This window comes from Phocoena sinus, chromosome 15 (assembly GCF_008692025.1).
Source record: "Phocoena sinus isolate mPhoSin1 chromosome 15, mPhoSin1.pri, whole genome shotgun sequence".
Classification (NCBI taxonomy): domain Eukaryota; kingdom Metazoa; phylum Chordata; class Mammalia; order Artiodactyla; family Phocoenidae; genus Phocoena; species Phocoena sinus.
In genome coordinates this window covers 78,966,508-79,437,902 of record NC_045777.1, presented here as the reverse complement: position 1 = coordinate 79,437,902, position 471,395 = coordinate 78,966,508, and the positions used below count along the sequence as shown (strand labels likewise).

Here is a 471,395-nt window from a genome sequence, read left to right as displayed (position 1 = left end):
ACCAGGAAACAAAGGGAAGAAAAAGTCTCTTGCCTCTTTGGCAGGTCCAGACTTTTCCCCGGACTCCCTCCAGGCTAGCCCTGGTGCACTAACCCCCTGAAGGCTGTGTTCACGCCGCCAACCCCAGTCCTCTCCCGGCGCTCCGACCGAAGCCCGAGCCTCAGCTCCCAGCCCCGCCCACCCCGGCGGGGGAGCAGACAAGCCTCTCGGGCTGTTGAGTGCTGGTCGACACCGACCCTCTGTGCGGGAATGTCTCCGCTTTGCCCTCCACACCCCTGTGGCTGCGCTCTCCTCCGCGGCTCCGAAGCTTCCCCCCTCCGCCACCCTCAGTCTCCGCCCGCGAAGGGGCTTCCTAGTGTGTGGAAAGCTTTCCTCCTTCACAGCTCCCTCTCACTGGTGCGGGTCCTGTCCCTATCCTTTTGTCTCTGTTTATTCTTTTTTCTTTTGCCTTACCCAGGTACGTGGGGGGGGGGGTTTCTTGCGTTTTGGGAGGTCTGAGGTGTTCTGCCAGCGTTCAGTAGATGTTCTGTAGGAGTTTTTCCACGTGTAGATGTATTTCTGGTGTATCTGTGGGGAGGAAGGTGACCTCCACGTCTTACTCTCCTGCCATCTTGAAGCTCCTCCCTAGGAGCTTCATTCCTGAACATCCATTGTGTGGTCAGGCTGCTCTATGCTCCTGTCCTGAGACTATCCAGACCTCAACAAGAGATAAACAATGTTTAGAAAACCAAGGAAGGGAACTAGCATCCTACATGCCATGCGGCGAAAAACAGAAAAAACTCTGGCCAAGAGCCAGGAATCTATCAGGAATAACTAACGTCAATTCTCTGGAATTCTTATTTCCTCTTTCCCCTTTTGCTTTTCAAACAATCGAGCATTGCCTCAGACCATCGCACTGGCTGGGAGACGCTCAAGGGTGTGCTGACTCCTCCCCTTCCCGCCCCATGACACTTCCTCACTTTCCAATCTCCTTTTCACGGGTGTCAGGTTGCTTCCCCTCTGTAGTACAAAAGAGCTGCTTTTGTGCTTTTGTGCTTTACGTCAATTCTCTGGAATTATCTTCAAGGGCCACTCAGCCCCATAAAAGAGGGTACTGCTGAGACAGGAGGAATTAGGAAGAAGGTTGTGAAGGACCCAGCTTGTAGCACCATGAAGAACTTCACCACGGCTTTCCCTCTTTTCCTGGTTTTTATCCTGAGTGTCCATCTCGGAGCTGCTGCACGTACGGCGCTGTCCAACTCCCTTCCCAGGCTGCCGAGGGATGGAAGCAAAGGGACATCTCCGAGCTCCTTTCTCTCCCTGTTTATTTAGGTGGCAGTGATGTGGCTAAGTTCTGCTGCTTTCAATACACCCACAAGAGCCTTCCCTGGAGGTGGGTGAGTAACTATGAATTCACCAGGAACAGCTGCCCCCAGCAGGCTGTGATGTGAGTATTTCTCCTTTGGGCTTTTAGGGTCCCTTACCATTCATGCTGTTGGATGGATTCCGGGAAGACCCCCACAGTGCCAGGATGAGCCTCAAGATGGGAACCCAGTGACTTGGGTTATCACCTTACCTCGGGCATTAAGAAGCGTAACCCTGACCTTGATTTCCTAGCTTGCAGACCATGAGCCGGGCGCCTGCCAGTCACTGTGCTAAGTGCTGGGTATAAAAGAATAAACAGCCCTTACAGACCTTACATCTAGCATAAGAAAGAGGGCATTAAAAGACATTTGCACAAAATAATCAAGATTGTGATGAGTGCTTGAAAAAGACAGCGGAAGAGAGAGCAGGAGGGAGCATATTGTAGCGCAGGCAAAACTTTCTCTCTACCCTCTTAGGGGCTCCAGCTGGGCTTTAGAATTAAATCGACATAAGACATTAACAAGAGGAAAACATATAGCTTTTTACACGCACACAGGAGCCCCACAGGAAGATGAAGACCCAAAGAAGTGGCAAAAGCTACATGCTTTTATATAAAACCTGCGTGCTTTTGAACAAGGAAGGAACTGTGGAAAAGTAATTAAAATATATGGGGGTGGGGAAAGCTAACGACTGATAAGAGTTATTTTAACAAGGTCTGTTTTTACAGAGTTCACTTGGCCTTGACTCTATCTCTGGTGTTAAGAATATTTCTTTCCTCCTGCTACGAGGAGGACATTTTTCACATGGGAGTTTCATCTCCTGCTTTCAGGGAAAAAAGGGGAGGTCAGAACGCTCTTCTTGCCCCCTGCTGGGGTTTTTTTGTTTTGTTTTGTTTCACTGGGGTTTTTTTTTAGTGTCTTTCGTTCAAAATAATCCTTACGTCAAAGTGGCATATTTGGGGGCGGCATATTTGGCCACCCTTCATCATAGTCACAGGAGGACCTAACTTAGTGTTGGGAGGGTCTCCTGGAGGGAGTGACATTTACACTGAGACCCCCCAAGGCTAAGCGGGAGTGGCCCAGGTGAAGGCGGCAGGCAGGAGCATGGTGGAGGGGAGAAGGATGAACATGTTACTGACTAGGCAGACAGGTAGACAGGAGGCATGTCATGCCGAGCTCATCGGTAGCAGGAGAGATGACGCACACCTGGAAGGCTCCCTGGCAGGACTAAATGAGGTTAATATATGCAAAGAATTTAGCGCTGAGCCTGCACACGGGAAACATTCAGCAAATGGAAGCGATCTTTAAGTGCAAATACACAATCAGGGGACCTTGGGTTCCTGAGCATGAGAGAACGGTGCGGAAAGGGAGAAAACGGGCTCCAGGGACAAAGCTGAATGTTATCGTTTTGAGACAGTTAAGGACGGGAAAGAAGCACTCAAGTGCCTAGATATGGAGGGGGATGCTCCGGGGCTCAGGATGTCCTGGGTCTTCTCCTTCGTGTCTTGATTGGCTTTCTGGCGTTTTAAAGACACCAACACTTAACCAACAGCTGGCAAAGAGCCCTGAGCTGAGCTCAGAGCAGTGGCTCTTTCATTTTATAAGCTGTGTGACCTTGGGCAAGTCAAGTTTCCTCATTTGTAGAAGGAAGGTGAGGGGCCTATATCAGTCAACTGTTGCTGCATAACCAACCACCCAAAGCTTAGTGGCTTAATCCAACAATGGTCATCTTCTTACCTCTCGCTGTTTCCATGGGTCTGGAATTCCAGAAAGGCTTGGCTGCAAGGTTCTGGAAAGGCGTCTCTTGTGTGGTTGCAGACAGATGGTGCTGGAGCTGGAACAGCTCAGGGGGCTGGAGGCATCTCCCTCCAGGGCCCCTCTGTGTGGTCTCTCTGTTGGGCTAGTTTGGGCTTCCTCATACTATGGTGAGCTGGGGTGGTAGGACTCCTTATGAGGAAGTCCACAGCTCCTGTGTAAGTGCTCAGTGAACCAGGCAGAAGTTCTACAACCTTCTATGACTTAGCTACCAAATCACATAGCATCACTTTTGCCATTCTCTATTAGTCAACCAGTCCTTAAGACTGGCCTGAATTCAAGGGGAGGGGACATAGACTCCCATCTTTCAATGGGAGCAATGTCACATGGATGTTCAAACATCCACAAAGCCCTTCCTCTCTCTTATTTCCCCATCCTTTTGGCTCTTCTCCCCTGCTCCAGGTTAGAGCACCCCCTAACCTAGGCTCTTGTCACTTGCGAGTACTCTCAGGGAGTAAAGGCTGGAAGCCATTCAGGGACATCAACCACAACCCCCAGTCTTAATGAGCTCACAGTGTGGTAAGGAAGGCAGGAATCATATCCATATAAGCAGCCGTGGCTAACAACCCATGATAATGTGATTAAGAATTAAGTGGTACAATACATAAGAGGTTCCTTTGCGGGGCAATACAAATGTTATAAAATTGATCATGGTGATGGTTGCATCATCTATTGATATACTAAAACCAATGAATTATGATTATACACTTTAAGTGGGCAAATTAGTGACTTATATCCCAACAAAACTGTTATATTAAAACGAAAGAGTTAAGAGGCACGGTGCAGATTACCTGCTTCAGACCAGAGCTGTTGTTACATCTTTCCTGGTGAAGGTGGGCCAGGAAGTGTGGTTTCCAGTGGAAAACAGGATAGCAGAGAAGAGGGAGGTCAAGGGCCAGAAGAAGGAGCAGGGACAGTGTGACAGGGGTACAGCAAACCGAGCAAGAAGATTGGGGTGGGGGGCTGCCCCTCCCTTTCCATCCCTTTCCGGGAGACAAAAGTTTTTAGCATTGACTGTCAGCATCTCTTTTCCATAGATTCACCACCAAAAGAGGCCAGAAACTCTGTGCAACACCGAAGGAAGCATGGGTGCAAAAATACATATCTTTACTAAGAGCCCGGCAACAACCGTGACCGCCGAATTCTCAGTCCAAAACGCCTGGCTCCTGCTCTGTTCTTGGCTTTGCCCCCCTTGGTGGAGCCTGAAGAATTTCTCCAACAGAAGGCTGCGTGGGTCTGGTGGGGAGGAGAGGATATTTCTCACCAGTCTTTTTTTTTTTAGTAAAGATTTCATTTGCTCAATAAACATTCTAATTCAATAAAAAACTGAGTTTTCTTCAAAGAAAATAAAGCAGTTGATATTTGCAGCTGACGGCCTGGCAAGTCTCCAATCCCTGAACTGACCCTGGTATTGAATTCTGCCTTATGTTTTTGTTTGGGCAACAAAAGCAGGGACAATGTTAATATATTTTGGCAAAATGCCCATGAAATGTCTTAACATTATTTAGAGAGATAAGTTTATGTTGTATGGAAAATTAAACTCTGTACAACACCTCATAGCCTCATAGCCTGTTGGTGCGGGGTATATGAAATGCATCCATATTGGGCAGTGTTTTCTCATAAGGCATTAATTAATAAGCATGAATATTGTCTACCTACCAATCCTAAGATGCCTATGTCTATATAGCCTAAAGAACTTAAAAAAAAATAATTATAAATTCACCAGAAGGGGCTTCCCTGGTGGCGCAGTGGTTGGGAGTCCGCCTGCCGATGCAGGGGACATGGGTTCGTGCCCCGGTCCGGGAAGATCCCACATGCCGTGGAGCGGCTGGGTTCGTGAGCTGTGGCCGCTGAGCCTGCACGTCCGGAGCCTGTGCTCCACAACGGGAGAGGCCACAACAGTGAGAGGCCCGCGTACCGCAAAAAAAAAAAAAAAAATTCACCAGAAGTTGCAAAAACAATACAAGGAAGTCAGGGATACCTTTTACCCAGTTTTCCCCAATAGTCACATCTTACATAATTACAGTACAATACCACACCTAGGAAATCGACATTGGTATAAAGTGTATCCTTCTGTTACTTTATCACGCGTAGATTCATGTAGCCACCATTACAACCAAGATACAGATCTTTTCTGTCAACACAAAGATCTCACCAGTGTTCTCTCTCTTCAGTCACATCTCCCCTCCCCCACCATCCTTAACCCTTAGCAACCACTAATCTATTCTTCTCCATAATTTTGTCATTTCGAGAAGGTCATATAAACAATCATATCATATCATATGTGACCTTTTGAGATTTTTTTTTTTTTTTTTTTTTTTTTTTCTTTTTCAGTACATGGGCCTCTCACTGTTGCGGCCTCTGCCGTTGCGGAGCACAGGCTCCGGACGCGCAGGCTCAGCGGCCATGGCTCACGGGCCCAGCCACTCCGCGGCATGTGGGATCCTCCCGGACCGGGGCACGAACCCACGTCCCCCGCATTGGCAGGCGGGCTCTCAACCACTGCGCCACCAGGGAAGCCCGAGATTTTTTTTTTTTTTAACTTCACACAATGCTCTTGAGATACATCCAAGTTGTTGTGGGTTTCAATAATTTATTCTTTTTTACTGTTAACTAGTATTCCATGGAGTGCCACACTGCAGTTTATTGAACCACTACCCTCCTGTAGGTTTTCGTTTTGGGGCTATTACAAATAAAGCTAAGAAGAACAGTCATGCACACAGATGTTTTCGAGTGGACATAGGTTTTCATTTCTCTGAGATAAATGCCCAGGCATGCAATTAATTGCTGGGGTCATAAATTAAATGTATGTTTTGTTTTTTTTTTAAGAAACTGCCAAGCTATTTTCCAGGGTCACTGTGTCATTTGACCTTTCCACGAGTAATGTATGTTTCCACCAGTTTTCTGTGCAGCTGGGCTAGCATTTGCTATTATCACTTGTTTTTCATTTTAGCTGTTCTAATAGGTGTGTAGTGATATTGTAACCGAAAGTGGGGTCCGGCTGCTCATCGCTCAAAAGCCAATAAAGAGGCCAAGTTGGTGGAAAGGAAAGTTTGTTTTATTTTGGATGCTGGCAACGGGGGTGGGGGAGGGTGGATGCCTGTCTAAAGGCCGACTCCCCCCACTGACAATCAGGGGCCAAGAGCTTTTATAGGCGGAGGGAGGGGGCTACATGCAGAAACAGCACAGTCAGCTCTGACGGTCATCTTGAAATTAATCATGAAGGGGTCTGCCCAGCACCATCTTGATTGTTTTAAGTACGGTTAGTCTTCAGTTCCAGGGTTGGTTTGTTCCCATTTCCTTGAGGCCAGTTCTCGGAACTGTGGCAGCTTACCGTCATGGCTACAGTCTGGTCATCACGTAGTTAACTTCTTCCACCTGGTCTGGGTTTCAGTATCTATAAGACAGCTTACAGGATATGGCTCAGAATATTATCTGTAGCCTGTGGGGAGGACCTAAAGGTCCTTGACTATGCTTAGTGACTAAACTATTATTATTTGGTCTCCTTTGTTTTCCTTTGTTTCTGCATTTCCTCATTTCTCTGATTAAACTTATTCTTTGGCTAAAGTTTTTCCACAGACAAAAGGCAGGCTGAAGACATGGCGGAGCAAGGACCATGGGACCCTGCTCCATTTCAAAATCTCATTGTGGTCTTAATTTTCACTTCCTGAATGGCTATCACTATGCAATGTCTTTTCATGTGCTTATTTTCCATCCATATATCCTCTTTGGTGAAATGTTTCTTGTGTTTTTTCTCTACTTTGTAATTAGAGTGCTTGTTTTCACTGTTGAGGTTTTGTTTTTTTTTTAATTTTATTTAATTTTTTTTATACAGCAGGCTCTTGTTAGTTATCTATTTTACACAGATTAGTGTATATATGTCAATTCCAATCTCCCAATTCATCCCACCACCACCACCCCCGCCACTTTCCCCCCTTGGTGTCCATACATTTGTTCTCTACATCTGTGTCTCTATTTCTGCCCTGCAGACTGGTTCTGTACCATTTTTCTAGGTTCCACACATATGCGTTAATATACGATATTTGTTTTTCTCTTTCTGACTTCCTTCACTCTGTATGACACTCTCTAAATCCATCCACGTCTCTACAAATGACCCAATTTCATTCCTTTTTATGGCTGAGTAATATTCCATTGTATATATGTACCACATCTTCTTTATCCATTCGTCTGTCAATGGGCATTTAGGTTGTTTCCATGACCTGGCTATTGTAAATAGCACTGTTGAGTTTTGATATGAGTCCTTTATTGGATAAATTCCAGATATGAGTCCTTTGTCAGATACGTGGTTTGCTGTCTTTTCTTCTTCTTAACAGCGTCTTTCACAGAGTTAAAGATTTAATTTTTTTTTTTTTTTTTTGGCCACATGGCGCAGCATGAAGGATCCCCGACCAGGGATCAAACTTGTGTCCCCTGCAGTGGAATTGGGGAGTCTTAACCGCTGTACTGCCAAGTAAGCCTCAAAGATTTAATTTTGATGAAGTCTAATTTATTGATTTTCTCCTTTTATGGAGAATGATTTTGGTGTCATCCCGAAGAACTCATCACCAAGCCCTAGGTCCCAAACATTCTTTTTCTATGTTTTCTCCTTAAAGTTTTATAGTTTTACATTTACATTTGAACCTAGGGTGGATTGGGTGTTAGTTTTTATAGGTGTGAGGTTTAGGTCAAGGTTGACTGGTTGGTTGGTTGGTTGATTGATTTACATACCTACCTACCTACCAACTCAATTGCTCCAGCACCGTTTAATGAAAAGACTCTTCTTCCCCCCTTGAATTGCTTTTGCCCTTCAGTTCTTGTGTGGAGCTATATCTGGCCTCTATGTTCTGTCTCATCTGTTTCATAAATACAATCAATTAAAAAAATTTTTTTTTGAGATTAATTTACACACCATAAAATTCACCATTTAGAAGTGTACAATTCAGTGATTTTTAGTATAGTCACAAAGTGCTGCAACCATCATCACTACTAATTCCAGAATATTTTCATCACTTCCCTAAAGAAACCCCATACCTGTTAGTATTCACTCCCTAACAGCCCTGGCAACCTCTTCCCCCACCCCCACCCCCAGCCCTGGCAACCACTAATCTACTTCTGTCTCTGTAGATTTTCCTATTCTGAACATTTCATATAAATGGAATCATACAATGTGTGGCCTTTTGCATCTGGCTTCTTTCACTTGGCATAATCTTTTCAAGTTTCATTCCTGTTGTAGCATATATCAGTATTTTGTTCCTTTTTATGGCTGAATAATATTCCATTGCATGGATATACCACATTTTGTTTATCCATTCATTAATTGAAGGACATTTGGTCTGTTTCCACTTTTTTGGCTATTATGAATGATGGTGTACAAATTTTTATGAACACATATTTTCATTTCTCTTGGGTATACGTGTACAGATGAAACTGTTGGGTATATGGTAACTCTATGTTTAACTTTTTGAGAAACTGTAGAACTGCTTTCCACAGCAGCTGCATCAATTTACATTCCCACCATCAATGTATGAGGATTCTAATTTCTCCATATCCTTGCCAACCCTTGTCTGTCCTTTTGATGTTAGCCATCCTAGTAAATGGAAATTGGTATCTCATTGTGGTTTTGATTTGTATGTCCCTTATGACTAATGATGTTGAGCATCTTTTCATGTGCTTATTGGCCATTTGTACATCTTTGGAGAAATGTCTATTCAAATCCTTTGACTCTGTCTTTTCACTGTTGAGTTGTAAGAGGTATTTATATATTCTAAATACTGGAACCTTATTAGGTATTAGAACTTCTAAGCAGACTGTTGTGTCAGCTGCAGACAGGGGCAGTTTTATTTCCTTCTTTTTGATCTGTATGCCTTTTATTTCCTTTTCTTGACTTCTTGCACTAGCTAGAACTTCAAGTACTTTGTTGAATAAGAGTGGTGAGAGTAGACATCCTTGCTTTGTTCCCAGTCTCAGGGAGAAAGCAATCTTTCACCCTTAAGGATGATGGTAGTTCTAGTTGTTTAGGTTTTTTTTTTTTTTTTTTTGCTCATAATTGAGAAAGTTCCCCACTATGCCTATTTTTGGGAGTTTTTATCATGAACGAGTGTTCAGTTTTGTCAAATGCTTTTTTGGATTAACACGATTATGTGATTTTTCTCTTTTAGTCTGTTAATATGATGGATTACGTTGATTCAAATATTGAGCCAGTCTTGCATCCCTGGAAGAAACCTCACTTGTTATGGTGTATATATTGCTGAATTCTATTTGAAAGATTTCGTTAAGGATTTCTGTGTCTATAGTCACGAGAGATATTGATCTGTAGTCCCCTCTCTCTCTCTCAGTACTGTCGGTTTGGTTTTGGTATTAGAGTAGTTCTAGGTAAAATTAATTGGGAAGTGCTTCTTCCATTTCTACTTTCTATGAGAGATTGTGTAGAATTGACATTTATTCCTCTTTAAATGCTTGGCAAAATTCTCCAATGAAAACATCTGGGCCTGGAGATTTCTTTTTTAGGAGTTTTAAATTACAAACTCAAGTTACTTAATAGTTGCAGGGCTATTGAAATTATCTATTTCATATTGTTGTTTAGATGTGATAGTTTGTATTTTTTGAGGAACTGGTTCATTTCATCTTTGTCAAATTCGTAGGTGTGGATGTTCTACACGTAGATGTTCCAAGTGTTCTTTTATTAACCTTTTGAAGTCTGCAGGGTCTATAGTGGTTTCCTCCATGTCGTCATCCCTGAATTTTGTAATTTGCATTTTCTCTCTTTTTTTCTTTGTCATTCTTGCTAGAGGTTTGTCAACGACATTGACCTTTTCAAAGAATCAGCTTTTGGTTTCTTTTATTTTCTCTATTGTTTTTCTGTTTTCAATCTTCATTGATTTCTACTTCTTATAATTTCTTCCCTTTTGTTTGCTTTGGGTTTATTCCTTTATTTCTAATATCTTAAGGTAGTAGCTTAGATGATTGATCTGAGACTGTTTCTTTTTCCTAATGTCAGCATTTAGTGCTATAAGTTTTCCTCTTAGCTCTGCTTTAGCTGTGTCTCACACATTTTAATATGTTGTAGTTTCACTCAATATATTTTTAAAATTTCCCTTGAGACTTCCTCTTTGGACCATGGATTATTTTAAGTCTGTTGTTTAGTATCCAAGTATTTGTTCCAAGTGTTTGTTATCCTTCTGTTATTAGTTTCTAGTTTTATTCCAGTGTGGTCAGAGAACACACTCTGTATGATTTCAATTCTTTTTGATCTGAGGTTTGTTTTATGGCTCAGAATATGAGTGTATCTTTCAATTGTGACATATTTACTGATGTTCTTAGCTCTCTACCGGACTGTAGCCTCCTGGAGGTCAGGAGTTAAGTGTAAATATCTTTGCAGAAGTGAAGGACTCAGCAAACATTTGTGGACTATGCCGCGAACGTTGCCAGACACACTTTGCCTAGGTTCCAGTAACAGTGGTTTATATACAGGAAGAGGGCAAGACATGCAAGCCTACAAGACTTTTGTCTGTAGTTCCACACAGCTACCAGCAGATGGCAACAGTCACTTACCATCTTTCCAAGACTCTTGTTACCTCTTCCCTGCCAAGGGGCCAATTTGCACAAAAGTCCATTCTATGAGTCTTTACTGAGGATCTACCTGAGATCCAGGGTCACACACAGGCACTGGAGGAGGAAGGCAAAGGAGAGATATGAGAAAAGGAAGACTTGGCTCAGTCTTCAGAGGGTACAGTTCAGGAATTGGGGGTCTAGGGAGGGTGGGAAGGAAATGCACACAAAACAATTAAGATTCCCTACAAGATACGGGACCTGTGGGAGCTTGAATGGAGACACAATCTCCTTGGGCCTCAGTTTCTTCATTCGTAAAATCAGAAGGTTGGAATAGATGCTAAAAGAGAGATCACCATGTGCAGATCTAGCTCTGCAAGGTTTTGTGAAGGAGACTGGGGCTGGGTCCAGAAAGATGGGCAGGGTTTGGTAAGGGAGAGGCAATTGTAGAAATAAACAGCTTTGTCCATGCTGCACCTGGTTCTTCCCATTCAGTCCTTTCTTCTTCTCAGCCACTTTCACAGGCTCTGTGCTAGACACTCTGCTAGGTGCTGGGGGCCCTGAGGTGGGGGAGGGGTGACATGTAAAAGTGGCAAAGACTTTCCCTGATTCCTAGGAGTTCATGGTCTAACGGAGAACTGACATGCCAACAAATATTTACAGTGAAATTTGCCATGCGATAAGAGCTGTCAAAATAGCTAACGTTGATATACCTGTCACCTTATCATTTAAAAAACACGTCTAGAGTATTCCTCAGTCCTGTGAGGTGAGGAAGACAAGGATTCCCATTTTCAAGGAAGCAGAGGTAGAAACATGAAGTACTGGGGTTGAGGTCACACTTCTGGGAGTGGTGGAACGCAGGCTATCACCAGTTTCTCCAGATCCATATCCTGTGGTTTTGTGTACTTCCTCATGCTGCGATAAGACCCCGCTGGTCAGCTACAAAATCGAAAATCTTGGCTCTCAGACCAGAACATCAGAAAACTCCTCCTTTACTCTTTACTAATTAGGGAACAAACAAACCTCTTGGTCCCTTGAGGGAAATCCTGGGCTACTTGGGTAGCATATACTCCCAGAGTGACTGCCAGGGGCTGGTGTCCTTGCCCTGTCCCATGGTTACTGGCTCTCCAGGGACCCTCAGACTCATCCCAGGCTGCTGGGAATCTCATGAGACACTTGCCCCTCCCTGCTGAGCCCCTGACATCAGCAGTGAGTCACTCAATCTCCAGTTCCATTTGGTCAAAAATGGAGTATACTCATGTAGGACCCTGGAGATCCATATGGTTGATGCCCCCAAAGAGACTTCCAGAAGGTCTCTCCGGGTCCCTTCAACTCTGAACTTTTAAGTCTCAAAATCTCAAGTTTTAGTCCTGGTTTCAGCTCAGTCACTCCATCTTTGGGGACCTTTAATTTATAATTTAGTTTTTTAATTTATAATAATCCCTCTCATTTGCATGTAATTTTAAAACTGATAACATGTTCCCACATCCTCATGATTTTTTTTCATTCTTTACAACTCTGTTAGGAAATTTTTCCCTCTAATTTAGAGATAAGAAAATCTAAGGCTCCCAAAATTTATAACTAGCACAAGTGGCAGAGCTTGAATTCAACAGATACTTGACTTATTCAATCAGTAAATATTTATTACAAACCACTGGATGATCAGGTGCCATTTGAGAATATGGAGGCCAACAAATTATGCTCCCCTAGCCTGTGGCAATCATGTTCTAGCAAAAAAGATAGACACAGTAATATATTATTATGTTGCAATGTAATAAGTGCTACAGTAGAATGTTGAGGAAGGTAAGAACAGTGATTGGGTAGCTTCTATATGCTAAGCCCTGCATAAAGGGCTTGGTCACAACTTCCTTTGAGATCAGTCAGGACAAATTAAGTTATGCTCCAGAACAAATAAGCCCAAATCTCAGTTTATGTCCCACTCATACATGTCCCACTCTAACATGGGTGGGCAAGAAGCTTTGCTCACATGGTCACTCAGGGATCCAGGCCAACTGAGGTTCCATCTTGACTACGCTTTTGTGATTGCAATGACAGGATAAAATGAACTCTGAACCAGCAGCTAAATGCTGTGGCCCATAGTGACACCTGTCCATTCACTGTACAGATCCCCCTACAAGACCTCAGTCAACCATAAGGGGGCCTGGAAGTTGTCTTCCTTGTGCCCAGAAAGAAAGAAAGAAAATATTGGTGGGTACTAAAGTCAAATAGGGAGAGCAATGCAGTATCTATAGCATACCATCCACTCTATCAGATTCTGATTCTATGGGAACTCTTCTACAACTCTGTAAGGTTCAGGTAACTGATAGACACGTGAATTCTGTTCCATCTGACAGAAGTTCAATTAAGCGCACTCTCTCTTTGTGGAAAAACCAGTTTGCCTCTATTTGCATATTCATTTCAATATTCTTGATCTGTAAAGGTGTCTGTTTCTCAGATTCTCTTTTGAACCAGTCATAACATCTGCCTGGTTCCCTTATTATGAGTAAAATAAAATCTTTACAGTGTGTTCATTTTTATACCTGTATGAAGCCACGATTTTGCCTTTTTCTGAAAATTATCTTTCAATAATATACTTTAGAGATGAGAAAAGAGGTTCAGAGAGGTTAAGAAACTTGCCCAAAGTCACCAGCTAAACAAGTGGCAGAGGTGGGAATTCCTATCCCTCTGTCTGTCCTCAGAGCCAGGACATGGCAGAAGGTAGGGTTCATTCACTATCAGGATTGAAGAAGACTGGTGTTTACGCTGCGTCTTGGCAAGCAGGGAAGAGCACATGCAGAAACATCGGGAGCTGGGAAGGGCAGGGTGTGTTTGGAGAACACACAGAGCACCACAGTGGCAGGTTGCAGGGGAGCAGAAAGCGTAGGCTGGAATTGTGAAAAGACTCAAACACCCAGGGCAGCTCTGGACTCGACTGTGGGAACAACAGGGAGCATTTTGCGGATTTTAAGTAGGAGAGTAAATGATCAAATCTGTATTTTAGGAAATCGTGTCTGACATTTGTATGGAGAACAGGCTGGGTACACGATCAAAAGCAGGGATGCACCTGTGTTCATAACAATATCATTCACAATAGCCAAAAGGTGGAAATGACCCAGATGCCCATCACCACTGAATGGATACCCAAAATGTGGAATATACATGCAATAGAATATCATTCAGCCTTAAAAGGGACACATGCTGATACATGCCACAACATGGAGAAGCATTATGCCAAATGAAAGAAGCCAGACAGAAAAGGATAAATATTGTATGATTGACTTATATAAGGTATCTAGGAGAGGCAAATTCATAGAGATGGAAAGTAGAAGAGAGGTTACTGAGGACCAGGAGGGAGGAGTAGTGAGTTATTGTTTAATGGTTCAGAGTTTCTGTTTGGCTTGATGGAAAAGTTCTGGAAATAGATAGCGGTGGTGGTCACATGACATTGTGAAGTTACTTAATGCCCCTGAATTATACCCTTAAAAATGGTTAAAATGATACATTTTATGTTATGTATATTTTACCACAATGAAAAATAGTTTTTTTTAAATGGTGGGGAGGGGACTTCCCTGGTGGCGCAGTGGTTAAGAATCCGCCTGCCAATGCAGGGGACACGGGTTCGAGCCCTGGTCCAGGAAGATCCCACATGCCACAGAGCAAGCAAGCTCGTGCGCCGCAACTACTGAGACTGCGCTCAAGAGCCCACGAGCCACAACTACTGAGCCCTCATGCCACAACTACTGAAGCCTGTGTGCCTAGGGCCCGTGCTCCGCAACAAGAGAAGCCACTGCAAGGAGAAGCCCATGCACCACAAGGAAGAGTAGCCCCTGCTCTCCACAACTAGAGAAAGCCCACGCGCAGCAATGAAGACCCAATGCAGCCAAAAATAAATAAATAAATTTATTTAAAAAAAAATGGTGGGGAGACTGCTACAGAGTCCACGTGAGAAATGCCGAGGGCCACTGTTCCCACCTGGATCCTCTTCAAGGCTCACATGCTTTGATTCTATTCTAAAATTGTCTGCTTCTGTTATGCTACTACTATGAATTATCTAATACACCTTTTTTTTTAACATCTTTATTGGAGTATAATTGCTTTACAATGGTGTGTTAGTTTCTGCTTTATAACAAATTGAATCAGTTATACATATACATATGTTCCCATATGTCTTCCCTCTTGCATCTCCCTCCCTCCCACCCTCCCTATCCCACCCCTCTAGGTGGTCACAAAACACAGAGCTGATCTCCCTGTGCTATGCGGCTGCTTCCCACTAGCTATCTATTTTACATTTGGTAGTGTTTATATGTCCATATATACACTACCACTCTCACTTTGTCCCAGCTTACCCTTCACCCTCCCCATATCCTCAAGTCCATTCTCTAGTAGGTCTGCGTCTTTATTCCCATTCTGCACCTAGGTTCTTCATTACCTTTTTTTTTTTTTTTTAGATTCCATATATATGTATTAGCATACAGTATTTGTTTTTCTCTTTCTGACTTACTTCACTCTGTATGACAGTCTCTAGGTCCACCACCTCACTACAAATAACCCAGTTTTGTTCCTTTTTATGGCTGAGTAATATTCCATTATATATATATGTGCCACATCTTCTGTATCCATTCATCTGTCGATGGACACTTAGGTTGCTTCCATGTCCTGGCTACTGTAAATAGAGCTGCAGTGAACATTGTGGTACATGACTCTTTTTGAATTATGGTTTTCTCAGGGTATATGCCCAGTAGTGGGATTGCTGGGTCGCATGGTAGTTCTATTTTTTGTTTTTTAAGGAACTTCCATGCTGTTCTCCATAGTGGCTGTATCAATTTACATTCCCACCAACAGTGCAAGAGGGTTCCGTTTTCTCCACACCCTCTCCAGCATTTACTGTTTCTAGATTTTTTGATGACGGCCATTCTGACCGGTGTGAGATGATATCTCATTGTAGTTTTGATTTGCATTTCTCTAATGATTAGTGATGTTGAGCATTCTTTCATGTGTCTGTTGGCAGTCTGTATGTCTTCTTTGGAGAAATGTCTATTTAGGTCTTCTGCCCATTTTTGGATTGGGTTGTTTGTTATTTTGATACTGAGCTGCATGAGCTGCTTGTAAATTTTGGAGATTAATCCTTTGTCAGTTGCTTCATTTGCAAATATTTTCTCCCATTCTGAGGGTTGTCTTTTCATCTTGTTTATGGTTTCCTTTACTGTGCAAAAGCTTTGAAGTTTCATTAGGTCCCATTTGTTTATTTTTGTTTTTATTTCCATTTCTCTAGGAGGTGGGTCAGAAAGGATCTTGCTGTGATTTATGTCACGGAGTGTTCTGCCTGTGCTTTCCTCTAAGAGTTTGATGGTGTCTGGCCTTCCATTTAGGTCTTTAATCCATTTTGAGTTTATTTTTCTGTATGGTGTTAGGGAGTGTTCTAATTTCATTCTTTTACATGTAGCTGTCCAGTTATCTAATACATCTTTGATATAGTGCCTGGGCTAATGCCTGACACACATTAAATACTTAATACCAATGTATTGTAGGAAGGAAGGAAGGAATAAAAAAACCAGAACTCCACAGCAGTGGCTCTCAGCAGACACGGCAGAGAGGGAGTAGCATCATAGAATCACAGGGAAGCCTTTCCTACATAAACTTACTCCTGCCCTTCAAGGAATGGTGTCCCAGTGCCACGCCCAAATTCCAATGCAGTCTCAGGTGGAATGGAGGCTGGGGGATAAGCAATCAGGTGAGGTGGACTCCTGGCAGGTGAGAAACCCAGGCATACAGATGGATTGGAGCCTTGGTAGACACTGGGACCCTGAAACAGAGAAGAGAGAAGCTGTGGATGGAGAGGTAGGAGCCAAGGATTGGCCAGAGTGGGGTTGGATCCTTAGAAGCCAATCACAGTTCTTCTTTCCTCTACCTCCCAGCTCTGGTCCTTAATGACCTTGCCTCCTCCATTATTATCCACTGTTTCAGCTGAAGCTGTGACTCTGCAGGTCCATTAAGGTTCTCCTGGGGCTGTCAGGCTCCACCAAGTGCATTAGAGTGGAGACGGTGCGGGCAGAGAGGCACCACTCACCCACCGGCCTGCCCGTCAACTCCCCACACCTCCCCCCAACCAGAAACCCCAGCAAATTCAAGGAGCTTGACTAAGGACGTCTGCACCAAGCGGTTCCCAGCGTCCTACATAATAATTCCTCCTCCTTGTGAAGAAGTTTTCTCATTCCGGGACGTTCTGCACGTGATCTGCACGTTGCAGGCAGCAGAGCCAGTGGCTGGGAGTTCGGGCTTGGACTTAGGCTGCCTGGCTCGGGGCCCAGCACCATCGCTTATCACTTTGCGGATCTAAGATAAGTTCCTGAACCTGAACTCTCCATTAACCCCGGTTTCCTTACCAGGAAAGTGGAGACTGTAGTGACACTAAGCTCAAGGGGTCGCCCTGAGGTCTAAATGAGGTAATGCATTAAAAGCTGAGGGTGCAGGGCCGGGTCTATGGTCGGTGATTAACTATATCAGTTGCTGCAGCTGGGTCTTCTGTTGTCTTTATTATTGTTACAATGAGAAAGTCGGACAAGATGATCTCAGGGTCCTCTCAGGGGCTAAAATTCTGTTCATTCATTAAATGTTTTTTGAGCATGTATTGTATGCAAAGCACTCTTCTAGAGGCTGAGGATACAGCTGTGAAAGAGAAAAATCTCTGCATTCACATTTGTGGGGGGAGGGGAGCTATATGATAAGCAATAAATAAACATAATAAATAAGTAAACTAGATAGTGCATTGGAAGGAAAGAGCTCTGAAAGAATAGAAGTGGTGGGGAGGTGCTCAGCAAAAGCCTCAATGAGAAGGTGACCTCTGAGCAAAGACTTGAAGGAGGTGAGAGCATGAGCTCTGCAGGTACCTGAAAGAAGAATGTTCCAGGGATGGGCAATAGCCAGTGCAAAGGGCCTGAGGTAGAATTGTGCCTGGCTTTGTTAGCTGAGATAGTATAATGAAAGAGAAGCGAGTGAAGTGAAGAAGATTAGCAGGTGACATCAGAGAGATAATAGGGGACAAAGCATGTAGGGTCTTGTGGCTTATTGTCAAGACCTTGGCTCTTGCTGTGCACTGGTACGGAATTGAATCTGAGAGACAGTTTTGGGTGAAGCAGAAAAGAATAGCTTTATTGCTGTACCAGGCAAAGGGGGCCACAGTAGGCTAATGCCTGCAAAACTGTGTGTGGCAACCTGGGGATGGGGATGGGGGTGGGGTGTGTGTGTGTGAGAAGTCTTATAACCCAGGGGCGGGGTTGTTGATAAGGATCAGTGTGTCTGCAAGGCCCGCATTCCTTCAATCCAGAGATCATCTGGCATCAACTGGTGATGGGTGAACTGTGACCTTCTCTCTGGAGTGAAGAATGCTTCACCTAGCAGTTAACATCTTCCATTGGTTGGGGGCTTTAGTTCTGCATAAGAGCTCAAAGATATTGTTCTGTGTATCCCTTGAGGGGGAACCAGGACCTGCCCCAAGGCTGCACTATTGTATCTTGACTTCTGCTACCTTGTCTCTGCATCGCCTCCCTTCCCTGCTTAGAACCTGCCCTTTGGAACTCAGGGAAGGTCGTGGAGGCTGAATGAAGTCTATTTCCTACACACAAGAAACAGGGGACACAGAAAGCCTTTTGTGCCCAGGAGCCCCACAGTGTCCTGCTCGGTTTCATTGCTAAGAGAGGAATGGGGGACTGTGGCAGTGGGGGCAATGAAGAGGTGGTAGACTCAAAGGATTGCAGACCCCACAGAACTGGAGTCAGGTTCTAGAGGAGGAAGGTGGAAGGATAAGAGGTGGTGGTCAGTGAGTGGAAAGCACAAAATCGAGTGATTGATATCTATGAAGTCAAGGGTATGAACTTGGGAATGGGTGGCTGGGATTGGGTGCAGGACGAGGAGCTGAGAACCGGGGATGCGGGAGGATGATTTGCGTGCAAATGGAAATCACCGGGAATCGAGACGGAGTAATGTTGATGAGAGTGACAGTGAGCCAGGAAGCTAGAATCATCAACGTTTTAAAATGCAGATTTTATTATCACTCAGGTATGGCAAGGCTGACAGATCGGGAGACAACTGCCATTGAAAAAGTAGTTAGACTCACAGATCCCATGAGAAGGCAGAGGGAGAAAGGAAAATGGCAAGAGCCTTTGTTGTGGTTTTAATGGGCGAGGAGGGTCAATAGGTTTAGGATTGGCTCCTTTGGATAATTTCAGCGGGCTCTGGGGTATGATAGGGCCGTCCCTAGTTGTCTGGTACCTGGCCCAGGGGAGATTAGGGCAGGTGGGTAGGGGCCTGGAATGAGCACCCCATAAAGGAGTGGGTTAAGGTGTGAACCCTGGGGTGCGGGGTTTGCGTATGAAAGGTACACTCCCAGGGAAGTTGCCATCTCTCGGAATTAGCTGACCTGGGACGGGTGGTTCCAAGGGAAGGTTCCAGACCCAACATCTCCTTCCTTGTCTGCTACAGTTGCCTGAAACTCCTTAAAGAGAGGACAGAACCTCCCATCCCACAGCCATCATGAAGGGGAGGGGAAAGAAGGAGGGGAGGGGAGGAGGCTGATTCTTTGGTTTACTAGACTTAGAGAACTACTATTTGATATTTTAAAACTCTAAACGTTACAACTTTGATAAAAATAAAAAATTTTAAAGGAAAAAAAATACGAAAGATAATTCCAGCATTGTTTCCTTGGATCTAAGAGTTTACTATGGTAAGAATTAGTTAAATACTTATTTTACAGATGAGGAAGTTGAGGGTCAAAGAGGTTAAGTGATGAGTACCTAGTTAGCAAGTGGGTCTGGCACCTGGCCTCAGGTCGGCTGACCCCAAAATCTGTGCTTCCCCAGCTGCACAGGCTCACTGTCAAAGGAAGAAATGACCAGCCACCTGGTGCATGGACATTGGGAAGGTTCCAGGCCCAACATCTCCTTCCTCGTCTGCTACAGATGCCCGAAACTCTTTTAAGAGAGGACAGAACCTCCCACCCCACAGCCATCATGAAAGCAAGGACTCTCCCTTGATGCTCATCGGCCACTTTTATTGTGAGTCCTCTTTCGTGTGTTAAGAATCTGGATTTGGGAATTCCCTGGAGGTCCAGTGGTTACGACTCCAAGCTTCCACTGCAGGGGGCCTGGGTTCGATCCCTGATTAGGGAACTAAGATCCTGCAAGCCACCAGGTGTGGCCCCCCCCCACCAAAAATAGAATCTGGTCTGGGTTCCCTAAATAGAACTAGCAGACATCTGTTATACCTGGGCCCTTTTCTTTTCCCAACAGCACCCCTCTCCCAATAAGGACAACCTCAGAGGGAGGGTAAACCCAAAGTACCTGCCCATTAAGACAGAAAACTGTCAAAGGGACACCTTTGACATCCTTTCTCTAACTGTCCTGCTCAGCCTGACCTAAGCTCAGATACTCTCTCCCAAGATTTTGAATCTTGAGCAAGTGCTTGAAGGCTGAAGAAGGAAGGGATGGATCCACCAGAAAGGTTTACTGTAAGACCTATCATGTAGCTCCAGCTTCTGCGCTGTGTTGGTTGTCTACTGCTGTGTAACAAATTGCCCCAAAAAGTAGTGACAGAAACAGTTAATGTTCATTATCTCACAGTTGGGAATTCAGGAGTAGATTAGCTAGGTGTTTCCAGCTTACGGTATCCCATGGTTTTATCCAACGTGCCCCCAGGGGCTGCAGTCATCTGAAAGCTCGAATGCAGCTGCAGGATGGGTTCCCAAGGTGATTCATTCACACATGTGGCTATTGGCAGAAGTCCTTAGTTCCTTGCCTTGTGGGCCTCTCCCTGGGCCATTTGAGTGTCCTCATGTCATGGCAGCTGGCTTCCCCCCAGTGAGGTGCAGGGCCTTTCACCACCCAGTCCCCAAATTCACACTCTGTCACTTCTGCTTTGTCCTATTCATTAGAAGCCAATCACTATGTCCAGCCCACATTCAAGAGGAGGAGAATTAGGCTCCACCCCTTAAAGTGTGGATTGAAGATTTTGTGAACATAACTTGAAATCACTGATGAGTCCTTTGTAGCTGGCATGGTTTTCCCCTTTGCAAGCCTTATTCTCCTGCCTGCTCCACCTGCATAACAGGGCTGGCTTTGCTTCATGGGCCTATGACCTGTGTGTGCAGTTTTACAAGGCTTTGCACTTGGAAGGGTCCCATACTTGGTTCAATGCTCTGCTGTTGTTGTCTTGAAATTCTTGATCCTTTTTGAAAAAGGGACCCTGCGTTTTCATTTGGCACTGGCCTCTCCAAATTATGTAACTAGTCCTGCCAGATAGTCTTCCTATAAATTCCCGTGTGTTTGAATGAGCCAGAATTATTAACTCTTTCCTTCTTTCTTCTTCTTCCCTCCCTCTTGCTCTCGTTCTTTCTTCGGTTCGTCGGTCCTTCCTTCCCTCCTTTTTCTTTCTTTCTTTCTTTTTTCTTTCTTTCTTTTATTCTTTCTTTCCTTCCTTCATTCCTTCCTTCTCCCTCTCTCCCTCCCTCCTTTCCTCCTTCTTTCCTTCCTTCCTTCCTTTCTTTCTTTCTTTCTTTCTCTCTCTCTTTCCTTCTCTTTCTTTCTTCTTTCTTTCTCTCTACGAAAGCTCTATGATAGAGTAACTTTTCCCATTCATATTTGTATGCACTCTAGACCAGCATGTAGAGACACTGAGCCAGTGTTTCTTGATGAATGCAAACTGACACAAATGTAAATTATATATCAGATCCTAAGAACCGTTTCTGATTATGTGTTTCTTAAGGGGAAAGATAGTATCTTCTGTGGTCATCCCTACATCTGTGGACAGGGATAGCAAGTGGTCATTAAATATTTAATTGAAAAAAAGAACAGACAAGAAAGGAAAATGAAATCCCAGATATGTCTAACTCCAAAGCTCATGCTTTCTCCTCTATACCATTCTATTTCAAGTGATTCATATTGCTTTAGAATCTGTGGCATTTGTGTGTCTATGTCCCTGTATTATTTATCAGGCTGACAATGCCTTGCCACCAGACTGAAAGTTCCATGCAGGCAAGGACCATGTCTGTCTCTCTGCCTGTGTCGTCCTCCTGCACAAAATCAGCCATGGACATTAGCTGAATGAACGAGAAATGGGATTGGAGCCACAGGATAAGAGGCAAGATGAAAACACAAACGAAGTTCTATTCTCCTGAGTTTCTCAACTGAACATATTTTTACAGGTATGTAAGTCCCTGGAAAGGAGGTTATATCCCCACATTAGAAGGAGAGGGTTAAGTGTTCTGAGTAGCAGGTGTGTTAGTCTACTCAGGCTGCCATAACAAAGTGCCACACACCTGGTGGCTTAAACAACACAAATTTATGTTCTCACAGTTCTGGAGGCTAAAAGTTCAAGGTGTTGGCAAGTTGGTTCCTTTTGACACCTCTCTCCCTGGCTTGTAGATGGTCACCTCCTCCTTGTGTCCTCACATGGCCTTCCCTCTGTGTATGTTTCGGTGTCCTAATCACCTCTTCTTATAAGGACAACTGTCATTGGATTAAGGCCCACCCCAAAGACCTCATTTAATTTAATTACCTCTCTAAAGACCTTATCTCCAAAAACAGTTACATTCTAAGGAACTGAGGGTTTGGACTTCAACACATGAATTTGGGTGGACGCATTTAGCCCATAACAGCCCATTGCTGCTAAATGATGGAGAGATGGGTGAGGGCAAAGGCTGCCAGACAGGCCCTGTTGTATGGTCAGGAGCACAGAGACGTGGTCCTGGAAAGGACAAGAGTCTTTCAGGAAGTGGTTTTGTAGGGGAACTTGCTTCATCCCAGAGTGTAACTGAGAACTTGGGATCACCCTTGGCCCTATTTTCCATGTGCCCTGCCACCCACCATGGCCCTGCTTACTGCCACCTATAGAAGCCCTCCACCCTCTCTTACTCACTGCTGCTGGAGTCTGGCTGGCTCCTTCAGTTCTTCCTGAAAATGACCTCAGCAGCCCTTTTAATTGGTTGGAGACCATTAGGAACTACAGAGAAAAAAGTGTTACTCAAGAAAGGCTCTGTTTCTCCATAATCAAGAAAACTGATGGGTATTGTAAAATGGAACCCTGGGCAAATAAGGATGGAAGTTTGGTCCAAACACTGTATCAGAAAGAAGTCCTTCCCTAGTCTACACGTGTTAGTTATCCAGATTGCAAAATTCACAGTCCGATGAAATGTACCTGTTTTTTTGTAAGCGAGCTGGAGTTCTCCTTTGAGCTCCTGGCCTTCCAGAGGGCAGAGCCCATCTCCAGCAGTTCAGGGTCTCATGTTGCCTTTCCCCACGGGGCTCTTATAGTGCTAAGGAATGTGGGGGGCGGGGCCATCAGGTCCTTGGTTGTCAGCATCTGTCCACACTGACACCCCCGAGACATCCTTGTGCCCCCTGTGCCCTCAGAGCACGGTCCCCACAAATCGATGCTGGCTCCCTGGGCCACTGCCCACAGCTCTTGGGTTCATGGGAGACATTCTGACTTCTCTGGTTTGAGGATGGGAAAGCCTGATATTTCCTCCGTTCTTTCCTATCTACTGTTTATGGCATAACTGTGCCCTTCCAGGCTTTGGAAACTCAAGCTCTAGGCTTCTGTAACCCCAAAGCATTTCTTTCTGCTTTTCTGCTGTATCTCTCTTCCCCTGAGGCAGTAAATGCCACTGGGTAAGGGGCAAGGGAATATACAGTGGGAAGCGTGGTGAGGGGGGACCTCAGTGACGTACTGCAAAAATATGGGGTTGACCAAGAAGTTCGTTCGGGTTTTCCGTAACATCTAATGGAAAAACCTGAACAAATTTTTGGCCAACTCAGTATTATCCTGCCACACCCCTAGTCACAGATTTCTCCCTTCAGGGAATTTTTCTTCTGATTTTGCTCTATCTCACGTCCAGTGTGAATGGCCCCATCAACTCTCACCCCCAGTTCTTTGTCTCCTCCTTTCCCGGAGGTGATACCCGGTCCCACTTTAGAATCTCACTGCCAGATGGGGAACCTCACCTTCCCTGCAGAAATCCTCTCCCAATCCTACCCCTCTCTGGACACAGCCTAAATGTCTTCCACCTGTCTTCTCTCTCATGGCCTTGGACTCCACTCTGTGCTTTCGTGGCAGCCTGCATCTCTGCATTCCTGCAGCCCCTCATCATCTTTCCCTTTTTCTGCTCCTCCCCATTTCTCCACCTTCACTTTTCCTGACACATGATTTGGATTAGTGCCATAGAGCTACAATGACAACTTCCCTTGCTCGTGTTTAGTTCACTTCTCAACTCACTGCAAGTTAGCATCTGTGTCGTAAAGCATTGATCTTACCCAAGGAGAGGGCTGGCTTTGCCTTCAGCTCCTGGTTGGTGATCTCAAAGCTCTTTGAGCATCCTGTCTGATAAGAGCATCTCTGTTTACCTGGGGGCCTTGGCCACACTGGACAGTCTAACAGTGTGATTTATCATTGGGGCTTGGGGCCACACAGTATCAGCTTGACCTTTGGAAGGGGTGGAGACTAAAGGGCAACCACCATGTCTATGTGATGGAGCCTCATTAAAATTCCACACACAAGGCTTGGGGGTGGGGGGCTTCCCTGGTTGGCGATACTCCATGCATATTGTCACATGTCGTTGCTGGGAGAAGTTAGCACTGCCCACACCTCCACTGGGAGGGAAAACTGGAAACTCCAGGTGCAGAGCCCTCCCAGACTCTGTCCTTAGAGGATTTCGATCTGTGTCCTTTCACTGTAGTAAACTGTAACCACAAGTCTAACAGCTTTCAGTGAATTCTGTGAGTCTTTCCAGTGAATTATCAAACCTTGGGGGCCCCTGAACATTGCAGCATCCATACACGTACGCAAACTTCTGCATCAGAGGCACAACTTTCCACTTTCGAGGTCCTCTCCCATTCATCCTCTGTGACCTTTGACACTTTTATTGGCCCCCTTTTTTCTTGCAATGCTCTCCTGCCTGGGCTCTGATGGCACTGAGATCTGCTGGCCTCCCTTCTACTTCTCCGTCCTCATTTTCTCAGTCTCCTTTTCCTTGACCATTTCTTGTGGATGCTTCTTATGACTTCTCCAAGTGATAACTAAACACAGTGGGGTGGAAGCTCAGACCCAGATCCTTGTTGTTACAAATCCCTGACTTGGTCCCCTGTACTGTCCCCTTGCTCCTTAGTCAGCCTGACCTGTGTGAATAATTTAAAACCAGGTAAACTTTAAATATGTATACTTAGTATATTCTAGATACGTGTCCCTTATTGGATAAATGTTTTGAAAATATTTTCTCCCAGTGTGCGGCTTGCTCCAAGTTTCTCTCTGTATCCTCCTCTCTTCTCTCATTCAGGCCCACAGCTTCCCCTCTCCTCTCTATGAGGGTGACACTCAGCTTACATCTACAGCTCTGACAGCCCTTCTGAGGTTCCAGTAGCCTGATGTACATCTCTGTGTGGCATTTGAACCCCGGAGTGTCCACAAGTGAACTCATTATCTTTCCCTGAATGTATTCCTCATATCGGTCAATGGCATTATTTTGCTAGTGCAGGAGAAGATCAGCTTGCCCTGCAGACACTTGACCCTGGTCCATCACTGGAGTCAATTCAGCACTGTCCCCCCACTCCTGGTTTGCAGGCTGCTTGTCCGGCTTTAGCTGGGGTTCCCATTTTGGCTTAGTTCCTGTCTCCCTGGCTTCTGACTTGACACAGCCCCAGGCTCCAGTATCAGGTTCTGCCTTAGCTCCTGATTCAACCAGGATAGGTGATCCATCCCAGCTTACTTGGCCTGGTCAGGTGTGGGGCACCCCAGACCGCTCCTGGTAGGTCTCTGCTGCCCTGTTACTGGTCACCACCCTTCTCTACAATCTATCCTGACTCCCCTACAACACACACACACACACACACACACACACACACACACACACACAGAGTTAACATTTTGAGTACCGGCATGAACATTCCAAGATCTGGCAAAGCCTTTGGATAATAAAGTATAAGTCATTCCTGCATAACTAGGGAAAGTTTTCAGTCTTGGAGCTCCTACTGTACACCAGCTGGTAATAAGCTGAGAGTCTGTTTCAACCAACATTAAAAGTACTTCTTGGGGTGTGTTTTGTTGTTTCTGTGTTTATCGACTATTATGTTTACATTTTCTTAATTTTATTTTCTAAATTAAAAGATCCATAAAAGCAATAATGTCTATCTCTATAAAACCCTATCTCTGGGACTCCCCTGGTGGCACAGTGTTTGAGAATCCACCTGCCAATGCAGGGAACATGGGTTCGAGCCCTGGTCCAGGACGGTCCCCCATGCTGCGGAGCAGCTAACTAAGCCTGTGCACCACAACTACTGAGCCTGCGCTCTAGAGCCCGTGAGCCACAACTACTGAGCCCCCACCTGCCACAACCACTGAAGCCCACGTGCCTAGAGCCCGTGCTCCACAACAAAGACAAGCCACTGCTATGAGAAGCCCGCGCACTGCAACGAAGAGTAGCCCCCGCTCACCGCAACTAGAGAAAGCCCACGTGCAACAACAAAGACCCAATACAGCCAAACATAAAATAAATAAACGTGTAAATTTATAAATAAATAAATAATAATACTTAAAAAAAACCCTATCTCCATCTCATAACAAGTATTAGCAGCCTAGAATATGTTGTTTCATACCCTTTTCTGTGTTCATTCATGTACAAAAGCTTATCTACAGCTCTATGCAAATTTTGTTTGCTTGTTTCTACCAAAGTAGAATCATTCTATACATATTACTTTGCAGCTTGCTTCTTCTCTTCCTTTTGACGATTTAACACAGACATTCTTATAATTCAGTAAATACAGATCTAACGCTACCTTTTTTTCTTACGTATTCATACACACATATGCACACATAGAGAGATATACGTTTTACGTTTGCATAAATGGGATCCAAGGGATTGAAACTGGGCCCTGGGCAGTGAAAGTGCAGAGTCCTAACCATTAGACCGCCAGGGAACTCCCTCCAATTCTTCTTTAATCCCACAAATATCTGGAGAAATGTGGCACTCTCCTACCTCTATTCTCTACCTTGCCTCCTTGTGTAGGATGTGTTTTTATTAACGTGTGTATCCATAACCAAACAGTAAACTTATAACCCCATTAGTCCTGTGCCTTCTCCAGACTAGGAGCTCAACCAATGTCTGCTGAGTGAATGAAAGCTATACTATTATTCTTCCTGGTTTACACTGGGTTAAGAGGCTCAGAGCATTAGCTAACCTGCTCAAGAACCCACAACTAAAATTCAGTGGAACCAAATGTAAAATAGATGGTTAGTGGGAAGCAGCCACGTAGCACAGGGAGATCAGCTCGGTGCTTTGTGACCACCTAGAGGAGTGGGATAGGGAGGGTGGGAGGGAGACGCAAGACAGAGGAGATATGGGGATACATGTATATGTATAGCTGATTCACTTTGTTATGAAGCAGAAACTAACACACCATTGTAAAGCAATTATACTCAATAAAGATGTTAAAAAAAAAAATTCAGTGGAGCAGCAGCTCAGACACAGATCCTTGTCATTGTAAAGTCTGTATGTAGTTCCCTACACTGTCTTCTTGTGCCTGGGTCATCCTGATCTGTGTGAACAATTTAAAATCCAAGCCACGCAAACTTTAAAAATATATACTTGATATATTCTAGTTACAAATTCTTTGTTGGATGAATGTTTTACAATTATCTTTTCCCAGTCTGTGCCTTCCTTTTCATTTTCATAGCTGTCTTTTGAAGAGCGAAAGTTTTTAATTTTGATGAAGTCCTTTTTATTGATTTCTTTTTTCTTTTTGTACTTCATGCTTTCGGTGTTGTATTTAGCAAACGTTTGCCAAACCTAAGGTCACTATGATTTTCTCCTGTTTTCTTTTATAAGTTTTAAGTCTTAGTTTTCAGACTTATGTCTATGATCCATCTAGAGTTAATTTTTGTATTGATATATGGTGTGAGGAAAGGACTGAAGTATTTGGATTTTTTTTTTTAATGGTTATCCAATTGTTCTAGCACCATTTGTTAAAATAGATTTTCTTTCTTCCTTTGAATTTCCTGGTACCTTTTTGGAAAATCAACTGACCGTATATGTGTGGGTCTATTTCTGGGCTCTCTAATCTGTTCTATTGATTGATATATCTACCTTTTCACCAATACGACGCCGTTTTGACTATTGTAGCCTTGTAAGTCTTGATCTTGTAATGTAAATAGTGGAAATGTGTTCTGTTTCAAAGTCATTTTGGATAGTCTAGATCCTTTACCTTTCCATATAAATTTTAGAATCACCTTACTAGTTTTTACAAAAAAGCTGCTGGAAATTTGATCAGAACTGCATCAAATCTGTAAGTCAATTTGGGAAGAACTGGCACCTTAACAAAATTGAGTCTCAGACCCATGACCATGGTATAGCTCTCCACTATTTTAGTCTTCTTTATGTCTTTCAGGAATGTCTTAGTTTTCAGCATACATGACTTTCATGTCTTTTGTCAAATTTATCCCTAAGTACTTCATATTTTTGAAACTATTCTATATGGTATTGTTTTAAAATTTCTGATTGTTAACTGCTAGTGTACAGAAATACAATTGAATTTTGTATGTTGACTCTGATTCCTTCAGCCTTGCTAAACTCACTTATTCATTCAATAAAAAGACAAACCAAATTGAAAGATGGGCAAAAAATTTAAGGAGAAGCAGCGTATTGGCATAGCCTCAAAGTATCTCCCCCCAACTTTTATTTATTACAAAGGGAAAAACAGTAACTTCACAGTGGAGAAAAATGATAGACACCACCACCATCCTGCAACTCTGTTTATTCTTATTTCAATACAAAAAGGTTTTTATAATGGGCAAAAGATTTAAATAAACACTTTACCAGAAGGAATATACAGATGTCAAATAAGAATCTGAAAAGACAATCAACATCATTAGTTATTGGGGAAACACAAATTTAAAAACCAATAAGATATCACCACACACTCATTAGAACGGCTAAAATCTAAAAGTCTATCATATCAAGTGTTGACAAGGATGTGAAGCAACTGGAACTCTCTGATGGTGGGAATGTAAAATGGCACAACTATTTTGGAAAACAGTTTGGCAATTTTGTAAAAACTTAAACATACATACAACCCAGACATTCGATGCTAGATACTCACCTACGAGAAATGAAAGCATATGTTCATACAAAGACTTGTACACAACTGTTCATAGCATCTTTCGGGGTGGAGGGTAATAGTCAGAAACTGGAAAGAATCCAAATGTCCATCAGCAGGTTAATAGATAAACAAATTGTGGACTTATCCATACCCTGGAATACTACTCAGCAAATAAGAGGAACAAACTATTGATACATGTAACAATATACATAAATTTCAAAATAACGATTCTCGGTGAAAAAAGGGGGACAAAAAAGAGTACATCCTGTATGATTCTATTTATATAAAATTCTAGAAAATGCAACTAATCTATAGTGGCAAAAAGCAGATCAGTAATTGCCTAAGTACAGAGGTTTGGGAGGAAGTAAGACCGGATTGCAAAAGGGCATGAGGAAACGTTTGGGGTCGATGAATATGTTCTTGACGTGGTGATGTTTTCATGAGTGTTTATATGTATGTCAAACCTCATCAGATTGTATACTTTAAATATATGCAGTTTAATATATATTAATTATATCTCATCAAGCTATCAACATATGTATTACGTGGGCTCCAGGAACCCGTAGGAACAGTGTGGTCAGCTTATGTATCATAAGATATTAAATCAGATCCAAACTGGGTGTGGGGTAGGGCAGATTTCACCAGTTGTGGAGAGGCAGGTAATAAGACAGTTATGATCCCCCTGTGGGTTTCCCAGAGATAGATTCCACGTCTGGAAACGGCATCCCTAGAACGTATAAAACAAGTGGTTTCAACGTTGCTGGGAGAGTTACTAAGAGCTGAAGGAAGCAGGCAGGGTCCTGAAGTTTACTTCCTGGGGGAGGATTTCCCTCTACCCTTGGCAAAGGGTTTTGCTGCTGCGGCAAGTGGGAAATCTTATTTTTAACTTACTCTAGAGTTTCACAGTGGAAGGTAACTCGCTTGAATCTTTCTCCACAGGGTGCCTCCAAACCACAGATTCCTGACTCCTACTCTGGTTTATTCTAATAAGAAGTAGGCTGATCCCTTAATCCCTGTTTAAAGGGCTGCTGTTTATTGAAGCCATAAACTCAGGGCAAAGGATCATAAATCACTCTTTAGCTGGGTCCAGAGCAGGAGGTGGGTACAGAACAGAATGGGCTCAGAGAAGTAAAGCTTAGGAAGCTTGTCTGTTTTCTTTGTAGGCAGACTCCTGTGAGCCCCTCCCCACCCCCACCCCATGCTGGGAACCTCCAGATCCAGCCTCCACTCTTCTCCACTCTGCTCTGAGCCTGCAAGGAGGGGAGGGGGCAGACCTGACCCATCACCCTTAGCCCTCCTGCCTCCAGCTGGGTTTGGCAAAGGGGAGGCACTAGTAGGAAATGAGAGGAGGGGAAAGACAGAGATTGCCTTCTCCCGGTGACTGGTTTTCTGCCTTAGGTCACAATTCTTGTCAGGTGCCTCCTCTCCCATGATTAGAGCAAAGAATCCAAAACTAGGTGACAGCTAACCCCATCCCAGAGCAACCCAAGGAGAGCCACTCCTAAGGCCTCCCCTAAGAACACAATCTAAGAAGGCGAAACCAGGGTTCTTGCTATGCAAGTGTAGCCTCAACGCAATTCCCCTCCATCACGATGCCACCCTTAAATCCTTCTTCTACAGAAATTCTGGCCCCGACACTCCCTCCCCGCATTCCCTTTGTCCAAACCTATTCACAGAACCTCCCACGGGACCGAACTCTCTCCGCTCCTCGCTAGTGGAGGCCCTCGTTGTCTCACCTACTGCTGGAGTCTCCGCATTGGTTCCCTCCCTTCCCTCTCGCCCCCATAATCCCGTCCATACAATGCCAGCTGGCAAAGCCTTCAGTAGCTTCCTAGTGCCTACCGAGGCCCACCCCCTCTTCCCCTTCTCTACTGAATGTGCAAATTTTTATCAAAAGCTCTTAGTTTTTTTTTTTTTTTTTTAAGTAACGGCTTTCTTTGAGTTTCAAAAGCATTTATTTTAAAAACACCAAAATTGGCACTGAACGGAAAACTTTTAACTTTCTTCAGCATCTCCGCTAAGGATCACACTTCCCTCTGCCTGTCGGTACCCTGGCTGACGACTGAGCAGGATGGGAGGGGTGTCCCAGAGCCGGGGATAAATATAAAGTGTCTGAATACGTTCTGGCCAGATCCAGATGATGAGAGGTTTGGAAAGGTGTCGAGAAGTTTCCACTGACCCGACCCAGCCCAGCGCTCCCTGGTTTGAGAACATTACAAAAGGGATGGGCAGGGATTCGGGGCAGGGGGAGGATAAGGGAGGAACAGAGGGAGCTGGGCGGGAGTCGCTACCCATGGCGGCCAGGTCTGCAACAAGCTGACCCAACCTGCGCAAGCCGGGCCTCGAGGCAGCGCATCTTGGGACTCCGGCCGCCGAGCCGGTCCAACGCGCGCTCTCTCGTCCCCGACCCGAAAGGAGTAAATAGGCCAGTCCCAAGCGGACCCGGATTCCCTGCAAGCGGTCCGACTCCCCGCCAGCTTGACTCCCGCCCACCAAGCCGGGATCTCGCAGCAGCCCCGACACTGGGAGAGCGCTGGTCGCGGGGAAGACTCGGGCGCCGGCAGGGCAGGGAGAGCGGTGCGCTGGGCGTCGGGGGAGGGGAGGGCGAGGGCAGGTCAGGGCCGCCCCAAGCCCCGCCCCAGGCCCGCCCCCGCCAGGGGAGGTGGGGCCCGGTGACGGACAGGCCTCCGGGCCGGTCACGGCCCGCCTCACCGTCCCTAGGGCCCAGCCGGGTAGGGCGAGTCCAGGGGCTCTGGAGAGGGCGGGGGCGGACGGGGAAGCCTCTAGGCGGGGGCGGGGCCTCAGGAGAGTAGCAGTGCTCTCAGCCAATGGGAGGCGGGAGCCGTCCCGTTAGCGCCGGATCCCAGTGGCTAGGGCGGGGCGGGCGGCGCAGAGGGGATCCCGGGGCTGCTGAGGGCCCCTGACTCGGCTCCGCGGGGCGACATGGACCGGATGACTAGCTCCATGAAGCAAGTACCCAACCCCCTGCCAAAGGTGCTGAGCCGACGTGGGGTCGGCGCGGGGATGGAGGCGGCGGAGCGGGAGAGCTTCGAGCGGACTCAGGTGAGGACCGGGGGACCCCGGGTCGCGCATGGCTGGGGCATCCCGAGAGACGCAGTGTCCTGGAGCGGACTTGAAGGGAGTAGGGGTCTTGCAGACCCAGGAAAGGACAGAGCAAGGGGACCGCGAGAGAGGGCATCTGGTGCGCAGGTCAGGGCGGTCAGGGAAGGTCGGGGACCCCGGGGGCACCCGGCTGGCCTGGGGAACAGGGCAGGGCGGCTCCGAGGAGCTGACATGATCCGTGCGGCGCGACTGAGGGGAGCCGATCCCGGCAGGGCAAGGCAGGGGTCACAGGGGCGGTGAGAGGGGAAGGAACCCGAAAACGAGCCGAATGGAAGGCTTGCTCCTAGGCTGGGGAAGCTCACTGCGGGGGCTACTGAGGGTAGCTGAGGCTACTGAGGGGACTACTGGCGGCCGAGAGTGGGGCGCTGGGTCGGGGATGTGAAGGGTGGGGAGCCCTTTCCTCCCCTCTCGATCGCTTCAGGGTTGTGCTGACATTCCCCCCACCCCTAGCGCCCCCTTCCTTGTGCCTCTTGCTTGGCTCACACCACCCCCAGCTGTCGGTCTCCGAGGGCCCGGCTGAAGGGGTCTGAGCGGTGAGAAGGAATGTGGGAAATGTGATGTGTGGCCGAGTTTGGAAGATGGCTGGGGGCTGGAGGGGGCCGGCCCCGGGGCAGGAATTGAGGCTTTTAGACCAGTGGCCCCATGCTAGTCAAGTTGAGCTGCCCTGGGGTGCCCAGAACCCTGAATTGGGGTTTTGGTTTCATCCCCCAAGATGTGCCTGACAGCTAATAGGCAGACTGCCCCATTTGTCCAGCCTGAGCAGGGCTGGGGGCCAAAATTCCTCACAGTCGTCAACAAAAAGCCACAATCCATTTTTACCTCAGAGTTTTAATGCCTTGTGTATTGATTGGACTGAATAAAGCTGACATGTTTATGGTGTTCATTGGCTCGTTTGTATGCAAAATCCATTTCCAAGGGCACAGCACCTCTTTGAATCCCAGGGCCAAAGCAGTATGGGCACATTTTTTCTTCGCTCTTGCTCTTGGAGTGGAACCTTTCAAGAACCAGTGGGACTTGCACTGCCAGAGCCTGGTTCTCCTGCTGTGTTCTGCTCCCCCCACCCCCAAATACAGTACCGTGTGAGGGAAGGGCTTTGGGGTTTTAGATACAGATGGTGAGCTCCTGACTGAGTGTTCTATATAGAGAATCTTGCAAAGAATGAAGCTTTTCATCCCAGGGGACTTCCTTCTCTTCTTTTTCCAAGCCCTTCGCAGGTGTACTTGGGTGATGTAGAGTAGGGAGTGTCCTCTTCCTAGGTCATCATCCTACCCCAGGTGGGATGGGAGAGATGGCTGTTCACTTCTGTCTTCCAGGGCCCAGCTGGGTTTAAGGTTTATTCTCTGACTTTGTGGATTGGACCCCAGAAAAGAAGGAAGCTACCTGTCTGCTGTGGGCATTATGGCCTCAACTAGCTGCCTGGGCACATGAGGCTTCTTGCTCCAGGAAACAGTGTGAATCTTTTTTTTTTTTTAATGGCAAGGGAAAATAAATGGTAATTCATTCCTTCTAGAGTCTCAAATAAGTAAAAACTGGAGCAATAGAGAAATACACATAAGACTTTGACCCATTATAGTGATAAGAAATTAGGTTTATGAAAGTTTCTCTAGATATCCAGGGACAGCCCAATAAGAAGAGTCTAGGTCAGTGTTTGCCAGTATTTTACATTCTATGGAACACTGATAATTGGCCAAATTTGACGTAGTGGCTTGTGCGTGTGTGTGTGTGTGTGTGTGTGTAGTATGGAGGGGAGGTAGAATGAATCAGGAAAAGAGAGTTTCTCTATTGTTGAAACTATTAGGGGAGTAGGAGAGTGAAGAAAAGGAAAGAGGATAATCCTAAAACCTCACCTTAGTCAAGCTGCAAAAATGTATTTTCTTTAATGACTACCTATGAAATGTATTATGAGATATAAACATGAGTTAGAAAAAAAATTTTTAATGAGTTAAGAAGCCATGAGAATTAGCGACGTTAGAATGATAATTGTAACTAATTATTGTGTTTGGCACTGTTCTAAGTACTTTATTATATTTCTTTCTTTAATCTCAGTAAGGTCCTGTGAGGTGGTATCGATAAGGACCTATGAGGTGGCTATCAGCCGCATTTTACCTGGATGAAATTGTGTCACAGAGAAGTTAAGTAACTTGCCCAAGGTCACACAGCTGGAATTGATCCCAGCCTTTAACTACTACCTTGTGTGGCCTCTGAGTACTGGGCAGAACACTGGCATGGGGAGCTAGAAGAGGTTGGAGTTTGATTGCCAGGCACGTGGGTGGGTGGTGTGGCCCCAGGCAAGTTGTCTAACCTTTCTTTTTATTTAATTTACTTATTTATTTCTTTATTTATTTTTTGGCTGCATCGGGTCTTAGTTGCATCGGCTGTGATTAACTCTTCAGTAAAAGGGCAGAAGTGTTACTAGTTAATGCAATAATTACTAAGAGTGTGTGCTTAAAGTGCAGGCCATTGGGGTGGGAAGGGGCTGGCAAGGGGGTGGGAGCCCTCTGAGGTCTGAACCCCACCCTTCAGCCTGAGCTAGCACTTGCTGGGTGGAGAGGAGGGACAGGGCCATTCCAGGAATGGGGAATGGTCTGGAGATGGGTGTGGATGAGACTTATTGGCTGAGTGGAGACAGGAGCAGAACTGGTCCCTTCCACCTCTGAACGCCTCGCACCTGCTACCTGTCCTGTCCCCATTTCTCTGTGACCCCCAGTAAACTGTGAGCGTCCTGAGGGCGGGACTGTGTCTTGTTGCTCTTGCCTCTGTCCTCACATGCCTGAGGCTCATGTGAGTGGTGAAGTGGCTGTAGTCAAGGGTACAGAGTGACTGGTTGGTCCCACGGGGAGGCCTGGCCTGGATGGGGAACTTGGCTCTGGGCTGCAGGGAACATCTGTAATTACTTGATGTTCTTTGCTAGTGGCCCCAAGTTCCCTCCTGGTCCTGCCTTGTCTCTGCAGTCTCAGTCGGGAGCCCTGCCCCAGGCCTATCAGACGACTCTGATTTCTCTGCCTTCCTTCCGGTCAGGCCCGTTCCCCAGCTGCCTGTGCCCTCAGACCCGTCTTGTTTCCCCACCACTGCCAGCCTCTTCTGGGAAGCCTTCCCTCCTCGACTCTCCGGGGATCATCCTCACACTTCACGTGGCCAGTGTCCCTGCCAGAGTGGGGACCCCTGCCCTGCCTGCCTCAGTCCCCATCTGCAACCAGACCCCTGGTGTGTCTCCCACCCAGCCCATCACAAGCAACCTTCAGTCTCTAGGGAAATAAAAAGTAGTTCCCGCCCTCAAAAAAGCTGCAGTAATAATGATACGTTGCCTGGAGTACTTTACAGTTTATAAAGCAGGTTTTAGCCATCCTTGGGGTTACACTGTGGTTCGGTGTTATCACCCTCATTTTATGGATGAGACCTTGGTAACTTGCCCAGGGCCGCTGGTCGGTGAGTGAAAGGGTCAGGATTCAAACCCAGGACTCTGGGTTCCAGGTCTCAGGCCCACTGCACTGTCCTCAAGTCGGGCAAGAGGGCGATTCTGGAATGAATCTGGAGGGTTGCCACTCACAAACAAGATACCCTGTCTGTGTTTACTTATCTGGAAAATGGTTTTCTGTATGGTTTACTTGTTTTTTTCCACATCCATTTAGTGAGTACCTACCATGAAGGGAACTCAGAGATGAGTAATGTAAAGAGAGTGGCCCCAGAGGAGCTCATGAGTCAGCAGGGAGGTGGACCGGCCACTGCGGGCCTTCTCTGCAAGGGGGACAGAGGACCCGTGGCACCGGCATCACTGGAGCCATTAGCAAGGCAGGACCTGCTGCATCAGAGCCTGCATTTCAATCAGACACAGAAGTTTGAGCAGCTCTGCTCTGTGGCAGGTGAATGCTGGGATCAGAGGAGAGGATGGGGTCTGGAAACACAGGGGAAGGAACAAACCGTTAGTCACAATCTCTTGGATGGAGCCCACGATAGAGTAAAGGATCCTAACCAGTCATACACCGGGAAGAGCCAGGAACAGAAACAAATATTTATGCAGGGCTTGCTGGGTCCTAGGAACATGCTAGGGGATTTACAGCCTTTAACCTATTTAACAGCTCAGGCTCAGAGAGGCCAAGTGACTTTTCCAAGGCCACATAGCAAGTAGACAGACAAACCAGGGCTTCAAAATCAGATGACAAGTCCTCTTCTCCATGTTTAAGTCAGGGGTGTTTCTGCCATCTCGTTCATGATCATCAGAAGTTGTTCAACCTTCGATTAACCAGCTGAAAAATTGTAGCGTTGGGCTGGAGGAATCAGTGGGTCCCAACCCTGGCTACACAGGAATGGTTTCTAACATAAAAGGTGCTGTACCCCTCCTGTCCCCTGCTTGCTCCCTTAGTTGGTATTGAAAACTAGAAAGGATGCCGAGAGCTTTCTTTGGTTTTTCTGTGGTTCTGTCCTCTTCTGGTTTCCTCCCACCGATACTAATGAGAAAAGCCTGCACTTATCACACTTACTCTTGTGCAAGTGTAAGGGCCTTGCACAAATCTGCCCTTTCAAGTCTTACAACAAACTTACAAATAGGGTTATAAACCCTATTTTACAGATGAGGCAATTGAGGCTGAGAGGGGTTAATAACCAGCTCAAGGTTCTGAAGTAAGTGACAGCTGGGACTCAAACCCAGGAAAACTGGCCCCGATTGCCATCCCTGTGGCACTGCCTGGCCACCCCCCCCCAGCTCTCCTCCTCCTTCCTCCCCTAACACTTGGGGTCCCCAAGGCTCTGTCCTCACCCCACTTCTCTTTTTCCTCCTGTCCACTTCCTCTGCCCTCACTTCCATCTGATGGTTTCTGTTCTCACCTCAGTGACGCCGACTCTCTGACTTCCTGGCCTGTGTGACCACTTCCCATTGGATATCTGCCCCCTGATAAACCACACATGCCCCAAACTCTGCTTGGACCTCCCCAGCCTGTGAACACCTGTGCCTGGTCCCCGTTAGTCCCATCATCTCCTGGGCATCAGCTCTGAGCCCTCCCCGCCTCTTGCCCTCACAGCCACACTCTTCTGTGATGTTTCTCTTGTCCTTCCCTCCTTTGCTTCTCGCTGTCGCTGCCCTTATTTCCTCCTTTGCCTGCATTGTTGTAATCCCATCCTCCCCGCCTCCCAAAGCGTCTGATGCCAGATAGATTGTCTCTAAAGCCCAGCACTGCCCATTTTCCAGGAACCTTTGCTGGCTGCCCAGAGACCCCACATGATGTGGCACCATCAGTGTCCCTAGTCCCTGTCGTTTGCAGGCCTTAACTTACGGGGCATCCCTCCACCAGGCAGCCCCTGCAGTCTGGTTCAGGTGAGCAGGGTCCCTTAGCTACTCTGTGTCCCTCCCATTCATCCATGCGCACATCTTGGCTTCCCTTCCAGACTGGAAGGTCTTGAGGGCAGGGTCTGAGTTTCAGTGCCCAGTGGGCCCTTGCATGAGGCAGGCACTGGGGCCTGTTTGCCAAACATGTGAACACACAACAGTCAGAGGGTCTGCAGCAGCCTGGGGGCCGCAGGCAGACCTCTACTTGCAGAGTGCTTTTCCTTTGCACATTTTGGAGATTCTCCCTCTGTCTCCTTTGATTTCCCCAATGAGCATATCTCACTAAGTGCCTGCCCTGTGTGCCAGGCCTGGGCACCCAGGGTACCATGGAAGTACATGGCCCACTAGGTTGGAGATTTCACTTGGGAAAGAGCCTGCAGGGGCTGGAAACAGAATTAGGGCTCAATTCCGTCAATTAGGGCTTGAATTTTCGTCAAGTTCAGAACACTTGATAAACATTCCCAAACTATGGTCTTGGACTTCCCAGGGCTTCATTCTGCTTGAGGTCAGATCTTTCTGAGCTAGAAGAGGTTACAGGGAAGGGAGAGAAACTGGCCTAGTGTCCCGGGCACCTGGACGTGGCTGATGGCAGTGGCCTGCGTGCAGGTGCTGTAGTTTGCAGCAGGGCATAAGGGATGTTAGGATGAGTGCAGAGACAGGAAATCTGTCTCTGGCTCTGCCCCTGCATCTCTCATTTCAAAATGAGGAGGCTGGAAGAGATTTCTGAGGGTCCTTCCAGCTCTCAAATATTTCAGCTTATAAAACTCCTTTAAGCAGCCTTTGCCATTAGAATAAGGACACATTTCTTCTGAGCTCTCAACTGCTCTCTTGAAAGGGGTTTCCAGTTGCCCCCTGTATGTGGAATGGGGCCCAGGTACCAGTGACGTGGGGCTCATGAAAGGATGCTAGTGCACCTTGGGAAGGGATAGGGTGTGTCCGTGTGGTCCAAGAGAGCAGATTCCCAGCCCCACTTGGGCACTGAAAGGGTTCCTTGCTTGTGAGGCACTGATGAGGCCCGTTTTATGCTCCCCATGCGTGGGCCCACTTATTCCACTACCTCGGGACAAAGTGTGGGAGTGACCTGGGCGGGGCGTAGGGCACAGCTTGGTGCAGTGGTGCCACAGGCCAGCGGCCATGGCTTCTCCTGCATCCAGAAGGGTTGATGTCCTGGAGAGATGCCCACCTAGGAGAGGGAAGTAGTCAGCCCCACCTCCTGGCAGGGTGGGGACTGCTTCCTGTTTTCCTGCCTGGGCAGGCAGGGAGGAGCCCTGTTCCAGGCTGTGGGCAGTACAGTCTGACACTGCGGGGAGAGAGCTGGGGATTGAAGGTTCCTCTGGCTTAGCCCGCTGGAAAGAGAGAAGGGATCTTCTTGGATCTGAAAGGTGGCTGCTGCCACCTCTTCTATTAGTGCTGGGACACAGCTCAGGAAGCTGGTCGGGCAGTTCAGGAAGCCAGTGTGGCCAGTTGCTTCTGATTTAACTACAGCTACCACCAGGTGCAGTTTTTAAAGTACGTTTACACATAACCTCTTTCCAGCCACAGAACAACCGTGCAGGAGGTAATTTTGGTCAGTTCTCAAGTGTGGATAGTGAGGCCCAGAGAGCTCTGTGACTTGCCTAAGAGCACTCAGGAAGTGGCCCGAGGAGCTGAGACTTGAACCTGGTGGGTCTGATCTCAAATTGTACACTTTCCTTTCCATACTTCCCTCTAAAACTGAAGCCTGGCCTGGGGCTGGTAACTTAGGAAAGGTACAGAGATTTCTTTTTTTTTTTCCCCCTAGGTCTTTTCCAAATTGACTTATTTGGACATTTGAAATTCCTCCCAGAAGATTTTTAGCAACACACGTAACTATTGAAGGACCTTTATCCAGAATATGTAAAAAAAACTTAAAAGAAAAAAAAAAAGGACAACCTAATAGAAAAACAGGCAGGAGGTACTTCACAAAAGAGGATAAGCAAATGGCCAGTAACCATATGAAAAAGTGTGCAACTTCGTTATAAATCAAGGAAGTGAAAATTGAAATTACGAGCGAGATGCAGGATGGCTAAAATAAAAATGAAAAAAAAATCGATAGTGCCAAGTGTTGGCAAGCATGTGAAGCAGTGAAAGCACTCATGCACTGCTGAGGGGGGTGTACACTGGTGCAACTCATTGGAAAACAGCCTGGTATTATCCCAGAATTGAAGATAAGCACACTTAGTAACCCAGCAAGTCCACAGCGAGCTGCATACCCAACAGAAATGCATGCACATGCACCAAAAGGTATTTAGAAGACTATTCATAATCATGTCTAATAATAACCCCAAACCGGAAACAGTCCAAAAGCCCATCAGCAGTAGATGGATAAATAAATTGTGATCTGGTTTCTCATTGGGATACTATACAGCAGTGAAGATGAACAAACTGTAGTTTCTCTCAACAACACGGGTGACTCTTGCAAACATAACGTTGAGGGGAAAAAAGGCAGACCCCAAAGGACAACTCTGAAGGCTTCCATTTATATTAAGTTCAAAAAACAGGCAAAGCAAAACTGGGATTTAGGGGTGCTTGCTTAGATGGTAAAACTGAAAAGAAAAAAAAGGGAGTGATTATTATAAAAGTCCAGATAAAGGTCATCCCTGGGTGCAGGAGAGGTTAGTGGTGGGTAGGATGTTCAGAACAGGGGAGCTTCTGAGGTCCTGCCATCCATCTGTTTATTGGCCTGGGTGGTGGTTTATGATAATTCATTAAGCTTTCCATTTTTGCTTCATGCAGTTTTCTCTATTTATATATTTCAGAATACAAAGGATTATAAAAAGGCTCCTCCCAGGGAGTAGGAGACGGTCTTAAGGAGGCTAAATAAGAACCTGCCATTTAGATATCCACCCACCCTTTGAGGTCTCTCTCAAACACAGCCTCCCCCGTGAAAGCACTTCTGATGCTGCCCTAGAACTGGGAAATGTTTGATATATGAATCATGCATATACAAGCAGCACACCCTGAGCCCTGCTGTAACACGTAGCCGGGAAGTTGACACCTATCATTAGCCCACACTTAGCATGGTGCCCTTGGCTCCCGTTCATGTGTGTCTTGTGCCTACCTTCCTTTGTGGCAGACGGGCCCTCATTTCTTTTTCTTTTTCTTTTTTTTTAAAAAATTATTTATTTATTTTTGGCTGCGTTGGGTCTTCGTTGCTGCGCACGGGCTTTCTCTAGTTGCGGCGACGGGGGGCTACTCTTCGTTGCGGTGCGCAGGCTTCTCATTGTGGTGGCTTCTCTTGTTGCGGAGCACGGGCTCTAGAGCACAGGCTCAGTAGTTGTGGCTCACAGGCTTAGTTGCTCCGCAGCATGTGGGATCTTCCTGGACCAGGGCTGGAACCCACGTCCCCTGCATTGGCAGGCGGATTCTTAACTGCTGCGCCACCAGGGAAGTCCCGCGCCCTTGTTTCTCACTCATCTTTTGGTGAGTTGCCCCAGTGTCTAGCAGAGGGCTTTACACCAGCCAAAGCTCAGGATGTCTGTTAAATACGAAATAAATTAGGCGGTGAGAAGTTCTCAAAGGAGAGAACGAGAGAAGAAAGCGTGCCTCTAGGCTCAAAAGAAGCACATTTGAATAAACCAAAGACCCAGGTGATAGGCTTCTGAAACACAGAACCTCAGGCTTGGCTCCTGTTCCAAAGCTTTAGATCAAGCCAGACACGGTGAGCCACTGTGAGAATCTGGGAGCCTGGAGGATGTCACCTGGGAACATGGCAGAAATGCTGACCTTCTAACAGTGGTTCTTTGAGGTCTCCGTCTGGCTGTGTGGTCCCTGGGGCCAGCCCATGGTGACAGTTCTTAGACTAGACAGTTCCTGTGTGTGTTATGTCTTACTAGGCTGTCACGTGTCCCCTCTCCCATACTGGCCTGGAAGCAAATACCTTCTCTGTTCGGTTTTCCTTGGATCTGGCTTAACTATTGCTATATTCTTCCCTTCCGTTTCCCATAATCCTTCAGAAAGAGACAGGCATGAGCTCTGTGGTTTCCTCTCCGAGCAAGATCCAGATCAGCTTCCCTTGGAGTCACAGGTCATTCCAGGGCTCCACCTCTCTGGGCTTGGCACATGGTAGAAATTCAAAAAATATATATGTTGAGTGCCTTTTCTTTGTCAGCTCAAGTTCCTGGCCCCGAGCGACTCTTGATAAGAGTTCGTGGAATGAAGGATAAAATATTTTGGGTGAAGGACTGAATGGGCATCAACCATTTTTGGTCCCAGTTCTAAAATGTGAACCCTGATTTGCGAACCCTGAATCTGGGGTCACATGAGCACAATTGGAGCCACCAAGAGGGACCCTGAAGACACCGTCTCTCTGATGTAACTGTGGGTGGTCCTTGGGGACTTCCTATTGAACATCAACTCCCTGACTGATGCTCGGCAGTGACTTGCGATCTCCTGCTTCCCTTGAGACCCTTATTCCTGGATGGGATCTCCCTGTACAGCCAAGGCCTTGTTACTGCTGATAAGAAAAATCCGACTCAAAAAAGCAAAAAGCAAAAGAAAAACCCAACCCGCCTAAACTTGGTCTCCATCTCCTGCCACAGACTTGCTCTTTCTCCTTTGTTCACAGTTTCAGAGAATCTCAGTTTATAAACCATCTCGGGCCATTCCACCTGAAGTTCTGCCAGTCACCCTAGGAGACCCCTCTGTTCTGCACCCCTGCAGCTAGTCACAGAGGCCTGTTGTTCCTGCCTCCTTGATTGCGCGCCGTATCGCCCCAACTTCTCCACCACCGCCTCCGCCTTCTCCACCTTAGTTCAGGCCTTCATCTCAAGCCCGAGCTATTTATTGCATGGCCCACCCGGCCCTCCTGCCCTCCAGTCTCGACCCTCATGAGATCTACCCTCTCCCTGGCCGTCCGAGTTTGGTTTTAAGAGGTCCAACTGTTTGTATCACTCCAGGATGTAACAATCTCTGTTTGTTATGCGTTACTCTAAGCTGAAACCCAAGCTCCTTGTCACGGCACACAGCCCAGCTTGGCCAGCCTTAATGTTAACACCCGCAGCCCTACCAAGCGCCTTAGCGCTTTCCCAGCACAGCCCACGGCTGCTTCACTCCTGGGTTTTTCCAGGTGGCAGCATTCTCGTCTGCCTAGAACGCCTCTCCCACTTCATCCACCTGCCAAACTCTTCATCCGTTAAGTCCCACGCTCGATGGCCCCTCCCCTGGGAAGTCTCCCGCCACCCCCGCCCAGGCAGATTTACTGACTGCTGTTTCTGTGTGTTCTGTGCTACCGTGTTTATCTGGGTGTCTGTCCCACACTGGACCGTAAGCTTCCTTATAGCTTAGCCTGCTCTGTAGGCCTCCCCACCCTGAGCAAAGGGCTCAGTGCCCAGTAGGACCTCAGGAGATGTTTGTCAAATGAACTAATGATGCATCTTAAGGACCCAATTGTATTTGATTGTTGCGGTAACGGAAAAGGGAATGGGCCCAGTTCCCACCCCAAGGCAGATGCTCAACACCGAGGTGAACGCATCTGATCTGTGTCACATTGTACTGAAACGAAAGTTTTAGCAACACTGGTGGGTTCAAGGTGAGCGTGTTTCAGGAGTGGAGAATTCAGTGGGAGGGACAGATTTACACAGGTGGCTTCCGTGTGCAGGCACGGTACACCTAGAGCCAGCGGATTAGGAGCCTGATTTATGTTCTGGCAGTGGACTGCTAGGTGTTCTTTCTGCAGCTCAGAAATGTGAAGTGAAATGTGGTAGGTAGAATAACGTCCCCACCATCAACATATCCACCTGTGACTATGTTCTGTTACCTGGCGAAAGGGACTCTGCAGATGTAATGAAGGACCTCAAGATACGGAGAGGAGCCTGGAGTATCCAGGTGGGCCCAGTCTAATCACACATGCCCTTAAAAGCAGAGAATCTTCTCTGGCTGCCAAGCAGAAGAGAGACATGGCAGAAGGGGAAGTCAGAGGGATTCCAAGTGAGAGAAGGATTCAATGTGCCATTGCTGGCTCTGAGATGGAGGGGCTGATGTGCAGGGACCCAAGGGAAGCCTCCAGAAGCTCAGAGTGGCCCCTGGCCGACAACCAGCAAGGACATGGGGACCTCGGGTCTCAAATAGCAAGGAATTGAATTCTACCAACAACTGGAGTGAGCTTCAAAGCAAATTTTCCCCAGAGCTTCCAGTAAGGAATGCAGCCTGCTGACCCCTTGATTTTAGCCCAGTGAGACCTTGTTGGACTTCTGACCTATGGAACTGTGAGATGGTGAATGGGTGTTGTTTTAAGCTGCTAAGTTTGTGATAATTTGTTAAGCAGTGGTAAAAGCTAATACAGGATGGTAACAGGTAACGCACGCTCCAGGGCAAGAAGCCCAGTGGAGGCCAGGCCTCGCTGCACAGACAGGGCATGCTTTTAAACCTAGAGGAACACTTGTTATTTCATCCATGCTTGTTGTGGCCATAGATAAAACAATGGATTTCCACGCTTGGCACTTATTCACAGGTGTTTTATCCTGGAAAAAACAATTCAGCCTGTTCGAAACATTCTTTCCTGTTGGGCCATGGAGTTCTCTGGTGCAATTCCAAGTTCGAGGATCATAGATGTAAGTTACTTAGCCTTAAAAAAAATTTTTTTTTGATCAAGTGCTGTGCTGTCTATTAAAAAAAAAAAAAAGGCATGTGGGAAATCCCAGTGTTACCACAGGATCCTGATGGTGTCTTTGCTTGAGGGAACTGACTTAAAGGCAGGAAGCACAGGTGGGAATAAATGAAGGGCTTCCCTCAGGGTGGGCCTGCTGTGTCCTGAGACTTACTCAGGTTCGCTGGTGGTCTGGAATGTTCCCGTATCCTTGGGCTTAGCTGCAGAGCAGCCAGGAGGTCCTGGAACTCTGGATTAAGAATTGGGAAGCCTGGCCTCTCCTGGCTGTGGTTCTTTCTGTTCTGCCATGTTCCCTACCCTCTATAGGTCTGTGAAGTGAGGGGGTTGGATAAGATTGCCCCAAAGGCTTAGAAAATTGGGATTCCTTGCAAGTGTAGTTACTGAAGCAACAGCCCTGTCAGAATTGACTGCCTTCTAACAACACCTGACCATTGTTACCCCAGATTTTGGTTCTCAGCTTCAGACACTGAATTCTGTTTGGCTTTCCCCTCTGTGTGAGATCTTTCCTCCTGGATAACCCTGGCTGCACTTAGTTTCTATGGGTAACTTCTTCTGCGTTGGTCAGATGGACCTGTCCCCCCACCAAAAGAACTGGCCTCCCAAAGTCACTCAGAAAACACCCAGTGAGAAGCCCTTTGCAGTTGGTCACTTCTTCCCAGGCACCATCTTCTGTCTTCTGCTTAGAACTGCCAGGTATGTCTGCCCAGGCTGAGCACTGCACAACTTTGGAAGTGTCTTTTGAATTTCACCTTCCCGGTGGTAGCCCATCAGGCCTAACTTTGTAGCATAAATTTTTTTTCCAGAAAAACTCTTTGACACTGAATCAGAGGCCACATGGAGTGTCTGTCATGACGCCATTGCAGTGAACCTGAGGCCCGACCTATCAAATCTATTTGATTTAGAGAATGTTAGAGCCAGAAGGGATGTGTGAGATTCAAGCTAGCAGCTAAAGATGTGTTTCTTTAAATTTTACAAATAAACCTGAAACCTGTGGCCAGGGCATAAACACTGATTTTCCACAGTCTCCACCACTCCCTGTTGTCTTCTGCCAGCCTGCTTCATGCTTTGACCTTACCTCCCTGGTTCCTCTTTTTATCTAGATATGGTCTCTGATTCAATCCAGTTTCCTAAAGGGAAATGAAGATTAGAAAAGAAATGAAGATTAGAAAAAAAAAATAGGCAAGTCAGTGCCCAAATTTGAGGCAGACCCAGTTGTGTCTGGGTCTGGGTTGTGCCCCAAGACTCTGTAGACGTGATGAGCATGGGCTTTAGAGCCAGACGGTTTACCTGCCTGGGGTCCCAGGCAGCCCGCTTTACAGAGATGCTGGTGGGCATAGGTTAATCTGGATCAGTGAAGTAGAGATTTGTTGAAAGAGCATCTACAGTAATAAAAATACCTACCTCATACGGTTGTGAAAGGATCAAATGACATAATACATAAAAGATGCTCAATGCGTTGCCTTCCACGTGGTGAGCACTTGGAAATATCAGCTCTTATAATTATTCTCTTACTTGTACTTAGTAACGTCTGAGTTTGGGGGTTAGTGCACTATTTGGCACAGAGTGTAGGCACATGGCTGTTGGATAAGTAAATGGATGGGTCTTGGTCTGGTTTGTCTGCTCCCTGATGAGGCCCGGGTTGACGCTCTTCTAGATGAGGACCTACACAGGGAAGTCCCCGGGTTTTCAGGGGCGCCGTTTCAGAGGGTGGTGTGCAGAACCACAGGAGGAATTACCCGGAGATCTCAGGAGGTGTTTTCCTGGACCATGACCTGAACACATCGGCCTGCCTTTGCACAGGATCTCGGGTGAACCGCCTGCTTGGAGGAATCTGCATTTCTGGTTCTAAGGCCTCAGGAAAGACATTGAGGCACAAAGCTGGCTCAGAGGTGACAGTTAAGGTGACAGAGGGCATGCAGTGAGAATTGCCCAGTCTGGAAAGACAAAGGCTGAAGCAAGGATGCAGACGGGGAGAGAACACAGGCCCCCAGGGCAGGGCGTGGGGTTTGGGTTGAGGCTCTACCCCTGACTAGTTGTGTGATTTTATTTTCCTTAAAGGTATACACGTACAGGAGGAAAGAGTCAGTTCCACAGGCTTGTTACCAAAACCCAGCAGTCTCCTGGCCCAGTTCCTTCTCCCTCCCCAAGTATTTCCTGCTTAAACTGCTTTCATGATAGCCATTAGCATGAACCTGCCATTACATAAGAGAAAGATCTCGCTTTCATTAATATAGGTGCCTTCCATCCCCTGACAATCACTTTCCCTTCATTATCCCCCCAGAGTTTTAACTCTGTATTCAGTGTCAACTTTATCATGACCGTGTCCATGCTAGGGACAGCTGAGCCCCTCCTATATATATATATTTTTTTTTTAAATTAATCTTTATTTTTGGCTACATTGGGTCTTTGTTGCTGCGCGCAGGCTTTCTCTAGTTGCGGCAAGCGGGGGCTACTCTTCATTGCGGTGTGCAGGCTTCTCATTGCGGTGGCTTCTCTTTGTTGCAGAGCATGGGCTCTAGGCATGCGGGCTTCAGTAGTTGTGGCATGCGGGCTCAGTAGTTGTGGTGCACGGGCTTAGTTGCTCCACAGCATGTGGGATCTTCCCAGACCAGGGGTCGAACCCATGTCCCGTGCACTGGCAGGCAGATTCTTAACCACTGCACCACCCGGGAAGCGCCCCCCCCCATATTTTGATATACATTCCTGCATGCATTTTTGTTATTCTTTGTTTGCTTGGGTTCGTCACTGATTTATCTAGGACCATCCCTCCAGTGTGTAAATCGCCACCTACTTAATATGGTACGTATTGTCAGTTTCATCATCCTAGGGTCAAGTGAGAATGCGGATGGGCAGGGGCTTGGTAAGGAGTCAGGAATCATGAAGATGACCTAGACTGGGGATAATGGCTGCAGTCCAGAACTTTCTTTGTAAACCTCCAAACTGGACAGTAATTATAGGGCAAATGAAAGGATACCTCCCTGTGAAAAGAGTGGGGACTAAGGCACATCCAACCCAAGAGGCAAAATAGGCTACACGTGTTTCCAGGTCCATGAGGAGTTTGGATCAATTCATAGATGATGTAGCTGGGACTTATGAAGGAAAGTTTGAGCAATTAAGCGTGTCCTTATGTCATTGAGAACAACCTGCATGTCTCCCAGACCCCTGCTCCAGGAACAGCTGAGCCTAGGAGTTTTTTGAAAATTTATTTTCATTTATTCTGAGTGCCAGTTGAGTATATTTAGAATGTGTTTTGTCATGGAAAACGGGGAATAAAAACCAAGTGATAGGAGAGTCTTAAATGTCAGGGGAATTAGGCCTCAGAGTGAGGGGGCAGACTGGCTGTGAGACGCCCTAAAGCTCTGTTTCCTCATTTGCAAGTTACTTTACATAATAGTACAGGCCTGCAGTCTGTTATCCCCACAAAATCCCAGAGGCTCTGGAAACCTAAAGTTCTTTTCAAAGTTTGGTACCCGACCTGTTCTTGTCTGGGCCTATTTATAGTCTGTTATTTGCCCATCTTAGAATGGATGGTCATACAATACGCTGCAAAGATGTTACCGTGTTTGATTAGAGGGTGTTACCCAGACCCCCAAATTCCCAAACACACCAGCCCCCAAGAGTTTGGGATAAGGGATTGTACCCTGGAGTGCCCACTCCATCGTGTTGTTGGAAGGATCTGAATATGATACCTTAGATGGAAAAGATGAAGCACTATGCCAAGGAAATAGGAGGTGCTCAATAAGTAAATGTTAGCTGTTATCCTTATTATTCATTGGTTTTAGAATCACACTTGTAGAACTAGGAATAATTAACATCCAAGTCCAACTTCCTATATTCAGTCAAGATCATGATGAATTATTTTAAACTAAAAAGACTTGAAGTAGCAGCTTGGTGTGTAATAGCATGATCCAAAGACAGAACTGAGTTCAAATCCTGTCTCTGTTACTTACCACCCCTGTGACCTTGGGCAAATGCCTTAACTTCCTTGCCTCAGTTTTCCAATCTATATAGTGGGGGTAGTAATACCTCTCGAATGGGTTTACCCTGAGGATACAGAGAAAGTCAGAGAGGGCAGTGTATTGAAATGAATGACGATGTAGACTGACCTGGGCACATCACCTATGTGGCTTTCTTGCCAAAAGTCCATAACCTCAATTTAATCATGAGAAAACATCAGACAAACCCCAATTGAGGGATGTTCTACAGAATAACTGACCAGTCCTCTTCAAACATGTCAAGGTCATGAAAGACCAGGAATGACTAAGGATATGTGACAATTAATACAAGCTGGGATCCTGGATTGGATCCTGAAATAGAAAGAGGACACTGGGGGTGGGGGGGAGGGATAAAATAGGAGTTTGGGATTAACATATACACTACTATATATAAAATAGATAACCAACAAGGACCTACTGTGTAGCACAGGGAACTATACTCAATATTCTTTTTTAAAAATATATATAAATTTATTTATTTATTTTTGGCTGTGTTGGGTCTTTGTTGCTGTGCGCGGGCTTCCTCTAGTTGCGGTGAGCCAGGGCTACTCTTCGTTGTGGTGCGCAGGCTTCTCATTGTGGTGGCCTCTCATTGCGGAGCACGGGCTCTAGGCACACGGGCTTCAGTAGTTGTGGCTCACGGGCCTAGTTGCTCCACGGCATGTGGGATCTACCTGGACCAGGGCTTGAACCCATGTCCCCTGCATTGGCAGGCGGATTCTTAACCACTGCGCCACCAGGGAAGTCCCAATATACTCATTATTCTGTAATAACCTATATTGGAAAATAATTTGAAAAAGAATATATATGTGCATATATATATATATATATATATATATATATATAAAATAACTGAATCACTTTGCTGTACACCTGAAACTAACACAACATTGTAAATCAGCTATACTTCAGTTAAAAAAAAAAGAGGATACTAATGGAAAAACTGGAGAAATCTAAATTAATTTTGTAATATAGTTAATAATATTGTACCAAAGTGAATTTCTTCATTTTGATGATTTTTCCTATGGTTATATAAGATGTTAGTTAATATAAGGGGAAGCCAGGCAAAGATGTACAGGAACTTTGTACTATTTTTGCAGTTCTTCTGAAAGTCTAAAATTATCTCAAACTAAAATGTTAAAAATAAAAAAGAATGGCATGTTGCTTGGCAAACGTTAGTCAGGGCTAAGTAAACGTGCATTCCTTTACTCCCTTGGGTCATCGTGGAGACCCCGGAGACCCCACATGCAGAGGGACAGGACAGTGGTGTCTGAGGAGGGAAAGTATGGAAAGTCTAGGTTGCTTTGGAGGAGGGAACAGATCTGGGGCCTTTTCCAGAGAGGAGCTGCTTTGAGTGCCCCAGGTCTTGAAGGGAGAAATGGCGTAAGACCTTTGTCTGCAGTCTGGCAGATGTACTTCTGTTGGCCTCCTTCTGCTGCAGACGGCCTGGCCCACGTAGTTAAGCACTTAGCAGTCAAACAAGCTTAGCTCCAGCTCCAGTTTGGTTACTTATCTTGGGGGGGCCTTGGGAAAACTCCTCATCTGGAATATGGGGTAATGTACTGACATCTGGGCTCAGTGAATGGGTTGAATGAGAGAGCCTGGAGCAGTAGCCAGTGCCGGTGGTGGTTTCCCCTCCCCATGAAGCCTTCCTGAACGGCCCCCGTGGAAGTGCCCATCGCCCTCCAGGTCCCCCACAGCAGTCACTTTGTGTCCCAACAAGGGCCCTTTCTAGGGACACCCTTCTAAGTCCCATGGTTTGTGTATCTTGTTTGCCCCATGACTTAGAGCTTTTGTAAACCAAAGGGCTTTGCACATGGGGAAATACACAAATGTGGTTAGTAAATGAGTGGGTGAGTGAGAGAATGAATGAATGAGTATATGAGTGAGTCACTGAATGAATGAGTGAGTGATGATAAATGAGTGAATGATGAAGGAGTGAGTGAGCGAGTGAGTGAATGAATGAGTAGACTGATCTCCCTCCTGCCTCTCTGAAAGAGGACTATGTACCACATTCAGTTATCGGCCCAAACACTTGCCTGGTGTCAGGCAGTTCTCTCGAACGACTTTGGTGGTGTTCAGAGTGAACACCCTTTTATTATGGTTTTTCTCCCTCTATCTTGGATGCCAGTCATTGCTCCAGAAAAAGCAGTCAACTCCTTTCTTACACTGTTTGAACATCTCCAGCTTTAAAGCTCTTTGTCACTGCTTCAGAATTCTCCAGGCCTCTCTCCTTGTTGCTGAGAACTTTTTGCCACAGGAAATCAGGCTCATTTTAAGGGCCAAACAGTCACTAAATATAGCCTCCTGGCACAGATATTTAAAGAGCTGCGTTGATGATGTTATGTCTGAAGAGAGAAGAAGGAGAAGAAAATAACTTTTTTTTTCTTGATAGAAGAGTGAAGTTATACCAGATTTTCTGTGGGTCCACAGGGAGCAGAGTGCGGGTGTGGTGTCAGTGTCTTAATTATGAAATCACCGGCTTAGTGCTTGGGGCCAGGGAGTCATTTCTTGTTAATTCCTTCTCGTCTGTATTTAAAACTACCTCCTGTCCTGGAGAGTTACCTCGGGCGAGTGTGCGGTCCCTGTCAAGCCTGGCTCTCGGCGTGGGGGTGGGGGTGGGGCGGGGAGGGGAGGTGGAGTGCACAGGTAAGAGCTGCTCTGCCCTCTCCTGGGACCAGCATTTTTCCACGGGCTGTGCAGGCGGATGGTTCAGGCAGTAATGCGAGGGATGGGGAGCCATGGGGAGCGGCAGAGGAAGCTTCACTCGCTCGCCCGCCACCCACCTCCTGCTATGTGGCCCGGTTCCTAACAGGCCACAGGATACCGGTCCGTAGCCCAGGGGTTAGGGACCCCTGCCTCATAGCACATGTCTGGCGTGTTTATCCCGTAGCATGTGGCTTCAAATCTCATTTGCCTCCGTAGCTTTCTGGTACCTGGAGATGCTTTCAAGTTCATTTCCATGTTAATGATATTTTTTTAATGTGTTTTTTTCTAGTATGTCTACATATTATGTGGGAGAGGTCATGTGTATGACAGCTCAGTCTGCTCTTTTTATCTGAGTCTTAGTTCCCTATTATTCGTCTCCTGCAGCATAGCCAGAGAGCTTAAAATTTAAAAAAACAAAAACATAAATCAGATTATTTCACTGTCCTGCTTAAAACCTTCCAGGGGCTTCCTAATTGCTTAGAATAAAATCCACCTTCGTTAACTGAACTGTAAGGTCCTCTGTAAGCTGCTCACACCCTCACCGGCCCCAGCTTGCTTACCATGTGTCAGCTTCTTGCTCCTGTCTTAGAAACTTCGCATCAGCTCTTTGCTTTCCATCCAATTGCTACCTCTTTAAAGGGGCTTCTTCTGACTCCCCAGAAAGCTGTACCCACTCACTGTCTCATCAGCTCATTGTATTTTCTTCATGACACTTACCACTGGGTAGAGTCACCTTGTTTATTTGTTTTCGGGTTTCATCATTTGTCTCCCACCACCAAGGCCAGAATGGGGGCTTCATGAGCAACGGAAGGATCTGTGTTGCTTGCAGTTACAACCTCAGTCTCTACCACAGCACAGTGGGACAGCAGTTAACCCCAGGCTTCTCCTCTGCAGGTCACATCATTCAAACCCCTGCCACCTCTCTTCAGAATTCCTACCTGGAATCTCCCAGGAAAGAACGGTGGAGGTAGAGTCAAAGTTCAGTGTCCCAGTTCTGACTGCAGGGCACACTCCCCGTGTGATCTTGGACGAGTCACTTAACTTCTCCCAGTCTCCATTTTTTCATCTCTAAAGTGAGGACCACCGTACAAGATAGAGTTTTTGCTAGAATAAAATGTGAATGTTCGCACAGCCTTGGGAGGGGCAAAGGCAATCATTCTCATTTAGGGGCAAAAGTATTCACGTCTCAGTGAGGGGCTCCATGGGTGCTCCAGGGTCATGAAGCCCCGTGAGACTTTTCTCACCCCCTTCTTATTGGTGTCCCTCATACATCGTTTTTTTTTTGTCTCTGGGTGGCTGTATGGGTGGTAAGCATCATGTCGGCCAGCCAATAAATTTCTGAGGGCTTGCTCTACGTGACAGGTGTAAAAAACAGACCCCACCTCATGGAGGCTGTGCCTGGTCCCTGGAGGACAGGGGTGCCATCATCCTCTTTGGCTTGTTCTACAAAGTTCCATCAGGGTTTTGGATGCGTGGGTTAGTTGGAATGCCTGCCAAGAAGAGGAAGACCTGCCCGACAGCCTTCGTCACTCAGCAGACAAGGTTTCCCAAGCGCCTGCAGTGCCAGGCGCCAGGCGTCGTGCATGAATCAGACTTGATTGCTGAGTTTAAGTTGCTCCTAGACCCCAGGAAGAATGGGTGGGCTGAACGGTCACTGTGATCTGATCCGCTAACCACAGGAGCAGAGGATGCTGGCAAGGGTGGGAGGAGCCCAGCAAGGCAGGATTAACTGTCTCAAGTTGCTTATTAAAGAGCCCGGAGCCACACTGAGTCTTGCCGTGATTCTAAAAGTGGTTCTAAACCTGACAGCTGTGGAGAAGAGTAGAAAGCTCCGTGCAGACTGGAGGAGCTGGGGAGGCCTGGGGGCAGGTGGGTCTGGAAGAAGGCTTTGGAAAATGCGGTGGGGGGAGGCGGGGTGGGGGGGAGGCATGGGGACGGTGTAGCTGAGGGGAAGAGGGAGGGGGAAAGCATGAGTGAACAGGGAATACTGCAAGCAGAGGCCGCAGACTGGCAGCCCGAGGGCTGGATTCTTTTGTGGGCTTGTTTCGTTTGGCCCACACAGTGTTTTTTAAAAAATGGAACTCAGTGTCTTTACATGGAAAACACACTCTTTCCTTTACCACCATCCTTACCGTTCCTCATTTTCATCCCTGGCCTGTCTGAACACATTTATGGACCTGCCCTATTCACTGAAAACCCAGAAGAACCAATGGAAAAGGGTCTTAGAATTAATAAGCAAGTTCACTATAAGGAATAAAAGTGTTAGGAGTGAGATTATAAAAATTAATAATATATTTTCCTATATATTAGCAAGCAGCTTGAAACTATACTATAAAACAGATCCTATTCAGAGAAGCGGCAAGACCATAAAATATCTTTGTAAGAATCTATGTAATTGTTAATCCTTCACTTATAATTTACTGAGTGTCTGCTATGTATTTTATTTTAAATTAAAAATTTTTAAATTTACTTAATTTTGAGGAAGTAATACACTTACTTGATTAAAAAAAAAAAAGCAAGGGCTTCTCTGGTGGCGCAGTGGTTGAGAGTCCACCTGCCGATGCAGGGGACACAGGTTCGTGCCCCGGGCCGGGAAGATCCCACATGCCGGGGAGCGGCTGGGCCCGTGGGCCATGGCCGCTGAGCCTGGGCGTGCGGAGCCTGTGCTCTGCAACAGGAGAGGCCACAACAGTGAGAGGCCCACGTACTGAAAAAAAAAAAAAAAAAGCAAAAAGTCTCCCTCCCACTCCTGTCCCCCTGCTGCCTAGTTTCTGCTCAACTCCAAGAGAGAGAACCACTCACTTACTAATTTCTTTTTTTTTTTTTTGCGGTACGTGGGCCTCTCACTGTTGTGGCCTCTCCTGTTGCGGAGCACTGGCTCCGGACGCGCAGGCTCAGTGGCCATGGTTCACAGGACCAGCCGCTCCGCGGCATGTGGGATCTTCCCAGACCGTGGCACGAACCCGTGTCCCCTGCATCGGCAGGCGGACTCTCAACCACTGCGCCACCAGGGAAGCCCACTAATTTCTTTTTGTGTCCATTCAAATATTTAATTTTTATGTATAAGCAAATATACATATACTGGAATATTACCCTCTTCCCCACTTTTTATATAAATGATAGTTCAGAATCACTTTTTTGCTTAACCAACTATCTTGGCAGTTTTTATATATCAGCAGATAACAGGCTTCCTCATTCTTTTTTACAGTTGAATAGTAAAAATATTGATTTGAGATAAGACCATGGGCTCCAGAGTAAAATTGCTTGGATTTGAACCTGGTTCTGTCTCTGTGACCTTGAACTAATTATCTCTCTGTGTCTTAGTTGTTTTCATATGTAAGTGGAAATGATAGGTACCAGCTCATACTGGTGCAAGAATTTGGTGAGATGATGCTTATAAAAGGGCTTAGAACAAGGTGTGGCATCTAGTGAGCCCCCTAAATATTAGCTGCTTTTCTTATTCTTCTTATAATGATGAATATACTATACATGCAGGGTAAGGTAAAGGAATAAGGAGTGACTTCGGCGGGGGAGGGTATATGTGATAGAGGGGTCCTGATGAAAATTATAAGACTTTACTGAGAGATATAAAGCAGATGTGCTAGTGGAGAGACGTACTTTGTTTCCAGATGGAAACTATGGAATTTGTAGAGAGGTCAGCTCTTTCTAGTGTAATTTATACTTGTCCTATTTGTAAACAAAACCCCAGTAGAATTTATTTTGGAACTTCAGTTTTTCTAAAACTTATCAGGAAGAATAAATAAGAAAAATTTTAAGGGCTTCCCTGGTGGCGCAGTGGATAAGAATCCACCTGCCAACACAGGGGACGTGGGTTCAATCCCTGGTCCGGGAAGATCGCACATGCTGCGGACCAACTAAGCCCATGCGCCACAACTACTGAGCCCGTGCTCTAGAGCCTGCGAGCCACAACTACTGAGCCTGTGAGCCACAACTACTGAAGCCCACGTGCCTAGAGCCCATGCTCTGCAACAAGAGAAGCCACCGCAACGAAAGCCCGCGCACCGCAATGAAGAGTAGCCCCCGCTCACCACAACTAGAGGAAGCCTGTGTGTAGCAACAAAGACCCAACACAACCAAAAATAAATAAATGAAATAAATTTAGAAAAAAAAAGAAAAATGTTAAAACTTTGAAAAAGATTGCAGTGAGGACAAACTTTCCCTACTAAATATCCAAACACATTTTAATGATTAAAATAGTGACTTACTCGTTTAAGAATAAGTAGATCAGTAAAATAGTATAAATAGCCCAGAAACATACTTTATACACATGTAAATTAATTCTATGTCAAAAGTAACCTCACAAGTCAATAGGAATGGAAGGATTATTTAACAAATTAGGTGGGGCTCGTTTGGTTAGCTGTTTGGGAGAAGAGGATGTTTAGATTCTCACCTCAAGCTGCATGCCTGTATAAATTCCAAACAGATAAAAAAGTTAAATTTGAGGGGGAAAAAAATCAAACCATTAGAAAAACGCTTGAAGAAGGTAGAAGGAAGTTTGGGGTAGAGGAGGACCTTTGAATTTTAAAGCAGTCAAAAATATCACAGTGAGGACTTCCCTGGTGGCGCAGTGATTAAGAATCCGCCTGCCAACGCAGGGGACACGGGTCCGATCCCTGGTCCGGGAAGATCCCACATGCCGCAGACCAACTAAGCCTGTGCGCCACAACTACTGAAGCCTGCGTGCCTAGAGCCCATGCTCTGCAACAAGAGAAGTCACCGCAATGAGAAGCCTGCACACCACAGTGAAGAGTAACCCCTGGTTGCCGCAACTAGAGAAAGCCTGCGTGAAGCAACGAAGACCCAACACAGCCAAAAAAAAAAAAAAAAATCACAGTGAAAACAACGCTGATTTATGCGATCACAAAAAGTTACGGGTTCCGTATTAGTTTTCTAGGTTGGCTGTAGTAAAGTGCCATATACTACTTGGCTTAAAACAACAGAAATTTACTGTTTCACTGTTCTGGAGGCTAGACGTCCAAAATCAAGCTGTCGGCAGGGCCATGCTCCCTCTGAAACCTACAGGAAGAAATCCTTCCTTGCCTCCCAGTTTCTGGTGTTTGCTGGCACTCCTTGGTAGCCTGTGGCTTGTAGGCGCATCACTCCAGCCTCTGTCTCCATGTTCCTGTGGAGTTCTCCCTGTGGGTCTCTGTGTCTCTCTCTTCTTATAAGGACACCAGTCATATTGGGTTAAGGGCCCATCCTTAACCAGCGTGATCTTATCTCAACTAATTACACATGCAACAACCCTATTTCCAAATAAGGTCACATTCTGCAGTACTAGGGTGTAGGACTTCAACATATCTTTTTTGGGGGATGTCACTTAACCCATCACTGGCTTCATATGTCAAAGCACAATACAGGACTTCAGCTAAAGTAGTGGATTGGCTGCACGCCTTCATCTCCCAAGATTTGCTACAACAATAGTGAAAATAAGAATGATGAAGACTCACCAAGACAAAGAATGAGAAAGGGATTATTATCAAATAAGATACTTAAAACGGTTTGGAGAGAATGGAAGAGGTGATGACAGGAGGAGGGCAGATGGATGTGCTTGAGCTTGGAGGCATCATGGTGGGGATGGGGGTCGGGGGGAGGCGGGACTGAAGTCAGGTGGAGAGGATGTCCGTCTGTAAGAACTGACCACCCCCGGCTGCCGCGCCTGCTGTATTCAAGCAGGCAGGCATTTATACTGCAGCTGTGAAGCTGTGAACCAGGTGGGAGAAACTGACCCAGGAAAGATCCTCACTCAGAAACGCCTTGTTGGGAATTCCCTGGTGGTCCAGTGGTTAGGACTCTGCACTTCCACTGCAAGGGGCACGGGTTCAGTTCCTGGTCGAGGAACTAAGATCCTGCTAGCCCGCAGCACAGCCCCCTCCCACACACACACCCCCCCCCCCCAAAAAAAAAAAAAAGAAAAGAAACTCCATGTAGCAGAGGGTATTGAAAACAAGGGATTAGCCTGGAACCTTCACACCATCCAGATGAGTCAAGTACATCCACATCCCAGGCAGGTGATCAGAAGGTGCTTCTCTGGAGAAATTCAAGTCCTCAGAGCAAAACCCTCCCAGCCTGATCTCTGGGAGGCCCAGAGGTGGCCTGGTTCCCTGTGCACCCTCCCTAAAACGAAATTTGCCAGTTGATACATTACACCTCTGGGAACTTCCACATGGAACTTCCAATTAACTTTTTAGAGCCACACAGTTAATAGAAACACCTAATCAAGGATTAGCCATCGGGGACTTCCCTGGTGGTGCAGTGGTTAAGAATCCACCTGCCAATGCAGGGGACACGGGTTCGAGCCCTTGTCCGGGAAGATCCCACATGCCGCGGAGCAACTAAGCCGTGCGCCACAACTACTGAGCCTTCATGCCACAACAACTGAAGGCCTCACGCCTAGAGCCCGTGCTCCTCAACAAGAGAAGCCACCACAATGAGAAGCTCGTGCACCACAACGAAGAGTAGCCCCTGCTCACCACAGCTAGAGAAAGCCCGCACGCAGCAATGAAGACCCAACGCAGCCAAAAATAAATAAATAAATAAATAAAAGGATTAGCTGTCGGATAAGGAAAGGCAAGCCCCTGCATGAACAAAAGAACTTAACAATCAGGAAAGAGCAATCTATAAAAAACAGACAATGCCAGTTCAGAAGAAAACTTGAGGAACTTCCAAGTAGTATTCTCTTAGAGTTCAAGAGGGCAGTGAACTCCAAATTTCAGTCGAAGGTAGAGGAGCTAAACCTGAAGAAATCTCTCACAAAGTAGCAAAAAAGGACAAGGAGTTGAAAAGTACAGAGAACAGATGAGAGTCATGGAGCATCAATCCAGAATGTTCAGTATAAACACACTTAGAGTTCTGGAAAGAGACACAGAGGCACCAGAGGGGAGGAAATCAGAGAATTTGTACAAGGAACACAATTGCAGACCACCAGTTGCCAGCATAATAAAAGACACGCCAAGGCACAACGTAGTGAAATTTTAGAACACCAGGCGTAACAAGGTTCTACAAGCTTCCAGAGAGGAAAAACAGGCATCAGGCCAAGGAATGAGAGTTGGATGGGACCAGAATTTTTCAAGAGTGACTCTGGAGGCTAGGTGTCGCATACCCGCCGGGGTTGTGGGGGAAGAGGATTTTCTATCAATTTCATACCCAGCCAAGTGACTAATAATAAAGTGTGAAAGCAGAACAGAGATATTTCCAGATAATCTAGGATGTAAAACATGTATCTCTGGGACTCCTTTTACTGGAGGGTGGACTTCAGCAAGACAAGAGGAAGGGGGAACGTGAGATTCAGGAAAAGTGGATCCAGCACAGGCAAGTGGCAAAGGATGCTGAGGGTTGCCTCCTGGAGATGAGACACCCCACACAATATCCGACACAACAGAGCAGTTGGGAAACTTTCAGAACGTGTATGTAGAAAATTATGCAACTAAAAGAACAGAGGAATTGTTAACTCCCAGAAAAGTAAAAAATTGAGCAAGAATGGAAATGTAATCATCCCTTTCCACTTGGATCTGTGCTGAGTGACATTTCTTTTTTTTAATTTATTTGATTTATTTATTTTTGGCTGCATTGGGTCTTCATTGCTGTGTGTGGGCTTTCTCTAGTTGCAGAGAGCGGGGGCTACTCTTCGTTGTGGTGCACGAGTTTCTCATTGTGGTGGCTTCTCTTGTTGTGGAGCACGGGCTCTAGGTGCACGGGCTTCAGTAGTTGTGGCTCGTGGGCTCTAGAGCGCAGGCTCAGTAGTTGTGGCGCAGGGGCTTAGTTGCTCCACGGCATGTGGGATCTTCCCGGACGAGGGCTCGAACCCGTGTCCCCTGCATTGGCAGGCGGATTCTTAACCACTGCACCACCAAGGAAGTCCTGAGTGACATTCCTCTGTAGTCATCATTTAAACACTTATTATTTCACTAAAATATTTGTATAACTATGATGAGAAGATGAGGAAGGAGAGGTGGTGGGAGAGCTAAGGGAATTATATCTTATCTGTCATAATAGGAAGTCATTAGGTAACATTTAAAATTAGTAAATGAAGAGATGGCAGCATAAGTATATTAATTGGATATCTCGAATTCATTATGAGAAGGGAAAAGAGATCAAAAGCGTGACTGCCTTTGGGAAGTAGAATTGGGAAGATGGAACAGATGACAGCTTGATGATTACAAGCTGTCCTTACCACTTGATTTTGGTGGTGGTGGTGTAAAATTTCACATAACATAAAATGAACCATTAACCATTTGAAAATATACACTTCAGTAGCATTTAGTACACTCACAGTGTTGTGCAACCTCTACCTCTGTCTAGTTCTAAGACATTTTCATGCCCCCCTGCAAAGGAAACCACATATCCATCAAGCAGCCCCTCCCCACCCCCTGTCTCTTTCCCCCAACCCTCCAGCTCCTGGCAACCACTAATCTGCCTTCTGTCTCTACTGATTTACCTATTCTGGAAGTTTGATTTCAATGGAATCACACAGTATGTGACCTTTTGTGTCGGCATCTTTCATTTAGCATGATGTTTTTGAGGTTCACCCATGTTGTAATATGTCTCAGTGTTTCATGCCTTTTTATGGCTGAATAATATTCTCTTGCCTGAATAATACCAGCTTTGTTTGTTTATCCATTCAGTAACTGAAGGACATTTGGGTTATTTCCACTTGGGGCTGTTGTGAATGGTGACGCTATGAACATTCATTGTTCAAGTATTTGTTTGAATATCTGTTTTCAATTCTTAGGGTATAAACGTAGGAATGGAATTGCTGGGTCATGTCGTAATTCTATATTTAACTTTCTGAGGAATTCCCAAACTCTTCCACTGAAGTTACACCATTTTACATTTCCCGCCAGCAATGTATGAGGGTTCCAGTTTCTCTGCATCCTTGCCAGCATCTGTTATTTTCTGTTTTTTGTTTTTTTTAATAGCCATCCTAGTGGGTGTGAAGTAGTATCTTGTGATTTTGATTTGTATTTCCTTACTGACTAATGATGTTGAGTATCTTCTCAGGTGCTTTTTACCCACTTGTATATTTTTTTTTTTTTTTTTTTTGCGGTACGCGGGCCTCTCACTGTTGTGGCCTCTCCTGTTGTGGAGCACAGGCTCCGGACGCGCAGGCTTAGCGGCCATGGCTCACGGGCCCAGCCGCTTCGCGGCATGTGGGATCTTCCCGGCCCGGGGCACGAACCTGTGTCCCCTGCATCGGCAGGTGGACCCCTTTACCTATTTTTAAACTGGATTGTTTTTCTTGTTGCTGAGTTGTAAGTGTGCTTTATATATTCTGGATACTAGACTCTGATCAGATATATGATTTGCAAATATTGTCTCCCATTCTGTCTTTTCACTTTCTTGGTAGTGTTACCATCTGATTTTAAAACTATATTCATGTGTGATTTTGATGATCTTTATTAAAAAAATTAAAATTAGTAAAAGAATAAAATCATAGATATTATTTTTTAAAGATAATATGTTTAAAAATGATAGAGTAACTATCTTAGTATATAAAAAATTTATACAGACCTCTAAGAAAGACACAGACTCCAATAGATAACTGGATATGAATAGATGACTCACAAAGGAAGGAAAAAATTTTAAAAACACAAGAAAAATTAGTAAGAGATACAAATTAATCGAATAAGATATTTGTACTTTTTTTCCTAGTGACAAAATTGAATAATGTCAGGATACACAAAATAGATACTCTTCTGATAAAGAAAGTACAAATTGGTATGCCTTATTGTTTTTCAAATATTTATTTGGCTGCAGCGGGTCTACGTTGCGGCATGCAGGCTCTCAGTTGCAGCACGTGGAATCTAGTTCCCTGACCAGGGATTGAACCTGGGCCCCCGGCCCCCTGCATTGGGAAACATGTAGTTTTGACCACTGGACACCAGGGAAGTCCCTGGTACGCCTTTTGGAAAGCAGTTTGGCACAATGTATTGAGAATCTTAAAAATATTGTTACTCTTTGACCCAGTAATTCAACTTCTAAGAATCTACCCTAAGAAAATAACTTGAAATATAAAACCCCTCTTACATACAAAGATGTTTGTCATAGTGTTAGTTTAAGAATGAAAAATTGCAAACAACCTAAACATTCAACAGATGGTGGATGAGTAATTTCTGATACACCCAGTGCTTGAAAATGCCTACCACATAGTAGGCATAAAATAAGTAGTTGCTGAATGAACCAAAACATCCATAGGATGAGATATTATGCAATCTTGTGAAATTGTATTTATATTATTTTTTAATAATATGAAATTCTTAACCTTCAAGGCAAAAATGACATTTAAAAGTTTATCCGGAATATGGTCCAACCATCTCTCTTCGTTTAAATTTAATTTTAAATATTTCTTAATACAGCAGGTCCCTATTAGTCACCAGTTTTATGCACATCAGTATATACATGTCAATCCCAATCGCCCAGTTCATCACACCACCACCACCACCCCACCACCACTTTCCCCCCTTGGTGTCCATACGTTTGTTCTCTACATCTGTGACTCAATTTCTGCCCTGCAAACCAGTTCATCTGTACCATTTTTCTAGGTTCCACATATATGCGTTAATATATGATATTTGTTTTTCTCTTTCTGACTTACTTCACTCTGTGTGACAGTCTTTAGATCCATCCATGTCTCTACAAATGACCCAATTTTGTTCCTTTTTATGGCTGAGTAATATTCCATTGTATATATGTACCACACCTTCATTATCCATTCGTCTGTCGATGGGCATTTAGGTTGCTTCCATGACCTGGCTATTGTAAATAGTGCTGCAATGAACATTGGGGTGCATGTGTCTTTTTGAATTATGGTTTTCTCTGGGTATATGCCCAGTAGTGGAATTGCTGGATCATATGGTAATTCTATTTTTAGTTTTTTAAGGAACCTCCATACTGTTCTCCATAGCAGCTGTATCAATTTGCATTCCCACCAACAGTGCAAGAGGGTTCCCTTTTCTCCACACCCTCTCCAACATTTATTGTTTATAGATTTTCTTATGATGCCCATTCTAACTGGTGTGAGGTGATACCTCATTGTAGTTTTGATTTGCATTTCTCTAATAATCAGTGATGTTGAGCAGCTTTTCATGTGCTTCTTGGCCATCTGTATGTCTTCTTTGGAGAAATGCCTTTTTAGGTCTTCTACCCATTTTTGGATTGGGTTGTTTGTTTGTTTAATATTGAGCTGCATGAGCTGTTTATATATTTTGGAGATTAATCCTTTGTCCGTTGATTCATTTTCAAATATTTTCTCTCATTCTGAGGTTTGTCTTTTCATCTTGTTTATGGTTTCCTTTCCTGTGCAAAAGTTTTGAAGTTTCATTAGGTCCCATTTGTTTATTTTTGTTTTTATTTCCATTACTCTAGGAGGTGGATCAAAAAAGATCTTGCTGTGATTTATGTCAAAGAGTGTTCTTCCTATGTTTTCCTCTAAGTTTTATAGTGTCTGGTCTTACATTTAGGTCTCGAATCCATTTAGAGTTTATTTTTGTGTATGGTGTTAGGGAGTGTTCTAATTTCGTTCTTTTACAGGTAGCTGTCCAGTTTTCCCAGCAACACTTATTGAAGAGACTGTCTTTTCTCCATTGTATATCCTTGCCTCCTTTGTCATAGATTAGTTGACCATAGGTGCGTGGATTTATCTCTGGGCTTTCTATCTTGCTCCATTGACCTATGTTTCTGTTTTTTTGCCAGTACCATATTGTCTTGATTACTGTAGCTTTGTAGTATAGTCTTAAGTCAGGGAGTCTGATTCCTCCAGCTCCGTTTTTTTCCCTCAAGACTGCTTTGGCTATTTGGGGTCTTTTGTGTCTCCATACAAATTTTAAGATTTTTTGTTCTAGTTCCGTAAAAAGTTACATTGGAAATTTGATGGGGATTGCATTGAATCTGTAGATTGCTTTGGGTAGTATAGTTATTTTCACAATATTGATTCTTCCAGTCCAAGAACATGGTATATCTCTCCATCTGTTGGTATCATCTTTTTTTTTTTTTGCGGTACGTGGGCCTCTCACTGTTGTGGCCTCTCCCGCTGTGGAGCACAGGCTCCGGACGTGCAGGCTCAGTGGCCATGGCTCATGGGCCCAGCTGCTCCGTGGCATGTGGGATCTTCCTGGACCGGGGCACAAATCCGTGTCCCCTGCATCGGCAGGCAGACTCTCAACTGCTGCGCCACCAGGGAAGCCCCGGTATCATCTTTAATTTCTTTCAAAAGTGTCTTATAGTTTTCTGCATAAAGGTCTTTTGTCTCCCTAGGTAGGTTTTTGCCTAGGTATTTTATTCTTTTTCTTGCAGTGGTAAATGGGAGTGTTTCCTTAATTTCTCTTTCTGATTTTTCATCACTAGTGTATAGGAATGCAAGAGATTTCTGTGCATTAATTTTGTATCCTGCTACTTTTACAAATTCATTGATTAGCTCTAGTAGTTTTCTGGTGGCATCTTTGGGTTTCTCTATGTATAGTATCATGTCATCTGCAAACAGTGACAGTTTTACTTCTTGTTTTCCAATTTGTATTCCTTTTATTTCTTTTTCTTCTCTGATTGCTGTGGCTAGGACTTCCAAAACTATGTTGAATAATAGTGGTGAGAGTGGACACCCTTGTCTTGTTCCTGATCGTAGAGGAAATGCTTTCTGTTTTTCACCATTGAGAATGATGTTTGCTGTGGGTTTGTCATATATGGCCTTTATTATGTTGAGGTAGGTTCCCTCTAGGCCCACTTTCTGGAGAGTTTTTATCATAAATGGGTGTTGAATTTTGTCAAAAGCTTTTTCTGCACCTATTGAGATGATCGTATGGTTTTTGTTCTTCAATTTGTTAATATGGTGTATCACATTGATTGGTTTACATATATTGAAGAATCCTTGCATCCCTGGGATAAATCCCACCTGATCATGGTGTATGATCCTTTTAATGTGTTGTTGGATTCTGTTTGCTAGTATTTTGTTGAGGATTTTTGTGTCTATATTCATCAGTGATATTGGTCTGTAATTTTCTTTTTTTGTAGTATCTTTGTCTGGTTTTGGTATCAGGGTGATGGTGGCCTCATAGAATGAGTTTGGGAGTGTTCCTTCCTCTGCAATTTTTTGGAAGAGTTTGAGAAGGATGGGTGTTAGCTCCTCTCTAAGTGTTTGATAGAATTCACCTGTGAAGCCATCTGGTTCTGGACTTTTGTTTGTTGGAAGATTTTTAATCACAGTTTCAGTTTCATTACTTGTGATTGGTCTGTTCATATTTTCTATTTCTTCCTGGTTCAGTCTTAGAAGGTTATACCTTTCTAAGAATTTGTCCATTTCTTCCAGGTTGTCCATTTTATTGGCATAGAGTTGCTTGTAGTAGTCTCTTAGGATGCTTTGTATTTCTGTGGTGTCTGTTGTAACTTCTCCTTTTTCATTTCTAATTTTATTGATTTGAGTCCTCTCCCTCTTTTTCTTGATGAGTCTGGCTAATGGTTTATCAATTTTGTTTATCTTCTCAAAGAACCAGCTTTTACTTTTACTGATCTTTGCTATTGTTTTCTTTGTTTCTATTTCATTTATTTCTGCTCTGATCTTTATGATTTCTTTCCTTCTGCTAACTTTGGTTTTGTTTGTTCTTCTTTCTTTAGTTCTTTTAGGTGTAAGGTTAGATTGTTTATTTGAGATTTTTCTTGTTTCTTGAGGTAGGCTTGTATAGCTATAAACTTCCTGCTTAGAATTGCTTTTGCTGCATCCCATAGGTTTTATGTCATTGTGTTTTCGTTGTCCTTTGGCTCTAGGTATTTTTTGATTTCCTCTTTGATTTCTTCAGTGATCTCTTGGTTATTTAGTAACATATTGTTTAGCCTCCATGTCTTTGTGTTTTCTACGTTTTTTCCCCTGTAATTCATTTTTAATCTCATAGTGTTGTGGTCAGAAAAGATGCTTGATATGATTTCAGTTTTCTTAAATTTACTGAGGCTTGATTTGTGACCCAGGATGTGATCTATCCTGGAGAATGTTCCGTGCGCACTTGAGAAGAAAGTGTAATCTGTTGTTCCTGGATGGAATGTCCTATAAATATCAATTAAATCTATCTGGTCTATTGTGTCATTTAAAGCTTCTGTTTCCTTATTTATTTTCATTTTGGATGTTCTGTCCATTGATGTAAGTGAGGTGTTAAAGTCCCCCACTATTATTGTGTTACTGTCGATGTCCATAGCAGTTGCCTTATGTATTGAGGTGCTCCTGTGTTGGATGCATATATATTTATAATTGTTATCTGTTCTTCTTGGATTGATTCCTTGATCATTATGTAGTGTCATTCCTTGTCTCTTGTAACATTCTTTATTTTAAAGTCTATTTTATGTGATATGAGTATTGCTACTCCAGCTTTCTTTAGATTTCCATTTGCATGGAATATCTTTTTCCATCCCCTCACTTTCAGCCTGTATGTGTCCCTAGGTCTGAAGTGGGTCTCTTGTAGACAGCATATATATGGGTCTTGTTTTTGTATCCATTCATGAAGCCTGTGTCTTTTGGTTGGAGCATTTAATCCATTCATGCTTAAGGTAATTATCGATATGTATGTTCCTATGACCATTTTCTTAATTGTTTTGGGTTTGTTTTTGTAGGTCCTTTTCTCCTCTTGTGTTTCCCACTTAGAGAAGTTCCTTTAGCATTTGTTGTAGAGCTGGTTTGATGGTGCTGAATTCTCTTAGCTTTTGCTTGTCTGTAAAGCTTTTGATTTCTCCATCGAATCTGAATGAGATCCTTGCCGGGTAGAGTAATCTTGGTTGTAGGTTCTTCCCTTTCATCACTTTAAGTATATCATGCCACTCCCTTCTGGCTTGTAGAGTTTCTGCTGAGAAATCAGCTGTTAACCTTATGGGAGTTCCCTTGTATGGTATTTGTCATTTTTCCCTTGCTGCTTTCAATAATTTTTCTTTGTTTTTGATTTTTGCCAGTTTGATTACTATGTGTCTTGGCATGTCTCTCCTTGGATTTATCCTGTATGGGACTCTCTGCGCTTCCTGGACTTGGGTGGCCCTTTCCTTTCCCATGTTAGGAAAGTTTTCAAGTATAATCTCTTTAAATATTTTCTCGGGTCCTTTCTCTCTCTCTTCTCCTTCTGGGACCCCTCTAGTGAGAACGTTGGTGCATTTAATGTTGTCCCAGAGGTCTCTTAGGCTGTCTTCATTTCTTTTCATTCTTTTTTCTTTATTCTGTTCCACAGCAGTGAATTCCACCATTCTGTCTTCCAGGGCATTTATCCGTTCTTCTGCCTCAGTTATTCTGCTATTGATTCCTTCTAGTGTAGTTTTCATTTCAGTTATTATATTGTTCATCTCTGTTTGTTTGTTCTTTAGTTCTTCTAGGTCTTTGTTAAACATTTCTTGCATCTTCTTGATCTTTGCCTCTATTCTTTCTCCGAGGTCCTGGATCATCTTTACTGTCATTATTCTGAATTCTTTTTCTGGAAGGCTGCCTATCTCCACTTCATTTAGTTGTTTTTCTGGGGTTTTATTTTGTTCTTTCATCTGGTATATAGCCCTCTGCCTTTTCATCTTGTCTGTCTTTCTGTGAATGTGGTTTTCGTTCCACAGGCTGCAGGATTGTAGTTCTTCTTGCTTCTGCTGTCTGCCCTGTGGTGGATGAGGCTATCTAAGAGGCTTGTGCAAGCTTCCTGATCAGAGGGACTGGTGGTGGGTAGAGCTGACTGTTGCTCTGATGGGCGGAGCTCAGTAAAATTTTAATCCGCTTGACTGCTGATGGGTGGCACTGGGTTCTCTCCCTGTTGGTGTTTGGCCTGAGGCAACCCAACACTGGAGCCTAACTGGGCTCTTTGGTGGGGCTAATGGCTGACTCTGGGAGGGCTCACGCCAAGGAGTACTTCCCAGAACTTCTGCTGCCAGTGTCCTTGTCCCCACGGTGAGCCACAGGCACCGCCCACCTCTGCAGGAGACCCTCCAACACTAGCAGGTAGGTCTGGTTCAGTCTCCCCTGGGGTCACTGCTCCTTCGCCTGGGTCCCAATGCACATACTACTTTGTGTGTGCCCTCCAAGAGTGGAGTCTCTGTTTCCCCCAGTCCTGTCGAAGTCCTGCAGTCAAATCCCACGAGTCTTCAAAGTCTGACTCTCTAGGAATTCCTCCTCCTGTTGCCGGACCCCCAGGTTGGGAAGCCTGACGTGGGGCTCAGAACCTTCACTCTAGTGGGTGGACTTCTGTGGTATAAGTGTTCTCCAGTCTGTGAGTCAGCCACCCAGCAGTTATGGGATTTGATTTTACTGTGATTGCGCCCCTCCTACCATCTCACTGTGGCTTCTCCTTTGTCTTTGGATGTGGGTATCTTTTCTGGTGAGTTCCAGTGTCTTCCTGTCGATGATTGTCCAGCAGCTAGTTGTGATTCCGTTGCTCTCACAAGAGGGAGTGAGAGCACGTCCTTCTACTCTGCCATCTTGGTTCCTAATCTCCCAACCATCTCTTTTAAAGATTTTACTTATTAGGTAAAAATAAAGTTGAAAAGGTAGCATAGGGAAAAGAAGGAAGTAAATAAAAATGTTACCTCTGGGTGGTGGAATATTAAATAATCAAAAATACACCATCTCCTTAGCTGTTGCAGAATCATCCGACCTGTCTCAACCAGGACAGTTTTCCCAGGGTTTCATCACCTGGGGCGGGGGGAGAGAATGAGCAGGAAGCTTGGGCTGGGCTCTCGCTGCCCCTGTGTGATTATTTACGTAAAGATTATTTATGATCTTTATGCCTTCTTTGGGGCTGGGGCATCTGACTCTGAGCGTGCTGGGAAATGCAAAATGCATGAAATTTATTCTCTAGCTCTTACCAGCACCCGTTTTGCACCAGGGACCAAGGACACAAAGTTCATGAAACCTCTCACATCAGGGAGTTCACATTCAAGATCAAATAAAATCCATCAGGGCTCCAGACCATCTTCCGTGCATGCACCTGTCACAGCCCACTCAGCTGACATCTCTCTACTTGCAGCCGTTTCTAAGATACCGGAGTGTTCATTTTGTTGACAGTCGTCACCCTCTATTTATTCTCATGGTCTGTGGCCTGGGCTCCTCGTGGAAACACAGACGCAGTCACTGACTATACTCCAAGGAGACTGACTGTGCCCCAGTGCCAGGGCACAGCCAAAATTTGTATTTATAGTATCCATTCCTATATGTATGTGTATACATAAATTTATACATGCACGCATCTATACATGTATACATAATTTTGTACAATGAGCGGGTATTACCTTTATAAAAAAATTAAAAAGAGTCTGCTCCGCATTTCTCTTTAGGATTTCATTCTGTGTGTTTGCTTTGTTGTCCTGCTGTCTGGCTTGGCTGCAGGCTGTCCAGAAGGCTCTGCAGAGGGAGAACAGGGGTCCCAGGCATAGTCACAGTGTGGAGCTGCGCCAGGGGAGCTCACAGGGGATGAAGGGGGCCTTGAAGAGAGCCTCTGGTCAACCAGTCAGCTGGAAGCACCTGTCCTTTGCTTGTCACTCAAGTTGAGGACACCAGGTGCCATGGGGCCACTCTCTGCCAGGGAGTGTCCAGCAATTTGAAGGTTGCTCTTAGGAGCCCGAGCTGGGAGGCCTGTGATAAACCCCCTTCTGCCTGCTGCTGCAGTGCAGCTGTCCCCGGGACAAGACCAGAGGCCCCTGAGGGAGGGAGGGAGGGAGGGAGCAAGGGAGGGAGGGTGGCAGCTGCTGGTTGCGGGCACAGGGCCAGGCCTGGGAGAACCAGGCAGGCGGAGGATTTGCGTGGAGCCTGACAGGTGGAGCTCTGTGTCCTGGGTGCCCTCATCTGGAGGGGTGGCCAAGCACATCTCCCCTCAACCCAGCTCCTCTCTTCCAGGCCGCACTTGGCCACCTTCCAGCCACTCACCCCTTGAGGGTCTCTGTCAAGAGCCCCTCCCCGCCCCCCTCCTGCAGACCCAGCAAGGTGGGCACCAGTTTGGAACCCGGGCTCCACATTCTCTGGGTCCACGCAGCCTTGCCCACTCATTGTGGCACTGAGAGCCTTCTGTTTTCATGGTGGTGGGAGTCTCACTCTCCGATCACAGAAAGTTCTGTGAGGTCCCACCCGGCTCAAGGCAAGGAAGCCCTGGTGGGTTTGCAGACAGTACCTCTGGGATTGTGGCTCACAGGGTGGGGCACCAGCAGCCTGGGCAGGTGCTGTGTTGGGTCCAGGATGGAGGAAAGACCCCAGCATTGCACCCAGTTTCTTGGAGGAGAGACTCATCCCCAGCTAGAGTGAGTGTGCTAGCTGAGGGACGTAGGGATGCTCTAGGGGCTCTAGGAGGGATGTGAAGGACTCTTAATAGACGGGGAGGGTAAGCTTACAGAGGAGGTAACCCTTGAGCCGTGCCTTGAAGAAGTCTTACAGATGAGGGCACCAAAGAAAAACTTCAGTGAAGAAAACATGATGTGGAAAGACCCAGAGGTATGAAAGAGATCAGTGTTCTGGGATCAAGGAGAGTTTGGGGATACAGGTTGGGAAGGGAGTGAGGCACAGAGGAAATGAAGCTGGGAAGGAAGGTTGGGCCCAGATGGTGTGTGTTTGTCACCCTAGATTTTAAAGGCGTGGTGTGAGGGAGCAGATATGAGGTGCCAGCTGGGCTCCTGGGGAGAGGTCCTGGAGCCGCTGGAGACTTTTGGTTACAGCCTCAGAGTGGACCAGACAACCTGAAAATCCTGATGCCACAAACACTTAGAAATGAGAAATAAAGAGAACAAACATCCTTTCACATGCATAGAAGTGCTCATCCGATAGTAAGAGAATTCCTCATCTCACCTTCCTGACCCCCTGCCCCAGGGTTGCCTGGGACCCCTTCCAAATAAACTGTCTGCTCTAGGATCCTCTTCTCTTTGGAGTCTGCTTCTGTGGGAACCCAAACTAAGATGGATTCTTCAATAAATGATGCCGAAGCAACTGGTTTTCCATAGGAGAAACATAAGATTAGAATCTTACTTTATATCCAAACTAAAAAATAAATTCCAAGTATATTAAAGGCCTAACTGTAAAAACCAAGACTTTAAAACTTCTAGAGGAAAATATGAGAGTCTCTTTATGATCTTAGAGCAGGGGAAAAATTCTTAAATATGACACCAAAAGTGCAAAAATAAAGGAAAATATCAAAGAAAATTGTCAAGTGTCCACAAAAGATGCCATTGTAAATAAAAAGACAGTTCACAGGCCAAAGCAGGTATTTGTAGAAATACCTGTAGAAAACTGACAGAGAACTAGTAATGAGAACATATAAAGAGCTAGTATAGATCTACACGAAAGGAGACAGGCAACGCTGTAGAAAAGTGGACAAACATAAATAGGTATTTCATGGAAGAGGAAATGTGTACAGCCAACGAACATAAGAAAAACCATTTCACACCCATCAGATTGGCAAAAATCGAAAAGTCTGAGAACACAAATGATGGCCAGTAGATGGGCCCCCTGGGGCACTGTCTCCTGGTGGTGGTAGTGTACATTGTCACCACTGTGGAGATCCATTTGGAAGTAGAGTTTAAAATTTGCATGCCCTGGGCTTCCCTGGTGGCCCAGTGGTTGAGAGTCCGCCTGCTGATGCAGGGGACACAGGTTCGTGCCCCGGTCCGGGAGGATCCCACATGCCGCGGAGCGGCTGGGCCCGTGAGCCATGGTCGCTGAGCCTGCGCGTCCAGAGCCTGTGCTCCGCAACGGGAGAGGCTACAACAGTGAGAGGCCCGCGTACCGCAAAAAAACCCCACAAAAAACAACGAAATTTGCATGCCCTGAGCCCCAGCAATTTCACTTCTAGGCAGTCCACTCACGTACCAGTGAACCTCTTTGAAACTCTTGAAGCACCCTGGAAGGAGCAGCGTCATGCGTGTAGCCGTGAGACTCCCGGGGAATCACTTAACCTCTCTGTGCAGCAGTTTCAAGTGGCGAATGGGGATGATACCAGTTTGCAAAGTTGTTATGAGGACTACATAATAATATGAACGCTGAGCAGCACGTGCTTCCTGGCACCAGGTGCTGTGCTGTACTTTCCCGGATTTAATCAGCAACCCACAGAGTGGTTAGAGGTGACCTCTAACCCTAACTTAGAGATGGGGAAACTGAGGCTCTGGGGAGTAGTTGGTCCAAGTTCACCAGCTGGTTGGCTGCAGAGCTGGGATTTGACTCAAGCCACACTGCCTCCCATTATGGAATAATGCCCACGAAAGGGTTTTATAAACTGTGAAGGGCTGTACAAATTGTCCTTTGTCTCTCGTTCCTCCTTGATGAACTTCAGAGACCAGAAGAGACCCTTTAACAAATGGGGACCAGGTGCTCTTCTCTCCCCAGTGCCACATGGGCAGGGGCAGGGGCAGGATACATAGATGACCATGAGCTCTGAACCTCCACGAGCTGCACTTCCAGAGGCTTAGAGCCTCAAGATGCCTCTCTCCTCCATGCCCGAAAAGTAGAGGCCCCAAGTGGTCTCATTTCTTCCTCCAAGCTTGTTCTTCTCCTGCCCCTACGGCTTCCCTGAGGCACATCCACACACATGCACATGCACACCCCCTGCAGTCCTATGCGTCTGTGCCACAAGCCTGAAGGAAAGCCTGTGCCTCCTGCCAGGCCACCTCTCTTCCAGCATGTACACAGCTACCAAAACCATCTTCCTCACTCTTTTCCGATCAGTTCCTGCCCAGGAACCTCACAGGAACAGCCTTTTGGGGTCCAAAGGGACCTTCACAGCTCATTTGGTCACACAATCTCATCTGATGCATGGTTAGATCCTCTCCACAGTGCCCCACTCCAGGCACCTCCCGGTCCTTCATAAATCTTACGTGGATGATGAATACTAATGTTTGCCGCTTGGAGTTCATTTAAATCCTCCAGCCTCACTCCTAAAGTCCTTGAATAGCAAGCCCCATCCCAGGTACCTTGGCCTTGCCTGACCAGCAGAGCAAGAATGGATTAGCAGCAAATCCCTCTAGGGCAGCAACTAGGGACACATTAGCAAGGAGGAGGTGGGTGCGTGGTCAGAACAGTTTGCCTCTGTTTATGAGTTTTGTAGCAGGTGTGTTATGGAATGTTCCAGTGTGTGTATATATGTATTTGTCAGTGCCTCCTTAAGCATTCCAAGGTCAAAGGCCTGCAGAAACAACTACAACTCTTGTGTCCTGGAAAACAGGAATATTAATTCCCTCTGGGCTACAGGATTTTTTTGTTTGTTTGTATTGGGCTGTGTGTGTGTGTGTGTGTGTGTGTGTGTGTGTGTAAAATGAGGATATTGATCTAGATAAACAGCTTTCAAGCCTTTTAAATTTATTTATTTAACAGGCATTTATTGCTTGCTTGCTATGAGCAGGCATTGTGCCAGCCTTGCTGGCACCTATGGTGGGTGGACAAGGCAGGACCCGGTGCCACCTTCATGGGTCTGGTGGGTGGACAGATGTTCAACATGTAATGACAAACGTGTCGTGGCCATAAAGAAGAACAGGTACTATGGTGTGAATTATAGGAAAACCGCCTGGTCTGGGGATGGCAGGAAGGGAGATTCAGGCCAAGATCTGAAGGAAGAGCAGGAATTAGCTGGAAGAGAGGGTCAAGAAAATTCCAGGGTGCAAAGGCCAGAGGGTTAGGAAGATGCTGCTCATTCCAGGAATGGTGTGGCATGCCTGCAGGGTAGACAAGGAGGGGTTAAGGGGCTTAAGGTAGGGATGAAGAGACAGGACAGATGCACAGGGCCCTGAAGCTGTGTTGAGAGTGTTATATTTCATCCTAAGGACAATGGAAAACCTTCAAGGCAAAATAATGTCATGATTGCCCCTGCACTTTTTAAAGATCCTTTTGGCATATAGTTGCGACCCTATAAAGTTTTGAATGAGGTGGTAGGACAGGATGAAATGAAGGCCTCATTGTGAAGAATGGGGTGGGGGGGCAAAGGGTCAGTTAGAAGGATGATGGTGGTAACCATGGAAACAGAGAGACATGGACTTGGTTGGGGGGCGTGCATTAAAAGACTGAATTGCCAGGACTTGGTCACTGGTTAAGGATTATCCTCAGCATTCTGGTGTTGGCCACAACTGAAAGCAGAATGGTGTTGTTAGATTTGCAGGGATGGTCAGAGTGGATTTGTGACGTGTTAAGTCTGAGGTCACTGTGGCATTGCTAAGATCTGGAGATCAGCAAGATGGAAGTTATGCTGGTGTATGGGTGGTAATTGGAGGCATGGGGGTGGATGAGGCCCCTGAAGGAGAGAGTGCAGAGGGCTAAGGGGGTCTACAACTGCCCTGAGGACCCCAACATTTAACACACAGGTTGAGAAGAAGCCAGCAAAGGAAATGAAAATGAAGAGAGAAAGGAGGGAAACCAGGAAAGCTTGGTACCATGGAGACGAAGGGAAGAGAATTTCATGGAGGTCAGAGTGACAAGTTCTAGTCAGATGGAACTAAAAACAAGTGTCCTTTGGATTTCGCAAGTGGAACTTATTGTTGACCTAGCGAGAGCAAGAGGAGTTCTTGAAATGAAGACAGTGAGTGAATGTAGGTCTTTCAAGAAGTTTGACTAGGAAAGGTAGAAGGGGTTGTTCAAGGAGGGAATTAATTTTTTTAATTGGGGAATTTTTTTAAAAAACAGATAGGGATAAATTAATAGAGAATGGTTGAAGTTATAGGACAGAGGAGGCATATCAGGTAGGTTCAATCAGAGAAGTAGATTAGAGGTACATGTAATAAGAGATCTGTCATAAAGATTTGACCTTGTGCAGCTGTGGGAGCCCATTACCCTGTCATTGAGAAGTTGTTGTCTCTGTGTCTGGTGCTGGACCTTGAAGGCCACAGGGACCTTGAAGGCCATGGGCCAGTTGGGAAGGGAAGAGGGATGTGAAGTGGAGAAAGCAAGAAAAAGCTGGAACCTTATAGGCTGAGCTGGAACCCACAAAGATAGCTTGGAACCCTTGTCCATTTCTCATTGACTCCATTCCTCCAACTTGGATAATGAGGGTGTCGTGTGGGGTACTGGTGTTTGTCACAGAGCTAAACATGCACCTGGCCCAGGAGTTAGAGAAGCTAGGGCTGGAGGAGCTGCAGACCCAGCTGCTGCTCCAGGGCAGCCAGATGACCCTGGCAATGTGCATGAGCTACAGCCATGCCTGGTACCCTGCACCACCTTCTGAGCATAAAGGAGCATGGTTGCTCCTTCATGGCTGCCTTCCAAACTTTGGGCAAAGTCTCATACTAATTTGGAACGATACAAGGAAAGTGTAGTTCAGTTTTGCTAATCTGACAGAATACAAATCCATCCTAGGAGGTAACTCTATTTTTAGGCAAGTATTTGTTTATTAGTGGATCCAGGCACAGTTCTAGGAGCTGGGGATACAATGTCAGTTAGACAGAGTTTGTCCTTACAGAGCTGAGGTTCCAGCAGGAAAATCAGACAGTAGCAAGTGCATATGTGATATGGTGCCTGATTGTGAAAAGTACTACTTGAAAAAAAAAAAAGAGAGAGAGAGAAAGAGAATAGTGAGTGTTGGAGGTGGGGGTTGGGTAAGAAGGAGGTTATACTAGAGAGGGTAGTTGGAAAACCTCCTTGATGAAGTACCACTTAACCACAAACCATAATGAAGTTATGGAACCAGCCAAGTAGAGAGCCCAGGAAAGAGTTTTGCAGGCAGCAGAAACAGTATGTGCAAAGGTCCTGAGGCAGGAACAAGCTTGTTCAAGAAACTGCAAGAATGCCTGAGTATCTAGAACAGAGTGAGTGAGGCAGAGAAGGATAGGAGGTGAAGTTGAAAGTTAGGCAGCAGCCAGATCATGCAGATAGTCATTATTTGACCTGGCTAGTGCTCCCCTTGAAGACCTCACTTGGAAGGCTTGTCCTTTTTTGACCTTACTTGAACCGCCCCAGTGCTAAAAGCCTTTCCTGGGAACATTTGTCAAGGATTTTGACATCACAGCTGCCTGAGGCAATGGATAACAGTTGGCGTAAACAATAGACTAACATAAAACTAAAAAGGAAAGGCTGAGGAATGAAGTGTCCATAGGGGGCTTTAAAAAGCTCTGACATATTCCTGGAATCTATGTGCATGTTTTGGCCGTGTGCTTGGGAAGGCAATAATCTGTCACCTCTGAATCCCCTCTGAAGCTCTGTCAAGCAGGACATGAAAGTTGAGGCAGAGTTACAAACTGCCTGGCTGAGTGTTAAACGTATGTCCCAACACACATACAGAACCCCTCAGTGAAGAGTGGGCAACTTACTGTTTCCAGGAGGTTAAGGAAATATCTGCCTCAACATTAGCTGACCACTCAAGTTAACTGAGCAAAGACTTCAGAAGGTATACCTGACACAGAATACAGGCTTTGCAGAATTACTTAAGGAAAGTCACTAAACAAACAACAACTACGATATGAAGCAACAACAAACCCTGTGGAGGGGGCGGGATCTGATTTCAGAGTTGTCACGTTATAGTATTTGAAATATCCAGCTTTCAACAAAAATTATGAAACATGCAAAGAAACAATAAGGAAATATGATCCATACACAGGAGGGAAAAAAAGCAATTAATTGAAACTGATCCTGAGGAAGCCCAGAAGCTGGAATTACTAGACAAATACTTTAAATCAGCTATTTTAAATCTGTTCAAAGAACTAAAGGAAACAGTATGTAAACAATGAAGGGAAAGTATGAAAATGGAGTCTCACATAGAGACAATCAACAGGTAGAAATTATAAAAAGGAACCAGAGAGAAAATTAAGGAATTGAAAAGTATAATTATTCAAACAAAAATATTCACTGAGGGGCTCAACAGCAGACTTGAGGAGGCAGAAGAAAGAATAAGTGAACTTGAAGATAGGTCAATTGAGATTATCCAGTCTGAAGAACAGAAAGAAAAAGAATGAAGATAAATGAACTTGTGGGACAGACACCTATGGGACACCATCAAGTCACCTGAAATATGCATAATGGAAATCCCATAAAGAGAAGGGGGGGTGGGCAGATAGAATATTTGAAAAGATAATAGCTGAAAACATGCAAAATTTGATGAAAAGCATTCATCTACACATCTAAGACACTCAAGGAACTCCAAGTAGGGTAAATTTAAAGAGATCGCCACCTACATGCATCATATTCACACCACCAAAAGCCGAAGATGAAGAGAGAAAGCAGCAAGAGGAAGGTGACTCATCATGTACAGGGATCCTCAATAAGACTTCTCATTAAAAAACAAGACAAAACATAGAGACCAGAAGGCGGTGGGATGATGTATTCAAAATGATGAAAGGAGAAAAAGAACTGCCAATCAAAAATTCTATATTTGGTAAAACTATTCTTCAAAAATGAAGGAGAAATTAAGGTATTCTTCAGCCTGATAAAAGGCATCTGCAAAAACCCCACAACTAACATCATACTTAATAGTGAAAGACTGAAGGTTTTCCCCCTAAGATGAGGAGTAAAGCGAGGATGTCTGTTTCTACACTTCTGTTCAGTATTGTACTGGAGGTCGTAACGAAGGCAGTTAGGCAAGAAAAAGAAATAAAAAGCATCCAGGTTGGCAAAGAAGAAGTGAAACTATCTCTATTGGTTGATGACATAATCTTACATGTATAGAAAACTCTAAAGAGTCCAGCAATGACAACAACCAAAAAAGGAAGAAAACTATTAGATTAATAAATGAATCAAACAAGGTTACAGGATACAAGATCAATATTTTAAAAATCAGTTGGATTTCTATACACTAGTTATGAAAAATCCAAAAATGAAATAAAGGATATAATTCCTTTTATAATAGCATCAAAAAGAATAAAATAGGAATACATTTAACCAAAGATGTGCAAGACTTCTACACTAAAAACTATGAAACATTGTTGAAAGAAATTAAAGAAGACTTAAATAAAGAAAAGACATCCCATGATCGTGGGTCAGAAGACTTAATGTTGTTAACATGGCAGTACTCCCTTAACTGATCTACAGATTCAATGCAATCCTTATCAAAATTTCAATGCCTTTTTGTAGAAATAGACAAGCTGATACAGAAATTCATATGGAAACTCAAAGGACCCCCAGTAGCCAAAACAATCTTGAAAAAGAAAAACAAAGTTGGTGGGCTCATACTCCCCAATTTCAAAACTTACTACAAAGCTATAGTAATCAAAATAGTGTGGTACTGGCATAAGAACAGAAATACAGATCAGTGGAATAGTATTGAGTGTCCAGAAAGAAACCCATATGTCTATGGTCAGTTTATTTTCAACAAGGGTACCAAGACTATTCAATGGGGAAAGAATAGTCTTTTCAACAAACGGTGCTGGGACAACTGGATATCCATATGCAGAAGATGAAGCTGGACCCCTACTTCATGCTTTATACAAAAATGAACTCCAAATGGGTCAAAGACCTAAATGTCAGAGTTAAGCCTATAAAACCCTTAGAAGGAAATGTAGATGTTTTAATGCTATCATCCTTTTGGCCTAGCATTCCCATCAAGGAAATTGGAATCTTCATACTTTGGGAGTATAAAATGGTGAATTTTATGGTATCTGAATTATATCTCAACTTTTTAAAAAAGATAATTCTGGCTGCATATAGGGATGGACCATAGGCAACTGAGAGTGGGAACTGGAAGGTTGTTGTAGTCTAGTCTAGTGGTGAGCTGATGGTGCTCTAAGGCCAAGGGCATGATGGCTTTAAAAGATAGGAAAGCTCAGGACAGGAATCCTTTGGAGAGGCTGGCTTCAGCAGGAAGAGGGACAACTCCCAACACCGAAGTAAGAGGGAAGAAGGAATATAGACACAGGGGTAGGCATTCTAGAAAACTGAATCTGTCTTTTGGTTTGGTACAGAAAGGGTTATGAGCCATTGTGGGCAGAGGATGTCTGGAAGCTTGAAATAGCTGTGGGCAAGCAGAGAACACGGCCTTGGCTTCCAGGAAGATCGGGAGCCCTGAGACTGGGTATACAGGGCTGCATGTCAAGGAAGCAGTCCTCTTGGACCTAACAGTGACTTTTGAGCTAGAATAAGAGGAAACTTCAACAGGGGGATACCTAGAGATTATCATATTAAGTGAAGTAAGTCAGGCAGAGAAAGGCAAATATCATATGATATCACTTATATGTGGAATCTAAAAAATTGATAAAAATGAAAAGAAATAGACTCACAGATATAGAAAACAAAGTTATGGTTACCAGAGGGGATGGGGGTGGGGGGAGATAAGTTATGAGTTTGGGATTAACATATACCCAGTACTATGTATAAAATAGAGAAGGAAGGACCTACTGTATAGCACATGGAACTATATTTAATGCCTTGTAATAACCTGTAATGGAAAAGAATCTGAATCACTTTGCTATACACCTGAAGCTAACACAACATTATAAATTAACTATACTTCAATTTAAAAAATGTTAAAAAAAAAAAGAATAAGAGGAAACCAGGTATTCTATAATTATGGCTCAATAATACAAGCCATAGCCTGATTTTAATTCCGTATTATGAAATCAAAGTGACTGATTAGTCAAGAATAAGCCTTGTATTTTTACAATCACAGTTTAATTTTCTTTTTAATTTTTAAAATTTTTGTCTGTGTCGGGTTGTGTTTGTCTGTGTTGCTTCGTGTGGGCTTTCTCTAGTTGCGGCGAGCAGTGCTACTGTTTGTTGTGGTGTGCACGCTTCTCATTGTGGTGGCTTCTCTTGTTGCGGAGAACGGGCTCTAGGCGTGCGGGCTTCAGTAGTTGGGGCACATGGGCTCAGTAGTTGTGGTGCACGGGCTTAGTTGCTCCGCGGCATGTGAGATCTTTCTGTACCAGGGCTCCCCTGCATTGGCAGGCGGATTCTTAACCACTGTGCCACCAGGGAAGCCCTATTTTTTTTTTTTTAAGATTTTTTTGGGGGGGACTTCTCCGGTGGCGCAGTGGTTAAGAATCCGCCTGCCAGTGCAGGGGATATGGGTTCGAGCCCTGCTCCGCGAAGATCCCACATGCTGCAGAGCAACTAAGCCCATGTGCCACAACTACTGAGCCTGCACTCTGGAGCACACGTGCCACAACTACTGAGCCTGCGTGCCACAACTACTGAAGCCCGCACGCCTAGAGCCCGTGCTCCACAACAAGAGAAGCCACCTCAATGAGAAGGCCGCGCACCACAACGAAGAGTAGCCGTTGCTTGCCGCAACTAGAGAAAGCCCGTGCTCAGCAACGGAGACCCAATGCAGCCAAAAAAAAAAAAAAAAAGATTTGTTTTGGATGTAAACCATTTTAAATGGTCTTTATTGAATTTGTTATAATATTGCTTCTGTTTTATGTTTTGGTTTTTTGGCTGCGAGGCATGTGGGATCTTATCTCCCTGACCGGGGATCGAACCTGCACCGCCTGCATTGCAAGGCGAAGTCTTAACCACTGGACCACCTGGGAAGGCCCACACAGTTTAATTTTGAATTGGGTATATGCCCATCTCAATTGGGTATATGCATTAATAAAAGAGTATAAGGTAGCATGACTAATAATATTAATTGATTATTAATGGTTTAATTGATTGACACAATTTTTTCACCTGCAGTGTCTCACTTGGTCTCTACAACAACCGCGTAAAGCAAGTTTTATTATTTTCACACTTATTTTACATAAGGAAATGGAGGCTTAGGGAGTTAACACTTTTCTAAGTAGTCTGAATCCAGGTCTCCTAAATCTCACGTTCTTTCTTTCCACTATTACCCCATGAATCAAGCAGAGTACTTCTTTTTTTGTCTATTCAAATTCTCAGGGTATGTTGCCAAGGTATCTTTTTCCAGAAAGTCTATTTTTGTAAAGTGTCTTTAATGCTTGTCCACTCCAGTGATTATTTCCAATAACATTTCTTTTCTGTTAATGCGAACTGTAGAAAATCTAGAAAAACTTGTTTTTAATCCCACGCAGATAGCTACTGTTAACAATTTAGTGTATTTCTTTCCAGTATCTGCCTATAAATAAATATACTGCCTATAAATATGTACACACATATATATACATACACACATATATATACACATACATGTATATTAATAATTTTTTTACAAAATTGTACTCATACCATAAACAGTGTTGTGTCTTGCTTTTTCACATAGTATGATGTTGTGAGACGTGGCATGGCCTTGTGGTGAAGGTTAATTAGGCCCTGAAGCCAGAATGTAATGGGCCTGTTAGCTGTGTGCCCTTGTCAATGCTACTTAGCCTTTTTGTACCTTAGAACAATATTAGCTATTACAAACCTTAGTGCAAAATATGGTCTATCCTGTGCACTCCCCTTTCAGACCAGGTGATCTCTGTTCCTGGCTTCAGGAACTGCTCTGTGTCTGAAACACATCCTCTCCCCTTCCCCTTGGCCAGCAGCATCCTTGCTGTCAGTTCATCTTGCTCATACCCTCCGATCTGTTGTGCACCCCCCGCCCCATGACCTCCGTAACATCCACTCCAACCAGTTGACTCCCCAGAGGCAGCTCCCTTACAGTCTCTGGACTGTCTCCCTGAGACAGTCTGTGCGTCTGCAAGCTTATTGTCAACAAGGATTTGCTATTTCACTTAACAATATACATCTTGGATGCCGTTTATATCAGCACATAGGGCACTGCCTTGCTTTTGTTTTGTTTGTTTATTTCGTTTTGTTTGTTTTAAACTGCCATATGGGGGAAGGCTTTTTCAAGGCATGCCATGAAACCTCGAAGCTATAAAGGAGAAGTTGATTGTTTGGCTACGTAAAAATTAGAATCTTCAGTATAGGAAAACATACCATAAGCAAAGTCGAAAGACAAAACAGCCTCCACATTCAACTGGGGCTCTAACAGTGCTCCGTGACTCTCTCATTTGCTCGGCTTGTACTTTACACAGAAAACCAAAGTCATCGGTGCAAATATTCTCTGCTTCCACCACCAGACCTCAAAATGTATTTGAACTCAAACCCATCCATTCCACCTCCCACCTGTTAAAACAGAATGTGTCTCCCCTCCTGTCTGAAGCTAACGCCGCCTCTGTGCTGGGATCCCATCCCATCTTGCTCTAGTAGGACTGTGGCTCTGTTAATTGCCCGAGTCAGGCTGCCCTCCCTGCTGCTCCCAGCCTGTGGATTACCCCGGCCCACTGGGTTTTACCTTCTAGATATATCTTGTCTCTGCCCTCTCCTCTCTTTTCTGCCTTCACTGCTCTGGGGCAGGCCTCATCATTTCACGCCTGGACCATTGCAGTAGCTTCCTCATTGGTCTCTTCCAACCTGGCCATCCTTGTTTTTTTGGCTGCGCCTCGTGGCTTGTGGGATCCTAGTTCCCCGACCAGGGATTGAACCCAGGCCCTCGGCAGCGAAAGCGTGGAGTCCTAACCACTGGACCGCCATCAACCTGGCCATCCTTGATGCTGTCCTCCGCACAGGTGCCAGCAGAGCATCTAAAACCCAGGCCTACTCTCATCCCCTGCCATAGGTCAGTCTCATCTGCTGTAGCTTGGGGGTCAGAGCGGTGTGGAAGGAATCCCCTTGTTGGTGAGGGAGCGCCTATAATTTGGAAAAAAGCCTCCCATGCCATTCGAGTCCCAGACCTTGATAGCTTGCCATTGCAAAGCCCTCTCCTCCATTACCCCTAACTGCCCAGCTCCCCAGATTCACCTGCCTTGGACTTTATGTCTTAGTGACAGCAACGTGCCACACACCTACCCCACTCCTTCCAAGAACACGCTTACTGCCCTACTTCAGCCGGCAGGCGGCTCAGCCATCCTTGGCCCTGAGCCCCAGGCTGGGGACGTGACACCCCCTCCTCCAGGCAATCCTAGCATCCTGCATGTTCCTAAGTGGTTTGCTGAGCAGCCTGCTGGTCTGGATGCCTCTCAGGAGGCTGGTTGGGAGCTGACTCTAGCATATAGAGCTCATATCACCGCTTGAACCTCAGCTTTGGGTCCCAGCAGCCAATTCTAGGGCAGTGGGAACCGTCCCACTTCCTTCCTTCATAGCATCTGTCACGATATTGAAACTGTATTAAAATGGTCTGTCTTTGTCCCCACACTACACTAGTGCATCTTGAGAGCAAGGATAGTGTCTTGTTTTTCACACGGCCTGGCACGTACCCAGTGCTACAGCTGAACTGAAAAGGGACTTGGCAAGCCATAGACCGAGTTTAATGTTTTCTTGGTCATTGTACTGGAACAGATGGTCATAAAGACAATTTATGAAATGTCATTAGGATAAGTATAAATTCCTGTAGTTACATCCAAAAGTAACAGGCGTGTGCATTTTCGGTGGACCACCATGGCTTTGCAGCAGTTCTTGTGATAAGAGGTGGGGATTTTCACTGGGGAAGCAGCCTCGACGTGGGTCGCCAGTGTGGTGAGGCTGCAGGACGCTGCTGGGACGCTGGCCTGCCCAGCTGGTGTCCCGGAGACGTTGCTCTGCCATTGTCCCCATTCTCTCTCGTTCTTCAGTAATCTTCCCTCCCATCCGTCCTTTCAGCCTGTAAACATGCCCATGTGTCCTCCAACCTTTAAAACCCACTTTCCCACCCTGCCTCTTGGTTCTCTTGGTTCTTCCTTCCAGGAGCTAACTTAGCCTTATGGGAAAGGTGGAGACCCTCCAATGCAAGCTGCTTTCCCATTTCTGATTTTTTCCACCATGACGTCGTCAGATACACCGCGCCCTCCCCACCTCTCCCCAACCATGGTTCACCAACTCCCTGGTTCCCTTGAGCCCACCTCCTCCTTGCTCAGTCGTCCATCTCTCTTCTGTTGCACTTCTTGCCCATTCCTTCTGTTATGCCCATGAGCAGTTACAGATCTTCCCCTTCCTTACACACCCTACTGCCTTCTCAGGAATTTTCCATCCTCTTAGGAACTTCCTGGGATTCTCTGCCCTTCACCACTAGCCTTTTCCAAAGAGAAGGCCACTTCCCTGCCTCCCCCTTTTCCCTCTCCCCAGATGTTCAACATCTCACAGTCTGACTTAGGCCTGAATTCCTCTGCTGCGGCTGCTCCCCAGATGGCATCAGAGACCTAGCCAGCGTCTCTCTTTCTTTTTTTGGCCATGCCACACGGCTTGCAGGATCTTAGTTCCCCGACCAGGGATTGAACCCCCGTCCTCAGCAGTGAAAGCATGGAGTCCTAACCACTGGACCACCACGGAATTCCCAGCATCTTTAATTTAGTGCCTTGCCCTCCCCTCTGCCCCTGGTTCCCATCCTCAGGGATCTCCCCGAAGGATTTGGCCAACTCCTCCTTCTACGGCAGCCCCCGGTCCTCACCTTCTCCTACCATGTTGTCTGCACTTTCTTGGGCTCCTGCAGGGGCCGCTCCTCCCATCCTAGATGGAGACTTTCCCCAATGCTCTGTCCTCGGTCTTTTCTCTTCTTGACACTTTCTGCATTATCTATAATAATAAACAAGGAGATGAAGAGAGGTGCTGAGAAGACTTTGAGGATAGGGGGAATTCTTTGGGTTGGTTTGGTGGTACTGCTGGGTTTTTGTTGGCTTTTTATTGGTGGGGGAGGTTTGGGCAGAATGGCATGAGGGATTCCTTAGGGTACAGCAAAAAGGGTTGGAAGGAGACCAGCAAGCCACATGTCGGTTTCGCTATTTTCTGGACGCGCCCCAAACTTTCTTTGCCTCATGGCCTTTGTCTACCTGTTGTGTCTTACCCCCCGCTCATGACCTTTGTAACATTCTGGTCATACTTGTCTTACCAGTCAAATATGGCATTGTAGTCATTTTACCACGTACTGTAGCTCATGCTGTCCATCAGTTCACTTAGGTTGTCTGGAGATCAGGACTTGACTTATTTTAACTCTGGAACATTTAACAGAGATGCTTACATGTAGGGGCTACTCAGTGTTCCTCAGGAGCATCAGCTAATGGGAAGAGCATGAGTCTTAGATGTAAACAGACCCAGATTCTGATGCTGATCCTGGACTTGATGCTTGTTCATTGTGTGACCTCGGGCACATTGCTTACCTTTCTAATTACGGTAATCGTGAGGATGAAATGTGATATTGGATGCTCAAGAAATGTGAGTCCCCTCCCCCATCCCTGGAAGTGGCCAGAAGTAGGAGGAGACAAAATGACCTAAAGCATCATCTGAGGACATGCTGATATCATAGGATGTGTCTCCACCCATAAATGACGGGCCAGTGGTTAGAATATTACTACACTTGGTATGGCCCTTTTGGCCTTCACACCGGCTTGCCTTAGTTTGCTTTCCAGCTGTTTTAATAGTTTTTTCTCTGCTTTCCTCCCTCTCTTGGCCCCCACTACATGCGTGAATACCAGTACCCAATCCAGGTGCCCCCTTCCTTACTTTCCCTCCCTCAAAGTTCAGCTGCTAGGGTAGGACGTTCCAAGGTCTTATCACAAGTCTGACAGCTCTTCAAATAGCATCACACAGTGTCATCGTGGAGCTGGGCAGATGTGTATTCCACCTGCAAAATTCTTTGAAAATGAGGAAGAAGCTGGTAAGCCCGCAAGCAGATCCATTTGGAGTGATCCAGGGTATCTTTCTCTTTCTTTCTTTTATTTTTTTTTGAGATTGTTTTTCTGTTAGCATTTTTAGATCAACCTAATTCTTTTTGGTTACTGCATAGTATTCCTTAGAATTAACGTGCCCTACTTTGTTTGAACTTTCTGCTCTTGTGGAAACATTTAAGTTGTTTTTGCTTTTTCCCTAGGAACAATGTTTCAGGGAATGCCCTTGAACACGGCTCATGGGAGCGTTTTTCTAGGACAGATGCCCAGGGGTTAGATGATATATATATTTATATGTATTTGAAATTGTATTAGATCCTGCCAGATTGTTCAGATCAAAGACTGTATGTACTACCACAGGAAAAATGTTTTCTGTTTTGGCGTCATCATTTCATGTCTTGCATAAGAAGGTCTTCTCATTGCTAAAGGTATAAACAGATTTTTCTGTATTTTTATTCAAAGTTTGTAGTTTTGCTTTTTACATTTGGCTCCACACACCCCACCCCGGGGGTGGGGGGGACTTTTTCCATTGTATTGGTACCACCTGAATAGTCCACCTTGTTTTTAGACTTGCTGTTCTATTTCACTGACCCAAATGTTTGCTCCTGTACTACTGCAATCATTTTGAGTGTGTTTGTCCTTTAAAAAAAAAATTGTGGTTTTATATATATATATATATATATATATAAAATCATAAAATTTTTCATTTTAACCAGTTTTAAGTATTAAGTAACAGTTTTAAGTAACCAGTTTTAAGTATACAATATACAGGTGGCATTAATCACATTCATAATGTTGTATAACAATCATCACTATTTCCAGAATTTTTCATCAGTCCAAGTAGAAACTCTCTACCCATTACACAATAGCTCCCTTTGCCCCTCCAATCCTGTGCCCTGTAACATCTACCCTACTTTCTGTGTCTGTGAATTTCCAAATTCTAGATTTCACATAAGTGAAATCATACAATAATTGTCCTTCCGTGTCTGGCTTGTTTCACTTAGAATAAGTTTGCAAGATTCATCCACGTTGTATCATATATCAGAACTTCATTTCTTTTTATAGCTGAAGAATATTCCATTGTATGGATATACTCCATTTTATACATCCGTTCATCTGTTGGCAGGCAACTTGGGTTGTTCCACCTTTCGGCTATGGTGAATAGTGCTGCTCTGAATACTGGCGTACACTTACCTGAGTCCCTGTTTTTAATGCTCTTGGGTATATACCCAGGAGTGGAACTGCTGGGTCCGATGGTAATTCTGTGTTTAACTCTTTTCCTTGGTGGCCACAGAGGAGATGTCATTTCCTTCACTGTTAGTAGAAAGATCAGTCCCTGAGTCCTGTTCGTACCCCATTTTTACATTCACCTGCCCACATTTCCCCCCACCCCTGGAGCCAAGCACAGAACTTGGCACATGGTGGTACCAAGTAAAGGCCAGCCTGGGTGGGTGGGTGGATGGACAGATGAACTCCAGACCACTGGAAGAGCAAGATTTTCCCTGACTGTATAAGGGGACAGCAAGAAGCAATGGAAAGAGCCTGCAGCCATACTATTGGTGCATGCATCCAACAAGAGACCTGGGTTCTGCTTCTTACATGAGCCCTTAGTTTCTGTGTGTCTTATTTAGCTCATCTGTGAAGGGCAACTGCACTCCTGCTGTACAGGATGTTGAGACATGAGATCTGGGTATGAAAGCCCTTTGCTGAAGTCAAAGGCACTCACTGGCGGGAGGGATGGCAGAGTCCCGTGTGTACCCCGCACTCAGAATAGAGCCTGGCACATCAGTGAACTGATTTCTTGCGTGCATTCATTCCTACATCCAACCACTGTCTACTGAGTGCCTGCTCTGTGCCAGGCAGTGTTCTGGAGGCTGGGCTTCAGCCATGAGCAAGAGAGACAAAAAGGCCCTGGCCTCATCAATCTGCTCAAGAACGAGATCCAAGAACAAGCCCCAAGGGTCCTAACTGCCTTCCCAATGCTTCTGGTACCAACTCTAGACTTTTAAAAACACAGCAAGAAATGCCAGTGGAGAGCTTGTATTTTAAGGAGGTGTCTCCAGCTTTAAGGAGAAAAATGGATTTGAAAATGTTAACACAAAGAATAGGCCAGGTACTTGGCAAATCAAGCAGCTTGAAATGCCATGAGGGAGGGGAACTTTTGGGGGGTTCTATGTGAAGCAAAGGGAGAGAAAAGATTCCAGATACTCCCCTGACTGCCACCCACAGGAAAAATGTGAGAGCCTCCAAGCCTCTTCTTGCAGGAGTTTAGGGGTGGGAATCAGGGCGACTGTCACCAGGCTCTCTGCAACACTAGGTCTGCCTAGGAATGTTGCTGGTGACACTTTGGCCCTGTTTGGCCCCATGGGAGACAGAGGTTGGCTTATCTGGTTTGGTCACTGAGCTCTGCCCCTCAGGAGCCCTTGGAGGTGGCCCAAGAGCTCATGGCCACTGAGCACACATCCCATGCACTGCATATCAATCATCTCATTGAAGCCTCTCCACAGCCCTTGATCACCTCCGGAAAACAGGCTCAGGGAAAGTAACGGCCTTAGTCTGGGTCACGCAGTTATGCACAACAGAGCCAGAATCCTTGCTTTTACCCGGACCCTAGTTGAGCCAGACCCCAGAAGCCAGGCAAAGGGAGGAGCAGCAAGGTTGATAGGGTAAGAATTGGCAAGAGACTCTAGGTAACAAAACCTGTTATACCCACAAGGACAGGTTTTATGATTTATTAATAAACTTAGCAATAAAGGGATTCTTTTGGAGCTCGGAAAATTTTATGGGCACTAATATGTAGTTTCCAAAGTTCTTTCACATATGTTCTTTTTCACTTGATCCTTATAACAACCTCTTTTAAGAGCAATGGTGTGGGTTTTTTTTTCGGTACGCGGGCCTCTCACTGTTGTGGCCTCTCCTGTTGCGGGGCACAGGTTCCGGACGCGCAGGCTCAGCAGCCATGGTTCACGGGCCCAGCCGCTCCGCGGCATGTGGGATCTTCCCGGACCGGGGCACGAACCCGTGTCTCCTGCGTCGGCAGGTGGACTCTCAACCACTGCGCCACCAAGGAAGCCCACAAGAGCAATGGTTTTTATACCCATTTTATAGACAGAGAAACTGGCTCACAGAGAGTAAGTGCCCTAGATTGCACTACTAGTGTGTGTGGAGGGGGCATCCTGACAGTTGTGGGCAACAGCCTTATCAAGTGTTTCATTTCCTGTGAGATTCTTAGAGCAGAGGTGACCCCAACCCGGAGGAGGAGAAGGAATTCCTCAGCCTAATGAGGTCACAGTTTGTTTCTTTCCCAAACCTTTATTACTCAAAGCATGTATTCTAGTGAATGCAATTGACATATATTTGTTATTTACCAGTCTTTTCTCTGGAACATGAACCTAGCTTTGCCTTCATACAATCATCATTTATTAAAGGGACTGTGACCCCCAGTGATGTCAGTATATTTAGTAATGGCAGAATCTTTCCTGCACATATTCTTCAAGGTCTCACCTGAAGTTTGGAAGAGCTACTTACCCTGGGCTGGGCTGGACTTGGGATAAGACCAGGTTCCTGACCCCAAAGGATCAGCCAGCATATGTAATCCCACCAGAGCTAGAGATGTACACAAAGTGCTGTGGGGAGACTAACCCTGCCTGAGAAGATGTCACAGAAGAGGTGAAACAGAGACAGGAACACAGGTGGCCTTGTAGGGAGAGGGGCCGGCTCATGCAGAGGCCCTGTGGAAGGAGTGATGTGGGATAAGGCTGGAGGGGCAGCAAGTCAGAGGAAGGCCCTTGGGATTCCCCCTCGAAAGCCATGGGTAGGGAGCTCTTGGGGTTTTTAAGAGCGTGATCTGCCTGTTTCTGAATGATCCCTGAGGTGGCAGATGGGGACTCTGGAGGAGAGGAGACCACTGTCCCCAGCATCTTGCCACCTAAGACCAAGAGACCATGACAGAAGTGGACCCTGGCCCTTGAGTCTCTGCAGAGGTGCTCAGCCTGGGAGAATTTCAGGGAGGAAGGAGCAGCCCCAACGGAGGTGAACAGGTGTGGAAAGAGTGGGATTCGGACCACGTTGACCAGGGGCCAAAGTGAGGGCCGCAGGCAGTGAGAGCTGTGGGAATTCGGTTCCTCTCCCAGTGCCTCCCCTGCAGGCCCCCTGCCGAGTCTCCCCTCCCTGCTTGTGAGCACTGCTGCTTGGAACACCTTTGTCTGTCACTTCCTGTAGGAAGATGTCCCTGGCCTTCTGCCCCTTCCCCCACCTGCCTCCAGCCTCTGCTTGGTGCTCCCTGGTCACCTGCACTGTCTTCTTGTGCAGGTAACCCTCACATGGGCTTGAAATGATCTGCGGGCTGAGACCCTGGCTTTATTTGTCTCAGTAGTCATGGCACTTAGCCCAGTGCCTTGCATATAGTAGACACTCAATAAAGGTTTACTGAATGGAACTAGAAGGGAGAGGTTAGTAGAAGCTGGGTTAACATGTAAGGGGTGTTGAGGACAGAAGGAGCAACAAGTGAGGCAGGTGGGTGTCGGGGAGTGGGCAGGTGGAGGGTGGCCCGTGCAAATAAGGGTGATGGCTGGGAGAGAGAGGCCAGATGTGGGTCTGATTGAGTGGGCAGCCAGAGAAACAACACACACACACACACACACACACACACACACTGATTGATTGATTGATTGATTATAGGAAATTGGCTCACGCTACCATCTGCAAGCTAGACACCCCAGGAAAGCCAGTGGTGTAATTCAGTCTAAGTCCAAAGGCCTGAGAACCAGGGGAGCCAGTGGTGTAAGTTCCAGGCCTAACTGATATCCCAGCTCATGTGATCAGGCAGAGAAAGAACTGAAATCTCCCTTCTTCTGCCTTTTTGTTCTATTCAAGCCTTCAACCATGGATGACGCCCATGCAGTTTGGGAAGGGCCATCTTCTGTACTCAGTTTCCTGATTCAATCTCTTCATGAAACACCTTCACAGACACAGCCAGAAATAACGTTTAGCCAAATATTTGGGCACCCTGTGACCCAGTCAAGTTGACACAAAATTAGCCATCACAGCAGGCTAGGTGATTTCAGAGTCAACTAGCATTACCAAGCACCCCCCTGTGGCCATGCTGTGTGCAACCATTTGCCCCCCAAGAGTGGGTATTACCCTACATACAAGAAGAGAAACTAAGTCCAGCGTTCACACCTAAACAGAGCAAAGCCTCTTCCCATCGTTGGCAGGCGTTGGGTCGTGACTATAGCTTGCTGCAACTTTACCTCTTTTCCACCTCAGACCTTCTGTGGTTTCATACTCCATCCTACTCCAATGTACTATTTTAATGATTAGTATTACTGACAGCGATAATTAACATATGTGTGGTGCTATAATAGAAACGACAGCTAACTCTTACATAACATTGGATATACCAGGCAATTCTCTGTGTTTTACCTACATTAACTAGCCTCCTTTCATCAATGGGGAAATTGAGGCACAGAGAGGTTGAGTGACTTGCCCAAGGCCACATGTGGCCAGGGTTGCAGCCCAGGGTCTTATCTGACTTTCCCAGTAAGCTGCCCAAGGCCATATGGCAAGAGAAAGCTGGAGGTTGGACTTGAACCTGGGAATTTGGATTTAAAAACCTTTATTCATCCAGACTTCTGACTCTGCCTTCAGAATCCTGGGATGTTTTTACTGTGAGGGGGTCCTCGAAGACCCTCTCACTTTCCCTCCTTCTCCCGCAGGCCCTGTGCTCACAGGTGTCCCCTGCCCCATCTGCCTGTGTGAGCAACTGCCTTCTGCTAAATGGCTTTTATACAGAGCCCATGTCCTGGCTCTTAAAAAGGAATGTGTGGGATGAATAAGCACCTAAAAATAACTCCAGATCAATTTTTTGGGTGGGGTGGATTGGGGTGGGGAGAGGTCTGTGTTTTCCTTTCTCTTCTCTCCCTCCCTCCCTCCCTCTGCCCGCAAGGCCCATAAACTGCTGCTGGCTGACATCTGGGCCAGGCTGGCTTCCTGTAAGGCTGTAATAACACGGAATTAGCCTGGCGGCCGCCCTCTCCTACACAAAAATGCCAGTGCTTGGTCACTACAGACGTCTCCGAGTTGCTGCCTTCCTGCCCTGGTCCATGCTCCCGGGACAGGTCCTTGTTCATCAGATAACTGGGCGAGACACATTCCTGGACTTGTCCTCCCTGTGGAGGAGCAGTGGAAAAACCCCTCCAAGTGAGAGGCTGGCAGCTTCTGGGCTGGGCCATTTGAGGGAGCCCCAAATTCCTGCCTCCAGGGAGGAGCCTGGAGGGCAGGAGCGGAGCGCTCTCTGGTAGCCTGGGTCCCCGCATTGAGGTTTCCAGGCCATCTGCTGACTCAGGCACTTGGCTGAATGGCTCGCATCTGTCTCTGTGCTTCTAACAGGCCCCTTACCCCCACCAGCCACCCACAGGCCGCCTGGAGAGGATTTAGAAATCCAGCAGATCTTTGCTGCCCAGAACCCGCCAGCTAAAAGCGGCATCCTGAGAGTGGGCTACGTTTCTTCCTCGGCGGAGTCTGTCTTGCAGAATGGATTGGTTCTGGGGATATGCCAGGCGTTTTTGTACAGCTCAGCCGTGCTTGAGGTCTCTTTCCCCTGTGATGTCAAATATGTAGAAAGGGACACTGGTGTTTAATATGGCAGGGGTTGGGGGGAATGGAATGGCAATGTAAAGAGGGAAAAGAAACCTACCAGGGGCAAAGGGTTCAGAGGTCCCCGCTTATGCTGAACCTTTGGCCAAGGGATGGAAAATTCCAGGTGGAAGCTCCGGAATTCCCAGTGTAGAAGTGCTAAGGGAAGCGCCACACCTAGAAGACCTAGTCTTCTGCCCCCCTCGGCTTCAGCCAGGACTGGGGCGGGGCTTCCTGTGCCCCAGCTATGTGGTTGGTCAGTGGTTCACTTGTTCCCAGTCTCGGGTGCACATCCTGGGGGAAACTTAAAAATGCCAGTGCCCAGGCTCTGTCCCCAGGCCAGTTATATCAGCATCCCTGGGGTGGGGCCCCACCTTCCCAGGTGATGGCAGCATGCAGCAGGGGTGGTGAGCCACCTCTGGCAATAACCTCTGTTTTCCTCCATCCTCCGCCTTGCTTCTCAGCTTCTGATTTCTCAAATTCAGAGGTGGGCACTGCCACACCAAGCGTCATGTCCTACCTAACGGGCTTGGTAAATAATGTTGAGGGCTGCTGTGCCGTTGATGATGATGATGATGACAATTTAGGCCACACTCTAGGGACTAGAAGCATTCGAAAAGTCCTTTTCTATGGCTTCATTAAAAAGAGCCCCCTATAGGGCTTTCCTGGTGGCGCAGTGATTGGGAGTCCGCCTGCCGATGCAGGGGACACGGGTGCGTGCCCCGGTCCGGGAAGATCCCACATGCCGCGGAGTGGCTGGGCCCATGAGCCATGGCCACTGAGCCTGCGCATCCGGAGCCTGTGCTCCGCAACGGGAGAGGCCACAACAGTGAGAGGCCCGCAGTTCCTTATAAATACTGAAGGGAAAAGGTCAGTTTTAAAGTTGTACTTAAGATCCCAAAGGGCTCTTTTTTAAAAAAATTTTTTGGCCACAGTGCACTTGGCATGAGGGATCTTAGTTCCCCAGGGATCAAACCCAGGCCCCTGCAGTGGAAGTGCAGAGTCTTTTTTTTTTTTTTTTTTTTTTTTTTTTTTTTTGTGGTATGCGGGCCTCTCATTGGCCTCCCCAGCCCATTTATGTGTATCATTTCTCTGGAGGGAAGCACATTTCCCGGATGCTTTAGCAGCTGCAGCTGCAGTCCCAAAGGGAGCCACTGGTAAGCAGGACTGGAAATAGAATTCTAGATCTGGAGGTTCGCAGATGATAAAACCAGGGCTCAGGCACTCAGGCTCATGCACACTTAGTGCCAGAGTGAGGGGGTACCCCAGACCACTGGCCCTTCCTCCTAGGATGGCCCTCTCCCTGACCAGGAGGGGGCATTTCCAGGAGCTGCACCCCCGGGCTCCCGGGTATGTGCCCACAACTCCCTTGGTCCTGGAGGGGGCCTGATGATAGCAGAGCCCTTGACCTTTCCCAGCTCTAAGTGGCACTTCAGGCCTCTTCTCATTACTCATTTATGCTGAGGGTCCCCAGGGGTAGCTGTGACATCTCCAGCAGTCCCAGCAGGGGCAGACGCACCCCAGCTGATGGAGGGGCTTCCATGGCCTTGCTCCTGGAAGGCTGACAAGCTGTCAGCAGACAGTGATCTGAGCCCCAGCAGTGCCTGAGTTTACCCTGGGAAAGTGAGCTGTGGATACAGAGGGAAAGCAGGGAATTTGCAGGCAGACGGCCTGTCATAGTCGCATCTATGGGACCTTGGGAAGACACTGGCCTCTCCATAGCTCAGGATCCATATCTGGAGAACTGTGAGCTGGGGGGATGAGACAGGACAGTGTAGGCAGAGCATCTGGTCTGGTGCCTGGCACGTTGCAGGTGAGTTCCTTGCTCCCATGGACCCTGTGATGGGCAGGCCACTCACAGATGTTTATTACTTTTAATGCAGGCTCAACACTGCCCTTCAGTAGCTGAACCTTTATTGAACGGCTGCTCAGAGGCCAGGCCAGAGCCCCTGTGCCAATTTGGTGGCACTGCCTGCTCAGTGGGGCCTCTTGTGAACATCAACACACCTGAGGCTGGTCCGGGTGAGGAGGGCTGGTGGCCTGTCCACAAGACAGCCAGGGGTTCCTGCAGACCCGGTACCTGGCTGTGGCGTGAGCTCGGGACTCCAATCAGATGAGTTAAGCTCCTGACTACCTGGCCCTTCAGGACCACAAAGGATGAGGCTTCTGGGGGCAGCTGTGGCAACTCACTGAGCTGAGTCGTTTCACACGGATGCCCACTGAGATCCAGGGCTCGGCAGAAATGTCCAGGTGGGGAACCTTTTTGCCACCAGCTGCCCCTGCCAGCCGAGGGCCTCCCCAGGAGAGTTATCAGCTTCACATTTTATTGTCACCATGTCACCATCACCTGGGTATTGCTGAGAGGTTCCTATAGAATGAAATTTGCATATTGAAAGCAAATAACTAGGATTCCATATAAATTAGAGGTATGCTCCAAGAGGTCATGGGAAAGACTTCCCACCGGTTCCAGCTGAGAGGTTTTGGCAAGATAATGTGGGGATGGAGGCTGATTCCCTTTGTAACCTCCAGATGCTGGGGTAACCTTTTTAACCACCAAGGAGGTGGGAATTTTAGTCACTACCTAGCAGTTCACTCTATTTTCTAGTACTTTCTTAACTCTGGGGTCTCCCTTCTGCATTCTCTGCTTTTCTTTTACTTCCCCTCATTCCCCTATGGTTAAGGGATTTTCTTGGTCATGCCCAGATATCTCATTCATTGATTACAGTTTCCTGCCTAAGGTGCAATCATTTTCTCTCTCTCTGGCGTGTTATAGTCAATATTTATTTTAACTTCAGTTTCAGAATTTGGGACAATGCCAGGTATCTCTAAGATATAGGCCTGTTTAGTGTGTTCAGGGGAAATGTTTCAACTACTTAAGGAGTCATTTCTTAGGGCCCATCCTTGCATATCCACAGCAGATAAACCTATTATACAGCAGCACACACAGCGGAGAGGGAATAAGGGTTGAAGTCCAAGGGGCAGCTAGCAGGCCCTGCATTTGAATCACTGATGCTCGGTACCTGGCACTGGGGATTTATGCAAATCACTTAGGGGAAGGAGGGGAAGGCAGCTGAATTCAGTGTAATTAATATATAATTAATAAACAAGGTTTTAAAATGAAGAAAAACAACCCCGTAAATTAAAATACATACTAACAATAACATAGTTCACACTTCCTGCCAACCCCAGTGAGGGCAGGTTTCCCACAGGTAGGGCAGTGCCAGGTGCCCAGGATGCTGCCCAGTGCAATGCAGCGTGAACCCGCAACAGGGGCTACGAGCGGAGTAGGGGTTACGAGCGGGGGCTCTGGAATACACTGCCTGCGTTCAACCCTGGCTTCCCTGCCTATTAGCTATGGGGCCCTGGGAAAGGCACTTAACCTCTCTGGGTCTCCTTCCTTATCTGTAAAATAAGGATAATAATAGTAACGCTTAGTATACAGGGTTGTTGTGGGGACTAAAAGAAATAACGGCTGTAAAGTACTTGTCATAGTGCCTGGCACCTGGTAAGAACTCAGGAGACGTTATCAGTTGCTATTATTATTCACAGCATGACACAGTGCCCCCTCACCTCCCACCCCCGTTGCCAGCAGCACCCCCCTTCCCACTTGCCTTGTGATGCCCTGCCCTTCAGGTATCCTGAGATACATTCTAGGTCAGGGGACTCTTTATGCATCTTGAGGTTTTTTCTTTTTCAACTTTTAAGGGTAATCAGAGCCCCTGCAGAGAGAGGCAGCGGAAGGCTTTTCCCACTGGAGTCAAAATGACTCGTTGAAAAGGCCAAGTTCTGTCCAAAGAAAGACCCGTGGAAATACTCCATGAGGTTGAGAGTCCGCCTGCCGATGCAGGGGACACGGGTTCGTGCCCTGGTCCGGGAAGATCCCACATGCCGCGGAGCAGCTGCGCCCGTGAGCCATGGCCGCTGAGCCTGCGCGTCCGGAGCCTGTGCTCTGCAACGGGAGAGGCCACAACAGTGAGAGGCCCGCGTACCGCAAAAAAAAAAAAAAAAAAAAAAAAAAAGAAAAAAAATAATACCTATTCTATCTGCCTTAACCTGAGTTGAATGAGATAATGGGCAAAAAGACATTTTATAAACTTTGCAGCCCTCTGTATATGCTTACTGTTAGTGGTAGCAGTTAGCATAGTAACATGCATTATAGAAGGCCATTTTGTAGGGAGTATTGTTTAGTTGTTTTTTGTTTTTAAAATATTTATTTATTTAGGCTGCACAGGTCTTAGTTGAGGCACGCAGGATCTTCGTTGTGGCATGCGGGATCTTTTAGTTGCGGCATGTGGAATTCCTAGTTGCAGCATGTGGAATCTTTAGTTGCGGCTCGTGCACTCTTAGTTGCGGCATGCGTGTGGGATCTAGTTCCCCAACCAGGGATTGAATCTGGGCTCCCTGCATGGGGAGGGCGGAGTCTTACCCTTTGGACCACTAGGGAAGTCCCTATTGTTTGGTTTAAACCTCATTACTGGGAATTAATGGAATCTCATGCCTCAAAGTACTCGAAGGCCCAGCCCTGAGCCTCTCAGCGGGGTTCTTCAGTGTGGTAGTTGTAGGGCTAGGCGGCAGAATCACGGTTCTCCAGTAGGTGTCACCCTCCACCAGGACACGTCCTCTGCACCTTCTGTACCGGCTTCCTGGGTCCATTTAGCACTTCTCAGTTGAAGTTAGGTGGAGCAGTGATTCTGGTGTATTTGGGTTGACAAGAGGCCTGGGGCAAGTTAGTAAGTATGGGGTGGGTCACTCAGGGAGGCTCAGCCTCTGCCTGAGGGAACTCACAGGTGAGCAGAGAGAGCCCAGGGCAAGGACCACCCCCATCCAAGGTTGATGCAGGCTATACCCAGAGGCTGTCCATTGCAGGAAGGGACTCTGAGTGACTGGCTATGTCTGGATGGGTCAGGGATGTCTTTGTAGAGAAGGTGATGCTTGAGATGGGTTCTAAAAGGTGAGAAAGAATCTTCCAAGCTGAGGAGGTGGGAAGACATTCCAGGAGTGTCCTGCGGTGGGCCAGGACTTCATTGATGGGGTGGACAGGAAAGGATGGGAGAAGGTGGCTAGGATGGAGGGGGATGAGGCCAGGTTAGTAAGGACCTTGAGGGCCAGATGAACTGTGCAAAGGTTTTTTGTTTCATTTTGTTTTTGTTTCCATTTGGGGTCAGCCAGTAAGGAGTCACAGCTAAAGGTGTAGAAGATGAACTGGACATGTAGCGACTGGAGGCAGGGAGGCCAGTTAGGAGGCTGTGGTTTAAAGTCTTATCCAGTGCAGGAGCAATTGGTATGGGGAGGGAAGACATAGACTGGAAACTGTTGGCAAGAAAGAACTGCATGGACATGGGAACTGATTAGATGGGGTGAGAGTGGCAGTTGTCAATGGAGGAGTTAAGGCTGACCTTGATGTTTCTAGCCTGATGAACTAAGTGGATGTGGAACCATTAGTGAAGACAGAAAACAGGAGCTGGAGCAGATTGTGAAAACAGAGGGAAAAGAAAATTTTATCTTTGGATTCCTTGAGTATGAGGTGCCTGTGAGACTTCCCCAGGTGTTGATGTCCGGTAGACAGTTGAATATAGTGACCTGGAGCTGATGAAGAAAGGACAGCAGCCTGAGTGGCACAGCATTCTTATTTTGACCTTTCTATCCAGTTTATTCAAAAGAGACTTCTCCAGCCTGAGCTGGGTTTCATGCATATTTCAAATTGCTTCTCTCTGTAGTGGCACAGTTAGAAATGTCTTTCCTTAAAAACCTGAGACCACAGGATGCCTCATGGCACAGCCGCTGTGGAATGGGGAATGCAAAGCCCCCATCTTTTCAATTCTCTAAGTCTGAACCTGTCACCCCAAGAAGAGTTGCAGGAAAGGCAGGCACCCAGAGATGTTTGTGTGCTGGGCAGGCCTAGCAGGTGATGGGTTAGCCAAGGCAAAGAAGCCCAGGCTCTCTTAAGAAGCTGTTTGCTCCTTCCCTGTATTTGTATGTTGTGTGCACACGTGCATCCGTATGCTTGCCTGTAGGTACTTTCTTATTTGCCAGGGTGCCCCCCCCACCCCCCAAATGGAGCAGGAGAGGAACAGCCCTATTCATGGCTCCTGCTGGCCTCTCTTTCACAAGAGCAGCTCCCCAGCAAAGAATTCCAGCAGAGAGAGCAGCCCTGAGGCAGGCGCCTGTCTGGAGCGGTGACACTGGCCCTCACTGCCTTTGGGCAGCATGTTCGTTTCCTGTGTCCGTTGTAACAAATTATCATCAACTTGGTAGCTAAAACAACAGAAATTGATTCTCCCCTGGTTCTGGAGGCCGGAAGTCCGAAATCACATCACTGGGCCAAAATCAAGGTGTTGACGGGGCCCACTCCTTTCACAGGCTCTAGGAGAGAATCTCTTCCTTGCCTCTTGCAGCTTCTGGTGGCTGACAGCACTTCTTAGCTTGTGGCCGCATCACTCTAATCTCCACATCCTCTGTGTGTCTTATCTCCCTTTTACAAGGATGCCCAAGACTGCATCAAAGGTCTACGCAGATAATCCAGGGTCTTCTTCCCACCTCAGGAGCCTTGGCTTAATCATATGCGCACATGACCTTTGCCATGTAGAGTAGTATTTACAGGTTCCAGGGATTAGGACCTGATATCTTTGGTGGTGTGTGTGTGGCAGCGACAGGGGGCGGGGGCATCATTCAACCTACTACAGGTAAGGTTTGGGAAAGATCTTTCATTCAACTCTTAACACCTGTGTGTGAAGCAGGTGTTACTATCCCCATTTTAGCAATGAGAAAATGGGCTTTGCCAGCTAGGATGCCAAGATCTATTGGGAGACCTTGATCAACCCCAGAGTTAAGGGTTCATAATATTTTTATTTTCATTTATTATTATTATTATTTTGGCCACGAGGCACAGCATGGTATCTTAGTTCCCTGACCAGGGATTGAACTCGTGGCCCCTGCGTTGGAAGCACAGAGTCTTAACCACTGGACCGCCAGGGAAGTCCCGGGTTCATAATATTTTTAAAACATGAAATCTATCTTTTTTTTTTTTTTAAAGAGAAAAGATGGTTGTCCATTTAAACAACCAGCAGATAATCCAAAACTCACTTCTGCATTGGGTGACTCCTGCTGGCTCACCTGGCCCTGACCTCCCTTGGGTGTCCGGGTTGGAGGATGAGGAAGTGGTGGCATGCTTCCCTCCTGCCTCATACCTCATTTGGGTCGACTCTTGTGGACATGTCAGTAGCAGGGTCTATGGGAGCCCAGAATACCAGAACTGACCAGGGCACCCTCCTGCCTTCCCTGGCTGGGGCACAGTGCTGGAAGAGCTGGGCTTGCCAGGGGCAGCCCTGGGGTGGGGCGGGAGAGTCAGTGTGCGGTCCAGACTCAGGGTTAGACAGAGAGACCTGGGCCCAGAGAGCCCTTTCCTGAAGCTGAGGGACCCTGGACTGGGTTCCGGACCTGGGAAGTAAAAATAACCACCACGACAAAAAGCCCCTGACCTTCCTGTACTTTTGCTTTTATATCTTATTTATATCATCTTTTATATCATGGGGTTCTCACATCCCCCTAGAAGGCAGGCAGAGAAACAGCCCCTATGACATAGATCAAGAACTCAGCTTTGAAGGGGAGGGTGCTGCCCTAGTCATCCCAGTAGGCCCTGGGGCCAGGATGGGGGACTTAGCAGTGCTGCCTCCCCAGCCCCTCGGTGTGGGTCAGAGGGCCAGCGTTGTGGGTGCATCCTGTCACCTGTTTATAAAACCGGATTTCACTCCGTGGCATCATGAGAAGCTCTTTTGGGCTTGGGCTGTACTGTCCTTAGTGAGGTTTCTTCTGCCCTCATTTCTCGCCAGGTGTGTGACCTGGGGCAAATCACTCCCCTTCTCTGGGCCTCAGTTTCCTTACCCTGTAAAGCAGGGCTGGTGTAAGTGGAATGAGGTCCGTGCTGACTCCGCTGAGCTGGAAGGCTGCTTCTTCCTGCACCTCCGAGGATGTGAGGCAGCCTGTGTTGAAACCATAGGCTTGGTCCTCCAGCCTTTTTCTGGAGACCGTGCCTCAAAAGAGCATTTGCCAGGAGCCCTTTTCCGCCACCAGCCGCATCTCCTTGCAGAGAGGAGTCTGTCTCCCATTTCTCTTAGGCAGACTAGGCATTGAGTAAGGGAGTCTGGCTTGAGAGAAAGGGGCTCTGAGCTCAGGGCAGACATCATTTAGAAGCCAGTAGGCAGGTTGGCTCTGGGCTCCCTTGCGGGGGGCCTCGGAGCCTTCCGGGGATACCTGTACCACTTCCTGCTATTCGTCCATCTGTTTGCGGACCCCAGACTCTTCTGGGCGTCCCCTCCGGATTAGCCGCAGGCGGCTAACCACTGGGTTTGAATTCCGCCTTTGTCCAGTGAAGCCAAGTGGGGAGGGGCCGAGCAGACCCCCTGCCCCCACTGGAATGTCGGCTCGGTGCGCCCCCCAGCTCTCCCCGCTTTTCAGCCGCCTCCGCCGCCCACTTCCTGAGTCCCACTGACCCCACCACCCAAACGCGCACACCCGCGCACACACTCACATTCACACTCACTCCCCGGCGGCCTCGCTGCGGACTCAGCGATCCTGGCCGCGGGCCTTGGGGAGAAGCGACCTTTTGTTATTCAAATCACACCCTCGCCGCGCGCCCGGGCCGCAGGCTCCGGCCCCGGGAATCCGTCCATTGATCCCGCCCCGCCCGGCATCCCCGCACCGCCACTACCGTCACCGCTACCGCCGCGGCGGCTCGGGCGCCTGCAGCAGATTTCGGGATTCCCCGGCCCCCGGGCGCTACACCGCGCCGGGCCGCGCCTCCCCCGCCCCCGGTGCGCGCTGCGGCTCGGCGCGCGGCCCCCTCCCCTTCCCCGCCTCCCCTCCCCCTCCCCTTCCTTTCTCCGGACCAGCCTCGGTCCTGCCGCCGCAGCCGCCGCCGCCGCCGCCGCCTTCCCCGGTCCGCGGGGGCCCTGCCGGCCGCCCTCCCCGCAGCATGGCACCATCCGGGCTGAATTAGCTGGGAGCAGCGTTCAGGGCACGCGGGATCTTCAGGGGCGGGGGGGGGTGCCCTGCAGCCTCGGTCATGGATGTGAGCAAGATGGTAAGTGAAGAGCGGGGGCTCTGCCCTGGAACCTCCGCGTCCCCGTCCCTCCCCCCGTCCCTTGATCCATTGAAAGTTTCTGGATGGTGGATCCTGTCTGTTGGCCCCAACTCCAGGCGTGCTGGAGGAGGGAGCGGGGCCAGGATTCTGGAGGCGGGTGGCCGACACAGCTGGGCTTCCCGGTTTCCCGCCGCGCTGCCGCCAGGGCTGCCCCGGAGAGCTCGCTAGACTCCAGGGAGAGAGGGCTGTTGAGCTCGCCTCCCACACTGGGGAACCAGCCTGGCGGAGGGGGGACAGGGCTGCGGGAAGGGGGCTCGTCCTACCTCCTCCAGAGCCCCTGCTCTCACACGTATTTGAGATTTATGGGAAGATTTTTGGACTGAGCCAGTGGGCAGGAGGGCACAGGTGGGTGGCCTGGGAGAGCAATGAGGAGAAGCCAGGGCTTTAACCATCCTGCAGGGTGAGGGGACAGGGATGGACCCCTTGGCATAGAATCCTTGGAGGGGTGTTCTAGATTTACCACTTGTAGACCCCCAACTGCCTTGGCTTAGGGGGCAGCAGACATCATTGACTCTTAAGCATCTAATTCTCTGGAGGGAGCTGATTCTTTCCCCCAGGGCAGCCCTCCACTCCCCCAGGGGCACGGTAGGAGCTGAATACAATGTTGTTCATTGATTAATTGAGGAGCAGCCCTGGGGGTTGGGGTGGGAGTAGCGGTGGGATGTGATTTGGGGGACTCTGAAGGGAGGGGTTCTCTGGGAGCACTTGGAGACCTGGGGCACGTTTGTCTAAGTTCTGATTGGCTCCCACTCTGAATGAAGATTTAAAGGTGTCCTTGAGATCACTACCACCCTGACCCTGGCTTTAGACCCACACCCCAGCCTTACAACCTTTGAGGGCAGGTGCCTCAGGTTGGAGAGGTACCCCATGATGGCCTGTGCTTCATGGGGGCCCCAGGGCTTCTGAGGAAAAGACCTGGGTTGGGGTGTGTCTGGGGAAGGGGACCTCTGGATCTGCCTATACCTTAGGGAAGGGAAGGTACTGGAATTTCAGTTGGTCTTGTACAGAATTAGGCTAGTTTTTCCCAGAAAGTGTCCTTTGGAAGTAGCCATCTCTTTGGAGAAGACCAGTAAGCTCCGGGCCCTGCCAAGCCTTTGGCATTCTGTCTTGGGTAGGCGACAGTGGGATAGGGAGCAGAGGATGGGTGAGAGTCATTCCTTCCGGTGGCAGGAGACCACTCTCAAACTGAGTGCTGCCCCTGGGGCGAGGGGCCTCACTGGCTTTCATCTTTGTCTGAGGACACAACCTGCCCATGGCTGGGCAATGCCAAGAGGCTGGACAACCATTCCCTATGTGTGTATCATGAAAGCTTATTTTCTCTGGGTAACTATTAGAAATACCCCTCAAAAAAGTCATCTGTGAGGGTGGGAAGGTGGAAAGCTTAGCAGCAGCCAGGCCCTTTCCAGGATCTGTCTTAGGAAGACCGGAGTCACCTGTCTAGGCTATGGGGGAGGGCGGGTGGGAGGTACAGGGAACCTGAAGTTCTAGTCCAATGGCTGCCAAACCAGATCACCTCTTAGCTTCCTTCTGTCCCTGAGCTTAGATTCTTTCCAAAGGCTGGTCTGTGAGGACCAGCTTACAGGGTTTAGGGACCTCTGTCTCTAGAGATCTGGTCCACTTCTGACACTACCACCTACCTCCATCCATCCCCTCTTTAACTCAACAGTGCTTATTTAATTCCTGTCATTTCTATAGCAAGTGCTGTGTGAAGGACACAGAAACGTAACGTATGGCCTCCTTGCTCCTCAGGCCCTTAGCCTCTGGGTGAGGGGTCCAGAGAGATGCAGGTCGACCTAACAGCTATTAGTGCAGGCCCCCCGATCAGAAGGCTGTGGGGCCTGTGAAGGGATGGGCTGCAGAGTCCAGAAGAAAGACGAGGCCCTAGGCTGGGTCTTCAAGGCTGAGTGGAGTCGGCTCTGCTGAGAGCAGTGAGGGGCATTGCCTCTTAGGAGTTCCAGGAAGACAAATGGGCAGAACCCATTGGGTGAGACTGAGGACGTCTGGCTGGGACAGAGGTTTGAGATCAGAAAATGTTAAGATCTCTGGTTGGGGCCCAACCAGAAAGGCCTTGAACGCCAGCCAAGGCGTTCCGACTTTGGCCTGTAGGCAGTGGGTAACCTTCAGAGAATTTTGGACACAGGAGAGGCACATGTGTTGCCTCTTTCGTCTTTTAGCTTGGGGTCCAAACAAAAGTGATATTAGATTCTCATTAATCATTGAGCAACCAAGCTTCCAGCCCAGAAACAGTTGTTCTCGGCTCTTTGTAAAGAGCACAGACCCTGGACTGTGTAGCAACAAGAACCTTACCCACCCCAGGGAATTGGCATCTGCTTCCTATTCCTGCAAAAGGCCGAAGTTACTTTCTGTTCTGACCATGAAAGCCCCATCTCCGGTTTAAAGTCCTCATTCTGGGGGCCCTTGGCTCCAGGGTAGACCTCAAACCCAGCATTTCAGTCTTATCCTTGGCAAAGCCCAACACCAGCCTTGGGGTTTCACTCGCTTATTGCTGAATGAGAAAAAGCAGATTATAGTTTATCCCTTTGAGCATGTTTCTTAACCTTTTAGCCTCGTGTGTAAAATGAGCCTTGAGCGTCCTCATCAAGGTTGGAAATAATCCTTTAAGGCACAGGACCTAGTAAGTCCTCCATACATGGTGACTGTTATGATAATGATGGTCCCCAAAGTCTGATCTAAGATGACTCTGACCTCCCCCTCACACACACACCCCCACACACAGCCTTTATTTTCTTGATTGGCCTAAAGAGCTGAACTTAGGCTGTATTTCAGTTGACTGCTTTGGGGACCAGTTCTCCCAGGTCTAGTTCTCTTTCTGAATGAAGGTACAAATGAGTGGAGACAATGGATTCGCCAGCTGCTGTGACCCAATGAATTTTTGATGACATCAGATATCTGCCCAAGGGAGAGCTGGTATAACCCGGCACTCAGGGGTAAAGTGCCTATGCCTTTTGGGGGTTGATGATGGGGTCTGTGCCTTTACTGAATACAGAGCGTGAATGCACCGTGCTGTAATTAGGGGATCAGAGTCATCGCTGTCATTTCTTAACAAAAGGACGTATAGTTTATGTAACGATTTATATTTACATAGTGCTTTACAGGTTACAATGCATTTCACACCTGTTCCTGTTCACCACAACCCCATGAGAAAAGCAAGGCAGAAAGAATTAGCCACATTTTACAGATAAGAAAACTGAAGTTCAGAAAAGTGAAATCCTGGAGCAAGATGTAGTATCCCCAGTTCTCCACATCACCAAAATTATGACAAAGCCAATAAAGGGTAAGGAAAAAGATTGAGTGAATGGATTCTAGGATGGACAGAAGCTAATCTAAAACGATGAGCTGGACGTGGTGGCCTTTGGCCTCTGGGTCCCCGAGGGGAGAAGATTCAGGGAGAAGGGATTAGCACCCATCTATGTGGACTACGCCCCTCGTCAGGCATCTACAGCTGTTTTTAATGCTTGGGGTTTCTTCATGAATCTCGGCTGCCTGCCTTAAATGTGAGACTTCTGACCCCTGGGATCTTCCAGCTTACACAGCAGGAAGATGGGAAGAGGTCAGCAAAAAAGCAGAGAAAAGCATCTCAGGTGTTCTGAGTAAATGATGTTGATGGTGGGGCAGGAAGAAGCTTCAGGCCAACCTGCCACCTGCTGAGGTTCGTGTGTATTTGCTGGGTCGAGGAGAGGCATGGTAGAGGGAAACGCGAAGCCAGAGAGATCCCAGGGTAGAATGATGCCCAGGACTCCACCCACAGCTTGCATCAGCTAAACCATGTGGAAAGGAAGGCTTAGTGTCTGAGCTAAATAATCAGTCAAAGCTGGACATGGATGACCGGCTTGGTGAAACCAGAGCAGTGTTTTCAGTTCTGGGTCACAAAATACCAGGTTCGTGGGTTGCAGCTAAGCATCTGCAAGAGTGAAAGACTAGAAAACATCCAAGTATATTACGTGGATGAAGGTTCATGAAATTGGTTTGATTGTATACACACGCACACACAAGCATGGACTGGCCTTGTAAGATGTGCTTTCTACTGTGGTCAGGGTCAAAGAAGATTGGAAGCCTCTGACTAGAGGCTGTCCAGAGAGCTGTGAGGGAGATGTCAGCCTCGTGAAATGAGTAGTTCAGTCTGTGGAAGGGAAGACTTCAGAGAGGATGATTGACAGCTGAGGGCTATGGGGAGGAAGAGGTAGTTTATGTACTGGGGGCGGGCTCTGGGACATGGGGCTTTGGCTGGCCAGGACCGCCCCACAGCAGAGCATCCTATGGCAGAATCAACTCCCTGAAGAGGGAGAGCACCTCCCTGGCCATTGGAGCTGCCGAAGGACCCTGGAGGAGCATGGCCTCCGAGTCCTTGCCAACCTAGAGACTCTGCCTCAGTGCTCAGACTTCGGGAACAGCCCTCAGAGACCTGTCATTCCTCGGCTAAGGTGTGGCCGGCCCCAGGTGAAAGGCAGGTCCTTTTCACACTGTGGAGCAGTTCCAGGGAAGTGAGCTTTATGCATCACCAGGCACAGTTTCTCAAACTGAGCAGAGCATCACGGACCAGCCACCTTCTCCAAACAGCCCGTGGAGTAAGGTCAGGGATCAGAGATGACATTGGCCTCAGCCAGCTGCCAGTGGGGAAGGAAATCTGTTATTTGCCTCTTTTTAAAATGCTTACGAAAAAAAGAGTTTTTGATTTACCATCTGACTGCTGTCTCTTATTGTCACTGAACACTAAGATTTTATCCTACCCGGATGAGGTTCCGTTCAGTTCAGACGCATGTTGAATTCTCACTGTGTGCTCAGGCCCCTGGGGGGTGGGTGTTAAGATGCTGGGGACCCAGAGCTGAGGATGGCCGAGTTGTCTCTTGAAAGGCTTAGAGTCAAGAGAGGGAGACGGATTTCCTTGAAATGCTTTGAGTCGGGGGACTCATAGACATTGGTAGTTGATGGAACACTCTCAGCTGGATTATTTGCTCCCTCAAAATAGCCTTGGGAAAGAAACAGGATTTAGGGTCCTAAGTTCAGATGCGCATGTAGGTTTTAAGACAGCCCAGCCCACAGATGACCAATCCTCCCTGCCGACCGACTCTCCCTGCCGTCTTCCCCCTACTCCACTCCACTCCCCCCAAACCTCCTCCCCCCAGACACAGCTGGGTGATTTTTTTGAAGAGCATGTCCAGGGGCTGTTTCCGCTCTACCTTTGTCTTATTTCTTGCCCTAGAGGTCCCAGTCCAAAGCCATACAGGCAAGTCGTCTGGCAGCTTCCCCGAACCAAAGGATTTTCGCAGTCAGACAAAATTCACGTTCCCCGGGCCACCAAAGAAATTAAGCCTTTTTTTTTTAAGAAGATGTTGGGGGTAGGCGTTTATTAATTAATTTATTTTTGCTGTGTTGGGTCTTCGTTTCTGTGTGAGGGCTTTCTCTAGTTGTGGGAAGCAGGGGCCACACTTCATCGCGGTGCACGGGCTTCTCACTATCGCCGCCTCTCATTGCGGAGCACAGGCTCCAGACGCTCAGGCTCAGTAGTTGTGGCACACGGGCCTAGTTGCTCTGCGGCACGTGGGATCCTCCCAGACCAGGGCTCGAACCCGTGTCCCCCGCATTAGCAGGCAGATTCTCAACAACTGCGCCACCAGGGAAGCCCCGAAATTAAGCTATTTTAAGAAAAAAAAAAAAATCTCCGTGTCTCCTCTAGATTCCTTAAATCCTAGTGAGTCTTTGATCTGGAGGGGATTGCTTGTGAGCAAATAGGACAGGGATTGCAGGGTGGGAAGCATGTTTACAAATATGAGTGGGAGCCAGCACTGCCCCCTGCACACACAGGATCAGGAGGTGACTTCTGTGTCCTGAGACTGCCCTACTTGCTGACCAGGGGCTTTGGAGGCTAAATCCTGATGCCACCACTTGCCGCTGCAGGACCACGGGCAGGTTAGCTGACCTTGCTATATACATCAGCTAACTTTCTCAGATCGATTGGTGTCTGCCAACTTGTGAGAGGCTGAGGTGGCCTGTTTACAGTTCTTGGCACATGGAGGGGCTTCGTAAGCCATGGCTATAATTATTAGTATTTTTGCTTATTCATTTAGGCAACAAATCTTTCTTTTTTGGGGGGGGGGGATTTACAAGCCATCCTTTTGTTAATACTTTAAAAATGTATTATGTTATGGTCTCAACATGGTTTGTATAATGTTGATTCTCTGGCATCTACTGAATCTTCCTTTATGGCCTAGTCCATGTTTAATTTTTGTGAATGATCTATGTGTACCCAAAAAGGATGTCTGTTCTCTGTTGGGTGAATTCTCCATATATTTATTAGTTTAACCTTAATATATCTCCTTATCTTTGTATTTTGCTTTTTGTGTTGTTTAAGCCATCAGTTTACAAGAGGGACCAAATAAAATCTTGAAACTTCAGGTGAAGGAGTAGAACAGTCCTTCTTTCGGGACCACCCCTCTGCTGGTAATCAGGGCAATCAGACATGTTATAAGTAAATACAGTACATGTGATAAAACGCACAGGGTACTTTTGAGGGATGTGCTAGGGTGGGAGAGGGTGGGCTTAACTGCCTGGCACTAGAGGAAGGGGCTCACTGAGAAAACTGGAGGAGGAGGGGGAAGGAATTTGCCCAGAGGGTAAGGAAGGTAAGAGCATTCCAAGCAGAGAACGCCACGCGTGCGCAAGGTCACAAGACCACGGGATGAGCTCGGGAGCCACCTGCTCTTTATACCAGAAGATTAGGTGCAATCCCTATTTCCGTGGGACTAGCCAATTTCCCAGGACATGGGATCTAAATCTTTATACCTCAGTGTTGTGTTTCCTGGAAAAAGGTGGTGTTTAAGCTGTGTTGTGAGTCTGGGGAGTGGTGATTTCATTGATGAAAATACATGGCGCACAGTAGGTGCTGACTGGATGGGTGATGAAGTGGTGAGAGGATGTTCCGGTTAGGAGAGCGGCGCTGTGTGCAGGTGAACGGCTGTTGAGGTTTCTCGGGAGCAGGGCCAGAGGAATGAGACAGGAGAGATGAGTGGGAGCAGGGAGTGAGGGTCCCAGTGAAAAATAATCAGCAGGTGTTGCGTAAGTGAGGCAGCCTCCACTGAACAGTCAGACCCGAAAGTGCTCTTCTGGCCAACAGGCTTACACCTGCTTCTGGCCCCAGTGCCTGGAGGTGGCCCTTGCTGGTGCCAGGGTACGCGTGGGAGCTGCACACCATGGGTGGGGGAAAGTTTTTTGGAGATGAGCATTTCATTAACTTTCTATCATGACCTCTCTTTGGAGCACGAGTTCAGCCTCATTTTCTGGGACCTAAAATAGCTTTCTTTTGCTGGATTTCTCCCAGGCTGGATTCGTAGGGAAGTAGTCTTACCAAATCACTGCCTCCTTGGCCCCCCTAGCTCAAAGATCCGGGTCAGCAGTTTCAGTGCTGGACGGCGATTTTCCCAGTGCTGTCAGCTAGGGTCCTGGCTATCATCCTTTCTCTCCTATGCATATGTCAGCATTGTCCCCCGAGTCAGCAGACTCTGAGTTCTTTCTGTGACAACTTTCTGCCTATGCTTTGACTTCTCAGCTCCCGAGGGGAGATGGCCATGAGTGTACTGGCCTCGGATGCTGTAACTTAGGAGGGCTGGGCTCCTGCACTTTTGGTACATTTTAATCTCACATAGCTGTAGTCATTAGCAGCTGTGGTGAGGAAACAGGTAACACACAGGAAAACATTTAACTTATGCTAGTTTTCAGAAAATATGAAAAAGAATAAAAAAAAAAAAAGCAAGATCAGGCATACTCCCACCATCCAGAATTACTAATAATTTGGTATAGATCCTTACAGACTTCTTTATTCGTGGGTGTGAATGTGTACATACCAACACACATGCACGTGTGCTAGGTTGAACCGTATGAAAGGGTAAAGGACTTTTTAGAAGTCAAAAATGGCCAAATGTTCATTTGATTTAACAAAATACAAGCATATACACGTAGACAAATACATATTTAAACAAAATGGGGCCATGTCTTAATACAGTTTTGTAAACTTGTATTTTAGCTTTCACTACACTTTAGATCTAGAAACAGTTATATCAGAGTGGTGGAGGGCATCGGTCCTGGAGTTCAAATTCCGTAGCCACCACTTACTCACCAGGGCAGGGGACTGAGGCTCCCTGAGCCACAGTTTTCCCACTTGTAGTGGGATAATCACAGTAACCTCCGTATAGGGTTGTTGTGAAGGCAGATTCAGCAACTGTTAGCAACTGTTAGCAATTCATATTTCCAGATGAATAGAGCCATGTATCGTTTCCTTGTAATCACCCTCCCACTAATAGACATTTAGCTGTATCCGTTTTCCACAGTTGAGGTGAGATCCTTATACACATATCTAAGTGTCTATCTGGTCACTGCTTTACACTTTAATAACTTGGGCTTTGAGATTTGGGCTTAGGACTTCCCTGGTGGTGCCGTGGTTAAGAATCCGCCTGCCAGTGCAGGAGAAACGGGTTCAAGCCCTGGTCCAGGAAGATCCCACATGCCGTGAAGCACCTAAGCCTGTCCTCCACAACTACTGAGCCTGCGCTCAAGAGCCCCAAGCCACAACTACTGAAGCCTGCACGCCTAGGGCCCATGCTCCCCAACAAGAGAAGCCACCGCAATGAGAAGCCTGTGCATCACGATCGAGTAGCTCCCACTCTCGGCAACTAGAGAAAGCCCACACGCAGCAACGAAGACCCAACGCAGCCAAAAATAAATTAATTAATTAAAAAAAAAAAGATTTGGGCTTTTCAAAATTGTTTTAATTGGTGTGTTTTGGGCTGAGTGGTGCTTACGGGGAAAGCTGCTTGGACGGTTCTCTCTTCCGTTGCCCTATAACTGTATGCTAGGCTCTCTGGGCCCGGCCTCCTCTTCTCTTTTTCACACTCCAGCAACACTGCCATTGGGCACTGGCCCCCACTTTTGTGCCGGGTGCTGGCCTCTCCCCTGAATGCCCCTACAGGCCCCTTCTCTAGGCCAGCTCACTGGGTCCAGGGAAGGGCCGCCGGGTCTGACCCGTTCAGCCTGGTTCGATGCTCACCCCACCCTCCCTACCACCTGCACCCACCAACGCCTCCTCCCACGGGCTGTGTACACAATGCCACCATCTTTCTCCCCACCTAGATCACTCTCTTTGAAGCCAGGACTTAAGTCTCACTCATCTGTGAGTTAACTTAGTACAGCACTTGACATAGGTGCTCAGTATTTGTTTGGTGGCTGAATTTATTGAATGAATACAATCATGACTAACTAATTAATGGCAGGACTTAAATAAACAGAGGTGGTTTGGGGAGGATGGGGTTAATCTAGGTTATAGGTGTGGCTTGAAGCAAAGGCTTGGGGTGCAGCTGTGAGCCCCTGGACGTGTCTGGCATCGCTGGAGCTGGGCTTTATTTATTTTTTTGTTAATTTATTTATTTATTTGGCCGTGCCATGCAGCGTGCGGGGTCTTAGTTCCGTGACCAGGGATCGAACCCGTGCCTCCTGCAGTGGAAGCGCAGAGTCTTAACCACTGGACCGCCAGGGAAGTCCAGGAGCTGTGCTTTAGAAAGAGAGGTCTAGCCATGTCATGACCACCAGGTGCTGGTAGCCCAGAAACCAGCAGGATGTCAGGCCTGGGTGCCCAGCGGGGGTTCACCCTGCCTGGGCCCTTTGGGTGTCTCCCTCTACACCCCTACACTTCTCCTGACCCTTGTGGCTTTTTCCCCTGAGGAAGGGCTCTCCTTCACCCCTCGAGAAACGGAAGTGAGAGTTTCTGGCTGCTCTGATTTCTGAGGAAGTCACATCGCAGCCCTACAGCTGATGACGAAATCCACCTACAGAATTAGCAACCACCCGTCTCTCCACTTTAGAAAACCGTTTAGCAAATCCACCCCAGCTCGTTATTACTCCCTGGGTCCGGGGCTGGAAATATTCTTCGGGTTTCTGCCTGCCAGCTGGGACAGTTGATGGCCTCCCGGGGGTAACCTGATCCTGCCCTACTCACTCCATTCTCTTCTCTTTGGGTCTGACCTGAGTTCAGTGAGCCTGTGCTTTAGTTATATGTTAATAAGGACTTCAGTTCCTGGAACCCTGGGCTTGACACTGACCTGTGTGTTCTCTCAGTGGAAATGAGTCAGAATGGTCCTTCCTGGGCCTGGAACGATGTTGCTGGGATGGATGGGCCTGAAATTGGAGTGAGATCTTGGTTCAAATCCTGTCTCTGCTACTTACCAGCTGGGTCATCTAGCTAGTCAGGCATCACAACTAGTTGGACAAGTCTTAACCATTCTTGAGTCTCAGTTACCCCATCTAGTCAATGGAGGTAGCAGTCTCAGTGTTACTCTAAGGGTTACATGAAAGAAGGCATGCAGATGAATCTGGGATCTATTACAGGCCAGGACAGGTTAACTGAAATAGAGAATTAGCACCTGAGCCACAGTGAGGTAAGTGACTCTTTAGTCTGTGTTTTTAGATAAGGAAATTGAGAACCAAAAGGAGGGAGGGGGTGACAGGAGAGAAGGAAGGAAGGTGAGAGAACTGAGGAGGGAGTCTGGATGGGTTTTTTTTTCTTCTTTTAAAAATTGAAGTATAGTTGATTTACAATATTGTGTCAGTTTCAGGTGTACAGCAAAGTGATTTGGTTATATATAGATATATGTATATATCTATTATTTTTCTTTTTTAAAATTTATTTTATTTTATTTTTGGCTGCATTGGATCTTTGTTGCTGCGCATGGGCTTTCTCTAGTTGTGGCAAGTGGGGGCCACTCTTCGTTGCAGTGCGCGGGCTTCTCATTGCGGTGGTTTCTCTTATTGCGGAGCACGGGCTGTAGGCTCCCAGGCTCAGTAGTTGTGGTGCACAGGCTTAGTTGCTCCACAACATGTGGGATCTTCCCGGACCAGGGCTTGAACCCGTGTTCCCTGCACTGGCAGGCAGATTCTTAACCACTGCGCCACCAGGGAAGCCCTATATCTATTTTTTAAATTCTTTTCCATTATAGTTTATTACAAGATATTGAATATAGTTCCCTAGGCTATACAGTAGGTCCTTGTTTATCTATTTTATATATAGTAGTGTACATCTTTTAATCCCATGCTCCCAATTTATCCCTCCCCTCCCTTCCCCTTTGGTAACTGTAAGTTTGTTTTCTAGGTCTGTTTCTATTTTGTAAATAAATTCATTTGTATCTTTTCTTTAGATTCCACATATAAGTGATATCATATAATATTTGTCTTTTTCTATCTGACTTACTTCACTTAGTATGATAATCTGTGAGTCCATTCATGTTGCTGTAAATGGCATTATTTCATTCTTTTTTTTTATGGCTGAGTAATATTTTATTGTATGTATGTACCACATCTTCTTTATTCATCTGTTGATGGACACTTAGGTTGCTTCCATGTCTTGGCTCTTGTAACTAGTGTGGCTATGACCATTGGGGTGCATGTATCTTTTCGAATTAGAGCTTTCATCTTTTCTGGATATATGCCCAGGAGTGGGATTGCTGGATCATACGGTAACTCTATTTTGAGTTTTTTAAAGAACCTCCATACTGTTTTCCGTAGTGGCTGCACCAGTTTACATTCCCACCAACAGTGTAGGATGGTTCTCTTTTCTCCACACCCTCTCCAGCATTTATTATTTGTAGACTTTTTGATAGTGGCCATTCTGACCAGTGTGAGGTGATACCTCATTATAGTTTTGATTTGCATTTCTCTAATAATTAGCAGCGTGGAGCATCTTTTCATCTGCCTTTTGGCCAGATGGTCTTCTTTAGAGAAATGTCTGTTTGGGTCTTCTGCCCATGTTTTGATTGGGTTATTTGGTTTTTTGTTATTGAGTTGTATGAGCTGTTTGTATATCTTGGAAATGAAGCCCTTGTCGGTCACATCATTTGCAAATATTTTCTCCCAGTCCCTAGGTTGTCTTTTCGTTTTATGATTTCTTTTGCTGTGCAAAAGCTTATAAGTTTGATTAGATCCCATTTGTTTATTTTTGCTATTGCCTTGGGAGACTGACCTAAGAAAACATTGCTAAGATTTACGTCAGAAAATGTTTTGTATATGTTCTCTTCTAGGAGTTTTATGGCGTCATGTCTTATATTTAAGTCTTTAAGCCATTTTGAGTTTTTCTGAATGGTGTGAGGTTATGTTCTAACTTCATTGATATACATGTGTCTGTCCAGCTTTCCCAGCATCACTTGCTGAAGAGATTGTCATTTCCCCATTGTATATTCTTGCCTTCCTTCTTGAAGATTAACTGACCGTAGGTGTGTGGGTTTATTTCTTGGCTCTCTATTTTGTTCCATTGATCTGTGTATCTGTTTTTGTGCCAATACCATGCTGTTTTGATCACTGTAGCTTTGTAGTATGCCTTAAGTCTGGGAGCGTTATGCCTCTAGCTTTGTTCTTTTTCCTCAGCATTGCTTTGGCAATTCTGGGTCTTTTGTGGTTCCATATAAATTTTAGGATTATTTGTTCTAGTTCTGTGAAAAATGTCATGAGTAATTTGATAGGAATTGCATTAAATCTGTAGATTGCTTTGGGTAGTTTGGCCATTTTAACTATATTAATTCTTCCAATCCAAAAGCATGGGATACCTTTCCGTTTCCTTGGATCATCTTCGATTTCCTTTATAGTTTTATAGTTCTCAGCATTTAAGTCTTTCACCTCCTTGGTTAGGTTTATTCCTAGATTTTTTGTTTTTTGTTTTTTTGATGTGATTTTAAATGGGATTGTTTTTTTACTTTCTGTTATTTCATTGTTAGCATAAATAAATGCAACAGATTTCTGTATATTAATCTTGTATTCTACCTTGCTGAACTCATTTATCAGTTCTAATAGTTTTTGTGTAGAGTCTTTAGGGTTTTCTACATAGAGTATCATGTCATCTGCATATAATGACTTTTATCTCTTCCTTTCTGATTTGGATACCTTTTATTTCTTTTTCTTGTCTGATTGTTGTGGCTAGAACTTCCAATACTATGTTGAATAGAAGTGGTGAGAGTGGGCATCCTTGTCATGATCCAGAATTTAGGGAGAAAGATTTCAGCTTTTCACTGTCTAGTATTATGTTGGCTGTGGGTTTGTCATAAGTGGCTTTTATGTGGAGATATGTTCCCTCTGTGCCCACTTTGGCAAGAGTTTTTATCATGACTGGATGTTGAATTTTATCAGATGCTTTTTCAGCATCTGAGATGATCATGTAGTTTCTATCTTTTCTTTTGTTGATGTGATGGCAGTCTGGATGTTTTGCCCTTATATTTCTCTTGCTTCCCCCAGACTCCTGCCCCCACCTCATCCCCCGAAAACAAACACATCAACCACCAAGTCCCTGGTACCCTTGTTCCGAAAGCAAGCACAGGTCAACCCCACCTCTCCTTCCTGCAAGGCCTCAGTGAAGAAGGAGAAGAGGAAGGGCACCAAAGTGACCAAGTATATCTGAGTATTGAGTCCATCAAGGTCCAAAGTGTTTTAAATCTGGAAAGGCAAAGAGAAGGAGGAGAAGAGTTGGTGTGAGGACAAGTGAAAGGGATGGAGGAGAGTTGGCTGGGAGAAGAGGAGGCAGAGGGCCAGCTGAACTTCCTTCCTCGATGGGTGCTGTTGCTGCTCCCAGAGGCCTGTGCGTCCCCGCAGTGTAAGCAGCCGTCCACTTCCCTCAACAGTATGTCCTGCCTTCTCCTCTGCTGCCCTCATGCTGAGCCCTTGACCTTGCTTCCTAGTTCACTGTGAAAGGAGATGCAGTCCTGAGAGAGCTCACACAAGCTGTCTCCCTCGCACCTGCTTACACCTGTGTCTGTACTCTGTGACCTGGCCTGTGACTCTCACAGGGTGGCCGCCTCCTATTGTGCATTGGACCCCTTCCCCATCCCAGCGACCCTTTCCCTTCTCTCCCCTCACGTCTATACAGACAGGTTATACCTTCTCCCATTTAAAACAAGGAAACCTAGACCCTACCTTCTTCTTTCTCTGTCCCCCTTACCAGCACTTGCTGCCTCCAGTGCCCCTGTTACCCCTTTTCTCCTGAATCCCCCATCAGGCTCTCTCTTCCACTCCACCAAAAAGCCCTGGTGAAGGTCACCACGATGTTCAAGCCAGTGGTCAGTTTTCAGCTCTCATCCTGTTTGATCTGTCAGCAACATCCAACACCACTGAAGTTCAAGTATGTTTCTTCATGCGGTTCCAGGAGGCCACACCCTCTCCTGGTTGCTTTTCTGTTTCCGTTACTCATTCCCTCTTGTCTCTCTTTCTTGAATGTTGGGTGTACTCAGGCTGTCCCCAGACTTCTCATCTGGACTTACTCCTTGGTGATCTTATCCATTCTTAAATCCCATCTCTATATATGCTGATGACTATCAAATTGATGCATCTAGCCTGAACCTCTCCCGAATTCCAGGCTTGCACATTCCCCGGCTCATTGACAGCTCTGTCTGGATATCCAATGGACATCTCTTATTTAACATGTCCAAAAACAAGCTCCAATCTGCCCTGCCCCAAGCCTGTCCTCCCGTGATTCTTTCCATCTCGTTAATGGCAACTCGGGCCCTCTCGTTACTCTGGCAAATAATTATGGTGCCTTCCTTGACTCTTTCCTTCCTGATAACCCCATGTCCAAACAGCAGCAAATCCTGTCAGCTCTACCTTCAAAATGTATCCAAATCCCACCACATGTCAGCACCTCCACTGCTGCCAGCCACATCTGAGCCACCATCATCTCTGGCCCGAATTAAAGCAGCAGCGTCTTAATCATCCCCCCTCCGCTTGCAGGCTGGTCCCTGTAGCCTCTTCTCAGCACAGCAGCCAGAGGGGTCCTCTAAAACACTGAGTCCGATAATGTCACCCTTTTGCTCAAAAAGAAGAAACAGTGAGGGGGACTCCCCTGGTGGTCCAGTGGTAAAGAATCCGCCTTCCAATGCAGGGGACGCGGGTTCAATCCCTGGTCGGGGAACTAAGATCTCACGTGCTGTGGGGCAACTAAGCCCACGTGCCGCAACTACTGATCTCCGCACCTCAACGAGAGAGCCCGCGTGCTGCAAACTACAGAGCCCATGCTCTCTGGAGCCCGCACGCCACAACAAGAGAGAAGCCCGCTCACTGCAACTAGAGAGAAACCAGAGCAGACCCCGCGCCGGAATTAAAATGATCCCGTGTGCTGCAACTAAGACCTGATGCAGCCGAAAAAAAAAAAAAGGAAAATAAATAAATAAAATAAATAAATGTTAAAAGAAAAAGAGAATTGTCTCGCTTTAATGTGAAACCAATAGGAAAGAATCTTAAAAAAAAAAAAAACCTCCCAGTGGCTCCTGTCTCTCTCAGAACAAAGGCTGATCCTTACAGTAGCCCCTTGTGATGTGGCCCCTCCCACCTCTGACCTCTCAGCACCAGCCCCGCTTAACCTCTAGCTGTTCCTTATACCTGCCAGGTGGGCTCTGCCTGGAACTATTCCCCCAGGTGTCTGCTGGGCTTGCTTCCTCATCACCTACAAATGCAGCCCTTTGTCTCCGAGTACAGCCTTCCCTTATGACCCTGTGCAGGGTGCTAACACCAGCCTAGTGTACACCAGCCTCATTGTAGGCCTTATTTTTCTTTCATAGAGCACCATTTCACATACTGTGTATTTTAATTATTTACCCTCTCTCTACCACGAAAATATAAGATCCACAGGACCAGAGACATCATTTTTTGTTCACGGCTGTACCCCTAGAGTAGTGCCCATGATAGGCCTTCAAGAAATATGTGTTTCAAAGAAGATATACAGATTGCCAACAAACACATGAAAAGATGCTCAACATCACTAATCATTAGAGAAATGCAAATCAAAACTACAATGAGATATCATCATCTCACACCGGTCAGAATGGCCATCATCAAAAAATCTAGAAACAATAAACGCTGGAGAGGGTGTGGAGAAAAGGGAACCCTCTTGCACTGCTGGTGGGAATGTAAATTGATACAGCCACTGTGGAGAACAGTATGGAGGTTCCTTAAAAACTACAAATAGAACTGCCATGCGACCCAGCAATCCCACTACTGGGCATACACCCTGAGAAAACCATAATTCAAAAAGAGTCATGTACCAAAATGTTCACTGCAGCTCTATTTACAATAGCCCGGAGATGGAAACAACCTAAGTGTCCATCAACAGATGAATGAGTAAAGAAGATGTGGCACATATATACAATGGAATATTACTCAGCCATAAAAAGGAATGAAATTGAGTTATTTGTAGTGAGATGGATAGACCTAGAGTCTGTCATACAGAGTGAAGTAAGTCAGAAAGAGAAAAACAAATACCGTATGCTAACACATATATATGGAATCTAAAAAAAAAAAAGGTCATGAAGAACCTAGGGGTAAGACGGGAATAAAGACACAGACCTACTAGAGAATGGACTTGAGGATATGGGGAGGGGGAAAGGTAAGCTGTGACAAAGTGAGAGAGTGGCATGGACATATATACACTACCAAACGTAAAATAGATAGCTAGTGGGAAGCAGCCGCATAGCACAGGGAGATCAGCTAGGTGGTTTGTGACCGCCTGGAGGGGTGGGATAGGGAGGGTGGGAGGGAGGGAGACGCAAGAGGGAAGAGATATGGGAACATATGTATATGTATAACTGATTCACTTTGTTATAAAGCAGAAACTAACACACCATTGTAAAGCAATTATACTCCAATAAAGATGTTAAAAAAAAAAAAGAAATATGTGTTGAATGAATGAGTATGAAAATTCAGAGCAGTTGCTCCCTGAGTTTAGAGAAGACTGGAAGAATCCAGTGGCCCTTAGGAATCAATGAACCATGATCAGGTAAAATAGAGAAATAGGTGACAGAGGGCAGGGCTGGGTATCTTTTGGAAGAAAACAGGTGACCATCTGTACTGGGCCAGTTCTATAGTTAGGCAGAGTATATGGCAGGAGAGCTCTTTTTCTGAGGTTTATGCAACAGATGTGGTTTTGTATAAAATCACACTTCTGTAAAAGGAATCCTATTTTAAATGTACTAGCAGAGATTGCTATTTAAAGGAATCTGATGTCAAATTCTTTGGTAAATTGACTAATCTCCTGATTTGTCCTTAGTGTCCATTCATATTTTCCGGAAAAAAAATTATATTTACTTAAATCAAGGTATGCTTGTCTGAGCTGAGGAAATCTCTTCATTTTCCATTTTTCCACTTTATTATTATAAAAGTAAATATTATAACATAAAGTCTTTATTATCCCCTTTTTCTTTGCTCCTCCCATTCTTCCCCCTCTTCATCCCTGCTTTTCCTTTAGCTGAGCTTTTTTCCTCCTTTAGACTCTGACATAGAATGTTCTTCTGTAACACAGCTGGATTTAGAGTGTGGTGAACAGTGGCCCTTTCTTAGACCAGATGAGTCCAATCCTGGGTGGAGCAAAGGAATCTGTTAGGGGTGTATGAATGCATACGGGGGATACAGGGGTCAGTTCTTAGGTGATATTCAGGTACAGCCAGATTGGAGAACCACTGACCAGAAAAACACTGTGTGCTATTTGAGGCTGTTGAATGAGGCTGGACAGGCATCCCCTATGGGGCTTTGCAGAAGGTGCTTGACGCGAATTTGGCCATAGACTGTGACCGGACTGGCTGATTTGTCTGGGGGCTGGAGTTCAGGGCTCCGGACTATCCCCTCTCGGTACGTCACCCACCTGCGGAAATCTCAGAGAAGAGCGAGCTCCTGGGACCTCTTGCCTGTTGGAGTTTAGTCCAGGTGATCTCAACAGTGTCAGCCTGCAGAGACCTTGGACTTCACAGGCCCAACATCCAATCTGTCTCCCTTCAGACTGGAACAGGTTCCTCCCGAGAAAGAATAAAACTGTGTGTTATGGGGGTTTGGTGGGAGGTGTGCGAGCAACTAAGACCAGAACCTGCTTCCATGACGATAGTACAGGCTGATTTGTTTAGAGGTTGTTTGACCTCAGGGATGGTCTTCTTCAGGTACCCACTCTAGGTTTTCTGAAAAACTTTCTCCTTTTGGTTCTCATCAGAGGTCAGAGCAGGGGTTTAGTAAACAAGTTGGCTCTGGCTAAGAGTTCGGTTGTAGCCATATAGGTTGTAGAGTGTAGAGCATGTGCCCGACTGGTGTGGCTGGACCTCTCCAAGCCCACTTGTTTACCTATAAAGTGTGCCCAGCTCTCTCACCAGGGTTTCTCAACATCAGTCAGACTGCAAATGAAAGCTCTTTGCAGACTGTGAACGGCTAGACAATAAAGGAGAAATGCTATTGTTATTATTTTCCACGCACACCTGGTCTTCACACATTTGAATGAGCCAAACAGGTGAATTGGGAAGATCTAAGGTTACCGAATTCATTGTTGGAGTCAACATATCTTCCCGCAGCCGCCCTCTTGTGTAAAAATGGGACCCTATTTATTTATAAATTGCATTTCGGGAAAATTGGGTCACAGTCTTGTGAAGACCGCCATCTGAAGTGAGAAGTGAAGCTGAAGAAGGAGACGCAAGGGGTGTCACTGAAGCCACGTGGGAGAGTTTGGATTTTGCGAGATCAGGGACCCGTCGCTTTCTCAGCTGCGAGAACTGAAGAGGAAAGTTATTCTTGCTGCTTTATTTGGGTCCGTGGTGGTGGAGAGTAGAGGTAGAGGGTCAGTTATATAGTAATATGGGGGTGAGTTTGCTGTAGAAATAGAAGATAAAACAGAGGTTTGGGGGGCGGGAAGTGGCAGGCTCTGTCATTGTCTAGGTCTCTCAAGTGCCTCCCAGCTCATTCATTTGACACGGAGACACTCTTAGGAATGGGGTCTGGGAGAGGCACGGAGCTGAGGAAGGGTGGGTCCTGTGCTGTGCCACTGCCTCCCCCCTGTGTCTTGAGAGAGTCAGAGCAAAGTTGCTCTGTGCTGCTGAAAGAGAAGAAAACTAACCTCCCCATTAGAAATCTGGGAGGTGGAGAGTGCTGGAGGGCATGGTGCGGGGAGGAGAGGAAATTGAGCAATGCTGGTGATTTGGGGAAAGACACAGCTCAGGGTTTCCACTCTTGCAGACCAGCTGTCTATCTGGAAACCAAGGCCATTGCGAAAGGCCACTCGAGCTTGGCTGGGTGCCTCCTGAATGATCGGGATGCATCTGATGGGCCTGCCCCAGGCATCACTTTCTAGGCAGAGGCCTGGCCCTAAGAGGGACTCTAATGGTGCAGCCCCTGTGAAAGTGGCGGTGCAGTTTGGGTCACTAGGAAGGCAGAACCGAGGCTTCCTCTGTGACAAGAGAAACAGAACGGTGGGGGCCAGAGCATGCCTGTCTGAAGCCACAGCCGCCTGCAGGTGGGGAAGAGGGACGATGGGCCAGCATCTCCTTTTCCCTGAGACCTGACGTCTCAGTATCTAACCCTCGTGCCCTACATCCTGGGACCTTCTGAAGGCCCACGTGGGTACCCTGTGGTTGTCATAGACGCTCTCCCTTGGGAGGAGGCTGCTGGTGTGCACAGTGGCTGAGGCCCACAGGAGACATTGGGCAGCTCAAGTTGGTGGGTGACCTGAGCTTGGGTTACATTGGGGGACAAAGTGCAGGGAAGATGCTGATCTTTGCCGGAGGATATGCAGGATGACCTGGCTCAAGGGGACTCTTCAGTAGTCCTGATAAATGAGGGAAGGAAGACAGAGCTTGCTGGCTTCTTCTCCGGGTCAGGAGGACATGATGGGGTCCCCCTTTCTGTAATCAGTTGCCCCTGTGCTGGATGGTCTGATTCAGAGTCTGTAGAGAATTTCTGAGGACCTTTGGGGATGCAGAGCTGGGGGTTCTCTCCCAGCACAGTGGCAGAGAAAACAAGAGGACGAGGGCTGCACGACAGCAAGGGGCCCGGGTTGCCCTGGGAAGGCCTCTCAGAGGCTTGAAGGTACAGGAGGGAGGCTGCTCCCGTCGGCTCTCTCACTCTGTCCCCACAGAATCTGGAACCGTGGCTGGAGAGGGGTCTTGTCATGTAGACAGGGAGATCACTTCTCTGGGGATTTACAAGCATCCTGGATAGTTTTCAGAGAAGGAAATATAGGTATTTGTCGCTGGAAAAAGAGTGTTCTTTGCAGCCTCTCTACACCCAATCTAGAAAGATCGCAGACGGGGAGTGTGTATTTCTTGTCTGTGTGACCCCATCAGGGGATGGAGAACCAGCCAGGGAGCTGGTTCTAAATGGGGTCACTGGTGGGGGAGGGGGGCCTGGAGTTGAGGAGCTGTTCATACACCTCAAGAGCCCCAGCGCTGAGCCCCGTTCTGTCCCCACTGTCTCCCATACGTCTTCCTCCGGTTCTCTGCTCCCCTCCCCATGCCCCTGCGGCCTCCATTCCCCTCCTGCCTGGCTTGCTGCTTTATCTCCCTCTCCTTCCCTGGTTCCTCCTGTCTCCCCGATGTGGATGGAATGGCCTAGAGCTCCATCTGGGCCTCTTTTCCTTTTCAAAAACAGAATCAGATCCTGTTTCTCCTCTGCTTAAAGTTCTTAACGGCCTTCAAGGCCCTGCCTGGTCTGGCGCTTCCTGCCCTCCTCTCGCTCTGCTCCAGCCTGACCAGCCTTCTAGCTGTTCCCCAAACACACCAACCACACTGGCTTCTTTAACTTCACATAATACTTTTAAGATTCATCCTATAGTTGGCATGAATCAGTAGTTTTTTCCTTTTATTCCTGAGTAGCTTTCCGTGGTGTAGCTATACTGCAGTTTGTCCCCAGGTGGAAGGACATTGGGATTGTTTCCAGTTTGGGGAGGTGATGAAGACAGAATCTGGCTTCTTTTCATCCTCACTCAAGGGTCCCCATCTGGCCCTGAGACCTTCCATTTCTCACAGGTGTTGGGAACTTATATATATATATATATATATTTTTTTTTTTTTTTTTTTTTTTTTTTGTACGCGGGCCTCTCACTGTTGTGGCCTCTCCCGTTGTGGAGCACAGCCTCCGGACGCGCAGGCTCAGCGGCCATGGCTCATGGACCCAGCCGCTCCGCGGCATGTGGGATCTTCCCGGACCGGGGCACGAAGCCGTGTCCCCCGCATCGGCGGGTGGACTCTCAACCACTGCGCCACCAGGGAAGCCCCCGGGAACTAATATATTTGAAGACACCTGTGCCCCTTCTTCCCCATCACTCTTCCCCACCACCACTTTCCCTGATTTCTGTTCTCTCATCTGACCTTCTGTGGTTCACCATTCTAGTTGGTTTCCTTTTGCACACACCCACCTGATCTGTAATTCTCTTAGAATGGGGCGCCCAGAGCTGAACGCATTATTCGCTGCCCAGCAGCCTCTCCGCACGTGGTAGGATGACTCAGGACTCCAGGTGAGGTTGAAAGCTGTAAAACCAAGGATTGGCTCATGAGCTAGATCTTATAATTCTGTTGATGTAGCTCAAAATGAAATTACCTTCTTAAATTTTATTTTATTATGGTGGCCACATCGTACTGTTAATGAACTTACCGGGAATAAGTTTGGTCCCTTTCACCTGGTTTGCTGTTCGTCCGTATGTACTAGGATTCTGGGCCCAGGAATTTTCTGTTTTGTTGTTTTTTGCCCGTGGTCATGGTCTACCAGTATCATCCAAATGCATTTACTCCCAACATCAAGATGATGGTAGCCAACAACCAGCACCTGTAAGGGCGGACATCGACCCTCGTGGACCTCCCTGTCTAGCTCAGGGGACACCAAACTTTTTCTGCCAAGGGCCAGATAGTAAATAGTTTGGGCTTTGTGGCCAGCTGCTCCTGCAGCTGTTACTCCTCCCCCCTCCTCCCCTCCTCCCTCTTTCCTCCTCATCCACCTCCTCTGCTTCCTTTAAAAATGTAAAAACCAGGGGCTTCCCTGGTGGCGCAGTGGTTGAGAGTCCACCTGCCGATGCGGGGGACGCAGGTTCGTGCCCCGCTCTGGGAAGGTCCCACATGCCGCGGAGCGTCTGGGCCCATGAGCCATGGCCGCTGAGCCTGCGCGTCCGGAGCCTGTGCTCCGCAACGGGAGAGGCCACGGCAGTGAGAGGCCCGCGTACCGCAAAAAAAAAGTAAAAACCAGGGGAATTCCCTGGCGGCTCAGTGGTTAGGACTACGCTCTTTCACTGCCGGTGGCCCTAGTCGGGTAACTAAGATCCCACAACCAATCCCGGCTCATAGGTTATACTCAGGCTGCAGGTCAGGTCTGGCTGGCAGTCAGTAGTTTCGACCCCCGGTAGCCTCTGTTCTTTCTCATCCTTGTCAATGAGATGTTATAACAGACTGGCAAGCACCTTGATGATGGAAAATCAGACACACACGTTGATGTTTTCCTGAAACGGTGGCCTAGAGTTTTAACGGGAAACGAGGTCAGTCTGGTCTGACTTGCTTCCGTGAACGTAAGTTGGTGCCTGGTGAGCGGCGCCGCCTTTCATTTTGGGAATCTCTCACGAATAACAGGTGGAATTTTGCCGTCTTCTCTTTCGGTAAATCACGATTTTCACCCATGTGTGGTCCTTGGGCGCCACTCCATTTCCCCACAATCTCGCCACGCGTGTCACTCTTAACCCCTTGTGTCTTCCTCGTCCAAGTCGGAAGGCTGAGCTCACTCAGCGCCGGGAATTCTCTGACAGTCTCCTCACTCGCCTTGGGTTTGCTCTTTCAATGCTCTCTGCCTTTTTCAGTTCAAAGATCATCCTGGACAGAAAAGACAGAAGCAAATTAGGAGTTGATTGGGACTTCCCTGGCGGTCCAGCAGTTAAGACTCCCTGCTTCCAATGCAGGGGATGCGGGTTGGATCTCTGGTGGGGGAACTAAGATCCCACATGCTGCAGCCAAAAGAAAAAAAAAAAAGTTTATCATCAACATCTCACCATTGCTGAAAGCAGCGTGCCCATCCCTCCTTGTTCTTTTTGCTTTTCGTGTAATAAGGTAGCCCTTTTGGGGGTCCCACACATTTTCTGGAAGCCTCGTCTCATTTTGGCTTTAGCTTTCTGATCCTGCTCATACACACAGGCATAGGTAACATGTGCACCCGTGCTGCTTTCTTTTTTCATCAAGTACTTCTGAAATTGCAGTCAGAGGAGAAGGAAGAAAAGAATAGAAAGAGGAACAGGAAGAGGACGGTCTTTATCTCCCTGTAAACAGTTAACTCTTTGGCGACAAGATCCACTTTCTCCTGCGTCTCCAGCGACACTGGGTATGGTGTCCTGCACCCAGGCAGCGGGTCTAGGCACGAGGATCATCCCTCACAGTCTGGGAGAAGCCCACCTGGAGTTGTGTAGCATAGTTCTACAGCCTAGATGGCGGCCCTGCCCTGCAAAAAGTAGGTATTCAGTCAGAATCATAATTCCTCCGTGTTTTCCACCTTTAAAAAAAAAAAATTGTTTTACACATAACATATCACCATCTCAGCCAATATGAAGTATATAATTCTGTAGCATTTAGTACATTCATGTGTTGTGCCACCAATCACAACTATCTAACTTCAGCACATTTTTTCGTCGCCCCAAGAGGAAACCCTGTACCCATCAAGCAGTCACTCCCCGTTCCTGAATCTGGCAACTAGCAGTCTGCTTTCTGTCTCATGGATTTGCCTATCCTGGGTATTTCGTATAAATGGAATCATACGATATATGACATTTTTTGTCTGGCTTCTTAGCATCGTGTTTTTGAGATTCATCCCTGTTGTAGCATAATCAGTTCCTCCTTTTTGTGTGTGGGGGTGTGTTTTTATCGTGGTAAAAACGTACATACCATAAAATTTACCACTTTAATCACTTATAAGTGTACAGTTCAATGGCATTGAGTACTTCCACATTGCTGTGTGACCATCACCACCATCCATCTCCAGAACTTTTTCATCTTCCCAAACTGAAACTCTGTCCCCATTTAACAATAACGCTCCACTTCCCCCTCCTCCCAGCCCCTGGCAAACACCATTCTACCTCTGTCTCTCTGAATGTGACTGCTCTAGCTACCTCATATAAGTGGAATCCAACGGGGTCTGTCCTTTTATGATGGGCCTATCTCACTCAGCATAATGTCCTCAAGGTTCAGCCATGTTGTAGCAGGTGTCAGGATTTCCTTCCTTTCAGGGCTGAATAATATTCCATTGTGTGGATAGACCATGTTCTGTGTACCCATTCCTCTGTGGATGGACACTTGGATGGCTTCCCCCAGTGTTTTCCACTTTGGTTGCTTGTTTCTTCAGTTGTTCTGGGTGCTTCACAGTCCTGGCCACCCTGCTCCCAACACAGGTTTGTACACCTATTACAGAGTTGATTGACATTTTTTAATCTTCTCAACTTTCTTACTCCATCTTCCCCTCTAGATTATCAGACTGCAGAAGAGCGAGTGCCTTTCCTTTTGCTAAACCCTTCGAAATCTGCATGACCCAGATAATTAGATTACTCACCACCTCTCCAGAAGCCAGAGGATGGTTGGGGGCTTTAGAATGGGAGGGGAGGGAGAGATGTGATCCTAATTTCAATAGTCCTCAGCTTATGAAGTAGATAAGACTCACAAAATACTAAAAAAAAAAAGAGAAAAAAATACTCTTAGTCTGTTCAGGCTGCCGTAATAAAATGTCATAGACTGAGTGGCTTAAACAATAGGAATTTATTTCTCACAGTGCTGGAGGCTGGGAAGTCCAAGAGCAAGGTGCTGGCTGATTTGGATCTCCATGAGGGCTCCCTTCGTGACTTGTAGACGGCCACCTTCTTGTTGTGTCCTCACGTTGTGGAGAAAAAGAGAGCAAGAGAAAGGGAGCCTACTCTGGTGTCTCTTTTTTAAGGTCACTAATCTCATCATGGGGGCCCCATCCTCATGACCTCATCTAACCCTAAGTACTGCCCAAAGGCTCCAGGTATCATCACACTGGAGGTTAGGGTTTCAACATACAAATTTGGGGGGCACACAATTCAGTTCATAGCACATACCTTTTATAAAAAGCATTTAAATGAGGCAAAGTATTTAGCCATATGGAGCCTAGCTAAGTGCTAAAGGATTGTAAGAAAGGATAACTGAATATCATTAGTTAAGGCAGCTTATATTTAAATATCAGCAAGATTTTTCATTGGAGAGAAAGAAATGTGACTTGGGAAGGGGAAGATGGAGGTTCCTAGACAGGTGAGTGGAACAAACAAGGTATCACGTGCTGATGAGGATGGCTACTTGGAGAGGGCCAGGCCGAGCAGCCTTTTTCCTCTGTCAGCCCATCCATGTGTCAGGCACAGTGTGTGCACTGGGAGGGAACAGCAGGATCACACGGTCCCTGCCAGCACAGAGCTCACTGTCTAGTGGTGAGACCTACAACAAGCAAAGGAACCAACAAGGGAATTTCAGGTTGAGGTAAGAGCCTCTACAGGAAATAACCAAGATGGTTGTGTCATGATAAAGAGGTACTGCAGGCCAAGGGGTGGGGAGATGCTTTAGATTAGAGAGGCTGCCTAGGAGGTGGTATTTGAACAGCCGGGAAAAGAAGGAACATCCAGCCTTGCAAAGAATGGGAGGCAAAAATCTGACCATTCCAGGCATAAGGAGCATCAGAGACAGAAAGAATTTTAAATGTTTGAAGAACAAAGAGGCAGCCCATGTGGTTGGGGTGTAACAAGTAAGAGGGCAAATGGGAGTTGACACCGGTGTAGGGCTTTGTCTGCCGTGTGGGAGGGCAGGCTTCATTGGTGGTGGCGGGTTCTGTGGCAGGTGGCGTGATCTCAGGTGTGGTTTATCAAGATCACTCTGGCTTCTGGGCAGAGAGCCACTTGGGGAGGGCTAATCCACTTGGGAAGCTATTTCAGTGGTCCAGTGGGGACATGATAGAGGTTTGGGCTTGGCTGGAGGCAGAGGAGATGGAGAGATAACAGAGGGATTTGGGAGGCGGAAAGGGCAGCATTGCTGATGGGTTGGATGGGAGCATTGAGACAAAGGCAGCAGTTAAGGGTGACTTCTAGGGAGACTGGGAGAGGAATAGTTGGGCAGTGGGGCATGTTGGCAGAAATGAAGAGTTCAAAGCCATGGGCCTGGTTGAGATCACTCAGGAGCAGTAGAGATCTGGGGCGCAGCTGCTGTGGGGTAGAAAGCAAGGCAGGGGACTTCCCTGGAGGTCCAGGGGTTAGGACTCCATGCTTCCGCTGCAGGGGGCTCGGGTTCGATCCCTGGTCAGGGAACTAAGATATCCCGCATGCCACATGGTGTAGCCAAAAAGAAAAAAAAAAGAAAGTCAGGCAGGTGGATGGCATTGAGGCTGCCGAGTAAGCTGAAGGTAGCACAGTGTGGGGAAAGGGACCTGGGTTTGAATTCTGGCTCCACCCGCGGCTGCCTTTGCTTCTTTGGGCAACCTGACTTGGAAAATGGGTCAGATTCCCTACGCTCTAGGGGAGGGGGGATCAGAAGCAAATCCCCAAGTGCAGCGCCTGGTAGAGGCTCAGCTGCTACCACTAATCAATCCGGTGACAACAGTGACGACATTCTATTATTATTATTTCTGATCAAGAGAAGAATTCAAAAGACTTGACGTCGGACATCCACTTCCAAGTGTCACGGCCAAGACCAGAGCAGTCTCACTCAGTGCTGAAGGCTATGTTCGGTCTTCTGTGCCTTGCTTGTCTCTTCCCTGAGACTCATGTGACTGCGACTCGGTTCTGAATCTGTCATCCTCACTCAGGCTGCCCCCACCTTTACCATGACGTGCCCCAGCAGTCTTTTGAGTCTGTCTCTCTCCGGCATCACAGCCCACCCTCCCCATCGCCAGCCTTGTTCTTCTCCAGGAGGAGCTGACGGCCCAAAGCATCCCTTTCTGCCCTGCGCAGCAGGTATTAACAGGACCACCTGCCTCATCTGTTTACCCCAAGCCTCCAAACCTGACGTGGTGAGGGATGCAGCGTGCAGCCCCCATGCTGGGCAGCATCACCAAGGCCATCGGTGGTGGCCACCTCTGGCTTTGCTGAGCAAATGCCTACCGCCCACTGATGCCCTTTTCATTCCTTCTGTGTCCTTTCTAGCCTACTTCCTCCTTTCTCCTTCTGCCCTGCCTGGTCGCAGGTTTTCCTACACTTGGTCCAGGCACTGGGCCCTCCGGTCCCTGGCTTTGGGACCTGCCTCCCGCACCGGGCACATCCTCCGTGCCTGCCCCTGCCGTGGAACCTTTGCGAGCCAGCCCAGCCTTGGCAGCCCAAGCGCTGGTCCCTGCCAGCAGCTGTGTGCGTGACCTGACTGTGGCCAGCTGCCCCCGCAGCACGGGCCCAGGCCTGGCCCCCTGCAGAATCAAGGCCCAAAGTTTCCCCATTGGCTGCAGCCTGGCTGAGGCTGTCGTGAGGGAGCAGAGGACAGGGACGGGGGCGGTGGGGGGGGCGGGGAGCGGAAAGCCGCCCTTCCTACGGTGCCTGCTGATAATTGGCCCTCCGGAACCAGCCTGGGACACGAGGGCCAGCTGGGTCAGGAAGTGGTGTACAATGCTGCTCTTTCAGGGGGGACACTGCACGGTCTGAGGTCCTGTGTGACTCCGGCGAAATCTGTAGAACAGCCTGTTCTCAGAGGATGTTCTCTAACCTAGGCCGGAGGTGGGCAGTGGAGCCCCGAATTTCTCACCCTCTGCCCTGGGAGCGCCCCCCCAGGCATCGCCCAGCTCCGAACCCAATTATTTAATTCAGAGAAAGTCTGGGGAGGGGAGGGAAAGAGAGCAGATTTTCTCAAGAGACCATGAATCACATACCTGGTACTTTTTAGAGGCAGGCGCACTGGGAAGCAGTCATTAAGTCCTTAATGATTTAATAATTTATTAAGACTCTGCCCCGCCTTAGCAGCTGCGGGCCCACGAGGTCAGAAGGCAGGGTCCTTGCCCTTGGGATTTTAATCTTGGCGGGGAGGTAAGACAATATACTTGTTGTCAAACACACGAAGAGAAATGGGAATTTAAAAAGAAAGAAGGAACGAATTCGAAATGATTGGCCAGAGTGGCCTCGCAAGTCTAAAGGAAGGTCAAGTTTGGACTGTGCTCAGAAGACGGGGCAGGATTTTGGATGCAGAAGGAAGTGAGGGGCGTGTGACGCAGGGTGGCATCCCAGGCACCGAGCATTGCACAAGTACAGGAAACTCAGCCTAGCGTGGAACTTCCGCCCTGGATGTGTCCGGTGTCTGAGATTCCGAGGGCCCTGGAGGACCGCAGCCTGCCTTTACGGGCCCTGCCTCTGAGCCCGAAAAGCCTGCTACAGAAACCGGGTGGTGGGCCTGCAGCTGTGGGCTGGACCCTGCCCGACTTCTCGGTGGGGAAGCGTGGATTGGAGAACTTTGGGCATGTTGGCTGCAGTGGGTGGGCACTCCCAGGAACCTGCCAGAGCTGCAAGAGAAGGGTCTGTGCCAGTCCTGACCAGGGCAGCCAAGGCTTGCAGGTGTCTTGTAGCTATTGATTTGGGTAGAGACTTCGTTCCATAGCCCAGGGCTAGGCTAGGTGCTGTGTTGGGGTCCTGGGCTCGTACGGGGGCTGTGACTCTGAATGTCCACACAGAAGTTGTTTCACACTTTCCTTTTTCAGGGCACTGAAAAGGTAACTCCTCAAACTCAGGAGGACGGAGTGGCGTTTGCATCCGGTCCCTCCCCTGCTTCAAGAGCCTTCCATTGGGACTTCCCTGGTGGTCCAGTGGTTAGGACTCCGTGCTTCCACTGCAGGGGACATGGGTTCAGTCCCTGGTCAGGGAACTAAGATCCCGCATGCCACAGCGCGGCCAAAAAGAAAAAACATAAAAACAGGAGAGCCTTCTGTGGATCTCCGTGTCCACCGGGTCACAATTTCTTGCCCTTATAGCCAAAGCCCACCATCATCTGAAGGACGTTTACAGAGTCTAACAGTGAGAAGGAACCTAAAAATCACCTAATCCAGCCTGAGCCTGTAAGTCTTTTTCACAGTAACCCTAAGAAGACGTTGCCATGCCTCTGCCGGTATACTTCTCACAATGGGGAATTCTCTCTTTCATGAGACAGCTTTAAGTTTATCCAAAAACGGCCTGACTGTACTTCTACCCGTTGGTCTAGTTTTGATCTTTGGAATTATTCTTCCTTCCACATGACCACCTTTAAGAATATTGATATTCCTCTAAGTTGTCTTCAGGCCCCAGGCTTATCCCAGCCCAGGTCACTCTCTTTTAGAAGTAGTCTAGTTTGTTGGTTTCCTTCATAATGTACAAGGTCTAAAACTGAATAGTGTTTTACATGTGAATTTATCTTCATGAGGAATTAGAACCATCCCCTCCCTCATTCGGAACACTGTACACCTTTTAATACATCCAGAGCCAGACTTGCATTTTGATCAGCCACATCACAGCGTTGCTTATATTAAGTTGGCGTCAAGTAAAACACCTGTATCATTTTCACAAGTGCTGCTTTGACTCATATCTCCCCTGTGCCAGCGAGTTTAGACCTAAATATAGGAAACTTCCTTTATACCTGCTAGATTGCATCTAGTGAAGTTTCACCCATTTTTCCAGTCTGTGGAAATCATTTGGACTCTGGTTCTGTGTCTCTGTGGTGTGGAGGGCCATGTGTCATGTGGGGATTGTGACCCAGAGCCTGAGCTGTGGAGCCCCACTTCCGAGTCTGAGTTCCAGCTCTACACTGGCCGGTAGAGCAGCCTTGGGCGATTTACATAGCCTTTCTAAGCCTTGGTTTCCTCATCTGTAAAATGAAGATGATTAATACTAATACTCGTAGGATGTAGAAGTTATAAGACTTTAATGAGATAATTCATACAAAATACTTATTAACACAGGGCTGGGTAGTAAGCACTCATTGGCTGCCATTATCTTGATGATTAGAACCACTGCTACTGCCAGTTCACTTCCTCAATCTTTTAAAAATGACTGTTTCTCACCCCAAGCCCCCCCAGCCTCATTGTCCTTTGCTTACAGTCTCCCCTCAGCCCCAGATGCCTGCCTCGTTCTGCCACCTGCCCAGCTTCAAAACCTCTGCAGCATCTTTGATTCTTCCTTCTGTTATGTTCCCTGTAACTGGGAGCTCCTACTGGCCAATCCTATTGGAATTGCTTCACAGCCCACCTTGTGTCGGGTTCTTTCCATTTCACTTCCATCTTTTAGGTTGAGTCCTTTATTCCTTCACTTCTCTGCTATTAATAGCTGCCTCCTTCAACTCTCTTCCCTTCAGCTGCTTTCATCCTTTTCTGCCCCCCTCTGAAGCCCGCTGGCCCCCTGCACTCAGTGCTACCTCCCTTTCTGCCTTCACCCCCCGTTCTGCCCTTGCACACACGTGGCCCTGCAGCAGAACTGGCCCTCGCATTCCAAGCCTTTCCGGAGCTAGGCTCGAGGATCCGACCACCAGAATAGTATGACCTTGGGCAAGTGGCTTAGCCTTTCTGTGCAACAACCATAAGTGCCCCTCGAATCTGTAGGCAGCATCATTGAGAGAAGTCAGTCAATGGCAGGGGAGGCACCGGGGACAGACAGGTGACCCCTTTCTTCCTTCGACAAAGTTTCCCTGGGATATTTTCAGTTTTCAGACACACACACACACACACACACACACACACACACACACACACACACTCTACAGTTACAAACTCATGGTATATTATTTTATGTGGCTTAAGGGAATTTTAAGGATTTTTTGTTTGTTTTTGTAAGCAAGGCTCATACTGACCACAAGCTTGGGCAATTGGTCTTTGGTCCATCAGTATAAATAGATATTTGTGGACCAAGTCTAAACCCCACCCATCACAGTCCTCCCTCAAGGCCCTGACGCAGTTTCTAGCATTTCCGGCCAACATGGATTTCTCTTTTTCCATCACAGCCTGTGCTACTGGCTGTCTCTACCAACGCCCTAGAACTTGACCACATCCAGTTCGCACCCTACTGGATTTGCATCTCTTGGTGTCATCGTACATATTTAGGTCCCTTATAACTCCTTATGAACGCAGGCAACCTTTAAAGGCTCGGCAAATGTGGTCACTTTGCCCAGAGGTCTGTCTGCAGCCAGGATCCCATCATTGTTCTAGAGCCAGGAGAGAAACATAGTTGAAAGCATATAACTCACCTGAGGAAATCTGAAGGAGAGAGGATGACGTGGGACAGGCATGGAAGCAGAAGCTGAGAAACAAAGTCCAAGGAAGGACTTGTGAAGAGGAAGCTGGAAGCACTGGGTCTCCACAGGACACAAGTGCTGCCTCACTGGGAGATTTTAGGGGGATAAACTTTTTACTTCTTTCTTGCAGTATCTCTTATATGAGGTTCCTTCTGGACTGGTCTTACCGATGCACTGACAGCCCACAGCTGTGCTCAGTGGCGCCCCCTGCGTGTGCTGTAGGGGAGAGGGAAAGGAGTATCTGCATTCTCCTTGTCTTCGGAGGTGACTGAGCATGATGGGGAAAGGACCCTGTGTTAGTCTCCTGGGGCTGCCATAACGAATTACCACATAGTGTGTGGCGTAAAACAACAGAAATTTGTTCTCTCCCAGTTCTGGAGGCTAGAAGGTCAAAATAAGGGTGTCAGCAGGGCCACGTTCCCTTTGGAAGCTCTAGGGAAGAATCCATCCTTGCCTCTTCCTAACTTCTGGTGGTTGCTGGCCATCTTTCGCATTCCTTGGCTTGTAGACACATCACTTTAGTGTCAGCTTCCATCTTCACATGGCTGTCTTCTTCCTGAGTGCCTGTGTCCCTGTGTCTTCACCTGGCCTCCTTATAAGGGCACCAGTCATACTGGATTTAGGACTCACCTTAATCCAGTATGACATCATCTTAACTAATTACATCTGCAAAGACCCTGTTTCCAAATGAGATCACATTCACAGGCGCTGGGGGATTTGAACTTGAACGTGTCTTTTTTGGGAAGACACAGTTCAACCCACAACAGAGCTTATGCTATTAAAGAAGTTGAGTCTGGCTGACAGACATAGAAAACAAAGTTATGGTTACCAAAAGGGATGGGTGAGGGAGGTAGATAAATTAGGAGTTTGGGATTAACGTATACACACTACTATATATTGGGTTGGCCAAAAAGTTCGTTCGGTTAGTGAATACGTTGTTCAATAAAGCTCTTCATGAAAATGAAAAACATCTTTTATTTGTACTTAAAACCGAATGAATTTTTTGGCGAACCCAATATAAAATAGGTAAACAACAAGGATCTACTGTAGAGCATAGGGAACTATACTCAATATCTTATAATAACCTACATGGGAAAAGAATCTGAAAAGGAATATATATATATGTATAATTGAATCACTTTGCTGTACACTTGAAACTAACACAACATTGTAAATTAACTACATCTCAATTAAAAAAAAAGAATTGATTCTGGTAGAGGAAAAAAAAAATACGTGCAATAGTGGACTTAAAGAACACACCCAAAAGTTATGTAAACCAGATATAAAAGACCATATCTTGGTATAACCTATTTTGTACCAAATATACTCATATACATATACATGTACATATACATATATGACATATACATAAGTATGTATTTTTTCCAGATGAAGATTCAAACACAATAAAATACAAACTATAAAACACTTAGAGGAAAATGTAAGAGTCTACCAGTATAAACATGGGGCAGGAGAAACTGTAAGTAAACATAGAAGCTATAAAAGCTAAGATGAACATACTTCACTAGGTAAGGCAATCAACAACCATGGGAACATATAAGGAAATACTCAAAACTTCCTAGCAGTTAGGAAATTACAAGTTCATGATGAAATGTCGCTACACCCGTAAGACCGGCAAAAATGAAAAGAAGTTGGAGGGGATACTTTTGAACATTGCCAGTGGAAATGTGAATTGTTAGAGCCTGTTTACAAAGCGTGATGGCAGCCTTGTTTAGATCCTGATTAGAACAGTTGCAAGAAAGTTGTTTGTTTGTTTAACACAAGAGAGAAATGTGAACACTAACCATTTGATGACATTAAGAAATTATCCTGGACTTCCCTGGTGGCGCAGTGGTTGAGAGTCCGCCTGCCGATGCAGGGGACACGGGTTCGTGCCCCGGTCCGGGAAGATCCCACATGCCGCGGAGCGGCTGGGCCCGTGAGCCATGGCCGCTGGGCCTGCGCGTCCGGAGCCTGTGCTCCGCAACGGGAGAGGCCACAACAGTGAGAGGCCCGCGTACCACAAAATAAATAAGTAAATCGCTGCGATCTTTAATTGCACACTAAATAAAAAAAAAAAAAAAAAAAAAAAAAAGAAATTATCCTTAAAATTTTAGGTGTGATCATAGTATTATGGTTAAATTTTAAAGAGTCTTTTTTTTTTTCTTAGAAGTTCTTATTGAAATATTTACTGGTAAAATGGTATAATGCCTAGAATTTACTTCAGATAATCCAGGGAGCAAGGGAATCAGTGACCAATGGTATAAAGCAAGGGTCAGCACACTAGAGGTGCAGGCCAAATCCAGACCACCTCCTGGTTTTGTAAATAAAGTTTTATTGGAATTCAGCCACAGTCATTCAGTTCCGTATTCATTTAGTATCGCTGAGGTGGCTTTTTCCCTCCAGCAGCAGAGCTGAATAGTTGTGATGGAGAGCATGTGACTTGCAAAACCTAAAATATTTACTAACTGGCTCTACAGAAAATGTTTGTGACCCCTCACCCATAAGGATGCATGTTTGGATGCAAGTTCATAATAATTGGTGCTGGGGACCGACTATATGAGGGCTTATTAGACTAATCATCATATTTGTGTGTGCTTGGACTTTTCCATAATGAAAAGTTTAAAAAAAAAAAAAAAGTGGACCCAGTAATCTCACTCCTAGTACTCTATCCCTTGGAAACGAAAGCCTCAATTCATAAGGATGTATGTATAAGAATGTTTACTAAAATAGTTTACTGGAAATAAATTGCCTCCCAATACGGGATGCTATAAATCACATCCACCCACGCCATGGAATATTATGTTATCTTTTTAAAGAATGAGCTAGCGTTTTACCAGTTCACTTGGAGAATGTTTCATGGGATATTTTCAAGTGAGAAGAGCAAGATGTGAAAAGTCTGTGCATGAGAGTCCCAGTTTTATAGAACAGTGACAAAAATAAGCCCTTCGGGATGTAGGGGTGTGTGTGTGTGTGCGTGCGTGCGTGCACGCGTGCAGGATGCATAACGGGTTGCTAACATGGGTTGGGGGTAGAATGATGTCTGTGGAAGGAAGCAAAGCAAAACAGAAAAAGGCTGTATTTCAAAAAACAGCCTACACGATACGATCCCATGTATGTGTGTGTGTAAGTTACATTTACAGGTATAACGTGCTTTGCTTACTTCAGAAGAGAGTTACGATTTTTAAAACGACCAGAAAGGAGTGAATATTCGTCCTGCCCTAGGATAGAAGTAAGAAAATAAAAGGGAATTTGGTTAGGAGCTGGAAAGTGCCCAAGAGCAGGGAAACAAGAGAGGAGAGTGACCACTGTCAACCCGGGCCAGCTAGGGTAGGCTCCATGGAAGGTTCTAGCTGTGAGAGAGGGGGTGGCTGGACGGTCTTTGAGCCACAGCCCCTCCCTGATCTCAGCGCCTCTTCCTCCTGCTCCCGGAGAAATAATGTTTCCCTGGAGGATGAAAGGCATCCCTTTGTGCAGGCTTTAATTGCCATGTTGGGCCAAGTGAATGAGTGGCATGCGGGCGCAGCAGCTGGGCACAGCCAATGCCAGGCAGCAAAGCCCGCTGCCTTAGGACAGCCCGGGCCAGCTGGCCTGGGAGTGCTGCCCACCTCTGCCCCCCGCAGGGGGGCCCTGCAAGGGGACAGTGGAGCAGAGGGGTCTGCGGAGGGAGGAGAAGGGGCGGGGCGTCTGGGAGGGTCCCAGCCACTGTCAGAAGCTTATTCATCTCATCCTCCTTCCCCTCCCCCCTCCCTCTTGTTTTTCAGACTGTCAGCATCAATAAGGCCATTAATACGCAGGAAGTGGCTGTAAAGGAAAAACACGCCAGAAATATCCTTTTAGATGTTGCTTGGAGGACCGACCCCAAGGGGGGTCAGATGGCGGGGGGCGGGGGTGGGGGGGTGGGGAATGAGGTCGGGGTGAGGCATCCTTGCTCAGCTTCAGGAAGGAGAACCGCCCCCCACCGGCCAGGCCCCAGCAGGGTCTGAACAGTGTGGGTTGGCAACAGCTGGCCTCAGAGCCCACAGCCTGTTGAGGTGGAAGGGACCAAAGCGGCCATCTGGCCCAGTCTCGCCTCTCTCCTGGGACTTAGCTTTTCAGAACTACCGAGTCCTTTGAATTTACTCTCCTTTGAGAGATTTCCTCGGGGCACCAGAGGGGTTTTCACCTGTACCATCAAAGCGCTCTGGCCCTGCACCTTGCCACACTGACCACCCCCTTGGAGACATGCTCAAATGCCCTTCTCTGGACATGAAAGCAAAACAGAGGCCTTGGCGGCAGCGGTTGGCCTTAAGCCGACACAAGGGCTCTACCATGGGAATCAGAGCCACTTGTGTGAACTGGTTCACCCCAAACCAGAGGGAAGAAGATGAGAAGATCAGGGTGGACTAGGGAACTGGTGATTTGAAGATTTTTGCAAAGCCCCCCACACCAAGTTGGTGGAGGTCCTGGGTGACCACTGTCATGGGTCTGTGGCTTTGGAGGGAAGTGCAGGCAACCTGGCCGATGGATTCCTCGGGACCTGCCCTTGAGGTCAAGTCCAGGTACTCGAGGGCTAATCCCCGAATCCTGGAGGAGAGGCTGCCAGTGGGCCAAGGCTTGGTCTCTGTGTGTGCTAGGGCCAAGCACAGGGCAAGGGGAGGCTGGGCTTCTGTCTGCGATGGGAAGTTCCTTCTTGCTGGGGCTCAGCATGGTGGCTGCACCACAGCCAGTTGGGTTGGAACAACCTATCTTGAAGTCATCCCACCCCCGCCCCTCTGTGGAGGAGACCCTCCAGGTTAGAAGGCCATGGAAGCCCGGCACTGCCAGTGCGATGCCCAGAACAGGTCAGGCCCTCAGGAAATGTTGCTAAGAGCATGCACTGCTCTTCACTGGAAGGAAAGCAGCTTGTCTTTAGCAGAATATGCTTTGGTTGGAATTAGGGCTTTGCTGCAAGATGGGGCTATAGAACCTCTACCAGGTACCCCAGAAGCCTGGCCCAACCGTGAGCCTAGCCAGACCTTGCCTTTTTATGCCCTTGATGCTTTACTCAGTCAAGAAAACCAAACCAAGAAAAGCCCTCATTATTGGTGGCCCAATTGATTTTCACAGGGAGTTACCCAGTCTTGACCCTTCCCTGCTAAGAATACTGATCAGTCAGTCTGGTGCAAGATATGAAGTAAGAGAGAGACAGTTGTCACAGGACAGTGTGCTCCTCTGGATGGGTGTGAGCACAGAGAGGGCCAGGCCTGTAGTGGCCGGGCCAGGTCACACCTTGCCAGGGAGGCTCCCTGGGGTGATGGAACAGACCTAGAGGGAGATTCTGAAATCTCATCTCTGGGGCTCTCTGACTTTCTCTGGGACCTCGAGTGGGCCCAGTGGGACCTCTGTGAGCCTTAATTCCCTTGTCTGTCAAATGAAAGTGTTGGCTAAAGAAGCTTTCAAAGGCCTAACATTCCAGCTCTGACATTCTGGGAGTCTCTCTGCCTCACAATTTCTAAGGGGTGGATAAATGTTGAAAAGATCCACTCCATACAGTAGGGTTTTAAAGGCTAAAGATCTCACAAAACATTTATTATTTATCAGTACTTTTAAAGAACATCAGCTACCCTCATTACCAACTGAATGAGCATTTGGAAACCTGGTTTCATTTAGAAATGCTGTTCAGACAACCATTTATCCCTGGTGCCTGACTGGTGAACAGGTTGACACCCCCAACTGTGGTATCCACTCCTGGAGGGCTGAGGACTGAAGTCTTACTTTCTTTATATCCCCAAGTGCCTGACACGAATTGGGTGCGTTAAAATGCTTAGAAAATTAAAGAAAGACAGAAAGGTCTGCTTGCCTCTTTCCAAGCCGGGGTGCCCGGCCAGCTCCACACGTCCCTGGCTTCTGTTTCGGGAGATTGCTCTCCGGTAAAGGAGCCACAACCTACTGTGAGAAATCATCTCAGTTGAGGGTAGGGGGCTGTCCATCTTCTCCTCTTGGCTTCCTTCTAGTCCCAGGGGGCTGTGCTTGAGGTGAAACCATAAGTTATTTCAGAATCTCTCTAAGACCAAAAGCTGATTTCAGCTTCTAGACCCAAAAGTCCGTTTTCAAGGCAGCCCCTCTCGAAATGCAAATTTCAGTCCAGGGAGAGAACTTTACCACACTTTCCAGCTCAGAAGCAAAACAACATGTCTTTCGGGTGAGTCTCATGGTTTCTAACCTGAGGCAAGTCTTTCCTAAATGGTGCAGTGCTTCTTACCTGAGCCTGGATTAAAAAGCCGCAAGTTCTGAGGACATTGCCATACTTGGGGTTAATGGTGCCCAGTTACCGGGTGTGTGAGGCCTGTGTAAGCATCCATTACAAAAGAAATGTGGAAATCCTCTACTTGCCTCAGAAAGGGCTCCCTTAGGTCATTTCAGAGAGGACTGATGGGACTAAATCCAGGAGCTCTTAACGCTGTGACCAAAGATTGAGTTCTCTATTGGATATAATATTAATAGTAACTCGATAGTGCTGTGTTTTCCTGATGGAGATACAAGCCACTCATCCATGATTGGTGATGTGGGAAAGTTAAAATAAATGTAAATGTCTTCCAAGTTAAAAAAAAAAAAAAGTGGGAGGGGCTCCCTAATTACGGAGGCCTGGAGCTCTGTTAAAGTCACTCGAGGCCAGAAGGACATTTATTACACGCAAAGCGTGGCAGGCACTCCACGTGGCGGGTGTGTTTGGAATTGGATCTCAGAAGGAAGTGGCCCCAGGAGTCCTCATACAGGGAATTCAAGGTGTTGGGAAATGAAGGCACCCCTGAACGAGGCCAGGAAGGTTTTTAGAAGAGGTGGAGTGAAAGCGTCATTTTATTTATTTATTTACTTATTTATGGCTGTGTTGGGTCTTCGTTGCTACGTGTGGGCTTTCTCTAGTTGCGGTGAGCGGGGGCTACTCTTTGTTGCGGTGCACAGGCTTCTCACTGTGGTGGCTTCTCTTGTTGCTGAGCACGGGCTCTAGGCGTGCAGGCTTCAGTAGTTGTGGCACACGGGTTCAGTAGTTGTGGCTCACAGGCTCTAGAGCGCAGGCTCAGTAGTTGTGGCACACGGGCTTAGTTGCTCCACGGCACGTGGGATCTTCCCGGCCCAGGGCTCGAACCTGTGTCCCCTGCATTGGCAGGCGGATTCTTAACCACTGCGCCACCAGGGAAGTCCCAAAAGCATCATTTTTAAATTTAGGGAAAATACATTTTAAACAAAGACTGCCTCTTTCAGGGTAAGAGCACAATGCGTAATGGGAGAGGAGTCAGACGCTACCTGGAAGAGAAGCCAAGGGTGTCAGTAGCCAGGGGGTAGGGTCCCCAGCAGGGGCCAGGGCACTTGAAGAGCTGAAGCACACCCTTGCTTTGGAATCGTGTACAAGAAAGAATTTTGAGAGGCTGTATTGTGTTGTTAAAATGTTAGCTGTAATTATACACACACACCACACCCTCCACCCACCTCCCCACAAAGGCCCTACCACAAACTCGGCAAACCTAGAGGAAGGGCAGAGTCTGTCTTCCCACAGCAAAGTCCTAATTCCAACCGAAGCATCTTCCCACTAAAGGCCAACCAGAGCCACTGCTGGCCCAGAATGCACTTGTGCAAGTTAGGATAAGACACCTCTCCCAAAAGACATGGCTGTCTCTTTGGAAATCATCTAATAAAATGGATTTTATTAGAAGGAAGCACTTTTTTGCCCTCCGCCAAAATACTGCCAGGATACTTGTACAGATCTGTGGTGGCTTCATTATAAGCGGTGCCCTCTGATGGGTAGTGCCAGGCGCCATGAACAACACACAGCCCCCGCGGTGGCCTTTAGAGGCTTCATCCCAGGGTTGGTTGCCTTTGTTTTCCATGACCTTCCCTCACCGTGCATACTGGGCACCCACCATGAAAAGGGGGCGCAGACCTTTTGGTCTGTTGTCAACCGGCTGCCCCTCTCCAGCAACGCTGTGCTCTGCTGGAAGTTCTGCCACGTGTTCCACAAACTCCTCCGGGATGGACACCCAAACGTGAGTTCCTGGGGCTGCAGGGGATGGGCAGGGATCCAGGGACCCATGTGGGGAAAGTGCAGTTGCCTGAGTCACAAGAGCCACTCTCCACTCTCGCACAGGGGATGGCAGCTGCCCCCATCTCCTGGCCTCTTGGGTACCAATTTCATAGACGGCTTCGTCTCTCTCCCATCACCCTCTCTCCTCCACCCCAGACCCATGTTTCACCATCCTCTGTCTCCTCTCCTTCTCTCTCTAGGTCCTGAAGGACTCTCTGAGATACAAAAACGAATTGAGTGACATGAGCAGGATGTGGGTGAGTTTGGACACGCACCCAGGGGCCACCTGTGCCACCTTATCCTTTCCCAGAGGACACAGAACAAGGACTGTGGAATGGAGCAAATTCATCTCTTTCAGCTTGTTTAGCATTTCTCTCATGAACATCAGGGAGGGAGCCAAAGATGCTCCCAAATGGAACCATGATATCCACAGTCTTACCTGGGGTCCCTGGAAGCTGTAGGGAAGTTCTAGGGCTTGGGAGCTTCTCCTGCCGATGGAAGCTCATGTCATAATGCTCTCTGGGCATTGGGATCCTTCAGCAGTGACACTGTCACAGTTCCTACTTCTTTTCTTCTACTGGTCCCATTGGGGTCACAGTACATTGAGAACTGGCATTCCCAATCCTTAATGCCAGTGGTTTTTCTTTCCTGTCTAGGGATTCTCAGTGCCTTAGGAAGAGGGAGGAGGTAGGTGGCAATATCAGAATACATTGAAAAGAGTGGTTTTGTACACATACCGGAATCCCTCTAGATTCAAGGAGTATGTGTATGGACAGGAGGTAATTTGCCCTTTGAAGAATCTCCCCAGGTGATTCTGATGTGTCATTTTGCCCCACTGGTTAAGAACTGCTATGTTAGCTCTTTCCTTCCAATTCTTACCTGTGTCTGTCTGCACTCACAAAATGTTAGCAATTATGTTGTCCAGTCTACCCATTATAGACGAGAAATACAGGCCCAGAGAGGGAAGCAGCTTTTCCTATGTCACAAGACTAGTTAACCTAAACAAAGCAGAGGTTTGTCCCCAAAACTCCCAACTGTATGCTAGAGAGCTTTCTATTACATTTCTGTAACATGGAAAGTTTAGGTCTTTTTCCTTTTTTTGCTAGAATTTATCTGGTATATCTTTTTTCATCCTTTTACTTTTGACTTTTCTATATTCTTTTTAATATTTTTTACATATATATTTATTGCACTGTGGCCAGAGAATCATTATGATATTGATTTTCGAAGTTTTTTTGAGACTTGCTGTGTGAGCTAGCTCATGGTCAGTTTTTGTTTAAAATTGAAGTATAGTTGATTTATAATACTATATTAGTTTCAGATGTACAGCACAGTGATTGACTGATTGACTTTTCTATATTCTTTTGTCTTAGAAATATACTTGTCAATAGCATTTAGTTGGATTTTTTTTTTAATTCAAGATGGCAGTCTTTGTCAACTGGACACTTACTCTGTTTACATTTATTATAATTCATAATATGTTTAGATTTATATCTCCCATCTTATTTTATGCTATTTGTCCCATCTGTTCTGTTTCTATTTCTCTCATTTTTGCCTTCTTTTGGATTGATTGGGTATTTTCTTTCTCATTCAGTTTCCCCCTCATTACTAGTGGGAAGATAAAAAATAAAAGCAGAGGTTTTGTTTTTTTTTAATTTTTTGATAATGTTATCTAATAATTACAAAGTGCATGCTTAGGTTATCAATGTCTAAAATTCATATCAATGTCTAGATATCATATCTGTTTCCAGTATAGCACAAAGACCTTAGAATATTTTAACCCCATTCACTCCCTTGTATGTTGTTGTCATGCTTTTTAATTTTTGTTGCTTTTAGACCCTAGAAAATATTTTATTTTAATTGTCTTATTCTGCACTCTTCATTTCCTCTTACATCTCAGGCCATCCATTTGGGATCTCTTTCTTTCTGCCTGAGTTACTTCCTTTAGAACTTCCTTTAGTGAGAGTGTGCTGGTGGCAAACAACCACTTTTACCTGATGGAGAATGTCTCTATTTCACCCTCATTCATGGAAGATATTTTCTCTGACTTTAGAATTCTGGGATAATAGTTCTTTTCTTTCAGCATATGGAAGATATTAGTCAAGGTGTCCTTCCACTGACTTCTGGCTTCCATCATTTTTATGAAGTCTGCTGTCAGAGTTACCATTGCTTCTTTGAAGCTAATCTGTGTTTGTTTCTCTGTTTTTAAGTTCTTAGTATTTATCTAGGTGTGAATTTATTCTAGATTCTTTGGACTTTTTAAATCTGTAGATTATTATATTTTATCAGTTACAAAAAATTCTCATTGTCTCTAAATATTGATTTGCTTCATTCTTTGTTTTCCTCTGAGGCTTTGGTTAGCAGTATTTTAGACTTTCTCACTCTATTCCCCATGTCTTTAAACCACTATTTGATTTTTTTCTACCTGTTTGTTTGTCTCTATACTGCATTCTGGATAATTTCAGTAAATCTAGCTTTCAGTTCACTTATTCCCTCTTCAGCTGGGTCTAATCTGTTGCTAAACCTCTCCATAAGGTTTTCAATTTTAGTATCATTCTCATTTCTTGGAATTTTAGGTTTGGTTTGGTTTGGTTTTTTCTAATCTGCTTGGCATTCTTTATAATTTATTGTGCCCTGCATATATTTTGAAACAGTCTCTAATTTTTTTTAGGCTTGTTAAATATAGTGGTTTTATATATCACTTTTTATAATTCTAGTATCTAAAGCCCTTAGAGGTCTGTTTCTGCCATCTGTTGTTTTGATGAATTTTGCTCCTGCTATGTAGTTTCTTTTTGTATTTAGTTACTTTTCTACTGTGAGCTGCTCATTTTCCTGGAGATTTTTTTGGTGGGAATTCTTTGAATTCTAACAAAGGCAGCTTCCTCCAGAGGGAATTGGCACTTGCATCCATTAAGATCACTCTAAATTAAATTCTCAGCTTAAAAGTTATGTGAATTCTGAGCAGATCCCCTTGAGGACTGGCTCACGGGTCCAATTCTCAGCAGTAGTTTTTTCCGCCCTCTGATCACAACAGTGGTTTAAGGCAGTAGATTTTCTTTGCAGTCCTCAGGGGCGACTCCTTCAGTGCAGGAGTACATGTGTGTTATTTCCAATTTACCCTTAATTCCCCTGCACAGCGGAGGAAGTCTTTTGGCTCTTCCACTAGACTCCTCAAGTTGCGCAGGTGAGAGCCCTGCCTCCTGTTCACCACCTGGGCCTTAAGGCCCAGAAAACCAAAACTCAGGTTCACTTGGTGTGGCAAAGTGCCCCCTCCCCACCATTCCCTGACCCCATCAAGTCATTTGCTCTCTGAATATCTGAATTACTCAGTTCCTGGCCTGAGGATTTCTTACTCTCTTGCAAGTTCATTAATGCCTTCAAAGCATTTTTAATATTCCACTCAATATTGTTAGTAGTTTTCAGTGGGAAAGTCAACCCAGTTACCTAGCCTGCCTGCCTTGTTATCCAAAATAGAATTCTTTTAGGTCTTTTTTCCTATGTAGTCTGTCTCTTCCATTTGACTAAGAGTTTCTGAAGTTAGAAACTTCTTTTACTTTTTTTTTTTAAATTAAGATCTTATTTTTTTAAACAGCAGTTTTAGGTTCACTGAACAATTGAGTGGAAAGTACAGAGTTTCCACATACCTGCCCTGCCCCCACACATGCATAGCCTCGCCTAATGGATGAACCTACTGACACATCCATCACAATCACCAAAGTCCATAGTTTATATTACAGTTCACTTGTGGTGGTGTACATTCTGTGGGTTTGGACAAATGTATCCATCATACAGGTTATTTTCACCGACTTAAAAATCCTCTGTGCTCTACCTGTTCATCCCACCCCACCCCTACTCATTCCACCCCCCCACCCCCACCCCCCAACTTTTGGCAACCACTGATCTTTTTATAGTCTCCATAGTTTTACCTTTTCCAGATGTCATATAGTTGGAATCATATAGTATGTAGTCTTTTCAGACTGGCTTCTTTCAACGTAGTAATATTCAATTAAGTTTCCTCCATGTCTTTTCATGGCTTGATAGCTCATTTCTTTTTACTGCTCAGTAATATTCCACTGTTTGGATGCATCACAGTTTATGTATCCATTCACCTACTGGAGGTCATCCTGGTTGCTTCCAAATTTTGGTAATTATGAGTAAAGCTGCTACAAGCATCCGTGTGCAGGTTTTTGTGTGGACTTAAGTTTTCAACTCCTTTGGGTGAAAACCAAGGAGCTCCATAGTTGAATCGTATGGTAATAGTATGTTTAGTTTTGTAAGAAACCACCAAACTATTTTCCAAAGTGGCCGTATCACTTTGCATTCCCACCAGCAGTGAATGCGAGTCCCTGTTGCTCTGCATCCTCATCAGTGTTTGGTGTTGTCAGTGTTCTGGATTTCGGCCATTCTAATAGGTATGTGGTGGTGTTTCATTGTTTTAATTTGCATTTCCCTGTTGACATAGGATGTGGAGCATCTTTTCATATGCTTATTGACCATCTAAACATCTTTCATACGGTTTCTGTTAAGGTCTTAGGCCCATTTTTTTAGCTGGATTGTTTGTTTTCTTATTGTTGAGTTTTAGGAGTATATTTGTATGTTTTAGATAACTGTCCTTTATCAGATATGTCTTTTGCAAATATTTTCTCCCAGTCTGTGGCTTATCTTCTCATTCTCTTGACAGTGTCTTTTGCAGAGTAGAAGTTTTTCTTTGTTTATTTGTTTGTTTTTGCCATGTTGGGTCTCAGTTGCCGCGTGGGCTTTCTCCAGTTGCGGCGAGTGGGGGCTACTCTGTGTTGCGCGGGCTACTCACTGCTGTGGCTTCTCTTGTTGCGGAGCACGGGCGCTAGAGCGCGCAGGCTTCAGTAGTTGCGGTGTGTGGGCTCAGTTGTTGTGGCTCATGGGCTTAGTTGCTCTGCAACATGTGGGATCTTCCTGGACCAGGGCTCGAACCCATGTCCCCTGCATTGGCAGGCGGATTCTTAACCACTGCGCCACCAGGGAAGTCCCAGAGTAGAAGTTTTTAATTTTAGTGAAGCCCAGCTTATCAATTATTTCTTTCATGGATTGTGCCTTTGGTGTTGTATCTAGAGTTATCACCATACTCAAGGTCATCCAGGTTTTCTCCTTTGTGATCTTCTAGGAGTTTTATAGTTTTGCATTTTACATTTAAGTCTTTGATCCATTCACCTTTTACTTTTTTTTTAATATAATCCATTTTAAAATTTTTTATTCATTTTATTTATTTATTTTTGGTTGTGCCGGGTCTTAGCTGTGGCTGGTGGGCTCCTTAGTTGCAGCCAGCGGGCTCCTTAGTTGTGGCATGGGAACTCTTAGTTGCAGCATGCATGTGGGATCTAGTTCCCTGACCAGGGATCTAACCCACGTACCCTGCATTAGGAGGCGAATTCTTAACCACTGCACCACCAGGGAGGTCCCCACCTTCTTGATCCTCATACATTTTCACATGAAGTATAGTTGTCTTTGATGATGAGCATATTTTTGCTTTTTCTACTTCTCACTACTTTGTGATTTTTCTATAATGAACAAGTATATCATAAAATACGAATTTTCGTAGAAAATTAATACATTATGCAATACTGTCATCTCTGGCATTGATGTTTTTAAACTCCTTTGATTACTCAACTCTCTTTGGTGCCCCTTGAGGCACCTTTCAAAGGATTCCTCTATGCTAGAGGATGTAGATGCACTTAGAAGAAAATGTAGAAGTCAAGAGTCACGTGGGAGCCACAGTTATTCAGTTTAAGGTTCTTTGTGCCCCATTTCCCTTTTCTTTTGTATATAATGGGGAGTCTGCTAAGCCTAGCTTCTGCCCAGGCACCTAGGACATGACTGCATGGGCAGACTCCATGGGAAGGCTTCTTCTTTACCAGCTAGGTTTAGTCCCATTTCAAACCCCCATCCCAGGTATAATACCATAGATACTCTTAGTCTGTTGAAATCCATCTGGAGGAGGTGTTTGTTCTCCTGTGTTTAGATAGAGAGACAAAAGGAAGGAGATAGCCTGTAGTCAGACTGTGATTACTAAGGATGGGAGACTTAAGGTTCTTAAATGAGAAACATCGTCCAGAATTTACCCAAAGGATGTTTGTACACAAGATGATACTGTAAGAATGTTCATCGAAACATAGTTTACATAGAAAAACTTGGCTACAATTAAAACACACAACAGTAGGGAGCTGGTCTGGTAAATTACAGTACAGACTTAAAATGTACTGGGTAGTCACGAAAAATAATGATACAGAAGAAAATTTAAGAAGATGGAAAAAATTGCAGTATATTAAGTGAAAAAAACCATATTGATCCCATTTTATCTTTTAAAATAAAGGTGGAGCACAGAGGATTTCTAGGGCAGTATCATACTCTGTATGATACTATAATGGTAAATCCATGTCATTATACATTTGTCAAAACCCATAGGACGTACAGCACCAAGAGTGAACCCTAACGTAAACTTACTTTGGATGATAACAATGCGTCAGGCTCACCAATTATAACAAATGTCCCACTCTGGTGAGCGATGTTAACAGTGGAAGAGGCTGTGTATGTGTGGGGACGGGGGGGACATGGGGAATCTGTACTTTCTGTTCCATTTCGCTGTGACCCTAAAACTCCCCTAAAAAATTAACTCTGTTTAAATTGAAAAAATAACCTTGTGAACCCCAAAATGTTAGCCATGATTGTATCTGGTGGTTAGGTTAAGGGTGATTTGTTTGCATATGTACTTTTTTACATTTTCCAAATGTTCTTTCTAATTTCGTTTTTCAATGTATATCAACATTTTATTAAAATTTTTCCAAATTTTTATTGTGGTAAAATACACATAACATGAAATTTACTACCTTAAGCATTTCTTAAGTGTACAGTTGAGTGGTATTAAGTACGTTCATATTGTTGTATAATCATCTCACCATCCATCTCTGAAATTTTTCATCTTGTAAAACTGGAAATCTATATCCATTAAACAATAACTCCCCATTCCCCTCCCCACCTCCAGCCCCTAGAAACCACCGTTTTACTTTCTGTCTCAAGATTTTTTACTAATCTAAGTACCTCATATAAATGGAATCATACACAATTTGTCCTTTTGTGACCGGATTATTTCACTTAACATAATGTACTCAAGATTCATTCATGTTGTAGTACGTGTCAGACTTTCCTTTTTAAGACTGAATAATATTCCGTTGTATGAGTACATCGCATTCTGTTTATTCATTCATCTGTTGATGGACACTTTGGTTGCCTCCATGTTTTAGCTATTGTAAATAATGCTTCTGTGCACATGGGTGTGCAAGTATTTTCAAGATCCTTCTTTCAATTCATTTGAGTATATACTGAGAGACGGAATTTCAGGATCACATGGTAATTCTATTTGTAGTTTTGTGAGGAGCTGCCATGCTGTTTTCCACAGTTGCTGTACCATTTTACATCCCCACTAACAGTGTCCAAGGGTACCAATTTCTCCACATCCTCCCCAGCACTTTTTTTTTTTTGATATTAGCTTTCCTAATAGACGTGAGGTGGTATCTCATTGTAGTTCTTTTTTTTAATTTTTGTTGGAGTATAGTTGCTTTACAGTATTGTGTTAGTTTCTACTGTACAGTAAAGTGAATCAGCAATGTGTATACATGCATCCCCTCTTTTTTGGATTTCTTTCCCACTTAGGTCACCACAGAGCACTGAGTGGAGTTCCCTGTGCTATATAGTAGGTTCTCATTAGTTATCTATTTTATACATAGTATCAATAGTGTATATATGATTCTATCTGGTGGTTAGGTTAAGAGTGATTTGTTTGCATATGTACTTTTTTACGTTTTCCAAATTTTCAACCGTGGATGTATGTTATTTTCATACTCACACAAAATATATATTCTTTCAAAAAGAAATCCTGGCTGTAGATCTTTCAAACCAATGTTCTTCGTGTTGACACCCCACTTTCTTTCCTCATCCTGAAAGGGCCACCTGAGTGAGGGGTATGGGCAGCTTTGCAGCATCTACCTCAAACTGCTGAGAACGAAGATGGAGTACCACACCAAAGTGAGTCTTTGCAACAATCCTGCTGCCACTGCCAGCCATGCACTCCCCCCGCCCCTGCTTCCCCCACCTCCCCGCCCTGTCTCCTCACACCTGGCTGGGCTTAATTGTCAGGTTTTCCAGGTAATGAGACAGCCTGGCTTCTTAGGGAGTGTTCACACCATATCCCAGCTATGTAAGAGGAAACGTTTTATAGAGTAACTGCAGTCAGGCCCCTGGGATGTGACAAGGGGCCTGGGATTTTGGCCCAGGTCTTCTGCACCTTTTGTTCCCCATTTTGCAAATAGAAAGAGGAACCCGATCCACCAGGTGGCCTTATAAAAATACTTCAGAAGCACTGACTTGACTGTTAATAGAAACAACGCCTTCCATTTATATAGTAAGTTTCCACACAGGACCTTCTAATCAAGATATGACTTTAGCTGATATTTCTTTTTTTTATATAAGATTTTTTGAATTTTATTTTATTTATTAGTATTTATTTTTGGCTGCATTGGGTCTTCTTTGCTGCACGCGGGCTTTCTCTAATTGTGGCGAGCGGGGCCTACTCTTCGTTGCAGTGCGCAGGCTTCTCGTTGCAGTGGCTTCTTCTGTTGCGGAGCACGAGCTCTAGGAGCGCGGGCTTCAGTAGTTGTGGCTCGCAGGCTTTAGGGCGCAGGCTCAGTAGTTATGGCGCGCGGGCTTAGTTTCTCTGCGGCACATGGGATCTTCCCGGACCAGGGCTTGAACCCGTGTCCCCTGCATTGGCAGGTGGATTCTTAACCCCTGCGCCACAAGGGAAGCCCTAGCTGGTATTTCTTACACACTTAATGCATGTAAAAAATGCATGTGTGCCAAGTGGCATATAAGATTAAGAAAAAAGGGTCTACTCTTTAGGCGTTTACAGATCTGTCGGAGAGAGAAGCTTATACACTTGCAGTAGCTGTGTAATAGTGCCGGGCAGGTATGTGTGCCTGCAGAAAAGTGCCAGGGAAGTTTTGAAATGATGGAGGGATATGGCATCCTAAAGGGCAGAATGAAGGAAGTGGGTCTTGAGGTGGCCCTTGAAGGGTGGGTATGAGGCACATAGGAGGTAAGGAAGAATGGCATGCCAGGTGGGAGGGAAAATGGCCAGAATTAGGGAGCTGGCGGTGGAAATGGAGAAGGGGACCAGATCATCATAATGTCCCGACTGAATGAGGAAGTAAATGCGACCGGAAGGATAAAGGCACCGGCCTGAGTCTCTGAGGCAGATAAGCAGGGGTGGTGGGCCTGAGGGCAGGAAGGGGCTGCAAGGGCAGAGCGCCGGGTGTTACAGCCAGAGACAGAGGTGCCGGCGTGGAGGATTTCTTTCTTCAGAGCCTGAAGAACTCACACTGGCATTTAGAGCCCCCTTGGTGGACTGGCCACCCATCTCTCTGTGCTCCCCTCCACCTGCCCTGCTGCCCTGTGTTCCACCCGCTCCAGACAGACCACACCGAGGAAGAGAGCAGGATACAGATACTCGACAGCTGATGATCCCACATAACTTCCCCTGACTGTGTGGGTGCTCGATGTAATATTTTCCAGCCTTCAAGTTTATTTTACTGATTATGTTTTGCTAAAGTTAATGTGAGAATGGGTTTGCCGGCCCTGAGCTCACAATAGCCGCTTCAGGAGATGGCCAGAGGGCAGCGGGAAGCCTGGATAGTATTCAGAACATATTGGAAATAAGCAAAGGCTGCACTGCCTGCATGGTGTGGGTGTCAAGTTGAAGACCGACTGCTCTCACACGCTCGGTGTCATTGCACCACAGTGAAGATGTCTGTGGCACGGGCTGCGAGCGAGGGGCCCTCCCGCAGGTCCCAGGGTTGGGATGAAGCCTTCCCCTATGATGATGGGCGGTGGGTGTTCTTTGCCGTGAACCAATCACAGGACCTGTGTGTGCGTGTGTGAGGCTGTAAGCGCTGCCACACCTCCCCAGGGAGCACGCAGGCACCTGTACCAAGCAGAATCCACCTGCTGCAGCCCGAGCTCAGCGGGGCTGGCTTGCTTGATGTCGGCTTAGTTGGTCTGTATAGAGAGCTCTTGAGGTGCCCTGTTCTGACTTCCTCTGCCTCCCTTCCAGAATCCTAGGTTCCCAGGCAACCTTCAGATGAGTGACCGGCAGCTGGACGAGGCCGGAGAGAGTGATGTTAACAACTTGTAAGTGGCTGTCCTCACATTCTGGACTCGATGAGAGAGAAAGCTTGGGTAGATGCTGTCACTTCCGGTTAGGGTCACAGAGGACCTGAGGGCAAGGGCAGTGGCTGGGGTGGGGACTAAAGCCCCTGAGTGACTTGACCTTGGGGCCACTTACTCCTGGTGCCTCCTCAAGAACCCTTCCAGGGCACCTCCCACTCCAGGCCTCCCTTCTCTGTGCCCCTCTCCCCTCTTTCTTTGCTGCTTTCACTGTTGAATTCACCCTGCTTGATCTTCCAATGGCCTTAATATCCACTTAGTTTGGGGCTAAGAATTGAAGCTGGTGTGTGTGTGTGTGTGTGCGTGTCTGTGTGTGTCTGTGTGTGCACGTGTACACTGGCGGCAGTACAGGGCTTGGGGGCCGGGACAGGTGGAGCGCTGGCCTCGGGCCGTGGAGTATAAGCTCTCTTTCCTCTTGGGTCCAGTTTCCAGCTGACGGTGGAAATGTTCGACTACCTGGAGTGTGAACTTAACCTCTTCCAAACTGGTGAGTCTCTCCCTCCCGTCTGGCCCAGGCTTTCCTGGGCATTCACCTAACCCCCAGCCTGGTTCCCTGCTTGGACCAGCTGGCCTAGCCCCCGTCTCCATACAAGTTGTGCAGTTCAGGGCCAGGGAGATGGAGCTGCCCACACTGTGTCTGTTCTCTTGGCCCTGGTGCAAGGAGGGGCTGAAGCCCAAGGGCATTTTCACATGAGCGGAAAGACTGCGATCCCCACCCTGCTGGCCTCCCTGCTAAGCCTAGGCCTCCAAGAGTCCAAAGACAGTTCCGGCCTCTGACAGACCCTAGACTGTGGCCCCAGCACTGGCTGGTCCTTTGGCCCAGGCTTGTGTGCTGCTCAGCTGGGCTGGCCCTCAGGGTGTATTTCTGCCCAGGTGGCCTGCACAGTCACCCTTTCTGCCCCAGCATCCCGTGATACCTGGCTCTGTTTCCGTATGCATTGATCACTTGGGTTATTAGCAATAGATGCTGAGCTCCTCCTCAAAAATCAGGAACCATGCCTGCTCACCTCTGTTCTAGCCCCATGCCTGGCATATAGCAAGTGCTCAACAACCAAGTTTAGAATGCTTGCTTTCTGCATGAACAGCAGTGAAGAAACAACAGGTGGACAGAGTTCATAAAATGTTGTCAACGGGCTTCCCTGGTGGTGCAGTGGTTACGAATCTGCCTGCCAATGCAGGGGACACGGGTTCGAGCCCTGGTCCAGGAAGATCCCACGTGCCGCAGAGCAACTAAGCCCATGTGCCACAACTACTGAGCCTGCCCTCTAGAGCCAGCGAGCCACAACTACTGAGACTGCGCTCTAGAGCCTGTGCTTCCAACAAGAGAAGCCACTGCAATGAGAAGCCCGTGCGCAGCAACAAAGACCCAACTCAGCCAAAAATAAATAGATAAATAAATAAATTTATTTTTAAAAAATACTGTCGACATCCAGCTGAATGCTCTGGAATTATCTGGGGAGAATTAGCTAGAGTTTTCTAGAGAGAGCTCCCCCAAGTCTTCGCACAAACTCTTCCATCGTTAAATGGCGGTGTTTTTCTCATCCCCCAGAGAGCAGTGATTCGGAATCAAGAGCGTCCTCTACACGTTTCCCCACCTGCCCCCCATCCTCAGTCACCTCTTGTGAGCCACAGAAATCGAGAGAGCTGGTATTAGAAGAAGTCTTTCCAGCTCCTGAGTCCTAGTCTGTGACCCTGTAAGATTGGGACCAGAACCTTCGGAAGGAGGCCCTGCATTTTCAAATGCGGGAAACGTGGGCCAATTACAATTAACATTTATTTGGTGCACTTGCAGTGATTCTCAAAGTGTGGTCCCTGGACCAGCAGCATCGGCATCCCCTGAGAACGTATTAGAAATGCACACTCTCGGGTCCCACCCCAGACCTTCTGAATTAGAATCTCTGCGGGTGGGGCCCAGCCATCTGTTTTAACAAACTCCCCAAGTCTGCACTGTCCAACAGTGTTGCCACTGGCCACGTGTGACTATTTAAATTAATTACGATTAAGTAACATTCAAAAGTCAGGGCCTCAGTTGCACTCACCACATTGCAGGCACTCAGCAGCCACACGTGGCTAGCATATTGGACACACGTACAGAGCCTTTCCATCATCACAGAATTCTACTGGAGTGATCCTATGGGGGGATCCTGATGCATGCTACAGTTTGAGAAGCGCTGAGCTAGAAAATAGTTTTCAACCCTGGCTGCATATTAGAATCACCTGGGGGGGCTTTTGAAACCCACTAATGCCCCAACCCTACCCCAGACCAATTAAAAAAGACGGGGGTGGGGGGGGGCATGGAGGAGTTGCAGGCAGACATTAGTAGTTTTCAAATTTCCCCAGGTGATTTTAATCAATCTCAAAGCAAATGGGAAGGACCACTGCACTGTTGCCATGAACTTTATAGGACATTCTCATTTAATCCTTACGAGACCTCCTTACAAGACCCTTAAGAGGTATGTGCTATTAGAACCATCTGCATCTTACAGAAAAGCATCTGGAGGCACAGAGAGGTTGAGTAACTTGCCCACGGTCACACAGCTCTAGATGTTACTAGATGCCAAGGGGCATTCCTGGAAAGCGGCAGGCAGGCCGGGAGATGGAGCGGCCTGGGGTTCCTTGCCAGCGTGGAGCCTAAGGAAGCCAGGAGATTTGGGGATGGCCGCCTCGCAGTGACAGCTGCTTTTAATTTGTGTCAAGAAGAAAAGCTGCCTTTTAATTAGAACCGTTTGGGTTTTTTTTTTTCTTTCACTTGACAGACTAAGCTTGTTAACAGGGACTAGTACAGCCCGGGAAGGCCGAACACAGTGGCTCTGGGCTTTCCTCCGGGGCAGTCCCACTCATTGAGGGACTGCAGGGAAAGTCTTTTGGTGCCGGCCACGTGCAGGGTCTCCGGAGGTGGTGGGCAGCCTCTGCAGGGAGGAAATCAGGCCTGGCCAGTGGTGTGCACTCAGGGTCCACGGCCAGGCATCTAGGTGCTTGGTTTAGGAGCTAGGGGCAAGGGGCAGGGGGTTAACGTGGAGGGGTCTGTGGGAGCAGCTTGCTTTCTGGAGCCCGGGAGAGTGGAGGGCAGTACTTTCGTTGACCGGCTTCCCCAAGGACCTCCGTCAGCCTTGATCCTGATGGTTCGTCCTCTTCCTGGCTCCTTGCCCTGGGTCCTTGCAGCCTCTCCTCCGACTGTCCACCAGGGTTCCTGCATTTCCCCCCTTGTGGTGTTCCAAGAACCCTGTGACAAGCCAGTAGGAAGCCAAGGCTGAATTATTTCCTTCTTCGTGTTCTGATCAATGTTTGATAGTTTCCCCACATGTTTTCTATTGCACCACCAGATTGGGTGCTTCTCAGGGTCAAGATCACCGTGAGACCAAGTTCATGCCTGAGACAGAGGGCTGGATTGGCTGTCAAAAGCCCCTTTCGATCCTGAAATACTGATTCCCCATAAAACGGAGGGCTTCCCTTGAACAAGAGCCCACCTCCCCATTAAATCAGAAACCTTAAAAGGGGATGTGTTCTTCCTGCCCATATTGGAGGGAGGTGGGGGAGGAAGCATGAAGCTCCTGAGACCGGAAGGAGGCGTTCGGGATGCTCCCCCAGTAAATCCCTCCCGCCGGGCTGTGCACAGAGTAGATCAAGTTCATTTCACCTGTTTGTGACACACAGAGCATCTTGGCTGCCAGGGCCACAGGCTCCTGGTCTAGACGTCGCTGGCCACTGGGGCTCTGGCTTTTAACTCACCATCTCTCAGCAAAACCGCTTCTTGGCTTTGTGATCACCTTCAAGTTACTTACTCCCCTGTATGATGGCGATACTCTTAGCTACCCCATAGGAGTGCTGAAAGGGTTAGATGCATCACATGAGATCATGATTGCACAGAATAGGTCCTCGTGTGTTAGACTCCTGCCTTCTCCCGTCTGAGAAGTTCGCCTCTAATTTCCTAGCTCTGCTGCCTCTCCCCTTTCTGTCCCCTAGTGTTCAACTCCCTGGACATGTCCCGTTCCGTGTCAGTGACGACAGCCGGGCAGTGCCGCCTAGCCCCGCTGATCCAGGTCATCTTGGACTGCAGCCACCTCTATGATTACACTGTCAAACTTCTCTTCAAACTCCACTCCTGTGAGTATACGGGGCTTGATCTCTGGAAACTTCTGGCTGGAAGGAGGTTCACAGCCTGAGGCTGTCCCTGGAGGGAAGCAGCTGCCCCCAGTGCCCTTGGCTTTCTGCTCCTGACCCAGAAGGCCCTGGAGCTCCCGGCTGTCTTGAGAATAGAAGAGCAGGGCCAAGCCTTGCTGTGCTCAGGGAAGCACCTGGCCTGCCACAGCCGTGACTCAGGGTGGTCCTCACCCTCCACCTCCAGCTCTACCACGTCAACATCTATGTGTGTCATGTATGCTGCAGACCACACAGATGAGGACAGACCCGGCCTAGACCCACAGGAGCAAAGGCATCAGTTTCCAAAGAGTTCATCAGCGCAGTCTCTTTGCACAAATGGGTTTTTGTGGAGAAATGTAAAATATAAAACGGCTGCTCAAATCAATGGAAGGCCATACCTCCCCTAGCCACAGATCCTTGGGATAGTTTCACGGAATGTATTTTGGAAACTACTGGTCTTGTGGACATTCTTATCCGTTTATGTGCTTCTTTTTTTTTTTTTTAGGAATATATATATATATATATATTTTAACATCTTTATTGGGGTATGATTGCTTTACAATGGTGTGTTAGTTTCTGCTTTATAACAAAGTGAATCAGTTATACATATGTTCCCATATCTCTTCCCTCTTGCGTCTCCCTCCCTTCCACCCTCCCTATCCCACCCCTCTAGGTGGTCACAAAGCACCGAGCCAATATCCCTGTGCCACGCGGCTGCTTCCCACTAGCTATCTACCTTACGTTTGTTAGTTGTGCTTCTTATTTAAAACGATGTGTGTGGGTGCTGCTTCCTCAGGGTCTGCATTGTTAAACCATATCCCAGATGAATCTGATGTGGCTGGTCCCTGGGTCACACTGTGAGGTGGCCATCCTGAAGGGTGTACACAGTCAGAGTGCATGGATGATGGAAAAGCGAGAAAAATCAAGACTCAAATGGATATTAGCAAGGTTTTATTGCAGAAGTCTAGGACAAGGGGTACTCTGGAACAGGTCACTGACAAGGATTAGTCTGGTTATTTAGACCAGAACAAGGGAAGCAGCATCACTGTCATTAATGTAGGAGGGTTTCATGGGAGGGAGGTTGGAATTCTATGTTCAAGGGTTAGAAGGGTTTTGGAGCAGCGGGGCGTGTCTGAAGGAAGCAGAGAGGGTAGACTAAATCCCAAGAAAAGAAGGCAGGCAGTTGCATAGAAGCTCTGAATACAGATGAACTTGTTCCTAAGATACTACAGAACCATTGTTGCACACTAGGACATCCCCACTTCCTTCTATAAAGTGGTGAGTTGTGATAAGAGACAGGTAATTATTTGGGTTTAAAGGCCTTCTTTAAAGGCAGAGCAATACACAAGACCTTCGAGAACTGTGTGGTCAGGGAAAAAGGGATGCTCCATACAGTATATGCTTTTCTGAAAATAAATATTTTCTTTTCGAATAGATTTAGATCTACAGAAAAGTTGCAGAGATAGTTCAGAGAGTTCCCATATACCCCTGAACCCAAGGGTCTCAGTCCTGCAGTCTTTGCCTGTCTCTGGCAGGCTCTCTTGATCTCTCCAGACTCATGTCTGTGCTGGGCCTCACCCAGTGTGCCCAGTGCACACAACTCCCCGGAGGGAGCCCGCCTCTGGGGCCTGCCGTGGTCCACCCTGCTGCTTGGGTCAGGTCACCGCTGCTGTAGTCAGCGACGTAACTTCCATCCTGCTCTGTCGAGAGTGGCTTGCAGTCCAGGAGCAAACAGAAGGAAAGATCTGACTGATAAGTAGCCCCAGAGTCCCTGCTGGCCCCACTGGGCCCTCTTGGTTACCAGTCCCAGGGCAACTCTAGGTCAAGAATGCCTTCCTGCAGGGCTGGCCCCCCGCCCCAGGAGGGATGGTCCCTTCCCGCTGTGTCTTGCCTGCCCTCTGGTCCTCCTATTCCCTCTTAGTCTTTTCCAATTTCTTCCAGGTCTTCCAGCTGACACCCTGCAAGGCCACCGGGACCGCTTCATGGAGCAGTTCACAAAGTAAGCGGCTTAAGTGAGAGAAAGGAAGGCGAATCTAAAAGTGCTATAAAGTCAATTAATCCATGCAGGAAGCACTTGCTTTTAAATCATCGAGGGGTGAGGGTATCTGCTTTAATGCTTTAAAAAGCGAAGGAAAAGAAGATGGCAGCAAAGCTACCAATGGCTGGGGAAGCTATCGGTTCTCTAATAAACCTCACAGAGAAAGACAGTTTCATTCATTCAGTCATCCTGCTTTATTCCCAGGGCTTCATCCTCTTCCGTTTTTCTTCTCCCTAAGTTCTCATGGTTTTATACCGTATACATGCTGACAACTCCCAAAGATATAACTCCAGCCCAACCTTACCTCTGGATTCCAGGTTCACATCCCCGGTGGTCTATTTGACATCACTATACCAAACTTACATCTCAAACTAAACTCTAGGTTTTCTTCAGAAACCTTTTTCTTTCCCTTCTATCTCAGTAAATGCTGCCCACCATCCACTTAGGACAGAGATCAGAACTCACCATTTTCCTCATTCCCCGTGTCCAATCTATTAGCAAGTTCAGATGATAATTGACAAAGAGGTCTTGTCTCTGGTCATATCTCCCATCTCTTCCACTTCCATTGCTGTCTACCAGGACCCTCCGATATGGACGGGATGCTCTGGATTTCAGCTCCTGCCCTCTGCAATCCTATCCCCACCCAGCAGTTAGAACGACCTTGTAAAAACATAAATCCCTTGCTTAGAACCTTTCAATGGCTTCTGATTACACTGAGAATCAATTCGAAGCTCCTCTCTGTGGTCTGCAAGGCCCCTACATGATCTGGCCCCTGCCCGCCATCTGTGACCTTGTCTCCAGTTCTCCAAGTGTTTCAGCCACATAAGGTCCTCTTCCAGTTCCCGGAACATAGCCTGCGCTCAGAGGCTTAGCACGTGCTGTTCCCTGTCCTCAGGATGCTCTCCTCCCAGCCTAGCCAGCTCCATCCAGGTCATCTTCAGTCACCTCCACACAAAGGCAGTCTCTGGCCCCTCATTTGGGGTCTTTTTGCCTACCTTCTGCTCCTCCAACCCCACCCTCATATTCTACATCACAGCACCCTGTTTACTTCCTTCCTGGTTCTTAGCATGACTTTATTTTTGTTTGACTGTCTTGCCCATTATTGTACCTCTAGCACCTGATTCACAGCAGTCAATTAAGCCTATAGCGTTCAGTGATGTTTGAATGAATTAATAAGCTAATCAGCTAGTCTAGAAGAGGAAGAGCTTGTCTGACAAAACGGCAAATTATTCTGGTGCATTAGGGAAAAGATATTGGTGACTAGATAAGTCCAGCTCAGCTTTCAATTAAGCATGCCCCAAGAAGAAGGAGCGGAATGGAGGGAGAGACAGGAGGATGGGGCGGGAAAAGCATGAGCATGATGTTTTTTCCTTGTTAATTTCTTAACCCTTGACTGCAGGAAAAGCATCGCACCCCCACCCCCAACCCCCGGATCCCAAGCTTAGGCTTCTTTTGCTGGTTCCTGAGCAGCAATCAGAGAGGGCAAGTTCGGGATTGTGCTATCCTCCCGGTTTCCTTGTTCCATCTGAAAAGCCTCGTATTTTTATTCTATAAAAAATGACCTATTAAATGCTAGGAGACAGGCCCTGGGGCCGATTTCCTGGAATGTTAAATTCCAGTAGCTTAGGAAAGCAGCAGGGCCTATTACTGTTGGCTCCAGCCCAGAAAGCAGGGAACGTGTGGTCAGGTGATTCTGTTTCCTTTCATTTTTTTTGAGGTTATAAAAGCATTTCCCATGAGTGCTGCCTCACCTTCTCTTCCACAGACACGGCAGCTGAGGCCTCAATGTCCCCGAATTCGGGGAAAGCAACAGTGATGTCACAGGGACAGTCCTAACCTTGGCATCTGAAAGGTTATCGTGAGACCCCAGGAGTTTCGTTTATTGGGCTGAGCTGGAGAAAATTCTGTGCTGCAGAGAGAGGGTGCTGAGATCCCTGACCCTCTTTTATTATATCTCAGAAAATATGTCTGGTGCCGTCAGTTTTGTTGGCCTTCAGTGTTTAGATTCAAAATGGAGACCTGAGGAAAAGAAAAAATTGGGGTTTATTTATTCCCATATTCATCCAAGATTAGGACACAGTATAAATGGTTTTTCTTCAACCAATATTGCTGAGTAATTCCTCCATGCCTGGTACTACTTTATTTTTATTTTTTAATTAATTTTTATTGGAGTATGGCTGCTTTACAATGTTATGTTAGCCTCCGCTGCACAACAGAATTAATCAGCCATACACATACAGATTCCCCTCCCTTTGGACTTCCCTCCCATTTTACCACAATGCATTAGGTAGAATTCCCTGTGCCATACAGTATGTTCCCATCAGTTGTCTATTTTATACATAGTATCAATAATGTATATGTATCGATCCCGGTCTCCCAATTCCTCCCTCCCCACCCCTTTCCCCCTTGGTATCCATACATTTGTCCTCTATGTCTATGTCTCTATTTCTGCTTTGCAAATAAGATCATCTACACCATTTTTCTAGATTCCACATGTATGCGTTAATCTACGAGATTTGCTTTTCTCTTTCTGACTCATTTCACTCTGTATGACACTCTCTGGGTCCATCCACGTCTCTATTAATGACCCAATTTCGTTCCTTTTTATGTCTGGCCCGGTACTATTTTAAACCTAGCTCAGCAGGGCCCAGTCTCTGCCTTCTAGAAGCTTATGGTCTAGTTGAGGAGATAGCAAATAGCTCTCAAATAAGGTGAATTCATTAAAAAGAGATCTACCTTAGTAATTAAGTTCCCTTCCCTCTTCGTATCATTAGTTGGTTTATCCTCAGAAATTTATTTTAATATTACTGTAAGCCAAACATTGCTAGGAAGATACATCTGCCAAACAACAGCATATATTCTACGGTGACGCAGAAATTAGTCTTGGGACTGTCTACGCTTCCAAAGGATTTTGTGGTTTGAATTACTCTTCCCCCAGTCAGTGAGGACTGGCTATAAATAATCTCTCCCTGCAGCGTCATAATTCATCCTAGCACCACGGAGCCCATCTCCTTGGCAGCCTGTGCCCGGGGGCTGGGCAGGCAGTAGGAAAGCAGGGTGTCCCCTCCTCGGGGCCGGTGAAGACCCCCAGCAGCCCTCAGGCTTTTCTCCACCCTTAGGTTGAAAGATCTCTTCTACCGCTCCAGCAACCTTCAGTACTTCAAGCGGCTCATTCAGATCCCTCAGCTGCCAGAGGTAAGGCCACACACCCAGGGAGCTGCTGAGTCCTGGAGGCTGTCTTAGAGGCTGGCAGGTGGGCAGGGTTTGAGGATGTGTCTTCCCTTTTCAGAACCCACCCAACTTCCTACGAGCCTCCGCCCTGTCAGAGCACATCAGCCCCGTGGTGGTGATCCCAGCCGAGGCCTCATCCCCCGACAGCGAGCCGGTCTTAGAGAAGGATGACCTCATGGACATGGATGCCTCCCAGCAGGTGAGGACCACTTAGGAGGAAGCTCAGGCCTTCCCGTTGGCCCCGGGGAGGGCAGGAGGACCTGGGACAAGTTCAGCCACCTTCTAACCCAAGCTCCGTAAGTGGACCTGAACCAGATTAAGAAAGTATCCGTTCCCACGTGTCACTCGTGAGACCCACGCTGACCTCTCTGGGTCTCTAACCTTGTCCTTACTCCTTTCTGGTCGCCGCAGAATTCATACGACAGCAAGTTCGATGACATCTTTGGCAGCTCCTCCAGCAGTGATCCCTTCAATTTCAACAGTCAGAATGGCGTGAACAAGGACGAGAAGTGAGTCCGGGCTGTGGAGTTAAAGCACGTGTTACAAAAGCTAAGTTAAGCCATGATCTCACTTGCCACACCCAACCAAAGAGGAATTCTTGGGCTTCTTGGGTAAGTGTCTTGACCTTCGAATACTGGCCCCTTTAAAATCCCAGAGGAAAATCGAATGAGGCTGAAATACCCATGGACCTGTGGATGGTAGATTAGTATCTGGAAACACTGACAGTCTTAGCGTATAACTTACAGGATTTCAAAGAATTGTTCCCAAATTAACATCGACTTTTAACCTCCTCCCTGGGTCTCCTAGCTCGCATTTAAAAGGCAAGGGATAGAAGCACAGTGGAAGCAAACTTGCTGTCCTTCTGTTCCTAGGGATCACTTAATTGATCAACTGTACAGAGAGATCAGTGGGCTGAAAGCACAGCTGGAAAACATGAAGACTGAGGTATGAACTGGGCTCTGATCTGCGTCTGGGCTTCACCGGAGCATGACAGCTTTTAATATTAAATTTGCTTCACATCCACCCTTGTTGGGCCACATCTTGACCAGGTCGTTATGCATTTCCAGTGCACTTACCCTTGAGAGCAGCATTTAAGCTGCGCTCCAGGGGCCCTGTGATAGTGGGAGATAATTGTGATCACCAGCTGGCTGTGAAGCTGTGCGGTGAGAGACCTACTCTTCTCACTTGGCGACGAGAAGGTTTGACTTGTAGCTCTGCTGGCACTTTGCAGTGTCTGGTGCTGAGGCTTTACCCTGGGACCGGCAAATGTCCTCTCCTTCTTCATTCCAGCTGGTCCATCACGGCTCCCAGGCCCCTCTAACAGGACCAGAACTCCCCTGCCGTCACCCCCTGTTGTTGCTGGGGGGTGGCTTGTAGTGACCAGAAGCCTCCACTCTCGTGAGGCCTTGGGAGTGGGCCTCTTAGGAAGACCCAGGTGTTGATGTGGTCGGCGCTGGAGACGTGGCAGGTCGGCCCCGCTCGGCCCGCCCAGCGCTCATCCCCGGGCCCTCCCGCAGAGCCATCGAGCCATGCTGCAGCTGAAGGGCCGCATCAGCGAGCTGGAGGCCGAGCTGGCCGAGCAGCAGCACCTGCGGCAGCAGGCGGCCGACGACAGCGAGTTCCAACGGGCTGAGCTGGACGAGCTCAAGAAGAAGCGAGAGGACACGGAGAAGGCTCAGCGGAGCCTGACGGAGATCGAGAGTGAGCGGCTGGCACCGGGCTGGGCGTGAGGGTGGGGCCGGGGATGGCGGAGCCCGGTGAGACCCCGGATAGAGGCTGAGGCCAGGCGCCAGAGCCCCCGCCTCGAGTCTGTCCGGGAGGCCGTCGTGAATGCCAGTGTCGCCAGTCAGAAGGGCAGATCGGTGTCGGGCAGGTTGAGAGCCCCACTTGAGGCCCTGCTGCAAACACGGAGATGGGGCTACAGAGGAGGAGGAAGGAGAGGGAGCCTAAGAAAATTCGTGGCATAAAAGCCAAAAACCCTGATAAAGTAAATGCCGAGCATGAAATGCTCAAGGCATGCATCAGTGGAGGGATTTGAATTAGGTGAATTCTTCATTAAAGAAGACTTCCCAGGGGACTTTATTTCAGTAGGGTTTTTGAGGGAGAAGAAGGTATATATGCTTGTGAAAAAAAGGGACGATCTTCTAGGGGTTCTGGCTTATTGGAAGGAGGGCAGAGGGTCCCCGCCAGTGCAGACCCCTCACCTTGGTCCTTGACGATACAGGGAAAGCCCAAGCCAACGAGCAGCGCTACAGCAAGCTAAAGGAGAAGTACAGCGAGCTGGTGCAGAACCACGCCGACCTGCTGCGGAAGGTAGGACCCTCACCGCCCCCATCTGCACGCGCAGGCCCCGCTGCACGGGGGGAGACGGTGACTTACACCACGTGGCTTCTCCAGGGCTGGCGTCCCCACCGTTTCTTGGAAACCGCAGCTCCCTGGCCTCCTGTATCTCGAGCTCCACCTTAGGTGCCAGCCCCACTAGCATTAGCATTATCCCCCATCTTTATCATTTTGGCAAATAGTTGATAGTTGAGCATCTGAAGGTGACAGCTTCCTTCTAGGTGGGAAAGTGATGTCTGTGTCCGACTCTAGGGCACTCACGGTCTGAATGCCGTCATTTCTTCCGGAAGGAAGATGGCCTTTGTGCTGGAGATACGCTAGTTCGAGACACTGTGCTTCTCTTACAGAATGCAGAGGTGACCAAACAGGTGTCCGTGGCCAGACAAGCCCAAGTGGATTTGGAACGAGAGAAAAAAGAGCTAGAGGATTCTTTCCAGCGCGTAAGCGACCAGGCCCAGCGGAAGGTGAGTAGAAGAAGTAGGTGGGAATTGGTGGTGGGGCGGGGGGAGGGTGTCTGTCCGAGATGGAGGTGGGCCTTGAGCACTGCACAGATTGAAAGACCTCGTCGTCTGCTTCACGAGCAGGTAGAGCCCTGTGGGAGGGTGACAAGGGACCGTACAGGACAGGACGTGGTTACCCATGTGTAAGGGGTTAGAGGCATGATGTGATGAAGGGTCTGAAGTTGAGTGGGGCTCATCAGCTAGGACGAGTCTTGAGGAGGTTTTGAAGTGGAAGCAGGTGGACGTCAGAGAGGAGTGGCATTTATAAAGACCCACAGCCAGAACTCCCATGAGTTGGGTTGGGGTTGGCGGCAGGTCCGATTGGAGTAAAGAGATGTCGGGTGGATAAAATGGAACGCCTCACACTTAGAGTAGTGGCTTTCACGCTCTCGTGTGACCCAAAGTGAAAAATACATCTAATGGAAATCAGAGTTTCACAGAGCAATACTTATCCTTATTATGTGAATGCATGTGGATTTTTTTTTGTGGGGGAAGCTCTGTTCACTGCATTCTTTTAAAAATGTTAGCTGTGAATTCTTACTCATGGGTCACAACCCACTCTTTGAAAAACACCACTTAGAAATCAAAGAAGGGAAATTGTTTCAAGACGGTGAGATGGGGTGAGTCAGCATTATACCTACTGGGTGTTGGGGTGCCTGAATTAAAGATCTCGTTCTGCTTTAATTAGTATTATGGGCTCAAGCATGACATTTGGGAAATGTCCCTAAAACTCCCCACCCCCCACCCCACCCCCACCCTTAACATTTCCTGAAGCTGGAAAAAAAATTTGGGGTACATACTGAGCTCTCACCTTCCCCCTGCTTTTTGTCAGGGTAAAACTTGCTTCTATATAAAAGAGTATACAAATCTTACAAGTATAGCTTGGGAATTTTTATACGTGTTTATCCCGTGAAACCACCACCCAGGTGGGAGCGCTCCTGTATTTCTTCTCTTTCAGACTCAAGAACAGACGGAAGTACTAGAGAGTTTGAAGCAAGAACTTGCCACCAGCAAACAGGAACTCCAGATTGTCCAAGGCAGCCTGGAAAGTTCTGCCCAGGTAAGCGTCACCTGTCTTTCCCTTCCTCATTCTTTTCCATCTCTGGCTTTGGTGTTGCTGGCACCTGGCATCCATCACCATGAGCACATGGCCCACCTTGGTCCCATCTGGGATCAGTGTGTCCTTGGGAAGGGGCAGATTCCTTGTGGCCTGGTGGTGGGTGTGGACCTCCGGAAAGGGGACAGTTTAATTCTCCCAGCAACTCCCTCTTCCCACTCGGTCGCCCTGCAGTCAGAAGCGAAATGGACCGCCCAGATCGCCGAGCTGGAGAAGGAGCGGGGCGGCCTGGTGGAAGCCATGGCTTCTCGGGAGGAGGAACTGTCCACTCTTCGGCAGCAGTTGGAATACACCCAGATCAAACTGTCCAGCACAGAGGCAAGTAACGGACACCCACTGGGGCTGACCAAGTCCAATTTCATAGTCATGAGCCTCGGCAGTGTATGCGTGGAGGCAGGGGGGCTGTGAAAGGGGTTTGGGGCCTTTGGCCGGATCGCGAAGGCGAATATTCTGCGGGCATAGCTCCTAATGCCAGCATGCCCTGTGCTGCACACAGAGCAGATGAGAAGGGATGCACCTGGCACTCTCTCCCCAAGGGTGGAGGCCGGGCTGCCGTGGTCCCTCCCCATAGCCTCCTGTGCTCAGGGGCACACACCTGTGGACAAAGTTAAAAAGGCTTTTTCTCTGTGTCAAGCTAACTGGCTTCGGCCTCATTAGCAGCAGCTCGAGCTAAGGTGCCAGGAATCCCAGCTGTGTCACAGGTGGATGCTGCATGGAGGCTCATTAGGGGGCCTATGTCCGACTCTCACTTCCCTGGACCATCTCTAGGAATCTGTAGGCCGGCTCGCGAAGGACCAACGAAAAATGCTTTTGGCGGAGTCAAGAAGGGCTGCCGAGCAGGTGGTGCAGGAGGCCCTGAGGCGGTTTGAGGAGCCCGCTCTCTTCAGCTGCGCCGGATCTGCAGGTGCCCTTCCCCTTGCCCGGCTTGCAGGTGCCGGATCCTTACAGCCCAGTGCTCTTCGGCGTCGGCCTTGAATCCCATGAGACCCTGATCTCAGGGGTTCCCAGCCCAGCTGCATGTCAGGATCACCTGGGGATGCCCAGGGCCACCCCCCCACCACCACGCCTAATTTCTATTCAGTCGGCAGCTCTGCAGCACAGGGCCTGCGCAGTAGTATCTTCTAAACCCCCCCACCCCCACCCCAGCTCTCACCCCTCCCCCGCCGGGTGTGATAACTACTGCTTTGGTCGTGGATCATGCTGATGAAATGCATCCTGGGAGCTGAGGCCTGGTAACAATTCTGAATGCCGGGAGGAGGAGGAACAGACAGGCCTCTGTGTCTCTGAGGAGAACAGTGTGGTCTGAATCCAGAGGTGGCTGCCATGAGCTTCAAATCTAGACAGGGAGTCATCATCCTTAAGCATGGAGAGGCAGAAACGATGAAATCCCCACAGGGTCACAGGCATGAGCGAGGGCCCACTCTGCATGCCCCAGAGTCCTCAGGGCATATGGTGAAGTCAGAGGAGCCCGGTGATGAGAGGAGGGCCCTGGTGCACAGTAGATGGGAGAGCATCCAGGCCCGGGGCATTTGTGAAGTCATGGACGTAGCCGTGAACAGATCTCATTACAGCTCATTTTCGAGCAGAGGCCCCATTCAAAACGAGGCAGACGGGAAGAAACAGCTGATGGGTGATTTTTTTTTTTTTTTTGCGGTACGCGGGCCTCTCACTGCTGTGGCCTCTCCCCTTGCGGAGCGCAGGCTCAGCGGCCATGGCTCACGGGCCCAGCCGCTCCGTGGCATGTGGGATCTTCCCGGACCGGGGCACGAACCCGTGTCCCCTGCATCTGCAGGCGGACTCTCAACCACTGTGCCACCAGGGAAGCCCTGATGGGTGATTTTTATTATCAGCTAGAAAGGTCTCGATTTGGTGAAGTGTTTCAAGAAGGACTGTGATATCTTGTTCAGTGGGGAACCCGTCTGTAGGGAAATCCAACAGTTGCAAATGAAGTAGCACACTGGGTACCTCATTTACTGCGAGAACACCAGGACATGGGGCAGCTGTGGGCGGATTCCACAAAAGATGGTATGAGCTGGGTTTTGAAGGAAGAGGAGAGACATAAAGCCATGGAGAGGAAGAAGAGTGGGGAATAATAATCATAAAAACGGCTGCCGTTTACCGAGTGCTTGCAATATGCCAGGCACGATTCTAAGCGCTTTATGTGCCTTGGCCCAGCAATCCTCACTGTGATGCCAGGAGGTGGTACTATTATTCCTCCTTTGTCGGATGAGGAAGCAGGCGCACGTGGCCTGAGAACACAGCCAGTAGTGATAGAGCCAGGAGCTACAACACGTATGCCACGAGATGCAAGAGCCCGTACTTTTTTTTATTTTGCTTTGTTTTTTGTGGTACTGTTTTGTTTTTTGTGGTACGCGGGCCTCTCACTGCTGTGGCCTCTCCCGTTGCGGAGCACAGGCTCCGGACGCGCAGGCTCAGCGGCCATGGCTCACGGGCCCAGCCGCTCCGCGGCACGTGGGATCCCCCCAGACTGGGGTACGAACCCGCGTCCCCTGCATCGGCAGGCGGACTCTCAACCACTGCGCCACCAGGGAAGCCCAAGAGCCCGTACTTTTAACTCCTGTGCGTGCGGTTCAGTCTCCGTGGACCAGTGCACAGAGGCACAGCAGTGGGAATGATGGTGTGGGCAGAACGTGGAGCCAGGGGTCTGACCCCAAGAGTAATGGGAGTCCAAGGGCCTTGAAACACTTAACAGGAAGGCCTGGATTTGATTCAGTGGCAGTGATGGGAAATGAGGGGCAGAAGCTAGACCGTGATGCCATTGCCGTGGTTCTTGGCTAAAGGACCAGGTAGCCTCAGAAGTACAGCCTTTGAAGCTACAGTAAGAGAATCACGTACCAGCATAGCCATCGATCTCTCCTCCCTCCCCCTTCTTAGGGAAGCTCCTGCAGGGCTGGGGCCCCCTACTGGGAAGGTCATCCATCAGGCAGCTTAACTAACAAGGATGAAGTGAGCTGAGACAGCTCTGACTCTGACTTTGCCCTGTCTTCCCTCTCACAGATCACCTACTCTCCAAGGTCAGGTCCGTTTCCAGCTGCATCGAGCAACTGGAAAAATGCTGGAGCCAGTATCTGGCCTGCCCAGAAGGTAAGAGAGGTGAAGGATAGGGTCTGTCACTAGTGACAGCTGGGCAGACATCCGAAACGCTGGAACGTGGCAATGGCGACCATTTCCTAGGCACCCAGAAAGGAGTGTGTGTGTCTAACTTGCAAAGCGGGGAGGAGGGAGGTATGAAAGTGACCGCCCTCCCCCTCCAGCAGGACTGAGAAAGTTTCCTTTAAACTCCTGGCAGATATCAGTGGGCTTCTGCACTCGGTAACCCTCCTGGCCCACTTGACCAGTGACACCATTGTTCATGGCGGCACCACCTGCCTTAGAGCCCCGCCAGAGCCTGCCGACTGTAAGTACCAGGGTGAGGGGCCACCACCACAGCACGGGGAGCGGGGGGCCTTTAAAAGTCTCTGTCGCCTTGCCTCTGCAGCTCTGACCGAGGCCTGTAAGCAGTATGGCCGGGAGACCCTCACCTATCTGTCTTTCCTGGAGGAAGAAGGAATCGTCGAGAATGCCGACAGTACAGCCATGAGGGGCTGCCTCACCAGGATCACAGCCATTGGCGAGGTATCATCAGTGTTATCCCTGGGGAAAGTCGTTTTTTGGTATGAGTGCTGGGGATTTCTTCAGGGATCAGTGATGTTCTAAGCCAGTTCTTTCTGTACTTTAAACTTGATTCTGGAAAGTAGAGTTAGAACTGTAAAACTTGACCTTCTGAATGACTTTCCAGTTGTATTTAATTCACTGGATAGTAATTGAGAATCTTCTGTGTGATCATCACTGTGCTAAGCTGTGTCGAAGAAGGATGAGCACAGTTTTCCCGTTTTCAAGGGTTTTTATCTGGCTGGGCAGGTAACACCTAAAATGAAGATAATATATTTATTCACTCAATAAAGATGTAGTGAGTATGACCTATGTACAGGGAATTGTGCCAGGTGTAGTTCTACAGGGACAAATAGGTCCCCTGGGGAAGAAAAATAAGGAAATCAACCTTTCTAAATTTAAATTTTATTTTTGGCTGCGTTGCATCTTAGTTGCAGGGTCTTAGTCGCGGGATCTACGTTGAGGCATGCAGGATCTTTCATTGCGGCACATGGGCTCTTCGTTGCAGCACTCGGGCTTCTCTCTACTTGTGGCACATGGGCTCCAGAGCATGTGGGCTCTGTAGTTTGTGGCACACGGGCTCTCTAGTTGTAGTGCGCGGGCTCAGTAGTTGTGGCACGTGGGCTTAGTTGCCCCGTGGCGTGTGGGATCTTAGTTCCCTGACCAGGGATTGAACCTGGGTCCCCTGCATTGAAAGGTGGATTCTTAACCACTGGACCATCAGGGGAGTCCTGGAAATCAACCATTTCTATACAGTGTGATACAGATCTATTTAAGGAGTACACTGCAAGGCAGCTTCTAATTCCTAGAATAGTAGGAATATTACCACCTAAAATAGGGGGAATGATAAATTCAGAGTAGGAAGAGACCAGGGCCAGAGGTCATATCCTCATCATCTCTCATTCGAACTCCACCAAGTGGCTTGCAGGATCTTAGTTTGCCGACCAGGGATCCAGCCCATGGCAATGAAAGCACAGTCCTAACCACTGGACTGCCAGGGAATTCCCTCATCTGAATTTATTTTAATTAATTTATTTTATTTATTTATTTTTGGCTGCGTTAGGTCTTCGTTGCTGCGCGCAGGCTTTCTCTAGTTGCGGCGAGCAGGGGCTACTCTTTGTTGCAGTGCACAGGCCTCTCATCGCGGTGGCTTCTCTTGTTGCGGAGCGTGGGCTCTAGGCGCATGGGCTTCAGTAGTTGTAGCACGTGGGCTCAGTAGTTGTGGCTCACGGGCTCTAGAGTGCAGGCTCAGTAGTTGTGGTGCACGGGCTTAGTTGCTCCGCGGCACATGGGATCTTCCTGGACCATGGCTCGAACCCATGTCCCCTGCATTGGCAGGTGGATTCCTAACCACTGCGCCACCAGGGAAGCCCTGAAGGTGTTTTTAAAGTACCTCCCAAGCAGCAAATACAGTCAGTGCTGCACAATGGTGGGGTCAGGGTCTGAGCAGCTGCAACTGAATGGCTTTGTGTGGGGTTCAACAGGGATGGCCTTCTGGAAAGAGGTGGGTTTTGAGTGAGAATAGAGGTGGGAGGAGTGTGGAGTTGCAGAGCTCACGTGGTAGAGAGTTCCAGACAGGTCCCACCACAGCATGCAGAAGTGTGTTACGTGGTGGGACCCTCCTACCTTCTGCTGTCATGGGGGGTTACCTGTCTACCACGGGAGGGTAGAAAGGAGGTCAAAGGGTCATTTCCGCCTTCGTGATGCTGTTCACAGGAGCTCCTGCCCAGAGGCCTGGACATCAAACAGGAGGAACTGGGGGACCTGGTGGACAAAGAGATGGCTGCCACTTCCGCTGCCATTGAAACTGCTACGGCCAGAATAGAGGTATGGAAGTCTCTGCAGGATCACCTAAAGTGATGCTGTGCAACTACCTTTTGGCAACATTGCCCGCTGGATATATCTTAGCCGTTCTCTGCAGAGCCCCCTATAAAACAAACCAAAACCCAAATCCCCTGGGATCTCTGAGTTACAGAAAATAGAAAGTTCTCCAACGAAAGATGAGCAGTTTCCTCAAGGATCACATACTTTGGTGTCAGGCCATCCTACATTCAAGTTCCAGACTGACTGCTGAGTTACGTTAACCCCGCTAAGATTCGGATTCCGTTTCTATGTGATGGTGATGATAACAGTACCTTCCTCAGAGGGGTGTTGTAAAGAGCTCAGTGAGGTAATGCACATGGATCTCAGTGCCAGGCACTCAGTAAACCAACTACTGTAACTGTTGTCTCAGGAAAAGCTGAGCGGGCACCATTGGAAAGGTCACATGTTACTCCTTTGATGGAAGACTCAGGCCATCTGCCTTGGTGTGCTGCCTGCCTCGAGGACCTGGTAGCAGCTGCCCCTGTGGACATGGTGCCGTAGCTCTCAGAGTTCTGTGCACATCAGCCCAGGAACGTGACACAGACACAGACTGTAGCTCCAGCTGCCTCCCACTGAATAGATCGGAGGTCTGGGTTCTTTTCCTGACTCTCACGAGGACATGGGTGGGCACTTCTAGGTTTCTCAGCTACTGCAGGATGTTGGACCCCAGGTGTAGCAGGACACCAGTGGGTTCTCAGTACCTGTGAGGTACTGAGAAACTCTGCTTCTTTTTTAATAGGAGATGCTCAGCAAATCCCGAGCTGGAGACACAGGAGTTAAATTGGAGGTGAATGAAAGGTCAGTCTGAGCGGCGTGGTGACACCTAGGTGATCAGGATCTGTCTTTCCTGCACTGGATCATACTGATTAGAATAGAACCTTAGCCGCCACAGGGAAGGGCTGAGTCTATGGAATTGTCAATATCAGTATTAATGATGACCATGATATCAATATTGCATTATAGGGGAAAGAAACCCCAAGAGTCACTACTTCCCTATTCCTTATGAAGAAGATCCACAATCAAGTCTCCTCTCTCACCCACCTTTCCTTCAGAGCTTCCCCTCCAGAATATTCCCTGCCTTTTTTCCCATCCCAAGTTTGCGTGTGTTCAGGAGAGAAAAAGGAAACAAGTCTTCTGCATTGTTTTTGGTCTCTGTTTTGTGTCCCTGACTTTTTTGTTGTTTTTTTGTTGTTGTTTTTGCTTGTTGCAGGATCCTTGGCTCCTGTACCAGCCTAATGCAGGCTATTAAGGTCCTGATCGTGGCCTCAAAGGAGCTCCAGAGAGAGATAGTGGAGAGTGGCCGGGTAAGCATGGGTGAGGGCCCTAGACAGAGCAAACATCGGTTACTGATTCCCAGCTCAGTGAGAGGTGGAGTCTACTCGATACACATTCAGTGAGGTCTAGGTGTGCTGCCGTCCAGCCATATGTGTCCACCTGAGGGCACAGCTGCCACTCCCATGGACGCCAACAAATGCTATGGAAAGAAGCTGGGGCATGGCCAGGTCCCCGGAGGGCAGTTGGCCAGAGCCTCCAGCGGCAGGCTCGTTCACCCCAGTGGATGTCACTGGAACCTGCCATGGAAGCCCAGCGTGCATTGTAAGTCTGGACTCTCGGAGGAGGGAGTGAGGACTTTTAAAACCAGGCAAATCAGAAATGCCAACCTGGTGCTGACTGTCCACTGTGGGCTCTGCCCATGTCTCTTTCTGTGCATGCAGGATCTTAGTTCCCCTACCAGGGATCGAACCCACACCCCCTGCAGTGGAAGCGCAGGGTCTTAACCACCGGACTGCTGGGGAAGTCCCTGCCATGTCTCTTTCCAACAGCAGTTAACTCGCAGTGATTCAGACAGACTCTGCCTCCGTCCCTTGTTGACATCATCACTTCAGTTTTCTTGCTCCTTTGCTGGTGTCATCAGCCTCTTTTTTCCTTTCTCACATGCCCGTGTGCGGCTGCAGCTCAGGAGACAAAGGTCCAGAGGGGGGGCTATGAGCCTAAAAACAATCCTGTAAAGAACGAAGCTCATTTACCACGTGATGTTACAGGGAAATGACTGCCAGCCTTCTAGGAAGCAGGGTCTCATCAAAAGTAAAATCTGCCAGCACCCGGAGTTTGAACTTCTCAGGTTCCAGAATTGTTTAATATTTTGATGAGTAAAATGTGTCTGGCTCATCATAAATGTATGGTGGAGTAGAAGGACGTGCTCTCACTCCCTCTTGTGAGAACACCAGAATCACAACTAGCTGCTGGACAATCATCGACAGGAAGACACTGGAACTCACCAGAAAAGATACCCACATCCAAAGACAAAGGAGAAGCCACAGTGAGATGGTAGGAGGGGCGCAATCACAGTAAAATCAAATCCCATAACTGCTGGGTGGCTGACTCACAGACTGGAGAACACTTATACCACAGAAGTCCACCCACTGGAGTGAAGGTTCTGAGCCCCACGTCAGGCTTCCCAACCTGAGGGTCTGGCAACGGGAGGAAGAATTCCTAGAGAATCAGACTTTGAAGCCTAGTGGGATTTGACTGCAGGACTTCGACAGGACTGGGGAAAACAGAGACTCCACCCTCGGAGGGCACACACAAAGTAGTGTGCGCATCGGGACCCAGGGGAAGGAGCAGTGACCCCAGGCGAGACGGAACCAGACCTACTTGCTAGTGTTGGAGGATCTCCTGCAGAGGCGGGGGGTGGCTGTGGCTCACCATGGGGACAAGGACACTGGCAGCAGATGTTCTGGGAAGTACTCCTTGGCGTGAGCCCTCCCAGAGGCTGCCGTTAGCCCTACCAAAAAGCCCAGGTAGGCTCCAGTGTTGGGTCACCTCAGGCCAAACAACCAACAGGGAGGGAACCCAGCCCCACCTATCAGCAGTCAAGCGGATTAAAGTTTTACTGAGCTCTGCCCATCAGTGCAACAGTCAGCTCTACCCACCACCAGTCCCTCCCATCAAGCCTCTTAGATAGCCTCATCCACCAGAGCGCAGACAGCAGAAGCAAGAAGAACTACAATCCTGCAGCCTGTGGAACAAAAACCACATTCACAGAAAGATAGACAAGATGAAAAGGCAGAAAAGGCAGAGGGCTATGTACCAGATGAAGGAACAGCTCTACAACAAATGCTAAAGGAACTTCTCTAAGTGGGAAACACAAGAGAAGAAAAGGACCTACAAACACAAACCCAAAACAATTAAGAAAATGGTCATAGGAACATACATATCGATAATTACCTTAAACGTGAATGGATTAAATGTTCCAACCAAAAGACACAGGCTTCATGAATGGATACATAAACAAGACCCATATATATGCTCTGTACAAGAGACCCATTTCAGACCTAGGGACACATACAGGCTGAAAGTGAGGGGAGGGAAAAAGATATTCTATGCAAATGGAAATCAAAAGAAAGCTGGAGTAGCTATCCTCATATCACATAAAATAGACTTTAAAATAATGTTACAAGAGACAAGGAAGGACATTACATAATGATCAAGGGATCAATCCAAGAAGAAGATATAACAATTATAAATATATATGCACCCAACACAGGAGCACCTCAATACATAAGGCAACTGCTAACAGCTATAAAAGAGGAAATCGACAGTAACACAATAATAGTGGGGGACTTTAACACCTCACTTACACCAATGGATAGATCATCCAAACAGAAAATTAATAAGGAAACAGAAGCTTTAAATGACACAGTAGACCAAATAGATTTAATTGATATTTATAGGACATTCCATCCAAAAACAGCAGATTACAGTTTCTTCTCAAGTGCGCACGGAACATTCTCCAGGATAGATCACATCTTGGGTCACAAATCAAGCCTCAGTAAATTTAAGAAAATTGAAATCATATCAAGCATCTTTTCTGACCATGATGCTATGAGATTAGAAATGAATTACAGGGAAAAAATGTAAAAAGCACAAGCACATGGAAGCTAAACAATACGTTACTACATAACCAAGAGATCACTGAAGAAATCAAAGAGGAGATCAAAAAAGACCTAGAGACAAATGACAATGAAAACACGACGATACAAAACCTATGGGATGCAGCAAAACCAGTTCTAAGTGGGAAGTTTATAGCTATACAAGCCTATCTCAAGAAATAAGAAAAATCTCAAATAATCTAACCTTACACCTAAAGGAACTAGAGAAAGAAGAACAAACAAAACCCAAAGTTAGCAGAAGGAAAGAAATCATAAAGATCAGAGCAGGAATAAATGAAAGAGAAACAAAGAAAACAGTAGCAAAGATCAGTAAAAGTAAAAGCTGGTTCTTTGAGAAGATATACAAAATTGATAAACAATTAACCAGACTCATCAAGAAAAAGAGGGAGAGGACTCAAATCAATAAAATTAGAAATGAAAATGGAGAAGTTACAACAGACACCACAGAAATACAAAGCATCCTAAGAGACTACTACAAGCAACTCTATGCCAATAAAATGGACAACCTAGAAGAAATGGACAAATTCTTAGAAAGGTATAACCTTCCAAGAGTGAATCAGGAAGAAATAGAAAATATGAACAGACCAATCACAGGTAATGAAACTGAAACTATGATTAAAAATCTTCCAACAAACAAAAGTCCAGGACCAGATGGCTTCACAGGTAAATTCTATCAAACATTTAGAGACGAGCTAACGCCCATCCTTCTCAAACTCTTCCAAAAAATTGCAGAGGAAGGAACACTCCCAAACTCATTCTGTGAGGCCACCATCACCCTGATACCAAAACCAGACAAAGATACTACAAAAAAAGAAAATTACAGACCAATATCACTGATGAATATAGATGCAAATATCCTCAACAAAATACTAGCAAACAGACTCCAACAACACATTAAAAGGATCATACACCATGATCAAGTGGGATTTATCCCAGGGATGCAAGGATTCTTCAATATATGCTAATCAATCAATGTGATACACCATATTAACAACTGAAGAATAAAAATCATATGATCATCTCAATAGATGCAGAAAAAGTTTTTGATAAAATTCAACACCCATTTATGATAAAAACTCTCCAGAAAGTGGGCCTAGAGGGAACCTACCTCAACATAATAAAGGCCACATATGACAAACCCACAGCAAACATCATTCTCAATGGTGAAGAACTGAAAGCATTTCCTCTAAGATCAGGAACATGACAAGGATGTCCACTCTCACCACTATTATTCAACATAGTTTTGGAAGTCCTAGCCACGGCAATCAGAGAAGAAAAAGAAATAAAAGGAATACAAATTGGAAACGGAGAAGTAAAACTGTCACTGTTTGCAGATGACGTGAAACTATACATAGAGAATCCTAAAGATGCCACCAGAAAACTACTAGAGCTAATCAATGAATTTGGGAAAGTTGCAGAATACAAAATTAATGCACAGAAAGCTCTTGCATTCCTATACACTAATGATGAAAAGTCTGAAAGAGTAAATAAGGAAACACTCCCATTTACCATTGCAACAAAAAGAATAAAATACCTAGGAATAAACCTATCTAGGTTTATTTTGTATGCATAAACATACAAAAGTCCTGTATGCAGAAAACTATAAGACACTGATGAAAGAAATTCAAGATGATACCAACAGATGGAGAGATATACCATGTTCTTGGATTGGAAGAATCAATATTGTGAAAATGACTATACTACCCAAAGCAATCTACAGATTCAATGCAATCCCTATCAAATTACCAATGCCATTTTTTACGGAACTAGAACAAAAGATCTTAAAATTTGTATGGAGACACAAAAGACCCCGAATAGCCAAAGCAGTCTTGAGGGAAAAAAACGGAGCTGGAGGAATCAGACTCCCTGACTTAAGACTATACTACAAAGCTACAGTAACCAAGACAATATGGTACTGGCACAAAAACAGAAACATAGATCAATGGAACAAGATAGAAAGCCCAGAGATAAACCCACACACCTGTGGTCAACTAATCTATGACAAAGGAGGCAAGGATATACAATGGAGAAAAGACAGTCTCTTCAATAAGTGTTGCTGGGAAAACTGGACAGCTACATGTAATAGAATGAAATTAGAACACTCCCTAACACCATACACAAAAATAAACTCAAAATGGATTCGAGACCTAAATGTAAGACCAGACCCTATAAAACTCTTAGTGGAAAACATAGGAAGAACACTCTTTGACATAAATCACAGCAAGATCTTTTTTGATCCACCTCCTAGAGTAGTGGAAATAAAAACAAAAATAAACAAATGGGACCTAATGAAACTTCAAAGCTTTCGCACAGCAAAGGAAACCATAAACAAGATGAAAAGACAACCCTCAGAATGGGAGAAAATATTTGCAAACGAATCAACGGACAAAGGATTAATCTCTAAAATATGTAAACAGCTCATGCAGCTCATTATTAAAGAAACAACCAAATCCAAAAATGGGCAGAAGACCTAAGTAGACATTTCTCCAAAGAAGACATACAGATGGCCAAGAAGCACATGAAAAACTGCTCAACATCACTAATTATGAGCGAAATGCAAATCAAAACAACAATGAGGTATCACCTCACACCAGTTTGAATGGGCATCATCAGAAAATCTACAAACAACAAATGCTGGAGAGGGTGTGGAGAAAAGGGAACCCTCTTGCACTGTTGGCGAGAATGTAAATTGATGCAGCCACTATGGAGAACAGTATGGACCTTCCTTAAAAAACTAAAAGTAGAATTACCATATGATCCAGCAATCCCACTACTGGGCATATACCCAGAGACAACCATAATTCAAAAACACACATGCACCCCAGTGTTCTTTGCAGCACTATTTACAATAGCCAGGTCATGGAAGCAACCTAAATGCCCATCGACAGACGAATGGATAAAGAAGTTGTGGTATATATATATACAATGGAATATTACTCAGCCATAAAAAGGAACGAAATTGGGTCATTTGTTGAGACGTGGATGGATCTAGAGACTGTCATACAGGGTGAAGTAAGTCAGAAAGAGAAAAACAAATATCATATATTAATGCATATATGTGGAACCTAGAAAAATGGTACAGATGAACCGGTTTGCAGGGCAGAAGTTGAGACACAGATGTAGAGCACAAACATATGGACACCAAGGCGGGAAAGCTGTGGGAGGGTGGGGATGGTGGTGTGATGAATCGAGCGATTGGGATCGACATGTATACACTGATGTGGATAAAACTGATGACTAATAAGAACCTGCTGTATAAAAAAATAAGTAAAATTAAATTTAAAAACAAAAGAACAGCGCTATATCTGCTTTGGTGGCGCTTTTTATCAGTCCGAGAGGTGATGTTTTCTGCCCCCAAAATAGAAGGAGGGACTGAGCAAGGAGTATCTGTAGATTCCCAGACTGTCAGGTACTTCTGAAGCATAAAAGCATTTTAAAATTCCAAGTAGGAATTATTATATTTTTCTTTCAGTTTTATTGAGATATAATTGACACACAGCGCTGTATCAGTTTAAGGTGTACAACATAACGCTTTGACTTAACGCATATGAAGCGATTATCCCAGTAAGTTTAGTGAACAACTGTCATCTCTTATAGATACAAAATGAAAGAAAGAAAACAAGTTTTTTCCTTGTGATGAGAACTCTTAGGATTTAGTCTCAGTATCTTTCATGTATAACATACAGCAGTGTTCATTATATTTTTCATGTTGTACATTACATCCCTAGTACTTATTTATAACTGGAAGTTACACCTTTTGTCTCCCTTCCTCCAATTCCCTCCCCCACCCCTCAGCAATTATTTTTTTAATCACTCACTGTGTACTCACTGTCCTCTTTTGGCAGATCACAGAGAGTGGCTAGACTCCCCTCAGATCATAAGTTATTTGTATATACATATAAATAATATATATATTCTTATATATACAATATAGAGATATTGGGATGTGATAGAAATGCCAGGCTTTGGAGTCAGAAAAGCCTAGGATTTATTTCCATTTATTTCCTGCATATCCTTAGGGAAAGTATTTTTGACTCTCTGAATCTTAGTTTTCTCATCTTTAAAAATGGGAATAATAATGCTCACCCCTCGGGGTTACTGTGAAGACTGCATGGGATAATATATATAAAAGCACCTGGCACATAGTAGGCACACGATAAAAGATAGCTAATAGTATTTTTCACTTCCCTAGGGTACAGCATCCCCTAAAGAGTTTTATGCCAAGAATTCTCGATGGACGGAAGGACTTATCTCAGCCTCTAAAGCTGTGGGCTGGGGAGCCACTGTCATGGTGTAAGTATCCGTCCATCCCAAGGCTCCTCACTTCACCCTGCTTTCCAATGATCCACCCCAGAGAACAACTAAGGGGAAGAATCTTCCCCCTAAAAATGAACTGTTGATAGGGAAGTTAATAGGACTGAAAGTTTAAAAGGGAGTCTGGGTCTGAATATAAAGAAGATGTGGTACATATATACAATGGAATATTACTCAGCCATAAAAAGGAACGAAACTGGGTCATTTGTAGAGACGTGGATGGTCCTAGAGACTGTCATACAGAGTGAAGTAAGTCAGAAAGAGAAAAACAAATATTGTATATTAACACATATATGTGGAATCTAGAAAAATGGTACAGATGAGCCAGTCTGCAAGGCAGAAATAGAGACACAGATGTAGAGAACAAACGTATGGACACCAAGGGGGGAAAGCGGGGTGTGGTGGTGGTGGGAGGAATTAGGTGATTGGGATTGACATGTATACACTAATATGTATAAAATAGATAACTAATAAGAACCTGCTGTATAAAAAAAATTAATTTCAAAAAAAGAAGGAGTCTGGGTCTCCTGGAGCAACACAGGGGGTGGGGCAGGCTGGCTGAGCTCCCTGTCTGCCAGGGTGATGGGAGTGGTCTAAAGGTGATGTCATTAGGGGTTGCAGCTGTCAGTTTCATAACCCGTCTGGTTCTCTCCTATCAGGGATGCAGCTGATCTGGTCATACAAGGCCGAGGGAAATTTGAGGAGCTGATGGTCTGTTCGCATGAAATTGCTGCTAGCACCGCCCAGCTTGTGGCCGCATCCAAGGTAGGACCTGTGTTGGGCTCCCCAGGACACTGTAAGTTCTGACTGGGTTAGAAAATATACCTGGACCATGGCACTGGCCCCAAGAACTGATTATTTATCCAGTATCCAGGTAGGTTGAGTCCCAGATAAAAATTCTGTCTCCAAGGGTCCCTTAAAAGCCTTTCGGCAGGGAGCCCCTCTAACCCACCTCTCCACGTGCACGCCTTTTGTCTTCATCATTTTCATTGCAAGTGTCCTTTAAGGGTCCAGCCATGCCAACCTCTGATGAGCAATCGTACATTCAAGGAGCGCTCAAATAAGGAAAATGCCGGCCCAGTAAGCTGGTTACCTGGCTTGGCTCTGAAGTTCCACAATTAATGTCTGCCTCTCTTCAAAAGGGTCCAAATTTGAACCATTGCCCCAGCTAATCCTAATGCAAAGCTCGTCACCAAAATCCTTCCATGAGTTGTAGAGTTCCCCAGGGAGTGTTCTTTTACTGTCCTTATTTATTGTTGTCCCAAAATAAGTGATAAAGCTAGAGTTCGAGGCCACCAAGCAAATAAGTCAGGAATGATTTTGTTTTTAATTTATTTATTTAATTTATTTATTAATTTTGGCTGTGTTGGGTCTTCGTTGCTGAGTGCGGGCTTCCTCTAGTTGCAGCGAGCTGGGGCTACTCTTCGTTGCGGTGCGTGGGCTTCTCGCTGCAGTGGCTTCTCTTGTTGCGGAGCACAGGCTCTAGGCACACGGGCTTCAGTAGTTGTGGCTCGCGGGCTCCAGTAGTTGTGGTTCGCGGGCTTCAGTACTTGTGGCTCGTGGGCTTCAGTAGTTGTGGCTTGCAGGCTCGGTAGTTGTGGCACACGGGCTTAGTCGCTTCACGACGTGTGGGATCTTCCTGGACCACGGCTCAAACCTGTGTTCCCTGCATTGGCAGGTGAATTCTTAACAACTGCGCCACCAGGGAAGCCCCAGAAATGATTTTTGATATTAGAGAGAGATGCCAGGAGTTGACCCCCTAGGTAGCGATTTTTGAGAAGTTGATTGGTGACCACAGCAGAGCCCATATATTTGTCAAGAACCATCAGACCGAGTATCTGATTCCATCCTTGCTGCTCTATGTTGTGTGACACTAAATCTGCTTGGTCCTGGCAGGTGAAAGCTGATAAGGACAGCCCAAACCTGGCCCAGCTGCAGCAGGCCTCTCGGGGCGTGAACCAGGCCACCGCCGCAGTTGTGGCCTCAACCATTTCTGGCAAATCACAGATCGAGGACACAGGTAGCCTTTCAGAAGCAATGCTTTTCTCATCCATCCTATGTGGCTGCTCATTACATTCTTCTCCACGATTCCGATTTCCCACAGTCCTGTTTCCAAATTCTGTCTTATTTTTCATCTTTGTACATTCAAACTTACCTTCTCAAAAGTTGAGACACCACATAAGCATGCTATTGATCACTCTAGGGACAGGCCTTAGCGAGATTTTCCATTTAGCTATTTCTCTGAATTCAGAGAAATGACTCCACAGGCCTGATTGTCCACTGGGGTGGGGTCTGACCCTAGTTACCCTGTCATTGTCTTCCTCCCTCTCCACCCCTCACTTACATTCACGCGTATGTTGGTAAATGACAAACCAAGCATTTCAGCAGAGCGTTGGCACCGGCCACCTCTCAGGTAAGTGTCAGCTGGGGTGTCATTCGACAAGACCCTCCTATTTCCATCATTGCAGACAGCATGGACTTCTCAAGCATGACGCTGACCCAGATCAAACGCCAGGAGATGGATTCCCAGGTAGGAACTCCATCTCTAAGTCTGGTCAGACTCCATTGCCACTGACCCCACATATTATTCCCATGGAGAGAAGTCAGAGAGAAACTCGCGGGGGAAATGAACACAGAGGTACACATCACCCCAAGAATGAACAGTAAGTGATGCTGGAAGCAACAGCGGAGGTGGACAGAGGTCATTAGTAAAGATCAGAATCTTAACTCTTGCCCACCCGTCTTGGTCTGGCATCCCTCAAAATGTTATCAGCTCTCTCCTAAGCGGACCATAAACTGGTATTAGTCTTATACTGACAATTTTTTGAAAACTTTCAATATGAATTATTTGTATATTACCTTCAGGTTTTTTTTTAAAAAGGTCAATCCACTGTTAACCCATCAAAGGCGATGCCATTTCTCAGTTTTAGTAAAGTTATTCCATGCAAAATAGGATCCTGGAGAATACCTGACATCCTTGTTCTAGAATTTCTGGTCACAGTCCTGGGGTAAAGTCCAGCTTGAGACTGGTGAAGTCTATACTCAGCATTTTTAGGAAAAGTCATGTGCCAGGTGTCTGTAGACACTGAAGGAACTGGGCTCAGTTCTGTTGTCTCTGCTGAGCTACTGCAGAAGCAACTTACCTACATTGTATGCAAGTATGTGTTTTAGAATTATCCCATGGCGGGGCAGGGAGAACAGGAAAGAGTATTGCTGAGACAAGTCTGGCCATGAGTTGGTAGTTGATGGAGCAACATGAAAGGTATATATGGTGGGGTTCACTGTACCAGTCTCCATCCTTCTGTATATGTTTTACATTTTCCATAATAAAAAGTTTAAAAAGCAAAAAAAAACAAACCACCTTACTGGGTCTAGTTGCTTCCACTCTGCCCATCTTCAGTGCATTCAGCCTCAACATGTTGTAAAAATGTAAATGACGACATGTCAGTTCCCTGCTTAAAAGCTTCCGCTGGCTTCCTTTGGACTTGGAGTGATACCCAGACTCCTTCCCCTGGCCTGGGGGCCGCAGGCGTAACGATCCTTGCCTATTGCTCCAACCTCACCTCATGACTCTCTCCCGGTCAAAAGTTACTTCCTGAGAGTAGCCTTTGCTGCCCACCCTTAGTCTTTATCACTAAGTCGCCCTGTGTCATTTGCTTCATGATCAGGTCTTTCCTTGTTCATTAGTTTGTCTCATCCCCCCATGAGGTAAGAGGTTAGCAAGTAAGCAGGGACCTTGGCTGTCTGAGCACCACTGTGTCTCCAGCACCTGTAACAGAGCCTGGGGTCCATTAAGGGAGCTCAGCAAATATTTCTTGCAGTAATAAATAAAATAATTAATGAGGAGGAGGAATAGCCAAGAACCAACCCTTCCGTTAGTGAGATTGTACCTTTTCCTGCACAATAGTTAGACCAACCCCTCAAAAATGCCAGAACCATTGTATTTGGTTCCTGTCTAGACTTCCAGAGAACTGGGGTTGAAGGAGATGGGTTACAACTGGATTAGAATGTATCATATAGGTAGACTAAACATTAGAGTTGTCCTTTTCTTTCCATTTTTTCTCTTTTTATTTATTGAAATAGAGTCGACGTACACTGTTACATCAGTTTCAGATGTACTACATAGTGATTTGACATTTGCATACATCACGAAATGATCATCACGATAAGTCTAGTAATCATCTGTCTCCATACAAAGTTATTACAATAATACTGACCATATTCCTTACGCTGTATCTTATATCCTTGTGACTTATTTATTTTATAACTGGAGGTTTGTACCTCTTAATCCCCTTCACATATTTTACCCCCCTCAACCTCCCCTCCACTCTGTCAACTACCTGTTTATTCTCTGTATCTGTGAGTCTCTTTTCATGTTATTTTGTTTGTTTTGTTTTTTAGATTCCACATTTAGGTGAGATCATATGGTATTTGTCTTTCTATGACTTACATCACTTTTCAGAATACCTTCTAGATCCATCGGTGTTGTTGCAAATGGCAAGATTTTTCATTTTTTTTAGTAGCTGAGTAGTATGTTTTTAGTTAGTGATTTATCAGAGGAACGTAAGATAAGCCCTACTCCCATTTAGGCATTTGGACCGTAAAGTATCATTCATTTCCAGTAGAGGGTCCCAGTGAGAAAGCATAAAAGCCATTGGGATAGATGGATGAACGAGAGGATGGAGAAATTAGAGCAGAGACAAGGGTGAAATTGAGGACTGGGTAAGCTATGGATAACATGGACGACGAGTCCTGAACCACAGAGGAAAGGGATTAGGTCGACGTGAGACCGTTCTCAGGTCCCTGCTCAAAGCAAAGGCCACTTTCCCCACAGGTTAGGGTGCTGGAGCTAGAAAACGAACTGCAAAAGGAGCGTCAAAAACTGGGAGAGCTTCGGAAAAAGCATTACGAGCTCGCTGGTGTTGCCGAGGGCTGGGAAGAAGGTGAGCCAAGGACTGGCACAGCCCCCAGGGAGGGAGGTGGGGGGATGCTGTGGGCCTCCCCCTCCCATACAGCGGAACCAGGAACTTCTCCCTCCTCCCTTCTATTCACAGGGCATCTTTTTTTTTGCGCGCGCGGTATGTGGGCCTCTCACTGTTGTGGCGTCTCCCGTTGCGGAGCACAGGCTCCGGACGCGCAGGCTCAACGGTCATGGCTCACGGGCCCAGCCGCTCCGCGGCGTGTGGGATCTTCCCGGACCGGGGCACGAACCCGTGTCCCCTGCATCGGCAGGCGGACTCTCAACCACTGCGCCACCAGGGAAGCCCTCACAGGGCATCTTTTTTCTCCAGTGGTGAATACCCATAAGCCCCAAACTGGTGGTGAATAGAAAGCTTTTGTGGTCATCTTTCAAGACCTGAATGTTGACCAGTGGACTGAATGGTCACTCACTCACACCATTGCCTTCCAGACCCAGTTAGCCTGGTTTTTCTCCCCAGGAGTTTAGTTTCAGGCCAGCATCAGGTTGAGTAGTGAATGAATGAATAGTGGTCAGTGAAGGTCCAGCAGACAGGGCAAGTGAGTTCCAAGCTTCTGGCTGCCTAGAGCCAGCTATGGGTAGCAATGGCGAGAGACAGCAAGGGTCAGGAGCTAGAAACAGTGTGGAGTGGAGAAAGGTTCACCCCACCAGCCCAGGGACTCTTGGTCGCCCGGAGTCTGTGCGGGCTGCTTTTCTGAACATCCAAAGTGGCCAACTTGATCACAACCAAGATCGTGATTCTCACTGGGCTCACTGACTCTGGAAACCCAGCACAGATGCCGCCCGGTCATTCCTGGACACTTGACCCAGGGAATAGGTGGTCATGATTATGTATTTTAGAGCCCAGCCTGGCGGCCGTTTCTGCTGGCTAGATGGATGTGTGCGTGCACCAGACACTGTGAAACATAAGCGACTATTGTCTTTTAGGAACAGAAGCATCACCACCTACGCTGCAAGAAGTGATCACCGAGAAGGAATAGAGTCACACCGACGTCCCACAGGTCAGAGTGTAAATCCTTGTTGCCCATCTGTGTGTGTGTGTGATTCCCCCAGTCACGGGCCAGCCCCTGGGAGTGCGCGCCACGTCCATCATCCGGTGCTGAGGACCTGCCCGGCCTTCCAAAGACTCCCTCCACAGCCCATGATCTGTGTTCTTTCACTCGTCCCCCACCGCCAAGAAGAGGGGAGCCCAGGGCCACCCCGACAGAGGGGACCTCCCTCCCGGTCCTGCCTGTTTTACCCCCAAACAGTCGGTGTCCTTGTTGGGGGTGGGGTGGGAGGCTTGTTGCTACTGCTGTTGAGCTGGAGAGCGAAGATCTTACGCGTTTTCTTTTCTGTTTTCTTCTCAGCCTTTTCCGTTTCAGCATTTGCACAAACTTGTGAACACCGGGGGACTGGTGGATTCCAAACCGTGACCCGACCCTGAGGCTGCACGGAGTTGGAAGAAGAGCAGAAGTGTCCTGGCTGAGAATGCCAAGGCAGTGCCCCCCTCTTTTGGCAGTTCCATGGATTCCCACTTCTTCTTATGGTGGTCGGGTCTTTTTTTCCCCAAGTTTCACTCACATAGCCAACACTCCCAGGGGATCGCCCCTGAAGCCCTGAGCTATTGGGGGCCCCTAACCACAGCAGCTCACAGCAATGGTGCTGCCTAGGCTTCGCCACGGTGCTCCCCGCCGGCCCCCCGAGCCGAGTGTCCTGCTGAGCAAGTGTGGGTCGGCCGAGGCCACTCCCCGGGGCCGGGCGGAAGGAGAGCGAGTGCCTTGCCTTCTAAAGCTGGAGCCCAGCCGAAAGCCTCTGCCCACCTTCACAAGTGAGGGGCGACAGAGAGAGGGAGAGGAAGGGTGCACACAGCCCAGGTCTTCAGGAGACCACCTTTCTTGGAAGCTCCTTGTGACCGGGCTGAAAAGCCTTATCCCATGCTTGAACCCAGCCGGTGAGAGTAGCCACACTTCCTCCCCCCGGAAGGAATCTTCCATGGCCCCTCAGTTGACACCTCCCTTCATACCCAGGCAGGGCCCTAAGAGGGAACACGTGAGGGGTTTCCAATCCCTTTCTCCAAATGTCTGCCTTGGCACCCTCTTGAATCTCAAGAAGGTAGTTCCATGTTCTACCTAATGGACAGACCCAGAAGATCAGGCCAACTTACTTGCTCCCAGCAGGAAAGACCCTGGGCTTGGTTTGGTACCTTGAATATTCTGACTAATCTCCATTAGCAGCAGTGCTGGCAGCAACCAGGATTTCAGGTGTGACTATGGCTAGGCTTGCGTTGCTGCCTGAGTACATCCGTCTTTAAGAATCGGAAACAAGACCTAGAGGCCATCCCGATCTGTCGTTGCCGGTTTGGGTCTTGAAGAGGAAAGCTCCTCAGAGCACTGGGTCAGGGAAAACAAGAGAGGGGGACCACTGGCTCTGACCCCTTCCAACCACACATCCCGGGCCCTGGCTGCCTCGCGGACAGGATGAGGACAGAAGGAACTTGAACGATGTTCTGGAGATGGGCAGCCCCGCCAGCACTTCTTCACCTCCAGATGGACCCCAGCATTTAAGTGACCTTCCCATCTTGGACAAACAATGTCTTCCTTCCTTTATCTGTAGCAATTCATAGGTAGTAGCCAACAAGCACTTCCCAGGACCTGTCCCCAAGGACCATTGCTGAGTGTTGCTACGTGACAGGTTGTGAGACTCCCTTTTGGTCACTGTGAATCAACTCTCTCTCCTTCCTAAGCCCCCACCGCCAACTCCCTTTCTCTGCATTTTCTAACTAGGACACTCAAAAACCTGTGTCCCATGAGCTCAGATTATGAGACTCAGATGTGTGATCTCCATACTGGGCTGACAAGGCAGCAGCAGTAGAAACTGACCGGTCTTAATGTTCACTGCTTCTTTGTGCTCGACTGTTTTTCCACCCAAGCCTCAGAAGGAATGATGTGTAGCATCCCTGGCCCAGCTGTGCCTATTAAGCCAATTGGTGTGTTCTCAGCATGGGTCAACACTTCCAAACGTGGCTGGTCCTCACTTCCAGAATCTCAGCCATTCAGACTATTGTGCTCCAAATGACCGATGGGGGGAAAACCTAGTATATGGGACCAGATTAGGATTCCCTGAGTAACACTCCCTCTAAAAAGAAGCCACAGTAATTTTTAAAACCTTCATGGGCTTCTCCGGAGTAATAAGACAGTTAAGAAAGCACTTAAACAGGAACACAGGCTAATTCAATCTCACATGAGGAAATATATGTCAGAATTAGTATAATTACTTTTATAATCGCTTGACTCAGAAGCTAGTCCATTCTCTAGCCCAAATCAAGATGTCGTACCTTGGCTACTCTAAAATTGAGCGTGTTATCCTGGGTGTGAAATGCCTTGGTTAAAGCAGGAGTCACATCCTCAGGCTAAAAATGAACCTCACAGCCTTTTAAATTAGTCACTGAGCATCATTCGTGACTTGAGTCTCATGGGTCAGTGTGAATGGGTCAGAGCAAGGCAGGACAGCAATGAAGTGATGCCTTAGCGTTGACGAGAGGCCGAAATACAGCCGTATCCATTATTTTAATTCTGTAGCACAGTGTCTCATATCTCTAGGGTAAGGATATGAGTGTACATAATAAGGAAAAAGCATTGAAGGAAAGACCTACCTCTGTGGGGTTATTTATATCTGAGCATGGAGTTTAAATGAGACTCGAATTTAGATTGTTTGCTGATTCTGCCGCCCACAACAGGATCCCTAGGATCCTACCTGAATTTGAGTCCCTGACCCAGTGGCCGGAAGAACCATTGTCCAGAGCATCCTTTCTTGGAAGTGTCTGAGCTGCCAAGGCAGACAGCAGGGTTTACACCGGGTACCACGGGGATCATGAGCTAATGTCTCCAGTCCGGTTGGTTTGCTTCGGCCTCTCACTGAGGAGCTGGTTTGGGGCTTGCACCTGGGTGGCGCCTGCTTCTTGGCCAGCTCCTTAGTCTAGGGGGATCTCCTGGCTCCACTTACCTTGGTCTTTACCAAGTGGTGATGTTCTTGCTACCTTCTACCACCTTTCTGCGTCTCTGGAAATCCTTTCTGCCGGTGAAAGCCTTCAGTCCTGGCATTGGCCTTCCAACCAGGCTGGCTTTGCCCTCTCTCCGCCATCCTCGGTCCTCCAGAGACCGTGCTGCCTGTTGCATAGAAAACCACCACCTCGGGCCTGCCAGCCATCAACGCAGCATACCGGGCCAGCTGTCTACTGCTCACATCTCCCAGGTCCAGACCAAAATACAGGATTAGCTACCCACAGTGGCAACTTGGCCTCTCACCCCAGGAGCCAAAGCAACATGAAGCAATTGGTCAAACATCGTTGGGTCCGATTCTGAGAGTAGGTGATCTCCAGACATGTCTTTCAGGTGACCCTCAACTACCTCAGGTTTGAAGGCCCTAAATTAGGCTGATTACTACTCACAGGGACAAACTGAGGGGGTTCAGATAAATCTTGGTGATAACGCAATTGTCTCAAACTTATAACAAACTCTTTCACATTTAGGTTTTCAGGGATGGGATTGGGTTTTTTCTTCTGTTTTTAACCTTTTCCCCAATTTTCCATTAGAATAGTTCCTATAAATGAATTTCATTTTTCACTGAGTGCCTACCTTCCCAGGGCAGGTAGCCACTGGCTTTGTTTCCTTCCAACAGTACTTTTATTATGGTATTAAGACTTTTCTTTGTATAATACATTGCATCTGTGTTTTCAATTTTTCAATAAATATTTCAACCTGGCAATGGAGAGGAGTGGTGATAACTGACCAATCAAAGTGGTTTTGAGGTCTGGGGTTTCAGTGAAAAGCCTACATTTATATCCCAAGGTTCACTGAATCCACTTAGCTCTGCACCTCTGGGAATGTGTCTTAAAAACAGGACATTTTCTGAAGCGTAAAACTATTGCATTTCCTATGCTACTTTAGAAAAAAGAAACATTAGTTTGCACCCCTTAGCACTTTTCCATCCTCTGTATCCTCTCGTCCTTGGGAGTGATCAAACAGTGTCTAAGTGTTCAATATAGTACTGTAATTTATCTAGAAGGCCAGGTCACTGCATGAAATCTGGGGTCTTGAGCTATGCATATTCCCTTCTCCACCCTAAAGATGTAAAAATAATCTGCCATCTGAAAAATGCATGGGGCGAATTCTGCTCGGGGCCAGAAGCTGCCAATCATAAGGGGATTCAGAGCGAGCCAGTCACAGCTACCAGAGGATTTGCAGAGGGAGCTGACAGAATGGGGCCGGCTGCATGGTGACTTTCCCCGGCAGGATCATCTGTAACCTAATGCTGCCAGTGTGTTAAGCCAAGGGGACCTGCCAGGGAGGAAGGGAGATGGGGAAGGCCTGGGGTTGGCAAGCAGGGGAATTGCCCAAATGACTCACAAAGGACGGAGAGAATGAAGCAAGCCATCGGTAGAGTCTGTAACTAAGGAGGTCAGATAATCAGGAAAATAGTGTTGAAAGTGCCCAGTGGGGAAGATGATCTTGATAAATACAGAAAATGGGAAACACTTGCCTACAGCTGTGTTTTTCTGCTCTCTCTAGCAGGATACAAAGGTGAGCCTTCTCCATTTGAAGCCCCACTGATAGAATGGACGGTTCTTGGTCACAGCCCTCTTGCATGTCACTCCTGGAGCTTGAGTGTGAAACTGAGAGGTCCAGAAAGCCAAGCAGAGAACCACCTGGAGCAAACAGGGACCCCAGGCTTTGAAGTGCCTTCTCCCGAAACCTGCACATGACTTTGACCAGGTGCCCCAGAGGCTCTGGCACTTAGCCCCTTAGGGGTCTTTCTGGGGCCCTGTGGCCAGTCCCAGTTCTAAGAGGGCAGCCTGGGTGGCTGGTCACTCTGGCCAGTGGAGTATTTCTTACAGGGAATCGTGAGATCAGGCCTCCAGAATGTTTTATGGCTAAAAAGCCGTAAAGAAGAAAGGAGGGGGAGTTAGGGTTTATACAGACAGGAGCCAAATCTGTTTGGGACCTAGGGGTGGCCCTGGCAAAGTGAAAATGAACAAAGGGTTGAAGTGGGCAAGTGGGAGGGTAGCCTAGATGAAATTGAAGCCAAGGGCATATAGCCAAAATATCCTATATACCACACTGTTGTGATTTAAAGCCAGTGAGGTTTAATCTTGGTCACCATGGTTGTACTCAGCCTCTAACACGTTACCCAACGTACGTTTAAACATTCTGGAGTGAATGAACTCTTTTTACACCACATTCTTAGTTATACACATATGTTATGCATCCATTCATTGCACAGGCTCTGAAATTTCCAATGAAGCCTTTCCGTTCCCTGCCCTTATATTAACATACCGATTAGTCATTGTTAAGTGTCTACTCTACCAGGCACTGGGAACACGGTGGAGAGCAAAAATAGACGCAGTCCCGCCCTTCTGGAGCTTACAGGCTATGGGAGGAGACAAATAGGATAATCAAATAATCACAGTAACAACTGTGTAACAACAACTGGAGGAAGTGCAGTAAAGGAACAGGACAGAGTTCTCTGAGAGCATGTAAGGATGCCACTGGGGTGGGGTACAAAGGGAATGTCGTTTTTACCTGGACTGTTTTTCTTTTGATGGGGTTCAGGACGTGCTACCCCCAAATATAGCACTTTGGCCTGTGGAATATTTGAAACTGAAGGAAATTGAGAATGGCACATGGAGGAGGGACTTTCTGACCTTCCTCTGAAGCAGATCATGTGAGCGGTGCCCTGCTTGTACCCAGAGGAAAGGAACCTCCTTATCTCCACGTGAGGGATGCCGAGAGGAATCTGAGCAGACCTCGCTGTTTCCCCAGTTTCCTACGCTCAGCTCATGTCCTCTCGTCCTCTCCCATTTTCCCTTAATTCTCCGCTCTTCATCCAATCGAGCATAAACACACTCAGGTGTGACTGCCTCTTTAGGTCTTCCTTCCCTTATGAAGGCTCCCACATCACATAGAACTTACATCAAAGACATTTGTGTGCTTTTCTCTTGTTAGTCTTTTGTTACAAGGGCCCCAGCTGCGAACGTAGAAGGGTAAAGGGAAATGACCTTTTCCCTCTGTTATAGTTTCTGGCAACCACAGAGGGATGGCTGGGACACCTCATTGGCTCTGCGGCCTGTAGACAGGATCCTGGGAAAACTAACCACAACCAGTGAAAGGTAAGAATGTACTACCAAAGTCAGCTCTCCCGGGTCTCCGTCTGTAGGGCCCAGTTGAGAGAGGAAGGTAAAAAGTATCTCCTTGTCCCTTCCTTTTCAAATTCAGATTAGCATGAGAAAAACATTTGTCAAAATTAATTATTTGGATTGTGGGACTTCCCTGGTGGTCCAGTGGTTAAGACTCTACACTCCCAATACAGGGAGCCCGGGTTCGATTCCTGGTCAGGGAACTAGATCCCACATGCATGCCCCAACTAAGAAGTCCGCATGCCGCAACGAAAGATCCCATGGGCTGCAACGAAGATCCCATGTGCCACAACTAAGACCAGGCACAGCCAAAATAAATAAATAAATTTTTTTTTTTAATTATTTGGATTGTGACTCTGGTTGAATTTGGTTTGGGGGGCCCATTGGTTATTGATCTTGCTCTCCTGTTTGTCAGCTCCTGCTCTCCTGTTTGTCTTGTTTGTTTGTTTGTTTTTTCGGTACGCGGGCCTCTCACTGTTGTGGCCTCTCCCGTTGCGGAGCACAGGCTCCGGACGCGCAGGCTCAGCGGCCATGGCTCACGGGCCCAGCCGCTCCGCGGCATGTGGGATCTTCCCAGACTGGGGCACAAACCCGTGTCCCCTGCATAGGCAGGTGGACTCTCAACCACTGCGCCACCAGGGAAGCCCCCTGTTTGTCTTGTTTTGTGTCCTGGGGGCTTGTCTTGGCTTTCCTCCTGCCAAAGCGTGAAAATTGTCAGTTCTTGCCTGTGCAGGAGGCCAACCTGCAGGTAGGGTCCCCAAGAATATGGCTGCACAGAAATGTGGGCTGCACCTCATCTGCAGCTAACATCCTACCGATTGTTCCCAGCTCTCTGGGGGAAAAAATGATCTTTCTTTCTTTCTTTTGGCTCTCTTTGGGAGTGGCTCCAGATCATAGGAGGACTGCGTACTTGCACCCTCTGTGCGGAGGCCTCTTGTGTCCTCTGTTAAGTCATAAACAGCTTTTACTGGTTTTGGTTTTGAGTCAGTTGGCATAGGTATGACTGGTTTTAAAAAAGAAAAAAAAGGAGTGGGTAGTCAACACTGCCAGGAATATTTGTTGTTTATCTCAGCTGATAATCAGATATTTGAAAGAATTTTTTTCGAGGGGAGTTCCCTGGCGGCTTAGTGGTTAGGACTCGGTGATTTCATTGCCATGGCCTGGGGTCAGTCCCTGGTTGGGGAACTAAGATTCCTGCAAGCCGCGCCAAAAAAAAATTTTGTTTTAACGAGCTCTGTTGTCAGAAGTTGGCTTGATTGGAAGCTGACATCCAGACCCTGACAGGAGCTGTTTTTTCAGGCATCTCTTGTTTGTGTGGTCGTGCTGCTCCATGGGAACTTCTGTCAGCTGAAACCCCCTTCTCGAGCCCCTGCCGACTGTATGGTGCACCAGACCTGTCTTCCTCCTTTTTTTCCTTTAATGTTTTATTTATTTTATTTTATTTATCTATTTGTGGCTGCATTGGGTCTTCATTGCTGTGTGCGGGCTTTCTTCTAGTTGTGGCGAGTGGGGGCTGCTCTTCGTTGGGGCGCGTGGGCTTCTCATTGCAGTGGCTTCTCCTGTTGTGGAGCACCGGCTCTACCCGCACAGGCTTCAGTAGTTGTGGCTCGCAGGCTCTAGAGCGCAGGCTCAGTAGTTGTGGTGCATGGGCTTAGTTGCTCTGCGGCATGTGGGGTCCTCCCGGACCAGGGCTCGAACCCGTGTCCCCTGCATTGGCAGGCGGGTTCTTAACCACGGCGCCACCAGGGAAGCCCTGTCTTCCTCCTTCTTGATGACATGATGCTGCTGAGGATAATTGGATCGTCATTGGATTCTTTGGGAAACATAAGATCTCCCCGAACTGGCCCCTCTTCAACCTCTCCCTTGCCATTGCTTCTGTTTTTTCCCCTGTGCCTTCTTTGATCTTCCATCACTTCCCTTGAGTCCTCTGCTGTGACTCCCTTCAAGCCCCTGGCTCCTTCATCCTTCTGCCAGACCTTGTTATACACCAGCCCCTCAGCCACTTGAACTTTAGGCTCCTGCTCTCAAGGGACTGAGGGTCCCCCAGAAGCAACTACCTGAGGCTGAAAAGGAAAAAGGCTAATTGCAAAAAGGCTGAATATTTTATCCACTCAGATGAGCTTTGGAGACATCCAGACAGCCGCTAGATGTCTCCTCAGTCACTCACCTAAAGCGTAGTTCTCAGCCTCCATAAGATTACCTATCAGGTCAAATGAAAATCCTAGAAACTTGCTCCACAAATATTGATAAAAAGAATTAGCCCTCATATTGAGTAGGTAACCTCAACTTGTCCCATTTGCCAGAAACACAATTTGGTTAAGAATATAAAGTAGGTATAGGGACTTCCCTGGTGGTCCAGTGGTTAAGAATCCACCTTCCAATGCAGGGAACGTGGGTTTGATCCCTGGAACTAAGATCCCACATGCTGCGGCATAACTAAGCCCGTGCGCTCTAGAGCCTGCGTACCACAACTAGAAAGAAGCCTCTGCGTCACAACAAAGATCCTGCGTGCCGCAACTAAGACCCAACTCAGCCAAATAAATAAGTGTTTTAAATATATATATATAAAGTAGGTATAAACCAGTGAGTTTGTATTACTAAGTTTTACTGACTCATGCTTAAAATTATAAAATGAAAGCTCTAGGATCACTGCATTTGTCTGTATGTCTGCGTATGTCTATGCATGTATATTATGTACAGGTGATTTTCTTCTACCTTTGGATGGTATTACCAAATTAGTTATAAAATCCATTAAAGAAGTTCTATTTGAATTGGCTTAGAGATAAATGAGTGAGAAGTCTAGAAACTAACCCAATTTTGTTTTAAGTTCACATGATCTGGGATAAATATTTGGTAAATAAAGCTAGTCTTAAAATTGTTGGCAAAATAAAAACGGGCATGTCTTTGGAGTTGTCAGCATTAAATATAATGCAGACATACAATTTTTTCCCACCTAGGTTTATACTAAGTCAAACAAGCTTAAGTTATCTCTGCTAGATACTTAAGATTATAAAACTATAAATCTAACCTAAGAACAAAATTCACAATAGAAATGAATTGCTTGATGTGTCAAGCATGGCAATTAAAAAAAAAATTATGTAACTTTGAAGGCTCTTTGCTTCTGTGATATTTTTGATACGTGCCTGATTTGTCAACGAGAAAAATAACTTGAGATGATGGCTAGCTTTGTTTATTGTCTCATGACATTTTCACAAGCAAGTCAAGCATTGCTAATTCAAAAGTGTTAAGAACAAGAGAATTAAATAGACATGAATGAAAAAAGTTTATAAATAAACTTTTCAACAATAATTTTGTTTTCTAATATATCTACTTAAAAATAGGTTCAAAAACCTTTTGACAACTTGAAACCTTAAAGCTGTTCTAAGTTAAGTGATATTCAATGAATATCTAGATCATTTCCAAATAAGGTAAAATACTGAAACATTAATTGCTGACCATAAGTTTATTTATTTGGGGCTTCTTAAATTCTACAGAGACAAAAGATATTCGGGTTTATTAGTGAACATGAATTTTGCCACATGGAAAATTGTACTGTGACAACAAGATCCTACTGTATAGCACAAGGAACTGCCTTCAGTATTCTGTAATAAACCATAATGGAAAAGAATAGGAAAAAGAATATGTATATATACGTATAACTGAATCACTTTGCTGTACACCAGAAACTAAGACAACATTGTAAATCAACTATACTTCAATTTTTAAAAATTGAAAATTGTACTATAAGGAAGCATACACCCATAAAAAATTATGAGACAGTATATTTGTAAAATGTATTAATCTTCTACAGAATGATAGTATGTGGCAGACAGTTCACAATTGCTTACTTCCTAGTGTTCACAGAAAAATAAAGATTATTAATGGGTAAAAATTATAATCAACATATGTAAGGATGAAGTGAAACAGCTATATGTGCCAAACATGCAAAGTATGAAGGACATATTTTTGTTAAGGGAAAAAGAGAAATTCAGTCCTAAAATAGAATGACTGGTTGTTCTAGAATGAGATGGAGGAAAAGAATAGGACAAAACCCAAATGGATTTTTTTTTTTTTTAATTGTTGAAGTTTTGTGGAAAAGGAATCTTATTTTGTGTGGTCAAAGCTGGCTAGGATTGGACAGATTTATTTATAAGGTTTCTTTTTTTAATTAGCTTTAGTGTTAATTGTACACTGATACACACCTAAAATTTGGTTTTCTCTCTCTGTTAAAATGACATAGATTTCTTAGATTATTGGTCTGTTCTTAATAAGAAATTGTAAAAAAAAAAAAAAAAGAAAAGAAAAAAGATTTATCTTTTAAGTAATCTGCCTGGGAAACCAGATTTTGTGTTTTGTAATTATTTTCTGTGCTTCATGTTGTCTTTATCAGGTCTTTGATTGAGTCTTCTCAGTATCAAAAGAGCTAAGTTTTGTTCACACCCATGTGACCTTCTGTATTTGCCTTTAAAATTGTTTGTTGGAGAAGCCACCTCAATGAGAAAGCCCGTGCACAGCAACGAAGAGCCAATGCAGCCAAAAGTAAATAAATAAATAAATTTATAGATATATTTAAAAAATACAGATGCAAAGTAGATGTAGGTGAGATCACTTACCAAAAGTAGAGTGGGATGGAGTGGAAAGTTTGTGGCAGACTATAGGAAGTTTGGGGGAAATGTAGTTAATATGACAGCAAGGTCACAAGAATGGATAGAAGAACTTCCAGTCTACAATAGGAAGGAGCACAAAGCTGTGAGAAAGCACACATTTGTGGAGGAGTGAGAGCAACGTTCTTTGCTTTTCACCAGCCATGTTTGGTATCTCTGCAGCCAGACTGGAGAAAGCACACAGCCTGGTTTAGCGAGGGATGGAAACTGGCAAAAAGGCAAAGTGAAAAATCACTGAGGTGAGAGTTGAAATAATTGGTCATAATATCCAAGCTATTTGGGGACAGAAGAGAAGCCCAGAATGCTGCTGGTTAGAGCAAGAGGGCCTTACAGGCTGGATTAAGGATGAAAGTGTATTTGAAGTAGAACTGGGGGAATGTGAACTATTGTCAATAACATGAAGGTGCGAGAGGAGTGATGGAATCAGCGTTTGAAGGAATTTCAGAGTTTGAAAGCCACCAAAAGGGCTTTTCTTTAACCCTCAGACTAGTAGAACAGGTATTAGCTGTTCAGTTTGGGCTAGATCTTGTAATAGAGTTATTGTAATGGAGGAAATCCTCTTACCAATTGTTTAAATAAGTGCCGGTTCTAAATGCACCGTTTTCCAGGCAGTCTTTATAACGATCTGAGTAGCTTACAAAGAACAGAACAAAATCCAGCCAACCAACCGTGGGGAATCTCCAGCTGTGTGCGGGTGCTCTCTTCCTGGGGCGGGGTGTGTGTGTGGGGGTTGTCCCAGAAAAACCTTGCACCTGCAAAGGGCAGAGCAGAGAGGGGATTAGGGCTCTCAAAGAGCCACAGCCTTGCAGGAACTCAGTACTGTAGGGAGCGTGGGTTACTGGGACTGAGGAGATGCCCCCTCCTGTAGAAAAGAGTCACTGAATAGGATTCCCCCGGTCTGCAAGGTGGTGATGCAATGAGCCTCACCAAGCGCACTTCACGCTTCCACCTAAGACTCTGCCCGCCCACTGCGGACAGAGAGTGGCCTACCCTGTTGCCTGGCAACCGGCTCGTCTCGCGCCTCAGGCGGAAGTCGCCCACAGTGACGTGAGATGCGCGCAGAGCACGCTGGGAGCACGCGGTTTCGGGCTGCCTCTGGGCGGTCTAGTCCCGGAGGCCGGGGGCAGGTCCTCGCGGCCCGGACTGGCACACTTCGGGCCCTTGCGGGCCGCAGCCGCCTGGTCTGGCCTGTTGCGGGAGCCGTGGCCCGGCCATCACCTGGAGGTGCGCAGTCGGGTAAGCCCCTTTCACGCCCTCAGGGCGCCTAGGCCCTGGGCACCTCCCAGGCTCCCCTCTGAGCTGGTCACCCGCGGCTTCCGACTCCGACGAGGTGGTGGACGCAGAGCAGTGTGTGTGTGTGGGGGGTGTTGGTGGTGAAGCACGTCCCATTTACAAGGCAGTTCAGCGCGTAGTAGGTACACAGCATTTGTTGCTTAGTGATCGCCCCAGCCGTTCTTTCTTGGTCTTCGTCACTGGTTGCTATGCTCCCGCCCTCGTGGGTCCCAAGGTGCTGCTCCTGGAAGACATTCAGTCTTCTGTGCCTGCTGCTCCTTCCCTGATATCTGCTCCTCAGCTCGGCAACATGTCTCTGTTCAGGGTTCTGTTCTTGGCCCTCTTTTAACAGATGATGGTCTCCTGTAACATCTTCTCAATTACCAGGGTGATTTAGATGGTTCCTTAAGCGCTCTCAACTAACAGGACTTCTAAGCTCTAGGACTGCATTTTATCTGTCTGTAAGGCAGCTTTGTGTGCCTTTTTTCATACCTCAGACTCCTTCTAAAATCCGAAGTCACAATGTTCACTTTCTGTTCCAATCTCTCACCTCTTGTGTGTTCACTAAACTCACCACAGTCACTAAAGCACGAAATTGTCAGATTTTACTCTTAACCACCCTTGTAGCCCCATCATTCTGTGAGGTGCCAGGTCCTATACAGCTGTCTCCATCGTTCTGTTCTTTGCATTCTTACTGCTCTCCCACAGGTACCCCAGGCTCTATTTGGTTTCTTAATTTAGTTTTCTTCCTGCTCCTCAGGCTGGATAATTTCAAAGGACCTCTCTTCAAGTCTTCTGGTCTTTTATTTCTCAAATCTGCTGGTGAACCCCTCTAGTGATTTTTCATTTCAGTTAGTGTACTTTTCAGTGCAGAATTTTTGGTTGTTTCCTTTCTATAATTTTTTTATAGACATTCTCTTTTTTTTGCGGTACGCGGTCCTCTCACTGTTGTGGCCTCTCCCGTTGCGGAGCACAGGCTCCGGACGCGCAGGCTCAGCGGCCATGGCTCAAGGGCCCAGCCGCTCCGCGGCATGTGGAATCTTCCCGGACCGGGGCACGAACCTGTGTCCCCTGCATCGGCAGGCGGACTCTCAACCACTGCGCCACCAGGGAAGCCCTGATATTCTCATTTTGTTCATCTTTTATGTTCCTGATTTCCTTTAGTTTCTTTGTCCATGGTTTCCTAAGCTCATTGAGCATGTTAAAATGGTCGATTTAAAGTTTTTGTTTAGAGACTTGCCTGGTGGCACAGTGAATCCGTGCCAATGCAGGGGACATGGGTTCGAGCCCTGGTCCGGGAAGATCCCACATGCCACGGAGCAACTGAGCCCGTGTGCCACAACTACTGAGCCTGCGCTCTAGAGCCTGAGAGCCACAACTACTACTGCTGAGCCCATGTGCCACAACTACTGAAGCCCATGCACCTAGACCCCGTGCTCCACAAGAGAAGCCACCGCAATGAGAAGCCCGCGCACCGCAACAAAGAGTAGCCCCTGCTCGCCGCAACTAGAGAAAGCCCGTGCACAGCAACGAAGACCCAATGCAACCAAAAATAAATAAATAAAATAAACTTATATTAAAATAAATAAATAAAGTTTTTGTTTAGTTAGTCTATTGTCTGGGCTTCCTTAGGGATGGTTTCTGTCAAGTTGTTTTTTTCCTTCGAATGGTCCATACTTTTCTGTTTCTTTGTTTTAAAATTTTTTGTTGTTGTTGAGAACTGTACATTCTAAGTGTTATAATGTGGTAACTCTCAAAATCTGATTCTTACTCATTAGGGATTGCTAGTTTTTGCTTGTTGAGTGATGGAGCTGTTACTTTTACAAACTTTTTGCAAAGTGTGTATTCCTTGTTTTTCTGTGGTCACTGAAGGTTCTGTTCCATTTTCTCTGCAGTTAGTCAATGACCTGACATAGATTTCCTTAAATGTTTGATTCTAAATAGGGAGGTAGGAGAGGGGTATTCTGTCTCTTTAAATCTGATAGATGCCCCCGGGAAAGCCAAAGCTGCCAGTAGGGTCAAATCCAAGGCAAGCATCTGTGCTGATCTGGTCCTCAGGGATCCATCAGACTGATCAAACTGTGTAACCGCAAACTTTTTTTTTTTTTTTTTGGCCCCGCGGCACAGCACGTGGGATCTTAGTTCCCTGATCAGGGATGGAACCGGCGGCGCCCCCTGCAGTGGGAGCGCGGAGTGTTAACCACTGGACCACCAGGGAGGTCCCTGTAAGCCCAAACTTTTGGAGGACAATGTTTCCACCATCTACTCTGGCATCAGCCAGCTTCTTCAGGAATGCAGGCTGCTATCCATACAGCTGCAGCACGTCTGAGGAATGAGGGATATTGACTAGTTTGCACATGTTGCTCACTTGTGAAAGATCAGCAACCTTTCCCTTCATTGTTATAAGGACTCCTCTGGTTGTTAAAAGTTTCTGGTCATGTTCCAAGTTCCAAAATAGTTGATTTCAATCTTTCTTTGTAGCTCAATGATTGCTTTGGTGAAGGGACAAACCCCTAGTTCCTACTCTGCCATTTTGTGTGACATCACTCTGAGTCATATTTTTGAAAATACATATTCTGATAATCTCTATTTTCTTAATTGGTCTTGTTTAGATGATTTGCATTTAATATAATTTTTGATTGGTTAGGATTTAAGTCTGCCATTTTACTTATTTTCTGTTTATTCCCTCTGTTTTTTTGTGCCTCCTTTTCCCTTTTCTTGCCTTCTTATGGGATACTTGAACATTTTTTAGTATGTCATTTTAAGATGGCTATAGATTTTTAAAATATAGCTCTCTTTGTATAGGTTTTCAGTGGTTGCTGTTGAGATTACATTACACATACTTATGATAGGTTACTAGTATCAACCTTTTACCAGCTCAAGTGAATGTAGAAACTTTACCACCTTTAGGTCCCTTTTTTCTTCCTTTATGACATTATTGTCTTAAATTTTACCTCTACATACATTGAGAACCATGTGAGACAATGTTATAATTTTGCTTTCATCCATCAAACATAACTTTAAAAATTCAAGAGATTATGTCCACACAGATATTTACCCTAAAAATTGCTTTTTCTTCATTTCTGATGTTTCAAGCTGCTGTTATTTTCTTTTCATGTGGAGAACTTTTCCTTTATCACTTCTTTCAGAGCAGATCTGATAGTGGGAAATCACTTCATTTCCTTCATCTCTTAATATCTTTATTTCACCTTCATTCCTGAAAGACACTTTCACTGGATACAGAATTATGGGTTGTCATTCTTTTCTTTCAGCACTTAAAAAATATTTTGCCACTTTCTTCTCTCCTCCATGGTTTCTGATGGGGAATCTGTAGTTTTTCATGTTGTTCCTTCTCTGTAGGTAATACTTTGTTTCTCTCCAGCTGCTTTCAAGATTTTTCCTTTATTTTTAATTTTCAGACATTTGATTATGATGTATCTGGGTGTTGATTTATTTGAGTTCATTCTTTTAGGGTTTGCTCAGGTTTTTGAATTGGTAGGTTTATGTCTTTTGCCAAATTTGGGAAGTTTTCAGCCATTATTTCTTCAGATATTTTTTGTCCACCGCACTCTTTTTCCTCTCCTTCTGGGCCTCCAGTAACTTGAGTGTTAGATCTTTTGTTATTGTCCCATAGGTACTTATTCTTTTTTTTCTCTGTTTTGTCTGTTTTGTTCAGATTGGATCATTTCTACTGATACATCTTTAGATTCACTGATTCTTTCCTCTTAAATCTCCATTTTGCTATTGAGTCCATCCAGTGAATTTTTTACTTATTTTAATTTTTCGTTCTGAAATTTCCATCTGGGTGGTTAGATATTTTTCTTTGATGAGACTTTCTATTTTTCAGTATGTTTCAAGAGCGTTCATAATTATTTCTTGGAATATCTTTATGATAGCTGCTCTAACATCCTTGTTCAATAATTCCAATATCTTTCTCACCTTGCAATTGGCATTTGTTGACTGTCTTTTCTCATTTGAGTTGTTTTTCTTGGTTCTTAGTATGAGGAGTAATTTTTTATTTTATCATGGACATTTTGACTATTACGAGGCTCTAGTTTTTATGTAAATCTTCTGTTTTAGCAGGAAGTCAGTATCAATATGTTTATATTCAGAATGCACATTCTGGTCCAATTTTGTGGGCTCTGGTTTGAAGACCAATTTCGTTTTCACAGCCTTTGCAGAGCAGTTCTGGCCTGCCCCGTTTGCGTGCTACCCTGAGGCCGGTTTGAAACCGCAGAGTATTCCACATTGTAGTTCAATTCCCAGAGCTTTTTCTGTGTTGATACTAGTTGGTTTCACACATGCACTGCTTGGGAAGGCATGACCAGTACTTCATACACATATTTAGAGAATCCCTTTTTCTAGCTCCCTACTCTCTATTTGAGAGGGGATGAGGTGCCACTTTTTACAGTCATTCAATTAGTGCAGGTTGTGGATAGCCAACAGGGTTCCTCCCCACAGTCTCCAGTACCTGGTAGGGAGGAGAGAGATGCCACCTCTGCTTTGCTGGTACAAGATGGGGATGGTCAACAGAGCTTTGTCCCACAGTCTCTGCAGTACCAGGTGGGGAGGAAGAAAGGTATGGGTTCTTTTGTGGTGTTTGCCTCTAGTAGGGTGGCTGTAACCATCCTGCAGAGCTACCCTCCTCATGGTCATTTGCTGGACAGAATGGGCTTTTTTTTTTTTTTAATATTGATTGATTGATTGATTTGGCTGCGCTGGGTCTTAGTGGTGGCACTCAGGATCTTCGTTGCTACGTGTGAGATCTTCGTTGTGTCATGAAGGATCTTTAGTTGCGGCATGTGGGATCTAGTTCCCTGACCAGGGATCGAGCCTGGGCCCCCTGCATTGGGAGTGCAGAGTCTTAACCATTGGACCACCAGGGAAATCCCAGAATGGGCTTTTCTTAGGGCTTGGTTTTTATGGTTTTTTTCTTTTGTTTTGTTTCGGGAAGGGCTTGTTGGCATTTTTCTAGTTGCAGACTGCTCTAACATCCAAGCCAAAATATATAGGAGGCAAAACAAACAAACAGACCACCCAGGGAACTCACCACTGAGTTGTCCCTTGAGGCCCTAGCCAGTTTGCCTTCTTTTCTCCACCTTTTGAGAGGTTTTTTGATAGTTGTATTATGTATTTTGAACAGGAATTTTGGTTGTAATTAGCAAGAGGAAGATGATGGAATGTGCATACTCCATCTTCTGTGGAACTGGAAACAACATAAGGCATTTAAAATTGTTTTCTTGATAAGTTTTAGAGCGTAACTTCTCATTTTAGTAACAGTACATTTGTTCCTGTATAATGAAGAATCGTACCCATTTTGTGTATTATGTCACATGGTCTCATACTGCAGCAGCCAGTAAAACCCTAACTCCAGTATACAACCCAGACCATCTTCCTAAAGAACTCTACTCTTCAGCCCCTCTGCCTTGGTACTCTGGGCTCATTAGACCTCTCCAGATCTTCTTCATCGTTTCATTTGTCCATCTGGGTCCTCTTCTCCAGGTGGCCAGCTGTAGCCTTTCAAACCTTGATGAACTTACGGTAGGACTGTTGGGAAGATTAAATAGATTAATACATGTCAAGCACTTAAAGTAGCAGCTAGCATAGAATAAGCAGTCCTTAAATCATAGTAGTGGTTGTTATACCCTCAATTTGGCATAGCCTCAGCTTTAAGTAAAAGAAACCCAAACTGGGCTTCCCTGATGGCGCAGTGGTTGAGAGTCCGCCTGCCGATGCAGGGGACACGGGTTTGTGCCCCGGTCCGGGAAGATCCCACATGCCGCAGAGCGGCTGGGTCCGTGAGCCATGGCCGCTGAGCCTGCGCGTCCGGAGCCTGTGCTCTGCAACGGGAGAGGCCACAACAGTGAAAGGCCCGCGTACAGCAAAAAAAAAAAAAAAAAAAAGAAAAGAAAAAAAAGAAACCCAAACTGTCTATGGTGTCCCACCAAAGTAGGGAAGTCAGATTTTTGTCAGCTTCAGTTTGAAGATGAAATTCACTCATGCAAACATTTATTGAATGCTCACCATGTTGAGTATCAAAAGATGAACAAATAAGACACAATCCCTGTCTTCAAAGAGCCCAGAGACTAGAGTGGGGAGTAATGTATATGTGAAAGAGCACAATTAAGTAAATAAATGCAATGAGGGGCTTCCCTGGTGGTGCAGTGCTTGGGAATCCACCTGCTAATGCAGGGGACACAGGTTTAAGCCCTCGTCTGGGAAGATCCCACATGACACAGAGCAACTAAGCCCATGTGGCACAAGTACTGAGCCTGTGCTCTAGAGCCTGTGAAGCCACAACTACAGAGCCGCGTGCCACAACTACTGGAGCCTGGGCGCCTAGAGCCCATACTCCACAACAAGAGAAGCCACCGCAGTGAGGAGCCCGCGCACCGCAAAAAAGAGTAGCCCCCATCGCCGCAACTAGAGAAAGCCCGCACGAAGCAATGAAGACACGACGCAGCCAAAAATAAATAAAAATAAATAAATTTACATTTAAAAAATGCAGTGAAAATAGTCTGTGCAAGATAATGGAGACACCAGGGTGGGAGTGGCCATGTGTTTGGGGTTGAGGAAGGGTTCACAGAGGTGGTAACACTTAGGCTGAATCTTGGAAGGTAAGTAGCTTTTGCCCTGGTGAATAAAGGCATTTCATGCATAAGCAGGAGGAACAAAATTTCAGAAGCTTAAATCAGTGTGGCAGGTGGTTTAGTACCCACATAATCTGTCATATGTCTGCAGTTGGATTGAAATTGTATGTTTAGAGAAGCACACAAGAGAGACTCTAACCTGATTTCCAAGGTCCTTCATGATCTAGTCCCTACTTAATTTTCTAGCTTTTTTTTTAATCGATTCTTTTTGTTTTTCTGCAGTTGAAGTATAGTTGATTTACAATGTTATGTTAGTTTCAGGGGTACAGCAGAGTGATTCAGTTTACATACACATCTATTCTTGTTTAGGTTCTATTTCAGATAGTTCCTTATGCTATACAGTAGGTCCTTGTTGGTTATCTGTTTCATATATATCTAGTTTTTTCTCTTGCCATGTGCATACAGATATTTATAATTTCATCTTATATAATGTATTAATACCTGCACAGTGATACACAGTGTCCATTCTTTACAAACCTCTTGGATCTGACTTTTGAGACAAGACCAACAGCTGGAAACACATTCAATCCAAAGTATAAAATGAGAAAAAATAAATAAAACATTCAGTCATCGACCTGAACTGAGGACGAGGGGAAAGAGTACCGGGCAGCGGATGCTTCTGTGATGGCAACTTAAGGCTTTAACTGTAGTCTTGCTGGATTTCCCCACCTCCATCCACTGTGTTGTTGACATGCCCTGTGGGGTCTCTTTTTATCCACAGCTGCCTCAGGCATAGTTATTTCTACAGACTTCCCTTACTTTATCTGGATGAGACTTGGGCAGATTCAATTTTATTTTCCATGATGGGGCCACTGGGGTAGGATAGTTACTCAAGCATGCAGCTTTTCCCCACTTTCACCAGTTTGGGAGCAGCCATTGCCTGCTCTGTCCTCTCCAGTCTCTTTCTTCCTAAGACACTGCTGACTGGAGGCTGCTTCTCTTCTCAGGGGATCCAGCACGGAGGGCATGAGCCAAGGCATGTGGTATCTCCCGTCTGTATCCTCCCCTGCAGCACTTTTCCCTTGCCCTCCAGGCTCTCATCACTCCGAAACGCAGCATTCAAACACACCAGCCTCTTTGGACTGCAACCTTTACACCTGTGGATTCCTCTACCTAAAGCTCTTTCCAAGGCTCCTCTTAGCACTTCACCCCCTCAGCCAAAGACAAGACTTCCTCACAGAGGCCTTTGCTGACTGACCCCCTAGGCTAAGTTATACCCCCTTCCTATGCTATCATGACAGCCTGTGGCAGATTGAATTTTCTGAAGATGGCCACAGTAATATTTCCCATCACATATGCTCATCTTACAATATAACCTTAAAGCTTCTTCCATCGAGTGGTGGGAGGTATGTCTCTTACCCTTGAACCTATGCAGATCTTTATGATTGCCTTAACCAAGTAAGGTAGGACAGAATTGACTCTATGGTACTTCCCTGGCTAGGTCATCAAAATGCTGTGTGCTTCCACTTTTCTATCTGGGAATGCTGGCTCTTAGAACTAAGCTGCCATACTCCAAGGAAGCCCAAACTAACCCACATGGAGAGACAGCAGGGAGAAGAAATGTGTACATGTTCCCGGCCCACAATTCAGCAGATGTCCCAGCTGACAGCCATTACCTATGTGAGTGAAGAGGCCTCTAAGTGATTCCAACCCCCTACCATCAATCACCCCTAGCCTTTCAGTCTTCCTAGTTGAGCTCTCAGATATTGTGGAGCAGAAACAAGCTAGAATCAAAGAATCTCTGAGGATAATAAAATGATTGTTTTATGCCACTGCATTCTTTATTGGTTTCTTATGCTATTAGTAACCGAAACAGTCTTTACTACTTTGGTAGTTTCAGTGCTTTTCTATTTGTTTAATGTCTGACTTCCCTGTCAAAGTACATCCTCCTTGAGGGCTGGTACTATGTCTGTAGTCCTCATTGCTGTATCCTGTGTAGTGCAAAGTAGGTAGTGGGTGCACAGTAAATAGTGAACTAATGACTAGAAGGTATGTGTTTCTTCTCCTAATGTGGCACGTGTTTCTGCTCCCAGAATTGCTTCTGGCCTGCGGTTCTGTGCTTGCCAGGTTGATCCATCCCTCCCCGGGAATCACTTCTTTCTCCCCATCCTGACTGATCTATTGGTGAGAGATGCACCTGATTGTTTCAGCCACATTTTTTTTTTTTTTGTGGTACGCAGGCCTCTCACTGTTGTGGCCTCTCCTGCTGCGGAGCACAGGCTCCGGATGCGCAGGCTCAGCGGCCATGGCTCACGGGCCCAGCCGCTCCGCGGCATGTGGGATCTTCCCAAACCGGGGCACAAACCCGTGTCCCCTGCATCGGCAGGTGGACCCTCAACCACTGTGCCCCCAGGGAAGCCCTCAGCCACATTTTTAACTTACAGGTGGTGCCTATAATGGTTCACGCCACCTCTGCAGGGAAAAGGGTGGAAACAGTAAAGAAACAGGAGGCTAGGAGTTCCAAAGACAAACTTGATCCATTTTTTAATTCTGTTAACAACAGTCTTGAGAGAATAAATACAGATCTTATGTAGTTTGGTATTTTGTCCTCTCCGACAGTTCTTCGCTGATAGTACGGTTGTTGGAGTTAACACGACTACTGCGCCATTGTGGACGAGCTTCAGGCTGCCCTCTAGTGGGAAGCAGCACAATAAAGTCCTATACGTATTACACCCTGAGGCAACCTGGACCTCTGCAGTGAAGAAAATTAGTGTAAGAACCGACTCTGTCTTGTTGACTATGTATAATCAGCACTTATGATACTACTTGGCGTTTAGTAGGAGCTCAACTAATATTTATTGAACAAACTAACCGACACGCACTGTTTATGAGCACTAGCACGATTCTTGAGAGCCTACTATGTTTAAGACATTAAGCCAAGCACTGTAGATGATGTAAATCAGGGCCAGGTAATAAATATTTTAGGCTTAGAGGCCATGTGGTCTCTGTCACAACTACTCCACTCTGCTCTTGTGGTGGAAAAGCAGCCACAGACCATACAAAATCTAATGAGTGTGTCTCAGTTCCAATGCAACTTGATTTTTAATGAGTAGAATACGATAGAAATGGTGGTGTGAGACACAAGATTAAGGCCTAAAAGGCATTGTGGCTTTCCCCTTTCTTGCTCTCCCTTGGATTACTTGCTCTGTGAGAAGCCAGCTGCCTTGTGGTGAGGACACTTAAACAATCCTATGGATAGGTCCATGTAGTGGGGAACTGAGGCCTTCTGCCAACAGCTGGCAAGGAACTGAGGCCTCCTCCAAATAACCAGGCAAGTGAGCTGTCTTGGAAGCAGATCCTACACGTGACTGCGGCCCTCACTGATGTCTTGACAGCCGCCTCACCATCCTGAGCTGGAACCACCCACTTAGGCCACTCCCAAATTCCTGGCTCTGTAACAAAGGTTTGTTGATTTAAGCTACTAAATTGTGGGGTAACTTGTTATGCAGTGACAGATAACATACATCCAGTGTTCCAGCATCTTCCCCATTGGATTACAGCAGTGCCACTATAGAACATCAGTTGACCACATGTCTTTTCCTGGATATTCTCTTCTGTTCCATTAAGCTATATGTCTGTGGGGTTTTTTCTTTTTTTTTTAATTGGAGTATAATTGCTTTACAATGTCGTGTTAGTTTCTGCTGTACAACAAAGTATATCAGCTATATGTATACCTATATCCCCTCCCTCTTGGACCTCCCTCCTGCCGCCCCCACCCCATCGCACCCATCTAGGTCATCACAGAGCACCGAGCTGAGCTCCCTGTGCTATACAGCAGGTTCCCACTAGCTATCTGTTTTACACATGGTAGTGTATTTATGTCAAACCTAATTTCCCAATTCGTCCCACCCTCCCCTTTCCCCACGTGTCCACATGTCCATTCTCTACGTCTACATTGTGCCCTACAGATGGATTCATCTGTACCATTTTTCTAGATTCCACATATATGCATCAATATACGATATTTATTTTTCTCTTTCTGGCTTAATTCACTCTGTATGACAGACTCTTGTTTATGCCAACATACTGTCTTGATTACTATAACTTTTGCTAGTCTTGAAGTCAGGTGGTGTAAGTCCTCCAATTTTGTTACTATTGTTTCTTTTGTCAAAATTGACTTGGCTATTCTGGGTTCTTTGCATATATAAATTTTAAATCAGACTGTCAATTTCTAGTTAAAAAACCTACTGAGATTTTCACTGGGATTGTACTGAATCTATAGATCAATATGAGGAAAATGGCTATCTTCATGTTGAATATTCCAGTCTGTGAACATGTATCTCTCCATTTATTTAGATCTTCCTTAATGTCGCTAAAAGATTATTTGCAGATTTACTGTAATGTTTTAGTGCCGAAGTCTTGAACATATATTGTTAAATTTATCTTTAAATATTTCATGTTTTATTGCTATTATAAGTTGCTATCAAGTATTGCCTATATTCCATGTGCTGTACAACATATCCTTGTAGCTTATTTATTTTTGGCTGCATTGGGTCTTTGTTGCTGCACGCAGGCTTTCCCTAGTTGCGGCGAGTGGGGGCTACTCTTCGGTGTGGTGCGCGGGCATCTCATTGCGGTGGCTTCTCTTGTTGCGGAGCACAGGCTCTAGGCGCAGGCTTCGGTAGTTGTGGCGCGCAGGCTCAGTAGTTGTGGCGCATGGGTTTAGTTGCTTCGCGGCATGTGGGATCTTCCCGGACCAGGGCTCAAACCCGTGTCCCCTACATTGGCAAGCGGATTCTTAATCACTGTGCCACCAGGGAAGCCAGTAGCTTATTTCTTTTATACATAGTAGTTTGTACCTCTTAATCTCCTACCCCATCTTGTCCCTCTCCCCACTGGTAACCACTAGTTTGTTCTCTATATATGTGAATCTGTTTCTGTTTTTGTCAGGTATTTTCTGAGCATGCGTCTTGCCCTGGGCATTCACGTGGCCTTCTAAATTCTTATACATAGATGATTATGAATGCTCTGATTACCCAAAGAAACTCTCCCCAGCTTCTCCTCCCAGACTTTAGGCAGTCTGCATTAATCTGTTAGGGGGTTCCCATAACGAAATACTAGAGACTGAGTGGCCTACACAATAGAAATTTATTTTCTCACAGTCCTGGATGATGGAAATCCAAGATCAAAGTGTTGGTAGGGCTGGTTTCTCCTGAGTCCTCTCTTCTTGGTTTACAGATGACCACCTTCTTGCTGTATATTCACATGGCCTTTTCCCCATACACACGCATCCTTGGTGTCTCTACCTCTTCTTATAAGGACACTAGTCATATTGGATTAGGGCCCCACTCATATGGCCTCATTTAACCTTAATTACATCTTTAAAGGCCCTATCTCCAAATACAATTACATTGGGGATTGGGGTTCAATATTCACATTTTGGGGGAACACAATTCAGTCCATAACAGCAGTCCATTGTGTGTGTCAACTGTCATATTTTGGTATCATGTTTATCTTTGTTCTTTTTTTTTTCTTTAGAATTTTATCTGTATTGCTGGTTTTGACAATTTGGCTTTGATGTGACTTGTTATAGTTCTCTTTATATTTCTTGTACTTGGGATTGAGCTTTCAGAATTGTGGGCTTATGTTTTTCATTATGTTTGGAAAGTTTGGGGCCATTATTTCTTCTTGTATTTTTCCATATCGCTACTTAACTTTTTGAACATATGAAATACAGTTAAAATAACTTTTAATGTTATTCTTTGCTAATTTTAACATCTGTGTCAGGTCTGGGTCGGTTTGGATCGATTATTCTCCTCTTGATGGGTCGTGCTTTCCTGCTTGTTTGTATGCCTGTCCATCTTTGTTTGGATGTCAGACATTGTGAAGCTTACCTTGTGGAGTGCTGATCATTTTTTATTCCCGTATGTTTTCTTGAACTTTGTTTTGGGATGCAGTTAAGGTCCTTGGAAACAGTTTGATCCTTTCAGGCTTTGCTTTTTGATCTAGGTAGGTCCAGATCAGTGCTCAATCTAAGGCTGATTATTTCCTCTTACTGAGGCAACACCTTCCTGAGTACTCTACCCAATGTCCTATGAATTATGAGTTTTCCCAGTCTGACCAGTGGGAAGAGACACTTTTCCTGGCCCTTTGTTAGTGCCAGATCCTGTTTCCTCTAATGCTTTTGGATGGCTTTTTCTTTGGCTTTGGGTAGTTTCCTCATAAACATGTACTATTGAGTTCTGTGCTGAATACTCAAGGAGGAACCTCTGTACATCTCTGGGATCTTGTTGTGCAGTTCTCTCCTCTCTGGTATTCTGCCTTTTAAACTTTACTGCTTTGGTAAATGCTACTGCCTGGAAACTCCAGACAGTAAGCTGTGTTGATTGTGGGGCTCATCTCATTTAGTTCCCAACTATCGGTGATCTCTGTCCTTTGTTGTCCAATGTGTAGTGTCCTGAAAACCATTGTTGCATGTACTTTGTCTAGTTTTTGCTGTTGTTTTAGGTTATAGGGTAAATCTGTGGTCCCTGTTATTCCATCATGGTCAGAAGTAGAAGTCCCTTTCCATGTATTTCGATACATTATATTTTAATTCAGTTCAAAATATTTTCTAATGTCCCTTGAGACTTGTTCTTTGACCCATAGATTATTTAGAATTGTGTTGTTTAATTATCAAGTGTTTGAAAATTCTCCTTTTATGTTTCTGTTGATGATTTCTAGTGTAATTCTGTTATAGTCAGAGAACATCCTTTGTTTTATATCAATCCTTCTATGTTTAGTGACAATAGAATACTATTGAACATCTTCACCCTTCACTTTCCTATTTCACCATATTCCTTCTCACATCATACCTGACACTTGAAGTGTCCCACTTTCTGCTGTCACAAATGTAATAACCTTACAATAGTATAATTCCATTTATCCTCCCCACAATCCAGCTTTTGGTGATGGTTATTACATCTTTTTCTTCTATATTTGTTGTATTAATCTCACAATATCTCTATTATTTTTATTTGAAATAATCAATTCTTAAATTAAATCATGACTATCATAAACATAGTTTTTTATATTTACTCATTTATTTACCATGATGGTCTATTCCTTCCTGTAGTTACAGATTTCTATCTGGTCTTAGCTCCCTTTGTCTAAAGGGCAACCTTTAACATCTCTTAGAGTGTATTTTTATTCACAAGGAAGTGTCTTTATTTCTCCCTCATTTTTGAAGGATTTTTTGCTGAACATAGAATTCTGGAATGACAAGCCTTTTTCCCTTAGCATTTAAAAGAAACCATTTGTCTTCTAGCCTGTCTTGTTTCTGATGGGAAGAAACATATTTGTATGTGGTTTTGTCAGCTTCATGGATCTTTGTTATTTTTCACCACATTTGGGAAATTTGGATGTTATTTTAAAAATATTTCTGCCCCAATCTCACATTTTCTTTTGAGAGTCCAGCTACACATATGATAGATAGCACTATTTGATAGTGCTTCAGAGGTCCCAGAGGGTCTGTTCATTATGAGACAGTTTCTACTGATCTAAGTTCACTGACTTAATTTTGTTGTCTCCGATCTTCTGTTAAGCCTATCTGGTGAGTTTTTTCAATTATTTTATTTTTTAAGTTTTATCATTTGTTTGTTTCTTCCTTAGAATTTCCATTTCTTTGTAATCCTTTATCTGTTTGCTCATTAAGACCATGTTTTCCTTTAATTCTTTGGACATATTTATAATATTTCCCTTAAAATCTTGTTTGGCTAAGTCTAACGTTTAGACCATCTTGGGTTCATTTATATATACTGCTTTTTTTCTTGATTACGGATCACATTTTCTTGTTTCTTTATATGTCTAAATGACCTTTTATCAAATATTGTGCATTGTGAACAATACTCTGGAGTCTGTTATCTCTCTATGAAGTATATAGATTCTTGTTTTAGTAGGCAATGTAATTACTAGCTAATGATCTAACACTTCTTCAAGCTTGGTTTTGTTTTGTTTTTACAGATCAGTGGAGAGCCTAAAGTGTTTCCCATGCCTAGCTTGGTGAGACTCAACCTTCAAACTCTTTTCCTGTGGATCTTGTCATGGTTGACTTAGGCTTTATTAGGGCAGACCTAGAGTAAGTCTAGACTATGGTCTGTACCCCAAACTGTAACCTTTCTACTGTTTCAACTGGATGCCAAGGGTGTTAAAGATGCATTTATGAGATCCCTCCACTTTGGAAGCACCACAACTCCCTTGGCAATGCTCTTATCCAAGGACTGCTCTAACTCTGGTATCTTTGTTCTAATCTTAGCCCCATATACCAGAAAGCCCCATATGCCTGCTTTCTGGTGAGCCTCGGGTTGTCTCACGCTGCATATACAGCCTGGCTGTATTATTCAGGGTTCTCCAGAGAAACAGAGCCAATAGGATAGAGATACACACACACATATTTATTAGTAGTAGTAGTAGTAGTAGTATTACTAACAGGAGAAATTAGGAATTGGTTAATGTAATTATGGAAGCTGAGAAGTCCCAAGATTTGTAGTCAGCAAGCTGGAGACCCAGGAGAGCTGCTGGTGTAGTTCCAGTCCAAGAAGCAGAAGAGCCAATAGTTTGAGCTCTAGTCCAAGTCTAAAAGCAGGAAAAGACTGATGTCCCCGCTCAAAGACAAGCAGAGGGAATTCCGACTCATCCCTTTTGTTCTATTCAGCCCTTCAGTGGATTGGTTGAGGCCCACCCACTGTGGAAAGAGCAATCTTCCTTCCTCAGTCTACCAATTCAAGTGTTTATTTCATCCAGAAATACTCTCACAGTAGTTGCCTCTTAAATTTTTGTCCATTTGTATAGTTGTTTATGGCAGGAGGACTAGTCTGGTATCACTTAATCATGGCTGGATAGGTTGTTAATTTTCAGCTGCTTTTATAGTATTTTATTATATGAATTATACCACTGTTCATCCATTCTTGTGTTAGTAGACGTTAGACATTTAGATATATTCAAATTGTCAATTATACAAATGCTGCTGCAATGACTATCTTTGTACCCACAGGGTTATGAGATACATTATTTCAACTTTATGTGATATTGCCAAATTGCTCTCCAAATTATATTATTTTACATATCCACATACAGCACATGAATTCCAGTTGTTCCACATCCTTGCCAAAATTTGATCTTGTTGAACTATTACATTTTTCTACTTGTGCAAATGAATGCAAAATGTTATCTTGTTACATCGATAAACCATTCCTAGATTACTGGTGAGGTTAAAATATATATGTACGTGTATGTACATATATATATACACACATGCATATACATACACATATATATACATGAACATATGTATATATTTATTATTGGCTATTGGATTTCCTATTCAGTAAGTTGCATTTGATATCACTGTCCTTCTTAACAATTGGGTCATCTTTTTGTTACTGATTCTTAGGAGTTCCTAATAAATTCTAGTTACTAATCCTTTTTTGGTTAGATGAGTTAGAATCGTGTTTTCCCGGTGTTGGCTTGTCTTTTAGCAGCCTGTGCTGTCTTTTCCCATACAGAAGTGTTAAATTTTAATGTAGTGATATTTATGTTTGTTTTGCTAAATGATTTGTGCTTTTTGTGCATCCATTTCTTTGACCTCTAAACACTGGGTGCCCCATGGCTCAGGCCTTGGACCTCTTTATCTACATTAATTCCCAAGAAATCTTACTTAGTCTTGTGGCATCTGTACACTGATGGCTTTTACATCTAGCTCCTCTCTTGAACACCAGTAGTATATGATTATTTAAAGGACCCTTGCTGAGCAAGATACTATCTTCCTTCTTCCCTTATTGAAGTTTCTTGAATGGGACGTCCACAGCCGCTGCCTCCATTTCCTCATTTCTATTCACTCTTTAACCCACTGCACCTTGACTTTGTCCCACTATTCCAGTGATACCAGTACTGTTTGAGATTTTTTTTTTTGACTGCGCCGCACGTCTTGCAGGATCTTCGCTCCTCAATGAGGGATCAAACCCAGCGCACAGCAGTGAAAGTGCGGAGTCCTAACCACTGGACTGCCAGGGAATTCCCAAGATTTTTTTCTTAAGGAACACAGTCCATACCCTTTCCTTTTCGAATGAAGTTTGATATGAAATTACAGTATATTGAACAGATAGAAGCAGAATTGCCCTGGCAATGTGTTGGGGAAGAGAAGAACTGTTTGTTTTTCTCATCTCTCCCAGTTGCTCCAGAGGCATCTTTTTCTGAGCCTTTCCTATCTTTCCAACCTCCCTATTCCACCAAACATTGTAATCTCCAGCCATATCAAACTGTTTGCAAACTCTTGTGTCATACTCCTTTCCATCTCTGTGCTTCTGCAAAATCCTTCTTCATTTGCCTTGAACCTGCTTTAAGCCAGTTCTCTTAGCTCAAGTAGCACCTCCCAGCCCATCTTCCCCTTTATCATTCCTTCCCTTTTTGTGCCTCTGTTATCACACTTACCACGATGAATTGTTAACTTTCTATTTACACATTTTTCTTCCCTACTAAACTCAGGGCTTCTAGAGATCAGAGACCCTGTGTTTTCCCCCATTACTCTCTTTAATGTCCCCCATTACTCTCTTTAATGTGTATCAGTAATAGAATGAGTAAATCAATGAATGAATGGCCAAGGAAGCTGAGCTAGGCCAAAGCCTGAATTAGCAGACCACCAAGTTTTTTTTGATATAATTTTATTGATATAATTCAAATACCATACAATCTCACAGGGTTGTGCAACAATCACCATAATCTAATTTTTAAACATTTTTGTCCCCGCCAAAAGTAAACTCTACCCTTCAGTAGTCACTCTCCATCCCCTGATGCCCAGCACACGCCCCGGACCTAGACAAACAATAATCTACTTTCTCAGGCCACCAAACTTAACAAAGGTAAATTGATCACAAATCCTAAAAATCTACCCGATTCTGGAGCATAATGTGAAATTTGGTAGATAATTGCCCCCCTTTATCAATGTGTACTGCAGAAACGCAAACTTCTATTGCAGCTTCAGGTCTGATCTGCAGTTTATTAGACTATTAGGCAGTTTGATCGGGCATTTATTAGTACCAGACCCACATTTAATGAGGGTGGATAGTTTGGGTTGGTCTTGATTTTTACTATTGCTGTTGAAGTCAACTCCCTTTAGCAGTTTATACTTTGGCAGAAAACTTGAGTAACTGAAAAAACTAGCAGCCTCAGGTAGCAATTGTGAAATTGCCTGATAATCTCTTCTAGGGTGTTTAGGCCCCTAGAAAATAAGCATTACGTGAGTAGTCGCTTTCCGGAGCTTTTATTTCTAACAAGATTGTTCCAAGAGGCTCACCTCTGGATGGGTGCTGTGCGGGTGTACACGAGGGACAAGAATCACAACTCGGCGTTTAGCGGGGCGGCATTTTCTGAAATGGGTCGGGTTTAGCGCGTCGCCAGGCAGTAGCGTTTCCCTTCGCAGTCGCTCGTCCGAGTCGCGTGCGCAGTGATGCAGTCGGCGCGCGGTGACGCGACGCGACGCGCGGTGCACGCTGGGATATTTAAGTCTTCTCCGCGGCGCGGAGCCGCGATGTCTCCGGCGGCTTCGGCGGCTGGAGGAGGCGACCGACGGCGGCCGTTAGCGAGTGTCAGGGACGGCCGGGGCCGGGGCTGGGGCTGCGGCGGGCCGTTCGGGGCGGCGCTTCTCGTCCTGTCGCTGCTCGGCCTCGTGCTGTACCTGGTGCCGGCGGCGGCTGCGCTGGCCTGGCTGGCTGTGGGGGCTACCGCGGCCTGGTGGGGACTGAGCCGCGAGCCCCGGGGTTCGCGCGCCTTCTCGCTGGTTCGGAACGCCAGGCGTCAGCGAACACTGCTCGCCTCGCCTCCGGCCAAGTCGGCAGTAAACGGAAATCTTCTAGAGCCGCGGAGCCTGCTGGAAGGACCCGACCCCGCTGAACTGCTCCTCTTGGGCAGTTACCTGGGCAAACCAGGCCCCCCGCAGCCTGCCCCCGCCCCGGAGAGCAGGGACCTGCGGGAGAGGCCGGGCCGACGCCCACCCGCCCGCACCGCGCCGCCCGCTCAGTCGGCGCATCCCCGTGGCGTTCAAGTTCACCCCTTCCTCCCCACTCCTCTCCTCCGATCCTCTAGGAGGCCTTCCCACCGGTAAGATAACCCTGATCTTTCTCATACTCTTCTCTCTGTCGACGGGCTTTGAATTAGGGACTTGACTTTCAAATCCGATTTTCTTTTTCATTAAGTCCAAAGTGGATTCTGTGTCGTTTTGCCGTCTTAAACACCTTGATGCGTGTCAGTCGTCTCCTGCCCCTCTTTACCCTTTGGAATGAGATGTGATGCCACAGCTGTTTCCTTCCTTTTAGTTCTTAAACCTGTCTGAATTTTCATACAGTATAGATTTAGCAGAATACTTGATAAACCACTAAGTATTCCTACTTCTAGTGAAAATGTCTTTATCTTTCGATTGTAGTCATAGAGTATGTTTTGTTAAATTTTTTTTCTTTGGACCACTAAGAGAAATTCTATGGTTAGCCGAGCTCAAAGAGGTGTTCCCAGGAAACACCTCTTTGATTGATAAAACTTGGTAGATAAAGATGATCAAATCAAAGAGACAGTTTCATTTAGTCCCAATAGCTGAGTGATACAAGAGAATACAAAAATTTGGTGAAAATATTAGATTCTTGAAAAGTACATTTATTTGAGAAGATGAATGTTTAGGTGTTATTAGGTGTTAAAAATGTTTAACTTTGAGTGTATGTTACTGATGGATTAGCATAAAAGAGTGAAGCATTCTTGAAAAGGTTCTCCCTCCACATCCTAACACACACTTTTCTTCCATCGTAGTTTACTTGTGTGGGCAAGGTTTTCAATTTCCCTCTCAAATTGTTGAAGTCCATTGTAGGGACAGCTGGTAAGCAGCTGTCACTTTCTGCCCTTAGACGAAATGGGGCAAAGTTGCCATAAAAATACCATGTGTTCTTTGTTGCTTAGAAAGAGGTTTAAACTCTCTGGAAAATATCTGAACCCACGTGGTTCTTTAGTCATTTAAATTTTCTGACATTCCTTTAAGCTTCTTTGGTATCTCCCATTCTTCACAGGGATTGTGGGACTTTATCACATCGGTTTGTAATAACACCTCGAAGAAGATATCCAATTCAACAGACCCAATATTCCTTGCTGGGGGTGCTTCCCACAGTATGCTGGAATGGTTATCACAAGAAGACTGTGCTATCTGCTCGTAATTCCAAAATGGTGTGCAGCCCAGTGACGGTGAGGATTGCTCCTCCAGATAGCAAATTGACTCGTTCTCCGATGTGAGTATTGTCGTTGGAAGAATAGACTCCTATTTGTCCACTTTATTCTTTGGTTATTCCTGTGACAAAGCAGAAAAAGAAGTAGCTGCTTATTTGAATGAGAAATCCCAAATTCTAGTAATTGAACCATCTTTTTGTTTTGTTTGCCTTGGATCGTAGCTTTAATTGCAAAGGACAATTTCTGTGAGTGTATAAATTATACTTTTGCTTGTTGGTTAGCTTCTGATGTCCAGTGACTGAAGTCTGTGCTATATGCCATGGTAATTAAAATATCTTGATGCTGCGATCTTATCTTTCACTGTAGACGAGAGCAAATTATCAACTCAACACTGTCCTCACCATCAACTAGTGCCCCAGACCCATGTGCAAAGGAGACAGTACTGAATGCCCTCAAAGAGAGGAAGAAAAGGACAGTGGAGGAGGAGGACCAAATATTTGCTGATGGCCAGGAAAATAAGAGAAGGTAACAGTCCCAACAGAGTAATAACAGGCCTCTCAGGTGGGCTCCCGGGATTTGTTGAAATATAGATCACTCTCCAGAAGATATAAAGGCCAGCTCCAGTTTGTGACCCTTAGTAGGTCCTGTTCTTCGGCTTTCATGGAAGAGCTTGGTAACAAGGGCTTTAATGCTGTTCATTTCCTAAGACACATGTTAGATAAATTTTGTAATTTACCTTTTCCGTAAGTACTAGAGATACGCCAATAACTGTTAGCCATGTTAGCCTCATACTTTTGATACAAACGTGTTAAATTTTATTTTTGAGAGAGCATGCTTAAAGTCTTCGCCTCACAATCTCGTGCTGTTTAATTATTTGGGTAACCACCAGCTGCAGTATTTTGACTGTGCTGAGGGGAGTGCTTGGCAAAGAAAAGTGAGGACTAGGGTATGGTAGACTTATCAGTAATGAGAGTAAAACCAGTTTCATTATCTTGTTTTCAATAACTTAATGAAAATGGGTGTTAAGGCTTTAACAGGCTGCAAAGGAGTAAGTTAAGGAGTCCAGTCATTTTTCTAATTCAATAAATTGAGTACCCACTATGTGCCAGAGCCTATTCTAGGTAGAGTGGAGAGAGCTTTGAACAAGATGGAGTCCTCATGGGACTTGTTTGAGGAAAAGAGACCAAAAAATAAGGATAATAAAATAAGCAAGATAATTATCAATTATAAGTGTATAGAGATAAAAAACAGAGTGATATAACAGAGGGTAATGAAAAGGGGGCTTCTTTATATAAGGTGGGCAAAGAAGTGCTCTCTGAGGAGACAGTGGACCCCACATGTAAAATCATTGGCCCCATTACCTAGAGAAGATTGTTCATATCCTATAGGTTCAAAATTGGTCAGCTTTGATACTGTAGGTGACAAAATTGAGTAGGGAAATGTTAATCAGTGCAAGTGTATGTATGTAGCGGGAAGATCACGTAATCATGACTAGAGATAGGATTGACAAGTGAGCAATTTGAGCTAATGTCAACTAACTAAGTAGGAGTGGCAGGGGGTGGGGAGGTGTGGAGGTGGGAGAAGAAATAACTATTTTTAAGGTGCAGATAGGTTTCTCATGTTCTGCAGGGTGGTAATTTTGCTTGACCCCAGTGAGCCTATAACTGAGGATTCTGTACTATCTTTCCCATGATGGGAATAAGCAATGATTCTGTGCACCATGCATAGGCCCTTGTATGTGATATGTAAAGTTTTTCCTTAATAGACTTGCCATATTAACCTCTAGAGCACTATAGGATGTGTGGGTTAAACCCTAAAGGGTTATTTCTGTTTTCAGTTTGGGGCTGGTAGGATGTTAAATTTGTGATTCTGATACTTTGGTGAGAAGTTAGCAAATAATTGATACACCTGAAGAGTTCAAAAGGTCTTGAAGTATTTTCATACTTTTCTTACTGCCTGGACACTGTTAGCATAAATTTACCTTTTGGAATCTTTGGAGTTGAAGCATTCCTCTTCTTGTCTAGCATGGAACCTGTGCTCCATAGGAATAGTATAGGGTCCCAAGAATACGGGAGTATGATTTAAGGGGAAAGAAAAGTAACTTCATTTAATTGAGAGTTTTTTGATTTGTCTAGGCGCCATGATAGCAGTGGGAGCGGACATTCAGCATTTGAGCCCCTGGTGGCCAACGGAGTCCCTGCTTCTTTTGTGCCTAAGTAAGTGAGCATCCATGGGTGAGATATAGACTGTTTGGAAAAAGGGAATCATCAGAGTTACTGTCCTGTAGACTTCCTTTGCTTTTTTGCATTGTTTTATTAGTTCAGGTTCAAATCTTTGAAGTCAGAGAGGAACATTTTGAGTAACTTGCCACAATAACTATCTTCTAATTCCTTTTAATAATTTTTCATTGATATGGATAAAACACACTAAGGCTAAGAGGGTTTATGAATATATTTAATAACCAAGTATATAAACAGAAAGATCACAAGGTTTGTGCAATGGATAAAATGTAACAATATGAAATTTAAGATAAATATTAAATCTCTACATTTGAGTTTAAATACATTTGAGGAGGAATTGGCTGGGAGGAAAAGTGGCTCAGCAATATGTGTGAAAAGCCTTGTGGTAACGTATATGCTTAATTTGAGTCAGCAGTATGCTATGGCTGCCAAAAAAGCTAATGTGCTCCTAGTCTGTGCTGATAGAAGAACAAAGACTAGAATGAGGCCGGTGAGTGGTAGTCTTGCTCGTCTTAGCTCTTCTCAGATTGTCTGTGGAGTGGGTTTGGTTTGGTGTACTACACTGTAAGCATGTACACAAACTGAAATGCATTCTGAGTGGAGCAGCTAAGATTTTATGGGCTGGTGGTGGGTAAGGCAGTTTTGAAGGGGTATGAATACTAGCCCAGAGGAGAAAAATCTCAAGGAGAATAAGGAAATTTGGATAATGGTCTCCAAACTATGGAAGGACTGTCACATGAAAAAAGAAAAACAGTTTGCTCAGTTTGGCTCCAAATAGTATCCATGGGTGAAAGTTAGAGGAAATACATTTTCATCCAGTATAAGAATAAACTGGTCCGTGGTTGAGTATCATAACAGGGGTTGGATGACTTATTCTACAGGAAAGATGTACAGGGAATTTCTGTTTCATTTGGAAGCTGAGAAAAAATGGTTGGTTTCTCTTAACTGATTTTTTAAAAAAAGTTTTATTGAGGTATAATTGGCGAATAATAAACTACCTGTTCAAAGTGTACAAGTTGATAAGTTTTGACTTGCATACACCTTGGAAACCATCACTGCAGTCAAGATAATGAATGTAAACATCACCTCCAAAAGTTTCCCCACGCCCCTGAGTAATGCCTCCCTCCATCCTGTCCGCATCTCCAGGTATCTGCTGATCTGTTTCCTGTCATTGTAGATTAGTGTGCATTTTCTAGAATATTATATCAGTGCACTCATATATTTGATTTAAAATATTTGGCTTTCTCTTCTTGACTGTCAGATATATTTAGCCAAACTGTTAATAATAAAATTAACAGCATTATGCTCTTTTATTAAGTTTTTTTTTTTTTTTAAGGAAGATTTTGTGTCCGTGGACAAAGCCTTAAAAGAATGTCTTTAATAATACATCTAACTATATTTTCCCCTTTTTATTAGGCCTGGGTCTCTGAAGAGAGGTCTCAATTCCCAGAGCTCAGATGATCACTCGAATAAGAGATCGCGCACCTCTTCTATGAGCTCCTTGACAAGCACATACACAGGTGGCATCCCTAGCTCCAGCCGCAATGCCATTGCCAGTTCTTACAGTTCTACTCGAGGTCTCTCTCAGGTACATTTGTCTTGCGCTGTGGGAGAAATGGGTTCCTAGCATTAATTAATCGATCAGCCAGTGTTTACTACCTGGTAGTTACTACCTGGTTATCTGTAGATATCTTCTGTCTGTCAGATATTGGGATTACCACTAACAGAAGATACAAACCCTTGAGTGATAACTATAGACCAGTGGAACAGAATAGAAAGCCCAAAAAGTAAAGCAATCATATGTGGAAACCTGATACAAGACAAATGGGCAAAGGACGAATAATTCAGTAAATGATATTAATTTAATCAAAAGGTAGATTGACTCCAGATTGCATTGGATCATAAAAGAAATTTATCCCATAGGCATTGAGAATTTAATGAAAGTTTTAAAAATATGAAGTGGTTGGGGCTTCCCTGGTGGCGCAGTGGTTGAGCGTCCGCCTGCCGATGCAGGGGATGCGGGTTCGTGCCCTGGTCCGGGAAGATCCCACATGCCGCGGAGCGGCTGGGCCCGTGAGCCATGGCCGCTGAGCCTGCGCGTCCGGAGCCTGTGCTCTGCAACAGGAGAGGCCACAGCAGTGAGAGGCCCGCGTACCGCAAAAAAAAAAAAAAAGAAGTGGTTGTAATTCTTTTTTAGAAAGAGGATGTAGTATAGCCTAGGGAACAGAGCAAGCTTTGCTACCAGACAGATGTGGGTTCCAGTCTTGGCTCTGATACCTAGTAGCTCTGGGGCCTTGGGCAAGTAAATCACTTAAACTCTCTTTGTCTCATTTCTAAATCATTGTTGTAAAGACTGAAGGTAGTGTTTGAAAAGTACCCATTACAGTGCCTGTTAATAAGTGGGTACCCAATATATTGTAGCTAGGAAAAAATAAAGCATGTGTGGAGGAAGATTTTCAAGGGGAGAAAAATTTTGAGATAAGTTAATCAATCCAGAAGGCTCTTACAGTAATATAAATGAAAGATGAGTGTGATAGGTGAGGAATAGTATTTAATTTGTGTCTCTTATGAGTGAGTTTGAGCAGCTTTTCATATACAGTACTAGAGAAACATATTCCAAATGAACTAAAGATTTAAATGTAAAATAGAAACCATAAAAATAAATGTTTGCAAAAGCAGGCTTCTCGGAATTCCCTGGTGGTCCAGTGGTTAGGACTCGGTGCTTTCACTGCCGGGGGCCCTGGTTTGGATCCCTGGTGGGGAAACTTAGGTCTCACAAGTGGGAGCATCAGTTGGTACAGTTCCCTAGAGGGCAGTGTGGCCATTGTTATTAGCATTAGAGATGCACATGCCCTTTGATCCAGCAGGTTTACTTTTAGGAATTAACCCTACACATATACTCAAAGACATATACAAGGATGTTGATTGTAGCATTATTTTTGCAGAAGCTTGGAAACAATGTAAACATACCTTTTTAAGGGGCTGGTTGAATGACTTACATTATTTCCATAAGTTGAAATACTGTGTAACTGTTAAAAACAGTAAGGCAGCTTTAATAGGCACTGATATGAACGAGCTCAAAATATTATATTTAAAAAGCATATGGTGCAGAACTGTGTGTATAGTGTCCTCTATTCATGCTGCTGGTTTCTTTAATCTTTTGATGTGCATAGAATAATGTTGACAGGATATGTTAGAAACTGTAATAACTATTGGATAGGAAGGAAACTTTTTACTGAATTCTTGTTGGAATTTGTAACATGTGCTACAATATTACCTTTCCTGGTTTCAGAATTTTTTTTAAGTATAAATAACCGTTAAGTAAAAATTCCCCTGTCCTGGCTATCTTAGTGTCCATCCCATAGGCACCTATTGTTAACATTCCTACTCTGTATGTAAACACAGATGATACACAAGATTTCTGGTCTGTTTAACAAAATGGAACCATAGCATATATGGTTTTTCTACATCTTTTTTAGTCATTATATATTGCATAGCATTCCATGTCATGTAATCTGTCTAACGGCTGTTTTAAAACTAGAGTATAATGTGCTGAAAAACAAATACAGATGTACAGCTCCATGTAACCACCACCCAGGTCAAGTAATAAATCCTTTTCAACATGCAGAAGCCCCTCTCATACCCACTCACAGTCACTACTTCTTCCCTTCTTCCTTCCTCAATATTAGCATCATATATAGTTTTCCCTGTTTTTGAATTTTATATAAATGGAAACAGAATATGCTTTCTTCTGTGTTTGGCTTCTTTCATTCAACATTTTACTTGTGAGATTCATTCATGTTGTTGCATGTGGTCATAGGTCTTTCATTTTCATTGCTGAATATTGTTCCATTATATGAATATACCACAATTAATTTATCCATTCTACCATTGGACATTTGAGTTTCTCGTTGGGAGCTGTTATGCATAATGCTGCTATGGACATTCTTATATAAGTTTTTTTTTTTTAATTTAAGCATAGTTGATTTACAATGTTGTGTTAATTACTGCTACACAGCAAAGTGATGATTATACATAATATACATCCTTTTTTTAAAAAATTCTTTTTTGTTATGGTTTATCATAGAATATTGAATATAGTTCTCTGTGCTATACAGTAGGATCTTGTTGTTTATTCATCCTGTATATAAAAGCTTCCATCTGCTAACCCCAACCTCCCACTCCATCCTTCCCCCAACCTCCTCCCCCTTGGCAACCACCAGTCTGTTCTCTGTTTGTGATTCTGTTTCTGTTTCATAGGTAGGTTCATTTGTGTCATATTTTAGATTCCACATGTAAGTGGTATCATATGGTATTTGTCTTTCTGACTTCACTTGGTATGATAATCTCTAGTTGCATCCATGTTGCTGCAAATGGCATTATTTCGTTCTTTGTTATGGTTGAGTAGTATTCCATTGTATACATATGTACCACATCTTCTTTATCCATTCATCTGTTGATGGACATTTAGGTTGTTTCCATGTCTTGGCTGTTGTGACTAGTGCTGCTTTGTATAAGTCTTTTTTTTCCCCTGTACTGCACAGTTTGTGGGATCTTAGTTTCCCGACCAGGAATCGAACCTGTGCCTCCTGCACTGGAAGTGCAGAGTCCTAACCACTGGGCCACCAGTGGTCTAGGGTTATTCCCTGTATAATTCTTTTTAAGGTGATGTTTCCGTCGATTCTCCTACCAGCGCAGTATGAGATTTTGTTCCTGTGTTTATACATCTTCACTAACACTTGGTGTTGCCTGTCTCTTTTAATTACCCATTCCAGTGAGTGTGAAGTAGTATTTCATTGTGGTCTTAATTTGTATTTCTCTAATAATGAAATAGAGGTATCAACTGTTCATTGGCCATTTGTATGTCCTTTTTTTATGAAGGGCCTGTTCAAGTTTCTTGGCTCTTTTCTATTAGGTTGTCTGTCTTTTTCTTACTGATTTTTGTAAGGTCTTTATATATTCTATATACAAGGTCTCTGTGAATTATATGTGTTGCAACAAGTAAGTGTCCTACTCTGTGGCTCACCATTTCGTCCTTTTCACTTATGGTTAGTGTATTTTGTGTACTGTTGAGGAAGTCTTTGCCTGCCTAAGGTCATGATGATATTGTCTTATGCTACTTTCTAGAAGCTTTATTATTTTTCCTTTTTAAATTTAGATCTATAATCCTCTTGAAATTGATTTTTTTTTTTTTTTTTTTTTTGCGGTACACGGGCCTCTCACTGCTGTGGCCTCTCCCGTGGCGGAGCACAGGCTCCGGACACGCAGGCTCAGCGGCCACGGCTCACGGGCCCAGCCGCTCCGCGGCATGTGGGATCTTCCCGGACCGGGGCATGAACCCGCATCCCCTGCATCGGCAGGCGGACTCTCAACCACTGCGCCACCAGGGAAGCCCTTGAAATTGATTTTTATGTGTGATGTAAGGTAGGGATCAAAATTAGTATTTTTTCCATCTAAATATCTGTTTGACTCAGCAATGTTTATTGAAAGGCCCATCCTTTTCCGGTTGCTCTAGGGCACCACCTTTGTCATAATTTGTGTCAGTGTATCTGTAGATCCATTTCTGTGGATAGATTCTGTTTTGTTGCACTAGTCTGTTTTTCTGCCCCGTGCCACACAGTCTTTAAGTTTTGATATCTAGTAGAGTAAGTCATCCAACTTTCTCATTTCTCTCATTCCTCTTCAGAATTGTCTTGGATCTTGGCCCTTTGCATTTCTGTATAATTTTATCATCTTGTCAATTTCCATACCAAAAACTTTGCTAAGATATTGATTGGGATTGCCTTTAATCTACCAGTTATTTTGGAGACAGTTGACATTTACAATATTGAATCTTCCAGTCCATGCACATGGGGTAGTCTTCAGTTATTTACATCATCTTTAACTTACCTGTGCAGTGGTTTTACATATTTTTTATTACATTTATTCCTAGGTACATGTTTTTGATGCTATTATAAATAGCATATTAGAAATTTGTTACTGATATATAGTAATACAACTGATTTTTGTATTCAGAAAATTTGCTAAATTCTGAATATTCATCTGTATATTCTTTAGGATTTTTGTATGTACATCATGTTGTCTACAATAATAAGTTTTTTTCTTTTTAATTCTAGTATTGATTTTTCTTTTTAGTTTTTTAGAAATTAATTTTTTTTTTTTTTTTTTTTTTTTTTTTTGCGGTACATGGGCCTCTTACTGCTGTGGCCTCTCCCGTTGCAGAGCACAGGCTCCGGACGCGCAGGCTCAGCGGCCATGGCTCACGGGCCCAGCCGCTCCGCGGCACGTGGGATCCTCCCGGACTAGGGCATGAACCCGTGTCCCCTGCATCGGCAGGCGGACTCCCAACCACTGCGCCACCAGGGAAGCCCTAGAAATTAATTTTTAAAATTTATTTATTTTTGGCTATGTTGGGTCTTTGTCACTGCACGCGGGCTTTCTCTAGTTGCTGTGAGCGGGGGCTACTCCGTTTTGGTGCGCGGGCTTCTCATTGCGTTGGTTTTTCTTCTTGCGGAGCACGGGCTCTAGGCATGTGGGCTTCAGTAGTTGTAGCACGCAGGCTCAGTAGTTGTGGCGCACAGGCTTAGTTGCTCCACGGCATGTGGTATCTTCCTGGACCAGGGCCAGGGCTGTCACCCATGTACCCTGCATTGGCAGGCAGATTCTTAACCACTGCACCACCAGGGAAGTTCTTGAATATTATCTTCTTACATACTTCTTTGTTGTTTTGTTTTACTGTCAGACATTGGAGGGGTGGGGGGACAATGACTTGAAGCTCTGAATGATAGTATCTTCCTCCAAAGAGGTCTGTCTTTTGCCTCTGGCAGGCAGCTAGGATTGGGACAGGTTACCCCTGTACCGTTGGAATTGACATGATTCTGAGTTGGTTGTCAGTTCTTGTGAGGGCTGGTTTATTTCTGATTTGCCCTGTACCCTACTATGTAGCCTTTGGGATTCGAACCAAAAGCCTAAGGTGTATATTAGGGCCCCTCTACTTTGCAAAGCCCTGAATTCCGGTTTTTGTCTTCCCAGCCCTACAGGGCTGCCAAAAGCTTTTCTCAGCCTCTCAACTGCAGCTTTTACTTTTGGAAGGAGCAGTCGCCCTGAGGCTCCTCACCTGCTGGCTCCTCTCCTCTGTCTTACCTCCACAGTGTCTCACTGCCTTGGTAGCTCTCCATACCACCACACCTTCAAACATATGTATTTTATATTTTCTTCAGCATTTTTTGTTTGTCCTCCACAGCAGGGTTGGTCTGAAACAACGTAGTCAATATGTAATAACTCATAATGGAAAAGAATCTGAAAAAGAATGTATACACACACATATATGTATGTATAACTGAATCACTTTGCTATACACCTGAAACATTATAAATCAACTATATATCAATAAAAACTAAATAAATGGTGCTTATGCATTAAAAAACAAACAAACAAACCCATAGCCTGAAACATGGTCAGATTTTGTTTTAAAGCACCCTCACCCCGGTAGAGCCTGTGACGTCACTACGGCAAGTAATATACTTACTGACACTCATAGCTTCTGGATGTGTTATTGCAAGTAGTTACCAGTCCCCTGCTTGTGTGTGATATTTGAATATATAATGCTGTCAGAAGGAGAAGTTCTAGAATGGAAAGCATAGTGTACTTTCAATTTTGATCATAATTATCTTTGAAATGGTCCATGGCATGAGTTATTTTAAATTATCAGGAAAGTAAGGGAGTCTTTGGAAGCGGAGATTAGAGTAATATGAAAGTTCTTTATGTTGGAACTTCTCTTTCAAAGAAATGTGTACTGAAGCAGTAAACATCCCCAGTAGTCAACAGAGATGACAGCCCTTCTATTTGGTGCAAGTGGTAGTAGAGATATTTGACTTAATTGTATTTTTCCAGAGGAGCAGTAGTATATACCCAACCCACAGCTACCCAGACTAGAAGTTCTAACTTTGATATTATAAAATCATTACAAATATTAGACTGGTGCCAATTAGAGAAAGTGAACTGTCCTTAGATCTTGTTGTGCGTGACATTGATATCTTCGTAAGTCTTATATAAGACTTGTCATTTTCCAAAGTAGGAATAGTAACCCTGGCCTTCAAAACCTCAAAACCCTAGCTTGCAGTTCTGACCCTGTCCCTTATTATTCCTTTACATATACCCTATATTTAAGTCAAAGCAGCATATTTGTTATCTTGTAAGAGCACCTAATTCCTTCCTGCTTTGTTGCCTTTTCTTGTCCTGTTCTCCATCCGGAATCATGTGTCCATCCTACTGCAAGCCTATAAAGTTTGTCTTTCTTCAGGTGTTTTTGTCAGATTATGAAGGACCATCACAAATGTCACCTTCATCCTTTATTATTCTTCTAACCGAACTCTGCATAATCTCTCTCTTCTTGGACTCCTTTTTAGAGACTTCATTCATCTCTTGTCTATTATAGTCAATTTGTGTACCATCCTATCTCTTTTCTAGATTGTAAATTTCTTGATGATGGGAATGGCCTTGCTTGTATTTGTAAAGTATAAAGGATAGTACCTTATGAAATAGGAACTTGGCAAAAATGGAATTAGAGTGCAGAACTAAATTGACTGCTGGATACATAGATTGACTGTTTCTTTTTATGACTTGCCTTGGTATAGCCTTTGCCCACTTTTCATTTGATATGTTTATTATGTTTATATGGAATTGCAAGACTTTCACTTTTACATGTTAAGGATATTAACTTATCACTTTAGTTGAATATATCTACCTTTTAATTTTGTTTCTAGTTATGTTTTTATTTCATTTTGGAGTGTTTTTGTTTCCTGTCCACATACATTTTATTTCTAGTTTATGGAAACATTACTGTGGTTGAAAATTCAGATGGTACAGAGTATATAGTAAAGTCTCCTTCCCATATGGAGACATTTTTATTTAGAGAGGTTCTTAGTTGTCCTATGACAGTCTGTCAGTTTTCTTTCCTTTGTTTCTGGAATAGAAAGTCTTTTCCCTACCCCAAGTTATTTAAGAGTTCATTTGGTTTTTTTAAATAGTTCTTTATGACACCTGGATTGTATGTGTGTATAGTCTATGAAGTAGAGATAGAACATTTTCCTCCTAATTGTTGAACCACGTTGTCTTCCACCCTGGCTAAAGGTTAGAATCACCTTTGGCACTTCGTTAAAAATACAGGTGTGAGGCCTAAGCACTTGTTGTTTTTTCAGGTGGCTGTCCTTTCTCGTTATTTACCTGAGCATAACGTAAAAAACTATTACTGATTTCAGCTTTTTCCTCAAGCTTATTCTGAGTCTCCGTTTCCTGACATTAGTCTTATGGAACTACTCTACTGCTTTACCACCTGTCTTTGATTTAAAACCCCCTTTACCTTCTTAAAATTTTTATGAAGTATTGTTGCCTCCCTGTTTGTGCTTATATGATACAATTTTACTGAGTAAGAAATCACTAGAAGCTTCTCAATAGGAAAATTGCCTATGGTGATAGTTCAGTATCTTTGTAAATAGGCCAGAGACAGTGAACCTATTTGCAGAGAGCTTGCTCTTTGTCAAGTACTTTGCTGCTAGGCCCCTTCAAAGGAGGCAGAGATGAAAACAGATTACCTTTGCTATCAGGGGACTCCACTTGGTGAAGAGACAGATGCATGGATAATTATAACGATAAATACCACTGATGCTGCAAAAGTCATAGATGTCATGATCGTATATATGTGTGTGTGTGTGTATATATAATATTTTTTTTTTTTTTTTTTTTTTTTTTTTTGGGGTACGCGGGCCTCTCACCACCGCGGCCCCTCCCGTTGCAGAGCACAGGCTCTGGACGCGCAGGCCCAGCGGCCATGGCCCATGGGCCCAGCTGCTCTGCAGCATATGGGATCCTCCCGGACCGGGGCACGAACCCGTGTCCCCTGCATCGGCAGGCGGACTCTCAACCACTGCGCCACCAGGGAAGCCCCATGATCGCATATTTTTAAAAAATAAAGTTAATAAAGTAAAACTGAAAATTTAATGAGAGCAAAACTAAATTAGTTTATTAGCTTATCTTCATTGGAACAGTTTAATTTACTTTTATCATTTCCACAGACAATATAGAGTAAACGTGTATGCACATCATAGCTCTAAACCATTACTGAATGTGACAGTCCCCTTTTTAATATACGCCAAAAGTACATTCATTCCTTCTACATTTATTAGTTAGCGTTCCGTTAGTTTTTCAGGCTTTTTCTCCTGTAGTTAATACTGGCAATTGGCTTTCTTTTCAGGAGCCTTCCTTCACAAAGAAATATTTTTTTAGTTACCTAAAAGGAGATTTTATACGCAGTGATGAATAGAACCACGGCATTATACTGAAGGTCAGATGATAAACTGTCAACTAGGGTCAGTCACGTTATTTGTGTTTGCCTTTTAGCTGTGGAAGAGGAGTGGACCCGGTTCATCTCCCTTCTCTAGCCCAGCCTCATCCCGCTCCCAGACACCAGAGCGGCCAGCGAAGAAAATAAGGTACTCCATTATTGTTTGCTGCGTGGATTACTGAGCGGTCAGGAAAAGAGGGACGTTTACTCGGCTGTTAGGCTTTCTGCAACTCTGATTTGGAGGATCAAAGAAAGTAACATCTAGAGGACAGGGAAGGACCCGCCTGAATCGCTCTCATCTCTTACAGTTCTTTTGTACCAACTGTAGAGGCCTCTGGCTCTCTTCCTCACACTGTAGCGTGAGTGACAGGGGTGTAAGAGTAGAGGCCATACAGAATAGAAGGAACAGAGCGAACGACGTCATCGGGCAGCAGACTTCCATGTTTTTGACTCCAGCTGACCTTCTAGGTACCTACAGTCAAGTTGAATGTCATTCTGTTAGGGATCAGATCTGTGACTAGAACTTTCAGGGACTTGGTGGGTTGTAAGTAAGGTTTTGAAGATCACTGATTTGTGCTTGTTGTAAGACAAAGGTTCCTCCTTGGTTTCCATGAACTGCCTCCATTCTTTTCTGTTGGAATTTTCTTTTGACTTCTTTTATTTTTTCTCCTGGCATACTGAGGTCTTAAATCATGGTTGTTCTAGACCAGTTGGTAGGTAAGCAGGTACAAGAAGTTATCCAGTACTTTTTGTCAGCAAGTCTTCCTTAAACTTAATTCTGCCTTTTCCTCCTACAGAGAAGAGGAGCTTTCTCATCATTCTAGTTCTTCAACTCCATTGGTAACAGACAAGGAGTCCCAGGGAGAAAAGGGTAAGTTGATGAATGCACTAGAGTGGCTTTTGGTGGTGGAAGTGTTGAGCATTGCCTTGTGGACGGCCTGTTAGATACAGAGACAGGAGTTTCTGTCCTTCAGAAATTTATAGTCAGGTAAGGGAGAAAGGTGACACAGACAGGTACAGTATAACGTGTGGTAATGGTTGGCTACAGATAAGCTTAGGTTGAGGTATCTGTGACCAATCCAGATAATTATTGTCCAGCAAGCAGTTGTATACCTGCATTTGAAGCAATTCTGCCTTTATATCCTCTTGACTATATAATCTTTTTTTTTTTTTTTTTTTTTTGTGCCGTACGCGGGCCTCTCACTGTTGTGGCCTCTCCCGCGGCGGAGCGCAGGCCCAGCAGCCATGGCCCATGGGCCCAGCCGCTCCGCGGCATGTGGGATCCTCCCGGACCGGGGCACGAACCCGTGTCCCCTGCATCGGCAGGTGGACTCCCAACCACTGCGCCACCAGGGAAGCCCTTGACTATATAATCTTTCAGACACCATCCAAGAGCCCAAAATCATGGAAGATCGAATCTTTCAGAGATACCCATTGAAAACTCAATGTTAAAAACGGGATAGTAGGGCTTCCCTGGTGGCACAGTGGTTGAGAGTCCACCTGCCGATGCAGGGGACACGGGTTCGTGCCCCGGTCCGGGAGGATCCCACATGCCATGGAGCAGCTGGGCCTGTGAGCCATGGCCGCTGGGCCTGCGCATCCAGAGCCTGTGCTCTGCAACGGGAGAGGCCAGAACAGTGAGAGGCCCGCGTACCGCAAAAAAAACAAAACAAAAGAAAATTAAAAAAAACGGGATAGACAAACCTATCCATTTCTGGCAGAGAGAAGGAAGAAAACAAGTCTTTCTTTTTTTTTAGTTGCAGATAAAACCACATGTAAGAAACAGAACCCGTGGAAATCCCCATCAACACCTGGCAGCTCTGGGCGGCGTAAACGGAAGGTTCAGTTGCTGCCCTCCAGGCGAGGGGACCAGCTGACCTTGGTATGGTCTTGTCCATCTACCTCTGCCCACCCCCACTTAACTCTGTCTTAGGAAGGCTAAATATAGGATTCTTCCAGTTTCTCCTGATTGACAACTTCTTTTTCTCTTTGGTAGCCTCCACCTCCCCAGCTTGGTTATTCAATCACTGCTGAAGACTTAGACTTGGAAAAGAAAGCTTCTTTACAGTGGTTTAACAAGGTCTTGGAGGATAAGACTGGTAAGGAATGTAGATCAGTTTCACACCCCGAGAGGGTTTGTTTCCTTTGGTTTTATTTTGGTCTGGCTCATCTAGGAAGTCCATTTGGGTCCTCAGTGGAATCTGGAGAACAGTGAGCCTTGAGACTGAAGGGAAGCCTTTCTAAATGAGTCGTCCTGAGGCCCTGAACTCCCCGTGCTCCGTGATATGCCACTGGAAAGGATTCCCAAACAAGGGAGGACAATGGCATCTTTTCTTTCTTCCCTAGATGCTGCCTCAAACTCTGTCACTGAGAACCCACCTACCAGTCAGTCTTCTTTCACTTTTACCCTGCCTGCTGCTGGGACTGCTTCATCCCCATCCTCCCTCCCAGCCCCAAGCACTAACCCACTGTTGGAGAGCTTGAAGAAGATGCAGAATTCCCCAGGCCTACCATCCCTCCCTGGTGAGTGGGAGAGCTTACTTTAGAGCACGTAATGACATCAGCCTTTGTTTAGATGGAAGTAAAAGCACCATGCCCATCAGTTGCTGGAAATTGCTGTAAAGGTTGAACCTATTCTGACTTCCCAAACCTGAGCTGGTGCAGGCTTAAGAGCCTTAGAAATCTGTAATCAGGACATTTTAGGGAAGGGCTGCGACACTTGAAGCTGGGGAGGGCAGCTTAGCTTTGGTAGTCAAATAGCTCTTGATTTGAAACCCAGTCCCTTAGCTGCTCTGAGCCTTGTTGTTTTCATCTGTAAAATAAGAACAGTGCTCACCTCATGAGGTGTCCCTGAAGTATAAACGGTCACATGGTTAAGGTGTCTTGTCACATGCTTGCTAGACGGCAGGCACAAGGTAATAGGCTTCCAAGGACCTGCTGGCTGTTCCAGCCCCTTGCCTTCTTGGCACTGCATATATACACACTCCTCTACTGCACTTCATCATAGTGTAGAATGTATTAGGTATTCAGCCCCTCCCAGGGCTCATGGGCAGAGACCGTCTCATTCATGGCCATATGCTCTGTACTTAGCGCCTGGTGGGTGAATGTAATACAGTACATCTTTGTTAGATGAATAAGGTATATCTACATAATTAATTGGACTTGAGTTCAGGTAATTGGATTTTTCTTAGTTTCTACACATTTAACCCCCAACTGGGCCAAGTTTTATCCTCTTCTGTTTTTCTTATGACCTGTGAAGGGTAGAAATTATGAATACTTCTTTGACTTTCAGGAGTGAACAGTTTAAAGGCCTGTGGTATAGATTTAGTCATAATTGTTGACTGTTGAATCCCTAGCACTGTGCTAGGCATTGAACACTGCGTCATGTTTGAGATATTCCAAATTCACTTTCTCTACTCTTCTTCCCAGAATCTGCTGGCGTGGCAACCACTGTGGCCCATTCGCCTCCAAAGACACCCAGCCCTCTGGCCCCTCTGGGCTCTTCAGAGTCAGCACCCCTTCCAGGCACCTCCGAAGACTCCAAATCTACCACCACTTTCTTGGGACTGACCCCTGCTTCTTCCCCAGGACCAGTCACTGACGCCAAGTCACCTCCGGACCCTCAGGCTGAGACATCTGCCAAATCCCAAGCCCCATCCGCCCCATCTCCCAGCCCCAAGCAGAGTATTCTGTTTGGAATGCTGAGCACCCCACCTGTTAACCCTCCTGCCTCTGCGGCCCCTGCTGTGTCTTCAGCATCTCCCATGTTCAAGCCCATTTTTGTGGTCCCACCTAAAAGCGAGAATGAGGGCCCCTTGCCCTCTAGCCCTTCCAAGGTCACAGCCACGGCATCTTCCAGCTTAGCCGTCCCCATGACGACTAGCAGCCCACCCCTCACTTTCAAGCCTATCTTTAGCAACATGGGGCCACCTGCATCTGTGCCCATGTTAACTCCCTTCTCCCTCAAGCAAACGGCTACTCCAGCCACTACCACGAGCGCCCCTCTCTTCAGCGGCCAGGCTGGCGCCACCTCTGCAGTGGTGTCCATGACCACAGCCAGCGCCTCCGCAGACTCTGCTCCGAAGCCCGCGTTCAGCTTCGGTGTGCGCACCGCAGCCAGCACCCCGAGCAGCGTGACTAGCACCACCGCTTCCGCCTCCCAGCCCTTCCTCTTTGGGACTCCCCCTGCTTCTGGTGCCAGCTTCACCCCAGCCGTGGGCCCCATATTCCAATTTGGCAAGCCTCCCGCCATGCCCGCTTCAACAGCAGTCGCCACCTTTGGCCAATCCCTTCCCAGTGCCGCCCACACCGCCCCCAGCAGCAGCAGCAGCAGCAGCACAGCCAGCTTTAGTGGCTTTGGCAGCACCCTCACCGCCTCAGCCCCAGTCAGCAGCAGCCAGCCCACGCTGACGTTCAGTAGCGCCACCGCCCCAGCGTTCAACATTCCCTTCGGCTCGAGCGCCAAGCCACCTCCCTCGTCCTACCCAGGAGCCAACCCCCAGCCCGCCTTCGGGGCTGCGGATGGGCAGCAGCAGGGGGCTGCCAAGTCGGCCCTTGTCCCCAGCTTCGGCAGCTCTTTCACTTTTGGAAACTCTGCAGCCCCGGCCCCGACTGCGGCTCCAGCGCCAGCCCCGGCCCAGCCAGCCTTTGGTGGCACCGCGCAGTCGGCCTTCAGTGGTCTGAAGGCCACGGCCTCTGCCTTTGGCACCCCTGTCAGCACCCAGCCAGCCTTTGGTGGCACCACAGCTGCCTTCTCCTTCGGTGCAGCCACCACCTCTGGCTTTGGAGCTACAACCCAGACCGCCAGCAGTGGGACCAGTAGCTCGGTGTTCGGCAGCACGACACCATCGCCCTTCACATTTGGGGGACCGGCAGCCCCAGCCGGCGGTGGGGGCTTTGGGATCAGTGCGGCCACCCCAGGCTCCAGCTCTGCCTCTGGAGCGTTCGGCTTTGGAGCAGGACAAAGTGGGACCACTGGCAGCACGACCCCTTTCGGGGGAGGCTTGAGTCAGAACAGCTTGGGCGCGCCCAGCCAGAGCACACCCTTTGCCTTCAACGTGGCCAGCACGCCGGACAGCAAACCTGTGTTTGGAGGTAAGGTCAGGAGTTGACTTGGTCTGCTGTGCGGCGTCTGCTCTTGGGGAGCTTTACGTTGTGGTAGTGAAGAAACAGGTGTTAAATGTGTAAATAGTGTGTCAGGTAGCAATAAATGTCTTGATAAAAGTATGTGATTAATGACTGTGGAGGGATGCTTTTCTGAGGAAGTAACAAATCTAACCTCCGAGACTGACAAGAAGAGCTTGGGCTGTGGCTGGGGGGAGGTGTGTGTGAGGGCACCGCAGGGCCTGTTGAAAGTGGTCGCTTTGGAGCTGGGGAGAAGATGGGATGGGATCGCAGGCAGCTTTGAGTCTGGAAAAGCGTGCTTGTGAAGTTACAGTGAGGCCAGTCGGCACCGTTCTTTTTCCCCAGCACCGTTCAGTTACGAGATACAGACCTAAAATAAGTGGTAGCCAGCAAGGCCCGCCTGTTGCAACTCACCAAGTAAAGCAGCAGGGGCGGTGGCTGGGAGGTTCTCTGAGGCTGAGGAAAAGCAGGAGCCGGAGTTGCTGCGGTGGCGAGCGGGGAGCCAGTGCAGTGCCTGCAGGGGAGGTGGGAGTGGAGGGAGAGACGGGGACCAGGCCGGGCCCCAGGAAGCCAGAAAGACGCCCGCCCCAGCCCGGCCCCCCACCCCCACCCCAGGAGGAGGAAGAGCTGGGAGAGCAGGCGGCCTTCCCCGCGGGACTGGTGCGGATGGCAGCACTCAGTGAGGGCGGGGCGTTTTCTGGTGGCTGAGTCCCAGTGGGCCCCGGGGGGAGATCAGGGGACCCACCGGGTGGAGGGGAGGAGGCCAGTGAACAAGGAGAAGAGGCATAACGCTTCTAGTCCTGGTGGAAGGGAGGTAACCGGGTCAGGCTACAGGTGGCGGTCCACTGACAGTCATCTGCTGCTGTGTCTGGTGGCCAAGGGAATGCAGAGGCCCTACGCCGTAGGTGGTCAGAAGGCAACCTGAGGGGCTTGTCTCCACCGCTGCACAGCTGTTAGCAGGCTGGGAGGCCCACCTGGGGCAACGCGTGTTAAGGCCTCCTTCCAGCGGGCTGAATGGGAGCTAAGGGGCCCTGCGGGGAAGGCCCTGCCGGGAGCAGACCTCCCCACTAGGCTTATAACCCTCTGCTTTGAGGCCCTCTGCTCACCGGCCTGGTCTCTACAGTTCTCTGCTGTCTCTTCATCCTAGGCACCTCCACACCCGCCTTTGGTCAGAACACCCCTGCTCCTGGGGTGGGCGCATCAGGCAGCAGCCTCTCCTTTGGGGCATCCTCAACACCCGCCCAAGGCTTTGTCGGAGTTGGACCTTTCGGTAAGCGGCCAGTCTCCTTGTTGCCAGTGTGACCTGCGTATCTCCTCTCTGAAGATGGGGTGGGGTGGGCTGGCAGCTCCGGCTCTCCGAGGCTCATCTGGGAGTCCAGCACAAGCCAGGTTTGGAGTTGGGCAGCAGAGATGAGAAGGAGCCAGACTGCTGGGACGCCAGGTAAAAATGCCTTTCTGGGCCTTGCTCCCAGCCTCTCTGTGGTCTTGGGATTTTGCCTTTTTAAGAAGCCCTCCCCCGGAAGAATTGCTAGAGCTTGGCGAGGCTTTCTCCCAGCATCCGGTGTTCTTTAGAGACTGCTCTCAGGTAGCAGCTACCCTGATGAGATCTTGTTGAATCTTTCCAGGATCGGCGGCCCCCTCCTTTTCCATTGGTGCGGGATCCAAGACCCCAGGGGCTCGACAGCGACTGCAGGCCCGAAGGCAGCACACCCGCAAGAAATAGCCTTTGCCCCTGCCCCCCACACCCCCGCCTCCCTTGCCCAAATCTGGACCTCAGCACCTGCTAGGAAGAGCCTCTGACCCTTCCAGTTCCATAACGCAGACCTGCCCCAGACCTCTGGCTTCGGCCACCAGGGAGGTGGTGGCAGCCCCAGGGGCTGTTTCCCTCTTCCAGGAAGCAGAAGCCTCGGGCCTCTCGAGGGAGGAGGGGGAGGCAGGATATGGCGGGGCAGAAGCCTATTACTACCTTACTTGAACAGTTCCACTGGTGAGGCTGGAGAGAACTAAAGAAACATCTGTACATATTGTCCACTGCCTTCCCTGACTCTCGTTTAGTGTATGAGCTTGGTCAGGCGGCCTCCCTTCCCGCCTTTTCCCTGAGAGCCATCTTTGCCGGAGGGCAGCAGGTAGAGCCCTCACCCACTTGCATCTCTGATATGCACTTGATGGGATTGGGGGATGGATTATCCCTAAAACTTTACCTTGCTTGGCTTGGCTATAAAAAGTGGTTCTCCCCCTCTGGTCCCATTAGGGGACTCTGTTTCCCCATTTCTCGCTGCTTCATCCCTTACTGGTTCCTTGCAGGATCGATTCCATTTAAAATGATCCTGACTCTAGCTTTGCCTTTGGAGACCCCAGCGGGTGCTGCTCCTGCTGTTCCACTTCCTCCTGCCAAGTCCGAGCCGCTGTTTCATCCCCGACCCTCTCTGCCAGTTTGGCCCCTAAAAGCCTGGTGGCTCAAGACTGTTAGCCTGGCAGACCCAGGAGTGATACCTTCCCCAGGAAAGGGAAGCTCCTGGAGCAGGCAGGACGCCCCCGCTGCTTTCAGCTGCCTCCTCGCCCACCGTCCCCATTGGCCTCATTGGGCTCGTCTGCCTCTCCGGGATCGTATGTCTAAAGCCTTGTCCTGTGTTATTTTGTCTGATGCTCAAGTCCATTGCTCTTTGAATCGAGTTTGGAGGAAGAACTGAATTGTATGAGTGGCGGCATGTTGGTAGTGCCGGACTTAACTGTTTCTCAAGTTCCTGGGGCCTCGCTAATTGAATGTGGAAAGTAGCACCACTTATGGCTACAAGTGCCGAGTCCTGAATTTTCAAATGGTGTTTTGACTTTAAGGGCTGGCAGCCCAAGGAGGATGGGTCTGAGGGGAAGCAAAGGCCTCTTCCCTCTGCTGTTTCTTTCCCACCTGCCTAACTTCACCGTAGGCTAAATCACTTGTAGTATCTGTTAGAAAACCTAAATTAACCACATTTAAAAATTGTATCTTACTTCCTCCACCCCTTCCTTCCTTGGTTCCAAAACCACATACCCCAGGCCCAAAAACCTTGCTGCCATGCCCATCCTCTTTGGGAGAAGTATGAATGCGTGTGTCTAAATTAAAAGGAAAAATATTTAAACATTTTTTAACAAAATAAAAATTTATTTTTGTATTTAAGCTAAATTGCCTTTTAAATTCCTTCAAGCTTGGTTCATTGAGGTGGTTAAGTATAAATGCTATTGACTAGAAATTTAGCTGTATAGTTAAGTTATACCTGTGTGAAGAAGAGGCTCAAATGCTGTCCCAGGCAGCTTTCCTGAGGGACTAGAGCTCCTTCCGGAAACACAAAATGTAATTCTTATTTTATAAATAATGTGATGTAGATGTAACTAGTCCCCCTCCCCGTGGTGAATGAGCGTGACTGTTGTGTGGCAGGGGACTGTGCCTCCCCAGCCCCAAGGAGAGCTCTGTTGTACTTAACTGTTGTGTGTGGAGCTGAGGAGGGACCCGAGCCTCAGACACCTGCTAGGATCGGAGGGGGGGTGGGGCGCGGGTCTAGAAATCAAGCTTCTGCCCATACCTTACATAAGGTAGCCCCTCTCAGCTTAGTACTCGCAGCTACAGCTAGTTTACCTCAGTTCCACAGGCAGGACAGTTGATCCAGGAGCCCCCTGAAGCGGGCGTCCTGGCGCAGCCTGAGTGTGAGCGCGTGAGTGCGGGTGTGGACATGTACGTGCACTGGACAGGGACGGGAGGCTGGGACTTTCCATTACAAATACAGACTGAATTCCTGTGAGTCTAGTTGGAATTTTTAGTATGAACGTGAGATTGTTCTCCTCGCTTATGTCATTAAAAAAAACTGTGATCTATCGTAGACCATGTCCTGCCTTTTATTTATGTGGGAAGCAGTGCATCTCACCAGCAAGAACAGAGCCCAGGGAAGGGACCCACAGCACAGGGATATCCGCTCTTTCCAGCTGGAGAAACGCGGTTACCGGTTTTCCTCCTCCAGCCATAAAAAGAGCCTTTGCAAACAAAACTGCGGCCTGGGGCTGAGGGCCCAAGACTCAGCTTGAGAGGAGGGCCTGAGAGGTCAAGGCTCCGAGCACCTGCTACATGCCAGGCTGTGAGCTGGGGGCAGCTGTTGCTTTTCGCCGCCGCCTCTTTCTCTTTGGAGCTGGGTTGGGTGTAACTTCTGGGGCTGATGCTTCAGCCTGTGAGACGGAGCTGGAAGAAAAGAAGAGTGAGTTAGATGTGCCCCAATCCTCCAGCGTCTTCCAAGCAGGCCCCCTGCTCACCCACCTTGGCACCTCTACCCGTTCAAGTACAGCAGTGAAGAAGCCGCCAGTGAGCGTGGTCTCAGGGGAGGCCCGGAGGCAGTGCTCAGCACCTGGAAAAGTGCCAAGGCCTCGGTGCGGCCAGGAGGGGAGGACAGGAGCCAGCCTGCAGAGAGGAAATGGAACGGGCTTCTAAGTAAGAGGGCGGCCCTCGCCCCAAGACCCTGGTGGACACCCACTACCTGAAGGCTGCTGGGCTCTGCTGCAGGGCGGCTCGCACCACGTCTTCGTTCTCCTCCTGGTAGAGGGAGCACGTGGAGTAGACGAGGCGCCGCAGGGCGGGGAACGTGAGTGCGTGGCTCAGCGCCCGCTGCTGGAAGGCAGCCAGTGCTCGCAGGCGCTCCTGGTTCGGCACGCCGGTCCCGGGCTCCTCCAGCTGTCTGGTCAGCATCCCTAGGGAAGAGTGCTTTCACCACACGCTGCCTGATTTCGTATGAAATCCCCACATACAGATGAGCACATCTGACCGTTCACAGGATAACCTGAGCCAGAACTAAACCCGAGGCCAAAACGAACGACCTCCGCCACACACACCCCCATCCCCGCTCTAAGGCTGCTCTGGATCTGTGGGGCCCTTGGCCGCGTTTTCCCCCATCTCACCAGAGCCACTACAAGAAGGATCCAGCAAGATGTACTGGACCTGACGATAACGCTGGTCTGAGGGCGAGACCTCCAGGAAGTCCTGCTCAGCCAGCTCACAGCAAGAAACCCCGGCCCGGGCCAGCAGCGTAGCCGTAGAAGCCAGCCGCCTGGCATCCAGGTCAAAGGCAAAGATCTTCCTAGGGAGGAGGGCAGAGTTGAGGTGAACTGAGAATTTACGTAACACACGTACTTGAAGTCAGGACACACAGAAAATCACACTTAAATGTCTTTAAATTCTCAATATTTAAAAAGGGTCAGTGGGGGACTTCCCTGGTGGTCCAGTGGTAAAGATTCTACCTTCCGATGCAGGGGACGTGGGTTCGATCCCTGGTCAGGGAACTAAGGTCGCACATGCTGCGGGGCAACTCAGCCTGTGCACCACAATGACCGAGCTCGCGCACCTCAATGAGAGCCCACGTGCCTCAAACTACAGAACCCGCGCCGCAATGAAAGATCCTGCACGCCTCAACCAAGACCCTGTGTGCCACAACTAAGACACGACACAGCCAAAAATAAAAAATTAAAGTGAGTCATGTGAAGTTTAAAACAAAGTTAAAAAAAGTAAAGGTCCGTGGTTAGAAATAACTGCCCAGGGCCCTCTGCCCCAAGGGCTAAGGGATTCACATCTCACACGTGTAACCCACTGGGAAGCTTAGGGAACTGCCCTAGGTCCACGAGGAAATATTTAAAGGGAAGGCCTCCTTTCAGCCTTCATGACCTACTGGAGTTGAGTTCCTTATTTCTTCTTATAAAATATAGGATCAGACCCCCCACCCCACTCCGCTGTCTGACCATGGCACTCACCCTTGGTTCTTCAGAAGGGCAGCCAAGTGACTGGTCTTATTGCCTGGGGCAGCGCATGCATCGATGACATGGGAACCTGGAGGTGGAGCCAGCAGCATGGCCGGGAGACAGCTCGCCTGGCGGCACACAGCACAGGGGCTGGCTGAAAGGGACCCCAGGCTGATCACTCCCCTCCCGCTCCTCCCTTTTCCACCCATCCACCCTACCTTGTCTTGTAGGATGAGGTGACCAGCTTGGTACAGTGGATGTTCATGCAGATCTGTTCGGGCAGGAAACACAAGCAACTCCGGCAGCAAGGAATCCAGAAGAAAGCACTTCCCTTTGAGGGCCCGTACGTCCTCGAGGCTGCCAGGGAATAAGAGCTGTTCATGCCACATTTTCTGAACCCCTCCGTGCCAGGCAGCAAGCCAGACATTTCACATGTCACCTAACTGCTTATTTATGCAATGAACGGTTAAAACTGCTATGAGTAAATTAACAAGCTGATAAGATAGAGGCAGCAGTTAAGAGAACAGGCTTCTCAGGCCAGACTCTAGGTTCAGGATCCCACCTCCATCATTTACCAGTGGCGGGAGCACTGACACTTCAGCCTCTGTCTACACTTCTGGAAAATGGCAGATCTCGTGAGGATTAAATGACATGCAAAATACTTAGGAAAATAGTTTGCACAAATTAGACACTCACTAGCCAGTACTATTAAAACATAACCCTAGGGAGAGGGGCCTGGTTCAGGGAGGTAAATGCTGAGCTGATTCCTGATGTTCATATAAGTAACCTGAGGAGGTAAGGTGAAAACTGTATTCTCCACACTGCAAAGGAGCATTGTTCATTCACCTGACCCACGTAGAAAACAGGCCTAGAGAATAACAACTCAGAAAGCTATGAAGTAGCAGAGCTGGAATTCAAACCCAAACACAACCATTCTCTACCACCCTGGTCACTAAGCAGCATGCTAGAGGCAGATGGGGGAACATCCACAACAGATGGAGAGAGAGGGAGAGAGAAGAGGCAGCTTCCCAGAGCTGTCAAAGGACAGACCAGGAGGTAGGTGAGTGCAGGGAAGCCTGGGGTGAGGAGCAGCAACCACTGTGACAACACAGGGGCACAGAGTGCATGGCAGATGGGCCTGGAAAGGAAGCAGGGGGCACAGCGCAATGGAGAGCCACGGGTTTTCAGCAGGGGAGTAAAGCATCAGATCTGGCTGCAGAGCTCTCTGCAGCCAACACGAGGACAAACATAACAAGAAAGTCTGGAAGTGGGGAGACCAGTTTAGGAGATTATTCTGCCAATCATGATAGGATATGATGCTTAAACCCAGGCAGTATCCAGGAGGACAAAAAGAAAGATGCTGAAGGCACAGTAATAAATGACTGAAAGGAGAGGAGGGAAGCATCTATGATGACTCAGTTTCTGCCTTGACCAGATGGGTGCATAATGGTGATATCTGTTAGGTTACAACAGGGAATGCACAAGATGCCAGTGTCAGGGATGCAAGGATGGTTCAACACCCACAAAGTAATCAATGCGATATACACAATTAACAAAAAGGATAAAAATCACATGACCAACTCAACAGATGAAGAAAAAGCATTTGAAAAAATTCAACATCGGGCTTCCCTGGTGGCGCAGTGGTTGAGCCGTCCGCCTGCCGATGCAGGGGACATGGGTTCGTGCCCCAGTCTGGGAAGATCCCACATGCCGCGGAGTGGCTGGGCCCGTGAGCCATGGCTGCTGAGCCTGCGCATCCGGAGCCTGTGCTCCGCAACGGGAGAGGCCACAACAGTGAGAGGCCCGCGTACCACAGAAAAAAAAAAAAAAAAAATTCAACATCCACTCATAAAAACTCTCAACAAACTGGGTATAGAGGGAACACACCACCTCAACATAATTAAGGCCATATATGACAAGTCCACAGATAAAATCATACTCAATGGTGAAAAGCTGAAAGCTTTTCCTCTAAGATCAAACACAAGGCAAGGATGCCCACTCTCGCCACTTTCATTCAACCTCGTATTGGAAGTCCTAGTCAGAGCAGTCAGGCAATAAAAATAAAAAGCATCCAAATTGGAAAGGAAGAAGTAAAACTGTCACTATATGCAGATGACATGATTTTATATAAAGAAAACCCTAAAGAATCCACCAAAAAACTATTCGAACTAATAAATTCAGTAAGGCTGCAGGATACAAAATCAATATACAGGGAATTCCATGGCAGACCAGTAATTAGGACTCCGCACTTTCATTGCCAAGGGCGCGGGTTCAATCCCTGGTCAGGGAACTAAGATCCCACAAGCCATGTGGCATGCCCCCCCCCACAAAAAAATATATATATACGAAAATCTGTTACATTTCTATACACTAATAATGAACTATCAGGAAAAAAATTAAGAAAACAATCCCATTTACAATTGCATCAAAAAGTAAAAAATTCCTAAGAATAAATTTAACCAAGGAGGTGAGAGACCTGCACACTGAAAACTATAAGACATTAATGGAAAAAACCCTGAAGATAACACAAATAAATGGAAGGATATTCTGTGCTCATGGATTGGTAGAATTAATACTGTTAAAATGTCCATACTACCCAAAGAAATCTACAGATTTAACACAATCCCTATCAAAATTCCAATAGCACTTTTCACAGAAACAGAACGAACAATCCTAAAATTTGTATGGAAGCTCAAAAGACCATGAATAGCCAAAGCAATATTGAGAAAGGAAGAAAAAAGCTGAAGCATCATGCTCCCTGATTTCAAACTATACTGCAAAACCTATACTGCACAACCACAGTAATCAAAACAGTATGGCACCAAGGAGAAGGTCAAGGTGGCAGAGTAGGAAGACGCTGAGCTCACCTCCCCCCCAACGAACATATCAAAAATACATCTACAATGTGGAGCAATTCCCACTGACAACAAACTGGAGACTAGCAGAAAGACTCTTATACAACCAAGGGTGTAAAGAAAAACCCACATGGAATATGGGTAGGAAGAGAAGCAATCAGGTCAGGACTTGTGCCCCTAGGAGGGGACAAAGAAGAGAGGGATTACACAATCCTCCTTGGGTTTCAGGATGCTGGCACCATCTGGGTGGCATCACCTGAAGGACCACATGGAAGCTGATTCCCTGCCACAGACACCCTCACTATTCATTACCAAGAGGAACTCCTATTGATACTGTGGTGTAATACTTGTAGACTTTTAAAAAATCAGTATTTATTAACAACCAGGAAAAAAATGGAGCTCATACTTAACATATGACTCCATGACTTGTTTTCCCATTTGCTATATTGTCAATAAACATTCACACCATCAATGTAAGCAGCTCCCTGATATTTCACAGTCTGAATAAAACCAAAATTTACTGAACCAAATACATACTGTTGGGATATTTTAGAATAAATGTAGATCGAGCCCAATTTTCCCCTATTCGAAACAAAATTATGAACATTTCAGAAGTGCAATCTAACGATAAATGACTAAAAGCAAAATTGCTCAAAAAGGGCACACAGGGCTTCCCTGGTGGCGCAGTGGTTAAGAATCCGCCTGCCAATGCAGGAGACACAGGATCAAGCCCTGGTCCAGGAAGAGCCCACATGCCGCAGAGCAGCTAAGCCCACATGCCACAACTACTGAGCCCACGTGCCACAACAACTAAAGCCCGTGTACCTAGAGCCCATGCTCTGCAACAAGAGAAGCCACCACAATGAGAAGCCTGTGCACCACAACGAAGAGTAGCCCCCCTCTCACCGCAACTAGAGAAAGCCCGTGTGCAGCAACAAAGACCCAACGCAGCCAAAAATAAGGGTGCACAGGTGAGTGGTTCAAACCACATTATTAGGCACCACAGCCCTAGGGTCTGACACCAGGAAGATGAATCCCCTTAGCTGGTTTGAAAACCAGTAGGACTTAGAGAACAGCTGTTAGAAACCTAGATTCCACTCATGAAAACAAGCACATGCTTGCTTACTCCAGGGAACAAGGTGCAGGAAGCTGACTGAAACAGCCTGGGACTCTGGCCGGTTTCCTGCAAATGCCCCAGCCCAGTGCACACCCCAGCCCATGTCAAGCAGTTGCACTGATTCCCTGGCTCTGGCACAGCTCCACGCTAGGGAGAAGGCTGCCGGTGCCAAGAAGAGTGCACAGTTTGGGGTGGGGAGGGTGGGGACAAAGCCAGCTCAGACCTGGCATGGCATTCAGTTGGGGCAAGGGCAGCCATTACTGGCATTCGTAGAAGCAACAGATCAGGAGTGGTCTGGAGCTCTGACTGGCATGCCAGGACTGCCCCAGAGTGTGCCCCAGCCCATGCCAAGCACCCACTCCAGCCCCTCTTGCTCCAGCACCACCCCCTCTGGGGCAAAGGTGCCACTGCTGGGAGCAGGGTAAAAAGCATACTTAGAGGAAACAGAACCAGTTCAGACCCAAACCTCGGCTTCTGCTCCAGTATCCTGGGACCAGACACCACTCTCAGTAGGGCAGTGACAGCCACTGAGAATAGGAGAAGCCTTGGCTCACACCTGGCTCTGGCTCTAGCTCTAGCCCCTCCACCTCCAGCCCCACCTCCCACCAAGGTGATAGCTGCCAGCACACCCTGGGGAAAGACATGACCTGTGCTTACTTTAGATCCAGTTCTCCCACCAAAGGCACTGGGCACACACAGACTGCATAGTGATGCTCCCACACAAGGATACCCCTTCAAGACTGGGATAGGTAACTTTTTCACCTAATTTCATAAAGTTAAGCAAAATAAGAAGACAGATGAATTTGTTCCAAACAAAAAAAACAGGGAAAAAACCTGAAAAAAACAACTAATGAAACAGATAAATAATTTACTAGATAAAGTGTTCAAAGCATTAGTAATAAGAGTGCTAACTGAACTAGGGAAAACAGACAAACACAGTGAAGATTTTTACAAGGAACTAGAAAATATAAAAAGGAGCCAAGTCAAAGCTGAAGAATACAGTAAGTGAAATGAAAAACACACTAGAAGGAATTAACATCAGATCAAGTGATACAGAAGAACACACATTTGATCTGGAAAACAGAATAATGGAAACTACCCAATCAGAACAAAAAAAAATCTTTAAAAAATGAGACCAGTTTAAGGGATCTCTGGGACAACATGAAGCGTACTAATATTCACATTATAGCGGTCCCAGAAGGAGCGGGGAGAGAGAGAGGTCAAAAATGTATTTGGTGAAATTATGGTTGAAAACTTCCCAAACCTGAAGAAGGAAACAAATATCCAGGTATAGGAATCACGGAGAGTCCCAAACAAGACGAACCCAAAGAGACCCACACCAAGACATCATAATTAAAATGGCAAAAGTTAAAGCGAGAATTCTAAAGGCAGCAAGAGAAAAACAAAGAGTAACATACAAGGGAATACCCAGAAGGCTACCAGCTGATTTCTCTGCAGAAACTTTGCAGGCAAGAAGGGAGTGGCATGATATATCTAAGGTGCTGAAAGGGAAAAACGTACAATGTAGGATACTCTATCCACCAAGATTATCATTTAGAATTAAAGAAGAGAGAAAGAACCTCTCAGAGAAGCAAAAAATAAAAGAGCTCATCACTACTAAACCAACTCTAAAAGAAATGTTAAAGGGTTTTCTCTAAGTGGGAAAGGAAAAGCTATAACAAGAAGTAAGAATTTATAGGAAAGGAAAAATCTCGCTTGTAAGACAAATATATAGTAAAGGTGTGGATCAACCACTTAAGCCAGTATGAAGATTAAAAGCCAAAAGTTGTAAAATCAACTATAACTACAATAAACAGTTAAAGGATAAACAAGATATAAAACATGACATCAAAAACACAAAACATAGGGGAGAACAGTGAAAAAACATACATCTTTTAGAATGTGTCTGACCTTAAACGGCTATCAGTTTAAAACAAGTAGATAACAGTTATAGATCAACATATATGAACCCCATGGTAACTACAAATCAAAACCTACAGTAGATACACAAAAATCAGAGAGAAAGGAGCACAAGCATACCACTTAAGGAAAATCATCAAACCACAAGGGAAGAAACTAAGAACAGAGAAGAACTACGAAAACACCCAGAAAACAAGCAATAAAATGGTACATACCTATCAACAATCACTTTAAATGTCAATGGACTAAACGACTCAATCAAAAGACATAGGTAGCTGACTGGATTTAAAAAAAAAACAAGACCCATCTATATGCGGCTTACAAGAGACTCACTTCAGAGCTAAAGACACACACAGACAAGTGAGGGGATGAAAAAAGGTATTTCATGCAAATGGAAATGACAAGGAAGCTGGGGTAGCAATATTCATATCAGACAAAGTAGACTTTAAAACACACTCTGTAACAAAAGACAAAGAAGGGCATTATATAATGATGAAGGGATCAATAAAAGAAGAGGATGGGGCTTCCCTGATGGTGCAGTGGTTGAGAGTCTGCCTGCTGATGCAGACATGGGTTCGTGCCCCGGTCCAGGAGGATCCCACGTGCCACAGAGCAGCTGGGCCCGTGAGCCATGGCTGCTGGGCCTGTGCGTCCAGAGCTGTGCTCCGCAGCGGAAGAGGCCACAGCAGTGAGAGGCCCACGTACCGCAAAAAAAAAAAAAAAAAGAAGAGGATATTACACTCAATAACATATATGTACCTAATATAGGAGCATCTAAATATATAAAGCAAATATTAACAAACATAAAAGGAGAAACAGACAGTTATAAAATAACAGTAGGAAACTTTAGCACCACACTTACATCAAGGGACATACTGTCCAGACAGATAGAAAGTCAATAAAGAAACAGTGGTCTTGAATTACACATTAGACCAGTTGGACTTAATCGATATCTACAGGACATTTCATCCCAAAACAGCAGAATACACATTCTTTTCAAGTGCACATGGAATATTCTCCAGATAAATCACATGCTAGGCCACAAAACAAGTCTCAACAAATTTAAGAGAATATATCAAACATTTTTCCAACCACAACAGTATGAAACTAGAAATCAATCACAGGAAGAAAAATGGGAAAAACACAAACACATGGAAACTAAACAATACACTACAAAAAAGCCCCAATGGGTCAATGAAGAAATCAAAAAGGAAATCAGAAAATACCTTAAGACAAACAAAAATAAAAACTCAACTTTCCAAAACCTATGGGATGCAGCAAAAGCAGTTCTAAGAGAGCAGTTTATAGCAAATACAGGCCTACCTCAAGAAACAAGAAAACTTTCAAATGATCAACCTAACCTATCATGTAAAAGAATTAGAAAAAGAACAAAGCCCAAAGTAAGCAGAAAGAAGAAAATAATAAAGAGAAGAAATAAAATGGAGACCAAAAAACAAACAAAAAAATAGAAAAGATCAATAAAACCAAAACCTGATTTTTTTTTAAAGGATAAAATTGATAAGCCTTTAACCAGGCTCATCAAGAAAAAAAGAGGGCTTCCCTGGTGGCGCAGTGGTTGGGAGTCTGCCTGCCAATGCAGGGGACACGGGTTCGTGCCCCGGTCCAGGAGGATCCCACGTGCCACAGAGCGGCTGGGCCCACGAGCCACGGCCGCTGAGCCTGCGCACCCGGAGCCTGTGCTCCGCAACGGGAGAGGCCACGGCAGTGAGAGGCCTGCGTACCACAAAAAGAAAAAAAAAAAAAAAAAAGAGAGAGGACCCAAATAAAAGAAATGAAAAAGGAAATATTACAACCGATATCATAGAGATTTAAAAAATCATAAGATCCCATTTGTTTATTTTTATTTTCATTACTCTAGGAGGTGGGTCAAAAAAGATGCTGCTGTGATTTATGTCATAGAGTGTTCTGCCTGTGTTTTCCTCTAAGAGTTTTATAGTATCTGGCCTTACATTTATGTCTTTAATCCATTTTGAGTTTATTTTTGTGTATGGTGTTAGGGAGCGTTCCAATCTCATTCTTTTACATGCAGCTGTCCAGTTTTCCCAGCACCACTTACTGAAGAGGCTGTCTTTGCTCTATTGTATATTCTGGCCTCCTCTGTCATAGATTAGGTGACCACAAGTCTGTGTGTTTATCTCCGGGCTTTCTATCCTTTTCCATTGATCTATATTTCTGTTTTGTGCCAGTACCATACTGTCTTGATTAATGTAGCTTTGTAGTATAGTCTGAAGTCAAGGAGCCTACTTCCTCCAGCTCCATTTTTGCTTCTCAAGATTGCTTTGGCTATTCGAGGTCTCAAAGGAAACCATAAATAATAAGAAAAGACAACCCTCAGAATGGGAGAAAGTATTTGCAAGTGAAGCAACTGACAAAGGACTGCTCTCTAAAATATACAAGCAGCTCATACAACTCAATATCAAAAATACAAATAACCCAATCAAATAATGGGCAGAAGACCTAAATAGACATTTCTCCAAAGAAGACATACAGATGGCCAACAAACACATGAAAAGCTGCTCAACATCATTAATTATTAGAGAAATGCAAATCAAAACTACAAGGTACCACCTCACACTGGTCAGAATGGCCATCATCAAAAAACCTACAAACAATAAATGCTGGAGAGGGTGTGGAGAAAACGGAACCCTCATACACTGTTGGTGGGAATGTAAATTGATTCAGCCACGATGGAAAACAGTATGGAGGTTCCTTAAAAAAATAGAAATAGAACTACCATATAACCCAACAATCCCACTACTGGGCATATACCCAGAGAAAACCATAATTCAAAAAAACATATGCACCCCAATGTTCATTTCAGCACTATTTACAACAGCCAGGACATGGACACAACCTAAAGGTCCATCAACAGAGGAAAGGATAAAGAAGATGTGGTATATACACAATGGATATATAGATATACACAATGGAATATTACTCAGCCATAAAAAGGAATGAAATTGGGTCATTTGTAGAGACGTGGATGGACCTAGAGAATGTCATACAAAGTGAAGTCAGAAAGAGAAAACCAAATATCTTATAATAACACATATATGTGGGATCTAGAAAATGGTATAGGTGCTTGCAAAGCAGAAACAGAGACACAGACGTTGAGAACAAATGTATGGATAGCAAGGGGGAAAGGGGTGGGGTGTGAGGAAGTGGGGGACTGGGATTGACACATATACATTATTGATACTATGTACGAAACAGACAACTGGTGAGAACATACTGTATAGCACAGGGAACTCTACCTAATGCACTGTGGTAACCTAAATGGGAAGGAAGTCCAAAGGGAGGGGATATCTGTTATGTGTACAGCTGATTTCATTCTGTTGTGCAGTGGAGGCTAACACAACATTGTAAAGCAACCATACTCCAATAAAAATTTAGAAAAATCAATCTGAAAAAACAACATAAGAGAATACTATGAACAAACAGTTATATGCCAACAAAAGACAACCTAGAAGAAATGGATAAACTTCTAAAAACATACAATCCTACAAGACTGAATCAGGAAGAAATAGACAAATCTGAAGAGACCAATCACTAGTAGTAAAATTGAATCAGTAATCAAAAAACTCCCAGCAAACAAAAGTCCAGGACCAGATGGTTTCACAGGGAAATTCTACCAAATATATAAGGAAGAGCTAATACCTATCCTTCTCAAACTATTACAAAAAAACTGAAGACGGAACACTCCCATATTCGTTCTACAAGGTCACCATTACCCTGCTACCAAAATCAGACAAAGAAACACTCCAAAAAAAAAAAAGAAAATTACAGGCCAATATCTCTGATGAATATGGATGCAAAAATCCTCAATAAAATATTTGCAAACTGAATTTTAACAATATATAAAAAGGATCATACACCATAATCAAGTGGGATTTATTCCAGGGATGGTTCAATATCCCCAAATCAATCAATGTGATACACCACATCAATAAAAGGAAGGATAAAAATCACAAGACCATCTCAATAAATGCAGAAAAAGCATTTGAAAAAATTCAACATCTATTCATGATGAAAACTCTCATCAAAGTTGGTATTAAAGTAACATATCTCAAAAAAATAAAATAAAATAAAATAAAGTAACATATCTCAACATAACAAAGTCTGTATATGACAAACCCACAGCTCACATCATACTCAATGGGGAAAAGCTAAAAGCTTTTCCTCTAAAATCAGGAATAAGACAAGGATGCCCACTCTAGCCACTTCTATTTAACACAGTATTGGAAGTCCTATCCAAAGCAATCAGACAAGAAAAAGAAATTAAAATGCATCCAAATTGGAAGGGAAGTAAAACTATCACTATTTACAGATGACAAGATAAAGAAAACCCTAAAGTTGCCACAAAAAAACTGTTCATTAGCAAATGAATCCAGTAAAGTTGCAGGGTACAAGATTAGCATTATACACTTTTCTATGCACTAATAATGAACTATTAGAAAGCAAGAAAACAATCCTGTTCAAAAGTGCATCAAAAAGAATTAAATACCTAGGAATAAACTTAACCACAGAGGTAAAAGACCTATACTCTGAAAACTATGACACTGATGAAGGAAACTGAGATGATACAAAGAAATGGAAAGATATCCATATTAAGGGACTGGAAGAATTTAAATTGTTAAAATGTCCGTACTATCCAAAACAATCTACAGATTTAATGCAATTCCTATCAAAATATCCATGACATTTTTCATAGAACTAGAACAAATAATCTTAAAATTTATATGGAACCACAAAAGACCCTGAATAGCCAAAGCAATCTTGAGAAAAAAGAACAAAGCCAGAGGTATGAAGCTCCCAGACTTCAGACTCTACTACAAAGCTACACTAATCAAAACAGTAAGGTACTGGCCAAAACACAGACACACAGATCAACGAAACAGAAGAGAGAGCCCAGAAATAAACCCACAAACTTATGGTCAATTAATCTATGACAACAGAGGCAAGAATATACAAAAGGGAAAAGACAAAGTCTCTTCAATAGGTGGTGCTAGGAAAAACAGACAGCTATATGTAAAAGAATGAAATTAGAACATTTTCTCACACCATATACAAAAATAAACTCAAATCAATTAAAGACCTACATGTAAGACCAGAAACCAAAAAACTCCTAGAAGAAAACATAGGCAGAACACTCTTTGACATTAATCGTAGGGGAATTCCCTGGCAGTCCAGTGGTTAGGACTCTGTCCTTCCTCTGCAGGGGACACGGGTTCAATCCCCGGTCAGGGAACGAACAAAGATTCTACAAGCTGCATAGCGCAGCCAAAAAAAAAAAAAAAAAACTAGCAATTTTTTTGTTTTTTGATCTGTCTCCTATGGCAAAGGAAACAAAATAAATAAATAGGACTAGTTAAAAGCTTTGGTACAGCAAAGGAAACCACTGACAAAATGAAAAGACAACCTACTGAATGACAGAAAATATTCACAAATGATATGACTGATAGGGATTAACATCGAAAAACATAAAAACAGCTAAGACAACTCAACATCAAAAATACAAACAACTGGGCTTCCCTGGTGGCGCAGTGGTTGAGAGTCCGCCTGCCGATGCAGGGGACACGGGTTGGTGCCCCGGTCCGGGAAGATCCCACATGCCGCGGAATGGCTAGGCCCGTGAGCCATGGCCGCTGAGCCTGCGCATCCGGAGCCTGTGCTCCGCAACGGGAGAGGCCACAACAGTGAGAGGCCCGCGTACCGCAAAAAAAAAAAAAAAAAAAAAAATGTGGAGAAGGCATGAATAGACATTTTTCCAAGGAAGACATACAGATGGCCAACAGGCATATGAAAAGATGCTCAACATTGCTTATCAGAGACATGCAAATCAAAACCACAATGAGATATCACCTCACACCCATCAGCCATCAGAAAGGCCATCATCAAAAAGAACACAATTAACAAATTTGGCAAGGCTGTGGAGAAAAGGGAACTCTAGTACACTGCTGTTGGGAATGTAAATTGGTGCAGCCACTATGGAAAAACAGTATGAAAGTCACTCAAAAAACTAAAAATATAACTACCATATGATCCAGCAATTCTACTCCCGGGTATATATGTGAAGAAAATGAAGTAACACTAATTTGAAAAGATACATGCACCCCAATGTTCATAGCAGCATTATTTACAATATCCAAGTTACTGAAGCAACCTCAGTGTCCATCGATAGATGAATGGATAAAGAAAATGTGGCATACATACACAACAGACTATTACTCTGCCATAAAGAATGAAATTCTGCCATTAGCAAGAATGTGGACAAACTTGGAGCGTATTATGCTTAGTGAAATAGAGAAAGACAAATTCTGTATGTTGTGGAGAGCCACCTGAAGAGTATTGCTGGGTCTCAGCAAAGCTGAGACCCCTGAAGAGTACTGCTGGGCCTCAGCAAGGCTGAGACCCTGAAAAGTGCTGCTGTGCCTCAGCAAGGCTGAGAACAATAGTGCTTGCATGGCAGGCACGGGTATGTACGTCATGGGAAAACAAAGCTTCCCACAGCGTGGATTCTCTCAATTTCCCATGTATATAATAAAAGCTCTGAGTATTTGCTTGTTTATAATTAGTACTAATATTCCCATTACTCATGGGGGATTCAAAGAAAGGCCTCAATATAGAGTAAAGTGGGAAGAACCTAAAGATCCCCCTCCAACTACACCAGCTGTTCCTACTTATTGACCTGCATATTGGATTAAAAGTAATACTATAGGAATGTTTATATTGCAACAGCCTACGTTAATGGAAAAGTTAGATGATATATGGCCAAAATGGGGAGTGCAAGATATATTTGGAGTACATTGGTATTGGCACAAGGAAAGTTTAATAAGAAATAAAGTTATGATGAAACACTTTTTAATGGAACATACAGCTGCAATGTTAAACTGTAATCCTGGGTTTTATATTAATAAGTATAAGGGACAAAAGATCTATTGTAAATATTTTTAGGAAGATCTAAAGTCTAGATTAAAGAAAGATTCAATGTTCACCACCATGGCCCCCAAACCCACCGCTTTGGCTTCCCCGTATGTGTAGTGAGTGGCCACATAAATTGTGTCCACCTGTTAGTATATATTTTTGTGTTTTATGAAAATGTATATAAATAAAATTAAGAAGTTTTAAGAATGCTTTGATGAAATGCTTTTGATTTAATGATGATTAAACATTAAAAAGCTTTAAGAGTCTTTTTAGGTTAAGCCAAGAGTGAGACGTGACAAGGCTTCTTACCTGCACCACTGAGGCGAAACTTACAAAGAAAAGGGCGCTGACGCAGAGTATGTGGGAGTAAAGCACTGAAGCAAAGCAGACCAAGGAAAAGGACATGACGACTTTTGAGAATTTTGAGGAAACCACAAAGGACGTTTTTAGCCACAAGGGACAATTGCTCTCAATCACAAGGGACAATTACAGACATAATAAGAAAATTATGTAAACTGCGTATGTGAAATGCTTATGTAAAAGGTTCTTTTTGGTCTGAGAAAATGATGGTGATGATTGATAAAGTAATAAACTAAAATCAGTTTATTGTTTTGAAAGTATAAAAAAGTATAGTGTGTGCAATAAAGCTTGTCAGAATTCCTGCATCCTAAGAGGTGTTGTGTCTTCTGTCCTCGCCCGACTCCGTCTACCCTCAGGCAATCCTGTCCTGCTGAGGCTGGACCTCGGCAGTATGTTATCACTTATATGTGGAATTTAAAAATAAATTAACAAATACAACAAAACAAACAGATTCACAGATACAGAGAACACCACAATGGTTACCAGTGGGGAGGGGTGTAGTGGAATAACTGAGGACATGGAAAGGAGACGTGACCCATGAGCCCCCCCTCGGCAAACCGAGGGCTAGCGAATAAGCCAGGACTGCAGGCAGTCCTGGATACTTTGGGCACTGATCCATGAAATGACCTCAGTATAATCAGAACACAAGGAAACGCCCTTGTGCTACTTTAGTATAATCAGAATGAGGGGAACACAAGGAGATGTCCTTGTGCTGCTTATGAGCTCAAGGACGAAGCACGGCACGTCAAGAAAGCCCATTGTTGCTTGTATAATCAATAAAAGCATATGTTGCTGCTTTGGATTTCTGGAATGTTAAGAAAACAAGTCTTAAGATGTAAACACAGATAATGCTTAAATAAAAGCTACCACAGCAGGACAGACGGCACTGTATTCTACTGCTGTGCTTCTGCACAGTTCACCGCGGGTGATGAGCTTACTTTCGGCCCTACAACAGCGGGGGGGGGGGGGGGAGGGAGGGGCAAGATAGAGGTAGGGGATAAGAGGTACAGTACAGAGAATGTAGCCAATATTTTATAATAACTTTAAATGGAGCATAATCTATAAAAATATTGAATCACTATGTTGTACACCTGAAACTAATATAATACTGTAAATCGACTACACTTCAATTTAGGAAAAAAAACCAGTACGGTATTGGCATGAATATAGACACAGATCAACGAATCAGAATAGAGAACCCAGAAATTAACCCACAAATATACAGTCAAGTATACAGTTAAGGAGCCAAGAATATACAGTGAGGAAAGGACAGTCTCCTCAATAGATGGCATTGAGAAAACTGGACAGCTGCAAATAGAAGAATGAAACTGGACCACTATCTTACACCGCACACAATAAATTAACTCAAAATGGATTAAAGACTTGAATGTATGCGGCACATTACTCAGCTATAAAAAAGAATGAAATCTTGCCATTTGTTGACAATATGGATGGACCTAGGGGTTATTATACTAAGTGAAATAAGTCAGAGAAAGAAAAATACTGTATGCTTTCACTTATATGTGGAATGTAGGAAAAAAATGAATAAACATAACAAAACAGAAACAGAGTTATAGATACCAAGAACAGGTGATTGCCAGAGGGGAGGAGGGTGGCAGGGAGGAGAGAAATAGGTGAGGGAGATTAATAGATGAGGGAGATTAAGAGGTACAAGCTTCCTTGGGCTTCCCTGGTGGCGCAGTGGTTGAGAGTCCGCCTGCCGATGCAGGGGACACGGGTTGGTGCCCCGGTCCGGGAAGATCCCACATGCCGCGGAGCAACTGGGCCCGTGAGCCATGGCCGCTGAGCCTGCGCGTCCGGAGCCTGTGCTCCACAACGGGGGAGGCCACAACAGTGAGAGGCCCACATACCACAAAAAAAAAAAAAAAAAAAAAAAAGAGGTACAAGCTTCCAGTTACAAAAAAAATGAGTCGGTCTTCCCTGGTGGCACAGTGGTTATAAATCCGCCTGCCAATGCAGGGGACACAGGTTCAAGCCCTGGTCCAGGAAGATCCCACACACCGCGGTGCAACTAAGCCCGTGTGCCACAACTACTAAGCCTGTGCTCTAGAGCCCACGAGCCACAACTACTGAGCCCACGTGCCACAACTACTGAAGCCCATGTGCCTAGAGCCTGTGCTCCACAACAAGAGCAACCACAGCAATGAGAAGCCCGCGCACCACAACGAAGAGTAACCCCTGCTCACTGCAACTAGAGAAAGCCTGCACGCAGCAACGAAGACCCAATGTAGCCAAAAATAAATAAATTTTTTTAAGAAATGAGTCATGGGTATGAAATGTACAGTATGGGGAATATAGTCAATAACTATAATATCTTTGTATGATGATGGATGGTAACTAGACTTATCAATTGTGGTGATCGTTTTGAAATGTATAGAAATATCAAATCACTATGCTGTGTAACATGAATTAACAGTGTTATAGGTCAATTATACTTCAAAAACAAATCAACCAACTCATAGAAAATGAGATCAGATTTGCGGTTACCAAAGATGAGGGGGAACTGGATGAAGGTAGTCAAAAGGTACAAACTTCCAGTTATACAATAAATAAAGTATTAGGAATGTAACATACACCATGATAAATATAATTAATACTGATATGTTACATATGAAAGTTGTTAAGAGAATAAATCCTAAGAGTTCTCATCACAAGGAAGAATATATTTCTTTTCCATCTCTTTCATTCTGTATCTATGTGAGATGATGGATGGTCACTAAACTTACTGTGGCCATCATTTCATGATGTATGTAAGTGAAATCATTATGCTGTGCACCTCAGACTTCTACTGTGCTGGATGTCAATTACATCTCAATAAAACTGAAAGGAAAATAAAAGACTTGTATGTAAAACCTGAAACCATAAAATGCCTAGAAGAAAACAGGTGTAAGCTCCTTTACATCATCCTTGGCAACGATTTTTTGGATTTGACACCAAAAGCAAAGGCAACAGGGGCTTCCCTGGTGGCGCAGTGGTTGAGAGTCCGCCTGCCGATGCAGGAGATACGGGTTCGTGCCCCAATCCGGGAAGATCCCGCATGCCGCGGAGCGGCTGGGCCTGTGAGCCATGGCCGCTGAACCTGCACATCTGGAGCCTGTGCTCCGCAACGGGAGAGGCCACAACAGTGAGAGGCCCGCGTACCACAAAAAAAAAAAAAAAAAAAAAAAGCAAAGGCAACAAAAGCAAGCAAAACAAACACAAAAACCAAGTGACACTGCATCAAAGCTTCTGCACAGCAAAGGAAACCATCAACAAAATGAAAAGGCTATCTATGGAATGGGGGGAAATATTTGCAAATCATATATCTGATAAGGGCTTAATATCCAAAATACACAGTGAACTCATACAACTCAACAGTTTATTAAAAACACCCAATTAAAAAATGGGCAGAGCCTCTAGAGAGATATTTTTCCAAAGAAGACATACAGATGGCCAACAGGTACACTACACTGTACGGCTGTTAGCATAAGTGACACCATCATAAGTCAGGACAGTTTCTCTCTACTGTGCAGTAAATCTCCTCTGCCGTCAGGGCTTTGTAGTTGATAGATAGTGTTTAATAATCATTAGGACAGTGGCCTCTATGCTCCGTTAGTCCCTAAACAATGGTGAAAACCGTCGCTGGTGTATTCCCAGCGCCCATGAGACTCGTCACTGGTTTATAAATCTTGACTTAGGAATGCACGCCCTGTTTCCAAGGACCCACCCGCATACCCTAGGTTAACTATAAAATTGTCCCACTGGCCCCTCTGCTGTGCAGAGTGCAGCAACAAATCCTTCCAGATTGTTGTCTGACCAATCCCACCCTGTAAGTTACCCTATAATAAACGGATCCATTGATTATCTAGAGCTGCCTGCCTCATTTTCCGGCCTCCTGATGCCTTCTCAGTTCAGTGGGCACTTTTCATTCCCTCCATCCTCCAACAATTGGCAAGCCAGTCAGGAAACTGAAAACGACACAGGAATGGGTAAAGGGGCAGTAAAGCCCATTGATGGTAGGGGAAATCCCAGGCTGGCCAGCCACTTCCACGTGCAGTGATTTGGCTAGGCTTAGGGAACACTTCCAGCCAGTGTGTGAGTACAGGGATGCCCCCAAAACACCAAAGGGCTTATTAGATATATCAACTGAAGCGGTGGGAAAGCAAAAAGTGGAAAAACAAAGTAAGCTATTGCATTGCATGACCTTTGTTACGCGCTCTAATGACTGGCACAGAAAAGGAATTACAGCTCAACAGGGAACTAAAGAAGACTAAAGAGGCGCCGGCATTAGAAAGGGATGTCCAGATGGCATGTTCCACCACTTCAGACATATGTTAAAGACAATACAACAGGAAGAACATGTTGAAGTGATAACATGTAAGATGCCTAAAATGCAGGGCCACAGGCTGTTCCATTCAAACGTGAGGACCTTTTCACAGGAGAACTGGGACCCCAAGAGGTGGGATCCTTGGGATAACTACATGTCAGAAGATGTGGACATAACTCTAGAGGAGGAAGACCTGCAGGCAAGACCTCTGATCCAAACTACAACACAGGCCACTAGGGAGCCAGGAGATAACCGAGAGGAGATCCCTAGAATCCAAGACACAACTATGCAGGGATATTTCTCCACTGAGTTAGAATTCACTGGCAGGTTTAAACAAAAGAGTAGGAAAGGAATTGCAGCCTGGGTGTTCCGTTCATGGGATACTGGGAGAAATGGCATTATGTTAAATGAGTCAGAAACATCAAAAATGGCCTTGGTCACAGCACAGCCCACCCTCCAGCAACACTTGTATGCGACTGGGTTGGGAGAAATCCAAGGGTGGCTATAGCCACCTTGATTGACTAGATACGTGCAGGTATACAAACGGCTGGGCCAAATGAGGGGGATGTGCCGTCCCCATCCTGAAGATGGGCCTCTATGCAAGAGTGACAAGAAATAGCTACAGGAATTGGGAACAAAGCATGCTACCTATGCTCCTAATTTCCGAGAACTTGATGAAGAGTTATTTACAACAGGCATAAAGGATGGTATCCTGCAGTCTACTCTAGGAGCTTGGTACGGGACCTTAGTTTCAGTTTTGGCCCCAGTGGTTAATCGACTCATTCAGACGGGGCACCCATGATAGCTGATCTAAGCAAAACTGAAAAGATCTGGCATTAGGGAAACAGAAGGGGAGATAAAGGCAAAGAGAAAAAAAAAGAAAAGTGAGGAAACTAAACAAAGGGGCACAACTAGAATTTCCCACAATTATGGTAAGACCTGGTATTAGCTGGAATCCGTAAGGAGAATATAAATAACCTAATCCGATCCTTTTAACTTCATGGAAAGCATTACCCAATGAAATAAGTTTACTCTTCGGTCAGCAAGAGAAAAAGAGGAACAGGCTTAAGCCTATGCTCCACAGGGGCAGGAAGATAACGAACAGGGGTGCAAGGCTTCCCTGGTGGTGCAGTGGTTGGGAGTCCACCTGCCGATGCAGGGGACGCGGGTTCGTGCCCCGGTCCAGGAGGATCCCGCGTGCCGCGGAGCAGCTGGGCCCATGGGCCATGGCCACTGGGCCTGCGCGTCCAGAGCCTGTGCTCCGCAACGGGAGAGGCCACAGCAGTGAGAGGCCCGCGTACCACAAAAAAAAAAAAAAAAGAACAGGGATGCATACGCCCCACTCCTAGGGGTTAGGGGTGAAGTCAAGGTTGCTCCTTGGTGCAGGCCACAGGGGGCAACTGGAGGTCCCATACTGAACTATTAGTCCCACACCAATAAACAGACTGTCCTGGCTTTAACAGACACTGTGCCAAGTGTACCCTGATTTATGGGAATCCATCCAAGTTCCAAGGGGAAATACAAGCCACTGATGGATATGGAGGCCAGAGGTGAGGATGAAACAAGTGAGCCTGTATTTACAAGTTGGAAGAGCCCCCCCCCACCCCCCGGACCCTGCTCATCCCCTTCTGGTTTATATTTTCCCCATACCTGAGTATATTTTGGGTGTGGATGTCCTACAGGACCTGGACCTCATAACCACCATGAGCGAGTTCCACTTACGGATCCAAGCAGTCAAGCCTGCAATGGTGGATCATGGTAAACGGGATCCTGTAAAGTTGCCTATCCCGTGGAGAGTGGTGGCAATAAAAAATATCACCTACCTGGGGGACAGGAAAAAATAACAGCTACCGTCAAGGAATTAGGGAAGGTGGAAGTTAAAAGACCAGCACAAAGCCCGCTAAATAGCCCCATGTGGCTGGTGGAAAAAATGGCTGGTGGAAAAACCAAACCTGGTGCATGATAGTAGATTACAGAGAATTAAACAAGGCAACACCTCCCTATCTATGCAGCAGTTCCAAACAGCCCAACCCCTGGATCCAATTCCTCTTCACTTTAGACAGATTACTGTGTCTTAGGTTTGTCTAATACCTTTTTCAGCACACCCTTAGATAAGGAGTCCCAGGACCAGTTCACCTTCACGTGGAATGGGAGACAACAGACTTTTACTGTCTTACCCCAAGGTTGTCTGTATAGTCCTGCTGTATGTCATGGGATGGTGGCCTGGGATTTGGAAAACTGGGCTTTCCCTCCCTCTTTAGTTCTCTATCATTACATCGATGAGATGTCAAGCTGTGATGCCTTGCGCTCTCTTATCTAAGCCACTACGCCTCTTCAGGAACATTTAAAAGCACAGGGATGGGAGGCAAACGCCAACAAGGTGCAAGGACGGAGACAGTCAGTAAAGCTCTTTGGAGTTACCTGGTCTGGCAAGACTAAAGTGATGCCTGAGGCTGTTTTGATAAAACACAGGTGTATCCCATGCCCTGACATGTAAAAGCACTACAGGTCTTTATAGGTCTGCTAGGGTACTGGCACCCTTCTATTCCCCACCTTGACCAGATATTAAAACCACTATATGGGGGCTTCCCTGGTGGCGCAGTGGTTGAGAATCCGCCTGCCGATGCAGGGGACGCAGGTTCGTGCCCTGGACCAGGAAGATCCCACGTGCCCCGGAGCGGCTGGGCCCGTGAGCCATGCCCGCTGGGCCTGAGCGTCCTAAGCCTGTGCTCCTTAACGGAAGAGGCCACAGCAGTGAGAGGCCCGTGTACCACAAAAAAAAAAAAAACACAAAACCACTATATGCTTTAATGAAAAAGAGAACGATCTGGGACTGGAATACCCCACAACAAGAGGCTTCTGCAAAGGCCAAGCTGATTGTCCAAGGACTGAGGGTGTTAATGCCAGGTGCAAGTTGCGAATTGGATTTAAGTATATACATCCAGATGGGTTTGGGTGGAGGCTCTGGCAGCAACAAAATGGGAAATAAGTCCTGCTAGGAGTTTGGTCTCAATAACATAAAGGGGCAGAGAACCGGTATGGTCCTAAAGAAAAACAACTGTCAGCAGTTCATGTAGCCTTACAACAAACCAAGGGTCTGACCACCGACCTACCGGCTGACATACAGAATTCCTACCTGTGTGCGACGGAGCACCTTACAAAGTGTCAGCCCACTCAGCAGAAGAGCACCCTCTCCCGGGAGGTGCATGCCTGATGAGGGCCGGTGACCTACAGCGACCCACCAAAGACCCCTGCAACATCACCTGCTGCATCCCCTCTACCACAGGTACAGGGAGATACCGGGATGCCCCCTGCTAACACATGATACACGATGTCAGTTGTAGGGCCAAGCCACTCGGTGGTCCTCCACAGCTGCTTGGCTCCGGATGTCATCTGGTTCAAGGGACTGAACAAAGTAGTCAGTGGGCAGAACCCAGAGCCACGTGGCTGGTGATTACCCACAAACCCATGCCCCTCAAGCTTACCACTTGGCATCAAAATAATCGGGAAATATTAAATAAACCTCTGTGGGGGGCTGAATTGAGGGCTGATATTTGGACTGCCTGCGCACAGCCAGGTGCCAGCATGACCTTACGGCACTCGTCAACTCTGCCTGGTCATCACGAAGCAGCTGCATTAGCAAGAGCTTTGTTGCTGGAAGAATTACAGACCCCCTCTGACATGGCGGACTGGCTCCACCGAAAGTCGGGACACAGAGGCCCCAAAACTTGGGAAATAGTAAAAAAGCGGCATTTGCCTCTCCAATACACAGACCTCTGAGTCACAGATAAGGGCGGCCCTCAGTGTCCTTTGAAGTGCCACCCTCTTCGACACACCCCAGGGTACACTGGACGCTCTGACCATCCAGTTACCAGATGACAAGCGGACTACATAGGGCCTTTGCCAGTGTCAGAAGGACATAAATATACTCCAACCTGTGCTGACACAGCCACTAGATTGATGCAATCCTTTACCAGTAAGAAAACCAACTAGGCTGCAACAATCAAAGGCCTGTCAAAATTGGAAGTTATGTATGGAACACCAGCCCAAACTGACATGAACAAGGAACCATTTCACTGGACATGAAATACGAGAGTGGGCAGAAACCCCAAGAAATACTTTGAACTTTCCATCTACCATACAGTCCCACCACGGCTGGCCTTATAGAGCACGTCAACATGTCAGAAGCCACATTAAAAGCCCCATCTCCTGACTGCACGTTAAGAGGTTGGTCCCTCCCCACTCCCTCCACGTTAAGAGGTCTGAAACTATCAGACGATTAAATGCTGTCCCCAGGATGACAACCTGCAGATGAACGGCTACCTGACCAGACACCAAGAGCCTGAGACTGCAGGCTCAGAAGGGAGGCCTTAAGCCTACCCTGTAGGAAGGTCTCCTTTTGCCACTGCCACAGGACCTCTAACCTAGTGTTACTGTAATTCATTAGCATTTAAATTGGTCTCCCCCTTCCAGGTGGCTTGGTATCCTAATCCCTTGGGGCCTGGGTATTGCCTTCCCTCAATCAGGCCTTTTATATGGTAATGGACCCCACTCAGACCCAAATCTCCTCTCCAAAGCATTAGCACAAGGACCTGAAGTGGGTTTGCTCATGTGGGTTCCTGCTGAGGCCCCAGGTACTGAAGACATTAAAGGACAAAATGAGTCGTACCACCTGCCAGGAAAAAGGCCAAAACCAGGGGTGGTTTTGGCCAATGGTGATCAAACAGCTACGGTGCTCACAAATGAGGATTTGCCTACCTTTCACCCCTAAGACATCTGTCTTATCACTCATAGTGTGTGCCTCATAGACTCCCTGGCTCTGGTTACCAGAAATGTCCTCCTCTCCCGGGCCTCAACGTATGCGAAGGTCCACAATCACTCTGACTGCTGGGTCTGCAGCCTGTCTCCAATGCAGAGTAGATGCTGTGGACAGTTCATCTGTCCCACAGAGTGGGACAATGGCTTGGTGACCAAAAATCCCCTTGGTGATCTGGTTCCTATACATGAAAGTTCTGTTTGATTATAGTGGCTCTAAACAATATGTTTTTTCCCTGGTGCAAAACTGGTCAAGTAATCCCTGGACTCCCACAGCTTATATTTGGGATGGTTTAGTGTGGCTGGGAGCTGCACAAGGAGTCTTGATGTCCAGAGCCCCCACCTGCATAGGAAGGACCAACCACTCCCAAACAAATCACAGATGTATGGAGGGCTTCCCTTTGAAGTCTGCTGAGGAACTCACAACATATCAAATGATGAACGGACAGGAACGGAAGCAGCTTCCTATAGAACAGGCGACTTCATGACTCCCAAACAAGGGATCTGGAAATGTGGAGCTTATCTGTGGCCTTATTTGCCCTAGTGGACGGGCCAATGCGCCTTCTCTTCTGGGCCGTACATACACCTCTTTACCAGGAGTTCCCTATAACCTGCCTGCTATTAAGTCCAGGTGGTGGGCCCATCATAGTATGTCATTGTAGGAATGGCCGACAAACAAGAAAACCAGTGTAAGTGCTAAACTAGAAATCCAAGTGTTAGCAATTTACCCCATCAGCTTTAAATGACTCCCATCTCTCCAGGAAACCACTCAAATGAGAAAGGTGGTGCTGCAAAACTATATGGCCTTAGATATGCTGACAGCCTCACAGGGAAGGACACGCACCTTAACTGGGCAGGAATGCTGCATTTACATCTTCATGTGAATCCAACATAACTGATTAACACTCCCACATGAAAACAGTCATTAATCAAATGGACGAAATCCCCTTTGCCGATGCTTTACCCACTGGCTTACTTCTCTCCCAGGTAAATGGAGAACCATAGTTCTTACTATACTTTTGCTTATCAGGAACACTTTGTCGTGCTACTTCTTATACTGTTGCTTTGGGATAGGGATACAAAAGCCACCTCTCGATATCTAGCCCTAGGGTCTACGTGGAAAAATTACAGACAAGATTATACGGGCCATCAAGATGTCAGGAGAGGAGTATATGGCTGTTAACATAACTGCCACAATCTTGGGCCCTTACAGTTTCTCCGGTCCTTCCGCCGACCCTACCCAGGCCTGTGCTGTGCAGTGACTCACTTCTCTGTCATCAAGAGCTTTGTAGTTAATAGACATTGTTTAATAATCATTAGGACCAGGTGGCCTCCGAGCTCTGTGAGTCCCCAAAGATGAAAACCTTCACTGACATATTCCCAGTGCCCACAGGACTAGTTACCCGTTCATGAATCTTGACGTAAGAATGCACATCCTGTCTCCAAGCACCTACCCCATACCCTAAGTTAACTATAAAACTCTCCCAATGGCCCCTCGGTGGTGCACAGGACAGGTATGAATGCTCCCGGGCCGCTGTCTGCCTGATCCAGATCCCACCCTGTGAGTAAGTTACCCTGTAAGAAACTCATCCATTGATTAGCTGGAGCTGCCTGCCTAGTTTTCAGTCTCAAGATGCCTTCTCAGTACAGTGGGTGCTTTTTGTTCCCTCTGTCCTCCAACATATGTGAAAAGATATTCTACATCACTGACCATCAGGGAAATGCAAATCAAAACCAAAATATCGGAGAGGAACCAAGATGGCGGAGTAGAAGGACGTGCTCTCACTCCCTCTTGTGAGAACACCAGAATCACAACTAGCTGCTGGACAATCATCGACAGGAAGACACTGGAACTCACCAGAAAAGATACCCACATCCAAAGACAAAGGAGAAGCCACAGTGAGACGGTAGGAGGGGCGCAATCACAGTAAAGTCAAATCCCATAACTGCTGGGTGGCTGACTCACAGACTGGAGAACACTTATACCACAGAAGTCCACCCACTGGAGTGAAGGTTCTGAGCCCCACGTCAGGCTTCCCAACCTGGGGGTCCGGCAACGGGAGGAGGAATTCCTAGAGAGTCAGACTTTGAAGACTAGTGGGATTTGACTGCAGGACTTCAACAGGACTGGGGAAAACAGAGACTCCACTCTTGGAGGGCACACACAAAGTAGTGTGCGCACTGGGACCCAGGCGAAGGAGCAGTGACCCCAGGGGAGACTGAACCAGACCTACCTGCTAGTGTTGGAGGGTCTCCTGCAGAGGTGGGGGGTGGCTGTGGCTCACCATGAGGACAAGGACACTGGCAACAGGGGTTCTGGGAAGTAATCCTTGGCGTGAGCCCTCCCAGAGTCAGCCATTAGCCCCACCAAAGAGCCCAGTTAGGCTCCAGTGCTGGCTTGCCTCAAGCCAAACAACTAACAGGGAGGGAACCCAGCCCCACTCATCAGCAGACAAGCAGATTAAAGTTTTACTGAGCTCTGCCCACCAGAGCAAAACCCAGCTCTACCCACCACCAGTCCCTCCCATCAGGAAACTTGCACAAGCCTCTCAGATAGCCTCAACCACCAGAGGGCAGACAGGAGAAGAAGAAATACAATCCTGCAGCCTGTGGAACAAAAACCACGTTCACAGAAAGACAAGATGAAAAAGCAGAGGGCCATGTACCAGATGAAGGAATAAGATAAAACCCCAGAAAAACAACTAAATGAAGTGGAGATAGGCAACCTCCCAGAAAAAGAATTCATAATAATGATAGTAAAGATGATCCAGGACCTCGGAAAAAGAATGGAGGCAAACATCGAGAAGATGCAAGAAATGTTTAACAAAGACCTAGAAGAATTAAAGAACAAACAAACAGAGATGAACAATACAATAACTGAAATGAAAACTACACTAGAAGGAATCAATAGCAGAATAACTGAGGCAGAAGAACGGATAAGTGACCTGGAAGACAGAATGGTGGAATTCACTGCTGCGGAACAGAATAAAGAAAAAAGAATGAAAAGAAATGAAGACAGCCTAAGAGACCTCTGGGACAACATTAAATGCAACAACATTCGCATTATAGGGGTCCCATTAGGAGAAGAGAGGGAGAAATGCCAAGAGAAAATATTTGAAGAGATTATAGTTGAAAACTTCCCTAACATGGGAAAGGAAATAGCCACCCAAGTTCAGGAAGCGCAGCGAGTCCCAAACAGGATAAACCCAAGGAGAAACACGCTGAGACACACAGTAATCAAATTGACAAAATTTAAAGAAAAAGAAAAATTACTGAAAGCAGCAAGGGAAAAATGACAAATAACACATAAGGGAACTCCCATAAGGTTAACAGCTGATTTCTCAGCAGAAACTCTACAAGCCAGAAGGGAGTGGCATGATATACTTAAAGTGATGAAAGGGAAGAACCTATAACCAAGATTATTCTACCTTGCAAGGATCTCATTCAGATTCAATGGAGAAATCAAAAGCTTTACAGACAAGCAAAAGCTAAGAGAATTCAGCACCACCAAACCAGCTCTACAACAAATGCTAAAGGAACTTCTCTAAGTGGGAAACACAAGAGAAGAAAAGGACCTACAAACACAAACCCAAAACAATTAAGAAAATGGTCATAGGAACATACATATCAATAATTACCTTAAACGTGAACGGATTAAATGCTCCAACCAAAAGACACAGGCTTCATGAATGGATACAAAAACAAGATCCATATATATGCTGTCTACAAGAGACCCACTTCAGACCTAGGGACACATACAGGCTGAAAGTGAGGGGATGGAAAAAGATATTCCATGCAAATGGAAATCAAAAGAAAGCTGGAGTAGCAATACTCATATCACATAAAATAGACTTTAAAATAAAGAATGTTACAAGAGACAAGGAAGAACACTACATAATGATCAAGGGATCAATCCAAGAAGAAGATATAACAATTATACATATATACGCACCCAACATAGGAGCACCTCAATACATAAGGCAACTGCTAACAGCTATAAAAGAGGAAATCGACTGTAACACAATAATAGTGGGGGACTTTAACACCTCACTTACACCAATGGACAGATCTTCCAAAATGAAAATAAATAAGGAAACAGAAGCTTTAAATGACACAATAGACCAGATAGATTTAATTGATATTTATAGGACATTCCATCCAAAAACAGCAGATTACAATTTCTTCTCAAGTGCGCACAGAACATTCTCCAGGATAGATCACATCTTGAGTCACAAATCAAGCCTCAGTAAATTTAAGAAAATTGGAATCATATCAAGCATCTTTTCTGACCACAATGCTATGAGATTAGAAATGAATTACAGGGAAAAAAACGTAAAAGACACAAACACATGGAGGCTAAACAATACGTTACTAAATAACCAAGAGATCACTGAAGAAATCAAAGAGGAAATCAAAAAATACCTAGAGGACTTCCCTGGTGGTCCAGCGGTTAAGGCTCAGTGCTTCCAATGCTGGGGATGTGGGTTTGATCCCCGGTTTGGAAACTAAGATCCCGCATGCTGTGAGGTGCAGCCAAAAACAAAAAAAAAAAAAAAAAAAAAAAAAAAAAAATACCTAGAGACAAATGACAATGAAAACACGATGATCCAAAACCTATGGGATGCAGCAAAACCAGTTCTAAGAGGGAAGTTTATAGCTATACAAGCCTACCTCAAGAAACAAGAAAAATCTCAAATAAACAATCTAATCTTACACCTACAGGACCGAGAGAAAGAAGAACAAAACCCAAAGTTAGCAGAAGGAAAGAAATCATAAAGATCAGAGCAGAAATAAAAGAAAGAGAAACAAAGAAAACAATAACAAAGATCAATAAAACTAAAAGCTGGTTCTTTGAGAAGATAAACAATATTGATAAACCATTAGCCAGACTCATCAAGGAAAAGAGGGAGAGGACTCAAATCAATAAAATTAGAAATGAAAAAGGAGAAGTTACAACAGACACCACAGAAATACAAAGCATCCTGAGACTACCACAAGCAACTCTATGACAATAAAATGGACAACTTGGAAGAAACGGACAAATTCTTAGAAAGATATAACCTTCCAAGAGTGAACCAGGAAGAAATAGAAAATATGAACAGACCAATCACAAGTAATGAAACTGAAACTGTGATTAAAAATCTTCCAACAAACAAAAGTCCAGGACCAGATGACTTCACAGGTGAATTCTATCAAACATTCAGAGAAGAGCTAACACCCATCCTGCTCAAACTCTTCCAAAAAATTGCAGAGGAAGGAACACTCCCAAACTCATTCTATGAGGCCACCATCACCCCAAAACCAGACAAAGATACTACAAAAAAAGAAAATTACAGACCAATATCACTGATGAATATAGATGCAAAAATCCTCAACAAAATACTAGCAAACAGAATCCAACAACACATTAAAAGGATCATACACCATGATCAGGTGGGATTTATCCCAGGGATGCAAGGATTCTTCAATATATGTAAATCAATCAATGTGATTCACCATATTAACAAACTGAAGAATAAAAACCATATGATCATCTCAATAGATGCAGAAAAAGCTTTTGACAAAATTCAACACCCATTTATGATAAAAACCTCTCCAGAAAGTGGGCCTAGAGGGAACCTACCTCAACATAATAAAGGCCATATACGACAAACCCACAGCAAACATCATTCTCAATGGTGAAAAACTGAAAGCATTTCCTCTAAGGTCAGGAACAAGACAAGGATGTCCACTCTCACCATTATTATTCAACATAGTTTTGGAAGTCCTAGCCACAGCAATCAGAGAACAAAAAGAAATAAAAGGAATACAAATTGGAAAAGAAAAACTGTCACTGTTTGCAGATGACATGATACTATACATAGAGAATCCTAAAAATGCAACCAGAAAACTACTAGAGCTAATCAGTGAATTTGGAAAAGTTGCAGGATACAAAATTAATGCACAGAAATCTCTTGCATTCCTATACACTAACAATGAAAGATCGAAAGAGAAATTAAGGAAACACTCCCATTTACCATTGCAACAAAGAGAATAAAATACCTAGGAATAAACCTACCTAGGGAGACAAAAGACCTGTATGCAGAAAACTATAAGACACTGATGAAAGAGATTAAAGATGATACCAACAGATGGAGAGATATACCATGTTCTTGGATTAGAAGAATCAATGTTGTGAAAATGACTATACTACCCAAAGCAATCTACAGATTCAATGCAATCCCTATCAAATTATCAATGGCATTTTTTAGGGAACTAGAACAAAAAGTCTTAAAATTTGTATGGAGACACAAAAGAGCCCGAACAGCCAAAGCAGTCTTGAGGGGAAAAAACGGAGTTGGAGGAATCAGACTCCCTGACTTCAGACTATACTACAAAGCTACAGTAATCAAGACAATATGGTACTGGCACAAAAACACAAACACAGATCAATGGAACAAGATAGAAAGCCCAGAGATAAACTCAGGCACCTATGGTCAACTAATCTATGACAAAGGAGGCAAGGATATACAATGGAGAAAAGACAGTCTCTTCAATAAGGGGTGCTGGGAAAACTGGACAGCTACATGTAAAAGAATGAAATTAGAACACTCCCTAACACCATACACAAAAATGGATTCAAGACCTAAATGTAAGACCAGACACTATAAAACTCTTAGAGGAGAACACAGGAAGAACACACTTTGACATAAATCACAGCAAGATCTTTTTTGATCCACCTCCTAGAGTAATGGAAATAAAAACAAAAATAAACAAATGGGACCTAATGAAACTTCAAAGCTTTTGCACAGCAAAGTAAACCATAAGAAAGACCAAAAGACAACCCTCAGAATGGGAGAAAATATTTGCAAACAAACCAATGGACAAAGGATTAATCTCCAAAATATATAAACAGCTCATGCAGCTCAATATTAAAGAAACAAACAACCCAATCCAGAAAAGGGCAGAAGACCTAAATAGACATTTCTCCAAAGACATACAGATGGCCAAGAAGCACATGAAAAGCTGCTCAACATCACTAATTATAAGAGAAATGCAAATCAAAACTACAATGAGAAAAAAAAAAAAAAAAAAAAACTACAATGAGGTATCACCTCACACCAGTCAGAATGGGCATCATCAGAAAATCTACAAACAACAAATGCTGGAGAGGGTGTGGAGAAAACGGAACCCTCTTGTACCGTTGGTGGGAATGTAAATTGATACAGCCACTATGGAGCACAGTATGGAGGTTCCTTAAAAAACTAAAAATAGAACTATCATATGACCCAACAATCCCACTACTGGGCGTATACCCAGAGAAAACCATAATTCAAAAAGACACATGCAAAAAAAAAATTCACATGCACCCCAACGTTCATTGCAGCACTATTTACAATAGCCAGGTCACGGAAGCAACCTAAATGCCCATCGACAGACGAATGGATAAAGAAGGTGTGGTACATATATACAACGGAATATTACTCAGCCATAAAAAGGAACGAAATTGGGTCATTTGTAGAGACGTGGATGGATCTAGAGACTGTCATACAGAGTGAAGTAAGTCAGAAAGAGAAAAACAAATATCGTATATTAACACATATATGTGGAACCTAGAAAAATGGTACAGATGAACCGGTGTGCAGGGCAGAAATTGAGACACAGATGTAGAGAACAAACCTATGGACATCAAGGGGGGAAAGTGGCGCAGGGGAGGGGGGTGTTGGTATGATGAATTGGGAGGTTGATATTGACATATATACACTAATATGTATAAAATGGATAACTAACAAGAACCTGCTGTATAAAAACAACAACAACAAAAAAAAAAAACCCCCAAAATATCACTTCACACCTGTTAGAATGGCTATTATCAAAAAGATAAGAAATAACAAGTGTTGGCAAAGATGTAGAGAAAAGCAAACACTTGTGCACTGTTGATGAGAACATAAATTCATGCAGCCACTATGGAAAACAGTATAGAGGCGCCCTAAAAATTAAAAATAGAACTACCATACAATCCATCAATTCTACTTCTGGGTGTTTATCCAAAGAACACAAAAACACTCAAAGAGATACATGCATCCCCACATTCACTGCAGCATTATTTACAACAGCTAAGTCATGGAAACAACATAAGTGTCCATCAATAGAAGAAGTGGATAAAGAAATTGATATATATACACAACAGAATATTACTCGGCCATTAAAAAGAATAAAATCTTGCCCTCTGCGACAACATGGATGGACCCTGACAGCATTATGCTAAATGAAATAAGTCACAGAGAGACATACATTGTATGATCTCACTTTTATGTGGAATCTAATACAAAAACCAAAACCCAAGCTCATAAATACAGAGAACAGACTTGTGGTCACGAGAGACAGGGGGTGGGGTACAGGTGAGCGAAATGGGTGAAGGTTGTCACAGGGTACAAATTTCCAGTTATAAAATAAGTCCTGGGAATGTAATGTACAGCATGGTGACTACAGTTAATAATATCACTTTGCATATTTAAAAGCTGCTAAGAGAATAAATGTTAAAAGTGCTCATCCTAAGGAAAAAACTTTACAACTATGTACGGTGCCGGATGCTAACTAGGCTTATTCTAGTGACCATTTTGCAATATGTGCAAATATCAAATCATCACATTGTACACCTGAAACTAATAATGTGTTATATGTCAATTTTAAAAAAGGATGCTGCAAAATAATCCAATAATGCATTTAAGTACACTGTTTTGGCAGCATTTCACTTAAATCTTAAATTTTGAATGAATAATTTAACGTTAAAAAAAAGACAGTGCAGAGTTCAAAAGAAAGATGAATTTGGTTTGACAAGCGCTGCGACTGTGGTGTCTGTGAAGCAGTAACATGAACCTGAGAGTAGGACAACAGGAGAGAAGCCTAGACTGGGAGACTGAATGATCAGGTGAGAAGTAGGAGTCAGAGCCAGAGAAGAAATTGAGGGATACATTTAGAAAAATGTATCAGTAAAACAGGGCTCCCAAGAGAACCACTGTTTAAAGGATGAAGGAAGACAGGCCTTGAAAGGAAATGGAGAAACTGCTGGAAAAGTAGGAAGAAAACCTGAGCGCAGTCACAACCACCCTGACTCTCTCCCCACTGATCCCTTTCCCCAGGCTCCTTCCTAGATGAGGGCAGCCATTCACGGTTCTAAGCTCACCTGGAAGCCCGACCCTGGTAGGAGAATCCTTGTCTCTTAAAATAATCAACTGCATCCTCAGAGCAGGTCTTCAGAGTGTTCACTCGCACAAATCGAGGCACCTGGGAGGCTAGGAAACCATCAGCAGTGAGTGGGCAGGAACATGGACGGCCCTCTCCTGGGAGGCTAGGAAACCATCAGCAGTGAGTGGGCAGGAACATGGACGGCCCTCTCCTGAGGGGCTAGGAAATCATCAGCAGTGAGTGGGCAGGAACATGGACGGCCCTCTCCTGGGAGGCTAGGAAACCATCAGCAGTGAGTGGGCAGGAACATGGACGGCCCTCTCCTGAGGGGCTAGGAAACCATCAGCAGTGAGTGGGCAGGAACATGGACGGCCCTCTCCTGAGGGCCCGATGGCTACCCCCACCTCCACAACTCCTTCCAGCTCACCTGGGCCAGGTTTGGATCCCCCTTCCAACAGGTCCTCATTCTGGCTCACACCTCGGCGAACCTTGAGCCGGGCCAACTCGGCCTTCAGCCTTGCCTGGTGCCGGTCCAGCAGAGGCTTCCATCGGCCCCCGCGCCCTTTAAAGCCTCTTCCCAGCAATAACTCATATACTAGCACCTGGGGATGGGGAAAGGAAAACAGAAAACCTTGAGCATGAATATCTTGGAACGCCACAGTGTTGGAATTGGAAGAGCTAAACAGACCACCTGTAAAGACGGTAACAGGTAAAAGTGAAACACCTCATTCAAGGTCACACAAGAAATTAATGGCAGATACATGATTTGAACCTGGTGCCTTGCTTCCCAGTCCTGAACCCTTTCCCCACGGCTTCTCACCAGGAAAGCTCTGGATGCCAACCCTCCTCCCTGGTCAACGTCACAGTTTTGTTTTACCTAGAGAGTCCCTGCCGTCGCTACTTTGCACTTCCGTTCTTTATCTTTCACACAAGACTCGAAGGTAAAGCATGTTCATCCCACCTCAATTCATAACCCAGCGAGGGGCTGCGCCTTCTCATTTCAGAGGAGCGACTTGACAGAGTCACACCGTGCACGGTGGCGGTGCTGGGACCAGGTTAGGAGGGGCTCACCCCGCCCGCCCCGCCCCACCCCACCCCACCCCACCCGTCACCTTGGCCAAGTGCGGACGCAGCTTCTTCTCGGCGCGGAGAAGGCCGGCGCTGGCGATCACTGCGTCCAGCACGGTGGAGTAGCGCTGCGTCTCGCACACCAGCGCGTACAGCTGCTTCACGTTCTGCGCGCGGCCGAGAGAACCCAGGTGAGGCGGGGGCCGGGCCGGGGGAAGCCCCCGCCGGGCACCCGTCCTGGGCCCGAACTCCGAACCCCGTACCCCGCTACCTGGAAGTTGCTGCCGTACACCAGCCCCCTGAGGGAGCCCTGGCGACTCTCCACGCCGGCCAACACGGCCGCCGCCGCCGCGTACAGCGCCATTCTCCACGCCCACGCTTGCGCCTTTACGGCTCTGTCGCGAAGCGCGCCTGGCTCCGCACCGCCCATCCCGCCCGGACTTCCGGGGTCAAAGGGCACGGAGGTTCCAGATCCGGGAGCCACAGTGCCCATCCAGGTCCCCACAGGGCGTGTGCCAGGTGCCTGGCAGGGAGTGGAGGCCGACGCTGGGAGCCCGGTTCACCACTTCTTCGTAGCTCTTCTCTTTTTTCTTTCAATTTTTGCCGATTTCACAGGCAAACAATGAGATTTTATTGATGTTTTAATTTCTGTGATTGAATATTTTCATGTATTATTGGTCATTTGTATTTCTGTTGTGACATGTAAATGTCTTTTGTTCACTCTTCTACCATCGTTCCCTTGGTGCTCTTTATGGATTAACAATATATACCTCTTATCTTAGGTTTTGCCATTTCTTCCAATTTATTGTTGCTTTTTTTTATTTTCTGGCTGTGCCACGCAGCCTGCGGGATCCTAGTTCCCCCAAACAGGGGTGGAACCCGCGCACCCTGCAGTGGAAGCACAGAGTCTAACCACTGGACTGCCAGGGAAGTCCCTGTTGTTGCTTTTTAATGTGGTTTATAGTTGTTTTGGGCAACATAGAGTTCTCATTTTTAAGATACTTACCTTTATGGTTTCTGCCTTTGATGTCATGCTTGAAAACTGCTTCACGCCGCTACAATATAGAAATCACTTATGGCTTCATCATTTCACACTTAAATCCATTTAGAATTAGGTTTGGCACGTGATGTGAGAAATGGCTCTTTGTTTCCCAATGGCTAGCCTTTTATGCAATCCTTGTGAGGATTCATCTATAGGAACGTTTCCCCAGCCTCACCCATGGGAGGACAGGGATTGTGTGGTATTTGGGTCTACAGCACCCATGTGGTTACTGGTTACATAATGGGTTGATTGAGAAGAAAAAAAAACAAAAAACCAGTACACTTGTATCTCAAGCATTCAAGTAGACAGGACTCCATGAACTAGAATATTCCAGCCTGTATTTTCTCTGTATTACTAATAGCACATAAGCAAGCATTTTGCAAGAAGGTTGACTCTAGTCTACAATAAAATCACTGAGTCACTTAAAGGTTTAACGCATTCCTGTAGCTCTAGGTTGGTTCGTTAGTGATCTTTTAGTGGAACTCTCCTCCTCCCACATCAAATTACATCATCTGTTTTCTTCATAGTACCTATTCCACATGTGGTTATGATTTATTCTCTGTCTCTCCATCTGGCTCCATGAGGGCAAATCCTTGTCTGTCTTGACACTCATCTACCTTTAGCTCCAAGACCAGTGTCTTTCTCACAGTATGGACTTAATAAATACCTGTTGAATGAGTGAAGGAGTGAATGGATGGACAGAGCACAGATTGATGTGGTTCTGGACAACCAGCTGTACTAGAGTTGACCCATCCTAAAACAATCCCCCCTCCTTCAGGTGAGTGGGTAACAGGTACATCACTATTGATACAAGTCCACAGTTTATTCAGATTTCCTTAGTTTTTACCTGATGTCGTTTCTGTCCCTGAATCTCATCCAGGACACCACATTACATTTAGTCATGTCTCTCAAGGCTCCTCCTGTCTGTGACAGTTTCTCAGACTTTCCTTGTTTGTGGTTACCTTGATTACCTTAAGGAGTCCTGGTCAGTATTTTGTAGAACATTCCTCACTTGGAACTCGTCTGTTGTTTTTCTCATGATTAGACTAGGGTTATGAGTTTTGGGGAGAAAGACCACAGGTAAAGGGACATTTTCATTACGTCAGAGCAAGGGCACATAGTACCAAAGTGACATCACTGTTGATGTTAACCGTGATCACCTGGCTGAGGGAGTGTTTGTCCAGTTTCTCCACTGTAAAGCTACTCTGTAACCCTCTGGCCTCTCTGGCAGGACGTCACTATGTGTAGCCCACATTTAAGGAGGCTATTATGCTCCGCCTCCTTGAGGGTGGAGTAGCTATGTAAATTACTGGGAATTCTGCACAGATTTATCTCTTCTCCCCCATTTAATTAAACAGTCATTTATTTGTATCAGTATGGATTCAGGGATATTTATTTTATACTTTGGACTGTAATCCAAAATATTTTGTTGCTTAGATTATTCTTGTTTTGACCACTGGAAGTGCTTTCAGTTGGCTCCTATATCCTTTTCACAGGGCTCTACTACTACTGTACTTTTTTTTTTTTCACGTTTGTCCGGGTTGGAGCATTTCCTTGCCTTCTGGCACTATAAGATACTGAGGCTCATTTGGTGTATTTCCTGTTCTAGTCCCAGAATCAGCCAGTTCTCCAAGGAGCCCTCATTCCTTTTATTGTAGAATGGTATTAAGAAATCAAGATCTGAGTGCTAGCTGACCTGGGTCTGTCAATTTTTTTTAATGTTTTACTTATATTATTTGATTATTTTTGCCTGTGTTGGGTCTTCATTGCTGTGTGCGGGCTTTCTTCTAGTTGTGGCGAGTAGGGGCTGCTCTTTGTTGCAGTGCGTGGGCTTCTCATTGCAGTGGCTTCTCTTGTTGTAAAGCATGGGCTCTAGGTGCGCAGGCTTCAGTAGTTGTGGCACACAGGCTCAGTAGTTATGGCTCACGGGCTCTAGAGCACAGGCAGGCTCAGTAGTTGTGGCACACGGGCTTAGTTGCTCCGCAACATGTGGAATCTTCCTGGACCAGGGCTCAAACCCACGTCCCCTGCATTGGCAGGCGGATTCTTAACCACTACGCCACCAGGGAAGCCCTGAGTCTTTTAATTTTTAAAATGTGACCATTAGAAAACATAAACCTACATATGTGGCTCATATACTTCTGCTGGACAGCACTGCCTCTGTCCTAAAAATGCCTTCTCTTAATCCCACCTTCTCCCAAGCTCTTGACCCAGTTTACTTTTTCCCTTCACTATCAAACTTTTTTTTTTAATTTATTTTTGGCTGCGTTGGGTCTTCATTGCTCCGTGCGGGCTTTCTCTAGTTGTGGCGAGCGGGGGCTACTCTTTGTTGCAATGCATGTGCTTCTCATTGTGGTGGCTTCTCTTGTTGCAGAGCACAGGCTCTAGGCGCGTGGGCTTCTGTAGTTGTGGCACGTGGGCTCAGCAGTTGTGGCTCGCGGGCTCTAGAGCATAGGCTCAGTAGTTGTGGTGCACGGGCTTAGTTGTTCCACAGCATGTGGGATCTTCCTGGACGAGGGATCGAACCCATGTCCCCTGCAATGGCAGGTGGATTCGTAACCACTGTGCCACCAGGGAAGTCCCACTATCAAACTTTTTAAATGGAGAATCAGCAATCGTTGCCTTTACATCTTCATCGCATGCTATTATCTAACTGCCTGCAGTCCGTTTTCCACCAGCTGCACTGAGATGGGTCCCTCCCAAACTACCAAGAATCTCCAAATATTCCTTAGGCCTTTCCTGCTGAATCTGGGGTTTCATGGCACTGTTGAACACACCTTCTTTGTTGGTAAGCTTTGGCTTCTATGACCTCTCCTGCTAGCATACCCTCCCATCTCTCTGCCCGTTTCTAAGGTTCCTTGGCAACCCCGTCTAAGCTGTTCCCCTAGGTTCTGGTGTTCCATTCTCTGACCTCCTTTCTGTCAGTTAGATATTTTCTCCCTGAGCAGACTCGCCCACTCCCACACTGTCATTATCACAGGACAAAGTTAACATACACTAAAGTAGCATAGATGCCCCCACCCCGGATCAGCCCCCACCATCATCTCCAGGCCCAGCTCCAGCTGCAGCATCCCTTTTGGACCTAGATCCCGGAAGGCTCTTCTCCTCTGCCTGTCTTCCACTTCTTTCAGCTTAAATGCCAACTCCACATGAAGAATTAACTGCTCTTTCCTCTGCCTTCTGCACATTGGATGTGTATCAGTTAAGATCTTTCGGTTGCAAGCACAAACACTAACTCTGGTTAGCCAAACAACAGAGGGGATTTATTAAATGGGTGCAGAAGTACGCCATTGTGTCTGTCAGGGTCTGGCTGGAGGCAGAAAGGTGCACATAAATGAGTAGCTGAGTTTAAAGAAGGGACTGTTTCTAAAAGAACAGTGGGAGTTAAGGGGCCCCTACGGAAGACGGCACGGTGCTCACTGTTCAGCGACAGGAACAAGGGAAGAGCAGCAGAGGGAGAGGGCTGCCTGCCAGGAGTCTTTAGTAGAGGGAAGGCGCCAACGCATAGCCCAGCAGGCAGAAAACTAGGAAAAGAAATACCTCCAACTCCCTCTATTGCCCTGGGATCTCCTGCCAGGCCCTCCCCTCAGCCGAACCCAACAGGAAGCCAGAGGGGTTTGCATTCCAGCGGGGCCAGCCTCCCAGGACACAGCATGGTGGAGAAGGGTGGAGAGTGGAGGTAGACTGATGGAATTGAAGGAAGAGCTGCAAAACCAAAAACCAAGTCTGGAAGGTGTCAAGCATACAGCAACCAAGGCCAAGGCCCGACAGATTCAGCTGATCAAGAGACGACAACCAGCTTTTGATTCAGTTTATTACTTAACATAGACAGCAGGAGGAAGATTAGCCAAAGGTGGAAGCTGCACGTGGGCCTCGTTGCCCCGCCGAAAAGGATGGTGTGGAAATCAAAGGGCTCGTGGCTGCAACTTGACTCGTGGGATATCCCGTTGCTGAGGAGCCAGTTCTAGATGCGGCTAAGCTCTTTTATAGACTGCAGCCCTACTGGGAGGGAAGGGGGGCAGAAAGCTTCAGAGCTTCTCACAGCCAGGGAGGTGATGTCCTGAGTCTCCCGTGAGGATAAAGGTCGGTAAAGATGGCCTTGAGGTAGCGCCTCACGATCTTCCTCCCTCTTCTGTTCCTGGAGGATCGTTCAGATAAGGCTGTGGGTTGAGACTTTGTCTGTGTGGCCGATGTGGATTCATGCCAGGGTGACAGGGCAGGGCTGTGCCCCAAGGAAGGCTCTTGGACGGGTCCACAGACCTCAGGGCACAAGGCTGGGGAGCTTCTCTCTAAAGCACCAGACCTCAGATGACTCAGCCCCAGCCACTCTCTCTCTCTCTTCCAATTTTCATGTTCTTGGGAAGGAATTCAGCTGTCCCAGCCTTGGTCTGGGGTGACCACAGGGCAGGCTCAGCATGCACAGACCTGGGCTCTGGACCCACTCCCATGTGCCCGGCAGCTTTCAGGGATGGGCCACACCCCCATCTGGCCCCTACTTGCTTCTGCTCTGCAGGAGTGTCATTTCCATCTTCTCTAACAGAGACGGAAGTTGAGAGAAGTCTCTGGGGACAGAGCAATGACGGAGTGTTTGCTGTGACTAACCAGAGACCGATGGGCAGGGGCGGAAGAAGATGTGGCCCCGCCAGAGGCTGGAGCTGCTTTTAAAGGCCTGAGCATAAAGCAGTGGGTGCGTACAGCGGCTGATAACTGCAAATCATTTGAAAAGGAAGAAATAACGTCAATTTTATGATCCTTAAAGTCATTTAAAGTTCACAGTGATGGGGGGAAGTCACGTGTGGGAGCGTTTCCACCCTCAGGGGGAAGAGTAAGCAGAGATTGCGGTTAGGAGGGCCCAAGGGAAGCCCAGCTTGACCCGCGGGCCCCACGGCCTGGCTCCACTGGTTAACAAGCAGGTTAATAGCCTGGAAAGAGGTTAATAAACACACCCCTGACTGCTGGGGATGGGACCGTGGTCCTCTCCCTATCGTTAAACGTTTCTAGGGACACCCAGGCAGGAAGACCTCCCCGAACGACTGCATAACCTCTGCTCACCAGAGCCGGTAGGACCCCTCGAGCCCCCATGCCCAGCTGGGAAGGCAGGCCCCCGAGCAGCGCTACAGCTCGGTGGGCTGCGGGCGGGCGAGCTGGCTGGGCCCGCTGGGCGGGGGCAGCACCAGCGGCAGGGAGTTGCTGCCCCTCTCGTGCCAGCACGTGTCCAGGATGGGGTAGAGCTTGCCCTGGAAGTCGGCCTGGAACGTGTAGAGCGGCCGCAGGTCGTCGGGGCGGTCGGCATCGAAGAAGGTGAGCTCGCCCTGTTCATAGTGCAGGTAGACGCCGATGCGGTGAGGGTGGCCGGCCACGGGCAGGGGCGCCCGCGGGCAGCCGAAGGCCTCGTACACCCGGCCCTCCTTCAGGCCGATGAGCCACACGCCGTGCCCTGGGGACTTGGGCAGCTTGCCCTTGCGACTGGCTGTGCCCTTGATGACCCCCAGGCGCCAGTCGCTCTTGCTGCCCACCACCACCTCCCAGTAGTGGCGGCCGCAGGAGAAGCCCCTGCTGGCCAAGACGCAAGTGCTGTAGTCGAAGCGCTCGGGCTGGCTGGCGCGCCGCTGGGCCAGGAGCCCACACTGCACCACCGTGTTGCCCTTGGAGAGCTCCAGGAGTGGGTGGGCCGTGGCGGGATCCAGCTTGAGGGACTCCGGAGCTGGGAGAGATCAGAGGAGATGTGTATTCAAGCCTCGCAGAAGGCGGCAGGCCCTGCCCCAAGGGAGGCCGATGGCAGGCCCTGAGCTCCTCGGGAGAAGAACTGAGTCGGCCTCTTCCCTGTATCCGCAGCGCCTAGAAGGGGCTGGGGTCTGGAGCAGGCAACCCTGAGGACATTTGCCGAATGAGTGAATGATGCCTGAAGGGTGGAGAATGGGCTGCTGCAAGCCCAGGCATTCTGGCAAGGGAAACGGTGCAGGCGGCCTGCCTAAGGCGGAGGTGCCAGTGGAAGGATCTGGGAGACGGCCTGTCACGTGGGCGCCTCAGCTTCACTCCCCAGGTTTTCTGGAGCCTCTAACAACGCCAGTGGTTTCTTGGATACCCTAGCAGCCCAGTCAAGGACAAACTATCCCAACTGACCTCTTTGCTCGCTGCCAGCTAAGCAGTTTACACCTAAAACGTGCAAACAGCATTCATGGTTCAGAGATCACCTGCAGGTTTTGTTCCCCCCTTTCCCCCTTTTGTTCTTATATCAACCCTGTTTGTGCCTTTGTTGGATGAAATCGGTCTATTGATTGATCTTATGTGCTAGTAATGAAGGAGTTAAAGGTCCGAGTTATTTTTTGGCAGAGCAGCCGCTGCCATTTATTAAGTACTAAACCACACACACACAGACACACACACACGCGTCTACTTAGAAACTACGCAGCCCAGCAAGGTGGGCTCTTCACAGATGAGGAAACTGAGGCTCAAAAATTACACCACTCTCCCAGTCACTAGTAAGAGATGGAACGGGGCTTGAGCTCCCCCTGCTGGCGGAAGCCCACCACCGCGCCCTCACCGTTAGCTGTGCCAGGCCCCACTCCAGTTCTCTGCACCTCATACACTGGAAGGAGGATGGGTGGGTGGGGTCTCACCTGGCAGAACCTTTCGGAAGAGCCTTTTCCACGCAGTCAGCTTGATGTCAGCCTGGTGCAGGCCTGGCTTGAAGGAGATGGGGCTGAACGCGCCTTCCAGGGGCCGGGCCTGCTGGAGCTCTGCACTGGGGGCAAAGGTCCACAGTGATGGTGGAGCTGCTTACCGTGCACCCCAGCCCTTCACCCAGACGCAGGTCCAACCAGCCAAGCCACAGCTCAGAAGACCGTGCACTGAAGATGCCCACCATGTACCCGCCCCCCTCTGAGGACCTGCCTCCTTCCTGGAAGGGGAAACACTCTACATCAGTAGCTCTCAAAGTGCAGGTCTGGGAGCAGCAGCAGCACCTGGGGGCTCGTTAGAAACGCAAATTGTCTTGGGTCCCACCCCAAGCCTGCTGAATCAGAACTCATTACTGGGGCCCAGTGACCTCTGCTTTAATTGAGCCCTCCAGGTGGTTCCGATGCACCGTTTGAGGACCACTTCTCTGTATCTGGTGACCCTGGCCCCCAGCTCCAGCTGGAGTGGAAACCAAACTCAGCCAATCAGATCCTCTGTCCATTCATTTAAGCCAATGCTCCTAACCAAATTGTCCTTAAGGCTAAGGGAAATTGGAGAAAACAAGGAGACTCTCGTAAACGTGGCAGAGGAAGGCTCAGGAACTGCACAGGTGATTCGTTTGTTGGGTTTGGAACATGGATCCAACCCTTCCTACAAGCCATGGTGCATGTTTCCTTACCCACCATCACCCACCTCATCTCCTGTTCTGCTCTGCATCATCCTTTACACCCATGATATTGAAATTCTCACAATACTCCAAACCTGCACACACTTTACCCTTTCACGTGAGTCAGCGTGCCTGGCAAACGCCTGTCCTCTGCCCTTCTCAGCCATCCCACCTGTGTGCTGTCTTTGCCGATCTCCCCCCAGTCACCTCCCCCTCTGTGTTAATTCTTTAGCTTGTGTGAACTTCTACTGTTCTAGGTGCCCATAGTGATGTAACCATACTTCACCGCCGCCTCCCACAAGGATTGGAGACCCCTAAAGGCAAGGCTGTCACTTTCCCTGGGCTCAGTACAGAACCAGATGTGGGCAGCTGCTCCCGGCACCAGTAAAACTGAAGGGAGGATCCAGTGGAGATGAGACGCCCATGCCCGCAGCCACCAGGCCCTCGCTGAGAGTGCCCTCCGAGGTTATTACCTGGAGGCCATGGCATGGTACTTCTGGAAGACAAGAGGGAGGAGGGTTAGAGCATGGACGAGGCTATGCGGAAGCCGACAGGAAGGGGGAGGCACTTGGAGCCCCAGTGGCCTTGGCACAGGGGACACTCCCTTGTCCACTCACCTGGATGAACTCATGGTGACTCTCGTTGCCGAACTGCTCCAACACACCCACAGCCTGGACTAGCCGCTCCCGAGCACCCCGGGCCTGCTCCAGCTGCATGTCCAGGGAGGCCACGAGGCCACGGGTGTGACCCTCCACCCCCTCCAGGCAGCGGGCCTTCTCCTCGTCCACCAGATGGTGCAGCTCCTGGAACTCACTGCGGATCACCCAGCTGAAGACATCAGACTCATTCTGGGACAGGGAGGGGCTGGTCAAGGCAGGAGCCATGGCTGACCTCGGCGTCCCCAGAGCCTGGCAGCTCGGGCCTTCTGACCGGGCTGGTCCTGGTACCCAAGTCCCAGGGCTGACTCCTGCCAGGTGTTCACACACTGTGCCTGGGGATCCCGGATGTGGCCCCGGGGGGAGGACGACAGTGGCAGGGCAGAGGCTGGGCCCCCAGCTCCCAGTTCCAACACAGTGGCTCCCCTTTTGGCCATCTTTGCTAACAAGTGTGAACGTAAGATTTTGCTTTATCACGGGGTTCCACAACTGAAAAAAAGTCTGAAAGGCCCTGGAGAGCAGACTTTGGAGTGAGATAACAAGGGTTCCCCGTGTGACCCTGAGTTCTGCCTCCAACAGACGGGGTAAAGCGGGCTCCCTCTCCAGGATGAGGAAGATTAATTGAGTTGACTTTCAACGGATGCCGGTCTCCTGCTCGTTTCATGACTACCTGTAGGGCCCAGGCTCCACAGACTCCCAGACCCAAGTGCCCCTCATTTAGGAAAAGCAGACAGCCACCAAGGGCTTCAAGCCTTTCCGTGCCTGTGCTCTAAGGTACTAGGAGGGCATTGCCCAGGCTGTCAATGTCAAGCAGCCACAGGTGGCAGAGGACGGGCAGTCATGCCCACGTATTAAGCTGTTTACCTCCGGGACTTGGGTTCTAGGTTATCTCAGTCTCAAGGACGTGGAGGACACAAGCCAACTTGGCGACAGTCCTGACAACTGTGCTGAATTCCTCCAAGAGCCTTTGCACTTCCCCCACCCCACCCTGGAATGCTTTGAATTCTGGCTTTATATGGAAGGCATGGCTTCCTGTCAGGAAAGGGAAGGCGGGTGGCCGGCCCCAGGGAGGGGCACGGAGGGGCGGGGCGCTCACGACAATCCGGGTCCTGTTGTTCACCAGTCTGGCGATTTGCTCCTCCACCTTCTTCTGCTCCTGCTTCAGGTCGGAGATGAGGGCTGCTAGCTCCTCCTGGAGGCAACAGGCCCCATGAGCCAACGACCCCTTCACCCCCACCCCCAGCTCCCGGGGGCAGCCCGACGGCCACAAGCACAAAATAGGAAAGGCTATTCAAGAATATTCCACACTGACAGCACGGACTGCCCGGACGGAAGAGATCTCCACGTCATCACTCTCTATGCCGTGGACAGAGATGCTACACGTTGTTACAGCCACCAGAAGTCACCACACAACATCCAAGTGGGGCGACTGCCAGTCTGAAGTCGACACTCCCTGCGTGGAGTGCTGCCCGTAGGGAACCCACCTGGGAAACTTGCTGGTCACCAGCAGGTCCAGAATCAGTGGGCATTTCATCAGGAGTCATCACAGAAAGGCTGGCCCCAAGTGAAGCCAATGGTGCACGCAATGGCCAAGGGAGGGGCCACCTGGTGACCCCCCACTCCCTATAAAGACCTGAATCCATTTCCAGCAGGCCTGGGCCCAGGCTGGATTTAGGGCCTCCCAGGCTGAAGTAAACTTCTCCTAGGTTGCCCTGGCCCCATATCTGACTTAACCTTAGGGATCCAACCAGAACCACCTAGAGCACCAACTGGCCACACGACCTAATGCAGCCCTGCTGGTTTGTGCCCACGGAGTGCGCAGAATCTTTGGCTTAGACAGTGCCCGAGCAGAAGTCCGCTGCAAGAGCCTTTCCGGGAGGGAGCTGAGAAAAAAATAGAGCCAGCATGGAGATAAATGAACACAGAGTCCTTGCTCTCCATAACAAGGCATCCGATCTCATGGGAGCCTGAGAAGGGCATCCCAGTGGTAACCCTCCCAAGGCAAAGAGAGATGGGACTAGTTCTTTCTCATCAACTGGGCCACAGTGAGTGGAAACAGAATTATGCAAATAAACAAAGTATCTTAAGATCCCAATCAATAGGAGAAAACAGGAATGCATGAAAGAGATCTGATAATGGAACGTAACTTAGTTGCAGCGCACGGAGGAGTCTTGAGATCACAAAAACCCACATCCAAAAGCAGGACCCAAGCCCTCCCAGCTCCTAGCCAGAAATGACGGGCTCCCAGGAGTCTCCTCCTCCACCAGGCAGCCCTCTGCTGATAAAACTCGACTCAGTTTCACTGCACTGCAATTTGGCTTCCTCCTTTCACACTCCCCTAAAACTACTCTTGCCAAGATAACCAAGTCTTACTGCTAAACCAGACAGGCTCTTTTCAATCAGCAGACATTTCACACAAGTGATTTCCTACTTGTCAAAATGCTCTGTTCCTCTGGTTTCCTGGAGGCTACATTCAGCCAACGTTCCCACTCCCTCAGTGAATTCCTTCCGGCTCCTTTTCAGAGTTCTCTCTCTACCCAAATCTTAAGTCCTGATGCTCCTGGGGGCATCATCTTCCCCATCACTCCTGCAGACTCTCCCGGTTGGTCTTCTCCACACCTGTGGCTTCAACGACCGCCTGTATGTAGATTACTCCTAATCTCTTATTCCCAGCCTCACTCTCCAATCTATCCTCTGGCAGAGCGATCGAGCCACATCACGACTCTGCTTAAAACCTTCCAATCCTGGTTCTCTGAATAAACCCCTAATCCCGTCTCATGTCACACAGGCCTTTTCATGACCTGACCCCCGCTTACCTCACCTCACTCCCACCTCACTCTCCCTCGTGCTTATTGGAACAATGTAGAATTCCTCAAATGTGCCATGCTGTTTGCCTCCTGGCCTTTTGCACGAGCTCTTTTTATACTTAGGATGCTTTTCCTCCCTTTCTTTTCCTTTCAAGTCCTCCTTATGGTTCAGGTCTCAGCTTACCAGTCCACTTCCTCCAAGGAGCCTTCCCTGACCACCTGAGACCACGCAGGAGCCACGTTCCAGATGGTCTCACCATTGCCTGCACTTAACCTTGACAGCAGCACCTGACACACGGGACTCTGTCAGACCCCCGGACTGTGAGCTCTGGTGCAGGGTGAACTTCTCGCCCACTGCTGTACCATGGGCGCCAGTGTAGCACCTAGCACATACTAGATGCCCAGGAAATGCCTGTGGGTAGGGGAACTTGGTGGACAACCTGGCTTGGCCCTGTGCACCTTTCCTACTTCTCTCCCAGGGTTGAAGGAGCAAAGAAATGCTGCCCAGAGCACTCAGCCAGGAAAGCCCTGCAACAGCTTCCAGGGGCCCCTCTGTCTACGGATCTCGATGCTTTTCCCTCATCCTGCCCCCTCCCCTGAATTTCCTCATTCCTCATCCTTACTGCCCCCAGCCGCCCACCCGCCCAAACGCCTGGCCAGGTACCCTATTGCAATTTACTTCCAAAAGCCCTTCCTGTCCTTCCTTGATCTGGTGCCAGGGGAATGAAAACTGGCCGTGGTGTGAGTCCTAGCTCTGCCACTGAAAAACTGTATGCGCTTGACTAAGACCCTTACCTCCTGGGAGCCTGTTTCCTCATTTGCAAGTACGACAATAACCCCGCTCTTCATAAACCTTAGATCAATAGACTAACCTAAGACGGTGTCGTTATTATTATTCATACACAGTGATCTGCTAGTTCTGAGGCAACGGTCCATGAGGGCAGGAATCCATTGATTCCACAGATACGTTTTGGGCATTTACTACCTGGCCGGCACGGTCCTAGGCACGGAAATATCCCAGGGAATGAAACAAAGTCCCCGTCTTCACCTGCCTGAGAGTGCAGTCCCCTGAGCGCCCAAGAATCTAATGAGGGCTACAGAGAAGACTAAAGCAGGGGAGCGGGCTAGCACGTGACGCAGGGGGCTCTCCATCCGGTGGGTCACCTAGTCCCCAGCACCTGGAGACTGGAGCCGCTGCTCAAAAGGTGATCGGTGGATGAGCAGATGCTCCGCAAGTTCTGCTCCAGAACAGGGCTGACCCTGGACCCCTCTGTGCCGGGCGATGGCCCCAAGGCCTCAGGACCCGGCTCTGTGGCCCCAGGGGCGGCCCGGCTTCCCACCCCCCAGCAGCCTCGCTGCCCACCTTCATGCGGCTGTAGACGGTAGAGACAGGCGTGACCCGGTGGTGCTGGTGGGAGCCCAGCAGGCCGCAGAGGCCGCAGATGAGCTCCTGGTCCTTCTCACAGAAGAGGCTGAGAGGGTTCCGGTGGTGCGCACAGACCTGGGGCTCAGGGTCCCCGGGGAGCTGCAGGGCTTCGATCACCCTCGCCAGGGAGACGTTAGGCGGGGAGCTGCTGCAGTCCACCTCCTGCCGGCACACGGGGCAGCGCAGCTCCGAGTCCGGGTGACGGGACAGGGACAGCAGGCAGCCCTTGCAGTAGGAGTGGCCACACTGCAGCATCAGGGGCTCCTTGAAGACCTCCAGACAGATGGGGCACTGCAGGCGGTCCTCCAGCTCGGGCACGCTCACTTGCCACGCCATCCACGGAGTCTGCTGGAGCCCAGGGCGGCCTCCCTGGAGCCTGCTCTCTCCACTCCTTTGGCCCCCAGCCCCCAAGGGCCCTGAAAGGAGAGGCTCTTAAGGACGCCAGTCTTCGATTCCAGTCCTGACTCGCTATGACTTTGGGTCTGTTTTCCCATCTTTAAAACAAAGGGCTTAAATGAAAAGTGTGGTCAGTTGGAGGTCCAGGAGTCAACATTTTTAACTCGGATTTGGAGGTAAACATGAAAGAGGCCATCTGCAGGGTCATATGGAGTGACACTAATAATGCAAGCTCCAGCCCAGTAGTGTCCTGACCTAGAACTGGAGAGCGAAAACAAGCCAAGGTCTTTCCCACCTTCTAGATCGGTTCTCAAACTGGCGAGCAGCTGTTGGAAGCAGAGTTACAATAGAATTCCTGAGTCACCCCTTCACACATCTCAAATGAACCCCGGAAATCTGCACTGACAATTGACACCTCCAGGCCATTCTAAAGCGGAGTTCTGTCTTAGAACAACACTGTTCCAGAGAGTCTGGGACCCTGGAGAGTGGTCTCCTGAGCTCCCACCCTGCTCCTCTGTAAAAACTGACTGGCGTCTCACCAGAAGTCGGCAGTGGGCCAGGGGAACCCCACACTGGACTACCTGGCTTCTCGGGAATCCGCCGAGCCCCCCACCGGGGCCTCACACCAGCATCATCGACTTGATCTGCTCTGCCTTCTCTTCTCCCCAGGATGGGACAGCAGGTGCAGAGATCTGGGGATTGTAGCTGGACACCAGTTCTACCTAGTCTCTGCTCCTTTCCTCCTCCCCTTTCCCAGAAACACCCCGGTGTCCTCAAGGTCACTCAGAATCAGGTGGAACTAGGCCATATCACGGGACCGGAGAGGCAGCCTCTGTTCCGCCGGCTCTGATAGCGGCAATACTCAGGTGCTTGCCTTGGCCAGGCGTGGGGGAGGGGCAGAGACAGAGGGACTGGGTACCTATTCATACCTCACAGACCCCACACGGGAGTGGACTCGTGCTTTGACACAATTCTTTCTGAATCTCAATCTCTCCCTCTCTCTCTCTAGAATAATGAAGGTATTTTTAGTTACCTAGATTTTTAAACTGATGTATAACTTCTACAAAGTGCACAAATCTTAACTACACAGCTGCGGTACAACTTATATGTGTATACTCACTCACAAGGTCAAGATACAGAGGAGCAGGACTTCCCTGGCGGCGCAGTGGTTAAGAATCCTCCTGGCAATGCAGGGGACATGGGTTCGAGCCCTGGGCTGGGAAGATTCCACATGCCACAGAGCAACTACGCCCGTGCGCCACAACTGCTGAATCTCGCGTGCCTAGAACCCGTGCTCCGCAACAAGAGAAGCCACCGCAATGAGAAGCCCGCGCACTGCAACTAGAGAAAGCCCACGCGCAGCAACAGAGACCCAACGCAGCCAAAAATTAAATAAATTTATAAAACAAAGATACAGAGGAGCTTCTGGGTTGGTGAACACATCCATGCGCTGGGAGGGTGGTGCACCCCAGTTCCACGGGGACAGAAGTTCCTACACTTTGGACCCTTCCAGATTTCACCCTATATACCTTTTCATATGGCCGTTCATCTGTATCCTTTACCATAAACTGGTAAACATTTTCAAAAAAGATCAACATACAGAACATTTTCAGTACCCAGAGGCTTCCTAATGCATCCCCCATTCAGAACCCCTAACAGTATCCTGACTTACATCATCATAGATTAATGTGGCCTGGCTTTGAATTTCAAATAAACAGAATTACATAGCATGTATTCTTTGGTGTCCAACTTCTCTTACTCAATATTGTTGAATTACAAACATTTTTATTAAGGTTATTTCGAAGGTTTAGAAGTTCAATGTCATTTTGTTGTATAGTTAATAAATATTATGGTCATACTCTACTATTCGTATCATGGCTGTGTGGTGGGAACTCACTGAATGGAAAAGACAGGGGTGGGTGAGGGTCTCTAGAAGTGTTAAGAAACAAGGAGCTTTGGATCAGCAGGCCACGACCCCTGCAGGCCTAAGCACCCATGTCTGTCAGCGGGGTGAGGTCTCTACCCCAGTGACAAGCTAGACCAAGGGCTGGTAGAGGCAGGTAGAAAGCCAATTTTATTGAATTGGACAAATATTTATTGAGAACCTGCTATGAGTCAAGCACTAGGCTGGGTATTAGGGATCCATTAGAGAACAAGACAGACAAGGCTTCTGTCCTTTTGGATTTTATAATATATGGGGGTAGGAGTAGGGTGAGGCCATAAATAAACTAGATAATATAATAGCATTAAATGCTATGCAGAAAGTAAACGGTGTGGTAAGAAAGAGGGAGATGGAGTGGCAGGATTGTGAGGTGCATTCTAGAAGGGGGGCAGGACAATCTTTCAGGAGGGATGCTTGAGCTGAGAACTGAAGGATACCAAGAGGCCAGCCACCTGAAAGGAGGGCAGTCCGGGCAATGGGTAAGCAAGTGCACAGGCCTGAGGCTGGAAAGAGTTCCGTACAATTGACCCTTGAGCAGTGTGGGGTTCATCCTCATATACCTTAGAGTCGGCCCTCTCCACCCATGGATTCCATCAACCACGAACGGTGCAGTACAGTAATACGTACTATTGAAAAATGTCTGCGTGTAAGTGGACCCTCGCAATTCAAACCCCTGCTGTTCAAGGGTCAACCGTATTTGTGAGATCCACCAGAGAGGGGGCCTGGGTGGCTGGATCACAGTTAAGCCAGAGGGAACATCAGAAGGTGAGGTCAGAGGGGTTGGCAGGGAGGGCCCTGTAGACCAGGGCAAAGGTTTGGATTTAATTTCAAGGGCAGTGGGAGCTATTGGCAGGTTTTAAAGCAAGGGGATATGATCTGATTTATATTTTTAAAAGATCCCTCTATCTGCTGTGTAGATAACAGATCACAGCGGCTAGAGCACCTGGGTGGGTGGATCGTGATGCCAAGGAGATCAAGGTGAAAAAGGCAGACGGGAGAATCCAGAGTCAGATGCCTGACTGAGGACAACCAGGTGAAGCAGCTGAGTAGCCCAGTGGTCTGCAGACTTCAGCAGACACAAGAATCACATGGGGGCTTGTTAAAAGAGAAACCTGTGGGCCCAGGCCCCAGACTTTCTGATTCAGGAGTACAGGGAGGGGTCCAACAATTTTGTCCCAATTTTTATAAGTTCCCAGGCAACACTGATGCTGCTAGTCTGGGGACTACACTTTGAGAACCACTGAAAAAGTCAATTGGACACAGGCACCTAGAGCTCTGGTTCCCAGGGGAGGCTCTAGGCTGTCCTGGTATATCACATACTTAAACCTGGGAATGGTTGGGCTCTCTCAGGGACTGGGAATAGAGAAGGGCAGGGGTCCACAGACAGGGCCCTGAGGTTGCTAATGTTTAGAGGTCAGGAAGAGAAGGATGACTGAGAAGGGACAGCCAGACAGGTAGGAGGAAAATGAGGAGGATATGGTGACCAGGAAGGTGTGGCAGGCAGAATGGTCCCCCAAAGATACCCATGCCCTAATTCCTGGAATCTGTGAATACGCTACCTTACACGGCAAAAGGGACTTTGAAGATGTAATGACAGTCATGGAGCTGAATCATCTGGGTGTGTCCAATCTAATCACATGACCTTTTAACAGTAGAGAACTTTCCCTGTCTGGACTCAGAGGGAGATGCAGCAGAAGAGGAGGAAAGCCTATAAGAATATCAATCAGATAACATTCCCTCCAAGCCTGAGAAGGAATTGGCATGCTGTTGCTGACTCTGAGATGTAGGGGCCCACGTGCAAGGACCACAGAGTAGCCTCTAAAAGCTAAGGGTCACTGCTGGCTGACAGCAAGGACATGGGGACCTCAGGCCGAGACCTGCATCTGCCAACAAACTGAATGGGCTTTCCAGTGGATTCTTCCCCAGAGCCTCCAGTGAGGTTGATGCCTTGATCTTAGCCCAGTGAGACTGGTGTCAGACTTCTAATGCACAGAACCGTGAGACAATAAATAGGTGTTGCTTTAAACAGCTAGTTTTGTGGTCCTCTATTGCAAGAGGGAAAGAAAACTAAATACAGAAGCCAAGAGAAGAAAAGCATTTAAAGGTCAGTCAGGCCAGCTTCATCAAATGCTGACAAGAGTCCAGTAACCTGCGGACAAAGAGGCGTCTGACGGGTTTGGCAACGACAGAAGAATGGTGGCGTGGAACAGGGGAAAGTGGCATTGAAGTGAGTTGAAAAGAAAATGGAGGGTAAGGAGGTGTTGACAGAATAGCCGAGAAAGCCTTTGCAGCAACACTTTTGAGAAGTTTTTCCCACACAGAGTAGGAATGAGACCACCTGTTGCAGCGGGGGACATTTGGGACAAAGGGAGGCATACTTGTTTTAAGGCGGGGTATCTGGGGGCACATATGAGCGGAAGGAAATGATCTGTAGTCGAGGCAAGGCAGGTGCAGGAGAAAGAGAATAGCCAAAGGCGTCCAGTCCTCGGTTTGGCAAGAGTGGAAGGACGCAGGGGACAGGCTGGAGGGGATGGAATCCAGGGCTGTTCTTCCTTTGCTCCACAAGAGCGCAGGTGCTGCAGATTTTGAGGGCCATCACCTTGTTTTCTCGGGAACTGGGCAGTCCTGTCTGCGTCTACGTTTCCCCTGAATGCGATGGAGAAGGATGGAGGGTAGAAATAACCCACGGCTGTGAGGCCTGACCCCTCCAGCAGCCCGCCGTCTCTGGGGCCTTGTCCCCACCAGCGTGTTCTGCCGGCCACGTGCCCACAGCTTGGCCATCATGTGCCCCACTGCTGATCCTCACCACCTGCGTGTCCCATTCCTTGCGCCTTCCCCACGTGCCACCACACGCCCCTGCCACGGGCCCCCGTCATGATCTTCGCGTCCTCACCGGATGCCTGATCTTGCTCTGCACACCCCCATAATGTGCCCAGTTATGCGCCACGCGCCCCGTCACGCTCTGTGGGTCCTCACTACGTTTCCCATCATGCCCTGCGAGCCCTCAACTCACGCGGGATCAAGCTCCTTGCGCCCCCACCACGTGCCCTGTCACGTGCCCTGCCGGCCATCCGCTGGCGCGTGGTCCAGCCCCCAGCCCCCAGCACCCAGCACCCAGCCCCGGCGTGGGCCCGCAGGCGGTTGGCTGCGGTTGGAGTGGTGCAATGAGCGCCTCCTCGCGGTCCCTGAACGGATTGCCGTCGTGGGGTGCGGACGGCAGGGTAAAAAGGGGAGGCCGAGTCTCCGCTAGGGGAGGACACCGGAATCGAGAGGAAGGCCGCGCGGAGATGGGGGGCAGCACCCGGAGCCCGGGAGTCCTGCAAAGGGACGACGCCTCCAGCCAGGTGAGGGCCTGGGCGCTGGGGAGTCAGGAGCCGGGTCCGCCGGAGTCGGTTGTCAGCTGAGGACTCAGAGATCTTATGTTTCATTCCCCACAAGTCTCGGTACCAGCGGTTAAGTCAAAGGATGCTGGACCTTTCCGGGGACCGGGGCGTGCTGAAGGATGTCATCCAAGAGGGTTCTGGAGAGTTGGTGACACCAGACGCTTCGGTGCTCGGTATGTCATGCGGCCCTGGGTGCCGTCTGCCCTTGAGAGGCTGGCGATGCCCTAGTGCTGGCAGTTCCTCGGGTTTTAAGGGATAAGCGAGGGAACTCACTACCCCTTAGTGTGAGACCACAGTGAACAAGGGGCTCTGGGAGGCCCCCCAGCCCAGCTCTTCAACCTCAGGGCCAAAGGGCCGGCATCCAGATGTTAAGCAAAGGTTTCTTCTATCGCTCGGGACGTGGGGCAGTTTAAGGGCATCTGGTGCTCACATTGCTTTTGTGTGACAAAGAGATGAGATGTGGAGGTGTGAGTGCCTTTGGTCCGTTTTCCTCCCACTGTCTCTTTTTTCTGTCCTAGTGAAATATTCTGGGTATCTGGAGCACATGGACAAGCCTTTTGATTCCAATTGCTTTAGGAAAACCCCTCGGCTCATGAAACTTGGAGAGGGTAAGTTCAGAAAAGGAGCTGGAAAAGACGCCGCAGCTTGGGGAACTGATGCAGGGCAGCGCTCTAGGACTGGAAAGCTGTCCAGAAAACTGAGTCTTCAAGTTGGTTTTTCTGAGGCTGGGTTTTGCTAAACGTTGTCTTCCACATTCCCCCCTGAGATCGAGGTATTTGGGAGATGGCCTGCCTGGCAAGGGAGGTAACCTTTGCATCCTGACTTAAACATGGGGTGCTGCATTCTTCTTTGTTAGTTTACTAAGTACAAATCTATTGAATGACTCTTTTACAAGGCAGGGTGAACAGAGAGGATGTACTCGGATGATTAGAAAGGCTGGGGCCAGTATGGTGGAGACTGACACACTCCAGACAACTAACCTCATGGAGCTCCTGGGAGGCATAAGCAGTGTTTTATGGGAGTGCTTAATGAAGGCACAGTTAATTCCAGCTGGGAAGACTTCATGGTAGAGGGGGCATTTGAAATGAGCCCTGAAGTTTGAATAAGCGTTCATTCAAGGTAGAAGCTGGGACTTGGGGGAGGAGAACAACATTGCAGGAAGAAGGAACTGCGTGAACAGAGATGTAGAGGCCAGAATGCTGCAGGGCCTGGAGGAGTTAGAGTCTGGGGGTGGGGGGGGCGGGTGGGGGAAACAAGGCTGAGAAGTGAGTTGGGACCACAGTGCAGAAGGCTTGGGATACTTGTGGAGAGATGTGGACGTGAAGGGGGAGGAAATGGATAGCACTGGGACAGGATACTGGGCAAGCTTCCGCCATGTATTTTTCATCCCTTCTTCCAGATATCACACTTTGGGGAATGGAGCTGGGCCTTCTGAGCATGCGGAGAGGAGAGGTGGCCAGGTTTCTGTTCAAACCGACGTACGCTTACGGAATGCTGGGCTGTCCTCCCCTGATCCCCCCAAACACTACCGTCTTGTTTGAGATCGAGCTGCTTGACTTCCTGGATTCTGCTGAGTCAGACAAGTTTTGTGTCCTCTCAGCCGTAAGTTCTGGAGCACGGATGTCAGCACTTGACCGAGAGTTGGGATGGGTTTGTGTTTTGGGTAATTATCCTGCCCTGCTGAAGACCCTCAGCCCCAGATTCCGCCCCAGCCTCCCGTGTGGCGGTGGGGAGCGGGGGAGTATCCCGCCACTTGTTAGTATGCGTCTGTCTTAGTTCTGCTGGCTCTTGTGTGTGGGTACATGTGCTAGGCCAAGGGTTTGTTATGGACCACCAGGCTGAACTGACCTTTCAGTCACTGTTTGCCAATTCTCCCTGAAAGACAAGGAACGTTTGTTTCTCAACGCTGTTTGGTTCCCAGCAAGTCGAGCACTGATAGCTCATAACTAAGGTGATCGTATAATTTATTGTCCAACCCAGGACCCTTGAGAGTGAGAGGTACTATTAACCAGATGGGATACCAGGACATTGGGTGTAAACCGGGACAATCCCAGGCAAACTGGGACAGATGGCCTCTGTCTTCATAACTTAAAAATTGCCTCTCCTTTGTGGCCTTTCACTTAACTCATCCCGTAGAGACAAGGCTTTTGATCGTCAGCAGTCACATGCACTCCTTGTTACGGTGTCTCACCCTGGCTACACATGTGGCCTTAGATGTCCACCCCAGGTTCACATCTGTATGTGACATCTCCCCAGCTAAACTGTCACCACCTCAAGTGAGAGTTATTACCTTTTTCTCATCTTTCCACAAAGCAGAGGTTCTTGCAGATAACCTGGGTCCCAACTCTCGTGTACTGATTTAGAATCTTTGGGGATGGGGCTAGGACATCTATTTAAAAAGAGGCTCTACAGGTGATTCTGATGTGTACCAAGGGTAGAGCCTCATGGCCAGAAAGACCAGCAGGGCCCTGGGCGGACCAAGACCTGTTAAATGCTTGCTGGATGAGTGGTTGTCCTGATACGTGACTTCTGTGCTTGAAAAGTTCCATCAGTTTCTAATTCTATGAGAAACTGCTTCTTTAGGGAGCATCTCTGGGTAGGACTAAACTAGTAGACTTCATTTTGGCTCTAGTCTGTAGAACAGGAGCAGTAATGGCACCGACCTGCCGTGGCTTCTGCTGGGATTCACAGAGGTGACTTCTGCAGAGCCACCTAGCCCCGTGCTCGGCACACACGTGGCAATGAACAGAGGTTCCTAACCTAAAGGAGCAGAACTGACAGCTGTAACGACACTGGCACTGTGGCGTTCGGTTTCCTTGCTGGTGTCCTTGTCTTTGATCCTCAGGAGCAACAGGATCAGTTTCCACTTCAGAAGGTCCTAAAAGTGGCAGCTACTGAACGGGAGTTTGGCAACTACCTTTTCCGCCAGAATCGTTTCTATGATGCCAAAGTGAGATATAAACGGGTAAGACTGCTTTAAGGTACACGTTTAGACCTTGGAAGCTTCCTTCTTTAAAAGGTACAGACTTTTGTCTCTGTCCCTACTCCTCACATACAGCCGTTAAGAGACATCTTGCTTAAAAGTCCGCATGCCAGAGGGCTGGAGGCTAGGAGAGGGGACACAGGGTGTGGGGGAGCCGGTGGTGTCTGGTTATGGATCTGGATGTGATTGCGTGGGTGTGTTCAGACTGTGAAAATCCACTGAGCTGGATGCTTACTTTTGTACTTAACTGTGTGTGTTTCTCAATAAAAAAAGTTTTTAAAATTCTCTTTCTAGTTCAGGGTTCTCTACCTACTGACTTCTCCACCCCATTTGCCATCCTCATTTCACGTCTCTCTGACAGTGGAGATTCATTTAATTGTGACTCCATTCTCACCAAGCTTCTGATTGTGATTTGGCTTCCTGTGGAGGTTTTGCTGACAGGAATTCACTGTTGGCCTTGCGATGCATTCAGCAAATATTATAAACACTTTCTGTGCGCCAAACGTTGCACCCTAAGTTCTAGAGGCAAACAGGATAGAGTTCAGGGGCGTTCTGATTGTTGTCTCACTTGCATAGTGACACTAAACATTCAGGATTTGCATTCAGCTGTAAACCACAGAATCCTGAAAAACAGTTTTTCAAATAAACTAGAGACGTAATATTTCTCACATAAGAAGGGAGGCAGTCAGGGCTTCCCTGGTGGCGCAGTGGTTAAGAATCCGCCTGCCAATGCAGGGGACCCGGGTTCAAGCCCTGGTCTGGGAAGATCCCACATGCTGCGGAGCAACAAAGCCCGTGTGCCACAACTACTGAGCCTGCGCTCTAGAGCCCGTGCGCCACAACTACTGAGCCCGTGTGCTGCAACTACTGAATCCCGCACACCATAGAGCCCGTGCTCCACGACCAGAGAAGGCACCACGATGAGAAGCCCGCACACCGCAACGAAGAGTAGCCCCCGCTCGCCGCAACTAGAGAAAGCCCATGTGCAGCAACAAAGACCCAACGCAGCCAAAAATAAATAAATAAATAAAATTTAAAGAAAGAAAGGAGGCAGTCAAAGCCTGGCATAGCAGTTCCACAAAGCCATCAGGGATTCAGGTTCCATAGGTCTCTCTGCTCAGCTGCCCTTAAGCGTGTTTTTGTTGTTGTTTTTTTTCCCCCAAGATGGTAGTTCAACCTGCAGCATCACGTGCTCATCTGGGCAGGAAGAAGGGAAGGGAGAAGAGTCTGGTGTGTTTATTTATATTAAGAGCTTTCCAGAATTCCTCCTACCCCAGCTTCCCTTTGTATCTCATTGGCCAGACCCGTGGTGAATGTCCACTTGCCCTTAGCTGTGTATGTATTAGAAGCTGGGAAGTGTGGTTTAACTAGTACATTGCTGCTTTGAATGAAAGGGAGGCTCTGCTAGAAGAGGAGGGAAATACCAATAGACGTTGTCTTTCTCTGACTCATTTACTTAGCATAATACCTTCTAGGTCCATCCGCGTTGTCGCAGATGGCAAGATTTCGTTCTATTTTACGGCTGAATAATGTTCCATTGTGTATATATACCACATTTTCTTTATCCATTCATCTACTTTGGGGCACTTAGGTTGCTTCCATATCTTGGCTACTGTAAATAATGCTGCAATGAACGTAAGGTGCATATATCTTTTTTTTTATGAATTGGGAGATGGGGATTGACATATATACACTTTTAAATTTTATTTTATTTATTTATTTTTGGCTGCATAGGGTCTGCGTTGCTGCACGCAGGCTTTCTCTAGTTGCAGCGAGTAGGGGCTACTCTCCGACGCGGTGCGCAGGCTTCTTATTGCGGTGGCTTCTCGTTGCGGAGCGTGGGCTCTAGGCACACAGGCTTCAGTAGTTGTGGCTCGTGGGCTCTAGAGCACAGGCTCAGTAGTTATGGCTCACAGGTTCTAGAGCGCAGGCTCAGTAGTTGTGGCACACGGGCTTAGTTGCTCCGTGGCCTGTGGGATCTTCCCAGACCAGGGCTCGAACCAGCGTCCCCTGCATTGGCAGGCGGATTCTCAACCACTGCGCCACCAGGGAAGTCCCTATAGTAATTTTTCTTAAACGCCAGTCAGCCTTCAGTCATTTTCTTCATTCACTTTCTTGATAGTGGCTTTTGAAGCACAAGAGCTTTTAATTTTGATGAAGTCCAGTTTATTTATTCTTTAGATATTTGTGCTTTCAGTGTCATTATTAATCTAAGACCACAAAGATTTACACCAGTGTTTTCCTCTAAGAGTCTTACAGTTGAGCTCTTAGATTTAAGTCTGTGGTCCATTTTGAGTGAATTGTTGTATGCTGTCTGAGGTAGGAATCCAGCTTCATTCTTCTGCATGTTGACATCCGTTTGTCATAGCACCATTTGTTGAAAGACTGCTCTTTCTCCATTGAATGGTGTGGCACCCTGTTGAAAATCAGTTGACTCTGGATGTATATAGGTTTGTTTCTGGATTCTCAATCTGCATTGTTGGTTCTCTTCCACTGATCTATATGTCTGTCCTTATGGGTATCACACTGGCTTGGTAATTAATAAGTTTTGAAATTAGAGAGTATGAGTCTTACAACTTTGTTCTTTCTTTTTTTTAATGTTTTTTGGCTATTCAGGATCTCTTGAATTTCCATATGAATTTTCAGATCCGCTTGTCCATTTTTGCAAATTTTGGTAGTGGTTGCATTGAAAATGTAGAACAATTTGGGCACTCTTGCCATTTTAACAGTATTAAGTCTTCTGATCTGTGAACATGAGATGTCTTTCCATTTATTTAGATCTTCTTTAATTTCTTTCAACAATGTTTTATACTTTTCAGTCTACAAGTGTTACACTTTAACTTTATTGCCACTTATTTTATTCTTTTTGATGCTGTTATAAATGGAGTTGTTTTCTTAATCTCGTTTCTGGATTATTTATTGCAAGAGTAAAGAAATACAACTAACTCTCATATATTGATCTTGTGTCCTGCAACTTTGCTGCTCACTTTTTAGCACTAATTGTGTGTGTGTGTCCTTAGGGTTTGCTATATATAAGACCACCTTCTCTTGACCTCCTGTCTTCCTTCTCCACAGGCCTTGTTGCTTCTCCACCGGCGATCAGCACCCGCTGAAGAGCAGCTCCTGGTGGAGACCGCCAAGCTGCTTGTTCTCCTTAACCTGTCCTATACGTACCTGAAGCTGGAGCGACCCACCATGGCCCTGCGCTATGGAGAGCAGGCTCTAGTCATCGACCAAAAGAACACCAAGGCCCTCTTCCGATGTGGACAGGTGAGTTGGAGGGCAGGGACTTGGGAATGAATGCCCGAAGAAAGGCAGCAGTGGTGTTCAGCTTGGGCACTGCAGAAGTGCTGTCTTTCCTAAAGCGTGCTTTTAAAATTTTGTCCTTTTGACAGGCCTGCCTCCTCATGACTGAGTATCAGAAGGCCCGGGATTTTCTAGTCCGAGCCCAGAAGGAACAGCCCTTCAATCACGACATCAATAACGAGCTGAAGAAACTGTCCAGGTGAGACCTGTGTTTGCAGGAGTGCAAACAGAGGAAGGAACGTGTGGTGTGGCTGCCACTCTGGCCTGCCCGCTCGGGTGTAGGCCTGTTTGATGTTGCCAGGCTTGTGCTGGGAGGCAGCGCCCCCTAGAGCTGGCTTTGTGAAGTGCTCGGCACTCTGACCCACAGCTCCCAGGCCGTTGGGGGGCAGAAGGGAGGGCGGCTGTAGGACAGACCTCCAAACCACACATGCCTGGACCATCGCCTGCCTCCCTGTCCTGCCCCAGAAGTAAGCACCTTAAAGAGGCGGCCAGTGTGACTTGCAGAAAGGGCAGTGTTCTTCAGATATTCTTCCCTACTCGCCACCAGCTGAGGACTGCTCTTCTCAACTGACTGCAGGTCCTGGTTTGATGTGAAATGGCTCTTTCGAGTCTAGTCATACCCTAGGGTGACGCTCCTGTTACTCAGGTGATATGGATACCAACCTTGAAGTAATCTAACTTTTTCTGATTGTAGAAGCTACATGTTCATTGTAGAAAACTTTGAAAATTTCAACATAGTTAATCACCGATAATTCCATCACTTCATATTATAACCACTGGGTTGGTTGGTTGGTTTGTTTGGTGCTCTTTGGTTCCTCTGTATTGGTGAGATTTTTCTACTCCTGTTAACATTTTTTTTTTTTGCTGTATGCGGGCCTCTCACTGTTGTGGCCTCTCCCGTTGTGGAGCACAGGCTCCGGACGCGCAGGCTCAGCGGCCATGGCTCACGGGCCCAGCCGCTCTGCAGCATGTGGGATTTTCCCGGACAGGGGCACGAACCGGTGTCCCCTGCATCGGCAGGCGGACTCTCAACCACTGCGCCACCAGGGAAGCCCTGTTAACATTTTTAAATGTTTAATCCAGATTGCTAGTTAAAGCTTTCTTGCCATTAAACAAGGTCTGAGGTGTGTGTACCTCTTATTTGGATCCGATTGTTTGCATTTCAGGCCTTTAACACTTTCTAGCAATTTCCTTTCTGGTATTTATAAATATCCTGTCAGGTTAGGTGTAGAAATTGTGGAGTCTGACCATCCTTTAGCAGGAAAATCTCAAGGTAAGTCTGAGGTCTCTGAGTGTGAGGTGTTGCTTGGCAGGACTCTGCTGGGCAGCCTCACTGACAGCGGCTCCCGGCCTTCGAGGCCGCCGTCTTTGCAGACGGTGCGCTTTTTGTCCAAGGACTTCCTGAACAGCCCTCGGGAGCCTCCCCTATCCCTATCCCCCCACCCCCCACCCCCCAGCATTGCTTCCACTCACTCCTGATTCGATTTAAGGCCTGCTGAAGTTTTGGTGTTTCTGGACCTGAGTGGAGAATTCCAGCCACCAGGTGTCACCTCCCACAGAGACAGCCCTTCTCTAACTACTGTGTATTTCTCCCGACAGCTATTACAGGGATTACCTGGGTAAAGAGAAAGAAATGTGTCACCGAATGTTTGCTCCTGGTGAACATGGCTCTACAGTAGGAGAAAACTAAAGGTAAGGAAAGGGCTGATGCATGAAAAGCTTCAGGATTTTGTCTAGTACAGGTCTTCCCTGTAACGGTGGGGTTATGTCCCAATAAACCCATTGTAAGGTGAAAATATCGTAAGTCAAAAATGCATTTAATACATCTAACCTCCCAGAACACCCTAACTTAGCCTCCCTGGTCTTAACCGTGCTCAGAACACTGACGTTAGCCTACAGTTGGGCCAAATCAGCCCAAAGAAAGCCTGGTTTTATTATATAATAGAGTGTCGACTGTCTCGTGCAGTTTATTGAACACTGTACTGAAAGTTGAACCAGAGTGGTTGTCTGGGTTCAGAACGGCTGTCAGCGTGTCGGTTGTTTACCCTCGTGATTGCGGGGCCGATCAGGAGCTCTGGCTTGCTGCCCGGCATCGAGAGAGCCACTGGGACCGCATGCTGCTAGGCCAGGAAAAGATCAAAATCCAGAATTTCAAGTACCATTTCCGCCGAACGTGTATCGCTTTTGCACCATCATAAGGCGGAGAAGTCGTGAGTCAGATCGTCGCAAGCCGGGGGCCGCCTGTGTGAGGAGGTGGGCTCTTCTCCTCGGCCCCCAGTGACTAATGCTGCCTACAGTGAGGAGAGAAACCCTCCTTCCCGGAGCTGATGGGCCGCTGTGGTGCAGGGGGAGGGCACGTGCTGTGGGCCTTCTCAAAGAAGATCCCAGAAGTGAGGGAGGTCCCTCCAGGGCTGGAGGTTAGAGTCATAGGTTTGGGAAGCCTTAAGCCTAAAATTGAAAACGGAAACGTTTCATGGTATATGTTCACCTCCCTCACAGTGGCGTGGAACGTGAAGCTGTGAGTATGGTTATTAATGCAATGGTTTATCTGGGTGTTGAAGATAATGCTTTTCTTAATCTGGTTTCTCCCCAAAACCTGAAAGCCTCCAACCTCACCTTCCATCTAACACATTGTTAAAGACGATCCACATGTCGAGGGTGGGAATGGTTGGTGACTGCTAAGTTCCAAGTATTCCGAGAACTAGAGACGGAAGGTTTTCAGAGCAGCAGGGGGTGGGCACGCCCCGTCCTGCTGCACCCAGGGTTTAGCTGCTCGGGGTTGCAGTTTCCCCAGGACTACATGACATAACCCTCTTGTCTGGTTTACTGTTACTTCAGAAAACTAATGGAAACAAAATCACCTGCCTTAAACACCTGCTTAGCTGGGTAGATAGCTCTGCTCTCTTGAGAGAAGTTAAACAAGGGACAACAAGAAAACAGCTGCTGGACGGGCTCGTGATGATAAATCTCTCCTTTGTTGCCTCCTCCATCTCCCTACAAAGGAGGCTTGAGAGAAGAAGGCAGTGAAAAGGCCCATTCATCTCAGGGCTTTTGCAAGTGATCTGTACACTCTTGTCTCTGCACCGTCAGAAACAGCCAGTCGGTATCAGACGTAACATCGCCGTCACCACTGACCGTGACCCTGTGACCTTGGCCTTCAGGTCTTGCGGGGACATTGGCATATTAGCAGGTCTCCTGAGCTGAGACGTGAGCCCGAGGACTTCTCTCGTTTGGCGACTGTCGGTGTCCGCCAGAAGTGGGCGCCCAGTGGCTTTCTGCCAGACGTCTTAAGCTGTGAGCTGCCATGTTCTGCCACTTAATGAAGATCTGATTCTTCCCAGGTCTGTCCTAGAAACAGACTTTGGAAAACCCAGCAGGGAAACAAGTGTCCTCTCTGTTGTCCTTGCTTCCCAGCTTTCTGCATCTGGCAGACGTTTTGGAGCCGCTGATTCTTAGATGGTTTCGGCGGTATCCCTAAGTCTCGAGTTTGTCTTATCACCAGCAATGGCTACGATCGTCAGACTCCCACCGCCATTGAGGTTGTAACACGTTTTGGCTTTTGTGTCGTTGGTCTTGCTGCTCCCCTTTTTTTCTGTTGTACTTGTGCCTAGTTAGTCACTTAAAATGTCTAGGTTTTTAGATTATGTTGCCAACTAGTTTTAACTAACTAGGATCATTTAAAATGTGTACTTGTCTTCCAAGATGTTAGATGCTACTGACATGTCTCCATCTTGTCTTCAAAGATGTTAGATACTTCTGGTAGAACAAGAGTTCCCTCAATTATATTCTCTAAGCCTCTGGTGATAGACGCAGTTTTTTAAGATCAATAGACTTCTATGTCCTTTTCACCTTTGTATTTTGCAGCATCTGGAACCATGCCTAGCATGTGATTGACGCTCAGTAAATGTTAGTTGGATCAAATATGAAATAGCTGAAATGCTAGCCCAGCCTCTTTGAAACCATACCTTCCAGGCTGACTCTTGTATTGGCTGTCAGGACTCATGTTATTGCCAGTAACAGAAACCCATTTTTAACTAGTGTCCACTAAAAAAGAGGTTTACTGAGGGGATCCTGGGGTAGCTCGCAGGATCCAAGGAGATGGTGAACAGTCAGTAGTCGGGCAGGTAGAGACTGTGGGCCCCAGGGAATCAGTCTCATCTTTGCTTCATTCTCTCCTGCCCTAAGGAATGCCCAGGCATCCATTTACACAGCCTTTCTATTGGAGAGGGGTATTCCTTACCCACACCTTCCTCCTCTTCCTGAACCAACTATAGCTCCAGTTTGAAAATCTCGAAGCAGGGCTCTGGCCTGGTTTGGAGGGTGTGGAGTCCCAGTTATCGTATCATTTCATCCAAAAGGATTTCCCTGTGTCTCTCGCAAAGATAAGGACCGCTCTTGCCCATTTTCTTTTATTCTCTGAACTGCTTATTTTTCTGTTCATCTGCTTTGACTTTTCTCTTTTCCACAAATGGCTGGTGTTTCTTGGTTGCTTATTCACATATAAGAATGAAACAAAAAAAAAAAAAAAAAAACAAACAAACAAAAAAAGAATGAAACAGTAAGGAAAGCTGACCAGGAGCTCTGTCACCTGGGCAGGGCTTTTCGACTCATCCTTCTTAAGGCTGAACAGATGGGAGCTGACTGAAATGCTTGAAGGTCCTTAAATACCACAGGGAGGGGCTTTGCATTGGGCACCAACTCCTATACTAGCTTCCCAGATTTTCCTTGGGTGGATTTCCCCCCCTAAAATACGGGGTACAAGTTCTGTATTATTTTAATGTGTATATTCTCAATTTCTAGTGAAGTTGAGCATCTTCTTGCATATTTATTGGCCCTGTGATATTCTTTATGCCAATTTCCTATTGATATCCTTTGATCACTCTTAGGTCTTCTCTTCGTTGTTGCACAAGAACCCTTTTTCATGCGAAGGATGTTCACTAAACGTCACATATTTTCTTCTAGTTGTTCTGAGTACTTGTATATTTACATGGATCGCTGTTTTCTGTGCGGTCTTACACTTGACCTGTGGGAGTAGCGGAGGTCTGTAATGAGTGGGCAGGAGAGCTCAGGGGTAACGGGTTTCCTAACAGTTCTTCCTGGAGTCTGAGCATCATTCCGTGTCCACAGTGCTCCGTAACGTTCATAAGCCCATTTAATCTTCCCAACACTTTTTTGAGGGAGAAATCATCTCCGTTTTACAGACTGGGGAAGGAATAAAGCTCAGAGAATTAGACCCTTTCCCTGTTTGCGTGTGTGTAAACGACTGTGACCATTTTCATTTGAATTGAAATGTAAACCCCAGGTGATATCTGAGGCTTTGAATATATTCAGCTTCTTTCTTAGCTGGAGCATCATCACTGGTTGCTCAGGGATTTTTTATTCCTTTCTTAGGTGTTTAGGAATTTCCTCCCTCTTCTCTGCTTTTCCATACTTAAGAGAAGCTGAAGCCTTTGGGCTATAGAATTAAGCTTAAGGATTGAGCCGCGCGTTGCTTGGCCAGCCTCAGGGAAAGAGTATCCTAACGGACTTCATAAAAAGTGTTTTCTGGGAAGTCAAAGCAGCCCCCAGGAGGCTCAGGTAGAAATAAAGGCCGAGCTGTGGAGAGTCCATTCCTGTAGTTGATGAGATTCTGGGATTCGTTTAGTACTGGTTCAAAATGTTGGCCGGAGTGAGCCCTGGAGCAGCAAGCCCCACAGAGCTCAGTGCCGAGGCTCGTGGGGTCCTCTGGGGTCAGGGGTTCCCTTGTTCCAAAATAGCCTTCCTGTGTCCGGCCCGTACCAGTCAGTTGCCCGGAAACCCTAGGAGCAGAGCATCATCCCTCACGGTATGTGACCAGATCCAGACGGAGAATCTGTTTGATCCCATTCTTCCCAAAGGGATTAAGGAGAAACTCTCAAACCTGCTGTTGAGTCTATAAAGATATTTCATGCCTCCAGTTAGACTCATCTGAATCCTGAACAAATAATAACTTGCTTAAGTGTATTTTTATGATTTTATATATTAATTCTGACGGACTTCCCTGCATCTCCACTTTTTTTTCTCCTCCAAATGGAGATGTATTTTCTCAAGAGTAACAGGGCCAGGCAGGCATCCTCTTGTTCTCAGATGAGGGCCGTGCTGTTTTCCAGGCAAACTGTTAGACACAGTCTCTTGATCTTTAGGAAATCTGTGAAATGCCTTTTCTCCCAGCTCAGGGGTGTCATTGAAGTCATCCCTTTGTTGTGTGACTATAAATAACTCCACTTAGGTTGGCACCTCTTCATTTTACCCCTTCCTGGGAAGCGTTTCCGCTGGTAGAGCTTCTTTGGCCCCTTCACCTCTGCAGCCTCTCTTGGCAGCCGTTAACAGGCCCCAAACCTGCTGCCTACTGAGATTTACTTCTGTGCTCTTAGTAGGTGAGGTATCCATGAGGGCTACATGTCAGGCGATAACTAGGTTCCTTTCTCTAATCTTCAAATCAGTGATTACTGAAGTGCCATTACCTTTCCTTATGGGGCTGAAAAATGGGAACTTTGGATTCTCAGTCTTAGCTTGCTTTCTGTGACATCAGCCAAGTCACTTAACCCCTCTGGGCTTCAGTCTTGTCACCTGTAGGATGAAGCGATTAGATCTTTAAGGTCACTCTGTACCTCTTTCTCATGTCAGATGTTGGCTCAGTTGTTTTTAATTTCTTGGATTCATAATTACCTAATTATGAATAAGCCTTGTCTCCAGGCCTATGTAAGCCAGACCCTGATTTAGGGAAATAAGGGTACAGGCAAATAGTGAAAGAAGTGAGCCTGAGCAATGAGGAATTAACGTGTAGTAAGCCTCTTAGTGCCTTGAGACACTTGAGGCAGAGGATGGGGAGTCTTAGTTTGGTTCTCCTCACTGCCCTTTGAGGGCCCGGCCAGAGCAGTCCCAGACCCAGGCTGAAGCCGAGATGAACGGGGATGAGCCTCAGAGTCTCAAGAACCCAGAGAAGGGTTTTCAGATCTGTTAGACAAAGGGAATGAGCACAGATCATCTGTAGCACAGAGGACAAGGGTGTGTCCACAGGGATGTGGTCTGCATCATCCACACCGTGGTCACTGTCACAGTCTGAACAGAAAAGGCTGTGAGAGACAGATGCAGGCCTTGGCTCTTTAATTCTTTTTGGCATCCCGACATCACAGGGCTTGGTGATGATGATGATGATGATGATGATTTTTGGTGAGCTGCATGTGATAGCCGTGAGTGTAAGAAAATTCCTCTGTGCTAGTTTCCTACCGCAGCTGTAACAAATGGCCTGGAGAGGCTGCTTGCACCCCTTGGCTAGTGGTCCCTTCCTCCATCTTCAAAGCCGGTAGCATAGCATCTGCGAACTACCATACCCTCCTGCCATGGTCAGCATCTCTCTCTCTCTCAGTCCCTCCCTCCCCTCTGCTTCTGTAGTCATGTTTTCTTCTCTGACTCTGACCTTCCCGTGTCCCTCAGAATCCTTCTGAATGCATCGGGCCCACCCAAATGATCCAGGATACTCTCCCATCTCAAGATCTTTAATTTAATCACAAATTCCCTTTTGCCACATATGATGACATAGTCACAGGTTTTGTGAATTAAGAGGTAGACACCTTTGGGGAGTGGCCATTATTCTGTCTATCATACCCTCTTATGTATCACCACATACTGGGAACTACAGATCTCTCAGAACCATACATCCTAAATGTTCTCCACTTGGTCCCTTCTGTCCCAAATAAGATAATCATAACAGCCTTCCTTGGAACATTTCCTCTCTTGTGGTCATCCCACTGGTGGCTGGGGGAATAATGGTATAAGGGGAAAGGACCAGAACCAGGAGACAGTCACAGCCAACCTCTCAGCCAGCAGATGAGGGCCTGAATGCGGACGTGGGGAGCAGGGTGCAGAGGGAGAGACTCTTTTAGGTGGCAGAATCACATGGTTTGGTGTTGGGATGAGGGAAAGAACCAAGAATGATCTCCGGATTTCCAGCTCCGATAGCTGGGTCCCTGGAGGCATTAGCAACTGAAGGAGGCTTTGGGCAGGTATTGTTTTTGTGGCTTGAGGAACCTGAGGTGCCTGTAGGACGTCCAGGTGGAGGTAGCCGGCAGGAAGTTGACTGTGAGAGTGGGGGTCAGAGAGGAGGTCTGGCTGGAGAGCACGTGGCAGCCACGAGTATATGCAGGGCGCTGAAGTCCAGGAATGTGAGGAAGTCACCCAGGAGGAGGCGTAGAGAGGGGGAGGCCGTGGGCTGAGGATGGACCCTGGGAGCACCAGCATGGAGCCGAGAAGAGAGGCTGGGAGCCAGGAGGACGAGTGGGAGGTTTAGCTGGGAGTCTGAACCAGAGAAGAGAGCAGGTGGATGGGAATTAGAAACATGTTGAATAACATGTTTTGAAACAAGGGTGGCAGTTGGGTGGCACTTCTGACCCCTCTGATCTTGTCTTCTGTTGTCTTCACCATGGCACTGTGGCACCTGATGGCTGTGAACTCTGACAGTTGTCATCAGAGGAAGTGTGCTGTGAGTCCTAGGCCACCCGCAAGTCAGGGCAGAGGCCTGGGGGTGCTCCCTGGTTCAGTTTAAAGCTAAAAAGTGTGGGCTTCGTGGGACCACTCAGAGAGCCTGATGTGTGTTGCCAGCAGGGAGGGGATACACAGTGACGCCGGCCTCACGCCAGTGGTGAGAAGTAGAGAGGCGTAGCCGGCTGGGGGCGGGGAGGGCACCAGGGAGGCTGAGGGGACTGCAGCAGGGAGAGTCGGTGTGGAGCGGGCCTCCAGAGGCCAGGGCCAAGGCGGGGACAGGCAGAAGAAGGTGGGCGCAGCAGCGAGGGCTGGCTTTGAATGGTTGCCGGGCACGGTGGCGGGAGGAGGAAGGGCAGGATGGAGAACCAGACAAGCCAGAGGACACAGCCAGCTGGTGAGGTGGCCAGCACATCACATCACAGAGTGTGTGAGTGGGCTCAGGCTCCTTGTAAAATTCTTTTCTCCCAGTTGGATGTTTGAGATACCCAGACTAGGTTATTGCGATTAAGTAATGCATTTTGAGAAAGAGAACTAGTTAAATGGCCTCAGGGAGGGTCTAGGGGTCTTCACCTTAATGTGCAGCGTTTGTGCATTTTCTGGGATTTGAAGTGGGATCCATAGCTCTCACCAGTTTCTTTCTTTGTTTTGTTTGCTTTTTTTTTTTTTTTTTTTTTTTGGCTGCGTTGGGTCTTCCTTGCTGTGCGTGGGCTTTCTCTAGTTGCAGTGAGCGGGGGCTACTCTTCGTTGTGGTGCGCGGGCTTCTCACTGCGGTGGCTTCTCTTGTTGCGGAGCATGGGCTCTAGAGCGCATGGGCTTCAGTAGTTGTGGCACATGGGCTCAGTAGTTGCAGCTCGCGGGCTCTAGAGCGCAGGCTCAGTAGTTGCGGCGCACGGGCTTAGTCGCTCCACGGCACGTGGGATCTTCCCGGACCAGGGATTGAACCCGTGTCCCTTGCGTTGGCAGGCGGATTCTTAACCACTGCGCCACCAGGGAAGTCCTCTCACCAGGTTTTTCAAAGGGCTGTATGACCCATAAAAGGTGAAGACCGACTATTCTAGAGGTTTCTCACAGATGCTGTTCATGTCTGCTCGCTCACTCTGGTTCACTGTTGCAGGCCTGGAGGGAAGGGCTCTAGGCCAGGGCTGCGGATGGGCAGGGCTGGTGCGGACACCGTGGGAACTCCGCTTACCCTGCCCTGATCCTTGGCTCTTTGTCCTCGGGTTTCAAACATAAACATCCCAGGCTCTGCAGCCTCCGGCTCCTGGTTCCAGGATTACATCACTTCTCCATCTTCTCTGTTACATTTTCACACTCTTCTTTGATTACTGCCCATTATTTTGTGCAACTGTTGTGGACACCTATCATCTCATTGCCTGAGTTTCTGTTTCACAGTGACTGTGCCTTTTCCCCAGGCCTGGGCTGTACTCTCTTCAGAAGCGGCTTGTTTGGTATTAATGTATTCAGCTGGAGTCTGCCCTGCTGGACCTTTGTCTGTGTTCTGTGCCTGAGTCTGACTTCCTTTGTTTTCAGGGTCTCCTGGCTGAGCTCTCCTTGAGCCCTGGGCACACGATGGCTTTTCTCTCCGCCTTCTGCACCTCAGTGTGCAATGGGTATTGGATTTTCGAAATGAAATTTGGACTTTTCTGTTTTGATGCCTTTTCATTTCTGCTAAAGTGTTCTTTTTATCGGTTTCAGTTTGAAAATTCAGCTGACTGAACCTCATAAAATCCCAGTGTCTGATCTTGGAGGCTCTCCCTGCCCATCTGCATTCCCGGGCACATGTCTGTGCTGAGTGAATATTGAATACAGGGTTTATTTCTACAGTCATTTCATGGGGCACAGACTAGATTGAGTTTTGTTTTTCACTGATGATTATTAAACTCTTTATTATGGACATTTTCAAACCTATGCAGGTTTAGAAAGAATAGCATGACAGTCTGAGTTATCAGCATTCTGCTGTTCTGTTTCCTCTACCACCCCCCACCCCATAACTGTTAGTCATATTTTAATTTAAATTATAAAAATGCTACCTGCTTATAGTTTTAACCCGAAGAGTGGAGAATAAAACCTCCCAGTCCCCAAACCTACTCCCTAGAGGCAACCACTGATGTTTCATATGTGTCCCTCCCTAAAGGTTTTTATGAATATTCAAGATTGTGGGTGTCGGGCTTCCCTGGTGGCACAGTGGTTGAGAGTCCGCCTGCCGATGCAGGGGACACAGGTTTGTGACCCGGTCCGGGAGGATCCCACATGCCGCGGAGCGGCTGGACCCGTGAGCCATGGCCGCTGAGCCTGCGCGTCCGGAGCCTGTGCTCCGCAGCGGGAGAGGCCACGACAGCGAGAGGCCCGCGTACCGCAAAAAAAAAAAAAAAAAGGTTGTGGGTGTCAATGTAATCTTCCCCACAAATAGAATTATACATCTTGTACCATAATGCAATTTGGATGTTTTCTAGGTTAGCGCACAAAGAACTACCTCATTAAAAAAAATAAAAAGACCCAGTAGCATTCCATCCTAGGAAGGAATCATCATATTCTTAACAGTGATTGACAGATGGATGGATGGATAGATAGACAGGAGATGACGTAGTTATCCCCACACCTGAGTTTTCTATGGTGTTTATTTAAATGTCGTGTCACTGGGTGGTAGCATGTATATCTTCAGCTGAACTAGGAATCACTAAATGGACCTCTCAGGTGTTTATACCACTTTACATGCCCTTTGGTAGTGTCTGAGATTCCATTCCATAGCTTTGCCATCATTTGTTTTGTTAGGTGTCTTAATCTTTGCCAGTTTGGCGCATCCAAAATGGGATCTTGTTATCAGAATTGGCATGTCCCTGATCAGGCATCTTTTCACATGTTTACAGTCACATGTCCTTTCTATAAATTGCCGGTTTCTCTGTAACCAAACACCCTTCTGAATTTTTCAGTTTTTTGATAGTTATTAAAATGTCAGTTGCTTCCCTGGATACTCTAGGCATATGATCACCATATACAAGTAATGGTAACTTTGTTTTCTCCTTCTCACCTTCTCTTATTTTATTCAGAGCCCATCTCACCATGTGGGCTGAGTGCTTCCAGAACAGTGTTAGATGGTGGTGACGGCTCAGCATCGCATCTTTCGTGACCATAGTGGGTGACCTGTTGCTGCTACACTGGTCAGCATGACGCGGACTTTCGGTTGAGATATATTCTTCTTTTTACCATGTTAAGGAAATGTTTTTATACTAAAGGCTTCTGTCAGGAAAGATTGTTATCAAATGCCTTCCTGTCACAAAGATAAGCTTTTTTTACCCTTTGACTTCTTATTATGGTTTATAATATTGAATCTTCGCGGCAGGGATAGAAATACTGTGCTTTTTTTTTTTTTTTTTTTTGGCTGCATCAGGTCTTCGTTGCTGTGCACGGGCTTTCTCTAGTTGCGGCGAGCGGGGGCTACTCTTCGTTGTGGTGAGCGGGCTTCTCATTGCGGCGGCTTCTCTTATTGTGAAGCACAGGCTCTGGGCATGTGGACTTCAGTTGTTGCAGCACGCAGGCTCAGTAGTTGCGGCACGCAGGCTCTAGAGTGAGTGGGCTTCAGTAGTTGCGGTGCACGGGCTTAGTTGCTCCGCAGCATGTGGGATCTTCCAGGACCAGGGATCGAACCCATGTTCCCTGCGTTGGCAGGCGGATTCTTAACCACTGTGCCACCAGGGGAGTCCAGAAATATTGTGCAATTTTAATTGGTTGCTTTGGGAGAACAGCAGAGTTCCTCTAACACAAAAGAGCATGTTCCTTCCCTAAGCAAATGCATTCATAGGACATTCTGTAATGAAAGACTTTTAAACTCAGTAGGAGAATTTGAGGCAAAAGGAAACTGAATTTGTTCTTCACAGGTTAACAGGAGTTCTCTGCTTTCCTCAGGCTGCTAGATGCTCAAGAGGGAGGAGTCTGGGGGGACCGAGGACTTGGAGAAAAAAGCAAAAGGAGAGCCCAAGAGCTCCAGGAGGAGGGGCAGAGGGAACCTGAGCGAGACCGTGTTGATAGCCTGGGGCTCCCAGCTGGGCGGGCAGAGGCAACAAGCTCTTCCCAGAGCGAGTCCTTAGGATATTGGTACTTCTGTTTCTGTTGAAAGGATTTCAGGAAGTGAGGATACCTGTGGGAAGGGCCTCATTATACCTTTTTGATGTTTTAATGTGTTTCGTTGATTACTAGTAAAGCTCAGCATCTCATTTATTTGCATTTCCACTACTTAGAAGTAATGTCTTGTTTCCGTCTAATAGTTTTACTTATTATGTTTAAATCTTTATGATATCAGCAGTTTATTTGCATCCTTAATTTGAAGTAGGGATCCAACTTTATTTGTTTTTCCATTTTTAAAGCCTTTATTGAATTTGTTACAATATTGCTTCCGTTTTATGTTTTGGCTTTTTGGCCCCGAGGCATGTGGGATCTTAGCTCCCCAACCAGGGATCGAACCCACACCCCCTGCATTGGAAGGCGAAGTCTTAACCACTGGACTGCCAGGGAAGTCCCTCTAACTTTATTTTTCATCAAATGTCTAAACAGTTGTACCCAAACCTTCTGCTTATTGACTTAAAATACCATTTGTAATACCTTGATCGAAGAGTTTAAACCTACCTAGGGTAAACTCCTTCTTCACGTTAATGCCAGAATGAGTCTGTATGTTTCTGTAACGAAGCTGGCATACAGTAGTGGAATTAGTCAGCGGTCCCGCGGGCCTCCCTCTCTCCTCACTGATTCCGTGGCTGGAGCTCTGTCTTGGCTCATCAGTAGGCTCTGGGCCTGAGCACTACAACTGCTGTTGGAACTCAAGCTGGACAGCAGTGCCAGGTGATCAGAGGGCATGTCAGGTTGGTTTTGGCCCCAAGGCTGGACATTTCTCAGTGTGATCGCATCACAGATCATCACAAGACCCCATCGTTTCTCCATGACTTTGCGTGGGGTTGGACAGGAAAGTGCGTCTGCTGTGTCTGCCCTCCTGCATCCGGTGTGGCCGGGGCCCCATCTAGCTGCTCTGGCTCTGCCCCATCCCCTCCTCTCCTGGATGCTGACAGCACAGCAGATGCCTCCACCTCAGCGGCTGGGGTGGCCCTCCTTCTAGGCGAGCATGTGAGTGGACTGTCAGCTGGAGCCCACAGTGGCCGTCTCCAGTGTGCTGGTCTTACAATAGTTGGACTTGTTGGCAGTGTGGGTTTGCAGAGGAATAAATGGGAAATGAGTGGGGAGTGAGGCGCTGCAAAATGAAGAGTGAAGCGGCCAGCTTTCGAGTGCCTAGACTAGGAAACGGGCACCACGTCACGACCTCACCTCGGCCTGTCGGGCAGGGCAGTGTAAGCACTGGCCCAGGCCAAGGGGCTGCTCTTCCTGCCATGGTCCTTAAGCCCCGCAGTGTCTTCCATTGAGCAGCCAGAATCATCTTTTTTCAAAGTCATTTCTCTGTTCAGAAGCTCCAGTGACTCACCTTTTAATGCCTCTCTGGCCCGTGTGACGGGGCCCTTTCCCATCGTTCTTCCCTGCGTTCACTCCACCCTGGCCACACTGGCTTCCTGGTGCCTCTCACACACTCCAGTCGTGTTCTTGACTCTGGGCCTTCGCATCGACGTTCCTCCAACCTGGAAAGCCCTTCTGACTGTTCAGAGCTCTGTCTACTTAAATGACCCCCGCTCAGAGATCTCTGCGGTTACTTTACGTTAAACAACAGCCTGCATTATTCTGCACCCCAATAGCCTGCCGATTTTTCTTCACAGCAGTTATGTGCTTTGGTTTATTCATCTCTTTATCCCACTAAAGAGAGTCCCAGGAGGTGGCGACTTTGAGGTTTGTCCGTTGCATTTCCCTGGTGCCATGGTTTTCTGTAATTTGTTATAAAGGCCAGCCAAGAAGGCTAGGGGCACAGAAAAGCACCCTTCATGGTAGATTTAAATGAGAAGCAAGATGGCCATCTTGAGGCAGCACTGAGCCCGCCCGCTTCTGCCCAGGGGTTGGGTTGGGAGAAATGTCTCAGGGCAGGTCTCTCCCCCGACTCAGAAACTGCTGTTCAGCAAGATGGGAGTGCGGGATGTGTTCTTACTCTGACCCCCACCTCCTGGACACACACAACATGGCCCAGACAGCTGCTCACACCAGGGCACCAGGGCACCAGGCTGGGATGGCGCATCAGCCAGCACCCACCCCTGTGTACCAACCAGCGTTTTTCGTGGCTCTGGGGCCGGCATTGGGCTCTGGGGAGGGGGGGGCGGGCAGCGCCTGCAGAGCCAGCACCACAGAGCCATCGATGGGCTGTCATACTAGCTTTCACTGTGTTCCTGCCCTCAGACCGTGTCACACTGGGCTTGTGACAGCCCGGTGAAGTACACACTATCAGGCACATCTTATAGGTAAGGAACAGGAGGTATTACTTGTCCAGGATCACACAGCCGGAAAGAGTCCATTTGGGTCTCTTGGCTCTGGAAAAAGTACCACACTGTGTCTCTTCCGTCAGCGCCCACGTTACCTGTCTGTGTGGTGAAGCCAGTCGTCCTGTGGAACTGCCTGGCGAGGCCCGTCCAGGCTTCTTCTTCTGGTCACATCCCGAGTGCTTCGCGCTGTCTGGTGTGTGTCACGGGTTTTGTGTGTCCCACTGAAAGCAGCTGCTGTACTTCTGGCTCTTCGGGGGTGCTTTTCGTGTCTTTGAATGGTGGAGGAAGTATTAGTCCTTGTGGAACAGTTGAGAAAGTCTGATGAATGAAAAAGCTCTGCCTGCCTTCAGGAATTAGTCATCTATTCTGGGGCCTCATCTGAACAATGAACTTGAACTGGATGGTCTCAGGGTCCCTTCTAGTCTGGTTTTCTGAGACTGTGTTCTTGATTTGAAGTTTCAAAGCCACCGTATTAATTGGTCACCATTTCCCCGGACCCACCCCCTAGGGGCCTTGCAGCGATGGCTGTCTGTCCCTGACCGCAGACCCGGGACTGGCTTTGGCGCCCCTCTGGGACGTCTGAGTCCCGTTGTGTTTCTAACTGCTGTGTTTGATTTCTAGATTCCTCAGCTAACTACAAGCAAGAGAAGAGAGGCTGCCCAGTTCTCCATCGTTATGGGGGGTGGCGAGGGAGCTTTCTGGAAGGAACTCCTCAGAGCAGACTGTGTGGCAGTGACCTGCTTGGAAGAGGGGCTGGGATTCTGCAGCCCGAGGCCACTGCCTCATCTCTGACACTGCTGCCGAGGTGTTTTCACAGGTGCTGTTTTCTGTTTCACGTTTTCATACAGAGGAGGGGAAAGGGTAGCTACTGACAAGTAGAAAAATGCTATTTTTTAAAGGCAGTTTCTTGTTTTTTCAAATAGAATAAGTCCTTGGTTTTTCTCCAGTCCCAACCCCGTTCCCGCTGCTCATGTCTCTGGGTAAATACAAATAGAGATGGCTTTGTGTATTTTTGTAGGGCTCTCAGTTTTGAGGAGAGAGAATTATGTTACAGATGTTTTTGTTGTAAGCAAATAAAAGACTTCCTTGTCCTTGCAAGATCCAGTGTAAATTGTGTGAATTCAATTAAACTTATAAAGTCAGTAGGTAGGGTAGAGGGACAGCCATTCGTTGAGACCAGCTGGATCAGTGAGTGGAGTTGGGTTTGTTTTGCTGGAGCCAGAGCAGTTCTTTTTGATTGACCTAAGGGTGAAACGCTTGTGCATTTGGGTTGGGGTTCCCTTGAAATCTGCTCCCTTCTCTGGGAAGCTGTTTCAAGACAGTTAATTGGAAACCTGGGAGCCAGCCAGTCCTCCTGCACTTTTGTGCACCTCGGGTCTTGCAAAACGTGTGTGTTTGAGGTGTTATAAAGCCAGCCTCCCCGTGGTGTCTTGGACAGTGTGGTGCTGGGTGATGACAGCTGCCACCTGAGGGGCAGCCCGGGGCCCTCACAGCATCGCTGCAGCTCGTTCTTGCCACAATCCTGGGAGGTGAGCAGTGGCCCTGCACTTACCAGGGAAGGAACAAGCTGGCCTAGAGAGAGTAAGACACTGCCCCAGGGCCTCCGGGCTCTCCCCATTAGAGCCGGAATGTAAATCACTGCCTCTCCTGCCTCACAGCCGGCAGCGGGCTTGGCTTGGAAAGGCCTCCGGCTCCCAGAGGGCTTGGTCGTCCCCACCCAGCCGCGGTGCTCAACCCGCCTCTGCGAGCCTTGCTGTCCCCTCCTGGACCCTCACCGACAACTTCCCATCTCACTTAAGAGCCGTGGCTGCAGCCTAGGGTGGAAGGTCTCGGCCCGGGTCACCCAGTTAGGGCCGAGCTGGAGCGCTTCTAGCGTGGAGGGGGGGGCCTTTCTGTGAGGTGCTCAGGGACCTCTCCCCACTTGGCCCCCAGGCCGGTTGCTGTCTTCTAAAGAGGGTTTGGGCTCTTTTCCCTCAAGACAAGGCCTGAGGCCCTGGCTGACTTCTGCTGAGCAAACCGGGCAATAGGTGGCGACAAAACCTGCTCTATGCTTCCGGGCCAGCCCGCCTGGGCGGCAGCAGCAAGTGCCCTGGGCTGGGGGCTGGAAGGGCCCTGGATGGGGTGGAGACCTCTTGGGATGGCTCTAGGCCTCTCTCTCGACCCAGCTGCTTCCCATGGTCGCTCCATAAGACTGGTCTGGCTGGGCATTGGGCCCAACTCCTGGGCCCCTGTCCTCCAAGAGGGAAAGGCAGCAAGTGTGGCCAGTCCTCAGCACAGCTGGAGAGGCGGAAGGGCCTGCAGACAGGTGACTTGTGACAAAGAAGGAGCCTGAAGGGCCGCTGCAGGCAGGCAGAGAGCATGGCAGGAGCAGGGGCCCGGAGGTGACCCCCCTGTGCATTTGCGAAAGTAAGTCTTTGCGTGGATGTCACTTGGGCAGACAGACGGGATGGACCACGGAGAGCTGTGTTAGTGTCAGGCTGAGAAATCACACCCTTCTCCCGCGCTCGCGCTCTCTCGCTCTCTCTGGCTCAGGAGCCAGGCTGGCTGCAGGGAAGGGCTGGGCCCTTTACTTGGCTCCTTCTCTCCTGACCTCATTAAGAAGCTTACCTTGACCTCTCTAATCGCTTTGGTCAACCCGGTCATGACAATGACATCTTAACAGTGAGGAGTCAGACTTAATCCAAAGCATCAGTGAAGCAAAAAAGCCTGTGTGTTTGCGTTTGCACACGGGGCACTCGTGTTTTTGGCCTAGGAGGCAAACATTCTAGAAAGAGACGGAAATGCCAGAAGATAGATAAGAAGGTGATATAAATATTGTAATAAACCAAAAAATATGTTATCTTTCTTACAAATGTGATTTTCTTTTTTTGCGGTGAGCTGGCCTCTCACTGTTGCGGAACACAGGCTCCGACGCACAGGCTCCAACGCGCAGGCTCAGCGGCCATGGCTCACGGGCCCAGCCACTCCGCGGCATGTGGGATCTTCCCAGACCGGGACACGAACCCGCGTCCCCTGCATCGGCAGGCAGACTCTCAACCACTGCGCCATCAGGGAAGCCCCAAATGTGATTTTCTTAATTCACAGCCCTTCACACTAAAAGCGCAGCTGCAGGTGGGGCAGCACTTGAGTCCGATCTCTGTGTCCCCGTCCTGCCCCCTTTACCAGCTCCCTCCTGCTGAGCTCGTCCTCCCTGACCACTCAGACAGAAAGAGAAACACCCTTCTAGGGAGAAGCAATGTCAGACCCAGAAAATTCACCATCCACGACGGGAACTGACTTGGGGGGGGGCGGGGCGGGGGCACTGTGGCTGCTCTTTGAGAAACGTCAGGAAATAAGAACAGCCCCAGGAGACAGACTCCAGACAAACGGCCACTTTGGAAAAGATGGACTCCAGGAAAAGGGTCACGTGGCCCCAGAAAGAGCCCCACACTTTCTCCTGCCTAGTGACTCGGTGTTTGTGCAGCAACTGTGACAGGTGCTCACTGGATGCCAGTGGAACCTGAATCCAAATTCCTGATGCAAAATCTAAGCTGGTTTCTGAGAACCTCGAGGTAAATTGCGAGATGGATAAGTAAGCGGAGATATGCCAGCATCATCATCTGTTCATCAGGAACAGGCTGGCCAAACTCATGCTGCTGTGGCTTGTGTTGGAGGGACTCCTGCATGACTCATGAGACCTCCGCACATACAGAGTATATCTCCACACCCTCACACAAGGCAGTGAAAGTCATTTTCCTCACACTGCTGCGCCCCCCTGCCCCAGCCCTGAGCCAGACCCTCAGGGGCCCTGCTGCCCTCCCTCCTCCCGCTCAGCGTCATCCCAAAGCTGAGGGTTTTGCCTCCATAGTGTCCCTTGTATCAGCCCTTAACTCTCCATCTCTCTGCCCTTCCTGGCTCAGATGTAACGACCTCTCTCCTTGATCACTGGACCTTTCCCCCTAGCCTCCCCAGTCCTAGACTCCATCCCTCCTCCACCTGCTAGCCCCATCCTGCTCCGGCTTAAATGCTTCAGTTGCTCCCAGTAGCCTTTAAGATAAAGTTCAAACTCTCTAATTTAGCATAGGAGGCCTGGCCTATCTCCAGCCATTCCCTGCCAGGCTCCCTGCCTTCCAGCCATGCTGAGCCACCTGCGGTTCCTAAATGTTCACACCATTCCACCCCTTGTACCTCCCCATGTGTTGCTCTCAGACCAGACCACATTTCCATTCCTCTTCCAAAGCTTAACTTAAGACAGGATCCTGAGTGGAAGCCTCCAGGGCTCACAAAGAGGCAGGACACGTGTCCCCAGCAAACTGTCAGTCATCCCAACAATCATGGGAAAGGGGCCATTCAGCACAAGAGTGAACTTCTCTGCCCCCAGTCTGGCAAATAAAATCATAAAGCTTCCTCTTTTCTTGGTATTAAAACATTTCTCATATTTTAAAAAATTATTTTAATTTCTTTATACAAAAACCACACGTATAAGATAGTTATAAATACATGCATAAACCTGGAAAGAAAAAAAAAAAAACTTAAACATCCCCTCCTCCAGGCAGCCTTCCCTGACCACCCTGACATAGCTGCCTCCGAGATGCCCAGGGCCTTGGTTCCCAACACCCCACAGTAACTGGATGGTCTGGCCTGACTTCCCCAAGGCTGTGAGCTCCTCCAGGACAGGGACAGGATGTCACCTGACTGTGGTCCTCCATTCCCCTGCACAGTCAGAGAGACAGGAGCCCCAGTTTGTTGAAGGAATAAATAGAGCTCACTTATAAGCTATGTTCACATACCTCATGAAATCCTTATGGACAAGTCAAAGACAATGCAGAATAGGTGGCTTGAAATGACGTCTGCCTTGGCTGGCTGTGTTGAGGAAATCTGGTTCAAGGACCCTTGATGGAAAATAAAGACGAACCCGGGTCAGACAAGAAGACTGTGAACTCAGCATGAGCCATGGGCGGCAGCGACTGCTAAAGAGGGCAGGGCAAGCGCTGGTGGGGCAAGTGGGGGCCGTGGGACCCCAGAACCCCGGGCAGGTCTGCAGGCTGCAGATCTGGAGACGATCATCGACCCAGAGAAGGGCCGCGGGCACACGGACACCTTAACAACAGGGCTATCTCCCTCCGTGGTGGTTGTGAAAGCCAAACCTGATGGCATCTTCGGTGTCAGGGGAGCCCTAGGAGCCAACAGCAGACAGCAACTAGTTGGCTGGAAATGCGGTGAGGGTTTCCAACTTAATTGTGAACAGTTGTTGGAAAATGTGCAGTTGACTAGGAGGACTGAAGGTCACGACGATGTCAGCCACTCTGAACTACCCAGTTCAGTCCCCACCCCAGAGATGGCGTGGCTCCCCAGCCCAAGGGTCACTCCCCGGGCACCACCCATGCTGTGCCCCTCTGCTAGGGCTGGCGCGTCCACCCCCGTTTCTCCTAAACCCCCGCAAGGCCCACTTGCCCCACCCCGTGCGGTGGCGTTTGGAGTCTAAAGCAGACGCTTAGGTGGGCTGACCCCTGCTTGGCCACAGCCGATAGCTGCCCGCCATCAATAGCACAGTGTCCCGGCACACAAAGAGCCTTACTCAAGCTCCATGGAATGGATGTGAAAATCACCGAGGTGGATTTCCAACCTCAGAATTACTCAGCAGCCCTTTCCTGCGTCACTGGTTCCTTTCTGGATTCCGTGAGGGAGCCCTTCCTAACCTTGCCCTTGATGCTCATGCCCCTTCTTCCCCTCCAGCACCCCCTTCTCCTATCTCCAGGCCCAGTGACCTGGCCTCTTCCTCCACAGAGCCAATAAACATCATTGGGCATGAAATAAGACCCCCCTTTCCCCTCACCCCTACTTCTGTATCTTTGCCCCCCTCACCTCCTCCCCAGGGTCCTCGGGGCAGGAGTTAGGGGTGGGGGAAATGCCCACCCCTTGCCCCTTTCTGTGCTGTCGATCCGGGCCTCAGCGGTTCATCAGCCTCCTCTGTTTGTGACACACAGGCTTCTTCTCCCCTTCTGCCTCCAAACATGGCCCAGTCTCTCCCTCCTAAAAAAGACTCCTTCAATCCTACCTCCTCCTTTCACCCACAGCCATTTATTTTGTTCTATTTATTTACTTCTTGAAAAATGTAATCCATTCCCATGACTCAGAATTGATGTACAAGTGCCCTTCCTCCCATCCTCGCCCTCTGCCCCATTCCTGGTCCCTTCACTGTTGGCAATTTCCTCGTTATCCTTCCAGGAGAGTTAACAACTTGTACAAGAGGATGTCTTCACATATTCCTCCTCTTTTAAAAAAATGAGACATAATTCACATACTGTGAATATCACTCTTTAAAGTTACATAATTAAATGGTTTTTTTTTAAAAAAAAAGCATGTTCGCAGGTCGTACAACCATCACCGTATCTAGTTCAAGAATATTTTGATTACCCCAGAAGAAAAGGCCATACGCATCAGCAATCACACTCCACTCTCTTCTCTCAGGCCCTGACAGCCACCAATCTCCTTTCCACCTCTGGATTTATCTGTGCTGGACGTTTCACATAAATGGAATCATACAATATGTGGCCTTTTGTCTCGGGCTTTTTTCACTTTAGCAGAATGTTTCCAAGGTTCGGCCATGTTGTACTGTGTATCAATACTTTACTCCTTTTTATGGCTGAATAATATACAATTGTATGTACACACCACCTTTTGTTTATCCATTCATTAGGTGGTAGACATTTGCTTTGTTTCCACTTCTTGGTTATTTTGGGTACATACCTAGGAATGGAATTGCTGGGTCATGTGGTAATTCCACATGTCATTTCTTAAGGAACAGTCATACTGTTCTCCACAGGAACTGCACCATTTTACATGCCACCAGCCACGTATGAGGGTTCTGATTTCTCCACGTCTTCGCCAACACTTGTTATTTTGGGGTTGTAGCAGTAGTAGCAGTAGTAGTAGTCATACTAGTAGTGGTTTTATAGCTATTCTAGTGGGTGTGAACTGGTATCTCATTGTGGTTTTGATTTGTATTTCCCTGAGAACAGCTGAAGTCAAGCATCTTTTCATGTGCTTACTAGCCACTTGTATATCTTCTTTGGAGAAATGTCTATTTAGATCCTTTGACCATTTTTTAATTAGATCATTCGTCCTTTCACTGTTGAATTGAAAGACTTCTTTATACATTCTGGAACTAGTCCCAGGGGGCACCTTCCTCCTGGAAAGAAGTCTTCCCATGGACCTCTGAAATCACTTGCCACTTTGGAGCAGTCCTTTATTAAAGCACCTTCTCATGTAGCTTTCACAAAGCACTCTCCTTGTTCTGTCTTCTTCATTGACCTTCCTCCTCTTCTCTCCCCACTGCGCTCCCCCCACCTAGCCCCCCTCCTCCAGTCCCGCAAATGTTGGGATTCTGTCCTTGATCATCTCCTCCCACATGAATGAGTTCCTCTCGGGTGAACGCATCCACTCCCAAGGCGCTCAGCCTCCACCTTTACCTCTGAGCCTCCTGAACCTCTTCCTCCAGCCCTGTCCTCTCTGGAACCTCTGTGCTGTATCCCCAGGGGCCTTGAGACCTCCCCTCCCTGGTCTCTTCTGGGTAACCCGGGCGTCCTCTCACGTTTCTGAATTTAGTTAATGATCACACCCAAGCCAGAAACAAACCAAAGGGGTCACCGTATTTGACTCTCCTCTCCCGTCCTCACTTCCCAAATCTCATCCATTGTCACATCCTGTGGTTTCTGCCCCCTCAGTATTCAAAAGGCACACCTAGAGCCGCATGGGACAGGCTCCTGCCTTTAGCCCTGACTCTGTGCATTGGGGAGCAAGGTGGGGATACAGCAACCCAGCCCACAGCATCGGAAGCACAAACGCCAAATGACTGGTGCAGACTGCAGGCTCAGAGGAGGGGGAGGGGAGGCGGACACACACTGAGCTGTGAAGGACAGAGGTCAGCAGCAGAGGCAGGGGAGGGGGGGACCACAGCCACTGCACTGTGGAGACACCCGAGTGTGGGGTTTAGGAGCGGGTGGGAGGGAGGGCTTAGGAGGGGAGAGGGAGGCTGGCTGCGGTGGCTGGGAGACTGGCTGTGGTCAGAGACAACTAGGCTGGAATTGGTCCACATTATGCCTCTGTGACTCTGGATACGGCACTTAACCCTGAGGCTTCAGCTTCCTTATCCAACACCTGCGTTGTGGTCAGGATCGCCTCCAATCACGCTTGTGAAAATCCTTCGTAAGTGGTAAGGTGCTGGACGGGCAAAGGCAGCCCAAGGCCAGAAAGGGAAGCGGGTTGGACATTGCGAAGGTCACAAGTACCAAGTGCAAGGGCTCAGGTTTTACTGTTCAGGTGTGGTGAGGATATTAGGTGGGACTCTCAACTCCAGCTGACAGAAACCCAACTTACTCGGGCCCAAACCGAAAGAGAATGGATTGGTCATTGTCATGGGTGGCCCGGGGTGGCTCTGTCTGCAGCACAGCTGGGTCCTGCCGACCCAGGATGACGTCTGTGTCTCCGTTGGTGTCTCTCTGGGTTTTCGTCTTTCTCGCCCCCTCACCCACCGCATCTCTCACCTCTGCTTTCCTCTAGGCATTGGGGAACCCCTAGCAGCCTCAAGCTCACTCCTCTCAGGCACCAAGACCCAGAGCCTCACTGCCCGCCTTCACAGGGAAGCTTTGATTTCCGTAGGGTGGGTCACTGCTCATCCCGGAACCAATCAGGCAGGTGGGTGGTGTTCTTTGATTGGCCAACAGGACCAGCGCCCTCCTCTGGCATTGGGGTGGGAGCCAAGTGATGAGGTGGGACTGGGAAGGAAGACGCCCGGGGGCCAGGCTGTGGGCTGACGGAACCTCTCCCGCTCCCGGGAGTCCTGGAGCTTCTGAACAGGGTGATTAATCCTCCTGCGAGGGGGTGGGAAGCAGTGCCTCGGCGGAGGCATGAGTAGGGCAGATCTGGGCAGTGGCCAGGAGTGCCTGTCTCATAGAGAAAGGCCCGGGCACCCTGCAGTTCCCAAGCCGTCCTTACCTCTCCTCAGACTTTTTCCTCAGCCTCACACAAGTCCTGAGAAGTAGGGAAGGATGACTTGGCTGTGCCCATTTAACAGGTCAGGTTGAATGGCTTTCACAACCATTAATTAATAATTATTAATGGGAGTAATGGTCCTGGGTTAGCAAACCATTAGGCTGCCCATCCTCCAGGGAGAGATTTGTATGGGGAACACTCAGCAGCCACGTCTGGGGCCGGCGTCAGGCATGGACCCTCTCTTCACCCCACGGACACCTTTGGGGATGGGAGAGGTTCGCACTGGGTGAGGGGCTGCAGGAGGCTTGCAGACTCTGCTTGGGCCTAACAGGGGTCTCGAGGAAGGACCAGGTACGGCCCGTCGGAGTCCAGCGCAGGGATGATCCAGGCGGGCTTCACGGAGGAGGCTGCCTGGAGCCCAGTGAGCACCCACGATGCGCTGGGGGCTGGGCTGAGGACGCGCAGCGGCCCGGGGCAGAGGGGCGGCCCCAGCGAGGGGAGGCAGGCTGTGGTGTGGACCGAAGCGCGCGGATGGGAAACTCCGGGCCCCACCTGGGCGCTCCGGGCGCTCAGGTGAAGCTCGGCCAGGAACCGCGCCCCGCAGCCCGGCCCGGCCCAGCCTCCGGCGCTCTCCCCGCGGCCCCGGCGTCCCCGCCGCCCGGCGATTTCGGTGCGTCAGCAGAGCGGAAACGGGGAGCGGCGCCAGCCCGCGAGCGGCGGGGACGCGGCCTGGCAGCGGCCGGCGGCTCCGCAGGTTCTGTTCCGCCCGCGTTTGTGTTGGCAGCTGCCCGCGGCGCGCGGCCCGGCCGATGAAAGGGCCCTCTGTCTGCGCCTGAGCGGCCCCGCTCGCCTTTCATTCTTAATATAATCTTCACTTCATTTTTAACCGAGCAGAGGTTCTCTTGGAATTCTTCCCCTTCTTCCAAAAATACATGTGCGTGTGTGTGTTTGCAAAAGTTCCTTCACGGTGAAGGTCGGGATTGTCCCGGGGAAGGGAAGTGCGAAACCCGAGGCGGATTCAGAGCGAGACAGAAATGCCTTTCTTCCTGTGCAGGGGCCTCCCTGGGGGTCGCCGCTTCCGCTGGGGTGTCCCCCATCCCGGCCCCGGGGTCTGGGGCAAGAGGACGGGGATCCTTCTCCACCACCGCCCACAGCCCACCCCCGACCCCTAGGATGAATGAGGTGTTTGGAAGCTGAGGTCAGTGGGGAGGGGGTGGGGGGCCTTCTCAAGGGGTCCCTGCCCAGGTCTGGTTGGAAAGCACTGTGGTCAGGTGTGGCCAGCACGGGCTGTCCTCCCAGAAATGGATGCAAAGGAGCAACAGGACCGCTGGGACCGGGGTTCTGCCTGGGGAGACTTTACTCTGTACTCCTGTCTGTGAGGAAGCTCAGAACAGCCTGCAACAATGCCTGGAAACCTGCCTCCAGCCAGCCCTCCATTCACCTGGCTGGGCAGAGGGGTGTTACGCCTGAGGCAACGTTCTAGATTATACCGAAGACTGCCATTTGGAGAGACTCCCACCTCAAGCATCGCAGGGCCAGGGCTTTCCATGCATGTTCCCAGGTTCTGGGAGTTAGGTATGGTCATCCATACAGAAGAGAAACAAAAGGCTCAGAGAAGCTAAGTAACTTACCCCAAGTCCCAGAACATGAAGGGTGTGAGGGCCAGCATTGTGGAAGCAGGTGGCAAGAAGCCTGAGTTCGCCCTTCTGTTTCAGTGGTTTTCAAACTGTGTTCTGCAGATCTTCTACCTGCTTTGACAGCCAGGAAATTTTGATTCCAGTTCTTAAAAAAAAAATAATTTGTGTTTGTATTTGGACTTGTGTTTTGAGCAATACAGTAGATTATATAACCTGAAAACTATCCTGCTGTAAACACCTAGGAAAGTTCAGCTAAAACTAAAACAAAAAACCACCACCAACAGTTTCCTTTCAAATCCAAGAAATTAAGAACCAAAAGGAGATCTCCAAGAGCTAGAAATGACGAGGGTAACAAAGGTAAACTGACCACAGCTGCCCTACTAGGGGGATGAGGGAAGCTTGAGGGCACAGGCAGAAAATGGGGGCAGGTTGTCATCCAGAGAAGGTAATGCCTTGGATCTACGCAAAGTGGGGTTTGAAACAGAGACTCCAACTAAAGCTGGGACTGTCTGGGACTATACCTTCAGTGAAATAATGTGCAAAAGTGAAAGGAAAAAAAAAACACAAGACCTTTAGGCACAAAAGGACAAGAAGGAAATTTGTCTGTCTCAGCGTGGCTGGTAGAATTTTTTAAATGCCTCCTGAGAGTTTGTGAACCAAGAGCCAGTGCTCACACAGGTCTTAGATTCAACGTGACTCCACCTGTTAACCTATAACTGAGAGATTAACATAAATATTGGTCCCAGGCTTAGTAATATCTGTGGGTTACTTAACAGAAACAAATACAAAACTTGCTCTAAAAGAACAGGTCCTCAGCTGAGGTCACACAGCACTCCCACAGATAAAGCTCTGATGAAGATGAGTTGATAGTGCACAGAAGAAAACTCAACCCCAGTCAAAAGTCTGGAGATACAAAAACAGCAAGATTAAGCACCCAATCTGATAGACTATAAATATGTTTTTATTTTTATTTATTTATTTATTTGGCCGTGCCACAGAGCATGCGGGATCTTAGTTCCCCCACCAGGGATCGAACCCGTGTCCCCTGGAGTGGAAGCATGGAGTCTTAACCACTGAACCGCCAGGGAAGTCCAAAATAAGTATGTTTAAAACGATAAAGAAAGTAGTAAAAAAAAACATGAGAGGAAAATGACACAAATACAGAGGTACAGTATCACTTTCTTAATTTTATAGCATTCCAGTTTCCTCCATGTGATTTTGCAGCTGCAGCCCCTATCATCAAGAAGCGGAGTCTTTTCCTCCACCCTGTTAATCTAGGCTGCGTTTGCAACTTCATTTGACCAATAAAATGTGGTGGAAGTGATGCTGGTTCTGAGCTTTGGCCTCAAGAGGCCTTGGGCACTTCCGTTCATTCTCTTAAAACCCTTAATGAATAAACCCAGAGTAGCCTGCTGGAAGATGGACAGTGTGGAGCAAAGAAGTGCCATCCCAACTGAGGCCATCCCAGACCAGCCAGTCCTTAACTGACCATATATGCATGAGTGAGCTCAGCCAAGACCATAAGAACCACCCAACTGAGCCTAGCCTAAGTTGGTGATGCCCAGAATCATGAGCTGAATAAACGGTTGTTATTTTAAGCTAGTGCATCTGGGGATGATTTGTTATACAACAAAAGCTTACTGATCCAGAGAGCGTAAGAGGCATGAATAGAATGAGAAGGTCTGACACACATCTAACAGGAGTTCCATGGGGAAGAGAATAGGCAGATGGTGGAGACGACATATTCGAAGAGATAGTGTCTACAAAATGCCAGTTTTTGTGAAAAATATAAATCCTCAGTTTCAGAAAGCCCTGGTTCCAGTAAGACGAATAAATTCAGAACTATATACATCCCTGTGAAACTGCCAGACACCATAAAGAAGATCTTAAAGGCAACCAGAGAGAAAAGACAGATACCTTCAAAGGAATGACAATGACGCTGCCAGGAGATTTGCTAATGGCAACATTAGAAGCCTGAAGACTGTGTTAAAGAGCATCTCCACGGACTTCCCTGGTGGCGCAGTGGTTAAGAATCCGCCTGCTGACGAAGGGGAGATGGGTTTGAGCCCTGGTCCGGGAAGATCCCACATGCCACGGAGCAACTAAGCCATGTGCCACAACTACTGAGCCTGTGCTCTAGAGCCTGCGTGCCACAACTACTGAAGCCCGCGCTCCTAGAGCCCATGCTCCACAACAAGAGAAGCCACCACAATGAGAAGCCCGCACATCGCAACGAGGAGTAGCCCCCGCTCACCGCAACTAGAGAAAGCCCGCACGCGGCAACAAACACCCAACGCAGCCAAAAATGAATAATTAATTAATTTAAGAAAAGAGTATCTTCAAGTTGCTAAGAGAAAATAAGAGTGTATCTAGAAATTCTTTAGCTAAATTATTATTGAAGAGCAAGGATAAAAATAAGGTTATTTTTTGTAAAGATTGAGAGATTTTACTACTAACAGACATTTTATGGACTGACTATATATCTATATAAAAGTATGTGTCCTATATATCCTTTGTATTGTACACATATCTCCTATATATGGTATATATCATAACCCAGGAAGAAGTGGTGTTAAGAAAGCAGCAACGATAAACAAAAATACAAATAAAAGTGAGCGAATGTGAGTAAATCTAATGATAACAACAGTAACCAATTTGGGGGTATAAAAAGATGTAATTAAAGTATTGGGCACCAATGGTGACTAAGTTCCTTGTATTAGTTAAAAGGGTAGACATAGGCTGCAGACATTGTTAGTTCAAGTATACAAATTAAAAATTTAAGGGTAACCTACAAAGGGAATGAAATAGGATGTATAACTTCCAAAGTGATATGTGGAGCAGGGAGTGGGAAGAAAAGAATACAGAAAATGTAACCAAGCTAACGGAAAACAATAAAGGAGAAAGGGAAATAAAGGAAAAGGAAGATAAATAACACAGTCCAAAATATATAACTGATCACAAGAAATAATAAATGGACAAAATGTATAGATTAAAGGAGCATGTCAAATGAAATAATTAAACAAAAGCAAAAAACATAAATATCGAGCCAAGGGTGGGTGGTGAGAGGCTTGGGACGGCGCAGCTCCCCCTCTCCTGGGCTGGCCCCTCTCCACCGCCCAGGAAGCGGGGAAGGAGTGCGGGCCCCCACCCCATCTAAGAATGTCTGGTCCCCAGGTCAGCACACCAGTTTCTTCCTGACCAAAGAGCAGAGCCACGCCCAGATGAATGAATTTTCCTGGAAGGATGTTGCCAGTGCCTTGTCTGTGGCCAACATGATCCTGGGGCTCTTCTCCATCTTCTGCAGTTTCTGCAAGAAGTCCCCCTGTGCCTCCTGGATGCTTTTGGTCAGCTTTCTATTAGACATGGCTATCGGGGCAATGACCAGACACCTCAACATCTGCTCCACATCAGGCGTTCCGTTCACATACAAGGGTCTACCCTGCCCCTATGCTTCCTGTGTTTTGGCCTCCACCTTCCTCCTGACCAAAGGCAACACATTCATTCTCTCTTGCATGGCCTCATTCATGATTCTATTCATGATGGACCAGAGCTACTACCCACATGACGAAATCCTGGAGTCTGAGAACTGGAAAAAAATGGTCTATCTGGGAGGTGTCATCATGGTGTTTTTGTCTCCATTGTCGCTAACTGCTTTTTACTGCCTGATGTGGTCACTCTCCTACATCTTCTTTCCAGATGCTCTGTGGCACAAGGCAGCATGTCTTAAGCTGCAGCACCGAAGACACTAAACAGCCTTACCCACTCCCGCTGGCCTCTGTGGGGTTTCTGCCAGCATGTTGGGCCAAGCCCCGCCTTACCCTTACTAAATGTTTCCTTGTCCCTATGTTGTGTATGTGCTAGATACATGTTGCCTTGAACCACAAAAAAAAAAAAAAAAAACAACATAAATATCAGAATACAGGAATACTGGAAGTAATGGAATAGGAAATATTTATTAGGCAAATTTTAATCCAAAGAGTGGTATATCCATATTAATATTAATAAAACACTTTCTGTTTCCAGATAAGGTGGCCTATAATATGGAGCAGCATTCTCCACCCCAGCTCCCCCATAAAATAAAGCAGCAAAATGTGAACAGACCATATTTGAAGAAATACTGGCTGGACAGTTTCCAAACTTGGCAAAAGACATAAGCCTACAAATTCAATAAGCTCAGTAAGCTACAAATAGGATAAACCCAAAGAGATTCACAACCAGACACATTCTGATTAAACTGCTGAAAACAAAAGACAGGGAAGAAATTATGAAAGAAGCCAGAAAAAAACATTCATTTTTAAAGAATAACAATTCAAATGACTGTGGATTTCTCATTAGAAACCATGGGGGCCAGAAGGATGTAGAACGACATTTTTAAAGTGTGGAAAGAAAAGAACTGTCAACCCATATTCTGTATCCAGTGAGAATATCCTTCAGGAATTAGGGTGAAATGAAGACATTTTCAGATGAAGGAAAACTAAAAGAATTCATTCCCAGCATACCTACTCAAAAAGAAATACTAAAGGAAGTTTTTCAGACAGAAGGGAAATAGTGCCAGAAGGAAATTGAAATATCAAGATTGGGAAAAGCGACAGAAATGGTAAACATCTGGGCAAATGCAACAAACTATTCTTAAGTTTTTACAACTATGATGGTTGAAAGCAAAAATTATGACATTATTTGGTGGGATTTCCAATGTATGTCAATGTGATATATGACAACCATTATGTAAATGGGGAGGTTAAAAGGACATATACTGTGGAAAGTTTTCTACATTCCACTTGAAGTGGTAAAATATTGATGCTAAGTAGACTTGAAAAGTTAAGTATGTATACTGTGCTCCCTAGAGCACACTTGAAAATGATACAAAAAGATAATAGTCAAAAACACAATAGATAAATTAAAATGAAATACTAAAAAACATTAAAATAACCTAAAAGAAGACAGGAAAGGGGAAATAGAGAAACAAGGGAAAAAAATTAATAAATTATTAATAATTTATATTTATTATAAATAATAAAATAGTAGATCTAAATCCAAACAGATCAGTAATGACATTAAAAACAAAACAAGACTGGGACTTCCCTGGTGGTCCAGTGGCTAAGACTCCACGCTCCCAATGCAGGGGACCCGGGTTTGATCCCTGGTCAGGGAACTAGATCCCATGTGCCGCAACTAAGAGTTTGCATGCCACAGCTAAGGATCCCGCATACCGCAACTAAAGACCTTGCATGCTGCAACTAAAAGATCCCACACGTGGCAACGAAGATCCCGCATGCTTCAACTAAGACCCAGCGCAGCCAAATAAGTAAATATTTTTTAAAATAATAATAAAAATATAAAAGAAATAGTTTATAAGTTAAAAAAAAAGACCTAACTATAATGCTGTCTACAAGAAACTTACTTCAAATATAATGATATAAATAGGCGAAAAGTAGAAGAATGAAAAAAGATTTACCATGAAGAAAACATTCAAAAGAAAGCTGGAGTGGCTATATTAATTATTATTATATAGCCAGACAAAGTATTTAGAGCAAAGGATTACAAGGGTCAATTTACCAAGAAGACATAGCAATCCAAAAAGTGTATGCACCCAAAAATAGAGCTTCAAAATACATGGAGCAAAGGCTGTCAGAAATGAAAGGAGAAATAAACAAATTCACAATTATCGTTAGCAGTTTTCTCTCAGAAAGTAATAGTACTGGTAGACAGGAAATCAGAAAGGCTATTGAAGAATTGAACAATACCATCAACCAACTGGATCTAATTGACATTTATAAAACACTCTACCCAACAATGGTAGAATACACATTCTTTTCAGGTGCCTGTGGAATATTCACCAGGATAGACTATACCCAGGGTGGTAAAACTAACCTTTACAAATATAAAAGAAATGAAACCATACAAAATATAATCATAGTGGACTTAAACTAGATGTCAATTACAAAACGATAACAGGAAATTATTCAAACACTTGGAAATAAAACAGCATACTTCTGAATAATCCATGGGTTTGAAGTCCCCAATTTGTTCTATTACTCTGATATCAAAGTCAAAGTCATACAAGAAAAGAAAACTGCAAACTAATATCTTTTATGAATATAAATGAAAAAATTCTCAATAAAATACAAGCAAACTGAATCTAGCAGCATATGAAAAAGATTATACACCATGACCAAGTGGGATTTATCCTAGAAATGCAAGAGGGGTTCAGCAAACAAAAATCAGTCAAAATAACTCAAAATGTAAGAACTAAAATGATAAAATGATAAGAAAACATGGATAAGACGTCCCTGGTGGTCCAGTGGTTAAGAATCCACCTTCCAATGCTGGGGATGCAGGTTCGATCCCTGATTAGGGGACTAAGATCCCACATGCTAAAGGGCAACTAAGCCTGCGCCACAATTAGAGAGACTGCGCGCCACAACTACTGAGCTTGCGCACTATGGAGCCTGTGCGCCACAACTAGAGAGCCTGAATGCTGCAACTACTGAGCCTGCATGCTCTGGAGCCCGAGCGCCACAACTAGAGAGAAGCCCGTGTGCTGCAATGAAGATCCCGTGTGCCACAACTAAGACCTGACACAGCCAAATAAATAAATATTTTTTTTAAAAAAAATGGATAAATCTTCACGACCTTGTATTTGGCAATGGTTTCTAAGAATGACACCGAGGGCTTCCCTGGTGGCGCAGTGGTTGAGAGTCCGCCTGCCGATGCAGGGGACACGGGTTTGTGCCCGGTCCGGGAAGATCCCACATGCCATGGAGCAGCTGGGCCCGTGGGCCATGGCCGCTGAGCCTGCGCGTCCGGAGCCTGTGCTCCGCAACGGGAGATGCCACAACAGTGAGAGGCCCACGTACCACAAAAAAAAAAAAGAACGACACCGAAAGCATGAGCAACAAAAGAAAAAAAAAATAGATAAACTGGACTTTATCAAAATTAAAGACTTTTGTGCTTCAAAGGGTACCATCAAGAAAGTGAAAAGATAACCAATAGAATGGGAGAAAATATTTACAAGTCATATCTCTGATAAAGGACTAGTATCAGGAATATATAAAGGACTCTAGGGAATTCTCTGGCGGTCCAGTGGTTAGGACTCGGCACTTTCATGGCTGTGGCCCGGGTTCAGTCCCTGGTCAGGGAACTAACATCCCACAAGCCACACAGCAGGGCCAAAAAAAAAAAACAAAAAAAAACTCAGCAATAACTAAACCAACAACCCAATTAAAAACAGGCAAAGGATGGGGACTTCCCTGGTGGTCCAGTAGATAAGACACCACGCTCCCAATGCAGGGGTACTGGGTTTGATCCCTGGTCAGGGAGCTAGATCCCACATGCTGCAACTAAGAGTTCGCATGCTGCAACTAACAAGCCCACATGCTGCAACTAAGAAGCCCACATGCTGCAACTAAAAAGATCCTGCATGCCTTGATCCCGCAACTAAAGATCCCACATGCCGCAACAAAGATCCCACGTGCCGCAACTAAGACCCGGCACAGCCAAAATAATTAATTAATTAAATAAATATTTTTTAAAAATTCAAAAAAAAAATAGGCAAAGGATCTCAATGGATATTTCTCCAAGAAGACATACAAATGGCCAATAAGCACATGACAATATGTTCAACATCATTAGTCATAAGGGAAATGCAAACCAAAATCACAAAACTGCTTCATACCAGTTAGGATGGCTATGATTTTTTTTTAAAGAAAGAATGAAAATAATAATAAAAGGCTGTGGAGAAACTGGACCCTCATATATGGCTGTATGGGAATGTAAAATGGGGCAGCTTCTGCGGTAACAGTTAAACATAGAGTTACCCTGTGATCTGGAAATTCCACTCTTAGGTGTATTACCAAGAGAATTGAAAACATGTTCACACAAAAATGTGTACATAAATATTTATAGCAACATTATTCATAATAGCTGAAAATTAGAGGCAAAACTGATGCCTGAAGAAATAGAAAGGCTCGATAGACCTATAATAATGAAATAAATTGAACTGGTAGTTTCACAGCTTCAAAAATAGAACACTAGGTTTAGGTGACTCTTTAGGTGCGTTCTTACAGATATTCAAGGAACATAAAATACAAATCATGGGGGCTTCCCTGGTGGCGCAGTGGTTGACAGTCCGCCTGCCGATGCAGGGGACGCGGGTTCGTGCCCCAGTCCGGGAAGATCCCACATGCCGCGGAGCGGCTGGGCCCGTGAGCCATGGCCGCTGAGCCTGCACGTCTGGAGCCTGTGCTCTGCAACGGGAGAGGCCACAGCCACAACAGTGAGAGGCCCGCGTACCGCAAAAAAAAAAAAAAAAAAAAAAAAAAAAAAAAAAAAAATACAAATCATGAACAAAATATTCTGGAGAAGAGAAAAAGATGGGATGCTTACTGACTCTTTTTCTAAGGCTGTTATATTATTGAACGCAAGTGAAAGCCTTTCTCTGTTCATTTTTCTTCATTCTTTTTTTATCTGTGCTCTTCAGACTGCTTAATCTCTAATCTATCTTCAAGTTCACTAATTCTCCTTACAGAGCAAATCTACTGTTGTGCTTCTCTACTGAACTTTTCGTTTTAGATATGGTACTTTTCAACTTCGGAATTTCCATTTAGTTCTTTTTATAATTTCTATCTCTTTTTTTGTTTTGTTTTGTTTTTGCGGTACGCAGACCTCTCACTGTTGTGGCCTCTCCCGCTGCGGAGCACAGGCTCCGGACGCGCAGGCTCAGCGGCCATGGCTCACGGGCCCAGCCGCTCCGCGGCATGTGGGATCTTCCCGGACCGGGGCACGAACCCACATCCCCTGCATCGGCAGGCGGACTCTCAACCACTGCGCCACCAGGGAAGCCCCTATAATTTCTATCTCTTTAGTGATATTCTCTATTTGATGCAGCTTTCCCATCATAGCTTCCTTTACTTCTTTTATCATGGTTTCCTTTAGTTCTTTGAACATATTTATAATGGCTACTTTGAAGTTTTGTCTGTTAAATCCAACATCTGGTCATTCTCATAGGCAGTTTCCATTACTTGCCTTTTTCCTGTGTATGAGTCATACTTTCCCATTTCTTTGTATGTCTCATATTTTTTGTTGGAAACTGGACATTTTAGATAATATATTGTAGCAACTCAGTATGGTGTCCCTCCCCTGGGGCATTGTTGTTATCTGCTTATTTATTGGTTTAGTGACTTGGTGGATTATTGAGTAAAGTCTATTCTACCCTCTCCCCTTAATGTGTAGCCTCTGATGTCGCTCCTCAGAGAGCGCAGGCTTGGTGGTTGTGGCCACAGTCACCCTGGAATGACAGTGGTTTCGGCAGGGCTCTCTTTGACTCTCTCTTTCCCTGACCAAACACATCTGTTAAGCGCCACTAATTGCTAGTTAGTTGCACCACTGTTTTCATCACGGCATATATTGTTCCCAGGCTAATCCAATCAAATCTAGACTCCTTTGAAGGGACGGTTCCTGAGGTCAGTGTTTGAGATCTGTTTTGACCCCAGAAGGGCTCCTTACAGCTGTCTCTTTCCCTGGTTCTCTCTGACAAACTAACTAGCCTACATCTCCAATGAATCTACCAGTCTCCTCCCAACTGCCTGCCACCACAGCCTCCAGTGTTTCTGAGGGCACCTCTGGGCTTGAACTTCTCCACACTTTGCTGCAAATGAAGTCGATTCCTTTGAGAAGAGATTGGGAGCTCTCTGTTCTACAGCCTGCCTCTCCCTCTGGGCAAAATCTCTGTGCCATGACTCTGGAGCTGGGACTAGGGACAAGGGTGTGCTTCTCTCTGAATGGCACCCCTCCTTTAGGAGCTGAGTGCTCAGTGGAGGAGAAAGGCTATAGCCTCAGGCCTTCTTGGCTTGCCTCTCGCAGGATGGAACCTCTTCCTAGAAAGCCAGGGCAAGGGGATGGGGGCCCAGTGTTCTGAGTGGTGCCATGCCCCTGGTAGAGTGGGTGCTGGGCAGAATAGGGAGCCCCCATTTCTCGGCAACACTTACAATGCCTCAGCAGCAAGTAGCTGGGGGCAGGCTGACGAATGCTGACTTCCTGCCTGTTCTGGGAAGATGACCCCTGCCTTGGAGCTGAAGGGAAGGGACCTCTGTGTGCTGGGCTGCAGCAGCCTAGAGGGGAATTTCCATCCTGCTGAGCTGGGGGTGGGGATGGGGCAGGATCTCGTTCAAATACCACGGACTCTGTTCTTACCAAGTGTTAGTAGAGTTTCTTGCACGTTTCTTCCTTTGTTCTAAGCCTTCAGGACCATTTCCAAAGGGTGCCTGAGTGCTGTGATGAGCAAAGGCCTCCTGCCACCCACAGTGGACAGGTAGCACGAGGGAGACTTATTCCTTTACTGTTTTAAGCCACTGAGCGCAGGGAGTTTTTGTTACCACAGCAGATCTAGCTTAGTGGTTCTCAAGTTTGGGCATGCGTTAGAATCCCCCAGAGGGCTTGCTAAAATACCGAGTGCTGCGTCTCACTGCCCTGAGTTTCTGATTCAGCAAATCTGGGTTGGTTCCAGAGAATTCGCATGTCTAATGAGTTCCCAGGTAAAGGTGATGCTGCTGATACGGGGACCATACTTTGAGAACTACTGCTCCAGCCATCCTTTCTGATATCTGGGGATAAATAATAGTACAGTAGTGTTTACCCCGCTACAGAGTTGGTAAGGATCATTGCATTACATCTGTAAAGCATCTCGAATACTGTCTGCATCCAAACAGCCTGAGCATCATTATTAACATGTCCCAAGGGTTTTTTTTCAATATGAGGGTATTCTCAGGTGTTAAAAATTTTAATACTATTTGGCCTTTTACTGGAATAACCCAGATGACTAGACTTTCCAGCATTTTTAGCAGTCTCTTTTTATTACTTCTTGATCCGCTTATAGCTCAGACCAATTGCTGAGGAAAGATAGTCATCCAGGCAGGATTGTTAACTAGGCCCCATAATCTCGCCTGCTTTTCTAGATTGGTGTGCTGGCCCCTGAAGACCTAAAGGGCAGCTCTGTTCCTCTCCCTGCTGGGCTTTGTGGCTGCGGTTACCCTCTGTTCCCATCAGGGCTAGACTAGGGGTGGGCCAGTAGCACCCACTACAAGACCCCAAACTAAACCAAGTCAGGAAGGAGGGGAGGTCAGTGTTTCTGCTGCTTCTTCCACGCCCTTTTCCAGTTGTGTAAGGAATCAGGAGGTTATCTGTTGTCTAGGAGGCTGTGGCCCAAGAGGAAAAGGCAAGGGCAGGTACCTTTGAACTCATATAAGAGGGAAAGAATGCTGGGGCTGCCATAGGACAAATTATGATACTTCATACTTTGATGCATAATGTCTTGTCATAATCCTCCCAACGTTCCCTGTGAGGACCTCGGGTCAGGCACTGATAGTGACAGCAGCCAACAGCCTGTGCCATGTGCCATTAGCTCATTTAATCCTCCCAAGAGCAAAGCAGGTATCATTATTACCCTCACTTTACAGATGGGGAAGCTACAGCACAGAGCAGTTAAGTATTTTGTCCAGGGTCATACAGCTAGTTGAGAGTCAGAGCCAGAATTTGAACCCGGGTGCTTCTAGAGTTTCCACTCTTAACCCTGTTGCTGTGGCACTGTGATTTTCCCTGGGATGTAAGTGCCACGTGGACAGGATCTCGGCCTGTCGTGCCCCCTGCTGTACCCCAACCCTGGAAGTGTGCCTTCCCCGTAAGAGGTACTCCATCAACACCGGTAGAGTGGATGAGAGAATTCCCGATTTGGAGCTGGTCAGTGGAGACTGTCTGATGGATACGTGCTCATCAAGCATTTGTTGCACCGCGAGGCTCAGAGAAGAGGAACTCCTCTGAGGTCTCCCTGGGCGCCGTGTGGCCGGAACCACTGTACTGGTATCATTAGACGAATCAAGTGCCTGCAGTCTCTGCCAGAGTGAGAGCCTCTCCCCTCAGCCCCCAGGGCATGGCCAGGTCCTGCTGGGCAGACGCTGCCGCCCAGGAAGAAGGGTGTGGCTCCAGGGGGGCGGGGCGCCAGGGAGGCAGGGCCCAGTGAGGGGAGGGGGAGGGGAGGGTACCCGGCCACCACCCTGGTCTGGTCGAGGCCAGTTGCCCACATCTTGGACATCACAGGAGAGAGATGCTGAAGGTAGCTCTGTGGCAATACTTAGCTTGGACACAGGAAAGAATTTGGGGTTTTCCCCTGTGACCTAGACCATGGGCTGTGGTGAGAGAGACCCCAGTTCAAATCTCAGCTTCTGCTTCCTCCTGTGTGAAAACACTGGTAATAACTTGCGGGGAAGGTTCTTTGTGCAAATTGATGAACATGATCACAAACAGCACTCGGCAGGCCCTTCCCCCATTGGCTCCCCCCAGACCTAAGTCCAGGCCTCATCCCTGAGAAGGCAGCCTCTCCCTGCTCCCAGCCTCGCGGGAGTGGGTTTCCCAAAGAGAGGCTGGGAGGCTGGGAGGGTGTGATCATGCCTTAGATAGGTCACTTTTGCTGGAAAACTGGCTTGCCGAGCAGGAACAGTAGAGGGGCGGCAGCGGGGAGAGGGCCCCGCCCCCGTGTCGTGCCTCCCACCCCTCAGGGCTCCAGTCTAGTGGTGGGGGGTGCATCAGAGTGGGGCGGCCTGGGCTTAAGGCGGTGCAGTGGGCCCCAGAACTGTGGGGTCTTGTTTAAAAATGCAGTGTCCCCCTCCCCCCCCACCCCCACACACACACAGAGTCCATGCCCGGGAGTCTCCACCAATTGCTCTGATGCAGACCTCAGACTGCCCTTTGCGGTGCACTGGCTGAGGGGTCTCCCCCGATATCCAACCCTGCTTCAGGGTTGCCCTGAGTCCCTCCTTCCCCTTGTGCCTGTTTCATCTGGTGTCAGGTAGTGGAAGGCCTCATGGTGATCTCGGATGCTTATTTGGGGTCTCCAGCCTAAGTCCCCCACCCACTGGCCCCAAGCCTTATTCCTCACCCACTGCTGGGCTATGACCCTTTCCCCACCTTGACCTGGCCGAGGACGTGTGCTGTCCCCTCTGTGGCTAGCCTGAGTCAGCAGTCTTGGCCTGGTGGGCAGAGCTTCGGGGGGCCTACCGAGCAAACCCTCCAACTGGGGCATCCCCTCTGTGGAGGTGAGGGGCCAGCAGCAAGCCTGATGCCCGGCGGGGAGGAGGAGGTGGAAACTTTGTCCCAATGACCAGAGGGCGGAGGGCTTGGCCGGGCCAGCTCTGTTCCATGCACAAACATGTGCAGGATGCCGTGGGGCTATTTTTACTCCTGTCAAGGAGACAGTGTGATTTATGGGAAGCCTGGTCCCCTTCAGGGCTGTGTTATAAATACACCTGGCCCCATGCTCTTGTTCACTGGGAGGGGAAACTCAGGCCCCGTCCTCTCTCCTGCCTCCCTCCCTGCCTCACTGGGCTGTGTCCATACGTGGCCTTTTTGGGGGCGTCCTTCCCCTATGCAGCTGTCCCCCTGTGGTGGCCCAGCTCTCCTCAGTCACCAGGGCCTCAGTGTGAGTGAGTTTTTCAGATGCTTTTAGGAGTGACGGTTATCTGCGAACTGGCTTTGATGAAGGGAAGAGGAGAGAGGCTTCAAATCTGGGGTTCACACTTCCTTCAAGGGCCAGATATAGGTAATAGGAAGGGGAAAGGGGCACAGGTAGGAAGCTTAAGAAAAACTCTGCCTCTCTCCCAAGATGTATCCATCTGCCCAGAGTCCCCTCCTGGAAGGTGGCAGGCCAGCTGGAGAGGGGCCTCTCTGGGCCCAGGACTGGTCCCTGCCCACCCCCTTCCTTCAGCTGCAGAAGGGCAGACAGCCCTGGCGTGGGAAACGGGGGCTGGTCTGGTCTACTCACCGGCTGTGTGGTCTTCCGCAAGTCCTTTAACTTCTCTGACCCTCAAGTGTTTCTTCTGGAAATGGACGCAAAGATGCCTGCCTTCTGGATCGATGTGTGTGACATGCAGGCCAGGCTGGGCTGACAAGGGAGATATGCAGGCAGGCAGCCCAGCCTGTGTCTGACATCATCCCCTTCCTCTGAGGAACCCTGGTCCCTCATCTGCAGGGGCACAAGGGCAACACTGATCAGAGAACCCCCCTCCTCTGTCCTGCCTGGAGGAGGGGGAGGAGGTAGGGCTGCTTCTCCATGAGCCCCTGGGGCTCAGTTCCTTCACTCTTGGGAGGCAGGGATCATTCAATGCAACATCCAGTCCAGACAAGTGGATGTTCAAACCTGGCCAGGACTGGTCCTCTTGTAGAGGCTAAGAGCTATATAAGCGGGGGCTTCCCTGGTGGCTCACTGGTTAAGAATCCTTCTGCCAATACAGGGCACATGGTTCGATCCCTGCTCCGGGAAGATCCCACATGCCACGGAGCAACTAAGCCCGTGCGCCACAGCTACTGAGCCTGCGCTCTAGAGCCTGCGAGCCACAACTACTGAGCCCACCTGCCACAACTACTGAAGTCTGAGCACCTACAGCCCGTGCTCCGCAATGAGAAGCCACCACAATGAGAAGCCTGTGTACCGCACCGCAATGACGACCCGGCACAGCCAAAAATAAATAAATAAAATAAATTTATTAAAAAAAAAAAGAGCTATAAGGGGCCTCAGAGTTCATCTAACAGTACCAGTCGGATGTCAGATATTGCCCCAATAATGCTGCGGAACAAACCACTCAAGTGTTTACTTGCTTATGCTTCTGCCGGGCAGCTGGGCTTGGCTGTAAGCCTGGTTGGGTCCCGCATTCTCCATGGATCTCTCAACCTCCTAGCTCAGGCGGGCTGGCCAGGGCATGCGCTTCCTATAGGGCTAAGACAGGAAGCCCAGAGGGGCAAGCACTTCTCAAACCTCCTGTTCACCTCGTGTCTGCCTACCTTGCGTTGGCCAAATCAAGTCACGTGGCCAAGCCCAACCTAAATGGGGTGGGGACACACTGCTCCCCTGGAAGGGCGTCAGAGGGGAGGGAGTGACTGCTGCTGACTGATAATCTAATGAACTGACTTTCCAGCTCTGCACTGCATGACGGTCGGGGGTTTCTGGACGTACTTTGGGGCAGCGAGAGGGAGAAGGGGCAGCTTGGCTGCAACATCTCCCAGCCGGCTCCATCCAGAGCCGTGAAGAGCCTTGCAGGTGGGGAGTGGGGGGAGGCGCTTAGTTATTCACGTGCTTCATTCACTCTTGTGCATTTCTGAGTCACGTCCTTTGGTCAGCCTTGGGGAGGCCAGGATTTATTACTTTGTTACGGAGGCAAAGAGAAAGAGGGAACACAGGGGCCCCTCTGACGCTCAAACATACGATCTCGCCGTCTTGAAAATGAGTGAACTTAACGCCAGTGTCTCCCGCTGTAACTTACCGGGGTCCAGGCTTGATGAACTATCTGTTTAATGTAGAGATTATCACGAGGAAAACGGTCCCATCGAGAAGAAGGGGAGCAGTCTTCCACTTCCTGGACTCTGGGAATCATGGGAGAGGAAGTGACGAGATTGGGCGTCCGGGTTTGGGCGTCCCCACCTGGGCTTCTGCCGGGAGGGGAAGTTGCGAGGCATAAACGGAGAGGGGCGCCACGGCAGTGCTGTCTTGCGCTGCCACCCGTGGGGACTCAGCCACGTCAAAGCAGACGCGGTGGCCGGCGTGGTCGGGCCGGAGAAGCCCGGGAGGCAGAGCTCTCCGAGACCTTCACGTGGGTCCTACAGGAGGAGCTCCTGGGTTAAAAGCCAGCGGGTCAGCCGCGGGGGCAGCCCACAGGCACCAGCAGGCGCCAGCCCAGGTCGTGGGCAAGCAGGAAGCTGGACCCTTCGCCTTTCCCCATATCCAGGCCACCCTCTTTGTTACCCTCTTTGTTACAGAGAAGAGGCGTGTGGAAAGTGCGGCTCTGAGAGAGACAGGGTTTGTTCTAATCTATGAGAGACTAAGAGCCACTTAAACGGGCTTCACAGAGCAGACCTACAGGATTCCTGCCCAGCCTCCAGGCCCCTGCCCGTCACCCTAATGCAGACCCACAGAGTAATCCTGCTGGCATCATCCTCCCCCGACACGCGTCTGAGCATTCTTCACTCTCTTGCTTAACACGTGTGCCCATCCCCTTGCCCACAGGGCTGAGACCCACTCCGGGCAGCCCTCCAGGCTGGCAGCCCCTCCTCAGCCCTTGCTGCAGCTGGTGGCGTACTTCCTTCCCCAGGTCAGCCCTTCGAGGCGGCACAGCTGGGACGGGAGCCCAGGGAACTGCCGTCCACCCCAGAGCCCTTTCCGCCGTCAGCTGCTGTCTCCCCTGCCCGGGAATCCCTGCCGGGGGTCCCTGGCTCCTGGGCTTCCTCTCTGGGGGCAGCCCCTGACTGAGGGCGGGAACTGGAGGCACGGAGCGGCCCAAACCCTCTGAGGTCCTGCTCCTCCGGGGGTCAGCAAAGCTCAGCGGGTGGGGCCTCAGCCTCCCTGTCCCACGCTCGCGGCTCCACGCCACCTGTGGCCATGGGGCTGGGGTGCAGGGAGCAGTACCCCGGTGCCCTGCTTTCTGACCCCGGCCCCAGCTTCTCCGTATCTGTTTATTTACCTTGGAAAAGGCCCTGTGGCCCAGGCAGGAAACGGGCCAATTCCAGGAGGCTCGCCGGGCTGAGGAACAAGGAGCCACATTGTGCTCGGTGCCTGGCCACTCCCCACCCTGGGCCTGCGAAGAGCCCGGAGAGGGGGACCAGTTGGGGGCCTGGCAGGAAGGAGGCGTGGGGGCTGAGGGCTGCCAGCGCGCCAAGCCCGCCCGCCCGTGAAAGGGCTTCTGTGCAGGGGTGGGACGGGGGGCTGCCGAGTCACCACCCCGCCAGTGAGCGGATGAGGCGGGGATGCTGGGCGGCGGCCCTTCGTCACGGCCTAGGGCCCACCAGGCACCGACCTGCCGGCCACCGACCTGCCAGCCCAGGGCAGAGGGAAGAGACCCGGGGAGCCGGCTGGCCCTGGTGCCCCTGGCTTCTCTTGGGCAGACGCCACCCCTCAGTGGAGGGACATCCTGCCCTCAGCCACCCCTCCCCTGTCCCAGCTCCTGCCAGGCAGCTGGTCCGACCTCAGGCCTCCCTGCCCGGCAGAAGCTGGAGGCAGGAGAGTCCTGCGGTCAGAGCCTGGCCCTGGCTGACGAGGCCCAGGCTGGCGTGCGGCTTGATGTCGTCATGGGGGCACTTGCGAGGGCTGACCCCTCCTCAACCCTGCACTCTTCCTCACTGACCGGCTGGTGTCCGTACGGGCTGACCTTCCATCCATCCATCCATCCGTTCATTCATTTAACACGGGGCTCCCTTCCTCTCTCTTCCTATCGCCCCAACTTGCAGTGAGAGCGTCCTCCAAGCCCCCTTCCCCGGTTCCCAGCGTGCTGTTTGAGAAATGTAGATCTGATTACGTCATTCCTGTCTCTCAAGGTCTTCAGAAACTTCCTACTTGTTTCTGGGCAAAGAGGTTCACAGGCCCTTTGAGCTCAGCCCCACCTGCCCCTCAGGCCCATGAACACCAATGACTGGGTTGAGGGCGGGCAGGGGACTTGAGGGGGTCAGAGGTGAGATGGATTTCTCCCACCCAGCACTGGGGGGGGGCGGGGAGGGGCTCTGGGTGGGCATGTCCTTCCAGTTGGAAGGGAGTCCGAGGGACCTCAGAATGGGGATGAAGACCTGGGACAAGAAATGTGCACGGCTGTCACCTGGCCAATGCCTCCGCGTCCTTCTAGGACAGCCCCTCCCAGCTGAATTGCCACCTCCCACCCCCACTCAAGGCATCTCTCTGCCCCCAGCCCTGCTGTCCTCGCAGCTGACATCACTCCATGTATGTGTTCATCTCCAGATGGGCAGGCTTGATGTTGTAAAGATGTCAGTTCCCCCCAAGGTAATCTATAAACTTCCATAAATCAGCCTCTAAATCCAGGAAGATTATTTCTGGGACTAGATGACAAAGTTCATCTAGAAGAGAAAATGAGGAGAAAGAGGCAAGACAATCATCAAAATAAAGAACAGAGGCAGGGAGCCTGTGCTTCCCAGTAGAAAAGTAAACTGCACGTTTACAATCATGAAAAAGAGTGTTTCCTGCACATTTACTGCTGTTATAGCCAGTGCTGTCGTGCTCTTCTTACCTGTGTCAGGCACTGTCAGGAACAGCTTTCCCTTTATTGACCCCTTTGATCCTCACATTAATCTCATGGTACAGCTAAGGAAACTAGCTCTAGGACAGCCTGGTCTGCCCCAGGCCCTGTTCTAAGCACTTCACATCCAGGATGTCAGTTAATTCTCACAGTACCCGCTGAGGTAGGTACTGTTACTAATTCAGTCCAGCTATGATATATTAATGCTATAGAGAAGATGGTCCATTGAGCTTCGAATGGGCCCAAGACCCATCAGGTGAAAAAAAGTTACAGAATGACATATGTATCATTTAAGGGAAACACAAGAAAACTCCTAACCTGTATACACTTGTGTATAGGGATGTAAGTGCATAGAAAAGTGTCTGGAAGGAAATGAAATGAAACCCACGTCATTACCTCTGCAGAGGGGAGAAGGGTGGGGACTTTCCCTCTTTGCCTCATGTATTTCATGGGCCTTTTCCTTCTTAAATAGTAAAATACAGGGCTTCCCTGGTGGCGCAGTGGTTGAGAGTCCGCCTGCCAATGCAGGGGACACGGGTTCGAGCCCTGGTCTGAGAAGATCCCACGTGCTGCGGAGCAACTAGGCCCGCGCGCCACAACTGCTGAGCCTGCGCTCTAGAGCCCGCAAGCCACAACTCCTGAAGCCCGCGCGCCTAGAGCCCGTGCTCCACAGCAAAGAGAAACCACTGAAATGAGAAACCCGCGCACCTCAACGAAGAATAGCCCCCACTCACTGCAACTGGAGAAAGCCTGCGCACAGCAACGAAGACCCAATGCAGCCAAAAATTAATTTAAAAAAATTTTTATAATAAAACAAGAACAGGATGATGTAAAAAAGGAAAAAATAGAGAACAAGAAAGGGCTCTTGCAAATTAAAAACATGATGGTTAAAAGTAAAAAGGAGAAGGAAAATGAGAAATAATAATACAAGGTTGGAAGATAAAAATGAGGAAATTTCCCAGGAAGCCACTGAAAAGATAAAGCAGTAGACAGACAGAAAAGAGTATCAGGGATCAATCCAGGAGGTCCAACATCCACCTAATAGGCCTTATGCATCAGGCTCAGAGGGCACCACGCCAGGCCCACAGCGCTTCTAGGGGCCCACTGAAAGGCTTTCTCTTAAAAGCAGGAAAAAACAAATCAATTTTAGGTCAAAAAGTGTTTTCGTAGATAATATATTCATCTTTATACTAGTGTAGCCATAAAATACAGTTTTTAAAATTGTATTTTAATGGTGGAAGGGACCCAGGAAAGCAAAAGTGCCTAAAGACCATGAAAATCAAAATGTGGCCCCAGGCTTCAAGCAACAGCTTGAGACAACAGTTCACCCCAGAGTCCCCTAGAGTTGAGTGGAGGATGTGTGTCTGAGGGAGGGAGTGAGAGCAGACCAGGGTGTGGACCGGCAGTGACTGTGACACTCGTTTGAGTGCAGAGCCCCAGCCCACGCTGTGCAGATCACCCAACCCTCCCAGCAGCCCTGGGATGCGGGCACCGCTGGAGTGTTCCCTTAACTGCTGGGAAAAGCGCAGCCCACAGAGGTTGGGCAGATTAGCTAAGATGACAGCTGCGGGGTATGATTTGAATTCAGGCCGCTGGATCCAGAAACCACGTCATGGCCTCCCACGGCCTGAATACCCCAAAAATATACTTGAGATGTTCCCTGTGTGGGCGCCTGCAGAAATGTTAACACAAGCAGCAGAAAAAGACCTGTGGGCATGGGGATGGTGTCGGGTGCGCTTCTGTCCTTCACGTGGAATAACTCTCCCTGGCCTCTCTCCACCGCACACCTAGGAAAAGCCAGGACCGGGGCAAGGACCAGGAGAAGCCAAGATGGATAGGGACACGCTCCCTGCCCACGGGAGTTTCTGGAGCAGTCCCCTGCAGATAGACCAGCAGGTCTCTCAGACCCACTGACCAGGCCGGGGGAGCAAGTGGACCCATCCTGTGGGATGACCTCAGAGAGAAGTGAGGCAGGCTGCAGGCCTAGTGTCCGGAGGTCTGGGATCCAGCTCTACCTTGCAGCCTCCCAAGGTTCAGTTTCTTCATCTGTATAATGGTGGCAAGCAAGATCATGGGTGTGAAAGGGCCTCACCAGGCACAGGGACGGTTGGACGGGAGGAAGGGGAGGCAGGCTGTGCGGTGGAGAGCTGGAAGGCCCTCCCTGGGCTGGGGGCAACGTCCACACCTTTTCCTCCACACCTCCACCCCTGCCTGAGGGACCACAGGGTATGGAGTGGTTAAAGGTCACGGCCTCACTGAGCTCCGCCCTCGCACCTTGAGAGGCAGTGTGGCTTGAAGCCAGGGCCTGCGCTGGCTTCGGAGAGGGTTTGTGGGGGCAGAAGAAGGGTTCCAGAACACACTAGGGATGGCCTCCCCGGAGCCTCCCCCGGCAGAGGCGGGGCACCGTGGTGAACTGAGGCCCGCATGTCCTGGAGAAAGGTGACTTTCCTTGGGAGGAGCCACAGGGGGACCCCCAGCCAGCCAGCAGCCTCAGACAGGGTGGGGGCCCCAGACCTACCAGACCCCCCTCTCCAGGGGCAGAATGAGGCCCACAGCTGCTGGGAGAGCCTGGGCTCCATCCGAGGCCCCTGGCTGGGCCAGGCGGGGTGGTGAGGGCCGGGCTAGGGCCTCTTTCCTCCTAGCTCGGCCGCTGAGGTTATTTTTTTCCCCTCGTTTGCTGCTGAATTTCCCTTCGAGTTGGATAAATAAGCAGCAGGTTCCAACGTCAACGAAACAGGAGCCCGAGCGGCCGCACAAAAGCAGCTTTCAGCAGCGTCAGGCACCTCTGGCCCATCCTGGCCGCAGGGTGGCCACAGCGCCCCGGCAGGGCTGGGGAGGGGTAGGTGGGCACGCAGACGCCACACCCCTTCCCAGCAGCTCCCCCGCCCCCACCCCCGAGCCTCCGCCTCAAATGCCCGCCCTCCCTCTCTGGGACTCACACGCCGGTCACCTCTTCCGGTCCCCGCCCACCCCCAGCAGAGCCCACGCTTGTCCTACGACCCTGACAGCACTTCGCGCAGACCGTGTATAGCCCTCCCTCCCTTAAAACCTTCCGAAGCACGGCTCCCCATGGCCGGAGGGTCCAGCCCGTCTTTCCAGCGTCCGCTGTGGGCTCCAGGAGGCTGCTTCTGTTTTCTCTCCAAAGCTTCTGCGAAGGGTGTTCCCTCTGTCTAGAACATCCCCTGTCTCCTGCCTGGCTCCCACTGGGCTAAGCGACCCTGTTCAAGTATCACCCCCTCTGATGCCCGCCCCAGCTTCTCTCTCATGTCACAGACATCGGCTGCCCCCAGAGTGGTCCCGATTCATCACCTGACCATGAGCAAACAGAGGGCAGGTTCATCTCGTGTGCTCAGCGCCCTGCTCGGCCGTGCTGTGTGCTATGGGGACACAGAGGAGGCGCCCAGTTAGAGTTGCGACAGCAGTTCAGGGGCTGCCTGGGGAAGGGACGGAGGGAACAAAAAAGCTTCGGGTGGTGAAGAATAGGATTTTTTAAAATTATATTTTAATTTAATTTTTTTACCGAAGTAGAGTTGATTTATACAGCGTTTTGCCAATCTCTGCTGTGCAGCAAAGTGACTCAGTTACACACATAAAGACATTCTTGTTTACAATATTCTTTTCCATGATGGTTTATCACAGGATACTGAATACAGTTCCCTGTGCTGTAGAGTGGGGCCTTGTTGTTTATCCATCCTACGTATAATAGTTTAGATCTGCTAATCCCCCCTCCGCCCCGCCCGCACTCCCAGTCCTTCCCTCCCCCACCCCCCTCCCCCTTGGCAACCACAAGTCTGTTCTCTATGTCTGTGAGTCTGTTTCTGTTTCGTAGATAGGTTCATTTGTGCCATATTTTAGATTCCACATACAAGTGATAAAGAATATGATGGGTTTTTAAAGTCTCGATGCTATCACTTGCCTGAAGCGAGTTTCTTCCATTCTTTCTAAGCCTGTTTCCTCATCTAGCATTTAGGGTAATAACCACCTCATTAGGGTGTTATGAGGATTAAATGAGATGTGAATTAATACTTAATAAATGGTACTTTTATTAAGCTCATTTCACACTGTATTGACCATATATTAATACATATACCATTTATTAACATTTTAATGTACTACTTCTCAGTAAGAGAGTTGCATTTTAACTAGAGGATATTCATTATCTGGATCAATTGTGGTGATGATTTCCCAAGTATATCCTTATGTCAAAATGCATCGAATTGTACACTTTAAATATGTGCAAGCTGATTGCACATCAATAGTGTACCTCAATAATGCTGTAAAAAAATTCAAAGACCAATTGACCCAGCAAGTTCTCAGATTCTGTGCTATGGAAATAAAAGCACAGGTACACTCAGGGGTCAGCAAACGTTTCCTACAAAGGGCCGGATAGTAAATGTTTTCGGCTTTGTGGGCCATTTGGTCTCTATCATAACTATTCAATTCTGCCAAAGTGTTATAGCTGGAAAGCAGCCATAGATTCTACATAAACCAACGAGCATAGCTGTGTTCCAGTAAAACTTTATTTATAAGAACAGGCAGAGGGCCAGATTTGGACTATGGGCCACAGTTTGCAGATCCTGAATCTAGGTACATCTACCTATGTCAGGATCATAACAGAAACAACCTAAATGTCTATCCATAGGGGACTGGTTGAATCGTTTATAATAAACCCACACTGTGGAAATTAGAATGACTATTAAAAAGGATGGGTTGGATCCTGTGTGTTGACCTGTAAAGACCATTCATGGTAGATTATTTTTCAAATATTTTATTGCAAAAATGTAAAAATACACAGACTATTTAAAGTCTATAGCGAACAACTGAATGCCCACCATGAGATTCTACCATTAATATTTTACTACACTTTTTTTTTTTTTTGCGGTACGCAGGCCTCTCACTGTTGTGGCCTCTCCCGTTGCGGAGCACAGGCTCCGGATGCGCAGGCTCAGCGGCCCTGGCTCACGGGCCCAGCCGCTCCGTGGCACGTGGGATCTTCCCGGAATGGAGCACGAACCCGCGTCCCCTGCATCGGCAGGCGGACTCTCAACCACTGCGCCACCAGGGAAGCCCTACACTTATTTTTTATCATATGTCCATCCATCTGTCCATGATAGATTCTTAGGTGGGAAAATGAGGTGTAAAATGTACAATATCACTTCCATTTTAGTAAAAGAAAGAAAAGATCAGAAAAGACTGCACTACGTATATTTGTGTTTGTAAAGTCTAGAAAAAAGTATCAGAAGAGATGCCTGAACTCTTTTTTTTTTAAATTGAAGTATAGTTGATTTACAACGTAGTGTTAGTTTCAGGTGTACAACATAGTGATTTAGTTATATAGATAGATGTTCTTTTTCAGATTCTTTTCTATATATCATAGGTTTTTACAAGATATTGAATATAGTTCCCTGCGCTATACAGTAGGCCTTTATTGTTTATCTGTTTCATACATAGTAGTATGTATATGTTAATTCCAAACTCCTAATTTAACCTCCCCCCCCACCCCCACCCCCCACCACCCTTTCCCCTTGGGTAACCATAAATTTGTTTTCTCTGTCTGTGAGTCTGTTTCTGTTTTGTAAATAAGTTTATTTGTATCATTTTTTTAGATTCCACATGTAAGTGATATCATATATTTGTCATTCTCTGACCTACTTCACTTAGTATGATAATCTCTAGGTCCATCCATGTTGCTGCAAATGGCATTATTTCATTCTTTTTAATGGCTGAGTAGTATTCCATTGTGTATACATCTTTTTTATCCATTCCTCTGTGGGTGGACGCTTAGGTTGCCTCCATGTCTTGGCTGTTGTAAATAGTGCCACTGTGAACAACTGGGGTGCATGTGTCTTTTCAACTCAGAGTTTTCATCTTTTCCAGATATATGCCCAGAAGTGGGATTGCTGGATCATATGGTAATTCTATTTTTCAGTTTTTTAAGGAACCTCCATACTGTTTCCCATAGTGGCTGCACCAGTTTACATTCCCACCAACAAGAGTAGTAGCGTTTTCTTTTCTCCACACCCTCTCCAGCATTTACTATTTGTAGACTTTTCGATGATGGCCATTCTGACCAGTGTGAGGCAGTACCTCATTGTAGTTTTGATTTGCGTTCCTCTAATAATTCAGGATGTTGAGCGTCTTTTCACGTGACTGTTAGCCATCTGTATGTCTTCTATGGAGAAATGTCTGTTTAGGTCCTCCACCCATTTTTTGGTTGGGTCGTTTAGTTTTTTTTTGGATATCGAACTGTATGAGCTGTTTGCTTATTTTGGAAATTAAGCCCTTGTTGGTTGCAGGAGATGCCTGGACTCCTGAGGCTGATTATCTGAGGGCAAGGGTTGTAAGGGAATTAGTTATGAAAATTTGAAAGCCCTAATAAGAAATTTTAAAAACAGAATGAACAGTCTAGTCCAGCCCCTGACATCCCAATAAAGAGACCCTGAGGGCTTCCCTGGGGGCTCCAGGTGGTAAGAATCCACCCGCCAATGCAGGGGACACGGGTTGGAGCCCTGGGCCGGGAAGATCCCACATGCTGCAGAGCACCTAAGCCCGTGTGCCACAACTACTGAGCCTGCGCTCTAGAGCCCACGAGCCACAACTACTGAGCCCGTGAGCCACAACTACTGACGCCCGTGTGCCACAACCACCGAGGTCCGTGCTCCTAGAGCCCGTGCTCTGCAACAAGAGAAGCCACTGCAATGAGAAGCCCGCGCACTGCAACGAAGAGTAGCCCCCGCTCGCCACAACCAGAGAAAGCCCGCGCACAGCAACGAAGACCCAACGCAGCCAAAAATAAATGAATAAATTTATTAAAAAAAAAAAAAAAGAGACCCTGAGTCAGAACCAGGGCTCAAGCTGCGGGGAGGTGGGCCCATTCCCTGAGCTTGCCTGGGGCGTGGCCAAGTGCGTGCACACTCGGGAATAACTAGGCCCCTGCATGTCCTTGTGTGTGTATACACACTTAACTCGCCCCCAGACCCACATACACAGCATGCATATGGGCTGGCGCCCACTGCTGTCTGCCCAGGCTGCTGTGTCACTCCACAGCCGCACCCGCCCAGGAGCAGGCATGACAGTGTGATACCCCTTGAGTCCTTCATCACCCCCCCCACAGGCAGCCCCTCCTGAGGGCTGTCCCAGGCGCCTGGAGGAGGTGCAGCACGGCCCTCCTCCTGGTTCCTGCTTACTCACGCGGACACCGCTGTCCCCCAGGGTCTAATCAGTACCCCTCCCCCAACCTCAGGCCCCACTTGCATGCAGCCTTTCCTCATTATGACGTTCTTTTATTCAACAAACATTTATGGGAGCCTACTCCAGGCTAGGCACCAAGACACCCAGGAGCACAGCCCAGCCCCTGACCTCCAGAAACTGCCAGGTTTATGGGGAGACAGGTGCAGTCATGGTGACTGCAGGGCACAGAGGCAGGCACCAGGGCCATCGGGCAGGGGGTCATCCTGGAGGAGGCAATACCAGGGTCAAGCTGCAGAAAGGTCAGCATGTGTCCTGTGGGGTGAGTGGTGGCTTCGGTCAGGGAGGACGTGGGAAGAAGGGAAGACCGGAGCGCTGGGGTTGGGGGACATGGGTCAGGAGGGTGTCCCTTCCCACTTGTGCAGGGCAGCTCATTGGCCCACAGCCAAGGGCCCCCTGGAAGGGAGCCTTCTCCCACCCCACCCCCCACCCCGGGAGGAGGAGTTGGGAGGGGTTCCATTCCCACCTCGCCCAACTCTGGCCCTTCTGCCCAGTGAGCAGGAGTGGGGGTGGGCATTGATGGTAATCTCCCTCCTCCCAGTCCCCCGGGTCCTCCTCCTAGTCTCCCTTTCAGTGAGTGCCTGGCGTATTGTTCCGCCTTTGTAAAGAGGCAGATCGAGTGACAAAGCAGGGTGGGTGGGCAGGCAGCCCAAGAGGCCTCTTCTCTCCCAGGCAGCATCTGCATGGGGGAGGGGCTGTTCTACACCCCCCACCTCTGGCTTCCAGCAGCAGCTGTTGTCATGGTGACAAGCCTGACATCCCATGGCTCCTGGGGCATCCTCCCCACTGTGGCTGCCGGAGGAAGGGCCCCTGGACTCCTCTCCACCCTGGTTGTGGGGCGGGGGCACAAAAAAACCTGGCTCCCTGGACAGTCCTAGCAGGGGGGAAGCCTCCAGCCTTCTGTGCCTCCCAATCTGGCTGCCTGCACAGGGGCAGCTCCAGAGCCCCCGCCTCCTACAGACACTGTGATGTGGTGGGCTCAGGCCATGCACCTCTGTCATCCATGCGTCTCCGCCTCCTTGTGGCAAGATACAGAGAGAAATAAAATGTCCCCAGGGTCCTTGAGCAGCTGCTGGCATTGGGGCAGAGGGAGGAGATGGATGGAAGGCTAACAGTACATGAGTGTACAAATGGGGGAGAGTGTGTGGGCAAGGACTCTGGGCCCACAGAGCAGAGCCTCCAGCCCCGTCCAGAAGAGCTGGGGGGCTACCCCTAGGAGGCTGGTGTGCCCAACACAGCAGAAGAGAAGGGACTTCTGAGCTGGGGAGATTTGAGGCATGACATGGCATGGGTTTCCAAGGAGTTGGTCGTGGCAGGAAAGGAAGAGGAGGATGGGAGCTATGCCTGGAAGGGCTTCTGCTGCCATCCCCAGGAGCATGACCTTCACCCTGGGCAATGGGAAGCTGCCACTGGCATTTCGGGAACCTCCTTGACCAGGTGGTTGAAGCCAGGTCCTTTTTTCAAAGTTACCCTATTTCCGTGCTACCTCTTTGGGAAGTTCAGGAGCTCGCCGCTGCGCCTCTCACGGCTCAGGTGGGCCGAGTTTGTATTTCTTGTAGGGCACAGGGCTGGCTGCATCTCCATAGAGTCCCAATCTCTCGGGTCCTCTTGGAGAGCCAGAGGCTGGGTCCTTCTCCCTTCCCTGCTCCAGCACAGCTCTAAGAGGAGGTGAGCACTAATTACAGCTGCTGCCCCGACTCCTTGCTCCACCACATGCCAGGCTCTGTAGCAGGGCAGTGTTGGCCAAGCAGGGCCAGCTGGGCAGGTGCCCTTGCTCTGGTGGTGACAGGCAGCCTCATGCAGTAGAAGAGCCTGAATGCCATCCCTGACCCTTGTGAGCTGTGTAATCCCAGGAAAATATCTTGAATTTTCTTTTTTTTTAATTTTATTTATTTATTTTTGGCTGCACTGGATCTTTGTTGCTGCGCGCAGGCTTTCTCCAGTTGCGGCGAGCGGGGGCTACTCTTTGTTGTGGTGCGCGGGCTTCTCATTGCGGTGGCTTCTCTTGTTGCGGAGCACAGGCTTAGTTGCTCCGCAGCATGTGGGATCTTCCCGGACCAGGGCTCGAACCCGTGTCCCCTGCATTGGCAGGCAGATTCTTAACCACTGTGCCACCAAGGAAGCCCCTCTTGAGTTTTCTGAGCCTCAATTTCTCATCTGTAAAATGGGCACAGAATTCCTTGCAGGGCTGTTATGAGAGTTTAAAAAGTCACTGTGTAGGGCTTCTCTGGTGGCGCCGTGGTTTAGAATTCTCCTGCCAGTGCAGGGGGCAAGGGTTCGAGCCCTGGTCCAGGAAGATCCCACATGCCGCAGAGCAACTAAGTCCGTACGCCACAACTACTGAGCCTGCGCTCCGGAGCCCGCGAGCCACAAAGCCTGAAACCCATGTGCCTAGAGCCCGTGCTCTGCAACAAGAGAAGCCACCACAATGAGAAGCCTGTGCACCGCAACAAAGAGTAGCCCCCGCTCACCGCAACTAGAGAAAGCCCGGCGCAGTAACAAAGACCCAACTCAGCCAAAAATAAATAAATAAATAAATAAATAAGTCACTGTGTAAAATGCCTGGCCCAGGGCCCACTTGGCTCACTGTGGGTCCTTGACCAGTTTCCTAGGCCCCCTGCAGTGCAGGTCACTCCCTCAGCCCTTCATCTGCTTGGCATCCCTGAGCAGCTGCTAGGGCTGGACCTACGCCGAGCGCTCACGCGGAAGCTGAGTCTGAGTCTTCCAGGTACCTCTAGGCCAAGGGGGTGAGGACAGACGGGGGTGGGCCATGGAGGAGGGAGGCAGTGTCTCAGGGAGCTTCAGACCAGAGCAGGGCCCTTTGGGTGGCCTGCTGGATGGCACTCGGGTTTCACCCACGAAGCTACCCGGGAACCATGGTGGGAACCTGGCTGGGCAGAGGCGGGAGGGCTGAGGGGCTTTGGGACTCCAGGCGGCCCTGGGCAACTCCAGCCTCTCAGAAACACCTTCCCAACCTGAGGGTGGACGAGTTGGGTGGTGTCGGCAGCTCAGGGGTCGCAGTCTCAGACCTCACTCACTTATTGTCACCGGTCACCACGAGGCCGAGTCATATCGCTAGGACTGCCCTGATTCGTTCCATCTGTACAAAGGGAAGGACAGTCCTCCCCACTCCCCACGGTTTCGGTGCCGCCCGTGGAAGCAGGGTAAGCTGGTTATCTTCCTGACAGCTGTCTGGCTTAGGTGAGGAGGGCGTGAGGTGTACTAAAATATTCCACGGGTGTCACTGTACGCGGTCCCCTGCTCTGCTGTCTGGGGGGCCTGGCGGGGGCGGGAAGGGGGAGGTGGACGTGGTTCGGGCAGACAGCGGCAGGATCTCTGGGCCCGAGAGGAATTCCCAGGGGAAAACCTATACGAAGGGAGCGCAGAGGACAGGAGGGGAGGGGGCAGAGGGAGACGGGGTCCTCCAGCTCTGTGCGAAGCAGTTTTCAAGCGGTCCTGAGGCGTCAAGGGGCACCCTAGACAGTAGAACCTCCCGCGGATAGGGTGACACCTCCCCCGAGGCCCACCTGGGAAGGGGAGAATGTACCATTCCCGGACTGCGGAGAGAGACAATGAGGTCAAGTGCGCAGTGTGACGGCTAAGTAGCACGTGAGCAACAAATGAATTGTTCACTTCTACACGATTATCTGCCGGTTTTACAGAAAAGGAAACAGAGCGAAGAGCCCAAAGCCACATACAACTAGTGAAGAGGCAGAGGCTGCCCTTGAACTGTCCCAGAGTACACGGTCAAGGCGTCCCACGCGTACAAGCCTTAGAAATCGTCCCTCCCGGGGTAAAAAGAGGTGACGCGGTACGGTGGCAGGGAAATCCTCCGGCTGACCGTCTTGTCGCGGGGAGAGGTTGGGCAGCAACCCACTCAGAAGGGGAAAAACCGAGCGTGAGCGGGCAGACGAGGTCGCTTGTACACCCCGCCTCGCCAGACCGCGCCCGGGTTGGTGCTTCCCCGCGCAGCTGCGAGACGCGGCGCCTTTAAAGGCCGGCTGGGGGCGTGCCCGGCGCGCTGAGGGCACGCCTCTGGGCGCGTCCGCCCGGCGCCCCGCCCCGAGGCTTGTAGCCGCGGCCCCGGGAGGCGGGGCACGCTTTGGCTCGGCGGCCGTTCGAGTGGCGGCGGTTCGGCGGCTCGGCGCCTCCTTTCCCTCCGGCGGCTTCCCCGCGCGCTGCCCAGGGCGCCCGGCCGCGCCCTGACACACTCGGCCAGCTCGGCTATGGCCCGCGCCCCGCGACGTGGCGGGCGGGCACGGGGGCGCCGGACGGCGCGGCCAGAGTGAGGCGAGGCCGCCCTCCCGCCCTCGGCCGGGGCCGCCCGGGATGGCCGTGCCGCCGCTCCGCCGGGCGCTGCTGCTGTGGCAGCTGCTGGCGGCGGGCGGCGCGGCGCTGGAGATCGGCCGCTTCGACCCGGAGCGCGGGCGCGGGCCGGCGCCGTGCCAGGCGGTGGAGATCCCCATGTGCCGCGGCATCGGCTACAACCTGACCCGCATGCCCAACCTGCTGGGCCACACGTCGCAGGGCGAGGCGGCCGCCGAGCTGGCCGAGTTCGCGCCTCTCGTGCAGTACGGCTGCCACAGCCACCTGCGCTTCTTCCTGTGCTCGCTCTACGCGCCCATGTGCACCGACCAGGTCTCGACGCCCATCCCCGCTTGCCGGCCCATGTGCGAGCAGGCGCGCCTGCGCTGCGCGCCCATCATGGAGCAGTTCAACTTCGGCTGGCCGGACTCGCTGGACTGCGCCAGGCTGCCCACGCGCAACGACCCGCACGCGCTCTGCATGGAGGCGCCCGAGAATGCCACGGCCGGCCCCGCCGAGCCCCACAAGGGCCTCGGCATGCTGCCCGTGGCGCCGCGGCCCGCGCGGCCCCCCGGCGACGCCATCCTAGGCGCCGCCGGCGGCACCTGTGAGAACCCCGAGAAGTTCCAGTACGTGGAGAAGAGCCGCTCGTGCGCGCCGCGCTGCGGGCCGGGCGTCGAGGTGTTCTGGTCGCGGCGCGACAAGGACTTCGCGCTCGTCTGGATGGCCGTGTGGTCGGCGCTGTGCTTCTTCTCCACTGCCTTCACCGTGCTCACCTTCTTGCTGGAACCTCACCGCTTCCAGTACCCGGAGCGCCCCATCATTTTCCTTTCCATGTGCTACAACGTCTACTCGCTAGCCTTCCTCATCCGGGCTGTGGCTGGGGCCCAGAGCGTGGCTTGTGACCAGGAGGCGGGTGCGCTCTACGTGATCCAGGAGGGCCTGGAGAACACGGGCTGCACCCTCGTCTTCCTGCTGCTCTACTACTTCGGCATGGCCAGCTCGCTGTGGTGGGTGGTGCTGACCCTCACCTGGTTCCTGGCGGCCGGCAAGAAGTGGGGCCACGAGGCCATTGAGGCCCACGGCAGCTACTTCCACATGGCAGCCTGGGGGCTGCCGGCTCTCAAGACCATCGTTATCCTGACTCTGCGCAAGGTGGCAGGGGATGAGCTGACCGGGCTCTGTTACGTGGCCAGCATGGATGCGGGGGCACTCACGGGCTTCGTGCTGGTACCCCTCTCCTGCTACCTGGTGCTGGGCACGAGCTTCCTCCTGACCGGCTTTGTGGCCCTCTTCCACATCCGCAAGATCATGAAGACAGGGGGCACCAACACGGAGAAGCTGGAGAAGCTCATGGTCAAGATTGGGGTCTTCTCCATCCTCTACACTGTGCCCGCCACCTGCGTCATTGTGTGCTACGTCTATGAACGCCTCAACATGGACTTCTGGCGCTTGCGGGCCACAGAGCAGCCCTGCTCGGCAGCCACCACGCCCGGCGGCTGGAGGGACTGCTCGCTGCAAGGGGGCTCAGTGCCCACAGTGGCTGTCTTTATGCTGAAAATCTTCATGTCGCTGGTGGTGGGCATCACCAGCGGCGTCTGGGTATGGAGCTCCAAGACTTTCCAGACCTGGCAGAGCCTGTGCCACCGCAAGATGGCAGCTGGCCGGGCACGGGTAAAGACCTGCCGGGCCCCCGGGGGCTATGGCCGTGGCACCCACTGCCACTATAAGGCCCCCACCGTGGTCTTGCACATGACTAAGACGGATCCTTCTCTGGAGAACCCCACACACCTCTAGGGACACAGGCCTGCATGGGGAGGCTGTTGCCCCCTCCTAGCCCCCCTCCGGAGGAGACAGCTGACTAGCAGCTGCCCAGCTGTCAAGGTCAGGCAAGTGAGTGTGAGGGGCCGAGGACCAGGGCGGGGAGACTCTCGTTCAACCCTCACTTGTCAGGACCCGGTGAGGCTCACTCCCCTGTCGCCTAGTGCAAGGGGGTGGGCCTGGCTGAGTCCCCCGCAGGGCCCTGGGGGTGGGGGCATGTGGAGAGGAGGAGGGGTAGAAGGGGGTGTGGTCCAGCAGAGTTTATTTAATGATGTAATTTATTGTTGGAGTTTCTCTGGAAGCTGTGACTAGAATAAACCCCCGTGTGGCACCGCTGTCTTCTCTGGACTGGAAAGGGAGAAGGTAGGAGGGTGAGGGCCCTGCAGGAGTCTCCCATGTGAGCAGAGCTGGGGGTGGGTTCTGGGCTCATCCCCTGACCCCGTTTTCTGGCTCTCCATCAATGGGGAGGACATCGTGCTGTGAAACAGCTGTGTTTTGCAGGAGTCCCAGATTCTTCTCCTCTTTGCTCCTTTTGGCAACCTGCTTGCCTCTCTGAGCCCTGGGTTCCTGCTTCCCAAAGTGAGACTGGGATGCCTGCTGGGATACTCAGGGAATCCCCTGGGATGACACTGTTCCCCTCTGGCCCGGGGGAGTCTAGCCTGTTTGGGGCCTGTGGGTAAGACTCTGCTTTCCTCATTTTGTATAAAAAATGAGGGCATCAGCCTACCTCAGAGTTTTCCTCAGAGGCTCAGGATCTGTTCCCACTGTCTTTATGGCCCATCCTGCTGTCCCCTCCCTGGGGCCTGAGGGCCAGGGCCCAGCTGACTGTCCTCATTGCCTTTGAAGATTGTTGATGTGACGTGGCCACTTCACTCCTTGCGGCCCTAGTCAGGGCACCCCACCCTCTCGTCCCTCTGGGTGGAGATGGGGCTGGACTGTTATATGGACATCTTGGTGGCAGACACAGGCATAGCGACAGCCCTTGAAGATAGTGGGGATTGGGTCCCTAGCTCCTAAAGGGCTGCGGAAAGGTTTGAGTTGTGAGCACAGCAGTGAGAAACGGGGCAGGTGCTGGGGCGTGCACATGGCTCCCCTGAGGCAGCTCCCACATTCGTGTGCCGGGATAGGAAAAGGTACTTGCGCCTATCTGTGTGCCGGGGAGGCCCTGGGGCTGCCAGGACCTGCGCCACCTCCGTGTGTGGCTGTCCCGGAGACCCTGTCAGCGTGGAGTCAGACCTCAGCGTCCTCTCTTAGCCTCTGCTTTGGCCACTGTGACTCCAGCCAGGGGAGGGTCTTGGTTCCTGTTTCTGGGTGCATGACACGTTCAGCGTCACTGTCAGGAGGCCCCAGGGTCCAGCCCCACTGCCAGCCAAGGGGAGGCCCAAGGTCAACTGCTTCATATCACAGTAGGGCTGAGCCCCCAAACCCAGCACCTCTCCAGCCAGAGCTCTTTACCCTGCACCAACCACCAATCTCACAGGAACAAGAAAGAAACCAAATGAAGATCAAACAGGTGGCATCATTTCCCTCAGGAGGTGAGTGGGGAGAGGGCTGTCCCTTACAAGGAACAGTACTGACCCCTAAGGGAATTTCGCAGCCCTCACCCCTGCAGCTGGCAGGTGGAATGCCCCCCCCCGTCCCCCCAATCTAAATCCTCCCCTTCTCATAGACACAGGCTAAGTCCTCATGCCTTCTCTGACCAGTGAAACCAAGTGACCCTAACATGTGGCAACTCGCCGGGGGAGGGTCCCTGACTGAGAAACAGAATGAGCTTAATGAAGGTGACAGGGGCCCAAGTTGGGAGTGGGAGGGGGAGTGGCTGCATCGAGCTGGGCTTAACAGGCCAGGTTTGCGGGCAGCCAACCTGAAACTGCTGAGGGCCTGCACTAGGGCAGGGGCAGCCAGAGGCAAAGGAGAAGATTCTGGAAACAGGGGAGGAGAGAGGCAAGTGATGTGCAGGGGCCAAGGGTGGCGGGGAGGGTAAGCATCAGGGGCGGCACCAGTTCACCCAGGTCCTGCCAGTCATTGGGCACCTGGCTGCGTCCCTCAGGGGAGACAAGACTGGCTTCCAGGACAACTGGGATGGCGGGGGTGGGGGGTGGGGGGCGTGCAATCAGGACAGGCCCCAAGGGGGCTCTGCTTTGAGGCTGAGATGGTTCACATAGGCCAGGACCTGGGAGGGAGGGAGGGAGGGCGGACGGGCCTTGCCAGCTAAGGCTTCTCAGCACTGGACAACATTATGGAAGAGTCCCAGACCCTAGAGGAAAAGGAAGAAGGAAACATGATTAAAGACCTTTTACAGAAGTCCTCCATCTGATCCTCCTCTCCCCGTTGTGCAGACAAGGGAAGTGCTTGAAGGGATCGATTGGCTCAAGTTCACACAACCAGGGAGACTGTGGCCTCCAGAGCTTGTGATTTCACACCATGGAGTCCATCGGGGCATGGGGTGAGATGGACAGGGTGGGTGTTATAAAACCTAGGGCGGGGCTTCCCTGGCGGCGCAGTGGTTGAGAGTCCACCTGCTGATGCAGGGGACACGGGTTTGTGCCCCGGTCTGGGAGGATCCCACATGCCGCGGAGCGGCTGGGCCTGTGAGCCATGGCCGCTGAGCCTGCGCTCCGCCAACGGGAGAGGCCACAACAGTGAGAGGCCCGCGTACTGCAGGAAAAAAAGAAACAAAAAACCTAGGGCGGTTTTGTCCAGAGAAACCGGTCCCACAGTGGGACCTCCCCCCACCCCCAAAAAGGAGATTCCAGAACCCAATGGAAACACCTCAGAAGCCAACACCTGCCGGCCTGCGCGCCCCCGGCCCCCACCCCTTCCCTCAGGGGCCTAGTAGCCCAGCACAGGGCCCCTTAGAGCAGCACGTCTGTGCATGTGTCCACGCCAGCTGAGCCTGTCTGAGGGCCGAGCCTGTGCTTGTTCTTAAAGGAACTTCTGAGCCCTGACCTCAGTCAGTATCAGTTCCAGGGAAACAATTCAAAGTTCACTGGAGTCAGCAGGGGTGATCTTGACTGAGGTCAGATTGAGGAGAGGCTGCCCGCCCCCGGGGGGGTCAGTAGCTGCCCTCACTCTCTGCTCAGTCCCACCCTGAAGGAGGAAGCTCCAAGACAGCCCGTGTGAAAAGGCCTGGGGGTCCTGGGCGGGGGGTAACAGAGCAGCAGCCTTCGCTCGGTACCCTGCGGAGGGGACCCTGGCTCTCAGGCAAGTGGGAGACCTGGTTCCCTAGTGGAAGCGGCACCGCCCCTGAGTAGCTGCTTTGGAATCAGTCACCAGCTGACCGCCACCCTTGACTGTGCTCCCTCCCCAGGGACAGGGTTTGAGGAGAAAGAAGAGTAGGCAGGAAGAGGGGTTGGTCTCTGTTGATTGCCAGCATTAGTAATCCAGACCCCTCCTCAGGAAAAAAGTTTTCTCGTCTCCATTTGCAGTAGTCAGCCCAAGTTAGGTTTCTCATGATAGGGAGGAATGGGCTGGGATGGCTGAATAGGACCAGGATACAGAGCCTAGATGAGGTGACAAGGCCCCACAGGCGCTGGCCTGGTGTAGCCTAAGAAACCCACCCCAGGAATAGGACTTCACAGGTGTGGGTGGGCTGGGAGTCCCAAGTCCAACCGTGGCTGTGTGGAAAATGTCTGGAGGTTACACAGCTCCCTCCTCCAGAGCTTGAGGGCTGGTCAAATTCAATCCGACCTTGGGGAAAACCACTTGCTCCCCTGCAGGACTGAAAATCCCCAAGTGCTTGGCGCAGGCCTGGCTCAAAGCCCACGCTCACCAAGGCCACAAAGGGAGTCAGTGGCAGAACCCGCACCCAGGACTTAGGTTTCTCCTCAGATTTCTTCCTATTTTACCTTATGCCACCCCTGGCGCAGCTGGTCAGGAACTGGCAGTTTCGCTTCTCAGTGAATGGGATCATGCAGTGGCCCTATAAAATCCTGGAACTCCACAGGCAGGTTGCCAGCCAGCAGCGATCTACTCAAATTAGCCACTCTGACTTTATAAAAACTCCCAGCATAAAATATAAATGAAGGCACGAATAAAACAAGATTGGCTATGTAGTAGAACTGTTGAAGCTGAGTAGGTGGGAATTTGTTCTATTTCCACTTTTTGTGTACGTTTTATATTTTCCTTGAAAAGTGTTTTAAAATGTTGAGTTTCCCCCAAAATTAAGTCCTGAAGGACTACACAAGTTCCCATAGCGAAGCCTTAAAAAATACTTTCTCCTAGTTCTTAGAAGTTTCAAATGGAATGGGGGGGAGGGGGGTGGGTGTTGAGACAAAGACAAGGCCAGGAGAGGCTTGAAGGTCATGGCTTCGATTACCCAGGGCACCAGAACTCTCTCCTGGAAGCAAAGAAATGCAGTAGATGGATCTGACCTGTGGTTAAAAAGACTAAGTCAGAGGAGGTCCTCTCCAGAAGAACAGGCTCCAAGAGTCCATGGGAGGGCTTCCCTGGTGGCGCAGTGGTTGGGAGTCCGCCTGCCGATGCAGGGGGCACGGGTTCGTGCCCCGGTCCGGGAGGATCCCACATGCCGCGGAGCGGCTGGGCCCGTGAGCCGTGGCCGCTGAGCCTGCGTGTCCGGAGCCTGTGATCCACAACGGGAGAGGCCACAACAGTGAGGCCCGCGTACCCCAAAAAAAAAAAAAAAAAGAGTCCATGGGAAAACAGCGCTCGCTCGGGACTGCACCACCCTCCAAGAGCACAAAGAAAAATTCACCAGAATTGTTTCTTCTTTATAAACACAAGTACATAATGTTTATTTGAAATTCCAATTTATTACAAGTTTACCCTTTAATGGGGCCCTTCCTCCTTAAAGACAACTTGAAAAACAACAAAACTCAGGTGTCACTGAAGTGGGAACACGGAATTCTCACTGTTAACAAGAACAGACTGGCTCTAGGGTAAGAGGCAGGGCAGGTGTCCGCGGCTGGGATTGTGAAATTGTAACGTCAGTGCTAACTCCAAGCCTGGGGGAGCCAGGATGGTAAACCTATCCAGCAGCCCCTGGAGCAAACCCCAAGGAGGCAAGGAGGCCAGGGGACAGGATCACACCTTGAAGTTTCACTTTAAGAGGCTTTAATTCTCAGGGTCTGTGAGCTTCAATCCCCTTGGTGGACTTCTTTTCCCTTACTTTAAATAGGTACAGAAGAGCTTAGGTGCTCCCATTTTTCCAAATTCAAAGCTGACAGAAAAGGAAATTAAACCCTGTTTTGTGTTTTTATCAAAATCTGCCATAAAAGGGAAAGAAGACTACAAAGTTCTGCCTAAACATAACTACTAGTGCTAGACTCACTGTGGGAAGGGGCCGCGGAGCCCCTCCTCCTGCCCTCCGCCCCCCACCCCGGCACTGAGCACTGAGAGATTCAGGTTCCCGGGGATCCTGAGTCTGAGGCCAGAACAGCACAGCAGGGGCACTGCACACAGAGGCGGCGGAAACAGCCACCAGGGCAGGCAGAGGGATCGTCCATGACCAGCTCCCCACTGCTGGCCCTGATGAACCCCAACCCAACTTCTCTAAAGGAGAGACGATGGGCCGAGGGAGGAGACTGGGCAAAGTAAAGCAAACACGTTATCATATAAACTGTACTGTACATGTGCCAAAGCAAGATGACAGAAATATTTTTACAAGATGTTCTTTATACAATATCACTGCTGAAACAAGCAACTTTTAATAACTAGAAAAGTCAATTTAAAAAAAATTAAACAAAAAAAAAAAAAATTAAACATTTAAATTCTTCCTGCTTTTCTTCTGCTCCCCTAAGAGCTTGTCTGGTATGTGGGTGGGCTGGGCTCCAACACCCCTCTGGCCAGACCCATCAAAGTAAAGGTTATATGCATGGTTACAAGCAGGGCTCCAGTCTCTGAGTGAAGTGCCTTAGGGTTTTTTTTCCAGGGGGCAAGGTGGGGCGGGAGCGGGGAGAGAGCTGTCACGAGGAAGGGGAGGGGTACTCAGGAATGGCTACAGGACATATCCCTTTACTCTGCCAAGATCAACTCAACAGACCACAACTGTTTCATGATGCTGGTGAACACAGAATTCTGTATGGCACTCACTGATACCATCACCTGAGAGGGAGGGAGGGAGAGACAGAGCACAGGCTTAAAGAAACAAGACTGTGTATAAATATAGATTAAAAAACCCAGTTGGCCTGATTACCCTTCATCCTTCTACGTAATACAGTAATCCCTCCCCTAGAGACCAGAGGGCTTGGCACTGTTGTGGTGGCCAAAGTGGGAGGGACCTTAGGAAAGAAGAAAGAAAAGGAATTGGGTTCACAAGAAAAGCCATACCCTGGGACTCTTCCTGGAAACTCTCGGAAAGGGGGGTTAAGGCCATCTATCCCCCACAGTATTTCTGGGCAAAGACCACCAACCCAGTATTAGGCTCTCCAAAGTGCTCTGCTTGATTAAGGCCCATGGAGAGTTTTGGAGACACGGCACAAGCTCGGATGACAGGCATTCCTGGGCTCCCCGTGACCTCCTCCCTTCCACGTTCTTCTCCAGCGTCCTCTTTCGCCTCCCTCCCCCCTCCCTTGCTCTCTCCCTCGATTCCCCCGACCTCAGCTCCCTTACCAGGGCCCCTGCCTCTCTACTTCTTCTGTCTTCGTCCCCTGGACTGTCCAACAGGCTCTGGCTCACTGTCCCCTTCATCTTCAGCAAGCCGGTCAGGAAACTTCTTACGTTTCCTACGGACATATGGGTGGCCAGGAAGATGTTTATGCAACAGAGCCATCAGACACTGTTCTGTCTTCACCATGCAGTTTAGGACATGGCTGCCTCGGCAGTTGTAAAGCTCAGCGTTGGTAAACACTTGCTTCATGTCAGTAAGAAACTCCTGCACAGAGCGGTAGCTCCCACAGGAACATTTGTTCTGCATTGTCTGGAAGTCCATAGGGTGGGTGATCACGTCATAGTAGTCCTCAGCCTCATCTCTGGTCACGGGCTCCCTGTGGAGAAGAACCAAATGGGGAGATAAGCGCAGCACTGAATCCAATGGACAGAAACCTTGTTATCAAACCATCAGCCCCAGAACGCCCACCCTGCTGAGACCAGCCCACTGGCAGACAGAGCAACTGTGTTCGCTTGCACTCAGTGCGGGCTCTGCTAGTCTGGAAGCTCATTTCCCTGCCACTGAGATGTGTCCTCGGGGTTCAGCTGCAAGGTTGGCCCTACTCCCCTGCGCCTGAGGCCACGGAGCTCACCTGAAGGGCCAACTGAAGCGGTACTTCACGATCTTGTGGAGGATCTCTTCACACTTCTGCAATTCCAGGCTTTGCCTCCGGGAGCTCCGCTTGGTCTGAAGTACCTGGCGCCAAAGAAAGACGACATGTTATTACAGGTCTGAGAAAAGAAGAGTGGACAGGGCAGGAAACGCATATATCTGCTTAACACAGAAAAGAAAAAGGTCAATCATCTTCTCGGAGCAGAGACGGTCAAAATCATCTGAATTGGGCTTCCCTGGTGGCGCAGTGGTTGAGAGTCCACCTGCCGATGCAGGGGACGTGGGTTCGCGCCCCCGGTCTGGGAAGATCCCACATGCCGCGGAGCGGCTGGGCCCGTGAGCCGTGGCCGCTGAGCCTGCGCGTCCGGAGCCTCTGCTCCACAACGGGAGAGGCCACAACAGTGAGAGGCCCGCGTACCACAAAAAAAATAAAAAAATAAAAATCATCTGACTTGCACGCAGGGAGTGCTCTCAGCAGGGGGCACTAGCCCACCTGCCTCCTCCCTGGTGGACGGTGAGCAAAGCAGTGGAGGACATGCAGCAGTTGCTGTATTACAGCAGTCCTGCCAGGGGCCAGCTAGAGAGGGCCACTGTCACCAGGACGCTAGCCCTCTGAGAGCAGATGGACCTGGGATTACGGTCACACTGCGGATGAGTTTAAACAAGCAACTGCAGAAAGCCAGGTGGGTTATGGGGACCACCCACAGCCAATTTTGTGGGGGTGGGGTGTCAGAGGGAAGAAAAGCAAGAGGTACAATTCCTTTCCTGGGCTCTCCCCTGCAGGCCTGCAGCAGCTAAGTGGCTAAAGAGAAAGGGGCGTGCCTCCCTTCCAGGTGGCAGGAACAGGCCGTGACTCACAGAAGTAGGGGCACAGAGTTGAAGGGGTTAGGGCCAGGCACACAGGAGGTGCCTGCAATGCCCTTTGAGCACCCTAACGGCTTGCTTTATGCCTCCAGCCCACCTCCAACTCCAATTTAATCTGTCAAAAGAAGCAAATTTTCAAGAGCCTCTTTCTGTCCTTTAAACTTCAAGTGAAACCTAAAGTAAAACCACTAAAATTACATTGGTTGAGGAGCAGAGGGAAGGGTAATGTCCCTCCCATGACAATTGTCGGCAAAAGACCCAAGAGTAAGTGAGGCTCCAACATTGCTGACATTCCCACAACGGAGACCCAGCCCCTCTGAGCCATGGGAGACACATGGATACTATTTTAAAATCCTTAACAAGTCGCAGGCTGCCTGTTAACTAGAGGAGATGTTTGCAGGCTGCAGCAGGGGAATGCCGGACATAGCTGTTCCCGGAGGGCCTGCTGCCTCGTTTGCCTACAGGCCCATCCATCTGCCTCATCAGTCTCCAAAGTTAGGGAGGAGGGAGCAGAGGGGAGGCTCCCACCTGCTGCCTGCTGAATTCCTCATGCTGGAGTGGGGGATACGAACAGAAATGCTAGAGGGCAGATGATACATAATTCTTACCAGCTCATCAACCTCAGCCTCGTCTACAGGTGGCGCCTTCGGCCGAGACCTCCTGGTAGGATGAGGCTTCTTACCTGGTCGTCGGCCTGGCCTTGCTGCAGGGGCGATGACACCCTGCTTGCCCCGGACAGTCTTTCGAGGTCTCACTGAAATAAAAAATACGCATTCAGAGCAGACCTGAGGATGAAGGAAGCATGCCCATGGAAGGGGTGATACTCTGGACAAGCAAAGCAATGGCTTCCTTTGGTTAGGAGGTGCTCTTGCTATCCGTCTCCTGCCGACCTCACAGGACACTTTCAGGGCAGCAGTAGCAGATGGAAGAATGGGTACTTTTCAGCAACTGCCAAAGACCTTTTAAGAGTCTCTTCAGAAGGCCAGTTCCTTTAGTACATCCACTCTCTGTCCCCACCCTGTTCAGTTACTCTCAGGAATGAGGGCCTGGAAGGAATCAATTGTAAACTGACTCACTCAGGAGAAAAAGCCACTTGCTGATGGGTCTGCCTGGGAATTCCTTCAGCCCAAGCTCAGCCTGACAACGCATGTATTTACATGTAAGATGGAATCTGAGTGTGGAACAGATCCTGTTTCATAATTCCCAGAGTTATCCTATACTCACCACCACAATCTTTTCAGAGAAAAGCTGATACTTATGTGAAGTACTTATGTGAAGTCTGCCTCATTGAATCCAGTTTAAGGCTAGCCCAGTCCTGCTTTCTGCGATTTCTAAAAACCATAGACAGTAGGCCCGGCCACTTCCACAAGAGACCTGCTCGGGATCCCACAAGAGAGAATAAAAACTACAAACGCACCCGAGGCTGCCTGTTTCTCAGGTTTACAACAGGCGCTCAATGTCAGACAAACCAACATTTCTCAATACATCTTCAGGAAACAACGCTCCATCAGGATTAGCTCAAGGCTGCTCCACTAAGCAAATTTTCCCCTGGAAAATGGGGAGGGGCAATTTGGAGAGAGATAGGGGTATACGGAGGCAATGATACAGAGAATCAATAAACAATGTTTTATATTCTACTTCCAAACCATGATGACCCCTCACTGACTATTTTAGGTTCTCTAAGTTGTAAGACTAGGCGAGGAAGAGAGGGTAAGGAGCTGATGCCAAGGATGAAATGATGGATGCAGGGAATAGCCACCGGCCCAGGGCCTCGAGTTGCACTAGGGAACCACATCGTTGGTGGCCTACAAGGCAGGGTAGACAAGAAGCTCTGAAGTTCCAAACACTTCCTGGATCCTTCTGGTAGACAAGGCCCTAGAAACCTCCAGAGGGAACAATTCCCTGGAAAGAGGAATAACTTGAAAGTGGAAAGCAACCATTACTTGGAAAATAAACAAAATCAGTCCATTGCTATATTTAGAATTTGTTCCCAGACAACCATGCATCCAAATCACGACTCTGGCAGTACTCCGTGGTCTCTCTGTAATGCAGGGTTAATGGACTACTTGCCTCCTTACCCAGATACCTGAAAAGTCATGCCTTGGGAAAAACAAAAGGAGCCCTAGAGGAATGAGAGAAGTGTAGGTGTCCCAAATTAAAACCCTGCAGGATCGGGGAAGACGGTAGCAGGGGTGCAAGCCCAAAGTCCTCAGGTTTTGACAGCACCAGTACAGTAAGCACCAGGAATGCCAAACGTCCTCTCCCTCCTTTTACAGCAAGTACGACTGTCCAGGGAGTTATGATCTTGGGAACTGTACCTCTCTTGAAAAGCTCATCAAAATCTTCTGTCTGTATTAACCTACAAAGAAGGGTATATTTTGCAAAAAGGGAGGCTGTTAAAAGGCTCAACTACAGGACTTAAGGTTTAACAAAAATGACACGACTCTCAAAGCCTCAAGAAAAACGAACATGAGAGACTGAGTCAACAAGGTGAGCTTACGTGATGAGGCCTTTTCCCCCTACTGACATCTAGAGAGAAACAGATCTGAACCTTCCTAAACAACTACACCTAAACCATGGAAAAAAGTCTTCCCTTTCCAACTAGCAAATCTACAGCCCTGCACACTACAGGTAAGAGAAGAACCACTGCAACCACAGAAAAACAACTTCTTTAAAAGCAACACTGCACCAGAGGCCAAAAGAACTGCAAGAGACAGCAATGGGCCTAGACCCTTGTTACCCCATCCTCACGCTGAGGGGCTCAGAACCAGCAGACCTGTCATAAACCAGACCTGGGGCCTTGAATTCCATGAAATCTTGGACCAAGTGGATCTGCCAGTTTGATGTTCTGAGACCAAGCCACCCAACCTCCTACTAGGAAGGTAGTTAACTGGCATCTTGAAAACCCATTTAAAACATGGCAGCAGTTGCCCCTCCACCACAACTTGTGAAAAAAAGAAGACGGCACGATGGCCTTGTTGGGTTATCTACCGCCAACCCAGTCTTTCCAAGTCAGCTTAGAAGACTGTGAGGTTAACTATGAAAGAAACTGAATACTTACGTCGCAAACCAGCCACCTCATAATCTTCCTCCCCCTCCTCCTCATCCTCTTCTTCCTCTTCGTTGCTCTCATCATCTTCGCTGTCCTCAGAGGCAGACTCTTCCGTATAATTCCTGTGGGGGGAAAGACACTTGTAGAGAACACGGATCTAGGCCAAAGGGGTCCTAAGAAAGGTAAAGTCCCACATAAATTGTGGCAACTTTTCCCTCTTCACAGACTAGACAGATTTCATGCTAAGGGGAGGGAATGTGAATCTAGGCCAGGACACAGGAAGCAGAATGAAAACCTAAGCTTTAACAGAGTGTCTCCTCTATCAGGCCCCAAACCCTCTGGCTACGATACTAATGGCAGCAAAAACCAAGACCAAAATGCAACCCCCACCCCTCAACATACAAAACAAAACTCTGTTCCTTCTGTCTCACAAAAACAGCCAGATAATGTAACATTTCAGGTATTAAAAGTTGTCCCCAGTGCTGGGGTGGACTGAAAGGATAAACAGCCCAGACAGGTGTTACTCCACCTTGATGGCCCCCTTCCAGGAGCTGAAACAGCTTGCAGATGACCATAACATCAAAGCACTGGTAATCCCAGCTCAGAACAGCTGGTCCAAAGCCTCACCATTTCAGAGCAGCAGCCTCATCTCTCTAAGTGTAGCTGGAATGGAGTGAGAAATAACCGAGTAATGCTGTTAGGCAGGGTCAGGATCAAACAGCTCTGACCTTTCAAAGAGACACCAAGCCAGACTGCTACAAGCTGCTCTTCTACAACCTCAAATTTCAACGGGGAAAACAACGTTATTAACTTTAGCAAACATTAGGCATCTCCTCTTTACAAGGCCCTATGTTTGGCCTTACTGGGATGAAGATGAAGAACAAAGCACCACCTCTACTCTCAGGGCAGAAACAATCTCATAGGAAGACAGCTGTGGATAAAACTGACCAAAAAGGCAAGATGCATCAAAAAACAACTTTGGACATGGAAAGCTGAACTGGAACACAGAGGAGGAACAATTAATCCTAAGGATGTTTCCAAAAAGCAGTGAAATTTTAGGTAGGCCATGGTCAGTTTAGCCAGGTGGGAGTTCTGGGGACAGGGAATATTCCCAGCTGGGAGGAAAGCACAAGAGGCAAGGATGCACAATGAACAGCCTGTAACAAGCACACAAACATGGGAACAAGGGCTTATAAAAACATCAGCTAGTATTACATAATGAGAGTCTCAAAAGCTAGGCTAGTGAGTTTGGACTTTACTCTAGAGGCAGGGGGAAGATCGAAGTTTTTGAACACAACAGTGACATAAGCAAATCTTTGTCTTATGTAAACCATTCTGGTATCACCATAAAAGCTGGATGGATAAGAGGGAGGAAGATATGAGGTAGAGCTGAGAAGCCACTGAAGGAGCCCAGATGAGAGATGGAGAGGGCCAAATGACAGCAGGGACCATGGGGAATGGACATCAGGATGCTGACTCATTAAGACATCTAGACACTGAATTGATAACATCTGGCAAGTTGAATGAATATGGAGACGGGGGAGAGGAAGACACCAAGTTGACACCAAAATTCTAATCATGCTAAGGAAGGAAAAGTAGGTACAGGTACGGAAGGTAGTGAGTTTCAGGATTTTTAGCAGTGACTGGCTGCAGAAGTCATCACAAATTAAGAAGTGGGCGAAGTGGAAGCAAACAAAGGATATGTTATTTGAGAAGAACGTATGACCAAGAAGACATAAAACACAGCTGGTAATGAAAACAAGAAATGTCGACAATTAAGCTAAAATTAAATCAGAGCCCTTTGAGCCCCCACTGTAATACCTTAAATGATGGGGCTCTGCACACAAAAGATGAACTTAAAGCTCCTCAGCATCATTCAGTTTGAATGACCCAAGCTCAAGTATAACAGCTATTTATTAATTTATTTGTTTTTAAAAGAAGAAATTCTCACCTGCCACGGGAGTTGCGCCTGGCAGTGGCAGGCTGGCAGGCTGGGCACTGCCATTCACCATCTGGTACTTCATAGAGGGCCGGCCTCAGACAAAACAGGTGGAAGGCTTTATTACACTCGTCACACAAGATCAGCTTGTCATCCTCACCTGCAAGGAGATAAACTTGTACAGCACTGTAGGGAGTGGGGCAGTAGTCAGTGAGCTGTAAGGAAGAGCTGCTCAGCCTCAATTAACCCAATGGAAGAACAAACATCCTAGTACACTGCTACCCCATTTTAAAAAAACGCAGTCATCTTCTGAAAAGAAATGTAGCATTAACTAGACTATAGGTAATTTAGGGTTCAGGTCTTCTAACTTATATCCCCAAATCTTCTCCGGGCTGGAAGACAACAGTTAACATTTACTAGGAGATAGCAAAAAATCAAGCAGTAGCAGGAGATTTTTGCTTCCCCTGTCCCACTAAGAAACGAATCTCCCATGAAGTATTACATTTTTTGCCCTTCCTCCTCCTCCCCGATGACACAAATGCTTCCCAATTCATATCTGATATTGTTCTCCTAAGCCATTCGGTTTCCCTACATTTGAAAATACACCAAACCAATTTAAATGATAACTTCTCCTCTCCAACCGTCATTCTACATCAGTTTTTAGAGCAACTGAATGATTTTACATAGGTCTTTTCATCCTTGTAAAGTAAATCACAAAACAGCTTTAGCCACTGAGAAGTCAACCACTGGGGGGCTTTTAGCCATCTAGTTCCTTTTACACATAATGGGGCTCTAAAAGTTCTCAGCATTAAACAGTCCAAATGCTTTGCTCTGTAGGATTCCATGCCAGAAGGTCCAAACCCGACTATTCTTCACAACGTTCAAATACTGCCCTCTACTGGTAGCACCCACCTTACTTCATGGATGAGTAAAATTAAGAGATAATGAGAGATTTAAATTTTTAGTTAAAACTAATTTGTTCCCTATAGAAAATCTAAGAATTGGCGAGATCAACTGCTCTTATTTTATACTCAAAACTGAGGCACAAAGGGCCTGCTGTGATTTGCGAGCGTGTGACTTTAACGACTAGCATTTTATGGGCTTTCAGGAGAAGGTAAAATCTGGACCACCACCACCACGTTTAAAAGTTGTGTACACAGAATTCTTGAGGGATAAAAGATCTTGGAAATGGAAGTCCTAGTGCCTAATACACTCAGATAAACAACTCTGATTTAAATATACCTTTCTTTCGACAAACTTTGCATCTAGCATTTTCTGCTGACATATCCCATTTGATACAGGCATCAAGCATCCCAAGTAGAACATGCATTCTGGAAAAAGTCTGAGCTTCACGGATTGCTGTCTTCCATTTTTCCAGAGCAGATGCGACCTAAACAGAGACCAAACCAGGCCAGCATTACTACAATGACTTCAAAGACATGAAATGTGGATTTTTCACATAATACTGACAGTATACACAGAGAGAGGACTACAACTAGGTAAAGATACGAGAGCATCCTGATACATTCACCTCCTAGAGCTCCTCTGGTCTAACCCATTTATCTTACAGAAGAAACCAAGGCTCGGAAGGGTGGAAAAAAGTTGCCAGAGGTCACACAAAGAATTCAAGGAGGGGGAAATGACTAGAAACATGTCACTTCTAGTGAAATCCACTTAAAGATTCAGTATCATTTAAAAGCAGGAACACTTGTACTGTGTAAATAATGCTAATATGCAACAATGTCATGTAGCTTGGTCAGTAAGATTATCAGTTTCTGCACTAATATGTACCATAATCCCAGATTATAGGGCCAAGAAATAGTAAATAGTATCTATAAAGCATTCTATAATCCTTAAAAGTATTAAGTACTGATATGAAATATTCTCTTGACTTTATCACCAACTTCTAACTTAAGTGAAATCTGTAAAGTCCCAGGGGTTGGCCTGATTTCATTCTGGGCAGTTACTCTCAGCATAATCCACACTGTCTCCACTCTTCATCAGAAAATGCAAATTAATTTAGAATTAGCAAAGTAAAAGAGAATGGAGAAAAATGTAATTAGGAATTTTCAACCCTCCCTCTATAAAATATACATTCTGAGGAGGAACAAAAATGCCATTTTAGGATAATTCATTTATTTGTATTGCTGTTTTATTAATTAAAAGGTGACTTTTGGGGATGTTTTCAAAGCACTAAAAAAGCATAAACAATTAGGTGAGCATCCATTTAAACAAATGCCATTATAGGGGACATCATTCTCAGACAGTCAGAAAATACAACAGAGCTGGACAAGGTAAAGCTTCGGCAGTATACCAGAAGCTGAGAGACTAGGTTATCTCACTCTCATCTACCTTGTGGAGGTCATACTGCTTAACTCAGTCATGACTGAACTAAAGTTAGCCATGCTGGCTACTTTTATTATACAACCTGGCTAGCTCTAGCTAACTGACAACAGCACTGCTTGGTTTCACTGCCCTGTCCTAGGCAAAAAGCCTATTTTAAGTAATAGTCTTCCTCCTTTAAGAAAGGCCCGTTATCCCTGAAAGGCCACAGCTCAATTTGAAAATGAGCTGCCAAGGGACAAAGACAGTTGAGCTACTTCTGAAGCTGTAGTGTGAGAGTTCAGGGAGGGGACCAAAGGCTGTCTATTCCCTTTCCTATAGAAACAGAGAACCACTGAGAGTCTTGTGTGTATAAATTTATGAATAATGAGGATAAGTAACAAACACATCGAAAAAATCTATTTAAGAGGCTGCTAAAGTTCTAATGGAAACTGACTCATTCCTTACTCCAACCTGCAGTGAAGATATTTCAACATCTGCCTTTGAAATACAATTTCCTTCCTTCCCTTTTCAGAGCTCCTCAGTAGGATGTGAGATCTACAATCACAGGTGCCTTGCAGGTCTTCTCCCCTAATGTAATGGAGAGCTGACATATACGGTACCACAGATTCTCTTACTGTAATAATTAATGCAAATCTCTTCATTCAGTGGAACATATATTTAAGAATTTCAGGTTTGGTTCCTAAAAGAGTGTTACTGAGAACACTCAATTAGCCAAGGAATGGTTAAAATGGGCTTTGCTGTCCTCTAGTGGACAGTCAGATGCAACAAAAGCATTAAAAAAATCATCAGTTGGGCTTCCCTGGTGGCGCAGTGGTTGAGAGTCCGCCTGCTGATGCAGAGGACATGGGTTCGTGCCCCGGTCCGGGAAGATTCCACATGCCACAGAGCAGCTAGGCCCGTGAGCCATGGCCGCTGAGCCTGCGCGTCTGGAGCCTGTGCTCCACAACGGGAGAGGCCACAACAGTGAGAGGCCCGCGTACCACACACACAAAAAAAATCATCAGTATACAGTACTGCTTTTTACTTATTTCCTATAAATTATAAAATCTGAACACCTAGCACATGTGGCCTCATTAAAAGAAACAAACAAAAATCTGAAAGAGGGGCTTCCCTGGTGACGCAGGGGTTAAGAATCCGCCTACCAATGCAGGGGACATGGGTTCAAGCCCTGGTCCGGAAAGATCCCACACGCCTCAGAGCAACTAAGCCCGTGTGCCACAACTACTAAGCCTGCGCTCTAGAGCCCATGAGCCACAACTACTGAAGCCCGTGCGCCCAGAGCCCGTGCTCCACAACAAGAGAAGCCACCGCAGTGAGAAGCCCGCGCACCACAATGAAGAGTAGGCCCCGCTCGCCGCAACTAGAGAAAGTCCGCGCTCAGCAACAAAGACCCAACACAGCCAAAAATAAATAAAATAAATTTATATATATATATATATATATATATATATATATATATATAAAACTGGAAGAGATCTTGAGAATAAGCTTATTTAGCCTCATTTTAAAAACAGATTTACTGATATAATTTATATACTATCGATAACAAGTTCCCCCTGTAAAGTGTACAGTCAATGCCTTTTCATATATTTGCAGAGTTGTACAACTATCAACATAATCTTAATTTTAGAACACTTTCATCACCCAAAAAAGAAACCTTGTCATTCCCCATTCCCTACCCTAACCCACCACTTCCCCGGCCCTAGGCAACCACAATCTTCTTTTGCTTTATAGATTTACTTATTCTGACATTTCATATAACATGTGGCCTTTTGTGACTGGCTTCTTTTACTGAGCATAATGTTTTCTAGCTTCATCCACATCCCAGCATGTAACAGCAGTTCACTCCATTTTAACTGCTGAGTAATACATCCATTTTATTTATCCATTCATTAGTTGGCAGACATTTGGACTGTTTCTGCTTTTTGACTATGCTGAATAACAAACACTGCTATGAATGTCTGTGCACATGTGTGTAATGTTCATTTATTATTTTTCGTGAAAAGAAAGTTTGCCCAAGGTCTCACAGCAATTTAGGGCCAGGTCTCCCAATCCCCAATCCAACGCTCCTGGCATTATACATTAGATCCTGTTTTATCCACTGAGTTATCCATCTAGACCAGCCTCGTCTCCAGCTAGGCTCTAATTTCGAGGGCGAAAACAATAGGCACTCAGATTTTAAAGAACATCTTAAGTAGCCTCCCACTGCACAAAATTCCAGTCCAGAACATTAAAAACAAAACAAAAAACCCCCACCATATCGAAGACTTTTTAAAAACACAGGAACAGCAGCAAGATAAAGTTTTGACATACAACACGGTAGCATCAAGTAAATATTGTTTTGCAGTACTGCTGAGAAGCTGGACACACAAAGCTGATGAAAAAGTCAAATTCTTTAGCATATTTAAATGAAGTTGGGACCTAGTTAGAAGTGGTAGAAGTGCGTATAACAAAATCAAGGGGAAGCCACCTTATGTGCAAGTCACCATTAATCCCTTTACCTAACAGTAAAAAGGCAATATATCTTGGCAAGAATATAATGAGGCTTCAGACCATATTCTTCCATAAAAGAACGTTTAAAATGGAAAAACAGATAATCAGGGACAAATGCATCCAAAGCAAAAAGAGAGTCTAACAGAACCCAGGATTTGGCCAAATTATACGTCTTTCCCATTTAATGCAAGAAAATGAAAAAAAAATTAAATATTTGAAATAATTGACTATTACAAAAAGGGATTTGAGAGATAATCTACTTTTTCAAATAAGGAAACTGAAGCACAGATTAGGGACTGATATTAGCTCATGCAACAACCTAGTGCCAACTGAAAAAACCCTGGCCCATGCTAAGTGGAAACCTTCAAAGCAAAGGACAGTGGAAAATTTCAGAGCTGTGGCAAGGCTGACCTTTGGTGGGGAACTGCAGGGCATGATGCCATTTTAATGGAGAACATTGCTGAACTACTTAGTAGGCAGCCTAATTGATTTTCCAAGAAACTCTTCCATGTTTTCCATTTGTGTACTGTGTGTCTGGGCCTCAAGGTTAAATCTGCAAAGTGCTCATATTTTCCTCCCCAATCAATCTAAGAATCGTCTCATATGACAAGCTAAAAAGAGGTTACTTCGCTATGGGGTTAAATACTAAAAAAGAACTTAAATGAGAACTCTACAGCTACTAGTTCCCAATGAGAAGAAAAATGTTATTGAGTCAAGAAATGGCAAGGAAAGATCACATCAAGAAAAATACTAGGACTTCCCTCGCGATTCAGTGGTTAAGACTTCGCCTTCCAATGCAGGGAGCCTGGGTTCCATCCCTGGTTGGGGAGCTAAGATCCCACATATCTCCCCGGCCAAAAATCCAAATCATAAAACAGTAGCAATATTGTAACAAATTCAATAAAGACTTTACATGTGTGAAATCTCTGAGTCTATGCCATGAATTAATAGTTAAACGTTTACCTAACTGAATCTTAGTTCTCTACTCACCTCTGACCCAACATGTTCTTTCCTGTATCACATATCACTCTTGGCCTCAGGAAGAAACCCAGGGGGAACATGACAACTATGTACGACTACCAGAGGAGCTTTAGAGAGTAAACTCATTCTGTGTAAACTCAGAGGGCAAAACAAGGACCAGCTGTCAATGATGAGAAGGCAATTTCAGCTCAACCTAACAAACATTATGCCCACCCCCCTTCCACAACCTAATTAATTTCTACCTGTTCTTCAAAAATCCAGCTGATAGATTCTCTTCTCTGGGAAGTTCTAAGCTGCCCTCGTATCCCTCACAGGAGAGCCAAGCACTGCTCTTTCTCAACATACTTGTCACTCTACTCCAACCATCTCTCACATTCAGAGTTCCTTGAGAGCAAGGACTTCCGGCTTCTACTTATGATCAAAACCCCCAGACTTTTGCACAATGACTGGCACAGGCAAGCCTTTACCAGATGTTTGTGAAAGAAAGGAAAGGAGGGAGGGAGGGAGGGAAGTCAAAAACAAGGGAAAGTATTCCACTGGATAATGGCTGGGACAGCTCCCTTAATGTAGTATTTTCAAATTCTTTTCTTCACAAGTAATCTTAAGCAGAAATCTAATACACAAAACAGAAAAAAATGGAGCTGCTAATTATCCTAAAAAAGAAAAACCAGAGACAGCATAATGTTCATCAATAAGGAATTAGGATGTTAAAAAAACAAAACAAAACAAACAACAACCAAAAACACCCAAATAATACCAGGATGATCTATGCGGACTGACAGAGCGAGAGGACAGATGCCTAGGATATGCTGACGAGTGAAAAACTGCAGAATATTATGCAGAGGGTTCCATTCTGTAAAAATCCAACAAAACTATCTTTGTATGTACACAGAAACACATCAAACTATTAAAGAGTGATGTCCTTGGGGGGGGGGGGGGGTGGCAAAACTAAAATGGGAATTGTCTCATATTGTATCTACCTCTCACATTTGATTTACTTACAATGAGCTACTTCTAAAATAAAAAACCCCAGAAAACTGGATTATACACATACAAAAAAATGAAGTTGGACCCTTACCTTATACTATATACAAAAATTAACTCAAAATGGATCAAAGATCTAAATGTAAAAGCTCAGACTATAAAACCTATAGAATAAAATACAGGAGGAAAGCTTCATGACATTGGATTTGACACCAACAGCAGAGGCAAAAAAAGAAAAAACAGGTAAGTTGAACTTCATCGAAGTTTAAAACTTTTTGTGTCAAAAGACACCATCAACAGAATGAAAAAGCAGGTAATTCCCTGGCAGTCCAGTTGTTAGGACTCTGCGTTTCCACTGCAGTGGGCAGGGGTTCAATCCTTGGTCATGGTACTAAAATCCCACGTGCTGCTCGGCACGGCTAAAAAAAAAAAACTGAACAAGCAGCTCACGAAATGGGAGATTATATTTGCAAATCATGTATCTGATAAAGGATTAATATTCAGAACATATAAGGAACCCACACATCTCCCCACCCCACCCCCACAAAGAAATTTAAAAATAGCCAAATGACGCAGAAAGACATTTCCCCCAAAAGATAAGCAGCCAATAAGCACATGAAAAGATGCTCAACATCACCAATTACTAGGGAAATGTAAATCAAAACCACAAGGTAGGGCTTCCCTAGTGGCACAGTGGTTGAGAGTCCGCCTGCCAATGCAGGGGACATGGGTTCAATCCCTGGTCCAGGAAGATCTCATGTGCCGCGGGGCAACTAAGCCTGTGAGCCACAACTACTGAGCCTGTGCTCTAGAGCCCAAGAGCCACAACTACTGAGCCTGCATGCCATAACTACTGAAGCCTGCGTGCCTGGAGCCCGTGCTCTGCAACAAGAGAAGCCACCATAAGAAGCCCGCGCACCGCAACGAAGAGTAGCCCCCGCTCGCTGCAACTAGAGAAAACCCACGCGCAGCAACAAAGACCCAATGCAGCCAAAAATAAATAAATAAATAAATAAAATAAAAATTAAAAAAAAGGTGGAAGTGACCCAAGTGTCCACCGATGGACCAATAAACAAAATATGGCCTATACACACAATGGAATATTATTCAGTCTTAAAAAGGAAGGAAATTCTGGCATATGCTACAATGTAGATAACTTTGAGGAAGTTAAAAAAACCAGTCACAAAAGGACAAATACAGTATGATTCCACTTTATATGAGGTACCTAGAGTAGGCAAATTCATAGACAAAGAAAGAAAATGATGGTTGCCAGGGATTGGGCAGGAGGGTGAAATGGGTAGTTTAGTGTTTAAAGGGCATAGTTTTGCTTTGGGAAGATAAAAAAATTCTGGAGATGGATGGTAGTAATAGTTACAGAACAACGTGAATGTACTTAATGACACAGAACCACACATGTAAAAGTGGCTAAGTTGTTCATTATGTATATTTTACAATTCTTAAAAGTTTAAAAACCACCACCTTTTAAAAAAAGGAATTAGCTCTGGTAAAGTGGGAGGGGGGACTCTAACACACTATCCAGCTTTACAGGCAGGGCTGTGCTCCACAGACCAGTTTGAAAACTACAACATTTGGAGAAAGCGATAAAGATCAAACACTGGCTAGGGAACAGTGCTTATGTAACTAAAAAGCATAGGGTTAGATAATTTTAAAACCAGATCACATACTTCTACGCAGTCATAAAACTACATCTTCATTAGCTAAATACCTTTGCTTCCTCTGCCATTTTTTTCTCTTCATCCACCTCTTCAGTCTTTGCTGAATCTTCACTTTGGAGTTTTCTTCTCTTTTGCTTGGGAGCCATGAAGCCTTGGAGAAATTTCTTTATGACACTGGCTTGAAGGGCAATCACACACTCGCCAAAATCCTTCAGTTTCTCTAGTGAGATCACCTACAGAAAAAGATTTAAAAACCAGACTGAGTAAAAGGCCAAGAGAAAGATGAAATAGACAATCCTCGATTAAATTCAAATCAACCTAGACCCAAATTGGTCACATAACATTAATTTAACTGGGTTCCTCAGTTCAATGGATGGCTTATGCATTTGAAAGTAGCCGACTACTTGGATTTCCCTGATGAAGGGATCCATGGGAGGCTGAAACTTGCTCTACTTAAAGGAAGTTACTGAACTCATTCATACACTCAGTGACTGAGTGCCTACTACGTGCAAATGACAGTCTCAAGGCAAAGAAAAACTGAGAAGGAAAGTAAAAATTTACCAACCTAACAGCTTACAACCTATAAGCCAGATAATACATTTTACATACTTGATCTCATCTAAGCCTCACATTTATTTTATGGATGAGGAAGCATAAACGAAATCACTTTGATCCAAATCATGCTCTTAAGAACTGAAACTACCTTCTCAGTCACACAACACATGCCAATTAAAAAAATACCATTTTAGGGGCTTCCCTGGCGGTGCAGTGGTTGAGAGTCCGCCTGCCGATGAAGGGGAAGCGGGTTTGTGCCCCGGTCTGGGAGGATCCCACATATCGCGGAGCAGCTGGGCCCGTGAGCCATGGCCGCTGAGCCTGCGCGTCCGGAGCCTGTGCTCCCCAACGGGAGAGGCCGCAACAGTGAGAGGCCCGCGTACCGCAAACAAAAACAAAAACAAAAAAACCCCCCACCATTTTATAACTACAAAGAGAAACAAAGAATGATGATAATCCAACGTTAGCAAGGTATGGGCCCGGGTTTGGCACAAAGTAGGTTATTGATAGATATTTACTAAATAAACAAAAAAGTAACTGTAATGTTTGAAACAGGTGAAATTCTTTTGGTTGAGTAATTCCTAAAAAAAAATCTTTAAGAACAATAAGATGTTTAAACCTTTTTCCCAGGTAATGTACCAAGAATTCATAACCAGACTAATGAAAAAAAGTTACATATATAAGATGCATATATAATTTGTTAATTCTAATAGCAAAGAAATAGAAATACAAAAGTCTGGCAGTAGAAGATTTACGATATCAACTCCATGTGTTATTATGTACCCCAAAGTGACATTAAAGATTAAAAGAAATGGAAAGTATTTATAAATGAGGGAAAATTGGAGGGCAGTGGGAGGTTCAACTGCTCATAAAAATCACACAACTATTAACACAGTTATAATGCAAATGAACAATTTGAAAAGACAAATATTAATGTTTGGAGTTACGTGGACTTTATTATTTAAAATTAACAAAAAAATTTTTACAGTGATAACTCATGGACAGTGTTCTCCAATCTTTTCTCCAGCTTTGTTACCTAAAATCTAATGTGGAACACAGGGTCTCTTGAACTGTTTCAGCTATAATATTTAAGGGTCCTTAAGTACAAAAGTGCCTTCACTGAAAAGTACCTGTTTAACAGCATGAGTGCTGCCGAACACAAGTATAACTAAGCTGATCAAGTATAGAGAATGAACAAAAGCAAGATACACAAATGTTTCATACCTTACAGCACAGGCATCACATGGGAATGGACAGGTACATGGGAATGGATAGGTTAAATAATGTTATATGACTAAGACTCCAGGACTAGTTTTCATTCAACTTAATAGAAAAGCTCTTTTTGAACAAAGGTTCTGAGCCAAATACTAGATTTTCCTGGATACCAGCAGAATATAACAAAGGAAAAGTATCATATGTACATAGAGAATTTAGGGTTCCACATGTGTCTTTCAAGACAAATGCAAATATGATTCCCAGGGTCATCTAGGAAAGTCAAGAACAATATCAGGGAACAATTCCAAATCGAGTTTCCATGAGTAACATTTCAAAGGGTGTTTTCCTTATATTCTTACCCGAGCTTCAAATTCTGATGTTTCTTCCACATAACCAAGTCCTCCCTTTTGTAACCTTGTTGCAACTTCAATGAGATCACTACGAAGGAAGTTTAAAAGCTCCTGGTTGCCATCACAGGATTTTAGACCCAAATTTGGCTTCCGGGCCAGATGAATAGAATGAATAATGTCCTGGTACCTAGAAAAGTTGAGGCAAAGGGGAAGAGGAATAAAGGAACTTTAAAAAATGGTCTATTAATTTCAATTACTTGAATGACATGTTTTATTTCTAGAAGACTTATTTAGATCCTTTTCATCTCTCATTTAATAGTCTCATGTTTCTCATACCAAATTTCAAATTTCTCTTATCCTTGATTCATTTAAAAAACACACATTTTGTTCTGTATATGGTAATTCCAGCATCTGAAGTATGTTTCTTTACCTAGCTCTCATTCATGGTAACTGGTTTGTGTGGTTTTTTTGGGGTGCTTATTGTTTTTTTTTTTTACCAAGAGTTTCTTGATATTTTATCTGTGGAAATTCTTTGAGGCCTGGTTTGAAGTTATGCTCCTCCAGGGAGAGTGTGCATCTGCTTATGTTAGTTGCCAGAAATTGCTACCAACCGGAGACAAACTTTAAATCGTCTGCCTGGATTCTTCACAACACAGAAGAAACATGAATTTGAGCTGAAAACCTACACAAGGACCTTCAGAGTTCACTTTCACACTGAAGATTAACCTTTTGAGGTCACAGTAATAAAGACTCTAGTAAGACTCTCTACCCTGGATTCGCCATAAGCTTCACTGTTGGCTTCTTACACCAAAAACTAATGTTCAAGGTCATCGAAGTTGAGTACTAAGTTCCCTTTTCATGCTTAATAATAAGGAGTTTTAATATTATTTTCCTCTGACTATACATTGTGTCTCACTGGTGTTCTTATAAAGGATTCTGCTTTCACTGCCTTCTACCACATAATTTCCCCTTTATTTTCTTCTTTGATCTAAGTGTTATCAAGACAGGACGATTCTGAATACAATTTTAATTCATTTATACATTAAGCAGTGGACCAAAACCAATGATGTACCCATTATCACTCTCAAAAGTGTCTCAAAATTGCAGAGTATGTACTGAACAGTATTTTCCTTCTCTCCTCAATTAAACCTAAATTCCAGCATGAAAGCATGCAGATATTAAAGGTGGCCTTAAGGCAAAACCTATCCCAGTTTTGATAGAAACAACTGCTAGAACAGGAGGGACACTAGCAAATCTAGACGGCACTGATATTGATGCTAATTTTGTAGGCAGGTTTTTTTGTGTGTGGTTTCTCTTGGAGATATAATTCACATAACATTAAACTCACCATTTTAAAGCCTATACGTTCAGTGGTTTTCACACTTTAGAAGCATCAAAACTACCTAATTCCAAAACATTTTCATCACTCCATAAAGAAATCCCATAAGGGTTAGCAGTCACTCTCAATTCTCCCCGTCCCTCATCCCCTGGCAACCACTAATCTATTTTCTGACTATAAATTTGCCTACTGTGGGTCTTCCCTGGTGGCACAGTGGTTGAGGGTCTGCCTGTCAATGTGGGGGACGCGGGTTCGTGCCCCGGTCTGGGAGGAGCCCACATGTCGCGGAGCGGCTGGGCCCGTGGGCCATGGCCGCTGGGCCTGCGCGTCCGGAGCCTGTGCTCCGCAACGGGAGACACCACAACAGTGAGAGGCCCGCCGTACGGCCAAAAAAAAAAAAAAAAAAATTTGCCTATTGTGGATGTCTCATATAAATGAAATCACACAATATGTGGCCTTTCTATGTCTGGCTTCTTTGACTCAGCAAAATGTTTGCCCACTTTCTAGGATATTTCATTACTTTGTTCCTTTTTATGGCTGAATTTATGGATATACCACATTTTGTTTATCCATTCATCAGCTGATGAATATTTAGGTTGTTTTCATTTTTGGTGCTCCTCTGGATACCGACAGAATACTTCTGAATACCAACCAATGTGGAACTGCACTTACAAGGCTGCCTAACTACAATCAGGCTCTCAGTCTGGTGTATGGCGTGTTAGTCAATGAATAATCCTGCTGTCTTGTATATACATCGTTTAAAAGCATACTTTTCCAAACAAGCATGAGGTGTCCAGAAAATATCAAACAATGGGACTTCCCTGGTGGTCCAGTGGGTAAGACTCCATGCTCCCAATGCAGGGGGTCCAGGTTCGATCCCTCGTCGGGGAACTAGATCCTACACGCATGCCACTTAGTTCTAAGAAGCCTGCATGACACAACTAAAGATCCTGCATACCACAACTAAACAAGCCACAGCGAAGATCCCACGTGCTGCAACTAAGACCCCGCGGAGCCAAAATAAATAAATATTTTAAAAGAAAATACCAAACAACAAGAACATAAAAGAGTTACAGACTTTTAAAATTTTTACTTAAGCTTTTATGGATAAACAACAACAACAAAAAACCCCCTAAGGTATGTATAATATCTAATGCTGAAGAGGAGATATGAGGAGCGAGATGAAAACCCTTACCTCTTCTCTAGTCTCTCTTTAAGCTGACTTTCTCTTATTCCCTGAGGGTGAAGGCAGTTTAGCAACTCATCCAGTTCCTTTTGACTATCACATAAAAACCTGTAGGGGCAAAAAAACAAAAACAAAAAACCAAAAAAAACCCCTGTTAACTCTGAAAAAAAAGGGAAGAATCAAACATTAAGAAAGGGATCTAGGATTGGTGGTGGGAGTTGGGAAAGCAGAATTCCAACCTTGCTCAGAAGTAGAACAATTTACTGTTTCCATGAGACCTAATGTTAACTTTATCTTAGGACACTGAAGCCAATGTTTCCTACTAAAACTTAATATGCGGGGACCTCCCTGGCGGTCCAGTGGTTAAGGCTCCGGGCTTCCACTTCAGGGGGCATGGGTTCGATCCCTGGTTGGGGAACTAAGATAAGATCCCACATACCGCTCAGAGCAGGCCCAAATAAATAAATAAGCAAACAAACAAACATATAAATAAATAAAAAGTAATATGAGACAAATTTTATAAAGTAAATAGGCACACTTGTCCATATCCCTTTCACAGAGTAAAGTTATATCAAAAAATAAAAGACAAAAGGTCATTAAACTAAAGGTGATCACAGCTAAAGCAGTTAATGCAATCACAAAAGTAGAAGGGACCCTCTCAAAACCTAGCTCCCTGCCTAAAAGCAGGATAGACACAAAGGAAGATTAATGGCTATATTTACAATTCCTTTTCTTTAATAAAGATGAAAATCCTAAATACTTCTATTGCCAAGCAGACTGAAAGGCATTTCCAATGCTATGTAAGATCTATCATATAATATACAAAGTTACATTACAAGGAAAAAATAAAATTCTAAACCTTAAAACAAACAGATATATTCTTATAAAAAAATCAAGTCTGCCTTTAAAGCAATGAGCTTACAGATCCAAGAAATCAAAATCACACAAAATGCTCTTAATAGATAATCACTAACTCACTGGGTTTCACTATATAAATTATTTTCTTAACATTGAAAAAGAAAAAGAAAGAGCAACCAGATGAATGCTCACATTACCATAGATTCTGTCCCTGTTTGGGTATAGTGGTCTCTACAGCAATTTCTGTAGCTGGTCCATGTTGTGTGTTCATGCTTACATTTTTGCCTAGGTTTGCTTTCTTACCTAAGAAAAATTTATACATTAGGCTGAATATAGTACATACTCAATTCCTAGTTTCAAACCTAAGCAGTACACAGTGCAAATTCAACAACCAATAACACATATGCTGCCTCTTAAATATATCCACAGGTATAATAGATGCTAATTTCTCTTAAACATCTTACATACAAGCACATCATCTGAGACAGTTGCTCTCTATACAGCTGAACAGGCGAAGTTTAAGACTATTACAAGTTATTGCAATAGAATGGAGAGAGATGACTAAATGTCTCAGAGCAAATAAATAATCTGTTCCTTGTACGTGATGCTTAGCACAAAGGCATCTGTGGTGAAGTAGACACAACTGAAATACATAAACTACTACAAACTTACCCCTGGAGGCTTCAAATATCAAATATGATTAGCTTTTTTGTAAACCATCTCCTGTATACTAATATATGACATTACTATAGATAGATCTTAAGCCTGTATTTGAGGCCTTACCTAATTCTACAATTGGTTCTCTCCCCTACTCCCCTTCTCTCCCCTTTAACCTGCAGCATCTTCCCTGCAATACTAACACATAACCTTGTTTAGTCTTTTCAGTCAGGTAATTCTGAAGAAACTCTGCCATGCTGGAACTAGAAAACATGAAGGAACAACATCCACCAGGATGCTCTAGAAGTGAAGAGATGTAGATGCCAGTCTTCTCCTGAGAGCTGTAACTGTGTGGACCTGATTTCTGAAAATAGCCATTAAGCTTCTGAGACATAAAATCACAGTCCTTCATCCCACTGGAATCTCTCTCAAGTCTGAAGATCCTAACTTCGTATTTACTGCCCTCACCTGGTTATTTACAAAGTCTACCAAAACTAGACTTTTCTACTAAGTACTACAATCTAACAAATAACATAATTCAACAAGAAAATGCCTTAAATTTGAAGTTTTGGGCTATATACTAATTTCCTTATTTAATGATTCTGTGAGTTTAAAAGTTTGGGTTATGAGTTTCTCTAAAATGAAAGAAAACTACTTTTTGAGAAGCAATTTTCATTAGGTTATATAAAGTACAGCTGGAAAGAAGCTTATGTATAATCTAACGCAATGGTTCGCAACAGAAAGCCATGCTGCCTCCTAGAGAACATTTGGCAATATCTGGTGACATCTGGTTGTCACTAATGGCATCCAGCGGGTAGAGGCCAGGGATGCTAAATAACTTACAACACATAGGACAACCCCCCACTACGAAGAATTATCTGGCCCAAAATGTCAACAACAGTGAGGCTGAGAAAACTTGATCTAACCTAACCATCTGGTATTTTTAAATTAAAATTTTTTCTTGGGGGGGAAAAAAAGAAATATATACATATATACACACACACACACACACACACACACACTCACATACACACACGCACATCTATGTATAGGTCAAGAAAGAATATATACACACAAATATCTATATTTAGAAAAGTACACTTTTCTATTTTACAAACTGAACATACTCATGTAACCAGAACCCAAGTCAAGAAGAAGAACATTATCAGTGCCCCTTATGACCCTTCTCAGTCACTTATTTCTAGTTACATATTTGCTGTGTTTCTCCTCACTAGAATTTTAGTTAATTGACATTCAGAACCTTTTATGTCTTGTTTGCCATCTTGTATCACAGCACATGAAAAATTGGTTGGCAAATAAGAGATGCTCCATAAATATTAAATAAATGAATTTTTAAAGTGGAGGAAAAAAACACATAACCACCTTCTTGGCCCCTTACCTCAATTCCAGCCCTTGAAGTACCTACAAAGAGACTTCAAAGGAACAAAGTTTGAATATAAATCTAATACCCAAACATCCTAACATTCAAGTTCTTTATCTTTTCACGCTATGCCTGGAACAAAGTTGATAATCAAATGTTAAGTTTCCTTCCTTCTGCTATGCATGTCACATCTTCCCACCTCACTCAAATAAATCTACCTAAGAAGGCAATAGAGAAATTTAGAAAGTGAAAAAAGTGACAGAGGAAAGACAGTCTTAATATTGACCCTACTTGAGCAGGGTAAACTAACTAATAGATATACATACTACGGGGACAGTAATCCTCATCAGGAGAGTCTGCATGGTCTTTTCGGTGATGGCTGAATCGGTAGTCAATGCTGTCATGTACCCAGCCTTTCTCAATGAACAAACCTGGAACTTCATCTGAGAAGAGCCAGTATCTACAAATCACAACCACATATTAATGTGTTAGTGAAAGATCATGAGCACAGAATGACTTCATTGTTGAGGAAGATGATTACAGAATATCACTGAACATTCAGCAGATACAAATCCTAAAGTAAAGCACAGAATACTAAAATTTTGGGAATTTGAGATTCATTTAATATCTGTAATTTTTATAACTTCTAATATTTCACTACTTTAGGTTCCACACAATGTATGCATTTAAAATATCTTACCATTTTAAAAGACTTCTATTAGGATTACATTTCTCCTATCACCATAATTTAAGCTTCATATCTGTGGTATCTTTGAGGACAGGGTCATGTCTTTAACTTCATAACCCTAGCATTTGGCACAGTAAATATTCAAATAAATGTGTGATGAGCAATTCTGTTTCCAATATCCACGAACAGGGAAGCTTGTCTAGTCTTAGTACAAACTAGCAACAATATAGCAGCCCTAAAAGATGATAAAAATTAAGTTTAATAACTCACCTATTATGGTTTCTATCTGTACCAATTGGAGTCCTACGCATGACTAGTTTTGCTTTGGCAATTCCTTCCTGGAAAGCCTTCTCAGCAGCTGCTTTGTGCTTTCGTATTCGTTCTTCTTCAGCTTCACGTTCTAGTTTCACTGTTAAAGATAAAATGAATCAAGCTTTTTCCTAGTAAATTTTACTCTTACAAATTTAAATAAGATATGGAGTGAAACGTGCCTGGTATTAAGTAGAAATCTTAGTTTCCTTCTCCTAATTCTAAACTGTTATAAGAAATAATGTGTAAGGCAGCAATTTCTATCTGATCCCTCTATGTTCTTTGAATTTTGGTGATGTCTCAGCCATCAACTCAGTGCAAAATCTTTTCTCTCCAAAATTTAACTTATTAGTTTTATAATAAATTAATTTTATTTTATTGATAATTAATTTTAAGTGTAAAGTTAAAATAGTCCTTAAACTGAAACATTTTCTGACAGGACCAGCCATAGGATCCTCAAAATGATCAGGATGAATAAAACCAAAATAGCTATTTCAAAATAAAACATATTTCAGTCCTGAGGAATTTAGAAAAAGGAGTGAGAAAGCAAGGGCACGGAAGCATCAGCAGATAATAGTAATTATTGCCTCTTTAATACTATTCTTTGAGTTATTCAGCAAGTTGCTACTGTTAATGATGAAAAAAAAGTTTTAATCTATTTCTGATCATTCATTTAATAAGTTTATTCTACCCAGATAGAAATTTCACTCAATAATGAAAGACACCCAGGAATCTTTAAGTTTTTCCACAACTGTCACAAATTTTGATACTGTAAGTAAAGGGCACTGCTATTTACAATGCCAGCAATTTTACTGCTGGTACTCTACTGATGACAACATCCACAATGTAGCGAGAATCTGGAAAATGCATCAGTCTAAAGATGTTACTTAAAAATTTAAGTCAAATTTCATCTATTTAAAACCAATATGGGGGAATTCCCTGACAGTTCAGTGGTTAGGACTCAGTGCTTTCACTGCTGTGGGCCCAGGTTCAATCCCTGGTCAAGTAACTACAATCTCGCAAGCTGCACAGTGCGGACAAAAACCAAAACAGAACGGTATGGTATTTGTTACTTTTAATAAATGGTTTTCTAGCCTGAATAGAGTTGTACGTTTGAAACAATGATTACAGTAGAAATCAGTACAAAGGTCAATGACAAAAAAGAGTAATGGCCAAAACACAATAAAGGAAAAGCTCCTTCTCTTGCAGGTACAAACAAACAAAAAACAATCTAGGGAAAGTCATCAAAAAAAAAAGGACCAAATTTAGTTCCAGAGGTTACAGCACTGAGCTAGACATCAAAAGACCTGAACTCTAATTCAAATACTATCCTTGGCAAAGTATTGATATTTATTACATATTTTATAATTACATTACAGGGACTTCCCTGGTGGTCCAGTGGTTAAGAATTCACCTTCCAATGCAGGAGACGCGGGTTCAATCCCTGGTTGGGGAACTAAGATCCCACATGCCACAGGGCGACTAGGCCAGCGTGCCGCAACTACTGAGGCCATGCGCTCTAGAGCCCATGTGCCACAATTAGAGAGAAGCCCGAGTGCCACTACTAGAGAAGCCAGAGCGACACAATGAAGATCCCATGTACCACAACTAAGACCCGACGCAGCCAAATAAATAAATAAAATTTAAATATATATATAATTATATTACATATTTATAATATTCTGTTTCTTGTTTCTCTACATCAATAATCAACTTATTTCTGGCTTCTCAATTCTATTCAAGACACTGTGGTATTGGTGTAAAGACACACATAGCCAGAAGTAAGTTGATGTGTCTATAGTCAAATTAACTCAAAATGAATCAAAGACTTAAATGTAAGAGCTAAAACTCTTAAGACTTTTAGAAGAATACACAGGAGTAAATCTTCATGACCTTGGATTTGGCAGCAGATTCTTGGATTTGACACCAAAACCACAACCAACCAAAGAAAAAAAAAATAATAAATTGGATGTCATCAAAATTTTTAAAATTTGTGCTTCAACGGACACCATCAAGAAAGTAAAAAGGGGCTTCCCTGGTGGTGCAGTTGTTGAGAGTCTGCCTGCCAATGTAGGGGACATGGGTTTGTGCCCCGGTCCGGGAAGGTCCCACATGCCGCGGAGCGGCTAGACCCATGAGCCATGGCCGCTGAGCCTGCGCGTCCGTAGCCTGTGCTCCACAACGGGAGAGGCCACAACAGTGAGAGGCCCGCATACCGCAAAAAGAAAGAAAAAGTAAAAAGACAACAAACACACAAAATGGGCGAAAATGTTTTTGGATCATGTACCTTAAGGGATTTGTATCTAGACTATTTAAAGACCCCTTGTAATTCAATAATAAAAAGAAAGGGGCTTCCCTGGTGGCGCAGTGGTTAAGAATCTGCCTGCCAATGCAGGGGACGCGGGCTCATGCCCCAGTCCGGGAAGATCCCACATGCTGCGGAGCGGCTGGGCCCGTGAGCCATGGCCACTGGGCCTGCGCGTCCGGAGCCTGTGCTCCGCAACGGGAGAGGCCACAACAGTGAGAGGCCCGTGTACCACAAAAACAAAACAAAACAAAACAAAAAAAGACAAATAACCCAATTTGAAAATGGGCAAAAGATCTGAATTAATATCCTCCAAAGAAGATATACAAAAGACAAATAGGCACAAGAGAAGATGACATCATTAGTCATCAAGGAAATGCATATCAAAACCACAATGAGATACCAATTCACAATCACTAGAATGGCTACAATCAGAATCATAGAATAACAAGCTTTGGCAAAGATGCAGACAAGTGGAGAAATTACAACCCTCATTTACTACTGGTAGGAATGTAAAATTGTGCAGCCACTTTGAAAAACAGTCTAGGACTTCCTCAGTTAAACATAGTTACCTATGATCCAGCAGATCCATCCCTAGGTATATATACACATGAGAAATGAAAACATATGTCCACACAAAAACTTGTACACCAATGCTTGTAGCAGCATTATTCATAATAGCCAAAAATGATTAAACCACACCAAACGTTCATCAACTGATAAATGGATTAAAAACAAAATGTGACATATCCAAACAATGGAATAATATTCAGCCATAAAAAGGAATTAAGTACTGAGACATGCTACAGCCTGAACCTTGAAAACATGGTAAGTGAAAGAAGCCAGTCACAAAAGACTACATACTTATTATACAGCTCCACTGATACGATGTATCAGAATAGGCAAATACACAGATACAGCAGTGGACAGTGATTGCTTAGGGCTGGGGAGGATGGGTATAGCTAAAGGGCATGGGGTTTCTTTTTGAGGTGATGAAAATGTTCTAAAATTGACCATGATAAAGGTTGCACATATCTGTGAATATATTAAAAAACAATGAACTGTACAATAAACGTGGATGAATAGTATAGTACGTGAATTATTTCTTAATAAAGCTGTTTTTTAAAAAGTTCAGACTTAATGGTGCTATGAAAGCCCCAAATTTGTATTTCCTTACATCTTAATAAGGGAAAGATTAATATCTGAGTTGGTAACTGTGCTGAGGGCTTCAAATACCTTGTCATTCATCTGTTATGACAATCTTAAGCATATGAGGAAACTGCGGCGTGGATAAGCAACTTGCTCAAAGAACTATAGCTAAGTCGCAGGTACCCAAGTCAGTCCATTTCCAGGTCATATGTTATTTCCACTATGTCTCTTTGTGGATTTGGTCCTTTACTAAGCCAGAAAAGATGCCAACATCACACTAATCAAAGTCAAACTATCATTAACTGCAGAATGCCAGGCTGAACACTCCTGCTAGAATCTAACATACCTAGAAGGGTCGGGTTATTACACACAGAAATAACTAAATAGTTGTGACAAACGAAGACGCTACCATTACCTCAGTAATTTCCTTCCTTCTACTATCTTCTAAAGGGCTTCCCCTTTTCTCTCAACACAAGATTTTACCTTTCATTTCTCTCTCCTGAATTTCCCGCTCCTTCTTAGCCTGAATGGCAAGCAGCCGTCTGCTCTTCACGGCACTGATCATGTCTTCAGCTTCCATATCTACCTGGGGCTCAAACTTCACAACTTCTTTTTTCCTATCAGCTTTGCCTAACCCATTCTCCTCTTTTCCATTTTCTTTATTTCTGGCTTCCATTTCTTTCCGTTTCTGTTTCTCTGCTCTCTTCTTATCATTTTCTTCCTTCAATACAGCAAGCCGTTCCTTCCATAACTCTGCAGACATCTGCTGCCTGGTTTCCATGTGGTCCTGCACTGAGTATGTCATGAGAATCCGGTGGCAGAGTGCTGTCAAGATCTGCAGTTTCTCCTCTGATGTTAGCTCAAAAAATTCAGAGGTCTCCAGCTTTTCTAGGAACTCATCTTGTACCTCATTGTCTTCAAATGGTGCTGAATCTTTGTTGTCATCTGTGTCTGAGCCCTCACTTTCTTCCTGAATGTCAGATTTGCGCAAGCAGAGCCGAACCAGCTCTGAAACAGAATGCAGAGTCAGAGGGATTTCTGACAGCTTCATTCCCAATTCACCATAGTCTTCTGCTATTTCATCTTGTAACAAGGTCTGTAAGAGGATGACCAACACTCTATTCAGGTATAAAAAGCCACCCTTTTCTGCACTCAAGGCTTCCATAAGGGACACAGCAGTAATAGGATACTGAGCATCTGGTAAGAGTAACCCAGAATAACAGCTCAAGAACTCCACCACCATGGCCACATCCCCAAAGAGTGTATTGGGCAGCCCTTCAGGGGTATCCACCAATTTAAATGTTGGAAGGTTTTTGCCAGTTAACTCTTGGTCCTCGTACCGCTTTTGTTTCTCTAGTTTCTCGAGCATTTCTTTCTCTCTCCGTTCCTTGGCTTTCTCCTTCAACTTTTCTTTCAGCTCCTCTCGTTTCTTTTTCAAATATTCTTTGCGCTGCTCTTCAGACATAGAAGCCCATCTCTTTTTGTGCTCTAGAAGCTCAAAGCGTTTTTGAACAATACTTCGCAATTCTTCTGGGAGACGAGCTCTATCTTCACTGGAGAGGAGACGAGCTGTTTTGGAGATAACACAGGACAGGGCACTCTTCTTGTCCTCCCTGTCTTTGTTTTCTTTGTAGTAGGCGATAAGGTGGAGGGCAGCAGGAGGCAGATGTTTATGAGGTTTACTAGAGGACCTAGGTGTGCCCCCAGAATTCCTCGGGGCTCGTGTCACCTTCTGAGTGCCTTTGGCCATGTCCAACAAAGTCATCTGCTTCATTTTGGTTTTAGGAGTCTTCAAGCCCTTTTTGGGAGATTTGGAATTCCCTGTGGATTTCTGTCCATTCAGGATGCCTTTGCTTCTGCCCTTTGCTTTCAAAGGTTTGTCACTATGCTTCCCTGATTTCTTGCCAGGTGGGCCTTTCTTAGGAATGTGAAAGTTAGCATGTAGCTTGTTGGGCGACATCATCTTCATCACTTCCTCCAGATGCTCTTCTGGAGATTTGGAATTCTTTGAGTTCTTCACTTTGAGTGGTGAGCCATTCAAGGATTTCTTCAAGTGTACATGACACCATAACTTAGGATTTAGTGGTGAACTGAGAGAAGAGTTGTCTGTCTTGGATTTCTTTGAGGGCTTCCTGTCTGGAGATCCAGTATTCTTCCTCTTAGTAGAGGGGTTGAGAGTCATGTACTAGAATTTAAGAACAGGAGCAAAAATAGTTTTAAAAACTAATTTAAAGAAGCAATATTTAAGCATCCTAAAGGCCCTCTTCCCCATCTATTCAGGTAAAGCTACATATTCATTTCTCTTCATAGACACTCTGTCCCTGAAAAAAACAAAGCCATGAATGTTAGCTAATGTTTTAGCCATATCAACACAAAATTCTCTTGATACTCAGACTTAAAAATCTATACTCCGGGACTTCCCTGGCGGTCCAGTGGTTACAACTCCATGCTTCCACTGCAGGGGGCATGGGTTCAATCCCTAGTCGGGGAACTAAGATCCAGCATGTCGTGCGACGTGGCCAAAAAAAAATCTATACTCCAATATTAGGCATTTTTTGCTATATAACTAGTTTTCTTCTTATATATAGATTAGCAGTTCTTAAATACCTTAATGAAATCTATGAACTCTTTCCCCAGAAACATATAAAAATCATGCATACAATTTCAGAGTCCATGGGTCCCAGACTAAGGATACTCGATCCAGATAATGTCAACATCTGAGGAATTTTAAAATTATTGCTCTTGAGACAGGATTGTATTTTTATCCTTTAAACCTTTGGTACAACTAGGGGTATTCTATGTTTAGAATGGTAGGAAGTACACCATTTAAGTATTTTTGTTTAAATTCAGAAGCATATTTTCTTATTAAGAGTATCAGTAAGTATACTAACGACAACAAAACACTGCTCACAAATAAGGAGCCCTCCTGATCCTGGCTCCTTAACCTCCTCTCTGTCCTCGCCCCACACCTCAAGAACTCTTTCCCACGGATACATTATTAACTACAAGCCCCATAGGACTTCCCTGGTGGCGCAGTGGTTAAGAATCCGCCTGCCAATGCAGGGGACATGGGTGCGAGCCCTGGTCTGGGAAGATCCCACATGCCGCAAAGCAACTAAGCCTGTGCGTCACAACTACTGAGCCTGGGCTCTAGAGCCTGCGAGCCACAACTACTGAGCCCATGCGCCACAATTACTGAAACCCGCACACCTAGAGCCCGCGTTCCACAACAAGAGAAGCCAATGCAATAAGAAGCCTGCACACTGCAATGAAGAGTAGCCCCCGTTCGGCGCAACTAGAGAAAGCCTGTGCGCAGCAATGAAGACCCAACACAGCCAAAAATAAACAAACAAATAATAAATAAATTTATTTTACAAAAACCTACAAGCCCCATAAGTTCTCAAACTCACACAATTCTCTCTTGATCATCCCCTCACATCTTTCAAATCCACTCCCTTTAGTACCCCAACTCTGCAATCCTTCAATCCCAGCAGGACCCTTAAATCAGTTAATTCTATCACGTTTTCACCAATCTCACTTCTTTGTCCTTCTTAACTCAGGTTAAGTTCCACAAACAGTCATTCCAATCAACCTTGCATAAACCTACAGTTCCCTTGTCTCTCTTGCTCTATTATATCAAGTTACTCCTAGCCTGCACTTGTTAAGCTTAAACATGACTAGAATAAAAGACACAATGACAGTGTGTGGACTTATTTTAAATTCATAATCAGGTACCTCAGATGGATCCTGAATGCCACTCAGTAATCACAATATATTCCCTTAGTCCATTTACCTTCTCACTCTCCTGGATATACATCTTTTCCTATCTCCTAAAATCTCCACCTTATCCCCATTATACAGAATTAGTTAATAGGTTAGAACCCAGTCAACCTGCCATTGTTTCTGTTTAAATGTGCATTAAAACAAAACCAAAAACACTGTTGATTTTGATGCTTTAAAATATAATTACAAAGAAAAAAAGCCTGGCAGTTAAAACACATACTACATGAAATAATAGCCAAGCAATGAAAAAGTATAGCCAATTCAAAAAAAAATTTTTTTTGTTTCAAGTGATTAGGAGAAAGACTAGATAACCCCTAGAATACTTGACTTCTATTACCAAAAGCAGCTAAGCACATAAAAGGCACTCAGAGACTGCTGAGTTTAAGTTTCTGAGTGGAAAGGACTAACTTGCAAAGAAGCAGTCTGGAGGCAGTGGATAAGACAGGCTAGTGTGAGATGAGACTACAGGCCAGGAAACAGCTGAAGACTATCGAATATGAAATTAGGACCCCTTTAAAAAGGCAACAGAGAAACAGCTATGGTGAAATAAATCTCAGAGGTGCTACAGAAGAACACCTATGCTCCTGTTGAAGTAAACAAAACAGGTACAATAAAATTTAATAAGTTGTACTACAATGCCAAATAAGATTTAAACATTAAGGATATAATCATCAGAGAAACAAACTCATAGAACCTAAGCAGCACAAGAGGTAGAAATATGGTCTGCAATGAATGAGTGGCTATACTTAACAAATCCTTCTTCTGGCTAAGTTCTCTAACTTTAAAGGCCAATCTGCCTTTTAAGAACTACAGGCAATTGCAGGTTACTGTTCCTCCAGCTGGTTGTTTTTGTTCCCTGACCAAAACGGGATGTTTTGTTCCTCAATTATCATCCTCAGTATGGGCTGACAAAGAGGTTTCATAGTTTATAGAACATAAACATTATCTGTGACTCAGGGGACACTTTCCCCAGAGGCAAGAATTTCTCAGTTCTAGTTCCCCAGAACTATATTTTAAAATGTTAAAAAGAATAAGCAAAGATAACTTATGTATGATTCCATTCTTCTTGTTGGCAGTAATATTACAAAAACTCCAGAGAGGACAATATTTCAGAGACCACCTTACAAATCACGAATAAGACCCAAAACTACCCTGGCAGGAATTAAAGACAAATATGTGCCTTCCAAAAGTTAATCATCCACTTCAGCTAGCCTTGGAAAATCTTCAGAGTACATAATGGACTGATACTTTTTCTAGTGAGCAGCATAAGAGATTATCTCTAGTCATTCTAAAATAAAATTTATCACTAAAAAGGAGCTTAGTGTGAGACTATGTTTCATTTTTACCATTTTAAATAAATATCTAATAGGGTCTATTATAAGGTCTATTATAATTGGGCCACTTCTTAATTTCCTGATTACATTTCTTTCTATTTAAAAAGTCACTCAAATTTAGCATAAATTTCTTCTACTTAGAAGCACTCTATTATGCAGAAATAATGCAAGAAAGAGCTGGGATGGCTTAGCCATGAGATGGTCCAGCAACCCATTTTTATCTATAAGGTGTGTTTTTTTGCCAAGCCACACCACATTAATTTTTTTTCTTAAAAATGAAAGAAATTAACTCACCCAACCCCCTCCCAAAAGGCCGGCTCCCCGCGTGAGCAGTCCTTCAGTAACTGGATCATCTCAGCATAGGGCATGCTGGGCAGTCACAGCCAATGGGAGCCGGCATGGCTGGACTCAGGGGGAATCTGAAAAAGTATAAAACCACTTATGTGCTAAGGGTCTCCCCTGTCCCCCATTCAGCATAAGTAATCTACCAGAGTAGTGCATAGAGAAGGAGAAAAGAATGGGCATCTGGATTAGCAGTATTATAGTTTTCTGGAAAAGGCCCTTCTTAACTGCTAAACAGGAAAAAATATTTATGTATGTATTAGCAACACGAGAGGCTATAAGAAAAATAGTGTATACAGTTCCATACTTGTTCCCTGTCACCTGGAACGAACCACCACCACAAATAAGGAAATCTAATAAGACAAAAATGAAGAAACTTAATATTTACAGCAGCTCATTCAGATGCTAAACTTAACTTACTAGTAAGCAGTCAGAACCCTAAACTAGAAAACTTTGGCAATATATTCTGATTCTATTCCACTCTTCTCATTCACCCCAGGAACGATGTTAGGAGTTTTAAGGCAACATTCATATAGTGTGCTTGTCTCAATCTCTAGATGCCTTTATCAGCAAATCTGTGAAATGTGTTACTATACAATACTTTTAAGTGCTTTGAAATTAATGTAATTTATTTTTAAAAGTACTACTGCTCTATGGCACTTCCCTGATGGTCCAGTGGTAAAGAATCCACCTTACAGTGCAGGAAATGTGAGTTTGATCAGGGAACTAAGATCCCACATGCCATGGGGCAACTAAGCTCGTGTGCCTCAACTACTGAACTTGCGTGCCTCAAACAGAGCCCACACACTCTGGAACCCATGCACCACAACTAGAGAAGAGAAAAAACCTGCACGCCACGACTAGAGAAGCCCACACACAACGAAGAGCCCGTGCCGCAACAGAAGATCCCGTATGCCTCAACAAAGATGCTGCGTGCTGCAACTAAGACCCGACGCAGCCAAAATAAATAAATAAATAAATAAATAATTTTTGGGGAAAAAGTACTGTTGCTCTAGTGTCTAATTCATAAACAAACTTCAAGCACCAAAATTTATTCAAAGAAAAATCTTAAGACTATAAACACTTACTTGAAACATCAGTTATTAAGGAGAGATAAGAAACATCTTTTAAAATGTATAATAATTAGTATCATTAGTAATGAGACAAAATTACACCATGTGCCTTCTGAAATGATTCACTGAGAAGAATACAACATCAGTTCTGTGGTATTACTAAGCATGAGGAAATAAACTTAAATTGAGGAGCATTATACTAAATAATTGGTTTGTATTCTTAAAATTATCAAGGTTTTTAAAAGACAAAGGAAAACTGAGGGACTAATCCAGATTAGAGAAGACTACAGAGACATAACAAGTAAATGTAATACATGATACTACCCTGGATCCTATTAGGGCCAAAACAAAATATGTTTGGCTAAAAGGATGTTAATGGGACAACTGGCAAAATTTGAGTAAAAACTGTAAAACACTTCTTTCCACACCGACAGTGCTCTCGCATACATGGTAACCACTCCTAAAACCTGCTGGACTTTCTGTAATTAGCGTTGCAAACCTGCCCACAAAGTGATACAGTACAAGAAGCGCAAGGATTCTCTGTATTCTCCAAGGAAAGGAATGTTATGACAGGAAGGAGAGTGGCTATGGTGGACAGACTAAGCTGGTTTTCCAAAAAAAGGCTAAATAAAACCACAAAGAAGATTTTGCTGAGGCTTGAATGCATTGAGCCCAACTGCAGATCTAAGAGAATGCTGGCTATTAAGAGAAGCAAGCATTTTGAGCCGGGAGGACGTAAGAAGAGAAAGAGCCAAGTGATCCAGTCCTAAGCTTCATATTTGGTTTTATTATGAAGATAATAAAATCTTGAGATTACGTTTACTTTAAAAAAAAACTACAGATCAGATAACAGTATCGTTTTCATGTTAATTTCTTGATTTTGATCACTGTACTATAGTTATTATAGAAAATATCCTTGTCTTTTAGGAAACACATATTCAAGTATTTTGTAAAAGGGCATCCTGTCTTATAACCTACTACCATCAGCTCAGAAAAAAATAATGTGTATAAAGAGAAAAAAAATAATAGGGACTCCCCTGGTGGTCCAGTGGTTAAGAATCCGCCTTCCAATGCAGGTGACGTGGGATCGATCCCTGGTCGGGGAACTAAGATCCCACATGCCGTGGGGCAACTAAGCCTGGGCCACAATTAGAGAGCCTGCGTGCCACAACTACTGAGCCCACACACTGCAACTAGAGAAACCTGTGCACTGCAACTACTGAGCCCGTGCTCTGGAGCTCACACACCACAACTAGAGAGAAGCCTGCACACCACAACAAAGAGCCCACACACCTCAACGAAAGATCCTGCATGCCGCAACAAAGATCCCCCAACTAAGACCCAATGCAGCCAAATAAATTAATTAATTAATTTTAAAAAAATCATCTGCTCGATAGCTCCTACTCCAGAACTTGGAGGGTAGTAAATAATAAATTGAAATGACCAAAAAGTCAAATCAAAACAAATTTTAAAAAAAACAGAGAGAATAATAAAACAAATGTGGTAAATGTTAAAATTTGAGGAATCTACTTGAAGAGTACAGAGAAATTCTTTATAGTATTTGTCACCTTTTCTATATGAAATTATTTCAAAATAAAATGTTTTTAAAATGTATTCAGAATCATATTAAATCAATCCAAATTATTTTAGGACTCCAAATGTCTTAAAAAGTGTTATTTTTCTTGTTACGTCTCTAACCAAATGCTTCCTTACTAGGATATACCACTCCAAAATAAGAGTTCAAAACATGGATAGGGAATTCCCTAGTGGTCCAGTGGTTAGGACTCTAAGCTTCCACTGCTGGTGGCACAGGTTCGATCCCTGATTCGGGAACTAAGATCCTGCATGCCACGTGGCACAGCTATTAAAAAAAAAAGGCAAAACATTATGGACAGACTAACAAAACACTAGAGCTGCCATGTATTAGAATACGGAAATGAGCTAAGATGGCTGATATCATGTTAGATGACAATTATTTTATCATCCAACTGCCTTGTAAATTATTCCTCCAAGTCATTAGGCCTACAAAATATTCACCCCTAAACTCAACGGTCAGTTGCATTTTTCTCCTCAATGAACAGAATGGAACTTCTTAAAGAAATGAGTTCACTAGCCATGTACATATTATACCTATGCTAAACATCACAGGATATAAAATGAGTAAGATAGCTTTTAATCTCAAGTAATTTATATTCTAAGGTTCTACAAGACCACAAGCACACCCCCATCATCACACTAGGCCCTACTCAGATAACACTCCAAAATTCTACATTTCTAAATAATTTTCCTCTTTCCCACCTAAGCTCTCCTAGTTGGTCCTTTCCTAAAACTATTACTCACAACTTGCTTCCTCTCTCCAGACCTCATCTCTCTCTACAGTAGTTGTATTCAGCAGCCTAGCAGAACATTAAATTCTACAAAAACCAAAGAAAAAAATTTTAACCTATTGCTTTTGGTTCCCATTTCAATGTACCTGCTGCCAAAGTAAGCTCAAACCCACTGCCTCTGGGACAGGCAGATCACATGTGATCAACTCTGATGTTCGATACATTATTTTACTTTATTTACTTACCTTTTTTAAGATTTTTTTTTTTTGATGTGGACCAGTTTTAGAGTCTTTATTGAATTTGTCACAATATTGCTTCTGCTATATGTTTTGGTTTTTTGGCTCTGAGGCATGTGGGATCTTAGCTCCCTGACTAGGGATTGAACCTGCACCCCCTGCACTGGAAGGCAAAGTCTTAACCAGTGGACCGCCAGGGAAGTCCCCACTGCATTATTTTAAATTTCCTTTAGATCAGGAAAGAATCCAAAGCACTCTTTTATGGTCTACTTATCCGTACCCTTACTATATTCTGTCCTGGCTGAGATGCCAAAAGTTCTTTGAGAAAACCAATTTTATAAAAAGGAAAAACATACATAAACTCAAAAGATAAAATCAGTGAAATGTCAAATAGTATTGAGGAATAAGAAATTATTGTTTAAGGTATGCAAAATGCATTAAAAGACAAGTGTATGCTCTGAATTTATAGACTGGTATCTTACATGACTCAATTTCTCTAAGTAGAATCACTGCCTTCTTACAGCAGTTTAGTGTAAACAAGCTTGTACTTCTAGTCTCTATCAGAATTACAGCCAAAATGCATTAAGTTAATATTTTAAGCCCTCATTAGAAAATTTCAGAGTAGCCAATTTCTTCAGAAATTGCTTTTCAAGATATAATAAATTCTTAAAACAAAACAAACAAAAAAGATATAAATTCCTGGAATTCTAAGTCTCTAGTTCCTACAGAAAGTGTGGATCAGCTTTTTTGTTCTAATAAAACCCAAAGACCTTTTTACCCATAAATTATACTCAGTCTTTCTTTCATGTTACTCACATATTTGAATCACTGAACTAAAATACATAAAAGACAACTGTAAAATTTAAAAAGAAGAAAATATTTAGGACTCAAATGATCCAAGAGTCTAAAACCTATTTAGAGATGATCTTATATACAATTTTCATACAGTAAAGATAGTAAGTTCCTGTTATAACCACCGAAAGCTGTATCACAGTTCCAAAACTCTACAGCAATAAAATGAAAACAAATTAAAATTTCCCCTCAGTAAATAAAAAAATTTAAGAAAAAGTTTAGGTTTATTAAATAGTTCTATGGAAATTTTAGTCCTGATCTAGAAAAAGTCAACTAATCCCTAAATTTGTCTTTTTACACAAATGATAAAAATTTAAAGAGCCTAATGGAAGATAATGCTGTGACATAAATCACAGCAAGATCTTTTTTGACCCACCTCCTAAAGTAATGAAAATAAAAACAAAAATAAACAAATGGGACCTAATTAAACTTAAAAGCTTTTGCACAGCAAAAGGAAACCATAAACAAGACGAAAAGACAACCCTCAGAATGGGAGAAAATATTTGCAAACGAAGCAACTGACAAAAGATTAATCTCCAAAATATATAAGCAGCTCATGCAGCTCAATATCAAAAAGACAAACAACCCAATTAAACAATGGGTGGAAGACCTAAATAGACATTTCACCAAAGAAGACATACAGATTGCAAGGAGGCACACGAAAAGATGCTCAACATCACTGGCTGTTAGAGAAATGCGAATCAAAACTACAATGAGGTATCACCTCACACCAGTCACAATGGCCATCACCAAAAAATCTATAAACAATAAACGCTGGAGAGGGTGTGGAGAAAATGGAACACTTTTTTTTTTTTTTTTTTTTGTGGTACGTGGGCCTCTCACTGTCGTGGCCTCTCTCGTTGCAGAGCACAGGCTCCGGACGCGCAGGCTCAGCGGCCATGGCTCACGGGCCCAGCCACTCCATGGCATGTGGGATCTTCCCAGACCGGGGCACGAACCCATGTCCCCTGCATCGGCAGGCGGACTCTCAACCACTGTGCCACCAGGGAAGCCCAATCGGAACACTTTTGCACTGTTGGTGGGAATGTAAATTGATACAGACACTGTGGAAAACAGTATGGAGGTTCCTTAAAAAAACTAAGAACAGAACTACCAAAATGACCCAGCAATCCTACTACTGGGCATATACCCTGAGAAAACCATAAGTCAAAAGGACACATGTACCCCAATGTTCATTACAGTACTATTTACGATAGCCAGGACATGGAAACAACCTAAATGTCCAACAACAGATGAATGGATAAAGAAGATGTGGGTACACATATACAATGGAATATTACTCAGCCATAAAAAGGAACGAAATTGGGTCATTTGCAGAGATGTGGATGGACCTAGAGTCTGTCATACAGAGTGAAGTAAGCCAGAAAGAGAAAAACAAATATTGTATATTAATGCATATATGTGGAATCTAGAAAAATTCTAGGTACAGATGAACCTATTTGCAGGGCAGGAATAGAGATGTAGACGTAGAGAATGGACATGTGGACATGGGGGGAAGGGGAGGGTGGGATGAACTGGGAGATTAGGTTTGACATAAATACACCACCATGTGTAAAACAGCTAGTGGGAACCTGCTGTATGGCACAGGGAGCTCAGCCCGGTACTCTGTGACAACCTAGATGGGTGGGATGGCGGGTGGGAGGTCTGAGAGGGAGGGGATATAGGTATACATATAGCTGATTCACTTCATTGTAGCAGCAGAAACTAACAAAACACTGTAAAGCCAATTATACTCCAATAAAAATAAAAATAATAAAAAAAAGTTTAGGTTTACTAAATAGTGTTCCATGGAAATTTTAGTCCTGATCTAGAAAAAGTCAACTAATCCCTAAATTTTTCTTTTTACACAAACGTTAAAAATTTAAAGAGCATAATGGAAGATAATGCCTGATCGTGCTGGTCTAGAATAAGAAAACATGCTAATGCTAAACTACGGTTGGAGGTCTTTACCAATGTTTGAAGAAATAAAATTATTTCTCAATATACTTTTGTTAACGATATCAACATAAGGTAACTGAAGTAATTTAGTTGTATGACTCAGTTGTAAGATAGCCTTAGTTTTTCATAATTACAAGAAAGAGATGAAAATATATATATACCATACAACTTTACAAGAATATTCTGAAAATCAAATGAGATAATTAAAGGAAAAATAATAGAGAGAAGTGCTAGATTTTCTACTAATCTGTCATACAAAGCAATACTTAGTTCTTTTCAAGGCTGAAAGTATATTTGATCTTCTTATCTCACATACAAAATCAGTTTTCATTTTTAGTAATCAATTTGCAAAAATAATTTTTTTAATACCATACCTCATTCCAAGAAAGATCTGAGACAAAAAGGCACATGCATGTAATTTGTTTCTTTGTTTTAATTATGCAACCATAGTAAAATAAGTCAAATTAGAAGAGGAGATATTCAGTGTGGCCTCTTCCCTACCAACCCCATAATCACAACCTATATGAAATAGATATACGTGAAAACTTTGAATTCATTATCTGAAGTTAAGAGTTCAAAATCTACTGTAACCGTCAGAGGAAATAAATTCATTCAATAGTGTTCCATCCTGCTGTCCAAAACTTAAGTGACCTTACCTTGTATGGATCAAGCAGAAAGTCACTGAACTTGCTAGGCAAGGAATATTTCTTCACTAATTCATCTTCTACCACCCAAGGTGCATTTTCACCAGTACCAGCCCGTAATGCGTTATGCCGTATAAAGTATCGAAGTATCTCCTTATTTGGTGGGCGTTCTGTACGAATCAAGCTGTCTGCTGGCACATTACTGATGATCTAGGTTAACAAATAGAAATAACTCACTACTGGGGTAAAAAGCAATTAAACAATGAGAACAAAGATTTATATTCTCTCTGGAAAACTCATCATTACACCTATAAAATAGGTTATATACTAGATAGAAGAAGAATAATTTTCAGAGACAGAATGTTAAAGATATCTGTAGGCAATGTGTCAATATGTATCAAAGTCCTAAAAATGGGTATATCTGTTGAACCAACAGTTCCTCTTGTTAAGAATTTAGAAGTAAATGGAGGGACTTCCCTGGTGGTCTAGCAGTTAAGACTCCATGCTGCCAATGCAGGGGGCTCAGGTTCCATCCTTGGTCAGGGAACTAGATCCCGCCTGCTGTAACAAAGAGCCTGCATGCCGCAGCTAAATATCCCACACGAGGCAACGAAGATCATGCATGCTGCAACTAAGACCCAGTGCAGCTAAATAAATAAATAAATATTTTTGAAAAAGAAGTAAATGGAAAGTCATCATCAATCGCTTATAAAAGCAAGGGGGAAAAGGAAGGGAATACTACATAAAGGTACATCAATAAGGGATTCATTTTTCTTTTATTTATTTATTTGTTGTTTATTTTTGACTGCACTGGGTCTTCGCTGCTGTGCACGGGCTTTCTCTAGTTGCGGCGAGCGGGGTCTACTCTTCATTGTAGTGGCTTCTCTTGCGGAGTACAGGCTCTAGGCGCGGAGGCTTCAGTAGTTGTGGCTTGCAGGCTCTAGAGTGCAGGCTCAGCAGTTGTGGCGCACGGGCTTAGTTGCTCTGTGGCATGTGGGATCTTCCCAGACCAGGGCTCGAACCCATGTCCCCTGCCATTGGCAGGTGGATTCCTAACTGCTGCGCCACCAGGGAGGTCCCAGCAATGATGTTTTAACTAGCCACCCTGCTGAATGGGAGCTAAGAAACTTAGTGAAAAATTGTATTTAACACACAATTTTCAAATATAAAGAAATCCTAACAATCCAGTAATGTCTTCAGGTCACTAACTATAAAACAAATGAGTCAAAATGAAATAAGACTTGTCAGCATTCTGACGTGGGAAAAAAACAACACTCTAAAGAGGCAAGAGATCCAGGTTATAATCCTCCCTAATCTCATTTATTAAATTAGGAACTTTGATAGAATTATTTAATTTCTCAGGCCATAGCTGTTTCTTCTATATAACAGTTAGACATGAAGACAAATGTGCAACTGCCTTCCACACCTAGCCGCCCTCCTGCTTCTTTCTAACGATGAGATCTTAGACATATAGGAATAAAAGTACCCAAAAGTAACATGGCATATTTCATGAAATCTAGAATGCTATTAATGAAAGACACATTATGTACCACAAAGAAAAGAATTCTTGCCAGTTGATATTGAGATATATCCTGATTCCAGCAGATACAAACTACTATATATAAAATAGATAAACAACAAGGTCCTACTGTATAGCAAAGGGAATTATATTCAATATCTTGTAATAAACTCTAATGGAAATGAATATGAAAAAGAATATACATATATATATATGTATAACTGCATCACTCTGCTGTATACCAGAAACTAGCACAATATTGTAAATCAACTATACTTCAATTAAAAAAAAAAAAGATACATATCCTGATTCTGGAAATATAAAAATATGAAAGTTGAACATCTTAGAATCAATAAAACATAGTACTAAGTTATTTAAAGGGTATTCACCATTTTAGATTATTAGCTTCAGATGCCTTGAAAAAGCACTGGTTAGAGTTAACTCACTTTCTGAGTTTAATTATATTACAAATTGCTCTGCTTTTAACTGGGAAGAGCTATTTCCTCAGGAAGTCCATAACCACTGGAAACAGTCTTATTTTTTCAAATAACTAAGTTTGAAGCTCAAATGTAAACTACTCTCACACCCTAATAATTCCTATTAAAAAGGAAAAAGCATGTTATCTCCTAGGAAAGACAATACAGTTTAAAGTCATAATTACAAAGACCAGAAAACCACTCAGAATTTGTTGTAGAAACATTTATTTACATTTTTCTTTAGCACATTTTCTATGAGAAAACGAGCCCTTTGATATTTTCTTAAACAACATCTACTACATGTAAGAGGTTTAATATAAAATGCCAACTAACCTTATCTTCATTTTGTAGTTTCACATCATATTTGTGAGGCAGAAATTTTGGAGGTGCCCATTTCCTCTCTCCTTTCTTTAATGAAGTAGGAAGTTTTCGTGGAGATCTACGTGCTCTGTCATCTAATCAAATCAATAGAAAATTAGCGAAAAAAATAATTCTTTTAATTCTATCCACTCGGTAATCTTCCTGAACAGCTACTCTGCAACCAAGCACTGAGTGATGGGGCCGAAAGGTAAATCATAAGGTCCTTACTTCAAGTAGCTAAAGTCTATGGGAGGAGTCAACAATAATTACAATACAATGTGGTAAATACTATAATAGAGATTGGTATAGAAAAATACTAGATTAGAGAGAAAAATACTCAAAAAGAGAGAAGCAATGTCTAATTTAGTCTGGAAGATAGGCAGGGAAGACTCAGAAAGAATATGACTTGTTCAGAGACTGCAAATAATGAGATACAGGTGAATATGATCTACAGTACAATTTAAAAAATCAGACTACAGAGGTAAGTAGGGGCTTATAAATTATAACGAACCTTGTATACCATTCATATAGGCTGTAATTTGTCTTACGGACACTAGGGAAACAGGATTTTTGATCTAACTAATTAGATGTACATTTTGGAAAGAGCACTAGTGTGAAAAAAATGAAGAAAAAGAAAAAGCACTTTCAGCAGTTAGAAAATGAATAAAATGGGAAGGTGAGACTGAAGAAAGGGAATCATAAGATATAATCTTAAACATCTGGATTAATGTATCAGAATGGTGAAGGAAACAGTCAAGAAGACAGACTTGGTAACCAACTAGATGTGGGAATGTTAAAGGTTTCTAAGTCTCCTGCCTTAGAAATCAAGTAGATGATGATGTAGTGAAAAATAAAAAGGCAAAAATAAATAAATAAATAAAAAATTAAAAGGCAGAACAAAAACCATATGAAAAAAATCTAAGGAATGGCAGTGGGGAAAAAGAAAATAAAAAAAGAAAAGTAGTTAGAGAAATAGGAGACTGTGCTATCAAATAAACTAAAAGATTTGAGAGTGACCAACAGTGTTAAATGTAAAAGAAAAGTAAAATGGACTAAGAAGAAATCAGTGGATTTGGCAATTAGGGGTCACCCATAACCTTATTAGGAACAGTTTTAGGAGTAAAGAGGCAGAAGTTAGACTATAATAGCATAAGGAATAAACTGATGGTCAGAAAGTGGAAACAACATTCTCAAGAACTTTGGCTTGAATGAGTAAGACAGAAATAGAAGAACAGGATCAAGGGAGGGTATGTTTTTGTTTTTAGAAAATGGGACTTCATTTATAAGTTGAGAAGAACCATTAGAGAGAGGGTTAAAAACACTGTAGAGTAGAATAATAAGAGTTAACCCAATCCTTGAGAAAGCAGGAAGGAATGGAATTCAAAGCACAAGTATCTTGACCAAGAGGAAGGACAGACAGCTACCTTCTGAGATGAAGGAAGAACACAGACATTCGTAACAGTGAGGTTAAAAACACAAAACTGAAAAGTTCCTGCCTAATACATTTTCCCCCCCATAAAGTAGAAGGAAGGTTACCTTGTGAGAAAACATTTTGTATACTGGAATTTGTCTCTCATATTTCTATGTAAATTCTAATCAGTTTTCCCCCTGAAAACATTCAGAGTACATCATAACATTCTTTAGCCTGCCTACCATTCTTTCCACATACTAGCAATAACATTATATCCCCCAATTAAAACCTAAACTAAGGCGTATAACACTCTAAAAAAGAAGCCAAAGCCTAAAACAAGGGGTTCCTAGTACACGTTTAAGGCATAAAACTAACAACTGTAACACATCATTGGTATTCCAATGATCTGGTTCTAGAAGAAGTATTAGAAGACATATCATCAGTCAACACCTAACCAACACACTTATCAACCTCAAGTCTTGGGAATTATAAGTAATATACATGTTAGAAAACTTCAGTATCAAAAAGAAGGAAAAGAGAAACTGAAAAACATAGACATTAGCATTCAAAATGCAGAGTGGAAAACAAAACTGAAGCATCAACAACTGGGGCAGATGAGTCTCAGAAGTTTCCTCGGGACTAGATAAGAACATTCCTTTAAAACCATCTGCACATATCCAAAACATCTGGAGAGACAAAGAATAGAATGGAAGACATACAGCATAACATTCTAATGAAATGTTCTAATTCAAACTTTCTAATAGTTAAATAATGAGGTAAAATTTGATCCTCTAACAATCATGGGGAGGGGGATCAATATACATGAATACTTTAGTACTCGTATTTGTGGAGACAGAAGACACCTATCCCAGTCAAATTCCTTACTGACACAGATTTAAAAAAAAAAAAAGACGACCTCAGAGGACGATTTATTTTTCCAATGGGCAATGTCTCAATTCTTCAACTTTCAAAACATTACATTAGGTCTCCAGGCCCCTAAAAATTACTTTCAGATACCATAGTGTTTCAGAATTCTGGCAGCTCCCATCTGAGACGAATTTGAGTTACAAAATACAGATAAAAGGAAGTATCTCAAAACCGTCACACTGGCTTGCAACGTGAAGAGAAACAGATTAGAATTTATCCCTCATACTCTGATCACACCCCTTCCACACATATACATAATTCCAACTTAAAGAGAAAAGGCAGGCAAACTTACTTTCCCATCTTGGGTAGCTAGGTATGTGCACACAGATTTCCAAGCAACTAGAGGAAATGACTTCCCAATTGTCTTAATTGTGTAGGGAGATTTAAATCTTGATTCACTTTGTAGGTATTTTAGTTGTTTTCCGAATCATAAACAGACAAAATCATGTCTATATAGCAACAAACCCAATTACAAATTTAACTGCTAGAGAACTCAAAAAGATTTGCGCGTGGGCTTCCCTGGTGGCGCAGTGGTTGAAAGTCCACCTGCCGATGCAGGGGACGCGGGTTCGTGTCCCGGTCCGGGAGGATCCCACGTGCCGCGGAGCGGCTGGGCCCGTGAGCCATGGCCGCTGAGCCTGCGCGTCTGGAGCCTGTGCTCCGCAACGGGAGAGGTCACAACAGTGAGAGCCTGCGTATCGCAAAAAAAAAAAAAAAAAAAAAAAAAAGATTTGCGCATAATATGAGCTGCATAACTCATTAAGGAAAGCTACTATCATACGTACTAATACTCTCTCTCCTTCCTTCATCCTCTTTCACAATTGCCTCCTTCTTCTGATGGTCCTGAGCGATTTGGCTAGAATTCTCTTTGTCACTTGAGGGAGAATCACAGGCACCATCAGATTTCTTCTCAGTGGCCTCTTCATCCACTTTCTCCAAAGGATGAATCTTCACAATCCTCACCTTTAGCATTTTTTCCTTCCCAACCTATAAGGGAGACAGGAGAAAGAATCAAAGATAATAATTAAGGGGACTTGCCTGGTGATCCAGTGGCTAAGACTCCACGCTCCCAATGCAGGGGGCCTAGGTTCAACCCCTGGTCAGGGAACTAGATCCCACATGCTGCACCTGCATGCCGTAACTAAGACCCAGTGCAGCCAAATAAATAAATAAATATTAAGAAAAAAAAGATATTAAGAACTAGAAACCTAAAGGTAACATTTAGAATATATTATCCAATACACATTCCACGTCACCTGACAAAAGTCACTGAAACTCTAAAGTAGTCAAGCACAGTGATTTTTTCCAACTTTATTTCTCAGATCTCCAGGTTGAAATATGACATCTTAAAAAATAAAATGATCACAATCTAGTTCATAATTCACGTACCAATGTACTAATGCCAAAGGGCAACTACTGCACAAACCTGAGGAATGTGTACATAAAGTTCAAGAATTTCCATTTTCTAAAAAAATATATATATATGGATATTCAATTCTCCAGAACCATCTGTTGAAAAGACTATCTTTTCTTCACTTAATTACCTTTCTACCTCTATCAAAAATCAGCACAGAGAGTGTGTGTGTGTGTGTGCGCGCGCGCACTTGCTCACACCTATTTCCGGATGCTACTCTGTTCCACTGATCTACTGGTCTATCTTTATACCAATTTCACAATACTTTACAATAAGGCTCAAAATCAGACAGCATTAGGACTCTAACTTTGCTGTTCTTTTTCCAAGTTGTTCTGGCTAGGTTTTTTGCATTACAATCAGCTTGGCAATCCCTACAAACAAGCTGCTGGGATTTTACTATTAATTGTGTTGAATCTATACGTCAATTTGGGAAGAACTGACATCTTAACAATATTTAGTTTTCTGACCAATGAACAAAGTCTACCTCTCCATCATTTAAGGCCTTCTTTAATTTCCCTAAGCAATGTTTTATAGTTTTGTGTATAGGTCTTACACATCTTTTGTCAGATTTACTCCCAGAGTATTCCAGATTTTTTGATGTTACTATAAATGGTATTGAATTTTTAAATTTCAATTTCCAACTGTTTGCTGTTAACACATAGAAATACAAATTGGTTTTTTGTATAGTGGGCCCTTCATTTCCACGGGTTCCATATCTGTGGATTCAACCAATCACGTATCGAAAATATTAAAAAAAAAAAAGAAAGAAAAAGAAATTCCAAAAAGCGAAATATGAATTTGCTTCACACTGACAACTATTTACACAGCATTTACATGTGTATTAGGTATTATTAAGTAATCTACAGGTAATTTAACGTATACTGCAGGATGTGCATAGGTTAAATGCAAACACTACACCATTTTATGTAAGGGGCTTGAGCATCTGCAGATTTTGGTATCCACAGGGTCCTGGAACCAATCCTCCACGGATACCAAGGGATGACTGTATTTATCTTGTATCCTGCTACCTTGCTAAACTCACTTATTAGTTCTAGTACCTTATATGGTAGATTCCATGAGATTTTCTATATAGACAATCGTGCTATCTGCAATTTTACTTCTTCCTTTCCAATTTGGATGCCTTTTACTTCTTTTTCTGACTAGAACCCCCAGTACAATATTAAGTAGAGTAGGAAAGCAGACATTCAGTCTTTTATCATTAGGTATGATGTTAGCTGTAGATTGTTATTCTGTAAATACTATTTATCAGGTTGAAGAAGTTTCTTTCTATTTGCAGTTATCTGGGAGTTTTTATTAGGAATTTGGATTTTGTCGAATGCATTTTGTGTGTAAATTGAGATGATCATATGGTTTATCAGTAAGGAGAATTAGAAATTTAAAACCTTGCATTCTTAGGCTAAACCCCACTTAGTCATGATGTATTATCCTTTTAACATAATGTTGGATTTCACTTGCTAAAATTTTTATTAGAACTTTTATATCTAGGTTCACAAGAGAGCTCTGTGAACATACTTTTTTTCTTAGTCTGTGGCTTTTTCTTGTGCTTATACGGTTTCCGTATCAGGGTAATGCTGACCTCATAAAATGATTTGTGAAGAATTCCCTCCTCTTCTATTTTCTGAAATAACATATAGAATTGGTATTATTTCTTCCTTAAATGTTTGGTAGAATTCACCAGTGACAACATCTGGGCCTGAAGTTTTCTTTGTGGGATGATTTTCATTACAAATTCAATTTATTTAATAGATACAGGGCCATTAAAGGTTTTTATTTCTTCTTCAGTCAGTTTTGGTAGTTTGTGTCTTTCAAGGAATGTTTTCATTTAAATTGTCAGATTTATTGGCTTAAAGGTGTTAATAATATTCCCTTATTATTCTGTCAATATCTGTAGGCTCTGTTGGGATATCACCTAATTCTTCATGTTGGTTAATTCGTGTCTTTTTTTTTTTTACCTGAGTTTGCCTACAGGTTTATTAATTTTATTGATCTTCTCAAATTACCAACTTTTGGTTTCACTGATTTCCTCTACGGTTTTCCTGTTTATTTCCTGTTATTGATTTTGCTCTGATTTTTACTAATTCTTCTTCTGTTTCCTTTGGGTTCTTTTTCTTATTTCTCAAGGTAAAAGCCAAGGTCAATGATTTGAGACCTTTCTTTTTTTTCTCACAGATGTTTAGTATTATACATTTCTCCTAAACACTACTGTAAGCAGTATCTCACAAATTCTAATATACTGTATTTTCATTCAGTTCAAAATATTATCTAATTTCCCTTTTGATTTCTTCTTTAATCTATGAGTAAGTTAAAGGTGTGTTATTTAGTTTCCAATTATTTGCAGAGTTTCCAGATATCTGTTATTGAATTAATTCCATTCTGGTCAGAATATATACTTTGTATGATTTGAACCCTTGTAAGTTTACTGACTTTTTTTTATGGCCCAGACTATGGTCTACCATCATAAACTATGCACTTGAAAGGAATGTGTATTCTGCAGTTATTAGGTGGAATGTTTTATAAATGACAATTCGGTCAAGTTGGTTGATAATGTTATTCAGGTTTTCTATATTCTGGCTCACTTTTTGTCTACTCTTTCTACCAGTTATTGAGAAAAGGGGAGGGGGCTGAAATCTCCATCTATAATTTTGACTTGTCTATTTCTTTTGGTAGTTCTATTTTTGCTTCATGTACTCTGAAGCTCTCATTAGTAAATACATAAACATTAAGGACTGCTATGCCCTCTTAATAAACTGATCCCTTTGTCATTACGAAATGCTTCTTTATTCATGGTAATATTCTCTGTCCTGAAACCTACTTTGTCTGACACTTATATAGCCATACCAGATTTCTTTTGACTAATGTTAGGATGGTATCTTTTCTCCACCCTTTTAATATTATTCTATTTGTATCTTTCTTATAGGCAGCAGATAGTCGCGTGTTGCTTTCTTATCCAATATGACAATCTCTACCTTTTATGTGAAGTTTTTAGAACATTTATATTACACATAATTACAGATATGGTTAGGTACTTTCTTTCCATTTGGCTTATCAAAACTAAAAACTTGGGCTTCCCTGGTGGCACAGTGGTTGAGAGTCCGCCTGCCGATGCAGGGGACACGGGTTCGTGCCCCGGTCCGGGAAGATCCCACGTGCCGCGGAGCTGCTGGGCCCGTGAGCCACGGCCGCTGAGCCTGCGTGTCCGGAGCCTGTGCTCCGCAATGGGAGAGGCCACAACAGTGAGAGGCCCACGTACCGCAAAAAAAAAAAAAAAACTAAAACCTTGTGCTCTTCAAAAAACACTGTTAAGAGAATAAAAACACAAGCCCTAGATTGGGAGAAAAAGCAAAAGCACATATCTAATAAAGGGTATGTATGCAGAATATATAAATAAGTCTCACAACTTAAAAACAAGAAAATAAACAATTTAAATTTAAACTAAATTTTTAAATGGACAAAGATCTGAACAGACACTTCACCAAAGAAAATACAAACAGAAGGATAGCAACAAGCACATAAGGTGCTCAACATTATTAGTTGCATAGTATCAAAAGAGTAAATACTCAAGAATAAAAACCCTAGTCAAAGTCCACTGTATTCAATAATGCCAAAGCATTTACCAAAATAGTTAGCAGTGAATGAGCAGCTCCAGATTCTTGTCAAAACTTGGCATTATTTTGACTTTTTCTTATTTACTAATCTAATGAGTATAAAATGATCTCACTACGGTTTCAATTTGATTTCCTAGATTACTAATGAATTTAAACATCTTTTCATATGTTTATGGACAGGCCTATCTCCCTAATATCTTTCCCCCCCCTTCCTGGAACTCTTCCTCTTCCACCTTGCAGATGTGTGCAGAGTATCTTCCTTTTGCCACTCCATATCTGTCTCCAGTCTTCCCTGCCTTGCTCTGTGCTTAAACAGGCTGATCTTTATGAACTACATCAAAGGGCTCCCTTGCCCTCTAGATTTTGGTGAGTTCCACACATGGGAAGCATAAGCAGAAAATCATATGGTATATTCATTCCCCTGTCTCCCTAGCAGGTTGGTTACTTCTCACTACCAAAGTACTTTTCTACAATTACATTACTCTCTCCTAGTTCCTGTATCCTCTCCCTCCCCTCATTTACTTGGGGTTTAGAAGTAGTAAAGCCTCTCCACTATTGACAGCCATGAGGTACTTTAACCTTGTTAGTTTTCCTTGACCTAGATCAGACTGCTGTCTGCTGTCTGTAGTTCCTTTATTAAACTCAATTCGATTACACCATATGAATATGCCATCTGTTTCCTGCCAAGGACACTGAATGATATAGTGTGTGATTAAAACCCAATGATGATTCCACAGACAATTACAAAATTTTTTAAAAGTAGCTAGGAGATACAAGAAGTCAAAGTAAATTAAAGAAAGAACAAGGACTTTGGAGCCAGATAGACACAGACTTACTGGCTATTGTTGGGCTACCTAGGCCATTCCCCTCCTCCTCTTCTCTTGCCAGCCTGTCTCTTTTGAGGCTTTATAAAAAAGGTAGTATTCACTTTCTCAGCCCCCCTGCAGCTAAGGATGGATTATGTAAGCCATGGTCTAGGCAATAACATGTAAAGATAAAAGGGGACAGGAGGGGAACTTCCCTGGTGGTCCAGTGGGTAAGACTCTGCACTCCCAATGCAGGAGGCCCGGGTTCGATCCCTGGTTGGGGAACTAGATCCCACATGCATGCTGCCAACTAAGAGTTCGCATGCCGCAACTAAGAAGCCCGCATGGCACAACAAAGGTCCTGCGTGCCGCAAATAAGACCCAGCGCAGCCAAAATAAATAAATATTTTTTAAAAAAAAAGGGGGACAGGAGGAATATGCTTCTGGTAAAGATTTTCTTACTGTGCTTAGGTATTTGATCACTCTGAATTGCGAGTGAGCAAACAATTGTGCTCACAGTCACAATTTCACAACCAAGAGGCAACAAAGCTAAGGACAAAACCAAACACACCGAGAAAAGCAGAGCAGAAAGGCAGAGAGACGGAGTTTAAGTCCTTGACAATATTATTCAGCCTCTATACCAAACTTGGAATTGCCTGCCTCTAAGACTTATTATGTGAGATAATCAAATGTCTTCACTGGTTAAGCCGATGCTACTCAAAATGTTGTCCCCAGAGTGTTGGTATCATCACATCCTGGAGCTTGTTAGTTTCAGGCCCTACCCTAGACCTTTTGAATCAAGCTCTCAGGGGATGGGGCCCAAGAATGTACATTCAGTAATCCTCCAAGTGATTTTATTTAGGCCAAGTTTGAGAAGTCCAGGCCACTGTCAGTCAGCCATTTCATTACATACAGATGAAATCACTAGTACTAACTAGTACATTATATCAACCTGAACAAGCTACTTAAACATCTGCGCCTGTTTACCACCTCACCTTTCTGTGCAGATTCTGTAAGACATTATGTAAAGCAACTAGCCCAGTATCCAATACATACAGAAATTCAACAAATGTTAGTTCCCTTCCGCCTGAATCTTACTTAAGTTTTCAAAGGATTATATAGGGCTTGCTTTAGTGTTACGTAAACAGTTTACCTAACTACTTTAGTAAATCCTTTAGTAATAGTAATAGCTATCTTACCTATTTACTTCAGTAATAGTTATCCTTCAGTAATGGGCTGGAAAATTTAAAAATTTAAATAGAAAAACGAAACAGTCAACTCAATCACTGTTGCAGGGAAATGAAATCTTTTGCCTATAGATTCCATAGATTTGGACTAAAAATATCTAAAGGTCTTGTAAACAAAGTATGAAAAAAATGACAAAACAAACAAGGCCAATACAGCATCGAGTTATCAAAAAGGGACAAAAAAGGAAAAATGTTGCAATGATACACAGTCTAACAATTATTGTAATAGTCAACATTCCCAATAACAAACGTGGTTCTAAAATTTGGTGATTAGGGACTTCCTTGGTGGCGCAGTGGTTAGGAATCCACCTGTCAACACAGAGGACATGGGTTCGAGCCCTGGTCTGGGCGGATCCCACGTACCACGGAGCAGCTGAGCCCATGCGCCACAACTACTGAGCCTGTGCTCTAGAGCCCACGAGCCACAACTATTGAAGCCCGTGCTCCACAGCAAGAGAAGCCACTGCAATAAGAAGCCCTCGCACCACAACGAAGAGTAGCCCCCGCTCGCCGCAACTAGAGAAAGCCCGCCTGCAGCAACGAAAACCCAACACATTAAAAAAAAAAAAAAAAAAAATTGGCGATTAAAATATTTGATATTAAGTGGACTTCAAATGTAATGTATATTTTTACTCACATAGAAATATATTCTATAATCTATGTTGGAAGCTCCAATCCTGACATTTGGTGAGTCAAATCACATTAAAAAAATAAATAAAAATAGGCACTCACCTCAAAATCACACTCTTCTCCCACAGCATATTTGGTCATGATCTCTAACCAAGCAGTATCTACTAACTTCTCTAAGGAGGCTGTGTTATGGTGAACCATTTCCAGAACAAGTTTCTCATACCAGGCAGGGAACTCCTCCTTCAAACTAAACAAACATGTCATCAGTTACCAAGAAAATGCAGGACAGCCTATCCGGAGAGTTGCTCAGATCAATGCAAAAAGCTCTTTAGCAAATACATGCAAGGCACTGGAGAATACAAAGATTAAAACCTATGTGGTTTACAGGATAAAGAAAGAACTTTTAAATAGCTTTGTCTGACTGACCTGTCCATGTTAATTTTCTCATCTATAAAATGAAAATAATAAGCACATCATTAGTAAGGTTGAACATTTTCCCATTCATTTGTTTTTGCAGTTGACTTCCCTTTTCAGGTATGAATTCTTTATACATATCCTTTGCGCAATTTTTGGTTGGGAGACCATAACTTAATTATTATGTCTCAATCAATAAAAATGCATTCCTTCATTTAGTTCTCACAATACCTTGTGAGGGGTCTAGAATTTTCATTTTACAGATAAGAAAAATAAATCATGAATGGTTAATATGTTGGAACCATGATTTGAACTCCTTGCAAAGTGAAACAATGATGTACCACTTTTCATTTATTAAACTAGCAAAGAAGAACTTTAATTATCACACCCTGTTACGAGCAAGTGAATGGTGCAAAATAGCACACATGCTCTGCCAAAAGCCCATGTTTCACCTCTTTTGGAAAGCTGTTTGACAACAGTTAGGAGAACTGTCATAGGTACACAAAGATATTCACTGCTGGATTCTTGATGACAGCAGAAAATGGGAAGCAACCTAAATGGAGAGTTGTTAGATATCCAATTCTGACCAGATAGTTTAACACATGTGTTACAGGGCAAAAGGAAGGATCAGGCATGAGAATATTCATACAGATGCAAGTAGCAGGTTTATTATCATACTACAATATTCTCAATCACTCTCTGTGCTATTCATAACAAACGTTCCTCCAACTGCTAGGCTTAAAAGCTCTTATCATACTCCCGTTCACAATTAACCTACCAAGTTATCTGCTATTCCCCTCATGATCAATAACCTTCAAGTCTCCCTGCCTTTGTTAAGGCTGTTACCTTTGTCCTCTCCCCACTGTCTTCCCTCCCAGCTTAATCACCCTTCCAACATGTCCTCAGACTTCCTTAATTCCATGAGGCCTTTCCTGGCCCCTATAAATTCACTGTCTCTTTCCATTAAGCCTCCCAGTCACTCAGGCTTAAAGCTTCATTGTCTGTGGTTATTTCTGGGGAGTGAAGTTGGACAATGATGTTCAGATTCTTTTACTAACTCTGTATTGTTTACATTCTTATAACAAGTATGCATTTCTTTTATAATCAGAAAAAAGTATTTCTACTTTGAATAAAAATTATAAAACCTCACTGTCTTTTTCAACAATTTCTCCCATTACTCCTTATATTCTATTAGCTATCAAATCACATAAAACATTCCCTAAGTGCGTTCTTCAGAACTTCCCTCCGTTGCAATGGGATCTAAGGTCGAACAAGTTTAAAACCCATAAGATTAAAAAAAAAAAAAAAAAAAAAAAAACCCATAAGATTAAACCAAGCTAGAGTTTCTTTACTACAGTCTTCTGAAAATCTTTAATGTGTATTATGACTTTTCATGAACAAACTTTGTAGTGGTTTTCCAAAATTATGACCAAACCCCCTTTTTCAGAATGTAAATCCATCTCATTCTTTCTATTCCCAATAATGCCATGATTCCCGACCCGAATACTCTTAGCTAGACTACACAGACTTCCCACCTGCCTCTTCCCTAACTCATCTTGCACACCGCTTCCAGATTAATCTTCTCAAAGCACAACCCCAATCATCAAAACTGTCGTCATATGTGCCTCTGCTGTTCAAAAAGCATTGCTGTCCTCACACTGGTCACTGAAGTAAATACATGAATAGCTGAGACAGAGATCACATGGCCCACAAACCCTAAAATATTTACTAACTGGCACTTTACAGTAAAGGTAGGCCAACCCTGAGTCTAGTATACTAAATGGGGCATATACATAAATAACAATAATCCAAAACAGAACTATGTCAGTGACCCAAGCAAAGAAGAAACAGGCACCAGGTTAACAGACTTCACTAATTATTAATCAGTGATGGAACCATTACTAGACCCCAGGTCTCAACTGAAGGTTGTGTTCTGTTACACAGGCAAAAGAGCAGAATGGTATTAATTACTAAACTGTATGCTCTCTGCTTATATACTATCAAGAGAAGTCAATGAGAAGTCCACAGAAAAAGTTTCTACTCCGAATTTCTAAAAGAGTACTGTTTTTTGATAGTAGCTAGAAATGGAGTATAACCTTTAAAATTTGTGAATCACTATAATGTACTCCTGTAACATATAATACTGTATATCAAATATACTTAAATTAAAAAAAAAACCACTAAAAAAAAAAGAGTACTGTTTTATCATCCTTAGTTTCTACTTATCTTCTGCATGCTTCTACTGCCTAAATTCTGAGTGGTTTTTTTTGAGAGACTACCCAGACAGATAGGCCCTTTGAAAACAGACAGAATTTTTAAGACACCTCATTCAACCACCCCACTCAGATAAACTGTCTTCAAACTATGTACTTATTTTTGACAGCTGCTTTAAATACTATCTTAAATTTCAAATGACCACAAAATAAAGAAAACTTTCTGCTAATTTGCTGCGTCCATATTACTTCTAGATTATACCAGCTTCCTTTGCTTAGAACCACATTTCCAGAGTACTTACAAGGTAAAAGTATACAGCAAGAACACTCAAAAGCCTAGTAAATACGTAAATAAGTGTACGCACAACTATATATTCCACATACTGTTACTTGCAAAATGACAACAGGCAAGACACCAGTACATTATACTAACGTAATGTATTCCAATTTATGCCCCATAAATTTAAATACAAATATTCCCTCTTTCCTAATAACATGAAGATAGCGCTAGAAGGGCAGTGCTTCTACTACTTACAGTTCAGCAACTTCCTGTTCCTCCTCCCAGGCCTCTTTGTGTGTTAGCTGACTGCTTCCAGTACTCTTACACGTCCAAATGCGCTCACTGTATCTTTCCAAGCGGGCTTCATACTCTCTGTTAGCAGTGGCTCAGGAACACAATATTCAAGCAACAGAGACAACTAATCCACAAATTACTTACCATATATGGGAAAAAACTACAGTATACTTTCTATAATGTACAGCATAAGATAAAACTGAAATCAGAATTTTCAATTGGCAAATCCAAACAAGATGATTAACACTAAAGTATGGTTAGGACCGTCTACAACTGTGCTTTCTTCAATTCACCCAAGTTTCATTTCACAAGACTCACACAGTACTAAAGATCAGTAAGAAAAAATAAAGGCAAAATAAAATACAAGACACAAGGAATAAGAATTTAAGGTATGTGAAACTGTTACACAACTCAGATGGTCAGCAAGTTTAAGAATCAGTTCCACAGTAAGATGAGATGGCTCCAGCAGTCTCACAGGCAGTTTGGAATAACCCCGTGCATATGCTAATGATCCATTTACTAACAGCCTTCCAGTCTACCTTGGAAACACTTGTTGATTCTCTAAGGTTTAAAAAATAAGTTCCATAAAGTAGTAAAAATAATTGTGATACAGTAATATTTATCCAGAGTTTATGTTATCTCCAATAATACCACGTCCACAAATTGTTTACCAGTCATTATTCTGTCTTTGTGAGGGAGATGGAGGAAGACATCCTATAACTAGTGCATGTATATGGTAACTTTCCATACCATCCCAATTGTAATTCATTATCACCCAGCCATATTCAAATTCAAATGACAAGTAACTAATTTACTTTTATGCACAGCAAAAGATGCTATGCAGGAAAATAAACTTACACCACAACTAGAGAATTAGCTGCCAATCTCTGTACTTTCCAAGTGACAGTTTTTATATATAATGGTTGAAATAAAAAGTATTTAAACAGCTCCCCTTGTAATATTACCTCACAACTAAACAAATAATTCATTTTTAATATAAAAGAGATTCTTGGTTTTCTAGGGTTATGATCAGTTAAAAGACAAATGACAGGGATAAATCCATAAATAATCCAGAACTGTAGTTTTAGTCAATAGTATAAGCACCTTCTCTCACCATATCATTCTCTGGATCTGCCAAAAACAAAGCAATGTGTCTCTTTTCCTCACCGGGCTGTTGCTAATATTTAAATGGTTAAACAAAATAGAGCACCTGTAAAAATCAGGAGTCAGACTTCCATAGAAAGCTATGTAAATCCAATCACTGAAAACTTATAAAATCCCATAGAGAAAAGGAAATAGCATGGTTTCTACAGGGACATTATCATAACTAACTTATCAACAAAATGGATTTGTTTTCTGTTTGCCTGTTTGCACCTGGGGAGGGGAGGTAAAATAAAGAATCAGTACGTGGATTTATTTAAACATTCAAAAAGCTTAGTAACATTCTAGGGCTTCCCCGGTGGCACAGTGGTTGAGAGTCCACCTGCCGATGCGGGGGGCGCGGGTTCGTGCCCCGGTCCGGGAGGATCCCACATGCCGCGGAGCGGCTGGGCCCGTGGGCTGTGGCCGCTGGGCCTGCACGTCCGGAGCCTGTGCTCCGCGACTGGAGGGGCCGCGGTAGTGAGGGGCCCGTGTACCGGAAAAAAAAAAAAAAAAAAAGCTTAGTAACATTCTAATATATCATTCAGCTACACTGAAGAAATTCACTGTGTAATCAGAGAGAATGTGAGATTAACAAATACGTCCTAAAGAGAAAACATTAAGTTTTTATTATTAGTTGTTATTTTATTAATTTATTTATTTATTTTTGCTGTGTTGGGTCTTCGTTTCTGTGCGAGGGCTTTCTCTAGTTGTGGCAAGCGGGGGCCACTCTTCATTGCAGTGCGCGGGCCTCTCACTATCACGGTGTCTCTTGTTGCTGAGCACAGGCTCCAGACCAGCAGGCTCAGTAGTTGTGGCTCACGGGCCTAGTTGCTCGGAGGCATGTGGGATCCTCCCAGACCAGGGCTCGAACCCGTGTCCCCTGCATTAGCAGGCAGATTCTCAACCACTGCGTCACCAGGGAAGCCCCTATTATTAGCTGTTAATTTAAAAAGTAGGAATAATGTGGGAATTTCCTGGTGGTCCAGTGGCCGAGAGCATGAGTTCAATCCCTGGTCAGGGAACTAAGATCCTGCAAGTCACAAGGCTTTGCCTAGTGGCGGGGGGGTGCGGGGGGGAGTAGGAATAATGTGCCATGTGCCCAGTCAATTCTCCTTAGATCAAGACCCATATGGCCAATAACACACAAGACTGCTGTCACCTGGATGCCTCAGTAATCCCTCAAATCCAACTTCTAAAACTAAACTCTTACTACTCCTCCACTCCCTCCCAAACTTGCTCTTTAACAGATACTCCCAATCTCACTGAATGGCCCTAGTGTCCAAGTTAGAAATCAGGGACTCATCCTAACCTCTTCAGTCCCTAACTGTAACCACTTAGGTGTTTCTCAATTAAGTCCTTTCTCTCCAATAAAAGAACCATTATCCAAATCCAGCTTTTGATCCTCATTTCTCATCCAGTCATAACATTTTAAAACATGTTAATTGGCCTGACTGGTAATCCTCTTTTTCTCTGGTCCTTTGTGATTCTCACACTCACAACCTTTTTTCTGTCTTGTTTTTAAACCCATTTCTTCTGATTTAAAAATCTCACTTGGCCTCAGGCCTCCTAAAATACAAATATGTTGTTGCAAAGGGAAAAATCCTCCGGCCCCCACAGTTCTGAAAATCACTCCACCCATCAAGATTTTATTTTCTATGATTTTTATTATTTTAAGGGGAAAAAAAAGGAAGAAACTTTTTTTTCCAACTTTTTTCAGACAATATGTATTTAAATACCAAATACTGATTGATTGAGTGTGGTTTTTCAAATAATGACAGTCTCTTCTACCCTAATACAGATCTTTCGTACCCTCCTTTGAAAAATCATCATCAGTATAGCATTCTCATTCTGGGTGACCTCATCCATGCCCATAACTTCAACTACTATCTATATATGCTAATAACTTCTATCACCAGCTCAGTCTCCTCTCTCTGAACTCCAGGCCCATATATATACTAGCAACATATACATCTCCATTTGGATATACTCAGCAATTCAATACAAGAACCTCCGTAACTAAACACTTCCTATCCGTCCCCCACCACCCTTGACAGTCAAAACAAAAGAACCACTTGATCCTCTTCCATGAAACCCCACACCTCAGATTGGGACTCAAACCCAATCACATCTCAGATGGGGCTTGAACCCACAATCTCCCTGCTGAAACCACACACCTGGTCTCAGGACTAATGAAGCTCAGGTTCTTTATGCCTCAGTGCAGAAGGAATGCAGAGAGAGGCAAAGCCATAGGCAAGAAGTAGATTTATTAATATAGGATGCTTGTGAAGGATGCAAGCAGTCAGGCAAGGGAGTTTTCCCCAAGACCTAAGGGGGAAAGCAGGTTTATTTAGGGAGATACACACTCCACAGCCAGAGTGTGGGCCCTCTCAGAAGGTGATAGGCCCTGGAATATGGGATGGTTAGTTTTTATGGGCTGGGTAATTTCATAGGCTAAGCAATAGGAAGATTACTCCAACTATTTTGGGGAAGAGGCAGGGATTTCCAGGAATTGGACCACTGCCCACTTTCTGGCCTCCAACAGTCAGGGTGCCTGCAGGGCGTCATTTACAATATTCTAATGTATCACAATGAGCGTATAATGAGGCTCAAGGTCTACTGGAAGTAGATTCTTCCGCCAACTCGGTTCTAACCACTTTATGTCCTCAGGGGCTGTCATTCTTTTAAGGTTGTGCCCTGCCCCCTTCCCTCCTGTCTCACAGGGTCCTCTATATCAGAGAAAAACACCACTAACCAAGTGATAACCAAAACATAACCCTTGATTCCTCCCCAATCAATCACCAAACCCTGTCAAATCTACTTAATTTCAGAAATCCATCAACTGTACTTCTCTCCACCTCAAGGGCTAGTAAATTTATTTAGACCACCATTATCTACTGCCTAGATTATTTAATTATTTAAACACCATCTAGTTGCCACTAGTCTCAAGGCTGCAGATCCATTCTCAATGCTACAGCCACATTGATCTTCCTAACCTAAAAGCCTGCCTCTTTCCTGTTCAAATTTTTCAACACCCTCCACTAAATTTAAGGCAAAGTCCAAACCCCTCAGCCTATCTCACAAGGACCTGTGATGCAGCCCTTTTCTGTATCTCTCAACACTGCATCTCCATTCCCACTTCTTCACTCCAGCCATGTGAAACTTCTTTCAGGTTTTCAAAATCAGGAATTCCCTGGTGGTCCAGTGGTTAGGACTCAGCGCTCTCACTGCCAGGGGCCCGGGTTAGAGCCCTGGTCAGGGAACTAAGATCCCACAAGCTGCCGAGTGCAGCCCAAACAAACAAAAATAGCTCACTGAGATATAACTGGCAAAATAAACTAAATTCTAACCATCCTTTGGATCTCAACTTAAAAGCAACCTTCCCCAGGAAACATTCCCTTAACCCTAAAATGTGGCAGACTGTACTATTTTTTCCAAATATCCACCTCTCTTCCCTAAGAGGATTCTACACCTCCACCCACTGCCATGTGGCTTGCAATACCTCCTGGGAAGAGGAAAGCACATCCCCTCCCCACAAAGGCTGGGCCCTGCCACATAACTTGCTTTGACCAATAGATGTGATAGACACCACTTCCAGGAAGAAGCTTAAAAAGCTGTCATGGTTTCCTCCTGACCTTTCTGCCACTAGAAAAGGTCGCTGCAGACAGGGACTGCTCCTTCAGCCTGAAACTTGGAATAAGAAAAATGTGCCTTTCCTTTTTTTTCACCTGTTTCCTTTTTTTCAAATGTGGCCCTAGAAAAATTTTAATTACATGTGGCTCACATCACATTTCTGTTGGATAGCACTATAAACCTAACGATTACGTCTAGGAATGAATGTCCTCTGACAGCACAATTTTTAACTGACTAGTCATTCAAATTAGATTAATTTCAAAAGTCTAAAACTGAAATTTCTACAACCACCCCTAACGTTAGGTAGTTTTACGTTTATGTAACTCTGTTCTGGTTATTACTTTGATTTATGCTAAGAGAAAAGTTAAAGAAAAAATAAAAATGAAAGGAGGAAAAAAAAGCCCATGAGAAGGATATTCAGGGACTTCCCTGGTGGCGCAGTGGTTAAGAATCCGCCTGCCAATGCAGGGGACATGGGACCGAGCCCTGGGCTGGGAAGATCCCACAGGCCATGGAGCAACTAAGCCCATGCGCCATAACTCCTGAGCCCGCAGCCTGCAACTACTGAAGCCCACACACCTAGAGCCCGTGCTCCACAACAACAGAAACCACCGTAATGAGAAGCCCACTCACCACAACGAAGACTGAACAGAGCCCCCCCAAAATAATAATAAATTAATTTTTTACAAAAAGAAGGATGTTAAGTCAGCTGGCTCTAAAACCTATTTCAGATTTTAGGTTACCAAAATAAGTCACTCACTCTCAAATAACCGCTCAAAGCAAATGCCAATTGTGGTTTTTATGTTCCAGCGACTGCTGCACTTATAATTGCAGACAAAATGTCAAAGCAATTCTCCAAAGGTTGTGTAAGCTATAAATGATAAGTTCAAATCCTAGACTATCTCATTATGCATCTACTTTTTCAAGAGTTCAAGAGCTACTTCCTTACCACCATATGCTGCCCTTCTTTGTTCTCTTTAGCCTTGTAAGTATTGTTGCTTTCAATAAAGTACCTGATAGCCTGAAAGGAAGTGGCCCATAAAAGTATGGAGGTTAAATAAGCATAACTATAACGCTAAGAGTTCTAAGTGAGAAGACAAAGCACCAACTCAAGATCTGCTTTTTATCCTATTTTCTCTCTTTGGACCAGTCTGTCATTAAGTTAAAAATAAATCTAATCTGATAATAACTTGTTACTTTAAAGAAATTAAATTATAAAAATCGACATAAGAGCTCAGTATTCCAACTGCCCAATAAAATCCTGTCTTGCAACTACAACTTAACCCCAGCTCTTAAAACACTCTAGGCAAATCAAGTTATTCTTGCCTAGAGCCAGAATAACTGTATATTCTAATACCCCCTCCTTATAACACCATCTAAAAGTTCTCATATTGATGCTACTAAGGTTATGAACTAGTTTCTAGGCTTTAGAAACTAGGATAAAGCAATACAAAAAAAAATTTAATCTACAGCAGGCCACTTGTAGGTTCAGTTCCTCCTTAAAATCTATCTTGACTTAAACACAGTCAGTGTAGAATTCTATTGTCAAATAATCACATCAAGAAGTGATTCCAATAAAGTTACTTTTTCAAACCAAGATCTACTGTGTTGCCAGCAGTAGTACTAGCCTAGGAAGCAATGTACCATAGATTTAAAGCTACAGTACAATAAACATCAACATATAACCCAGTCATTAAATGTGTGCATAAGTTTAATGAAGATGTACAGTAATACCTTCAAGAACACAATGCTCACAGTTTTAGGTCAATAAAACACCATACAAATTTGCCATAGAATATACATGCAACCAAAAGGTAGGTATAAGGAGAAAATTAAAGTATGAAGTCCTATTAAAACATAATTATAACTATAAATTAAGAACTGGAAATAACAACACTTCAAATGCAGCAGTTACCCAACCACATACTTGTTCTCCTCTATGAAATCACTAATAGCCTAATAAAGAAATATGCCAACCTGCCAACCACACAGTACAATTGTTTAAAAACCATCCTCAAAGTGCTTCCACTTGTAGAAATTACCAAGGGAGCAATTTTCCCCCAATATGTAACACAATTTAATAACTCCTTTGTTAAAAGGGTTCTAAATACTGGTATGGGAAATTTTAAAGATGAAGAATTTTTATTAAATATATAACAGTTAAAAAGTTCCACGTATCAGTTTTCAACTGTCACCATTAAAAGAAACTCCTCATATGTATCACTGTATTTCAGCGATTTCAGTAAATGATATGAAAAAGCCGGGGCTGCCAGTTCTATCTACAGCCATTTTTTACAGAGCTCAGTACCTAGTACAGACTTAGAATTTGTCTCCTCCCTATCGCAGTTTCTGATGCTCCACTAGAACCAGACCTGAAAAATCAACAACCAGTAATATTAGTGTGAATAACCATCAACTGCTCAAAAGATGACATCTGAAAAGGATATGGCAGATTCCCAAAAGTAATTTTTTACTTCACCGATGTTTTGCAATGTTATTTAAAAAAAAAAAAAATTGGGCACTTTTAGAATAAAGTATTTGGTAGAGCTAGAGCACTTCTCCAAAACAATCCAAAAGTCCTAACAAGACATGAAAAAGAACCAGATTACCACTCCGACCCCTCCCTTAAATGCACCTTATCATACCACAAACTGACACAAACAATGGACTAACATTATTAAAAGTGAAAGAATAGCATTCCATGTTCCTCTCTTGATTTACTTTCAGGGATGAGGTACGAGGAGCACTGAATTCTACTCCTGATTCTCATCATTTACGGAGTGTGTGACCTTTAGCAAGCCAACCTCAACTGTGTGGGCCCGCTTGGCATACCCAGGCAGGAGAACCCCACCATCTCCAAGATCCATTTCAGCTCTGAGATGCTCTAGCTGCATTTCTTCAAGAGTCCTCCTACAGCATGGACAAACTTGCCAAATCCCTTTGTATGTAAACACCTAACATCCACAAACTGCACTCAATCAAGAATGAGGTTATCCCATAAAGCATTACATTAAAGGGAGGACCAAAGAGAAATGAAATCAAATGATATAGCTCACACCAGCATTTCCTTCCATACTGAAGGCAAGCAAACTGAAACTACTAAGAAATCAAGTCCTTCCAAAGGGAAAGGGGTGATAAAACTAAAGAATACATTACCCTTCACTCTTGAAGCTTTCTGTACACTAAAGAAAGCTTGATTCAAAACTTTTTTACACTTAAGCTTCAAAACGGACGCATCTGGCATCCATAAAAAAAGTAAATAAGAGTCGTACAACTTTCAACTAAAAGACTAATAAGCTTGTGCAAGAAACCTTAAGCAATGATCAAAACGGTGCTTCTCATTTAAAACATCAGCCTCGTGTTTCTAAAATACAGCATAAAAACTTTAAGCGTGTCTTTTTGAAACGTTGTTAAAAGACAAATACTGATCTCCTATACATCGTCAAAATTCCAAATCTGTGCATGCCCAGGGAAGGAAGGCATCCGCTCCTCCAAGGTAACTTTTTTACTGCCTCTTCTCTAAGTCTGGACATTCATTCTTGGTTTTGTGCCTCACAATCCTGTCAGTTCATCCATCACCAGCCTAAAGTCCACTCGGGAGAAGCAAAACACAAATGTCTCCGCAGAGATCCGGGAAGACGCAGTCGCGACTTGTACAACCGAGATCACGAGGCCGCTCAAGTACAATTTCCAAAACTTAAGTGGAAGGCTTAATTTAAAAAGAAAAAAGCAGCAGCAAGAAAACCCCGCTCAACCCTCGGTACTTAGGGCCTAAAGCCAACCCCCTGGGGCGGGGGGGGGGGGGGGCGGGATAGAGGGTCGTTCATCTACAGCGAGGCCCGTGACAAAGTGCGGGGCCGAGGAAAGGAGGGAGGGCGCAGGGCTCCGGGGCGGCCTGAGCCGGGCCGGCCCGCCCGCCCACCCCACCCCCCCTGGAACGGCGGGCCTGGGGCTCGAGCTCGGGGTGCTGGCCCGCCAGCGCCGGACGCGCTGACAGCTGCCACCGGCACGGGGCTGCGCGGCCCACCCCGCCCCACCCCACCCCGCGGGCGGCCTGGCCGGCGCGACTGGAAAAGGATACTCCCGGGTGCGGAAGGCCTCCTGAGTGTGCGCGATGGTGAAGAGCGGCTCCTCGCCGGGAAGCGGCTTCACCAGCGGGAAGGGCTTGCGGCCCAGGAGCGGCGCCATCGCGGCGGCGGCAGCGGCGGGGAAGGCGGCTGCTCCTCAGCACGCCCGCGGCGTAACACTAGGCCCCGCGGCCCGGAGCGAGCGCCTGGCTCCCGGGGGTGGGGTGGGGGAGGGGAGGGGTGAGAGGGCGGCGCGAACTCGGCTCCTTCACTGCTGGCGCCGCCGCGCTAGGGCCATGGAGAGGGACGCAAGGGCACAGAACTCCCACGCACAATGCCGCGCCGCCCCGAAGCCTCCGGCCAACCTTCGCTACGGGTCCCCGCGTTCGGCAGTCACGACTCGTCCTCAGCTGCACCGGAGAAAATTATTGAAAAATGGCGGGAGATTCCCCTCCTCCCCCCGGTCCGGCCAGCGCACACACTAACATGCTCCCCTGTGGCGCCGGTGGCGAATGCTCCAATAGGCGGAGAGCAGGTCAGCACCCAGCGTTTATTGGCTCACAGGAGCTGCCGCTCTGCAATTGGGTCCCTCCCCCTTCCCGGGCCGCCTAGTTGGGTTGCAGCGCACTAGAGGGCAGTATGAAGAGGTGAAAGGTCACGTTATGTAAGCGCCAGTGACAGGAGCGAGCCTCCAGCGGCGGAGTTGAAAGTGGGGGACAGCGGGGCACTGAAAGGCCGAGAATTCAAAGAGATCAGGCCAGAGAAGCCCTCTAACATACACAGACACTACGCCATCTGTCACCGAAGGCGACACCGACATCCGGGCACCACTGTCCGTGTGGTACGCCGGAGGGGGGAGGGGGAGCGCGCGGCCAGGGGCTTTGTCTTTTCACTTGGGCTCCGCCCCCTTCTTAAAGGCGCCGCTCTCGGCCACGCCCGGAGGTGCGCGGGTGGGGCGGATGGGAGGAGGGCTTGGCGGGAAGTAACCTCCAGACCTTACCTCAGCAAAGGTTCTACGAGGGGTAACTTGAGCCCCAGCCTTGCTCCCCCCAAAGTTACCTGCTTCTAGACTAGAGTGTGGTTTAGATCTAGATATTAGTATAATGCTTGCTTCTAGGGGCTTGCTGTAAAGGATAATACAGAAGCTTCTTTGGAAAAATATATTAAACGACATGTCTATTAAAAATACATACCTTCATTCAAATAGTCTTTACTAGCACCTACAATGTTCAGGGCCCTGCGTTGGGTGCTACAGGGGAGAAAAATGAGACTTGAAAAAATGGGAGACAAATAATCACAGTTCTGTGTGATGAATGCTGTACAAAGTGCGCAGTAAGAAAACAGCAATAATTGTGCCTGGAGAGTGAGAACATTTGAGCTACTTCTCCAAGCACACTACACCCACATAGTCCAAAATCTGCTTGGCTATCCAGTACAGTCAGAAACACACTTATTAATCATCCATCCCTGGTTAAATTGTCACCCTTGGTTCAAAAATCTTCAGTGGGCTTCCCTGGTGGCGCAGTGGTTGAGAGTCCGCCTGCCGATGCAGGGGACACGGGTTCGTGCCCTGGTCCGGGAACATCCCACATGCCGCTGAGCGGCTGGGCCCATGAGCCATGGCCGCTGAGCCTGCGCGTCCGGAGCCTGTGCTCCACAACGGGAGAGGCCACAACAGTGAGAGGCCCACGTACCGAAAAAAAAAAAAATCTTCAGTGCCCAGAACATACCTTCCCAGCCTAGTCTTCGACAGGGCTAGACTGCTAGATGTCCCTGAATGGCAGCATGCCAATGCCAGACCGTTTTCTCCTTTTCTTCTCACCTTGAAGTGAGAAGGATACCCCCCCGACCCACGTAAAAGGTAAGTTCTAGGTGTCAACTGGAAAAAAAAAAAAAGCACAACCTAAAAGTTGAGAATTATGTTTTATTTGGCAGACAAAACCGAGGATTTAAGTCCAGGACACAACATCTCAGATAGCTCTGAGAGACTACTTGGAAGAGGTAAGGGAGGAGCCAGGATACATAGGAGTTTTTGCAACAAAGACCAGGTAGTAGTCAGAATATCGAAAGATTACTGTTAAAGAAAACCAGATATCTCAAGTTAAGAAATTTATTGCTTTTCTATATATGGGAAGATGCAAAAGTCAGGGCTCACTGAAATCATTCCTTTGATATACACCTCAGCTATCTGGGGCCAGTATCTTGTGCTTTCTCTTCCTGAGTTTGGGGGTCGGCGGGGGGTGGGGGGCACTGCTAGATGGCGGGCATCCTGTTTCTATCCTGAGTTCCCTCATGGCTCAGCTGTAAGGTGATGGCTTGTTGCCTGCAACATCCTTTGTTTACTGATGTGGCAGGCAACATTTCTGTTTTCCATTGATACAGGTCAGACGCCATCTCTATGAAGCCCCTTCTGATCACCTAGCAGAGAAGGGAGCTCTTCTTCCTTCGGTAGCAATTTCTTCTAAGAGGATTAGGAGAAACCTCAGAGGATGTGGCATCTGAGTTGATTGTGAAGAGGTAAGTAGCACACTCCACTAGGCAAAGGAAATGAGGGACGAACCTTCTAGGCAGAGGGAGCAGCAGAGCAGACTTGGTAAATTCAGGACAATGTGCCTAAAACATAGGGATTTTTCAGGCAGAAAGTATCAAGAGATGAGAGTGGCAGAGGAAGTCATCGTCCTGGCCAAAGCGTGTGAGGGTTGAATTGAAGCGACCCTATAGAAGGGAACTGCAGTAGTTTGTGGCACTGGTGGCAAGGGCCTCAAATGTGTAACAAGATCAGTGGAGACAGGTGGCCAGATTTGAGGCACAGACTAAGTGGCTAATGGGATGGACGCTTGCAGAACTAGATAACTAATGGCAGACTACACACAGAATAAGAACTCCAAAAACATCCAAAAAACAAATTTTGGAAACATTTGATATTTAAAAAAATGCATCTAATTGCACATGAGAATGGTCACCATAGTCATTTCAGTGCTTGGGGCTGCTGTGGACTGGAATCCAGCCCCTGGTGGTGATAAAGCAGAGATCTAAAGTGGGAGACTCAGTGATGGACTCAGTTTCAACCATAAGAACCGGAGACCGGTACCCTGGAGAGCTATCCAGAACACAGGTGGAAATCCTGCAGACCGAAGTGGAAGCTAGAAGTGGGGCTTTGTGAATACAGCCTAGTAGCTGGAGTCCCAAGAAAAGGAGCTAAGAAGTGTCTCTCCAAACAAAGAATAGTGTTTACCTTGGAGAGATGGAGTTATGGTTGGTTTTATTTTCTTCGTTATCTTTTTGTATATTTTTCCATTTGTTTTTCTATAGTGATTATATTTTCATTTTAAAATAGAAAAAATATAAACTTTAACGTGACTATTGCTTGGTGGTTGTCCTCCATTTCTCTCTGTGGCTCCAATTTACAAACAATGGAGCTAATTGACACAAGATTTTTTAACACCCCTCTTTCACTGATGCAGACTGAAACCCTTGATTAGACAGTTTCAGCTTGTCATTTTTTTTTTTTTTTGACTGCACCATGTGATAGGGGGGATCTTAGTTCTCTGACCAGGGATCTAACCCATGCCCCCTGCAGTGGAAGCATGGAGTCCTAACCGCTGGACCGCCAGGGAATTCCCTACAGTTTCAGTTTCTGGCTGGTATTTTCCGGCCTGTCCTGTTGGTTCCTAAACCTCAAAACATCCCAAATCTGCAGTCTGTGATCTCTGTTCCCTCAATCACCTGCTCTGTGTGGGTGTTTTTTATTTCTATTAATGGCCCCACCTTCCTCACAACCTCACAGGCTCTGCCTTGACCTCTCTTGAGCTCCACAGCCATAGAGTCAATCAGATGACAGCAATTCTGCCTGCCTAAAATCGTGAACCATCCCCTTCCTGCCATCCCCACTGCATCCTACTTCAATTATTTCTGGCCAAAACTACTACTGTAATGACTTTCTTCTTTAAAAATGTTTTAAACTACATTAAAATTATGTCTTTTTTCATGGTAAAATGGACATGGTTCCAAAAAGGAAACATACAGATGGAGTTAAGAAAACAAATAGTTCTACAAAAAGCAGCCCTGCAGTGCTCTCCCCCATCCACTTCCTGCTTCCCCAGGCACCCATTTTCAATACATTAAGCTGTTTCCTCTGGTATTTACCTCCCTATTTCTAAATAACATATATATTGCTGTTTTCTTTAGTTTTTCAGTTTTAATATTAGCTGTTGACTTTCGTCAGTGGAAGATGAGAACTTAGCCCTCTTATATCCCCCAGAAACACCATACACGTATACAAGCATATATAATTATGTTGCAATAGTTCAATCAATAGTGTATAACTTATGATTATGAATTATTCACAAATGATCCACATGGTGAACTGACTGCATTTCCTTTCTTCTTTTGTTTCCCCTGGTTTGCCTCATGTATTTTACTTTGTTTTCCATATACCTATCGCTGTTCTATCCTCAAACTCACAGAACTGTAAGTCTCCTCTTGATAAGTGCAAACATATCTGGATAAGGTTGGCAGGGTCCTTCCAACTTGCCCCCCTGCCTCCCTCTCTCTCCTCTCCATGGCATCTTGCTATGTCACTCCCCTGTTCTTGGCTTCTAATGGTTGGCTTCCTAAAGCCAACAGAGTAAAACCAAACTCTCTTGACGTGACCTTCAAGGCCCTCCACAATCTGTCCTGTGTTTCTGTTTCTTCCCTCAGACTCCTTCCTCTTCAGCAAAACTAGGTTTATCTAGGTTTCTTAATACTATTCCCCACTAAAAGGATCCTCTATTTGATTCTTTTCCAAAATCTGCCTGGTCACTTTTTATGGTCTCTTGGTCATTATACTTTCAATAGCTTCCTTTGTTTAAACAAATTAAGACATACTTCATGTACCACATATGATTCTAGTATCTGTGACATTAAAGTTTTTTAGTACCTGTTAAATTTTTAAGAAAAAAACAACTAAAGATGACGAAGAAACCAACTAGAGATGACAAAAAAAAAAGGCAACAGAATTAACTGGGATTCTAGTTTCATCCATGACACCTGGAGCCCCTAAGAGAAATGAGAGGAATCGCTTTAGGGAATACGGAAATGAAATTTTTTTTAATATTTATTTTAGTTGCGCCAGCTCTTTAAGTTGTGGCACGTGGGCTCCTTAGTTGTGGCATGTGAACTCTTAGCTGCGGCATGTGGGATCTAGTTCCCTGACCAGGGACCGAACCCGGGCCCCCTGCATTGGGAGCGTGGCGTCCTAACCACTGCGCCACCAGGGAAGTCCAGCAAATGAAATTCTTGGAGATATAGAATGTAGAATTCTTTTCCACCATGACTCTACTGTTTTCCTTTGGAATCGGGAGCAAAAAGGAACCCATGGACAAAGAGCAGACTTGTGATAGCCAGGGCCTTCGGGGGAGGGGCAAGCGGGGAGTGAGGGCTTAAAGGGCTTAAAGGGTATGGGTTTCCGTTTGAAGTGATGAAAATGTTTGGAGCTAGACAGTGGTGATGACTGCGCAATGCTGTGAATGTACTTAGTGCCACCGAACTGTGCACTTTAAAATGGTTAAAAATGGTACGTTTTATGGTTGTGTATTTACCATAATAAAACAAAAGTTAAAGAACAAAAGTCAGCCTCCTAAGGACCTGGAGCTGTACAGTGTACACAGGTTTTCATTTGGTGTAGGCAGGGACAGAAGTATAATTCCAAGTACATGACAACTTCAAATGGAGTCTCCAAATCATTTTCATCAGAATGTCACTCTGTGGGAGTGAAGACAATTGGCAGGGCCCAGCCCACAGTGACTTCGCTAGCACTCAGCCACCACGCCCCCCAGCCCCTGCCCTCCACAACCTTCAAGAATGAAGCGCTCAGCTACCAACAAGACATATTTCAAATAGTTTAATTTTAAAAATATTCTATTCGGTGCTAAAATATGTCTTCACTCACTGTTGCCCATTTCCATTTTCTTAAACTTTTTTGAAACAAAAAATAAAATCACGAGGTTCAATTAAACATGCAGATTTCAAAGAAAAGGGAACTTTCTAGAAAGTCTGAGCTGAAGGAGTACTGTGGGAATGGGTGCTGTTGTCAGAACCTCAAATTCTCGCTGGGGCAGAGTTTGCGGCAGGAGTGCTGGGGACCGTGGCGGGAGGCAGGGGATGCTGGAATGAAATGTCCAGGTGGAAACAACAAAAGCTGCACGTGCGTGTGCGTGTGTGTGTGTGTGTGCGCGTGCGCGCGCATGTGTTGGGGGAAGGGGATGGTTACAGTGGGGGACAAAGGACTGTCAGCAGCCAGAGAGCCCATGAGAGGCAGGATAACCTCAGGAATGGGCAGAAGTGCCAGGATAGCAAGAAATCTATATGGACTTTTCCACCCTCTCATGGAGCGAAGCCCTTCCCTTGCCTCCGGAGTCTACTCAGGCATTTTCCAACAGCAGCCTACAGGGCCCCTAGCCCTATGCGAGAAAGTCCATGAATCTACAGTCTCCATTCAATTCAAGTAAGCCCTAGGCACTCTCTTCTCTAGAGGATGCCTTCCATATCTCTTTCCTCTTGTAGAAGCACCAGCAGCTCAGTCCATAGGTTCCGGAGCAGAGACTGCTACCTGGAGGTGACAGATGAACCCTGGAGTGGCCGATGCTCCAGCCTACTTGGGGTGCAAAAAGGACAGGAGTGCTCCTCTTCTCAGGATCAAGCAGACACAGGTGCCAGGGACGGGAAGATGACGTTACGACCCCGAGTCCTATGTCAGCCTTCCAGCCCAGAAGGCTCCTATGTGCAGGCTCTGGAGCCCAGTGCTTGCCCTTAGCCCAGCAGCACAGCACAGCACAGCCAGAACCAGAATGCAAGAGAGGCCTGGGGCCAGGAGGCGAAGGGTGCCAGGGTGGTGCTAGCTTTCTGACGCTGTCTGCGGCACTGCGGGCTGGTCCACACAGAAGCGTTTCAGGGGAGGCGCGCCTGAGTCTTCCTCTTCCTCAGCAATCTAGAAGCAGCCAGAGCATGGAATCACAGGGCCACCCTTCTGAACCAGACCTCCCCTTCTACCCTAATTACAACCCGGAAGTCCATCCCCCACTGTCTCACAGATAACCAAACCTCTTCCCCTACCTTATAACCTGGAGCCCAGCGTCCGTGCTGCCTTCCCAACCACAGCGCATCCCGTGCTACAGAGCCAGTGCACGTTAACAGAGCCCTCACTTTTTTCTTAGAAACTGGGAAACCCAAAGCACCTCCCTACCTGTGTCTCTGATGGAACTGGTTCTTCCTTCGTGAGGGTGGGAGGTTCATCAGCAACTTCTGAGGCGGGCAGGGAGGGCTCTGCAAAAGCAAGGTCGCGTAGCTGCAGGGCCTCCCGAGGCAGGAGACCCCTGTGGGATCTCTGCCCCAAGCTGGGGGAGTGCTCCTGCAAGCTATGTGGAGACGCCTTGGTGAAGGGGCAACACAGGCCGCAGAGTCAATATACATTATAAGAAGAAATTCGCAGCGTCTAGTGCAAAGAGCACGAGCTCCGAAGTTAGAAGGAATGAAATGAGACACACAGTTCCACAAGTTACTAGCTGTGTGATCATGGCCAAGCAATTGAACTTTTCTAAGACTACTTCCTCATCTGTAAAATGGAGGTAACAGCTGCCATTTCATGGGGTTTTTGAGAGAATCATACCAGGCATCAAATATGAAAAGTGCCTTCCTTACAGAGAGCCTGGCGCTCAGTTGTGTTGCTGTTTTCTTTCTTCATTCTGTGAAAGGGGAAAATAAAACCATTCCCAAAATAGCCTCAAACAATTGACAAACGGCTTGAAGCTGCCAGCTCTGGGGCAACTTCTCTAACCTGTGACTCTAAAGAAGAGAAACATCAAGAGCAAGAGCAAGGCCCCTCCAAGACGCTCATTGGGGCCAACAGAGACTCACCCTCAAGGATCTCCTGGCCCAGGGTGGGGGGCTGGGAGTCATCTGTGCGGAAGTCGGAGGTGTGCGCTGGGCTCAGGGACTCGCTCTGCTGGGGGCTGGGGCTCGAGTTGGTGCTGCTGTCCACCTTGAGCTGATAGACATCAGACACGGAACTCTGGTTGCTGTTTTCATCTGAAAACCAAACATGACAAAGGCAACAGCTGAGGGTGGTCACTTTTGAGAGTAATTCAGTACAGAGCCAAGGGCCTGGTGTCTCTGCAGACAGCGTGGACACAGCCAGGCACACAGCGATCACGGCTGTAAACAGCCCCTGAACCAAAGGCAGACATTCTCGGGTCTTCTGTGCACTGCAACTTACCAACAAGAGTCTAAATTGATTAATTTAAGCCTGTTCTATCTTATGACACATATTCTAAGCACCACAAGATGCAGCCAGAATCTTTAAGTTTATGCAACATTTATATTTCAGGAAGGTCAAGATATGCTTATTAATCCCTTCTTTATTAATCACCACTTATAGCTGGGACCTGGTATTTTCCCACTGTCCAGTGAAGGGAGGAACACATCTGTGCCTCTCAACCTTTCTCACAATACAAGAGGTGTAGAAAATGAGAGTCTGTCTGCTATTCTCGGCTGTCTGAAGGAGGGTGATAGCGTCTGGAGGTGGTCAGCTCGGGCCCTTGCACCTGCCTAGGCTCCATCTCACCGCCTCAAGGACCGTGGGATCCCACCTGGGAAGCGCTGTCTGAAGGATTAAAGTCACCACCTAAGTTAAAAATACAGAGTCAGCAGGACCTTCCTCTCCCTGACCTCCAGCAGCCAGTCACCAAATCTGCCCCACCCACTGCCCTGACTCGGCCTGTGCCCATTCCTTCCTCTCCCGTGGCCTCAGCTCAGCCCTCATGATCTCTCGCCTGGCCTCCAGCCACAGCTACCCAACTGCCCTTCCTGCAGTCTCAGGCACCCCCACTGGACCTCATACCACTGCCAGAGTGATCTTTCTAAACCCTTGTCGGCTCCCCACTGCCCACGAGATGGCCCTATCCCAACCTACAAACTCCCTTCGGATCTCCAGGCTCACCACCTGCTGTTCTTCCCCATGTACCCTGGCTCCTGCCAAACTGGACTCTAACCTAAGAGCAGCTTCAAGTAGCAGTGTCTGCTATGACATGCTCCTTCCGGTCTTCCTGCAAAGGCCCTAGACATGCCAACGTTCAGCTCAGGCATCACCTCCTCCACAGAGCCTCGTGTCCCAGGCTCCCTTGGGTGGAAATGACCACCCTCTCCTTTATGCTCCTGCTGTTTCCTGTGCACACCTGCATTTACTATATTACACACCAGTCTCCCTCCATTACACTCTGTGCAGACAGGCTCTGTGGCTTACTGGTCCTTGAATCTCCAGTGCAGTACACAGTACCTGGCACATAGTAGGAGTTCAATTAAACGTTCAATGAACAAAAAGGATAAGATAGTGCCCAGACTGAGGAAATGGAGCCTCCCATTGTCTCCCAGAGCTTTATGATGGAACATCTCACACAGCTAGAGAACATTTCCCTTGTATCCTCTTCCTGTACCACACTGACCTTGCAGGGGTTGGGGGAGAAGTGAGGAGGGGATACCTGGTCACTCCCAGTCTAGTTCCGAAGAGAAAATTGTAAGCCCTTTCTAGTCTTTATCCTACAATGACCACCACCTTCTATACTAAAATGGAAGTAGCATTTTATCACAAAAAAGAATAAAGCTCTGTCACTCTTCTGCTTAGGCAAATACTTTTCTTCTCCAAGCATCAGTTTTCTGAAATAGGGATGACGATAACTGCCTGGTTTATATCACAGGCTAATGTAAAGATAACAATGAGAAACTGAAGTGAAAGTGCTTCGTAAACAGTAGCGGCCACACAGGGATAAAAGGTAAGGTTATGAATGTAGTGCTGACTCAGGCAGGACGTCTACCGAAGACTGGTTTAGGAGGCAGAGCTTGGGCTAAGGGTGGATGGGTAGATGCCCCGGCATGGGCGGGGGGGGGGGGGTCTCCTCTGAGGCAGTCTCATCAAATACACAGTCTAAAGAAAAGAGCTTCTGATCCAGAAAACCGGGACCCACCATGGGGTCTGCCACCTACAAGTGATGTGACTTTAGATATGTAACCTCACCTCTCTGAGCCTCAGTTTCCGTAACTGGAAAGTGAGGAGACTGTGGTCTCTCTTGCAGGGTTATTGTGAGGTTTAAATGAAAAGGCTTCCATAAAGTGCCCAGGAAGATACCAGCAAAACAGTAGGCACTGAAATGACACACAGACTATTCTTCTGATTACTAATGGGTCATCTAAATTTTCATTTTCCTGCAAGGAAGACATATGGATGCAACTCACCCTGGAATTCAAGAAGGAGAGAGGAATTGGCTGAGGCATCAGAGGGAAAGCCATTAGGTTCCCGGGCTGCTGAACTGTTCGATTTTGACTTTTCTTTCTAGAAAAGGAAAAAAAGAGGAATATGACAGAGCCAAGCAGAAGACTCACAGAGAGAGAGAAGGTGCTGAGACACCAGAGAGGTCTGGATTAGGAACAGGAGGAACAACAGCGGTTTCAGAATCCAGGACCCGAGGAATAACAGGATCCTGGACAAGGTGTCCCCGGGCCTCAGTGATTCTGTCAGTAAAATGGACCCTTCCAGTGCTAATATCATGAATCGCAAGTGAGAGGCAGATACATGTCTTCCACTAGAGCTCCCTGTAGGACTCTTCTGCTTTCTGCCCTGATGAGAATGCTCTATCCAGTCCTTCCCTACATGCATGGGTGAGAAACACATAATACCCATTTGAGAAAGATCCCTGTTTTAGTAGCACAGTAGGGAAGAAAAAAAAAGTGAAAGAAGAAAGGACCTCTGACTGGACAAAGGAAGGAGTCACTTTATATGTAATGCAAGCAGTGACAGGACAAGGGGCCCCTGCTAGCTCTATTCCTCACCAATCCACCACATCCACTCAAAATGATCTCCCGTGTCCACCTTTGCCTTCAAGCAGGATGCAGGTTACACATGTGGGGGAACCACAGTGGGAAGGTAAGCACTAGCTTGCAACAAACAAGGAAATAATCCACAGGACAGGAAATCATCAATCCAAGCATTTGCAAATGAGAGCATCCCAAGAGCCAAAAGTTCAAACCTGAATAATCTCAAATTTACTAATTCATACTTTTTATACTTGCCTATTTATTGTACGTGCATCATACTAGTAATACAACTTAGTGTTTCTTAATACTCTCAATACTAGCTCGGCAATAAATCAACTGTACACATACATGCAGCCCTTCCCTTCATTTTTTCATATACAGACATAATTTTGATGTAATTACACTTTACCATTTTACTGCAGAGGCTACATAAACATGATTTTTACTAGCTGCACAATATTCCAGATATCATAATCACTTAATCACTACTCAACCAGTGGACATTTAGCTTTACCTGATTTAGGATTGTTTTTGTTTATTGCTAGTAGGAATAAACCCACAATGCTCAACTTTCACTTTTTCCTGGATTATGTGACTAAATTCACAAAAAAAATTCCTTCTAGATCAAAAAGTATAAACTAAACGTATTTTTCTTAGTATATACTGTGGCTCACTCACCACTCTCTACAAGGAGGTTGGCAATATATTTGAGTATGAGCATCACGGCACCCATGCCAACACTTGGCTTTATCATTATTTTTTTCTGATCTCTCATTTATCTTTATTTTAATGATTCTGGGCTCACATAAAATATTCATTCACTATAAGAAATTCTGAAAATACAGAAAAAGAAATGAAAATCACCTGTACAGCCCGAGACAACCGATACAACATACATCTGTATGAAAATGGCCCATGATTCAGCATTCTAACTTGCTCCCCCTCCCCCATTCACCATATTAAAAACATTTTTCTCTGCGAACATGGCGCTGTGAGTGGTGCGGAGCGTGTGGGCCATGGTCTGCAGCCTGCGCGCCGCCTCTGTGCCCAACACGCCCTGCCCACTGCGGCCCCAGGGACTGCAGGCGGGCACCGACCGGGCGCTGCTCACCGGACCCGCTCTGCTGTCGGGTTGTAAATTCACAGACAAACATGAATGGGTAACAACAGAAAATGATGTTGGAACAGTGGGAATCAGCAATTTTGCACAGGAAGCTTTAGGAGATGTTGTTTACTGTAGTCTGCCTGAAGTTGGAACAAAATTGAACAAACGAAGAATTTGGTGCTTTGGAAAGTGTGAAAGCTGCGAGTGAACTCCACTCTCCTCTATCAGGAGACGTAACAGAAAAGAATGAAGCTCTAGCAGAAAATCCAGGACTTGTCAACGAATCTTGTTATGAAGATGGTTGGCTGATCAAGATGACACTCAGTAAGCCTTCAGAACTAGATTAACTAATGAGTGAGGAAGCATATGAGAAATACATAAAATCTATTGAGGAGTGAAAATGGAACCCCTAAATAAACTAGTTTGAAACAACTTAATCTAGCATAGCTGTCTTAAATTAGTGGTGGATAGATTTTTTAAAAGCAACTTTTAGGGCTTCCCTGGTGGCACAGTGGTTGAGAGTCCGCCTGCCAATGCAGGGGCACGGGTTCGTGCCCCGGTCCGGAAGATCCCACATGCCGCAGAGCGGCTGGGCTCGTGAGCCATGGCTGTTGAGCCTGCGCGTCTGCAGCCTGTGCTCCCCAACAGGAGAGGCCACAGCAGTGAGCGGCCGGCATACCGCAAAAAAAAAAAAAAAAAAAAAAAAAAAAGGCATCTTTTAGCAAAAGAAACGACTTTCAACAATGTTGCCTGAAGAAAATACCCCTTAACTTCCTCATGATTTCTGATAAACACTCTGCATCTTTTTCACAACACCCTATGATTTTTAGGCTAGTCCCCAGTTATAATATTCAGAATTCCTGAAATTATCTGTGGTAAAACTAGTTATAAAAATTATGTAATTCAAGGATAACATTGTTAACTCTCTCTCTCTCTCTCTCTCTCCCTCTCTCTCTCTCTCTATATATATATATATAATATGTATATAGTAACTTGCTTCCAGCCATCCCTGGATTTAGGTCAAAAGACTCAATGAAATTGCCACTGGAAACAAATGGCAGTGGAGGAAAGTTTGTGAGCTGTACAGTGTCCAGTGAAGAACGTTACTCTCTTAATTCTGCAAAATATACTGTGTTTGCTGGTGCTACTTCTATACAGTAAAGCAACAGCCTTGCAGGAAAATAAGAAGCAGTTTAATAATAAAATATGCAACTTCCTAAAAAAAAAAATATTTTTTCTCTGCCATTGAATAATCTTCTATACCATCTTTTATAATGGTTACAGAGCTTTACAGTATACAGGTGCATGATAACTTAATGAATTCTCTACAATAAGATCTTCATTTTGCTTTTGCAATTTTTAAATACCACGAACAATAATATTGGGATGCTCAACACTACAGATGTACCTTGTACACATCATGATTATGTCCTGAGGATAAATTTCTAGAGATAAAACTTCTAGATCAAAGGCATAAATATTCTGAAAGCTTTTTCCCCCTCAGCTTTACTGAGGTATAACTGACAAATAAAATTGTAAGATATTTAAAGCGTACCCTGGGTTAATTTGATATACATATACACTGTGAAAGGATTCCAACCATCTGGTTAATTAAGCTTTTAAGTATACATATATGATCAACTTCACCTGTAGAAAGTTTGTCCCAATTTACTCTCCCATCAGCAGTGCCCCACTCCCTTATGTCCTTCACATGTTTTTCTTTACCAATTTGGTCATTTTCTATTTTTCCTAACCTAACTGGTCTATGCTAGTACCTTAGAAGATGGCACACTATCATGGACCACTGGAAGGTAGATAAACCGATGGACCTCAGGGCCCAGCTCAGAAACCAACACACACACTGTAAGAAGCCCTTCGGAGAGACAAAAGGAACTGAGTCCTGGGCAGGAGAACTTGAAATAGGAAAGGGCCAGGGTCTTATATGTGAGAAATGGGGAGGGGGTTGCTGGCAGTGTCCTTCCCCCACATGTACACACTACCCAAGAGATCTAGCGGCCTGACCTTTGGCCCTTATGGGTGTTGGCATCACCAGAGCCAGGGTTAGATGAAAAACAAAGGGTGACTCCAGAGCCCCCCCTAACTTTCACCCACCAGGTCCTTGGGCTGGACAAGGACGGCTGCTCCCAGATAAAGGCAGCAAGTGGAAGACTGGTACTAGGGAGTTCCCTGCGAGGCAGGGGAAGATGAGAGGGGAAAAGGGAAAGGCTGAACCCTGAGGCTAATCCCATCCCCTAAATCCATTTAGAGGAGGGAACACAAAGCCTCGGTTACACATTTCTAGCCAATGCAGCTCAGAGTCAAAAGGAATAAAAGATGAGTGCACAGAAAAAACCAACCAGACACTGGAGGAAAACAAGCACCGTGAAAGACAATAAACAGAACAAGCTATACCAGAAGAAGCAGACAAGTGGGACAGAAGAATTGAAATAAAACATAGCAAATCTCCTCAGAAAAATAAGGATGACACTGGAAAGTTGTTTTGAACAACCAACAACAAAGGAAATTTGGTATAAATAATAAACTCGTTCAAAATAAAAATTAAGTGAATGAGGGAATTCCCTGGCAATCCAGTGGTTAGGACTCGGCACTTCTGCTGCCTGAGGCCCAGGTTTGATCCCTGGGAAGGGAATTAAGATCCCACAAGCCAGCTGCACAGCGTGGAAAAAAAGAAAAAACAATTAAGTGAACGAGTTTATTAGCAGAAATAGAGCTGAAGAAAAGATTAATGAGCAAAAACTGGGTTGAGGGGCTTCCCTGGTGGCGCAGTGGTTGAGAATCTCTGCCTGCCAATGCAGGGGACACGGGTTCGAGCCCTGGTCTGGGAAGATCCCACATGCTGCAGAGCAACTAGCCCCGTGAGCCACAATTACTGAGCCTGCGCATCTGGAGCCTGTGCTCCGCAACAAGAGAGGCCGCGATAGTGAGAGGCGCGTGCACCGCAATGAGGAGTGGCCCCCACTAGCTGCAACAAGAGAAAGCCCTGGCACAGAAACGAAGAGCCAACACAGCCATAAATAAATTTTTAAAAAATTTTTTAAAAAAGGCAAAAAAAAAACAACTGGGTTGAGAAGTCAGAATATATGAGGACAGAATAAAGAGATGAAACAAACTAAAAGTTAAGAAATGAAGCTAGATGTCCACATTACAGGATATTCTTACAGAAGTTCCAGGTCAAACAGAAGAAATTCTAAAAGTTTCCAGGAATATAAAAGAATCACCTACAAAGAAATCAAGAATTAGACTGACATCAGATTTCTCAACAGAAAACTAGAAGCACGACAATTAATAGTTTCAAAATGTTGAAAGAAAATAATTTTTAACCTAGAATTTCATATACAGGTAAAATGATCAATTAAACATGAAAGTAAAACAAAGATATTTTCAGAAAGTTTTCTCCACACAAGCCCTCTTTGGCAAAACTCTTGAAGGGTGTATTCCAGCACGAAAAGAAATGAATCTAAGAGAAAGCAATAATAAATAGGTACAAAGGGTTAGTAAATAATTAGTAATGTTTACTTTGTCTAATTAAACAATGACTAAAACAAGAAATGTCTGTAAAAACAGAAATATCTGAACAGAATATCTGACCTGAAATTCCACTGAAAACTAAGGAGAGGGCAGGAATGAAAGTGGGGGTAGAGACCAGGGGTGGTTAAAAATGTGTTCAGGCTCAGAAGGGAAACACAGATTTTGATAAGCTTTATATACTGATACAGAAAAATAGTAAGTATAAGTCTTATTAGGTTAGAGATAGCCAATAAAAAAATTAAAAATAAAATGTGGAACTTTCAAATCAGAAGAAAATTTGTCTAGTCATCATGAGGTGAAGAGAGAAAAGAAAGTGTATCATGGCAGAAATCCTTGTCCATATAAGTAGAGTGTTTAGATGGTGACATTTTCACGGCCTTTCCGGCCCCTAAATGTGCCACAGCTATTATGAACACACATAGTTAGTATACATGTCCTGAGGAGACTTCTAGGAAACTCCTTAAATTCATGAAAATACCATTTGCCCATCCTTCTTCCACTCTCTTGCTGCCTTGAACTTGAATGTGTTGAATGATGGCTGGAGCTCAAACTTGGATACAAGGTCAAATATGAAGCAGAGGAAAATGGGCAATTGTTTAATGCATATAGAGTTTACCTCTGAATGATGAAGAGTTCTGGAGATGGATTACACAACAAAGTGAATGTATTCAACACTACTGAACTGTACACTTAAAAAACGGTTAAGATGGTAAATTTTATGATATGTGTATTTTACAATAGAAATAAAGTAAAATGAATAGAGAACCATTACTCTCTTAAATATAAATTATTAAAAAAAAAAAAAAAAAAGGTGGGACTTCCCTGGTGACGCAGTGGTTAAGAATCTACCTGCCGGGCTTCCCTGGTGGCGCAGCGGTTGAGAGTCCGCCTGCCGATGCAGGGGACACGGGTTCGTGCCCCAGTCTGGGAAGATCCCACGTGCCGCGGAGCGGCTGGGCCCGTGAGCCATGGCTGCTGAGCCTGTGCGTCTGGAGTCTGTGCTCCGCAACGGGAGAGGCCACAACAGTGAGAGGCCCACGTAACGCAAAAAAAAAAAAAAAAAGAATCTACCTGCCAACGCAGGGGACACAGGTTCGAGCCCTGGTCTGGGAAGATCCCACATGCTGCGAAGCAACTAAGCCCACGTGCCGCAACTACTGAAGCCCGTGGGCCTAGAGCCCATGCTCTGCAACAAGAGAAGCCACCGCAATGAGAAGCCCGACACCGCAACGAAGAGTAGCCCCCTCTCTCCACAACTAGAGAAAGCCCATGCACAGCAATGAACACCCAATGCAGCCAAAAATAAATAAATAAATTTATTTTTTTAAAAAAAGGAACAGAAAGGTTGCAAGAAACCTGGGTCCCTGGGGACTCTTAGAGTGGAAGTGCCACACCAGTCCTAGACTGCATATTTCTGTTCCTCTAAGAATAAAATAAAACTTTTTAAAACCATTACTACTTTGAGTTTTCTGTCACCCACAGCTAAACCTAATCCCAATATGCCCAATAAGCAGAAAAATGTAAAACGGGGAAAAACAGAATTACAAGACATACTGGGGAAACACAAGTCAAAAGAAGACAGGGTGTCTTCTAGAATATCTAGAATATCAATCAAAGAAGCCATGCAAATCAGAAAAGTAAAGAGGAAACCCAATACAAGAACAAGGAAAATACAAGAAATCAGAGGGGAATTTCCTGGCAGTCCAGTGGTTAGGACTCTGTGCTTTCACTGCCCGAGGGTCTGGGTTAAATCCCTGGTTGAGGAACTAAGATCCCACAAGCCTCAGGGCAAAAAAAAAGAAATCAGAAAAGAGGAAATCTAAATGAATAAAAAGTAAATCTGAAGAGATAAAATTGTCAACCTCCCTAGTGTTCAGAGAAATGCAAGATAAACAAAGAGATACCACTTTATGTCTATCAGATTGGCAGGATTTAGGAATTAGGAGTTAGATAATATCAGATGTTGCTGAAGATGTGGGAAACGGGAGCCCTGCAGCACAACTGGGGAAGTGTACTAACTATCCAGGTGCAGCTATTCAGGAGAGAGATCTGACGGCCAGCATCTAGTAAAAACAATCATGTATGTACAGCCAGTAACAGAGAAATCTCACTCCTGGGCATCTAATCCAGAGAAAACCTCCCACAAGTCCTCAAGGACAATGGTTTAAGGGATGTCCACCAGAGTCATCTGTGCTACCAAAAAAAGCTGGAGGCAACACACACAAACAGACCCATATTCGGACACTTGGAATATGACAAAGTTGGTTCTACAGAGCAGGAGGAAAACAGTCTTTTCAAGTGGTGGGACAAATGCATACCCACATGGAAAAAAGTGAAATTGGGCCCCTACTTCAAAATACACGAAAATCAACTCCAGGTGTGTTATAAATGGGAACAGGATAACAAGACTGTAGAAGATTATATGGAAGAATACCTTTGTGACCTCAAAGAAGGAACAGATTTAAGACATTTAAAAGCACTAATTATAGGGCTTCCCTGGTGGTGCAGTGGTTGAGAGTCCACCTGCCGATGCAGGGGACACGGGTTCGTGCCCCGGTCCGGGAAGATCCCACATGCCGCAGAGCAGCTGGGCCCATGAGCCATGGCCGCTGAGCCTGCGCGTCCGGAGTCTGCGCTCCGCAACGGGAGAGGCCACAACAGTGAGAGGCCCGCGTACCGCAAAAAAAAAAAAAAAGAATATATACTGGTACAATCACTTTGGAAACTAGCCGCTGAGCCTGCGCGTCCGGAGTCTGTGCTCCGCAACGGGAGAGGCCACAACAGTGAGAGGCCCGCGTACCGCAAAAAAAAAAAAAAAAGAATATATACTGGTACAATCACTTTGGAAACTAGTTTGGTATTCGCTAGTGTAGGTCAAAATACACATATCCTAAGACTTAGCTATTCTACTCCTAGGAATATATCCTAGGAAAACCCATGCACGTGTTGACCCATATACTGAATAAGAATGTCACAGGAACATTGTTCCTATTATCCCAAATGGGGAACAACCCAAATATTCATCTACAGGAGAATCAGAAAGATAAATTATGGTACAGTCCTATAATAAAACTCCATACAGGGACTTCCCTGGTGGTCCAGTGGCAAAGAATCTGCCTTACAATGCAGGGGACATGGATTCCATCCCTGGTCAGGGAACTAAGATCCCACATACCACGGGGCAACTAAGCCCGCATGCCACAACTACTGAGCTCACGCACCTCAACTAGAGCACGTATGCCACAACAAGAGAAGAGAAAACCCACGGGCCACAACTAGAGAGAAGCCCGCACGCCGCAACGAAAGGTCCTGCATGCCTCAACAAACATCCCGCATGCCGCAACTAAGACCCGATGCAGCCAAAAATAAAAATTAAATTAAATTAAAAACAAAAAAACCTCCATACAGCAATGAAAAGGAACAAACAGCTCCAAATACAACATGGATGATTTTACAAACATAACACTAGGCAAAAAAAGCAAGACATACAAAAATAGATACTTCATGATGCTGCTTATATAAAGTAAAAAATGTTTACAAATGACTAAAGAAGTGATCGTAAAAGCAAAAGTAGGAGAGTGATCTCCTCTAGAAGGGAGGGAGGGGGATGCTGGGAAGAGTTACAGAGCCTTCTGGGGGAGCTGGCAATGTCTATTTTTTGACCTAGGTGGTTTTTACAAGGGTATTAGCTTTATATTTTTTCACTATATACTAAATATGTTTTAGATACTTTTCTGTACGTGTTTTATTTTTTTGTTTGTTTTTTGTTTGTTTTTTTTGCGGTACGCGGGCCTCTCACTGTTGCGGCCTCTCCCGTTGCGGAGCACAGGCTCCGGACGTGCAGGCCCAGCGGCCATGGCTCATGGGCCCAGCCGCTCCGCGGCACGCGGGATCCTCCTGGACCGGGGCACGAACCTGCGTCCCGTGCATCGGCAGGCGGATTCTCAACCACCGCGCCACCAGGGAAGCCCCTCTGTACGTGTTTTGTATTTCAGATCTTTTCAAAACAATCAGGAAAAAAAGAGTTGGAGAAATCTGGGTGTTTATCACTCAGAGAATGTATAGATAAATGTGGTCACTGCACATAAGAGAATACAATGCAAGAGTAATGATAATAATTTTATTTACAATTACAGAAACATGCAGAGTTCTCAAAAACAGAATAGAGGTTTATAGCACAATGCTATATATAGATGCAAATTTTTTAAAAATACAAATATGAAACGCTATGTATTTTTCAAGAATATACAGGTGTCCAGAACTTCCCTGGTGGCACAGTGGTTAAGAATACGCCTGCCAATGCAGGCGACACGGGTTCCATCCCTGGTCTGGGAAGATCCCACATGCCGCGGAGTAAATGGGCCCGTGTGCCACAACTACTGGGCCTGCGCTCTGGAGCCCGTGAGTCACGGCCGCTGAACCCGCGCACCACAGCTACTAAAGCCCGCTCACCCTAGAGCCCGCACACCACAACTGCTGAAGCCTGCGCGCCTAGAGCCCGTGCTCCACAACAGGAGAAGCCACCGCAGTGAGAAGCCCGCGCACCACAACGAAGAGTAGCCCCTGCTCACCGCAACTAGAGAAAGCCCGTGCGCAGCAACGAAGACCCAATGCAGACAAAAATTAAAAAAAAAAGAATATACAGGTGTCCAAATAAACCCATGGAAGAGGAATTAGAAAGGCATATATACATATTAAACACATGATGTAATAAACTACAGTGGGCAGCAGGAGTCCACAAACTTTTTCTTACAGGGCCAGATAATAAATATCTTGGGCTTTGCAGGCCATTAGGTGTTATGGCAATTACTCAGCTCTGCCATTACAACTCAAAAGCAGCCACAAATAAGGAAACAAACAGGCATAGGTGTGTTCAAATAAAACTATATTGAATCACAGGGAGCAGGCCTGGGCTGTAGTTTGTCAAGCCCTGGAAAAGAGGAATGGGTTAAGGAAAGGGAATAAAGGGGGGGTAATAATAAAATAAGAGGCTTTGCGTGGACCAATGACAGAGGATGCCTTGAAGTATTTTCAACTAAATTCTGGGAAAATACATTCCATTATAATTAAGAGGCAATCAAAGAAAGAAAGAAGACGTTACCTTTTTGTTGTTTCGATTTTCTTCCACACTTACCTCCTTGTTGTCTGTCACGGGAACCCACTTAAATATCCTAAGGGACGTGTCACCCACAGTCACCCACTTTTTCTCCCTAAAACAAAGACACTTCTTAGAACTGATAAACAATAAAATAGATTTTCGGATCATAACTGTGCTTTCCCACTTCTCAGTAGATCATTCCTTCAATCTTAAGTGCTTTCTAAACTTCCTCTCCGTCAAATCATACCTTACCTTTCAGGACAAAATCATCCCTTCCAGAAACACTTTGCTATCAAATGCCTTTGGCTCTGAACCCTCTACTTGCCACCTTTGCTCATCCACAGTGTACCAAAACCTTTTGTTCCTCACAGCCTACAGCAGTACAGAGTATCAGCACATTTTCAAACTCAGGTATCTATCTGGCATAAACTTTATTTCCCCAAAACTAATTCAATTCCACTGATATTTATAGAGCCCTAATATACAAGGCCCAATAGGACATAAAGGATATGTAAGATAGGGTCCCTCTCTTGGGAACTCATAGCAATGAAAAGATAAGTAAAGAAAGCATTGTAACACGTGAAGGCGGCAAGGAAGAAGGCTGAAAGAGTGAGATCAGGATATCCCACGGAAGGCAGAACTCCTATGACTCCTGGGGAACTCTGGATTGAAACACGATGCTATTTAAAAATAATCACAGGAGCAGAACAGGATGCTTCCAACTAACAGACCTGAGCCTCACACTGGCTTCTGGAAGAGGTGAAGGCCAAGCCGCCATGGAAAGACTGCTTTAAGGTTTCATTTTACAAGAGGTTACTTTTGAGATGAGCCTTAAAAAATGAGTAGTTGTTCTCCCCACCCCGCACATACCTGGGGAGGGAAAGGCAAGTGACATTGTTCAATAAGAGTGTAGACTATGAACGGCCAGAGTTGGGGAGTCTGGAGTATGACTTCTGCAAGTTTCGCATCCCAACTTGAGGACAAAAAAGCAAAAATAGTAACTGCTGGTACTGCTGCTGTTGGTGATGCTATTCAGCAAATGGTAACATCACAGAAAGGTAGAGACTATGATGTAACAGAAAGAAGAATGAACTAAAGACTTAGGCAACTGGAATTAATTCCTGGACAAGCCACTCATTTATTCCTCATTTACTCAAAAACATTTAATATTCAAGAACCTATGCTAAGTCTTGGGCACACAGGGAACAAGATGCACAGTCCTGACCCTCACAGACCCGAAATTCCAACTGGAAACAGACATCACACAACTCATCTCACAGTTAGAAACCTAATCACTAGGTTTAACCATATCAAACTGCCGCTTCTGCTGGTTAAAAAGGCAAATACAGGCGCTGTCTTATGCTTCGACCTAATACAATTGTGGAAAGTTCCAGTAGGGGACCTGATTTAGACTGGGGATCTTGAAAGGTGTCCTTGAGGAAGCAACTGGAGAGCAGAACTAGGAGTTAACTAGGCAAGGGGGAGGAGAGGGTAGAGGAAGGACACCAGGTAGCAGAAACAGAAGTGTGGCCCCAACTGAAAGATGGCCAGCATCCTGGGAAAGAGGGCAGTTTGAACCAGTCTGGTGGGGCAAGAAGGATCATCTTTGGTCTTTATCCTAAGAGCAAGAAGAGATCAATGAAGCATTATTTCCTAAGCAGAGGAGTGCTAGAAGATTCACCCTTGAGAAAAATACAATGTGATGAATGGACTGGGGAATAAGCCAGTCCTGAAGCAGGCAGATCATAGGGAAGTTGGTACAAGAGTTCTGGGTGAGAGAATATGCTCATCTGCCCTAGGCTGCAGGTGAGGACAGAGATGGCCAGAAGAGAAAGGTATGCCCATTTTTAGGTTGCCCAAAAAAACCTAGAAGGATGAGATTTGGAGGGGAAAAATCATTAATTAGTTAACTAGTATTTATGAGTCCAACTATATATCAAGCCCTTATTGATAAAGAGTTAAGGAACTTGATCTTGTAGAGAAATGGACAAATAAACACGAAAATAAAGTCCAAGGTAATGACCCTAAAGGGAGTGGAGGGACTTCCCTGGTGGCGCAGTGGTTAAGAATCCGCCTGCCAATGCAGGGGACATGGTTCAAGCCCTGGTGGGGGAAGATCCCACATGCCACGAGCAACTAAGCCCGTGGGCCACAACTACTAAAGCCGGCGCGCCTAGAGCCCGTGAGCCACAACAAGAGAAGCCACCGCAATGAGAAGCCCACCCACCACAACGAGAAGCCCACGCACCACAAGGAAGAGTAGCCCCCGCTCGCTGCAACTAGAGAAAAGCACCCAGGCAGCAACGAAGACCCAACACAGCCAAAAATAAATAAATTAATTTTAAAAAAAATAATAAAGGGAGTGGAGAGTGAAGGGCAGGAGAACTTGGAGAAGGCTTCCTGGAGGGAGCTAACACCTACCCGGACTTTAAAATTATTAGTAGTAATCAGCTAGAGAAAAGTACTCAAGAAGTTGGCGCAAACAGTTGGCTGTGAAAATTGAAGGTGATAACGCATCACTGTTTCTGGTACAAAATAGGCGGTCAACCGGCGCCTGCAACGAACGCTACAGGAGCCGTTTCCAAACGAAGGGTAGATCCTGACTCCTCTACTAACAGCTCCCAGGCCATCAAGAGAAAATGCCTACCCAGCTCGCTCGTGTGGGTCCATATTAGGCGAAACACAGGGTTTTAATTCCAATAACCACTTGGTCCCGTGGCATGCAGGTTTTCCGAGAAGCTCTCACCTAACTTAGACTTCATACGTAGAGCGCTCAGTCTGGCCAACGGGAAATTCTCAGAGATTGTTAGCTATTATACCGGACAGTTCAGAACGCAAAAGGCTCCCGAGGCAGGCGGGCGCCGGAACGAGGCCCGCGCGAGTACCGGCGTGCGAACCAGGTCCCATTGACCGAGCGCCGCCAAACGCCCGCAGCTCCCCCGGGCGCCGCGCTGCCCTAGGGCAGGTGGGCGGACCCGCGGGCCGGGCGACCCGCTGATTGGTTGCGGCTGGCGCGCCCTCTGACCTCACGCCGACGCGAGCGGCACCCTCCTCCCGCCTTCTCCGCTCCCCCTTCCCCCAAGCGCCCGCCGGTCGGCTCCCACCCCACACGCCAGTTCACCGCCGCTCTGGGCCTGGGCCGGCGTCCCCCTCCAGCACCCTCGGCCCTGGCCCCTCACCATTTCCGCACTTTCTCGATGGCCGCCATCACCTTCTTGATGTCATCCTTGGCCCGGCTGCGGGTCTCGGCCCGGACAGACCGGCCCGACATGGCGTCAGTGGGAACGGCGGGGGCCGGGGCACTGCTCCCAAGGCACCGGGAATCGCGCGCCTCACGCGCCGCCGCCCGCCCGGCGCAAACAGCGTCACCGCGGCCGTCGCCCCCTCCGTGCGCGCGTGCGCGAGGAAGCGCGCGCACCCGCCCTCCCCATGGGGCTCGAGGCATCAGCGCGCCTGCGCGCCCAGTCTCAGGTGCCCCACCCCGGGCGTCCCACCCAACGTGCCCCGCCCTGGTCGTCCCACCCGGGGCGTCCCCGAGTCCAGTGAGCTTCCAAGCAGGCCTGGGTAAGCGGGCGAGCTGGTGGCACGTGCTGTGTGCAGCGTGTGGTGGGAGGCTCTTTCCCAGGGGAGCATCTTAATCCTCTGGACAGGGCTGCCGCCATAACCTATATTTTATGGGCTTGACCCTAACGTTACTGAGGGTCTGCACCATCCTGTCCTGCTGCCGCTCCTGTCTGGGGCCCTGGCTCCCCAGATAACACCATTGTGCTCCAACTACAGAGAATTTCACACCTTTAGTATGCCTTCCAACGTTTGCACACATCTGTTCCCCACCTGGAATTCTGTCTCTTCACCTAATGACCACTTTTCCAACATCCCGTTTGAACTACGACAGGTCTTCCTCTGATATCCTTGGGTGCCACCTAGTGCATCCTTGACACTACATCAGCAGTCCCCAACCTTTTTGGCACCAGGGACTGGTTTCATAGAAGACGATTTTTCCGGGGCGGGGGCGGGGGTGGGGGTTGATGGTTCAGGCGATAATGCGAGCGATGGGGAGCGGCAGATGAAGCTTCACCCGCTCGCCCGCCCTACTCACCTCCTGCTGTGCAGCACAGTTCCTAACAGGCAGAGGACCAGTACTGGTCCATGGCCCTGTGGTTGGGGACCCCTGCTCTACATTACTGTCTCATTTAATTCAGCAATTGGTGATTATATGATGCCTGCCTTGTGCAAGACTCCATGCTCAGTGCTGAGGACAAAATCTGGGGTTTTGCTTTCAATGAGCTTCCAGTTTAGTAGAACATGCAGACCAGAAAACAGGCATTTAAAATGTCATTTTAGGGGACTTCCCTGGTGGCGCAGTGGTTAAGAATCCGCCTGCCAACGCAGGGGACACGGGTTCCAGCCCTGGTCCGGGAAGATCCCACATGCCCTGGAGCAACTAAGCCCGTGCGCCACAACTACTGAGCCAGCGTGCCACAACTACTGAAGCCTGCGCGCCTAAAGCCCGTGCTCTGCAACAAGAGAAGCTACCACAATGAGAAACCCATGCACCCCAACAAAGAGTAGCCCCTGCTCGCCGCAACTAGAGAAAGCCCACACTCAGCAACAAAGACCCAACGCAGCCAGAAATAAATAAATTTTTAAAATAAAATGCCATTTTATAAACGCTAGGCTAAGAGAGGTATTGTACAAGGTGCTATGACAACCCTAATCTAGATGAGGGGTGTCTAGAGGCATCTGGGGAAAAATGACCTTGAAGTTGAACTTTGAGAATACAGTAGGTGCAATTGCTCTAAGTCCTGTGTCCACAGACACTGTAGATGCTCAGTAGGTGTTTGGGTGAATGTTCAACCTTCAGTGCAGCTCCCTAGTCTTCCCACAGCACCCTAGGCATTTATTGATGCTTGCAGTATGCAGAGAGGGTCCTGGAGCAACCGCTTCAGGAAACATAAAGGAAGTAAGTGACAGTTTGCACTGCTTGGTAGCAGCTACTTCTTTCAGCTCTAGAGGAACTTCCTTCTGTGTGCCCAGAGAAATGTCTAGCTAACCCTGAACTTGACATAGCCTCTGTAACTGTTCACCCTTTCATAATCCACCAACATCATGGCTCGATAAGCATTTGAGGAGTGGAAGAGCTGAACTAGCATGTGGAGGGAAGGACGATTCTAGAAATAACGGGATCAAAGGCGGCATGTCTGTTTCTCAAAGCCACTGATCCAAAATAACTGAACCAAAGAACTATCTGAGCACCTGCTATATGCCCTGCAGCAGTGGACGCTGGGTGACGCAAAGATGAGTAAGACACACTCCCTGCCCTTTGGGCGAGGATAAGGAAAGCAAGAGGAAAATAAAACTCGAGGCAGAGCATGTTAAATGTTGTGAGAGAGGCCAGCTCTCTAGAATTCTCCAGTTCTGTTCATAGGGCCCCCTGGTCTAGGCACACATCACCAGACATTTATGTCTCACTTCTCTCTCACCCTTGTCCAAGTCCTGGCCAGCACCCCACTCCCACCCCAAGGTCTCTTGCCTCTAGTTTCTCTACTCCACAGCCCCCTGCTCCTCCCAGCTGCTTTAGCCTCCTGCACCCATCTCTCCTCCAGCCCACCCTGCCAGTCGCCAGCTTCTTCGGGCCATCCCCTGAAGACCCAGTGATCCTCCTGTTTCCCGCTCACATTTGTCCACCTGGCCCTACATTCCCCACCTGTCTCCCACTGAAGTTCTCTCTGTGTAAGAGACTGGTCAAAATGGGCACCTGCCAACTATTCCCCGAAGCCTGCACAAATGCCCTCTGTTGACATACTTCTCTTTAAAGAGATCTCACCTTGACATTTTCTAGGTGAAAGCCCTGTGCTAGATGCAGAGCTGGGTGCTGAGATGAGCAGCCCAGACCTCTACCTTGGGCAACTTGCATTCAAAGCAGTGCATTCAAAGTAAAAGCTACAGAGACCTGCAATGCCCCAACTGTCTACCTCCTCCCATTAATTCTCTGACCTCACCACCGGCAATCTACACTTTGCTGTCTCTGCTCCAACTACGCTGGCCTCCTTGCTCATCTGAAAACAGCCAGTAAAACTCTTTGCACTGTAGGTCCCTCCACCTGGATCACCCATTCTGCATACATGTATTTACATGGCTCACTCCCTCACCTCCTTCAGGTCTTTACTCAAATGTTATCTTCTCAATTCAGCCTTTCTTGGCCACCCTAAGACTGCAGTATGCAATCCCACACACACACTCTGTATCCCCCTCCCCCAATATATTTTTCTCCAGAGCATTCAGCACCGTCTGATATACTATTTTACCCTCTCTCTTGTTTACTGTCTATCTCCTTTCAGTAGCTCCATGAAGGTAGCAACATGGTCCCTTTTGTTTTGTTCACTGATTATCCCTAGCACCTAGAACAGAGCCTGGCACTCAGTGGGTGATCATTAAGTATCTGTTGAATGAATGAATTCCCAGCCATGATGCTTCCTCTTCCATGAAGCCTTCCCCAGATCACTTAAAGCAGGAGGAAGGAAGCCTCGCTCTCCTGAACCACCACAGGCAGGTAGGAGAAGCCAGCCTGAAGGCCACATGACCTGGGTGGACGTCCTCAGATATCCCTGAAGATCATAAGTTTAATCACAATTAGAAGTTCTTTGGCTTTTCCTTTGCTCTGTATTATCTGGCTATCCCCTGTAATGGCAGCCCTGTGACGGCAGGGACCCCATCGTCAAGTTCACCAGCACATCCCCGATGCCTAGCACAGCACCTGGCACAGATGAGGTGCTTAATAGAGTGTTATCGAATGAATGAATGAGAGAATGACCACCACACCTCCCCACAGGCTCTCTCTAGGGCCTGCCATCAGCTGTTTACTCCCTTTCTGCCCCATCCACATTACCTGGAAATCATCACACTTTCTTTGTCAGAGTGATTTAGCTCCTAGGTAGCACTCAATCCTCCCCCAACCAGGACGTGTGTCCAGGGCCAGTGCGCCTTTGATGACCAGGCCTCTTCCAAAATCCTTTCCATGCCTCCACATTGCCCAAGTTCAACCTCATACCATAGTGTTAATCAGGGTCCCAAATATGATCTCAGTCACAGGGAAAAGAATGCTAGGAGGCAGAAACCCTGGGTTGGAGTCCCAGCTCAGCCATGAACTTGTCTCGTGGCTTTGCGTAAGTCACTTAACCACTCTGAATCCTAGTTTTGTTCTGTGTTTTGTTTTCTGTGAAATGACTTCAATAACAATGGCTCTGTACTTGATAGGCTTGTACCAAGGACCTGGTGAGGTAGAAACCGGACAAGCTTTGTAAACCACAAAGTGCCTTGCAGGCAGAAATTCTCTTTTTGGCTTCCTGTGCCATTGCTCCTGCCATACTCGTAGCTCCAGCTGAATAAACCTGTTCCCTGTTCCCTGAACAGATTCTGCACATCACCTCTGTGCTCTTACTCACACTGCTTCTCCCCTGAGGAATGCCACCCCCCTCCTTCCCCAGTTGCCATCCTCCTTCTGAAATACCCATCTTTTAAGACTCACCTCCTCCACAATTATTCCAAAAGCATGTAATCCCACCCTTGCTTAGGTCCCCCTAGAGCATTGCGTTCACCTCTCTCGGCCCTTTCCTTTTTTTTTTTTTTTTTTTTTTTTTTTTTGCGGTACGTGGGCCTCTCACTGTTGGGGCCTCTCCCGTTGTGGAGCACAGGCTCCGGACGCGCAGGCCCAGCGGCCATGGCTCACGGGCCCAGCCGCTCCACGGCATGTGGGATCTTCCCGGACCGGGGCACGAACCCGCGTCCCCTGCATCGGCAGGCAGACTGTCAACCACTGCGCCACCAGGGAAGCCCCCTTTCCTTTTATTTTACCTCCCAAAAAGCTGAGCTCCTCACCAAGGCTGCTTCAGTGGAAGACAGGGTCTGAGGAACCTGCTGAGTCTCATGGTTCTAGCCTAGAACCTGTGTATTCATCTCCCGCACTGGTATCTATGAAAATCTGTTTGAGGAAAAGCCTTGAAGACTAAGAGCCTGAACTACGCTGACGTTCTCTCTTTTCTCCTTCTTGGGTTGTGTTAGAGCCCGGCTGAGAGAGAAGACAGAGGACCTGGATCAGGTCTTCTTCCTCTGAAAGCCACTTTGTAGGCTGTGCTCCTTTGTAAGGCCACCAAGGCCCACGCAACAGTCCTGATGAGTCAAGGAGACCTGTAGGAGGTTGTGGGCGCTCCCTGTGTGTCCTTAGGCAGCAACATTGAACCTACTGGAATTCATTAAAAGAGAGGTTACATGGGCTAAAAATGGAAACGGTTCAAAAACCCCCTCAAAACATTCACAGGCATGGGTCCTTGATGCCTTGCTAATGAGAAGTGCCAGAAAGAAACAAGAAAACAGCCAGTGATGGCCAGTCAGAGGCAGAGAGAGCCCAGTGCTGCTCCAAGCATGAGGACCCCCAAGAAGCCTGTTAAAATGCGGCTTCCGGGGACTTCCCTTGCAGTCCAGTGGTTAAGACTCTGTGCTTCCACTGCAGGGGGCGCGGGTTCGTTCCCTCGTCTGGGAACTAAGATCACGCATGCCAAAAAAAATGCAGGCTCCTGGGCCCTGTCCCCAAGGTTTTCTCTGTGGTACAGCTTTGGCACATGTATTTTATTTTCATTTTATTTATTTATCTTGATATATAACATGCACATGCTAGAAAATTAAAAGGGTACAAAATGTTAGTAATTGTTGAAGCTGGGTAATGGAAACGTGGGGGTTCATTATACTATTCTATTTTTGTATACGCTGACATTTTTCATGATAAAAAGTTTTTTTTAAGGGGTACAGTGAAGGGACTTCCCTGGTGGCGTGGTGGTTAAGACTCCGTGCTCTCAATCGCAGGCGCCTGGGTTCGATCCCTGGTCAGGGAACTAGATCCCACATGCATGCCTCAACTAAGAGTTCAAATACCACAACTAAGGAGCCCGCCCGCCGCAACTAAGACCCAGTGCAACCAAATAAATAATTTTTTTAAAAAAGGTATACAGTGAAGTGCAAAATTAAAAAAATAAAGCAAGTCTGTCTGTCTCTCCCTCCCTGGTCCCACAGTCACCCTGTTCCCCAATGCTTAACCTTCCAGAGATGAGACAGTCTATACCAATGGCCTCAACCTGGCTGCACGTGGGAAGCTTCAAAAGATATTAATGCTTGGGTACTTCTAACCCCGTCCCCCCGCTCCTAGAGGTTCTGATTTACAGGACTGCAGCCTGGCCATTGGGATTTGTTCTTAAGCTTTCCAGATCACCCTAATGTACGGCCAATGTCGAGACCCACTCGTCTTGTTTACAAGCATATGTGCAGAAGTACATATTCACACGACTGGCTGCAGCACACTCTGTGCATTATTCTGCACTTCGATATTTTATGTAACACATCGTTGTATTCTCTGTTACTGCTGTGACAAATCACAACTAACTTAGTGGCTTAAACAGCACAAGTGTGTTATTTTGTAGATTAGAAGTCTGATAGGGATCTCACTGGGCCAAGTTCAAGGTTCATTCCTTCCTAGAGGCTCTAGCAGAAAATGTTTCCTTTCCTTTTCCAGCTTCTAGGAGCTGCCCACTTTCCTTGGTTCATGGCTCCTTCCTCCATCTTCAAGGACAACAACATCAGGCTGAGTCCTCCTCCTGCTGCCATCTCTCTGACTTTCTCTTCTGCCAGCCTCTTCCACCTTTAAGGACATCGTGTCCTTGTGATTACATTGGGCCCACTCAGGTAATACAGGATAATCTCTCTATTTTAAAGCCAGCTGATTAGTGACCTTAACTCCATCTGCTACCTTAATTCCCCTTTGGCATATGCAGTGCACTGACTGAATGTGACACCACAAAATTCATATTTTGAAATCTTAACCCCCAGGGTGACGGTATTAAGAGGGGCCCTTGGGACTTCCCTGGTGCTCCAGTGGTTAAGACTGCACACTTCCACCGCAGGGGGTGAGGGTTCCATCCCTGGTCAGGGAACTAAGATCTCGCATGTTGTGCGGCACGGCCAAAAAAATTTTTTTTTAATTAAGAGGGGCCTTTGGGAGGAAATTCAGTCATGAGGGTCGAGCCCTCATGAATGATTGGTATTCGTGCCCTTATAACCGGGACCCCAGAGAACTCTCTTGCCCTTTTACTGCCATGTGAGGACACAACGAAAAGATGGTCATTTATGAACCAGCAAGCAGGCTCTCACCAGACACCAAATCTGCCAGTAACTTGATCTTGGACTTCCCATCCTCCAGAACCGTGAGAAATAAGTTTCTGTTGTTTAAGCCATCCAGTTTATGGTACTTTGTTACAGCAGCCCAAACTAAGACAGCACATATCCTAACGAATTCACGGGTCCCAGGTATTGGGATGTGGACATTTTTGTGGCGGGGGTGGGGGTGGGGATCATTGTTCTGCTGCCACATCACAGGAATTTGTCCAAACAAGAGGAAAGTACATTTAGTGTATTTTTAAAAAGATGATCTATGTGTAGCCCAGTTTGGGAACCAATGCTGAGGCCCTGATCAGAAAGAATCTGCAAGGCAGACTAAGGAGCTCTGACCCGGTTTTACTATTTAAATATTCGCCTTAAACAAAAAACAAGCAAACAAAAATATTATTTATTTGAGACCTGTAACCTAGTCATGTACATCCAGGCCTTCCTTCTCCCCACAGCCACAGGGACAAAACATCTTGTATACTCCAAATATAGCCCATGGAAGATGTTTAGCAACTATCCCAGGAAGGAAGGAAGGAAGGAAGGAAGGAAGGAAGGAAGGAAGGAAGGAAGGAAGGGAGGGAGGGAGGGGGGGAGGGAGGGAGGGAGGGAGGGAGGGAGGGAGGAAGGGAGGAAAGAAGGAAGGGAGGGAGGGAGGAAGGGAAAAAAGGAGAGGGGCGGGAGCTCTCCTTACCCATCCTCCTGACACTGGGTCTGGTTTCCCATCTGCCTCTCTGAGTAAGCCTGTTTTTTCTTCCTCTCCAGCCTCTCTTGCTACTTCCAGACCCCTCTACACACGGGTTCTGTGATATTCAGTAATACCCTGGCTGTCCTCATTTTGTCATTTCTGAGTACCAGGTACTGTACTGGGCACAGGGCTGTGCCTCGCTGATGGCAGGTAACCACATTCTGGCCTACGTTCTGGGTACAGGCATGGCTGGGAGGCTGCATAAGAGTGCGTTGAGAACACAAGTGCTGGAGCCAAGTTCATATCCTAACTCTGTCACTTAGGGAAGTCCCTTAACCTCTTCGTTTCTCAGTTTCACCATCTCTGATAGGAATAGCAATATCTACGCAGTAGGATGTGGTGAAGCTTAAATAGCCTAATGTGTACAAAGCACTTACAACCCTGCCTACCACATACTCAGTATTTGCTGTTCTTACTATTATTGTATTTCCTGATACCAGATCAAGCGCCTTTTGGATGGAAGGAATGCCATCTATCCATCTTTGCTTCCCAGTGGCAAGCACTGAGTATTGGGTGCAGAAACTATGCAAAAGAGGGCTTTTGAATCAAAGGGTATAGGAATTCTCTGGCGGCCCAGTGGTTAGGACTGTGATGAAGGATCAAGGTGTACATGGTTTCCATGTTGGTACCCTGGGTGCAGCTGGTCTCTGGGATGCTTGGAAGAATTTGAAGGTCAGAATGGAGAGTCAGTAATCAGACCACAGATACCGGTAAAGAAAACGCACAAGATTGCTTTCACGTATCCAGAACTTTTGGAAAAACTCTGATACATACCTGGTTGAACCCCCAGGAACTCACAATAAAATACTGTATTACATTTCTGACGTGTTGAGGAGAGCTTAGCATAGTGAACTCGGAATTGCAGGGAAAAGATGGAGTGTGGTCAACACAGTGTTAATAGTGTTAGATGTGGGCAAAGAGGACTCCTCCGGAGGGACCTGTCCTGGCCCTCCTCCTGCCATGCCCGTCCCCACGAGGCACACTTGCAGGACCAGGGAAATGTGACCACCCAGAACTTTTGTCCCCATCTCATCCACTAGACCCTGGACTCCCTGTCCAGACAGACACAAGCCTGCTTCAAGGGCTTGTACCAGCCTCTCACCAGGTCCATTCTCCCAAAGGTGGGGCTGCCATGGTGCACACCCTAAGGCCCGAGCGGTTGGTGGCCAAGGGGCGGGTGGTGTCTTGCAGGAATATGATGGCATGTGAGGTGCGGGCTGGGGTATCTCTTGCAATGTGGGAAACAATCGGGTGGGAAAAGGGGGGACAGCCTTGATCATGGGATGGTTGGCTTTGACAACACTTTGTGGCACAGACCTGAGTCTGAGAATTCTAAATTTGAACTTGGCCTTCCAGGAAGTTATAAGAAGGTAGGAGGACAGAACATATTTGAGCTTGGCTTAATTTATAAGAAATATTAAGACATGGCATGGCATGTGGGCCTCCATTTGTATCCTTGCCTCTGGCTTTGCAAATGAAAGGAATTTATTTTTTTAATTATTTTTTTGGCCGGGCCGCACAACTTGTGGGATCTTAGTTCCCCGACCAGGGACTGAACCCATGCCCTCGGCAGTGAGAGGGCAGAGTCGTAACCACTGGACCACCAAGGAATTCCCTAAAGGAATGTATTTTAGCACTAGACAGGCCTAAACTTGAAGATCTGGGCAAGCCATTTATTGGTTATGTGCCTTCTGGGCAATTTACTTGGACTCTCTAATAATACTGATGTCAAGGCTCTCTCAGTTGCAAGTAAGAGTATCCCAACTCAAACGGACAATCATAAACAGGAATCTATTGGCTCTTATAACTGACAGTCCAGTGGTGGCAACCTCAGGTGTGTCTGGATCCAGCTGTCTAAACAAGCAGCATCCTTAGCACAGCATCTCTCTACATCTTTGGCTGCTTTCCTGTGTTGGCTTCATTCCTGGACAGGACTACACATAGTTTCTTTACATCCAACTGACTAAGCAATCCCAGCAGAAAATTAAACATATTTTCACTTTTCTAAAGTTCTGGCAAAGTCCAGGAATATGCTGATTGGTTATATGCCCACCATGGAGGGTCTGGGTCTATCCCCTATAAATTGTACATATTAAGATTTGGGGAAGTGGGACTTCACCAAATAAAAACTAAGATGTGGTTGGTTACTGGGTTTTGCTGAGGCAAAAACAATATTGAGTTGGTAGGGATTGAAGACTTCGCACTCAACGTTAGCCACTATTAATGTGACCAAGAAAATGAAAATGGACTCAAACTGGGTATGTATACTGAATAGAAGGCAAGTGGAAACCACATTCATTTTCCAATTGCCCTGAACCCTGGGATCAGAGTTGGAAGCTTGAAGAAATGAAGACTTGGACATACAGTCACAATCTCAAGAAGACATTCCCAGGTTTGTGTATGTGAATCATGCTTTCGGTTGCTGTGGCTGATTCTGCAGTGCCAACCTGTTCTATCAGTGGGCCTCAGCCTCAAGAGCTGTGTGCTCAAAACAAGCCAGGATCACCTGGAAGACTCATATTTCTGGAATTTTGTAGAGGAGAACATGAATCCCAAATTATTGTTTCTAGATATGTGGCCAGTTTGGGGCAATGTTGAGTCTCTGATATAACCTATAATCATTTTCTTTAAATATTTATTTGGTTGTACCAGGTCTTAGTTGCGGCAGGCGGGCTCCTTAGCTGTGGCATATGAACTCTTAGTTGTGGCATGCATGCGGGATCTAGCTCCCTGACCAGGGATTGAACCCGGGCCCCCTGCATTGGGAGCACAGAGTCTTAACCACTGGGCCACCAGGGAAGTCCCAACCTATCATCATTGATAACTAACTCATCACCAGAGTATGTGCTTCCTACTTACCTCCTATAATCTCTAATTGCAGAACATCTTTTTTGTTTTTGGCTGCACAGTGCAGCTTGCGGGATCTTAGTTCCCGGACCAGGGATCGAACCCGTGCCCCTTGCAGTGGAAGCATGGAGTCCTAACCACTGAACAGCCAGGGAATCCCCCAGAATATCTTTTAAATAAGAGTATTCTCATTACCTTAATTGAAATTGATGAAGACTATCAACAGGCCTTTAGATGTGCACTTTTGTGGTTTAAATATTTTTTTCTATTTTTGATGACTGATAAAAATAATCTATAAAGCACCATTTAAAAATATTTCCCCAAATTTTTATTTTGAAAAATTTCAAACCTACACACATTGAAATAGTAATATTTAAGTATTAACACTGCCTTCACACACAAGGATTTTTTACCAAAAAACCACGGTGGCCTCTAGGCTACATGAGTATCTAGGTAACTTCTCCATGCTTACAAGAGAAGCGGCCTCATCTTTAGTGAGAGGAGCTTTCTGTCCTCAGGAAGTCTCTGTATTGACTTTTTTGTAGTGCTTTCATTCATCTTATTAGAAATTCATAGCCCTGCAAAGCACGAAGGACAGGATTTATTCCCATTTTACAGATGAGGAAACGAACTCAGAGAGGTCAAGTGATCTGTCTGTTCAAGGTCTCAAGTCAGTAAGTGCCCCAGCTGAAATTGGAACTGAAGACTTCTGACTTCCGTAACTCAACATTCTGTGGTCACTTCCTCTCCTGGATATACGAGAGTAAAGCCAGAGCCAAGCAGATATGCAAAGTGTTTTAGTCTCATTCTTCAAACAACCAGAAAGCAAGTATTCACCAGGACCCAGGTGCGTAGTATTATCAATCAGAAGTCTATTCTTAGGAACATAAAACCACAATACACAGAGGGTACTGAAATTTCTGTCAGCTGCTCTGGTTTGAGTTCAACATTTATTGAGTGCTTACTCTATCCCAGGTACTGTGTGTGGGATACAGAGCAAATCAGACCGACAAGGAGTCTTGTCATATTCCAGTGGGTTAATGAACAATCCAGAAGCTCAGTGAGACTGCTGGTCTGCATCCTGCCCACAGTAGCATTCTGTTTGGTCCCCACAGTGCCTAAGTTTTTCTGTTTATAATGAATTGCCAACTTCTAGCTTCTCTGAAATAGGCAACTTCTGCTGGAATCCTGAATATTAAGTCGCAGCCCCCCTGCCCCTCACCCAGGACACATGCCCCCTAGAGATCACTTCAGTTCCATTTCCTACTGTCTTACACCCAGACGACTGTGGCCCAAATCACCCACTTATATTACCCACTTGACATCCGTAAGCATTTAAACTGAAAACCCCTGAAGCCAACAAATACCCAAACAAGATAATTTCAGATAGCATTAAGTAATGCAAAATAAAATAAAATAAGCTAATGTGATGGATGTGATATGATTGGTGTAAAGGGCTACTTCAGATTGGGTGGCCAGGGAGGGTTTCTCTGAAGTATAATCGAAACTGAGAACTGAATTATGACAAGCATGACAAGACTGCCAACAGAAGAAAAAAAAATGCTTCTAAGCAAAGGGAAAAGCATAGGCACAAGTCCCCCTCGAGGCTGGAAATAACTTGGCTTGGTGGAGGAAAGTGGTAACAAGGTCACGGAGGAAGGAAGAAGCCAGATTACACAGGACCTTGTAGGCCATGGTGAGAGTTTTGGATTTTATTCCAACTGTGATGGGGTGTCTTTTCAGGGTTTTAACTTGGGAACAATGGGATCTGGTTTACATTTTTAAAAGATCACCCTGCTACGTAGAAAAGTGACTTAACGAGGCAAGAGCGGAAGTAGGGAGGCCAATGAGGAAGCTATGTTATAGCAGTCCAGTGGGTGACAGTGGCTAGAACCAGGATGGTAACAGAAAAGATGGAGAGAGGTAGCAGATTCAGGATATAAACTGGAATGTAACCAGAAGAATTTTCTGGTGGAGTGGACGACAGTAGTGCAGTAGGGCGGAGAGAGTATGAAAAGGGAGTAACTAAGGATAACTCCAAGGCTGTGACTTGTTCAAATATCTCTATGAGTTGGGGGTGACTAGCAGAGGTCCCAGTTTTAGGGAGAGGGAGGAAGAATTTATTCTGGATGAGTAAATTTTCCCTAGGCTCAAGTCTTCCTAAGATTCCTCATTTCCATCTCACACCCAAGCAGTCCTCAAAGTCCCAAAATTTGAACTGCTAAATACCTAATCTATCAAATCTACCCTTCAACTTCAACTCCATATTCATTGCCTCTGTCCTGATTCAATCCTCTCTCTCGCTTTGACTTTTACAACAGCCTTCTCCAGCTATGAATAAACTAACAAAAGCACTTCACGGGCATATGAACCCCTCTCCCACCTGCCACCTCTGATGGCAGAAACCATGTCTTATTCATACTTATCTCCAGGGTCCAGTGCTGCGTGCTAGGCACAGAGTAGGCACTCAAATGTCTGGTGAACTGAAAAGAAGTTCTCCTCAAAGAGGATATAACCTCCTGGAAGAGAAGAGCCCTATCTCGGGATTCTGTGATTCTCCCACACAACTTAAAGCAGAACCAGATATGAAATGTATGATCAAGTCCCAGAAACATGGCCTTCCCAAGGGATATGTTTCTTTCTAATTGAGTTTCAAACTGCCCTGTTTTAACCCAGTAGGTAATAACTGATATGTTATGACTCTTTTCTACTCTTCTTCCAAATCTAGGGACTTCATACCCTCATACTCTCACAACATCTTTGTAATGAGGTCAAGAGATAATTATTCTCCATTTCACAAATAAGAAAACTGAGGAACAGAATGAATCCCTTAATCACTTTTTGATGAAGTTAGGTGCTTTGCTGGGTTAAGATCAGCCTTTCCCTGAGCCATACCACAGTTATGGAATTGGAAGATTTCCTAATCTCCCATCCCTGCAAGACCGCTGGTTAGTACTCAGGTGTTCCCTAGGTTTTGCCTCCACAGTTACAAGCTTCTTTGTCGTTTTTTTTTTTCCCTTAGTTCCCCGACCAGGGATCAAACCCAGGCCCCCTGCATTGGGAGCACAGAGTCTTAACCACTGGACCGTCAGGGAAGTCCCACAATTACACACTTCTTTGGATAGCAGGGTGTGTTGCCACAAGGTCAAAGACCATGTTCTCTCTTTCTCTTTTAATTACCACTCTCCTCAGTGCCTGGTGGAGACAGATTCCACCCCTTGGACCCAGGAAAAAGAGAAGCACCTTGATCGTTGGCCTGGGAGGTCAAGTAAGGCCAGGAGTCACACCAGCAAGAAGAGGGAGAGAGATCTAAGTAGGCAAGAATAGTTTCAATGGGAAAAAGGAGAGAGGAGTCACCATTAAGAAAATCAGCACATCCCTTTCAAAAGGCTTCCAGCTGGGGAGTACTTGGGAAGAGCCGCAGCAGCGAAGGCAGAAGGCCAGATCCTTCCTGCTGTGCCCTCCCATGAGTCATTTCCTCAAGGCACCCAGGCTCTTTAGGGCCTCCTGGGCCTGCGTCAGCTGCTGCTGTAGCCTCTGGCGGGTGCTCTCATTGGAAGCCCGCTTGAGGAGGCCCTGCATTTCTTCCACCACTGCCCGGTAGCCAGGGGTGTTGTGGAAGAGCCGCACTGCGCGGTCCCCACAGGAGGCCAGAAGCCGGCCAGTGACGTCAAAGGACAAGTCACTGATACACTCCCCATGGACCTGCTCGAAGCACTCCTCCTTCTCACCCCGCCGGCTGTTATAGAGATGAATGCTGCTGCCACTGGCCAAAGCCAAAACCTGGGCGTCAGGCGAGAGTGCCAGGCGGCACGGCATGGTGCTTGCTTCTTCAAAACGGCCTGTCCTCAGCAAGTAGGGGTCCTGCTGCTTCTTGTATTCCACATCTGTGTCCCACAGTTTCCATGTACCATCCTTGGAGACAGAGGCCATCCTGCAGCAGGGAAAGTCATGGCTCTAGCCCCAACACACCCTGGAGGGGAGGGCACTGGGACAGTGCTAGGGACGCCAGCTAGGAAGCCAACTCCACTGCTATGTCTACTTCCTGCTGCGGGCAAGGCACCCCCCCCCCCCCCCCACCAACTTCAGAGACACTGCAGAGAACGGCAGAAGGATCCTGGACGCCAAGAGGGGCTGCAAGTCACGTGTAAGAAATCAGAGAGGAGTCACTCACCTCCGGGAGTCATTGGAGAAAGCGAAGAAGTGGACGGCTGCAGAGTGGCCCTTCAGTTCAAAGGCTCGCACAACCTCCTGGAAGTCCCCTTTTTTCCCAAAGCAGACTTCCCAAACTTTTACATCTGGGGTGAAGCCACACGAGGCCACAAACCTGCCATATAACCCAGGTTGCATTAAAACTTAATTTTTTTTTTTTTTTTTTTTAAAACTTAATTTTAAGGGCATCTTTTTCAGCAAATCCGCCAAAACTTTTTCCGCAAATCCGCCAAAACTTTTTCCTGAGAAAGTTAATTAATCTTGTGCCTAAAACACTACCTTTGAAAACTGCTTTTATACATGACCTCAGTCCATCCTCACAGCCAGGCTGTAAGATACTTAGTACCCCCACCCCAACCTCTTAAAAACTATGGACGGAGAAATAGAGACTAAGGACTTGAATCTAGGTGTCCTGATTCCACACTGCCTGCCCCTTCTGCTCTCTGAAGCTGGCTCTCTGCTCTGTCCCCAGCCCCCCACCCCCAACCTCTGCCCATGCCCGAGGCCACAGTCCCTCCTTCCTCACCTGCTACAAGGGGATATAGCAGCAAATGTATTGTGCATCTGGTTGGTGTTGATGGTAGACAGCACCTGACCTTTCAGATTCCAGATGATGACAGTTGTGTCACTGGAAGCAGTCATGATGAACTTCCCTGAAGGGCGAGAGGAGTGCCATGGGCTGAGGTCCATGACCTGATCGACGGACTTATGAAGGCATCTGCTGCCCAGTGTAATGTATCCACGCTTCCCTCCCAAGCCAAGGGTCACCACAGATAAGGATTTGGCTGAAGACTGTGGCTATTACCAACCTCCCCCAGGGGACTTGCTGTGGCTCCCAGGACTCCAGGGGAGCCCAGAACCAGGGCCCCTTTTGTCACACTGGGGCTAAGCGTAACTCTCAGGCTGCATTCGCTCACTCAGTAAGTAAAACTGGGTCCATTCCCTCTTGCCTTGGGCAAGCTCCATCCTCTGAGTGCCTCACCTGTGTCAGCAATGCCAATGTTGACGATGGCTGCCTTGTGCTTTTTAGGAAAGTCCTCTGGGGTGGCCGTGAAAGTATAGCCCCCATCCTCTCGCTTGGTCATCTTGAAGACACGGAGGGTATCTCCGTTAGCCAGCCAGACGATGAATGCTCTAGAGACAGGGAGCAGACAAGTCTCTCACTCCTTTGGGCACGGAGACCTGTGTGTGCCAGGTCCTATGCTAGGCAGGCTCTGAGGAAAATCAAGATCTCCCTTCAGGACTTACAGTCCAGCCTCACAACTTAAACCCTTAGTTCAAAATCTCTTAAAACTCCTTACAAGGTAAGCCTCTCATAGCTCTGGCTCCTTTAGCTTCTCTCTAGGATTTAGAAAACCATTAGAGCTTCCAAGACTACTCTGGAAGTCAGGCTTTGGTACTTCCCAAGGAGGAAGAGATCTTCCCCTCTCTGCTTCCTTGCTATATGTAGCTCCATAGCCCTCCAAGGGGCCTCAGGCGGTGTTCAAGCTGTCTGGATGTTCCCTTTCTGCCACCTCAAGGGAGACCCTGGGTCCCCCCTCACTACCCTAAACAAGGTATGGGAAGGACATAAGCTTGGGTCAGGGCTTCTGCAGGCAAACCTGGGGCTCCATCCTGTCCCACCTGCAGTCAGGGCTGAAGCGCACCAGGATGGCATGGTCCAGCTCCACATTTGCTCTCATGCTGCGGTGCTCCCGCTGCAGGAAGTCCTTGGTGCTCCAGATGCGGACAGTACGGTCATCTGCACAGGTGGCCAGGTACTTGCCATTGCTGCTAAAGTCCATGCAAGATATGTTCCCACTGTGGCTCTAGGGGAAGGGTTGCAGCAAGTATGAACAGGAACCCCTTGGGCAAATGGGGAAACCCATGCAGCCATGATTCTGGAGCCCTGTTGCTTAGATTAACAGCAAGCTGCTGATGGGATGTGATGAGAAGGGATAGGATGGGGCATCCCCACTGATTTTGGTCAGAGGCAGAGGGGTCTGTAACATGCACAGAATACTACAAAGGAAAAGTCTACGGGGGTGTGGGTCTCTGTATACATGTCCTGTGCATGGGCACCATGTACCTTCAGTGTTGCAGCCAGGAGGCGGTGGGTGAAGTTGTGTTGCTGAGGCTTTTCCTTGTGAATCCGCTGATGTTGTTTCTGCTTCTTGGATCTCAAGGACTTGTCAGGTGGAAGTCCATTTGCTCTTTGGCCTACAAGGAAGGCCCATGTCATTCGTCCATTCACCACTCAATAAGCACTTACTGACCACCTATGATTGGCACTGAACAGAGGCACAAGAGATGACCAGATATGGCCCCTGTCCTCAAGAAGAGAGGGATATGGGAAAAAAACAGAGGCTTTGTGGAATCAGACCTGGGTTTGCATTGCATCTCTACCACTGAGTGATCCTGAAGAGGCTGCCTGCTGTTAGTGTATATAACATAACCGTATAGCACCTCGCTGCACATCAGAAAAGGCGCCCTCTCTGGGCAGGCACAGCTCAGCAAGTACACAGAATGGCCAGTGGAATGCAGATTCTTGGCCAGACATCTCTAAGTGGGGGATAATGTGCACACCGGAATCTAGTGACCCTGATCTCAGGTAATTGCCCTGGGCCTTGGTTTTCTAAAAGAGAAGTTGAGAATTGGGTGAGATGATATATACAAAATGACAAGCACAGTACCCAACACAAGCATGAAAGGGCTCAAAGGAATCCCAGAGAGAACCCAGAGGTGAGAGGTAGCTGACCTGAGTTGAGTACATCCCGGGTGCTGGAAATGGTGCCAGTCATTTTTGTATCAAATAGCTAACTTAATTGAAAATCAGGCCAGGAGCAAAGCTGGCATATGTTAGATCGCTACAGATGCTCCTCAATCCTTACAGGAAGAAAGCTCCGAGGCCACATACAAAGACAAATCTGCCTGCCCTCCGCTTGCCTCTCCAGCCTTGTCTAACAAGCCCTCCCCTCTCCCCTCCCACTACAGTCAAACCAAATGCTGTTCCAGGCCTCCTTGGCTTCACGCATGTTGCCATTGCCAGGAATATTCGCCCTCTCTTGGCCTCCTGGCAAACTCTTACACGTCTATCCTTCAAGACCCCACGTCAAGTGTCCCCTACTTGACACCCCCCCGCCCACCGACAAAAGCAGGGCTGACCACTCCCACCTTTGGGTTTCCTGTGTCTAGTACTGACCTTCCTATGAAACCTACTACACTATATTTTTCCCTCACAGTTTCACCTGTTCTTTTTTACCCGACACTGGACTCCCTAAAGGAAAAGACCCCGAAGCCTACAGGAGGTAGCAGGTACTCAATAAATGCTGCATGTCGGGGAACCAGAGCGTTCACAAATGAATGTCCGTCCCCTCCTCCCCGTTTTCAGAAAATAACGAACAAGGAGCGCGCTGGAGAGTTTCCTAGCGTCCCCGCAGCAGCCCCGGGGAGAAGCTCAGGCTCCGAGGGCAGGCGGCTTAGCCTCGGCCACGGAGAGCTCGGGAGCGCGGGGCCTAGGTTCTAACAGGTCGTCCCAAAGTGAAACTGATGTCCCAAGAGGAGAAACTGAGGCCGGAGGGAGGGCGGGATCTCTGGCACCCCCGCAGGCCCAAACGGCCGGTCGGACCCCGGGGAGGCCGGGAGCGACAGGTCCGGTAGGTCGCCCCCACGCGCCCCCGCCCCACTAACCTGCCGACCGGCCGCACGTCTCCTGCTCCGCGCGCAGCCATCCCCGCGCTACCGCCGCCGTCGCTATCAGGGCCAGCAGCCCGAGCAACAGCGACAGCCCCATCAACTCCGGCATCTGCAGCAGCTCCATGTCGGCAGAGTCGCTGCCACCTCAGCCTCTGGCCTCGCGAGGGCCTGCACGTCTCCGCAGGGCGGTGCACGCACGCGGGGCGGGGCCTGGCCGTTAGTGCGTCCCGAGGGGCGCGGCCTGGTCTTTGGCCCGTCTCGGGGGCGGGGCCTGTTGTTGGAGCGTCCCGAGGGGCGGGGCCTGACCGTCGGGCATCCGGAAGGACGCGGCCTGGCTATTTAAGTTCGTCTGGCCATTGAGGCTGTGTGGCCTCACAGGGTAGGGGGCAGGTGATGCAGCCTCTGCTCAGGCCTCCCCTTGAAGAATTTACTGATAATCGTTATTAAAGGCGTTATTCCAGTCGTCATCACATTGCATCCTTTCAAGGAGCCATGGGACCTATTATTACTCCTATTCAACAGGTGGGAAAGTCTTAGTATCAGGGGAAATTCAGATGGGCTTTTACTGTTAATGGAGAAGGGAAAGGGTATTTCTGGAATTAGGAGGTGGGACAGCTTCCTCCTCCTGAGCGGGAGGATGCTGTGTGGAGGCAGGACATGAGCAAAATAAAAAGTAGCAGCTAAGGGAGTTCCCTGGCATCCCAGTGGTTAGGACTCCACGTTTCCATTGCAGGGGGCACAGGTTCAATCCCTGGTCGGAGAACTAAGAGTCCGCAAGCCTCACGGCATGGGCCACAAAAAAAAAAAAGTAGCAGGTAAGATTGGAAAGGTCCGGAGGGCCTTGAGTGCCAGCTCAATCCAGCAAACAGAGAGTAGATTCTGGTGGTTATTTCAGGGTGATATAGCTCAAAGTCGGGGTCTTGGAGATTCTTTGGATGGACTAGTGTGTGCCAAGACCAAAGACAGCAGGAAAACCAAGAGGTGGTTGCAGGGGTTCAAGAGGGAGGTGATAAGAGCCTGGCCTCGGGGTGGCCTGGGGATAGAAAGGAAGTTGAAAAGGCGATTTTAAACAACACACTTTTAATTTTGAAATAATTATAGATTCACAGGTAGTTGGGGAAAAAAAATGAAGAGGAGGGTTCCATGTATCCTTTACCCAGGTTCCCCCAATGGTAACATCTTGCATAACTATAGTGCAATATCAAAACCAGGAAATTGGCATTAATACAATCTACAGAGTTTAGTCACCAAAAAAAGGGATATTCTGAAAGACTAGTGATAGAATTTGGAGCAGACTAGCTGGAGAGGGAATATTCCCAGAACAAGCATGCTCCGTGGGCCTCCCAGGCCCACAACCCAGAGCGAGTCGAAATGCCAGGGTCAGGGATGCCAGATTCAAACGTTTCCATGGCCACCAGGGAGCCCTTCCTGGCAGTGCAGGTCCTCTGGCCTTTAGAAGGATCCTATGAGGACAGAGGCTGCTGCAGAGACTAGATGACAGACGGACTCACCCACAACCTCGGGTGAGGAGACAGATCCAGTCAGAGAGCAAATGAAGTGGCCTCATTTCCTTCCCTTGTGTCCTTGGTGAGGGGAGAAGGGGAGACTGGCATTGACTCAGCTGTGGGCAGTGGGGTGGAGAGGGCTAGGAGGGGGTGTCCAGAGCATTCTGGGGCTTTTCCTCCTTAATTTGCTATTTAGAACCGAAGGCCCAGCCATGAACCACTTTCTCCTAGAGACAAAGGGGTACGTTTCAGAATTTCATTCACCAAACATTTTGCAGGTGACATTTACTGATCCAGGAGCTTTGCATTTCATTTAATCTTCTCACGTTCCCACCCCACAGATTAGGGGACTGATGCTCTAGGAGATGCTCATTAAGTGATTTTCCAGAGGTGACACAGATAAAGAGTGAACCTGGGAACACGTGCAGGTCTGTGACTCCAGTCTATCGATGTGGGGGACAAGCAAGAGTAGGGCTACAGCTCAGCTGAGACTACCAGATTCTTTTACATTGTAAGTTCAGTTGATCTTTATAGTGGTCTTTAAGACAAGTGAGGCCATGAAATAACTTTAACCAAACCAAAAAAAACCACACAACTAGGCTCAGGTCAAGTAACTTACCCAAGGTCAACAAGGAAGCCAGGGATAGAACCAGAGTCAAACTGGGGTCGGCTACACTCCAAGATCCTTATCCTTCCCACCTTGCCACTGGGCTTTGGTAAGGGCCTTGCTCTTACCCTCAAGTTCCTACAACCCAGCTGGAATCCAAGGCTAACACTCAGAAGGACGTTAGTAATGACAGAAGAGGAAAACTGGGCAGGTCAGGGAGGGAGACCTGCCGATGGATTTTGAGGGGCAGTGAGATTCAGCTGTACCTTCAGGGGTGGGCATTTAGACAGGGGAGACAGAGGGTAAAAGGGAATTCTAGGAGGGAAAGGAAAGCATGAGCAAAGGTGTGGCTGGAGGGATAGCAGGGCTCAGTCGCAAAGCACCTTGACCATCTGCTAGAAACCTGGCCTCATCAGAGGCAAGCGAGAGCCAGAGAAGCAATGGAAGCACAACTTCAATTTGCAACTGAAGATTTACCTTGCATTGATTGGAGCCTCTCTACCTCTGGCCTCTGTGTTAGGTAAAATGATGCATTTCCTCATTGGTTAAGCAGTGGTTCTCAAAGTGTGGGCCCTGGACCAGCATCATTAAAAAATGCAAATTCTTAGACTTCATCCCATATCTGGCCGAGTCAGACATTCTGGAGGTGGAGGCCTGGCAATCTGTGTTTTAACAAGCTTACTAAGTGATTCTGATGTACGCTAAAGTGTAAGAGCCAATGCTTTAGACTAACTTGAGCCCCAGATGTAGGTTATTTGCAGCTCAAAGCCTCCATTACAGTGGTTCTTAACCTTGAATGCATATTGGAATCACCTTTAAAAATGCTTATGTCTGGGCTTCCCTGGTGGCGCAGTGGTTGGGAGTCCGCCTGCCGATGCAGGGGACACGGGTTCGTGCCCCGGTCCGGGAGGATCCCACGTGCCGCGGAGCGGCTGGGCCCGTGAGCCACAGGCCTCTGAGCCTGCGCGTCCGGAGCCTGTGCTCCGCAGCGGGAGAGGCCACAGCAGTGAGAGGCCCGCGTACCGCAAAAAAAAAAAAAAAATGCTTGTGTCTAATTCCCACAGACAAGGATTCTGATTTAATTGGCCTAGACTAGACCTGCTCAAGAAGATTTTTAAAAGGCCCAAGTTATTCAAATGTACTTTTAAGTTTGAGTTGTAGCTGTAAGGGATACGAGAGGCTAATGTAAGAGTCTACATAAAAGTGATATTCTGGACTTCCCTGGTGGCATGGTGGTTAAGAATCCACCTGCCATTGTAGGGGACACAGGTTTGAGCCCTAGTCTGGGAAGATCCCACATGCCGCAGAGCAACTAAGCCCATGTGCTACAACTACTGAGCCCGCATGCTGCAACTACTGAAGCCCGTGCACCTAGAGCCTGTGCTTCGCAACAAGAGAAGCCACCAGAATGAGAAGCCCGCACACCGCAACGAAGAGTAGCCCCTGCTCACCGCAGCTAGAGAAAGCCTGTGCACACCAATGAAGACCCAATGCAACCAAAAAAACAACCAAAAAAACAAAAACAAGAAACAAACAGAAAAACAGAACAAAAAAAAGTGATATTCTGTCAGGTGGCCATGTGTATGGATGCTTATGAGGTCAACTTGAGACAAGAGGGAAGGGAGCAGGGCACAACCATTAAAAGGATGACATAGCCATTGAGGATACAACAAAAACTGCTTAGAACCAACTAGACCCAAGATGGCGGAAGATTTAACTTCCAGTAGACCTTGAGCCTCACTATATGCTCATTTTAACACGTTAGCATATACTAAATGACACACTCCCAGGCACCGTGACAGTTCCAAGGCCAAGCATAAAAGGCCAAACAGTGGGTAGTGGTCCAATTCCTGGAAATCTCTGCCCCTTTCCCAAAATAGTTGGAATAAACCTCCCACTCGTTAGCCTATAAAGTTACCCAGCCCATAAAAACTAACCACCCCATATTTCGGGGTGCTCTCATTTTCTGAGACGACCCCATGCCCTGGGGCTGCTCTTGCCTTCCAACATGGACCACATTCTGCCTATGGAATGTGTATCTCTCTGAATAAACCTGTTTTCACTTTACTATGGCTCGCTCTTGAATTCTTTCCTGTGTGAAGCCAAGGACCCTCACTTGGTGACCCATCCCAGGGACTCACCTGTGACCTGGGACATGACCATTCTCTCCTGCAACAAACTGGTCAGGCCTCGGCAACACACCACAGGGCAGTGGGGTATAGGGAAGGGCCAAAGATGACTGTTCCTGTTGGCACAAGTGTCTGGATGGTGGTACCCTTCCTGGGCATGGGGAACATGGAAAGGTTCAGGTTGGAGGGGGAAGAATGTGAGCTATAGTCTTGGAAATGATGAGTTCTGTTTTGGCTCCTTCAGGGTTAAGGGAGCTGTGGAACATTCAGAGGGGGACGTCAGGGCGGCAGTCAGATATGTGGTTGTGTCCCTCTGGGGAGAGGGCAGCACAGATACAGAATAGGGAGACCTCAGCAGAGAGGCTGAAGGGGATGGCGGTGTCCAGGGCTTGCCATAGGGTGAGAAGGGCAGTGGGCCGAGGAAGAGGCTCCCACAGCAGGGACTGGGGAGGCACTGCCAGGGAGGTGGAGAGCCTGGCGAGAATTCTGGGTTGCAGGGAAAGAGTGATTCAAGAAGGAGGTCTGAAGGCCCAGGAGAACTGTGAAGTGGTTGTTGGATTTTGCAATAAGGGAGCCAAGTGACCTTGGAGAGAGCAGGGTCTGTGCAGGTGTGAGGCTGGGGAGGAAGGGGGGAGGAAGGAGGAGCCCAAAGGCAGGGGGCTGGGGGCAGATGGGAGGGGAAGGAGGGAAGGCAGGTGTAGACGGCTCTCTTAAGGGAAGGTGGCCTCTAGCGTGGGACACAGGGTCAAGGGGATGTCTTATGGGGACCTTCCTGGCAGGATGAGTGGGTGAAAACAGCAGAACACAAACGGCCAGGAATTTACCTTTCAGAGACCCTCTTCAAGCCTTTGTCTGCAGCAGCAAATACCACCTAAAGGCTGGGTACATCTGTCACCTGCACGGTAAAAAGTGGCTAAAAGCAGAAACTCTGAAGTAAGACAGTCTGGGTGGGCACCTCAAAAACTGTGCAAACTGGGCTTCTGGGGTGGCGCAGTGGTTGAGAGTCCGCCTGCCGATGCAGGAGACGCGGGTTCGTGCCCCGGTCCGGGAAGATCCCACATGCCGCGGAGCGGCTGGGCCCTCGAGCCATGGCCGCTGAGCCTGCGCGTCCGGAGCCTGTGCTGCGCAACGGGAGAGGCCACAACAGTGAGAGGCCCGTGTACCGCAAAGACAAAAACAAAAACAAAAACTGTGCAAACTTGGGCTAGTTAACCTCTCTCTGTCTCACTTTTTCATCTGTGAAGTGGGTACAATAGTAATCGTTATGATAACTCTTCCATCGCGTTATATGCCATGCACTGTAGTAAGTGCTTTATGAATAGTTACCCTTCAATTCTCACCGCAGGCCTATAGAGGCAGGTGTGGAGAGGATTAGTGGGTGAATATAAATAAAGTGCCTAGAATCGTGCTTGGCACGTGGTAAACACTAGATGACGGTGCAGTTACTCATGTTATCGTTATTATTATTCCACATGACTGAGGGAAAGTCAAAGCCCCCAGAAGACCGGCTCCTGTTTCTAGCCTGCAAATGTCTCCCCAAACATCTCCAGAGGTTTCTGAGCACGTGAGAGGGCTCGGACTCACCAGGCCTGAATGTAAGCTCCACGAGGAGAGGGGTGCAGCGGTGAACAGATTCCCCAGGGCCAAGACCATAGCTTGGTCTGTGGTAGGCCCTCAGGAAATATTTGTTAAATGAATCAATGAAAGGGAATTCTCCAGCGGTCCAGTGGTTAGGACTTGGCACTTTCACTGCATGGGGCACGGGTTCAATTCCTGGTCGGGGAACTAAGATCCCACAAGCCGAGCGGTGCAGCCAAAAATGAAAATTAAAAAAAGGGTCGACGAAGTATTGGGGCCA

The 471,395-nt window shown here is 46.3% G+C and overlaps 11 protein-coding genes, 1 long non-coding RNA gene, 1 other non-coding gene and 1 pseudogene across 25 annotated transcripts; 8 read left to right on the top strand and 6 right to left on the bottom strand.

Moving 5' to 3' along the window:
* The first annotated feature begins 969 nt into the window (after positions 1-969).
* On the top strand, positions 970-4,530 carry CCL26 (C-C motif chemokine ligand 26). Its single transcript, XM_032603765.1, has 3 exons — positions 970-1,222; positions 1,312-1,426; positions 4,196-4,530. The coding sequence occupies exons 1-3, from the start codon at positions 1,150-1,152 to the stop codon at positions 4,290-4,292; spliced, it is 285 nt and encodes a 94-aa protein (XP_032459656.1). The 5' UTR covers positions 970-1,149; the 3' UTR covers positions 4,293-4,530.
* Positions 4,531-31,723: 27,193 nt separating this feature from the next.
* Positions 31,724-186,006, top strand: HIP1 (huntingtin interacting protein 1). 2 transcript variants are annotated; one of them, XM_032606529.1, is made up of 32 exons: positions 31,724-31,903; positions 134,585-134,648; positions 138,681-138,823; positions 139,062-139,118; positions 146,836-146,916; positions 149,000-149,076; positions 149,538-149,599; positions 153,076-153,216; positions 155,194-155,251; positions 158,410-158,485; positions 158,580-158,720; positions 158,933-159,030; positions 159,394-159,466; positions 160,039-160,222; positions 160,746-160,834; positions 161,209-161,325; positions 162,320-162,421; positions 162,653-162,796; positions 163,247-163,382; positions 165,497-165,583; positions 165,789-165,896; positions 165,978-166,114; positions 167,867-167,977; positions 168,753-168,811; positions 169,224-169,317; positions 176,159-176,259; positions 176,940-177,045; positions 178,177-178,300; positions 178,749-178,810; positions 181,115-181,223; positions 182,186-182,259; positions 182,608-186,006. In XM_032606529.1, exons 1-31 carry the CDS (start codon positions 31,784-31,786, stop codon positions 182,236-182,238), a joined length of 3,114 nt encoding a protein of 1,037 aa, XP_032462420.1. In that variant the 5' UTR covers positions 31,724-31,783; the 3' UTR covers positions 182,239-182,259; positions 182,608-186,006. The 2 variants fall into 2 exon arrangements, with proteins under 2 accessions (XP_032462420.1, XP_032462421.1); XM_032606530.1 differs by lacking the exon at positions 31,724-31,903 and adding an exon at positions 43,798-43,852.
* Positions 120,894-123,268, bottom strand: LOC116740693. Its single transcript, XR_004345929.1, has 4 exons — positions 122,606-123,268; positions 122,027-122,429; positions 121,231-121,401; positions 120,894-121,106 (listed from the first exon to the last, which is right to left on the bottom strand). It is a non-coding gene; the product is annotated as an uncharacterized LOC116740693 (long non-coding RNA).
* LOC116741033 lies at positions 137,193-137,325 on the top strand. Its single transcript, XR_004346011.1, has one exon. It is a non-coding gene; the product is annotated as a small nucleolar RNA SNORA25 (small nucleolar RNA).
* Positions 186,007-187,314: 1,308 nt separating the features above from the next.
* On the top strand, positions 187,315-235,751 carry LOC116740690 (nuclear envelope pore membrane protein POM 121C-like). 2 transcript variants are annotated; one of them, XM_032606528.1, is made up of 13 exons: positions 187,315-188,405; positions 214,041-214,256; positions 214,561-214,719; positions 216,330-216,410; positions 217,851-218,022; positions 226,833-226,924; positions 227,574-227,647; positions 228,534-228,658; positions 228,773-228,875; positions 229,123-229,299; positions 230,206-231,870; positions 233,048-233,170; positions 233,526-235,751. In XM_032606528.1, the coding sequence occupies exons 1-13, from the start codon at positions 188,290-188,292 to the stop codon at positions 233,621-233,623; spliced, it is 3,201 nt and encodes a 1,066-aa protein (XP_032462419.1). In that variant the 5' UTR covers positions 187,315-188,289; the 3' UTR covers positions 233,624-235,751. The 2 variants fall into 2 exon arrangements, with proteins under 2 accessions (XP_032462419.1, XP_032462418.1); XM_032606527.1 differs by lacking the exon at positions 187,315-188,405 and adding an exon at positions 212,488-213,090.
* On the bottom strand, positions 235,747-270,647 carry NSUN5 (NOP2/Sun RNA methyltransferase 5). Of its 4 annotated transcripts, XM_032606534.1 has the most exons (10): positions 270,495-270,613; positions 270,268-270,390; positions 269,583-269,757; positions 269,154-269,262; positions 237,867-238,005; positions 237,661-237,776; positions 236,815-236,993; positions 236,397-236,607; positions 236,180-236,320; positions 235,747-236,104 (listed from the first exon to the last, which is right to left on the bottom strand). In XM_032606534.1, exons 1-10 carry the CDS (start codon positions 270,585-270,587, stop codon positions 235,990-235,992), a joined length of 1,401 nt encoding a protein of 466 aa, XP_032462425.1. In that variant the 5' UTR covers positions 270,588-270,613; the 3' UTR covers positions 235,747-235,989. The 4 variants fall into 4 exon arrangements, with proteins under 4 accessions (XP_032462425.1, XP_032462422.1, XP_032462426.1 ...); XM_032606531.1 differs by having other exon boundaries at positions 237,661-238,005; positions 270,495-270,603; XM_032606532.1 differs by having other exon boundaries at positions 235,752-236,320; positions 270,495-270,617.
* Positions 270,648-275,061: 4,414 nt separating this feature from the next.
* On the bottom strand, positions 275,062-284,555 carry TRIM50 (tripartite motif containing 50). Of its 3 annotated transcripts, none has more exons than XM_032607016.1 (7): positions 284,477-284,555; positions 283,437-283,915; positions 280,363-280,458; positions 279,228-279,458; positions 279,084-279,106; positions 277,886-278,010; positions 275,062-276,969 (listed from the first exon to the last, which is right to left on the bottom strand). In XM_032607016.1, exons 2-7 carry the CDS (start codon positions 283,833-283,835, stop codon positions 276,380-276,382), a joined length of 1,464 nt encoding a protein of 487 aa, XP_032462907.1. In that variant the 5' UTR covers positions 283,836-283,915; positions 284,477-284,555; the 3' UTR covers positions 275,062-276,379. The 3 variants fall into 3 exon arrangements, with proteins under 3 accessions (XP_032462907.1, XP_032462908.1, XP_032462909.1); XM_032607017.1 differs by having other exon boundaries at positions 279,084-279,103; XM_032607018.1 differs by lacking the exons at positions 283,437-283,915; positions 284,477-284,555 and adding exons at positions 280,751-281,149; positions 281,698-281,867.
* A 4,424-nt stretch (positions 284,556-288,979) lies between these two features.
* On the top strand, positions 288,980-311,512 carry FKBP6 (FKBP prolyl isomerase 6). 3 transcript variants are annotated; one of them, XM_032606322.1, is made up of 9 exons: positions 288,980-289,181; positions 289,276-289,393; positions 289,739-289,828; positions 290,620-290,822; positions 292,066-292,185; positions 295,279-295,473; positions 295,599-295,708; positions 297,109-297,201; positions 311,034-311,512. In XM_032606322.1, the coding sequence occupies exons 1-8, from the start codon at positions 289,002-289,004 to the stop codon at positions 297,197-297,199; spliced, it is 1,107 nt and encodes a 368-aa protein (XP_032462213.1). In that variant the 5' UTR covers positions 288,980-289,001; the 3' UTR covers positions 297,200-297,201; positions 311,034-311,512. The 3 variants fall into 3 exon arrangements, with proteins under 3 accessions (XP_032462213.1, XP_032462214.1, XP_032462215.1); XM_032606323.1 differs by having other exon boundaries at positions 288,980-289,058; positions 311,034-311,510; XM_032606324.1 differs by lacking the exons at positions 289,739-289,828; positions 311,034-311,512 and having other exon boundaries at positions 289,125-289,181; positions 297,109-297,199.
* Positions 311,513-319,916: 8,404 nt separating this feature from the next.
* Positions 319,917-324,771, top strand: LOC116740497 (transmembrane protein 269-like). Its single transcript, XM_032606138.1, is given in 3 exon segments — positions 319,917-320,139; positions 324,105-324,200; positions 324,203-324,771. Coding segments are annotated over 3 exon segments (888 nt in total).
* Positions 324,772-350,434: 25,663 nt separating this feature from the next.
* FZD9 (frizzled class receptor 9) lies at positions 350,435-352,779 on the top strand. Its single transcript, XM_032605766.1, has one exon. The coding sequence runs from the start codon at positions 350,659-350,661 to the stop codon at positions 352,429-352,431; it is 1,773 nt and encodes a 590-aa protein (XP_032461657.1). The 5' UTR covers positions 350,435-350,658; the 3' UTR covers positions 352,432-352,779.
* A 5,308-nt stretch (positions 352,780-358,087) lies between these two features.
* BAZ1B (bromodomain adjacent to zinc finger domain 1B) lies at positions 358,088-423,500 on the bottom strand. Of its 2 annotated transcripts, XM_032604202.1 has the most exons (20): positions 423,023-423,500; positions 414,130-414,246; positions 411,070-411,214; positions 404,030-404,231; positions 400,880-401,001; positions 398,564-398,761; positions 386,485-388,186; positions 382,509-382,647; positions 381,877-382,010; positions 379,710-379,815; positions 378,664-378,762; positions 376,139-376,316; positions 374,060-374,242; positions 366,772-366,919; positions 365,542-365,689; positions 363,600-363,712; positions 361,147-361,292; positions 359,655-359,758; positions 359,026-359,399; positions 358,088-358,518 (listed from the first exon to the last, which is right to left on the bottom strand). In XM_032604202.1, the coding sequence occupies exons 1-19, from the start codon at positions 423,127-423,129 to the stop codon at positions 359,042-359,044; spliced, it is 4,449 nt and encodes a 1,482-aa protein (XP_032460093.1). In that variant the 5' UTR covers positions 423,130-423,500; the 3' UTR covers positions 358,088-358,518; positions 359,026-359,041. The 2 variants fall into 2 exon arrangements, with proteins under 2 accessions (XP_032460093.1, XP_032460092.1); XM_032604201.1 differs by having other exon boundaries at positions 358,088-359,399.
* Positions 423,501-428,876: 5,376 nt separating this feature from the next.
* BCL7B (BAF chromatin remodeling complex subunit BCL7B) lies at positions 428,877-447,000 on the bottom strand. 2 transcript variants are annotated; one of them, XM_032604203.1, is made up of 6 exons: positions 446,785-447,000; positions 443,642-443,717; positions 433,275-433,371; positions 430,905-431,075; positions 430,234-430,313; positions 428,877-429,978 (listed from the first exon to the last, which is right to left on the bottom strand). In XM_032604203.1, exons 1-6 carry the CDS (start codon positions 446,874-446,876, stop codon positions 429,886-429,888), a joined length of 609 nt encoding a protein of 202 aa, XP_032460094.1. In that variant the 5' UTR covers positions 446,877-447,000; the 3' UTR covers positions 428,877-429,885. The 2 variants fall into 2 exon arrangements, with proteins under 2 accessions (XP_032460094.1, XP_032460095.1); XM_032604204.1 differs by lacking the exon at positions 446,785-447,000 and adding an exon at positions 446,253-446,479.
* LOC116739665 lies at positions 433,379-435,497 on the top strand (annotated as a pseudogene).
* A 10,714-nt stretch (positions 447,001-457,714) lies between the features above and the next one.
* On the bottom strand, positions 457,715-465,461 carry TBL2 (transducin beta like 2). 2 transcript variants are annotated; one of them, XM_032605419.1, is made up of 7 exons: positions 465,291-465,461; positions 463,690-463,820; positions 463,245-463,429; positions 462,604-462,755; positions 462,148-462,274; positions 461,584-461,736; positions 457,715-461,343 (listed from the first exon to the last, which is right to left on the bottom strand). In XM_032605419.1, exons 1-7 carry the CDS (start codon positions 465,418-465,420, stop codon positions 460,881-460,883), a joined length of 1,341 nt encoding a protein of 446 aa, XP_032461310.1. In that variant the 5' UTR covers positions 465,421-465,461; the 3' UTR covers positions 457,715-460,880. The 2 variants fall into 2 exon arrangements, with proteins under 2 accessions (XP_032461310.1, XP_032461311.1); XM_032605420.1 differs by having other exon boundaries at positions 463,245-463,391; positions 465,291-465,448.
* Positions 465,462-471,395: the final 5,934 nt, after the last annotated feature.

What these genes read in the sequence shown, in the direction of transcription:
- BCL7B (XM_032604203.1), bottom strand. Translation starts at nt 446,876, where the DNA reads ATGTCGGGCCGGTCTGTCCGGGCCGAGACCCGCAGCCGGGCCAAGGAT. An exon ending in CCGTGACAGACAACAAGGAG is followed by an intron (nt 433,372 to 443,641) that starts GTAAGTGTGGAA and finishes TTCCTTTTCTAG; the next exon opens with AAAGAAAAGTCAAAATCGAA. An exon ending in TCTCCTTCTTGAATTCCAGG is followed by an intron (nt 431,076 to 433,274) that starts GTGAGTTGCATC and finishes TTTGGTTTTCAG; the next exon opens with ATGAAAACAGCAACCAGAGT.
- TBL2 (XM_032605419.1), bottom strand. Translation starts at nt 465,420, where the DNA reads ATGGAGCTGCTGCAGATGCCGGAGTTGATGGGGCTGTCGCTGTTGCTC. An exon ending in GACGTGCGGCCGGTCGGCAG is followed by an intron (nt 463,821 to 465,290) that starts GTTAGTGGGGCG and finishes CCTTCCTTGTAG; the next exon opens with GCCAAAGAGCAAATGGACTT. An exon ending in TTCTCCAATGACTCCCGGAG is followed by an intron (nt 461,344 to 461,583) that starts GTGAGTGACTCC and finishes TCCCTGCTGCAG; the next exon opens with GATGGCCTCTGTCTCCAAGG.
- CCL26 (XM_032603765.1), top strand. Translation starts at nt 1,150, where the DNA reads ATGAAGAACTTCACCACGGCTTTCCCTCTTTTCCTGGTTTTTATCCTG. An exon ending in CCATCTCGGAGCTGCTGCAC is followed by an intron (nt 1,223 to 1,311) that starts GTACGGCGCTGT and finishes CTGTTTATTTAG; the next exon opens with GTGGCAGTGATGTGGCTAAG. An exon ending in TGCCCCCAGCAGGCTGTGAT is followed by an intron (nt 1,427 to 4,195) that starts GTGAGTATTTCT and finishes TCTTTTCCATAG; the next exon opens with ATTCACCACCAAAAGAGGCC.
- BAZ1B (XM_032604201.1), bottom strand. Translation starts at nt 423,129, where the DNA reads ATGGCGCCGCTCCTGGGCCGCAAGCCCTTCCCGCTGGTGAAGCCGCTT. An exon ending in CATCAGAATTTGAAGCTCGG is followed by an intron (nt 374,243 to 376,138) that starts GTAAGAATATAA and finishes CTTTTTCTGTAG; the next exon opens with GTGATCTCACTAGAGAAACT. An exon ending in AGGCGCAACTCCCGTGGCAG is followed by an intron (nt 363,713 to 365,541) that starts GTGAGAATTTCT and finishes TTCCCCCCACAG; the next exon opens with GAATTATACGGAAGAGTCTG.
- HIP1 (XM_032606529.1), top strand. Translation starts at nt 31,784, where the DNA reads ATGGACCGGATGACTAGCTCCATGAAGCAAGTACCCAACCCCCTGCCA. An exon ending in TGGAAAACATGAAGACTGAG is followed by an intron (nt 159,467 to 160,038) that starts GTATGAACTGGG and finishes GCCCTCCCGCAG; the next exon opens with AGCCATCGAGCCATGCTGCA. An exon ending in CAGCTGCGCCGGATCTGCAG is followed by an intron (nt 163,383 to 165,496) that starts GTGCCCTTCCCC and finishes TCCCTCTCACAG; the next exon opens with ATCACCTACTCTCCAAGGTC.
- FZD9 (XM_032605766.1), top strand. Translation starts at nt 350,659, where the DNA reads ATGGCCGTGCCGCCGCTCCGCCGGGCGCTGCTGCTGTGGCAGCTGCTG.
- NSUN5 (XM_032606531.1), bottom strand. Translation starts at nt 270,587, where the DNA reads ATGGCGCTGTACGCGGCGGCGGCGGCCGTGTTGGCCGGCGTGGAGAGT. An exon ending in GGGATCCAAACCTGGCCCAG is followed by an intron (nt 269,263 to 269,582) that starts GTGAGCTGGAAG and finishes ATGGTTTCCTAG; the next exon opens with CCTCCCAGGTGCCTCGATTT. An exon ending in TCCTTCTTGTAGTGGCTCTG is followed by an intron (nt 236,608 to 236,814) that starts GTGAGATGGGGG and finishes ACTCTTCCCTAG; the next exon opens with GGATGCTGACCAGACAGCTG.
- LOC116740690 (XM_032606527.1), top strand. Translation starts at nt 212,522, where the DNA reads ATGTCTCCGGCGGCTTCGGCGGCTGGAGGAGGCGACCGACGGCGGCCG. An exon ending in TCTAGGAGGCCTTCCCACCG is followed by an intron (nt 213,091 to 214,040) that starts GTAAGATAACCC and finishes CATTCTTCACAG; the next exon opens with GGATTGTGGGACTTTATCAC. An exon ending in GGAGTCCCAGGGAGAAAAGG is followed by an intron (nt 227,648 to 228,533) that starts GTAAGTTGATGA and finishes CTTTTTTTTTAG; the next exon opens with TTGCAGATAAAACCACATGT.
- TRIM50 (XM_032607016.1), bottom strand. Translation starts at nt 283,835, where the DNA reads ATGGCGTGGCAAGTGAGCGTGCCCGAGCTGGAGGACCGCCTGCAGTGC. An exon ending in GTCACCATGAGTTCATCCAG is followed by an intron (nt 279,107 to 279,227) that starts GTGAGTGGACAA and finishes CTTGTCTTCCAG; the next exon opens with AAGTACCATGCCATGGCCTC. An exon ending in CTTCCGAAAGGTTCTGCCAG is followed by an intron (nt 276,970 to 277,885) that starts GTGAGACCCCAC and finishes GATCTCTCCCAG; the next exon opens with CTCCGGAGTCCCTCAAGCTG.
- FKBP6 (XM_032606322.1), top strand. Translation starts at nt 289,002, where the DNA reads ATGAGCGCCTCCTCGCGGTCCCTGAACGGATTGCCGTCGTGGGGTGCG. An exon ending in CCAAAGTGAGATATAAACGG is followed by an intron (nt 292,186 to 295,278) that starts GTAAGACTGCTT and finishes CCTTCTCCACAG; the next exon opens with GCCTTGTTGCTTCTCCACCG. An exon ending in GAGCTGAAGAAACTGTCCAG is followed by an intron (nt 295,709 to 297,108) that starts GTGAGACCTGTG and finishes TTCTCCCGACAG; the next exon opens with CTATTACAGGGATTACCTGG.